Source organism: Pseudophryne corroboree, chromosome 5 (assembly GCF_028390025.1).
Source record: "Pseudophryne corroboree isolate aPseCor3 chromosome 5, aPseCor3.hap2, whole genome shotgun sequence".
Taxonomy (NCBI): domain Eukaryota; kingdom Metazoa; phylum Chordata; class Amphibia; order Anura; family Myobatrachidae; genus Pseudophryne; species Pseudophryne corroboree.
The window spans coordinates 98,250,534-98,825,715 of NC_086448.1; the positions used below are offsets into that span (position 1 = coordinate 98,250,534).

The window sequence follows — 575,182 nt, forward strand, 5'->3', positions numbered from 1 at the left end:
ATTTTCTGGCAGATAATCTGTGGTTGGAATGAAAACCTGGTTATGGATGAGAGCAACTGACAATCGACCATTTGCTCCCAAACACTGGAAAATGGACAAAACCTATCGTTCATACAAATTGGTAAAATCATGGACAGGTTTGGTCAATTTTCCAGTGTGTAGGAGCAAATGGTCGATTGTCAGTTGCTCTCATCCATTACCAGGTTTTCATTCCAACCACAGATTATCTGCCAGATAATTGTATAGTGTATGCCCATTTTAAGGCATAGAGTGCACCCCAGAAAGAGATGTTTGAAGATGAACGTAATATATAACTAATGCTATATTATGGGGATATAACCTGAGAGGAGACCCATACAGTACATCTGCAATTAATTGGGGCAATTCATCCGTCTGCCGACGACTGGGTCAAGAGACTGTCCAACATGTTGGATTTTGCCAATCTCAATTTGCCAATTCCGACCCAAAAATGATTGGAATTGGCGAGTCATGATTTTTTACAACAATCCCCTGAGAAATTGGCGATCATCAGAGTCTGCCAATCGGATCAGCATCGGTGAATCACCCTTAGATGCATGGGCTGCATTAGAGTGGGCTGTTCCCTACACATGGTAGACTGGTTTTGGGTGCTGAATCAATATTCATGACTATGCAGATTATCCATGCACTATGATCCAGAGGCACCACTGAGGCACGAGGTAGTGCAGCGTTCTTGTACAATGTACATTCTTGACCAGTGTAGATGTGTGTTTTATGCATCATACCACAGCCATGTACTCACTGAGGACATCTGCCATAACAGGGGTGGTATAAGCTAGGTGTATGCATATACAAGAGTCTGTAATCAGAATATGATGCGGGTACGTTTTTCTGCTTGAACGCCGGCAACGATCACAATGTTTTCAGCTGTTGTTCACTATTTAACTTGCGAAAAAAAGATTTTCCAAATTCATAAGTGCTGATCATTATGGCACAAGCTGGTGCGATTTTCATTAAACGAGGACTCAAACCTGGAAAGGGAAGAAGATAAAACATTATTTGATATTAATAACTGGGCATAATCCTCCAGATTTATTTTACTGAAAGTTTTTGGAGTCATAGTGACTTTTCTCTGTATGGTTCCAACTGTGTGCAACTGTACCTAGCAGGATATGTTCCCACTGCCGGGCCGGGTGGTCGGCAGCCGCCGGTACACACTGAGCGATATGACCGCTCATATCGCTCAGTGACGTCACGCAGCCGTCGACCGTGAATGCAGCTCCTGGACACCAGTCCAGATCGAGCTTGCATGCACTGCCGACAGTGATGGTTGTTGCCGACCCACGGGACCGCGCATCGATCATCGCTGGCGACATACACACTGGGCGAAAAAATGAGCGACGTCACTCATGAAGGGGGGAAAATGAGCGACGTCTCTCATTTTATCGGCAAGTGTGTATGTCCCTTTAGTCTTCCGACGGAGATTTCCTTGGAAGGATCTTTGGCGGCTGGCTTGTGTGACCTCATGGGTCATTCAGCCGGCCGCGTGTGTCACAAGTGATAGGCAGCTGCGTCCATGATACAGCCCTGGATCACATATGCATGCAGGAGGCGTCTATTAATACTAGCCGCCTCCTGCTGCATTAACATGTGCGACCATCGCTGCTGCTGCTGCATCCAAGTAACAACAGCGATGCTACATCCAAAACACATCTGAATAAGGCCGATTATTCACAATTATCCTCTATGAGTTTATGCAAAGGGTTACAGCGCAACTAGTGTGGTTGTTGTGTGCGAACAACAGAGCCGGACACATTAAAAAAATATTTAAAATAAACAAATAATTAATGGAAAATGTACAATCATGGTGCAGATCCCACCATTCAAGAACACTGCACGTCCAATTTCTCAGGTGTTTTAAACACACTTCCAGTAGGTATGCAGCCACGATGTCAACATTCAGTGTCGACAGCAGGCGGTCGACACTGATGTTGACATCATTAATGCTGACCCATGCAAAATGTCGACATTTCCAGGAGGAAATAAGGAAGGAATAAGGCTGGAAGGAAAGGACTATGTCGACATGCTAACAATGTCAATATAACATTTGTGTCGTCATGATGAATGTTGACACTGTGGCCAATGAACATATATACACCACACCCTTCCAGTACAATAGATTGTATTTCGCAAAGTGCAAGGCATTTCTAGCAAATTGAAATGCATGCCACAAATGCCTTCGTTTCACCATATTCATTTTCTCAGCACGTGTGAATGAGCCCCTTACAGTACAGAAAGTGCAGACAGCCCAATGGAGGTAGAGGCCCAGACGGACACCTCAGAAAGTCCTGCAAATGTGTTTGTAAGGTAGTTGAAAGAAAGGGATGCCCCGGAATCCCGACACGCAGGGAAAATGCCGGTGCCGGAACTCCGACATCAGCCGAAATGTAGGAGTTGGAGTATGCGCCCCACTGTACTGTTAGCCCGTGGGGGAGGGGGGTTAGGTTTAGGCACCACCGGGAACGGTTAGGGTTAGGCTGCAGGGGGTGGGAATTAGGTCAAGTTTAGGCTGTGACTAAGGGAGGGTTAGGTTTAGGCACCACCGGGGTTGGTTAGAGATGGGCTGCGGGAACGGAGGGCTAGGGGGGTATTGGGGAGGAGTAAGTATACTTACCTACATCTGTTGACATTCTCTCCATCGGGATGCCACGGTTGGTGTTCTTACTGCCGGAATCTCGAACGCCGGTAAAGAGTATCATACCAGAGAGAAAGACTGAGCAACAGGACTTGGGATAAGTGTAGAGTGCGGTGAGTAGAGGACAGATCGATGATATGGCACAGGATGGAGCAAGAGTGCAGATGGCTTTATAGCCAAACAACAAAACTTTGGAGGTATATTCTTAAGGGGGCTACACACGGAGAGATCTGTGCTTAAATTCTAAGCAATCTGACTAGGGTGCCGGTGACAGGAATGCGCGGTCCCGCGCGTCGCTATCGCCGGCTCTAGATTGCTAATTTCACCGCTGGGTGAAATGGGCGCCCCCCCGCCGCCACCCTCCCCCGCTCAGCACACATCTCCCCCATGTGTATGCCCCATGGGGTAGAGGGAGTCAATAGACGACTAGCAGAGAGGGGTAGCCTAGGTGGGTCATCTTAGCTGTGGCACGCATAACGATGTGACTGCCGTTGGGGACAGTCTGTGACAGAAAGGCTAAATAAGATCTTGGTAGTGCCATGTGCCATACACATGTGTATTTACTAATCTTGCAGAGGATTAACAATTTGGGGACTAGGATGAGTTCAGCGGAAGATGGTGGTGGGATATACAAGCTGACAGATATGAAATCAGATATACAGGACAATAAGAAAGGTGTGAGCCGGCAGTAGGCAGGTGAACATGAGAACCGTCAGTGTAATAAAGAGGACAGTCTGACCAAACCAAATGGCAATGCACTGACTCACCAGCAAAGAGGCCTCTGAACCCATTCTCAGACATAATGGAATACATTATCTTCCACGTTGACCTAGATCTTTTCTGTGAATCTAAACAACAAAAATGAGAAATTAAAACATCAAAGTTATCTTAAATCTCATATGCACTAGAAAACAGGGACAGATTATTTTCATGGAAATGAGAATTCGGAAGCTTACCGTTTAACACCTCAAGTTCTCCAAGTTCAATTTGTCTTCGTGTTTTCACAACATCAAATGGCAACGTTACTATAGCAGCAATCTGTAATATGCAGAACAGTCTCATCATCCAGAACCGCACCAGCAATTAACCAGAGCCCCACCATCCACTAACCAGAGCCCAATCATCCACTATCCAGAGCCCCACCATCCACTAACCAGAGCCCCACCATCCACTAACCAGAGCCCCACCACCCACTAACCAGATCCCAATCATCCACTAACCAGAGCCCCACCATCAGTATCCAGAGTTTTGTCACCCAGAGCCCAATCATCCACAATCCAGAGCCTCACCATACACCATCCAGAGCCCCATGACCTATAGCCCCACCCAGAGCCAGAAATAGGAGAACCTTTACTCCAGTACTAGTCTGGATATAGATCTTAAAGTATAGATGTTTGATGTTTTCTTAAAAGTAATTGTTAGATTGTTTACTCTTGATACAGCGGGATATTCGCTTTTGCTCTAGATAGAACATCCAGATAGCTTTTTAAAAAGATTAAATAGTGAATTGAAAAGGTCACAGTGCTGAACCTGCGGTGGAGCATGTGCGCTATTCCATTGCTGTGCCGTTATCTTTCTTCTAAAAACAGCTTGGCGGTCAATGTCATATTTCTTTATAATCTCAACTGAATTTACATCAATAAATAATCTGGACTTGTTTATCAGCAATGTAAATTACCCATACATTAGACTAATAAGTCACATATCCTAACAATATGCAGGCCAGCTTCATTAGTTGAAATGCAACTAGCAGAAGAGAAAGGATTTGCTAGTAGGAGGAGTAGAATTAATACTAGTACTAGCGGTAGTAGTAAGAGTACTAGAGGAGTAGTACAAGCAGAAGTAGGATTAGTACAAGCAGGAGTAGTAGAAGTAGTAGGAGTAGTACTAGCAATAGCAGGAGTAGTAGGAGCAGGAGTAGTAGGAGCAGGAGTAGGAGTAGTAGTAGAAGTACTAGCAGGAGTAGTAGTAGGAGCCATAGTACGAGTAGGAGGAGTAGTTGTATGAGTAGTTTTAGCAGGAGTACTAGTGTGGATAGGAGTAGTAGCAGGAGTAGTACTAGCATGAGTAGGAGTAGTAGGAGCAGTAGTACAAGTAGGAGGAGTAGTAGTAGGAGGAGTAGTAGTACGAGAGGAGTAGTACTAGTAGGAGTGGTAGTAGGAGGAGTAATAGTAGTACTATTTGAAGTAAGAGTAGTAGGAGCAGTAGGACTAGGAGTAGCAGTAATAGTAGGAGTAGTATTAGGAGTAGGAGTTGAAGGAGAAGTAGTAGTAGGAGTAGATGGAGGCATAGTAGTAAGAGTAATAGTAGTCGTAGGTAATGTAGAAGTAGTAAGAGTAGGAATAGTAGTAGTAGTAGGAGCAGTAATATGAGTAGTAAGAGGAGTAGTAGTAGTAATAGTAGGAGTAGAAGGAGCAGTAGTACTAGGAGTAAAAGGAGGCATAGCAGGAGTAGTAGTAGTAGTAGTATATATTATTTTTTATATATATATATATATATATATATATATATATATGTATATATATATATATTATTGTATGTGTAGGTGTAGTAGTCTCAAGCTGTCCCACAAATGGGGAGATGTATTAAGTCTCAGGGAGAGATAAAGTAGCGAGAGATACACCAATCAGCTCCCAACTGCCATGTTACAGGCGGTTTGAAAAATGACAGCTAGGAGCTGATTATTTGGTATTTTATCTCCTTTCGCTTTATCTCTCTCTTAGGCTTAGTACATAGCCCCTTTATTTCTCGCCACTGTATCTGTATCATTCTCCAAACTTTTATACATCTACCCCAGACCCTTAATTCACCAATATGGTCACATTAAACAGCCATTCTAGTCGCGCCTAGTCGTGATCGCGTTTACTAACGCTGAACATCTTTTTGTGCATTTTTCCCCCTGAAAATGCATTTTCATGGAACACACTGTTAAGCAGCATTTCATATGCAGATACAGCCGCAGTTGCACACAGAATATAGGAATGCTGCATATAATTTTAATCAGCAGAGTCTGCTTGTGCGTCTTATCTGCATAGCAACAAGTAGGGGGGGGGGGGGGGGAAAGACACCTGCGCTGGCTGTGTCACACAGGGGCTGCCCGTTTTTATGAGACTTGATAAATAAGGACGCATCTGCAAGTACCACCTATTTCATGACGTACCTTCCGTCACAATGTTAGACATATCCTAACCAGGGCAATAATCATTTACTGTACTGAATGGGCGGCTTCATTTACTTTTTACTGAGCTGCTAACATACTATACTAAAGGTGAATTCATTGTGGTATTTTAAAATAAACATAACAGCGGGAAGAATCAAAATGCAACCGGAGTTCAGAGAATGAAATAAAGGGCCTAATTCAGTGTTGATTGCAGCAGCAAATTTGTTAGCAGTTGGGCAAAACCATGGCCCTCATTCCGAGTTGATCACACAAAGCTGCTTTTTGCAGCCCGTGCGATCAACTATACTCCGCCTATGGGGGTGGGATTTTCCCCATAGCAGGGCTGCACAAGCGAACGCAGCCTTGCTATGGGGAAACACCCACCCCCCATAGGAATAAATTTGTGCAGTTTGTAAGTAGGGCTAGACATACTTACCAGCTGCGGCGTTTTCAGCCTGTTCGGTCCTGGCTCTGACGTCAAACACCCGCCCTGGACACGCTTGCGTTTCTTCAAACACGCCTGCGTTTTTCTTACCACTCCCTGAAAACTGCTCCGGACGCTGTGTGCCGCCCAGGACTGCCCACCGCCAGTCAATCTTCAATCTTCTTCTTTCCCTTCGTTATTACTCGGCGAGCAACGATGCGTGTGCAGTAGTGACCCGGTTGCACCAGTGCGAACGAAAGCATGCTGCGATCGGGTCGGGATGACCCCCATGTGCACTGCGGGGAGGGGGTGGGGGCAGATAAAACATGTGCAGAGAGAGTTAGATTTGGGTGGGGTGTGTTCAAACTGAAATCTAAATTGCAGTGTAAAAATAAAGAAGCCAGTATTTACCCTGCACAGAAACAAAATAACCCACCCAAAACTAACTCTCTCTGCAAAAGTTATATCTGCCCCCCCCCCCCCTGCAGTGCACATGGTTTTGCCCAACTGCTAACAAATTGGCTGCTGCGGTCAACTCTGAATTACCTCCAAAGAACGATAACGTCCAACTTACTGAACCGGACGCGGCTCCAGCTGCAAAACTGATGGTGAAGGTTGGCTCCGGTTTGTTGTATCTCTGGCACAGCCATTTTCTCCCAAGTTCGTAATTGTACCAGTACATCGCTGCAAGACAAACCACGCCACATGTTCTCAGAGTATTGTATAATAAATACTGTGTGGGGGGTATTTCAATTCTGCGGGATGTACCGCACATATTCCCCATATACAGTACCTGAAGCGTGCTAGATTTCTGTGCACCTCTTTGGGGTAGGAGGAAATACTAGTGATGTTGATGGATGAAATGTGCTGTTCCAAAATGGAACTTTGTGGCCTTCACGTTTAATTGAATTGCCCCCTCACCACAGTACATATACCCCTTAGAGTTTAGCCACACATAGATGATGAAATTGGAAGTATCCAGTTGTTGGGATTGTGTTAAGCAGATGGGGCTTTAGGGGTCAGTCCGAGTTGATCGCTAGCTGCCGATGTTCGCTGCTTATCGATCATTTAAATAAATGGCAAAACTATGCATGCATATGGGGCGCAATGCGCACGCGTGGCGTACGGGTACAAAGAGCATCGTAGTTTTGCACTGCTTCTAGCGACGATTCCATTTGCACAGCTGATCGCAAGGAGATTGACAGGAAGAGGGCGTTTGTGGGTGTCAACTGACCATTTTTTGGGAGTGTTTGGAAAAATGCAGGCGTGTCCAAGCGTTTGCAGGGCGGGTATCTGACGTCAATTCCAGGACCTTCGTCGCAGCAATCATCGCACAGAATAAGTAACAACAGGGCTGGTCTTGTTCTGCACAAAATGTGTTTGCAGGCGCTGGGCTGCACAGGCGTTCGCACACTTGCAAAGCGAAAATACACTCCCCCCGTGGGCAGCGACTATGCGTTTGCACGGCTGCTAAAAGTAGCTAGCGAGCGATCAACTCGGAATGAGGGCCATTATGTACTAGCTGGTGAGATATAGTTATGAGCACAATTCTGAAGCGGCTGCCTGTATTTTTCTAGCAGCAATGACATAAGGTCCATTGTGACCTTTTCTTGCTTTACAATTTATTCGAAAATTTTAATTCTACGAAATTTAGTTCAGAAATGAACTTACCAGAAAATGGGACATCTCTCATGACAGTGGGGCTCCACCCCTTCCATAGAGACAGCCAGCCCTCCTTGGCCACAGAGCTCTGGATACACGTCGTCAGCTCCTTGTACGACAGTGGTCGCAACTGCATCTTGGTCCTGATCAGCTCTAAGGGGCTAATCAGTGTTGCAGAGCCCACTGAGAAAAATAATTTAGTAAAAGAAGCAGCCTTTACACATATATAGTCACCCATGTGCACACACAGACACACATACACACACACACACACACACACACACACATGGGGTAACATCTTAGCTCTGAGCACTTAACCCGGAATCACTGGTAATGCGCATTAGTCGCAGCCTTCCCAGACAGGGATATGGCCTATTAATTGAATAGCTACAGTCAAGCGGTAATCCTTGTGGCTAATTGAATCAGAAACTTATTACATTATCAGAATATGGCTGGGTTGGCAGAACACCGATTTTCTGAGAGGTGAAAATACAATAGATATTGTGCCATTTAGATTACTAGGGCAGAGGGCTCTGGTACCGCTTCAGAGATACAAACAGTGACCAGTTTAGATATTAACATGCACAGTAAATATCCCAGAAAGATTTGTGGTCCAAATGCACAAATATTTTACTGTCCACATTGACACTTTAAAGAAGGGTTTATGGGATTCCAGCCTACCAATTTACAAGGAACTACTAGAGATATCACTGAGTCACGACTCACGAGGAACTCTATAAACTTCCTAAGCCTCCAGGATGTACCTATGTCACAGCCCATTAACTTACTGAATATCAGTTAGTGCACAAAATGGCTGCCTCCCAGATGATGGGTCTACTGGAAGATCATGTCTGAGACAGAGGTAAATGTGGAAAACTTGCCCACATAATATATAAAAATTTGAAACCGCAAACTAATGTCTCATTAGTGTAAGAGCTGTTAATTAGCTGGTAGAGTAACACATGATTTATATTGTACTAAATATTATGTTGTCAGAAATGGGAAGTAGGCCTCACATCTGGCCATGGCTCCAGCGATGAGACAGGCACTCTCTGTGCTACGCATTCGGTGTATCAATAGGTCCCGTAGTTGGTCGTAACAGGTGAAGTAAATCGCAGTAGCTGGTATAGCCATTACTCTGTGACAAATATATAAAAACAAAATACTGTGAACATCAGAAATACATGGGATGCCGGACAGCTAAGGCAAAATCCATGTGCAGGCCAGTAACGAGTTTAATACTATAGTATAATGCAGATTTATATAACCTGCCGATACCTCTGCGTACCATTGCATTCTGGGACATGTGGTGAAATAGCGCCCCCTTATACCATATGATCTCTTACATTTTCCTGTTGGGATTGGAGATCTTGATCCATCTGCATCAAAGTGAATTTCTACCCTCAACTGCATCTTTATATTGCTTTTTTTTCATTTCACTTTATTCAGTTTAATGTTATAACTTTTATCATTATGTGATTTCCACTTAAGGTGGGTACACACTGGAAGATATATCTGCAGATATATCTATGGACGGATCGGGCAGTGTGTTGAGCATACACACTGCCCGATCCGTCGGGGACTGACGTCATGAACTGGGCGGGCGTGTTTAACGCCGGCCGCCGCAGCATGTGTACGGGCGGTTGGCCGACCGCCGTACACACACAGCTACACTCCAATATATCGGTAGATATATTGGCTGTGCTGCGGGGCCGACGCAATACGTCTGTGAACGACGGAGTTCACAGACGTATCGGCCGTACACACTGGCCGACGGACCCGCGATATATCGGCCGTTCACGAGAACGGCCGATGTATCGGCCAGTGTGTACGGGCCTTTACACACACACTCGCGCATCCATCTTATTAGGTTATTACTTTATTTTTATTTAAGAGTTTACAGTTTTAGATATGTTTATATGTTTTAGTTCTTTATTATTATTTGTCATGTATATCTGTCATTTACTATTTGTTTTCTCGTAGCTGACATTGGCTGTGTTTTCAAAACTACTAATAAAGATGTAGAAGTAAACAAAAAAAAAAGTGTAAAGAGTTTTATGGTGATTAGGTTGATTGTTTTTTTCCCCCCAGAGTTTATTCTATCAACAGTTTTACTAAACCGATTGTATACAGTTTGCGCATTATATATGTTTATTAATTATTCTTGTTCTTTGCATCTATATGCAACAGTATCACATCTCCATCTAAATATAATGGTACTAAAATGTATTACTACAAATATTTCTAGATGATAAGATTTTGGAGGTTTCTTCCACCTGCTGAAACGCTTAAACAATTGATATTTTACTGCTGTTCCCAAATCCTGTAACAGAAAGTGGTAGTAACACCACATACAGTAGGTAGTAACATACCACACAGGTAGTAACATGTCTGGAGAGAGTATAATACGGGATCAGTACATAATCCCGCTGGACGGGATCCCCGCGGTCGAAATACAGACGCCGGAATCCCGACCCCCGACAGGGGTGGCGAGCGGAATGCAGCCCCTTGCGGGCTCGCCACGTTGCGGGCACGGTGCCTCGCTACGCTCGGCACACTATTATATTCTCCCTCTATGGGTGTCGTGGACACCCGCGGAGGGAGAATATGTCGGGATTGTGCCGGCTGGGATTCCGGCGTAGGTATTTCGACCGCCGGGATTCTGTCCGGCAGGATGTTGACCGCATCCCTATAATACATGTAGGTACTTGGAGAGGGCTGCTAAAGAGAGATGCAAATATAGACAATACTAAATATGATATGGGGCGGATTCAATTAGCAATGTCTCGCCACACATCCCTCCGATTACCGCTTTTTGGTATGCTCAACAACACTATTTTTCCTGTGCACCCCTATGGGGTATGAAATATGTGACAAAAACTAACAATGTTGATAAGATAGATTGTACGCTTCTTAATAACTTGGCGCTATATAAACAAATAAGGTTAATGAGATATAACTAAATAATGATAATAATTCTGTCAACACATGGTGAATTGTCCCAATATTTCTACTCCTACTGTCCCCAAAATAAATGTGCTCTTCATGCACTTCCAACCATGACCAAACACTCTGGCCAGCAAATGACCAAAGTGTGCATGTCTTTTACCTGCCCAATGAGCAAACGGGTCACCGACCCTCTTTGCCAGCGGAACTCATACGGGTGAATTTCTGGCTACAATATTCCTAGACTGTCATTTCTAGTAGCTTATGCAAAAGTAAGCTGCGACAAGACAATCTGGTCTGTTACTGGTAGCAGGAGCCAAATAACGGGAAGGAAAAAGAAAATCGCTGCTGCACAACTGCCCTCATAATAAGAAAACACACAACATGAGTCATGGCCACAATCTCCTGTGTTTTCCTTTGAAGTAATGTTTGTTTAGTGATAGCTGCATAATCTAGTTCCCATGCTATACTATAAAAATCATTTATCACATTAATTACTACTCCGCTTTTCCCCCCACCATAATATATGATCAGATATAGCTTAACGTCAATTACTGTATCTGCATACATAAAGTATTGATCTACGGCTAAGTCTGCTGGGAAAGAATACCGTGCTGAGAGCCCAAGCCGCCTTTAAAGGGCCACTAAACCTAAACACAAATGACATAAGTAATATTCACATATATAAAAAAAAGTTTCCATAACTTGATAAAAACTTTTCTGCAAAAAATTACTACAAAAGTTTTATCCAAGGGGATTACTAACAGGAAGTCTGTGGGGTGTAGATAAATATCTTCCCCATGATCACAAGGTCTTAGAGATGGTGTTGCACACACTACCATTAGGGATCTCATTTCAAGAGACCATTACCCCTACATAGTATATGTTGTCTTATGGCTGAAATACAGCACTTACATGTACAAACCCTGCTGCTTGTCCCAACCGCCGGGATCCATTTCCATTTAGCCACATCAGGCTCGTGTGATAATATCAATCGCTATATTGACACGTGTGTCCACCATTATTTTTAACTCCGTTACATAACAAGCAGCTTTTAAGTTGAACTAACTAGTCCTTTGCTTTTACTTGGCCCTAATTTTAAATCTAAAAATAAAAGTACTACATTACACATGGCAATACACACACACAGTTTTGGTCTCAATCTGCCGCAGCTATCATACATTACAGGCCCGATTCAGCAAGAATTGCAGTTTCTGCTAAAAAGCAGTTTCTGCAATCAAACAGTTGCTGCCCAGAAATAGAGAAAAAATGCCCATCGGAAATATGCGGGCTGATCGCAAAACCATACGCAATTACTGGAACATCGAAGATTTTCCCTATCTGCGCCTGGCAAGGTGGTTCACAATTTCTGTTAAACAAGAGGCTGGAAGTGGTCATCGCTGACGTCAGAGGCCCTCCTTAAAAACTCCTGGGCACACCTGCGTTTTTGCAGACACAATCAGAAAACGTTGGGTTTCCTCCCAGAAACGTTGGCTTCCTGTCACTCAAACAGCGAATGCAGTACGATCACAATGTGTACGCAATCTTTGTCGCTTTTTTTGCAAACACCCATATAGCGAATCGCTAATTTTTCGATCCAACCTGAATTAGGCCCCCATGCTGGTAACAGGAAAGGGCTAAGCACTCACAGAAAGCTCCAAAACTTTTTGCACATCTTTTATATTTTGTTTTCATTTCAGCAGTAGTTCCATTTACCCCTATCGAGAAGCCTGGAAGGACACGCAGCAGGGAACTTACAGTGTTGGTGGAAGCCCACTCCACAGTGATCGGACTCCTTCATTTCTGACAATCTGGACGAACGCATCCTGTAGAAGATAAACCAACATTACGTGAATACAGTATATGGGATTTGCTCACAATTTGTAAACATAAAAGTATTTATTTTAAAATGGAATGAAACCCAGACTGGGTACGCTGTAGAAGATGATGGGTACTTCTCTGTGAAAGCCTGTCATATATCATGGTTAAGGACAGCAAGCAACTTTGCACTTTGGCAGAACCATAGATAGGGAAGAAGGAACATGTGCCGAGACTTAAAGGTGAGAGGGGAGTGTCCAAACCCAGATCTGAATTGCAGTGTAAATAAAGCTTTGCAATTTCATTTTCCCAGTTTAGTTGGCAGCACGTTTGAATATATGGGGCAGAATGGGGTGGTCTCCACTGCCAATGTGGCTTGTACCAGCACATAAATGGCGAGCTACCCATCGCAGTACAGACAGCACCACCAGCAGAGTGATTAAGCATATAGCATTTAAGGGAGAATAAAACAAATTCTAAAATGTATTTTTCACGGGTTGGGTTCGCCGCCGGCCACCATACTGACACAAAGAAGGCCCTTGCGAGCTTGCAGCGCTCCCCACGCAGCAGGTTCGGTGGCTCGCGTCTATGGGTGTTGAGGACACCCATGAGTGGGAATTGTCCCTGTTGGTCGGCATGCCAACCATCGGGCTGTTCACCGGTCGGGATCCCGGCGACTGTATAGTGACCGGCGTTCTCCCGATCGCCGGTCACATAACCACATCCCCTTTTCCCATTTAAATTCTTTATAATTAAATATTGTAGGAATAAAAACATAAAATAATATACTGCAACAGGACGTATCTGTATATTTAGTTAGCAAAATGAATAGTAGCTGCAACACTATTTATTTTTAAAGGCACACGAAATCAGTTTACTTGTATCAGCAGTGCCTGACGTACAGCCAGTGATGGCAGTCTCTCCCAAGCCTGTTGTGTTAGATAAGAGGAACGCACACTGGCTGCTTGGCAGAGACCTCTTGTCTTGCGACATTCACAACCTCTTTACAAGACCTTGCAGAGCTGCAAATCGTTATCAGATTCATCAGCTCCAGGACAGCTACTTTGTGCAAGGCGGTTTGTGTGATGAGTAAATTCCATGTCACAGCTCTGCAGGGTATGGACTGCCGCTAAGAAATCAGCAGGCAGGAGATAGCTGTCTACATGTGTCCTGGGCTATGCAGAATTGCTCTAGATCAGTTTGGAGTGCATGCTTGATATGATTTACTAGAAGGTAATGACTCTGAATACAGAGAGTTCTGTAATGACACCAGGTGCACTATTTTCTAGTAATCAGCAAGAAGTCACACGTTATATTCTAGATCGCGGTCCTGTGTTTGCACGGAGCATTCCAACAGCTGTAAGAAGAACTACAAAGATGCAGGATTACTATGTTCTAGAATGTCTCAACTAGTGCGGATCTAAACTGAGGCCAGGCGGCACGGGGGGTGATATTCCAGGACCAACAGTTCCAACCCGTGGCAGCTACAGTGGTGGGGGCTGCAGCGCAGTCCAAAATTCAAATAGGGGAGCCAGAGCAACTACCCCCCATACATCACCGGCCGAGAGTCAGTAGCAGTTGGTGTGGTCTCCTATTTGAATTTTGGACTGTGGTGCAGCCCCACCTCTGGAGCCAGCTCCAAGAAAGCCCTAGGATTAGACTTGACCACTGATACAATTATCTCTAGCTCACTAAAGCAGATTTCTGGATTACATCTGGACTACTAGGGGGAGAGTTATCAAACCTTCTAAAGAGGATAGATGGGAAGGCTGACCATACCAACCAATCAGATTCTAGTAATCATTTAACAGAATGTACTAGAGCAGTGGTTCCCAAACTCGGTTCTCAAGCACCCACAACAGATCATGTTTTCCAGGCCACCTAGCAGGTTCTCAGGTGTATTCTTTACTCACTGACACATTTGAAAAGATCCACAGGTGGAGCTTATTATTTCACTTGTGTTTCTAGGAGGAGACCTAGAAAACTTGAACTGGGGTGGGGGGTGTCCTTGAGGGCCGGGTTTGGGAACCACTGGTCTAGATAAATTATATGAATACCCTGATTGCTTGCAATGGGCAACTTCTCTCCTTTAATAGTTTGATAAATCTGCGCCTCCTGTGTGGCAAGCTCTAGGTCTGGCAATGCCACTAATGCATAGTTCTAGGTTTGGACAAGGAGCACTAATACAGACAGTTTCAGGAGACCACAGGAACGTCTCAGGATTAAGGTTTGGCCAAGAAGACCAGCACATTGTTTCCCTCTCAATGTGCCTTCATTCTGTACTGGAATGATATATAGGCATTGCTCTTACCGCGGTTCCTCTGAATCGCCCCGGTGCTTTGTACCATGCTTTGCTGTTTCCATTCAGACAAACACAGAGGTGGTCCATGAGGCCATTGCAATAAACAAAGCAGTTCCCTAACAGAGGACATAGGACAAGAAACATTAATGCATCATAACAGGGATTTTTATTACCACCCAGTAACACACAGAGAGCTGGTTCAACTGTCTCCACTCTCACAATGGAACACTGACTCAGGAGGGATTCTAACCCCACATGCAAGGACCTCCGTTGTGGCCTAAACTCCTGTTTGTTAGTAATGGTTCCATTGACAGATAAAAACTTGTTCTTAAAATTGATTAAATATCTTTAAGGCAGACACACAAATGACACAACTGTAAACTTTTTACGCATACTATAGTGAACAAGTCAGTACATTCAAGCTGCAATTATTCAGCTACAATGTGATGCAACAATAATATAACCAAGGACATTTGTCTTCCATAGCGCAGGAGAGAACATGCCAGCTAGGAGAATACGTTTTTTGAAGGTGGACTTTAAAGGATAACTGAACCCAGGAAGACCCCACCTCCGTCATGTAATAAATATATTGTAGGTACTCTCACCACAGCACTGAAGTCACAAATGGGATTGGGGCTGGGAGACCAGCGCTCGGGATTCCAACGGTCAGCATACCGACCCCAGGATCCAGACAGCAGAATGCCAATGGGGGAAAGGCGGATGAGCGCAACAGAGCCCGTTGCGGGCTCGCTGCGCTCGCCACAGGTTCTGTGCCCACTCTGTGTCGTGGACACTCACGAGTGGGAATAGTCCCTGTGGTGCTGCATTCTGTCTGCTGACATTTTGATCGCTCAGGATCCCTGCGTCAGCATGGGGACCGCTGGAATGCCGTGCACCGGATACATGGCCGCATCCCTCACAAATGTCAGTCCTCCAGCAACCTATGACTATTACAGCCACAGAGATTAAGAGCAGCAGGCGGTACCCGACTGAATGTGCCACCCGTCCAGTCGGAGGCTGAGCTTAACCACTCAGCTGACGCTTGCTGAGTGCTATGTGCTCTCTGTGGGGGCTATACAGAGCTGATGTACTGTAGAGATAACAATGCAAGTGTAGTGTTAGTTGGGGGGGGGGGGATCTTTTAAATGCCCATCACAACATGCATAGAGCACAGACAGACAGTATCTTACCTTTAATAAAAGGTTTGCTTTGTGCTTGAAGTCGAATCTTGACAACATCCAGAGGCGTTACTAAGCGGGGGAAATAAAACTAAAGACTGTCACTAACTACATTATTAAATAAAAAACTATTAAATCGTACGCGCAATATTTATTTATTAAGTATGACTTCTGTTCAGGTACTGGAAAATGCTTCAAGTTTATAAACACTTGTCCTGATTCATGTTTGTAAGTAAAGCAAAAAAACAAGTACAGTATTTGCTGGCGTATAAGACTACTTTTTTGCCCTGAAAAACATGCCTCCAAGTGGGGGGGTCGTCTTATACGCCGGGTGCACTTCAGTTGGGATAGACATAGCTGCCATAGTGGCCTTCCGATACTCGCCCGGTGCCCATAGTGGCCTCCCGATGCCCGCCCACCTCATTCTAGATACCATCCAGTATCGCGCGGTATCCAGTGCGGCCGCGGCGGGTCACTAGTGCCAATTACAGGGAGATGCAGGGACTGTCCGGAGGCGCTGCAGTCGCGTTGTGGCCGTACAATGGTGACAATGACAGGTACTGTAATGGCACTAATACTAATGGCACTCATGTGAAACCGGTAACCATAAATGCACACAAGGGTATACTTTTATACATTTTACAACTTTCTCCTCGCCCCCTCCCCCCTTCTTATGCATACCTTGATAAATACTCCCTATCCAAATCTCTTATCAGGTCATAATATACAGTATGTCACAAATCTGATGTTCTTTTACGTTTTATTTGATGTGTGGAAGGGGGTAGTCTTATACGGCGAGTATATAACAAACTCTATATTTTGAGTGGAAATGTTGGGGGTCGTCATATACGCCCAGTCGTCTTATACGCCGGCAAATACGGTAACTGGGAAAAATCATGTTGCATTGTAGGTGGGGTAAACTGAAATCTAAATTGCAGTGTAAAAATAAAGCTGTCTAACATTTGTGAGCTACATGCAAAAGCAGACAGTATTTACCCTGCACAGAAAAATATAAGTGTGTTTGCTCCCCTTGCATGGCAACATGGTTTGTTCCAGACACAAAATTACTTGCTTTTTTAGATTTACTTACAAACATGAATCAGGTCTACAGTCTGTAAAAGGTCCTGCAAACTTCTCTCTTTACATGAGGGAATTGCGTGTCTTGTAGGCCAATACAATATGCTTATTCGACTTCATGCAAACATACGGTCAACATCTGTGTTATAAATGCCCGTGACAGAATGAACAGCTCCACAATCCCGGCGAGGGTGTGTGTGTGTGTGTGTGGGTGCAAGCGCAACAAAGCCCCATGCGGGCTCGATGTGCTTGCCACGCAGCGGGCTCACCACAGGTTCTATTCCCAGTCTATGGGTGTCCTGTGGGTCGGCATTCCGACTGCCGGCATTTTTAGCACTCGGGATGCCGGTGTCGGCATGCTGACCGCAGGGATCCCGAGCGCCGGTTACATAACCGCATCCCGACAGGAGAGGATATGTTTTAAACAGTCTAACAAATGATTCCATACCAGCGAAACCTTGCCATGACAAGACGTTGAAACCCCAAAAGTTTAAATGGTATACTGAGTTCTCTCATTTTAATTGGGGAAGCCTGAGGCAATATGAGGGTTCAAACTGTCTTTCCAGTAACTTAGGGGGACATTAAGCAGTGATAAGAGCGGAGAAGTGAGCCAGTGGAGAAGTTGCCCCATCAACCAATCAGCAGCTCTGTATCATTTTATAGTATGCAAATTATAGATGTTACTTCAGTGCTGATTGGTTGCCATGGGCAACTTCTCCACTGGCTCACTTCTCAAGGAAACGTTGAGTGGACCTGATGCTTCGCACATAAACCCCCGAAGAGTTATGTTACATAGCTATTGGTAGGTCTTCTGATTGCGGACAAGCATATAAATCTATAAATGGATCGAATACAACCATGCTGGATAATTACCAAAAAGTGAGGTGAGCAGAGCACCAGCAGAAGATGCTATAATCTGCTGGACTGGGGTGATGGTGGTAGAAGCAAGTGCTGTTTTCTCCTGATCCTTCATATTTCTGAAAGAAAAACAATTAAACGATTGTTACAGAATTGATAAAATACTGAGCTGTGGGCCTGGGTTAAAACCTCAACGCTAACATCAATTTACAAAGAGCAACGCTGGTTATTCCAATGTTTGTCCAGCAGTGTACAGAAGGACACACTTGTGACTTTTGTGCGAAGAAGATTAGTACTGTGACCCACTACAAGCAATCATATGCAAACGGTCATTTCTGTCACAGGGGATTGAAAATGCAAACACATCTCTTATTGGTTGGTATGGTACCCTTATCACAAAAAGAAATCTATAGCCTAGACCAGAGGCGTAACTAAGGGGGGTCGAGCAGGGCACGTGCCCTGGGCACCTTGGCAGGCCCAGCAGAGGGGGTTGCCGCCAGTGGCCAGGGCATCATGCCCACTCGCCTCCGTTACTGTTCCTCTGCCCCCAGCCTGGCCAGTCCCCCACCCCGCTGCTATGTGATGATATATATGAGGGGAGGAGAGCACAGCGCCTCCCCAACCCCTCAGTCCAGTGCGGCGGCTGCGGGTCGTGTCTCCTTGGTTTGGTAGCCAATCAGAGCTCGTGGACCGGTTTCTGATTGGTTAACGAACCGGCGCCAAGATACACGCAGCTGATGCGTTGAGGCCGGGCAGGAGAGGCGCTGCGGCGGTGAGCGGGGCAGCGGGCGGGCGGGAAGGGGGGGTCTGGCAGTGGCACTGTGGGGCAAGGTGTATCTGGCAGTGGCACTGTGCGGCAATGTGTATCTGGCAGTGGCACTGTGTATCTGGTAGTGGCACTGTGCATCTGGCAGTAGCACTGTGCATCTGGCAGTGGTACTGTGCATCTGGCAGTAGCACTGTGCATCTGGCAGTAGCACTGTGCATCTGGCAGTAGCACTGTGCATCTGGCAGTAGCACTGTGCATCTGGCAGTAGCACTGTGGGGCAATGTGTATCTGGCAGTGGCACTGTTGGGCAATGTGTATTTGGCACTGTGTGTACTGTGTAAAAAGGGGACTCTGCCTGCGTACTGTGTAAAAAGGGGACTCTGCCTGCGTACTGTGTAAAAAGGGGACTCTGCCTGCGTACTGTGTAAAAAGGGGACTCTACTGCCTTAATATGCAAAAATTGAATGAAGGTGTGCTGGGAGACGACACAAGGGGTAGGTGATAGTGTGCCAAAAGACGACACAAGGGGTAGGTGATAGTATGCTGAGAGCCGACACAAGGGGTACTGTAGATGATAGTGTGCTGAGAGATGACACAAGGGGGAGGTGATAGTGTGCTGAGAGGCGACACAGCGGGTAGGTGATAGTCATGTTGGCACGCCCCATTTTCAGTAGTCACCCCCCTTCTGGTATGTGACCACGCCCCTTCTGGGGCGTGGTCACACCCATTTTTTCCGCACATGCTTTACTGTAGATTTTTTATTTATTTCATTTTTTGGGGGGGGGCGGGGAGCACTCTTCATCTTGCCCTGGGCCCCAAAAACCCTAGTTATGCCTCTGGCCTAGACATATTTATAGGTATTGTTTTAGGACACCCCCCCCCCCCCCCCCAAAAAAAAAATAATCACAGAACTATTTCTAATATTGAGTATGATTTATCAAAGTTTGGAGAGAGATAAAGTGGAGCGAGATAAAGTACTAACTAATCAGCTTCTGTCTCTGTGCAAGTTGTGTTTGAAAAGTGACAGGAACGGATTGGTTGGTACTTTCGGGTCTATGTACTAAACCTTGGGGGTACATGTAATAGGGTGTTAGAAGCCAGAGGTGCGGGAGTTTCTGCGCGAATGCCCGGATTTTTAAAGCGGCAATCGGTTACAAGGCAAAACCAGTGGTCCCACGACTATTCTAGCATAGGAAGACCATTGCTTCTATATTATTCGATGGCGAACATCTGGAAGCCTCCATCGAGTGGAAAACACATGGCAATCAGAAATAAACCATCGACTATCAATGTCCCACTAGAATGACACTTAAGATGCACCATTCTCCCCAGCCTCTATCTCACTACAACAATCTTGTACATTTTCCATAATTGTAACAGTCTCCTATATATTAGTCCAAGTCTGTGACTCTGTGCGTGGCCGTAACGCTGGGCGGGGTCGCAGTGGTGGGCGGAGTTAGCAGCTCCTGCCCTGTTCCAGCACACCACTAAGCTGCAGCCACAGAATCCGCCCACCAGCCAAAAGCCACCAGTGCATGGTTTCCCCACAGTGCCAGGTAACCACGGACACCCCAATGCCGCCCGCACCACACACCCGCAAACCCACCCCCCCCTCCTTCCCTTCCTCCCTCCACCAGCTCTCACATCCAGCCATGGACGGCCCAGACACCCCCAGCCCCGGCGCCCGCATAACTGACACACTGACCACTCTAACCCCACATCCATCAGTGCCCGGAGACACGCACCACGGCCGCACGGCACACCGCCCCTCCCGTCAGCAGAACAAACCCACCTGCACCTCACGCACCCACCTGCTCCACCACGGACGCCCAGACTGCCGCAGCCCACACCACCGCTATCCCACCCGCCGCACAGCACCATCAGTTACCTTACAGCCGCGATGCGCCCGCACAGACCGCCTCCGCCCTCCCCACAACCCCAGCACAAACTGTACCGCCAGCCCCAGTCACCACAACGCCGGGACCCGCTGCACTCGCACATCCCCGTCACCAGCACCTGTCTGTGTGCAGGCGACAGGCCTCTCGCTGCTCCAGCCCCCAGCTCCACATACACAAAGTCTCTCCCCTCCCAGCACCATACACCCGCACCCAGCCATCCCGCCCCCCCTATCAGCCATCCACCCCCCCAACCAGCCATCACCCCCCACCCTATCAGCCATCACCCCCCTCCCTATCAGCCTTCACCCCCCCAGCCACCACCCCCCCAGTCAGCCATCAACCCCCCCCCTTCAGCCATCACCCCCCCCTTCAGCCATCACCCCCCCTTAAGCCATCACCCCCCCCCCTTTCAGCCATCACCCCCCTCCCTATCAGCCATCACCCCCCTCCCTATCAGCCATCACCCCCCTCCCTGTCAGCCTTCACCCCCACCAGCCATCACCCCTGTCAGCCATCACCCCTGTCAGCCATCCCCCCCCCTTCAGCCATCACCCCCCCTTTCATCAGTCACCCCCCCTTCATCCATCACCCCACCCCCTTTCAGCCATCACCCCCACCCCCTATCAGCCATCCCCCCTGTCAGCCATCACCTTCCCTGTCAGCCATCACCCCCCCTATCAGCCACCCCCCCTATCAGCCATTGCCCCCCTTATCAGCCATCACCCCATCGCCCCCCCCCTTTCAGTCATCACTCCCCCCTTTCAGCCATCACCCCCCCTTTCAGCCATCACCCCCCCTTCAGCCATCACCCCCACTCCTATCAGCCATCCCTCCCTATCAGCCACCCCCCCATCAGCCATCACCTCCCCCCTTTCAGCCATCACCTCCCCCCTTTCAGCCATCACCCCCCCTATCAGCCATCACCCCCACCAGCCATCACCCCCCCATCAGCCACACACCCCTCTATTAGCCATACACCCTATCAGCCACACACCCTTCTATCAGCCATACACCCCCTTCAGCCATACACCCCCCCTATCAGCCAATCCCTCCCCCCTTATCAGCCATCACACCTCCCTATCATCCATCCACACACCCCTATCAGCCATCCCCCGAAGTACATAAATGAGCATGCCTCCCTTTTGCTCACAACTCCGCTCACATCCCACTCATCTCAGGGTGGGGGGGGGGGGCGGTGCTGCCTCTTACACCCACATATACCATGGTCTACTATACTTTTACACACACACACACACACACACACACACACACACACACACACACACACACACACTCAGCCTGCACACTCCTAACATAACACACGCACCCTACACCCCCCCCCAAACACAGACAATACACCTACCCCATGTGTACACCACCAACACCCACCAATTTTCACACCTACCCCTATCACCCTCACACCACAATAACATACACAAATCACACAATCACACCCCGCACACCCTAAGGTCATCCCACACCCACCATAACCCCATACCTGCCAACCACCCACAGCAAATACAACACCCATCCAGCTTCTCCCCCCCCAAAAAAAAAAATACCTCTGCCTTCACCTAATGCCCCCCCTTCCACACACACACCCCTACCCCCCCAAAAAAAAACCCTCCACCCATCCATCACATATCAACACACTCCACCCATGCACACCTCCAACTCCATCCCCCTAACACCCACAACTCCATCACACACTGCACGTCCTGTCACCACCCCCATCCCTCACCCCTACACCAATACATATACAGGCACCCACCCCCACGCTATTCCGCAAGCACCATACATCACTACCCAACTCTTTTTCTTAACCCACACACACACCAACGTACCCTTCCTACATAACACTCCAACACCCACATTCCCTTCCACACACTCCACAATCCTGTACAACACCACACTACCCCTATTACACACCCACCTCCCTCTCTATACAGCCCATGGATTCTGTCACACCATCACCACAACAATTAGGCCACAACAGTACCCGTCTCACAACCAGGCACCCACATGCCAATTGCTGCCCCCCCCCCAACCTCCCAGCCACACACGACACTACCCTACACAAAGCACCCTATGCAGACAAACCAAAGCCATGCCACCTTCCAACAAACTCACTCTAAAGCACACACACACACACACACACACACACACACACACACAACACCACCAACTACTACACCTCCTAACCCCTCACCCACCCCTCATCCCTAGCCCAGCTTATACACAGGCCAGACCACATCCACCGTCCAACCTCACTCTGCTCAACCCCCCAAACTCCATTTTCTCTACACTACGCACAATCTATGTACCCCTTCCACAACTAACTAAACACCAAACATTGTTCCTTCACCCCCCTCCACAATGCAGCATGCAATATATACAACACCTACCACGTACAAACTCTGACCCTCAACACGGATTATATCTACCCATCACAACCACTGATACCCCCACAACACTACCCCTCTACCCTACAAGCAACCACATGCACTACACACACATTTACAGCCCCAATCCACACAATCAACACACCCTACCACCACTCTAAAAATCACACAACATTCTTCATCCTCCACAAACCCTATCACAAGACACCACAACCCAAAACTCATAACTACTATGCCCCTATCCCTAATCCACCTACCTTTACACAAGTACAGCACCTATGCACCTCCTCCACCATGCCCAACACCCCCATTTAAAACCAACCATACACACACACACACACACACACACACACACACACACACACACACACACACACATCCCTTCAGACTCACACATTCACATCCTCCATACAGGACACCCACCACCACTGACTACAGCTACATAGACCTTTTTACAGTACACCTCTACAATAACAACCCCATCCACATGTCCCCTTCTATAACCACACAGACACCACACGCACAACCGTCACATTCCCTTTTGTCATACTACCCACGAACAAACCTCCCATTCCACCAACACAAACTATACAACTACTATTCTACACCTTCGCTTTTCAGTAGAGATTACAGGGGCGTAGCCCCTTACGACGGTGTGAAGAGCGCCCGTAGGGCGCGTTGAATCACCTAGTATAATAATACAGGATGAAACCCAGTTTGTGCCATCTCTAAACATTTTAAGAGAAAAAGGTTGTACTGCCTTCGACAATGCCCCAATAAAGCACTGTCTCCATTCACTCTCTCGTATCAATAACATCTTCCTCAGCATATTTCAATATTGTGTTTGCACTGCGCTACATATGACTAAATGCATCTGTGTGCCTGCTCTGTACTATGCAAGGAGCGCAAACAGTCTGCCATCTTGTTCCAGCAGCTGGTGTTATCTTCTGCTCTGCAAACCCATGCAATCTGCAGACATCTAGATGAGCCAGCAACACTGAGGTGTATGACATTATCAAAATAGAATCCCACAATGCATATCCTGTGCTTTGTACTTGGTATTTTGTTTTGTAATAGGGAGCTGTATGCATAACAGGAAAGGGGACAGTACAGTCTCCTCAATGTTAGCGGTGGATCTAAAGTATGCAAATGTTCTGTACATGTGTTATCTTCTACAATCAGCCGTAGAGGTCACACTTTCCAGCAGAGCAAAGACCAAAATCAAATGATGCTAAGTCCATTGCCGACACTAATTTGCCATTTTAAACTTTCCCCCCTCTGGCCTTACCCTAATAGAATTGCAGCCTGATTTTCCTTTTCTTCATGCTGATTGAGATCCTCAGGTTCTGTTATAGTATACCATATACTTATAGCAATTGAATCACAAGACACGGGACTAGCTGTGTCGCATAAAATACTAAAAGGTAACATAGATCAGTCTGTTATGCAATATCAACTTTACCTAGTCTCAAATTGCAGATAGTAGGGTTTTACTTCTCATGCAAAATAGCGGATGTACAACTGTTCATAAGGGACTTATATAATATGATATAAAATCAGTGGTCGCACTACATCCAGTTCGTAAATTACACTCAATCCACTGTTAAAATATTTACCACAAAATCCTCAGGGATCTTAGTTGAATACAATATGTAGCATTCCAAAACGGCAGAGCTTAAGGCAAAACACTGGTGTAGTAATGCAAACAAACCCCCCCTCCAACGCATTTCACCGCATATCAAGTCCCATCAGAAGTACAGTATATAAGTTTGAGATTAATGTAGTCATTTAACAATGAAGGTTTTGTCTATTGATTTTGATTCAATCAAATTAGAAGATAACAAGTGTTTTCTCGTGTTGCTGTAGAATATACTACTGGTGAGAATTCTATAATTTTTTTTTTTTTTTTTTTATGACTATACATTTTCATTTTTTTAACCTGGTACCACCAAAAGGTATAAGGTGAGTAGGTTCTCATTCCACTTATTCTTGCTGTTCCTCTTCTGCACAGTCTAATTATCATATAATGAATAGTGAAAGAAGATGAGTTTGGCCAGGTTACAGGGGTTGCATAATGCAACAGTTTCTGTGCATTAAACATTAAATGAACATGACCTGGATGACACGGGAAGCCTCCATCGAGTGACTGGCATTATTGCCCTGCACCGCTCGGGTGTTGGGTTCAAATCTACCAGAGTGCTATCAGCAGGGACTTATTTAAATAAATATTTTCTGTACAGCACTGTGTAATAAACTGGCAATATATAAAGCTTGATGTCCAGGAGGAAAGCGTAGCTGGAAACGTATATAAAATAAATCACACACTAGATCATAACTTGTTGCAAGGTTTCATTTCGGACTATCAAATCCATGCATAAATTCTTCTAAACTAACATAAATAAACCATACAAAGCAAAGCTACAAAATGTGCACATCTGTGCATTAACTCCAGAAAGTTGTGAAACTACAAGTCCCAGCATACCCGGCCTGACAATTTCACTATAACAGTAGATCAACAGGTCGCCTGCATTTGCCATTCTCTGGCCAGTCAGATCAGAGTCCTACCTGTGATTAGTTAATCCTTGCAGGCAGCTGGCTGTCAGAGCCCTCCTGTGACAGCTGCTGGGACCTAGCCAGAGTGAATGTGGGAGAGAGGTGATCACAGACCATTATCCCTGCAGGTGACTCCAGGAGAGCTGCAGCTCTGAGCATGTGGAGATACACATGTGTGTGCCCTCTCTCCATCGGCAGGCAGCCAGGCTTACACTACACACACACGCCTCTCCTGACCTCATGGAAGCTGCTGCGCCCATTTTTGCAATGGGCCAGATTACAGCGTCAGCCACACTTCCTATAAAGAAATAACAGGACATTTTAGATTATTTTTCTATCCTTCTTAACTGAAGCAGGATGATAAGGGCTGCGGAGGAATGCGTCTATATTTCCGCAGCTATAGTTCTGGCTCTGCGCTAAACCCATGTTATAACACCTTTGACCATAGTAAACATGGCGGCTGCCTACGTCAGGGCTATGGGTCACATGACGGTATCTTGGGCTCGCTCTATCTCTGCTGTTGGCTGCCAGATGTGACATTGACACACGTCCGCCTAAGCAGATTCGTTACAGCATAGTGTTACATAGGGTTTCATCATTCCCTACACACGTCTGTCCTGATAATAATATTGTCATCCATGGAACGAACCTCTGCGCCGGAGACTTGTGCCCGGTGCATTATAATTATTATATCACAGTTGGCAAAACCTTATAATTGTAAAGTGTAATGTGCCTATGAATCACTTTCTAATAACGCTCGCTGTCTCCATGAGGGCAGGGGCCGAGTGCTGTAATGTCTGCACTATGGGTTATATTATAAGGAGTAAGAAGAGTGCAGGTGTGTGTGGAATCCGCTGAGCTGGTCACGGCGCTGGGTTACGCCGGGATAGTGGGCGGAGTCTCTGGAGTCTCCGGGAGAGGCGGGAAATCAGAATTCAGGAGCCGGCGACAGAGGCGAGCTGGCGGGGCGGCCGGAGGGGACCGGGAGGCGGGAGCGCCCCGGACCGGAGGGCGCTGGGGTGAGTGCGAAAGGGTCACACATGGGGGGCGGGCAGCGGAGACCACACTGGGGGCAGTCCTGGGATAAGGGGTGTGATGTGCGCGGGGACCGGGCCCCCTAGGACATGTGTTACAGAGTGCCTGTGCCCGGAGATGCCCCCACTGGTGACACTGCCACCTCGTGTGACAGTGTGCTGCTATTGCCCTTCCCCCTCCTCTGCAAGTGCTGTTATTAGTTATAGTACCCCCCCCCCCCCCTCCTCTCCAGATGACAGGTGGTGTCATTGGCGCACCTTCCCGCAGGCTGTTGCCACCCCCTCAGGTGACAGCGCATTATTGCCGTCATTCTCCACCCCAGGTGACAGTGTGCTGTTATTGTACCCCCTTTCCCCTCACCGGCTGACAGTGAGCCGCTGTTATCTCCCCTCCCACCACCACCAAGTGACAGAGGGGCAGATTTATTAAGCCTGGAGAAGTGATAAAGCAGTGATAAATGCAAGTTGATAACACACCAGCCAATCAGCTCCATTATGTAAATGGACAGTTGGGAGCTGATTGGCTGGTGCATTATCACCTTCCACTTATCACTGCTTTATCACTTCTCCAGGCTTAATACATCTACCCCAGAGTGCTGTTGATGTCAGTCTGTCCCTCCTCAGGTGTTCCCTACTGCGTGCGGTTATCATTGTCCCCCGGGTGACAGCGTGCGGTTATCATTGTCCCCCGGGTGACAGCGTGCGGTTATCATTGTCCCCCGGGTGACAGCGTGCGGTTATCATTGTCCCCCGGGTGACAGCGTGCGGTTATCATTGTCCCCCGGGTGACAGCGTGCGGTTATCATTGTCCCCCGGGTGACAGCGTGCGGTTATCATTGTCCCCCGGGTGACAGCGTCCCCCCAGGGGACAGTGTGCTTTTGGTGCTTTTTTTTGGGGGGGGGGGGGGGGGTAAACAAATGTCTTTAAAGACTTTTCTCTTACATCCTAGAGGATACTGGGGTTCCATTTAGTACCATGGGGTATAGACAGGTCCAATAGGAGCCATGGGCACTTTAAGAATTTGATCGTGTGGCCTGGCTCCTCCCTCTATGCCCCTCTTACCAGACTTAGAAAATGTTCCTGGAGGAGCCGGTCACGCTTATGGAAGCTCCTGAAGAGTTTTCTGCATTTATTTTCTGTTTGTTATTTTCAGGCAGGACTGGATGGCTTTGTGGGGTGGGGAAGGAGGGGGATTGAAGAGTTAATGGTCCCGTACCCCGCTGACAGGACACTAGCCCCTGAGGGAACTATTCACAAGCCCCACCACGGCGAGCATACATTCCCGCAGCACTCCGCCACCCCTAACAGAGCCAGAAGAATGAAGAGTGGTGAGTACTAAGCCGGCGTCCCGGTTAACGGGTCGCCGGCCATTATGGCGGCATGAGTTTACGGAGACGCACGGCTTCTAACCGGGGCGGAATGCGTCTCCAGACTCGGTACACAACTTCGTCTCAGTATACTGTACACAGTACCCACACTGCCAAAAACAGCCTTAAAACGGATGTCACTCTATTTTAAGCACTAGATTACCTCAGCCAGTATAAAAAAGCGGGAAGACTGCGCGCCATTGAAGGGGTAAGGCTTCACTATGAGCGGATCCAGCAGCTCACCAGCGCCGTTTTCCCTCTGCAGTGGACAGAGATGCTGACTGACAGGGACGCGCAGCTCCTCCAGAGTGACTCCAGATTACCTCAGCGGTACCAGGGGGTCATAACGGGAGGAGCAATTAGTAGTGTACTTAGTCTGTGACCCTGTTAAGATTGGCATTAGCGATAAGGGCACTGTGTGCTGGCTCCACTATACCTCTGGGTCTACCTAGAAGGGCTCTTTGTGGGTTAATTGTGCTTTTAACCTTTCCTGTGTGTGTTCTGTCACATTTACAAATGTCAGGCAAAGAGTGTGTTTCATGTACGGCAGAGTGTTCCTCTTCCCCAGGGAGCTCACTACTATTGTACTCAGTGCAGTGCACCTTCCCAGGTTAGCGAGGCTAAACCCATGTCCCATGTCCTGTAGTCTGACTCTTACACTGAAGCGTCGGACATGGAGGAGGGGGATACAGAAGGGGGGGATGCTGCTCTGTCACAGGGAATAGAGGGTCTTATAGAAGCTATCAGAGACGTTCTGCAAATTCCTGATAAGGTGACGGAGTGTGAGGAATCTTATTTTAATGTAAAAAAGAAGTCCTCGGTCACTTTTCCTGTGTCAAAGGAATTGAATACCCTGTTTGAAGAACCATGGGTTAATCCTAATAGGAAATTTAAAATCCCTGGAAGGTTACTCTCATCTTTTCCTTTTCCTCCTGAGGATAGGAAAAAATGGGAACATCTACCGATAGTGGATGCATCAGTGTCCAGGCTGTCAAGGAAAATAGTATTGCCTATCCCTGGTGCCGCCTCCCTAAAAGATACGGCTGATTGTAAAATTGAGACTACACTCAAATCCTTGTACACGGCTGCTGGGGTGGCCCAGAGACCCACTATTGCATGTGTGTGGATTACAAAAGCCATTGCTAAATGGTCAGGTAACCTAACTGAGGGGTTAGATTCCTTACCTAGGGGGGAGATTGTTTTACTCCTGCAATATATACAGGACTCTACAAACTTCATAGTGGAAGCCATAAATGAGATAGGCTTGCTTAATGCACGCACCACTGCTGTGGCAGTGTCAGCATGCAGGGGCTTGTGGCTACGCCAGTGGACTGCTGATGCGGACTCCAGGAAAGGCGTGGAAGGCCTACCATTCACAGGAGAGGCCTTATTTGGAGACTAACTAACTAGACAAATGGATCTCCAAAGCCACTGCGGGTAAGTCTGCGTATCTTCCTTCCACAGCTCCCCCAGTTAGGAAAGCTTACTCAGCTTCAAATTTACAGTCCTTTCGGACAGCCAAGTTTAAGGATAAATCCAGAGGTGCTTCTACAGCCACCAGAGGCGCAAGAGGTAAACCAAGCAAACCAGCAACTGCCGGTTCTCGGGAACAGAGCTCAGGCTCTACTTCCTCAAAGCCTTCAGCATGATGGTGGGCCGCGATGCCTGGAAGACTGGCAGGTGGGAGCCCGACTAAAATTCTTCAGTCACATCTGGACAAGTTTGTTCCAGGATCCCTGGGTCATAGATCTTATTTCCCAGGGCTACAGACTGGAGTTCCAAGAGCTCCCACCTCACAGATTCTTCAAATCAGGCTTACCAATTTCACAAGAGGCAAGTATATCTTTACAGGACGCCATTCAAAAACTGGTACACACTCAGGGGGTCATTCTGACCTGTTTGCACGCAGCGGTTCTTCGCTGCGGTGCGAATGGGTCGGGACTGCAGCGGCGCACGCACATCGTTGAGAGGCGTTCCGGGGCGTCAACTCACAGTTTTCAAGGCGTGGTGAGGCGAACGCAGGCGTTTGGAGGGTGGATTTCTGGCGTCAATCCCAGGACCTTCGTCGCTGGATCCGTCGCACAGGGTAATTAGGTCTGACCCTGGTCTTGTTTTGCAGGAAACTTTTTTAGCATAGCAGGGATACACGAGCGATCGCCGCCCTGCTATGCTAAAATACACTCCCCCATAGGCGGTGTCAAGTTGATCGCACGAGCAGCAAAAAGTTGCTACGTGCGATCAACTCGGAATGACCCTCTCAGGTCATTGTTCCAGTTCCACCTCATCAGCATAACAAGGGGTACTATTCCAACTTCTTTGTAGTACCGAAATCGGACGGTTCGGTAAGGCCGATTATGAACCTCAAGTCGTTAAACCTGTACTTACGAGTGTTCAAATTCAAGATGGAGTCTCTGAGAGCGGTGATCTCAGGTCTGGAGGAGGGAGAATTCCTAGTGTCTCTGTATATCAAGGATGCGTACCTTCACATTCCAATCTGGCCGCCTCATCAGGCTTATCTACGGTTTGCTCTGAAGGACTGTCACTACCAATTCCAGGCCCTGCCATTTGGTCTCGCCACGGCACCGAGGGTGTTTACCAAAGTGATGTTAGAAATTATGTTTCTACTCCGCAAACAGGGTGTGAACATAATTCCGTACTTGCGCGATTTTCTAATAAAGGCGCCGTCCAGGGAGAGGTTGCTGGACAGCATTGGTCTTTCAACCAGACTTCTCCAGGGTCACGGGTGGATTCTGAACCTTTCGAAATCTCACCTAGAGCTGACATGGAGGCTTCCATTCCTGGGAATGATACTGGACACGGAGTCGCAGAAGGTGTTCCTTCCGTTGGAAAAGGCGTTAGTAATCCGGTCCATGGTCCGGGATGTCCTGAAGGCCACCCGGATATCTGTGCATCTCTGCATTCGCCTTCCAGGGAAAATGGTGGCCTCTTACGAGTCGCTTCAATATGGAAGGTTTCACGCAAGACCCTTCCAGCTCGATCTGTTGTATAAATGGTCCGGATCGCATCTTCACATGCACCAGAGGATCTGTCTGTCGCCAAAAGCTAGAATCTCCCTTCTGTGGTGGCTACAGACTTCTCACCTCGTTGAGGGTCGGAGTTTCGGTATTCAGAATTGGATTCTGTTAACCACAGACGCAAGCCTCGGAGGTTGGGGGTGCAGTTTCAAGGAAGGTGGTCAAGTCAGGAAGTCGCCCTTACAATCAACATTCTTGAACTCTGGTCTATATACAGCGCCCTTTTGCAGGCCTCTTCAGAATCAGGCCATTCAGGTCCAGTCGGACAATGTGACGTACATAAATAGACAGGGCGGAACGAAAAGCAGAGCAGCAATGTCAGAGCTATCAAGAATTCTCTGTGCAGAAAAATACGCTGTGGTGTTGTCAGCGATCTTCATACCGGGAGTAGACAACTGGGATGCTGACTTCCTCAGCAGACATGACCTGCACCCGGGGGAGTGGGGCCTTCACCCGGAGGTGTTCAGGTGCTTAACACGTCGATGGGGATATCCACAAATCGACATGATGGCCTCTCGTCTCAACAAGAAGCTCAAGCGGAATTGTTCCAGGTTGAGAGATCCACAAGCAGTGGCGGTAGATGCTCTAACGACTCCATGGGTCTATCAGATGGTGTACATGTTTCCTCAACTTCCACTGATTCCAAGAATTCTCAAAAGAATAAAAAGGGAAAAGGTTCAAGCATTACTCTGGACTGGCCAAGAAGGGCCTGGTACGTGGACCTTCTGGAGATGCTTCACGAAGATCCGTCGCCTCTACCTCTTCGTGAGGATCTTCTGCAGCAGTGCTCGTTCGTCTATCAAGACTTAACACTGCTTTGTTTGACGGCATGGAAGTTGAATGGCTGATTCTAGCCAGGAGAGGGATCCCTGACAAGGTTATACTGACTATGATCCAAGTCAGGAAGGGGGTAACGTCTAAACATTACCACCGTATTTGGATGAAATGCGTCTCTTGGTGTGAGAGCAGAAATTATTCTGCGGTGGAATTTCATCTGGGACGTTTTCCTGCCTTTTCTGCAGGCAGGTGTGGATGTGGGCCTCCGACTGGGCTCCATAAAAGTCCAGATTTCAGCCTTATCTATTTTCTTTCAGAAACAATTGGCTTTTTTCCCTGAGGTCCAGACGTTTCTTAAAGGGGTTCTGCACATCCAGCCTCCCTTTGTGCCTCCCACGGCACCTTGGGATCTCAATTTGGTGCTGCAGTTCCTCCAATGGAACTGGTTTGAACCATTACCGGAGGTAGACCTAAAATATCTTACGTGGAAGACCGTCACACTGTTGGCCTTGGCTTCAGCGAGGCATGTGTTGGAGCTCGGGGCGTTGTCACACAAGAGACCCTATTTAATTTTCCATGAGGATAGCGCTGAACACGGAACTCGTCAGCAATTTCTCCCTAAAGTGGTGTCCGCGTTTCACATCAACCAACCTATTGTGGTTACTGACACCTCTGCTACTTCAAAGTCTTTGGATGTGGTGAGGGCTTTGAAGGTGTATGTAAAGAGAACAGCTCGTCACAGAAAAACGGACTCACTGTTTGTTCTTTATGATCCCAATAAGATTGGGTGTCCTGCTTCTAAGCAGTCAATTGCATGCTGGATCAGGCTCACTATACATCATGCTTATTCCACGGCAGGCTTGCCGGTTTCAAAATCTGTACAGGCCCACTCTACGAGGTCAGTGGGTTCTTCTTGGGCGACTGCTCGCTGTGTCTCGGCTTTACAGCTCTGCCGAGCAGCTACTTGGTCGGGTTCGAACACGTTTGCTAAGTTCTACAAGTTCAATACGTTGGCCTCTGAGGACCTTCAGTTTGGTCAGTCAGTTCTGCAGGAACCTCAGCACTCTCCCACCCGGTTTGGGAGCTTTGGTACTTCCCCATGGTACTAAATGGAAACCCAGTATCCTCTAGGACACTGGTTTTCAACCTTGGTCCTCAAGTACCCCCAAGTACCTGGAAAACATGAACTGTTGGGGGTATTTGAGGACCGAGGTTGAGAACCACAGCTCTAGGACGTAAGAGAGAATAGGATTTTATCTACCTACCGGTGAATCCTTTTCTCGTAGTCCATAGAGGATACTGGGCGCCCGCCCGGTGCTTCGTTCTTCCTGCACTGTTACTTGGTTAAGTATTGTTGGTTCGGCTGTTGCTGTTCCTGTTTCCAGTTTTGTTAGCTTGGCTTTCCTCTAGTTTGTGTGTGCTGGTTCGGAAACTCACCACTATCCTTTATATCCTTCTCTCAAAGTATATCAATCTCCTCGGGCACAGTTTCTAGACTGAGTCTGGTAGGAGGGGCATAGAGGGAGCAGCCAACCCACACTATCAAATTCTTAAAGTGCCCATGGCTCCTAATGGACCTGTCTATACCCCATGGTACTAAATGGAACCCCAGTATCCTCTACGGACTACGAGAAAAGGATTTACCGGTAGGTAATTAAAATCCTATTTTTCCTTTCTTTTACATTGTTGTCTTTTGCTGTTTAGGCACCACAACCTGCAGTATGCAAAATGAACGATGTGTACGTGGGGCCCAAGGTGCAAAGATGTAGTAAGTGGAATTTATTTTATTTAGATTATTGCGGGGAATCCAATAATCTGTATGTTAGTACTGATATTGTTGAATAAATGTACTTGCAAATAGATTTTACAGGGTTGGGGTCGGGATCCCGGCAACGCTGCGCTCGCCACTGGTTCTATTCCCACTCTATGGGTGTCGTGGACACCCACGAGTGAGAATACCTCCGGGCACCCTGTCAGTCGGGATCCCAGCGTCAGTATGCTGACCGCCGAGATCCCGACCGCTGGTCATCTGACTACAGCCCGGCCCAACATTCTCAAACTCTATGTAAAAAAAAAAAAAAAATATGTAGGCTTACTATTTCCAATATACAACAAGGTCTACTTTCCACCATCGCTGAGCAGGTGGAAAGGTTGTGTCCTAATAGAATACCTGCCCAAGATTAAAACACGGACTGGCCTCTAGATACATTTTCTCCACCTGTTTGTGAGGATGTTCTCTTTGTATAAAGAACACTTCAGATCAAACAAAACAGAATATCACCAAGCTCCTGTCAGGTGCCCTTATTTTAACCGTGTGCTTGCAGTGGAACCAAGGTTAATGCAGAAGATGGAATTTATTGCTGGTGGCAGTGCAGGCATAACAGAGGGTGAAGAACAGAGACTTGTGGGCCCATGATAGAGGAAGAGGAGGGGAACAAGAGTCAGAAGTAATGACATTGAAGGTTGTTGTTGAACTGTGAAGGCCAATGGAGTATAGGATGTCTTGGGGAGAAATCATCAGCATAGTTGAAAGTGGTGGAGAAGTTAAGATATTGATCACTTTGAGGGCAGTGTCGGTGATGTAAAAATATCGGAAGACAGACTGAGTAGGGTCTAGAAGAGAGTGTTATGGAGAGAAATGTCAGTGGGTAGAAGTCCAGTCGTTCAGGTATTATGTAAACTTGGGGGGGGGGGGGGGGGGGTGCAGAGAAATGGGGTGGTAGTATTAGGGAGCATAATGGGCAAAAGCTGGGCCTGAGCAAAATTTGCTGATCAGGCAGCAGTTCTGGGAGGGGCGCAGCGGGTGCGGACGTCATGTGCGTCATGACGTCACGCGCATAGGCGTGCGCACGGACCCGGCTGCAGCTGCACAGTGATCCCATCTCTACAACAGCACCCCGCCGCCCGGTCAGTCCACACTCCTGTATTCTGGTGCTTATCGGGATTCACAACGCTAATACTAGCTGTCATGGCTGGCCGCAGCATGTCGGTTCCCCTTCACTATGTGCGCGCAGTGTGACGCGATGTCACGCCGCACACCCACCCGCCCAGTGCGGTGCGCAGCGTTCCACACCGCTGCTCCATGATGATGAGGAGTTGGAGGAGCAATGTGCTGCTTTACTTAGGAGGACATTCATCAGTGTCAATTGCAGGCTTGCAGCCAGCATTGACTCGGCAGCTACCTGTGAGTGTGACCTGTCAGAAGTGGCTTGCACAGTAGTCCCAGGCAGCGTGACTTCTGTAAGTAAACTGCTGCAGCACCTTTAATCAGGCCCTGGGGAAAAGAGGGGGAGAGAATGTCTGAAGGTGGAGGGGAGAACCTTGCTGGTGCGGTACAGGATAGTGAGCTTGGAGGGACTGGGCTAATAAATATTTTCAAAAGTAGAGGAATGATAACGTGCTATTAATAAACTCTTATGATGTTTGTATGTGAAATGTGGTAAAAGTTATTTAATATGCTTGTAAATAAGAATCCACAGAAATTCCTAACTCCCCCCCCCCCCCCCCCCCCCCCCCCCTTATTACATTTTACCATCACACCCTTTTGCTACTTGAACATATCCTCCAATGTATTAGAGATTCATCATCAATGATTTCTTTCTTTTGTGTGCTGCATTACCCAGAAGGAGGAACACCGCAAGGAAGAGGTGTGAAAATGAAACCGTGTCTCCCAAGAGCAAAACCTCTTCCCGACAAGGGCCCAGCACAGAAGCCTTTTACTGGGAAAGTGTTCTACCTGGATGTCACGTCAGCACTGGTAGCTGAAAAGCTGGAGAAAGACATTAAAGAATTAGGAGGAGTACGTTTCCATTCACACTGATCTATTAAAGTGTGTAATCCTAGCAAATGGGACTATACTGAGGTGTCACCTCTTGCTGCTGTCTGTATTTCCCTCGCCCCTATGTTTAAGGCTGCTTGTATAAATGTCAGTCTGGCTACTGATACCCGGCACTTGACTGATGGGATATATATATGTGTATGTGTGTGTGTGTATATGTATATATATGTGTATATGTATATATATATATATATATATATATATATATATATATATATATATATATATATATATATATATATATATATATATATATATGTGTATGTATGTGTATATATAGCGATCACAAATGAGGCGGCACTCAGAGGCTGTCACAAATTCTTGTAATAGTGCAAAAGAGAAATCAACGTTTCGGGGACCAGTTCTGCTTCTTCAGGATATGTGTAAACACTGCACGACAAACATTTAAATACTTAAACAAAATACTTACCCCCCACCTCACACCCAATCACCTGGCGTCTCCCCTGGTCTCGCCGCCGTTCTCACCGCCCGGCGCTGCCGGCTGCGTCCACTTCCGCCGGAAGTGACGTCGCGGGAGTGTGCCGCGTTACCATGGAGACGCTGGCTATACTCAATAACAACACATCCGTGAACCTTATTTAACAAAAGTATGCAGTGCAAATCAGAAACTGGTTTCATCCTAGTGCGTGTCACTATAAAGTGCTAGTATCAGCTAAAAACATTAAGAAAAAACACACATTTAAAAAAACAGTGTTAATGCCTTTTGAAATCCCCCACTAAAAGTGTCAATACCACGTAACAATATTATCTCATAATCATAATAACGCAAGCCGCTCCTGTCCTTCCTTGTCCTGAACCATCTCAATAGCAAATGTCTACATACTCTAACATTGCGACATTTAAGGGAATTTTTATTATAGTTAGGCTTAACTCCCTCACTGTGCATTCACCAGATCATCTGCTGGTTTCACGGGTGCAGGAGCTTTATTAACCGCTAATACACTGAACAGCTACGGCCATCCTTCCCACTAAGTATTTCATCTCCCCTATCCATTTTATGAACCCGATGGGGTAAAAAATGTCTTAAAAATACTGCTACCCACCCCCCTGGCGACTAAAACCTACACCCCTAGGGGGAACTAAAGAAAATTAATGAGGCCCAGATTTTCATTCAGGCCTCCAGGTTTCAGGGTTTGTAGTCTGTGGATCCACATGGACTCTAACTGTAAAAGCTTTTTGCCTCTGTTTCCCCCACGGGGGGATTCTGGCACATGGTCAATAATCCGGTGCTTAAATGTGGCCATGCTGTGTCTGAACTCGACAAAGTGTTTGGCGACTGGCTGTTCACCACTGCCCGTCGCCAAAGCGTTCCTGATGGCTTGTCTGTGCTGAGCCATGCGCACTTTGAACTGGCACTCGGTCTTCCCTATGTAGTACCGGCCACACGGGCACATAATGGCATATATGACAAACTTGGTACTGCACGTTAAGGGCCACCTGATCTTAAAACTTTTCCCGGAAAAGGGGTGAGAAATGCTGTCACCTGGGGACATATGTGCACACGTCGTGCAGCCTGTGCATTTAAAGCACCCATTTTTTCTGCTTAAAAAATGGTGGATGGGGGCTGCTTTCAACTTGGCCATGTCAGTTTTTACAACGAGGTCTTTTATGCTGCGCCCTCTAGTGTAGCTTGGCATAATGCGCTTGCTCTTAAAGATTGTCAGCTCGGGATCCGATGTGACTATCGGCCACAAACCTCTCATCCTTTTCCTCACCTGTCCACTGTTGACGTCATATGCACTCACCCAGGGAATGCAACTAGTGATGTCCCTGGGTGGTGCTGTTTGGAGAGTATCTTCTCTCCTCCTAGGCCTGAATGAAAATCTGGGCCTCATTAATTTTCTTTAGTTCCCCCTAGGGGTGTAGGTTTTAGTCGCCAGGGGGGTGGGTAGCAGTATTTTTAAGACATTTTTTACCCCATCGGGTTCATAAAATGGATAGGGGAGATGAAATACTTAGTGGGAAGGATGGCCGTAGCTGTTCAGTGTATTAGCGGTTAATAAAGCTCCTGCACCCGTGAAACCAGCAGATGATCTGGTGAATGCACAGTGAGGGAGTTAAGCCTAACTATAATAAAAATTCCCTTAAATGTCGCAATGTTAGAGTATGTAGACATTTGCTATTGAGATGGTTCAGGACAAGGAAGGACAGGAGCGGCTTGCGTTACTATGATTATGAGATAATATTGTTACGTGGTATTGACACTTTTAGTGGGGGATTTCAAAAGGCATTAACACTGTTTTTTTAAGTGTGTGTTTTTTCTTAATGTTTTTAGCTGATACTAGCACTTTATAGTGACACGCACTAGGATGAAACCAGTTTCTGATTTGCACTGCATACTTTTGTTAAATAAGGTTCACGGATGTGTTGTTATTGTTATTGAGTATAGCCAGCGTCTCCATGGTAACGCGGCACACTCCCGCGACGTCACTTCCGGCGGAAGTGGACGGCGGTGAGAACGGCGGCGAGACCAGGGGAGACGCCAGGTGATTGGGTGTGAGGTGGGGGGTAAGTATTTTGTTTAAGTATTTAAATGTTTGTCGTGCAGTGTTTACACATATCCTGAAGAAGGGGAACTGGTCCCCGAAACGTTGATTTCTCTTTTGCACTATTACAAGAATTTGTGACAGCCTCTGAGTGCCGCCTCATTTGTGATCGCTATACCCTGGGGGGCCTCACCAAAGCTCTCCACGGAGGAAGGCACCGGAGCGAGACATATCCCCTAGTGGATATTTGGAGTGCCGGGGCAACAGGGTACTATATATATATATATATATATATATATATATATATATATATATATATATATATATATATATATATATATATATATATATATATATATATATAATTAGAGCTTGTAGACTTTTGGAAGTTGCTTGAAAACGCATTTGGCTTTGCACATCTGTTATAGTACAGTAATACTTGTTTGAAGTTTGTTAATTAGTTCTAAGATGTTTGTCATTGACCTTTGTGTAGGTCGCTTTCTATTGCCAGGAGGCATTGTAAATTACATTTTTCTAAATGTCCTCTGTATAATATAGATTTATTTTACTACTTATTAGTATGAAAGGCTGGTAGCTTAATTTTCCTTTCATTGAGCACAGTGGAACAATGTGAATATTTTCTGTTGGTGTAAAAATAATTGTTATGGTTCCTTTACTAAGCAAGAGCTGATCACAACACAGATTTACTAAAGCTTTTCTAAAACTGACAAGTGGAGGGGTTGCTGCCTATCATTTTCTACCATGATGTAGAGCATGGGTCTTCAACCTGCGGCCCTCCAGCTGCTGTGGAACTATACATCCCAGCATGCCCTGTCACAGTTTTGCTATAAAGTTGTGCTAAAACTGGCAAGGCATGCTGGGATATGTAGTTCCACAGCAGCTGGAGGGCCACAGGTTGAAGACCCCTGCCATAGAGAAATGATAACTAGAATCTAGTTGCTATGGGCAATACCACCACTTTTTCAATTTCACAAGTTTTAGTGAATCTATCCCTTAGTTTCCAATGTAAAAAAAAACGATTCCCATATAGGATAATGCTTTTCACCAGAAGATAAATGTAAAATAACAATGTGCATCATGCACATTATAGTACAGTATACCATTATCTCCTCTCCTAGTTTTAGTTTTGTTTTTTTTCTTTACTAACCCACGCTGTGCACACCTGCCCTGTGGCTGGCGGCGCCTTTGCTAGCCCCTGCCCTGTGGCTGGCGGCGCCTTTGCTAGCCCCTGCCCTGTGGCTGGCGGCGCCTTTGCTAGCCCCTGCCCTGTGGCTGGCGGCGCCTTTGCTAGCCCCTGCCCTGTGGCTGGCGGCGCCTTTGCTAGCCCCTGCCCTGTGGCTGGCGGCGCCTTTGCTAGCCCCTGCCCTGTGGCTGGCGGCGCCTTTGCTAGCCCCTGCCCTGTGGCTGGCGGCGCCTTTGCTAGCCCCTGCCCTGAGGCTGGCGGCGCCTTTGCTAGCCCCTGCTTTGATGCCGTTTGAAAAAAAATAAAATTGTTTTTAAGATGTGTATTTTCCTCCAAATGTTTTTAGACTGTTGAAGGATTTCTCAGCAAAGAAATAACTTATCTAATCACAAATAAAAAGGAGGCCAAGTGTGCAAAGACCTTGAAGTTCACTTCCATGCCAAGTCCTGAGTCTGGCCAGAATCCTGGAATTGTTTCCGCTCGACCAAGCACTCATAAAGCAGCGCACCAGGAGGGAGGCTCTAGTAAGAAACCAGAGAAGGTAAGCTAGTAAGTCATTTCCGGGATGGAGTTTTTACTTTTTTTTTTTTTTTTTTTTACTCAAATTGTGGTTGTGATTTTTGGTGCAATAGAGAAAACGGCATCAGGCACAGTGTTTCACACTAGAAACTACTGCCGTATTCTTAGTAGTGTTAATACAAAATAGCATGCCACTAATGTGAAATGGTTTTCCAATTCAAGATCTGTCTCGCTCCTAAACCTCCAAGTTATAGGTACAACCTAACCTAAGTTTTTAAATTTCTAGTTGGAAATCAAAGAAAATCCTGCAAATGTTAAATCTATGAACCAGCACCTGCGGCATCTTAGATATTTTGTGGATTTAAAGCACTAGAGCAAATCCTTTTCATGCTTGATTAGTTTGAGGCCTTTCCTAACCTGGTTTCCTAGGGTAATCTAGTAGATTTGTACTGGCTTTTCAGGAATTATACCTCCACATTGGCAGATGTGGGGGCAGGTTGGCCTTTAAACTCCGTGTTGCCACCCGAAGTACTGCTTAAGCTATGCATTCCACAGTATTCTCAGGCCACACACCACACTAACTTTTGCATGTATTAGTTTAGAGTGAATTATATCTTTTGATACCACTTCCCTTACAGGATGATGTGAGCAGAGGGAAATCTTTACTTAAGAAAGCGATGAAGGAAACGGTAAGTAAGCTTGACCGGTCTCGTACAACTCCGTTAGTGTCTGGCGTTGCAACCTGATGTGACTAGGACACAAGGAGTATTTGCTGATTAACTTGATATGTGACACTTGTCTCTGTGTGCGACGGAGTCTCTGAATCTGCATACCAACTGCTAGGATGCAGCAGTCATGACTTTTTTTCTTTGTCGAGTTCTGTTGTGCTTCATATACAGACTCAGTTGCACACAGATACAGGTTGAGTATCCCTTATCCAAAATGCTTGGGACCAGAGGTAGTTTGGATATGGGATTTTTCCGTATTTTGGAATAATTGCATACCATAATGAGATTTCTCTAACGTCCTAGTGGATGCTGGGGACTCCGTCAGGACCATGGGGAATAGCGGCTCCGCAGGAGACAGGGCACAAAAGCAAGCTTTTAGGATCACATGGTGTGCACTGGCTCCTCCCCCCACGACCCTCCTCCAAGCCTCAGTTAGGTTTTTGTGCCCGGCCGAGAAGGGTGCAATCTAGGTGGCTCTCTTAAAGAGTTACTTAGAAAAAGTTTTTAGGTTCTTTATTTTCAGTGAGTCCTGCTAGCAACAGGCTCACTGCATCGAGGGACTTAGGGGAGAGATTTTCAACTCACCTGCGTGCAGGATGGATTGGATTCTTAGGCTACTGGACATAGCTCCAGAGGGAGTCGGAACACAGGGCTCGCCCTGGGGTTCGTCCCGGAGCCGCGCCGCCGACCCCCCTTGCAGACGCTGAAGATGAAGAGGTCCGGAACCAGGCGGCAGAAGACTCTCAGTCTTCATCAGGTAGCGCACAGCACTGCAGCTGTGCGCCATTGTTGTCAGCACACTTCACACAGCGGTCACGGAGGGTGCAGGGCGCTGGGGGGGGGGCGCCCTGGGCAGCAATGTATAATACCTGTATGGCGAAAAATACATCACATATAGCCCTTGAGGCTATATGGATGTATTTAACCCCTGCCAGATATCTAAAACTCCGGAGAAGAAGCCCGCCGAAAAGGGGGCGGGGCCTATTCTCCTCAGCACACAGCGCCATTTTCCCTCACAGAAAGGCTGGTGGGAAGGCTCCCATGCTCTCCCCTGCACTGCACTACAGAAACAGGGTTAAAACAGAGAGGGGGGGCACTGATTTGGCGATATGTATATATATTAAAATGCTCTAAGGGAGGAACACTTATATAAAGGTTGTCCCTGGATAATTATAGCGTTTTGGTGTGTGCTGGCAAACTCTCCCTCTGTCTCCCCAAAGGGCTAGTGGGTCCTGTCCTCTATCAGAGCATTCCCTATGTGTGTGCTGTATGTCGGTACGTGTGTGTCGACATGTATGAGGAAAATATTGGTGAGGAGGCGGAGCAAATTGCCTGTAATGGTGATGTCACTCTCTAGGGAGTCGACACCGGAATGGATGGCTTATTTATGGAAATTACGTGACAATGTCAACACGCTGCAAGCTGGTTGACGACATGAGAGGGCCGGCGAACAAATTAGTATCTGTCCAGGCGTCTCAAACACCGTCGGGGGCTGTAAAATGCCCATTTACCTCAGTCGGTCGACACAGACCCAGACACGGACACTGATTTCAGTGTCGACGGTGAAGAAACAAACGTATTTTCTTTTAGGGCCACACGTTAAGGGCAATGAAGGAGGTGTTACATATTTCTGATACTCCAAGTACCACAAAAAAGGGTATTATATGTGAGGTGAAAAAACTACCTGTAGTTTTTCCTGAATCAGATAAATTAAATGAAGTGTGTGATGATGCGTGGGTTTCCCCCGATAGAAAATTATTGGCGGTATACCCTTTCCCGCCAGAAGTTAAGGCGCGGTGGGAAACACCCCTCAGGGTGGATAAGGCGCTCACACGCTTATCAGAACAAGTGGCGGTACCATCTACGGATAGGGCCGTACTTAAGGAGCCAGCTGATAGGAGGCTGAAAAATATCCTAAAAAGTATACACACACATGCTGGTGTTATACTGCGACCAGCGATCGCCTCAGCCTGGATGTGCAGAGCTGAGGTGGCTTGGTCGGATTCCCTGACTAAAAATATTGATACCTTTGACAGGGACAGTATTTTATTGACTATAGAGCATTTAAAGGATGCATTTCTATATATGCGAGATGCGCAGAGGGATATTTGCACTCTGGCATCAAGAGTAAATGCGATGTCCATATCTGCAAGAAGATGTTTATGGACACGACAGTGGTCAGGTGATGCAGATTCCAAACGGCACAAAGATGTATTGCCGTATAAAGGGGAGGAGTTATTTGGGGTCGGTCCATGGGACCTGGTGGCCAGGGCAACTGCTGGAAAATCCACCGTTTTTTACCCTAAGTCACATCTCTGCAGAAAAAGACACCGTCTTTTCAGCCTCAGTCCTTTCGTCCCTATAAGAGTCATATCTGCCCAGGGATAGAGGAAAGGGAAGAAGACTGCAGCAGGCAGCCCATTCCCAGGAACAGAAGCCCTCCACCGCTTCTACCAAGTTCTCAGCATGACGCTGGGACCGTACAGGACCCCTGGATCCTACAAGTAGTATCCAAGGGGTACAGATTGGAATGTCGAGAGGTTTCCCCCCTCGCAGGTTCCTGTAGTCTGCTGTACCAATGTCTCCCTCCGACAGGGAGGCAGTATTGAAAACAATTCACAAGCTGTATTCCCAGCAGGTGATAATAAAATTACCCCTCCGACAACAAGGAAAGGGGTATTACTCCACACTATATGGTGGTACTGAAGGCTAGGTGAGACCTATTCTAAATCTGAAAAATTTGAACACTTACAAGGGTTCAAATCCAGATGGAGTCACTCAGAGCAGTGATAGCAAAGAACAAGGGGACTATATGGTGTCCCGGGACATCAGGGATGCTTACCTCCATGTCCCAAAATTTGCCTTTTCTCACCAAGGGTACCTCAGGTTCGTGGTACAGAACTGTCACTATCAGTTTCAAGACGATGCCGTTGGATTGTCCAAGGCACCCCGGGTCCTTACCAAGGTAATGACCGAAAGGAGGATTCGTCTTCAAAGAAAATGGACGACCTCCTGATAAGAACAAGGTCCAGAGAACAGTTGGAGGTCGGAGTAGCACTATCTCAAGTAGTTCTACGACAGCACGGGTGGATTCTAAATATTCCAAAACCGCAGTTGTTCCGACGACACGTCTGCTGGTCCTAGGGATGATTCTGGACACAGTCCAGGAAAAGGTGTTTCTCCCAGAGGAGAAAGCCAGGGAGTTATCCGAGCTAATCGGGATCCTCCTAAAACCAGGAAAAGTGTCAGTGCATCATTGCACAAGAGTCCGGGTAAAAATGGTGGCTTATTACGAAGCGCTTCCATTCGGCAGATTTCACGCAAGAACTCTTCAGTGGGATCTGCTGGACAAATGGTCCGGATCGCATCTTCAGATGCATCAGCGGATAACCCTATATCCAAGGACAAGGGTGTCTCTCCTGTGGTGATTACAGAGTGCTCATCTTCTAGAGGGCCGCAGATTCGGCATTCAGGATTGGATGCTCGTGACCACGGAGGCCAGCCTGAGAGGCTGGGGAGCAGTCACACAAGGAGTGTGATCAAGTCTGGAGAATTCTCTCCACATAAATATACTGGAGCTAAGAGCAAATTTATAATGCTCTAAGCTTAGCAAGACCTCTGCTTCAAGGTCAGCCGGTATTGATCCAATGGGATAACATCACGGCAGTCGCCCACGTAAACAGAAAGGGCGGCACAAGAAGCAGGAGGGCAGTGGCAAAACTGCAAGGATTTTTCGCTAGGCGGAAAATCATGTGATAGCACTGTCAGCAGTGTTCATTCCGGGAGTGGACGACTGGGAAGCAGACTTCCTCAGCAGGCACGACCTCCACCCGGGAGAGTGGGAACTTCATCGGGAAGTTTTCCGCATGATTGTGAACCGTTGGGAAAGACCAAAGGTGGACATGATGGCGTCCCGCCCGAACAAAAAATGGGACAGGTATTGCGCCAGGTCACGAGACCTTCAGGCGATAGCTGTGGACGTCCTGGTAACACCGTGGGTGTAACAGTCGGTGTATGTGTTCCCTCCTCTGCTTCTCATAACCAAGGTATTGAGAATTATAAGACATAGAGGAGTAAGAACTATACTCGTGGCTCCGGATTGGCCAAGAGGGACTTGGTAACCGGAACTTCAAGAGATGCTCACAGAGGACTAATGGCCTCGGGAGCTAAGAAGGGATTTGCTTTCAGCAAGTACCATGTCTGTTCCAAGAGGAACCGTGGCATCGGCCTTTAAGAAAGGACCTGCTCCAGCAGGGACCTTGTCTGTTCCAAGACTTACCGCGACTGCGTTTGACGGCATGGCGGTTTGAACGCCGGATCCTAAGGGAAAAGGCATTCCGGAAGAGGTCATACCTACCCTGGTCAAAGCCAGGAAGGAGGTGACCGCACAACGTTATCACCACATGTGGTAAAAATATGTTGCGTGGGTGAGGCCAGGAAGGCCCCACGAAAAAATTTCAACTAGGTCGATTTCTGCACTTCCTGCAAACAGGAGTGTCTATGAGCCTCAAATTGGGGTCCATTAAGGTTCAAGTTTCGGCCCTATAGATTTTCTTCCAGAAAGAATTGGCTTCAGTTCCTGAAGTCCAGACGTTTGTCAAGGGAGTATTGCATATACAGCCCTTGTGTGCCTCCAGTGGCACCGTGGGATCTCAACGTAGTGTTGGGATTCCTCAAATCATATTGGTTTGAACCACTCAAATCTGTGGATTTGAAATATCTCACATGGAAAGTGACCATGCTGTTGGCCCTGGCCTCGGCCAGGCGATTGTCAAAATTGGCGGCTTTGTCTTACAAAAGCCCATATTTGATTTTCCATTCGGGACAGGGCAGAACTGCGGACTCGTCCCCAGTTTCTTCCTAAGGTGGTGTCAGCGTTTCACCTGAAACAACCTATTGTGGTGCCTGCGGCTACTAGGGACTTGGAGGACTCCAAGTTGCTAGACGTTGTCAGGGCCCTGAAAAAATATATATATATATATATATATATATATATATATATATATATATATATATATATATATATATATATATATATATATATATATATATATATATATATATATATATATATATATACACACACACATACATACATACATACATACATACATACATACATACATACATACATACATATATATATATATATATATATATATATATATATATATATATATACACATACATACATACATACATACATACATACATACATACATACATACATATATATATATATATATATATATATATATATATATATATATATATATATATATATATATATATATATATATAATATATAATTCCAGGACGGCTGGAGTCAGAAAGTCTGACTTGCTGTTTATATTGTAGGCACCCAAAAAGCTGGGTGCTCCTGCTTCTAAGCAGACTATTGCTCGTTGGATTTGTAGTACAATTCAGCTTGCACATTCTGTGGCAGGCCTGCCACAGCCAAAATCTGTAAATGCCCATTCCACAAGGAAGGTGGGCTCATCTTGGGCGGCTGCCCGAGGGGTCTCGGCTTTACAACTTTGCCGAGCAGCTACTTGGTCAGGGGCAAACACGTTTGCTAAATTCTACAAATTTGATACCCTGGCTGAGGAGGACCTGGAGTTCTCTCATTCGGTGCTGCAGAGTCATCCGCACTCTCCCGCCCGTTTGGGAGCTTTGGTATAATCCCCATGGTCCTGACGGAGTCCCCAGCATCCACTAGGACGTTAGAGAAAATAAGATTTTACTTACCGATAAATCTATTTCTCATAGTCCGTAGTGGATGCTGGGCGCCCATCCCAAGTGCGGATTGTCTGCATTACTTGTACATAGTTATTGTTACAAAAAAATCGGGTTATTATTGTTGTGAGCCATCTTTTTTAGAGGCTACTTCATTGTTATCATACTGTTAACTGGGTTCAAATCACAAGTTGTACGGTGTGATTGGTGTGGCTGGTATGAGTCTTACCCGGGATTCAAGATCCTTCCTTATTGTGTACGCTCGTCCGGGCACAGTACCTAACTGAGGCTTGGAGGAGGGTCGTGGGGGGAGGAGCCAGTGCACACCATGTGATCCTAAAAGCTTGCTTTTGTGCCCTGTCTCCTGCGGAGCCGCTATTCCCCATGGTCCTGACGGAGTCCCCAGCATCCACTACGGACTATGAGAAATAGATTTATCGGTAAGTAAAATCTTATTATCATGGTGATGGGACCCAAGTCTAAGCACAGAATGTATTTGTTTCATATACACCTTATACACACAACCTGAAGGTCATTTTAGCCAATATTTTTTATAACTTTGTGCATTAAACAAAGTGTGTACATTCACACAATTCATTTATGTTTCTTATACACCTTATACACACAGCCTGAAGGTCATTTAATACAATATTTTTAATAACTTTGTGTATTAAACAAGGTTTGTGTACATTGAGCCATCAAAAAACAAAAGTTTCACTATCTCACTCTCACTCAAAAAAGTCCGTATTTCGGAATATTCCGTATTTCGGATATTTGGATATGGGATACTTAACCTGTATACAAATGTCGCATATCGAATTACTCAGCTGATTATAGTGTGTGTGAATAAATATGAGCAGGGGCAGATTTTGCTTCTGGCATGCTTAAGTGAAAAATCTTTAATGCAAATAAACAACAAAGACATGCGTCCTTTTATTAATATTGTTCCATATGAAGCTGTAAGGAGACCTTGCCTAACGGATGTATCACCTCTCACCACACTCTGCGCCTGTATTTAGTTACTGACCTAGCTGTCCTAAGCGCAGTCCTCAAGGCACCCCTAACAGTCCAGGTTTTAAGGTTATCCATGGGTAGGAGCAGGTGACTTAATTAGTACCTCAGTTAGGTTAATTACACATCTGTGCACAAGCAGGGATATCCCTAAAACCTGGACTGCCTTGAGGCCCACGTTTGGGAACCACTGCCATATAGTAATTGATACCTTGTAAGCATAACATTTTAATTTGTTTTTTTGTTATGTTAAACAGAAAATACTGCAAAAAAACAGCATATTGGCTAATGCATTGAACTGGGGAGTCAGAATTCTACACGTGGAAGGTAAGAATTTATATTTTTTATGATTTGTATACACACGCTATATTTACCTTTTTTATGATTTTTAAATACTTTTTTTTTTAGAGAGCAATATAGATTTTCTTTTTCTTTATTTTAAAGAATATAGAACTTTAATAAAAATAAAATAATTTTTTTTTCTCCTTAAAAAAGGGTATGTCATACCGCTTTCAGATCGCTAATGCCGGGTCACACTCAGGAATTGTAAACGGGTCCTTCCTGGGTGCTACCCGGCATTGGACCCTGAGAACTGGCTTCCCAACCAGGCATATTGCCGGGTTGGGTTGTCATTGGGGGCGAAGGCGGCGCTAGGAGATGAGATCATCTCTGCACCGCCTCTTCCTGTGCTGTGAACGGGTACCGGGTCGCATCGACCTGGGAAACCTGTTCACACTGCACCTGACACTGTAATAGCCCGGGAATAACCCTTCTTTCTTCCTGGGTTGAATTACTGGGTCAGACGACCCAGGTATTCTAGACTGACCCTTTCACACTGCACAGCGACCTGCGTCCACCCAGCAATGTACCGTGTCGATACCAGGTTATTTGTGCGGTGTGAAAGCGGTATTAGATGGTTTAGTGGACCCAGATCTATTCTTATGGTATAATGACTTTCTGCTTTACACTGTGGTGGGTTTCATGTTATTGCAGTGAGTTTGTTTTATATTATGCGGTTTTGTTACAGGTTTATTTGTGGTTGGAAGTTTTTATGCTTTATTTACGATAGTAACCAGACATTTATCTTTTGGTTTCCTTATCTTTTATCTGTCTTGTGCAAATTGGTTTGTTATAAATTACTACACTGTGCATGTATTTAATGCCGTATGAATATATTTAATGTTTGATTTCCTGCATGTTTTTATTAAGTGCTGTTCCATTAACGTAGGAAAGTGTTGGCACTGCAAGAACGGCTGTCAAAATACACCGGAATGAAACTAGGATTTTGTTGTAATTATCTTTCACGTAAAATTGTATTTTCTTGAACATTCATTTTGGAGTCCTTGAAAAAGTGGGTTATAGAGTTTGGTGAAAGGAGCTTGAGTAATTTAAAACTTACTGGCAGATGTATATGCTCGTCCTCCTCTACAACACTAGTGGCTGTCTTGGACTACAGTTTTCTCTAGTGCCAGCAGGAGCTGTGCAATTTTGCTCAGGATGCCTGGAGCAGGCTACAGTGGTGCCATGATTGGCACGTCCTGCCATAAGCCTGCTCCCAGAATGAGCTGGCCACTGCAGGTAGTGACCTGGATCTCCATGCCTTCTGTGGCCATAGGTTAAGTTGGACTTTAGCTGCTGTTCAGTAGTGCCAGAGGGGTGGATTCAGTTGCTGGATGCTTTCTGTGGCAGCACTGAACTACGCCATATCTGGAAACGACCAGCAGCAGAATCTCCTACTCTCCCCACCCTATCTGTCCTCTCCTCTACAGGGATGTAGTAGTGAAGTGTATTGGAGTGCTGATTTTCTGTGTGCTCTTTCCTGTTTCTGGTCTTTGGTGGGGTTTTTTTTTTTTTTTTTTTTCCAGCTCTGGAATGTCCTGGGTTCTTTGACTGCGGTTGTACTGTTTATGTCTGGGAAAGGGAATATGTTCAGGGACAAGTCTGGTGGAGAACAGTGGTAAACCAGTCTTTATTGCTTGTCAAGATGTTCTTCCAAATTCTCATTCCAAGTGTGCAATGGATGCATTTTGAGTAGTATGAGAGACAATGTTTCAGAAACCAACTTTGCTGAGAAGGTGGAGCCAGCCAGGAACTGACATGGATTCTAACCTGAAGCTTTGAGTGGATGACCTGGTGCAGGTCGTCGAGTAGACACTAGAGATCAAGGACATCAAAGAATCGGAGATAATGGCATTTCATTGTTTAAAAGGAAGAGTGAATCATCTCTATGTCCACTTGTTCAATGAAGTGTGAACTAAGCCTGATAAGACTTCAGGTATCCCGCAGATTGGAGCCCTTCTATGATCTCTTTAGCGACGTTACAGTAGAATGGGAATCCTCACATATGTTGGATGTTCCAATAACTCGCCTATTTAAGACCACCATTCTGATTCTGAACACCATTACCTTAAGTAATAAAACTGATAGGAAAATTGAGACGTGGTCGAAACAATTGGTGGATGATCAGGAAACTGACAGACCAAATTGGATTTGTAAACTCTGGTGAAGCATATCTGTGAGGCTTCGTGGAATCTGGGGTTTGATCTGGGAGTCTTTGGAGCAAGAACCACAGTTTCTACATTCTGTTACTTCTGGCTTTGTGCTTAGGAGGCACACAATGAGTACAAGAGAATTATTGAACACCTTTTATTTTTTAGAGTGTCCTGTATGATCCAGAATTGTGTAAAATGTCTCTTGCTACATAGGGAAATAGTTATTTCCTCCCTATTAGTGCCTCTAGACCTAATCTTCGTACAGGAAAGCAAGAGTTAGACCACCAGTGGAGTCAGTTCTCTAGCTCACCATGGAAGGCCGTAGAGAGGTAATTTGGATTAGACAGCAAAACATCCTTCTAACCCATCTGACAAGCAGAGTTGTGGGCATACTGTTCAACTTGGTTATCCATTTGAACTGGGTTCTCTCAGGACCAGTAGTTTGAGTGAACCACTTGGTTGAGAAGTACTGTAAGTCAGACATGCAACATGAATATCTTTAAGTTTTTGCCAAGGCTCTTGTTTTTACCATGCAGTATTTGCTTGCAGGATAATTAGTATTTTCAGTCTTAGAACAGCAGAAAGGGTTGTTTTTGCTGAAATCTTTTTCTGGGCCAGAAATGAAATTATTCCTTTCAACTAATTTATTAGCCAGAAATCTCACTATATGTGCTGTTGATGGTGGATACATTTAAGATGAAGCCATTGAGGTTAGTCATTAACAGAATTGAACCAGAAGAGTTAACAATATCCATGGACATTTACTTGTTACAATCTGGGATGTACAACAGTTCCTTCAACGATATACCGTTGAGTTCTGGGAAAGCTGAGGGTGTTTACAAGGATCATGGTAGCAGTGGCTGCAATTCTCTGATCCAGGAGGAGATAGTCATCCCTAGCTGTAGGCTAGAGTGAATTCCCTGGCTTTCTAATGATTCTGCAGGCCGCAATCCAGTATCTGACTGAATTCTCCATTTTGAAGATGTAACGAGACTTTTTTTCCCAAGTGGATGATCTTCCTGTGTTTAAATTTGGATAAAAACGAGCACGGGATGTTTTTACCAGAGGACAAGATCCTCTTGCTATAAAGACTGGTGAATTCCCTATTAGCTTGTATACAGTTGTAGGTTGATCTTTGTATGAAGGTCCTAGAAAGATAGTGTCTAATTTCCAAGCAGTACAGTTTCACTTGAGGGTGTTCCAGTCCAAATTCAATAGCACTCGACCAGATAGCTCTTTAGAACCCTTGAGTGTGTACATCCCTTACTGTGAAGACAACCTAAACATGGGTTGCCAGTATTGCATCTGTGACCGGACAATAGTGACATCTGAGGACAACATTCAGGGCTGAATGGCTACCACTCGTCGGACCTGTTTACAGTTTATTTGGGCTCTAGAGGAGTTAATGCTCCAGGTAAACATTCTGGAGCTCAAAGTCGTTTCCGTGCTCTCCTAGGCGGACCACAGCTCTCACTATGGGGGGGGCCCATCAAGGTCTATTTAAATAATACCATGTCCATGACATTACATCACCAAGGGGGCTCCAAGAGTACTTGGTCAAGAGAGGGACTCGTGGGATAATGTGTTGGGCAGAACAAATCTTTCCATCCATTGCAGAAGGTTGCATCCCTGTGGTTTTTCAATGAGAAGCGAACAAACCCTTCATCCCAGGATTGGTCCCTTCATCCGGAGGTCCTTCAACCAGTGGTGGCAACCATATTTTAGTATGTCTGCATCACGGGTTAATAACACAGTGGTTTATTTCTTCCCCAGGATGAGGAATCTGCCGGCCTATTTCTCAAAGAAGCTATGTCTTTTTCCTTTGACCTCACATCGTATTTACCTGTTCTCACCAATAGCGATACTTCCGCAGGGGCTTATGAAGAGAGGAAGATCTTACATGATTCTGGTAGCCCAAGATTGGGCCAAGAAGGTCTCTGTACACAGACATTCTGAACATGGCAGAGCCCTGTGAGGTGTTTGTGTCCAAGATCCAATCACTTACGTCTGATTTCCTTTCATCACCTCTTCTTTGGTTAAACCTGTTAACCGCTATTCAAGCAGGATTTCCCGGAAGAGAGTTTCAAACTCTGATTTATTTGAAGTTTATATCTCGGCGCTCTGTTTACTCTCAGAAAACATGCCACACTTCAATTCAAGTGCAGACCTTGTTTCATGATGATGCCTGTGCAAGTTGCCGCAGCTTCTCTCTAACCTTTTGAATTTGACACGTTAAAGTTTCTTACCTGGAAGGCTACCATCCTGTTGACTATACCCACGGATAAGAGAGTTTTGACATTAGGGCTTTGTCTTGTAAGGTCTCTCTTCCTCATCTTCCATGATAACAGAGCACAGGTTTGGCTGTCCGGAAGGTTTGGTTCTAATTTCCATCTAAATCAGGACATTGTGGTGCTGGCCCTAGATTAGGATATGTCTACAGAAGAGTGTTCACTTCCATCTCTGGATGTTGTAAACAGCATTGTGAATTTAGGTCTGTAAAACTTGGGAATTACACGGAATGAATGACTTGTTGGCTCGTTTGATGACCACTGGAGAGGCTGGCCAGCTTCTAAACTGACTTGTAACAATGGGTTATTTTGGTAACTGCTGTGTGTACCTGGTGTAGCGTTGGTAATTGCGTAAGCAAAGAAATATACACTGCACCCAGACAAAGCACTTAGATAAGAATTCTTATCTATCTGTGGGCACGCAATAAAAAATAAAACCTTAATCATTACAGGTTGAGTATCCCTTATCCAGTATTCAAAATCACACATTTTTGGTTCCCCTAATGAGATAATGATGCATATATATGTATATTATATATCTATATAATATATCTATTATCTCAGTAGGGGACCCAAAAATGCCCAGATACAAGCTAAGTATATAAACTAACAGATCACCCCAGCTGTCAGTTTAATTTGTCATTGTGTAGCTGTATATGGAGAATTCACATAAATAATGGCAGACCATATATAATTGAGATTTCATTTGTTGATAGTATCAGTGAGAAAACTGTATAGATTTGGAACAGATTGTCCCTTAGATTGTCATAAAGCAGAATAAAATCAACTGTCTCTACCCCTTAGGAAGTTGGAGCTTTGCGAATATACTTGTATCATCTTCCTTGCATAAGACGTACAGTATAACCTCCTGGTTCTTTGTGACACACGAGTTGATGAAAACAGAATAATATCATCCGTTAGTATCTTGTGTACACATATATATGCTATAATAAAACGGCAATATACTTATAATAATGTGGTGGACAGGAAGTCCTTTTTGTTTTCTTACAAAGAGTTGCTCTTTATATATCCATGTCCTTCTGTGTTTGTTATATAGAACTAGGTAGCAGTCATATAAACGTATCTTTTTAAGGTGCAATTTCTGGTCGAAATATTCTGGCCTGCAGACACCACATGTATAATTATCACACAATGCCCACATGTATACTTACACTAAACAGAATGTTCTATGTGTATAAAGGTTTCTTTGTTCCTTCAGATGCCCAAAATCCAACATTGATAAGTAATCACTACTGATGACTCTGTTAAAATAATAATTGTTTTTGTGTATGTTCCAGAGGCAAAAATCTATATAGAACAAAAGAAGAGATCTCTGCAACAGGTTAAACAATCAGAGGCCTCTGCCAAGCCTGTGGTAAATTTACTGGCACTATTATTTATATACACACTTTTTTTTTCTTCCCCCAAGTTAAGTTTTATATGGTAACCTGAATAGGTAAACACAAAACACTTCTTTTCTTTTTTCAATTGTATTTCTTTTGCATTTTAATAGCTTTTATGGGAAATCGTAGACTATCCCTGGAAAAACCTAAGTAATTCGCCAAGTAACACAATCAATCTCAACGTCACCAGTCTTCATTAATCCTTCTCCTTTTGAGAATGCTGAAGTATAAATCAAAGCGGTACAATGAAATTGTGACTTTAAAAGAAACTAATGTAGAGTATGCTGTATACTTTGAGCCACTTTAACATAATTTTGTTTTTTGTGTTTTGTCCACCATATAAATTGTTTTTAGCCTGTTTCTTTAGTATCTGTTTATTCAACCTCATTTGTAATTAAATATTTTTACTAAAGGTCAAACGTCCGGTGCGACGCAAAGTGAAAGGTCAGTGCCTTTTGTACTTTAATAATTTTTGTGATAAGTGTTTAAAATGAAAAGTGTAAGTGGTTTGATTATTAAATAATTAATCTTATATTTATTTTTTTAGCACAGAAATTATCGAGTCCATTTATTAAGGTGGAAGACAGCAGCTGGTGCGTGTTTCTCACATACCCCGCAATGTCTAATCTTTAAGCATCTTTGAAGTATTGTAATGTCTGTCTGGGTACAGGTTGTTGGGTCGACCACTGAAGGTCGACATGAACATTAGGTCGACATGTACTAGGCCGACATGTGAACAGGTCGACATGAGTTTTTGGACCTTTTTTGGTGTCGTTTTAATCGTAAAATGACGGGAAACCCCAGTTAGTGCATAGTGTCCCCTTGCATGGCTCGCTTCGGGCAAGGTGCTTCACTCCACTACTGCTTCGCTCGGCACAGATTACCGTTCCAATCGTAGTCCACGTGGATCGTCAAGTATGGAAAAAGAAAAAATGAAAAACTCATGTCGACCTTTTGACCTGTCGACCTAATGACCATGTCGTCCTTCAGTGGTCGACGTAATAGCTGTTGACCTAAGCCTTGTCGATCTAACGACCGTAATCCCGTCTGTTTTATGGTTTCCGACAGTTTTATTTTTTTATTCTTTTTCTTTCCTGTTCATCAGTGCGTCTCCTTTTTTCTTAGCTGTCTTTATCTAAAGTATGGCTGCCAGTCGCAGACATGTTCTGCGCATGTCATGTGAAGCCCTTAGTGGGGAAGATTTTACAGTGCACATAGGGCCTGATTCGGGTCCAGTCGCTGTGTGGGCAGTCATGCCATGTACCAATGTTTGGTACATTGCACATGTGCAGTACGGGTTGTGCATCGGCGGATGGAGTACAGCTGCAGGCGTCAGATGATTGACAGTCTGTAGCCATTTGGGGGTGGCAGAGGTCTATGCCGAGGCCAGGGTCTCGCCTCAGTGATGGAGCTGCAGCGATCAGTCTAAGTAACCTCATAGGCTACTCAGCTGGCCGATGGTATCACAGGTAATCCGATGCTGCATCCTTGGACTCCGCAGAGGATCACACTGCATTACCATATCTGATCATCGCTGCTGCTTGGAAGTAATCAGCAGCAATGCTCCTTCCATTCACATTCACATCAACCCCATGGCCAAGAGGGGTTTTAAAGCCCACTCTGCTCACTATATCATGTGACTGGTTGCCATAGTAGCCAGTGACACTGCACAATGTAAAATCATTAATAGTTTCCTGTAGAAACAAACCATAGAGTTGATGAATATCTGTGTTTCTGTATAGCCTGCCACACTTATTTTTACAACTTTGTGTTGTTTTTCAGCACTTTCTTGTATGTTTTATTAATCACACAGTGCAGTATGTTGCTGCAATAGTAACACAGACCTCATATTTCCTTTGCAGCCAGTACAGACCCCTCTATCTGGTGCCACCACACTTCCGGTCTTTTCAGTCGCCCATCTCGAAGCCATGCTATTCGGTGGATAAGAAAGCTGTTGCCGCTCCGAAAGAGACTGACAAAAAGCAGAGGTCTGTATTGCTTCAGTGCACAGGGTTTCCTTTTTGTTTAAAAAAAAAAAAAACATTAATAGTATGGGAGAATTCAGTAAATAGCTCTATAATGTAGGCGTAACACTTTTGCTGCTGACTGTGTGACGTCCGTTAAGTGGCCCTTTTAAAGGAAGCCTTTTCTTTGCAGTCTGTTTTCAGTTATTTTGGTTAATGTGGCTTAGATGGCATGGAATATGTTCTAGCTGTATTCATTGTGTCTGTTATACCTGCAGTGTCCATAAGACTTGGCATGGGCAGGACGGTGGGAATAATTCACACTTTAAAGTGAGGGAAGAGAAGAAACGCGGATACTGCGAGTGCTGCCTTCAGAAGTATGATGACCTGGACGCTGTAAGTACTGTACGCCCTATCGTATGTATTAATAAGCAAGAAGAGAACAGTGTATTAAGGAGCAGGGGGTGTTCTAGCTGTTACTGTGTCTTCTAGGCAGGATATATATCTGCAGCATTAGTTACAACGCACTGGTCAGGATCTACCAAATGGAACATTTCCCTATCTACAACCTTTCTCCCCTGTGACCCATTAATACACTCGTATCACATCTTTTCACTATACCTTTAATGTACTAGATACTTTTCCATTAAGACTGCATACATAATGGCGGTGTTACTTGATGTAGTGACCGGAGTAAAAGTTGCACATGCGGGTCCTGGTCTGTCTAACTGACCATAACAGTTACTCTGTCTGTCTTTTATTCCCAAACGCATGTCTGTTCCTTCTCTCCATACTGCAGCATCTTGTAAGTCAGCAGCACAAGACCTATGCACAAGGCCCATATTATCAGGATGTGGATAATCTCATCTCTTCATTTGAGTTTGACTTTGTGGACTGGTCACAATGCAGACAAGACGCAAACAGGTATCCTGTTTCTTTCCTCTGTTAATCTAGTTACACAAAAATATTATGAAATGTGGTTTCTAATAAACGTAGTATTTATTGTGTCTACAAGAAGGGTTTTGGAAGTGGGCTAACCTATTTGTAAGTCAGCATACTTGTATCTTCATCGCGTCCAGCCTTCCTTCCTGCCCGAGGTTTCATCCATGATATAGTTCTCCCATCTTTGGGACAACATATAGCCTTGGGCAGTAGAGAATCATTTATCTCTTTGGATGAGGTTAGAGCTGTAAGAGATTAACAGGTTCCTTGCATAAAATGGATGGTCTCTTGGTCTTTTTTGACACACATACAATATAGGGTGGACAGTAGCAAAATAGCCTGTCCAGATGGTTTATCAGTAACCTGAAACAGGGTTGTATCTTGGTCATGGCTCCAGTTCCTGATAACACTGTGGCCAACTCTACTAGATCTTCCAGGTCCTTCTTGACAGTGCACCTCAGTAGAACAGTTGTGTAGCGCTGATTCCTGGTCCACCATCTATGTGTTTTACCAAAGTTTGTATAAGGATTACCGTTTTGGGTGGAATACTGTTTTCCTCTTTACCTGAACTTACCCTCCCCTAAGGACAGCTTTGGAATGTCCCCGAGGTAACAATGGCCCCCTGATAGAATGAATTCGATTTTTATTTCTCTGACGTCCTAGTGGATGCTGGGAACTCCGTAAGGACCATGGGGGATAGCGGCTCCGCAGGAGACTGGGCACAAAAGTAAAAGCTTTAGGACTACCTGGTGTGCACTGGCTCCTCCCCCTATGACCCTCCTCCAAGCCTCAGTTAGATTTTTGTGCCCTGCCGAGAAGGGTGCACACTAGGGGCTCTCCTGAGCTTCTTAGTGAAAAGTTTAGTTTTAGGTTTTTTATTTTCAGTGAGACCTGCTGGCAACAGGCTCACTGCATCGAGGGACTAAGGGGAGAAGAAGCGAACTCACCTGCGTGCAGAGTGGATTGGGCTTCTTAGGCTACTGGACACCATTAGCTCCAGACGGACCGAACACAGGCCCAGCCTCGGAGCTCGGTCCCGGAGCCGCGCCGCCGGCCCCCTTACAGAGCCAAAAGCAAGAAAAAGTCCGGAAAAATCTGCGGCAGAAGACATCAGTCTTCAACGAGGTAGCGCACAGCACTGCAGCTGTGCGCCATTGTTACTCAGGCACACTTCACACTCCGGTCACTGAGGGTGCAAGGCACTAGGGGGGGGCGCCCTGAGCAGCAATGTAAAACACCTTGGCTGGCATAAATACACCACATATAACCCTCAGGGCTATATGGGTGTATTTCTCTGTCCTCCATCTGGGGGACGCTGCGCCGTTACTTGTGGGTTAGAGGTGTGTGGTAGTGGAGTTTGGCACAGAACTATCAAAAGCTGACTCCTCCCCCCTCTAACCCCTCCCATCTCCTTCCTGCTCAGCCCTGTTCAGTTTTAGTTTTGTGCCTGTGGGGTACAGACACAGTTTTTATTTCTCTTTAGATTTTTTTTTTTCCACAAATACCTAGTCCCTGTTTACAGGTGACGGGTATAACAGTGGAAGGGGTTAGTATCCCATTCCAGACTGCTGCATGGAGGCCACTATACCTTGGTCACTGGGGCCTTCAGAGAGAGAGAGAGAGAAGAAAGCAGCATCAGGTACTGGACAGCCACAATCTGTCATTGACAGTATTGGGCTGTCCCTATTTTCCTATTACTAATGGACATTGCATTGTTCCCCCGCCGCTACCAGCACCCCCCCCTTCCCACCGGAGCGCGCGACCATCCACAGACAGCCCGGATGGCTGAACTGGGGTGGAATGTGATGTGGAGGACTGTGGTTAGGTCCGGGAGGGTGTTATTCACTCCCTGGACCGTGGCTGTGCTGCCGTGACAACCGCTCTGTGTAGCGGCGCACGGGAGCCGAACTTCCGGTTTTGACGGAGAGTGAGAGGAGTGACGTCAGGCGGGCAGAGCCGTCTTCCCGCTCAGCTCTGCCCGCGCGCGCGCTGCTGGTCACGGCGCCATCTTCTCTGCCTGCAGACAGGGGGACGCTGTGCTACGGAGGGGGATTACATACACAAAACCGCAAGTATAAAAGGGGGGGGGATCACAGTGTCTCCTCTAGTGCGGTGGGCTAAAGCAGCATGTTAACAGAAACATAAGCACATTCTCGTGGGTTTGAATCTCAGAGATATTTGTTAACAAACTTGGGGGACAGGACATAGTACACCAGAGTAAAGGATGACCAGCAAGCCAGAGAAACCTACAAAGGGAAAAACAACCTCAGTGGTTTATTTCTCATGTTCACAATGTGGCACAAAGCTGGCTAAGGGGAGTGCTGATGCAGGGACCCTCTGTACATCATGCTCGGGTGCACCAGCGGCAGATCAGCAGGCCAGATCCACAGATCAGTCAATGCCCCCTTGGGTCAAGGCCATGGTGGATGCAATTTCAGATTTGCGTCAGTCAAGGTCGGAAGCAGCTTTGGCCCAGACTCAGGTGGAACCGCTGTGGGCCCAGAATATGGGAAAGTGTCTCACTGATTTGACTCAGTCTGTAAATAAATTTGTAAATTCGGCCAGTAGTTCGGCGGCTTCTAAGCGAACGCAGCCGTTGCCCGCTATTGCATTTCCGGGAGAGGAGTTGGATACTCTGACATCTCCATTGGAAGAAGGGGAGGTAGATCCTGAATGGGACGAAAATTCGGCTTGGGAAGATGAGGATTTATCTACTAGTTCAGGTGTTAGGCTACTAATCGAAGCCATTCGTCAGACCCTTAATATTCAGGATGAGGCAGTAGCCGAGACTTCTTCCTCTTTCTTCAAACGACAGAAGAGACAGGTTACTGCCTTCCCTTCTTATTCGCACTTTGCGGATATTTTAAAAGAACCCTGGCTAAAACCGGATTCGCGTTTCCAAGCTCCTAAAAAGTTAAAATTTCTATATCCTTTTACAGAGGAGGATACAAAATTTTGGGAAACTGCCCCAAAGGTAGACGCTCCTATTTCGCATTTAGCAAAAGCTACGGTTATTCCGTCAGTACAGTCTGTGACTTTAAAAGACTCTACCGATAGGAAGATAGAAGCATTACTAAAATCTATGTTTTCCTTATCAGGTGTCTCTCTCCGTCCAGTTCTGGCGAGTGCCTGGGTGCTTAAAGCCGTTGATGAGTGGCTTGCACAGGTTGTATCTGGGATGCAGTCAGACGATCCGTCGGAGGCCATTCAATTAGCAGAACAGATTTCTGAGGCCCTTACTTACGTGGGTGAAGCCTTATTGGATTCGGTGGCGCTACAGTCCCGTGTTTCTGCCTTAACAGTATCCGCAAGACGATCTCTTTGGCTTAGGGTTTGGAATGCTGATTCGGACTCAAAGCAGACCTTGACGGCAGTTCCTTTTGAAGGCGAATTTCTCTTTGGATCAGAGTTAAAGAAGATAATTTCAGATACTACGGGAGGAAAGAGCCCTTTCCTTCCGTCTGCTCCTAACAAACCAAAACCTACAAGATTTCGGTCCTTTCGTACGCAGGGCAGAGGTAACTTCCAGTCCTTTCGACCCTTCTCCAGATTTCCACGGAGGGGATCATTCAGAGGTAGAGGAGCTCAGGCTACTCGCAGACCGGCCAGTAAGCCTGCCGACAAGCCTGAGGCATGACGCTTCGGGCCCTCTGGAGGGATCAATACAGGTTGGGGCTCGTTTACTTCACTTCAGGGAAGTGTGGCTCCTATCGAAACCAGATCGGTGGGTAATAGGGGTTATTTCCAGAGGATATATGTTGGATTTCGAAGAGACAGTCCCAACCCGACTATTTGTCACACCTCTCCCAGACGACCCCTCCAGACGTCAAGCTCTCCTTCAGGCAACAGCAACATTATTACAAAATGGAGTAATCCTTCCGGTCCCAGCTCCTCAGAGAGGTCGGGGCTTTTACTCGGGTCTTTTTCTCGTAGACAAGCCGGACGGTTCGTTTCAACCCATTCTAAATCTAAAAGCTCTCAATCCGTACCTTTCATCCCAAAAATTCAGGATGGAATCCATTCGCTCCATTATCGCAGCCATGGAGCCAGGGGAATATTTGGCTTCAATAGACATAAAGGACGCATACCTACATGTTCCAATTTGGACAGGACATCAATCCCTTCTGAGATTTGCAGTAGGTCCGTGGCATTTTCAGTTTCGGGCCCTTCCCTTTGGTCTCTCTACGGCTCCCCGGGTTTTTACGAAGGTCCTGGGTCATGTCGTCGCAGTTCTCCGTTGCAAAGGGGTCAACATCACCCCATACTTGGACGACCTGTTGATCAAGGCCCCGTCACCGGAGATTCTCACTCAGAACCTGCGTCTAACGATAGAGACTCTACAGTCGTTCGGGTGGATAATCAATTTTCCTAAGTCGTCTTTACTCCCGTCACAGAAAATGGTTTTTCTGGGTCTTCTATTCGACACCAACAGCCAGAAGGTGTTTCTTCCTACAGACAAGATTCAGGACTTACAAGCCAGAATCAGAACCCTGTTTAAAATTGCCGGCAGTGTCAGTCCTCAGATGCATGCAGGTACTGGGCAAGATGGTGTCCTCATTCGAGGCAGTTCCATACGCCAGATTCCACGCCCGACCTCTTCAAGCTCAGATTCTCCACTGTTGGACTCGGACGGATTCACGTCTCGAACTGCAGTTGATACGCTTGTCGATAAGAACTCGTCAGTCGCTCTACTGGTGGCTTCACAGTCACAATCTGAGGAAGGGTGCGCCGTTCACGGTCTGGTCTTGGATGATGGTAACCACGGACGCAAGCCTCAGCGGTTGGGGAGCAGTGTTCCAGACTCCTCATTTACAGGGGCGCTGGAGCAATCAAGAGTCAAAACTACAAATCAACATTCTGGAATTGAGAGCGATCCGGTATGCTCTCATTCGGATTCAGACCATGGTGCAGGGCCATCCAGTTCGGGTGCACTCCGACAATGCCACGGCAGTGGCTTACATCAACAAACAGGGAGGAACTCGCAGCTGGTCCGCAATGAGAGAGGTTGCTCAGATTCTCACGTGGGCGGAGCATTGGATTCCCGTGATTTCAGCAATTCACATTCCGGGAGTCGAAAACTGGGAAGCAGATTTTTTGAGTCGTCACACGATTCATCCGGGAGAATGGGAACTTCACCAGGAAGTGTTTCTTTCTCTAGTGGATCGCTGGGGAATGCCAGACATAGACCTGATGGCGTCACGCCTCAACAAAAAACTTCCGGTTTACGGATCAAGAACTCAGGATCCTCAAGCATTTCTGATCGATGCACTAACAGCTCCGTGGCAATTTCAGCTGGGTTACGTGTTCCCACCAATTCCACTGCTCCCACGTCTACTCCAACGCATTCGGCGAGAAGGCCTTGCAGTAATTCTGGTGGCTCCGGATTGGCCGCGCCGACAGTGGTACACTCTTCTAAGCAGCATGGTCGTCGGAGATCCCTTTCGCCTCCCTCTGCGACCAGATCTTCTTCTTCAAGGACCTTGTCGCCACCCAGATTTAAATCGGCTGGCTTTGACGGCTTGGTTCTTGAATCCAACATTCTGAAGGCAAAGGGTCTTTCTCGTGCGGTTGTTCAGACAATGATTCGGGCTAGAAAGCCGGTGACTTCTGGCATTTACCATAGAGTATGGCGTATTTACATTGCTTGGTGCGAGAAAAGGAACTTGACTCCGCATTTGTTTAGACTTCCTCGCCTGCTCTCCTTTCTCCAGGAGGGTCTTGACAAAGGTTTAAAACTTTCTTCCCTGAAGGGTCAGGTTTCGGCCTTGTCGGTCCTTTTTCAAAAGAAATTAGCAATCATCCCAGAGGTTCAAACATTCCTGCAGGGAGTACTTCGAATTCAACCACCTTTTGTTCCTCCGATTCCTCCCTGGGATTTAAACTTGGTACTTAAGGCTCTTCAAAAGTCTCCATTTGAACCTCTAGAATCTGTGGAACTACGTTATCTAACACAAAAAGTTGTTTTTCTTTTGGCGATTGCCTCAGCTAGACGAGTGTCTGAGTTGGCGGCTCTTTCTTGCAGGCCGCCCTTGTTAGTGTTTCATGAAAATCGGGTGGTGCTGCGGACAAAGCCTTCATTTCTTCCAAAGGTTGTTTCAGCATTCCATTTAAATCAGGACATCGTTCTTCCAGCTTTTAATCCGTCATCTTCTCAGGGGGAGGATTCCCATTTGGCTCTCTTGGATGTTGTTCGGGCCTTACGTATTTATTTGTCTCGCACGGAGTCTTTCCGTCGTACGGATTCCTTGCTGGTATTGATTGATGCTCCCAAACGAGGTTGGCCTGCCTCCCAGAACACTGTGGCCCGTTGGGTAACTTCGGCCATCAGACAGGCTTACGTGTCCTCAAACGTTTCGGTTCCTGACTCAATTAGGGCTCATTCGACTAGAGCAGTTGGAGCGTCTTGGGCTGTTCGCGGTGGTGCATCTGTTGAGCAACTATGCAGGGCGGCGACCTGGTCGTCAGTCCATACGTTCACAAAGTTTTACCGGTTTCATACTTTTGGTTTGGAGACTGCCTCTGTTGGGCGTCGTATTTTACAGACGGCTATGCCGTCAACGTCTCCCTCCTCTCATTAGCTTGCTTTGGGAAGTCCCACAAGTAACGGCGCAGCGTCCCCCAGATGGAGGACAGAGAAATTGGGATTTTTGTTTACTTACCGTAAAATCTCTTTCTCTGAGTCCATCTGGGGGACGCTGCGATCCCTCCCATAGTTTGTCTGGTTTAATTGGTTAATTTTTTATTCTGGTCTATCTCCTTTGGCTTGGCTAAACGTTAACTGAACAGGGCTGAGCAGGAAGGAGATGGGAGGGGTTAGAGGGGGGAGGAGTCAGCTTTTGATAGTTCTGTGCCAAACTCCACTACCACACACCTCTAACCCACAAGTAACGGCGCAGCGTCCCCCAGATGGACTCAGAGAAAGAGATTTTACGGTAAGTAAACAAAAATCCCAATTTTAACCCCTGCCAGAACTTACCAAAAAAGCGGGAGAAAAGGCCGCCGAGAAGGGGGCGGAGCCTATCTCCTCAGCACACGGGCGCCATTTTCCATCACAGCTCCGCTGGAAGGATGTCTCCCTGACTCTCCCCTGCAGTCCTGCACTACAGAAAAGGGTAAAAAAGAGAGGGGGGGCACTAATTTGGCGCAGTTTTATATTAACAGCAGCTATAAAGGGAAAAGCACATTTTATAGTGGTATTCCTATATATATATATAGCGCTCTGGTGTGTGCTGGCATACTCTCCCTCTGTCCCCCCAAAGGGCTAGTGGGGTCCTGTCCTCTATCAGAGCATTCCCTGTGTGTGTGCGGTGTGTCGGTACGATTGTGTCGACATGTTTGAAGAGGAAAATGAGATGGAGGCGGAGCAATTGCCTATTATACAGTTGTCGCCCCCTAGGGAGTCGACACCTGAGTCTATGAGCTTGTGGAAGGAATTGCGTGACAGTGTCAGCTCCTTACGACAGACAGTTGACGACATGAGACAGCCGGCTAATCAGCTTGTGCCTGTCCAGGGGTCTCAAACGCCATCAGGGGCTTTAAAACGCCCGTTACCTCAAATGGCAGACACAGACACGGATACTGACTCCAGTGTCGATGATGAGGAGACAAACGTGACTTCCACTAGGGCCACACGTTACATGATTGAAGCAATGAAAAATGTATTGCATATATCTGATAATACAAGTACCACTAAGAAGGGTATTATGTTTGGTGAGAAAAAACTGCCTGTAGTTTTTCCTGTATCCGAGGAATTAAATGAAGTGTGTGATGAGGCGTGGGTTTCCCCCGATTAAAAAACTGATAATTCCTAAAAGGTTATTGGCATCGTACCCTTTCCCGCCAGAGGATAGGGCACGTTGGGAAACACCCCCTAGGGTGGATAAAGCGCTCACACGCTTGTCTAAACAGGTAGCACTACCCTCTCCTGATACGGCCGCCCTAAAGGAACCTGCCGATAGAAAGCTGGAGAATATCCTAAAATGTATATACCCTCACACGGGTGTTATACTGCGACCAGCAATAGCCTCAGCCTGGATGTGCAGTGCGGGCCTGGCGTGGTCGGATTCCCTGACTGAAAATATTGATACCCTTGATAGGGACAGTATATTATTGACTATAGAGCATTTGAAGGATGCATTTCTCTATATGCGTGATGCACAGAGGGATATTTGCCGACTGGCATCAAGAGTTAGCTCGCTGTCCATTTCTGCAAGAAGAGGTTTATGGACGCGGCAGTGGTCAGGTGATGCGGATTCTAAAAGGCACATGGAAGTATTGCCTTATAAGGGGGAGGAGTTATTTGGGGTAGGTCTATCAGACCTGGTAGCCACGGCAACTGCTGGAAAATCCACATTTTTACCCCAGGTAGCTTCTCAACCTAAGAAGACGCCATATTATCAGGCGCAGTCCTTTCGGCCCCATAAGGGCAAGCGGGCAAAAGGCGCCTCATTTCTGCCCCGTGGCAGAGGGAGAGGAAAAAGGCTGCAACAAACAGCCAGTTCCCAGGAACAAAAGCCCTCTCCCGCCTCCGCAAAGTCCTCAGCATGACGCTGGGGCTTTACAAGCGGACTCAGGCACGGTGGGGGCCCGTCTCAAGAAGTTCAGTGCGCAGTGGGCCCACTCGCAAGTGGACCCCTGGATCCTTCAGGTGGTATCTCAGGGGTACAAATTGGAATTCGAGACGTTTCCCCCTCGCCGTTTTCTAAAGTCTGCTTTACCGACGTCTCCCTCAGACAGGGAGGCAGTATTGGAAGCCATTCACAAGCTGTATTCCCAGCAGGTGATAATCAAGGTACCCCTCCTACAACAGGGAAAGGGGTACTATTCCACACTATTTGTGGTACCGAAGCCGGACGGCTCGGTGAGACCAATTTTAAACCTGAAATCCTTGAACACTTACATACAAAGGTTCAAATTCAAGATGGAGTCACTCAGAGCAGTGATTGCAAACCTGGAAGAAGGGGACTATATGGTGTCTCTGGACATCAAAGATGCTTACCTACATGTCCCAATTTACCCTTCTCACCAAGGGTACCTCAGGTTTGTGGTACAGAACTGTCACTATCAGTTTCAGACGCTGCCGTTTGGATTGTCCACGGCACCCCGGGTCTTTACCAAGGTAATGGCCGAAATGATGATACTCCTTCGAAGGAAGGGAGTTTTAGTTATCCCTTACTTGGACGATCTCCTGATAAGGGCAAGATCCAGGGAACAGTTGGAAGTCGGGGTAGCACTATCTCAGATAGTGCTGCGCCAGCACGGTTGGATTCTCAATATTCCAAAATCGCAGCTGATCCCGACGACACGACTTCTATTCCTAGGGATGATCCTGGACTCAGTCCAGAAAAAGGTGTTTCTCCCGGAGGAGAAAGCCAGGGAGTTATCCGAACTAGTCAGAAAGCTCCTAAAACCAGGCCAAGTCTCAGTGCATCAATGCACAAGGGTTCTGGGAAAAATGGTGGCTTCTTACGAAGCAATCCCATTCGGCAGATTCCACGCAAGAACCTTCCACTGGGATCTGCTAGACAAATGGTCCGGGTCGCATCTTCAGATGCATCAGCGGATAATCTTGTCTCCAAGGGCAAGAGTGTCTCTCCTGTGGTGGTTGCAGAGTGCTCATCTTCTAGAGGGCCGCAGATTCGGCATTCAGGACTGGGTCCTGGTGACCACGGATGCCAGCCTGAGAGGCTGGGGAGCAGTCACACAGGGAAGAAATTTCCAGGGCTTGTGGTCAAGCCTGGAGACATCACTTCACATAAATATCCTGGAGCTAAGAGCCATCTACAATGCTCTGAGCCTAGCAAGACCTCTGCTTCAAGGTCAGCCGGTGCTGATCCAGTCGGACAACATCACGGCAGTCGCCCACGTAAACAGACAGGGCGGCACAAGAAGCAGGAGGGCAATGACAGAAGTTGCAAGGCTTCTTCGCTGGGCAGAAAATCATCTGATAGCACTGTCAGCAGTGTTCATTCCGGGAGTGGACAACTGGGAAGCAGACTTCCTCAGCAGACACGACCTCCACCCGGGGGAGTGGGGACTTCACCCAGAAGTCTTCCACATGATTGTGAACCGTTGGGAAAAACCAAAGGTGGACATGATGGCGTCCCGCCTCAACAAAAAACTAGACAGGTATTGCGCCAGGTCAAGGGACCCTCAGGCAATAGCTGTGGACGCTCTGGTAACACCATGGGTGTACCAGTCAGTGTATGTGTTCCCTCCTCTGCCTCTCATACCCAAGGTACTGAGGATCATAAGAAGGAGGGGAGTAAGGACTATACTCGTGGCTCCGGATTGGCCAAGAAGGACTTGGTACCCGGAACTTCAAGAGATGCTCACAGAGGACCCGTGGCCTCTACCTCTAAGAAAGGACCTGTTCCGGCAGGGACCCTGTCTGTTCCAAGACTTACCGCGGCTGCGTTTGACGGCATGGCGGTTGAACGCCGGATCCTGAAGGAAAAAGGCATTCCGGATGAAGTCATCCCTACCCTGATCAAAGCCAGGAAGGATGTAACCGTACAACATTATCACCGTATTTGGCGTAAATATGTTGCGTGGTGCGAGGCCAGGAAGGCCCCTACAGAGGAATTTCAACTGGGTCGATTCCTGCATTTCCTGCAAACAGGACTGTCTATGGGCCTAAAATTAGGGTCCATTAAGGTTCAAATTTCGGCCCTGTCGATTTTCTTCCAAAAAGAACTGGCTTCAGTTCCTGAAGTACAGACGTTTGTCAAGGGGGTACTGCATATACAACCTCCTTTTGTGCCTCCAGTGGCACCTTGGGATCTCAATGTAGTTTTGGGGTTCCTAAAATCACATTGGTTTGAACCACTTTCCACTGTGGACTTAAAATATCTCACATGGAAGGTGGTAATGCTGTTGGCCCTGGCTTCAGCCAGGCGTGTCTCAGAATTGGCGGCTTTATCCTATAAAAGCCCTTACCTAATTTTTCATACGGACAGGGCAGAATTGAGGACTCGTCCTCAATTTCTCCCTAAGGTGGTTTCAGCATTTCACTTGAACCAGCCTATTGTGGTGCCTGCGGCTACTAGGGACTTGGTGGACTCCAAGTTGCTGGACGTAGTCAGGGCCCTGAAAATATGTTTCCAGGACGGCTGGAGTCAGAAAATCTGACTCGCTGTTTATCCTGTATGCACCCAACAAGCTGGGTGCTCCTGCTTCTAAGCAGACTATTGCTCGTTGGATTTGTAGTACAATTCAGCTTGCACATTCTGTGGCAGGCCTGCCACAGCCAAAATCTGTAAAAGCCCATTCCACAAGGAAAGTGGGCTCATCTTGGGCGGCTGCCCGAGGGGTCTCGGCTTTACAACTTTGCCGAGCAGCTACTTGGTCAGGAGCAAACACGTTTGCTAAATTCTACAAATTTGATACCCTGGCTGAGGAGGACCTGGAGTTCTCTCATTCGGTGCTGCAGAGTCATCCGCACTCTCCCGCCCGTTTGCGAGCTTTGGTATAATCCCCATGGTCCTTACGGAGTTCCCAGCATCCACTAGGACGTCAGAGAAAATAAGAATTTACTTACCGATAATTCTATTTCTCGTAGTCCGTAGTGGATGCTGGGCGCCCATCCCAAGTGCGGATTGTCTGCAATACTTGTACATAGTTATTGTTACAAAAATCGGGTTATTATTGTTGGGAGCCATCTTTCAGAGGCTCCTCTGTTATCATACTGTTAACTGGGTTCAGATCACAGGTTGTACGGTGTGTTTGGTGTGGCTGGTATGAGTCTTACCCGGGATTCAATATCCTTCCTTATTGTGTACGCTCGTCCGGGCACAGTATCCTAACTGAGGCTTGGAGGAGGGTCATAGGGGGAGGAGCCAGTGCACACCAGGTAGTCCTAAAGCTTTTACTTTTGTGCCCAGTCTCCTGCGGAGCCGCTATCCCCCATGGTCCTTACGGAGTTCCCAGCATCCACTACGGACTACGAGAAATAGAATTATCGGTAAGTAAATTCTTATTTTTTTTTTTTATTATTATTATTTTGCCATTTAATAAATCTATTTCTCAGAGCAAATGTGGTTGCAATACTGTGTCCTCTAAATAGATTCAGTTAGGTTTGAGTAGTGTTACTTTTTGATAGCTGAGCTCTGTTCTATGGGCTTTGCTTGTCTCCTTTCCTCTACCAATTGGAGATCAGTTTACAGATTTACCACAAACAAACTTGGGTTTTACAGCAGTGTCTACAAGCCAAAGTAGCTGCCAAGTGTGTTTAACAGTATGTTATAAGTTAAGAGCAGAGCAAATGGGAAAAGTTAAATGTTTTCTTAATTAATCTTCTCGTTGAAACTGTTTCTCCTCTTTGTTTTTAGTGATGAAGCACTCTTGCCAGCTGTAATTATTAAACAAGAAGAGAAAGAAATCCCTCCAATAAGTGATCACACTTTCCAAAATATGCCTTCCAACAACATCCCAGAACCCGATGTTGTGAAGGAGACAGAGGTGAATGCATCACAAGACCTTACTTGCACTGTCTTAAATACGGTTCGTTGTTCTGAGCCAATAAGCGCTTTCCCATGCACTGTACAACCTGTCTGTCTCGCCACTTGTTTAGCAGACTCCCCATACAAACAGCCTGGCGCACCAATCATTACTCCATGCAGTGAGACTTTGGTGTCTCCTGTTCCCATGGATGAGACGGGGAATGTGTTAATTGTTTACAATACAGATGGTAGCCAAAAAGACATGCTCCCGCAGGAGACTAACACTCAAAGACTTACCGAGTGGCATCCGCCTGAGGCAGCTAAAGCTATCCAAAACACTTTCTCTGACTCGGCAGTCGTCTGCCCCAGTAAAAAGATTAAACTGGCTTTCTCTGACTCGGCAGTCGTCTGCCCCAGTAAAAAGATTAAACTGGATGATAGCCTGGATTTACTGCCATTGTGTTCTAGAACTCTGGAGGCTGAACAGATGATTGGACTGCCACCCTCTGGGATATCTGTGTATAATGAAGATATGGAGACATCCTGCCCCTCAAAACTGTTTGAGGCGTTACCCTCCCAAGGGCCCCACTGCTCTCCTAGCAAACTGCACGGAAATGTCAAAGCATTAGTATGTAGTGCAAGGAGGCAGGAGGATGTTCATTATAATCCTAGATGTAAGATATCTGTTCCAGTGGAACAATACGAGTTTAGTTCATCCAAAGAGAGACTAGTAGCCATGTTTGAAAGCAGCAATGTGCAATCGGAATTCTATGGGTTCTGTTGCAGCTCTTTGGACAGTCCGTCTAGGATGGAGGACACAGAGGACCGGCCCTCTTCTCACAGGAACATTCTCTGGTCTATGTTTTCACACACTGGTTCTTCAGCCTGTACTTTTAATGGCTTTTAAGGAGATTTTATTGTTTGATCTAAATTTTTTTATTTTATTTTTAGATTACATATTTTTGTTTTATATTTGCAGACTTGGAAACCCAAAAAATTAAATATGTATGTTAGAACTTTTTCCTATGTCTGTACTAGTCCGTTTTAGGGTGTTTTGTATAAAAATGTAGGATTTAAAGCAGCACAACTATTAGATGCACAGCATACCTGGATTTGCCTCTTAAATCTGGCAGCAAACATTGGTAATTTTGATAATATCAGAGAATGGTCAATAAGCCCCTGTTCATTCCCCTTAGGAAGTTTGCCTGTAGCAACTGTGTGGGTAACTGATAACAGCAGCTGGCGTTTGCCATGTCTCACTAGGAAGAGACTGGTCATTGATGAAAGCGGACAGGTGAAGAGAATGAAGAAATGATTTTACAACAGATTGCTGTGTTGTTGCCTTACTGATACACACCGATGGTCCTAGCTGTTCACCTATGATCGCTCAGCCCTTTCCGTAATGAAACATTTCTGTGGGAGAGATATGAGTGGTAACTGTGACAGAGTCCTACTCCTTTACCTTCTTTCAGAGGGAACCAGACACTCTATAATTGAATCGTTTTCTAGCACAAGTTACAGCAGTCTGTCATTATATATATATATAGAACGATTCATGATAATGATGCAGCAGCCTCCACACACTGGCACTGGTACTCCGTTATTCGTGCCTGGTCTTGGCTGAGTACAGCTTAACTTATGGATCCTGCTACAAAATGTAAAGTCCATACATAGTGAAGTTGGAACAAAACATTGACCGTGCACATTAATTTCCATAGTATTTGCTTTGAGCACCGATGTGTTTAGCCCCATGTGTTTGCACCATTTGCCGGCATATTGTAAGCAGTGTTACTGGAGGGTTGTGGCACACTTGTTCTAACACTTCCTATAGGGAGGCGGTTTAGATGCCGGCTGTCGAGATCCCGACAGTTCGAATATGGAAGCAATAATCCCCTACACCCATCAGAATGCCGATGCCGGAATCCTGACAGCTTCAGCTATCATCCTGACTGTAAGTATAGCTGGCGGGTTAGGGACGGTAAGCGGGTAGGGGGTGGAGTTTAGGGTTAGGCTGCAGGGAGGGTAGGGGGTTAGGCTGCGGGAGGGGCAGGGGAGAGGGGGAAACATAGTTGCCTTGCCTCTGTCGGGATTTCACATATCTGGATGCCGGCGTCTGTATTGTGATTGCCGGATTCCGTCCGGCGATCATTCATACTGAACCCTCTCTATGAATGCTGCAGGCAGTGCTCAGTGAGTGCATTCTAGCTGGGAACTTGGGAGCTTTCACAGACTACTGTGTCTAAATACACAGAGGTCATTGGGCTAAAATCCGTATGTATACCGCTAACATTAGATGGTTACATAGGGCACAGAAATCTAAGTAGACTATGTAGAGTAAACGCTAGTGTAACAGACAAACATGGAAACTATTGGTGGCCATGACCCCACCCTGGAAACTTCCACATGCAGGCTGTGCCAGTCATTGTTTAACCCCTTCACTATGGAAGACTTTTGGGACTCATTATTTAATCAGTGTTATTACTTATATAACATCAGCCTATTCCATTGCTCTTTACTATTGGAGCTAGAGCAGTAATAACATAAGAATGAGTAATGGTCAAAACTTACAATCTTTAGGGAAATAGCCATTTGATACAGAAGGATAAATGCTCTGTATTACATATTGGTCCAGCCAGATTGCAAAGGTCCTTGGACTGTATGATCCAGTCACACAGCAGTGCTGGCCTGGGGTCAGTGGGATATGTGAGAGTAGAATGAGGACATATGTGAGGACTGTATAGAGGGGAGGTAATTGGTAGGACAGCTTATGAAGGGTATTTGGGTGGTTCTTGAATTTGATAAGTTTCCAGATGAGGTGAGTTTTCAAGGAATGTTTGGGGACTAGAAGAAAAATCTTGTGCAAGACGGTGCAGCCAGTAACACTGTCCTGTATCTGTGAAGGGGAGCAGGTAATGTGTGGATGAGAGACGCAGATCTTGGGGGTGATTCCGAGTTGTTGGCTCGCTAGCTGCTTTTAGCAGCATTGCACACGCTAAGCCGCCGCCCTCTGGGAGTGTATCTTAGCTTAGCAGAATTGCGAATAGAAATTTCTTAGCAGTTTCTGAGTAGCTCCAGACCTACTCACAAATAGCGATCAGTTCAGTCAGTTTCGTTCCTGGTTTGACGTCACACATACGCCCTGCGTTCGCCCAGCCACTCCCCCATTTCTCCAGACACTCCCGCGTTTTCCCTGAAACGCCAGCGTTTTTCCGCACACTCCCAGAAAACGGCCAGTTTCCGCCCAGAAACACCCACTTCCTGTCAATCACACTACGATCAGCAGAACGATGAAAAAACTTTTTGTTACGCCGTGAGTAAAATACCAAACTTTTGTGCTAATTTACTTGGCGCAGGCGCACTGCAAACATTGCGCATGCGCAGTTTGCGACTAATCGCTCCGTAGCAGAAAAAAAAATAACGAGCGAACAACTCGGAATGACCCCCCTTGTGCAGAGATGGTGATCTGAGATATATTTTGAGATGAGCAAAGATATGGATGTTGGTGTAGTTTGGTTAATAACGTGTAATAGCACATCTGCGTTGACCTTAAAACTAGGATGAATCCCACTCATGAACAGCAAGATACCCAAATGAATGGTTCATTTACCTTCTCCTAACCTCTACTAATCACCAGCAGGGGGCTGCAGCAGCTTTCTGCTGGTCACAGACATGATGTATGTTTGAGGGGGGGGTTTCTCTAACGTCCTAAGTGGATGCTGGGGACTCCGTAAGGACCATGGGGATTAGCGGCTCCGCAGGAGACTGGGCACAACTATAAAGAAAGCTTTTAGATTACTGGTGTGCACTGGCTCCTCCCACTAAGACCCTCCTCCAGACCTCAGTTAGATTCTTGTGCCCGGCTGAGCTGGATGCACACTAGGGGCTCTCCTGAGCACCTAGAAAGAAAGTATATTTAGGTTTTTTATTTTCAGTGAGATCTGCTGGCAACAGACTCACTGCAGCGAGGGACTAAGGGGAGAAGAAGCGAACCTACCTAACAGGTGGTAGTTTGGGCTTCTTAGGCTACTGGACACCATTAGCTCCAGAGGGATCGACCGCAGGACCCGACCTTGGTGTTCGTTCCCGGAGCCGCGCCGCCGTCCCCCTTACAGAGCCAGAAGCACGAAGAAGGTCCGGAAAATCGGCGGCAGAAGACTTCGGTCTTCACCAAGGTAGCGCACAGCACTGCAGCTGTGCGCCATTGCTCCTCATGTACACCTCACACTTCGGTCACTGATGGGTGCAGGGCGCTGGGGGGGGGCGCCCTGAGGGCAATAAATAACACCTTGGCTGGCAAAATATACATCATATATAGTCCCAGAGGCTATATAGATGTAAAATTACCCCTGCCAGTATCACAGAAAAAGCGGGAGAAAGTCCGCCGGAAAGGGGGCGGGGCTTCTCCCTCAGCACACTGGCGCCATTTTTCCCTCACGGTTCCGCTGGAAGGAAGCTCCCTGGCTCTCCCCTGCAGTCTGAGAATACTACAGAAGGGTAAAAAAGAGGGGGGGCACTAAATTTAGGCGCAGTATAGATAGATAGATATATATATATATATATCTATCTATCTATCTCTATCTATCTATCTATGTAATATATATAAAAAAGCAGCTATAGGGAAAACACTCATTGATAGTGGGATCCCAGTGTTATATAGCGCTCTGGTGTGTGCTGTCATACTCTCTCTCTGTCTCCCCAAAGGGCTTTGTGGGGTCCTGTCCTCTGTCAGAGCATTCCCTGTGTGTTTGCGGTGTGTCGGTACGGCTGTGTCGACATGTTTGATGAGGAGGCTTATGTGGAGGCGGAGCAGATGCCTGTAAATGTGATGTCACCCCCTGCGGGGTCGACACCTGAGTGGATGGTGCTGTGGAAGGAATTACGTGATAGTGTCGACTCCTTACATAAAAGGTTTGACGACATACCTAATGTGGGACAGCCGGCTTCTCAGCCTGTGCCTGCCCAGGCGTCTCAAAAACCATCAGGGGCTCTAAAACACCCGCTACCTCAGATTGTTGACACAGATGTCGACACGGATACTGACTCCAGTGTCAACGACGAAGAGACTAATGTAACTTCCAGTAGGGCCACACGTTACATGATTGAGGCAATGAAAAATGTGTTGCACATTTCTGATGTTACCCCCGGTACCACAAAAAAGGGTATAATGTTTTGGAGAGAAAAAACTACCAGTAGCTTTTCCTCCATCTGAAGAGTTAAATGAAGTGTGTGAAGAAGCGTGGGCTTCCCCTGATAAAAAGATGGTAATTTCTAAGAGGTTACTAATGGCGTACCCTTTCCCGCCAGAGGATAGGTCACGCTGGGAAACATCCCCTAGGGTGGATAAAGCGCTCACACGCTTGTCAAAGAAGGTGGCACTACCGTCTCCGGATACGGCCGCCCTGAAGGAATCTGCTGATAGAAAGCAGGAGGCTATCCTGAAATCTATATATACACACACAGGTGTGATACTGAGACCGGCTATAGCTTCAGCCTGGATGTGCAGCGCTAAACGTAGAGCATATAAAAGACGCACTTTTATACATGAGGGATGCACAGAGGGATATTTGCCGGCTGGCATCCAAAATTAGTGCAATGTCCATTTCTGCCAGGAGAGGGTTATGGACTCGGCAGTGGACAGGTGATGCAGATTCCAAACGACACATGGAAGTTCTGCCTTATAAGGGTGAGGAATTGTTCGGGGATGGTCTCTCGGACCTCGTTTCCACAGCAACAGCTGGGAAGTCTATATTTTTACCCCATGTTCCCTCACAACCAAAGAAAGCACCGTATTATCAGGTACTGTCCTTTCGGCCCAATAGGGGCAAGCGGGTTAAAGGCGCGTCCTTTCTGCCCAGAGGTAGAGGGAAAAAGCTGCAGCATACAGCCAGTTCCCAGGAGCAAAAGTCCTCCCCCCGCTTCCTCTAAGTCCACAGCATGACGCTGGGGCTCCACAGGCGGAGCCAGGTACGGTGGGGGCCCGTCTCAAAAATTTCAGCAATCAGTGAGCTCGCTCACGGGTGGATCCCTGGATCCTTCAAATAGTATCTCAGGTGTATAAACTGGAATTCGAGACGTCTCCCCCCCGCCGTTTCTTCAAATCTGCCTTGCCAACCACTCCCTCAGGCAGGGAGGCAGTGTTACAGGCAATTCAAAAGCTGTATTCACAACAAGTGATAGTAAAGGTGCCCCTACTTCAACAAGGAAGGGGTTACTATTCCACAATGTTTGTGGTACCGAAACCGGACGGTTCGGTGAGCCACATTTTTAATTTGAAATCCTTGAACACATATATAAAAAAATTCAAGTTCAAGATGGAATTGCTCAGGGCGGTTATTGCAAGCCTGGACGAGGGAGATTACATGGTATCGCTGGACATCAAGGATGCTTACCTACATGTCCCCATTTACCATCCTCACCAGGAGTACCTCAGGTTTGTGGTACAAGATTGTCATTACCAATTCCAGACGTTGCCGTTCGGTCTCTCCACGGCTCCGAGGGTCTTTACCAAGGTAATGGCGGAAATGATGATACTCCTTCGAAGGAAGGGAGTTTTAATTATCCCGTACTTGGACGATCTCCTGATAAAGGCGAGGTCCAGAGAGCAGTTGTTGGTAGGGGTAGCACTATCTCGGGAAGTGCTACAACAGCACGGCTGGATTCTAAACATTCCAAAGTCACAGCTGGTCCCTACGACACGCCTGCTGTTCCTAGGGATGGTTCTGGACACAGAACAGAGAAAAGTGTTTCTCCCGGAGGAGAAGGCCAAGGAGCTGTCATCTCTAGTCAGAGGCCTCCTAAAACCAAAACAGGTGTCTGTGCATCACTGCACGCGGATCCTAGGAAAAATGGTAGCTTCCTACGAAGCGATTCCATTCGGCAGGTTTCATGCAAGAACCTTTCAGTGGGACCTGTTGGACAAGTGGTCCGGATCGCATCTTCAGATTCATCGTCTGATAACCCTGTCTCCAAGGACAAGGGTGTCTCTGCTGTGGTGGCTGCAGAGTGCTCATCTTCAAGAGGGCCGCAGATTCGGCATACAGGACTGGGTCCTGGTGACCACGGATGCCAGCCTTCGAGGCTGGGGAGCAGTCACACAGGGAAGAAACTTCCAAGGACTATGGTCAAGTCAGGAGACTTCCCTGCACATAAATATTCTGGAACTAAGGGCCATTTACAATGCCCTAAGTCAGGCAAAACCCCTGCTTCAAAACCAGCCGGTACTGATCCAGTCAGACAACATCACGGCGGTCGCCCATGTAAATCAACAGGGCGGCACGAGAAGCAGGACGGCGATGGCAAAAGCCACAAGGATTCTCCGGTGGGCGGAAAATCACGTGTTAGCACTGTCAGCAGTGTTCATTCCGGGAGTGGACAACTGGGAAGCAGACTTCCTCAGCAGGCACGACCTCCACCCGGGAGAGTGGGGACTTCATCCAGAAGTCTTTCAAATGATTGTAAACCAGTGGGAAAAACCACAGGTGGACATGATGGCGTCCCGCCTAAACAAAAAGCTAGAAAAATATTGCGCCAGGTCAAGAGACCCGCAGGCGATAGCTGTGGACGCTCTGGTAACACCGTGGGTGTACCAATCGGTTTATGTGTTCCCTCCTCTTCCTCTCATACCAAAGGTACTGAGGATAATAAGGAGAAGAGGAGTAAGAACTATGGCCCTCATTCCGAGTCGTTCGCTCTGTATTTTTCATCGCATCGCAATGAAAATCCGCTTAGTACGCATGCGCAATATTCGCACTGCGACTGCGCCAAATAATTTAACAATGAAGATAGTATTTTTACTCACGGCTTTTTCATCGCTCCGGCGATCGTAATGTGATTGACAGGAAATGGGTGTTACTGGGCGGAAACACGGCGTTTTATGGGCGTGTGGTTGAAAACGCTACCGTTTCCGGAAAAAACGCAGGAGTGGCTGGAGAAACGGGGGAGTGTCTGGGCGAACGCTGGGTGTGTTTGTGACGTCAAACCAGGAACGACAAGCACTGAACTGATCGCACAGGCAGAGTAAGGTTGAAGTTACTCAGAAACTGCTCAGTAGTTTGTAATCGCAATATTGCGATTACATCGGTCGCAATTTTAAGAAGCTAAGATACACTCCCAGTAGGCGTAGGCTTAGCGTGTGTAACTCTGCTAAATTCGCCTTGCGACCGATCAACTCGGAATGAGGGCCTATACTCATTGTTCCGGATTGGCCAAGAAGAGCGTGGTATCCGGAACTTCAAGAAATGATGTCAGAGGACCCATGGCCTCTACCGCTCAGACAGGACCTGCTGCAGCAGGGGCCCTGTCTGTTCCAAGACTTACCGCGGCTGCGTTTGACGGCATGGCGGTTGAACACGGGATCCTGAAGGAAAAGGGCATTCCGGAGGAAGTCATTCCTACGCTGATAAAAGCTAGGAAAGAAGTAACCGCGAACCATTATCACCGCATATGGCGAAAATATGTTGCGTGGTGTGAGGCCAGGAAGGCCCCAACGGAAGAATTTCAGCTGGGCCGGTTCCTGCACTTCCTACAGTCAGGGGTGACTATGGGCCTTAAATTGGGTTCCATTAAGGTCCAGATTTCGGCTCTATCGATTTTCTTCCAGAGAGAATTGGCTTCACTACCTGAAGTTCAGACTTTTGTTAAGGGAGTGCTGCATATTCAGCCCCCTTTTGTGCCTCCAGTGGCACCTTGGGATCTCAACGTGGTGTTGGATTTCCTAAAGTCAAATTGGTTTGAGCCACTGAAAACCGTGGATTTGAAATATCTCACGTGGAAAGTGGTCATGTTGTTGGCCTTGGCTTCGGCCAGGCGTGTTTCAGAATTGGCGGCTTTGTCATGTAAAAGCCCTTATCTGATTTTCCATATGGATAGGGCAGAATTGAGGACTCGTCCCCAGTTTCTCCCCAAAGTGGTATCCGCTTTTCATCTGAACCAACCTATCGTGGTGCCTGCGGCTACAAATGACTTGGAGGCTTCCAAGTTGTTGGATGTAGTCAGGGCCCTAAAAATTTATGTTTCCAGGACAGCTGGAGTCAGGAAGACTGACTCGCTCTTTATCCTGTATGCGCCCAACAAGTTGGGTGCACCTGCTTCTAAGCAGACTATTGCTCGCTGGATCTGTAGTACGATTCAGCTTGCACATTCTGCGGCTGGACTGCCGCATCCTAAATCAGTGAAAGCCCATTCCACGAGGAAAGTGGGCTCTTCTTGGGCGGCTGCCCGAGGGGTCTCGGCTCTTCAACTTTGCCGAGCTGCTACTTGGTCAGGGGCAAACACGTTTGCAAAATTCTACAAATTTGATACCCTGGCTGAGGAGGACCTTGAGTTCTCTCATTCGGTGCTGCAGAGTCATCCGCACTCTCCCGCCCGTTTGGGAGCTTTGGTATAATCCCCATGGTCCTTACGGAGTCCCCAGTATCCACTTAGGACGTTATAGAAAATAAGAATTTACTCACCGGTAATTCTATTTCTCATAGTCCATAGTGGATGCTGGGCGCCCATCCCAAGTGCGGATTGTCTGCAATACTTGTATATAGTTATTGCTTAACTAAAGGGTTATTGTTGAGCTATCTGTTGAGAGGCTCAGTTGTTATCGTGCTGTTAACTGGGTATTGTATCACAAGTTATACGGTGTGATTGGTGTGGCTGGTATGAGTCTTACCCGGGATTCAAAATCCTTCCTAATTGTGTCAGCTCTTCCGGGCACAGTATCCTAACTGAGGTCTGGAGGAGGGTCTTAGTGGGAGGAGCCAGTGCACACCAGTAGTCTAAAAGCTTTCTTTATAGTTGTGCCCAGTCTCCTGCGGAGCCGCTAATCCCCATGGTCCTTACGGAGTCCCCAGCATCCACTACGGACTATGAGAAATAGAATTACCGGTGAGTAAATTCTTATTTTCCTCAACCCTTGCACCTAAAAAGAACCTGCATTTTGGAGGGGCGAAGGGTGTCCCCTCTTTCACACTAGATGCTTCAATAGAAATGTAGTGTCTGCTGAGCAGTTTGATCACCAGACATCAACCCCCTACACTGCAGAAATATTATGGTGTCCAAGGGATAGGGGAAGAGGTCACCTATTGTAGCTTCCAATAATTAGGAAGCACCAGTTTTAGAAAGGGTGGTCTCCTTTTTTTTTCAATTGATTTGGCTCCTTAGTCTTGTGATCAACAAGCAATATAAGTAGCAAGAAATGAAAGCGCTAACATGTTCTGCTGATCAGAATCTACTAATACAAAAGTCATTGTTGGCTAAACAGAACGGCATAGGAATGTTTATGCATCAATGTAAGTGTAGAAGCTTTTTCTACCTTATCTCAGCAGGATCGCACTGCACCTGTGGTTCTCCTCTGTTGTCTGTCAGATCTGTCAGCAGTGTTGCCTCTACCCTAGAGAGTGCTGTTAACAGGGTGCAAGTAGTCGTAAGGCATGAGTTCCGGGCAGAGTACTTTCCAGCAGCAGCAGCACGTTTGCGGCTTTGACCGCTGGCTCATATTGATGATCACACCCACTTTGTGATGTCACGCTTCCTTCCACATGCTGTTGCTGCTAGAAAGCGCTCTGCCTGGAACTTGAGTGTGATGGCTGCTTGCATCCTATAAACAGCACTCTCCAAGGTAGAGGCAGAATTATGCATTCATGTTTCCATCTCAAAACTATCTCCTAGATCAGATCCCTTCTCCCCCTGGAGGCAACTAAGACCCTCATCCAATCACTGGTCATCCCCAGCCTGGGCTACTGTAACCTGCTATTATCTGGCCTCCCTAACTCTCGCCTCTCCACTCCAACCTGTCCTCAATGCTGCTAACCGGCTCATCTTACTCTCCTCACATACTACATCTGCCTCCCCTTTCTTACATGCCCTACAGTGGCTCCGCTTCAGAACTCAATCCAATCTTTGCACACTCAATTACAATGTCCTAACCTAATCCTCTCCTATTTACATCCCTGACCACATCTCCCGTCACACTCCTACCAGCCCACTTCACTCCACAAGTGAATATCGCTTCTCCTCCCAACTAATTTCTTCCTCCCACTCCATCCTCCAAATATTTTGCCGGTGTTGCTCCCTCCCACTGAGACTCTTTCCATCTCGCCTGACTGACGACTCTCTACAAAACTCCAAAAGGGCTCACAAGACCCACTTCTTCATCCGATCCTGACCCAATGCCTCTTGCTGTCTATACCCTCTATATCATTGGTTCTCAACCTCTGTCCTCAAGTACCCCCAACAGTTCATGTTTTCCAGGTCTCCTCACAGGATTGCAAGTGAAATAATTTGCTCCACCTGTGTGTCTTTTATAATGTGTCGGTGAGTAATGAATACACTTGTTCAACTGCTAGGTGACCTGGAAAACATGAACTGTTCGGGGTACTTGAGGACCGAGGTTGAGAACCACTGCTCTATATCACCTGTCTGTCTATGCCTCTGTTTAGAACAGGCATGGCCAACCTGTGGCTCTCTAGCGGTTGTGAAACTACACAGCCCAGCATGCCCTGCCTCCGTTTTAACATTTACTAATAGCAAAACCTGTGGCAGGGCATGCTGGAACTTGTAGTTTCACAACATCTGAAGAGCCACAGGATGTCCATGCCTGGTTTAGAATGTAAGTTCTTTTGAGCAGGACCCTCTTTTCTTGTGTACTTTTCCTTCCCTTATTATACCACTATCTCCTCCCCAACTGTCTTCAATGGCACCGAACTCATGCGTTCTGCCACCCTGCTGCTTATTTGGGCAATATGCCTGCTGATGCAGAAATTTATTTTTATTTCTCTAACGTCCTAAGTGGATGCTGGGGACTCCGTAAGGGCCATGGGGAATAGCGGCTCCGCAGGAGACTGGGCACATCTAAAGAAAGCTTTAGGACTATCTGGTGTGCACTGGCTCCTCCCCCTATGACCCTCCTCCAAGCCTCAGTTAGATCTCTGTGCCCGAACGAGAAGGGTGCACACTAGGGGCTCTCCTGAGCTTCTTAGTGAAAGTTTTAGTTTAGGTTTTTTATTTTCAGTGAGACCTGCTGGCAACAGGCTCACTGCATCGAGGGACTAAGGGGAGAAGAAGCGAACTCACCTGCGTGCAGAGTGGATTGGGCTTCTTAGGCTACTGGACATTAGCTCCAGAGGGACGATCACAGGCCCAGCTTGGATGGGTCCCAGAGCCGCGCCGCCGGCCCCCTTACAGAGCCAGAAGGCAGAAGACGTCCTGTCTTCAACAAGGTAGCGCACAGCACTGCAGCTGTGCGCCATTGCTCTCAGCACACTTCACACTCCGGTCACTGAGGGTGCAGGGCGCTGGGGGGGGGCGCCCTGAGACGCAATAATAAACACCTTGGATGGCAAAAAATGCATCACATATAGCTCCTGGCCTATATGGATGCATTTAACCCCTGCCAAAATACATAAAAAAACGGGAGATAAGGCCGCCGATAAGGGGGCGGAGCCTATCTCCTCAGCACACTGGCGCCATTTTCCCTCACAGCTCCGTTGGAGGGAAGCTCCCTGGCTCTCCCCTGCAGTCACTACACTACAGAAAGGGTTAAAAAAGAGAGGGGGGCACAAATTAGGCGCAGTATTAACTATACAGCAGCTATAAGGGGAAAAACACTTATATAAGGTTATCCCTGTATATATATAGCGCTCTGGTGTGTGCTGGCAAACTCTCCCTCTGTCTCCCCAAAGGGCTAGTGGGGTCCTGTCCTCTATCAGAGCATTCCCTGTGTGTGTGCTGTATGTCGGTACTTTTGTGTCGACATGTATGAGGAGAAAAATGATGTGGAGACGGAGCAGATTGCCTGTAATAGTGATGTCACCCCCTAGGGGGTCGACACCTGAGTGGATGAACTGTTGGAAGAAATTACGTGACAGTGTCAGCTCTGTATAAAAGACAGTGGTTGACATGAGACAGCCGGCTACTCGGCTTGTGCCTGTCCAGACGTCTCATAGGCCGTCAGGGGCTCTAAAGCGCCCGTTACCTCAGATGGCAGATATAGACGCCGACACGAATACTGACTCCAGTGTCGACGGTGAAGAGACAAATGTGACTTCCAGTAGGGCCACACGTTACATGATTGAGGCAATGAAAAATGTTTTACACATTTCTGATAATACGAGTACCACCAAAAAGGGGTATTATGTTCGGTGAGGAAAAACTACCTGTAGTTTTCCTGAATCTGAGAAATTAAATGAGGTGTGTGATGATGCGTGGGTTTCCCCCGATAACAACTGATAATTTCTAAAATGTTATTGGCATTATATCCTTTCCCGCCAGAGGTTAGGGTGCGTTGGGAAACACCCCCTAGGGTGGATAAAGCGCTCACACGCTTGTAAGGGTTCTATCCTCTCCTGAGATGGCCGCCCTTAAGGATCCTGCTGATAGAAAGCAGGAGGGTATCCTAAAATGTATTTACACACATACTGGTGTTATACTGCGACCAGCAATCGCCTCAGCCTGGATGTGCAGTGCTGGGTTGGCGTGGTCGGATTCCCTGACTGAAAATATTGATACCCTAGATAGGGACAGTATATTTTTGCCTATAGAGCATTTGAAAGATGCATTTCTATATATGCGTGGTGCACAGCGGAATATTTGCCGACTGGCATCAAGTCTAAGTGCGTTGTCCATTTCTACCAGTAGAGGGTTATGGACACGTCAGTGGTCAGGTGATGCGTATTCCAAACGGCATTTGGAAGTATTGCCTTATTAAGGGGAGGAGTTATTTGGGGTCGGTCTTTCAGACCTGGTGGCCACGGCAACAGCTGGGAAATCCACGTTTGTACCCCAGGTCGCCTCTCAACATGAGAAGACGCCGTATTATCAGGCGCAGTCTTTTCGTGGATAAGCGGGCAAAAGGTTCCTCATTTCTGCCCCGTGACAGAGGGAGAGGAAAAAGGCTGCAGAAATCAGCCAGTTCCCAGGAACAGAAACCCTCTCCCGCCTCTGCCAAGCCCTCAGTATACGCTGGGGCTTTACAAGCAGAATCAGGCACGGTGGGGGGCCCGTCTCAATGAATTTCAGCGCGCAGTGGGCTCACTCGCAAGTAGACCCCTGGATCCTTCAGGTGATATCTCAGGGGTACAAATTAGAATTCGAGACGTCTCCCCCTCGCCGTTTCCTAAAGTCGGCTTTACCGATGTCTCCTTCTGACAGGGAGACAGTTTTGGAAGCCATTCACAAGCTGTATTCCCAGCAGGTGATAATCAAGATACCCCTCCTGCAACAGGGAACGGGGTATTATTCCACACTGTTGTGGTACCGAAGCCGGACGGCTCGGTGAGACCGATTCTAAATTTAAAATCTTTGAACACTTACATACAGAGGTTCAAATTCAAGATTGAGTCACTCAGAGCAGTGATTGCGAACCTGGAAGAAGGGGACTACATGATGTCTCGGGACATCAAGGATGCTTACCTTCATGTCAAAATTTACCCTTCTCACCAAGGGTACCTCAGGTTTATGGTACAGAACTGTCACTATCAGTTCAGACGCTGCCGTATGGATGGTCCACGGCACCCCGGGTCTTTACCAAGGTAATGGCCGAAATGATGATATTCCTTCAAAGGAAGGGAATTTTAGTTATCCCTTACTTGGACGATTCCCTGATAAGGGTAAGATCCAGGGAACAGTTGGAGGTCGGTGTAGCACTATCTCAGGTAGTGTTGCTGCAGCACGGTTGGATTCTCAATATTCCAAAATCGCAGCTGGTTCCGACGACTTGTCTTCTGTTCCTAGGGATGATCCTGGACACAGTCCAGAAGAAGGTGTTTCTCCCGGAGGAGAAAGCCAGGGAGTTATCCGAGCTAGTCAGGAACCTCCTAAAACCGAGCCAAGTCTCAGTGCATCAATGCACAAGGGTTCTGGGTAAAATGGTGGCTTCCTACGAAGCAATCCCATTCGGCAGATTCCACGCAAGAACTTTCCAGTGGGACCTGCTGGACAAATGGTCCGGGTCGCATCTTCAGATGCATCAGCGGATAACCCTGTCACCAAGGACAAGGGTGTCCCTCCTGTGGTGGTTGCAGAGTGCTCATCTTCTAGAGGGCCGCAGATTTGGCATTCAGGACTGGGTCCTGGTAACCACGGATGCCAGCCTGCGAGGCTGGGGAGCAGTCACACAGGGAAGGAATATCCAGGACTTATGGTCAAGCCTGGAGACATCACTTCACATAAATATCCTGAAGCTAAGGGACATTTACAATGCTCTAAGCTTAGCAAGACCTCTGCTTCAAGGTCAGCCGGTGTTGATCCAGTCGGACAACATCACGGCAGTCACCCACGTAAACAGACAGGGTGGCACAAGAAGCAGGAGGGCAATGGCAGAAGCTGCAAGGATTCTTCGCTGGGCGGAAAATCATGTGATAGCACTGTCAGCAGTATTCATTCCGGGAGTGGACAACTGGGAAGCAGACTTCCTCAGCACGACCTCCACCCGGGAGAGTGGGGACTTCACCCAGAAGTCTTCCACATGATTATAAACCGTTGGGAAAAACTCGACAGGTATTGCGCCAGGTCCAGGGACCCTCAGGCAATAGCTGTAGACGCTCTGGTAACACCGTGGGTGTACCAGTCAGGGTATGTGTTCCCTCCTCTGCCTCTCATACCCAAGGTACTGAGATTGATAAGATGGAGAGGAGTAAGCACTATATTCGTGGCTCCGGATTGGCCAAGAAGGATTTGGTAACCGGAACTTCAAGAGATGCTCACGGAGGATCCGTGGCCTCTACCTCTAAGAAGGGACCTGCTCCAGCAAGGACCCTGTCTGTTCCAAGACTTACCGCGGCTGCGTTTGACGGCATGGCGGTTGAACGCCGGATCCTGAAGGAAAAAAAGGCATTCCGGATGAAGTCATCCCTATCCTGATCAAAGCCAGGAAGGATGTAACCGCAAAAACATTATCACCGCAATTGGCGAAAATATGTTGCGTGGTGCGAGGCCAGTAAGGCCCGACGGTGGAAATTCAACTGGGTCGATTCCTACATTTCCTGCAAACAGGAGTGTCTATGGGCCTGAAACTGGGGTCCATTAAGGTTCAAATTTCGGCCCTGTCAATTTTCTTCCAAAAAGAACTAGCTTCAGTCCCTGAAGTTCAGACGTTTGTAAAAGGGGTACTGCATATACAGCCTCCTTTTGTGCCTCCAGTGGCACTTTGGGATCTCAATGTAGTTTTGGGTTCCAAAAGTCACATTGGTTTGAACCACTTAAATCTGTGGAGTTAAAATATCTCACATGGAAAGTGGTCATGCTGTTGGCCCTGGCCTGGGCCAGGTGCGTGTCAGAATTGGCGGCTTTATCCTGAAAAAGCCCTTATCTGATGTTCCATTCGGACAGGGCGGAATTGAGGACTCGTCCTCAGTTTCTCCCTAAGGTGTTTTCAGCGTTTCACCTGAACCAACCTATTTGTGGTGCCTGCGGCTACTAGGGACTTGGAGGACTCCAAGTTGCTAGACGTTGTCAGGGCCCTGAAAATATATGTTTCCAGGAGGGCTGGAGTCAGGAAATCTGACTCGCTGTTTATCCTGTATGCACCCAACAAGCTGGGTGCTCCTGCTTCTAAGCAGACTATTGCTCGTTGGATTTGTAGTACAATTCAGCTTGCACATTCTGTGGCAGGCCTGCCACAGCCAAAAATCTGTAAATGCCCACTCCACAAGGAAGGTGGGCTCATCTTGGGCGGCTGCCCGAGGGGTCTCGGCTTTACAACTTTGCCGAGCAGCTACTTGGTCAGGAGCAAATGCGTTTGTAAAATTATACAAAATTGATATCCTGGCTGAGGAGGACCTGGAGTTCTCTCATTTGGTGCTGCAGAGTCATCCGCACTCTCCCGCCCGTTTGGGAGCTTTGGTATAATCCCCATGGTCCTTACGGAGTCCCCAGCATCCACTTAGGACGTTAGAGAAAATAAGAATTTACTTACCGATAATTCTATTTCTCATAGTCCGTAGTGGATGCTGGGCGCCCATCCCAAGTGCGGATTGTCTGCAATACTTGTACATAGTTATTGTTACAAAAATCGGGTTATTATTGTTGTGAGCCATCTTTCAGAGGCTCCTCTGTTATCATGCTGTTAACTGGGTTCAGATCACAGGTTATACGGTGTGATTGGTGTGGCTGGTATGAGTTTTACCCGGGATTCAAAATCCTTCCTTATTGTGTACGCTCGTCCGGGCACAGTATCCTAACTGAGGCTTGGAGGAGGGTCATAGGGGGAGGAGCCAGTGCACACCAGATAGTCCTAAAGCTTTCTTTAGATGTGCCCAGTCTCCTGCGGAGCTGCTATTCCCCATGGTCCTTACGGAGTCCCCAGCATCCACTACGGACTATGAGAAATAGAATTATCGGTAAGTAAATTCTTATTTTTTCTTCGTACTGTGTACGTACTATGTAAGGCGCTGCGGACCCCTTGTGGCGCTATATAAATGATAATAGAAACACAGAATATGACTGCAGATAAAAACCACTTGGCCCATATAGTCTGCCCATGTACACTTACACACTAGGGTTACATATTTGTTGGGAGCCTATTAACCTACCAGTATATTTTTTGAATAGTAGTGAAAGATTTGCTGCAGAATGGGTTCCTGTTCGGTTAGGCTAAGGCCACACATATTGGCCAAGCGGGTCCTGCTGAATGGGACCCACTTATGTGTGGGACTGCCGCATGTGTGTGGAGTCTCCTTGCGGACAAGTTGGTCCCACTGAACGGGATCCGCTTGGCCGCTATGTGTGGCCCTACCCTTAGGGTAGCGACAGCTTCTCCATTTAAGCAGGATACACACTATAAAATTGTCTGTCTAATCTTTCTGTTTTGAACGAAAATCTGGTAAAGTTGGGAGCAAATGACAATTGACCATTTGCTCCCAAACATTGGAAAACGGACAAAAATGGACATTCAGACAAATTTGTTAAATCCACTTAATTTAACTAATTTATCCGAATGACCATTTTCTGGCGTTTGAAAGCATATAGTAAATAGTCATTTGCTCCCATATGTTACTGGACTTTTGCTCTAACCAGAAAGCTTGGACAGATAATTTTACAGTGTATCCAGCTTAATTCATTGTATTGTAGGTTCTGATTAGCAGAACATGTTAACGCTTTCATTTCTTGCTGCTTTGATTGATCAGTTATATTGAGAGCTGCTTAAAAAAGAAAACATGGGAGCATTTAGTTAAAATTGGTGTGATTTACCAGGAATGACTTAAATAGCACACAAAAAAGAACTAATTTCCAAACATTGGGTAGATTACTTCTGTCGGTTTGTCAAAGCTGCCAATCGCCCATAGCCCCCTCCCCCCCTTCAATCCCAGCCCACAAAACAACTGGGCAGGTGCCATGCGTGACCTCTGACATCACGTCATGCTGCTCAGTGCGCATAGCTGGGGTAGCCGGGCAGTGTCAGCCTGCTGAAGACGTTCAACGCTGTCTGGAATTGGAATTAAAAAAAAATAAAAAAGGTGGTGGCTACTCCAGAAATCCTGGGATTGGAAGCTTCAATCCCAGCCCATTTTAGGCCAGAATCCCAGGATCCCGATCCTGGGATTGGCCATTCTAGTTTTGACACATAGTTTTAATCAGTCCTTTCTGCCGCTAAAGCTGTTTGATGGTAATTCCACCCCAGGGTGTCAGTTTAAAAAGTTGTTAGGGCTTTTCTCTGACGTCCTAGTGGATGCTGGGAACTCTGTAAGGACCATGGGGAATAGACGGGCTCCGCAGGAGACTGGGCACTCTAAAAGAAAGATTAGGTACTATCTGGTGTGCACTGGCTCCTCCCTCTATGCCCCTCCTCCAGACCTCAGTTAGAATCTGTGCCCGGCCAGAGCTGGGTGCTCCTAGTGAGCTTGCTAGAAAGAAAGTATTTGTTAGGTTTTTCAGTGAGATCTGCTGGCAACAGACTCACTGCTACGAGGGACTGAGGGGAGAGAAGCAAACCTACCTGCGTGCAGCTAGCTTGTGCTTCTTAGGCTACTGGACACCATTAGCTCCAGAGGGTTCGAACACAGGGCCTGACCTCGATCGTCCGTTCCCGGAGCCGCGCCGCCGTCCCCCTTGCAGAGCCAGAAGACAGAAGAGAAGGAGATGAAATCGGCGGCAGAAGACTCCGGTCTTCATTAAGGTAGCGCACAGCACTGCAGCTGTGCGCCATTGCTCCCACTGCACACCACACACACCGGTCGCTGGGGGGCGCCCTGGGCAGCAATAAAATACCTTTTAGCATAAAAATACACATAATACAGTCTGTGACTGTATATGTGTAAAACCCCCGCCATTTTTCAGTCAGAAACTGCAGGGAGAAGCCCGCCGCTGAGGGGGCGGGGCCTTCTTCCTCAGCACACCAGCGCCATTTTTCCTTCACAGTTCCGCTGGAAGCAGCTCCCCAGGCTCTCCCCTGCAGTATTCCTGATACAAGAAGGGTAAAAAAGAGATAAATTTAGGCGCAAATAATATATATTAAGCAGCTATTGGGAAAAATCACTCATTATAGTGAAAATCCCTGTGTTATATAGCGCTGTGGTGTGTGCTGGCATACTCTCTCTCTGTCTCCCCAAAGGACTTTGTGGGGTCCTGTCCTCAGTCAGAGCATTCCCTGTGTGTGTCGGTACGGCTGTGTCGACATGTTTGATGAGGAGGGTTACGTGGAGGCGAAGCAAGGGCAGATAAGTGTGGTGTCGCCCCCGACGGGGCCGACACCAGATTGGATGGATATGTGGAAGGTCTTAACCGACAGTGTCAACTCCTTACATAAAAGGTTCGATGGGACAGCCGGGATCTCAACCCGCGCCTGCCCAGGCGTCTCAGAGGCCATCAGGGGCTCATAAACGCCCGCTAGCTCAGATGGTAGACACAGATGTCGACACGGAGTCTGACTCCAGTGTAGATGAGGATGAGACAAATGCACAGTCTACTAAAGCCATCCGATGCATGATTACTGCAATGAAAAATGTATTGCACATTTCTGATATTAACCCGGTTACTACCAAGAAGGGTATTATGTTTGGGGAGAAAAAGCAGCCAGTGACTTTTCCCCCATCTGATGAATTAAATGAATTGTGTGAGGAAGCGTGGAGTTCCCCCGATAAGAAACTAGTGATTTCTAAGAGGTTACTGATGGCGTACCCTTTCCCGCCAACGGGTAGGTTACGTTGGGAAACATCCCCTAGGGTGGACAAAGCGCTCACACGCTTATCAAAAAAGGTGGCACTGCCGTCTCAGGATACGGCCGCCTTAAAGGAGCCTGCGGATAGAAAGCAGGAAGCTATCCTGAAGTCTGTGTATAGCAGGTCTCAGGTACTATACTGAGACCTGCTATTGCTTCAGCATGGATGTGTAGTTCTGCAGCCGCATGGTGTGATACCCTGTCAGATAACATTAATTCCCTCGACAGGGATACTATTTTGCTAACCATAGAACATATAAAAGACGTTGTCTTATATATGCGGGATGCACAGAGGGACATTTGCCTGCTGGCATCTAGAATTAATGCAATGTCCATTTCTGCCAGGAGAGTATTATGGACTCGGCAGTGGACAGGTGATGCTGATTCTAAAAGACACATGGAGGTTTTGCCTTATAAGGGTGAGGAATTGTTTGGGGACGGTCTCTCGGACCTCGTATTCACGGCAACAGCCGGGAAGTCAACTTTTTTTACCTCAGGTTCCCTCACAGCCTAAGAAAGCACCGTATTATCATGTACAGTCCTTTCGGCCTCAGAAAGGCAAGCGGATCAGAGGCGCATCCTTTCTGCCCAGAGGCAGGGGTAGAGGAAAGAAGCTGCATCAGGCAGCCAGTTCCCAGGAACAAAAATCCTCCCCCGCTTCCTCTAAGTCCACCGCATGACGCTGGGGCTCCACAGGCGGAGCCGGGTGCGGTGGGGGCGCGTCTCCGAAACTTCAGCAACCAGTGGGTTCGCTCACATGTGGATCTCTGGGCTGTACAAATTGTATCTCAGGGATACAAGCTGGAGTTCGAGGCGACTCCCCCTCGCCGTTACCTCAAATCAGCCTTGCCAGCTGCTCCCAGGGAAAGGGAGGTAGTACTGGCGGCAATTCACAAGCTGTACCTCCAGCAGGTGATAATCAAGGTTCCCCTCCTTCAACAGAGACGGGGTTACTATTCCACAATGTTTGTGGTACCGAAACCAGACGGTTCGGTGAGACCCATTCTAAATTTAAAATCCTTGAACACTTATATAAGGAAGTTCAAGTTCAAAATGGAATCGCTCAGGGCGGTTATTGCAAGCCTGGAAGAGGGGGATTTTATGGTGTCGCTGGACATCAAGGATGCTTACTTGCATGTCCCCGTTTACCCACCTCACCAGGAGTACCTCAGGTTTGTGGTACAGGATTGTCATTACCAATTCCAGACGTTGCCGTTTGGTCTGTCCACGGCACCGAGAGTATTTACCAAGGTAATGGCCGAAATGATGATACTCCTTCGGAAGAAGGGAGTTATAATTATCCCGTACTTGGACGATCTCCTTATAAAGGCGAGGTCCAGAGAGCAGTTGTTAGTCAGCGTAGCACTTTCTCGGGAAGTGTTGCTACAGCACGGCTGGATTCTGAATATCCCAAAGTCGCAGCTGATTCCGGCGACGCGTCTGCTCTTCCTGGGCATGATTCTGGACACAGAACAGAAGAAGGTGTTTCTCCCGGTGGAGAAGGCCCAGGAATTGTCATCTCTGGTCAGGGACCTCCTGAAACCAAAACAGGTGTCGGTGCATCACTGCACGCGAGTCCTGGGAAAGATGGTGGCTTCTTACGAAGCAATTCCCTTCGGCAGGTTCCATGCAAGGATCTTTGTGGGATCTGTTAGACAAATGGTCCGGATCGCATCTTCAGATGCATCGGTTGATCACCCTGTCCCCAAGGGCCAGGGTGTCTCTGCTGTGGTGGCTGCAGAGTGCTCATCTTCTCGAGGGCCGCAGATTCGGCATACAGGACTGGGTCCTGGTGACCACGGACGCAAGCCTCCGAGGATGGGGGGCAGTCACTCAGGGAAGGAACTTCCAGGGACTGTGGTCAAGTCAGGAGGCTTCACTACACATAAATATACTGGAACTAAGGGCCATTTACAACGCCCTGAGTCAAGCAGAGCCCCTGCTTCAGAACCAACCAGTGCTGATTCAATCAGACAACATCACGGCGGTCGCCCATGTAAACCGACAGGGCGGCACAAGAAGCAGGATGGCGATGGCAGAAGCCACAAGGATTCTCCGATGGGTGGAAAATCACGTGCTAGCACTGTCAGCAGTGTTCATTCCGGGAGTGGACAACTGGGAAGCAGACTTCCTCAACAGGCACGACCTACACCCGGGAGAGTGGGGACTTCATCCAGAAGTCTTCACGCAGATTGTAAACCGTTGGGAACGGCCACAGGTGGACATGATGGCGTCCCGCCTCAACAAAAAGCTAAAAAAATATTGCGTCAGGTCAAGGGACCCTCAGGCGATAGCTGTGGACGCACTAGTGACACCGTGGGTGTACCAGTCGGTTTATGTGTTCCCTCCTCTTCCTCTCATACCCAAGGTACTGAGGATAGTAAGAAAGAGAGGAGTAAGAACTATACTCATCGTTACGGATTGGCCAAGAAGAACTTGGTACCCAGAACTACAAGAAATGATCTCAGAGGAACCATGGCCTCTGCCTCTCAGACAGGACCTGTTACAGCAGGGGCCCTGTCTGTTCCAAGACTTACCGCGGCTGCGTTTGATGGCATGGCGGTTGAATGCCGGATCCTAACGGAAAAGGGCATTCCAGATGAAGTGATTCCTACGCTGATAAAGGCTAGGAAAGACGTGACAGCACAACATTATCACCGTATATGGCGAAAATATGTTGCTTGGTGTGAGGCCAGGAAGGCCCCTACAGAGGAATTCCAGCTGGGTCGATTCCTGCACTTCCTACAGTCAGGAGTGACTATGGGCCTAAAATTAGGATCCATAAAGGTCCAGATTTCGGCCCTATCTATTTTCTTTCAAAAAGAACTGGCTTCACTGCCTGAAGTTCAGACGTTTGTTAAGGGAGTGCTGCATATTCAGCCCCCTTTTGTGCCTCCAGTGGCACCTTGGGATCTTAACGTTGTGTTGGGTTTCCTGAAATCCCACAGGTTTGAGCCACTTAAGACCGTGGAGCTAAAATATCTCACGTGGAAAGTGGTCATGCTATTGGCCTTAGCTTCGGCTAGGCGTGTGTCAGAATTGGCGGCTTTGTCTTGTAAAAGCACTTATCTGATTTTCCATATGGACAGGGCAGAATTGAGGACCCGTCCCCAATTTCTCCCTAAGGTGGTTTCAGCGTTTCATTTGAACCAACCTATTGTGGTGCCTGCAGCTACTCGGGACTTGGAGGACTACAAGTTACTAGATGTAGTCAGGGCTTTGAAAATCTATGTAGCCAGGACGGCTGGAGTCAGGAAAACTGACTCGCTGTTTATCCTGCATGCACCCAACAAGCTGGGTGCTCCTGCTTCTAAGCAAACTATTGCGCGCTGGATCTGTAACACGATTCAGCAAGCTCATTCTGCGGCAGGATTGCCGCATCCTAAATCAGTAAAAGCCCATTCCACAAGGAAGGTGGTCTCTTCTTGGGCGGCTGCCCGAGGGATCTCGGCTTTACAGCTTTGCCGAGCTGCTATTTGGTCGGGTTCAAACACATTTGCTAAGTTCTACAAGTTTGATACCCTGGCTGAGGAGGACCTTGCCTTTGCTCATCCGGTGCTGCAGAGTCATCCGCACTCTCCCGCCCGTTTGGGAGCTTTGGTATAATCCCCATGGTCCTTACAGAGTTCCCAGCATCCACTAGGACGTCAGAGAAAATAAGAATTTACTCACCGGTAATTCTATTTCTCGTAGTCCGTAGTGGATGCTGGGAGCCCGTCCCAAGTGCGGACTCTCTGCAATACATGTATATAGTTATTGCTTAACTAAAGGGTTATTGTTATGAGCCATCTGTTACTGGGGCTCAGTTGTTGTTCATACTGTTAACTGGGTATGGTTATCACGAGTTGTACGGTGTGATTGGTGTGGCTGGTATGAGTCTTACCCTGGATTCCAAATCCTTTCCTTGTTGTGTCAGCTCTTCCGGGCACAGTTTCCTTAACTGAGGTCTGGAGGAGGGGCATAGAGGGAGGAGCCAGTGCACACCAGATAGTACCTAATCTTTCTTTTAGAGTGCCCAGTCTCCTGCGGAGCCCGTCTATTCCCCATGGTCCTTACGGAGTTCCCAGCATCCACTACGGACTACGAGAAATAGAATTACCGGTGAGTAAATTCTTATTTTTGGAATGTGAATATTTCCTACACATGGTAGCCTATGAAGTGAGATGACAAAACTTGGTTGAAAAAGAAATGTATCATGTCTGTTTGTTTGTTTTTAAAAAACTACATGGAGAATCCTGCTGGTTACACATTTGTAATGTTGAGATAATGCAGGAAAAAGAGCCGCTAAGTATTTATTATACAAAGAAAACCACCTTTACTTATGGTTCATTTTCTGGAAATTTTTATTTAAAAAGCCCTTGCTTGGTCATTTTAGCGAAATGTTATTTGCTTCGGTAGAGTGAGAATGAAAGGCTAATGACATTTTTTGAAAATACAAACTTCAGAAAAAAACCAAGGTGTTACTAGCTGTGTCACGTGCAGGGACCTGACGGCTGGTGCCAATACATACGGGTGACTATTACGGTCTCACACCAGTTCTGATTTGCTGATTGCAAATTTACCTCTGAAGTGGATATGTGCTTATTCCATTGTTCCTGCCTACAATCAGGAAATGATTCTAAATATCCGCGGCAGGCGTATAGAAGATGGAACAGTCATCATCCAGAGTTCTTCTCTGGGGCATGAGAGAAGAGCAGAGTATAAGGAGCACTTTCTGCCGTCACCTAGTAACTAGAATCTGTCTATCCCTATTAAAGTGTATAATTGCTGAAAATCTACTATTAAAATCAACTTCAAACTGTGTAATTAGCATTGTTTTCTTGTGATCCTCTCAACTGTTCCCATAAACCAGAGATATACCCTTTCAGGTTCCAGCTTGTAAAGCCTTGGAGCTGCCCCATTACTCTTGATTCAAACAGGCAGGAGTGTTATACCCATTACCACTGAGCAATGATGAAGCTGAGGAGAGCTGCAGGACATGCCGGATTGACGTTGTCACAATACAATCTACAAATCCAGACACTAGCATTACAGTCCCTTCTAACACATATTCAATTGTCCCTGATAAGTTTTCGCACAAAAAAAACGTAACGTGGTATTCTCCTGAGTTTTGTCCGATGCTTTGCTTTGGGCTATTCAATTATACCCCGTTTTTGTGCGAAACTAGTGATGAGCGGATTCGGTTTTACTCGGTTTTACTCGGTTCTCAAAACGCCATCTTATTGGCTCACGGATGTCACGTGTTTTGGATAGCCAATAAGATGCCGTTTTGAGAACCGAGTAAAACCGAATCCGCTCATCACTAGCGAAAACACATAAGGTCCGGCATAAGTATCCAGGGATGTAGTTAATTTGCCGACTGTCGGGATCCTGGCTATCATCAGGGTATCGATGCCGGAATCCCGGCTCACGGGCTATTCCCTATCATGGGTGTTCACGACACCCATAGAGTGAAAATAGAACCTGTAGCGAGCTACCAAGCCCGCAGTGTGGTGAGAACATCGAGCCTGCAAGGGAACTCTGCCCTTCACCCTGCTGGCAGTCGTGACGCCGCTGTCAGTATATTGATGGCCGGCAGTAAATCATACTGATCCCAGTTCCCAAACCTCTGTGTTGTCGTAGGTAAAACGGGGCTGATAAGGCTGCTTATCGCGGATTTTGTTTAGCTTGCCTTGGGCAGGCAAAATAAAATCCCCAATAACTGCTATAATTGGGCACAATTGAGTAGCCCCGGGCACCTTATGTAGCCGCAGTAAATTACTGTAGCTAATTGAATACTGGCCAGAGGGGGTTTCACACCCCTGCAAGTGATGCCACAATGGATGTTTAGAGTCGAGATGATGGCATTTAGGGTATTTAAACAAATCCAATGGAGTGAGTGGACTCATTCAGTCTCATCACTCTGCCCCCTAAATTAGAGAGAGCCGGCTGCCAGTTTTGCTGAAGCACAATAGACAGCCAGCAGCATTCTCATTTATACAAATGTACAAAAATGGAAATGGGAGCGCTACCAATGCAGCATAGACACTGTAAGCATAATGTAAAAAAAAGTTTAATACCAATAGCATAAAATAATAAGCACATATACGAAAATAGGATTTTAATACCTACCGGTAAATCCTTTTCTCCTAGTCTGTAGAGGATGCTGGGGTCCACTTCAGTACCATGGGGTATAGACGGTTCCGCAGGAGCCATGGGCACTTTAAGACTTTTAAAGGGTGTGAACTGGCTCCTCCCTCTATGCCCGTCCTCCAGACTTCAGTTATAGGAACTGTGCCCAGGGAGATGGACATTTCGAGGAAAGGATTTACTTTTATACCAGCTCACACCTCAACCATGCCGCACAACATGGCATTCAACACAACACACGCCAACAGGCATGTACCATTTACAGCAACATGCTGAAAACAAATGTAACACAACTTGTGTAACGATAATTAACAAAACTGCAGGTAAAGTACTCACTGGGTCGGGTGCCCAGCATCCTCTACGGACTAGGAGAAAAGGATTTACCGGTAGGTATTAAAATCCTATTTTCTCATACGTCCTAGAGGATGCTGGGGTCCACTTCAGTACCATGGGGTTATACCAAAGCTCCAGTACGGGCGGGAGAGTGCGGATGACCCTGCAGCACCGATTGACCAACTTAAGGTCCTCATCGGCCAAAGTGTCAAACTTATAAAATTTAGCAAATGTGTTTGACCCTGACCAAGTAGCTGCTCGGCAAAGTTGTAAAGACGAGATGCCCTGGGCAGCCGCCCAGGATGAGCCCACTTTCCTAGTAGAATGGGCCTTCACCGACTTCGGTATCGGCAATCCTGCCGTAGAATGAGCGTGATGAATCGCACCTCTGATCCAGAGCGCAATGGTCTGCTTCGAAGCAGGACACCCAATCTTGTTGGGAGCATACAGGACAAACAGAGCCTCTGTTTTCCGTATCCGAGCTGTTCTTGCGACATAAATCTTCAAAGCTCTAACCACATCTAGAGACCTTGACTCAGTGAAAGTGTCAGTAGCCACTGGCATCACAATAGGTTGGTTTACGTGGAAAGATGAAACCACCTTTGGAAGAAAATGTGGGCGAGTTCTCAACTCTGCCCTATCTTCATGGAAGATCAGGTAAGGGCTCTTGTGAGACAAGGCCCCCAACTCAGACACCCGCCTTGCGGATGCCAAGGCCAAAAGTATCACCACTTTCCAAGTGAGAAACTTCAATTCTATCTCCTGCAGAGGTTCAAACCAATCCAATTGAAGGAACTGCAACACCACATTAAGGTCCCATGGTGCCACTGGAGGCACAAATGGAGGCTGGATGTGCAGAACCCCTTTCACGAAGGTCTGAACTTCTGGAAGGGAGGCCAATTGTTATTGAAAGAAAACTGATAAGGCCGAAATCTGGACCTTGATTGACCCCAATCTAAGGCCCGCATCCACACCAGCGTGCAGAAAATGGAGAAAACGTCCCAACACAAACTCTTCCGTAGCAGCCTTCTTGGATTCACACCAAGACACATATTTTCTCCAAATACGGTGGTAATGTTTAGACGTTACTCCTTTCCTGGCCTGAATAAGAGTGGGATGACTTCCTTGGGAATACTCTTTCGGGCTAGGATCCGGCGCTCAACCGCCATGCCATCAAACGTAGACGCGGTAAGTCTTGATACACACACAGCCCCTGCTGTAGTAGGTCCTCTCGAGGAGGAAGAGGCTGAGGATCTTCTATGAGCAACTCCTGAAGATCTGGATACCAAGCCCTCCTTGGCCAGTCTGGGGCAATGAAGATTGCTCGAACTCTTGTTCTTATTATTATTTTGAGAACTTTTGGAATCGGTGGAAGTGGAGGGAAAACATATACCGACCCTAACACCCACTGGGTCACCAGTGCATCCACTGCTATTGCTTGAGGGTCTCTCGACCTGGAACAATATCTCTGAAGCTACTTGTTTAGACGAGATGCCATCATGTCTACTTGAGGAACTCCCTAAAGACTTGTCACCTCTGCAAAGACTTCTTGGTGACGGCCCCACTCTCCTGGATGGCGATCGCGTCTGCTGAGGAAGCCGGCTTCCCAGTTGTCCACTCCCAGAATTAAAATTGCTGACAGAGCTCTTACGTGTCTTTCTGCCCAGAGGAGAATCCTTGTCACCTCTGCCATTGCCGCTCTGCTTTTCGTTCCGCCTTGCCTGTTTATGTATGTGACTGCTGTTACACCGTCCGACTGAATCTGCACTGAATGATCTTGAAGAAGATGTACCGCTTGTAGAAGGCCGTTGTAAATGGCTCTCAATTCCATAACGTTTATGTGAAGGCAGGCTTCCTGACTTGACCATTTTCCTTGGAAGCTTTCCCCCTGTGTGACAGCTCCCCAGCCTCGGAGACTTGCATCCGTGGTTACCAGGACCCAGTCCTGAATCCCAAACCTGCATCCCTCTAGTAGGTGAGAACTGTGTAGCCACCACAGGAGCGAAATCCTGGTTTTGGATGACAAGATTATCTTCCCGTGCATGTGTAGGTGGGATCCGGACCACTTGTCCAACAGGTCCCACTGGAATACTCCGGCATGAAATCGGCCAAACTGTATGGCCTCGTAGGCCACTACCATTATCTCCAACAACCGAATGCATTGATGGATCGACACGCTTGTTGGTTTCAATATTTGTTTGACCATTTTCTGGATTTCCAGAGCCTTTTCCATTGGAAGAAAAACTCTCTATACTTCTGTGTCCAGAATCATCCCTAAAAAGGACAATCTTGTCGTTGGTTCCAACTGCGACTTTGGGATTCCATCTTGAACTTGAACCTTTTCAGGTAGAGATTCAGATTTGCCTGGTTTAAAATCGGTCTGACCGAGTCGTCCGGCTTTGGAACTACGAAGAGGCTTGAATAAAAACCTTCTCCTTGCTGTGACAAGGGTACCAGGACTATGACCTGATCCTGCCATAAATGTTTTTTTTTTAATTGCCGTAGTTACTGCCTCTCTTTTTGGAAGAGAAGCTGGCAAGGTCAATTTGAAAAATCGGCATGGGGGGACGTCTTAAAACTCCAGTTTATACTCATGGGGCACTATTTGTAAGACCCATGGGTCCAGGCCAGATTGAATCCAGATTTGACTGAAAAGTTTCGGACGTGCTCCCACCCGAGCGGACTCCTGCAAGGGAGCCCCAGCATCATGCTGTAGATTTGGCCTCTCTTTTTGGAAGAGAAGCTGGCAAGGTCAATTTATACTCATGGGGCACTATTTGTAAGACCCATGGGTCCAGGCCAGATTGAATCCAGATTTGACTGAAAAGTTTCGGACGTGCTCCCACCCGAGCGGACTCCTGCAAGGGAGCCCCAGCATCATGCTGTAGATTTGGCAGAAGCAGGGGTTGACTTCTGCTCCTGGGATCCTGGAGATGCTGTGGATTTCTATCCTCTTCCCCCTTCCTCTTCCTGCAAAGAAGGGGGAACCTTTGGCATTTTTGTGTTTGTTGGGCCGAAAGCACTGCATATGAGAGTGATGTGTCTTTTTCGCCGGTGCAAGAGCATAAGGCAAGAATGTCGACTTACCTGCGGTAGCCGCCGAGACTAACGCATCCAGTCCATCACCAAATAAGGCCTCACCTTTATACGGGAGAGCCTCCATATTTCTTTTGGAATCTGCATCAGCATTCCACTGGCGAATCCACAACGAACTCTAAACCGATACTGCCATGGTAGCGGCTGTTGAACCCAAGAGTCCAATATCCTTCATAGCTTCCAGCATGTATGCGGCAGCGTCTTTTATGTTACCTAACGTTAGGAGTAACTCGTCTCTATCAATCATGTCAATTTCTGATGACAAGTTATCAGACCATTTTTCAAAAGCACGACTCACCCATGCGCAAGCAATGGTGGGACTGAGCAGCGTACCATTGGCCACATAAATAGATTTTAACGTGGTCTTCATTTTGCGGTCTGCTGGCTCCTTCAGTGAAGCCGTCCCAGGTACAGGGAGAATCACCTCCCATCTTTTCCTGTGAAATTTCTTTTCAGGATTCACCCAAACTCCCTCAAAAAGAGAATTGAGCTTGTGGGAAGGAGGGAAAGTTACCTTACATTTATTTTCCTTATAGAAAAAAGCCTTCTGAGGTACCGTAGAGGCTTCTGTAACTTCTAAGACCTCCTTTATAGCAACAATCATATATTGTACGCTTTTTGCCAATTTGGGATCTATCCCCCTGGAATCCCTATAGTCGACACAGGAATCAGAGTCCGTGTTGATATCAGTATGCAGAGCCGGCGCTAGCCGCTCAGCAAAGGGATGCAGTGCAGGGAGGCGCCAAACTGAAGAGGCGCTCAGCCTCTCCCTGCTCTGCATCCATGCTGCTGCCAGCTGCCGCTGCGCCTGTCACCCTGGATGACAGGTAGCGGCCCTGGCAGATTGCAGCGCGGCGGCTCCCCCTCTTCGCCAGAAAGTGTGCACACAGTGTGTGCCTGTGTGGCCTCAGCCTACACACAGTGCCGCTGCCATTCACGAGAGGCCTAGAGGGTTGGGGGCGTGGCCTAATCGTGGGAGCCGTGGCCACGCCCCTTTATGGGGAAAATCGTTGTAAAAAAAAAGTCTAGGCTGTACAGAGCAGGGTAGGTGTACTCCCTGATCCCTGATCCCCCAGCACTCAGCCCCTGAGCCCCTCAGGCAGGGTCAATTCGAGGGGGGAGTGTCTCCCCCCCACCCACCCATACATGAACAATAACAATTAGTGATGAGCGGATTCGGTAAGCAGCAGCCTCTCTGCCCCACTGCAGAACAGCACACTGCAGCATGTGCTGTGCTGCCAAGATGAGAGCTGCTGCTGCCCAGTAAGGTGGGAGGGGGTTGGGAGTGCAGGGGACCAGGGCCCCTCCATCAGTCCCAGGCCCGGGTAATTAGTTCCCGCTTCCGCCCCCTCTCGGGGTCACTGACAACATCCTACAGAGCCACTGGAGTAACGGAGCCTGTGAGAAACCGGAGAAGGGAGCGGATGAGCAGCGCCCGAGTCGGGACCTCCTGCAGGTACCGGGGCCGCACTGTGGAGGGAATGAAGGCTGTACCTGACATAGGGGGTAACTAAGAGATGAACGCAGATCACTGCATACGCAGCCGGACCTGCGTTCACCGCTGCACATGCTCAAGGACGACCAGCCGGACACTACTGTGCAGTGTAATGTGACGAACGGACGCTACTATGCGGTGTCATGTGACTAACGGACGCTACTGTGCGGTGTAATGTGACTAACGGGTGCTACTGTGCTGTGTAATGTGACTAACGGACACTACTGTGCGGTGTAATGTGACTAACGGACACTACTGTGGGGTGTAATGTGACTAACGGACACTACTGTGCGGTGTAATGTGACTAATGGACACTACTGTGCGGTTTAATGTGACGAACGGACACTACTGTTTGGTATAATGTGACTAACGGACACTAGTATGTGGTGTAATGTGACTAACGGACGCTACTGTGCAGTGTAATGTGACTAACGGACACTACAGTGCGGTGTAATGTGACTAACAGACACTACTGTGCGGTGTAATGTGACTAACAGACACTACTGTGCGGTGTAATGTGAGTAACGGACACTACTGTGCGGTGTAATGTGACTAGCGAACACTACTGTGCAGTGTAATGTGAATTGGTACTATTCTGCGGCCCCTATATTTTTGGCTCTTCCTCCTTTTGGGGGAAGTAGCATGTGTAAAAGGGTGCTCTACCTGGCGCAAAGTGTAAGAGGGAACTCTACCTGGCTCAGTGTGTAAAAGGGTGCTCTATCTGTAATAATGTGTGACTGGCTCTACCTGGTGCAATATGTAAAAGGGGGCTGTATCTGGCGTAATGAATATAAGGGGCACTACCTGGCGTAATGTATGTAAGTGATACTATTGTGTGGTGTAATTTTGAATAATGGAGACTACTGTGCAACATAATTATTTTACGCCCCTATATTTTAGGTCATTTTTTTATGACCGTATGTTTATGGATCTTGAGGGGGGCACCAAAATGTGTAGTTACAGCTCTGAGGATGAGATCGTTCACATTTGTATTTGTAAAAAGGCGCAAAATTGATAGTTTGCAGGAGGGCGCCGAACACCCTAGCACCGGCCCTGTCAGTATGTACAATGTTTGCAATTTCTTATGTGATCCAGAGGGGTCGCCTGCGCATGAAAGGGCAGAACTATGAAAAATCACATCTTCCACTGATTTTCTCCAGCTTTCTGCATGAGACTCAGACTTATCTAATCTCCTACTGATATGATTCACACTATCACGTATTTCTTTCACCCATTCAGGCTCGTGGTGTGCCGGCAGCGCCACCACATTACAACTCTGTGTCCCTAAAATGGCTCCCTCAGAGGAAGGACTCCCTGCCTCAGACATGTCACACACGTGTACAAACACACCACAGACACTCCGGGACTTATAGGGGACAGACCCACAGTAAAATCTGTCAGAGGGACACAGATAGGAACAGCCAGTTCACAAACCCAGCGCCAGTAACACAATGCCTGTGAAACACCAAAATGCCCACTGACATGCAGCGCTTTTTTATAATGTCAATACACAATATAAAGCACCAATTTCACTGTGCCCCCCATTTTGCACCCTGATACTTGTATTTAGTACTGTAGGAGGACCAGCGTTTTCTCTGCAGCCTGAGGGGAGAGAGAAAATGGCGCTGAGCAGTGTGCTGGCTGACTGAGGAGGAAGCTCTGCCCCCGTAATGGCGCGTTTCTCCTCAGTATTTCTGAGGTAAATTTTTATACTGGCGGGGGTAGGACTGTGCCTTGGCATCTTCTGCCCCTTTTTAGCCAGTTTTATAAGGTTTCCTGCTGCCCAGGGCGCCCCCCCCCTGCACCCTGCAGTGCCTGTGTATGTGTGGGCAACATGGCGCGCTGCGCTCCCGCCAGCCGAGCGGTACCTTTAGCCTACACCTTGATTGAAGATCTCTCTTCTAACACTCACTTGTCTTCTGACTTCTGGCTCTGTGAGGGGGGTGACGGCGTGCTGTGGGAGTGAGCATCTAGGCACAGCTAGCGTTCAGTTCCCTTCAGGAGCTAATGGTGTCCTGTCAGCCAGAAGCAGAGATATGAAACTCTTCAGGAAGTTGGTTCCTACGTCTGCCCCCTCAGTCCCACGAAGCAGGGAGCCTGTAGCCAGCAGTCCTCTCTGAAAATAAAAAACCTAACATTAGTCTTTTCAGAGAAACTCAGTAGAGCTCCTCAGAGTGCATCCAGTCTGCCTGGGCACCTTTCTAAAACTGAGGTCTGGAGGAGGGGCATAGAGGGAGGAGCCAGTTCACACCCTTGAAAAGTCTTAAAGTGCCCATGGCTCCTGCGGAACCGTCTATACCCCATGGTACTGAAGTGGACCCCAGCATCCTCTAGGACGTATGAGAAACACAAAATAACAAATGACAATCACATATAAATATCAGTAATGCTGCTCTGCATATAGAGAATAAAAAAAGCCTCATTGGGTTAAAGTCCACACCTTATATGCTGTTCTTCTTATATGTCAGAGCATGATAACCACTGTGAGCTGTAATAAGCAATATGCCACAGTTAAAAGGGCTCCAATGTATGTATCAAAATTGAAGCTGCCGCGGAGACTCTTGTCACAAAAGTCCCATCAGTCTCAAATGCGGCTAGCACTCACCAATGCTCCGGGTGCTGGATGTGACGCTGAGCATGTCATGCAGAGAACAGCACCCAGCGCTCGTAACTCCCAGCCGGAGTCTGATGGGAGCAGAACCAGCTAATGCTCTGTCTCTGTATGGAGCAATATCACTGGCTGGTTAACCCCCGTGCAAAATAATAGGTGCTGTGCAAATGGTCCCAGGGCAGCAAAGCAATAGGAGCAATCCATGATAGCTGGCAGAGTGGTGCATAAGAGTAGCAGCAGGTAGTATAGCTGTATCCTTAATGCATTTCTCTGCAAATTGCAGCTTTTTCAAGAGGCGTTTATACGTCTGATGTCTGTTACAGGGAGGCAATCACGAGACCGCCTGTTGAGATCCCGGCAGTCACAATGCCACTGCTGGAATCCCGTAATGGCTGTTTCACACACTCAGGTGTGAAACACACTCGCCCCGGTGCCAGCATACTGGTGGCCGGGATCACGGCCGTCGGTAAAAGGTATGTATTCCCTGTATAAAGCAAGCTTTTAGTGATTTTTATCAGTGAAAATATGAAAACACATACCCACCCTGGCTTCAGACCAGAAGTGGTGGCAGCACAGCAGTTTTTTTTGGACATTGACCCCTTGTGGTCACATGAGAGCAGGCAATCTATTAGCTGAGATGTAAAGGGGGGAACTCAAATGGGCCCAAGGCTTAGCAACATAAAAAAATCTTGCAGACCTCACGCTCATTTTTGGATTACCGCAGGTAAGTGTTCTCCTGACCCCCACGGTAATAAAAAAAATACCCATCTTGTGTTCTCCCCTACATTCTTACACTGTGGAGCGGGCTGTTTTCCGAGCTGCTGCCTCTGGAATCATACACACACTCATCGCTGCTGCAGGAGTCCGGATCCTAACGCTGGAGAAGATAACACTTTGGAAGTAGGGTAATTAGTTGTCAAGGGGGGTGCCAGAGCTAGTCACTGTAATTTTTCCCAAAATTTACGATTGCTCTGGAGGTGTGAGAAAAAGACGCGCTGATTTCTATAGAAATCACGGCCTCTCATTTTCTGTCCTTTAATTGAATAGCAAAACCCTGCACCGTGTTTTTTTATTTATTTTTTTATTTCTCACCCTCAATTGAATTCCCCCCATAATCTGGAAACACACAGCATGTCAAATGTAATCGCCAATGGGTATCTGTAATCCAGGGATGTGCAGCCTCACCTGTCATAATTATTAAAAATACAGGTTGAGTATCCCTTATCCAAAATGCTTGGGACCAGAGGTATTTTGGATATGGGTTTTTTCCGTGTTTTGGAATAATTGCATACCATAATGAGATATCATGGTGATGGGACCCAAGTCTAAGCACAGAATACATTTATGTTTCATATACACCTTGGAGGCCATTCCGAGTTGTTCGCTCGGTAATTTTTTTCGCATCGCAGCGATTTTCCGCTTAGTGCGCATGCGCAATGTTCGCACTGCGACTGCGCCAAGTAAATTTGCTATACAGTTAGGTATTTTACTCACGGCTTTTTCTTCGTTCAGGCGATCGGAGTGTGATTGACAGGAAGTGGGTGTTTCTGGGCGGAAACAGGCCGTTTTATGGGCGTGTGGGAAAAAATAAGATTTTACTCACCGGTAAATCTATTTCTCGTAGTCCGTAGTGGATGCTGGGAACTCCGAAAGGACCATGGGGAATAGCGGCTCCGCATGAGTCTGGGCACAACTAAAAGAAAGCTTTTAGACTACCTGGTGTGCACTGGCTCCTCCCATTATGACCCTCCTCCAAGCCTCAGTTAGGATACTGTGCCCGGAAGAGCTGACACAATAAGGAAGGATTTTGAATCCCGGGTAAGACTCATACCAGCCACACCAATCACACCGTATAACACGTGATACCATATCCAGTTAACAGTATGAAACATAACTGAGCCTCTCAACCGATGGCTCATTACAATAACCCGTTAGTGAACAATAACTATGTACAATTATTGCAGACAATCCGCACTTGGGACGGGCGCCCAGCATCCACTACGGACTACGAGAAATAGATTTACCGGTGTGTAAAATCTTATTTTCTCTAACGTCCTAGTGGATGCTGGGAACTCCGAAAGGACCATGGGGATTATACCAAAGCTCCCAAACGGGCGGGAGAGTGCGGATGACTCTGCAGCACCGAATGAGAGAACTCAAGGTCCTCCTCAGCCAGGGTATCAAATTTGTAGAATTTTGCAAACGTGTTTGCCCCTGACCAAGTAGCAGCTCGGCAAAGTTGTAAAGCCGAGACCCCTCGGGCAGCCGCCCAAGATGAGCCCACCTTCCTTGTAGAATGGGCTTTAACTGATTTAGGATGCGGCAGTCCAGCCGCAGAATGCGCCAGCTGAATTGTGCTACAAATCCAGCGAGCAATAGTCTGCTTAGAAGCAGGAGCACCCAGTTTGTTGGGTGCATACAGGATAAATAGCGAGTCAGTTTTCCTGACTCCAGCCGTCCTGGAAACATACATTTTCAAGGCCCTGACTACGTCCAGCAACTTGGAATCCTCCAAGTCGCTAGTAGCCGCAGGCACTACAATAGGTTGGTTCAAGTGAAAAGCTGATACCACCTTAGGGAGAAACTGGGGACGAGTCCTCAATTCTGCCCTATCCATATGTTCTGATACACGCCTGGCCGAAGCCAAGGCCAATAACATGACCACTTTTCACGTGAGATATTTTAGATCCACGGTCTTTAGTGGCTCAAACCAATGTGATTTTAGGAAATTCAACACCACGTTGAGATCCCAGGGTGCCACTGGAGGCACAAAAGGGGGCTGAATATGCAGCACTCCTTTTACAAATGTCTGAACTTCAGGTAGTGAAGCTAGTTCTTTTTGGAAGAAAATCGACAGAGCCGATATCTGCACCTTAATGGAGCCTAATTTTAGGCCCATAGTCACTCCTGCCTGTAGGAAGTGCAGAAATCGACCCAGCTGAAATTCCTCTGTTGGGGCCTTATTGGCCTCACACCAAGCAACATATTTCCGCCATATGCGGTGATAATGCTTTACAGTTACATCTTTCCTGGCTTTAATCAGCGTAGGAATGACATCCTCCGGAATGCCTTTCTCCTTTAGGATCCGGTGTTCAACCGCCATGCCGTCAAACGCAGCCGCGGTAAGTCTTGGAACAGACAGGGCCCCCGCTGCAGCAGGTCCTGTCTGAGCGGCAGAGGCCATGGGTCCTCTGAGATCATCTCTTGAAGTTCCGGGTACCACGCTCTTCTTGGCCAATCCGGAACCACGAGTATTGTCCTTACTCCTCGTTTTCTTATTATTCTCAGTACCTTTGGTATGAGAGGCAGAGGAGGGAACACATAAACCGACTGGTACACCCACGGTGTCACTAGAGCGTCCACCGCTATCGCCTGAGGGTCCCTTGACCTGGCGCAATATCTCTCTAGTTTTTTGTTTAGGCGGGACGCCATCATGTCCACCTGTGGTATTTCCCACTGGTTTACAATCATTTGAAAGACTTCTGGATGAAGTCCCCACTCTCCCGGGTGGAGGTCGTGCCTGCTGAGGAAGTCTGCTTCCCAGTTGTCCACTCCCGGAATGAACACTGCTGACAGTGCTAGCACATGATTTTCCGCCCATCGGAGAATCCTTGTGGCTTCTGCCATTGCCGTCCTGCTTCTTGTGCCGCCCTGTCGGTTTACATGGGCGACCGCCGTGATGTTGTCTGACTGGATCAGTACCGGCTGGTGTAGAAGCAGGGGTTTTGCCTGACTTAGGGCATTGTAAATGGCCCTCAGTTCTAGAATATTTATGTGTAGGGAAGTCTCCTGACTCGACCATAGTCCTTGGAAGTTTCTTCCCTGTGTGACTGCCCCCCAGCCTCGAAGGCTGGCATCCGTGGTCACCAGGACCCAGTCCTGTATGCCGAATCTGCGGCCCTCTAGAAGATGAGCACTCTGCAGCCACCACAGCAGAGACACCCTGGTTCTTGGAGACAGGGTTATTAGCGATGCATCTGAAGATGCGATCCGGACCATTGGTCCAACAGGTCCCACTGAAAGATTCTGGCATGGAACCTGCCGAAAGGAATTGCTTCGTAAGAAGCCACCATCTTTCCCAGGACTCGCGTGCAGTGATGCACCGACACCTGTTTTGGTTTCAGGAGGTTTCTGACTAGAGACGACAGCTCCATGGCTTTTTCCTCTGGGAGAAACACTTTTTTCTGGACTGTGTCCAGAATCATTCCCAGGAACAGTAGACGTGTCGTCGGAACCAGCTGTGACTTTGGAATATTTAGAATCCAACCGTGCTGGTGTAGCACCTCCTGAGATAGTGCTACTCCTACCAACAACTGCTCCTTGGATCTCGCCTTTATTAGGAGATCGTCCAAGTATGGGATAATTAAAACTCCCTTTTTTCGAAGGAGTATCATCATTTCCGCCATTACCTTGGTAAACACCCTCGGTGCCGTGGACAGACCAAACGGCAGCGTCTGGAATTGGTAATGGCAATTCTGTACCGCAAATCTGAGGTACTCCTGGTGAGGATGGTAAATGGGGACATGCAGGTAAGCATCCTTGATGTCCAGGGATACCATGTAATCCCCCTCGTCTAGACTTGCAATAACCGCCCTGAGCGATTCCATCTTGAACTTGAATTTTTTTTATGTATGTGTTCAAGGATTTCAAATTTAAAATGGGTCTCACCGAACCGTCCGGTTTCGGTACCACAAACAGTGTGGAATAGTAACCCCGTCCTTGTTGAAGTAGGGGCACCTTGACTATCACGCGCTGGGAATACAGCTTGTGAATTGCCTCTAGCACAGCCTCCCTGTCCGAGGGAGTTGCTGGCAAGGCTGATTTGAGGAAACGGCGGGGGGGAGACGCCTCGAATTCCAGCTTGTACCCCTGAGATACTACTTGAAAGATCCAGGGATCCACCTGTGAGCGAGCCCACTGATCGCTGAAATTTTGGAGGCGGCCCCCCACCGTACCTGGCTCCGCCTGTGGAGCCCCACCGTCATGCGGCGGACTTGGAAGAAGCGGGGGAGGACTTTTGCTCCTGGGAACTAGCTGTTTGTTGCAGCCTTTTTCCCCTACCTCTGCCTCTGGACAGAAAGGACCCGCCTTTTCCTCGCCTGTTTTTCTGGGTCCGAAAGGACTGTACCTGATAAAACGGCGCTTTTTTAGGCTGTGAGGGAACATGGGGTAAAAATGCTGACTTCCCAGCTGTCGCTGTGGAAACGAGGTCCGAGAGACCATCCCCGAATAACTCCTCACCCTTATAAGGCAAAACTTCCATGTGCCTTTTGGAATCTGCATCCCCTGTCCACTGCCGGGTCCATAAGCCTCTCCTAGCAGAAATGGACAATGCACTTATTTTAGATGCCAGCCGGCAGATCTCCCTCTGTGCATCTCTCATGTATAAGACTGAGTCTTTTATATGCTCTATGGTTAGCAGAATAGTGTCCCTGTCAAGGGTGTCAATATTTTCTGACAGGGAATCTGACCACGCAGCGGCAGCACTGCACATCCATGCTGACGCAATAGCTGGCCTAAGTATAATGCCTGTGTGTGTATATATAGACTTCAGGATCGCCTCCTGTTTTCTATTCGCAGGCTCCTTCAGGGCGGCCGTATCCGGAGACGGAAGTGCCACCTTTTTAGACAAACGTGTGAGCGCTTTATCCACCCTAGGAGGTGTTTCCCAACGTGCCCTATCCTCTGGCGGGAAAGGGAACGCCATTAGTAATTTTTTTGAGATTATCAATCTTTTATCAGGGAAAGCCCACGCTTCTTCACACACTTCATTTAATTCTTCAGATGGGGGAAAAACTACGGGTAGTTTTTTCTCCCCAAACATAATACCCTTTTTTGTGGTACCTGGGTTTAAATCTGAAATGTGTAACACCTCTTTCATTGCCTCAATCATGCAGCGAATGGCCTTAGTGGATATTAGATTAGACTCATCGTCGTCGACACTGGTATCAGTATCCGTGTCGACATCTGGGTCTGCCATCTGAGGTAGCGGGCGTTTTAGAGCCCCTGATGGCCTTTGAGACACCTGGGCAGGCACAAGCTGAGAAGCCGGCTGTCCCGCATTTGGCATGTCGTCAAATTTTTTGTGTAAGGAGTCGACACTTGCACGTAATTCCTTCCATAAAACCATCCACTCAGGTGTCTGCCACGCTGGGGGTGACATCACTTCTACAGGCATCTGCTCCGCCTCCACATAATTTTCCTCCTCAAACATGTCGACACAGGCGTACCGACACACCGCACACACACCGGGAATGCTCTAAACAGAGGACAGGACCCCACAGAAGCCCTTTGGGGAGACAGAGTGAGAGTATGCCAGCACACACCAGAGCGCTATATACTGCAGGGACTAACTGAATTATGTCCCCTATAGCTGCTATAATATTTACTGCGCCTAAATTTAGTGCCCCCCCTCTCTTTTTTACCCTTTTTCTGTAGTGTAGACTGCAGGGGAGAGCCAGGGAGCTTCCTTCCAGCAGAACTGTGAGGGAAAAATGGCGCCAGTGTGCTGAGGGGGATAGCTCCGCCCCTTTTTCGCTGACTATTCTCCCGCTTTTTTAAGGATTCTGGCAGGGGTAATTATCACATATATAGCCTCTGGGGCTATATATTGTGATTGTTTTGCCAGCCAAGGTGTTTTTATTGCTGCTCAGGGCGCCCCCACCCCAGCGCCCTGCACCCTCAGTGACCGGAGTGTGAAGTGTGTATGAGAAGCAATGGCGCACAGCTGCAGTGCTGTGCGCTACCTTGGAGAAGACAGAAGTCTTCATGCCGCCGATTTTCCGGACTTCTTCTTGCTTCTGGCTCTGTAAGGGGGACGGCGGCGCGGCTCCGGGACCGAACACCAAGGCCAGTTCCATGCGGTCGGTCCCTCTGGAGCTAATGGTGTCCAGTAGCCTAAGAAGCCCAAGCTAGCTGCAAGCAGGTAGGTTCGCTTCTTCTCCCCTTAGTCCCTCGTTGCAGTGAGCCTGTTGCCAGCAGGTCTCACTGTAAAATAAAAAACCTAAAATATACTTTCTTCTAAGAGCTCAGGAGAGCCCCTAGTGTGCATCCAGCTCGGCCGGGCACAAAAATCTAACTGAGGCTTGGAGGAGGGTCATAGTGGGAGGAGCCAGTGCACACCAGGTAGTCTAAAAGCTTTCTTTTAGTTGTGCCCAGACTCCTGCGGAGCCGCTATTCCCCATGGTCCTTTCGGAGTTCCCAGCATCCACTAGGACGTTAGAGAAAACGCTACCGTTTCTGGGAAAAACGCGGGAGTGGCTGGAGAAACGGAGGAGTGTCTGGGCGAACGCTGGGTGTGTTTATGACGTCAAACCAGGAAGACAAGCACTGAACTGATCGCAGATGCCGAGTAAGGTTGAAGTTACTCAGAAACTGCTAAGAGGTGTGTAATCGCAATTTTGAGAATCTTTCGTTCGCAATTTTACTATGCTAAGATTCACTCCCAGTAGGCGGCGGCTTAGCGTGTGTAAAGCTGCTAAAAGCAGCTTGCGAGCGAACAACTCGGAATGAGGGCCCTTATACACACAGCCTGAAGGTCATTTTAGCCAATATTTTTTATAACTTTGTTCATTAAACAAAGTGTGTGTACATTCACACAATTCATTTATGTTTCTTATACACCTTATACACACAGCCTGAACGTCATTTAATACAATATTTTTAATAACTTTGTGTATTAAACAAGGTTTGTGTACATTGAGCCATCAAAAAACAAAAGTTTCACTATCTCACTCTCACTCAAAAAAGTCCGTATTTCGGAATATTCCGTATTTCGGATATTTGGATATGGGATACTCAACCTGTAATACAAAAGGTATTTATAACACGGATTCTGTAAATATCTGATTTGTATTATTGTAATAATTTTTCCTGTGAAAACGCAGCCAAATCAGTAGAGAGGCAGCGAGAGTTCTGCCTCCCACTGACAATAGCAGAGTGGCTGAATCAGGGGGCGGGGCCAAGCCATGGGCAGTAATACCGATTGAAAAAATATGGAAAAGCAGCACCTGTACATCTGCCTCAATTATTATTATCCTATATTTAAATGGTGCCACAAGGGATCCACAGCGCCCATTACAGAGTACATAAACAAATACGCAAAACATGAAGACAGTGACTTTCAATACAATATAGGACAAGTACAGGGTATAAAGTCATAGCTGCGTCAGTAAACATCACTGATACAAGTATCAGGGTGGCAGAAAACCGAGGGATTTGGTGCCGTCAGGGAGTAGTGAAAAGAAGATAGGTTAAGTAAGAGATGTAAAAGCTCATGAGGAAAGAGGTCCCTGCTCGTGAGAGCTTACAGTCTAAAGGGGGAGGGGCACACAGACAGGGGTGACACAGATGAAGCAATGACAGGGACGTGCCTTCAGCCCACATGAAAGTCTGCCCCTGCAGATGTGATTGGACAGTGGATCCAATGGGGGATCTAATGGGTGGCGGGACATGGCGGCGGTTGCGGGCGTTAGTGGCGGCAGGACAGAGATAGTGTGCATGGTGGCAGGCCTGGCCAGCAATTCTGCAAAGTTCAGCAGTGGTTCCCATTTAAAAAATATTGCCTCTCCAGCAGCACACTTCACTGCTGCACTACAGATGTAACTTCTTCCCCCTTCCCCCATCCCAGCGGGTAGTGGCAGGTGTATGACTTTCCACCATAACATTGCTCCACACTTATACTATCTCTGGAGCCAGACGGCAGCTGGCCATCTGTCCTCAGCTCCTCTCTCCCTTTCTCTCTCTGCCTGTCACGTGAGAAGCGGGTACCATGAAGTTACACGCAGAACAAGCAGAGCCGGATAAAGGGGGGGCCCTGGGGATAAGTACCCGGGCACCCCAATCTGAAAGGGCCCCCCGCCACAGATTCGATCGCTCTTCAATCTGATCTGCGGTGCTGCACTCACGAGTCCCGGCTCCCCGGCCCTGTCTATTCTATACCGGGCTGGAGAGTGCCGCGTCGATCTTTCTATTGTGGAGGTCGCCATACCCAGAGCTGGATTAAGGAGGGACACTGGGTATGTACTTCTGGGCAATTTTAGAGTTAGGGCCCCCCTGTGTTAAATACCCTGGGCCCCCCAAAGCCTTAATGCAGCTCTGAGCACAAGACAGTGGAGTGTGTGCTGGAGGCAGAGCAGACACCCGGCAGCTTTCACACTAAAATTATTGTGCCGACAGTCTGCCGGGGTTAAGCGCACTACATTAAACACCTTTGTTGGTGGGCCCCCGGGACCTAAGCGGCTGCTTTGGCCGCATAGTGGTAAATCCGCTGCTGGCCAGTGTGACTGACAGTTCTTAAGGTGGCCATACAGTCATGCGACGTCTCAGAGGGGAGAAGTCGCATATGATTACCCTTGAACCGCCCGGCGGCAGTATCGCATATGATACATCGTATGCAGTCCTTTTGCATACAATGTATTATATGCGACTCCAGCCAGCCAAAGCTGGTACGATATATTTTTAGTGCAGTACTTCTGATTTAGGGGCTCCAATCCGGGTGTAGTATGGCATGCTGACGGTCGGGCTCCCGGCGACCAGCATACTGGCGCCAGGAGCCCGACCGCCGGCATACCGACAGTGGCGAGCGCAAATGAGCCCCTTGCGGGCTCGCTGCGCTCGCCACGCTGCGGGCACGGTGGCGCGCTACGCTATTTTATTCTCCCTCCAGGGGGGTAGTGGACCCCCACGAGGGAGAATAATTGTCGGCATGCCGGCTGTCGGGATGCCGGCGCCGGTATACTGGCGCCGGTATACTGTGCGCCGGGATCCCGACAGCCGGCATACTGAAGACCACCCCTCCAATCCGATGCTCACAGGACAGGACCGCGCAGCAGATCAGATCGGAGGTAAAACACATGCGATTTGCCAGTTTTCATCCAATTTATCGTCCCGAAACGTCAGAATCAGATGAAATCGGGCACAATCGCACTAGTATATGGGCACGTTAACAGCGCCTGGCACATCGCGCGCTAACAGATAGGAGTGCCATCTATCCCATGGAGAGAACATACAGATAGGCCACAACCAGGAATTGAACTCAAGACCTCAGTGCTGTGAGACAGTAGTGCTAACCACTAAGGCACGATGCTATTTTTGACTAGATTCTTAAAAGTCCATTTGCAGAGACAACTTGTCCAATCATCGTGTCAGAAATTCCCCCTGGAAGACAAGGGATCCCCCCTTGCCATGGTGCCCCCTCTATGTCACATCGCCTCTATAGTAATCCTGCAAGCCATGATGAGACAGAGCACCGTGCAGCACCGACAGTACATCATCATCAGGACAGAGTGCCAGATGTACTAAGCTTGAAAAGTGATAAATATCACTGTGATAAAGCACCAGCCAATCGTCTCCTAACTGTCATTTTTCAAACACAGCCTGTGACATGGCAGTTAGGAGCCGATTGGCTGGTGCTTTATCACAGTGATATTTATCACTTTTCAGGCTTAGTACATCTACCCCAGAGTTTCCTCCCCCAGACTCGTACGGCGGAAGAGAAACACAGCCGCAGCCGTCCTGCCCCAACAGCGCCTACTCTCTTTCTCCAGTTGATTGGTTGCGTTGAAGCCACCTCCTCTCCGCTTGGCTGTGATTGGCAGTAGATAACGGGACGGCCACACCCCCAGTGCTCTGATTGGGCGGTTCCCATGACATTCCGTACAGCGGGCTGGCTGCTGCTTCCACAGGCAGCTGGAGTGGAATTTGCCTTATTAGGAGAGTGAGTAATGTTACAGCTCGGGGCTACTACTTCCTGTAGGGTGTGTGTGTCCCTCCCAGGAGCTGGGATTCGGGTGTAAGCTGTTGTTGGGCCCCTACTTGTATCAGGGCGAAGTCATCAGGGTAATAGTGGCCACAGACACAGAGTGCTGGCAGCAGCTGAGTGAAATCGGTCATTATTCAGTATATATTAAGTTATATGGGGTTAGGCAACCTGTGGCTTTCCAGCTGTGGTTGGGGGTACAGCTATAAATGAGCATGACATGCTGGGAGTTGTAGTTCCACCACCAGAGACAGAGAATGCGCCACAGGTTGTCCAAGACTGCTTTAGTGTAAAGTTTTGTGCTAAATAATTCTTTAAGGCATAGGTCTTTAACCTGTGGCCCTCCAGCTGCTTTGGAACTACATATCCCAGCATGCCATGCCACAGTTTTGCTATTAAGGCATGCTAAAACTGAGACAGGGCATGCTGTGATGTGTAGTTCCACAGCAGCTGGGGGGCTACAGGTTGAAGACCCATGGTTTAAGGAGTAGAATGCAGTAGTGCTGGGTGCCGTTTGCATCCACCGCGTCCGTCTCTGTCGCAGGTTGTGCCCCACACCCCATAGAGGTGTGCTAGGAGAACTTGCAATGCTGTTGTTACTGTAACTGGCCGATAGGCGCACAGCAAGGATATCCCGACAATCGCCAGCAGTGTAATTATCCCATAACATTGTGCTGTCCGTGTTACTAACGTGTTCTCTTTTTTTTTTTTTTTATGTAGATATCAAAATGTCCAAGTCTTTAAAGAAGATAGTGGAGGAGAGCAAGGAGAAGAATATCGCTGATGTTGACATGTGCGACAGAGGCATCAGTAATATGCTGGAGATCCCAGGGCTGTGTAAGTAAGAGTCAATCCTAGTACATGACGCTAGCAGCAGTGTGACCCAATGTGACGTTAAGAAACATCAAACCTTCTAAAGTGAAGTTGCCCATAGCAACCAATCTGATTCTAGCTATCGTCTGTTTAGTATGTTCTATAGAAATTATAGCTATAGGTTGCTACGGACAACTTCTTCACCTCTTCTCTTAGAAGGTTTAGTGTATCACACCCTAAGTCACTTTTTATGTAGTACAAATGTGATTTTGTATACGTGTGTGTGTATAGTAGTGCAGTGTGTCTGTTGTGAGATAAGGCATGATGTGACTGAATGAATAGTCTCTGTAAAGCAGGGGTCAGGGAACTTTTTTACCTTTACCTCAAAATATATTTAGACACCCCAACGTTAGCCCCTTGATTTGAAAGAAAGGAAATCATATATTATTGTGCATGTATACTGGTTATCACTTTTTATATGGCATTTCTGAGATACTGCATGTGTATGTATGTATGTATGTGTGTGTATGTATGTATGTATATATATATATATATATTTATTTTTTTTTGCTCAAAAAAATAAAGGGAACACTAAAATAACACATCCTAGATCTGAATGAATGAAATATTCTTATTAAATACTTTGTTCTTTACATAGTTGAATGTGCTGACATCATAATCACACAAAAATTATCAATGAATATCAAATTTATTAACCCATGGATGTCTGGATTTGGAGTCACCCTCAAAATTAAAGTGGAAAAACACACTACAGGCTGATCCAACTTTGATGTAATGTCCCTTAAACAAGTCAAAATGAGGCTCAGTATGTGTGTGGCCTCCACGTGCCTGTATGACCTCCCTACAACCCACACAAGTAGCTCAGGTAGTGCAGCTCATCCAGGATGGCACATCAATGCGAGCTGTGGCAAGAAGGTTTGCTGTGTCTGTCAGCGTAGTGTCCAGAGCATGGAGACGCTACCAGGAGACAGGCCAGTACATCAGGAGACGTGGAGGAGGCCATAGGAGGTCAACAACCCAGCAGCAGGACCGCTACCTCCGCCTTTGTGCAAGGAGGAACAGGAGGAGCACTGCCAGAGCCCTGCAAAATGACCTCCAGCAAGCCACAAATGTGCATGTGTCTACTCAAACGATCAGAAACAGACTCCATGAGGGTGGTATGAGGGCCCGACGTCCACAGGTGGGGGTTGTGCTTACAGCCCAACACCGTGCAGGACGTTTGGCATTTGCCAGAGAACACCAAGATTGTCAAATTCGCCACTGGCGCCCTGTGCTCTTCACAGATGAAACAGGTTCTCACTGAGCACATGTGACAGACATGACAGAGTCTGGAGACGCCAAGGAGAACATTCTGCTGCCTGCAACATCCTCCAGCATGACCGGTTTGGCAGTGGGTCAGTAATGGTGTGGGGTGGCATTTCTTTGGGGGGCCGCACAGCCCTCCATGTGCTCGCCAGAGGTAGCCTGACTGCCATTAGGTACCGAGATGAGTTCCTCAGACCCCTTGTGAGACCATATGCTGGTGCGGTTGGCCCTGGGTTCCTCCTAATGCAAGACAATGCTAGACCTCATGTGGCTGGAGTGCGTCAGCAGTTCCTGCAAGACGAAGGCATTGATGCTATGGACTGGCCCGCCCGTTCCCCAGACCTGAATCCAATTGAGCACATCTGGGACATCATGTCTCGCTCCATCCACCAACGCTACGTTGCACCACAGACTGTCCAGGAGTTGGCGGATGCTTTAGTCCAGGTCTGGGAGATCCCTCAGGAGACCATCCGCCACCTCATCGGGAGCATGCCCAGTCGTTGTAGGGAGGTCATACAGGCACGTAGAGGCCACACACACTACTGAGCCTCATTTTGACTTGTTTTAAGTACATTACATCAAAGTTGGACATTCAACTATGTAAAGAACAAAGTATTTAATAAAAATATTTCATTCATTCAGATCTAGGATGTGTTATTTTAGTGTTCCCTTTATTTTTTTGAGCTGTGTGTGTGTGTGTGTGTGTGTGTGTGTGCAGATATACCAAAAGACGGCACTCACTGGTCTCATACAGAATCAATAGACAGCGTCCTCTTGTCAACGTTTCGAGTTTATTTCAACCCGTCATCAGGATACACATAACAAACAACAAATAACACAGACATACCTTATATACCCCTCCATGCTGCCAAACGAGTGCGCGCCAAACTAAGCTCCCAGCTGCATAATCAGTGTGATTAACACAGTCAGTGTATTCACACTCCTCACGGAAGTCCACATGCGGAAAACAAGTCGCGTCCGGTTGCCTTGGCAACCTATAACAACACACGGGCCATCAAGTATGACTCACACCAATAGCGGTGCAGGTCATGATGCATTTCAACGGGGAACCAATCAGTGGAAACATCACCTCCCACACACTGAACTCACTGGCCTCCGCAACTGTTCCCATAGTAACCAAACAGAAGCTGGTTATAGGCGCTAAACAGCGCGTACGGTATCCGTAATCACCCGTTTGGCAACATAGATTAACAATACCACCAACATATCTATAAAAATCAACAAACACAATAGTATATAACCATAATTGCCAACACAGAATAAAGTGCACAGTGCATAAAGAACAGTCATAAAAGACCCTCAAGTACAATTTATAAAGGCATCCCATAGCGTCACTGCAATCAAATATATCTACAATTATCAAAATAATACCAGATCTCGCATAAAACAAAGTATCAAGTTCAGATAATAGCATAGGGTTACTGATATCACCAATACATATTGTAGGTAAGATGATCATTAAGACCTCTGGGTTTAACAGTATCTAATACCTGTATCCATTTAGTTTCAATCTGTAACAGCCTCTTATGTCGATCACCACCCCTCGGGCTCTCTGGTACATGATCAATAATAATATACTTAAGGCTTGCAAGCGAATGATTATTCTCAACAAAGTGTCTTGCCACCGGTTGTTCAGATGGCTTACCATTCAATGCCGCCCTAATTGACGACCTATGCAGGGTCATCCGCTCTCTAAAGGTACGTATGGTTTTACCTATATAGCAGGAACCACAGGGACACTTAATCATGTATACCACAAAACTCGTTGTACATGTGACTGCTGATTTGATCATATATTTTTTGCCACTATGTGGATGGTAGAAATGTTTGCTCGCGATCATAAAGCGACATGTTGTACACCCAGAGCACTTATAACAACCCCCACTCTTAGTCTGTACTCGAGGGTCATAATGCATCTGCTCAGTAATATCTGGGTGTACCACCCAGTCACGAATATTCTTACCCCTCTTAAGGCATGACATCACCTGCAAAGGTCTAAACACTTTAGCATCTCTGTCACCCTGTACTATAGGCCACAGGGTCCTAACCGATCTCTCTACAATAGAATGTGAGGTATTAAACCTCCTCACCCAATGTAATTTGTTCAAATTCTGTTTTTTATCTGTTTGATTCAAAAGAGACTCTCTAGTAAGCAGATCTACTTTATTCCTAGTCTCAGAGAGCACATTACTGGGGTAGCCACGTTCAATAAATGTATCTGTCATCCTCTCAAGATCACGTGATAACATCTGCTCATCACTAGTAATCCTCTTAACTCGCAGTAATTGTGAGAAGGGCAAGCTCTTTTTCATGGCAACTGGGTGGTGGCTATTGAAGGCTAACAGCGTATTTCTATCTGTAGGTTTGGAAAAGATTGAGGTGGTAAGTATCCCTTCCTCAACTGTAATATTTACATCCAAATACGAGATATTATCCAAGCTACAGGTATAGGTATACTTAATGGGACAATCACGCTTGTTAAGAGTGTCAACCAATTCTACAAAACTACCATGATCACCCCTCCAGAATAGTATAATATCGTCAATATACCTATAATAAAACAGAATTCTGTCCCTAACATCTCTATTGAAGAAACATTCTTTTTCTATTTTAAACATATACGCATTCGCATAGGCTGGTGCGACATGAGAACCCATCGCACAGCCTTTGCGTTGTAAATAGTATCCACCATTATGGTAAAAATAATTATTGTGTAACACAAAATCAAGAAGAGAAATCAAGAACTCCAAATCAGGACCATTATATTCAGCATCACCACTTAATAGTTCCCTGACTGATTGGATACCATCATCATGCGGAATGTTAGTATATAAGCTGGTAATATCAAGCGTGCACATCCATGTGTTATCAGGTATATTTCCAAGTTCCTTAAGCTTAACCAGCAACGATGTAGTGTCCTTAAGGTAAGTGCACTGAGATTGTACAGCTGGCTGGATATAATAATCCAAATACTCAGAGATCCTACTGCACAGAGATTCCCTTGCAGAAATTATAGGGCGGCCAGGTGGCCTATCCAGATTCTTATGGATCTTGGGCAAACTATACAAAAGTGGTACTCTGGGACAATCCACTTTAAGAAAAAGGGAGGTATCCTCGTCAATGACTGCATTCTTCACTGCCTCATCTAATAAAGTGTCCAGTGCCAATTTATAATCACTAGTGGGGTCACACATCAATTTCTGGTAAGTACTTATATCCGATAACTGCCTATCAATCTCATCGCAGTAATCGGTTACATTTTGAACTACTATTCCTCCACCTTTATCGGCAGCACGGAATACCACGTCCTTGTAGTTCCCCAGATCTTTCAATGCCTTATATTCTGTAGCTGTTAAATTAGACCTACATAGTGATTGTTTTCTCGACTGTTCAACAACTTGGCAGTCCAATGCTTTCATAAAAGCCATGATAGACATATTCCTTGAGGCTGGATCAAAAGTGGACTTTCTCCTAAAACTCTTCACTGTCTGAGCATCACCCCTATTATCATTCCTGTCTCCAAAAAATTCTCTAAGTTTGAGCTGCCGATGCAGATGGGACTGGTCAATTTTCCAATGTAAATCATTAAAGGGGACTGTGGGTACAAATCCCAAGCCTTTATTCAGTACCTTGATTTCCATATCAGTCAACACTCTAGAGGACAAGTTAAATACCAGGTTCATTTCTTCTTCTGTCCCCTTTTGGAGGTTCCGACGGCATTGCCCGCCCCTCCTTGTGGGTCTTTTCCTCGCCCGCGTCCAACGCGGGAGCGTGTCACTAAAGGGGGCTTATTGGCACTTGCCCCTTGTGTTGCGGTCACATCCTCACCTGATGAGGAATACGCTTCGCTGGATGACACATTGGACTTCTGGCCTTGGTGTGAGTCATACTTGATGGCCCGTGTGTTGTTATAGGTTGCCAAGGCAACCGGACGCGACTTGTTTTCCGCATGTGGACTTCCGTGAGGAGTGTGAATACACTGACTGTGTTAATCACACTGATTATGCAGCTGGGAGCTTAGTTTGGCGCGCACTCGTTTGGCAGCATGGAGGGGTATATAAGGTATGTCTGTGTTATTTGTTGTTTGTTATGTGTATCCTGATGACGGGTTGAAATAAACTCGAAACGTTGACAAGAGGACGCTGTCTATTGATTCTGTATGAGACCAGTGAGTGCCGTCTTTTGGTATATCTGCATGCTTTCTGCCGACGCAGCACCTTGGCAAGGTACATCTTGGGACAGAAGTGAGTGCCGACCATTTGGAAATTGTCTAGCCAAGTTTGTACTGGGATTGAAAGATCTGAGTCTACTTAGTCTGTCTGAGCACCCCATTCCTGTATTTAAATTTCTTATATATTCTCTCGTAGTAGGATACCATTACAATCCCCACTGGATTACAACTTGTCTGCATCTTTTTGATTCAGTTTTTTGTGGAGGTAGTTTGTCTATTTATTCTGGTTTTTGCACTGTTTTTAAATCAATTCTTTTGCACGGCACTGAGGCACTTTTTTTGCAAGTATATATATTTGGCTACATGATGTCACAGTCAAGTACCCCAGATACTGGTGGTTTTAATAGAGTTGCCCTACCTTTGGGTGATGTCCTGAGCTTCTCTGAAAGTGAGACTGAAGCACTGTGGTTCACTGAACGGTTTGAGGATGCAGAAGGGGTTAAAACTATTGATGAGGTTTATGCCGCACTCTTTAAAATGAAAAAAAGAGAGATTGACTTTCTAATGCATGGCATCACTCTGTCAGAATATCAGAGAGAGAAAAAGATACCCCGTGGATTTCGTGTGCGGAACATTCCCACGATTGGGAGATATAATAATGAATTTTGTCGCCGCTGGGTGGCGGTTTTAAATAAATGTGCATTTGATTTGATGACTTTGGTAATCGAAGAGTCGGCACGCGAGTTGTCAGAAATTAGACGTAAGATTCACGATTATGAGTCGCTGCACTCACACTTGCTACTGGGTGACACTAAAAATGTTCCTATGGAGAAACTTGCGCAAGAATTAGCAACATACAAGCGGGAGTTAATTGCCTTCAAAAAACAAAAAATAGAGAAGGTTAATAAAGATTACTCCGAACAGCGAGTGTATACGTGGCTAACTGGTGTCCCTGGTAATAATCAAAGATCACGTCCGCAGAGACGTTGGAGAGGGAGAGGCCAGAAGTCCAATGTGTCATCCAGCGAAGCGTATTCCTCATCAGGTGAGGATGTGACCGCAACACAAGGGGCAAGTGCCAATAAGCCCCCTTTAGTGACACGCTCCCGCGTTGGACGCGGGCGAGGAAAAGACCCACAAGGAGGGGCGGGCAATGCCGTCGGAACCTCCAAAAGGGGACAGAAGAAGAAATGAACCTGGTATTTAACTTGTCCTCTAGAGTGTTGACTGATATGGAAATCAAGGTACTGAATAAAGGCTTGGGATTTGTACCCACAGTCCCCTTTAATGATTTACATTGGAAAATTGACCAGTCCCATCTGCATCGGCAGCTCAAACTTAGAGAATTTTTTGGAGACAGGAATGATAATAGGGGTGATGCTCAGACAGTGAAGAGTTTTAGGAGAAAGTCCACTTTTGATCCAGCCTCAAGGAATATGTCTATCATGGCTTTTATGAAAGCATTGGACTGCCAAGTTGTTGAACAGTCGAGAAAACAATCACTATGTAGGTCTAATTTAACAGCTACAGAATATAAGGCATTGAAAGATCTGGGGAACTACAAGGACGTGGTATTCCGTGCTGCCGATAAAGGTGGAGGAATAGTAGTTCAAAATGTAACCGATTACTGCGATGAGATTGATAGGCAGTTATCGGATATAAGTACTTACCAGAAATTGATGTGTGACCCCACTAGTGATTATAAATTGGCACTGGACACTTTATTAGATGAGGCAGTGAAGAATGCAGTCATTGACGAGGATACCTCCCTTTTTCTTAAAGTGGATTGTCCCAGAGTACCACTTTTGTATAGTTTGCCCAAGATCCATAAGAATCTGGATAGGCCACCTGGCCGCCCTATAATTTCTGCAAGGGAATCTCTGTGCAGTAGGATCTCTGAGTATTTGGATTATTATATCCAGCCAGCTGTACAATCTCAGTGCACTTACCTTAAGGACACTACATCGTTGCTGGTTAAGCTTAAGGAACTTGGAAATATACCTGATAACACATGGATGTGCACGCTTGATATTACCAGCTTATATACTAACATTCCGCATGATGATGGTATCCAATCAGTCAGGGAACTATTAAGTGGTGATGCTGAATATAATGGTCCTGATTTGGAGTTCTTGATTTCTCTTCTTGATTTTGTGTTACACAATAATTATTTTTACCATAATGGTGGATACTATTTACAACGCAAAGGCTGTGCGATGGGTTCTCATGTCGCACCAGCCTATGCGAATGCGTATATGTTTAAAATAGAAAAAGAATGTTTCTTCAATAGAGATGTTAGGGACAGAATTCTGTTTTATTATAGGTATATTGACGATATTATACTATTCTGGAGGGGTGATCATGGTAGTTTTGTAGAATTGGTTGACACTCTTAACAAGCGTGATTGTCCCATTAAGTATACCTATACCTGTAGCTTGGATAATATCTCGTATTTGGATGTAAATATTACAGTTGAGGAAGGGATACTTACCACCTCAATCTTTTCCAAACCTACAGATAGAAATACGCTGTTAGCCTTCAATAGCCACCACCCAGTTGCCATGAAAAAGAGCTTGCCCTTCTCACAATTACTGCGAGTTAAGAGGATTACTAGTGATGAGCAGATGTTATCACGTGATCTTGAGAGGATGACAGATACATTTATTGAACGTGGCTACCCCAGTAATGTGCTCTCTGAGACTAGGAACAAAGTAGATCTGCTTACTAGAGAGTCTCTTTTGAATCAAACAGATAAAAAACAGAATTTGAACAAATTACATTGGGTGAGGAGGTTTAATACCTCACATTCTATTGTAGAGAGATCGGTTAGGACCCTGTGGCCTATAGTACAGGGTGACAGAGATGCTAAAGTGTTTAGACCTTTGCAGGTGATGTCATGCCTTAAGAGGGGTAAGAATATTCGTGACTGGGTGGTACACCCAGACATTACTGAGCAGATGCATTATGACCCTCGAGTACAGACTAAGAGTGGGGGTTGTTATAAGTGCTCTGGGTGTACAACATGTCGCTTTATGATCGCGAGCAAACATTTCTACCATCCACATAGTGGCAAGAAATATATGATCAAATCAGCAGTCACATGTACAACGAGTTTTGTGGTATACATGATTAAGTGTCCCTGTGGTTCCTGCTATATAGGTAAAACCATACGTACCTTTAGAGAGCGGATGACCCTGCATAGGTCGTCAATTAGGGCGGCATTGAATGGTAAGCCATCTGAACAACCGGTGGCAAGGCACTTTGTTGAGAATAATCATTCGCTTGCAAGCCTTAAGTATATTATTATTGATCATGTACCAGAGAGCCCGAGGGGTGGTGATCGGCATAAGAGGCTGTTACAGATTGAAACTAAATGGATACAGGTATTAGATACTGTGAAACCCAGAGGTCTTAATGATCATCTTACCTACAATATATATTGGTAATGTCAGTGACCCTATGCTATTATCTGAATTTGATACTTTGATTTATGTGAGATCTGGGATTATTTTGATAATTGTAGATATATTTGATTGCAGTGACGCTATGGGATGCCTTTATAAATTGTACTTGAGGGTCTTTTATGACTGTTCTTTATGCACTGTGCACTTTATTCTGTGTTGGCAATTATGGTTATATACTATTGTGTTTGTTGATTTTTATAGATATGTTGGTGGTATTGTTAATCTATGTTGCCAAACGGGTGATTACGGATACCGTACGCGCTGTTTAGCGCCTATAACCAGCTTCTGTTTAGTTACTATGGGAACAGTTGCGGAGGCCAGTGAGTTCAGTGTGTGGGAGGTGATGTTTCCACTGATTGGTTCCCCGTTGAAATGCATCATGACCTGCACCGCTATTGGTGTGAGTCATACTTGATGGCCCGTGTGTTGTTATAGGTTGCCAAGGCAACCGGACGCGACTTGTTTTCCGCATGTGGACTTCCGTGAGGAGTGTGAATACACTGACTGTGTTAATCACACTGATTATGCAGCTGGGAGCTTAGTTTGGCGCGCACTCGTTTGGCAGCATGGAGGGGTATATAAGGTATGTCTGTGTTATTTGTTGTTTGTTATGTGTATCCTGATGACGGGTTGAAATAAACTCGAAACGTTGACAAGAGGACGCTGTCTATTGATTCTGTATGAGACCAGTGAGTGCCGTCTTTTGGTATATCTATATATATATATATATATATATATATATATATATATATATATATATATATATATATATTAAAATTAATATTAATATTATATATAAAACCTCCATACAAGCGGCACTGGGAGACTTGATTCAAGTGATGAAAACGGTGCTTTTATTGTAGCATAATCAGTTTGATTATGTTACAATAAAAGCACCGTTTTCATCACTTGAATCAAGTCTCCCAGTGCCGCTTGTATGGAGGTTCTGTATACGGGAGGATGCACTCTCGTCTAAGAGGGCACGGGAGCAGCTTTACATTACGGAGGGAAGCCACAGGATATATATCCAATTATTTTTTGGCAATGAATGGGTTAATACTTTCTCCCCAAAACACTAGAATGAATGTAAGAAAGATGGATGAGGGGGGAAGGCGACACGACTTTTAGGAGGCAGATGGTCACATCCTCACCTCAGTAATGTCAGTGGGAATTTCTCACTGTTATGTGGGCCACTGTCTGATCCTGTGGAACTCCGTCAGCGGTCAGCCACAGAACACTTCAAGTTCTGTGTGTGGGTTGGAGGACAGGACGGCGCAGGACGGGGCGGTTGTGATGGAGGTCGGTGTGACATCAGCACGTCACACTGCGGCCAGGAACACAGCACAGGGCGGCCAAGAGAACAGCGCAGGGCGGGCAGGAGGGAGCGCGGTGTGACGTTAGCATGTCTCATCGGGAGCCGGCCGATGCTCGGCAGTGCGACCGTCCATTACCCCCAGGAATTTAATTTTTACCCCATTTGGGGTAATTTACCCCTGTTCTCTGACCACTGCTGTAAAACGTTTCATGTCATGTTGGCGCAGGCATTGCTTGCAACATGAAGTCTGTCGCATTGAGCATGAACACAACACGTACCAGTGTTTTGAGCTGCCCGTATCTAACACTTGCGTCACCTTGTGCTTTGAAAGTTAACGTGGGGTACAGTAAGGGCGCTGTGACGCAGGTTATCACACTCACTTGAGCTGCGTACTTAGGGCTTAATTCATGTTTGTACGCAATGAACGATGTTCATGCAACAGAGGGATTGTTGGCAGACAGCTCATGTGCTGGGATCACAATACGTAAAGCTGCTGCTGCAATTCCGCTCGCTATGCAGATTTCATGAGCAAGTGATTGACAGGAAGTGCCCGTTTGGAGTGGTTGGCAAAACGCGGGCATGTCATGGTCGTTTTCCGGGTGTGTATCTGCCATCAGCTGTGTACATGCAAAAACATTGCGCCTGCGTCGCTACTGCTGCTTCCAGTCTGTATAGCCATAGGCCAACCCTTAACCTCAATGTTCCTAGTTTTTGTCTGCGAATGTCTGTGCATTTGCAGATATTATTGCAATGGCGCCGGTGAGCGTCTCGTTACATTTCTGGACGGCAGCTTCACTTGATAACGTTAGCCGTTCCATAGCCTAGAAAACGCTATTGCATGTGTATACAAACATGAATTAAGTTAAGCTGGGCACATATTAGACGAGGTGTACCCTGCACGACACCGGCGGCGACAGAACCCGTAGGGGGTGCCGGCATCTGCAAGTGCATACACATTCGGCAGCATGGCCGTCGCGGAGATGTGGCCAGATTGAACTGCATGCAGGTCCTGCTGGCAGTATCGCTGACGCCCCGTGGGAGTGCGCATCGTCAGTGACATAGTGGGTACACACTGAACAATTTTAACAATTTGTTGTTCCGATCCCTTGGAATCGGGCAAATCGTTTAAAAAAATTGTTTTTAGGGTTCAAGTACAGTAGCACCACAATTGTGTGTTTTGCAGGTGAGGTCATTACCTCTAAAGTTCTATGTGTGCCATGCATGTATTAACTTGTTGATTACGTCTATATTGAGATGCACCTTAGTGTGAGGCTACTCTAAACATGGATGTATTTATCTTGGGTCCCCGGATATTTATTAAAGAAGAAAAAATTCTTCACCAGCCTATGAATCGTTGTTCTGAATACCATCTATTAGATATGAGACAATAATATTCTGTTTATGTAAAAAATGGTGGTGCACCCCCTAGAAGTGTACATCAATGTTTTATAAAGAGAAAGAAAAAGGACTCTTATATGAGGACGCACTCTTTGTGTATACAGCCTAAAATAAAACATAACTTTTATTGCAGATATACCAATTAAAAGAACATATAGATAATGGTTCCGGTATGAATGGTCGACCATGTTATGGTCGACAGTCATTAGGTCGACCACTATTGGTCGACATTGACATGGTCGACATGGACACATGGTCGACACATGAAAAGGTCGACATGGGTTTTTTAACTTTTTTTTTGGTGTCGTTTTTTACGTAAAGTGACTGGGAACCCCAATTAGTGCACCGCGTCCCCTCGCATGGCGAGCGATGGTGCCTTCGCTCCGCTACCGCTTCGCTCGGCACAGATTACCGTTCCAATCGTAGTCCACGTGGATCGTAAAGTATGGAAAAGTTCCCCAAAAGAAAAAAAAGTTAAAAAAATCATGTCGACCTTTTCATGTGTCGACCTTTCATTTGTCGACCATTTTCATGTGTCGACAATGTCAATGTCGACCAATAGTGGTCGACCTAATGACTGTCGACCATAACATGGTCGACCATGTGAATGGATACCATAGATAATATAGATAGAGATATATACAGTGATGTAGACAAAATGTGCTGAAAGTGTGTGGTGACACTGATTGAGAATTATATAAACAGACGAAGGTCTGAAATAATCGACTCAAAGAAGGTAAAAGTATAAAGGAAATGGTAAACGTACGTTTAAAATTTATTTACATTAACATACACCAAACTGAATACAGCAGAGTTATTCCTTATTGATATAGCTGTATATTAAGGCCAGTACTCACTGGCCGATGCGGGAGAGATGTGTGCTGAGCGAACCGCTCAGCACACATTTCTCCCCCCGCTCAGCACTGCGCGATGTGTGCTGAGCGTGCGGGGGGAGACGGGGGGGGGGGGGGCGCTCATTTCACCCAGCGGCTGAAATGAGCGACCCGCTAGATTGGCCTGCATGGCAGGCCAATCTAGCGATAGCGATGCGTGGGGCTGCACATTGCTATCGCTGTAGGGGGTACACAGGGAGCGATCAGACTTAAAATCTAACCAATCTAGTCAGATTGCTTAGATTTTAAGCAGCGATCACTCCGTGAGTACTCCCCTTTAGTCTCAAATACTAATAAGGTCCCATCATCACAAACTTGTTATAGTAATAGATGAGAATAGCAGAGCTGTATGATGCTGTTCCTGTATTCTGCTGCTTGTCTATACATATCTGCAAACCTTTTGTGTGTCTGTCATTGACTATCAATGTGTGTGACCGCTTGTCTCCTCTTTCTGCCCCCTTGTGTACAAATGTGGGCTTGTTGCTATGCTTTTGATATGTAGGTGTGTTTTATGACCGTATATTAGGATGAGTTTTGTGTACACTGAAAACTACAAGTTTATTATTTTTTTTGTGTGTGTTTATTTGTTGCATCTCTTTATCCCTTTGTGTTTATGTGCATGTCTGACTGTGTACTGTACACTTCTCATAGCTGGCTATTTGCATAGGGAACTATGGGGCAGATGTGTTAACCTGGAGAAGGCATAAGGAAGTGATAAACCAGTGATATGTGCAAGGTGATAAAGACACCAGCCAATCAGCTCCAATATGTAAATTTAAGTTAGGATCTGATTGGCTGGGGCCTTTATCACCTTGCACATATCACTGGTTTATCACTTCCTTATGCCTTCTCCAGGTTAATACATCTGCCCCATATCTGTGATCTGTAACAGTGTGGTAATGATTGAGAATGTTGCACAGAAATACTGTTCCATTTGTTAACATTATTTCCCCCCCGCCCTGATTTAGAGGATATTTCTTAGTTTTTGTCGCAATAAATGTGCTTCGTTTAGCCTAAGTAGTCTTGCTATACTTGTATGCATTGCTAATTCTGTCTATGGCTCATTCCATGTGACTCGCGTTACATTTCATGTTCATTTTTAGAAGTTTAAATGCACCACACACACACACAAAAAAACGAAGCTGAAATTCAATATTTTATAAATGTGACAATACTATATGGGGTATGTAGTCCTAATTACTGCTTAGAAGCAGAATACAATGTACACTCTTTAGTAGTAAAATATATTGTTTTTATGCGTGATTGGACGTAGGAACTGAGGGAACTTATAAATTTCTTTTTACAATATGATTGTTATAAGAACCTAAACTTATGATTGAAACACAAACAAAAACTGAATGTTACCCAAACTCTATTTATAATCAGTTTTGCCATGTGACTCACGTTACATAAGGATGTGACTCACGTTACATTTCTGTCCCCAGTCACAGGGCTCTGATACAAATGACTCACACCTGTAGAATCCACGTGAATTGATCAGTGCAGGCCTGTTTATCTTCCCGATTAACTGTGAAGATGTATAGAATATTTCCTCTGGTGATGATGGCCATTTCCGGGTGCTGCCAGCTCACTCCATCATGCTCAGACATTTTTGCATCCACTTCAACGACCTCCATATATGTTCAGTGTTTACACACGTGGGAAATCGATGGGCGACAAAAATATTGATTTTCAATAATCGCACAATATTTCACAATCTTTTTGCAGCATAAATATACTAAAATGTTAGTGGTTATGTGAAATAAAATTTTCATGTATTGTGTCCTATATTTCATGGAATGACCCTTATACATGTACTGTATTGGAGTTGTTACCCAGTGTATCTCAGTAAGTAACAAAGCGTACCTATACATAAGTCTTGCCGTCCCCGTAAATACATGTTTACCCCAGTTTTTGTATATATGGTGAGAGGGAGACTATTGCTGGGAGCAGAGTAATATAATTGTAGGATGGTTGGCGTAAGATCATGGATCAAGTGATGGAGGCAGGGGGAGGGTGTCAGAAGGAAGATCATTAAGTGGAAAGAGGGAAGATCATTGCAGGGAGCGGGGTGAGGCAGGAGGAAGATCATTGCAGGGAGCGGGGTGAGGCAGGAGGAAGATCATTGCAGGGAGCGGGCTGAAGCAGGAGGAAGATCATTGCGGGGTGAGGCAGGAGGAAGATCATTGCAGGGAGCGGGGTGAGGCAGGAGGAAGATCATTGCAGGGAGCTGGGTGAGGCATGAGGAAGATCATTGCAGGGAGTGGGGTGAGGCAGGAGGAAGATCATTGCAGGGAGCGAGCTGAAGCAGGAGGAAGATCATTGCAGGGAGCTGGGTGAGGCAGGAGGAAGATCATTGCAGGGAGCGGGGTGAAGCAGGAGGAATATCATTGCAGGGAGCGGGGTGAGGCAGGAGGAAGATCATTGCAGGGAGCGGGGTAAGGCATGAGGAAGATCATTGCAGGGAGCTGGGTGAGGCAGGAGGAAGATCATTGCAGGGAGCGGGCTGAAGCAGGAGGAAGATCATTGCAGGGAGCGGGGTGAGGCAGGAGGAAGATCATTGCAGGGAGCGGGGTGAGGCAGGAGGAAGATCATTGCGGGGTGAGGCAGGAGGAAGATCATTGCAGGGAGCGGGGTGAGGCAGGAGGAAGATCATTGCAGGGAGCGGGGTGAGGCATGAGGAAGATCATTGCAGGGAGCGGGGTGAAGCAGGAGGAAGATCATTGCATTGAGCTGGGTGAGGCATGAGGAAGATCATTGCAGGGAGCGGGGTGAAGCAGGAGGAAGATCATTGCAGGGAGCGAGCTGAAGCAGGAGGAAGATCATTGCAGGGAGCGGGGTGAGGCAGGAGGAAGATCATTGCAGGGAGCGGGGTGAGGCAGGAGGAAGATCATTGCAGGGAGCGGGGTGAAGCAGGAGGAAGATCATTGCAGGGAGCGAGCTGAAGCAGGAGGAAGATCATTGCAGGGAGCGAGCTGAAGCAGGAGGAAGATCATTGCAGGGAGCGGGGTGAGGCAGGAGGAAGATCATTGCAGGGAGCAGGCTGAAGCAGGAAGAAGATCATTGCAGGGAGCGGGGTGAGGCAGGAGGAAGATCATTGCAGGGAGCTGGGTGAAGCAGGAGGAAGATCATTGCAGGGAGCTGGGTGAGGCAGGAGGAAGATCATTGAAGGGAGCGAGCTGAAGCGGGAGGAAGATCATTGCAGGGAGCGGGCTGAAGCAGGAGGAAGATCATTGCAGGGAGCGGGGTGAGGCAGGAGGAAGATCATTGCAGGGAGCGGGGTGAGGCAGGAGGAAGATCATTGCAGGGAGCGGGGTGAGGCAGGAGGAAGATCATTGCAGGGAGCGGGGTGAGGCAGGAGGAAGATCATTGCAGGGAGCAGGGTGAGGCATGAGGAAGATCATTGCAGGGAGCTGGGTGAAGCAGGAGGAAGATCATTGCAGGGAGCTGGGTGAGGCAGGAGGAAGATCATTGAAGGGAGCGAGCTGAAGCGGGAGGAAGATCATTGCAGGGAGCGGGCTGAAGCAGGAGGAAGATCATTGCAGGGAGCGGGGTGAGGCAGGAGGAAGATCATTGCAGGGAGCGGGGTGAGGCAGGAGGAAGATCATTGCAGGGAGCGGGGTGAGGCAGGAGGAAGATCATTGCAGGGAGCGGGGTGAGGCAGGAGGAAGATCATTGCAGGGAGCGGGGTGAGGCAGGAGGAAGATCATTGCAGGGAGCGGGGTGAGGCAGGAGGAAGATCATTGCAGGGAGCGGGGTGAGGCAGGAGGAAGATCATTGCAGGGAGCAGGGTGAGGCATGAGGAAGATCATTGCGGGGAGCTGGGTGAAGCAGGAGGAAGATCATTGCAGGGAGCTGGGTGAGGCATGAGGAAGATCATTGCAGGGAGCGGGCTGAAGCAGGAGGAAGATCATTGCAGGGAGCGGGGTGAGGCAGGAGGAAGATCATTGAAGGGAGCGAGCTGAAGCGGGAGGAAGATCATTGCAGGGAGCGGGCTGAAGCAGGAGGAAGATCATTGCAGGGAGCGGGGTGAGGCAGGAGGAAGATCATTGCAGGGAGCGGGGTGAGGCAGGAGGAAGATCATTGCAGGGAGCGGGGTGAGGCAGGAGGAAGATCATTGCAGGGAGCGGGGTGAGGCAGGAGGAAGATCATTGCAGGGAGCGGGGTGAGGCAGGAGGAAGATCATTGCAGGGAGCGGGGTGAGGCAGGAGGAAGATCATTGCAGGGAGCGGGGTGAGGCAGGAGGAAGATCATTGCAGAGAGCGGGGTGAGGCAGGAGGAAGATCATTGCAGGGAGCGGGCTGAAGCAGGAGGAAGATCATTGCAGGGAGCGGGGTGAGGCAGGAGGTAGATCATTGAAGGGAGCGAGCTGAAGCGGGAGGAAGATCATTGCAGGGAGCGGGCTGAAGCAGGAGGAAGATCATTGCAGGGAGCGGGGTGAGGCAGGAGGAAGATCATTGCAGGGAGCGGGCTGAAGCAGGAGGAAGATCATTGCAGGGAGCGGGGTGAGGCAGGAGGAAGATCAATGCAGGGAGCGGGGTGAGGCAGGAGGAAGATCATTGCGGGGTGAGGCATGAGGAAGATCATTGCAGGGAGCGGGGTGAGGCAGGAGGAAGATCATTGCAGGGAGCGGGGTGAGGCAGGAGGAAGATCATTGCAGGGAGCGGGGTGAGGCAGGAGGAAGATCATTGCAGGGAGCGGGGTGAGGCAGGAGGAAGATCATTGCAGGGAGCGGGGTGAGGCAGGAGGAAGATCATTGCAGAGAGCGGGGTGAGGCAGGAGGAAGATCATTGCAGGGAGCGGGCTGAAGCAGGAGGAAGATCATTGCAGGGAGCGGGGTGAGGCAGGAGGAAGATCATTGCAGGGAGCGGGCTGAAGCAGGAGGAAGATCATTGCAGGGAGCGGGGTGAGGCAGGAGGAAGATCATTGCAGGGAGCGGGCTGAAGCAGGAGGAAGATCAATGCAGGGAGCGGGGTGAGGCAGGAGGAAGATCATTGCGGGGTGAGGCATGAGGAAGATCATTGCAGGGAGCGGGGTGAGGCAGGAGGAAGATCATTGCAGATAGCAGGATGATGCAGGAGTAATATTGCAGGGAGTGGGGTGAGGCAGGAGGAAGATCATTGCAGGGAGCGGGGTGAGGCAGGAGGAAGATCACTGCAGGGAGCTGGGTGAGGCAGGAGGAAGATCATTGCAGGGAGCAGGATGAGGCAGGAGGAAGATCATTGCAGGGAGCAGGATGATGCAGGAGTAATATCATTGCAGGGAGTGGGGTGAGGCAGGAGGAAGATCACTGCAGGGAGCTGGGTGAGGCAGGAGGAAGATCATTGCAGGGAGCGGGGTGAGGCAGGAGGAAGATCATTGCAGGGAGCAGGATGATGCAGGAGTAATATCATTGCAGGGAGCGGGGTGAGGCAGGAGGAAGATCACTGCAAGGAGCTGGGTGAGGCAGGAGCAGGAGGAAGATCATTGCAGGGAGCGGGGTGAGGCAGGAGGAAGATCATTGCAGGGAGCGGGGTGAGGCAGGAGGAAGATCATTGCAGATAGCAGGATGATGCAGGAGTAATATCATTGCAGGGAGTGGGGTGAGGCAGGAGGAAGATCATTGCAGGGAGCGGGGTGAAGCAGGAGGAAGATCATTGCAGGGAGCGGGGTGAGGCAGGAGGAAGATCATTGCAGGGAGCGGGGTGAGGCAGGAGTAATATCATTGCAGGGAGTGTGGTGAGGCAGGAGGAAGATCATTGCAGGGAGTGTGGTGAGGCAGGAGGAAGATCATTGCAGGAAGCTGGGTGTGGCAGGAGGAAGATCATTGCAGATAGCAGGATGAGGCAGGAGGAAGATCATTGCAGGGAGCTGGGTGTGGCAGGAGGAAGATCATTGCAGATAGCAGGATGAGGCAGGAGGAAGATCATTGCAGGGAGCGGGGTGAGGCAGGAGGAAGATCATTGCAGATAGCAGGATGAGGCAGGAGGAAGATCATTGCAGGGAGCGGGGTGAGGCAGGAGGAAGATCATTGCAGGGAGCGGGGTGAGGCAGGAGGAAGATCATTGCAGGGAGCGGGGTGAGGCAGGAGGAAGATCATTGCAGGGAGCAGGATGAGGCAGGAGGAAGATCATTGCAGGGAGCGGGGTGAAGCAGGAAGAAGATCATTGCAGGGAGCGGGGTGAAGCAGGAGGAAGATCATTGCAGGGAGCGGGGTGAGGCAGGAGGAAGATCATTGCAGGGAGCGGGGTGAGGCATGAGGAAGATCATTGCAGGGAGCGGGGTGAAGCAGGAGGAAGATCATTGCAGATAGCAGGATGAGGCAGGAGGAAGATCATTGCAGGGAGCGGGGTGAGGCAGGAGGAAGATCATTGCAGGGAGCGGGGTGAGGCAGGAGGAAGATCATTGCAGGGAGCAGGATGAGGCAGGAGGAAGATCATTGCAGGGAGCGGGGTGAAGCAGGAGGAAGATCATTGCAGGGAGCGGGGTGAGGCAGGAGGAAGATCATTGCAGGGAGCAGGATGAGGCAGGAGGAAGATCATTGCAGATAGCAGGATGAGGCAGAAGGAAGATCATTGCAGGGAGCGGGGTGAGGCAGGAGGAAGATCATTGCAGGGAGCGGGGTGAGGCAGGAGGAAGATCATTGCAGGGAGCGAGCTGAAGCAGGAGGAAGATCATTGCAGATAGCAGGATGAGGCAGAAGGAAGATCATTGCAGGGAGCTGGGTGAGGCAGGAGGAAGATCATTGCAGATAGCAGGATGAGGCAGGAGGAAGATCATTGCAGATAGCAGGATGAGGCAGGAGGAAAATCATTGCAGGGAGTGTGTGAGGCAGCAGGAAGATCATTGCAGGGAGTAAGGGGGAAGATGGGGAAAATCATTGTAGGGAGCATCAGGCAGGGACTGTGTAGACTGGAGACGCTTTTGTATCTTATACCACTTGTCCACCAAAAACTCATGCCCGACCCAGGTTTTGGACAAGGTTTCAACCCGGGTGAGACCCCGTTTACACTGCACCTTCAACCCAGACTTGCTGAACCTGTGTCTGCTGTGCATGTTACTCAGAGACACTCCCTTGAGGCGGTCCTATGCATACACAATCAATCAGTGGTTTATAGTATAATCTGGTTTGGATAACCCAGGTCACGATGTTTACACTGCACCCTTAGGGCTGTAACACACACTCCGGTTTTTCCCGGATGGCAAAAAGCCGGACAAACTTTGTCCGGCTTTTTGCCATCCGGGAGAAACCGGCAGTGTCTGTCACACAGGACGGCTTTGAGCCGTGTGTGATGCTGTGCGCATGCGCAGCATCAGACACGGCTTCAGAAAAAACCGTTGTGTGTGAAAGCTCCCCTTCACACACACGGTTTACTGGCTCCAAAGACGGCCCGGCGGCCGCCCGGCCGCCGGACCTTCCAGTGGTGAGACCCGGCTGCAACCCGGCAGCCGGGCCGGGGCCGTGCAGTGTGAAGGGACCCTACCCCTCACACTGTTAACTACAATGCCGGCACGGGAAAAAGCTGTCCGGCTTTTTCCCGTCCGGCAAAAGCCGGGTAGTGTGTTTCAGCCCTTAGGGCTCAAACACACAAGACTGCTTTTGCTGGCCGGGAAAAAGCCGGACGGCTTTTTCCCGTGCCGGCATTGTAATTAACAGTGTGAGGGGTAGGGGCCTTTCACACTGCACGGCCCCGGCCCGGCTGCCGGGTTGCAGCCGGAAATATTGACTGGAAGGTTCGGCTGCCGTGCCGTGCCGTCTTTGCAGCCAGTGGACCGTGTGTGTGAAGCGGAGTTTTCACACACAACGTTTTTTTTTCAAGCCGTGTCTAATGCTGCACATGCGCACAGCATCACACACAGCTCAAAGCCGTTGTGTGTGTGAAAGACTCTGCCGGATGGCAAAAAGCCGGACGAAGTTTGTGGACATTGGCCCTCCGGGAGAAACGGCGCGTGTGATACAGCCCTTACCCAGGTCTGACAGGTAGCTACCAGGTTCAGATTGCTGGGTTATTATTTAAGGACCCTTTTATACTGAGCCACAACCCGGGTTAACCCAACACTAACCCAGGTTATTGTGGCAGTGGAAAAGGGGTATTACTGGTCATCTGTGTTGCAGGGGGGTTGTAGAAAGTGCTTCATGTTGGACCACTTCTAAACCTAAGTATATTAATATTGATGACCGTTTGGTAGTGATTGTCTGTCTGACACACCTGACCTAAACACTCCTTTTATTCTCTTTCTAGTTACCCTGTCCCACATCACCCAGCTCATTCTGAGCCATAACAAGCTGACAAGTAAGTATTGCAGCATCATTTGGGGTCAGATCTTGTTCGTCTCCAGCCTCTGTATTGGTTATATGTTTAGTGTTTGATAAAGATGACAAAATATTTCGGCTGTGTCTGGTGGTTCATGCTTCGGGGTTTCCGGTACAAAAGCACCATTAGCGAGGTAGTACAGCGCCAGTGCTCTCCTCCCCTCTGTCTCTGCGTCTACGGTCGCTCTTGACTGCAGAACATAACAAGAGGGCTCAGGGTTTGCGTTCTGTGATGTAGAATTCTATTGTTGAGTGGTCTTTTATAACTGCAGTACCACCTAATAAAATATCTCCCTCTCTGTCTAGTCCATGAGTCTTCAACCTGCAGCCCTCCAGCTGCTGCGTAACTATACATCCCAGCATGCCTTGCCTTAGTTGTAAGATGCGTTAATAGCAAAACTGTAGCAGGGCACGCTGGGATGTGTAGTTCCACAACAGCTGGTGGGCCACAGGTTGAAGACCCATGTTCTAGTCAGAGCCCTTTCAGATGCTACATGCAGCTGCTTTTCCCGGTCTCAAAACATTTAGACAGCTGTTGTCAGTATTTGTCTGCACTTTTGCAAATCTGTATATACCTAGCAGAGTTAAAGTATGAGGTAATAGTTCATATTTTTATTTTTAAGAAAGTAAGCTTTCAACCCACGTCCCAGGTGCTACACTGACATCCTGCTTCAAGTAACAATGAAATACAGTTAAAATTATTTGCACTCGCTTCGGTCATGCAGGCTGGCAATGCAGCAAGTCTGGTTCCGTGTCATTCCTGATTTGGTGATCTTCCTTGTAAAAGAGATTTCCTCAAATGGTACAGCACATGAAAAATTGAGACTTAAAAGTACATTTAGTATATTAAAATATTTTCATCCACCATAAGTGACACACTTCAGCCACTAGAGGGTGCCAATTCCCTTTTCCCAGTGAGAAATATTTGTATAGTGACAGATGTACTAATCACCAAAGGTCCCTTCTGAATTAAATAATTACTTGGGTTCAAATGCGCCTTTAATCCCATTCTGGGTTGTTGACTTCAACTGGACTGCGGACGCTCCACTTTCTTACTGTGGGTAAAGTTCAACTTGACTTGAGTTCTTGATATTGAGTGTCGTTGAATCTTTCAGGTTGGTTATATTTATAGTAGAGATGCGCAGGACTGGACGAATCACAATCACTGGGGTGCACCCTGTCACCCAGATTAAGTCCAGTGGGTCTGTGATCTCCCACCTCTTTGGATGACGGGCCTAGCTCCCGTGTACCCGTTATTTCGCTCCCTTGCACACAGAGGCTGATGCATAGTTGAATGTCTGCCCGCTTGCTGAGCGCTAATTGTGCATTTGTGCGCTGCGCACCACCAACACAAAGTGTACAGCAGAATTCAGAGGTGTTGTGTCTCCACCTGCGTCTGAAGGGGCTGTAACCATGCATTGTTCAGCAGGGGCGTGTGGACAGGGGATGCAGTTAAAATACCGGCTGTCAGGATCCCAGCGTTCAGGAGACCGATGCCGGAATCCTGACAGCCGGTGAAATACCGACAGTCAGAATTCCGACCGCTGACTGGTATTCCCACTCGGTTGCTGGGTCCACGCCACCAACCATGTGGGAATATATCCTGTGGCGAGTCTGCGAGGGGACTCGCTGCCGGGATTCCAACAGACAGAGTGTCACTGTATAACATAAGGAATACAGAAATAATCAACCACTGCGCTCTCTGCGGCTGCAGTTGCGTAGAACCCTGGTGTCACCCAACACCATTAAACATAGACATAAACAGAAAAAATGAGAACTACCTCAACCGCGCTCAGCTAAGTAAAGTCCACTTAGATGTCTTTAAATGTTCGGAAATATGTCAGTCCGTAAAAAGAAAGGAGGTCGTCTTTCAATCTTTTTCCTTTAATTCATTGGGTGGATTAATTCCCTCTGGGTTGGTCCGAAGTCCCTCAAAAGATAGAAGCACAATATCTTGTAGTACGTCCTGAATTTAGAGCGATTGGTGGTTCTAGATTTTGTGGTTAATCACGCTAGTTCCTACCGTACTCACGTCTAAAAGGAAAGAGTTTCCACTCATAAAGGTTTCTTTATGGGTCCAAACTTCTCCCAACCAGATGGAAGCAGGCTCCTCTTCTTTCAATTCCTCCCAAGGTGGTACCCCAATGTGAGAAAAAATAGGGAGAGGAACGGCCCAATTAATAAATCACCGTGGAGTCGATTTTAACAACCCTACTGGTAGCCGGAAGAATAAATCAGCATACCGTACTCACACTCAAAGTGTGTTCAATAAACCCATAAAGGTATCTTTAACCGTAAATCCTGTCCAAATAGATAAATAATGGAACAAATGGGCAAGCGTACCCCACTTACAGACTTCAAAGATGATGCCAAGCCCGTAGCGGTTTCTTTCTCCACTTCCTTCCTAGGAAGTGAAGCTCCACTGTCGAGGACTTCCAATCGGAACGCAGAAGTTAGCAGCAGCCTGGCGAGGGGACGTCGTCCGGCACGGCTTTTCAGCCTACGCAGTCAATACGGAGACTTATCTTCCGATGTATCTGTGGGGGTTGGTGCCGACTTCCTGCTCATTCAGTGTACTGCTGCCAGACACAGCAATGGCTGCTCTCTGCTCCTGCTGCCTTGTGGGAATGATAGATTGGAAGTCCTCGACAGTGAAGCTTCACTTCCTAGGAAGGGAGTGGAGAAAGAAACCGCTACGGGCTTGGCATCATCTTTGAAGACTGTAAGTGGGGTACGCTTGCCCATTTGTTCCATTATTTATCTATTTGGACAGGATTTACGGTTAAAGATACCTTTATGGGTTTATTGAATACACTTTGAGTGTGAGTACGGTATGCTGATTTGTTCTTCCGGCTACCAGTGGGGTTGTTAAAATCGACTCCACGGTGATTTATTAATTGGGCCGTTCCTCTCCCTATTTTTTCTCACATTGGGGTACCACCTTGGGAGGAATTGAAAGAAGAGGAGCCTGCTTCCATCTGGTTGGGAGAAGTTTGGACCCATAAAGAAACCTTTATGAGTGGAAACTCTTTCCTTTTAGACGTGAGTACGGTACGAACTACCGTGATTAACCACAAAATCTAGAACCACCAATCGCTCTAAATTCAGGACGTACTACACGATATTGTGCTTCTATCTTTTGAGGGACTTCGGACCAACCCAGAATGAATTCCTCCACCCAATGAATTAAAGGAAAAAGATTGGAAGACTACCTCCTTTCTTTTTACGGACTGACATATTTCCGAACATTTAAAGACCTCTAAGTGGACTTTACTTAGCTGAGCGTGGTTGAGGTAGTTCTCATTTTTTCTGTTTATGTCACTGTATAACATACCCATTCCATGGACGGAATTGCGGATGATGTAGACTTGGCTGGAAGCATATATACACCTGTATTCCGATGTATCTGGTGCACCAAGGTTAGGGCTGGTGCTGGTTTGCACTCATGATGATGACTGGGATCAATCAAAGTGTACAGAGAAGAGGTTGGGTCCCATCTCAAAGAGGCGATCCAGTGTCTCCATAATAGTAATCACCAAGACTGGATGCAGTGAGATGAGGGGCTGAATGCTAAAACCCAATTTCTCTTACGTCCTAGAGGATGCTGGGGACTCCGTAAAAACCATGGGGTATAGACGGGCTCCGCAGGAGACATGGGCACTATAAAGAACTTTAGATGGGTGTGCACTGGCTCCTCCCTCTATGCCCCTCCTCCAGACCTTTGTTAGATCCTGTGCCCAGAGGAGACTGGGTGCACTACAGGGAGCTCTCCTGAGTTTCTCTGAAAAATAATTTTGTTAGGTTTTTTATTTTCAGGGATCACTGCTGGCAACAGGCTCCCTGCATCGTGGGACTGAGGAGAGAGAAGCAGACCTACTTAAGTGATAGGCTCTGCTTCTTAGGCTACTGGACACCATTAGCTCCAGAGGGTCGGAACGCAGGTCTCACCCTCGCCGTTCGTCCCGGAGCCGCGCCGCCGTCCTCCTCACAGAGCCGGAAGATAGAAGCCGGGTGAGTATAAGAAGAAAGAAGACTTCAAAGGCGGCTGAAGACTTCAGATCTTCTCTGAGGTAACGCTGCGCGCCATTGCTCCCACACACAACACACACAGCGGACACTGAAGGGTGCAGGGCGCAGGGGAGTCGCCCTGGGCAGCAATTATAAACCTCTTGGGACTGGCTAATATATATATAGAGGCTGCGGAGGCAGTATAATATACAATACCCCGCCAGTATAGCAAATTTGAGCGGGACCGAAGCCCGCCGCTGAGGGGGCGGAGCTTGATCCTCCAGCACTAACCAGCACCATTTTCTCCACAGCACACTGTAGAGAAGCTGGCTCCCCGGACTCTCCCCGCTGATCACGGAGACAGAGGGCGAGCCCTGTGGACCCGCCAATGGACGGGTGATGCCGACTCAAAGAAGCATATGGAAGTTTTGCCTTACAAAGGTGAGGATTTATTTGGGGGAGGTCTCGCGGACCTGGTTTCCACAGCTACCGCGGGCAAATCTACTTTTTTACCTTGTTTCCCCACAGCAAAAGAAAACGCCGCAATATCAGATGCAGTCCTTTCGGTCGCATACGTCCAGAAGAGGTCGGGGCTCTTCCTTCCTCGCCAGAGGCAAGGGAAGGGGGGAAAAGCAGCCTGCTACGGCTAGTTCCCAGGAGCAGAAGTCCTCCCCGGCTTCTACTAAATCCACCGCATGACGCTGGGGCTCCACTGAGGGAGTCTGCGCCGGTGGTGGCACGTCTTCGACTCTTCAGCCACGTCTGGGTTCAGTCAGACGTGGATTCTTGGGCAATGGAAATTGTATCCCAAGGCTACAAGCTAGAATTCGAAGACATGCCTCCTCGCCGGTTTTTCAAATCGGCTCTACCGGCTTCTCCCCCAGAGAGGGAGATAGTTTTAGCTGCAATTCAAAAACTGTGTCAACAACAAGTGGTTGTCGAGGTTCCCCTAGTTCAAGAGGGGAAGGGGTACTATTCAACCCTATTTGTGGTCCCGAAACCGGATGGCTCGGTCAGACCCATTCTAAATTTAAAATCCCTAAACCTGTACTTGAAAAAGTTCAAATTCAAGATGGAATCACTCCGGGCAGTTATCTCCAGCCTGGAGGGGGGGGGGGGATTTTTTGTGTCACTGGACATAAAGGACGCATACCTTCATGTCCCCATATATCCCCCTCATCAGGCGTACCTGAGATTCGCTGTACAGGACTGTCATTACCAGTTTCAGACGTTGCCGTTTGGGCTTTCCACGGCCCGAGGATTTTCACCAAGGTAATGGCGGAAATGATCGTGCTCCTGCGCAGGCAGGGAGTCACAATTATCCCGTACTTGGACGATCTCCTGATAAAGGCGAGATCAAGAGATCAGTTGCTGAAAAGCGTGGCGCTCTCCCTGAGAGTGCTGCAGCAACATGGCTGGATTCTGAATCTACCAAAGTCACAGTTGGTTCCAACAACTCAGCTATCTTTCTTAGGCATGATTCTGGACACGTAACAAAAGAGGATTTTTCTCCCAATGGAAAAAGCCCAGGAACTCCAGAACTTGGTCAGAGACCTGTTAAAACCGAAAAGAGTATCAGTCCATCAATGCACTCGAGTACTGGGAAAAATTATGGCGACCTACGAGGCCATCCCCTTCGGCAGGTTTCATGTGAGGACGTTTCAGTGGGACCTTCTGGACAAGTGGTCCGGGTCCCATCTTCAAATTCATCAGAAAATAAGCCTGTCCCCCAGGGCCAGGGGGTGTCTCCTGTGGTGGCTGCAGAGTGCTCACCTTCTAGAGGGTCGCAGGTTCGGCATTCAAGACTGGGTTCTGGTAACCACGGACGCGAGCCTCCGAGGATGGGGAGCAGTCACACAAGAAAGAAACTTTCAGGGGATATGGTCATGTAAACCGCCAAGGCGGAACAAGGAGCAGAGTGGCAATGGCGGAAGCCACCAGGATTCTGCGATGGGTGGAAAATCACATAAGCACTTTGGCAGCGGTCTTCATTCCGGGAGTGAACAACTGGGAAGCAGACTTCCTCAGCAGACACGATCTCCATCCAGGAGAGTGGGGACTTCATCAAGAAGTTTTTGCAGAGATAACAAGTCAGTGGGGACTTCCTGAAATAGACATGATGGCGTCACTCCTCAACAAGAAACTTCGGAGGTATTATGCCAGGTCATGGGACCCTCAGGCAGTAGCTGTGGACGCCCTGGTGACACTGTGGGTGTTTCAGTCTGTCTATGTGTTCCCTCCTCTTCCACTCATCTCAAAGATATTGAAAATCATAAGACGAAAAAGAGTGCAGACAATACTCATTGTTCCAGATTGGCCTCGAAGGGCCTGGTATTCCGATCTTCAGGAAATGCTCACAGAAGATCCGTGGCCTCTTCCTCTCGGGAGGACCTGTTGCAACAGGGGCCCTGCGTGTTCCAAGACTTACCGCGGTTACGTTTGACGGCATGGTGGTTGAACACCGAATCCTAGCTGGGAAAGGCATTCCGGAAGAAGTCATCCCTACTCTGATGAAGGCTAGAAAGGAGGTGACTGCGAAACATTATCACTGTATCTGGAGAAAGTATGTATCTTGGTGTGAATCCAAGAATGCTCCTACGGAAGTTTTCCATCTGGGCCGTTTTCTCCACTTTCTACAGACAGGAGTGGATATGGGCCTAAAATTAGGCTCCATTAAGATACAGATTTCGGCCCTATCAATTTTCTTTCAGAAGGAATTGGCTTCTCTCCCAGAAGTCCAGACTTTTGTAAAGGGAGTGCTGCACATACAGCCTCCTTTTGTGCCTCAAGTGGCACCGTTGGACCTTAACGTGGTTTTACAGTTCCTAAAATCTCACTGGTTTGAACCTCTTCAAACGGTTGAATTGAAATTTCTCACTTGGAAGGTGGTCATGTTGTTGGCCTTGGCATCTGCAAGGCGGGTGTCCGAATTGGCGGCTTTGTCTCACTAAAGCCTCTATCTGATTTTCCATGTGGATAGAGCAGAATTAAGGACTCGTCCTCAATTTTTGCCTAAGGTGGTTTCATCGTTTCATATGAAGCAACCTATTGTGGTACCTGTGGCTGCGAAGGACTTGGAGGATTCCAAGTCCCTTGATGTAGTCAGGGCCTTAAAAATATATGTAGCCAGAACAACTCGGGTTAGGAAAACAGAGGCACTGTTTGTCCTGTATGCAGCCAACAAGGTTGGCGCTTCTGCTTCTAAGTAGTGATGTGCACCGGAAATTTTTTGGGTTTTGGTTTTGGGTTCGGTTCCGCAGCCGTGTTTTGTATTCGGACGCGTTTTGGCAAAACCTCACCGAAAATTTTTTGTCGGATTCGGGTGTGTTTTGGATTCGGGTGTTTTTTTTCAAAAAACCCTAAAAAACAGCTTAAATCATAGAATTTGGGGGTCATTTTGATCCCAAAGTATTATTAACCTCAATAACCATAATTTCCACTAATTTTCAGTCTATTCTGAGCACCTCACACCTCACAATATTATTTTTAGTCCTAAAATTTGCACCGAGGTCGCTGGATGGCTAAGCTAAGCGACACAAGTGGCCGACACAAACACCTGGCCCATCTAGGAGTGGCACTGCAGTGTCAGGCAGGATAGCCCTTCAAAAAAATTGTCCCCAAACAGCACATGATGCAAAGAAAAAGAGGCGCAATGAGGTAGCTGTGTGACTAAGCTAAGCGACCCAAGTGGCCGACACAAACACCTGGCCCATCTAGGAGTGGCACTGCAGTGTCAGACAGGATGGCACTTCAAAAAAATAGTCCCCAAACAGCACATGATGCAAAGAAAAAAAGAGGCGCACCAAGGTCGCTGTGTGACTAAGCTAAGCGACACAAGTGGCCGACACAAACACCTGGCCCATCTAGGAGTGGCACTGCAGTGTCAGACAGGATGGCCCTTCAAAAAAATAGTCCCCAAACAGCACATGATGCAAAGAAAAAAAGAGGCGCACCAGGGTCGCTGTGTGACTAAGCTAAGCGACACAAGTGGCCGACACAAACACCTGGCCCATCTAGGAGTGGCACTGCAGTGTCAGGCAGGATGGCCCTTCAAAAAAATACTCCCCAAACAGCACATGATGCAAAGAAAAATGAAAGAAAAAAGAGGTGCAAGATGGAATTGTCCTTGGGCCCTCCTACCCACCCTTATGTTGTATAAACAGGACATGCACACTTTAACGAACCCATCATTTCAGTGACAGGGTCTGCCACACGACTGTGACTGAAATGACTGGTTGGTTTGGGCCCCCACCAAAAAAGAAGCAATCAATCTCTCCTTGCACAAACTGGCTCTACAGAGGCAAGATGTACACCTCATCATCATCCTCCGATTCCTCACCCCTTTCACTGTGTACATCGGCATCCCCCTCCTCACAGATTATTAATTCGTCCTCACTGGAATCCACCATCTCAGGTCCCCGTGTACTTTCTGGAGGCAATTGCTGCTGGTGAATGTCTCCACGGAGGAATTGATTATAATTAATTTTAATGAACATCATCTTCTCCACATTTTCTGGAAGTAACCTCGTACGCCGATTGCTGACAAGGTGAGCGGCTGCACTAAACACTATTTCGGAGTACACACTGGAGGGAGGGCAACTTAGGTAGAATAAAGCCAGTTTCTGCAAGGGCCTCCAAATTGCCTCTTTTTCCTGCCAGTATACGTACGGACTGTCTGACGTGCCTACTTGGATGCGGTCACTCATATAATCCTCCACCATTCTTTCAATGGTGAGAGAATCATATGCAGTGACAGTAGACGACATGTCAGTAATCGTTGGCAGGTCCTTCAGTCCGGACCAGATGTCGGCACTCGCTCCAGACTGCCCTGCATCACCGCCAGCGGGTGGGCTCGGAATTCTTAGCCTTTTCCTCGCACCCCCAGTTGCGGGAGAATGTGAAGGAGGAGATGTTGACGGGTCACGTTCCGCTTGACTTGACAATTTTCTTACCAGCAGGTCTTTGAACCTCTGCAGACTTGTGTCTGCCGGAAAGAGAGATACAACGTAGGTTTTAAATCTAGGATCGAGCACGGTGGCCAAAATGTAGTGCTCTGATTTCAACAGATTGACCACCCGTGAATGCTGGTTAAGCGAATTAAGGGCTCCATCCACCAGTCCCACATGCCTAGCGGAATCGCTCTGTTTTAGCTCCTCCTTCAATGTCTCCAGCTTCTTCTGCAAAAGCCTGATAAGGGGAATGACCTGACTCAGGCTGGCAGTGTCTGAACTGACTTCACGTGTGGCAAGTTCAAAGGGTTGCAGAACCTTGCACAACGTTGAAATCATTCTCCACTGCGCTTGAGTCAGGTGCATTCCACCTCCTTTGCCTATATCGTGGGCAGATGTATAGGCTTGAATGGCTTTTTGCTGCTCCTCCATCCTCTGAAGCATATAGAGGGTTGAATTCCACCTCGTTACCACCTCTTGCTTCAGATGATGGCAGGGCAGGTTCAGGTATGTTTGGTGGTGCTCCAGTCTTCTGTACGCGGTGCCTGAATACCGAAAGTGGGCCGCAATTCTTCGGGCCACCGACAGCATCTCTTGCACGCCCCTGTCGTTTTTTAAATAATTCTGCACCACCAAATTCAATGTATGTGCAAAACATGGGACGTGCTGGAATTTGCCCAGATGTAATGCACGCACAATATTGCTGGCGTTGTCCGATGTCACAAATCCCCAGGAGAGTACAATTGGGGTAAGCCATTCTGCGATGATCTTCCTCAGTTGCCGTAAGAGGTTTTCAGCTGTGTGCCTATTCTGGAAAGCGGTGATACAAAGCGTAGCCTGCCTAGGAACGAGTTGGCGTTTGCGAGATGCTGCTACTGGTGCCGCCGCTGCTGTTCTTGCAGCGGGAGGCAATACATCTACCCAGTGGGCTGTCACAGTCATATAGTCCTGAGTCTGCCCTGCTCCACTTGTCCACATGTACGTGGTTAAGTGGACATTGGGTACAACTGCATTTTTTAGGACACTGGTGAGTCTTTTTCTGAGGTCTGTGTACATTTTCGGTATCGCCTGCCTAGTGAAATGGAACCTAGATGGTATTTGGTACCGGGGACACAGTACCTCAATCAAGTCTATAGTTGGCTCTGAATTAACGATGGATACCGGAACCACGTTTCTCACCGCCCAGGCTGCCAAGGCCTGAGTTATCCGCTTTGCAGCAGGATGACTGCTGTGATATTTTATCTTCCTCGCAAAGGACTGTTGTACAGTCAATTGCTTACTGGAAGTAGTACAAGTGGTCTTCCGACTTCCCCTCTGGGATGCCGATCGACTCCCAGCAGCAACAACAGCAGCGCCAGCAGCAGTAGGCGTTACACTCAAGGATGCATCGGAGGAATCCCAGGCAGGAGAGGACTCGTCAGACTTGCCAGTGACATGGCCTTCAGGATTATTGGCTTTCCTGGGTAAGGAGGAAATTGACACTGAGGGAGTTGGTGGTGTGGTTTGCAGGAGCTTGGTTACAAGAGGAAGGGATTTAGTGGTCAGTGGACTGCTTCCGCTGTCACCCAAAGTTTTTGAACTTGTCACTGACTTATGATGAATGCACTGCAGGTGACGTATAAGGGAGGATGTTCCGAGGTGGTTAACGTCCTTACCCCTACTTATTACAGCTTGACAAAGGCAACACATGGCTTGACACCTGTTGTCCGCATTTCTGTTGAAATAATTCCACACCGAAGAGCTGATTTTTTTTTTTTGTATTTTGACCAGGCATGTCAATGGCCATATTCCTCCCACGGACAACAGGTGTCTCCCCGGGTGCCTGACTTAAACAAACCACCTCACCATCAGAATCCTCCTTGTCAATTTCCTCCCCAGCGCCAGCAACACCCATATCCTCATCCTGGTGTACTTCAACAGTGACCTCTTCAATTTGACTATCAGGAACTGGACTGCGGGTGCTCCTTCCAGCACTTGCAGGGAGCGTGCAAATGGTGGAAGGCGCAAGCTCTTCCCGTCCAGTGTTGGGAAGGTCAGGCATCGCAACCGACACAATTGGACTCTCCTTGGGGATTTGTGATTTCGAAGAACGCACAGTTCTTTGCTGTGCTTTTGCCAGCTTAAGTCTTTTCTTTTATCTAGCGAGAGGATGAGTGCTTCCATCCTCATTTGAAGCTGAACCACTAGCCATGAACATAGGCCAGGGCCTCAGCCGTTCCTTGCCACTCCGTGTCGTAAATGGCATATTGGCAAGTTTACGCTTCTCCTCAGACGCTTTTAATTTTGATTTTTGGGTCATTTTACTGAACTTTTGTGTTTTGGATTTTACATGCTCTCTACTATGACATTGGGCATCGGCCTTGGCAGACGACGTTGATGGCATTTCATCGTCTCGGCCATGAGTAGTGGCAGCAGCTTCAGCACGAGGTGGAAGTGGATCTTGATCTTTCCCTATTTTTTTAACCTCCACATTTTTGTTCTCCATATTTTAATGTGTGGAATTATATGCCAGTATCAATAGCAATGTCCTACTACTATATATACTGCGCACAACTAAAATGCACCACAGGTATACAATGTAGATGGATAGTATACTTAATGGATGACGAGTGACGACACAGAGGTAGGTACAGCAATGGCCTACCGTACTGCTATATATAGTATACTGGTGGACACTGTGGGCTAACTGCTAAACTAGTCTAAAATGCACCACAGGTATACAATGTAGATGGATAGTATACTTAATGGATGACGAGTGACGACACAGAGGTAGGTACAGCAGTGGCCTACCGTACTGCTATATATAGTATACTGGTGGACACTGTCAGCAAACTGCTAAACTAGTCTAAAATGCACCACAGGTATACAATGTAGATGGATAGTATACTTAATGGATGACGAGTGACGACACAGAGGTAGGTACAGCAGTGGCCTACCGTACTGCTATATATAGTATACTGGTGGACACTGTCAGCAAACTGCTAAACTAGTCTAAAATGCACCACAGGTATACAATATAGATGGATAGTATACTTAATGGATGACTAGTGACGACACAGAGGTAGGTACAGCAGTGGCCTACCGTACTGCTATATATAGTATACTGGTGGACACTGTCAGCAAACTGCTAAACTAGTCTAAAATGCACCACAGGTATACAATGTAGATGGATAGTATACTTAATGGATGACGAGTGACGACACAGAGGTAGGTACAGCAGTGGCCTACCGTACTGCTATATATAGTATACCGGTGGACACTGTCAGCAAACTGCTAAACTAGTCTAAAATGCACCACAGGTATACAATGTAGATGGATCGTATACTTAATGGATGACGAGTGACGACACAGAGGTAGGTACAGCAGTGCACTCTGCACTGTACTCCTATATAATATTAATTATACTGGTGGTCCCCAGTCCCCACAATAAAACAGCACACTGTGAGCACAGATATGGAGTGTTTTTCAGGCAGACAACGTATACTGGTGGTCACTGTCAGCAATACTCTGCACTGTACTCCTGCTATAGCTGCTCCCCAGTCCCCACAATTAAGCAGTGTGAGCACTCAGCACAGATATATCATGCAGCACACTGAGCACAGATATGGTATGGAGCGTTTTTTTCAGGCAGAGAACGGATAAACTTGTGGTCACTTATTATCAGCAAAACTCTGCACTGTACTCCTAACAGCTGCTCCCCAATCCTCCCCACAATTAGCAATAAACAACCAATCAAAATGAAACTGTCTTCTACTATATAAACGGAGAGGACGCCAGCCACGTCCTCTCCCTATCATCTCCAATGCACGAGTGAAAATGGCGGCGACGCGCGGCTGCTTATATAGAATCCGAATCTCGCGTGAATCCGACAGCGGGATGATGACGTTCGGGCACGCTCGGGTTAACCGAGCCATACGGGAGAATCCGAGTATGGCTCGGACCCATGTAAAAAGGGTGAAGTTCGGTTTCTCGGAAACCGAACCCGCTCATCACTACTTCTAAGCAAACTATTGCTCGCTGGATCTGTAACACGATTAAGCAGGCTCATTATACGGCTGGATTGCCGTTACAAAATTCGGTAAAGGCCCATTCCACTAGGAAAGTGGGCTCTTCTTGGGCGGCTGCCCGAGGCGTCTCGGCATTACAGCTTTGCCGAGCGGCGACTTGGTCGGGTTCAAACACTTTTGCTAAATTCTACAAGTTTGATACCTTGGCTGAGGAGGACCTCATGTTTGCTCAATCGGTGCTGCAGAGTCATCCGCACTCTCCCGCCCGGTCTGGAGCTTTGGTATAATCCCCATGGTCATTACGGAGTCCTCAGCATCCTCTAGGACGTAAGAGAAAATAAGATTTTAAACCTACCGGTAAATCTTTTTCTCCTAGTCCGTAGAGGATGCTGGGCGCCCGTCACAGTGCGGACCTATTTCTGCAAGGCTTGTATATAGTTATTGCTTACATAAGGGTTATGTTACAGTTGAGATCAGTCGTGGGCTGATACTGTTTTGTTCAGACTGTTAACTGGTTGTGTATATTCCATGTTATACGGTGTGGATGGTGTGGGCTGGTATGAATCTTGCCCTTAGATTAACAAAAATCCTTTCCTCGTACTGTCCGTCTCCACTGGGCACAGTTTCTCTAACTGAGGTCTGGAGGAGGGGCATAGAGGGAGGAGCCAGTGCACACCCATCTAAAGTTCTTTATAGTGCCCATGTCTCCTGCGGAGCCCGCCTATACCCCATGGTCCTTACGGAGTCCCCAGCATCCTCTACGGACTAGGAGAAAAAGATTTACCGGTAGGTTTAAAATCTTATTTTTACCTGTCTCTGGCATTGGAGTGGGGGCGTATTTATAGTTTCGGCCGGTGTGATTCTATTTTGTGTCCTTTGGAGGATGTAAAGGCTGCTCTGTAAGAAGGGTAGCTGGGGGGTGGGTGCACAGGTTTGAAAGTACTTATTTTGGAGTCCCAGGCTAGAGTACAATAGTATAATTTTGTTTCTTTTTTGTCTGCAAACATGCAGTAACAAAGGGCCTAATTCAGATCTGATTGCAGCAGCAAATATATTAGCTAATGGGCAAAACCATGTGCAGTGCAGGGGGGGCAGATATAACATGTGCAGAGAGAGTTAGATTTGGGTGGGGTGTGTTCAAACTGAAATCTAAATTGCAGTGTAAAAATAAAGCAGCCAGTATTTACCCTGCACAGAAACAATATAACTCACCCAACTCTAACTCTCTCTGCACGTGTTATATCTGCCTCCCCTGCAGTGCACATGGTTTTGTCCATTAGCTAACAAATTTGCTGCTGCAATCAGATCTGAATTAGGCCCAAAGTCTCCAGTGCTCTTTAGCTGGGTACACACTAGACAGTCCTGGATCAGGCTAACAACACAACCGATGGAAGGATAATATCGGTTTATCAGCAGTGAAACCTCATTCAGTTAGCTCCGACAGTTTCGGAGCTATCAAATTCACCCCCTTGTGCATTTAACTGCGGTCCGTTTTCACCTGTTTTTAAGGCATTTTCACCAATGCCTTTTCACTTTTTTTTTTTTTTGTGTGAAAAGGCCGTGCCGAAAAATACGTCATAATCGTCAAACGGGCCGCGTTTCTCAATGGTGCAGGTGCAAAAACACGTGGATTCGCTGATCCACATGTTATTCGCTCCTGACGCAAAAATGGCCATACTGTTGAATAGGGTGAATCCCCATTCACCCTAAAAAATAGCGAAAAGTGCAGTTTTTTCGCCTAGGCAAAAAAAGGCCCTAATTTGAATACCGCCCACAGCGATGTTAAGGATGTCATTACATTTTGCTTTCTTTTATCTATGACCGGTTGTCTCCTGCTCAGAAACCCGTTTCCTTATTCTCTCCTATTCAACCAAGTTTTCAAGTTTTCTCCACCTGTCTGGAGAAATTAAAGAAACTGCCACTGTACATGTTCCTAGGTGTCCAGGTTCACATTAACAGAGATTCCGACATTTTTGACCTAATCCAGTAAAGTACATTAATTAACTGTCTCTGCGGATGACGCTTTAAATGACTTGAAAGTGCCTGGCGGAGGCCAGCGGACTGTCTTCCTAAGGTCAAATTAGCATCTTTCACCACGTTTGTGGCATTTAAGGCAACGCATGTTTGTCGCTGTTTTGTCTGGGTTTGACATCAATACGTCCTCCTGATATATAAATATTTGCATAGAAGAAAAGGGAAATGTGTGCAGAGCTTTCATGTTGTGTATTGTCACAGCACAGGTGAATTCTGGCGGATGTATAACCTGATCTACACAAAAGGCGTTCAGAGTATAAAAATACCTCGTCTGCGCTCAGTCACTAATCAGTATTGTCCGGGCAGGTGGCAATTAGGAGAATATATTGTCACTCATCTGACGTTACAGTAATGTCCACTGAGTGCTGTATCTTGTGCAATGCTGGCCATTACCGTTCCGCAGTCAGAATTTATATATAATCCCAGTATCTGTTAAATAATAACGATATACCTTTAATTCGTCCTGTGCTAAGAATGAATTGCAAGGGAGGTAGAGAGGGGTGGTGGGTGAAATTTAATTACATCGGGGGTAATTGGTGACTACCTGCAGGGCCGAAACTAGGATTTCTGTCACCCGGGGCAAGGCAGTAATTTGGCGCCCCCCACCCCACCCCACCCAAAAAAAATTAAATAAAAACATTAATAAATAAAATAATAAATACAAAACACAGAAAACCCCACAACTGTACACTTTGCCCTTTCAGACATCTTTCAACCATGAACGATGGCCCTTCTGACATAAATGTAATATCCATCCCTTAAAAATATTGAGTTAGGTTTCTTAAATAACACCATCAAATATCCAAATTGTTTTATTCAAATTACAATTATTGAAATAACATAATATTTATAATCAGTGGCGCTTGCAGTGCCGACCATATAGTGCAGGGGGAACTGCTTAGCAGAAGTAAACATACATTCAGCCACTACTGGTTACAATATAAAACACAGATGCACACAAAAATCAATTAAAGCTGTACTCTCCTAGCTTTTTTCGCAGCAAATATTTTTATAATGTCTTCATAGCAAAGAGTGGAGGCTCTCTTGTGTTCAATTGAAATTATGCTGAGGTTTGTCAGCCTTTCCTGACCCATGGTATTCCTTAGGTAGGTTTTAATAAGTTTTAATTTACTAAAACTTCTTTCTCCGGAGGCGACAGAGACTGGAAGTGTTAGAAAAATTTGAAGTGCTGTAGTGATATTAGGATATGCCTCTTCAAGCCTATGTTTGTAGATAAGGGTCAAGATGGTCGCTGGAGGGGATGATTTCATCTTTTCGTCGACTTCCAATGCATGAAATTTAAAACTCTCGATTTCATGGAGGAACTCTTCTTCATTTATATCTTCCTTGTAAATTTGTGCCAGTTCATTTGCTTGTGTTTTCAGATGCTTTGTTTCTGATTTCTGTAGTTCCATTCCATGTAGGAATCCAAATTTTTCATTGATTTTTTCTAGTGCTAGAAATCTCTTATTAAGTTCACTTATTATTCGATCAATAATTTCCAATAGTGAGATCCTAAACAATTTTTCCTGTGAGATGTTAGATGCATCATCACCAGCAGTTTCACTTTCATCAAACATCCTCTTTTTCTTTCTTCTTCTTGTTTCTTTAAAATCAGTTGTAAGATTGTTAGTGTGTGCTATATCTTTAGCCTCAGTTATAGCTTCGGGCACAGCACTCTCTCTTGCTGACTGAATCAGGTTTATCAGCCCACGTATATTTCTTACTGCCTTGTCAACTGTTACATCATCTCTCTGTAGATACTGACTCACACGGTCAATCTTTCTTAGGATTCCATACCAGAAACAAGTGATGATGATAAATTCAAACTTGCTTATGTGTTTTAACAGAGAGTTTGCCTCTGACTTAGTTTCTGGAGAAGACAGAGGGTTGGTCCCCAATTCTTCCAGGGCCTTCATAACTTTATCTAAATGTTTGTATACTGCCTCAACAGCTTCCACCTTCGCTGACCATCTCGTCTTACTTTGTGATCTTAGTGAGGTTGGGACATGTTTCTTCAAAATTTCCCATCTTGAAGTTGATGCTGCAAAGTACAGCTAGAGAGAGTGAAGTGTCCCAAAGAAGGTCTGTGCTTCAGGAGATATATCAGCAGCATGTACTCCTACTAAATTTAGTGAGTGTGCCGCACAAGGCACAAAATATGCCAATTCGTTTTCTTGGAGTATTCTTGCCTGGACGCCTTTATAAACTCCAGCCATGTTTGCTCCATTATCATATGACTGACCTCTGCAAAACTTCATGTCTAAACCATCATTTTGGACTTTCTTGAGGATTTCTTCACTCAGACCAAGGCTTGTCTTGTCAGAAACTACAAAAAAGTCAATAAAACTTTCTACAATTTCTGGGCCATTTTCACTTACTTTGACATATCTAATTACCTCTGTCATTTGTTCAAGTTTGCTCACATCTGGAGTGCAATCAAACATGAGCGCAAAATATCTAGCTTCTTTTATTTCATTCAGTATATCTTGTCTTACTTTTCCTGCAATTATTTTAAGGAATTCATCTTGAATCGCTGAAGAAAAGTAGGTCACTTGGCCTTTCTTGTGCCGTTCTATGTGTTCACGCAAAGGAGCGTGGTAGTGTGATATAAGGTCTATGGTGTTTAGAAATTTGCCACTGTTGGGATTCCCAAAATCACTACTTTCTTGAGATCCTCTCAAGGGACTCCCCTGCTTGGCCAAGAACATAATAGCATCTATAATACAATGCAAGACTACTCGCCAATGTTTTTCTTCCTTAGCTATCTGGAGTTGCAGTTCTCTGTCTATACCACCACCAATTCCGAGGGAGGTTTCAAGAGTTTTCCAATTACAAAAACGTGATTTGTGATGTAGGGAGTTCTCGTGGTCTGGGATTTTGTCACTGAGCTTTCGCCACTGAGTTAAACCTTCCTCTTTAGCCAAATAGGGCAGTGTTGTCTCTGATGAAGCTTGTGAAAATAGCCTACATGGAATGCAGAACAAAGCATTTTTTGTTTGGCTATAACCTAGCCATGATCTGTTTACTTTTTGACCATTTGGTAGTTGTTTGAAAAACCACTCCTTTGTGAGATGTCTTCCGTCTCTCAAGCTTCTGCTTAGATCAGGATTATGTTGTGTCCCTGCTCTCATTCTTGTGATGAAACATCTCTCAGGATCAGAAATTCTACTTGGTCATGTACCTGGGTCATTGAAATCAAAAGCAAAATCCATGCAACTAACACCTTGTGTGCCTGCTGAGGTTCCAGAAATGGTGTCCTGGTTGTGAATGTCTGTAGAAATGGTACTGCTTGAAATATCTTCCTGCTGATCCCTAATCTTCTCTTGTGTCTTATCTGCCTCCAAATCACAGCTCTTTTCCATTTCACCTGAAAAAACCCAAATAATATAAAAATATAATATTTTACAACTTACTACTTCACCTGTAGCATTTTAATGTAGTCTTATTATAAATGTATATTTTTAATGTACCTTTGTTGGAGCTTTTGTCACTCAGCCATGATGACATCAAGGACGATGATCGTTGTGCTGCTTGTTCTCTTTCCTTTGCCTTCTTCCGGTACTCTGCTCCCGATGGTTTCTTTGACATCTTTGCAACCTTTTTTCAGTTTATGAAAATTAAAGTCGCTAATTTTTATTTAAACACCCCCCCCCCCCCCCCCCCATTCCTCCCTGCTAGGTACAGAGCAGGAGTATTTTCTTACCTAATGTATACGGTGGTTTCTCTGCAATGGGGTACCTGCGAATAAATGGATCCAGAATAACTTCAGTCAGTATCCACTCATAAAGGTGATCACATGGTTTAGAAGAAGTCTGTTTATGTAGGAATATAACCAATGTCACTATCATACAATAGAAGTAATGTTTGTTTGTTTGTTTTTTTTCTTAATTTTATTTGAATTGGTGTCTTAATAAATACTATTGTGCCCCATCCCCTTCTACACTGTCTCTCCTCAACAGTCTCATCCCACTGCATCTCTCCGTAACCTTAGCTTCCTCCCACCCAGTGTCTCTCCAGCAGCCTCAACTTGCCTCCCCATCCTATGTCTCTCCATAGTCTCAGCACCAGAAGGCTAATCAAACATTGTTCTACTAAGCAGGACTGAAGTTTAACGGGAATGGGATCGCCCTGCACAATCTGTACTGCACGTTTAAATAAAAAAGGACACTGTCTCCCCTCATTCACTGACTGCATTAAATATTAGTGTCCTGCCCTCACTGAATGCACCATTCCCCCCCATCCCCTGAGGGGAATGAGGCAGGGGGTGTACTGTGTATTAGAGGGGATGGAGTGATCTATCTATCTATCTATCTATCTATCTAGTTGTAAATTATCCAGGCACTCATCCTCTTTGTGGTCAAGCAAGGATCGTTATATGTAGGTATACTCAGGTGCTTGTGGCATGAAGTGCTTTACTGAGCAGCTGCCTCATCCTCTATGTGGTATCTTACGTGCTAAGGTGCAGTCACTACGGTATTGCGGCTGTACATGTGTTTGTAAATGAGGCGGAACTCCCAAGTCTTTCAATACAAACATAAACATATATATATATATATATATATATATATATATATATATATATATATATATATATATATATATATATATATATATATATATATAATAGATTGCAAGCTCGCAAGAGCAGGGCCTTCTTTTCTCATATGCCTTTCCTTTTCTTACTTACACTATCTTATACTCCATACTCCGTTCGATGGCAACTAATCGCTGGTTTTCCATACCTGTCCAATATTGTCTTGAACTGTAAGTGCTGTTTTCTTGTTTGCTCATTTGATTATTTACTGTGTAATATGTGCTGCGGATCTTGTGGCACCATATAAATAAAGCATAATAATAAAATAATAATAATTTTATATATATATATATATATATATATATATATATATAATTTATGGGGAATAGTGGAAAATAGCGCCTACGTATATACCTGGTCAGGCACCCTGGTATGAAAATACAAAAGGATTGATTTCTGATAATACTTTTTAGTGAACACGACACACCTCATACATAAGTGAGTGGCAGCTCTAAAACAGTATATAGGTAAAATGTAAGAAAATGGAGTAAAAAAAAGCGCCTAATAGTGTCAGTCAGAGAAACCTTTGTGGGTTCAAACGTAGTGATAAATTTAAACAATAAGTCGTTGCTTATTGTTTAAATCATCACTACGTTTGAACCCACAAAGGTTTTTCTCACTGACACTATTAGGCGCTTTTTTTTACTCCACTTTCTTTTATATATATATATATATATATATATATATATATATATATATCAAACAGCAGTAGGCGCCACTCACGGCTCGAAGAAGAAATAAAGGATTCCCTTTGAACGTGTCAACGTTTCAATGTTTATAATAAAACATTTTCGTCATTATAAACATTGAAATGTTGACACGTTCAAAGGGAATCCTGTATTTCTTCTTCGAGCCGTGAGTGCCGCTTACTGCTGTTTGTTGTATTTTTGGAGACTTTGCCTCCAATGGTGAGCACCGGCCATAACTGGATGTCTATTTCTACACTATATGGAGTGCCGCTGACTATGTATTGCTATCTATCTATATATATATATATATATATATATATATATATATATATATATATATATATATATATATATATATATATATATATATCTATATATATATATATATATCATAGTCCTTGGTGTCCGGCACCCCTAAACAATGGTAGCAATGGCCCACGTGCCCCCTGTACTAAATAGTATATTGTCAGGTGTCACATCATATAAGCCAATGTTACGAGGCCCGTAGCCCAATCGGGCAAAGGAGAGGCTACGGGCCCCGGAACATTGCTTGTTTGTTGTGACACCTGACAATATACTTGTAACACTTCAAAAGACCTGCTTGAGTGCCGATATATTTATATATCTATATGTGTATAATATATATTAATATAAATATTATATATATATATATATATATATATATATATATATATATATATATATATATATATATATATATATATATATATATATATATATATATATATAAATAGAGCAAGCGGATGGAGGCAGCACTCAGAGACTTTTCAATATAAAACGTGACCAAGTTTAATGGTGCATGTACGTTTCGGAGCCATAGCCCCGTCGGCTCCGAAACGTAGATGCACCATTAAACTTGTTCACGTTTAATATTGAAAAGTCTCTGAGTGCCGCCTCCATCCGCTTGCTACATTGGGGGCTATTGTGTCCATGAGGAAGGCACCGTGAGCACATCAGCACTTGCAGCCGAGGGCCTGCTGGAGTGCCGGATCACTCTGTATGTGTGTGTGTGTGTGTGTGTGTGTGTGTGTGTGTGTATGTGTGTATGTATATATATATATATATATATATATATATATATATATATATATATATATATATATATATATATATATATATATATATATAATACACAGTATAATATATATACATATAGATACACATACTGTGTATATATAATATAAAATATATTTTATATATAATATATAAAAAAAAAAATATATATATATATATATTAATGTGGGATACTCGGTATCCCACATTAATATATATATATATATATATATATATATATATATATATAAATATAAATAAAATATATATACCAGTATGATACTGGTTTAAAAAAAATGTCATGTCAGTGTATATTTATTAACTAAGAAGTCCCCAGTGTGCTGACTGTGTACTCTGCAGCCAGTGGACCACACTCACTGTGGAGGTAGCCACCCGCCCGCAGCACGCACCTACTTTTTTTTGCAGCCAGCCCAGGTCGGATTTTATTATATTTATTTTTTTGCCGCGGCCGCCGGCGCCAGATACTCCCGCCTCCTCCAGCTCCGTGCTCAAGCCGGGTGCGCGCGTCACGCCACATGCGCGTGCGACGTCATGACGTCACACGCGCGATGTGCCTGCGCCCGCATCCCAGAGGAGCACAGTCAGATGAGCCGCGTCTAGTAGTGCTGCTGCTGGCTTCTTACAGCCGGTCAGTAGCTACAGACGAACTGGGCTCATTAGCGCCCCCTTAAGCCTAGCACCCGGGGCACGTGACCCCCTAGCCCCCCCTTAGTTTCGGCCCTGCTACCTGAAGGGGTGTAGGAGGAGAAATCCCTTCTGGATACAATGTACAGTTGCTTGTGGCAGGGCCGAAACTAGGGTTTCTGTCACCCGGGGCAAGGCAGTCATTTGGCGCCCCCCCCCCCCCCCCCACCCCCCCAATATACAGAAATACATCCTCCCGTACATCAATACACAGTACGGTACATATATACACAGCCCCTGAATATACACATACCACCCAAATAAACATATATATACATGCACCTGTATATACACTTACCCCAATACACTGTTATTAAATACATCCCTCCTATACTGTATATACAAATTAAGTACCCACCCTGGGTACTCCAGCATACACACACACACACACACACACACACACACACACACACACACACACCACACACAACACCGGGTTACGCTGCACTGCTTCAGTACACACACACACTGGGTTGCACTGCACTTCTCCAGCACACACACAGGGTTACACTGAACTGCTCCAACACACATACACACAGGGTTACACTGCACTGCTCTAACACACACAAACAGGGTTACACTGAACTGCTGCAACACACATACACACAGGGTTACACTGCACTGCTCTAACACACACAAACAGGGTTACACTGAACTGCTGCAACACATACACACAGGGTTACACTGCACTGCTCCAGCACACATACACACAGGGTTACACTGCACCGCTCCAACACACATACACACAGGGTTGCACTGCACTTCTCCAACATACACACACAGGGTTACACTGCACTGCTCCAGCACATGCATGCACACACACACACACACACACACACACACACACACACACACACACACACACACACACACACACGGTTACACTGCACTGCTCCAACACTCATACACACAGGGTGACACTGCACTGCTCCAACACACATACTCAAAGGGTTACACTGCACTGCTTCAACACACACACACGCACACAGGGTTACACTGCACTGCTCCAACACACACACACACACACACACACACACACACACACACACACACACACACACAACACACACACTCTCACTCAGGGTTACACTGCCCTGCTCACACACACTAGGTTAAAGTACAACACTGCACACACACATATTATACATATATAGCTGTCCGCCTCTCCCTACCTTTACACACATCTAGTGATGATCAGTCAGGGCCCCCGTCCTCTCCGTTTCTGAAGATGGCCGTCACACACACACACCGCTGGCAGATGATTATGTGAGTGTGAAGTGGCGCCTCTGTGTTTCCGGAAGCAGACTCTAACGGAGCATCCTGGCGCAGCGGAGCGGGGAGGCGCGACTTCAGCCTTGCGCCGTCCTACACTGCATGTTTCCGCTTACCGCCCGCGCCGGCGCCCTCTCTCATTCCGCGCCCAGGTCACGTGCCCCCCTAGCCCCCCCCTAGTTTCGGCCCTGCTTGTGGTAGTACATTTTCTACATTTGATATGATCAGTGGAATAGTACCACAAATCTCAATGCACAGCAGCAACACACACTTGTTCTCAGCGGCAGCCGTGCCAGTTACTCAGCCCCCAAATCACTCCGGTTCGGGACAGAACACAGCCATTCCACCTGGGTCTGCCATTAAGTGCCAGCAGAGTGCCACTGCGGGCACATGTTGGGTATTAAATGGGTACGTTTTCTGCAGTGGAAAACGCAGGATTTCTAGAGGGGGTTGTCCAAGTCCACAATCTCCTACTCAGAACTGCGGAACATTGGCGCAAGTGCGGGAGTCTGGGAGAGCGGCAGAAGAACCTACTGTAGTAATGACTCTGTAAACATTGATCGTTTTATACACTGGATACTGTATGGAATACAGTATTCATATTAACACTATAAATGGCCTATAGTATAGGCTGTTTCAAACATTTACCGTATATACTCGAGTATAAGCCAACTTTTTCAGCACTTTTTTTTGTGCTGAATAAGCCCCCTCGGCTTATACTCGAGTCAAGTGGGAAGGAGGGACGCGGAGGGCACAGTGCGCGTCTCTCCTATGTCCCTCCAGCGGCAGAGGCGGGTCTATTAAATAAAGTACCCATTCGTGAGCTCTGATTGGCTCACGAACCGGCACTTCATTTAACAGACCCGGAGACGCAGGAGGGACACAGGAGAGGCGCGCGCTGTGCCCTCCGTGTCCCTCCACAAGACAGCGGTTGAGCGGGGATGGTAAGTTGTACTTTGCACTGGGGGGGGGGGGGGGAAAGCATTTTTGGCACTTGTGGGGGCATATCTGGCACTGTGGGGGCATATCTGGCACTGTGAGGGCATATCTGGCACTGTGGGGGGGCATATCTGGCACTGTGGGGGCATATCTGGTACTGTGGGGGCATATCTGGCACTGTGGGGGCATATCTGGCAGTATGAGGGCTGTGTACGGCTAGAGCTGCATTTCCCACCCTAGGCTTATACTCGAGTCAATAAGTTTTCCCAGGTTTTTGTGGTAAAATTAGGTGCCTCGGCTTATATTCGGGTCGACTTATACTCGAGTATATATGGTAAATAGTATAAATAAGTGGTCAGGAAAAGTTTAAACATACAATAATAAATAAATACACAAACATAACTGAACCAGTAGGAGACAGATCTGCACTTTCTAAGCACACATTCTTCCACCTCACGCCTGTCAGCTACTCTCTGGTCCAGTGCCCTGATTGAGAGCCATACACACAGAACCACACACACAGCAAGGTTTGTAGAAGATGCTACCACTGGGCATGTCCCTTACACTGCATGTTGTGGCAGCAGCTCTAGTAATCGTATTATATACCATTGCTATTGTTATAATTTGAGCAACTTGGAAGAGGAAGAAGTATTTCAGTGCAACTGGGAACCCCCCCTCTGCCCCCCTTTCCCGTGTTTGTCTGTGTTCTGTGCACTACAAGCACATGCTGAATGGTGCTGGGTAAGAAAGTCAGGCACAGGCTATTTGTACATGTATGCCACTCTCTTAACGTGACCAACATTATTTTTCTTACAAAAGTTTTACTTTCTGTAAGAAAGTGCAGTTGAAATAAGTAACAATGAAATATTTATCACAATGGTGGAACGAGGAGCTGAGCAGCCTTTTCTAACGTGTCTTATTTTTAGTTTTGATCTTTTTGGATCGTGACTTTAAACTGCAAATTTTTTTCAAAGCCATCATTTATAATCCTTACTACACGTCTACTACAGGCTGAATCTCCCATATCCAAAACTCCGCCCTACAGATTTTTTGGCGCGCGAATGAGATAGTGACACCTCTGCTTTCTGCTGGTTCAATGTACGCAAACTTTGTTTCATGTGCAAAATTTTGAAAAATATTGTATAAAATGACCTTCAGGCTATGGGAGAATTCAACTGGGCGCAAGGTGTAGCGAGCAAAAACCCTTTGTGGACCTCACACCACCCAATTTTGGATTACTGCAGGTATGTGCGCTCCCGATATTATTATTTATTTATTTTTTTGTTTTTTAAATGGTTGCAGGGTTTTCAGCTCTTGGGGGGTGGGGGGGAAAGATACCGCTCCAGTGGTCTCAGCTTTTTGCACTGGGGAGAGGGCAGCTGCCGCCTCCGTGAAGGTCGGGGGACACACATACACACACACACACTCACTCATGCGCATACAGTATCCGGTCTTTAGGTCGACATGCATTAGGTTGACGTGGTCATTAAGTTGACATAATCTCTAGGTCGACATGGCAAAGGTCGACAAATGAAAAGGTCGACATGAGTTTAAAAAAAACAACATATTTGAACTTTTTCATACTTTACGATCCACGTGGACTAAGATTGGGAATAGTAACCTGTGCCGAGCGCAGCGAGCCATGCGAGGGGACACTGTGCAGTAATTAAGGTTCCCGAACACTTTACGGAGAAAATGACACAAAAAAATATAAAAAACTCACATCGATCTTTTCTGTGTCGACCTATTTCAGGTTTCGACCTAGTCACTGTCAACCAATAGTGGTCGACCTAATGACTGTCTACCTCGTTACTGTCGACCCTATGATCCGCACCCTGCACATACACACTCACTCACATTACTGCACTCATCGCTGCTGCAGGAGATTACACCGCTTCGGAAAGGTGTGTAATTACAGACTAATTAAGCTAGTTGGAAATGTCCAATTGCTTAATTAGTTCTCAGAGGGTTGTGCCACCAGGGTACGAGAGCAAGTCCCGGTGATTTTTTCCTAAAAAAAAAAAAAAAAATTTTTTTTTTAAGGAAAAATCAGACTTGCGCTGGGGATGCGTGAAAAAGATGCCGTGATTTCTGTGTCTCATTTTCTGTACTGTAATTGAATAGCAAAACACCGTGGCTGCAGGAAACATCCTGTGTGGCAGGTTTATTTTTTTTTAAATATTTCCTGCTTTTAATTGAATTCCCCCATATTATTATTACCAGTTATTTATATGGCACACACATATTCCGCTATTCCGCAGCACTTTACAGAGAATATTTGGCCATTCACATCAGTCCCTGCCCCAGTGGAGCTTACAATCTATATTCCCTATCACATGTACACGCACACACATTCACCCTAGGGTTAATTTTGTTGAGAGCCAATTAACCTACAATTATATTTTTGGATTGTGGGAGGAAACCGGAGTACCCGGAGGAAACCCACGCAAGGCAAGTACGGGGAGAATATACAAACTCCACACAGTTAGGGCAATGGTGGGAATCGAACCCATGACCTCAGTGCTGTGAGGCAGTAATGCTAACCATTACACTATCTGTACTGCATCATTAGGGTATTCAAATATTCCAAAATGCAGAAAAATCCTATAATACTTGTCTCATCCTGTATATGTATAAAAACTGAAGAGTAAACATACAGAAAAGGCCCTTATGTCCTTGATACGTGCAGCTTTAAGAAAAGCTGAAAGCCTCTATATGTCTGCTTTTCTTATGAATAGTTAGGATCAATCGTAACATTTGTAGTTCATGTTTGTTTTCATAAAATGGAAGTTTTTATTGTAAATGAGTTATAAATAAGTATCTTGCTACAAAATGTCTTCTAATGTTTGTTTTTTTTTTCTTTTGGTTTCATCTTGTAACTTTTGTGTGAAATAATTATTCTCACCGGGGTTTAGTTTTTTTTTTAATGAAAGTTTAATAGCGAGTAGACCATAGTATTTCCTATTGGTTCCAGTAGGGGTCAGTGTTGGGCTATAGTTCTGATTGTGGAATGGAAAAAGTAGATTTTTACATAATTGTGAAACCTCCCGTCGAAGACAAGAGTGTTAATCTAAATTACCAAATTATATAAAGTGCTCTGCTGATTGCACACAAACCGCCCTCTAATTCATATGGATTAATACTACTAAGCACAACACTGTCTGACCGTCCGCCTTTAGTTGGGGAAATAGCATCTGTTGGGATAAATTAGTGGAATCGGTATTATTAAGCCCATCTGACCCGCAAGTGTTTATCTTTACCCGATTAATATTTCAACCCTAGCTCTGGCGATTGTGGTCCTTCCGTTTACTGAATAGTCTGCTCCTAAATCTAGAGGAATATAATAAACTGATAATATCTACTGTGTGTGATGTACTACATATTTTTTGTTTTAACAAAACCTGCCTGCGTAGCTCATCCTATAGAAAGCATGTAACTATAAAAGGGGGGATTACTGGCAATCGGACGAATGAAAAACACTTGTGTAGTTTTACCCTAAAACAGAGTAGCCAATTGGTTAGATACAATTTCTTAATGATTACTTTCAACTTCTCTTTTAATTAATTAATTCTTACAAAGTAACCACAGATACATACCATCCAACATGTACAATTGCCAAATTGGGACAAATTAAATGTCTGCCCCCAATTCACTCAACCACAGCCACGATATAACTAGAAACAGACATTTTTGGTAAGAAGTCCTCCAATCCTGTGACCCGCAAATTTGGGATGTCCTGCGAAAATAGGGACAATTTGAGGGGGGGGGGGGGGGAGGGGTCTGGTTTATACGCTTAACTTTTCTTAAAGAGCACAGTGCCCCTCTTTTTCAGATGATTTTACGTGATTGATTTTGTGTATGCTGTTTTCACAGTTTTTACTAAATACATTTCCTTTTTCCTCCTGGCTTCCTTCTGTGCTTTTTAGGAATGTATTTGTATCATCAGTGAGACATTTCTGTGTCCTAGATAGTGCTATTGAATGGTGCTGTCCAGAAACTGAAGTGTTAATCCAGCTGAATATTAAAACTCTGCACCTGACATTTCTTTATGCAGATGCACGGCTTGCAGGCACATGTGAATGAGAAACCCATTCTGTTCTATGTACCCATATGCATTTCTGCTCCTACTTGTGTTTTCATTTCAGAATGTTTTTCTTCCTCTGATGAAGGTTGCTCCGTTTCATTGTGTTCTAAGTCTGTTAATTTGTTTGAGAGAGACCGGTGTACGTAGCCACCAGGGGTTAAAAAGAATAGTTATTCTGCATAGTGCTCTGATTTTCCTTTTCATTTCAAAGGGGTTGCACACTGCCTGTAGACACTCTAATGAAATGAATGGGCCATTGACAAGAAAGGGTAGCCACAGGATTGTCCGTTTTTTTTAAATTTTACTTGCATTACTAGAGCTTCCATAGTTTTATATTGATGTGTGATTGGAGTAAGGAGTCAGCGGGTCTCTCGTCAACACCACCCAATCACATAACGGCTAGTGTTGTAAACTCTTTGTGATTGGTTGAAGGGCTGGTGAAGGATCAGTTCTTCTGTCTGTTACTCCGCAGGCAGCGCTCCTAATAAGCAGGTTGCAGTCAGTGTCTCGTGTATGTTTTTAAACATTTTTTGTTTTCCTTCCTATGGAGTAAGAGGAGCTTTCCCTTGGATTAAGGGCCTGATTCTGAACTACATGCAGGACAGCTACAGAGTTACAGCAAACTGCACATGGGCTGTAGAGGGCGCACACATCTCTGCTTATCTCTGAGCGATTGTGAGTTGGACGGACTTCAGGCGTTCCTCTCTATCCATGAAATTGGCGTTTTCTGGGTGCAAAATGGGTGAATGCATGAAAGAGAACCATCTAGGGGGATTGTACTTGGTATGTAGTGGGTATGTTGCTAGAGTTACAGCAGATTCTGAGTCCTGCGTTTGCTGAGGGGAGGCCTATTTCACGCTAATCTCTTGCACGTAGCATGGCTTATGTGTAAGTGCCAGTAATAGTGATATTGCACTAGTGGATGCTGGGGTGGTGCAGTTGCATGCGACTCTGAATATGGGCAGTAGGGGCTGCACTGCTGGGCGGAGGGGCTGGGGGCGGTATAGTTGCATGCGACTCTGAATATGGGCTGCACTAGAGGGTGGATGGGCCGGGGGCCGTACAGTTGCAGAGACTGAATATGGGCAGCAGGGGCTGCACTAGTGGGTGGAAGGGCTGGGGCCGTACAGTTGCAGAGACTGAATATGGGCAGCAAGGGCTGCACTAGTGGGTGGAGGGGCTGGGGGCCGTACAGTTGCATGTGACTCTGAATATGGGCAGCAGGGGCTGCACTAGTGGGTGGAGGGGCTGGGGGCTGTACAGTTGCATGTGACTCTGAATATGGGCAGCAGGGGCTGCACTAGTGGGTGGAGGGGCTGGGGCCGTACAGTTGCATGCGACTCTGAATATGGGCAGTAGGGGCTGCACTGCTGGGCGGAGGGGCTGGGGGCGGTATAGTTGCATGCGACTCTGAATATGGGCTGCACTAGTGGGTGGATGGGCCGGGGGCCGTACAGTTGCAGAGACTGAATATGGGCAGCAGGGGCTGCACTAGTGGGTGGAAGGGCTGGGGCCGTACAGTTGCAGAGACTGAATATGGGCAGCAAGGGCTGCACTAGTGGGTGGAGGGGCTGGGGGCCGTACAGTTGCATGCGACTCTGAATATGGGCAGCAGGGGCTGCACTAGTGGGTGGAGGGGCTGGGGGCCGTACAGTTGCATGTGACTCTGAATATGGGCAGCAGGGGCTGCACTAGTGGGTGGAGGGGCTGGGGCCGTACAGTTGCAGAGACTGAATATGGGCAGCTGGGGCTGCACTAGTGGGTGAGGGGCTCTAAATATGGGCAGTAGGGGATGCACTGCTGGGCGGAGGGGCTGGGGGCGGTATAGTTGCATGCGACTCTGAATATGGGCTGCATTAGTGGGTGGAGGGGCTGGAGGCCGTACAGTTGCATGTGACTCTGAATATGGGCAGGAGGGGACCGGGGGCCATACAGTTGCACGCGACTCTGAATATGGGCAGTAGGGGCTGCACTGCTGGGCGGAGGGGATGGGGGCGGTATAGTTGCATGCGACTCTGAATATGGGCTGCACTAGTGGGTGGAGGGGCCGGGGGCCGTACAGTTGCATGTGACTCTGAATATGGGCAGCAGGGGCTGGGGACGGTACACTTACTTGCGACTCTGAATAAGGGCAGATACTCACGTTAGAACTCACGTTAGATTACTAATCATTAATAATGTTTATTAAGTAAATAAGATTGTGAACAATGATTTTGGGGTTTTATTTCATTACATAGCTATCTTGTCCTATTCTATTAGACAGGAATGTGGACTTGGGTACGGGTGTGGTTCATTAGATCGACATACATGAGGTCGACGTGCATTATGTCGACATGTACAAGGTCGACATGAGTATTTTGACTGTTTTTGGTGTCGTTTTCATCGTAAAGTGACCGGGAACCCCAATTAGTGCACCGCGTCCGCTCGCCATGCTTCGGGCAAGGTTACTGTTCCCAGTCGTAGTCCACATGGATCGTTAAGTATGAAAAAAGGGAAAAAATAGTGAAAAACTCATGTCGACCTTTTTACACGTCGACCCAATGTATGTCGACCTAACGGCTGCCTCCCCCTGGGTACGCCTTGCCCTAATATTGAGACCACTAAAGTACCCCAATATTCCTCATTACAGCAGCCAGGGATTCTGGGAAACTTCCCAATGCTTTTCAGGGCAGCACTTGTCATCTCTGTGGGATGAGGATCGTTTTTTTTTTTTTTTTACTTCCGTTCCCGTAGTGTCCAGCCACCTGCTATAATGCGTACTGCGCCTAAAATGCAGCGTAGCAACAATGGTCAATCTAACTACTCTGTGTGTCGATGAGTATTTAGGAAGAATCTTTTACATGTCAAAGTGGCGCCATCTTTGCCTGCGCTATCTTTGACTGACGGTGTACCCAGCGCCTGTTTCATGGGCCTCCTTCACGTGCTGGTTGCGCTCTGATATCTGGTAACCGTTTCACTTGCTGAATCTCTAATTTTTGAAACCTACATGTTATTTAGTTTCCAGCTAATTATATTCCCGCATAAACCTGAAGTGTGAATATTCCGACGGTTAGTAAAGATTTCTTGCAGCGTTTTACAGTTGATTTTGTTACGGTGTTATTTTTAATTCCGATTGAAAAGGCTCCTAGGTAAACAGTGCCTCGGTGTTTGTGGCTCTGTCACAATATGCGTGATCCGTGTATCGCATAGTCAGACGCTGACGGCGCTTCTGGCAAATTTGTTAATATGTACGGTCAGAAAATAGAAATTGTATCTAAACTCGTTTGTGAACTTCAATATATGTAGAAAAAAAACCCACAACACGCCTCGGTTTAGTCTATATTTATACGTTAGTGACACGTATCCCCCGACTGAGTTTCAACATTTTACTTTTAATTGCTGTATATCAGCAGTCTCTGACAAGCTGACTTCTCCTACTTGGAAAATTCCAGTCTTCTACCAGTTTGCTTTATTTTTTACTCTCTGCTGTAATAAATGCAGCTTAATGCAATCTCCCTGAACCTCGCTTTGTAGATGCTTTTAGTCCTGTAGGTGGAATTGGTATGTATGAAAACGTTTGTATTTTTAGACCATACATTTGTCACTGACCCCTGTGTTTATATGAGAGCTCTTAATGCTCCCACCTACTCTCTGTGTGTAGTCCACGGCTCCCACAGCCTAGGAAGAGCGCCAACCTGGTATGTGAGTCTTTGCTCCCTTTTAGAGCCTCCAGCCCCACAGAGCAGGGGTGTCCAACATGCGGCCCTCCAGCTGCCGGGGAACTACAAATCCCAGCATGCCTTGCGGCTGTTTTTCTATTGGGGCACGCTAAAACTAGGCTGACCATACTAGCCTTTTAAACTGGGACACGCATGAATTACACAGGTTCTGTGGCTGGCTGACTTCAATTCTGCATGGCACCTGGTTTTAATCAGCCACAGAACCTGTGTAATTCATGAGCGTACCACTTTAAAGAGCTAGTATGGTCAGCCTACTAAAACTGCAACAGGGTATGATGGGATGTGCAGTTTCACGGCAGCTGAAGGCTGCATGTTGAATACCCCTGCCGTAGATTCTTGCACAGGTTTCATTCCTAGGGGGAGATCCCCCGAAAGAGGACAAGTTGTCGATAGCTACCAATCAGATTCTAGTTGGCATTCTAGTGATAGCTTGTTTGATGCATCGGCCCCATTGTTTTGCCCCTGATCTTTACGCTCCAATTCTAAACTGGCAGTGAATGGGACTTAACATAAAAATCATCAAGGTGTATTCATAATGCTCATATTTATCTATGTTCACCTATTTCTTCATCAGTTATAACATAATGGACATTAGATAATCATAGGCCTACCATACTATCCTTTTAAACCTGGATGCTCACGGATTACACAGGTTCTGTGGCTGGCTGACGTCAAGCCTGTATTTCAGCTGAACCTGTGTAATTTATGAGCGTCCCAGTTTCAATGGGATGGTATGGTAAGACTCTATAGTCCGTACCATTAAAAATGGTACTGGGAATAGACTGTGAAGTGAGATAAAGTGGTGAGAGAGAAAGTACCAACAAGACAGCTTCTGTCACTTATCAAATACAGACCGTAACATGACCATTAGGTGCTGATTGACTGGTAGTTTATCGCTCTCCACTTTATCAATGTAGTAGCCAATTTCTTAGACAATGAGGTTACCAAATGTGTATATTATGCATACTCTGGAAAAATTAGGGTAAGATATATTCTTTCAATTTTGACTATATAGACAAAATTGCAAGGAAAGTTAGTGGTCGGTATTGTAAAGCTAGATAGACTGTGCAGGCAAGTCAATCTTGACTATCTAGTACAAAGTATAGTCAAAATTGGCACTTAGTCAAAATCGTACATAGACAAAATCGAAAGTACTGATAGTCAAAATCTGTACAATCTGTGCTATCTGTCCTCTGGGGTATACTTGCCTACCCTCCCGGAATGGCCGGGAGGCTCCTGAAAATCGGGTGACCCTCCCGGCCCCCCGGAAGAGCAGGCAAGTCTCCTGATTTCAGGGGTCACCCCCTGCCCGGCCGCCCACTTAGCGAGTAAAGTGGCCGGTCCGGGCAGGCGATGACGCGATTCTTGTTGAATCGCGTCATCATTGCCACGCCCCCTGCTGTACAATGCTGGTAATAGCAGCATTACGCCGTGGGGGCGTGGCTTACATGGCACGATCCCACAGCCACGCCCCCGTTCCGGTTCTACCACGCCCCCGTTCTGCCTCTGTCCCGCCCCCCTCTGCACGTCACCTCACTGCCCGCCCCCCTGCTGAGCCGACCTAGCTGCTCTCTCCCGGAGAGAGCAGCCCAAAAGTCGGCAAGTATGCTCTGGGGGAGTTCAAGGGAAATCGCATAGTCAAAATCAGACATAGCAATGATCTCACCGTGTGTATGCACCTTAACAGGGCCATTACAAGGTGGTACTTAGTTTTAATTTAAAAGCGTTTAATACAGAGCTTTTTTTCTAAATGCCTGCATGCAATGTATAGTTACTAACACACAGCACTCTCAAGAAAATTGGACTTCATTCTGTTATGCCTTAGACCAGCGGTTTTCAACCGCTGTGCCGCGGCACACTAGTGTGCCGTGAGCGATATCTAGGTGTGCCGCCGCCAGAGATGCTCCCCGCTGCTGCCCGCCAGACAGATCTATCGGCGCCTGCCAACCAGAGAGCCTCCGCCCGCCGCAATCAATAGCCGGCTCGGGCAGCGCTGTGCTGTTTGCACTTCCGCGTGCGTGACCTATGAGTCATGTACACGGAAGTGCACACTGCACAGCGCTGCCCGAGCCGGCTATTGATTGCGGCGGGCGGCAGCTCTCTGGTTGGCCACGTCTTATTCCTGCCTGCAGTGCCTGCTCGCCCACTAACTGGCCACTCCACGTCGCATTCCTGCCTGGAGTGCCCATCCGTCCACTGACCACTGCAGCTCCTCCATCCATGCTGCCATCACAGCTCAGCTGCAGGTTTTACATTTAAAATAAAAAATGTATTTATTTATGTAAGCAATGTTTGGAATCGAGGGGGGGGGGGGGGGAAGGAGATGTGAACAGCAGCAATTATTATGGGGGGCAGTGAGTGGAATTACTGGGGGGACAGCGTGTGGCATTATTAAGGATTCAGGAATATATATGTTTTACTGACAAACGGGATGTTGGCTGTCAGTATACCGACAGCGGCATCCCGTCTCTTTAATTACTGTGGGGACCAATGTGTTTTTTTTCCCTGTGGCGCACTGATGGTGTGCCTTGGCAATTTAAAAATCTTATGAGTGTGCCGCGAATTGAAAAAGGTTGAAAATCACTGCCTTAGACATTATTTTACATTTGCTGAAGGTGTGGGCTGACACCCGGCACATGTGCTGAAGAGCCTCCTGTTCATTCAGAGAAAGTGAGATCTGGCAGAATTAAAGTTTGATGATGTCTTTGATGATCAGGAAGTTTGTGAGCACCGGTAGTACATAGGATATTCTCACATTATTCTCTGCTGAACACTTATACAGGAGATGGCCGACTTCATGCAGACATATAAAAGATGTTTATATCGAATAAACTCAGGGCCAGCAACAGAAATCTTGGCGTCCGGTACAGTGATGTCGCTGGGCCCCCCTCAGATTTGAAATAAATATTCTATCTATCTATCTATCTATCTATCTATCTATCTATCTATCTATCTATCTAATGTTCCGGCATAACTCTGGAATGCCTGGAGCAGTGTACACCAAGCTTGGTACACATATGACTTACAATCTGTAAAAAAAATACTGTGGAGGTAACACACCCCTAGCACCCCTAGGGGTGGGAAGGGGGTGACATGTAAAAATCCATAGGTTTCGGCATTACTATGGATTGCTTGGAGTAATTTACGTAGACACCCCTACGGGTAGGGGCAGAGGCACCCACGGGCAGGGCCGGCGACGGGGGTGGGGGAGGTCAAAGGGGATACCTGTACCGGGCCCCAAGGATCAGAGGGGCTCCAAGGATATGCCACTTAGTGCCTGGCAGGGATGTGAGCCGTCTTGTCCAAATAGGGCAGCGGTGTGGGGTCAGCCTCCGTGTGACAGGAGCTTCTAACACAGCGACTGTGTGGCGCGAGCGTGCATCCGCTCTTCCGGGTCTAGCTCTGTGTCAGGCAGTTACAGGACATGGCAGCAGCTCCGCTGACCAGGATTCCCATGCCTTGTGCCGGCCCCCTCTGGTGGGGTGTGAGGGCTGCATGGTACCTGCTGTGTGGTGTTTGGGTCTGGGTACTGGGGAGTGCAGGGCAGGTGAGTCTCTCCCCGGGATAAGAATGGATTTGTAAGGGGGATACAGGGCTTTGGGATGGGATGGAGGAGTTGGGAAAGCAGCAGGGAGTCATTGGGGAGAGACAGACTGTGGGGTGTGTGGGAGGGAGGAGAAAGGGAGAGACTGTGGTGTGTGTGTGTGTTGGGGGTGGGGAAGAAGGAGAGAGATATACATATTTATATGTATGTATGTGTATGTATATGTGTGTGTGTATGTGTATGTGTATATATATATATATATATATATATATATATATATATATATACATACATACATACATACACTGCTCAAAAAAATAAAGGGAACACTAAAATAACACTTCCTAGATCTGAATGAATTAAATATTCTTATTAAATACTTTGTTCTTTAAATAGTTGAATGTGCTAACAACAAAATCACACAAGTTATCAATGGAAATCAATTTTATTAACCCATGGAGGTCTGGATTTGGAGTCACACTCCAAATTAAAGTGGAAAAACACACTACAGGCTGATCCAACTTTTATGTAATGTCCTTAAAACAAGTCAAAATGAGGCTCAGTAGTGTGTGTGGCCTCCACGTGCCTGTATGACCTCCCTACAACGCCTGGGCATGCTCCTGATGAGGTGGCGGATGGTCTCCTGAGGGATCTCCTCCCAGACCTGGACTAAAGCATCCGCCAACTCCTGGACAGTCTGTGGTGCAACGTGGCGTTTGTGGATGGAGCGAGACATGATGTCCCAGATGTGCTCAATTGGATTCAGGTCTGGGAAAAGGGCGGGCCAGTCCATAGCATCAATGCCTTGGTCTTGCAGGAACTGCTGACACACTCCAGCCACATTAGGTCTAGCATTGTCTTGCATTAGGAGGAACCCAGGGCCAACCGCACCAGCATATGGTCTCACAAGGGGTCTGAGGATCTCACATGATGTCCCAGATGTGCTCATTTGGATTCAGGTCTGGGGAACGGGCGGGTCAGTCCATAGCATCAATGCCTTGGTCTTGCAGGAACTGCTGACACACTCCAGCCACATTAGGTCTAGCATTGTCTTGCATTAGGAGGAACCCAGGGCCAACCGCACCAGCATATGGTCTCACAAGGGGTCTGAGGATCTCATCTCGGCACCTAATGGCAGTCAGGCTACCTCTGGCGAGCACATGGAGGGCTGTGCGGCCCCCCAAAGAAATGCCACCCCACACCATTACTGACCCACTGCCCAACCGGTCATGCAGGAATGTTGCAGGCAGCAGAATGTTCTCCTTGGCATCTCTGTCACGTCTGTCACATGTGCTCAGTGAGAACCTGCTTTCATCTGTGAAGAGCACAGGGCGCCAGTGGCGAATTTGCCAATCTTGGTGTTCTCTGGCAAATGCCAAATGTCCTGCACGGTGTTGGGCTGTAAGCACAACCCCCACCTGTGGACGTCGGGCCCTCATTCCACCCTCATGGAGTCTGTTTCTGATCGTTTGAGTAGACACATTCACATTTGTGGCTTGCTGGAGGTCATTTTGCAGGGCTCTGGCAGTGCTCCTCCTGTTCCTCCTTGCACAAAGGCGGAGGAAGCGGTCCTGTTGCTGGGTTGTTGCCCTCCTACGGCCTCCTCCACGTCTACTGATGTACTGGCCTGTCTTCTGGTAGCGCCTCCATGCTCTGGACACTACGCTGACAGACACAGCAAACCTTCTTGCCACAGCTCGCATTGATGTGCCATCCTGGATGAGCTGCACTACCTGAGCCACTTGTGTGGGTTGTAGACTCCGTCACATGCTACGACTAGAGTGAAAGCACCGCCAGCTTTCAAAAGTGACCAAAACATCATCCAGAAAGCATAGGAGCTGAGAAGTGGTCTGTGGCCACCACCTGCAGAACAACTCCTTTATTGGGGGTGTCTTGCTAATTGCCTATAATTTCCACCTGTTGTCTATTCCATTTGCACAACAGCATGTGAAATTGATTTTCAATCAGTGTTGCTTCCTAAGTGGACAGTTTGATTTCACAGAAGTGTGATTGACTTGGAGTTACATTGTGTTGTTTAAGTGTTCCCTTTATTTTTTTGAGCAGTGTGTGTATATGTATATATGTGTATGTATGTATGTATGTATGTATGTATGTATGTATGTGTATATATATATATATATATATATATATATATATATATATAAACAGGAAAAAATGTATGAGCGCAAAGGACAAGGAAAGGTTAAAAGTCCCGTGGAACTACAAGTCCCAGACTGAACAAGAATCAACAGTTTATCACAATCACTGACACCCAGTCTCACTGGTCGATTAGTCTTTATCAGTGTGCACCTCTGGGATTTCCAGCTGTCGCTTCCCCACCAGAGACCCGATTCCGGACGGGTAATGATCCTGCCGAGAAATTTTGAAAGAAGCAGGGAGCGCCAATAGTGCATTAAAAGTGTAACAATTTATTTATAACACATCCAAATACGATGATCAAATAAAACCCGTACCATAAAAGGCGGTTAAACCACCGCTTGTATAACCAGCATGAAATTATCCCACAATACAACTCAGCATACGTGATTCAGTATCCATACGTCAGACCACGCCCATACGCGTTTCGTCATCAGACTTCGTCAGTGGGCTTGGTCTGAAGTCACAATCTCATTATTTAAATACACCCTGCAGCACTCTGATTGGCCTATGCAAGATGTCTTAGAACAGCTACAAATCATCTATACAGCAGCTGATCCATATTAAACCAATGGATTCATTTATCAAATAGTACATTTTATACGTGTCTAAACGATTAGGAGAGAATTCATAAAGGCATCAAAGTACATGAATATGTACGGAATATTAAAAAATAAAACATATATAAAAAAAAAAAAAAATTGTTTGTTGAAATGTAATCATGTAAATGCAATATAAAAATATTAATGCACTCTAATAGGTAATATTCACACTACCCATAGACACATTGTTATTCATAAACCAATAACTATATTAGAATAAAATAAACAATATTCCAAACTTCTATATATCACATAGTGACCAACCCTATATTCATTGTACTCTTGTTACCATTGGCAACCACAGCAGGGTAATTAAGCAGACTGGAGTTTTTCCCAACACCAACAGGTTTAGATGATGGACTAATTATAATGGCACAGCAACTATGCACATACTAAAAAGCCTCTTGTTTGTATGGTATATATCGACTCAAGAGGGAATTAAAAGGTCAATTCAAGCATCTTATAAAGAATATTTTTAATTTGAAGCATGTTATTAGAACAAATGATACTAATAGGAACACCACATGAAACTGGCTATTTAGGCCAGCTGCACACTTAACGGAGAGATGTAACCTATTTGAGAAACGGAGTAAGTTCATACCCCTCATTCAATCCCTTTGGATGCAAAGTGTTCAATGTAAATATCCAGAATGTCTCTCTTTTATTCAATATGTTTTCTCTATCTCCGCCACGCTTGTCAAGTGGTATGTGTTCCAGCCCTATAAATTTTAATGAGGCTGGATTGCTGCAATGATGCTGTTTAAAATGACGTGGAACACTATGATTTTCTACATTGTTCCTGATGTTTCTTAGGTGCTCTAAAATTCTCAACTTTAGCACTCTCTTCGTCTTGCCAATATAACGCATCCCGCATCCACATTCCAGCAGATATACAACATATGTAGTGTTACAATTAATAAAGTTATTTATTCTGAACTTTTTATCCGTATTTAAACCACTGAAGGTTTTCGTACCTTTTAACCCATACTGGCACACTTTACACTTGCCACATGTATAAAATCCTTCTACTCTGGGCAATAGGGTACTATTGGATGGACAGTCATCCTTCTTGTCCAAAACAGGCAACAAACTAGGTGCTAGATGAGTGGAATGTGGATGCGGGATGCGTTATATTGGCAAGACGAAGAGAGTGCTAAAGTTGAGAATTTTAGAGCACCTAAGAAACATCAGGAACAATGTAGAAAATCATAGTGTTCCACGTCATTTTAAACAGCATCATTGCAGCAATCCAGCCTCATTAAAATTTATAGGGCTGGAACACATACCACTTGACAAGCGTGGCGGAGATAGAGAAAACATATTGAATAAAAGAGAGACATTCTGGATATTTACATTGAACACTTTGCATCCAAAGGGATTGAATGAGGGGTATGAACTTACTCCGTTTCTCAAATAGGTTACTTCTCTCCGTTAAGTGTGCAGCTGGCCTAAATAGCCAGTTTCATGTGGTGTTCCTATTAGTATCATTTGTTCTAATAACATGCTTCAAATGAAAAATATTCTTTATAAGATGCTTGAATTGACCTTTTAATTCCCTCTTGAGTCGATATATACCATACAAACAAGAGGCTTTTTAGTATGTGCATAGTTGCTGTGCCATTATAATTAGTCCATCATCTAAACCTGTTGGTGTTGGGAAAAACTCCAGTCTGCTTAATTACCCTGCAGTGGTTGCCAATGGTAACAAGAGTACAATGAATATAGGGTTGGTCACTATGTGATATATAGAAGTTTGGAATATTGTTTATTTTATTCTAATATAGTTATTGGTTTATGAATAACAATGTGTCTATGGGTAGTGTGAATATTACCTATTAGAGTGCATTAATATTTTTATATTGCATTTACATGATTACATTTCAACAAACAAATTTTTTTTATTTTTTATATGTTTTATTTTTTAATATTCCGTACATATTCATGTACTTTGATGCCTTTATGAATTCTCTCCTAATCGTTTAGACACGTATAAAATGTACTATTTGATAAATGAATCCATTGGTTTAATATGGATCAGCTGCTGTATAGATGATTTGTAGCTGTTCTAAGACATCTTGCATAGGCCAATCAGAGTGCTGCAGGGTGTATTTAAATAATGAGATTGTGACTTCAGACCAAGCCCACTGACTAAGTCTGATGACGAAACGCGTATGGGCGTGGTCTGACGTATGGATACTGAATCACGTATGCTGAGTTGTATTGTGGGATAATTTCATGCTGGTTATACAAGCGGTGGTTTAACCGCCTTTTATGGTACGGGTTTTATTTGATCATCGTATTTGGATGTGTTATAAATAAATTGTTACACTTTTAATGCACTATTGGCGCTCCCTGCTTCTTTCAAAATTTCTCGGCAGGATCATTACCCGTCCGGAATCGGGTCTCTGGTGGGGAAGCGACAGCTGGAAATCCCAGAGGTGCACACTGATAAAGACTAATCGACCAGTGAGACTGGGTGTCAGTGATTGTGAGAAACTGTTGATTCTTGTTCAGTCTGGGACTTGTAGTTCCACGGGACTTTTTACCTTTCCTTGTCCTTTGCGCTCATACATTTTTTCCTGTTACTTTGTGTTTTTCTTCCGTGTATTGGTAGCTGCAATTCAAGGATCATGTTTAAATTTACAGATTTAAGAACAAAGAGATCTTTACAATGTGCTGAATTGTTCAGTGAAAAAATATCAGAGAAAATCACTGATGATGCTTGTACAACTGAGGATGATTATTCCAAGGCGGAACGCCTGTTAATTAAGGAAACCCGAATGTGGTGGGATATTGTGGGTTTAGAAAATTATATTAAATGCGAAAGAGTTCCTCGTGGACTACGAATCACAAAAAACCCCACATTCGGATCTTCTAATGAGAAATTTATGAGAGAATGGCATCGTATTTTAGATGAATGTTCGTTAGAACTTATGAGACTCATTGTATATGAAAAGAAGAAATTGCTACAGGAGATAGAAAAATAATTAATTGCTGTTGAAAAACAATGTGATACTAAAAGGGAGGATGTTGAATTTAAGGAATTCTCATTATATATGGAACAGAAAATTGCTAAGATTGAGGGTGATATACTACAAACTAAGAGCAAAAAATTCATTAGAGACAAAACCGATTATGAGTCAGGCAATGTGAGAAACTGGGCACAGGCCAAATGGGATAATGAGCAGGTGAGAAAACCCAAATTCCAACAGAGACCAAGGCCTGCCTCTAGACAGAGAGATCAATCGAGACAAAGAGCACAGACCTATGTTAATGAATACACCAATAATTGGGGGTATAATAATGATAAAAGGGGTAAATGGAATATTGAGTATTCTAGACCTAAACCCCAGCGTGAGAGATCTGGGCAGCGATGGCAGAAGGTAGGGAGAGATAAACCATGGAGACCACAAACGGCATGGGTGGGCTCACCCAAGTTCACAACCAATAATAGATTTGATACTCTCCAACAATTACAGGGCCAAGACTACTTCCCGAAACAGGGGTCTTTTTTTAGGGAAACGAGGAGAATTCATGAGACAAGAGAGGGAACAAGGGTTGAGTCAGGTACCGCTACGCATGTGGGGAAAAAGAATCAGAGACGAAGAGGGAAGAGAGGAGGACAGAGCGCCCCACAAAAGGCTCTAATGCAGCCCCATTAGTTAAGGAAAAAGTGGGTATTTTTAACCTTTCAGACGTGAAACTCACGGCCACAGATGTAAATGTATTGCAAAAAGGTTTATCTTTTGCGCCCACGGCAGGATTAAATAAATTTAGCTTATATATGGATCTTAATCTCTATGTACGTAAAATGACCTTAAAGAGACATTACATAAGACAAGGTAATAAGTCCCTGGCTCCCCTAAAAAAATCATATAAGTGAGGAAATGTTGAATGTCTCAGGGTTGAAAAAAAGGTCCACTTTTTACCCGGTAGAATCACGAGGTACTCACCTTGATCTATTTGCTCAGTTGGTCAAGAAAGATTTTGACAAAATTAATGAAAAGGGTAAAATAACTTCAAATCTGACGAAAATAGAAGAGTTGTCCTTAGATAAATTAAAGGGAAATACGGCACTAGTAATCAAGCAGGCCGATAAGGGGGGAGGCTTGGTTTTATTGAATCGATCTGACTATGAAGCTGAAATGTACAGGCTATTGTCAGACCCTGCTTCATATTTTAAGTTAAAAAATGACCCCACTAAAGAATTTTTGTCAGAACTCCTCGATTTATTGAAAGAAGGTTGCAAAAAGGGAGTTAAGTGAGGCAGAATTTGGATATTTGTGGAATGAACATCCTAGGATTGCCACAATATATTACTTACCTAAGATCCATAAAAATCAAACTAACCCCCCTGGTCGCCCCATAATATCGGGGATTGACTCTCTTACCTCCCGTGTGTCCGAATATGTAGATATTTTTTTAAAGAAATATGTCCCTTTATTAGAGACATATGTAAAAGATTCAACCCACATTTCTCTAATGTCCTAAGTGGATGCTGGGGACTCCGTAAGGACCATGGGGAATAGCGGCTCCGCAGGAGACTGGGCACAAAAGTAAAGCTTTAGAACTACCTGGTGTGCACTGGCTCCTCCCCCTATGACCCTCCTCCAAGCCTCAGTTAGATTTTTGTGCCCGAACGAGAAGGGTGCACACTAGGTGGCTCTCCTGAGCTGCTTAGTGAAAAGTTTAGTTTTAGGTTTTTTATGTTCAGTGAGACCTGCTGGCAACAGGCTCACTGCATCGAGGGACTAAGGGGAGAAGAAGCGAACTCACCTGCGTGCAGAGTGGATTGGGCTTCTTAGGCTACTGGACATTAGCTCCAGAGGGACGATCACAGGCCCAGCCATGGATGGGTCCCAGAGCCGCGCCGCCGGCCCCCTTACAGAGCCAGAAGACAGAAGAGGTCCGGGAAATCGGCGGCAGAAGACGTCCTGTCTTCAATAAGGTAGCGCACAGCACCGCAGCTGTGCGCCATTGCTCTCAGCACACTTCACACTCCGGTCACTGAGGGTGCAGGGCGCTGGGGGGGGGCGCCCTGAGACGCAATAAAAACACCTTAGATGGCGAAAAATACATCACATATAGCTCCTGGGCTATATGGATGCATTTAACCCCTGCCAGAATACACAGAAAAACGGGAGATAGGCTCCGCCCCCTTCTCGGCGGCCTTATCTCCTCAGCACACTGGCGCCATTTTCCCTCACAGCTCCGTTGGAGGGAAGCTCCCTGGCTCTCCCCTGCAGTCACTACACTACAGAAAGGGTTAAAAAAGAGAGGGGGGCACTAATTACGCGCAGTATTAAAAATACAGCAGCTATAAGGGGAAAAACACTTATATAAGGTTATCCCTGTATATATATATATATAGCGCTCTGGTGTGTGCTGGCAAACTCTCCCTCTGTCTCCCCAAAGGGCTAGTGGGGTCCTGTCCTCTATCAGAGCATTCCCTGTGTGTGTGCTGTGTGTCGGTACGTTTGTGTCGACATGTATGAGGAGAAAAATGATGTGGAGACGGAGCAGATTGCCTATAATAGTGATGTCACCCCCTAGGGGGTCGACACCTGAGTGGATGAACTGTTGGAAGGAATTACGTAACAGTGTCAGCTCTGTATAAAAGACAGTGGTTGACATGAGACAGCCGGCTACTCAGCTTGTGCCTGTCCAGACGTCTCATAGGCCGTCAGGGGCTCTAAAGCGCCCGTTACCTCAGATGGCAGATATAGACGCCGACACGGATACTGACTCCAGTGTCGATGGTGAAGAGACAAATGTGACTTCCAGTAGGGCCACACGTTACATGATTGAGGCAATGAAAAATGTTTTACACATTTCTGATAATACGAGTACCACCAAAAAGGGGTATTATGTTCGGTGAGGAAAAACTACCTGTAGTTTTCCTGAATCTGAGAAATTAAATGAGGTGTGTGATGATGCGTGGGTTTCCCCCGATAACAACTGATAATTTCTCAAATGTTATTGGCATTATATCCTTTCCCGCCAGAGGTTAGGGTGCGTTGGGAAACACCCCCTAGGGTGGATAAAGCGCTCACACGCTTGTAAGAACAAGGGCTCTACCCTCTCCTGAGATGGCCGCCCTTAAGGATCCTGCTGATAGAAAGCAGGAGGGTATCCTAAAATGTATTTACACACATACTGGTGTTATGCTGCGACCAGCAATCGCCTCAGCCTGGATGTGCAGTGCTGGGTTGGCGTGGTCGGATTCCCTGACTGAAAATATTGATACCCTAGATAGGGACAGTATATTATTGCCTATAGAGCATTTAAAAGATGCATTTCTATATATGCGTGATGCACAGCGGAATATTTGCCGACTGGCATCAAGTCTAAGTGCGTTGTCCATTTCTGCCAGTAGAGGGTTATGGACACGACAGTGGTCAGGTGATGCGGATTCCAAACGGCATTTAGAAGTATTGCCTTATTAAGGGGAGGAGTTATTTGGGGTCGGTCTTTCAGACCTGGTGGCCACGGCAACAGCTGGGAAGTCCACGTTTGTACCCCAGGTCGCCTCTCAACATAAGAAGACGCCGTATTATCAGGCGCAGTCTTTTCGTAGGCAAGCGGGCAAAAGGTTCCTCATTTCTGCCCCGTGACAGAGGGAGAGGAAAAAGGCTGCAGAAATCAGCCAGTTCCCAGGAACAGAAACCCTCTCCCGCCTCTGCCAAGCCCTCAGTATGACGCTGGGGCTTTACAAGCAGAATCAGGCACGGTGGGGGCCCGTCTCAATGAATTTCAGCGCGCAGTGGGCTCACTCGCAAGTAGACCCCTGGATCCTTCAGGTGATATCTCAGGGGTACAAATTGGAATTCGAGACGTCTCCCCCTCGCCGTTTCCTAAAGTCGGCTTTCACGATGTCTCCTTCTGACAGGGAGGCAGTTTTGGAAGCCATTCACAAGCTGTATTCCCAGCAAGTGATAATCAAGGTACCCCTCCTGCAACAGGGAACGGGGTATTATTCCACACTGTTGTGGTACCGAAGCCGGACGGCTCGGTGAGACCGATTCTAAATCTAAAATCTTGAACACTTACATACGGAGGTTCAAATTCAAGATTGAGTCACTCAGAGCAGTGATTGCGAACCTGGAAGAAGGGGACTACATGATGTCTCGGGACATCAAGGATGCTTACCTTCATGTTAAAATTTACCCTTCTCACCAAGGGTACCTCAGGTTTATGATACAGAACTGTCACTATCAGTTTCAGAAGCTGCCGTAGGGATGGTCCACGGCACCCCGGGTCTTTACCAAGGTAATGGCCAAAATGATGATACTCCTTCGAAGGAAGGGAATTTTAGTTATCCCTTACTTGGGCGATTCCCTGATAAGTGTAAGATCCAGGGAACAGTTGGAGGTCGGTGTAGCACTATCTCAGGTAGTGTTGTGGCAGCACGATTGGATTCTCAATATTCCAAAATCGCAGCTGATTCCGACGACTTGTCTTCTGTTCTTAGGGATGATCCTGGACACAGTCCAGAAAAAGGTGTTTCTCCCGGAGGAGAAAGTCAGGGAGTTATCCGAGCTAGTCGGGAACCTCCTATAACCGAGCCAAGTCTCAGTACATCAATGAAATGGTTCTGGGAAAAATGGTGGCTTCCTACGAAGCAATCCCATTCGGCAGATTCCACGCAAAAACTTTCCAGTGGGACCTGCTGGACAAATGGTCCGGGTCGCATCTTCAGATGCATCAGCGGATAACCCTGTCACCAAGCACAAGGGTGTCTCTCCTGTGGTGGTTGCAGAGTGCTCATCTTCTAGAGGGCCGCACATTCAGGACTGGGTCCTGGTGACCACGGATGCCAGCCTGCGAGGCTGGGGAGCAGTCACACAGGGAAGGAATTTCCAGAGCTTATGGTAAAGCCTGGAGACATCACTTCACATAAATATCCTGAAGCTAAGGGCCATTTACAATGCTCTAAGCTCAGCAAGACCTCTGCTTCAAGGTCACTCGGAGTTGATCCATTCGGACAACATCACGGCAGTCACCCACGTAAACAGACAGGGTGACACAAGAAGCAGGAGGGCAATGGCAGAAGCTGCAAGGATTCTTCGCTGGGCGGAAAATCATGTGATAGCACTGTCAGCAGTATTCATTCCGGGAGTGGACAACTGGGAAGCAGACTTCCTCAGCAGACACGACCTCCACCCGGGAGAGTGGGGACTTCACCCAGAAGTCTTCCACATGTTTATAAAACTCGACAAGTATTGCGCCAGGTCAAGGGACCCTCAGGCAATAGCTGTAGACGCTCTGGTAACACAGTGGGTGTACCAGTCAGTGTATGTGTTCCTTCCTCTGCCTCTCATACCCAAGGTACTGAGAATTATAAGATGGAGAGGAGTAAGCACTATATTCGTGGCTCCGGATTGGCCAAGAAGGACTTGGTAACCGGAACTTCAAGAGATGCTCACGGAGGACCCGGGGCCTCTACCTCTAAGAAGGGACCTGCTCCAGCAAGGACCCTGTCTGTTCCAAGACTTACCGCGGCTGCGTTTGACGGCATGGCGGTTGAACGCCGGATCCTGAAGGAGAAAGGCATTCCGAATGAAGTCATTCCTATCCTGATCAAAGCCAGGAAAGATATAACCGCAAAACATTATCACCGCATTTGGCGAAAATATGTTGCGTGGTGCGAGGCCAGTAAGGCCCCGACGGAGGAATTTTCAACTAGGTCGATTCCTACATTTCCTGCAAACAGGAGTGTCTATGGGCCTGAAATGGGGGTCCATTAAGGTTCAAGTTTCGGCCCTGTCAATTTTCTTCCAAAAAGAACTAGCTTCAGTCCCTGAAGTTCAGACGTTTGTGAAAGGGGTACTGTATATACAGCCTCCTTTTGTGCCTCCAGTGGCACCTTGGGATCTAAATGTAGTTTTTGGGTTCCAAAAGTCACATTGGATTGAACCACTTAAATATGTGGAGTTAAAATATCTCACATGGAAAGTGGTCATGCTGTTGGCCCTGGCCTGGGCCAGGTGCGTGTCAGAATTGGCGGCTTTATCCTGTAAAAGCCCTCATCTGATTTTCCATTCGGACAGGGCGGAATTGAGGACTTGTCCTCAGTTTCTCCCTAAGGTGGTTTTCAGCGTTTCACCTGAATCAACCTATTGTGGTGCCTGCGGCTACTAGGGACTTGGAGGACTCCAAGTTGCTAGACGTTGTCAGAGCCCTGGACATATAGGTTTCCAGGACGGCTGGAGTCAGAAAATCTGACTCGTTGTTTATTCTGTATGCACCCAACAAGCTGGGTGCTCCTGCTTCTAAGCAGACTATTGCTCGTTGGATTTGTAGTACAATTCAGCTTGCACATTCTGTGGCAGGCCTGCCACAGCCAAAATCTGTAAAAGCCCATTCCACAAGGAAAGTGGGCTCATCTTGGGCGGCTGCCCGAGGGGTCTCGGCTTTACAACTTTGCCGAGCAGCTACTTGGTCAGGAGCAAATACGTTTGTACAATTCTACAAATTTGATACCCTGGCTGAGGAGGACCTGGAGTTCTCTCATTTGGTGCTGCAGAGTCATCCGCACTCTCCCGCCCGTTTGGGAGCTTTGGTATAATCCCCATGGTCCTTACGGAGTCCCCAGCATCCACTTAGGACGTTAGAGAAAATAAGAATTTACTTACCGATAATTCTATTTCTCGTAGTCCGTAGTGGATGCTGGGCGCCCATCCCAAGTGCGGATTGTCTGCAATACTGGTACATAGTTATTGTTACCAAAAAATCGGGTTATTGCTGTAGTGAGCCATCTTTTCTAGAGGCTCCTCTGTTATCATGCTGTTAACTGGGTTTAGATCACAAGTTATATGGTGTGATTGGTGTGGCTGGTATGAGTCTTACCCGGGATTCAAAATCCTTCCTTATTGTGTACGCTCGTCCGGGCACAGTATCCTAACTGAGGCTTGGATGAGGGTCATAGGGAGGAGCCAGTGCACACCAGGTAGTTCTAAAGCTTTACTTTTGTGCCCAGTCTCCTGCGGAGCCGCTATTCCCCATGGTCCTTACGGAGTCCCCAGCATCCACTACGGACTACGAGAAATAGAATTATCGGTAAGTAAATTCTTATTTTTACAGTTATTGGAGAATATTGTTTGGTGTGATGACTATAGGTGGGGAACAATTGATGTTACCTCACTCTATACTTCAATACCACATGAAAAATGTCTATCTTGTTTGGAAGAGATTTTGAAGAGTGACCCTGAGATGAATACGTCTAGAGTACAGTTCCTCTTAGATTGTGTCAAGTACATTTTTAAACATAATTACTTCACCTTTTTGGAAGAATCCTTTATACAGGTATGTGGTGTGGCGATGGGGACGATTTGTGCCCCCAGTGTCGCCAATTTGTACATGGGTGAGTGGGAAAAGGGTTATATACTAGCTAATAATCCCTTTTTCGATAAAATAGTCATGTTCAAACGCTATATCGATGACGTCTTGGTCATTTGGCGTGGAACAAATGACGAATTCAATGAGTTCGTACAGTATTTAAATATCAACGAATTCAATCTTCGATTTACATCCAATTTACAAAAAGAAAAAATAGAGTTTTTAGACCAAGTCCTTGACACTAGGGACTATGTGTATACTAATTCTATAGAAACTTTCACGTTCTTTAAAGAGGTAGATAGTAATAATTATTTGGATTTCGACAGCTGCCATTTAAAAAAATGGAATAACAATCTACCTTTCTCTCAACTAATACGTTTGAAAAGAAACTGTACTTCAATAGTTAAATTTGAGGAACAAGCTTTAGAGTACAAAAGGAGATTTTTAGAAAACGGTTACCCTCTGTCCTTGATTGAAGCGGCCATCAAAAAAGCGAGGGCGCTGGATAGAACAGAACTTATTAAGTATAAAAAACGCGATGATAAGAATTCAGTCAAAAATGAGAAGATGTTTTGTCCGTTCGTGACTCAATTCAATTCATCTAACTATGAAATCCAGAAGAGCCTTAAACGAAATTGGCATATCTTGCAAATGGATCCGGTATTATCACAACATATACCAGTAAGACCAGATATGGTGTTTAGACGAACAAAGACTTTTAAAACTCATCTAGCACCTAGTTTGTTGCCTGTTTTGGACAAGAAGGATGACTGTCCATCCAATAGTACCCTATTGCCCAGAGTAGAAGGATTTTATACATGTGGCAAGTGTAAAGTGTGCCAGTATGGGTTAAAAGGTACGAAAACCTTCAGTGGTTTAAATACGGATAAAAAGTTCAGAATAAATAACTTTATTAATTGTAACACTACATATGTTGTATATCTGCTGGAATGTGGATGCGGGATGCGTTATATTGGCAAGACGAAGAGAGTGCTAAAGTTGAGAATTTTAGAGCACCTAAGAAACATCAGAAACAATGTAGAAAATCATAGTGTTCCACGTCATTTTAAACGGCATCATTGCAGCAATCCAGCCTCATTAAAATTTATAGGGCTGGAACACATACCACTTGACAAGCGTGGCGGAGATAGAGAAAACATATTGAATAAAAGAGAGACATTCTGGATATTTACATTGAACACTTTGCATCCAAAGGGATTGAATGAGGCGTATGAACTTACTCCGTTTCTCAAATAGGTTACATCTCTCCGTTAAGTGTGCAGCTGGCCTAAATAGCCAGTTTCATGTGGTGTTCCTATTAGTATCATTTGTTCTAATAACATGCTTCAAATTAAAAATATTCTTTATAAGATGCTTGAATTGACCTTTTAATTCCCTCTTGAGTCGATATATACCATACAAACAAGAGGCTTTTTAGTATGTGCATAGTTGCTGTGCCATTATAATTAGTCCATCATCTAAACCTGTTGGTGTTGGGAAAAACTCCAGTCTGCTTAATTACCCTGCTGTGGTTGCCAATGGTAACAAGAGTACAATGAATATAGGGTTGGTCACTATGTGATATATAGAAGTTTGGAATATTGTTTATTTTATTCTAATATAGTTATTGGTTTATGAATAACAATGTGTCTATGGGTAGTGTGAATATTACCTATTAGAGTGCATTAATATTTTTATATTGCATTTACATGATTACATTTCAACAAACAATTTTTTTAAATTTTTTATATATGTTTTATTTTTTAATATTCCGTACATATTCATGTACTTTGATGCCTTTATGAATTCTCTCCTAATCGTTTAGACACGTATAAAATGTACTATTTGATAAATGAATCCATTGGTTTAATATGGATCAGCTGCTGTATAGATGATTTGTAGCTGTTCTAAGACATCTTGCATAGGCCAATCAGAGTGCTGCAGGGTGTATTTAAATAATGAGATTGTGACTTCAGACCAAGCCCACTGACGAAGTCTGATGACGAAACGCGTATGGGCGTGGTCTGACGTATGGATACTGAATCACGTATGCTGAGTTGTATTGTGGGATAATTTCATGCTGGTTATACAAGCGGTGGTTTAACCGCCTTTTATGGTACAGGTTTTATTTGATCAGCGTATTTGGATGTGTTATAAATAAATTGTTACACTTTTAATGCACTATTGGCGCTCCCTGCTTCTTTAAAAAAAAATATATATATATATATAATATATATAAAAAATGAATGACCTGAGGGGGCCCCAGGGATATCACCATGCCGGGCTCCAAGATTTCTGTTGTCGGCCCTGCCCACGGGTATTGGCAGAGGCACCCACAGGTGGGGGCAGAGGCATACTTTAGTTTCGAAGCTAAGAAAGGAGACCTAGGGTCCTTTCACATAGAGTCAGCTGCAAACCTAACTCATTTAACATACAGTGGGCGGAGCTTGGCCTGTCGTCCCAGCATTTACAGCAGCATCAGAGGCGAGACGGGGCAGAGAAGGAGGCGGATTATTCTCCTCAGCACCAGCATTTTGACAGCATCAATCTCGGGAAGCCCAAAGGTGTGGCCTGACAAAGACTGTTCTGTGCATTCTGCAGTGAAGCACGGGTATTCAGCTATTGTGTATGTGTATAATTTTGCCAATAAATAAATATTTATTTAATTGTACACATGCATAAATAAGTACATCTCTCCTTCCTCCCTCACACACCCCACAGTCTGTCTCTCCCCAGTGACTCCATGCTGCATTCCCAGCTCCCCGAACCCATCTCAAAGCCCTGTATCCCCTCACCAATCTACTCTTACCCCGGGGAGAGACTCACCTGCACTGCACTTCCCAGTATCCAGACCCTCACACCACACAGCAGGTACCATTCGGCCCTCACACCCCACCAGAAGAGGCCGGCGCAGGGCACAGGAGTCCCAGCCAGTGGAGCTGCTGCCATGTCCTTTAACTGCCTGCAACAAAGCTGGACCCAGAAGAGCAGGTGCACACTTGTGCCGCACAGTCGCTGTGTTAGAGGCTCCTGTCACTCTGAGGCTGCGCCCACACCTCCTACAGTTTACTGCCCTATTTGTACAAGACGGCTCACATCCCTGTCGGGCACTAAGCAGCGAATCCTTGGGGCCCCTCTGATCCTTGGGGCCTGGTACAGGTGTCCCCTTTGACTCCCCCTGTCGCCGGCCCTGAATAAACTATACAGCTGTAACATATTAAATGTCACCTATGTTTTTTGTGTGTGTTCTTTGTTCATATTCATCCTGATCAGGCCCAGTGGTATAGCATACCTCCCAACATGACCCTCTCCAGGAGGGATGCCATACTCTGCTTCTGGACTTTTTTCTTAATGTCTGACTGCCGGCACCTGTGTTGAACAGGTTAATGGATAAGAAAGGTGTTTCAGCACAGGTGACGGCAATCATAAATTAAGAGGGAAGTCCAGGAGCAGAGCGTTCTGTCCATCCTGGAGAGGGTCATGTTGGGAGGTATGGTATAGAAAGGGGTCACATCCCCAGTCCTAGGGCAGCGCTTTGCTGCCTTTATTTATTATTATCTGTGTTTATTGTGAATGCGGGCAGAATTTGGGTGGATCAGTGTTGGGGCATAAATATTGGGAAGAAGTGTTTTGTGTTTTGTTTTTTTTGCTCTGTAGTTATATTGAAAACATATGCAATGGTGAGAACAGTTATTTACTTGTATTTATTAACAGTTTCTTATACAGCGCAGTAAATTCCGTTGCGCTTTACAATTGGACACAATGATAAGACAAACTGGGTAATAACAGACAGTCATAGAGGTAGGAAGGACCTGCTTGCAAACTTACAGTCTATAGGTATTACCAATAAATGTATAAATAAAATGGCACAATGCGCTCTGCAGCTTCACAAACAGCAAGGCATTAATGTGATACAGTGGTAATCACATCTTGCTAACATGATAACCATTGTGACTACGGTGAGACCCTGGCTCGTTTACGTTTTGGCTTTGGCAGGGAAGTTTTTGCCAATCTGCCTGTAATACGAAAAAAAGCTGAGAGAACCGTCCATTGATTGGTTATACCTATTCTACCTCTGCAGGTGTATTTCCACTTTATTTAATTAATTAATTATTTATTTATTTATTACAAAACTTTTCAAAACTATGGCCCAGATTTATCAAGCCTTGGAGAGTGATAAATAGCACGGTGATAAAGTACCAACCAATCAGCTCCTGACTGTAATTTTTCAAACACAGCCTGTGACATGGCAGTTAAGAGCCGATTGGTTGGTACTTTATCACCGTACAATTTATCACTCTCCAAGACTTTATAAATAGGGGGCCAATGTTTGCACTTTGTTGATCTCTGTTTCAGACACTGCCAGTGGGGTATGGGTAATTAGGTCGACAGTCATTAGGTCGACCACTAACATGGTCACCAGGTCGACATGAACAAGGTTGACATGGAAAAAGGACGACATGAGTTATTAACTTTTTTTGGAGTCGTTTTCTTTGTAAAGTGACGGTGGAACCCCAATTAGTGCACTATGTCCTCTCGCATGCTTCGGGCAAGGTGCCTGGCTGCGCTCCTCACAGGTTACTATTCCCAATCATTGTCCACGTGGATCATAAAGTATGAAAAAGTAAAAAAAAAAAAAAAGTGTTTTTTTTTTTTTTTTTTTTAAACGCATGTCGACCTAATGATCATATCCCCTGCCAGTGAGTGGTGAAATAAGGACTATAGAATTGATTTGGTAAAGCCCCGATAATAGCTACCTCCAGGGAAAGTATTGGCCAGTTACACATTATAATGCCAGTATAGCAGTATGTACACTTTCAAATAAAAATGATCTTTAATAAAACGGCTTCAACCGAGTAATATTAGCACCCAGGAGCCCGTGTAAGTGGAACCGCTCTGAGCTGGACTGCCAGTTTAAATGCCGAGCAGATGTTAACAGGTGATTTAAACAAATGAAGTGAGAGGTATCAATTCTGAAGAGCCCAGAACACATAGACCATAATTCACTGTTCTAAATTACAGGATTGATTTAGAAAGGAGACTGAAATAATCTCTCATCCTGTCAAAAGGGTAATACCTTAGATCCAAATTTAATTGCATCTGCAGAAAGTCACAGGGAAGCCGACACGTTCTGTAGAGGACTTTTGGTTTAGTTACATTTTAATTTTATGCCTCCTCTGATTGAGACCTCATGTGCTGGTGAATGAGCATTTAGGGTGATGATTGATACAAAGGCCTCAAATTATACAGTGATAAAGGTATTTTACGTTTATTTTAGCAGGTATTTCCTTATTGCTATCTATTTATATAGTGCATACTTACCCACTCTCCCGGAAAGGCCGGGAGGCTCCCGAAAATCGGATGGCACTCTCGCCCCCCTGGGGAAATGGGCAAGTCTCCTGCATGCCGCTCACCCCCCGCCACTCCCCGCATTCCCCCACTCACCACGACATCCCGTCACACAGAAGGGGGCGGGGCGATGGCGTGAATCGTGCTAACTTGCATCATAGTAGCTCCGTCCCCCGCTTTACAATGCCTGTAATGTAGGCATTGTAAAGCGGGGGGCAGGGCTACGATGATGCAAATCCTATGTGACCTGGCTGCTCCCTCCCGGTGGGAGCAGCCAAAGTGTATGCAAGTATGATATAGTCTCAGCATCATTGGCATATTTCTAATGGGTGCAGTGTGTACGGTGCACACTGCACCCATTTTTTTTAATACTTACCCCCCAGGGTCCCCTCGTCGGCAGCAGCAGCTCTGCAGAAATCACTGGGAAAATGGTGCAGCGGCCATTTTCCTGGTGTTCGCGCATGGGCAGCAGGAAAACCTCCGGGAAAATTGCCATTTTCCCGGAGACCTGCGCATGTGTATTAGACAATGGGACAACACTGGGGTCCCCTAATAAACCTAGTGCCCAGAGTCACAGCACTGCCGGTTAGAGAAGAGGGGGCTTAGAAGGAGACTACCTACGTGCCTCCTACTCTCTTCAGATGCCCCTAGTCAGCGTGTTCTATTTTCGCTTTAAAGTTTGAAACAGAGCAGCAATAAAATTAAAAATGGGTAATAATGGACTGACGGAGAAGTAAGAGGGCCCTGCTTGTTCACAAGCTTACAACCTATGGGGTATATTTTCTATAGTGCGGGTCTGTAGAAGTGCAAATGTTGCCCATAGCAACCAATCAGATTCTACTTGTTTATCTAGCAGCTTCTAGAAGATAATAGCATTGAATCTGGTTGGTTGCTATGGGCAACATCTCCACTGCTATAATCCCACACTTTAATAAACATACCCATGTAAGTGTGGGCACTCAGGCAGTTCTAACATCTGCCACCTAATCCCTAATATTAATTTAAAAAAAATAATGGTTCTTGAAAACAAATATATCCTTTTAATACCGGTTTCTCTATGCATCTGTTATATGCGTCCTGATTCACACGCAGTACCGGTGTTTACAGAGTTAAGCGTCTTTTGGTTTGTTTTTTGCTACTGTGCGTATACGAATATCCCTGAAAACATTTTACAGCGTATACAGCACATGGTGTGTACGCACAGAGGTGCAGTTGCAATTAAGACTCATGGTACCAGAAGTGTATTGGAAATGTTCTGGGTGTTCCTTGGCGGTGACTGAGAGATGGCTGTGTGGATGCACAGAGATGGGCAGTCGAATGGACGTGTTATGGGGGTGTCTCTTTCATGTCACTGTAGTGGTTGCGAATTTAGAGACGTGCGACCCCGTATTAGCCCCATAGTGGACCCAATTCAGTAAGGATCTCAAATTCTGCTAATTAGCAGAACTTGCAATCCTTCTATTAGCATGCGGGGGGCCGCCCATCATGCTGACCGCTGCCATGTTTCCGATCGCGAAGGCTGCATGTGACGTCACGCAGCCTCCGCGATCACATCCCCGTTCGCTCCAGCCCCCCCCCCCCCCCCATTTGGCTGCCTCCGCCCCCGCAATGCTCCGTCTCTGCCTATAAAACGGAGCGTTGCACCCCACACCCCGCGACCGCATCTTCCTGATTGACAGGCAGAGGCGATTGCATTTTCTGTGCCCCCCCTGCAGAAAATGCGGGTCGCATGCGCAGGACGGGCGCTGCGCATTGTGCCCACACCTTTTTTGTAATTTTTGCGGTTGGATCGCAGCGTTGGCATCCTGGGCTTGAGCACATCTGGTGGCCGCTAACGTGACTTTTGTTGCTAAATGAAAAAAGCCAAGCGCATTCAATTAATAGGTGAGTGGTTTGGTATAGCCTCAGTCAGCGTATTGCATTCTAGTATACCAGTGATGCTTTTAGAGTTTCTGAACACGGCACGTTATTTCACATGTGTTAGCGCGCACTACCATCAGTAGAACGCACATTGGTTTTTATGTGGTTTTCCCCGTTTTCCCAGCACGTGTATGGGAACAAGCTCACAGCTCGCTGTTCTGTGCTTTTCCCACTGACACTAAAATGAATGAAAGTATATCGCTTTATCTTATTGTATTACAGTGACAATTCTACCTATGTCCTCTGCGCAACCTGGGTCGTTTAAAGTCCTTTCAGCTAAATGAACCTTTCATCTGTAGACTGGTATTCACACCATGCTGTCAGGAAACATCCTCATATTCCTAGATAATAGCTAAATATTGATCGGTTACTAATCTGATGTAACCTTTTGTGTGCATTGATCACAGCGATGTACTCCTGGGGTTGGGGCCAAAAGACTGTTTTCTTTTCTTTTTCTTTTTCTTTTTTCTTGGCTGAAGAGCTGTTTTTTTTTTTGTTTTGTTTTTTGTCCAGCCTACAGTGATGTTGTGCGCTGATCCTCCATGGTAAACTGTATGTAAAAATGTGCATGGTGTTTAACGTTGCACTAAATACAGACCTGTAAACATTGTACAACTGCTGTACATATTTTCCTGTCCTTGACAGCTATCAGTGATGCCCAACTGTTTATGTTTATCTTTGTATGTGGAACCCAAAAGGGGCAGCATGCCCTTGTTCCATACATATTAAAGAGTCCGTAAAATAAATGTGATATTTTTTGAATTAAGTAATTTTTTATTGACACTTCTGTAAAAAAATAAAAAATAAACACGGCAGACAAGGGATATTGAATGCAGTAACGATTACATCAAAGGAAAATGTAAAAATAGAAAGACATTCTAAACAAGAGGATAATCGCAGCACCCCCTAACTTAGAAAAGTAGTATAATAAGTACCCGAAGACAAAGAAGAGAACATTTGACACATAACAGAGCTAAACACATAGATTCACTAAGAAATATAACACATCACATCTGCCAAAACAAAAAGAACCCAAAGCAAACACCTCACCCTGTATAACCTAACCCCATACCTGCATTCCAGAACAACCCTTGAACCCCTACCCCCCAAGTAATAATAAAGGATGTCGGAACTAGATAAATAACGAGCAATCAACTCCTAAGAAAGGTTAAAGCCAGCTCTCCCGTATATATGAAAATGGAGTTCCTCTAATGGCAAGGGATAAATATGGTTTCTCTAACGTCCTAGTGGATGCTGGGGACTCCGAAAGGACCATGGGGAATAGCGGCTCCGCAGGAGACTGGGCACATCTAAAGAAAGCTTTAGGACTATCTGGTGTGCACTGGCTCCTCCCCCCATGACCCCCCTCCAAGCCTCAGTTAGATCTCTGTGCCCGAACGAGAAGGGTGCACACTAGGGGCTCTCCTGAGCTTCTTAGTGAAAGTTTTAGTTTAGGTTTTTTATTTTCAGTGAGACCTGCTGGCAACAGGCTCACTGCATCGAGGGACTAAGGGGAGAAGAAGCGAACTCACCTGCGTGCAGAGTGGATTGGGCTTCTTAGGCTACTGGACATTAGCTCCAGAGGGACGATCACAGGCCCAGCTTGGATGGGTCCCAGAGCCGCGCCGCCGGCCCCCTTACAGAGCCAGAAGGCAGAAGAGGTCCGGAAAATCGGCGGCAGAAGACATCCTGTCTTCAACAAGGTAGCGCACAGCACTGCAGCTGTGCGCCATTGCTCTCAGCACACTTCACACTCCGGTCACTGAGGGTGCAGGGCGCTGGGGGGGGCGCCCTGAGACGCAATAATAAACACCTTGGATGGCAAAAAATGCATCACATATAGCTCCTGGGCTATATGGATGCATTTAACCCCTGCCAAAATACATAAAAAAACGGGAGATAGGCTCCGCCCCCTTATCGGCGGCCTTATCTCCTCAGCACACTGGCGCCATTTTCCCTCACAGCTCCGTTGGAGGGAAGCTCCCTGGCTCTCCCCTGCAGTCACTACACTACAGAAAGGGTTAAAAAAGAGAGGGGGGCACAAATTAGGCGCAGTATTAACTATACAGCAGCTATAAGGGGAAAAACACTTATATAAGGTTATCCCTGTATATATATAGCGCTCTGGTGTGTGCTGGCAAACTCTCCCTCTGTCTCCCCAAAGGGCTAGTGGGGTCCTGTCCTCTATCAGAGCATTCCCTGTGTGTGTGCTGTATGTCGGTACTTTTGTGTCGACATGTATGAGGAGAAAAATTATGTGGAGACGGAGCAGATTGCCTGTAATAGTGATGTCACCCCCTAGGAGGTCGACACCTGAGTGGATGAACTGTTGGAAGAAATTACGTGACAGTGTCAGCTCTGTATAAAAGACAGTGGTTGACATGAGACAGCCGGCTACTCAGCTTGTGCCTGTCCAGACGTCTCATAGGCCGTCAGGGGCTATAAAGCGCCCGTTACCTCAGATGGCAAATATAGACGCCGACACGGATACTGACTCCAGTGTCGACGGTGAAGAGACAAATGTGACTTCCAGTAGGGCCACACATTACATGATTGAGGCAATGAAAAATGTTTTACACATTTCTGATAATACGAGTACCACCAAAAAAAGGGGTATTATGTTCGGTGAGGAAAAACTACCTGTAGTTTTCCTAAATCTGAGAAATTAAATGAGGTGTGTGATGATGCGTGGGTTTCCCCCGATAACAATTTCTCAAATGTTATTGGCATTATATCCTTTCCCGCCAGAGGTTAGGGTGCGTTGGGAAACACCCCCTAGGGTGGATAAAGCGCTCACACGCTTGTAAGGGCTCTATCCTCTCCTGAGATGGCCGCCCTTAAGGATCCTGCTGATAGAAAGCAGGAGGGTATCCTAAAATGTATTTACACACATACTGGTGTTATACTGCGACCAGCAATCGCCTCAGCCTGGATGTGCAGTGCTGGGTTGGCGTGGTCGGATTCCCTGACTGAAAATATTGATACCCTAGATAGGGACAGTATATTTTTGCCTATAGAGCATTTGAAAGATGCATTTCTATATATGCGTGATGCACAGCGGAATATTTGCCGACTGGCATCAAGTCTAAGTGCATTGTCCATTTCTACCAGTAGAGGGTTATGGACACGTCAGTGGTCAGGTGATGCGTATTCCAAACGGCATTTGGAAGTATTGCCTTATTAAGGGGAGGAGTTATTTGGGGTCGGTCTTTCAGACCTGGTGGCCACGGCAACAGCTGGGAAATCCACGTTTGTACCCCAGGTCGCCTCTCAACATGAGAAGACGCCGTATTATCAGGCGCAGTCTTTTCGTGGATAAGCGGGCAAAATGTTCCTCATTTCTGCCCCGTGACAGAGGGAGAGGAAAAAGGCTGCAGAAATCAGCCAGTTCCCAGGAACAGAAACCCTCTCCCGCCTCTGCCAAGCCCTCAGTATACGCTGGGGCTTTACAAGCAGAATCAGGCACGGTGGGGAGGCCCGTCTCAATTAATTTCAGCGCGCAGTGGGCTCACTCGCAAGTAGACCCCTGGATCCTTCAGGTGATATCTCAGGGGTACAAACTAGAATTCGAGACGTCTCCCCCTCGCCGTTTCCTAAAGTCGGCTTTACCGATGTCTCCTTCTGACTGGGAGACAGTTTTGGAAGCCATTCACAAGCTGTATTCCCAGCAGGTGATAATCAAGATACCCCTCCTGCAACAGGGAACGGGGTATTATTCCACACTGTTGTGGTACCGAAGCCGGACGGCTCGGTGAGACCGATTCTAAATCTAAAATCTAAAATCTTTGAACACTTACATACAGAGGTTCAAATTCAAGATTGAGTCACTCAGAGCAGTGATTGCGAACCTGGAAGAAGGGGACTACATGATGTCTCGGGACATCAAGGATGCTTACCTTCATGTCAAAATTTACCCTTCTCACCAAGGGTACCTCAGGTTTTAGGGTACAGAACTGTCACTATCAGTTCAGACGCTGCCGTATGGATGGTCCACGGCACCCCGGGTCTTTACCAAGGTAATGGCCGAAATGATGATATTCCTTCAAAGGAAGGGAATTTTAGTTATCCCTTACTTGGACAATTCCCTGATAAGGGTAAGATCCAGGGAACAGTTGGAGGTCGGTGTAGTACTATCTCAGGTAGTGTTGCTGCAGCACGGTTGGATTCTCAATATTCCAAAATCGCAGCTGGTTCCGACGACTTGTCTTCTGTTCCTAGGGATGATCCTGGACACAGTCCAGAAAAAGGTGTTTCTCCCGGAGGAGAAAGCCAGGGAGTTAGCCGAGCTAGTCAGGAACCTCCTAAAACCGAGCCAAGTCTCAGTGCATCAATGCACAAGGGTTCTGGGTAAAATGGTGGCTTCCTACGAAGCAATCCCATTCGGCAGATTCCACGCAAGAACTTTCCAGTGGGACCTGCTGGACAAATGGTCCGGGTCGCATCTTCAGATGCATCAGCGGATAACCCTGTCACCAAGGACAAGGGTGTCCCTCCTGTGGTGGTTGCAGAGTGCTCATCTTCTAGAGGGCCGCAGATTCGGCATTCAGGACTGGGTCCTGGTAACCACGGATGCCAGCCTGCGAGGCTGGGGAGCAGTCACACAGGGAAGGAATATCCAGGACTTATGGTCAAGCCTGGAGACATCACTTCACATAAATATCCTGAAGCTAAGGGACATTTACAATGCTCTAAGCTTAGCAAGACCTGTGCTTCAAGGTCAGCCGGTGTTGATCCAGTCGGACAACATCACGGCAGTCACCCACGTAAACAGACAGGGTGGCACAAGAAGCAGGAGGGCAATGGCAGAAGCTGCAAGGATTCTTCGCTGGGCGGAAAATCATGGAATAGCACTGTCAGCAGTATTCATTCCGGGAGTGGACAACTGGGAAGCAGACTTCCTCAGCACGACCTCCACCCGGGAGAGTGGGGACTTCACCCAGAAGTCTTCCACATAATTATAAACCGTTGGGAAAAACTCGACAGGTATTGCGCCAGGTCCAGGGACCCTCAGGCAATAGCTGTAGACGCTCTGGTAACACCGTGGGTGTACCAGTCAGGGTATGTGTTCCCTCCTCTGCCTCTCATACCCAAGGTACTGAGATTGATAAGATGGTGAGGAGTAAGCACTATATTCGTGGCTCCGGATTGGCCAAGAAGGACTTGGTAACCGGAACTTCAAGAGATGCTCACGGAGGATCCGTGGCCTCTACCTCTAAGAAGGGACCTGCTCCAGCAAGGACCCTGTCTGTTCCAAGACTTGCTGCGTTTGACGGCATGGCGGTTGAACGCCGGATCCTGAAGGAAAAAGGGCATTCCGGATGAAGTCATCCCTATCCTGATCAAAGCCAGGAAGGATGTAACCGCAAAAACATTATCACCGCAATTGGCGAAAATATGTTGCGTGGTGCGAGGCCAGTAAGGCCCGACGGTGGAAATTCAACTGGGTCGATTCCTACATTTCCTGCAAACAGGAGTGTCTATGGGCCTGAAATTGGGGTCCATTAGGGTTCAAATTTCGGCCCTGTCAATTTTCTTCCAAAAAGAACTAGCTTCAGTCCCTGAAGTTCAGACGTTTGTAAAAGGGGTACTGCATGTACAGCCTCCTTTTGTGCCTCCAGTGGCACTTTGGGATCTCAATGTAGTTTTGGGTTCCAAAAGTCACATTGGTTTGAACCACTTAAATCTGTGGAGTTACAATATCTCACATGGAAAGTGGTCATGCTGTTGGCCCTGGCCTGGGCCAGGCGCGTGTCAGAATTGGCGGCTTTATCCTGAAAAAGCCCTTATCTGATGTTCCATTCGGACAGGGCGAAATTGAGGACTCGTCCTCAGTTTCTCCCTAAGGTGGTTTCAGCGTTTCACCTGAACCAACCTATTTGTGGTGCCTGCGGCTACTAGGGACTTGGAGGATTCCAAGTTGCTGGACGTAGTCAGGGCCCTGAAAATATATGTTTCCAGGACGGCTGGAGTCAGAAAATCTGACTCGCTGTTTATCCTGTATGCACCCAACAAGCTGGGTGCTCCTGCTTCTAAGCAGACGATTGCTCGTTGGATTTGTAGTACAATTCAGCTTGCACATTCTGTGGCAGGCCTGCCACAGCCAAAATCTGTAAAAGCCCATTCCACACGGAAAGTGGGCTCATCTTGGGCGGCTGCCTGAGGGGTCTTGGCTTTACAACTTTGCCGAGCTGCTACTTGGTCAGGGGCAAACACGTTTGCTAAATTCTACAAATTTGATACCCTGGCTGAGGAGGACCTGGAGTTCTCTCATTCGGTGCTGCAGAGTCATCCGCACTCTCCCGTCCGTTTGGGAGCTTTGGTATAATCCCCATGGTCCTTTCGGAGTCCCCAGCATCCACTAGGACGTTAGAGAAAATAAGAATTTACTTACCGATAATTCTATTTCTCATAGTCCGTAGTGGATGCTGGGCGCCCATCCCAAGTGCGGATTGTCTGCATTACTTGTACATAGTTATTGTTACAAAAATCTGGTTTTTTGTTGTTGTGAGCCATCTTTTCAGAGGCTCCTTCTGTTATCATGCTGTTAACTGGGTTCAGATCACAAGTTGTACGGTGTGATTGGTGTGGCTGGTAAGAGTCTTACCCGGGATTCAAGATCCTTCCTTATTGTGTACGCTCGTCCGGGCACAGTATCCTAACTGAGGCTTGGAGGAGGGTCATGGGGGGAGGAGCCAGTGCACACCAGATAGTCCTAAAGCTTTCTTTAGATGTGCCCAGTCTCCTGCGGAGCCACTATTCCCCATGGTCCTTTCGGAGTCCCCAGCATCCACTACGGACTATGAGAAATAGAATTATCGGTAAGTAAATTCTTATTATAAACATATATAGAAAACGCAGAATGATAGGCTATATAATTTTCACATCCAGTAGGAAAATAATAGTAAACAAAAAGCATATATCTTTAACAATTAAAGCAACCAAATGACCCTAGCCGTATAAACTCCCCCCATGTAAACCAACCCCAACCTAATAGGCCCTACACACTGGGCGATCTGACTGCAAGATATGAACGATCTCGTTCATTAATGAACGAGATAACGTTCATAACGTGCAGTGTGGAGGCAACAGTGATGAACGATGCGCGGCCCCGCGCTCGTTCATCGCTGGTTCCCCCGTCGGCTGTGCATGCAGGCCAATATGGACGATCTCGTCCATATTTGCCTGCACTTCTATGGAGCCGGGTGACGTGGGGAGTGAAGAAACTTCACTCCCCCCGTCACTGCCCCCCCCTTCCCCCTCGCTGCCGGGTCGACCGCCGGCTGTATCCGCCGTCGGGCAGCTTGGCGGTGGATCGTTAAACGTGTAGGGCCCTTAACACCCGATTAACTCAACCTTTGGGCAGTACGGATAGTGTAATGGTTAGCATTACTGCCTCACACCACTGAGGTCATGGGTTCGATTCCCACCATGGCCCTAACAGTGTGTATATTCTCCCGTACTTGCGTGAGGTTCTTCCAGGAACTCCGGTTTCCTCCCACAATCCAAAAATATACTGGTAGGTTAATTGGCTTCAAACAAAAATTAACCCTAGTCTGAATGTGTCTGTGTATATGTGATAGGGAATATAGATTGTAAGCTCCACTGCGGCAGGGAGTAATGTGAATGGCCAAATATTCTATGTAAAGCGCTGCGGAATATGTGTGCACTATATAAATAACTGGTAATAATAATAATAGTAACCCTTACAAGTAAATTTTAACTAGGCAAGCTGAGTACAGATTACCTTACCTCAAACACCGGCGTAGGCAGTAAATATAATGGCAACAGAACAGGACGCAGGGAGCTCTCCATCTAAAGATATGCTCTCCAGGAACTAACAACAAAAACAGGACAAAATAATTTTGAAGTGTGGGATGGGCATGAATGAAAATGAACCTTAAGACACTCTACCCGCAAGTAGATAAAACAACATGGCCCCCTTTAGCATGATCCTTGGAGAAAACCGGTATATCACCGGGGGATCTGTTTAGCATCCCTGTGGTCATGTGACCGATGCTGGAATCTGGAATCCCGACAGCTGCCATCCCGAACGTAAGTATTGGGTCACTTTTAGGGTTAGTGGTTGGGAGGGAGGGGGGTCAGAGTTGGGCACTGGGGGAGTGTTAGCCCTAGCTGCCACCCCCGAAGTGTTGGGGGGGGGGATGCCTTACCCCTCCGACGTCGATATATTCATGTGACTTCCGGCAACCCAATAACCTGGATATCATACTGAATCAATCTCCGGAGTGTAATCACATGATTATCAAGTTTATGCGTATGTATTACCATAATAGGATTTGTTAAATAACCCACTCGCTATAGTATTCGCACCATTATAAGTGACATAAAGTAGACGGCAAAAGGGGCATAAATTACGCATAATTACGAAAATTATGTATAGCAGGATCAGGAAATGAAGTTTGAGCATCTATAATTGGGCAGAGCCCGTCTTGCCGGCATACTGTGATCTAGCCAAATAAATGTGATATTTTGGGGCATTTCAGGAACCTCTATCCAAAAAATTGGTTGCATATTGCAAGAGCCTGATTTGGATCAGAGGCGTGTGCGATCTGTGGGTTGTCGGGACTCCTCTGGACAACCGGACACTTCACCCAATGGTCATTATTGTGGTGTCCAATTAGGGTCCATTTTCATTGGGCAAAAATGGACCCGCGATCGCGCAAAAACACATGGGATCAGGGATAAATCCTTAATCCCATGTGTTGTCGCAGCTCCGGCAGCCTCTTATCGCGGATTATGCTTCGGGTGCTGCGATAAGTGCTGGCATCTGAAGGGGGAGCCCGCTGCATCGGTGCTAAAAGGATAGCCCCCGACGATACAATTGCCCGCGGTCATTGACCCCGGGTAATTGGATACCCCCCTTTGAATGAAATTTAAAACTTTCCATGCTGAAAATTGTATTCCTATATACTATATTTTATATTTGTGGGTTGAGAGCTCATTAATCCAATAAATACATAGAGTTGAAAATGAATCCTAATTGGACACCACAATAATGACCATTGGGTGAAGTGTCCGGTTGTCCAGAGGAGTCCCGACAACCCACAGATCACACACGCCTCTGATCCAAATCAGGCTCTTGCACTATGCAACCAATTTTTTAGATGTTCATGAAATGCCGCAAAATTTCTTCGGGGTACAGAGTCTTAAGCTTGTTCATATTCTATGAGGATGAGTGAATGGTCAAAATTTTCCTGCATTCATTACTTTGAGCCATTGGACTGACCGTTCGAAGACGAACTTTTCTGTATTATTTATCTTAAGTGAACAATTCCTGACCAGAATCGGGTAATATCTTTTGGGATAATAAATTGTCTACTCAGTGCATCACTTAGTTTAACAATTTGAAGCTTAGGCGATTAAAGTGCAACAGTGGATGATTGTACGATGTCATCACTCCTTACAAATGATACCTCTTTTCCATTAGCTAAATTTACCTGTGTTTTTGCACGGGGATGCGCATCAACACGGGCTTTTAGTAAGTGGAAACAGCTCAACATGGGTTGAGTGACCCTGGAATCCTACCCGGGTAGCTACCTGGGTTGAACACGGTAATGACCGGGGTAATTGTGCAGTGGAAACTGTGATTACCCGAGTAACAAGTGACATCAATAGCTTTTACAGAGCTTACCCGGGTTAAGTGGAAACAAATCTGACCCGGGAATAACCCGTGTCGAAGTGCAGTGGAAACGACTGGACCGACACGGGTTGTAGCCGTATTAAACATCCTGGATTGGACCCGGTACTCAGATGGAAAAGGAGTATGAATGTGTAGCTTACCTCGCTGAACACAATTAGCTGCAAAACGTCCATTGTTAAAAGATCATTCACTTAATTAAAAAATACTTGGGTATTCTCTATTATCTTTATCAGTCTTGCTAGTCCTTACGCTTTCTTTTTATCTGTTGTTTTGTGTTGAAACGTTTTGTTTAAACTTTCCTATCTAAAGTAATGCAGGCCATACATCAGCTGGGCGATTCTCCAACACTAAAAAAAACACTGATTGGCGATCCCAGTGGGAATCAGAAAAATGTAAAATCGAGGTTTCCCCCAATACCCTGACCCAGACATTGGGAGGACTATATTTGTGAATACTTATTCCTTTGTAAGTGGTTGTGTATTGTATTTTGGCTTCGTGCATGTGTCACAATACCGAAGGCAGGATCCCGGCTGTCGGATGGGCGGCGGGAGGGCGAGTGGAACGAAGCCCCTTGCGGGCTCACCACGCAGCGGGCTCAGTGGTTCGCTGCGCTCGTCACAGATTATAACCCCACCCCATGGGTGTCGTGGACACACACGAGTGGGTATAGTCCCTGTTGGTCGGCATGCCAACCATCGGGATTTTGAGATGCTGTGATCCCGGCGTCGGTATTGTGACCGCCAGTCTCATAAACGTAACCCGTATTTTGACTGACCTCTGTTTTCGGAAGCCTCAAGGCTACAGTAATGTTCTGCTGTTGTAATCAACTGTGTGGTCAACAAATGGGGAATATTGTAGGACCCTGTGCAGATGATTATCCTGTTTGTTTATATTTAGGCAGTGGTATCTTTTACTTTTTCATCAGTTTCATGTCCTTTTACTTTTTGTAGTTGTTCCAGCCAACATTGCTGAATTGAAAAACCTTGAGGTTCTAAACTTTTTCAACAACCAGATTGAGGAGCTTCCGACACAGATAAGCAGCCTTCAGAAACTTAAGCATCTTAATCTTGGGTATGTCTGTGTGTTGTTTTTTATGGTACTTCAACCGGGTGGACTACAATCCGCCATATGAATCACTACACTTATTTAAAGTCAAAATACTTAGGATTTGTTGCATAAAACCTTTCCTAATCTTTATTCGTGTCTTGATGGGGCTGCACATGTAAGCACTTCGTGTGCTGACCAGGAACTACCTAATCAAATGCATAAATCTGTAAGTTTTCCTATTTCAGCACTGGCCCATGTTGTTTTCTTAATATCAATACACAGCAAGTAATAGTCATGGTAGTAGCCCGTGTTGTTCATAGCGGTGTGTGTTTGCTGTATGTATATTTGTACCAGGTATACCTAGACTGAATATATTTTTCTTTGATCATTACTGTTTATCGCAGCCATAGAACTTAAACTAATGACCACAGGTTGAAAAACCCAACTGTAACTAAGGGGGATATTTTATAAATGCTTGAAAAGAGATAAAGTACCAACCAATCAGCTCCTGTTATTTTTCAAAAGCATGCTGTAACACGGCAGTTATGTGCTGATTGGTTATTAATTTATCTCTGGCTAAGTTTTGATAAATATCGCCCCAAGTGTTGTGTTTTTATATAAAACCATTTAAAGGGGTATATGGAAAATTGTTAAACGCATTGGGGCTGGAATGGTTGATGTTGCTGGGGATGTATATCCGCAGCATTCTGGAGATTCATAGCACTGACGGCATGTTTCCAATAGGCAGGAATGTGATTGCTTTAGGGACTGTAGTCTGTACAGACGTTTAAACAAAGGCCTTCAAGAAAGAGACTTTGGGGACCACTTAATGTGTCAGCCGTTTTAGGCTAATGATTTATCAACTCTGGGGTATTCAATGACTTGAATAAATACCCTAAGTCAAGAATGTGCTGCATGCAATTCTAGACCTAGCAGAGTGTTCTCACAGGCTGATGAGAGGATGGTGCAGCCAGGACCTCCAGCTTGAGCTCTGTGCATATAGACAGGTCTCCTGATACAGCAGCTCCTTGTTCCACAGACACATCTTATGGTTTATTCTGTATCGGGGCATCTTTTGAGCTCATTCGGTACAAGTGTTTGTCACTGGACAAACCTTCTGAAAGATTAGCACTTATAAGCCTACAGTTGCTGTGCAGCGACTGTCGGAGAACGGTTGAAAGCCGCCTAGCATCCTGGGTAGATGTGGAGTTAAACGCAAACCTCCACCATGGGGCAGATGTTGAGTTAAATGCAAACCATATTGCAGAAGGGACCAACTGGGTGGTAACTGGGTATAGATCATTAGGTCAACAGACAATAGGTCGACCTCATAAGGACGATAGGGTTATTAGGTCGACAGGGTCAACAGGTAGAAGGTAGACAGTGGTAAAGGTCGACACATGAAAAGGCCAACGCGTGAAAATGGTCGCCAGAAAAAAGGTTGACACAACATTTTTTGTTTTGTTTTTGTGTCTCTCTTTGCCTTCAGAGCACAAGGAACCCCAGTTCGTGTACTGTGTCCCCTTACATGCCTTGCTTTGCTCACCTTGCGTGCAATTCTATCAGTTACTATTACCAATTGTAGTCCACATGGATGGTAAAGTATGAAAAAGTTTTTAAAAATATAAAAAAAAACTTAAGTTGTGTCGACCATTGTCATGTTGACCATAAGCACTGTCAACCTTTTACATGTCGACCTAATGACTATGTTGATCTTTTGACCATGTCAACCTAATGCATGTCAACCTATTGACTGTCGACCTATTTACTGTCGACCTATAGTCCGGATTCCGTTCTAACATAGGCCAAATTTGGTGGAAATTTGTGGAATTGTGGGCTGTGCGTAGTTGCGATCATGGGTAAATGTGCCTTTGTTTGGCCTGTGTTTTTTGAACCAAGAGTAGGGCTGGTCCAAATGGGCAGTGATGATGATGTTGACTGGTATCAAACCAAGCTTTGCATAGGGGCCGCGCAGCCGCAGAGAGGCGTACACCTCTGCATACAGGTGAATGTACATGTTTAGTTCTGCGCGTGCAATGCGCAAAAAATTACAGCTGACTTGCATTCAGCTCTGCACCAGCCTCCATGTTTTTGGTTAGTCACCATCCATATGTATTTGCCATTCTCTTCATATAGAGAGCCTGCTGCTATCAGGTGTTCCTGGTTGATCGGTGTCCAGTAGAGCTTGGTGTGGTTGCCGCGAACAGCCACCAAAGAGTCAATATTTATTTTGTTTTACTGAATCCAAAAATGCCAATGTTATCCAATGTTATCAGGATTCCTATGCCCTGAGATTATCTATAACGCTAGCAAACATAGACTGGAAAATGTGGGACGCTTGTAAAACTTTACAGTCTACGGAGTTGCACAGTGCTAAAAGAAAATATATTCTACATTCGCTTATAAGATGTCACATATTGGGCATGATTCAGTTCGATGACAGTTGAATAGCGCCAGGAATGAGCTCCCAGGGCTATTCAATACAGCGCAGTGGTAAGTCGGAGTATACCCATTTTCCTGGACTAAACGGGGTGTTTTGTTGGGAGAACAGGCATTCTCTGACTTAAGTGCCTGGTGCAATGCTGTTTCCACCGCTTTAAGGGCAGAAATCAGCATCGAACTGGCACTTTTGTCGTATTTCTGCTCGCACTCCTCCTGTGCTGCGAGAAGAAATCCCATTGGGTGTCACAGTGCGCTGTATTGAATAGCGCCGGGAATTCTGGCGCTTTTCAGTGGTCATCGAATTGAATCATGCACATTGGGTCTTGGACTCCGTTGAATGTAAAATGTATTCTTAGATGAAAGAAAATTGGTTGCAACATAGGGGGTGATTCAGATCTCATCTCTCAGCTGCTAACTTTGCTGTCCTGCGATCAGATAGTTGTCACCTCCAGGGGGGAGTGTAAATTCGCCGTGCAAGTGTGCAAACGCATGTGTATGCCGAGCTGCGAAAATCCACTTTGTGCAGGCTCTGCGCAGCCCAGGACTTACTCCTACAGTGCGATGAGAACAGGCTGATCGGGGCTGGAGCTGACGTCGGACACGCTGCCTGAAAACATTTGGGTACTGCCTGAAAACACTTGGGTACGTCCGAAGCGCGTGCGCATTGCGGTGCATGCGCAGTTAGGACCTAATCGCGCACTGTGTAAAAATGCACAGCAGCGACCAGGTCTGAATAGTCCCATAGTCCCAAGAGTGTTACGTGGCGTTCTGTGTTTGAGTACTTGATACTTCCATCAGACTTTCCTGGAAGTTGCTGTTTTGGAATCAAAATGTAAAGTATGTGTTTATGCCTTGAGTTTCAAAGGATAAATAATTCTGGGTAGATTTTTTTTTCTTTCTTCATTCATTGAATCATTCAGTGTAAGGGATTTTTGTTATCTCATTTACAAAAAGTTTATTAAAGGGCTTATCTGGAATTAGGGATCGTGTCCTGGGGAGGTTATATGACACGGAATTTGGCTGCTCCCGTCTTGTCCTCTGCTTTATAACCAAGCAGAGAGTAAAAGTCAGAGTGGATATCTAAGGGGGTCATTCTGACCTGATCGCTCGCTGCAGTTCATCATAGCGATCAGGTCAGAACTACACATGTGCCGGTTCCGCAGTGCACCGGCTCATGGCTGACAGCCGACGGCTGTCGTTGCCTAGTGATCGCCTCTGCCTGATTGACAGGCAGAGGCAGGAGGGGGCGGCACGGCGGCGTCTGGCCGCCGTTTTGTGGGTGCAGTCTGGCCAACGCAGGCGTGGCTGGACTGTGCGGGGGGCGGCCCGCAGCGGCTGTGTGACGACACACACAGCCGCTGCAACCCAGGCAGCGACGAGTAGCTCCCGGCTATCACGCAAAAACTGCGCTGCCCGGGAGCTACTCCTGAAGTGCAAAAGCATCGCCGCTGTGGGATGCTTTTGCACATCTGTGACGGGGCAGGGACTGAAATGCGGGGCGGACTAGCCCTGTGCTGTGCAATCCCCCCCCCCCCCCCCCCCCCTTCCGCATGTCAGTGTTCCTGATCGTAGCTGTGCTAAATTTCGATCAAGTCTGAATTAGGTCCCAAGTTAAAGAACTCCAGTAATGACTTACCTGGCAGCTCTTCTCCACCACCGATTTTAGTATTTCCGTTGCCTTCAAACATTTACCACCAAGATACGGTGCTGCAAGTGAGAAATAAAGGAAAAGAAACAACATAAACCAAAGCATTACAATTCATCGCTGTGTTTTCTAGGATGAACAGGTTAAACACATTACCCAGAGGGTTTGGCTCCTTGCCATCGTTAGAAGTCCTTGATTTGACCTACAACAACCTGAGTGAGAATTTCTTACCTGGAAACTTCTTCTATCTAAGTAAGCACCATCTCTGAATGATGTAATAATGTGTCTGTGCTGTTAGATCTTGATCTATGAATAGCCCTTGAAAGATGCCGGTGTAAAAGACAACTGTTTCTTCAGATTATTTAGCGACTTTGAAAAAAAAAAAAAAAAAAATCTTATTTATTGTAATCACCCACACAAACTCCACACAATTCTCTCTTGCTTTGACAGACTGATAATTTGATCATAATGAGGTGTGGGATTTATTATTAACTTTTCTGGTGGACAAAATAAAGCTAATATTAGCATGTTCCTATAACCAATCTGTTTTTGAGCTGGGGTTTTATTGGACATACTGTATACAATTCCATCCTGTCCTTACCCAGGAGAGAGGGTTTATGCTACAGATAGCCAAAAATACTTTTTAATCTTCACTTGTTACCCCATTAAACATGCATACCGCACAAATGGAACCTTTGGTACTGTAGGCTTTCTGATCCGTTTACAGGTATTTTGCATTAATACTTTACTCCGTCCTATGGTATGACATTGGGGGTTCTTCGATATCCTTATTGGTTCCTCTAATTTGCAAGGGCCTGTGGGTTGGCATGTTTGCCCATTTATAAATGAAGCTTGAGGGTGTTGAGTTCCACGCACTGGCTTAGAAGAGTTGAGGCTCTGCTGAACAGATAAGGTAGTAAGGAACCCCTACAAATGTACTGGAATAGAGAATATAGCTAATACCACTTTCACATCGCAAACCCGAGTCCGACCCGCGTCAGAGCCTTTCACATTGCACTATTGACCAGCGTTATTACTGGGTTATTGCAGGGTTGGTGCCTTTTTACTTAACCCGGTCGCCCATGTTAAGCCCGTGTGATGTCATTTTAAAAGGATTTTCTTGGCTCACAATGATGAGGTTATCATACAGTAAAGAAAAGGAGGGGTCTAAGGGATGGAAACAGCCAATCAGCTCTATTTTCTCACACCCTGATTGAATATCCCTGGTCTGTAGCTTTTACACGCACAATTACCCGGGTCTGACCCGGGATTGACCCTTCTTTTAACCCGGTTTGAAATACCTGGGTCGGTCGACCCGGGTTATTGACTTTGGTGCTTTCACACCGCACCTCGACCCGGGTCGACACGGCAATAACCCGGTTATTTTGGCGATGTAACAGGATTCAAGTTTGTCGGAAATGCTGGATGCCTTTTTTTTTTTTTTTTTTACCGGCAATCATCTACAAGTCAAAACCGTGCCTTGTAAATGATTGCCGCTTTAAAATAATGTCCGAGATCGGCCGTCATCCCGCACCTCCGGCAAACTCGGCCCATGTTACATATGTTTTTGGGTTGAACCAGAAGGCCGCACTAAAGCGACAAATGTCTAATTTTCTTATTTCTTGTGGAATATTGAAGGGAAATTGAGTGGATGGGGTAAATTTACAAAATTTTCTAAACATGTGAAAAGTGGTGATGTTGCCCATAGCAACCAATCAGATTCTGTCTATCATTTATCTGTTGCATCCTAGAAAATGATAGACAGAATCAGACTGGTTGCTATGGGCAACATCAATCACCACTTTTAATTTTTAGAAGCTTTAGTAAATTTACCCCGATGTCTTTTTTTTGTTTTAACACATTAGGTGCTGTAAAACACGCACGCACGCACATGTTATTGTCAGATTACAGCATGCCACTTAAACATCTCTTTTGCTTTGAAATGCAAATCCGCCTATAAATGCACAGAGCAGTCTATAAATGCGTGGAAAAGCAGAGTGTGTCACAAATTCTGCCACAATTTCCAGCTGCACAAACTGTTAATTGTGTCAGTCCTCAAGATATAGATGTTTTCCTGTATATGTGAGGCGTGCGATAAGCCTCTAAATCTGCGTTTGACCTGCTTGTTATTACTGTGAGCCCTGGGTATGTCAGAGGCTTTTCACCAAGTCGGGGTTATTAATCAGAGCTGACTCGTGTTATTGATCAGGGCTGCAGCGCTCCGTCTCTACGCCACTCTGTTTATATATTGCTGTTTAATTTGCAGCCACCCTGCGTGCTCTCTATCTAAGTGACAACGATTTTGAAGTCCTGCCGTCCGATATTGGGAAACTCACAAAGTTGCAGATAGTAAGTAATTTATCTAAATTCCTGGAAAATCAATTTGCTTTCACAGCCCTTTTGTAAGAGTAAACTCCAGTCAATTTGAGAAGAAGTATAGTCTATTTTGCAGTTATAAACTGCTGCACCATATACGGTTCTCCTGCCTATCGGAGCAGCCACGTCCGAAAATTGGGAAAGATGTGCGGAGTGTATCATCACTTTGCCCTCGCACCTTTTATAACCTTTATTATTTTACCTTTTTTTATTTTTTTGTAATTGTGTTTCTTTTTGTTTTTGTCATAAAGATCAGTCTACGGGATAATGACTTGGTCTCCTTACCGAAAGAGATAGGGGAACTGACTCAGCTGAAGGAACTGCACATACAAGGAAACCGGCTGACCGTACTGCCCCCTGAGCTTGGTAGGTTCCTCAACCAAAACATTCTAGCCGAGCACGTTGTTTACTCTTCGTACAGGTTCTACAGTTATGCGCCCATTGTTTCCTACTAAGGAGATACGTTTGACGCCCAAAAATGAAGAGTAAATCATTGTACCTGTTCCGTGATTACCATAGTCCAGAGGTTCTCAAGTATGTAGGTCAGAAGTGCTGAAACGCAGTCCTCGAGGCAACTCAACAGTCCAGGTTTTAGGTATAACCAAGGCTTAGCACAGATGGATAAATCAAATTGACTGAGGTGCTAATTAAGTCACCTGTGATAAACTTGAAACCTGGACCGTTGTGGAGCCTTAAGGACCGCGTTTGAGAACTCTGCCATAGACAGTAGACATGGGAGGAGATGCATCAAACCTGAAAATGGAGAAGTTGCTCATAGCATCTAACTAGTTTCTAGCCATCATTTATAATAAATTCATATTATGCACTAGATAATAACTAGAATCTGATTGGTATCCATGGGCAATTTCATCACTTGTCCTCCTTAGAAGGTTTGGTACATCTACCCCTACTTAATCACCAAGTGCCTTTTCCTACAGTCACTGTTGGAAGTATTCGTTTTTGCTGCAGTTGGTTCTCTCCTTTTGTAAATCTTGCAGTGCACCCCCTTTTACCACATACAGTAGATCCTCCCCTCTTTCCCTCTCTCATACTGACTGTATAAATGTCTATAACTGTCTCCTGTGTGTTCTGCTGTGAAAAATTCTCACAACGAGTCATGTGACGCTAGTGGCAGTCACCTTCTCATTGACAGGCAGATGGATTGAGAGATTGCAAATTGTTTGTTACCTATGAAAACCCACAGACATTAGGTGGGCTGGGCCTTCTTAGTAGCCTATGTGTAATAACTTTCAGAGCAGCTATTGTTGCACAAAGACTGCCTGAAAGAGCATGAGAGGAAAGTGGATGGGAATAGAATGGGTTGGGGACGGGTGACCGGCGGTCAGCATACCGACGCTGGGATCCCGGCCGCCAAGATGCCAGTAGCGGGGCGAGCTCAACGAAGCCCCATGCGGGTTTTATTCCCACTCTATGGGTGTCGTGGAGGCTCATTGATGTGCTTGAAGAGTGAAGGCTACCCTGTCTGTCTGATCCCACAGAAGAGCTACTGTAGTACAGATTGGCTACGATAGGAAGGTGTCAGAACACACCATGCATTGCTGCTTGCTGCGTAGCTGCAGATAAGTCCGATTGCCCATCCTGACCGCTGCTAATGGCAAACGGGCCTACAATGGGCACGTGACTGTCAGAACTGAGTAATGGAGTTGCCATATTTCTTTTACCTTATGTGGACGGCCGGGTGTGTGTGTGGGGTTTACCTGGGAAAGAGATGGCACCAGGATGCATTATGGGAAGAAGTTAAGCTGGAGGAGTCCGTGTGATAATCTGAGTTGAAAAACCTTAGCTCCTTAGGTGTGGATGTTACTTTGACACGTACCACCCATCTAAACATTGGTGCAGACCAACTACACCCCTTTCATGGCTACAGTATTCCCTGATGGCAGTGGCCTATTTTAGCAGGATAATGCTCCCTGCCACACTACAGAAATTATTCAGGAATGGTTTGAGGAACATGAGAGAGTTCAAGGTGTTGACTTGGCCTCCAAATTCCTCCGATCTCAATCCGACCGAGCATCTATGGGATGTCCTGGGAAAACAAGACCATAACATGGAGGCCCCACCTTGCAACTTTCAGAACTTAAAGGATCTGCTGGTAATGTCATGGTGTCAGACACCACAGGGCACGACGAGTCAGAGATGATTTGCTGGCATGAGGGGACCTACATAATAATAGGCAGGTTGTTTTAATAATGTTTCTGATGGGGGTATATACATACAATAAACAAGTGATCATATGATCTTGCTATATGTATAACCTGCTATTTAAATGCATAAAGTTTAAATGCATTCTGTTCTGAAAATTATTAGATATTACAGGTGACATTGGAGATATGGGACATGTATGCCTGAGCTCCTTGGTGACGCCTAGTATCAAGATAATTTACAGTAGAGAGTTCCATTATTCTCTATATAATGTCATTTTATATATTTTCCATACAGTTATTGGTACCTAGAATCTCCCTTAATTAATTTGGGTTTTGAGCTGTTAGCTTTGCGCCTTTGACTCTCGAACGCTCTACCTTGCATAGTTCCAAGCAGGGTTGGACTGGACCGCAGGGTTACAGGTGGAAACCCCTGGTGGGCCCCATCGTTTGAGGGCCCCATCGTTTGAGGGCCCTATCCGTCCTCTGGGTATCAGGTTCTTGATTGTGTACTTCAACTATACATTATACATATGTTACATTATACTGCACAGGACTATGGTGTACTTTTATACATTGCATAGCTGTTATTAATCTGGTACATTATCATGCATGGACTATATCAATGGTCACACCACTAATTATGGGCCCCTACCACTGCATTTCCCCGGTGGGCCCTTTATGCCCCAGTCCGACACTGGTTCCAAGAGGCCTCCACTCTAGACGCTTCCTAAAACGGACTCATGACTTACCTGTTTAGTCACGCATTTCATTAATGGCTCTAATTTCTAAAAAAAAAAGAAAAGAAATACAACCCAAATGCTTAGCTCTCTCTTTTCTGTACACTATTAATACTTTTTATTTTATTACCTGTTATATATATATTTTTTAATGCAAATATAAAGCACTTTTGAGTCCTATTGGAAGAAAAGTGCTATATAAATATTATTATTATTATTATTATTATTATTATTATTATTATTATTTAAAGCAACAAAGTCTGTACATCTGTCAAAACTGATGATATGAAATCCTACAAATGACAAATATACTTAACATCCGGTGGGTGTTGTTTAGGTCTGTAACCTTTGTGGAAGTTAATACCAGTTTAATTGATGTCATACAGAAAGATAATTGGCGTTTATTGTGTGGAGTGTGTTCTTGTCTGGAATACTGATTAAAATTGAGAAGCTGTATTGATCAACAGAGTTAATTAGCTCATACTATGCTAATGAATGAAGGTATCAGTCTTGATTAATGGGAATATTGTATATGTGAAGCAGTTGGGAGTGTTATGTTAGAGAAAAAAGTGTCACATCTTTTCTTACCATGTAATGTTTTTGAACTTGTTATAATGTGTTAATGGCTATAAGGATAAAACTATAAACTTACACTTTGTGCAGGTGTTAAACACTAATTGTAACCAACTAATATGTTTAAGTATTCGTGATCATTAATTATATTGCTATGCATATCAAACAATGATAACTGCACCATAAATATTTACCTTTTTATTTGGACCAGAATGTAGATAATTACTGCTGGTAAATATTTTTATCGGTAGCAATATCGGTAGCAGTACCAGAGGAAAAAATACATTAAAAGGTGTTTTACCTTCCTTCGATAACTTCTTCTGTAAATGCTGGCCTGCAACTTTTACTTAATCCTTTGCGTCTGTCTCCACTCTGTGTTTCAGCCATGTATTTATATCAGCAGAGTTATTTGTATTGCCTTGGGATGTGATATAAAGTATCTGTTTGGGCACCTATATCCAATGCAAAGAGTACCGCAAAAGGGGCTGGGGTGGATATCCCTAGGGATGGGATGCCGGTGGTCAGAATACCGACCGTGGTATCCCGATTATCAAAATCCTGACGGGAAGTTAAGTATACTTACCTTCCTCCAATGGCCCCTTTACCCTCCCTGTTTGCAGCCTAAACCTAACCACCCACTCGCAGCCTGACCCTAACTCTCCCTTGGTGGTGCCTAACCCTAACACCCCCTCTCCGCAGCCTCAATCTAACACCCCCCTCAAGCCTAACCTCCTCATGGGTGCCTGTCCCTAACCCTCGCCCCTGCAGCCTAACCCCTACCCTCCCCCCGCATCCTAAACCTAACCTCCCCTTCCTCATGCAGCTTACCTCTCCGGCGGGCCAGCAGTGCAGCTATTGGAATCCCAGGTGTCAGGATGTCGTGCCGGCATTCCGCTACATTTGGGATTTCGGCGTCTGTACTTTGACAGCCAGGGTCCTAACCGTATCCCTCACAAAAGTATCCTATACCAGGACATAAAATAAAGAATTCTGCCTGATGACATTAATACATGACTGAAAAGCACAAAATGACACCAGATAGAACTAAGCAATGTATTTGACAAAGATTGCATGAGGTTGGATACAAGCAGGTTATATGGAAGCAATCTGAAGGTGTATAATCCACTTCACATTTTTATTTTATTTTTTTGGAAAGTGTGTCTAATCGTTTTAAACTTCACCCTTAATTTTGAGCCTAAAATTATGGTAAATGGACAAATTGTATCCGTGGAGGGTTTGCAGGGTTAGATCTTTAGGCCACAATTCCTTGCAGAAACCAGTTTGCAGTCGAATGCGTAAATCACCATTGGTTCCCAGATTAAGATTGTAAAAGCAAAGAAAGTGTCAGGCACCATTTGTAAAATCAATCATGTGCACTTATATATAACAGTCCGCACAGCAGTGGTGCCGTCGTGTCTGTATAGGCGGCACAGAGTTATGCCACCTCCACTTCTATTTACATAGCACGTAAAACCTGACGGCATCAGCGGAAGTCTGATGCCAGTGCATTTAATGGACCCATCTCTGCACAAGTGGAAAAAGGAATACCTGCATTATAGATGATGACACGCGATCAATCTGCAGAGTAACATTCAGGTGTCATTATTTTTTATTTTGCTTATTGTCCGTCTCCGAATCTGCAGTTTTCCAGGACAATGAATTTCCCTGGGAAGTGATGAGCACATTGATGTATCTTTCTATGGTGCTTCTGGGACAGTCGAAAGCAGGGGGAAAAAATGACATTTGGGAAGAGAAGATGACTATTTAGTACCAGTTGTTTATTTCTTCCTATAATTCTGCGGTGAATGACACATGAGAGCACAGATTTAAAGTTAATGAGGTTTTTCTTGCTTTTTTCCCCTGGAATTGTAAACGCATAAAAAGTTACATCCTTAGCGCTACAGGAAGAAAAGTATTAGCTGGGTAATGCAGAGGAAATCCCTGAGAGGGCCGTGGTACAGAATGGATGACCTCCGGCTGCTATAAAGTGCCGGTAACAGAGAGAGAAACTACCCTTTGGCCTCTTAGTTATAATTCTTCTGTCTTTCCACCCTTTCTCCAAATACAGGTTTGTCCCCATTATCCTTCTGCATGGAAACAAAATACCATTTATAAGTAGTGTTGCAGAGCCCTGGAAATATTTCTCCCATGGCATGATGAAGTTAATAGATTTTCAAAGCTCTAGGTAAATCTAGACGTGCCGCTGTTCACGTTTACTTCTAAGAACGTAAAGAATCGCACTTTGGTCCTGTGTAAGCTTTTGGGGTGGGGGAATTATTCAAAGCTTGCATAGAGATGAAGTATCAACCAATCAGCTCTTAACTGCCATGTTACAGGCTATGTTTGAGAAATGACAGGAGCTGATTGGTACTTTATCTCTCTCCTCTCTCCCTCTCTCTCTCTCTCTCTCTCTCCAAACTTTGATAAATCTACCCCTGTATCCTTAATTGCACCTTTTGTATAATGTTCTAATGAGTTAAGGCAGCAACGTTTGGGACATTTTGCCTGACTGCAATCCCCAAAGTGATGCAGTGAACTTATTTGGTAAAATGGTGCAAGCTGAACACCTGCGGTGCAACCCATATCAACCAATTAGGTATAGTTTGCGTTTCCACTAGTCTGACTTTAGTAGAATAAAAGCTGGTCTCTGGTTGATCTGGGTTATACAGCGTGATTAGCTTTTCCTCATTTTATTAAATGAGCACCAAAATGTGACTTTGCAAATCAAAACCTTTTAAAGCTGTATTAATGCTTTTGTTTTGAAAGATCCATTTAGGTACTGGACAGTTCTCTATTGCTTTGAGTCATCTAGCCAATTTTAACTGTTGTTTTACATTATTTATTTTTTTAAAGAAAAAACTATATTATCTACTATTTGCTATAAGTTGTGGCATGTGATAGCACAATAGAGTTGATGCATAAATCAAGGGTTTTTTCATGCCTGCGGAACTTGAAATCCTAATTAATATCCATAAACTTGGCCATTTTCATCTTTAAAATCTGGATACATAACACTCTGGCATACCTATTATCATGAAAGAGGCTATTATCTCACAGCGACTTAGTACAACTGGTATCCTGTCAGTGTATTACGGAGCAGGGCATGTAGATGTGGTGTTATTGATGCAGAGAAAACTGTAAAATCGCTCTCCACATCAGTTCACAGAAGGGGTTGAAGGATTCCAATTTGCACAAGGTGATTTTACTGTAGAGAGACATTTGTTTAAGTCTACTTAATGAGGTTGGATAGAGAACTTTACATTGAAATATTTCTTTTCTACAGGTCATTTTTTTGGTTTTCCCTCTAAGTAATATCAAAGCTCAGGCTTGCATAATTGGGCTTGTGAAGGAGCGTGAAAGCAGTGATCTGTAGATGCAGGATAAGTTTAGGATGAAATACTTGTGTAGTCATGTGAGCCATACATAGACTAGCTACTCATTCAAACACAATGGCCTATATTTAGGAACTAAAGACGGCATTCCTTGTGTTGCATAGTTCGTGGAGCCATTGCTTTATACGTCTTTCTCATACAAGGGCTGAATGGTTTTGGAACTGCTCTTGGAAAGCCACCATGCTTTTGCAAGATTGTGGCCCAGCTTTGTGTCTGGTAATGCGCATAGTGGAATGTGAATGTATCATGGTTAATCATTCCATCAGCTTTGCGCTCATCTCTGAATTAGGCTCTTAAATTACCTCTGGATAGGGTACCCTTTTCATACCATCTGTACTTAACCGTCTAATGTAAATAAAAATGTGTTAGTGCAAAAAATACTGTATACAAATTTTTTTCTTGCAGTTCAAAAGTGTTACTTTGACATTTTATATTATGGCAACAGCACAAAAAAGCCTAGCTTTGCACGTTAATAAAAAACAAAAAGACGCGTGAGACGTGTGTGTCACGATCCGGGTATCTGGACGCCATTTCTTACCCATCAGATGCCTCCTAAGGCTGGCTCAGCGCTCCAGGACCGGATTCCATCTGTTATCCTGATGTGTACATTCCTGTATCCTCTCCTGTCACTCTGGGACGCTGTCACAGTAAACGCCATATTACACCTGGCATGGCGTCTCCCGCGGCCTCCGCCGCCGTCCCTGAACTTCTGCATGCAGAGTGTCTGAGTGGCGATTACGTCAGCCGCGGCCTCCGCTGTGTCCGCGTGGTTGGATGTGCATCTGTCAGCCTGGCGCCTCCTGTCTCCGGTGGCCGGCGCCGCCATTACTGTTTTCATTACCACATGGATTACAAACCAAACTTCCCTCCAAGTGTCTGCATGGGCGCAGCCATCTTGGATTCTGTCAGCTGATCATTTCCACCAATCTGTTCTCAGTATTGTTAATCTGCATAATTGCCTAGCCAATCCCTTCCTTGCTGCAGGTATAAATACACTGTGCCTGAGCAAGGAAGGCGTCAGTGCTTTGGTTGTCAAACCTAGTTCCTGTTTGTCTCTCTCCTGTGATTGTCTTCCAGGTTCCAGCTCCTGTCTCAAGACTTCCACCATAGAGACCCGCACCAGCATTCCACCTGCGGTGTAGCCTGACTCTCCAATCCATTGTGGATTCATCTGTTTCCAGCTACAACATTACCTGCTTCCAGCTCAGCTTCCAGCAGAGTACAGCTTCCCTTAAAGGGCCGGTGTCCTTTCTACACTTTACCACTCTCCACCGGTATTATTATTTCTCCGCTCTCAAGTTCTACATTTCAGTTCATATTTCATCGCTCCCAAGTTCATTTATTATTTAACTGGTTCCAGCCAGTATCCACTCCGTGCTAACAACAGTCTGGTTCCAGCCAGTATCCACAGCAGCTGTTTTATCTTCAGCAACCCAGCTTTTCCTGGAACACCAGCTGGCACAATCCTGGGTTATCTCCATTGCTACAGTCGGGCCTGGTAAGGACTTTCCATCTAGAAGATCATAAGAACTATCTCACACTACCAGTGCCCTGTGGCTCCTGCCATCCTGTAGTACCCAGGAACTGTATTTATTCTTTGCTGACTTTTACGTTTTCTTTTACTGCTGCTGTGTTGCGGAGTTGTCATAATAAACATCATTGACTTTTATCCAAGTTGTCGTGGTCACGCCTTCGGGCAGTTATTATTCATGTTACTTACATGTCCAGGGGTCTGATACAACCTCCCAGGTTCCGGTACATCTCAGCCCCTACAACTGAGGCTGCCTCCCGTCAGCTCAGGCCCTCAGTTGTGACAGTAAGCACTGACCTAATGAATCCAGCCGGAGACCAGGATCAAGCGGCCAGGCCGATGCAAGAACTGGCAGCCCGACTAGAACATCAGGAGGCTGCACAGGGCCACATCATCCGCTGTCTCCAGGATCTCTCTACTCGGCTGGATGGGATTCAGACAACTCTCCGTGGATCAGGCGCGTCTGGTGCGTCAACCACAGTGACTCCAGCTATAACCCCACCCACCTTACCCATTTCTGCTCCACGTCTTCATCTTCCAACGCCAGCAAAATTTGACGGATCTCCAAGATTCTGCAGGGGATTTCTCAACCAGTGTGAGATTCAGTTTGAGCTACAACCTGGCAATTTTTCCAGTGACCGTACAAAAATTGCCTACATTATTTCTCTTCTCAGTGGCTCAGCCCTTGATTGGGCATCACCGTTATGGGAGAGGTCCGACACCCTGCTATCTTCCTACACTGCCTTCGTGTCAACATTCAGGCGCATCTTCGACGAGCCAGGCCGGGTAACCTCAGCTTCTTCCGAGATTCTCCGTTTACGCCAGGGGTCACGTACTGTAGGACAATATCTGATACAGTTCCAGATCCTGGCATCCGAACTGGCATGGAACGACGAGGCCCTGTATGCTGCATTCTGGCATGGCTTATCTGAGCGTATTAAAGATGAGTTAGCTACCAGAGACTTACCTTCTAAGTTAGATGAGCTAATCTCACTCTGCACGAAAGTTGATTTACGTTTCAGAGAGAGAGCAACTAAGCGTGGAAGATCATCTGCTCCAAAATCTTCTGCTCCTCCTCCTCGTCAACTGTCACCATCTAAAGATGAGCCCATGCAACTTGGCCGTTCCCGTTTAACTCCTGCTGAGCGCCGAAGACGTCTCTCCGAGTTTCTCTGTCTCTATTGTGCAGCTCTGTCTCACACCATTAATGCCTGTCCCAAACGTCCGGGAAACTCCAAATCCTAGCTCGCCAAGGAGAGGGCCGGCTAGGAGTAATGATCTCCTCTCCATCTCCTCAAGATTGTAATCTCCCAGTCTCGCTTCAAGTTGCTCAACGTTATCGGAACGTCATTGCCCTCCTTGATTCCGGAGCAGCTGGGAACTTTATTACCGAAGCCTATGTTAAACGGTGGTCCCTACCCACCGAGAGACTTCCTTCGTCCATTTCTTTAACTGCCGTGGATGGCAGCAAAATTTTTGATGCAGTTATTTCTTTAAGGACTCTACCAGTTCGTCTGAGAGTGGGAGTTCTTCATTCCGAACTTATTTCTTTTTTAGTGATTCCAAGAGCCACACATCCTGTGGTCCTGGGCCTTCCATGGCTCCGTCTTCACAATCCTACAATTGATTGGACGACTACGCAAATCCTGGCATGGGGTTCCTCCTGTGCTGAGACATGTTTGTTTAAAGTATTGCCTGTCTGTTCTTCCTCCCCCAGGTCGTCTGATGTTCCACCTCCTCCATATCAAGATTTCACGGATGTGTTCAGTAAAGCTTCTGCTGATATCCTTCCTCCTCATAGAGAATGGGACTGTCCGATTGATCTCGTTCCAGGGAAGGTCCCACCTCGAGGCCGAACTTATCCGTTGTCTCTGCCTGAGACGCATTCTATGGAGGAATATATTAAAGAGAACCTAGCAAAGGGGTTCATTCGACCTTCTTCTTCTCCAGCCGGCGCAGGCTTCTTTTTTGTAAAAAAGAAAGATGGTGGTCTGCGTCCGTGCATCGACTACAGAGGTTTGAACGACATTACCATCAAGAACCGTTATCCTTTACCCCTGATTACTGAGCTCTTTGACAGAGTTAGCGGAGCTACCATCTTTACAAAGCTGGACTTGCGAGGTGCATACAATCTCATCCGGATCCGTGAGGGTGACGAGTGGAAGACCGCCTTTAACACCCGTGACGGACATTATGAGTACCTCGTCATGCCCTTCGGATTGAGCAATGCTCCAGCTGTCTTCCAGCATTTTGTCAATGAGATCTTCAGAGACATTCTATACCGTCATGTCGTGGTCTATCTAGACGATATCCTCATTTTTGCCAACGATTTAGTTGAACATCGTTTTTGGGTTAAAGAGGTTCTGTCCCGTCTCCGTGTCAATCATCACTATTGCAAATTAGAAAAATGCGTCTTTGAAGTCAAGTCCATTCCGTTTCTAGGGTACATTGTGTCCGGTTCCGGACTAGAGATGGATCCTGAGAAACTACAAGCAATCCAAAATTGGCCGGTACCCTTAACCCTCAAAGGGGTCCAGAGGTTCTTAGGGTTCGCCAACTATTACCGAAAGTTTATACGGGACTTTTCCACCATTGTGGCGCCTATTACTGCTTTCACTAAGAAGGGTGCTAACCCGTCCAAGTGGTCTGAAGAAGCCATGCAAGCATTTCATCTTTTAAAACAAAGGTTCATCTCTGCGCCTGTTCTGAAACAGCCTGACATCGACTCTCCTTTCATCTTAGAGGTGGATGCCTCCTCCGTTGGAGTAGGAGCGGTGTTATCTCAGAGGGCTAAAGATGGCCATTTACACCCTTGCAGTTTCTTCTCCCGGAAGTTCTCCCCAGCTGAGCGCAACTATGCCATTGGCGACCAGGAGTTGCTAGCCATCAAGCTCGCTCTAGAAGAGTGGAGGTATCTGTTGGAGGGAGCTTCTCATTCAATCACCATACTTACAGACCACAAGAACCTTTTATACCTGAAGGGCGCACAATGTCTCAACCCTCGTCAGGCCAGATGGGCACTTTTCTTTTCCAGGTTCGACTTTAAACTCCAGTTCTGTCCGGGCTCTCAGAATCGCAAGACCGATGCCCTTTCCCGCTCATGGGAGCAAGAAAAGGAGTCAGAGTCTTCAGACAAGCATCCTATTATAAATCCGTTGGCATTCTCCACGGTAGGGATGGACTCTACGCCCCCATCAGGGAAAAGTTTTGTGAAGCCGATGCTAAGGAAGAAGCTCATGCATTGGGCCCATGCTTCCCGTTTTGCCGGACATACAGGTATCCAAAAAACCCTGGAGTTTATCTCTAGGTCCTATTGGTGGCCAACTCTGAAAAAGGACGTCTTGGAGTTTATTGCATCTTGCCCAAAGTGTGCCCAACATAAAGTATCCCGCCAGTCGCCTGCGGGGCAACTGGTTCCACTATCCGTTCCCCGACGACCATGGACCCACTTGTCGATGGATTTCATTACAGACTTACCCATGTGCAACAAGTTCAATACCATCTGGGTGGTAGTTGACCGGTTCACCAAGATGGCACACTTCATTCCTCTCACCGGTCTTCCGTCAGCTTCCAAGTTGGCTCAAGTATTCATACAAGAGATCTTCCGACTCCACGGTCTTCCTGAAGAAATTATCTCAGATCGAGGAGTTCAATTCACAGCCAAATTCTGGCGAAGTTTATGTCAAGTCCTCCAAGTCAAGCTCAAGTTTTCCACGGCTTACCATCCTCAGACCAATGGTCAAACCGAGAGGGTGAATCAGGACTTGGAGGCCTTCCTCCGCATCTATGTGTCCTCCTCTCAAGATGACTGGGTTCAATTACTTCCCTGGGCCGAGTTCTGTCATAACAACCAGTATCATTCTTCATCTGCTTCAACACCATTCTTCACTAACTTTGGATTCCACCCTAAAGTCCCTGAGTTCCAACCGCTTCCAGCAACTTCTGTCCCCGCAGTGGATTTCACCTTGCATCAGTTTGCCAATATCTGGAAGAGCGTACGATCAGCTCTGCTCAAGGCATCGTTCAGGTACAAGAAGTTTGCGGATAAGAAGCGTCGAGCAGTTCCTGCTCTCAAGGTGGGTGATCAGGTATGGTTATCCACGAAGAATTTGAGGTTAAGAGTTCCCAGTATGAAGTTTGCACCTCCTTTCAAGATTGAACAAGTCATCAATCCTGTTGCTTACAGACTCCAGTTGCCTCCCTTCTTAAAAATACCCAGGACATTCCATGTTTCCCTGTTGAAACCGCTGATCTTGAATCGGTTTCATTCCTCACTTCCTCCAACTCCGAAAGTCCAAACTCAACGAGGCGTTGAGTATGAAGTGGCCAAGATCCTGGACTCGCGTCACCGTTACGGTCAACTACAATATCTTATTGACTGGAAAGGTTATGGTCCTGAGGAACGTTCATGGACCAATGCTTCTGATGTCCATGCTCCTGCCTTGGTCCGGAGATTCCATTCCAAGTTTCCTCAAAAGCCAAAGAAGTGTCCTGGGGCCACTCCTAAAGGGGGGGGTGCTGTCACGATCCGGGTATCTGGACGCCATTTCTTACCCATCAGATGCCTCCTAAGGCTGGCTCAGCGCTCCAGGACCGGATTCCATCTGTTATCCTGATGTGTACATTCCTGTATCCTCTCCTGTCACTCTGGGACGCTGTCACAGTAAACGCCATATTACACCTGGCATGGCGTCTCCCGCGGCCTCCGCCGCCGTCCCTGAACTTCTGCATGCAGAGTGTCTGAGTGGCGATTACGTCAGCCGCGGCCTCCGCTGTGTCCGCGTGGTTGGATGTGCATCTGTCAGCCTGGCGCCTCCTGTCTCCGGTGGCCGGCGCCGCCATTACTGTTTTCATTACCACATGGATTACAAACCAAACTTCCCTCCAAGTGTCTGCATGGGCGCAGCCATCTTGGATTCTGTCAGCTGATCATTTCCACCAATCTGTTCTCAGTATTGTTAATCTGCATAATTGCCTAGCCAATCCCTTCCTTGCTGCAGGTATAAATACACTGTGCCTGAGCAAGGAAGGCGTCAGTGCTTTGGTTGTCAAACCTAGTTCCTGTTTGTCTCTCTCCTGTGATTGTCTTCCAGGTTCCAGCTCCTGTCTCAAGACTTCCACCATAGAGACCCGCACCAGCATTCCACCTGCGGTGTAGCCTGACTCTCCAATCCATTGTGAATTCATCTGTTTCCAGCTACAACATTACCTGCTTCCAGCTCAGCTTCCAGCAGAGTACAGCTTCCCTTAAAGGGCCGGTGTCCTTTCTACACTTTACCACTCTCCACCGGTATTATTATTTCTCCGCTCTCAAGTTCTACATTTCAGTTCATATTTCATCGCTCCCAAGTTCATTTATTATTTAACTGGTTCCAGCCAGTATCCACTCCGTGCTAACAGTCTGGTTCCAGCCAGTATCCACAGCAGCTGTTTTATCTTCAGCAACCCAGCTTTTCCTGGAACACCAGCTGGCACAATCCTGGGTTATCTCCATTGCTACAGTCGGGCCTGGTAAGGACTTTCCATCTAGAAGATCATAAGAACTATCTCACACTACCAGTGCCCTGTGGCTCCTGCCATCCTGTAGTACCCAGGAACTGTATTTATTCTTTGCTGACTTTTACGTTTTCTTTTACTGCTGCTGTGTTGCGGAGTTGTCATAATAAACATCATTGACTTTTATCCAAGTTGTCGTGGTCACGCCTTCGGGCAGTTATTATTCATGTTACTTACATGTCCAGGGGTCTGATACAACCTCCCAGGTTCCGGTACATCTCAGCCCCTACAACTGAGGCTGCCTCCCGTCAGCTCAGGCCCTCAGTTGTGACAGTGTGTTTGGTTTAATTTTTTGACAGTGGTTGATAAATGACAGCAAAATGCAAACTTGCAGGGCCATTTGAAAAAAACTGTGGGTGGTTCTACAAGTGTGTTACATGCACATTTAAGTGCCAAACATAAACTAAAGTGCGGCCAAAAGAGGCCATAGTCATACCAAGTTCTAGTCAAATGAATGTTGATGAAGGTCCACCTATGGAAAAAAAAGTACTATTTTTGGCCTTTCACAAATACAGCACTAGATATAGCATTAGTGAGCATGACCTATGTAGGCCATTATTGATTGCTAAAGGGTATGTTGATTTACCTTCCACACTGACAGCCATAGGATATACAGTTGTGCATTTGTCTAGTCAACTAACTTCCAGTTTTTAGTGTATAGATTTAAATTAATCCTGGGATCCCAGGATTGTAGTCCAGTAGATCCCAATATCCCTGTATTTGTAAACTACAGTATGTGTGATTGAAATCTTTAATTCTGCCATAAGATGCCATTTTGATGCACAGATCTTTGGACCTCTGGTACATACGGGTGCGTTCACAAGTCACAAATGTCAGGCAGCGCATCTGGGTATCACTTCTAGGCAGTTGCTGTTGTAGCTTTCTCATGATGTTATTTGCTGACTGCAGAGAACTTAAAGGAGCAATCACATGACCGCTGGTGTCAAGTTGTTGGTAACGTTGAAATTGAGCAGCCTATTTAAAGTGTCTCTGATCACAGATCTGTGCTCCAGTGTTCCTGGTTGTCCGTACCCTCCATTCTGATTAACTCATGTGCTCCTGATCTGGCTTTGTTCCTGACGTTCCTCTTGTTTGCTGTTTTTGCTCTGTTTCAGTCTGTTTGTTTCTGAGCTGGCTCATCTTGACTTTCCTTCCCACTTGCCTAAATCTTGTACCTGGCTTCGGTATGTCACATCTGGAAGCATGGTAGAGGACCGCCACCTGCTAACCCACCAGCAGAGAAGCCCAAGTCCCATTGCAGGGGTTACAGGTGAAGACTGGTGAGTCATTAGGTTTGGCACCTCTGCTGTTGCCAGTGTGAATTCAGCAACAGTTCAAGTTCAAATTGTGACCAGAAATTGATGTTTACGCTACAGTGTGGAGTCTTGAACTTTCGGAAATCCATTAACCACTAGTGGAGCTGTCAGTAAGTGTAGGAATGGGCACTAATGGGCACTGAGCTACTGTGTCTGTCGTCACTACCTCGGGTGTATTATAATAGATCTACATGCCTAGGTAGACAGTTGGTCAACATGCATTAGGTCAACAGGATGAAAGTTCAACGTGAAATGGTTGACACAGAAATGGTCAGCACAAGTATTTTGGGTTTTATAGGCCACATTTGTATATTCCATGTTATGTCCAGTTACTATTCCCAATAGATGTCCATGTGGGTAGTAAATCAAGGAAATGTTGTGAAAACCCCCAAAAAGTGTTGACTGTTTGTGTGTCGAGCAGTGCTATGTTGACCTTTTGTATCTGTTGACCTAATGCATGTCAACCATATTGTGTCGATGTATTGACTGCCTACTTAGACATTGTAGATCTATCATCCAGATACCACACTACATCATTATAACAGGTAGAATGAGTTTTAACGCTTGAACACCATTGATTTGGACCAGGGGTGACCAACCAGTCAGAGGCAAAGAGCCAGAAAAGATCTGTAGTCAAGGGCAAGAGACAATATCATGCACGTACAAAAATGGGGGCGTGGCCTGGTTGTCACAAAACCACACCCCATTTTTGTGCGCACACCTTTCGGTATGACGTTTGTAGGAGTATGACCTTGTATCATGTTGTACAGTGCCACATACATATAATGCCCCAGTACAGTGCCACATACATATAATGCCCCAGTACAGTGCCACATACATATAAAAACGCCAAAAAATGGGTGCCTCCACAGTGCCAGATACATATATGCCCCCACAGTGCCAGATACATATATGCCCCCACAGTGCCAGATACATATATGCCCCCACAGTGCCAGATACATATATGCCACCAGTGCCAGATACATATATGCCCCCACAGTGCCAGATACATATATGCCCCCACAGTGCCAGATACATATATGCCCCCACAGTGCCAGATACATATATGCCCCCACAGTGCCAGATACATATATGCCCCCAGTGCCAGATACATATATGCCCCCAGTGCCAGATACATATATGCCCCCAGTGCCAGATACACATGCCGGACTGCCCATCTGGCACTTCTGGCATATGCCAGTTGGTCTTGTGGGCCAGTCCTGTCCCACATAGAGCCAGGAAGGACACGGCTCCCGGCTCTCTGGTTTGCCCCCCCCCCACCCGAACTGTGTGTCTCTAGGAAAGATGGGGGCGTGCCATGAGTCCACGCCCCCCAGACTTGTTGCATCCCCCCGTGAGCCGTATCCGCACACCCCCTGTGACGTGTGCACACGCATCTTCACAAATGCCAGGGCCGGAAAGTAGCCACAGTCCGTTCCTGGGTACACTAATAGATAATGCGATCCCTTAGTATGCAGGCTGTTAGGAAAGTCGCTGGTGCACATTGTCATACATTTGGTTCAGCTGTGTGTGTGTGTGTGTGTGTGTGTGTGTGTGTCAAATAGTCTTTAAGTGATTTTGATTCATGCTTTAATCAGACATCTTGTTTCAGTAAAATTGGGGGGTATTTGACTTCCATGGAAGTTCTAAACATAATATTTCTGTTTTGCTTTGTTGCAAAGCCTGTTGCTGATCAGGACCATTTTAAATGAAAATCCATTACAGAGCAGACAAAGTGTCCGTTGGTGTTTTATAAATGAGTTGAACTGTGCATCACATCGTCCATAAGCGGGTTTATTGATAAAGCCCAAACACTTTTTCTGACATTGTAACGACGTAAAAATGATGGATTTGTAAACTCTCTGGCTACAGGTATCCCTTTCCTGTCACTCTAAGATGGAGCGGATGTTCCCGTTCACAATGGTTGTCAGATCAGTGTGTTTAGTAGGGGAGACCTGTCTGGAGAAGCACAACGTATGCAGTCGGGTTCACTACGGCTGGCCGGCGGTCGGGCTCCCGGCGACCAGCATCCCGGCGCCGGGAGCCCGACCGTCGGCTTACCGACAGCGTGGCGAGCGCAAATGAGCCCCTTGCGGGCTCGCTGCGCTCGCCACGCTACGGGCACGGTGGCGCGCTATGCGCGCCACACTATTTTATTCTCCCTCTATGGGGGTCGTGGACCCCCACGAGGGAAAATAAGTGTCGGTATGCCGGCTGTCGGGCTCCCGGCGCCGGTATACTGAGCGCCGGGAGCCCGACCGCCGGCATACAGAAGACCACCCATGCAGTCTATATCATTATCCTTTTGTTTTTATCGTTTTTTTATTTTAATGTTTCATGAATAAAAATATAGGAGTCCATGAAATTAGGTGCATGTTGGGTCCTGCCACAGCAACCTCGCACCGCAGATCTCATCGTAATTCCAAACTTGCGTTGCTTTTTCTGATGGAATTTGCGGGTTTATCTGTGCATAACCCCCTGCGCAGGGAGAAAGGTAGGGATATCATTACTATAAGGTAAAAATGTCGGGACACAGTACAGAACCTCTGGTACACCTCCCACTAAATAGCATAATTTGGCCAATAATGACATGGCATATTTCAGGTGAGTTTCTCCAGAAAGCGCAAAAAATGGGTTAAATAATGTGGGACAGGTATGTGGAGGTGTATTGATGGTGGAGGGGTTTTGAAATTTCAATTAAAGCCCTAAATGTATTTATTCCAACGTTTTACGAAACCGTGTTAAAACATGGAGAAGTCACTTTACTGACATTTTTCTGTGCCTCAAAATGTTAGAAGACTTTGCTTGGATGAAAAGCACTTGCTGGGTATAATTTTTCCACCATTAATAACAAGTGCAGAAAGCATCCATTTTACACTGACGGTCGCCTTTATGTGGCCCTGCTATCTCAGTTGTCACGTTTTTGGGGTCCAGGGTGGTTTCCCTAGTCACCCAACCTCAACGCTAGTACCACAAATTGGCATTTTAAATTAAATCCCACATTCACGTGATGTATGCAAGTTTCATGGAGCACAAACTTGCTTTGGTCGGAATCAACATATCAAGGATTTCTAACATGTTGAATTTCCCTGATTACCCGACCAATGCATCGGGAGAATAGGGAATTGCCCTGGTACTCCACACCCCTTATCTCAGTGTGATTGGTGCTTGCCAACCTATCTATTACTTTTTATGTCAATTTTACCATTTGTGGTGACGGTGGTTGTCTCTCACCTGATTTACCAACATTCCCATGAGATCAGCTCTCTCTACGGAAGATTAAAGCAAGTCCTGTGCTGTTTGCAGCAGTAGTGGTGGTTTAGAACTCCAGGTTTGTTTGTTTGTTTGTTTGTTTGTTTGTTTTTTGTACATGTCCAGCTGGAAATCATCACTGAAGGACAGGAAGAGTTTAAAATCCTCATCAGACAAGTGCTCTGGGCACCGACGCCAAAATGCAACCAGCGAGTAGGTCGGAGCCTCAATAGTGCCAGGGTGCCTGTGTTTTTATCATTACATTCTATTCGGCTTGTTGTTCAGGTCAGTGCACAAAAATGTTCTGTGTTTTTAAAACCCAGCAACTGAAATTCTAGGACGCAATGCAGGAATGGCGCCATTAGCTCTCAGTTGTCAACGATTTTGGTTTTCATGTGCTTATGAACGTGTGGAAGACACAGATAAAGCACATGGGTGAGAATGGACCTCTGGAAACTTGGTCCTCAACGATCCCCAACAGGTCATGTTTTCCAGGTCTCCCGAGAATCACAAGTGAAATAATTAGCTTCACCTGCGGATCTTTTAAAATGTGTCAGTGAGTAATGAATACACCTGTGCTCCTGATCGGTGGCATGGGAAGCAAGAACTGTTGGGGGTCCTTGAAGACTGGGTTTGGGAACCACTGCTCTATACTTTCAATGGCACTTTTTATTTGTTTAGTAGAAGCGCTCAGTTTCTTAAGTTTTTTTTAGAAGACATTTTTATTTGTGTTGTTTAATCTACAGAAAAACCACTGTATTTGCAGAAATAAGAAATACCTGTTTCTTTGCGTCTCTGTTGCCTCTGTTCTCCTTCCATCATATCTCCATAATTGCTGATGAGTCTGAGTGCATGAAAGCAGAGACCATCAACAGGCTACTTCTATGCAAGATTACAGCCTCCGCTGGCTGTGATAGATCGGTGACTAGTGAAGGTAAATGATGAATCCACTATGCATTCATTTGACCATCCAGGCTCAGTCTTTAGCTTTTTAATCTATCCTCTCTCTATTGTGTTATAGGAATAATGTATTGCCAAACCCCTGCCAGGCTTCTGTAATGATTCACATGACCTTTCCCGTGGTCTTGAATATTTTTGCATCATTGATTTGTGAGTGTTTATATATCTGCAAACATGGTAACATTCTTTTTTTCCCCTCCTTTTTATATGTTTTATTGTTTTCGTGTAACTGTGCTTCTAAGTTTTTCTTTCCTTTTGTATTCCAATTAAAAAAAATTTTTTTTTTTTTTTTATAAACAGCCCCTTGTCATACCCAAGCAAACCTGTTCTGGTGTTTTTAAAGCTCCAATAGAATCATTGTTTAAATTATTGTGTGTTTAAATGCAGAGACATTTTCTAGTTTTTTGTTTTTTTTATACACTGTCGAGTCACATTATTATGACCACCTCCTACACTAGACGTCGGCAGCGTGTAGCCCATGAAGTACGTCTCGTGTTGTTTGCTTGCAGGGTATGTAAGGTGTGCGATAGGCCGTCTGTATACAGATCATTCATTGCTGTCATGGGTGAAAGGGGCATTCCCGATGTCCGGCATCTTGTTTTCGATGTCCTGCATCTCGTTCACGATTTCCCCTATCCCGTTGAAGAGATCTGAAGTAAGTACACGGTGAACTAGAAATTGCTCAGTGTTGTGGCAATAGGGGCAGTGTGCTACAAAGGAACCAGGCAGTGGTGTAAGTACAAATTTTTCACCCCCTTGCCAAAAAAGTTTCTGGTGGACCCCGCACACCATGGTACCTGCTTGTTATCAGGGGACACACACCAACCCCCCCTTACCCTAACTGCCGCAGGTCTGTGGTCACCCCAGCTGCCATTTTTCGCATCTGCCTCCTTAATACTATTGAAAATGTCCCTCCCAAATATGGCCACTGCCTCCTCTAGCATCCTTTATAACGGTCTCCTCTGAGACGGTGGCCATTTTGGGAGGGACATTCTTCCCACTGAGCTGCTCCTCAGGCTGGTGGGTCCTCTCTTCTGCACCGACAGTGGCGTAGCGTCCCGAGACAGTTGTCCCCACAGTATCCCCAGCACTCAAGCCACTGTGGGGTCTAGAGGACTGTTGCTACGCCACTGAAGCCAGTTGTGGTTATCTGCTTGGTTAACTTCTTTACATTTCTCCCCTGAAGTTTGGTGTAGCTGAAGGCATGTGACTGATCAAACAGAGCAGCTGTGAGGAGCTCCCTTTTAAAGGCAAGGTGGGAGTGCTGTTTGCCTGTCAGTCTGGGGAGGGGAGGAGAAGTTTAAGGTATAAATTGAGTGTCTGGGGGGATTAATCTTGATGACAGACACCGGAAAAGTGACTAGGGTGAAGGTGTCAGCTGTTGTTAGGGTCCGTTTGGGAGATTCTGAGAGGAGCTGGGTCTTTTGTCAGTGCTTTGTATGAGCATTAACTGTATGATGGAAACTGGTCTGCATAACCCTAGTGCACAAGCCCAGAGTCTGTATGTGCTTCCCCTACACAAACTCTCTTTCACAGTGTGTGCGGGTGCACACCGATCCCATAATTGATCTGTCTGTTCAGAAGCGGATTGTTTGCTTTTGTCAACTTCTCCACTTTATCCCTCTCCTATACTTGATACATCTCCCCTAAAAGAAGGATTCACTCATTTCTTACACAGGTTGAACCTGTGCAAATATGAGCCTACAATTATATGGGCGCATGAGTACTTTTATAAATGTGATCATTTCAGTTTTTAGTTTCTAGTCATCTGTGGAAAGGATTTGGAATATTTATTTTGTTTTTAGGATTCTGCAAAACAAAATCCTGCTCCAGTATGTTTAATATTCAGAATTGGTAGCAAATCAACGTGGATACGTTTTTCAAGGCAATGCACAGAATGTTGTGGTTGGATTCTTTGTTAAAATAATGTTTCTATATTCCGCCAGGCCCATCACTGAACCCTAGCCCCAAACTAATAAAGAATACAAAGCCCTGGAGTAAAACATGCACCATTTTCGACACTCCTGATTTTACATATCGCTGTACTTCTAGATTGTGCAACAGGTTTGCTTTGATCCTTTTGCTTTACCTTTAATAAAACTGGAATTTAGTTTCTTAAGCAGGTGTAGAATATTACATTAATATGTCAGTTGTACGGTCTACTTTTAATTAAGGAAATAAATCCACTTTTTATACGGCGGTGCTGAGGGAGACAACAGTTTATAAAGCACACCTTTCTTCCTGTTCCTGCATTATGTCACAGAAATATGTCAGTGTGCCGTATATTTGTTTAAAAGTTTTCAGTATAAGTTTAGGGTTATGGAAGAACTCTGCCCAAAACTAATAAAGTTGGATGGAATTTGAAAACCACAACAAAAAACCTCTTAGGACGGTTAATGGTTGTGTCAAATCCCAACAATGCAGTCATTTATAGGCATTCCTGATAGAGATGCAAGAGGAGCCCGAAGCTGCACTCTTATCAATTTTACCCCATTCACTCTACCTTATGCCTTCATCTCTCTCCCAACTGGCACCTATAATGTAATTTAATATCTATATTCAGGGCCAGATTAAGGTTTGTTCTTGCCCAAGGGCAAATAACTTCTTGGGGCCCCTATCAATGATATTGTCAATATGATATAAAAAATTATAATGTATAATTACTCCCAGCGCTACAAATGTGTTGAACACACCGTACGGTACAGTAGTTTCCCCAGTTCACATTATGCTACGACGCTTCCAGGCTGATGACGTAGCTATGTGTAGAGGCCCTTGGGCCATCGCCCCAGCTGTCCTGTTGTTAATTCAGCTATATCTATATTCAAAGCATTCACTTTCTGGTATAAAATAATTAGTCGTCCTTTTAATGAATTTGATCGAGTGCGCAATTTCCAAAAAATAATAGGTTTATTCAAAAGACCCTATCAAAAGAGAGCGGTGGTAAAATGTTTCAATTAAGAATAAGAATGTTTCAGGTGTCCGATAAAGCGAGGCCTGGTTGATACCTGGAGCTACAGTCATCCCAAATATTGTGTTGTTGCTGGAGTAACAAACATTTGTAGTCGGAGTCTAGAAATAGTCCATACTAAGGACAGAGGTGTCTATTTACTAAAGCCCTGGATTGAGGTAAAGAGGACGGAGATAGAGTACCAGCCAACCAGCTCCTAACTGCCATGTCACATGCTGGGATTGAAAAATTATCTCTGTCCACTTTACCTTCATCCACGGCTTAGTAAATAGACCCATTAGGGCAGGCATTCCCAACCACGGTCCTCAAGGCACACTAACAGTGCAGGTTTTAGTGATATCCAGGCTTCAGCACAGGTGACTTAATTAGTAGCTCAGTTATTTTGATTTAACCATCTGTGCTGCAGCCTGGATATCACTAAAACCTGCACTGTTGGTGTGCCTTGAGGACCGTGGTTGGGAATGCGTGCCTTAGGGGGACATTTACTAAGCAGTGATAAGAGTGGAGAAGTTGCCCACGGCAACCAACCAGCACTGAAGTAACATCTTTAATTTGCATACTATAAAATTATACAGAGCTGCTGATTGGTTGATGGGGCAACTTCTCCACTGGCTCACTTTTCCGCTCTTATCACTGCTTATTAAATGTCCCCCTAGTTTCTTAAAGTGAACTTAATTGTTATTTTACAATTATCCGTTTGTACTTTGGGGCTGACGATGCATGCTAACAAGATTATAAATAGAAAAAAAAGTAAGAACAGCGCTTGTCCTTTCACCATGAAAACTAAAGTCCACATTACATGTAGATGGGTGGATGATTAAATCTACCATTTAACAATAGTGCACAATATATTACATCACATATTACAAATATCAATAAACATATAAAGTAACATTAATAATAAAACATTAAATGGTAGCATACCGGTCTGTTAGTGGATATAGAGAGCTGGTGTGCTGGTCTCCAGCAGTCCTGCCACATAAATGTCAGAGTTCTCAAAATGATTTTTTTTTCCACCTGCATGGAGGCAGGCGAATCAGTATCCCCAATAAGTATTTTTTTTCCGATCGCGATTGTGAAATCACATGGATTTGGAAACTTATACCGGATCCTGCGTGTTTTTGCCCAAAAACTTGTATTTCTCTTACGTCCTAGAGGATGCTGGGGACTCCAAAAGGACCATGGGGTATAGACGGGATCCGCAGGAGCTTGGGCACACTGAAAAGACTTAAGACTGGGTGTGAACTGGCTCCTCCCTCTATGCCCCTCCTCCAGACCTCAGTTAGACTTTGTGCCCAGGACTGACTGGACACTCACAGGGGAGCTCTCCTGAGTTTCTCTGGAAAATACTTTTCTCTAACGTCCTAGTGGATGCTGGGGACTCCATCAGGACCATGGGGATTAGCGGCTCCGCAGGAGACAGGGCACAAAAATAAAGCTTTAGGATCAGGTGGTGTGCACTGGCTCCTCCCCCTATGACCCTCCTCCAAGCCTCAGTTAGGTTTTTGTGCCGTCCGAGCAGGGTGCAATCTAGGTGGCTCTCCTAAAGAGCTGCTTAGAAAAAGTTTTTAGGTTTTTTATTTTCAGTGAGTCCTGCTGGCAACAGGCTCACTGCATCGAGGGACTTAGGGGAGAGAAGTGAACTCACCTGCGTGCAGGATGGATTGGCTTCTTAGGCTACTGGACACCATTAGCTCCAGAGGGAGTCGGAACACAGGTCTCACCCTGGGGTTCGTCCCGGAGCCGCGCCGCCGACCCCCCTTGCAGATGCCGAAGATGGAAGAGGTCCAGAAGCAGGCGGCAGAAGACTTTTCAGTCTTCCTGAGGTAGCGCACAGCACTGCAGCTGTGCGCCATTGTTGTCAGCACACTTCACACAGCGGTCACGGAGGGTGCAGGGCGCTGGGGGGGCGCCCTGGGCAGCAATGTATAATACCTTTTTTATGGCTAAAAATACATCACATATAGCCCCTGGGGGCTATATGGATGTATTTAACCCCTGCCAGGTCTCAGAAAAACGGGAGAAGAAGCCCGCCGAAAAGGGGGCGGGGCCTATTCTCCTCAGCACACAGCGCCATTTTCCCTCACAGAAATGCTGGTGGGAAGGCTCCCAGGCTCTCCCCTGCACTGCACTACAGAAACAGGGTTAAAACAGAGAGGGGGGGCACTGATTTGGCGATATGACTACATATATTAAAATGCTATAAGGGAAAAGCACTTATATAAAGGTTGTCCCTGTATAATTATAGCGTTTTTGGTGTGTGCTGGCAAACTCTCCCTCTGTCTCCCCAAAGGGCTAGTGGGTCCTGTCCTCTATCAGAGCATTCCCTGTGTGTGTGCTGTGTGTCGGTACGTGTGTGTCGACATGTATGAGGACGATGTTGGGAGGCGGAGCAAATTGCCTGTAATGGTGATGTCACTCTCTAGGGAGTCGACACCGGAATAGATGGCTTATTTAAGGAATTACGTGATAATGTCAACACGCTGCAAGTCGATTGACGACATGAGACGGCCGGCAAACATATTAGTATCTGTCCAGGCGTCTAGAACACCGTCAGGGACGTTATAATGCCCATTTTACCTCAGTCGGTCGACACAGACACAGACACGGACACTGACTCCAGTGTCGACGGTGAAGAAACAAACGTATTTTCCTTTAGGGCCACACGTTACTTGTTAAGGGCAATGAAGGAGGTGTTACATATTTCTGATACTACAAGTACCACAAAAAAGGGTATTATGTGGGGTGTGGAAAAACTACCTATAGTTTCTCTATCGTCCTAGTGGATGCTGGGGTTCCTGAAAGGACCATGGGGAATAGCGGCTCCGCAGGAGACAGGGCACAAAAAGTAAAGCTTTTCCAGATCAGGTGGTGTGCACTGGCTCCTCCCCCTATGACCCTCCTCCAGACTCCAGTTAGATTTTTGTGCCCGGCCGAGAAGGGTGCAATCTAGGTGGCTCTCCTAAAGAGCTGCTTAGAAAAAGTTTAGCTAGGTTTTTTATTTTACAGTGATTCCTGCTGGCAACAGGATCACTGCAGCGAGGGACTGAGGGGAGAAGGAGTCAACTCACCTGCGTGCAGGATGGATTGGCTTCTTGGCTACTGGACATCAAGCTCCAGAGGGACGATCACAGGTACAGCCTGGATGGTCACCGGAGCCGCGCCGCCGGCCCCCTTGCAGATGCTGAAGTCAGAAGAGGTCCAGAATCGGCGGCTGAAGACTCCTGCAGTCTTCTAAAGGTAGCGCACAGCACTGCAGCTGTGCGCCATTTTCCTCTCAGCACACTTCACACGCGGTCACTGAGGGTGCAGGGCGCTGGGGGGGGGCGCCCTGGGAGGCAAATGTAACCTATATAAAGGCTAAAAATACCTCACATATAGCCCCTAGAGGCTATATGGAGATATTTAACCCCTGCCTGATTTCTCTAAATAGCGGGAGACGAGCCCGCCAGAAAAGGGGCGGGGCCTATCTCCTCAGCACACGGCGCCATTTCCTCTCACAGCTCCGCTGGTCAGGACGGCTCCCAAGTCTCTCCCCTGCACTGCACTACAGAAACGGTAAAACAGAGAGGGGGGGGCAAATTTATGGCGATATTTTGATATAACAAAGCAGCTATAAGGGAGCACTTATTATAAGGCTATCCCTGATATATATATAGCGCTTTTGGTGTGTGCTGGCAAACTCTCCCTCTGTCTCCCCAAAGGGCTAGTGGGTCCTGTCTTCGTTAGGAGCATTCCCTGTGTGTCTGCTGTGTGTCGGTACGTGTGTGTCGACATGTATGAGGACGATATTGGTGTGGAGGCGGAGCAATTGCCAAATATGAGGATGTCACCCCCTAGGGAGTCGACACCAGAATGGATGCCTTTATTTATGGAACTACGGGATAGTGTCAACACGCTAAAGCAGTCGTTTGACGACATGAGGCGGCCGGACAATCAATTAGTGCCTGTCCAGGCGACTCAAACACCGTCAGGGGCTGTGAAACGCCCTTTGCCTCAGTCGGTCGACACAGACCCTGACACAGGCACTGACTCCAGTGGTGACGGTGACGAATCAACCGTATTTTCCAGTAGGGCCACACGTTATATGATTTTGTCAATGAAGGAGGCGTTACATTTAGCTGATACTACAGGTACCACTAAACAGGGTATTATGTGGGGTGTGAAAAAAACTACCTATAGTTTTTCCTGAATCAGAAGAATTAAATGACGTGTGTAATGAAGCGTGGGTTGCCCCTGATAAAAAGCTGATAATTTCAAAGAAATTATTGGCATTATACCCTTTCCCGCCAGAGGTTAGGGAGCGCTGGGAAACACCTCCTAGGATGGACAAGGCGCTAACACGCTTATCTAAACAAGTGGCGTTACCCTCTCCTGAGACGGCCGCACTTAAAGATCCATCAGATAGGAGGATGGAAAATATCCAAAAAAGTATATACACACATGCAGGTGTTATACTACGACCAGCTGTAGCGACTGCCTGGATGTGCAGTGCTGGGGTAGTTTGGTCAGAGTCCCTGATTGAAAATATTGATACCCTGGACAGGGACAATATTTTACTGTCGTTAGAACAAATAAAGGATGCATTTCTTTATATGCGTGATGCACAGAGGGATATCTGCACACTGGCATCACGGGTAAGTGCTATGTCCATTTCGGCCAGAAGAGCTTTATGGACGCGACAGTGGACAGGCGATGCGGATTCAAAACGGCATATGGAAGTTTTGCCGTATAAAGGGGAGGAGTTATTTGGAGTCGGTCTATCAGATTTGGTGGCCACGGCTACAGCCGGGAAATCCACCTTTCTACCTCAAGTCACTCCCCAACATAAAAAGGCACCGACTTTTCAACCGCAGCCCTTTCGTTCCTTTAAAAATAAGAGAGCAAAGGGCTATTCATATCTGCCACGAGGCAGAGGTCGAGGGAAGAGACAGCAACACGCAGCTCCTTCCCAGGAACAGAAGCCCTCCCCGGCTTCTACAAAAGCCTCAGCATGACGCTGGGGCTTCTCAAGCGGACTCGGGGACGGTGGGCGGTCGTCTCAAAAATTACAGCGCGCAGTGGGCTCACTCGCAGGTAGATCCCTGGATCCTGCAGATAATATCTCAAGGGTACAGGTTGGAATTAGAGACAGATCCACCTCGCCGTTTCCTGAAGTCTGCTTTACCAACGTCCCCCTCCGAAAGGGAGACGGGTTTGGAAGCCATTCACAAGCTGTACTCTCAGCAGGTGATAGTCAAGGTACCTCTTCTACAACAAGGGAAGGGGTATTATTCCACTCTTTTTGTGGTACCGAAGCCGGATGGCTCGGTAAGGCCTATTCTAAATCTGAAGTCCTTGAACCTGTACATAAAGAAATTCAAGTTCAAGATGGAGTCACTCAGAGCAGTGATAGCGAACCTGGAAGAGGGGGACTTTATGGTATCCTTGGACATCAAGGATGCGTATCTCCACGTTCCAATTTACCCCTCACACCAGGGGTACCTCAGGTTCGTTGTACAAAACTGTCACTATCAGTTTCAGACGCTGCCGTTCGGATTGTCCACGGCACCTCGGATCTTTACAAAGGTAATGGCCGAGATGATGATTCTTCTTCGAAGAAAAGGCATATTAATTATCCCATACTTGGACGATCTCCTAATAAGGGCAAGGTCCAGAGAACAGCTAGAGATGGGATTAGCACTGTCTCAAGAAGTGCTAAAACAGCACGGGTGGATTCTGAATATTCCAAAATCCCAGTTAATGCCGACAACTCGGCTGCTGTTCCTAGGGATGATTCTGGACACGGTTCAGAAAAAGGTTTTTCTCCCGGAGGAAAAAGCCAAGGAGTTATCCGAGCTTGTCAGGAACCTCCTAAAACCAGGAAAGGTGTCTGTACATCAATGCACAAGAGTCCTGGGAAAAATGGTGGCTTCTTACGAAGCAATTCCATTCGGCAGATTCCACGCAAGAATTTTCCAAAGGGATCTGTTGGACAAATGGTCAGGGTCGCATCTTCAGATGCACCTACGGATAACCCTGTCTCCAAGGACAAGGGTGTCTCTTCTGTGGTGGTTGCAGAGTCCTCATCTATTGGAGGGCCGCAGATTCGGCATACAGGATTGGATCCTGGTGACCACGGACGCCAGCCTGAGAGGCTGGGGAGCAGTCACACAAGGAAGAAACTTCCAGGGAGTATGGACGAGTCTGGAAACGTCTCTTCACATAAACATTCTGGAACTAAGAGCAATATACAATGCTCTAAGCCAGGCAGAACCTCTGCTTCAGGGAAAACCGGTGTTGATCCAGTCGGACAACATCACGGCAGTCGCCCATGTGAACAGACAGGGCGGCACAAGAAGCAGGAGTGCAATGGCAGAAGCTGCAAGGATTCTTCGCTGGGCAGAGAATCATGTGATAGCACTGTCAGCAGTGTTCATCCCGGGAGTGGACAACTGGGAAGCAGACTTCCTCAGCAGACACGATCTTCACCCGGGAGAGTGGGGACTTCATCCAGAAGTCTTCCACATGCTGGTAACCCGTTGGGAAAGACCAATGGTGGACATGATGGCGTCTCGCCTCAACAAAAAACTGGACAGGTATTGCGCCAGGTCAAGAGATCCGCAGGCAATAGCTGTGGACGCGCTGGTAACGCCTTGGGTGTACCAGTCGGTGTATGTGTTTCCTCCTCTGCCTCTCATACCAAAAGTATTGAGAATTATACGGCAGAGAGGCGTAAGAACGATACTAGTGGTTCCGGATTGGCCAAGAAGGACTTGGTACCCGGAACTTCAAGAGATGATCACGGAAGATCCGTGGCCTCTACCTCTAAGGAGGGACTTGCTTCAGCAGGGTCCCTGTCTGTTTCAAGACTTACCGCGGCTGCGTTTGACGGCATGGCGGTTGAACGCCGGATCCTAAAGGAAAAAGGCATGCCGGAAGAAGTCATTCCTACTTTGATTAAAGGAAGGAAGTAACCGTGCAACATTATCACCGAATTTGGCGAAAATATGTTGCGTGGTGCGAAGATCGGAGTGCTCCGACGGAGGAATTTCAACTGGGTCGATTCCTACATTTCCTGCAATCAGGATTGTCTATGGGTCTCAAATTGGGATCTATTAAGGTTCAAATTTCGGCCCTGTCGATTTTCTTTCAAAAAGAATTGGCTTCAGTCCCTGAAGTCCAGACCTTTGTTAAGGGAGTGCTGCATATACAGCCTCCTGTGGTGCCTCCAGTGGCACCGTGGGATCTCAATGTGGTTTTGGACTTTCTAAAATCTCATTGGTTTGAACCACTAAAAAAGGTGGATTTGAAATATCTCACTTGGAAAGTGACCATGCTTCTAGCCCTGGCTTCTGCCAGGAGAGTATCAGAATTGGCAGCTTTATCTTACAAAAGCCCATATCTGATTTTCCATTCGGACAGGGCAGAACTGCGGACTCGTCCGCATTTTCTCCCTAAGGTGGTGTCAGCATTTCATCTGAACCAGCCTATTGTAGTGCCTGCGGCTACAAGTGACTTGGAGGACTCCAAGTTACTGGACGTTGTCAGAGCATTAAAAATATATATTGCAAGGACAGCTGGAGTCAGAAAATCTGACTCGTTGTTTATATTGTTTGCACCCAACAAGATGGGTGCTCCTGCGTCTAAGCAGACGATTGCTCGTTGGATCTGTAGCACAATCCAACTTGCACATTCTGTGGCAGGCCTGCCTCAGCCTAAATCTGTAAAGGCCCACTCCACAAGGAAGGTGGGCTCATCTTGGGCGGCTGCCCGAGGGGTCTCGGCATTACAACTTTGCCGAGCAGCTACGTGGTCAGGGGAGAACACGTTTGTAAAATTTTACAAATTTGATACTCTGGCTAAGGAGGACCTGGAGTTCTCTCATTCGGTGCTGCAGAGTCATCCGCACTCTCCCGCCCGTTTGGGAGCTTTGGTATAATCCCCATGGTCCTTTCAGGAACCCCAGCATCCACTAGGACGATAGAGAAAATAAGATTTTACTTACCGATAAATCTATTTCTCGGAGTCCGTAGTGGATGCTGGGCGCCCATCCCAAGTGCGGATTATCTGCATAAATTGTACATAGTTATTGTTAACTAATTCGGGTTATTGTTGAAGGAAGCCATCTTTCAGAGGCTCCGCTGTTATCATACTGTTAACTGGGTTTAGATCACAGGTTGTACGGTGTGATTGGTGTGGCTGGTATGAGTCTTACCCGGGATTCAAAATCCTCCCTTATTGTGTACGCTCGTCCGGGCACAGTACCTAACTGGAGTCTGGAGGAGGGTCATAGGGGGAGGAGCCAGTGCACACCACCTGATCTGGAAAAGCTTTACTTTTTGTGCCCTGTCTCCTGCGGAGCCGCTATTCCCCATGGTCCTTTCAGGAACCCCAGCATCCACTACGGACTCCGAGAAATAGATTTATCGGTAAGTAAAATCTTATTTTTTCCTGAATCAGATAAATTAAATGAAGTGTGTGATGAGGCGCGGGGTTCCCCCGATAGAAAATTATTGGCGGTATACCCTTTCCCGCCAGAAGTTAGGGCGCGTTGGGAAACACCCCTTAGGGTGGATAAGGCGCTCACACGCTTATCAAAACAAGTGGCGGTACCGTCTCCAGATACGGCCGCCCTCAAGGAGCCAGCTGATAGGAGGCTGGAAAATATCCTAAAAAGTATATACACACATACTGGTGTTATACTGCGACCAGCGATCGCCTCAGCCTGGATGTGCAGCGCGGGGGTGGCTTGGTCGGATTCCCTGACTGAAAATATTGATACCCTTGACAGGGACGGTATTTATTTACTATAGAGCATTTAAAAAATGCATTTCTATATATGCGAGATGCACAGAGGGATATTTGCACTCTGGCATCAAGAGTAAGTGCGATGTCCATATCTGCCAATAAGATGTTTATGGACACGACAGTGGTCAGGTGATGCAGATTCCAAACGGCACAAAGATGTATTGCCGTATAAAGGGGAGGAGTTATTTGGGGTCGGTCCATCGGACCTGGTGGCCACGGCAACTGCTGGGAAATCCACCGTTTTTACCCTAAGTCACATCTATGCAGAAAAAGACACCGTCTTTTCAGCCTCAGTCCTTTCGTCCCCATAAGCATATCTGCCCAGGGATAGAGGAAAGGGAAGAAGACTGCAGCAGGCAGCCCATTCCCAGGAACAGAAGCCTTCCACCGCTTCTGCCAAGTTCTCAGCATGACGCTGGAGCCGTACAGGACCCCTGGATCCTACAAGTAGTATCCCAGGGGTACAGATTGGAAAGTCGAGACGTTTCCCCTCGCAGGTTCCTGAAGTCTGCTTTACCAACGTCTCCCTCCGACAGGGAGCCAGTATTGGAAACAAGCTGTATTCCCAGCAGGTGATAATCAAAGTACCCCTCCTACAACAAGGAAAGGGGTATTATTCCACACTATATTGTGGTACTGAAACCAGAAGGCTCGGTGAGACCTATTCTAAATCTGAAATATTTGAACACTTACAAAGGTTCAAATCAAGATGGAGTCACTCAGAGCAGTGATAGCGAACCAGGAAGAAGGGGACTATATGGTGTCCCGGGACATCAGGGATGCTTACCTCCATGTCCAAATTTGCCCTTCTCACCAAGGGTATCTCAGGTTTGTGGTACAGAACTGTCACTATCAGTTTCAGACGCTGCCGTTTGGATTGTCCACGGCACTCCGGGTCTTTACCAAGGTAATGCCCGAAATGATGATTCTTCTTCGAAGAAAATGGACGACCTCCTGATAAGAGCAAGGTCCAGAGAACAGTTGGAGGTCGGAGTAGCACTATCTCAAGTAGTTCTACGACAGCACGGGTGGATTCTAAATATTCCAAAACCGCAGTTGTTTCCGACGACACGTCTGCTGTTCCTAGGGATGATTCTGGACACAGTCCAGAAAAAGGTGTTTCTCCCGGAGGAGAAAGCCAGGGAGTTATCCGAGCTAGTCAGGAACCTCCTAAAACCAGGAAAAGTGTCAGTGCATCATTGCACAAGAGTCCTGGGAAAAATGGTGGCTTATTACGAAGCGATTCCATTCGGCAGATTCCACGCAAGAACTTTTCAGTGGTATCTGCTGGACAAATGGTCCGGATCGCATCTTCAGATGCATCGGCGGATAACCCTATCTCCAAGGACAAGGGTGTCTCTCCTGTGGTGGTTACAGAGTGCTCATCTTCTAGAGGGCCGCAGATTCGGCATTCAGGATTGGATGCTGGTGACCACGGAGGCCAGCCTGAGAGGCTGGGGAGCAGTCACACAGGGAAAAAATTTCCAGGGAGTGTGATCAAGTCTGGAGACTTTTCTCCACATAAATATACTGGAGCTAAGGGCAATTTATGATGCTCTAAGCTTAGCAAGACCTCTGCTTCAAGGTCAGCCGGTATTGATCCAGTGGGACAACATCACGGCAGTCGCCCACGTAAACAGACAGGGCGGCACAAGAAGCAGGAGGGCAATGGCAAAAACTGCAAGGATTTTTCGCTGGGCGGAAAATCATGTGATAGCACTGTCAGCAGTGTTCATTCCGGGAGTGGACAACTGGGAAGTAGACTTCCTCAGCAGGCACGACCTCCACCCGGGAGAGTGGGGACTTCATCGGGAAGTTTTCCACATGATTGTGAACCGTTGGGAAAGACCAAAGGTGTACATGATGGCGTCCAGCCTGAACAAAAAACTGGACAGGTATTGCGCCAGGTCAAGAGACTTTCAGGCAATAGCTGTGGACGTTCTGGTAACACCGTGGGCGTACCAGTCGGTGTATGTGTTTCCTCCTCTGCTTCTCATACCCAAGGTATTGAGAATTATAAGACGTAGAGGAGTAAGAACTGTACTCGTGGCTCCGGATTGGCCAAGAAGGACTTGGTACCCGGAACTTCAAGAGATACTCGCAGAGGACTCATGACCTCTGCCGCTAAGAAGGGACTTGCTTCAGCACGTACCATGTCTGTTCCAAGACTTACCGCGGCTGCGTTTGACGGCATGGCGGTTGAACGCCGGATCCTAAGGGAAAAAGGCATTCCGGAAGAGGTCTTTCCTACCATGGTCAAAGCCAGGAAGGACGTGACCGCACAACATTATCACCACATGTGGCGAAAATATGTTGCGTGGTGTGAGGCCAGGAAGGCTCCACGAAGAAATTTCAACTCGGTCGATTCCTGCATTTCCTGAAAACAGGAGTGTCTATGGGCCTCAGATTGGGGTCCATTAAGGTTCAAATTTCGGCCCTGTCGATTTTCTTCCAGAAAGAATTGGCTTCAGTTCCTGAAGTCCAGAAGTTTGTCAAGGGAGTACTGCATATACAACCCCCTTTTGTGCCTCCAGTGGCACTGTGGGATCTCAACGTAGTGCTGGGATTCCTCAAATCACATTGGTTTAAACCGCTCAAATCTGTGGATTTGAAATATCTCACATGGAAAGTGACCATGATGTTGGCCCTGGCCTCGGCCAGGCGAGTGTCAGAATTGGCGGCTTTGTCTCACAAAAGCCCATATCTGATTGTCCATTCGGACAGGGCAGAGCTGCGGACTCGTCCCCAGTTTCTCCCTAAGGTGGTGTCAGCGTTTCACCTGAACCAGCTTATTGTGGTACCTGCGGCTACTAGGGACTTGGAGGACTCCAAGTTGCTAGATGTTGTCAGGGCCCTGAAAATATCTGTTTCCAGGACGGCTGGAGTCAGGAAAACAGACTTGCTGTTATCCTGTATGCACCCAACAAACTGGGTGCTCTTGCTTCTAAGCAGACGATTGCTAGTTGGATGTGTAGTACAATTCAGCTTGCACATTATGTGGCAGGCCTGCCACAGCCAAAATATGTAAATGCCCATTCCACAAGGAAGGTGGGCTCATCCTGGGCGGCTGCCCGAGGGGTCTCGGCATTACAACTCTGCCGAGCAACTACGTGGTCGGGGGGAGAACACGTTTGTAAAATTCTACAAATTTGATACCCTGGCTAAAGAGGACCTGGAGTTCTCTCATTCGGTGCTGCAGAGTCATCCGCACTCTCCCGCCCGTTTGGGAGCTTTGGTATAATCCCCATGGTCCTGACGGAGTCCCCAGCATCCACTAGGACGTTAGAGAAAATAAGATTTTACTTACCGATAAATCTATTTCTCGTAGTCCGTAGTGGATGCTGGGCGCCCATCCCAAGTGCGGATTGTCTGCAATACTTGTACATAGTTATTGTTACAAAAAAATCGGGTTGTTATTGTTGTGAGCCGTCTGTTCAGAGGCTCCTACGTTGTCATACTGTTAACTGGGTTCAGATCACAAGTTGTTCGGTGTGATTGGTGTGGCTGGTATGAGTCTTACCCGGGATTCAAAATCCTTCCTTATTGTGTACGCTCGTCCGGGCACAGTATCCTAACTGAGGCTTGGAGGAGGGTCATAGGGGGAGGAGCCAGTGCACACCACCTGATCCTAAAGCTTTATTTTTGTGCCCTGTCTCCTGCGGAGCCGTTAATCCCCATGGTCCTGACGGAGTCCCCAGCATCCACTACGGACTACGAGAAATAGATTTATCGGTAAGTAAAATCTTATTTTTGTTAGGTTTTTTTATTTTCAGGGAGACCTGCTGGCTACAGGCTCCCTGCAGCGTGGGAGTGAGGGGGGAGAAGCAGACCTACTTCTATGAGTTTCAAGGCACTGCTTCTCGGCTACTGGACACCATTAGCTCCAGAGGGTTCGATCACTTGGTGCGCCTAGCTGCTTGTTCCCGGAGCCACGCCGTCACCCCCTCACAGAAGCCAGAAGTCGGGTGAGTATGTGAAGAACAGAAGACTTCAGGACGGCAGAAGACTTCGGTGACCAGGTACAGCGCAGCGGAGACGCTGCGCTCCACGCTCCCACACACATCAGGCACTCGCAGGGTGCAGGGCGCTGGGGGGGGGGCGCCCTGGGCAGCAGGTCACTGGGGTCCGGAAAGAGCCGGCAGAGACATTTTCGGTGCCTTGGCACCGTTCATCGTCCCCCGCCGGCATTTTCAAATCAGGCGCGCTGAAGCCCGCCGGGAAGGGGCGGAGCTTAGCGCGCGGCTCACGGCGCCATCTTCCTCTGCTCCACGCGGCAAGAAGGAGACGCTGGGCCGGACCTCCATCACTCCCCGCAAGTAACGGGGAGATTTCTCAGGGGGGGGCGCAGTGTTTGGTGCATTAGTTACAAAATCTAGCAGCGCTGGAATTATATATCCCCTATAGGGATATATAGGCGCTGGGGTGTGAGCTGGCATACTCCCCTCTGGGTCTCTCTCTCTGGGCTTCTCTCTAGGCCTGTCCCCTGGTGATGCATTTTGTGTGTGTATCGCAGTGTCGATCAAACGTGTCGACATGTCGGAGGCTGAATGTGATTCCCCGGAGGAGGTGGTAGGGGGTGAAGTTGTGGGTCTGGATTTGGGTCTGTCGGCGCAGCCGACACCTGATTTACTCACGTTATTAACTACAATCAATACGAATGTAGCTTCGTTGTCTAAGAGGTTAGATAAGTCTGAGTCACAGACGCAGGTGTGGAAAAAGTCCATAGAGGAGGCTTTATCTCAGGTACAGACCCCATCGGGCTCGCAGAAGCGGCCGTTTACTCAGGTGGCAGATACAGATACCGACTCTGACTCTGACTCTGAGGTCGATTTTTCTGAGGCGGCTTTGCATCCGCGGTTAGTAAAGCATATTCAGTACATGATTGTGGCTATAAAGGATGTTTTACACATTTCTGATGAACCTGCGGTGCAAGAAACAAGGATTTGTTTGTTCAAAGGGAAAAAACCTGAAGTAAAATTTCCCCCCTCTCATGAAATGAATACTCTTTGTGAAAAAGCTTGGGAGTCGCCGGATAAGAAATGGCAGATTCCCAAGAGGATTTACATGGCGTATCCTTTCCCCTCTGATAGGGAAAAATGGGAGTCTTCTCCAAATGTTGACAAAGCTTTATCTCGTTTGTCTAAGAAGGTGGCGCTTCCGTCTCCGGACACGTCAGCTCTCAAGGATCCTGCGGATCGCAAGCTGGAGACGTCTCTGAAGTCCATTTTCGCAAATACAGGCGCTTTGCTCAGACCTGCAGTGGCGTCGGTGTGGGTGAGTAGTGCTATTGCTAAATGGGCCGAAAATTTAGCCACTGACATGGATACCCTTGATAAAGATAATGTTCTTCTGACTCTTGGTTATATCAAGGACGCTGCAGATTACCTGAAGGATGTGGCGAGGGATGGCTGTCTTTTGGGATCAAGAGCCAACGCCATGTCAATATCGGCCAGGAGGGCGTTGTGGATCCATCAATGGAATGCTGATGCCGACTCCAAGAGAGCTATGGAAGCTTTACCCTTCATAGGTAATGTCTTGTTTGGGGACGGCTTGGCAGACCTGGTCTCTACCGCGACAGCGGGTAAGTCCTCTTTTCTTCCCTATGTTCCCACACAGCACAAAAAGGCACCACATCAACAGATGCAGTCCTTTTGTCCTAACAAATACAGGCGTGGAAAGGGTTCGTCCTTCCTCGCTTCCAAGGGTAAAGGAAGGGGTAGGAAGTCGCCTGCCGTGTCAGGCGCTCAGGACCAAAAGTCCTCCCCTGCCTCTACCAAGTCCACCGCATGACGTTGGGGCTTCCCTGGGGGAGTCCGGACCGGTGGGGAGCCGTCTCCGAGTCTTCAGTCAGGTCTGGGTTCGTTCAGGCCTCGATCCTTGGGTCCTCGAGATTGTATCTCAAGGTTACAAGCTGGAGTTTCGGGAGGTGCCCCCCCACCGGTTTTTCGTTTCGTCCTTACCAGCGTCTCTTCCGGACAGGGAGCTGGTGTTGGCAGCGATACAAAAATTGTGTCATCAGAGGGTAATTGTTCCAGTTCCCCCGCCACAGCGGGGGGAGGGGTTCTACTCGAGCCTATTTGTAGTGCCGAAACCGGACGGTTCGGTCAGACCAATTCTGAATCTAAAATCCCTCAATCCGAAAGTTTTCAAATTCAAGATGGAATCTCTTCGAGCTGTGATTTCCAGCCTAGAAGGGGGGGATTGTATGGCGTCAGTAGACATAAAGGATGCCTACTTACACGTCCCGATATTTCCTTCGCATCAGGCCTTCCTCAGGTTTGCGATACAGGACTCTCATTACCAATTTCAAACGTTGCCGTTTGGCCTTTCCACGGCCCCGAGAGTGTTCACCAAGGTTATGGCGGAAATGATGGTTCTCCTTCGCAAGCAAGGGGTTTCAATTATCCCGTACTTGGACGATCTCCTGATAAAGGCGAGGTCCAGGGAACGGTTGCTAAGGAGGAGTGTGGACTTGGTGCTGTCGGTACTTCAACAGCATGGTTGGCTGCTAAATTTACCAAAATCTCAGTTGCTTCCGACGACTCGGCTGTCCTTTCTGGGCATGGTCCTCGACACGGAATTACAGAGAGTTTTTCTTCTTCAAGAGAAGGCTCTAGAACTGCAGTTGTTGGTCAGGGAACTTCTGAAGCCGAAGACTGTGTTCATTCATCAATGTACACGAGTGCTGGGGAAGATGGTGGCGACGTACGAAGCCATTCCGTTCGGCAGGTTTCATGCCCGGGTTTTCCAGTGGGACTTGCTGAGCAAATGGTCCGGGTCTCACCTGCACATGCACCGGAAGATAAGTCTATCTCCCAGGGCCAGGATTTCCCTCCTGTGGTGGCTACAAGGGCCTCACCTTCTAGGGGGCCGCCGGTTCGGTATCCTGGATTGGGTACTTCTGACAACAGATGCGAGTTTCCGGGGCTGAGGTGCAGTCACCCAAGGCAGGAACTTCCAAGGGAGATGGTCGTTCCAGGAAGCGTGTCTCCACATAAATGTTCTCGAGTTAAAAGCCATTTACAACGGCCTGCTACAGGCAAGAAGCCTTCTTCAGGGTCGACCTGTCCTGGTACAGTCAGACAACGTCACAGCGGTGGCACATATCAACCGTCAAGGCGGCACAAGGAGCAGAGCGGCAATGGCGGAGGCCACAAGAATCCTTCGCTGGGCGGAACAACACCTGAGCGCCCTGTCAGCAGTCTTCCTTCCGGGAGTGGACAACTGGGAAGCAGACTTCCTCAGCAGACACGATCTCCATCCGGGAGAGTGGGCTCTTCATCAAGAGGTGTTTGCAGACGTGACAAAGCGTTGGGGACTCCCTCTGATAGACATGATGGCGTCTCGTCTCAACAAGAAGCTTCCGAGGTATTGTTCCAGGTCAAGAGACCCCCAAGCCAGTGCGGTGGACGCCCTGGTGTCTCCGTGGGTATTCAAGTCGGTGTATGTGTTCCCTCCACTTCCTCTTATTCCAAAGGTGCTGGGGATCATTCGGTGAACAAGGGTTCAGGCGATTCTCGTAGTTCCAGATTGGCCAAGAAGGGCCTGGTGTCCGGACCTTCAGGAATTGTTAGTGGAAGATCCTTGGCCGCTTCCTGTAAGAGAGGACCTGTTGTTGCAGGGCCCATGCGTGTTTCCAGACTTACCGCGGCTGCGTTTGACGGCATGGAAGTTGAGCGCCAGATCTTAGCTCGTAAAGGTATTCCACGAGAGGTTATACCTACTCTCCTCAGGGCTAGGAAGGAAGTTACGGCGAAGCATTATCACCGTATTTGGAAGAAGTATGTTTCCTGGTGTGATTTTCGGAAGGCTCCTGCGGAAACATTTAATTTGGGGTGGTTTCTCCACTTTTTGCAGGCTGGTGTGGATGCAGGCCTGAAGTTGGGCTCCATCAAGGTGCAGATTTCGGCATTGTTTATTTTCTTTCAAAAGGAACTGGCTGCCCTCCCAAAGGTTCAGACGTTCGTGAAAGGAGTTTTGCATATCAATCCTCCGTTTGGATCTGGACGTGGTCTTGCAGTTTCTCATGTATGCCTGGTTTGAGCCTTTGCGTAAGGTTGAGTTGAAGTTTCTCACGTGGAAGGTTGTCATGTTGTTGGCACTGGCGTCTGCCAGGCAGGTGTCTGAGTTGGCGGCCTTATCTCATAAAAGTCCGTATTTGGTCTTTCATTTGGATAGGGCAGAATTGAGGACTCGTCAACAATTTTTACCAAAGGTGGTCTCCTAATTTCACATTAATCAACCTATTGTGGTACCGGTGGCCACGGATGCTGGGACTGTTCCAAGGTCTCTGGATGTGGTAAGGGCGTTGAAGATCTATGTCGCCCGTACGGCGGTGGCTAGAAAGACTGAGGCACTGTTTGTCCTGTACGCTTCCAACAAGATTGGTCATCCTGCTTCCAAACAGACTATTGCACGCTGGATTTGTAGTACGATTCAGCAGGCTCTTTCTTCGGCCGGATTACCGGTGCCGAAGTCGGTGAAAGCCCATTCTACCAGGAAGGTGGGCTCGTCTTGGGTGGCTGCCCGGGGCGTCTCGGCTTTACAGCTCTGCCGAGCGGCTACTTGGTCGGGTTCAAACACGTTTGCCAAGTTCTACAAGTTTGATACCCTGGCTGATGAGGACCTTGAGTTTGCTCAGTCGGTGCTGCAGAGTCGTCCGCACTCTCCCGCCCGGTCTGGAGCTTTGGTATAAACCCCATGGTCCTTTTGGAGTCCCCAGCATCCTCTAGGACGTAAGAGAAAATAGGATTTTGGTACTTACCGGTAAATCCTTTTCTCCTAGTCCGTAGAGGATGCTGGGCGCCCATCCCAGTGCGGACTGTTCTTGCAGTGTTCTTTGTCGGTTCACTTGGTTTGTGTTTATGGTTTCAGCTTGTTGCTGTTGGTTTTGCATACGGTTCTCTGGTTTGCTTTTACTCCGGTTATACGGTATGGTTGTGGTGTGGGCTGGTATGTCTGTAGCCCTTAGTTTCGCAAAAATCCTTTCCTCGAAAGGTCCGTCTCTCCTGGGCACAGTTCCTATAACTGAGGTCTGGAGGAGGGGCATAGAGGCAGGAGCCAGTTCACACCCAGTCTTAAGTCTTTTCAGTGTGCCCAAGCTCCTGCGGATCCCGTCTATACCCCATGGTCCTTTTGGAGTCCCCAGCATCCTCTACAGACTAGGAGAAAAGGATTTACCGGTAAGTACCAAAATCCTATTTCTCTGACGTCCTAGTGGATGCTGGGGACTCCGTAAGGACCATGGGGAATAGCGGCTCCGCAGGAGACTGGGCACAGCTAAGAAAGATTTAGGACTACCTGGTGTGCACTGGCTCCTCCCACTATGACCCTCCTCCAGACTTCAGTTAGAATCCTGTGCCCGGCTGAGCTGGATGCACACTAGGGGCTCTCCTGAGCTCCTAGAGAGAGAGTATATTTTAGGTTTTTTATTTTACAGTGAGATCTGCTGGCAACAGACTCACTGCAGCGAGGGACTAAGGGGAGAAGAAGCGAACCTACCTAACTGGTGGTAGCTTGGGCTTCTTAGGCTACTGGACACCATTAGCTCCAGAGGGATCGACCGCATGGAACCGGCCATTGATGTTCGGTCCCGGAGCCGCGCCGCCGGCCCCCTTACAGAGCCAGAAGCAAGAAGAATCCGGAAAATCGGCGGCAGAAGACATCAGTCTTCACCAAGGTAGCGCACAGCACTGCAGCTGTGCGCCATTGCTCCTCATACACACTTCACACTCCGGTCACTGAGGGTGCAGGGCGCTGGGGGGGGGGGGGGGGCGCCCTGAGAAGCAATAAAAACACCTTGGCTGGCAAATATATCACAATATATAGCCCCAGAGGCTATATATGTGATCAATACCCCTGCCAGAATCCATAAAAAAGCGGGAGAAAAGTCCGCCGAAAAAGGGGCGGAGCTATCTCCCTCAGCACACTGGCGCCATTTCTCCCTCACAGCTCCGCTGGAAGGAAGCTCCCTGGCTCTCCCCTGCAGTCTACACTACAGAAAAGGGTAAAAAAGACAGGGGGGGCACTAAATTTAGGCGCAATATACATATAGCAGCTATAAGGGGATATAATTTAGTTAATCCCTGATTTATATAGCGCTCTGGTGTGTGCTGGCATACTCTCTCTCTGTCTCCCCAAAGGGCTTTGTGGGGTCCTGTCTTCTGTCAGAGCATTCCCTGTGTGTGTGCTGTGTGTCGGTACGGCTGTGTCGACATGTTTGATGAGGAAACTTATGTGGAGGAGGAGCAGGTGCCTATAAATGTGTTGTCACCCGATGCGGGGCAGACACCGGAGTGGATGGACTTGTGGAAGGAATTACGTGAAAGTGTCGACTCCTTACATAAAAAATTTGACGACATGCCAAATGCGGGGCAGCCGGCTTCTCAGCCCGTGCCTGCCCAGACGTCTCAAAAGTCATCAGGGGCTCTAAAACGCCCGCTACCTCAGATGGCAGACACAGATGTCAACACGGATACTGATACCAGTGTCGACGACGAAGAGACTAATGTAATGTCCAATAGGGCCACTCGTTATATGATTGAGGCAATGAAAAATGTTTTACACATTTCTGAGGTGACCCCAGGTACCACAAAAAAGGGTATTATGTTTGGGGAGAAATAACTACCAGTAGTTTTTCCCCCTTCTGAAGAATTGAATGAAGTGTGTGAACTAGCGTGGGCTTCCCCCGATAAAAAATTGGTAATTTCAATAAAAATTACTAATGGCGTACCGTTTCCCGCCAGAGGATAGGTCACGTTGGGAAACACCCCCTAGGGTGGATAAAGCACTTACGCGCTTATCAAAAAAGGTGGCACTGCCGTCCCAGGATACGGCCGCCCTAAAGGAACCTGCTGACAGAAAGCAGGAGGCTCTCCAGAAAGCTATATATACACACACTGGTATTATACTGAGACCAGCTATTGCCTCAGCATGGATGTGCAGTGCTGCAGCTGCATGGTCAGACTCCCTGTCAGAAAACATTGACACCCTAGACAGGGACACTATATTGCTAAACGTAGAGCATATTAAAGACGCTGTCTTCTACATAAGAGATGCACAGAGGGATATTTGCCGGCTGGCATCAAAAATAAGTGCACTGTCCATTTGTGCCAGGAGAGGGTTATGGACCCGGCAGTGGACAGGTGATGCAGATTCTAAAAGGCACATGGAAGTTTTGCCTTATAAGGGTGAGGAGTTGTTCGGGGATGGTCTTTCGGACTTAGTGTCCACAGCAACAGCTGGGAAGTCAGCATTTTTGCCACATGTCCCCTCACAACCAAAGAGAGCACCGTATTATCAGGTGCAGTCCTTTCGCCCCCAAAAGAGCAGACGGGGTAGAGGCGCGTCCTTTCTGCCCAGAAGCAGAGGTAGGGAAAAAAAGCTGCAGCATACAGCCACTTCCCAGGAACAAAAGTTCTCCCCCGCTTCTTCTGCTAAGTCCGCCGCATGACGCTGGGGCTCAACAGGCGGAGCCAGGTACGGTGGGGGGCCGTCTCAAAAACTTCAGCAATCAGTGGGCTCGCTCAGGTAGATCCCTGGATCCTTCAAGTGGTATCTCAGGGGTACAGGCTGGAATTCGAGACATCCCCCCCCCCCCCCGCCGTTTCCTCAAATCTGCCTTACCAACGACTCCTTCAGAAAGGGAGGCTGTGTTAGAGGCAATTCACAAGCTGTATTCCCAGCAGGTGATAGTCAAGGTGCCCCTACTTCAACAAGGATGGGGTTACTATTCCACAATGTTTGTGGTACCGAAACCGGACGGTTCGGTGCGACCCATTTTAAATTTGAAATCCTTGAACACATATTTAAGAAAATTCAAGTTCAAGATGGAATCGCTCAGGGCGGTTGTTGCAAGCCTGGAAGAGGGAGATTACATGGTATCTCTGGACATCAAGGATGCTTACCTTCATGTCCCCATTTACCATCCTCACCAGGAGTACCTCAGATTTGTGGTACAGGATTGTCATTACCAATTCCAGACGTTGCCGTTCGGCCTGTCCACGGCACCGAGGGTTTTTACCAAGGTAATGACCGAAATGATGATACTCCTTTGGAAAAAGGGAGTTTTAATTATCCCATACTTGGACGATCTCCTGATAAGGGCGAGGTCCAGAGAGCAGTTGTTGGTCGGCGTAGCATTATCTCAGGAGGTGCTACACCAGCACGGTTGGATTCTGAATATTACAAAGTCTCAGCTGGTTCCGGCGACACGTCTACTGTTCCTGGGGATGATTCTGGACACAGTCCAGAAAAAAGTGTTTCTCCCAGAGGAGAAAGCCAAGGAGCTGTCATCTCTAGTCAGAGGCCTCCTGAAACCAAAACAGGTGTCGGTGCATCATTGCACGCGAGTCCTGGGAAAGATGGTAGCTTCCTACAAAGCGATTCCATTCGGCAGGTTCCATGCCAGAACCTTTCAGTGGGACCTGTTGGACCAATGGTCCGGATCGCATCTTCAAATGCATCGGTTGATAACCCTGTCTCCAAGGACCAGGGTGTCTCTGCTGTGGTGGCTGCAGAGTGATCATCTCAGAGAGGGCCGCAGATTCGGCATACAGGACTGGGTCCTGGTGACCACGGATGCCAGCCTTCGGGGCTGGGGTGCAGTCACACTGGGAAGAAACTTCCAAGGACTTTGGTCAAGTCAGGAGACTTCCCTACACATAAATGTTCTGGAACTGAGGGCCATTTACAATGCCCTAAGTCAAGCAAAGCCCCTGCTTCAAAACCAGCCGGTTCTGATCCAGTCAGACAACATCACGGCAGTCGCCCATGTAATTCGACAGGGCGGCACAAGTAGCAGGACGGCGATGGCAGAAGCCACAAGGATTCTCCGATGGGCGGAAAATCACGTGTTAGCACTGTGAGCAGTGTTCATTCCGGGAGTGGACAACTGGGAAGCAGACTTCCTCAGCAGGCATGACCTCCACCCGGGAGAGTGGGGACTTCATCCAGAAGTCTTCCAACTGATTGTAAACCGTTGGGAAAAGCCACAGGTGGACATGATGGCGTCCCGCTTAAACAAAAAGCTAGAAAAATATTGCGCCAGGTTAAGAGACCCTCAGGCGATAGCTGTGGACGCTCTAGTGACACCGTGGGTGTACCGGTCGGTTTATGTGTTCCCTCCTCTTCCTCTCATACCCAAGGTACTGAGGATAATAAAGAAAAGAGGAGTAAGAACTATTCTCATTGTTCCAGATTGGCCAAGAAGGTCTTGGTACCCGTAACTTCAAGAATTAATCTCAGAGGACCCATGGCCTCTGCCGCTCAGACAGGACCTGCTGCTGCAGGGGCCCTGTCTGTTCCAAGACTTACCGCGGCTGCGTTTAACGGTATGGCGGTTGAACACCGGATCCTAAAAGAAAAGGGTATTCTGGAGGAAGTCATTCCTACGCTTATTAAAGCTAGAAAAGATGTAACCGTACAACATTATCACCGCATATGGCGAAAATATGTTGCGTGGTGTGAGGCCAGGAAGGCCCCAACGGAGGAATTCCAGCTAGGTCGATTTCTGCACTTCCTACAGTCAGGGGTGACTATGGGCCTAAAATTGGGTTCCATTAAGGTCCAGATTTCGGCTCTGTCGATTTTCTTCCAAAAAGAACTGGCTTCACTGCCTGAAGTTCAGACATTTGTCAAGGGAGTGCTGCATATTCAGCCCCCTTTTGTGCCTCCAGTGGCACCGTGGGACCTCAACGTGGTGTTGGGTTTCCTAAAGTCACATTGGTTTGAGCCACTCAAAACCGTGGATTTAAAATATCTCACGTGGAAAGTGGTCATGCTTTTGGCCTTGGCTTCGGCAAGGCGTGTGTCAGAATTGGCGGCTTTGTCATGTAAAAGCCCCTATTTGATTTTCCATATGGATAGGGCAGAATTGAGGACTCGTCCCCAGTTTCTTCCTAAGGTGGTATCCGCTTTTCACTTGAACCAACCTATCGTGGTGCCTGCGGCTACTAGGGACTTGGAGGACTCCAAGTTGCTGGACGTAGTCAGTGCCTTGAAAATTTATGTTTCCAGGACGGCTGGAGTCAGGAAGACTGACTCGCTATTTATCCTGTATGCACCAAACAAGATGGGTGCTCCTGCTTCAAAGCAGACTATTGCTCGCTGGATTTGTAGCACAATTCAGCTTGCGCATTCTGTGGCTGGCCTGCCGCAGCCTAAATCTGTAAAAGCCCATTCCACGAGGAAAGTGGGCTCTTCTTGGGCGGCTGCCCGAGGGGTCTCGGCTTTACAACTTTGCCGAGCTGCTACTTGGTCAGGGGCAAACACGTTTGCAAAATTCTACAAATTTGATACCCTGGCTGAGGAGGACCTTGTGTTCTCTCATTCGGTGCTGCAGAGTCATCCGCACTCTCCCGCCCGTTTGGGAGCTTTGGTATAATCCCCATGGTCCTTACGGAGTCCCCAGCATCCACTAGGACGTCAGAGAAAATAAAATTTTACTCACCGGTAAATCTATTTCTCGTAGTCCGTAGTGGATGCTGGGCGCCCGTCCCAAGTGCGGACTGTCTGCAATACTTGTATATAGTTATTGTTAACTACAAGGGTTATTGTTGAGCCATCTTTTGAGAGGCTCTGTTGTGTTCATACTGTTAACTGGGTATATTATCACGAGTTATACGGTGTGATTGGTGTGGCTGGTATGAGTCTTACCCGGGATTCAAAATCCTTCCTTATTGTGTCAGCTCTTCCGGGCACAGTATCCTTACTGAAGTCTGGAGGAGGGTCATAGTGGGAGGAGCCAGTGCACACCAGGTAGTCCTAAATCTTTCTTAGCTGTGCCCAGTCTCCTGCGGAGCCGTAATTCCCCATGGTCCTTACGGAGTCCCCAGCATCCACTACGGACTACGAGAAATAGATATACCGGTGAGTAAAATCTTATTTATTTTTTTCAGATGACAAAAATGGGCACAATTGAATTTCCCGATATTTGACTATGGAATCTGTGCATTCAAGCGATGAAAATGAAATGGGAAAGGTGCATAATAAATAAGCCGTGAAACACAATATTTATTCCAGCATTCTAGGTAGCGATCAACTCTTGGATATCTAAAATGTTCTGTTGAGAAAAGGGAGTATTCTCTAATTCATCGTAGGATGTAATGCTAATCCTTCAATCCATAATTGGGCAAAAATTCCACAAACAAAGTTTGTTCAATGTTGTGGTCAGTGATGTCCTCTTGTCCACTTATAACAAAGTAGGGATCTGTAAAATAATGGGAGTATTTTAGAGTTCAGTCCAATTACGTGCGAGTCGGCGAATGTGTGTTTGTTTCATGAAACTTGCATACTCTGCACAAATGTGCATACCCAAAAAATTAGAAATGGCAATATGGGGTAATTCTCTACAATATGGGAAAAGTCCATGAAAGAGTGGGTAGTCCTTCCTGCGCAACCCCCCACCCCACCCAAAAAAAAAAAATGACATCTTTGTTAGTAAAATTATATAGAAGGTTTGGGATTTTCTTCTTGGGGTTTTTTTTTTTGTAATAAAAAAAATTATATAAGGGAAACTAATTTTGTTTAATTACAAAGGAATGAAATTAAAAATGCTAAAAGAAAAAAAGGAGGAAAAAAGTGCTTTTGGAGTAATTTGAGGCAACTACATTCTGTAAGAAAAAAAAATTAAAAATCAAAACCAATTATTTTTAGTGGAAATAAATACTTTAATAAAATTTGGGGTTCATAACCTAATGAAAGTTAATTTTGAGGCCGTTTTTTTTTTTAAACTCCCAAAATGTCATTGAATTTTTGTCTCAATTAAGCTACTTGTAAACGTTATAATGCCTAATTAGTAATGGGGAGGAGGGTGGTTTGAAAAGAGGTTCTGTAGAAAGTCCTGATATTTTTACTTTTACATAAAGATTTGACCTACCTTCTCACACCCTCAGGAAGAGCGTGCACAAAAATATGTGAATTTCCTCTGAAAAAGCAATGCAGGTTAGAATTAGATTGCAAATGCAATTCGAAGAACCAAGCTAACTCGCACCTAATTGGATTGACTCCTTAATGTTGGTCAAGTTTTTTTTAAAAATCAAGCTCTGGATCCAGAATTTTAATCGTGTAGTAGTTACAGCAATATGCCATAAGTAACATTAATGCCAGTAATATGGTAAAGCCCAGTAACATACCACCAGTAGTATTGGGTACTAGTAATATCCAAGCAATAACACAAATGCCCAAGAAAATACCTTCATTAGTATTAATATCCTGTAATTTATCTACTGTAATAGTGCCAAGTACGGAGCTACTTCTGTCGCTGTCCCCTTCATACCTAGCTGATTGACTTGTCAAGTGGCACTCACTGCGGGTTGTTCATGAACGTGTATGGCTATAAATGGTATTACTGGGAGTTGCATGGTTTGCAAGACTAGATGGCAGCATCTGTGGTCTGTGGGGAAACTTTGTAGCAGCCAGTGGGAGAGGTGAGGTGGAAGGAGGGTGTTTCTTGCAAAGTTCAAGACTTAACCATGTATTAAAAAGTTTTAAATACACAAAGCTGACACTTGTAATAGGCAGTTCTGTGATTCTTCACTCATGATTTATATAAGACATTTATGTAGAAATCTACAGCAACATTTTCCAAGGAAAACATAAGGCTGTGATACCACATTTCTTAGTGCTTCCATTTAGCACATTTTTTCAAATTAGCTGAAAGCCCACAAAACTAGGTGCCAATTGATTTTGTGGCGGGTATTGGGCATGCAGTCTGAAATCCACTTATCACACACACACAGTCCAATCTGCCCCCATAATTACACATTGCTCATTCACAGATCTTTCAGATTGTAACTGGAATCTGGACTATAGATCTACAATGTCTAGGTTGGCAGTCTATAGGTCGCCGCCATATGGTTGATATGGACAAAGGTCGACACTGTAAAATGTCATGCTTAACATTTATCTAGCTGCTACAAGAAGATAATAGCTAGAACCGAATTGGTTGTTATGGGCAACATCTCCACTTCTAAAAAAAACCAAAACCCTGCACCTTAGTAAATATACCCCCATGTGTCAAGTGGAGCGGAGTGAGACCTCGTGCCCAAAATGTGGCGAACGCAGGCGTTACTACAAATGGTGGTCCCAGATGAAAAAACTATCCACACTAAGCACAAAAATGCAAAACAAAGTGTTGACCATTTTTGTGTTGACCTTTCCAGTAACGACCTTTCATAGGTCGACCTTTTGTCCATGTCGACCTAATGCATGTTGACCATATGGGCTGACTGAATGACTGTCAACATAGACATTGTAGATCTCCTATACCACACCCATTGTAAGTGATGCTTATTGTTTTGTGTCAACTGAGGCCACGTTTGTTGCTTTGACAATTTTTAATACCCCTTTCAGACCGCCAGCTTGTAACCCGAGTATTTGCACGAGAGTGCGCAGTAACTTGGGTTGCTGTGTGGTATGAAAGTTGCCAGGGGAAATATCCCGGGTTGCGACCGGGGTTGAATACGGCTTCAAACGGTGCCGCTGTGCGGCGTGAATGGGTTGCCGGGTCGATTCAACCCGTTTCCCGTTCACACTGTATGGATGGGCGGTGCTTGGAGATCATCTGATCTTCAAGTGCCGCCTCCTCACGTATCACTGCCGACATTACCAACCCAGAAATATGCTGGACTTGGGACGCCTGTGTGAAAGGGGCTTCAGCGGGAAGCACCCGTGTATGGGTCCTGGGTGCGACCCGTTATATGTAGATATGAGCGGGTTCACTACCCGAGCCCAGATCCAAGTCTGTCTCGGGTTTTCCCACCTGACTCGGAAACCAGAACAAGGCAAAACATCATTCCACTGTCGGATTCTCGCGGGGTTTGGATTCCATATAAGGAGCCGCGCGTCGCCACCATTTTCACTCCAGCATTGGAGAGTGTAGGGAGAGGACGTGCCTCCGTCCTCAGTGTCTGTGCAGGAGGGAAAGTGGGGTGACGATTCCAGTGCTGTCTTGTGCTGCTCAGTCCGGTGTAGTGTCTTATGCTGCATCAGTCCAGTCACAGTGGTGGTGTCCTCTGCTGCCATATGTCCAGTGCTGCTGTATAAGTCCAGTCCATTGCAGTGGTGCTGTGTTGTCCTGCATCAGTCCAGTGGTGGTGTCTCTGTGTTGCCGTATATGTCCAGTGGTACTGCCGTATAAATCCAGTCCAGTGGTACTGCCGTATAAATCCAATCCAGTGGTACTGCGTATAAATCCAGTCCAGTGGTACTGCCGTATATGTCCAGTGGTACTGCCGTATAAATCCAGTCCAGGGGTACTGCGTATAAATCCAGTCCAGTGGTACTGCCGTATAATTCTAGTGGTACTGCCGTATAATTCAAGTGAAACTGCCGTATAATTCCAGTGATACTGCCATATAAATCCAGACCAGTGGTACTGCCGTATAATTCCAGTGGTACTGGCGTATAAATCCAGTGGTACTGTGTATAGATCCAGTCCAGTGATACTGCCATATAAATCCAGTCCAGTGGTACTGCCGTATAATTCCAGTGGTAATGGTGTATAAATCGAGGGATGCTGCCATATAAATCCAGTCCAGTGGTACTGCCGTATAATTCCAGTGGTACTGCGGTATAATTCCAGTGATACTGCCGTATAGATCGAGTGGTACTGCTGTATAAATCCAGTGATACTGCTGTATACATCCAGTCTAGTGGTACTGCCGTATAAGTCCAGTCCAGTGGTACTGCTGTATAATTCCAGTGATACTGCCGTTTAAATCCAGTGGTACTGGCGTATAAATCCAGTCCAGTGATACTGCTGTATAAATCCAGTGGTAGTGCCATACAATTCCAGTGATACTGCCGTATCTGTCAAGTGGTACTGCCATATAAATCCAGTGGTACTGCCATTTAAATCCACTCCAGTGGTACTGCCGTATAATTCCAGTGGTACTGCCGTATAAATCAAGTCCAGTGGTACTGTCGTATAATTCAAGTGATACTGCCGTATAATTCCAGTGATACTACCATATAAATCCAGACCAGTGGTACTGCCGTATAAATCCAGTGGTACTGGCGTATAAATCCAATAGTACTGTGTATAAATCCAGTCCAGTGGTACTGCCATATAAATTCAGTGATACTGCCGTATAAATCCAGTCCAGTGGTACTGCCGTATAATTCCAGTGGTAATGGTGTATAAATCCAGTGATGCAGCCATATAAATCCAGTCCAGTGGTACTGCCGTATAATTCCAGTGGTACTGCCGTATAATTCCAGTGGTACTGCAGTATAAATCGAGTGGTACTGCTGTATAAATCCAGTGATACTGACGTATAATTCCAGTGATACTGCTGTATACATCCAGTGGGACTGGCGTATAAGTCCAGTCTAGTGGTACTGCCGAATAAGTCCAGTGGTACTGCCGTATAAGTCCAGTGGTACTGCCATATAAATCCAGTCCAGTGGTACTGACGTATAAATCCAGTGGTACTGCCGTATAATTCCAGTCCAGTGGTACTGCCGTATAATTCCAGTGATACTGCCGTATAAATCCAGTGGTACTGTCCTGTATATTATTTAATCCATTTAAAGGGCTTATTAATATTTAATCCAAATAATTTAACAGGGTTTGCCTTGTGTGGTGTAGGGATACGCTGTCCTGTGCCGCATATTGTGTTAATATAACTCAAAAAAAATAATAGAGAATAAAAATTTGGAGGATAAAATAAGAAAAGATCAAGAACCACTTACTCCTAGTGCTGATGCTGCTGCCACTAGTCGTGACATAGACGATGAAATGCCATCAACGTCGTCTGCAAAGGCCTATGCCCAATGTGATAGTAGAGGGCATGTAAAATGCAAAAAGCCAAAGTTCAGTAAAAAGACCCCAAAAAATTAATTTAAATGGTCTGAGGAGAAACGTAAACTTGACAATATGCCATTTACGACACGGAGTGGTAAGGAACGGCCTATGTTCGTGACTAGAGGTTCAGCTTCACATGACGATGGAAGCACTCATCCTCCCGCTAGAAAAATGATAAGAGTTAAGCTGAAAAAAGCACAGCAAAGAACTGTGCGTACTAAGATGGTATCACAAATCCCCAAGGAGAGTCCCAGTGTGTCGGCGGTTGCGATGCCTGACCTTCCCAACACTGGATGGGAAGAGGTGGCTCCTTCCACCATTTGCACGCCCTCTGCAAGTGCTAGAAGTAGCACCCACAGTCCACTTTCTGAAATTCAAATTGAAGATGTCATTGTTGAAGTACACCAGGATGAGTATATGAGTGTTGCTGGCGCTGAGGAGGAAGTTGACAATGAGTATTCTGATGGTAATGTGGTTTGTTTAAATCAGGCACCGGGGTAGACAGTTGTTGTCTGTGGGATGAATAAGCCCATTGTGATGGCTGGGCAAAATACCAAAAAAACACTACTTTGGTGTGGAATTATTTCTCCACAAATCCGGACAACAAGTGCCAAGCCGTGTGTTGCCTTTGTCAATTCGTAGTAAGTAGGGGTAAGGATGTTACCCGCCTAGGAACATCCTCCCTTATACGTCACCTGCTGCGCATTCATCATTAGTCATTGTTAAATTCTGAAACTTTGTGTAAGAGTGTAAGCAGTCCACTGACACCTAAATCCCTTCATCCTCTTGTACCTAAGCTCCTGCAAGCCACACTACCAATTCCCTCAACGTCAACTTCCTCCTCAGTCAGGAACGTCTGTAGTCCTGCAGGCAATGTCACTGGCAAGACTGAGGAGTCCTCTCCTAACCGGGATTCCTCCGGAGGATCCTTGAGCTGTTGCTGCCGCTGCTGTTGCTGCTGCTGGGAGTCGATCGTCATCCCAGAGGGGAAGTCGAAAGACCACTTGTACTACTTCAACTAAGCAACTGACTGTCCAACAGTCCTTTGCGAGGAAGATGAAATATGACAGCAGTCATCCTGTTGCAAAGCGGATAACTGAGGCCTTGACAGCTATGTTGGTGTTAGACGTACGTCCAGTATGCGCCTTTAGTGCAGTGGGATTTAGACAATTGATGGAGGTAGTCTGTCCCTGGGGGTCTGGGACTCCAGGTCGACACACCTTAGGTCGACGCTAATTGGTCGACACACCTTAGGTCGATATGGACAAAAGGTCGACATGGACAAAAGGTCGACAGGAAAAAGGTCGACATGAGTTTTTTATGGGGGGGGTTTGTGTCGTTTTCTTCGTAGAGTGACCGGGAACCCCAATTAGTGCACCGCGTCCCCTCGCATGGCTCGCTTCGATCGCCATGCTTCGGGCATGGTGCCTTCGCTCCGCTCCGCTTTGCTCGGCACAGATTACCGTTCCAATCGTAGTCCACATGGATCGTTAAGTATGAAAAAGTTCCAAAAAAGAAAAAAATTGTGAAAAACTCATGTCGACCTTTTTCCATGTCGACCTTTTTCCATGTCGACCTTGTTCCTGTCGACCTTTTTCCATGTCGACCTTGTTCCTGTCGACCTTTTGTCCATGTCGACCTTTTGCCCACGGCGACCTAAGGCGTGTCGACCAATTGACGTCGACCTAAGGTGTGTCGGCCTTTTTGTTGTCGACCTGGAGTCCGGATACCGTCCCCGGTACCAAATCCCATCTACATTCCATTATACTAGGCAGGCGATACCGAGAATGTACAGAGACGTCAGAAAAAGTGTCCTCAGTGTCCTGAAAAATGCGGTTGTACCCACTGTCCACTTAACCACGGACATGTGGACAAGTGGAACAGGGCAGACTAAGGACTATATAACTGTGACAGCTCACTGAGTAGATGTATTGCCTCCCGCAGCAACAACAACAACAGCAGCAGCATCTCGCAAACGCCAACTCGTTCCTAGGCAGGCTACGCTATGTATCACCACTTTCCTTAAGTGGCACACCGCTGACAGCCTCTTACGGAAACTGAGGGACATCATCGCACAATGGTTTACCCCACTTAGACTCTCCTGGGGATTTGTGATATCGGACAATGCCACCAATATTGTGCGTGCATTACATCTGGGCAAATTCCAGCACGTCCCATGTTTTGCACATACAATTAATTTGGTGGTGCAGAATTTTTTTAAAAATGACAGGGGCGTGCAGGAGATGCTGTCGGTGGCCCGAAAAATTGTGGGCCACTTTCGACATTCAGCCACCGCGTGCCGAAGACTGGAGCGCCAGCGAACACTCCTGAATCTGCCCTGCCATCACCTGAAGCAAGAGGTGGTAACGAGGTGGAATTCAACACTATATGCTTCAAAGGATGGAGGAGCAACAAAAGGCCATTCAAGCCTATACATCCACCTATGATATAGGCAAAGGAGGGGGAATGCACCTGACTCAAGCGCAGTGGAGAATGATTTACGTCTTGTGCAAGGTTCTCCAACCCTTCGAACTTGCCACACGTGAAGTCAGTTCAGACACTGCCAGCTTGAGTCAGATCATTCCCCTCATCCAGTTTTTTTGCAGAAGGAGGAGCTAAGACAATGCGATTCCGCAAAGTATGTGGGACTTGTGGATGGAGCCCTTCATTCGCTTTGCCAGGATTCACGGGTGGTCAATCTGTTGAAATCAGAGCACTACGTTTTGGCCACCGTGCTCGATCCTAGGTTTAAAGCCTACGTTGTATCTCTCCGTCAGACACAAGTCTGCAGATATTCAAAGACCTGCTGGTGAGAAAATGGTCGACTCAAGCGGAACGTGACCCGTCAACTGCTCCTCCTTCATTTTCTCCCGCAACTGGGGCTGCGAGGAAATGGATAAGATTTCCTAGCCCACCCGCTGGCGGTGCTACAGGGCAGTCAGGAGCGAGTGCCGACATCTGTTCCGAACTGAAGGACCTGCCAACGATTACTGACATGTCTACTGTCATTGCATATGATTCTGTCACCATTGAAAGAATGGTGGAGGATTATATGAGTGACAGCATCCAAGTAGGCACGTCAGACAGTTCGTATGTATACTGGCAGGATAAAAAGGCAATTTGGATGCCCTTGCACCAACTGGCTTTATTTTACCTAAGTTCCCTCCCTCCAGTGCGTACTCCGAAAGAGTGTTTAGTGCAGCCGGTAACCTTGTCAGCGATCGTTTTAGGAGGTTACTTCCACAAAATGTGGAGAAGATGATGATCATCAAAATGAATTATAAATTCCTCCATGAAGACCTTTACCAGCAGTTGCCTCCAGAAAGTACACAGTGACCTGTGATGGTGGATTCCAGTGGGGACGAATTAATACTCTGTGAGGAGGAGGATGTACACAGTGAGAGGGGTGAGGAATATGAGGATGAGGTCGACATCTTGCCTCTGTAGGGCCAGTTTGTGCAAGGAGAGATTGATTGGGGGCCCAAACAAACCAGTCATTTCAGCCACAGTCATGTGGTAGACCCTGTCGCTGAAATGATTGGTTTGTTAAAGTGTGCATGTCCTGTTTATACAACATAAGGGTGGGTGGGAGGGCCCAAAGACAATTCCATCTTGCACCTCTTTTTCCTATTTGCATCATGTACTATTTGGGGACTAGTTTTTTAAAGTACCATCTTGTCTGACACTGCCATATAAGTCCACTCCAGTGGTGCTGTCTTGTGCTTCATCAGTCCAGTGGTGGTGTCTTGTGTTGCCATAAGTCCAGTGGTGGTGTCCTGTGCTGTATATTATTTACTCCAAATAAAAGGGTTATATACATTACTTATATTATTATCCACATAATTTTTACAGGGTTTGCCCTGTGTGGTGTAGGGGTACGCTCACCTGTGCTGCATATTACACTGCTCAAATAAATAAAGGGAACACTTAAACAACACAATGTAACTCCAAGTCAATCACACTTCTGTGAAATCAAACTGTCCACTTAGGAAGCAACACTAATTGACAATCAATTTCACATGCTGTTGTGCAAATGGAATAGAAAACAGGTGGAAATTATAGGCAATTAGCAAGACACCCCCAATAAAGGAGTTGTTCTGCAGGTGGTGGCCACAGACCACTTCTTAGCTCTTATGCTTTCTGGCAGATGTTTTGGTCACTTTTGAAAGCTGGCGGTGCTTTCACTCTATTGGTAGCATGAGACGGAGTCTACAACCCACACAAGTGGCTCAGGTAGTGCAGCTCATCCAGGATGGCACATCAATGCGAGCTGTGGCAAGAAGGTTTGCTGTGTCTGTCAGCGTAGTGTCCAGAGCATGGAGGCGCTACCAGGAGACAGGCCAGTACATCAGGAGACGTGGAGGAGGCTGTGGGAGGGCAACAACCCAACAGCAGGACCGCTACCTCCGCCTTTGTGCAAGGAGGAGCACTGCCAGGGCCCTGCAAAATGACCGCCAGCAAGCCACAAATGTGCTTGTGTCTACTCAAACGATCAGAAACGGACTCCATGAGGGTGGTATGAAGGCCCGACGTCCACAGGTGGGGGTTGTGCTTACAGCCCAACACCGTGCAGGACGTTTGGCATTTGCCAGAGAACACCAAGATTGGCAAATTCGCCACTGGCGCCCTGTGCTCTTCACAGATGAAAGCAGGTTCTCACTGAGCACATGTGACAGGCGTGACAGAGTCTGGAGACGCCAAGGAGAATGTTCTGCTGCCTGCAACATCCTCCAGCATGACCGGTTTTGGCAGTGGGTCAGTAATGGTGTGGAGTGGCATTTCTTTGGAGGGCCGCACAGCCCTCCATGTGCTCGCCAGAGGTAGCCTGACTGCCATTAGGTACCGAGATGAGATCCTCAGACCCCTTGTGAGACCCTATGCTGGTGCGGTTGGCCCTGGGTTCCTCCTAATGCAAGACAATGCTAGACCTCATGTGGCTGGAGTGTGTCCGCAGTTCCTGCAAGACGAAGGCATTGATGCTATGGACTGGCCCGCCCGTTCCCCAGACCTGAATCCAATTGAGCACATCTGGGACATCATGTCTCACTCCATCCACCAACGCCACATTGCACCACAGACTGTCCAGGAGTTGGTGGATGCTTTAGTCCAGGTCTGGGAGAAGATCCCTCAGGAGACCATCCGCCACCTCATCAGGAGCATGCCCATGCGTTGTATGGAGGTCATACAGGCACGTGGAGGCCACACACACTACTGAGCCTCATTTTGACTTGTTTTAAGGACATTACATCAAAGTTGGATCAGCCTGTAGTGTGTTTTTCCACTTTCTCTTATGTCCTAGAGGATGCTGGGGACTCCGTAAGGACCATGGGGTATAGACGGGCTCCGCAGGAGACATGGGCACTCTAAAGAACTTTAGAATGGGTGTGCACTGGCTCCTCCCTCTATGCCCCTCCTCCAGACCTCAGTTAGATCCTGTGCCCAGAGGAGATAGGGTGCACTACAGGGGAGCTCTCCTGAGTTTCTCTGAAAAAGAATTTTGTTATGTTTTTTATTTTCAGGGAGCACTGCTGGCAACAGGCTCCCTGCATCGTGGGACTGAGGAGAGAGAAGCAGACCTACTTAAGTGATAGGCTCTGCTTCTTAGGCTACAGGACACCATTAGCTCCAGAGGGAGTCGGAACGCGGGTCTCCCCCCGCTGTTCGTCCCAGAGCCGCGCCGCCGTCCTCCTCGCAGAGCCGGAAGATAGAAGACGGGTGAGTATAAGAAGAAAAGAAGACTTCAAGGCGGCATAAGACTTCGGATCTTCACTGAGGTAAGCGCGCAGCGGTAACGCTGCGCGCCATTGCTCCCACACACACTAGCGTGCACTGATGGGTGCAGGGCGCGGGGGGGGGGCGCCCTGGGCAGCAATAAAACCTCTGTATCTGGCATAGACACTGCGGAGGCAGTAATTCTTTATATCCCCCGCCAGTTTTAAATATTTTGAGCGGGACCGAAGCCCGCCGGAGGGGGCGGAGCTTGATCCCTCAGCACTAACCAGCGCCATTTTCTCCACAGAGAACTGCAGAGAAGCTGGCTCCCCGGTCTCTCCCCTGCTGAACACGGTGACACAGGGCTGAAATGAAAAGAGGAGGGGGGGGGGCTCGTAAGGCGCAGTGAGTGTATTACACAGTAATCTAATATAAAAGCGCTGTTGTCTGGGTCATTATTTTCCAGTGTCAGTTGGCGCTGGGTGTGTGCTGGCATTCTCTGTCTCTCCAAAGGGCATTATTGGGGAACTGTCTCCTTATAACTATATTCCTGTGTGTGTGGGGGTGTCTGTACGAGTGTGTCGGCATGTCTGATGCGGAAGGCTCAGCTAAGGAGGAGGTGGAGCAGATGATTGTGGTGTCGCCGTCGGCAACGCCGACTCATGATTGGATGGACATGTGGAATGTTTTAAATGCAAATGTGACCTTATTACATAAGAGATTGGACAAAGCAGAGTCCAGGGAAAGAGCAGGGAGTCAATCCACGGCTTCGGCTGGGTCACCGCGCCCTTCTGGGTCTCAAAAACGTCTCCTATCCCAGATAGCAGACACTGATACCGACACGGACTCTGACTCCAGTGTCGACTACGATGAAGCGAGGTTGCACCCGAGGGTGGCCAAAAGTATTCATTATATGATTATTGCAATAAAAGAGGTTTTGCATATCACAGATGACCCCTCTGTCCCTGACACGAGGGTATTCATGTTTAAGGAAAAGAAACCTGAGGTAACCTTTCCCCCATCTCATGAGCTTAATGCGTTATTTAAAAAGGCTTGGGAAACTCCTGATAAAAAAACTGCAGATTCCCAAGAGGATTCTTATGGCGTCTCCTTTCCCTGCACGGGACAGGGTACGTTGGGAATCCTCACCCAGGGTGGACAAGGCTTTAACACGCCTGTCCAAGAAAGTGGCGCTACCGTCTCCAGACACGGCAGCACTCAAAGATCCTGCTGATCGCAGGCAGGAAACTACTTTAAAGTCTATTTATGCGCATACAGGTGCTTTGCTCAGACCGGCAATAGCATCGGCATGGGTGTGTAGTGCAGTTGCAGCTTGGACAGATACCTTGTCAGCTGACCTTGATACCCTAGATAGGGATACCATTTTATTAACCTTAGGCCACATTAAAGACGCAGTCTTATATATGAGGGATGGTCAAAGAGACGTTGGGCTGCTGGGGTCGAGAGCCAACGCCATGGCGGTTTCTGCTAGGCGCGCCCTGTGGACTCGCCAATGGACGGGGGATGCCGACTCAAAGAAACATTTGGAGGTTTTGCCATACAAAGGTGAAGTTTTATTTGGGGAAGGTCTCGCGGACCTGGTTGCCACAGCTACCGCGAATAAATCTACCTTTTTGCCTTTTGTTCCCCCACAGCAAAAGAAAACTCCACAGTATCAGATGCAGTCCTTTCGGTCGCGTAAGTCCAGAAGAGGTCGGGGCTCATCTTTCCTCGCCAGAGGTAAGGGTAGAGGGAAAAGAATGCCTGCTACGGCTAGTTCCCAGGAGCAGAATTTCTCCCCGGCTAAATCCACCGCATGACGCTGGGGCTCCACTGAGGGAGTCCGCACCGGTGGGGGCACGTCTTCGACTCTTCAGCCAGGTCTGGGTTCTATCAGACGTGGATCCTTGGGCGATGGATATTGTATCCCAAGGCTACAAACTGGAATTCGAAGAGGTGCCCCCTCGCTGATTTTTCAAGTCGCCCTTGCCAGCTTCTCCCCCAGAGAGAGAAGTAGTGTTCGCTGCAGTTCAAAAGCTGTATCAACAGCAAGTGATTGTCAAGGTTCCCCTAGTCCAGCAGGGGAAAGGGTACTATTCGACCCTGTTCGTGGTCCCGAAGCCGGATGGTTCGGTCAGACCCATTTTAAATCTAAAATCCCTAAACCTGTACTTGAGAAAGTTCAAATTCAAGATGGAATCGCTCCGGGCTGTGATCTCCAGTCTGGAAGGGGGGGATTTTATTGTGTCATTTGACATAAAGGATGCATACCTTCATGTCCCCGTATATCCTCCTCATCAGGCGTACCTCAGATTTGCTGTACAGGACTGTCATTACCAGTTTCAGACGTTGCCGTTTGGGCTTTTCACGGCCCCGAGGATTTTCACCAAGGTGATGGCGGAGATGATGGTGCTCCTGCGAAGGCAGGGAGTAACAATTATCCCATACTTGGACGATCTCCTGATAAAAGCAAGATCGAGAGATCAATTGCAGAAGAGCGTGTCACTCTCCCTGAGAGTACTACAACAACACGGTTGGATTCCCAATCTGCCAAAGTCACAATTGATTCCAACGACTCGACTATCATTCCTAGGCATGATTCTGGACACGGAACAGAAGAGGGTTTTTCTCCCGATGGAAAAAGCCCAGGACCTCCAGAACATGGTCAGAGACTAAAACCAAAAAGAGTGTCTGTTCATCAATGCACTCGAGTTCTGGGGAAAATGGTGGCAGCCTACGAGGCCATCCCCTTCGGCAGGTTTCATGCAAGGACGTTTCAGTGGGACCTCCTGGACAAGTGGTCCGGGTCCCATCTACTAATACATCAGAACATAAGCCTGTCCCCCCGGGCCAGGGTGTCTCTCCTGTGGTGGCTGCAAAGTGCTCACCTTCTAGAGGGTCGCAGGTTCGGCATTCTGGGCTGGATTCTGGTGACCATGGACGCGAGCCTCCGAGGATGGGGAGCAGTCACACAAGTAAGAAATTTTCAGGGGCTATGGTCAAGCCAGGAGGCTTGTCTACACATCAACGTACTGGAATTGAGGGCCATATACAACGGCCTACGACAAGCGGAGGATCTTCTTCGCGACCTAGCGGTTCTGATTCAATCAGACAACGTCACAGCCGTGGCTCATGTAAACCGCCAAGGCGGGACAAGGAGCAGAGTGGCAATGGCGGAAGCCACTAGGATTCTTCGCTGGGCGGAAAATCACATAAGCGCTCTGTCAGCGGTCTTCATTCCGGGAGTGGACAACTGGGAAGCAGACCTTCCTCAGCAGACACGATCTCCATCCAGGAGAGTGGGAACTTCATCAAGAAGTTTTTACATGATGGCGTCACGCCTCGACAAGAAGCTTCGGAGGTATTGTGCCAGGTCAAGGGACCCTCAGGCAGTAGCGGTGGACGCCTTGGTGACACCTTGGGTGTTTCAGTCGGTCTATGTGTTCCCCCCTCTTCCTCTCATCTCAAAAATATTGAGAATCATAAGACAAAAAAGGGTGAAAACAATACTCATTGTTCCAGATTGGCCTCGAAGGGCTTGGTATTCAGATCTTCAGGAGATGCTCACAGAAGATCCATGGCCTCTTCCTCTCAGGGAGGACCTGTTACAGCAGGGGCCCTGCGTGTTCCAAGACTAACCGCGGTTACGTTTGACGGCATGGCGGTTGAATGCCGAATCCTAGCTGGGAAAGGTATTCCGGAGGAAGTCATCCCTACTCTGATAAAGGCTAGGAAGGAGGTGACGGCAAAACATTATCACCGTATCTGGAGGAAGTATGTTTCTTGGTGTGAAGCCAAGAATGCTCCTACGGAAGATTTCCATCTGGGCCGTTTTCTCCACTTTCTACAGACGGGAGTGGATATGGGCCTAAAATTAGGCTCCATTAAGGTACAGATTTCGGCCCTATCTATTTTCTTTCAGAAGGGAGTTGGCTTCTCTCCCCGAAGTCCAGACTTTTGTAAAGGGAGTACTGCACATCCAGCCTCCTTTTGTGCCCCCAGTGGCACCTTGGGACCTTAACGTGGTGTTACGGTTCCTGAAGTCTCACTGGTTTGAACCTCTTCAAACGGTTGAATTTAAATTTCTCACTTGGAAGGTGGTCATGTTGTTGGCCTTGGCATCTGCAAGGCGGGTGTCCGAATTGGCGGCCTTGTCTCACAAGAGCCCCTATTTGACCTTCCATGTGGATAGAGCAGAGTTGAGGACTCGTCCTCCATTTTTGCGTAAGGTGGTTTCGTCATTTCATATGAACCAACCTATTGTGTTTCCTGTGGCTACGAGTGACTTGGAGGATTCCAAGTCCCTGGATGTAGTCAGGACGGCTCGGGTTAGGAAAACAGAAGCACTGTTTGTCCTGTATGCAGCCAACAAAGTTGGCGCTCCTGCTTCAAAGCAGACTATTGCTCGCTGGATCTGTAACACGATTCAGCACGCTCATTCTACGGCAGGATTGCCGTTAACAAATTCGGTAAAGGCCCGTTCCACTAGGAAGGTGGCCTCTTCTTGGGCGGCTGCCCGAGGCGTCTCGGCTTTACAGCTTTGCCGAGCAGCTACCTGGTCAGGTTCAAACACTTTTGCAAAGTTCTATAAGTTTGATACCCTGGCTGATGAGGACCTTGCGTTCGCTCAGTCGGTGCTGCAGAGTCGTCCGCACTCTCCCGCCTGGTCTGAAGCTTTGGTATAAACCCCATGGTCCTTACGGAGTCCCCAGCATCCTCTAGGACGTAAGAGAAAATAAGATTTTAAACCTACCGGTAAATCTTTTTCTCCTAGTCCGTAGAGGATGCTGGGCGCCCGTCCCAGTGCGGACAAAATCTGCAAGGCTTGTATATAGTTGTTGCTTATATAAGGGTTATATTACAGTTGAGATCAGTCTTTAGCTGATACTGTTTTGTGTTCATACTGTTAACTGGTTGCGCATATTCCAGTTTATACGGTATGGATGGTGTGGGCTGGTGTGAATCTTGCCCTTAGATTAACAAAATCCTTTCCTCGTATTGTCCATCTCCTCTGGGCACAGTTTCTCTAACTGAGGTCTGTAGGAGGGGCATAGAGGGAGGAGCCAGTGCACACCCATTCTAAAGTTCTTTATAGTGCCCATGTTTCCTGCGGAGCCCGTCTATACCCCATGGTCCTTACGGAGTCCCCAGCATCCTCTACGGACTAGGAGAAAAAGATTTACCGGTAGGTTTAAAATCTTATTTTAATTTTGTGTGATTCCAAATCCAGACCTCCATGGGTTAATAAATTTGATTTCCATTGATAATTTTTGTGTGATTTTGTTGTCAGCACATTCAACTATGTAAAGAACAAAGTATTTAATAAGAATACCTCATTCATTCAGATCTATGATGTGTTGTTTTAGTGTTCCCTTTATTTATTTTTGAGCAAATAAGAGGGTTATTATTATCCAAGTTACTTTTTCAGGCTTTGCCGTGTGTGTGTGTGTGTGTGTGTGTGTGTGTGTGTGTGTGTGTGTGTGTGGTTTAAGGGTATGCTCTCCTGTGCCACCAATGTTGTGCGTGTATTACATCTGGGCAAATTCCAGCACGTCCCGTGTTTGTGCCGCACACTTGTGTTGCTTAGCTTTGTAATACAGCTACTTCATTGCACTTCTTTTTCTTCTTTGCATGATGTGCTGTTTGGGGCCTAGTTTTTTTAAGTGCCATCCTGTCTGCAACTGCAGTGCCACTTCTAAATGGGCCAGGTGTTTCTGCCGCTTACTTGTGTCGCTCGCTTAGCTTAGCCATACAGCTACCTCATTGCACCCCTTTTACTTCTTTGCATCATGTGCTGTTTGGGAAGTATTTTTTAAATCTGCCATCCTGTCTGCAATTGCAGTGCCACTCCTAGATGGGCCAGGTGTTTGTGCCGCACACTTGTGTTGCTTAGCTTAGTCATACAGCCACCTCAGTGCAACCTTTTGGCCTTAAAACAATATTGTGAGGTGTTCAGAATAGACTGGAAATTAGTGGAAATGAATGTTATTGAGGTTAATAATACCGTAGATCAAAATTGCCCCCGAATTCTGTGATTTTAGCTGTTTTTATGTTTTTTTCCAAATATCCAAAACCAAAACACGAGAGGGTGGTTTTGGTAAAACCAATCCAGATCCAAAACATGAGCATGGAACCAGAACCAAAACACAAACCACGAAAAGTGCGCGCCGCACATCTCTAGTTATATGCGGTCTGAAAGGGGTATAATAGGCTGACGTCTGTGGGCAAACAGCGAATTGTCCCATGTCATGACCAGATGTGAGATAGGGTTCTGGTAAAGGCTCACACCATGTGTATGGGACACCCTGTTCTCCCCCGTTTGTATTTTTGTTTTTTGTGGAAATCTAGGTCTCTGTGAGGATCACCAATGTGCACATATCCAGTCCTGTCCCCCTACACATATAATAGACAAATAGACATGATGACACAAATAGACATGACAATAGACATGATGGCATCCCGTCTCAACAAAAAGCTAAAGAGGTATTGCGCCAGGTCAAGAGACCCTCAGGCGGTAGCGGTAGACGCTCTGGTGACACCATGGGTGTTCAGATCGGTCTATGTGTTTCCTCCTCTGCCTCTCATACCCAAGGTGTTGAGATTAATAAGACTAAGAAGGGTCAGAACAATTCTCATTGTTCCAGATTGGCCAAGGAGGACATGGTATCCGGATCTGCAAGAGTTGCTCACAGAAGATCCGTGGCCTCTTCCTCTAAGGCAGGACCTGCTGCAGCAGGGGCCCTGTCTGTTCCAAAACTTACCGCGGCTGCGTTTGACGGCATGGCGGTTGAACGCCGGATCCTAGCTGAAAAAGGGATTCCGGAGGAGGTAATTCCTACCCTGATCAAGGCTAGGAAGGATGTGACATCGAAACATTATCACCGTATATGGCGGAAATATGTTTCTTGGTGTGAGGCCAGAGCTGCTCCTACGGAGGAGTTCCATTTGGGCCGTCTGCTTCACTTCCTTCAAACAGGAGTGAATTTGGGCCTAAAATTAGGGTCCATAAAGGTCCAAATTTCGGCCTTATCCATTTTCTTTCAAAGAGAATTGGCTTCTCTTCCTGAAGTACAGACTTTTGTGAAGGGAGTGCTGCATATTCAGCCTCCCTTTGTACCTCCGGTGGTGCCTTGGGATCTTAACGTGGTATTAAGTTTACTCAAGTCACCTTGGTTTGAACCACTCACAACAGTGGAGTTGAAATACCTCACTTGGTAAGTGGTCATGTTGTTGGCCTTAGCTTCTGCAAGGCGTGTTTCGGAATTAGCGGCTTTATCATATAAAAGCCCATACCTGATTTTTCACGTGGATAGGGCAGAGTTGAGGACTCGTCCTCAATTTCTGCCCAAGGTGGCCTCATCTTTTCATATGAACCAACCTATTGTCGTGCCTGTGGCTACACGGGACTTGGAGGACTCCGAGTCCCTGGATGTGGTCAGGGCTTTGAAGATTTACGTGACCAGAAGAGCTAGGATCAGGAAGACTGAAGCTCTGTTTGTTCTGTATGCGGCCAACAAGGTTGGCGCTCCTGCTTCCAAGCAGACAATTGCTCGCTGGATCTGTAACACGATTCAGCAGGCGCATTCTACGGCAGGATTGCCATTGCCTAAATCGGTTTAAGGCCCATTCCACTAGGAAGGTGGGCTCTTCTTGGGCGGCTGCCCGAGGGGTCTCGGCACTACAACTGTGCCGAGCTGCTACTTGCTCGGGGTCAAACACCTTTGCAAAGTTCTATAAGTTTGATACCCTGGCTGAGGAGGACCTCCTGTTTGCTCAATCGGTGCTGCAGAGTCATCCGCACTCTCCCGCCCGTTTGGGAGCTTTGGTATAATCCCCATGGTCCTTACGGAGTCCCCAGCATCCTCTAGGACGTTAGAGAAAATAGGATTTTACTTACCGGTAAATCTATTTCTCGTAGTCCGTAGAGGATGCTGGGCGCCCGTCCCAAGTGCGGACTTCTTCTGCAAGACTTGTATATAGTTATTGCTTACATAAGGGTTATGTTGTAGTTGGTCGGTCTTGAACCGAGGCTATGTTACTTGTTCATACTGTTAACTGGGTAGTTTATCACAAGTTATACGGTGTGATTGGTGTGGCTGGTATGAATCTCGCCCTTAGGTTACATAAATCCTTTCCTCGTACTGTTCATATCCTCTGGGCACAGTTTCTCTAACTGAGGTCTGGAGGAGGGACATAGAGGGAGGAGCCAGTGCACACCCAGAATCCAAAGCTTTCTTAAAGTGCCCTATCTCCTGCGGAGCCCGTCTATTCCCCATGGTCCTTACGGAGTCCCCAGCATCCTCTACGGACTACGAGAAATAGATTTACCGGTAAGTAAAATCCTATTGTTTATTATAATAAACCACCTGAAAACATAAGGGCAACAGCCAGTTTTGCTGTCTGTATCCCCCAATGAAGCACAGTAATGTTCCTTTCATAATGACCGAATCGTTGCCTCCATGCACTGGCCTAGTTGCGGTAATATTAGTTATGTGCTGTATTTTCATTGCCCATTTTTTGTTTTATATACTGTACTGTAGGAGTTTTGGTCTGTGCATTAAGTATGTTAATTCCTTAACCATACTTAGGTGAAAGTATATTGGATCGCTCTGTGCTTAATTTGTGTGGAAACTGTACAGAGCTTATACTCAAAACCTTTGGTTCTACCACTGTACTGTTTATGGCTCAGTTATGAGATATTGGGGTTAATGTATCAAGCAGTGAAGAAGTTGCCCATAGCAACCTCTTCTACCTGTCATTTTTTTTAGACTATTTGATAAATTCTACCTCCCAGCTGATTGGTAGTTATCGGCAACATCTTCACTTCTCATCTTCTTCAGTCTTTTCACTGCTTGATACACCAACCCCATAATTTTGATATTTCATATCCCTTAACAAATTCAGCTACAAGCTGATTAGTCACCTACACGCATTACAGACAGCTATTTGGTTGGTTGAGCAAATCTATTCAAGCCCATGCATTAGTTATATACCACAGACAGCTGGTGCACGCAATACAGCGTCGTCATGCACACTTAATATATAGACGTTGTCGACATGAACAGAGAAATGAACTCGGTTTGAAATGTTTCAAGTGGTTCGTAAGAATTGCAGCAATTGTATTTTAGATTTGTAATTTCTCCCAGCAAGCCGCCTTACATTGCTTTGTGTTTTATGAGTTCTGCAACGCAAAACACAATGTTACAGATTTCTGCTGTATCCCGCTTCCCACTATTACAGTGATCAGCTCTCTCTGTGGCGGCTCTACCTTCTCTGGTCAGTCACTGTCATTTGCATACTCATTGAATGCTCTCGCCTTCCAGTTCTTTGCAATTTCAGATTCCCCAATAGAAGCAAATTGCTTCATTAAAACGAGCTGCAGCGTATTGCTTGTATTAAATGCTTCCTCCCACTTGGTTCTAATGACAGAAACCTTTCCGGCGTAAAAGCTTGCAGCCGAAGACTGACATTAGTGGGCAGGTTATGGCTGTGTATATAGGAATTCTCCAGGGACGCCTTCTCCAGATTGCCTTCTATGAGCTGTGAATTAAACTCTGAATGCTTGACAACAGTCCTCCATAGTGCAAATGTTAGAATTAAACGCATGGACAAACAAAACATTTAAAGTACACCCACCACCAACACAGACACTGGGGAAGACATATCAAAGTTTGGAGAGATAAAATACCACCCAATCCACATCTAACTGCTGTTTTTTACCGGCTGTGTTTGAAAAAAGACTGGAGCGGATTGTTCGGTAATTTATATCTTTCCACTTTATCTGTCTCCAAGCTTTGATGCATCTCCCTCCACTGAGTGCTGCTGTTTAGTTTGCTGAATCAGTATGCACAGGAGTGTGATGTAACTAAGGCATGAGGCTACATTCGTGAATTTTGGGTCAGTCCTATTGTATTTCTGGGGATGCGGTTATGTGACTGGTGGTCTCAAAAAAACGCTGAAAATACTGCCGGTCGGCATGTTGACCAACAGGGACTATTCCCATAGAGTGGGAATACAACCTATGGCGAACGCAGCAAGCCACCGAGCCCGCATCGCGGCGATTGTAGCGAGCCTGCAATGGGCTTGGTTGCGTTCGCCCCCCCCTCTGCCAGCCATGTAACAGCTGGGATCCCGCCGTCGGTATTGTGACTGCCGGTCACACACACAACCTGTATTTCTGCTGTAACTGCAGCACACACCTACTGAAGACATCCAATATGTGAGCTAAAACCAGCTCACTAACACTTTGCTGAGGCAACTTATACCTCATGCCTCATCATTGTCACTAGTGAAGTGACAGGATTGTGTTCACCCGCAATGTGACTGCCAGCTCCTGCGTGCATTAGACAGGCGTGCTGTAACTGTTCTGTGTTGAATGCACTTTACTTTAAACTGCAATCCTAATGTCTTTTTCTTTTTCTGCTCCCTCCAGAATGGAACGTCTTACTTTTATATGACTTTGGAAACAAAGACATGTTGTTCCGTTTTAAGCAATAAACAGAAAATCCAATTTGCAATTGCAGAGTAGACTTGTGAGTGATATATATCTTTATGGCACAGTTGGTCAAGAGGTGACTGCTAATCAGAGAGAGGCCTCATCTCCTGTGGTCTGTGCTTGGAAAGTGAATGGAAACATGAAGGTGCCTCTCTCGTAGCCAGCCCGCATCATTTCACATTCACCGGCGCCTATCTTATTAGGTTCTCCTTGTCACGCCGCTTAATCTGGCTGCCTGCTGCTTGATCCTTGTTAAACGCTATTGCTTCTGAACTCCCTAATAAAGGAGACAGTGTCAAGCATGACCACTGAGGCATTGAGCATTTAGGGCAATCGCTGCATGATTGGCGGAAGGTGGGAAACCTTTTCTTCCTGCTGTTCCTTTGTTTAGCTTGTCCCTGTGCCAGGGGCCTGCCCTTGTACACGGCATAGCACCATCAGGAAGCTCTTTGCGACTTGTCACAAAGTTATCTTGTAAAGACGGAGGAGACCGCCACGGACTTCATACTTGATTTCATTCTGAATTAGAGCAATGGAAGGTTCGTAATGCTGACTATTAAACTTTGAATGCTGTGACAGAATTTTGGAGCATCAATTAACATTCAAGGTGGTCTCCTATGAGATGCTATATTAGCACAGGTGTATTTATAATGGGTGCGGTGCACACGGGCCCCTGAGTCAAGGAGGGGCCCATACTGCACATGCTGCACCCATTTTTGGAATACTTGCCCCTCCGGTGTCCTGAACAGACGTCAGCAGCGCTGTTACAACTCTGTGAAAATGGCACAACGGCCATTTTCGCAGAGTTCTGCACATGCGCAGTAGAGAAATCACTGGAAAAATGTCCGCTGCACCATGCGCAGTAGAGGAGGGGGCCCGGACGGAGGAGGCAGCACACAGGCATCCTCCTCTCTTACGGAGCCCCTGTATATTAGGGCTCTCATAAATAGTTGTAGAAGAGTTCTTACAGCCCCCAGCCACAGGTTACGTGCTAGGATGCGTTTTTCCTGATACTCCAAAATCCAGTGAGGGCCTGGAGAGCCCCAGACCAGGGTTATAGATCAAAGGGTTGAACTAGATAAGGTTGACGGTCAATAGGTTGGCCACTATTGGTCGACATGGGAAAAAGGTTGACACATGAAAGGTCGACATGAGATTTTTTAAAAATGTTTTTAGTGTCGTTTTTTTCTTTAACGTGACCCGGAACCCCAATTGGTGCACCGCGTCCCCTTGCATGACTCGATAGTCCCAATCATATTCCACGTGGATGGTAAAGTATGTAACAGTTAAAAATAAAGAAAATTAGTAAAAAAAAAAAAAAAGTAATGTTGAGCTTTTTACGTGTCGACCTTTTTACTGTGTTAACCTTTTCCATGTCGATCAATAGTGGTGACCTACCTGTGGCGACAGTTCGACCTAAGTACTGTCGACCTACCATCCGGATACCCAGACCAGGGACTGCTTAGTCTCTCACGAGCAGGGCCCTCTCTCCTTCTGTGGTCACGATGTAATTTATTTATTATTTATTACCAGTTATTTATATAGCGCACACATATTCTACAGCGCTTTACAGAGAATATTTGGCCATTCACATCAGTCCCTGCCCCAGTGGAGCTTACAATCTATATTCCCTATCACATCTACACACTCATTCACATTTTGTTGGGAGCCAATTAACCTACCATTATATTTTTGGATTGTGGGAGGAAAACTGATTACAGGGAGGAAACCTACGCAAGTACGGGGAGAATATACACACTCCACACTGTTGGGGCCATGGTGGGAATCGAATCCATGATCTCAGTGCCGGGAAGCAGTAATGCTAAACATTACACTATTTGTAATTATGTGTGTATATATATATATATATATATATATATATATATATATATATATATATATATATATAATGTGTAAATCTGTCTGTCTGGAACTCTTCTTTTGGGCAACTATGTACTTTTGTAATGTTACTGTAAGTTCCACCCTCTACATACTGCTCTGCGGAACTCTTGTGGCACCATATAGATAAAAGATCACGGCAACCTAAATTTAAAAAGGATTTATGAACAATGCAATTTGGAGTTTTAGAATTGGGATGTGTTTTATTTATTTGTGAAGTCAAAATTGAGGTGGCGTTCCTTAGTCTTCAGTAGAACAGAGTTACAGTTTGGCTTTGTCAATTTGTTAGAAAAGAAATATTGTTTTTACCAAAAACAAGTAAAAAGAAAGTTTCACGTTAAAATAATTGTTCAAGCGAGTGCACAAGTTGAAAATAAGAGCAGAATTGTGAGTCAGGTGTGTGCATCTTGTCTCGCTGTGAGTGATACCTCATAACTGTCGCTACCTGCGGAGCTGGGACGTGTGTAGCCTGCGTGGGAAGCTGCATTTATTAATCCACATCTGTTACTTATTTCCAGCCTGCTACTGAAACTATTTTGTCAGAATTTATACGCCAACTGAGGGTGTTTCCTGTTTTCACATTAAGTATGCTACAAAACGCTGATTATATTTCATTTTTAACCAGCATAATGCCACCTTCTTCGTAAATACTGTATATTTAATTTACATGTTCAGAATGCTTAGGTCATGCATGCAGGATACCATTAGTATTTTAGGAGGTTATTTAGGTTTGTTAGCAAACCAAAAAAAGCACACTAATAGGCAAAACCATGCTGCACTGCAGGTGGGGCAGATGTAACGTGCAGAGAGAGTTAGATTTGGGTGGGTTATATCGCTTCTGTGCAGGATAAATACAGGGTGCATTATTTTTACACTGTAATTTACATTTAATTTTTAACACCCCACCCAAATCTAAATCTCTCTGTACATGTTACACTGCCCCACCTGCAGTGCAGCATGGTTTTGCCCATTAGTGTGCTTTTTGGTTTGCTAGCAAACCTGAATAAGTCCCTTAGGGGCAGATGTATTAAGCCTGGAGAAGTGATAAAGCAGTGATAAGTGGAAGATGATAACGCACAAGTCAATCAGTACGGGTTTGAAAGATGATAGTTAGGAGCTGATTGGCTGGTGCAATATCACCTTCCACTTATCACTGCTTTATCACTCCTCCAGGCTTAATACATCTGCCCCTTAGTACCAAAATTATCCAAAGGTGGTGGTGGTGTATTTTAATTAAAATGGAATTTTATTTTTATACCACTTTTCTCCCAGTAGTACTCAAGGCGGATTTACAGACATTAATAAGTAAGAGAAGCACTGCGCTGAAATATACCCCTTTGTGTAAAAACCTCAATAAGGATCGATAGTATTTACTTCAATTTATTAAAATGACATAAGTTATATTACAACTCACAATAAAAATAAATCACATGATCTGCATAGAAATGAGCAATATTCGCTAATTACTGCATGTAATGTTTCTTATACTTGCTTCATATGCCTATATCTTGCAAAATTAATAGATGAACTTGGTTTTGTAAATAATATCAGCACATACAGTAATCCACATAAAAATTCTGGGACTAGATAATATAGAATAGATTATTAAGTGCACAGTGAGTACTCTGTGTGCGAGAAACGGGCCAAAAATCAATACACCAGCCTGCGGCAATTCAACTAATAGGCAGACCCAAGTAAGTACAGGCACCTGGTGTTTAAATTGTAAGCAGTACTGCATATTTGGAAGAACCTTTGTAATTCACAGTCCGATAATTGCTGCGTTCTTGTGTGATGTATCTTCATGAAGTTGCGGCCAGACCGGTGGACAGTTACACAGTCCGTGTACGGAAACCTCTGCTGATTTGGGGCTCTATTCGTAGATGGAGGACAATGCAAAGCCACTTGCAGGCAGCACATTCACAGAACAGACCTTACAGATTCCTGATTATCGGGAATCTGCGTTGGATGCGATACCTTTGTCCCACTCTGAATCAGACCCTTGTCTTCATGTAAAGGCCAGGACATAGTCTGTGTCTGACTGTATCACAGGTAAACTGCTGTATTGACCTGGTATTTTTAAATAGAGATTGCCAATCAATTCACATTACATAATACCTAGGTATAGATTTGTAGAGAATACAGAACCATAAACCTTTACCAGAGGTGAGGCGGCCATTATGGGTCATCAGTTCCAAGGATTAATTCATCCGACCCACGAAAGTACCAGACTGCCATCGACTACATACAGTAGGTTACACTGGGCATAATAGGCAATGCAAGATGAGATGACACATGATGGGGGAGCGATGGAATACTAAAGCGAGATATAAAGTACAATCCTTGCAAGATTCTTAGATCCATGCATTGTTCATCCTACCCACGACGCAGCCATCTTGGGCACACTACATAGGTTACAATGTTTTGAATTAACAATACATGGAAAATAGGATTTTAATACCTACCGGTAAATCCTTTTCTCTTAGTCCGTAGAGGATGCTGGGGTCACTTCAAGAACCATGGAGTATAGACGGAATCCGCAAGGAGACATGGGCACTTTAAGACTTTCAAAGGGGTGTGAACTGGCTCCTCCCTCTATGCCCCTCCTCCAGACTCCAGTTATAGGAACTGTGCCCAGGGAGATGGACATTTCGAGGAAAGGAATTATTGTTAAACTAAGGTGAGATACATACCAGCTCACACCTCAAGCACGCTGTACAACATGGCATTTAACACAACGCAAGTCAACGGCATGAACAACATCAGCAACACGCTGACTATAAATGTAACACAACATGTGTGTAACCACAACTAATAACTGCAGATACAGTACGCACTGGGACGGGCGCCCAGCATCCTCTACGGACTAAGAGAAAAGGATTTACCGGTAGGTATTAAAATCCTATTTTCTCATATGTCCTAGAGGATGCTGGGGTCACTTCAAAAACCATGGGGTTTATACCAAAGCTCTAGAACAGGCGGGAGAGTGCGGATGAGACTGCAGCACCAATTGACCAAACATGAGGTCCTCATCAGCCAGGGTATCAAACTTGTAGAACTTCGCAAAGGTGTTTGAACCCGACCAAGTAGCCGCACGGCAAAGCTGTAATGCCGAGACCCCCCGGGCAGCCACCCAGGACGAGCCCACCTTTCTGGTAGAATGGGCCTTCACCGATTTCAGTAATGGCAATTCAGCCGTAGAATGAGCCTGCTGAATCGTATGACAGATCCAGCGTGCAATAGTCTGCTTGGAAGCAGGAGCCCCAATTTTTTTGTGAGCATACAGGACAAAGAGCCTCCGTTTTCCTAAACTGAGCCGTTCTGGCCACATAAATTTTCAAAGCTCTGACAACGTCGAGAAACTTAGATTCCAGCAAGTTGTCAGTAGCCACTGGCACCACAATAGGTTGGTTCAAGTGGAACGACTAAACCACTTTAGTCAGAAATTGCTGACGAGTCCTCAACTCTGCTCTATCTATATGGAAGATCAAATAAGGGCTCTTGTGAGACAAGGCCGCCAATTCAGACACCCACCTGGCGGATGCCAAGGCCAACAGCATGACCACTTTCCAAGTGAGGAATTTCAACTCCACCTTTTGTAAAGGTTCAAACCAATGAGATTGGAGGAATTGCAACACCACGTTAAGATCCCACGGTGCCACAGGGGCACAAAGGGAGGTTGGATGTGCAACACGCCTTTCACAAATGTCTGAACTTCTGGAAGGGAGGCCAATTGTTCTTGGAAGAAAACCGATAAGGCTGAAATTTGTACTTTAATGGAGCCCAACTTAAGGCCCGCATCCACACCGGCTTGTAGAAAATGGAGAAAACGTCTTAACTGAAATTCTTCCGTAGGAGCCTTCTTGGATTCACACCGACACACGTATTTTCTCCAAATACGGTGGTAATATTTAGACGTTACTTCTTTCCTGGCCTGAATAAGAATGGGGATGACTTCCTTGGGAATACCCTTTCAGGCTAGGATCCGGCGTTCAACCTTCAAGCCGTCAAACAAAGTCGCGGTAAGTCTTGGAACACACACGGCCCCTGCTGTAACAGATCCTCTCGTAGAGGAAAGGGCCAGGGATCTCCTATGAGTAATTCCTGAAGATCTGGATACCAAGCCCTTCTTGGCCAGTCTGGAACAATGAGGATCGCTTGAACCTTTGTTCTTCTTATGATCTTTATCACTTTTGGAATGAGTGGAAGCGGAGGAAACATGTACACCGACTGAAACACTCACGGTGTCACCAGGGCGTCCACTGCTATTACTTGAGGGTCTCTCGACCTGGAACAAAATCTCTGAAGTTTCTTGTTGAGGCGAGATGCCATCATGTCTATTTGAGGAATTCCCCAAAGACTTGTCACTTCTGTAAAGACCTCTTGATGAAGACCCAAGGTGTCACCAAGGCGTCCACCGCTACTGCCTGAGGGTCCCTTGACCTGGCACAATACCTCCGAAGCTTCTTGTTGAGGCGTGATGCCATCATGTAAAAACTTTTTGATGAAGTCCCCACTCTCCTGGATGGAGATAGTGTCTGCTGAGGAAGTCTGCTTCCCAGTTGTCCACTCCTGGAATGAAGATCGCTGACAGAGCGCTTGTATGCCTTTCCGCCCAGCGGAGTACCTTTGTGGCCTCTGCCATTGCCGCTCTGCTCTTTGTTCCGCCCTGGCGGTTTATGTACGCTACTGCTGTTATGTTGTCCGACTGAATCAAGACGGGCCGATAGCGAAGAAGATGTTCTGCTTGCAGAAGGCCGTTGTAAATGGCCCTTAGCTCCAGAACGTAGACAAATTTCCTGGCTTGACCATCTTCCCTGGAAGCTCACCCCCAGTGTGACTGCTCCCTAGCCTCGGAGACTCGCATCTGTGGTCACTAAGATCCAGTCCTGGATCCCGAACCTGCTTCCCTCTAGGAGGTGAGAGCTGTGCAGCCACCACAGGAGTGAGATTCTGGTCTTGGAAGACAGGATTATCCTTCGGTGCATGTGCAGATGGGACCCGGACCACTTGTCCAACAGGTCCCACTGAAACACTCTGGCATGGAATCTGCCAAACTGAATGGCCTCGTAGGCCGCCACCATCTTCCCCAGCAACCGAGTGCATTGATGGATCGATACTCTCTCTGGTTTCAGAATTTGTTTGACCAGGTTCTGAATTTCCAGCGCCTTTTCTACTGGAAGAAAAACTCTCTGTAATTCTGTGTCCAGAATCATTCCCAAAAACGACAGCTGTCTCGTCGGAACCAACTGTGATTTTGGCAAGATCAGGAGCCAACCATGTTGCTGCAGAATTGTCAGGGAGAGCGTAATGTTCTGCAGTAATTGGTCCTTGGATCTCTCCTTTATCAGGAGATCGTCCAAGTACGGGATAATTGTGACTCCTTGCTTACGCAGGAGACCATCATTTTGGCCATTACTTTGGTAAAAATCCTCGGAGCCGTGGACAGACCAAACGGCAACGTCTGAAATTGGTAATGACAATCCTGAACTGCAAACCTCAGGTAAGCCTGATGTGGAGGATAAGTGGGAACATGTTAGTAGGCATCCTTTATGTCCACTGATACCATAAAATCCCCCTCCTCCAGACTGGAGATCACTGCCCGGAGAGATTCCATCTTGAATTTGAATTTTTTTAGGTAATTGAGGGATTTGAGGTTCAGGATTGGTCTGACTGAGCCGTCTGGCTTCGGGACCACGAACAGGCTCGAATAAAGCCTTCTCCCTGTTGCGACGGGGAAACCCTGACAATGACTTGATTGTGACACAATTTTTGTATTGCGGCGCATACCACCTCCCTGTCCGGAAGAGAAGCTGGTAAGGCCGATTTGATAAAACTGTGAGGGGGAACGTCTTGAAACTCCAGTTTGTACCCCTGGGACACTATTTCTAAAACCCATGGGTCCAGGGCCGAACGAGCCCAGAATTGACTGAAGAGTTTGAGACGTGCCTCCACCAGTGCGGACTCCCGCAGAGGAGCCCCAGCGTCATGCGGTGGACTTGGCAGAAGCCGGGTAGGACTTCTGCTCCTGGGAACCAGCCACGGCCGGTGATCGTTTACCTTTTCCCCTTCCTCTAGTAGCAAGGAAGGAAGACCCTCTGCCTTTTCTGTATTTATTGGGCCGAAAGGACTGCATCTGATAGTGGTGTGCTTTCTTTTGTGGTGCAGGCACGTAAGGTAAAAATGATGACTTACCCGCGGTAGCCGTAGATACCAAATCAGCGAGGCTGTCACCAAACAATACACCACCTTTATACGGTAGAGACTCCATAGCTTTCTTCGAGTCAGCATCAGCATTCCATTGATGAATCCACAATGCTCTCCTAGCTGAGACTGCCATGGCATTGGCCCTTGATCCCAAGAGGCCAATATCCCTCGCAGCTTCCTTTAGGTAGACTGCCGCATCCCTGATATAACCTAGTGTCAAAAGAACGCTATCCCTATCCAGGGTATCTAATTCAGATGACAAGTTATCTGCCCATTTTTCGATAGCGCTACTCACCCACGCAGATGCAATGGCTGGTCTGAGTAGCGTACCTGTGGTGATATAAATTAATTTCAATGTATTTTCCTGCCTACGATCCGCAGGATCCTTTAGGCCTGCCATGTCAGGGGACGGAAGAGCCACCTTTTTGGACAGCCGAGATAGAGCTTTGTCCACAACGGGGGGTGACTCCCATTTTTCCCTATCCCCAGAGGGAAACTGATACGCCACTGGAATCCTTTTGGGAATCTGAAACTTTTTGTCAGGATTTTCCCAAACCTTTTCACAAAGCGTGTTCAGTTCATGAGAGGGAGGAAACGTTACTTCAGGTTTCTTTCCTTTATACATATAGGGGGTAATTCCAAGTTGATCGCAGCAGGACTTTTTGTTAGCATTTGGGCAAAACCATGTGCACTGCAGGGGAGGCAGATATAACATGTGCAGAGAGAGTTAGATTTGGGTGGGGTGTGTTCAATCTGCAATCTAATTTGCAGTGTAAAAATAAAGCAGCCAGTATTTACCCTGCACAGAAATAAAATAACCCACCCAAATCTATCTCTCTGCAAATGTTATATCTGCCCCCCTGCAGTGCACATGGGCCCTCATTCCGAGTTGTTCGCTCGGTAAAAATCTTCGCATCGCAGCGATTTTCCGCTTAATGCGCATGCGCAATGTTCGCACTGCGACTGCGCCAAGTAAATTTGCTATGCAGTTAGGAATTTTACTCACGGCTTTTTCATCGTTCTGGAGATCGTAATGTGATTGACAGGAAATGGGTGTTACTGGGCGGAAACAGGCCGTTTTATGGGCGTGTGGGTAAAAACGCTACCGTTTCCGGAAAAAACGCAGGAGTGGCTGGAGAAACGGAGGAGTGTCTGGGCGAACGCTGGGTGTGTTTGTGACGTCAAACCAGGAACGACAAGCACTGAACTGATCGCAGATGCCGAGTAAGTCTGGAGCTACTCAGAAACTGCTACGAGGTGTGTAATCGCAATATTGCGAATACATCGTTCGCAATTTTAAGATGCTAAGATTCACTCCCAGTAGGCGGCGGCTTAGCATGAGCAAATCTGCTAAAATCCGGTTGCAAGCGAACAACTCGGAATGAGGGCCATGGTTTTGCCCAACTGCTAAAAAATTTCCTGCTGCGATCAACTTGGAATTACCCCCACAGACCCTAGAATCAGGAACAGTAGGGTCCTCAGTGATATGTAATACGTATTTCTCATACGTCCTAGAGGATGCTGGGGACTCCGTAAGGACCATGGGGTATAGACGGGATCCGCAGGAGAGATGGGCACATTATAAGACTTTGAATGGGTGTGAACTGGCTCCTCCCTCTATGCCCCTCCTCCATACCTCAGTTAGACTCTGTGCCCAGGAGTGACTGGACACACACTAGGGGAGCTCTACTGAGTTTCTCTAAAGACTTTATTGTTAGGTTTTTTATTTTCAGGGAGACCTGCTGGCTACAGACTCCCTGCTTCGTGGGAGTGAGGGGAGAGAAGTCAGACGTACTTCTTCTTAGTTCAAGGGCTCTGCTTCTTAGGCTACTGGACACCATTAGCTCCAGAGGGTTCGATCACTTGGTTCGCCTAGCTGCTTGTTCCCGGAGCCGCGCCGTCAACCCCCTCACAGAAGCCGGAAGAAAAAAGCCGGGTGAGTATTAGAAGAACAGAAGACTTCAGTAACGGAGGTACAGCGCGGCGGCCGCGCTGCGCTCCATGCTCCCACACACCAACGGCACTTCACAGGGTGCAGGGCGCTGGGGGGGGAGCGCCCTGGGCAGCAGGTTACTGAGGGTCAAACATGCGGGCAAGAGTGGAATATTCGGTGCCCGGACACCGTGTCCGATACCCCCGCCAGTGAAAGCAGCGGTCACGCTGCGCGCCATCGCGCCCATACACCAACGGCTTTCCGAGGGTGCAGGGCGCAGGGGGGAGGGGAGGGGCGCCCTGAGCAGCAATATGTACCTCTCTGAGGGTGGCATAAGAGCAAATATACAGTATGTAGGTGCTGTTTATGGACCCCCACCGGTTTAAAAGCAATGTATTTAACGGGGCTGAAGCGTGCCGGGAGGGGGCGGAGCTAAGCCCTCACAACAGATTCAGCGCCATTTTTCTTCATATCCCTGCCAAAGAAGTGTATACTGTACAAACGAGGGGGGACACAGAGTTGTTAGTGCTATATTGAGAAAAATATATCACTGTTTTCTATAATGGGCGTATAATCATTATTGTTGTGCATATAAGTCCGTGGGTTCCCTGTCAGATGTACCCACTATAGTTTGTTAGCCCACATGTGTCGACATACGGGAGTGCTCTGTCACAAGTAGCTATGGGGATCACTGTCGGCATCGCCGACGCCTGTTGGTACTCAAGTCAGCAGATACAGTGTCAGCAGGTCGGTACTGTATGTTTTTCATTAGTAAACACTGTATGGGAAACACAGTAGTATGTGGGTGACCCTGTCGGCACCATCTGTTGTTACTGGGTGTAAATTAACATGCTGTAACTGCCTTATACCTGTATATGTATATATATATATATATATATATATATATATATATATATATATATATATCTCTAGGTATATCTCTAGGTATATGTATGGTACGGTTCCATGGGCCTGTAGCACGAGCACAGACATGGTAATATTTGTGGGGGAGTGTTATTAAAATTATGTATGTATACTTCCCTCGGACCCCTCGGGGTCGCAAGAATGTTATTTTGCCTGGTTGCTACTTTCTGCTGTCGACAAATACTAGGTTTTCTGTCAACCATACGGTTTCCTGTTAGATCCACAACTGGGGCATTCTGTACATGGTCATACACATTCAGAACACATTACTGTCACTTGGGACCCGACGGTTCCAGACAATCCGATTATATGTATTATATATATATATATATATATATATAAATGATATGTGGGTATATGTGTATTACATTATGTATATTCATATTACGATTCTTAATGGATACTGAAGTAAAAGTATTCCTTCTCATGTGCTGGTCGCTCTGTTGATATAGCTCTAGGTCGGCCGTGACGAGTTGGTCTCAGATCCTATTGAGGACTCCGAATGATTATTCTTTTCCTGCCGCGGATAGAATACTGTGGAAGTCAACTCCTGGTCTATACGGGGCCCTGTCACAGAGGATCGTATACAGGAAGCTAAGTGATATTTTATTTCTATGCTTTGGAGTTATTTGCATTACATGCACATGGGGGGAGTTTATATTCGGAAAGCTATCCGATGGAATTACCCTAAAGAGAGTGGGGATGTTTCTTATATTGATTCTTCTCTATAACATTGCGGCAGGCTGCCCTGCGACTACAGGAGGTGTGGCCGGGGAAGTGCTGAGGCTAACTCCGAGAGATACTGAAGTTTTTCCCTGAGACGGTGTACCGCTTTTTGGGAAGGCCTCAGTTCAGTCATTCTCGGCGAATACCACTGGTAAGTCTACCTTCGTGAGTTAGTTTCCCTCACAACGGTTGGTGACGCATTCTGTTGTGGGATGCAGTCATTTTAACCAGCTCGATACAGTTCTTTTTTCCCTTTCGGTGCTGTTTGTGGACGGCGAAAAGGTAAGAGTTCTGCAGCCTCGTTAGGTTCGCAGAAGCTGATGTCGTTTTCTGTTCTGTCACATCCACTGCATGTCGCTGGGTCTATCTGGCTGGAGCTCGTTTACTACTCTTCAGTCAGTCCGGGAATGGACTTGGACCTGTGAGTCAATTATAGAATCCAAAGGGGGACATACTGGCGTTTACAGATGGTTTCCCTCACTGATTTTTCAAATACATTTTGCCGTTTCCCCTCTGGAAGGGGAGGTAGTACGCGACGCCATACCAGAGTTGCGTCATGTTCAGGGCGTTGTCCTGCTGTCCCTGTTTACAAAAAAAAAAAAATAGAAAAAAAAATTAAGGGAAAACATAGATTTCTCCTTACCAGGATTGTCTTTGCATTTCACCGGAGTGATGGCAGTAGGATGGTATTATTTCAATAGTGAGAGCCATTGTTACTCTGTTCGGGGACACTCTCCTGATTAAGTCGAGGTCAAGACACAAGTGCAAATCGTTGCTTCTCTCTGACTGTTCTTCAACACAGGGAATGGCTGTTGTTCCCAACGACGCAGACGTCGGAGGTGGGTATCAGAGTAGATACTGAACGGTTGAGGTTCTGTGTATTCCTGTGGAAAGAGGTCTGAGGATCCGGAGTCGGATCAGATTTGCTGTGACGATCCAGCAATATTGTTCCGTTGATAAAGAAGATAGGTGCGGCCTAAGAGGCCTTTTCGGTGAGCAGTTAAAATGCCAGAGTGGTTTTCACGGGGCCAGTTGGAAATGTGGTCCGGGTCTCACCTGCACATGAGCCGGAATATAATCCTAATGACCAGGATATCGCTCCTGTGGTGTCTGCTCAGTTCTCACCACCTAGATGGACGAAGGTTCGGAATCCAGGATGAGATCCTGGTGTTCATGCATGCAGATCTCCGAGACTGGGGAGCAGTCCTTGCAAGGGAAATATTTCCAGAGAAAAAGGTCAAGCTGGGAAGCTTGTCTGAAATAAGCTTTCTGGAATTAGGAACTATTTTCAATGAACATATGCTTCGTGATCTGCCCGTGTTAAGTCTGTCGGACGACTTGACAGCAGTGGTGTAAGTAAGCCGCAAGGGCGGAACAAGGAGCAAAGCGGCAATGGCAGAAGCCGAAAAAGTTTTCCTCTGGGTGGAAAGACTGGTAAACGCTATATTAGCAGTCTTCGTTCCGGATGTGAACGACGGAGTAATAGATTCCTCTGCAGACGCGATCTCCATCCGGGAGAAATAGTCGTCATCGAGAAGTTTTCACTGAAGCGACAAGTTTCGGAGGAGTGCCTCAATGGGACATGTTGGCGTCTCGCCTCAACGAGAGATCTCAGGGATATTGTTCCAGGTCAGGGGACACTCAAGCTATGGTGTTGGACGTCCTCGGGACACCTTGGGAGTTTTCAGTCGGTCTATGGGTCCCCTCCGTTTTCACTCTTCTGAAGGTGATAAACGTAAGAAGAACAAAGGTTCAGGCGAGCCTCATTGTTCCGGTCAAAACAAGGAGGGCTTGGTATCCAGTTCTTCAAGATTTACTCATGGAAGATCCCTGGCCTATTCCTCTACGTGAGGAACTGTTACAGCAAGATACGGGAGTGTATCAGGACTTACCACGGCTGCGTTTGACGGCGTGGCGGTGGAACGCCATATCCTAGCCAGAAAGGGTATTCCCAGTGAAGTCGTTTCAACACTTCTTCAGGCTAGAAGAGAGGTAACGGAAAAGCCTTACTACCAGGTTTGGTGAAAATATGCGTCTTGGTGTGAATCCAAGAAGGCTACTACGGAAGATTTCAGTTGAGTCGTTCCTCTCCTTTCTTTGCAAGCAGGTGTGGCTGCAGGCCTAAAGTTAGGCTCCATTTAAGTGCGGTTTTGGCCTTCTAAATTTTCTTTCAAGAAAGACTTGGCAACCTTTCCGGAAGTTGGAACCTTCGTGGAAGGAGTACTGCACATCCAACCTCCATTTGCGCCCTCATTGGCGCTGTGGAACCGTGACGTGGTGTTGCGTTTTCTTGTGTCACAAGGATTGAAACCTTTATGAAAGGTTGTGTTAAAATTTCTCTCTGAGAGAGTGGTCATGCTTTTGGCTTTGGCGTCCGCAAGGCGGATGTCGGAAGTAGCGGCTGGGTCTCACAAGAGCCCTGTTTGATCTTCCAGGCGGATAGAGCGGAATTGAGAACTCGGATAATAGTTCTGCTAAAAGTGGTTTCGGTGTTTCGCAGAAACTAGCCTTTTTAATGCCTGTGGTTTCTTAAGCATTGGCTGTTTCAAGATCTCTATGTAGTCAGGGTTTTGAATATTTATGTCGCCAATCTGGCTAAGATTGGGGAAACAGAGGCTCTGTTTGTCCGGTATGCTCCCAGCGTGATTGGGGCGCCTGCGTCTCTGCAGTCTGTTACACGCTAGATCTGTGATACGATTCGGCGTGCGCGTTCTATGGCAGGATTGCCGTTACCGAAGTCGGTGGTGGCCCATTCTACTAGGAAGATGGGCTCTTCTTGGGCGGATGCCCGAGTAGTCTCGGCGGTTCAGCTTTGCCGAGCGGATACTTGGTCGGGTTCAAACACTTTTGCTAAGCTCTACAAGTTTGATACCCTGGCTGATGGGGACCTCATGTTTGCTCAATCGGTGCTGCAGAGTCGTCCGCACTCTCCCGCCCGGTCTGGAGCTTTGGTATAAACCCCATGGTCCTTACGGAGTCCCCAGCATCCTCTAGGACGTATGAGAAAATAGGATTTTAATACCTACCGGTAAGTCCTTTTCTCTTAGTCCGCAGAGGATGCTGGGCGCCCGTCCCAGTGCGTACTGTGTCTGCAGTTATTGGTTGTGGTTACACTCTTGTGGTTTTCTGTCAGGCTGTTGCTGACGTTGTTCATGCGGTATCTTATTATTGGTGGTGTTGACACACAGGTTGTGTTACATATTCTCTCAGCATATGGCTGTGTATTTTTTCATGCCGTTGGCTGGTATTCTATTGAATGCCACGTTCTGCAGTATGCTCGAGGTGTGAGCTGGTATGACACTCACCGTGTTTAAACAATAAATTCTTTCCTCGAAATGTCCGTCTTCCTGGGCACAGTTTTCTAACTGAGGTCTGGAGGAGGGGCATAGAGGGAGGAGCCAGTTCACACCCATTCAAAGTCTTATAGTGTGCCCATGTTTCCTGCGGATCCCATCTATACCCCATGGTCCTTACGGAGTCCCCAGCATCCTCTACGGACTAAGAGAAAAGGATTTACCGGTAGGTATTAAAATCCTATTTTTATTGCCACAATCATGTACTCTGAATGCTCTTTGCCAGTTTTGTATCTAATCTGGCATCACTGTAGTCGACACTCGAGTCAGCGTCCGTGTCGGTATCCGTGTCAGCCAGCTGGGCAAATGAACGTTTTTGTGACCCCGAGGGGGTCTGAACTTGAAACAACACATCCTCTACGGATTTCTTCCATGCCTGGTTCTGACACTCATATTTATCCAATCTCTTATTTATCAGAGCCACATTAGCATTCAAAGCACTTAACACATTCACCGAATCAGGTGTCGGCGGTGCCGACAGGGTCACTCCCACAGCCGTTTGTGTCCCTAACATAGTCTCCTCCTGGGAAGAGCACTCCGCCTCAGACATGTCGACACACGTGCATGCAAGACACACAAACACACTGGGCCTATAGGGGACAGACCCACAGTAAAGCCTGTCAGGGAGTTATTGCCAGCTCACACCCCAGTTCCGAATCCCGGTCTGAAACACCACAGAAAATTCCCCAGACCTGCAGCGCTTTTATAATATACATATAATGCACCAAAATCACTGTGCCCCCCCCCCCCCCATTTTGCACCCTGTTACTTGTACAACAGTGTGAGGAAGGACCAGCGTCTCTGCAGCCTTGTGTAGAGAAAATGGCGCCGGGCTGTGTGCTGTGAGGGCAAAGCTCCGCCCACGTACTGGCGCGCTTCAGACCCGCTCTTTTAAAAAAAAAAAAAATTATACTGGCGGGGGTCTAGACAGAGCCCTGGCACTTAGTCTGCACTTGCCAGGTAGTTATTGAGGCTAGATATGCTGCCCAGGGTGCCCCCCCCCCACTGCGCCCTGCACCCTGCAGTGCCGCTGTGTGGTGGGAGCATGGCGCGCAGCTCGATTGCTGTGCGGTACCTCAAAGCCGTCACTGAAGTCTTCTTCTTCTACTCACCTGTCTTCTGGCTCTGCAAGAGGGGTGACGGCGGGCTCTGGGAACGAGCATCTAGGCGTACCTAGCGATCAGACCCTCAGGAGCTAATGGTGTCCTGTAGCCAAAGAAGCAGAGCCTTTAAACTCACAGAAGTAGGTCTGACTTCTCTCCCCTAAGTCCCACGAAGCAGGGAGACTGTTGCCAGCAGTGTGCATCCAGTCTGCCTGGGCACAATTCTAAACTGGAGTCTGGAGGAGGAGCATAGAGGGAGGAGCCAGTTCACACCCTTTTGAAAGTCTTAGGGGTATATGCAATTGCGGCCGAATTCCGGCTGGAATTCGACCGTTTTTGGATTCGACACAATTCGACAGTCGAATCCCGGCCGCCGGGACCCGAATTCGACATATTCAATAAAAAATGGATTTCGACAGTCCCGCTGTCGAAAAACAGACCAATTGACGATAGTGTGCGTCCTGGATTCGACTTCATGGACGGCACAAAAGTGTTCAAGAAACCCTGAAAAAAATTGCGTGGGGTCCCCCCTCCTAAGCATAACCAGCCTCTGGCTCTTTGAGCCGGTCCTGGTTGCAAAAATACGGGGGGGGGAAATGACAGGGGATCCCCCGTATTTTAACAACCAGCACCGGGCTCTGCGTCCGGTCCTGGTGCCAAAAATACGGGGGACAAAAGACGTAGATTGCCAAGTCTAAAAAATAAAAACAATATTGTTTTTTGTAGCAGAACTACATGTCCCAGCAAGCCTCCCCCGCAAGCTGGTACTTGGAGAACCACAAGTACCAGCATGCGGGGGGAAACTGGCCCGCTGGTACCTGTAGTTCTACTACAAAAAATACCCAAATAAAAACAGTACACACACACGTTTTGCGTTTTTTTATTTTGCCAAGTACGTGGATTACAAACTCTGAAGAGGACCGATCTACACAGGATTGTTGTGAGTATACGTTTATTTACAGGTACCCCGTGGATTCTACGTGGACAAGAGGACCGAGCCTCGTGTCAACGTAGGTAAGTATGTGTGTATGTCGGTGTGCATTTATGTAATAAAGTTATACTGTCACGGTGTGTGTGTACAGTTTTTATTTGGGTATTTTTTTGTAGTAGAACTACAGGTACCAGCGGGCCTGTTTCCCCCCGCATGCTGGTACTTGTGGTTCTCCAAGTACCAGCTTGCGGAGGAGGCTTTCTGGGACTTGTAGTTCTGCTACAAAAAACAATATTCTTTTTTCTGACACTTGGCTATCAGCCTTCCATCCGCCGCCCTTGGATGGGGGGACAGCCTCGGGCTTCACCCCTGGCCCTTGGGTGGCTGGAGGGGGAGACCCCTTGATTTAAGGGGTCCCCACTCCTCCAGGGTACTCCGGCCAGGGGTGACTAGTTGGGGATTTAATGCCACAGCCGCAGGGACCGGTATAAAAGTGTCCCCCGGCTGTGGCATTATCTCTCTAGCTAGTGGAGCCCGGTGCTGGTGTTAAAAATACGGGGGACCCCTACGTGTTTTGTCCCCCGTATTTTTGGCACAGGACCAGGTGCGGGTTGTTAAAATACGGGGGATCCCCTGTCATTTTTCCCCCCCGTATTATTTCAACCAGGACCAGCTCAAAGAGCCCAAAGCTGGTTATGCTTAGGAGGGGGGACCCCACGCAATTTTTTTCAGGAAGTTTAACCCATTCCCACCCCTTCCCACTGAAAAACATGCACTGATCTCTCCTATTTTTTTTAGTCGGTAAAAAAAAAAAAATCTTTTAAAAAATCTATTAAATAATACTTGTGGCTCCTAAATAGACAAACCAAGTAGATAATCCCTTCTAATATAAATAGATATGCTATTAGCAATCAAAAAAACACAAAAAAACCCAACATGTTTTTAAAAATCTTTATTAGATCACGACCGCAAAATGAGGCGGAATGAAATTGACGAAATGACTGTCGAAAAGCACTGTTGTCGAATCGACATTCTTCAATTGAATATACTTTTGTCGAAAAGCCGCATTTTTACCATTGCAGACATGTCGAATTTGAGAAATGTCGAATTGCAAAAAGTCGAATCTGAAACGGCAGATTTTTTGTCGAAAAGTACTGTATTGCATTGTCGAATCCAATTCTACAGGGTTTTTTTGTCGAAAATGCCCCGTTTTTCGACTTTTGCGGCAATTCGACCGCAATTGCATATACCCCTTAAAAGTGCCCATGTCTCCTGCGGATCCCGTCTATACCGCATGGTTCTTGAAGTGACCCCAGCATCCTCTAGGACGTATGAGAAATAAGGCGTACTGTATAAGCGTAAAATGTAAAGTAAATAATAACAAGATACCCACTGAATAAACAGTTCTATGTTGTTCATCTTGCCCAAAAAAGTGCCAAGCGAAGCAGCCACTTTTGATGCACTACACAGGTTACAGTGGGCAAGATGAGCAATTAGTAGAAGAGTAATATATGCTGTAGTGGGACGTTACAGAACAAAGAGTAGTCCTATATCTACATAAAATACAGTGTATAATGCAAGTAAATACAAAGGTGTTACAGTGTATATTATGGGATCCGTTTAATTTGCAGGCTGACTGATTCCGGCGGTCAGGATACAGACGCCAGAATACCGGCGCTTCAGGGCTACTCCCACTCGTTGGTGTCCACGACACCCATAGAGTGGGAATAGATCCTGTGGCCAGCCACTGGAGCCCGCAGCGCATCGAAAAGCGAGCCACCATGGGGATTTTTTGTGATCGCCACGCTACCGTAATACTGGCGGCCGGGATGCCGCTGTCGGTATATTGACAGCCAGCATCCCGGCCGCCGGTAAAACCATACTGAATCCAATATTACATAATGCATTTTGTTAGTGTTTAAAGGAATGCTAACATTATTCATAAACACACAGAGAGCGTATCTATAGAACATTCAGTAACGACGTGCTTAAAATAGCTCTATTGAAATTTGATGCAGTTCTCTAGGTACTGTATTTAGCTTTGGGTTCTCCATGCTTGGCTGGTCTACAGTGAGATGTGATTCCTTCAGTGAATTATATTCAGCAATTGTGTGGTATTATGTGAGGCAGTGTCCTTTTATAATAGTGGCAAGTGAATGCTTGTAAATGCACAAATATAATTATATATATATATATATATATATATATACTGTGTAGTCCTATTATGGGGATCACTGCAAGCTTGTGGTCTCTGTTATCAGCTGTTGTAGGAAAGGATAGGTTCACGGCAGTAGCCTTCTGGTTGGCTAATGCATGCAGCAGTTTAACTTTAAATTTGGTCATCTTAGAATCCGGCCTCATATTATTACCTTTGTGGGTCTGTAATAAGCGGCAGTTCTTGCCAGCATCTGATCAGATGACTGTTCCGCAGATCAGCGCCTTTTTTGGCCAGGATCCTTATTGTGTTTATAAGACTGTTTAGAAACCATTTTTTTCATTATTTTAGCATTGTGTAATGGTGCCCACATACGGTACGATTCTCGCATGCTATTTGATCTTTTTAGTTCAAATAGCGTTGCGTCTAGTTCAAATCACACCGTGTGTAATGTCCCTTGCGATGCGATTCATGCTCCCGTCTAGTCCATAGCTCAAGGCAAAATAGTATGTGCAGGCAGGTATTTTTGTACTACAGCACATATCGTACATTGTAGTGTATTCAAAATCGGATGTAGCTCAGATAGCACCATGTGTACACTCCAAATCACATAGCACACATTGTATCGCCTCAAATCACACCTAGCACAAATAGCATCGTGTGTACGCTCCAAATCAAATAGCACACACTGTATAGCCTCAAACCGCACATAGCACAAATAGCACCGTGTATACCAGGGCTGGCCAAACCGGTCCTCGAGATCTACCAACAGTTCATGTTTTCCGGGCCTCCTGGATATCTGTAGAATTGTTAGTTAGGAATGAATGCAGCACATCTTAATTAGTAATTACTACACCTGTGCACCAGCTAGGAGGTCTAGAAAATGTGAACTGTTGGTAGATCTCGAGGACTGGTTTGGCCAGCTCTGGTGTATACGCTCCAAATCACATATCACACATTGTATAGCCTCAAACCGCACATAGCACAAATAGCACCGTGTGTACACTCCAAATCACATATTACACATTGTATAGCCTCAAATCACACCTAGCACAAATAGCACCATGTGTACACTCCAAATCACATATCACACATTGTATAGCCTCAAATCGCACCTAGCACAAATAGCACCGTGTGTACACTCCAAATCACATAGCACACATTGTATAGCCTCAAATCGCACCTAGCACAAATAGCACCATGTATACACTCCAAATCACATAGCACACATTGTATAGCCTCAAATCGCACCTAGCACAAATAGCACCGTGTGTGGGCCCCATATGCTGTGAGTATATTATTGTTTAAAGCAGAGCAAATAACCAATTGTGGTAATGTATAATATACTAAATATTATTACACTGTAACTGATATTTGTTGATGTAGTTAGGTTATTATTTCATTAGTGCTGAAAAGTGTTTTGGTAACAGGATCATCTACCCTAATTTATAGCATATATAATACACCCCCTCCTTCCACACCGTGGTCATGTCATGCATCATCGGAGATGCTGGAAATGGGACACATCTACAGAGAATCATTCTTTTACTTATCTTCATCACTTAGTTACCCTATATAATAAAGGCTAACGCTGCTCCTCCCCTCTATGTGGAGAATTCAAGTGTTTTGCGCACCTAGATGGCACCCGACGGAGCAATTCGAGTGTTGGGCTGTTTGGGCGCGCACAGCCCCCGGCACTGACATTACTGTTACGATGTTTTGTCATTTTGATGGGCTGGTAACTAGTTTTTATTTTTCCCCCAATCCTTGGATCCCTGGGTAACAATTCTTGTGCAGTGCTGATGGGACACCAGCTAGAGACGTGTGTGTGCGACACTTTCACACCGCAGCTATAACCCGGTAAATTGCAGTTTTTTAAGCCTTCCAAAACGGTTCTAGCTGCGGTGTGAAAGGGCCACTTTGAATTTACTGGTTACAGATTACTGGTATTTTAAAACTGATAAAAAGCAGGGTACTACACGGTTCAGACACGTTTCATTGTGCAGTGTGAAAGGCTCAGAAACGGTATTTCCAAACCACAGAAGGTGATAGGCTGTCTCCATGCGTGATGTCACCAGGCAGAAGCAGGGAATAAACTGGAGGAAACACATAAGAGTGAAGAAGCATTTTTTTTTATACAGAATACAGTTTAAAATGTCAAATTGGAGTGATGAGGAGGTAAGGGAGCTGCTTAGGATGAGAGGGGATGAAGAAATTGCTAGACAAATCACTGGGACAGTGAAGGATGCAGTAATCTACAAAAACATGGTAAAGATGCTTGAAGCTGCTGGGTTCCATCGTACGACTAGCCAAATTATTAATAATTAATTAATAATTATTAATAATGTGCGGGCCAGAAAAGTCCATTTAAAATGACAACCACTGTTTTCTATGGGAGAAACGGGTTCAGTGTGAAAGGTACCAAAACGGTAATGAAACTGTAATATACCAGTTACAACATGCGATGTGAAGGGGATTTAACTGCCCAGACCCGTTTAAAGAACCGTTTCAAAAGCAGGGTTTGCGATGTGAAAGCAGCATTAGACAGTGCAACTGGGACAGGCTGCTGCAAGCACGGCAATGGGTTTATTGGAGAGGGGAACAGATATGTCAGCAGGAGTACTTAAAGTAATGGTTGCTGCGTACACTTTATTTAACTTCAGTACTTCTGTTAGCACCTTAATGGGTATTAAAGCTAGTATACACTAAACGAGTCCCCGCCAAAGCCGATATTGGCGATGGCGGTGTGCCGGCATCGGCAAGTGCATACACAGTTGCCGATGCGGCCGGGACAGATAGCAGTGACTGGGGGGGGGGTAAGGTGGCAGCGGGGGGGAACAGTAGGAGCATGGCTGTCGTTAACGAGTAGATGAGAGAGGGGGTCATTAACGATGCACGGGAGCGCGCATCGATAACGACATTGAGTGTACACACTGGACGAGATTGTAAAAGATCTCGCTCAGGTCAGCCCTTCTGAGCGAAATCTTGTACTTTCTTGTTTTGTGTGTATGGGGCTTTACTTTTACTACTGGTATATTACTGCGCACTGCTCCTACTGGTTGTTCTTACTACTGGTATATTACTGGGCACTGCTCCTACTGGTAGTTCTTACTACTGGTATATTACTGGGCACTGCTCCTACTGGTAGTTCTTACTACTGGTATATTACTGGGCACTGCTCCTACTGGTAGTTCTTACTACTGGTATATTACTGGGCACTGCTCCTACTGGTAGTTCTTAGTCATTGCTGTTTTCCTACTACTATGCCGGTTGAGTCTCCCATTTCCAAAATGCTTGGGACCAGAAGTGTTTTGAATATTGGATTGTTCCATATTCTGGAATGTTTGTATACTATAATGACGTATCATGGGGATGGGACCCAAGTGTAAACACGAGATGCATTTATATTTCATATACACCTTTCACACAGCCTGAAGGTCATTTGTAATATTGTTGTACATGAAACAGTCTGTGTACACTGAACAAACAGAGAGCAAAGGTTTCACTATATCAGTTACACTCCTAAAAATCTGTATTTAGGATATTGCTTTTTGGGATATGTAAGACTCCACCTATCTAATGTATATATTATTATTATTATTATTATTATCATTATTATTAGCCAGCAGATGAGAACCATATGGCCCATCCAGTATGCCCTTTATGGTCAGGGCAGTGGTTCTTAAACTGTGTGCCGTGGCACCCTGGGGTGCCTCAGGGTAATTGCAGGGGGGCCCTGGGTTGGTGGTCCAGGACCAATTTAATTATTTATGGTCAGTGTAATAGGCAAAACCAGTGCTGGTGGCTGCCAGTCATAAACTATGTGGGCAAACAGAAGTGACTCCTGTCCCACACCGCATAACTACACCTTAGGTTGACTTATAAACTCATTTTACTTAATTTAATATATATATTTCTCTATCGTCCTAGTGGATGCTGGGGTTCCTGAAAGGACCATGGGGAATAGCGGCTCCGCAGGAGACAGGGCACAAAAAGTAAAGCTTTAGGATCAGGTGGTGTGCACTGGCTCCTCCCCCTATGACCCTCCTCCAAGCCTCAGTTAGATTTTTGTGCCCGGCCGAGAAGGGTGCAATCTAGGTGGCTCTCCTAAAGAGCTGCTTAGAAAAGTTTAGCTTAGGTTTTTTATTTTACAGTGAGTCCTGCTGGCAACAGGATCACTGCAACGAGGGACTTAGGGGAGAAGAAGTGAACTCACCTGCGTGCAGGATGGATTGGCTTCTTTGGCTACTGGACATTAGCTCCAGAGGGACGATCACAGGTACAGCCTGGATGGTCACCGGAGCCTCGCCGCCGGCCCCCTTGCAGATGCTGAAAAGAGAAGAAGGTCCAGAATCGGCGGCAGAAGACTCCTCAGTCTTCTTAAGGTAGCGCACAGCACTGCAGCTGTGCGCCATTGCTCTCAGCACACTTCACACGGCAGTCACTGAGGGTGCAGGGCGCTGGGAGGGGGGCGCCCTGGGAGGCAATGTAAACCTATTTTTTGGCAAAAAATACCTCACATATAGCCTCCGGGGGCTATATGGAGATATTTAACCCCTGCCAGAATCCGTTGAAGAGCGGGAGACGAGCCCGCCGAAAAAGGGGCGGGGCCTATCTCCTCAGCACACAGCGCCATTTTCCCTCACAGAAAGGCTGGAGGGAAGGCTCCCAGGCTCTCCCCTGCACTGCACTACAGAAACAGGGTTAAAACAGAGAGGGGGGGCACTAATTTGGCGTTAGAAATATATAAAAAGATGCTATAAGGGAAAACACTTATATAAGGTTGTCCCTATATAATTATAGCGTTTTTTGGTGTGTGCTGGCAAACTCTCCCTCTGTCTTTCCAAAGGGCTAGTGGGTCCTGTCCTCTATCAGAGCATTCCCTGTGTGTGTGCTGTGTGTCGGTACGTGTGTGTCGACATGTATGAGGACGATGTTGGTGAGGAGGCGGAGCAATTGCCTGTAATGGTGATGTCACTCTCTAGGGAGTCGACACCGGAATGGATGGCTTATTTAGGGAATTACGTGATAATGTCAACACGCTGCAAGGTCGGTTGACGACATGAGACGGCCGACAAACAATTAGTACCGGTCCAGACGTCTCAAAAACACCGTCAGGGGTTTTAAAACGCCCGTTTACCTTAGTCGGTCGACACAGACACGGACACTGAATCCAGTGTCGACGGTGAATAAACAAACGTATTCCTTATTAGGGCCACACGTTAAGGGCAATGAAGGAGGTGTTACATATTTCTGATACTACAAGTACCACAAAAGAGGGTATTATGTGGGATGTGAAAAAACTACCTGTAGTTTTTCCTGAATCAGATAAATTAAATGAAGTGTGTGATGATGCGTGGGTTCCCCCCGATAGAAAATTATTGGCGGTATACCCTTTCCCGCCAGAAGTTAGGGCGCGTTGGGAAACACCCCTTAGGGTGGATAAGGCGCTCACACGCTTATCAAAACAAGTGGCGGTACCGTCTATAGATAGGGCCGTCCTCAAGGAGCCAGCTGACAAGAGGCTGGAAAATATCATATAAAAGTATATACACACATACTGGTGTTATACTGCGACCAGCAATCGCCTCAGCCTGGATGTGCAGAGCTGGGGTGGCTTGGTCGGATTCCCTGACTAAAAATATTGATACCCTTGACAGGGACAGTATTTTATTGACTATAGAGCATTTAAAGGATGCATTTCTATATATGCGAGATGCACAGAGGGATATTTGCACTCTGGCATCAAGAGTAAGTGCGATGTCCATATCTGCCAGAAGATGTTTATGGACACGACAGTGGTCAGGTGATGCAGATTCCAAACGGCACAAAGGTGTATTGCCGTATAAAGGAAGAGGAGTTATTTGGGGTCGGTCCATCGGACCTGGTGGCCACGGCAACTGCTGGAAAATCCACCGTTTTTACCCTAAGTCACATCTCTGCAGAAAAAGACACCGTCTTTTCAGCCTCAGTCCTTTCGTCCCTATAAGAGTCATATTTGCCCAGGGATAGAGGAAAGGGAAGAAGACTGCAGCAGGCAGCCCATTCCCAGGAACAGAAGCCTTCCACCGCTTCTGCCAAGCTCTCAGCATGACGCTGGGACCGTACAGGACCCCTGGATCCTACAAGTAGTATCCCAGGGGTACAGATTGGAATGTCGAAACGTTTCCCCCTCGCAGGCTCCTGAAGTCTGCTTTACCAAGGTATCCCTCCGACAAGGAGGCAGTATGGGAAAAAATTCACAAGCTGTATTCCCAGCAGGTGATAATCAAATTACCCCTCCTACAACAAGGAAAGGGGTATTATTCCACACTATATTGTGGTACTGAAGCCAGAAGGCTAGGTGAGACCTATTCTAAATCTAAAAAAATTTGAACACTTACAAAGGTTCAAATCAAGATGGAGTCACTCAGAGCAGTGATAACGAATCACTAAGGGTACCTCAGGTTCGTGGTATAGAACTGTCACTGTCAGTTTCAGACGCTGCCGTTTGGATTGTCCACGGCACCCCGGGTCTTTACCAAGGTAATGGCCGAAATGATGATTCTTCTTCGAAGAAAAGGCGTCTTAATTACCCCTTACTTGGACGATCTCCTGATAAGGGCAAAGTCCAGGGAACAGTTAGAGGTCGGAGTAGCACTATCTCGGATACTGCTACAACAGCACGGATGGATTCTAAATATTCCAAAATCGCAGCTGATCCTGACGACACGTCTGCTGTGCCTAGGGATGATTCTGGACACAGTCCAGAAAAAGGTGTTTCTCCCGGAAGAGAAAGCCAGGGAGTTATCCGAGCTAGTCAAGAACCTCCTAAAACCAGGAAAAGTGTCAGTGCATCATTGCACAAGGGTCCTGGTAAAAATGGTGGCTTCCTACGAAGCAATTCCATTCGGCAGATTTCACGCAAGAACTTTTCAGTGGGATCTGCTGGACAAATGGTCCGGATCGCATCTTCAGATGCATCAGCGGATAACCCTATATCCAAGGACAAGGGTGTCTCTCCTGTGGTGGTTACAGAGTGCTCATCTTCTAGAGGGCCGCAGATTCGGCATTCAGGATTGGATGCTGGTGACCACGGAGGCCAGCCCGAGAGGCTGGGGAGCAGTCACACAAGGAAAAAATTTCCAGAGAGTGTGATCAAGTCTGGAGACTTTTCTCCACATAAATATACTGGAGCTAAGGGTAAATTTATAATGCTCTAAGCGTAGCAAGACCTCTGCTTCAAGGTCAGCCGGTATTGATCCAGTGGGAAAAACATCACGGCAGTCGCCCACGTAAACAGACAGGGCGGCACAAGAAGCAGGAGGGCAATGGCAAAAACTGCAAGGACTTTTCGCTGGGCGGAAAATCATGTGATAGCACTGTCAGCAGTGTTTCATTCCGGGAGTGGAAACTGGGAAGCAGACTTCCTCAGCAGGCACGACCTCCACCCGGGAGAGTGGAAACTTCATCGGGAAGTTTTTCCACATGATTGTGAACCGTTGGGAAATACCAAAGGTGGACATGATGGCGTCCCGTCTGAACAAAAAACGGGACAGGTATTGCGCCAGGTCAAGAGACCCTCAGGCAATAGCTGTGGACGTTCTGGTAACACCGTGGGTGTACCAGTCGGTGTATGTGTTCCCTCCTCTGCTTCTCATACCTAAGGTACTGAGAATTATAAGACGTAGAGGAGTAAGAACTATACTCATGGCTCCGGATTGGCCAAGAAGGACTTGGTACCCGGAACTTCAAGAGATGCTCACAGAGGACTTATGGCCTCTGCCGCTAAGAAGGGACTTGCTTCAGCAAGTACCATGTCTGTTCCAAGACTTACCGCAGCTGCGTTTGACGGCATGGCGGTGGAACGCCGGATCCTAAGGGAAAAAGGCATTCCGGAAGAGGTCATTCCTACCCTGGTCAAAGCCAGGAAGGAGGTGACCGCACAACATTATCACCACATGTGGCGAAAATATGTTGCGTGGTGTGAGGCCAGGAAGGCCCCACGAAGAAATTTCAACTCGGTCGATTCCTGCATTTCCTGCAAACAGGAGTGTCTATGGGCCTCAAATTGGGGCCCATTAAGGTTCAAATTTCGGCCCTGTCGATTTTCTTCCAGAAATAATTGGCTTCAGTTCCTGAAGTCCAGAAGTTTGTCAAGGGAGTATTGCATATACAACCCCCTTTTGTGCCTCCAGTGGCACTGTGGGATCTCAACGTAGTTCTGGGATTCCTCAAATCACATTGGTTTAAAACCAGTCAAATCTGTGGATTTGAAGCATCTCACATGAAAAGTGACCATGCTCTTGGCTCTGGCCTGGGCCAGGCGAGTGTCAAATTGGTGGGTTTTTTCTCAAAAAAAGCCCATATCTATTTGTCCATTCGGACAGGGCAGAGCTGCGGACTCGTCCCCAGTTCTCTCCCTAAGGTGGTGTCAGTGTTTCACCTGAACCAGCTTATTGTGGTGCCTTGCGCCTACTAGGGACTTGGAGGACTCCAAGTTGCTGGATGTTGTCAGGGCCCTGAAAGTATAGGTTCCAGGACGGCTGGAGTCAGGAAAACTGACTTGCTGTTATCCTGTATGCACCCAACAAACTGGGTGCTCTTGCTTCTAAGCAGACTATTGCTAGTTGGATGTGTAATACAATTCAGCTTGCACATTCTGTGGCAGGCCTGCCACAGCCAAAATATGTAAATGCCCATTCCACAAGGAAGGTGGGCTCATCTTGGGCGGCTGCCCGAGGGGTCTCGGCTTTACAACTTTGCCGAGCGGCTATTTAGTCAGGGGCAAACACGTTTGTAAAATCCTACAAATTTGATACCCTGGCTAAGGAGGACCTGGAGTTCTCTCATTCGGTGCTGCAGAGTCATCCGCACTCTCCCGCCCGTTTGGGAGCTTTGGTATAATCCCCATGGTCCTTTCAGGAACCCCAGCATCCACTAGGACGATAGAGAAAATAAGAATTTACTTACCGATAATTCTATTTCTCGGAGTCCGTAGTGGATGCTGGGCGCCCATCCCAAGTGCGGATTATCTGCATTACTTGTACATAGTTACAAAAATCGGGTTATTATTGTTGTGAGCCATCTTTTCAGAGGCTCCGCTGTTATCATACTGTTAACTGGGTTCAGATCACAGGTTGTACAGTGTGATTAGTGTGGCTGGTATGAGTCTTACCCGGGATTCAAAATCCTTCCTTATTGTGTACGCTCGTCCGGGCACAGTATCCTAACTGAGGCTTGGAGGAGGGTCATAGGGGGAGGAGCCAGTGCACACCACCTGATCCTAAAGCTTTACTTTTTGTGCCCTGTCTCCTGCGGAGCCGCTATTCCCCGTGGTCCTTTCAGGAACCCCAGCATCCACTACGGACTCCGAGAAATAGAATTATCGGTAAGTAAATTCTTATTTTTTTAATTTCTCAGTAAGAAACTTTTGGCCTAGGGGTGCCGTGAAAAAAAATCTGATACTCTAGGGCGCCGTGATTCAAAAACGTCTGGGAACCACTGGGTTAGGGATTAAAGTATTAGGGTTAGTTTACTAAATTGGGTTATTGTTATATATTATTGCTAGTATATTACTTGTTACTGGTACTGCTGACCTTTTATTGGCCATTATAAATACAGGAGGTTTGAACTAATCGTGACTGTTTACTAAACATTCATGTTCTTCGTATTACAGATGTGTAGTATTTGGTTGATTACTTAGTACTGGCTTTAGTTTCTTATTTCCGGGCATTATGATTATTGCTGGTATATTACTGTCCACTTTTACTTGCAGCTCATTAGGTATTACTATTGGTGGCTTATAACGGGATCCATTCAATTTGCCGGCTGTCGGGATCCCGGCGGTCAGGATGCCGACACCGGACTCCCGACAGACGGCAATGCTGCCAGCTGGAATACCGATGGGGCTATTCCACTCGTGGGTGTCCATGACACCTATAGAGTGGGAATAGAACCTGTGGCGAGTGCAGCGAGCCCGCAGCATGAGGGCATTCTGCTGCTTTTGGGATACTGACCGTTGGCATCCCGTCCGGCGGGATTAAGTATGTAATCCCTTATAACTGGCAGCTGTTACTGACGCCATATTAGTGTGTACTGCATGACACATGAACTGAATTGTTACATACATGTGTATTTACAAGTGCTTATTAGAACATGGATCACATACCAAATGCTGATCAGTCCTCTTCTGATACAATAGGTGTATTATAGTCTCTTACGTAGCCATTTCTGTTTTTCCGTAGGTAATTTGGATCTCACAGGACAAAAGCAGGTCTTCAAAGCAGAGAACAACCCCTGGGTCACACCTATAGCCGACCAGTTTCAACTGGGAATTTCTCATGTCTTTGAATACATCCGCTCGGAAACCTACAAATAGTAAGTTCTCCTCAATCTGTGACTTAACTCTAATTTTGTTCTATGTAAATAGAGATGTCATATTTTTATGTGCATTTTAAGTATTTATCTTTCTTACTACTGACCGATATCATTACTTAGAAGGAGCAGTGGGAAAGATTTTACTACTAACAACTTTCCCTATTCCAAGGGTCTGAAATTAACTATATGTATATTACCAAGATACCTTTACTGAGAGAAGCTGTAACGTGTCCTCTTTTCTACTTCCTGCCATCTGTGTGAAGTTTGTATGTCCATCTCATCTTGCAGTCCAGTAGCATGCTGCTAGGTTAATGTAATAGTGTATGGTGAGGAAAGTTTAGATTGTAAGCTCCACTGCGGCAGGGACAGGTGTGAATGATGAAACATTCTGTTTACAGAGCAGCATACCATGTTGGCACTGTATAAATAAAAGTTAATATATAATATAAAGGCTCTTGCTATTAAGCACATGGAATGTTCCCCATTAATACGCATAAATACTGTATTTACATTTGCACATGCAGATATGTATAAGGGAATATATACTGTAGAAGAAATAAAGCCCTCTAAGACACATTTATAGTAATATATATTTATGTATATGTCTGTTTAGATATTTGTTTAATGTGTATGCGACAGGCTGAGTTTGCAGGTATGGCGATCTTAAATAAAAAAATAAATAAAAAAAAAGCAACTATATCATGTCGTCCTCCTCCTCTTTTTTTCTTCTACTTTCTTCATTCTTCCTTTCTTCATCCTCCTTTATTCCTCTTTTCTTCCCTATTCTTTCTGGCACTTTAGTGTTTGCCCCAGGTGGAGTTTACAACCCACTGTAATTTACTCACCTCAGCCACACACAAGCTTAAAGGTGCATACACACACTGTGAGATCCTTGCTATGCTCGATTTTGACTATGCGATTTCCCTTGTACTCCCCCAGAGCCCAGAAGCACTGAATTTGACTATCTGTACTTTTCGATTTTGTCTATGTACGATTTTGACTAAGTGCCAATTTTGACTATACCTTGTACTAGATAGTACACTAGATAGTCAAGATTGACTTGCCTGCACAGTCTGTTTAGCCTTGCGATACCTTACGATTTCCACTAACTTTCCTTACGATTTTGACTATGTGGTGTATTCAATTCAAGTCGTATTTCCCGACTTGTCGGAAAAACGGGAGTTCAAGGTCGAATCCAGATTCGACCTATTCAGTCAAACTCCCGTTTATCCGAGTAGTCAGAAAATCCGAATTGTCAGAAAGCACGTGGATCAGCGAATTAGCCACGGATCCACGTGTTTTGTTAGATTTGCAGCCACATGCGACTGGTTTTAGCCCAGTTTCCCACAATGTCAATCCGACTTTAAAAAAAGTCGGATTGACATTGTCTGGAACGGACAAATCCATCGGAAAGGATCAATTGAATATGCCCTATATAGTCAAAATCGAAAGGAGAAATCTCACCGTGTGTACACAGCTCTATGGCAATTATGCCACAGCTAACTAGCCTTTGTACGGTGAAAGGAAACTGAAACACCTGCTGGAAACCCACTAAAAAGGTATTATAAATTGTATACAACTCAGACTCCAGGACACCATCAGCCACTGCAACAAAGGTGGGATATGCCAATGCAGAATATACTGTCATTCAAATCATGTTTTAGTAAAAAATGAAAAAAACATGTGGAGACCACATTGGTCAAATAGGCCTTAGGTTTGTCGTCGTACCCAACAATAGGCTTGCGTTCCTTACACATATACACAACATAGTGTTTAGATGCATTATATTTTCTGCAGTTGTCTCATTCGCATTTTTTTTTTCTTAAACGTCCGTTCCAATGCAAAAAGGGGTATGCTCCCTGATTCTTCTGCTCGTTGTGGTCTGGTTATGCTTAAATGTGTGGAGTCCACAAATACGTGTGCAATTCTATTAAGTGTAGTATGTGCTGCTGAGATGTTTCTTGATTTTCAAATGTTTCATTATTAAGAGCATGAATCCGTTTAGAGTTGCTGGGTGGTATGCTGTATAGGAGTAGGGAGGCCAATCCCGGGATCGGGATCGGCGGGATCCCGGGATTTGGGCCCAAAAATGCCGGGATTTGAATCCCGGGATTGGAGCTTCCAATCCCGGGATTCAAGGGATTACAGTGCGCATGTGCGGGAGGGTGGGTGTAAGTAATGACACTTACTATTAGGCGGGCGGCCGCGGCAGCACTTCAACTGAACGCGGCAGCACTTCAGCTGAACGCGGCAGCACTTCAAATGTAGCGCCGGCCGCCAGCCAATCAGAGCTGGCGGCTCGACAGCCAATCAGGGAAGCTGCCGCGGCAGCCAATCAGGAGCCACTGCTGCGACCGCTTCCCTGATTGGCTGCCGGTCCGCCAGCTCTGGTTGGCTGGCGGCCGGCGCTTCATTTGAAATGCTCCCGCGTTCAGTGTGTCCATGGCTGCCGTGGCCGCCCGCCTAATAGTAAGTGTCATTACTTACACCCACCCTCCCTCTCGCGCCGCTACCAACCCTTCCGCGCCGCTACCTACATCCTCCCTCCCGCACCACTACCTACACCCACCCTCCCGCACTGCTACCTACCCCCTCCCTACCTCCCGCACCGCTACCTACACCCTCCCTACCTCCCGCACCACTACCTACACCCTCCCTACCTCCCGCACCACTACCTACACCCTCCCTCCAGCGCTGCTCCCTACAACCTTCACTGGTCCCTACTGCAATCCCGGGAATCCCGGGATTGACCGTTTTTCAATTCCGAATCCCGGGATTGAAAAAACGGCCCGGGATTGGCCTCCCTATATAGGAGTAATTGGGTGACCGTTCAGAGCCAGGAACCCAGAAGACCACATCTAAATGTGTTAGAATATTTCAGTGTTTGGCATAGTTCATGTTTCTGCTATGACTTAGGTCAGATCTGCTACCCCTACCTTAGGGGTCTGTTCATGAAGAAGTGAAAAGAGTGGAGAAGTGAGTGGCAACCAATCAGCTGCTCCGTATAATTGTATAGTATGCTAATTATAAATGTTACTTCAATGCTTATTGGTTGCCATGGGCAACTTCTCAACTTGCTCACTTCCCCCACACTATTCACTGCTTCATGAATAGACCCCTTACTCTGTAGTTTTATTGGTTGTCCATAAGGCTCTGGAATATGCCCTGTGATGTCAAATCTATCAATCTAAACATAAAGAGCTTGAATTACATTTCTAAAAGTGTATATTGGGTTTATTCTCTACATATTACCTATATTATTATTATTATTATTATTATTATTATTATTATTTGGTCCACCTTTAAGATTTCTTTTCTTGTCCATTTGTTGGTTTCTTCTTTTTTTGCATTAATGCGCTAATAGCTCGTTAGTGCAGTTTTGTATAATATATTACAATAGAGCAGTGGCGACTCCTACCTGCTATCTCGAGGGAGGCTACCTGCACTTGCCACCTTGAGGGAAGGGGGAGTAAAGAGGAAGATAAAAAAGCACATGTGAATTGACTTCTATAGACTGCGTTGGCTGCAGACCATAGAAGAAGCACATTACGGCTGGCAGGCAAACTTACGCATGCACACCCCAATCACCTGTCTCTCCCAGGGCTTCCAGGGACTGCACCTGCTGCAGCCCTAGAAACAGTGTAGAGCTGGCAGAAAGGCTTCCCATTGGAGCACTGTATGCTGATTGCAGTCCAGCATGTGATTAACAGATAGTGCTTCCAGTGAGGCGTTTTTAGTGGGGGGTTGGAGGGGCCCTGCTACTCCTGCTGTTCCTGCTCCTCCGTAAAATTTGCTACTGCAATGGAGTATATGTATTAGCCTGCCAGTAGCACATAGCAGTGTGATTTCTGCAATGTAGCTGCTAGTTTTAAAGCGCCAATCATTCTAAAGCGAAAATCTACTTTGCCCTTTACATTAGCTATAAATCTAGCGGCTAAATCGTCAAAGTCTCGCAGCTACCCGCACCTGGCAGGCCTTTACATTTGCCCATAAGACACAGCTTCAGTTTCAAGGATGTAAAAGTTTTATGAAGTATCTTAAAAGTTTTTTTTTTTTTTCTGTGTTTAATATGTGGTTTGCTAATGTGACCCTTGGAGTTCTCTTAACGCTCATCTACGACTGGCAGGAATCATCGTACCGGGCTTCTCATTAAGCAACTCACCAGGCTGAAGAGAAGTTCCCTTTAATCCCTTCACAATTCAGTAACCTTCCGCTAAATTGAACACTTTGATGCAACGGAATCAGCCAAGCAAGATCGAACCGTGGGTGCTGACCCTCCTGACAGGCTGGGTGATTTCCTCTGGTTTATTGATTTAAAAGAAGATACAGAGGAAGTATAATAAGCTATATTTAGAGATTATTGTTAAATTGGCTTCTTGAATGGGGAAGTGCTAGGAGTTACCAGTGTCTTTCCAGATGGGGGGGGTTGGGACTACAAATCCAAGCATTTCCTACAAAGCATGTCTGGCAGGGCATGTTGCAGTGTGGTGTTTCCTACCTCTGGCTTGTATTGTAATGTATTGTATTATATTATATTATATTATTGTGTATTGAGGTGTAGACTTGCAGTGAAATTATTCAGTATCATTTGCTTTAATTGACTAAGTTGCGTGGTTGATTAATGAGACATTAACAATGAGACATCTGCCATTCGCTTTTGGAGCAGGTTTACCATACATTAGAAACAGGACTCTTATTGTATGGTTGTGTTAGCTACACATCAATAGTGTATCACAATAAACGCACAGATCTGATGTGTCTGTATACGTATTATTAAATATACAAACAATGCAGTCAATGTAATAAGTAAAATGTCCTGTGTTATTAATGTTGTCATATTTACATTGCGGCATACAAAGTTGATCTCTGCACAAGTATTGAATACAGTTTTGTGTAAATGGCTGTGGACAAGCGTTTATCTCACTCTAATCATACTTGTCTACTCTCCAGGACTCTAGGGGTGTAGACCAGCCTCCCGCGTGTGGGAGCAGTTAGTGAATACTGCCCCTCCCCCCCATTTTATAAGGCCACGGATCAGGCCATTGTTTAGCAATACAAACCAGAAACTTTAAAAAACTATCAAATTGGGAGTGCTGTTATTACCAGTTGGTGATTAGTTAATCGCCAACTGGTAATAACAGCACTCCCAATTTTATAGGGTTTTTTTTTTTTTTTTTTTTTTCCATAAATGGGAGGTTTGCAAGTACCCCTTTTTGGGGAAGCAGCAGCCAATTCCATTTTTGGTGATATAACCACATAGGTTTTTATATATTTCCACCAGTAGGTCAGCGCACCTTCTCTGTTTTTGTTGTTCTGTAAACCAGAAACTTATCTGCCACTTGTCGACAAAACTGGGTGCACTCGTAGCTGTGCCCAACCCCACCCCAGCCAATACAAGTACTGCCATCTTCCCCTGCAAGCCTTTGTGCTACAGCAGAAAATTAGCAGCATCAGTGCAAATCTGGTGTCACCATAGAGGATTTTCCACCGTGCCTCTGCAGTTTTGCATATTAGATGACCACCTAAGTGCTCCAATAAACAGATCTCAAAAGGGTTCTTCTGAATAATGAATGAACGTGGAAGAAAATGGGTAAATCTGAATTTGGCAGGTAGTGGTGCGGTGCTCTTTATATAGCTATGTAGTAATTACAGTGTACGCACGAGTCTGTGCACAGCTAATTATAGTCACTATAGCAAAGAGCTTCCACCTTCATTGTGCCTGGTACAATACAGTAAGAGTAAGTGTACATCCATGGCCAAAAGTTTTATGAATGACACAAATATTAATTTACACAAAGTGTGTTACCTCAGTTATTATGATGACAATTTGCACATACTCCAGAATGTCATGGAGTGATCAAATGAATTGCAATTAATTGCAACGTCCCTCTTTGCCATGATAATGAACTTAATCCCAAAAACAACAATTCCACTGCATTTCACACCTGTCACAAAAGGACCAGCTAACATCATGTCAGTGATTCTCTTGTTAACACAGGTGAGAGTGCTGACAAGGACAAGGCTAGAGATCCACTCTGTCATGCTGATTGAGTTAGAATAACAGACTGGAAGCTTTAAACGGAGATTTGTGCTTTAATTCATTGTTCTTCCTCTGTTAACCATGGTTACCTGCAAGGAAACACGTGCAGTCGTCATTGTCTTGCACAAAAGGGGCTTCACAGGCTGGGATATTGCTGCTAGTAAGATAAATCAACCATTTATTGGATCATCAAGAACTTCAAGGAGAGAGGTTCAATAATTGTGAAGAAGGCTTCAGGGTGCCCAAGAACATCCAGCAAGTGCCTGTACTATCTCCTAAAGTTTATTCAGCTGCGGGATCTGGGCACCACCAGTGCAGAGCTTACTCAGGAGTTGCAGCAGGCAGGTGTGAGTGCCTTTGCACGCACAGTGAGGTGAAGACTTTTGGAGGATGGCCTGGTATCAAGAAGGGCAGCAAAGAAGCCCTTCTCTCCAGGAAATACATCAGGGACAGACTGATATTCTGCAAAAAGGTACAGGGATTGGACTGCTGAGATCTGTGGTAAAGTCATTTTCTCTGATGAATCCCCTTTTAGATTGTTTGGAACATCTGGAAAACGCTTGTCCAGAGAAGGAAAGATGAGCGCTACTGTCATGCCAACAGTGAAATATCCTTAGACCATTCATGTTTGGGGTTGCTTCTCAGCCAAGGGTGTGGACTCACTCACAATTTTGCCTAAGAACAAAGCCATGACGAAAGAATGAAACCGAAACATCCTCCAAGAGCAACTTCTCCCAATCATCCAAAAACCGTTTGGTGATGAACAATGCCTTTTCCGGCATGATGGAGCACCTTGCCATCAGTCAAAAGTGATAACTAAGTGGCTCGGGAAACAAAACATCAATATTTTGGGTCCATGGCCAGGGAACTGGGCAGGAAACTCTCCAGACCTTAATCCCATTGAGAAGTTGTCGTCAATCCTCAAGAGGCGGGTGGATAAACAAAAACCCACAAATTTTTACAAACTCCAAGCATTGATTCAGAAAGAATGGGTGGCCATCAGTCAGTATGTGGTCCAGAAGTTGATTGACAGCATGCCAGGGTGAATTGCAGAGGTCTTGAAAAAGAAGGGTCAGCACTGCAAATATTGTCTCTTTGCATAAACTTAATATAATTGTCAATAAAAGCCTTTGGCAGTATACCATACTAACATCTGACAAAAAGGTCTAAACACACTGAAGCTGCAGACTTTGTAAAAACCAATACTTGTGTCTTTCTCAAAACTTTTGACCATGGCTTGTACATGGGATGTGAGCTTTAGGAAGGCTGTAGACATGTGACTGTTGCGTTTTGCTAGTTGTCTTCTTTCCATACATTGTGATTGGTATGATGCTCCTAGGGGAGTTATTTGTTCTGTGAATTAGTCAACTGTAAATCTCTGAAATGTGCCCGTATTTCAGGTTCGGCTGAATCGGTTCACCAATCTCTTCAAACCACAATGGTGAAAATATAAGGAGAGATTTATCAATACTTAGAGAGAGATAAAGTGGAGAGAGATAAACCAACCAGTCATCTCCTGTCATTTTCATACAGCCTGTAACATGGTAGTTAGTAGCTGATTAGCTGGTACTTTATCTCTCCACATTTTCACAAATCTCCCCCATAAGGTTCCTTTCACTAGTGTTGCCAGACCAGCCAAATCCATACAGTGGTGCTTGAAACTTTTTGAAACCTACTGAATTTTCTATATTTCTGCTGAAATTTAGCCTGAAACTACCTCAGATTTTGACACGGGTTCTAAAATTATATAAAGGGGGATATGCAATTAGATGCGGTAAAACATTTGTACGTTTTTCGCACTCTTTTCCAATGTTTCATCGATATTTCTTTAAAGGCTATCCAATTACAATTCTCACGAAAACAGTGAAACCTGTGTGTTTTCGCCAGGCACAGCGCCCTGCTACTTTTGGGGATTTGGTTTTCGTCTGCCTGAGGTAGTTAAAACAAAATCCCTGATAAGCCGCATCTCGCACCAGCTAGTAAGGGCTAATTGGATAGCCCCCGGCGAGAGACATGGACCGCGGGTAATTGGATACCGCCCAAAGAGAACCAAATTTAACAGATGAGACACAAAATTAGACGTGATAGTTTTTTCATTGAGGAAATTGATCCAATATCACATATTTATGAGGGGTTAAGTTTATGTGAGCTGACCGCCGGTCATAATACCGATTCTGGCATCTGAAAATCCGTATGGATGGCATGCCGACCAACAGGGGCTATTCCCATTCGCGGGTGACCACGGCACCCGTAGTGTGGGAATATAACCTGTGGTGAGCACAGCAAGCCACCGAGCCCACTGCGTTATTCCGCCCCCTCCCGGCACATCCAACTGTCAGGATCCCACAGTCAGTATTGTGGCCAGCGGTCTCCTGACGGGCGGTCACACATACCCAACGCATCTGAGTGGCAACAGTATATGAGCCTTTAGGCTTGGCAGATATTTATAGGGTGAAATTAGGTCTATGGGATGACAATCAGGTGTGGGTGGACATCCTGCCTTTTAAAAGAACAGGGATCTATCAAAGTCTGATGTTCACAACACAAGTCATTCGACCAAAGAATGGTCATAGAAGAATAAATGAGAACTTTTGGAATGGCCAAGTCAAAGTCCTGACCTTAACCCAATCGAAATGTTGTGGAAGGACCTGAAGTGAGCAGTTCATGGAAGGATACCCCCCAACATAGCAGAGTTGAAGCTGTTTAGTACGAAGGAATGGGGTAAAATTCCTCCATGCCAATGTTCAGGACTAATCAACAATTACCGGAAACGTTTACATGCAGTTATTACTGCAGAAGGGGGTCATACCAGATACTGAAAGCAAAGGGTCACATACTTTTGCCACTCACAGATATGTGATATTGGAACATTTTCCTCAATAAAAAAAATGAGCATGTCTAATTTTTTTGTCTCATTTGTTTGATTTGGTTCTCTTTATCTACTTTTAGGACTTTTGGAAAATCTGAGGTCGGTTTAGGCTAGATTTCAGGAAAAATAAATACAATTCTAAGGGTTCACAAACTTTCAAACACCACTGTATACAATGTTATTGTACTACATTAAGAGTTGTTACTTCACAGAGTAGAATCAATAAAAGATTTAATTATTAATGCTACGTCTGTGTTATATGGAAATTAGTGTTTTCGATTTGGGACTTGTCTATCTGTTGTAACATGATTGGGTGTGTGACCGCTATATGTAATTAATACTTTTCTAAACTTCTTGAACTGCAAATTAAGAGAGAGAAAAATATGAATGTTGCTAACGGAAACTTCTGAAAAATGTAATTTCAGAATTTTGTTTATTTGCCTTCACTGGCCGAGATCTAATTAATCCTATTAATATCTGTCTCCCAAGATGTATGTCTTCATGTGTAAATATAGAAATACCTTTTTTTTTTTTTTTTTAAGATCATTTACATGTGAAATTAATTATCAGCTAAGAAAGTGAAATGTCTTCCCACTTTCCCATGACTGTCACCCCCAGCAGTTTGTTTTTGGAATTTCTGTTTTATACTTTATAACACATTATAATTTGTATATTTTACAGAAATCACAAATGCCGCCAACTGAGAGCCAGCTGTGCTCTGCCGGGGGGCGTGGTGTGGCAAGGGTGGTCATGATGGCATGTATGTAGCATCATGCCCACCACACAGTTCTACTATTATTGGCATTGTGAAGCATGGAGCGGGTGTGGATTTAATACATAGTAATCCTAATTTCTAAATGGATATTGTGAATTACCTGGAAAAAGGTTACATGTTGGAATAGTATGACACTAGAAGTGGGCACCATGGTGGTATGGTGTTTAGTATTGCTGCGTCAACCGCTGGAGCCTTGGATTTGATTTTGGCCAAGTTACGATATGCGTAGAAAGTGTATGTTTTCTTTTGATGCTCCATAAAAAATCGTAAGCAATCCAAAATCATACTGGAAGACAGAGGCGTCACTGGCAAAGCCACGTGACTGGAAAAAGAGGCATGGTCTCGTGGGTAGGGCGTAGTCTCGCAGCCTGTGCCTCTGTTTAGTCGATCCAGAAGCTGCGGGCTGCACCCGGGGACCAGTGAGTGTGTGGTGCCGTCTCCTGCACAGTGACAGGAGCTTGGGTGCTGCACGTAATGTCACAGTGCAGCATCCGGCTCGTGTCACTGAAGAGGAGCCAGCACTTTGGTGTCACCCCTCAGCGGGTGACACCCAGGTGCTGGCCGCACCCCATTTGTGACGCCACTGCTTGAAGATTTATTGGATTATCACAACCAGGGGCGTCTCCAGAGGTGGGGCTGCAGCGCAGTCCAAATTTCAAATAGGCGAGCCACACCAACTGCCAGTGAGTCGGTTTGGAATGGCAGTTGTTGTGGCTCTCTCATTTGAAATTTGGACCACTTCTGGAGCTGCCACTGATCAATCACTGGTCTGTGTGTGTGCGGATGGGCCTTTTTGGGGTCTATCTATGAAGCAGTGAAAAGTATGGAGCCTGCAGGGCCGGCTCCAGGCATGTTCGACTAGAGTGGCCGCGCGGGGCGCCACCCTTAATGGGCTCCGCGCACTGGTGCCTCCATAGTCGTACCTGGAGCCGGCCCTGTGCACTGCAGCTCTCCCCGTCATTTGACTGTGTGTGAGCTGCGCGGCGCCGGCGCCACGGAGCACTCAAGCGGTCAGGAAAAGTCCTCCACTCCCGCGCCCTCAGGCAGCAGCACTCCCCCTCCCAGCGCCGCCGCAGGTATTGTGGGGATCATCGGGCACTGTGGGGTCATCTGCACTGTGGGGGCAGTGGCACTGTGTGGGGGCATATCTGTCACTGTGGGGTCATATCTGCACTGTGGGGCATATCTGGCACTGTGGGGGCACTGGCACTGTGTGGGGGCATATCTATCACTGTGGGGGCATATCTGCACTGTGGGGGCATATCTGCACTGTGGGGGCATTTATGTATCTGGCACTGTGGGGGCATATCTGCACTGTGGGGGCATTTATGTATCTGGCACTGTGGGGGCATATCTGCACTGTGTGGGCATTTATGTATCTGGCACTGTGGGGGCATATCTGCACTGTGGGGGCATTTATATATCTGGCATTTAGGGGCATATCTGCACTGTGGGGGCATTTATGTATCTGGCACTGTGGGGGCAATTATGTATCTGGCACTGTGGGGGTATTTATGTATCTGGCACTGTTGGGGCATATCTGGCACTGTGGGGGCTATTATGTATCTGGCACTGTGGGGGCTATTATGTATCTGGCACTGTGGGGGGCATTTATGTATCTGGCACTGGGAGCATTTATGTATCTGGCACTGTGGGGGCATATCTGGCACTGTGGGGCATTTATGTATCTGGCACTGGGTGCATATCTGGCACTGTGGGGGCATTTATGTATCTGGCACTGTGGGTGCATTTATGTATCTGGCACTGTGGGGGCATTTATGTATCTGGCACTGGGGGCATTTATGTATCTGGCACTGTGGGGGCATATCTGGCACTGTGGGGGCATTTATGTATCTGGCACTGTGGGGGCATTTATATATCTGGCACTGGGGGCATTTATGTATCTGGCACTGGGGGCATATCTGGCACTGTGGGGGCATTTATGTATCTGGCACTGTGGGGGCATTTATTTATCTGGCACTGTGGGGGCTTTTATGTATCTGGCACTGTGGGGGCATTTATGTATCTGGCATTTATGTATCTGGCACTGTGGGGGCATATCGGCACTGTGGGGGCATTTATGTATCTGGCACTGTGGGGGCATTTATGTATCTGGCACTGTGGGGGTATTTATGTATCTGGCACTGTGGGGGCATTTATGTATCTGGCACTGTGGGGGCATATCGGCACTGTGTGGGCATTTATTTATCTGGCACTGCTGGGGGGGCATATCGGCACTGTGGGGACATTTATCTGGCACTGTGGGGGCATATCGGCACTGTGGGGGCATTTATGTATCTGGCACTGTGGGGGCATATGGGCACTGTGGGGGCATTTATGTATATGGAACTGCTGGGGGGCATATCTGGCACTGTGGGGGCATTTATGTATCTGGCACTGTGGGGTCATTTATGTATCTGGCACTGTGGGGGCATTTATGTATCTGGCACTGTGGGGGCATTTATTTATCTGGCACTGGGGGCATTTATGTATCTGGCACTGTGGGGGCATTTATTTATCTAGCACTGTGGGGGCATTTATTTATCTGGCACTGTGGGCATTTATGTATCTGGCACTGTGGGGGCATATCTGCACTGTGGAGGCATATATTTATCTGGCACTGTGGGGGCATTTATGTATCTGGCACTGTGGGGGCATATCGGCACTGTGGGGGCATTTATGTATCTGGCACTGCTGGGGGCATATCGGCATGGTGGGGGCATTTATGTATCTGGCACTGTGGGGGCATTTATGTATCTGGCACTGTGGGGGCATATCAGCACTGTGGGGGCATTTATGTATCTGGCACTGCTGGGGGCATATCGGCATGGTGGGGGCATTTATGTATCTGGCACTGTGGGGGCATATCGGCACTGTGGGGGCATTTATGTATCTGGCACTGCTGGGGGCATATCGGCATGGTGGGGGCATTTATGTATCTGGCACTGTGGGGGCATATCTGCACTGTGGGGGCATTTATATATCTGGCATTTAGGGGCATATCTGCACTGTGGGGGCATTTATGTATCTGGCACTGTGGGGGCATATCTGCACTGTGGGGGCATATCTGCACTGTGGGGGCATTTATATATCTGGCATTTAGGGGCATATCTGCACTGTGGGGGCATTTATGTATCTGGCACTGTGGGGGCATATCTGCACTGTGGGGGCATTTATGTATCTGGCACTGTGGGGGCATATCTGCACTGTGTGGGCATTTATGTATCTGGCACTGTGGGGGCATATCTGCACTGTGGGGGCATTTATATATCTGGCATTTAGGGGCATATCTGCACTGTGGGGTCATTTATGTATCTGGCACTGTGGGGGCAATTATGTATCTGGCACTGTGGGGGTATTTATGTATCTGGCACTGTTGGGGCATATCTGGCACTGTGGGGGCTATTATGTATCTGGCACTGTGGGGGCTATTATGTATCTGGCACTGTGGGGGGCATTTATGTATCTGGCACTGGGAGCATTTATGTATCTGGCACTGTGGGGGCATATCTGGCACTGTGGGGCATTTATGTATCTGGCACTGGGTGCATATCTGGCACTGTGGGGGCATTTATGTATCTGGCACTGTGGGTGCATTTATGTATCTGGCACTGTGGGGGCATTTATGTATCTGGCACTGGGGGCATTTATGTATCTGGCACTGTGGGGGCATATCTGGCACTGTGGGGGCATTTATGTATCTGGCACTGTGGGGGCATTTATATATCTGGCACTGGGGGCATTTATGTATCTGGCACTGGGGGCATATCTGGCACTGTGGGGGCATTTATGTATCTGGCACTGTGGGGGCATTTATTTATCTGGCACTGTGGGGGCTTTTATGTATCTGGCACTGTGGGGGCATTTATGTATCTGGCACTGTGGGGGCATATCGGCACTGTGGGGGCATTTATGTATCTGGCACTGTGGGGGTATTTATGTATCTGGCACTGTGGGGGCATTTATGTATCTGGCACTGTGGGGGCATATTGGCACTGTGTGGGCATTTATTTATCTGGCACTGCTGGGGGGGCATATCGGCACTGTGGGGACATTTATCTGGCACTGTGGGGGCATATCGGCACTGTGGGGGCATTTATGTATCTGGCACTGTGGGGGCATATTGGCACTGTGGGGGCATTTATGTATATGGAACTGCTGGGGGGCATATCTGGCACTGTGGGGGCATTTATGTATCTGGCACTGTGGGGTCATTTATGTATCTGGCACTGTGGGGGCATTTATGTATCTGGCACTGTGGGGGCATTTATTTATCTGGCACTGGGGGCATTTATGTATCTGGCACTGTGGGGGCATTTATTTATCTAGCACTGTGGGGGCATTTATTTATCTGGCACTGTGGGCATTTATGTATCTGGCACTGTGGGGGCATATCTGCACTGTGGAGGCATATATTTATCTGGCACTGTGGGGGCATTTATGTATCTGGCACTGTGGGGGCATATCGGCACTGTGGGGGCATTTATGTATCTGGCACTGCTGGGGGCATATCGGCATGGTGGGGGCATTTATGTATCTGGCACTGTGGGGGCATATCGGCACTGTGGGGGCATTTATGTATCTGGCACTGTGGGGGCATATCGACACTGTGGGGGCATTTATGTATCTGGCACTGCTGGGGGCATATCGGCATGGTGGGGGCATTTATGTATCTGGCACTGTGGGGGCATATCGGCACTGTGGGGGCATTTATGTATCTGGCACTGCTGGGGGCATATCGGCATGGTGGGGGCATTTATGTATCTGGCACTGTGGGGGCATATCGGCACTGTGGGGGCATTTATGTATCTGGCACTGTGGGGGCATATCGGCACTGTGGGGGCATTTATGTATCTGGCACTGCTGGGGGCATATCGGCATGGTGGGGGCATTTATGTATCTGGCACTGTGGGCATTTATGTATCTGGCACTGCTGGGGGGCATATCGGCACTGTGGGGGCATTTATTTATCTGGCACTGTGGGGGCATTTATTTATCTGACACTGTGGGGGCATTTATTTATCTGGCACTGCTGGGGGGCATGTCACGTGTAGCTGGCACTGCTGGAGGGCATGTCATGTGTATTTGGCACTGCTGGGGGGCATGTCGTGTATCTGGCACTGCTGGGGGGCATGTCACGTGTTGCTGGCACTGCTGGGGGGCATGTCGTGTGTAGCTGGCACTGCTGGGGGGCTTGTCATGTGTAGCTGGCACGGCTGGGGGGCATGTCACGTGTAGCTGGCACGGCTGGGGAGCATATCATGTAGTATTCCCGCTAGGCATCTGTGGCTAGGCAATGTGTCTCAGTGCTCTACCTGGTGCAATGTGTCTCAGTGCTCTGCCTGGTGCAATGTGTCTCAGTGCTCTGCCTGGTGCAATGTGTCTCAGTGCTCTACCTGGTGCAATGTGTCTCAGTGCTCTACCTGGTGCAATGTGTCTCAGTGCTCTGCCTGGCGCAATGTGTCTCAGTGCTCTGCCTGGCGCAATGTGTCTCAGTGCTCTGCCTGGCGCAATGTGTCTCAGTGCTCTGCCTGGCGCAATGTGTCTCAGTGCTCTGCCTGGCGCAATGTGTCTCAGTGCTCTGCCTGGCGCAATGTGTCTCAGTGCTCTGCCTGGCGCAATGTGTCTCAGTATTCTGCCTGGCGCAATGTGTCTCAGTGCAATGTGTCTCAGTGCTCTGCCTGGTGCAATGTGTCTCAGTGCTCTGCCTGGCGCAATGTGTCTCAGTGCTCTACCTGGCGCAATGTGTCTCAGTGCTCTGCCTGGCGCAATGTGTCTCAGTGCTCTGCCTGGCGCAATGTGTCGAACGTGCTCTGCCTGGCGCAAAGTGTGTAGGAGGTTCTACCTGGTGCAATGTATATTAGCTGCACTACTGTGTGGTGTAATGCGAATTGCCACTATTATGTGGCCACGCACCTTCCCCACGAAGCAACGCCCCATACTCTGGCATGTGGGTAGGTGTGCACCAAGCATTACAGTATGTACATAATTTCACCCTACTAACTTAAAAATGTGCCCTCCCTGTGATCAGCACCCTGCCCTAAAAAGTGAGCACTATCATGTGTAGCTGGCACTGCTGGGGGGCATATTGTGTGTAGCTGGCACTGCTGGGGGGCATATTGTGTGTAGCTGGCACTGCTGTGGGGCATGTCATGTGTAGCTGGCACTGCTGTGGGGCATGTCATGTGTAGCTGGCACTGCACATTGTGTATCTGGCACTAGACTGGAGACATTGGGGTATATTCAATTAAAGTCAGATCTATTCCGACATGTATTTGCCGGAATGGATCCGACAACCCCTATTCAATCCCATCTAAAATTCGACTTTTTCAAGTCGAATTTAGATGGGACCCAGAGGAGGAGAGGGTGGGCGAGCTGCGGGGGGACAGCCGGCGGGCGTACAGGAGAGATCAGCACTACGGAGTAGCGCTGCAGCAGGATGTCACTTAGCCGCCCGACCTCACGGCAGCTTCCACCCGGCTCCAGCAGCGTGCTGGAGCCGGGTGGAGGCTGCCGTGAGGTCGGGTGGGTGAGGGACATCCAGCTGCAGTGCTACTGTAGCGCTGATCTCCGTTTATGCCTGCCGGCTGTCCCCCCATCTCCCTGCGGCTCCCCCCCCCTCGCCGCCTCTGGGTCCATCTCGTTCCGACATCATTTTGATGTCGGATTGAGATGGTCGAAAACGGGGCCAAAACCTGTCGGATTTGGCCCCGTTTTCGACATCAACACGTAGATCGGCAGCTATTCCGCCGATCCACGTGCTTTTCGACAAGTCGAATAGCTTTGAATAGCTCGAATCAGGATTCGACCTTAAAAATTCGAAAACTGACGACTTTTCGACTGCAATTGAATATTCCCCATAGTGTGTAAGGAACACTACTGTGGCTGTTATGTGTAAGTCTGCTAATTGTGTGCGTAGAGGGGGGGGTGTGAAAATATATTTATAGTCTGATAATGTATGAGGCCACGCCCACTTTTCCAGAGGCCACACCTACTTTTCCTGCGCGAGCATAGGGTTTTTTTTTTTTTGGGGGGGGGGGCTTTTATATTTTCTCGCTCAGGGTGCTAGTAGGCCTGGAGCCGGCCCTGTATGGAGGAGTGAGCCAGTGGAGAAGTTACCAATGGCAACCAATCAGCTGCTCTGTATAATTTTATAGTGTACAAATTCTAAATGTTACTTCAATGCTGATTGGTTGCCATGGGCAACTTCTCCACTGGCTCCCTTCTCCGCACTTTTCACTGCCTCATGAATAAGACCCCCTTTGTGTGCTTGCGGTAGGGAACTAGATTGCTTTCTTAGCACTGCATAAAAGGTTAGTGTTGTAAAATCATGCCAAGTAGATGAACCCAACTAGTAGCAAAATAACAAATAAAGGCCCTCATTCCGAGATGTTCGCTCGTTATTTTCCTTCGCATCGGTGCGATTTTCCGCTAACTGCGCATGCGCAATGTTCGCACTGCGGCTGCGCCAAGTAAATTTGCTAAGAAGTTTGGTATTTTACTCACGGCATTACGAGGTTTTTTCTTCGTTCTGCTGATCGTAGTGTGATTGACAGGAAGTGGGTGTTTCTGGGCGGAAACTGGCCGTTTTATGGGAGTGTGTGAAAAAACGCTGCCGTTTCTGGGAAAAACGCGGGAGTGGCTGGAGAAACGGGGGAGTGTCTGGGCGAACACTGGGTGTGTTTGTGACGTCAAACCAGGAACAACAAGCACTGAACTGATCGCACTGGAAGAGTAAGTCTCGAGCTACTCAGAAACTGCAAAGAAAAATCTTTTCGCTATATTGCGAATACTTCGTTCGCAATTCTGCTAAGCTAAGATTCACTCCCAGAGGGCGGCGGCTTAGCGTGTGCACTGCTGCGAAAAGCGGCTAGCGAGCGAACAACTCGGAATAAGGGCCAAAGTTTTGCTACAGAACTGAAGCTGTAGAATGAGGACCATGTGGCTGGATATGGGAGATAATACAGGATACTTGAAATAATAATTATTTTTTTTGAAGGCTGTGTTTTATTATTTAGCAGGGGTTACATCGCTGCTTCGTGTCACATAGCTCCCTGTGCGATTAATCACATCGAAAATGTTTTTTCTCCTTCGTCCTAGAGGATGCTGGGGACTCCAAAAGGACCATGGGGTATAGACGGGATCCGCAGGAGACATGGGCACACTATAAGACTTTGAATGGTTGTGAACTGGCTCCTCCCTCTACGCCCCTCCTCCAGACCTTAGTTAGATTTGGGGCCCAGTGGAGACTGGTCACACTCTAGGGGAGCTCTACTGAGTTTCTCTAAAAATACTTTTTGTTAGCTTTCTTATTTTCAGGGAGCACTGCTGGCAACAGGCTCCCTGCTTCGTGGGACTGAGGGGAGAGAAGCAGACCTACTTCTGTGAGACTGATAGGCTCTGCTTCTTAGGCTACTGGACACCATTAGCTCCAGAGGGTACGATCACTTGGGTCGCCTAGCTGCTCGCTCCCGGAGCCTCGCCGCCGCCCCCCTCACAGAGCCAGAAGATCGAAGACAGGCGAGTAACCGAAGCAAAGAAGACATCGGAAGGCGGCAGAAAACTCCAGTCTTCCTGAGGTACCGCACAGCGGTCGCGCTGCGCGCCATTGCTCCCGCTCACACAGGCACTGCATGGGTGCAGGGCGCAGGGGGGGCGCCCTGGGCTGCAATAGAAACCTCTTTTCTACACTATCTGGCTATTTTAAGATGCCTAGGCATTATTTGTGACCCCCGCCAGTATAATATCAGCGGGACCGAAACGCGCCTTTTAGGGGGCGGGGCTTCCTCCTCGGCTCTGACCAGCTCCATTTTCTCTCCACAGCTTGCTGCAGAGACGCTGCTCCTGGCCCTTCCACTGCTGTCACAAGTAACAGGGTGTTGAAAACAAAGGGGGGGGGGGCACTTAATTTTGGTGTTGGTAGTATTATATTACAAGCGCTGATAGGTCTGGGGCATTGTGCTTTTCAGACAGGTGCGGCGCTGGGTGTGAGCTGGCAAACTCCTTCTCTGTCTCTCTAAAAGGCCTTGCTGTGGGGCTGTCCCCTTTAGCCCAGTGTGTTTGGGGGTGTCGGTACGTGTGTGTCGACATGGCAGAAACTGAATGCTCTTCCCAGGAGGAGGTTAGTGTGAGAGCCGAGCAGAATGAAGGTGTGACTCTGTCGGCACCGCTGACTGCTGATTGGGTTGACATGTGGAATGTGTTGAATACCAGTGTGGCTTTGTTACATAAGAGGTTGGACAAATCTGAGTCTCAGAACCAAGCATGGAGCCAATCCATGGGAGACGTGGTGCCACGCACTCAGGCCCCCTCAGGGTCCCAAAAACGTTCATTTACCCAGGTAGCAGACACTGATACCGACACGGAGTCTGACTCCAGTGTCGACTATAATGATGAAAAGTTGCATCCTAAGGTGGCTAAAAGTATTCAGTACATGATTGTGGCTATAAAAGACGTGTTGCATATTACGGAAGACCCCGCTGTCCCTGAGACAAGGGTCTGTATGTATAAGGGCAAGAAACCGGAGGTAATGTTTCCTTCCTCTTATGAACTGAATGCCCTTTTTGAAAAAGCCTGGGAAACGCCAGACAAAAGGTGGCACATTCCCAGGAGAATTGCTATGGCATACCCGTTTCCTTCTCAGGATAGGGTTGGGTTGGAGGTAGGCAACACCCACGGTAGAGAAAGCTCTAGCGCGTTTGTCCAAGAAAGTGGCGCTACCGTCTCCTGAAATGGCGACCCTTAAAGATCCTGCTGATCGGAGGCAGGAAGCTACCTTGAAATCTATTTATGTCACGACAGGTACTCTGCTCAGGCCGGCTGTGGGTTCGGCGTGGGTGAGTAACGCGATTGAAAAGTGGGCAGATAACTTGTCATTGGATATAGACACCCTGGATCGGGATAGCGTGCTTTTGATTCTGGGTCATATCAGGGACGCTGCAGTCTATCTAAAAGAGACGGCGAGAGATATTGGCCTTTTAGGATCAAGGGCCAATGCCATGGTGGTCTCGGCTAGAAGGGTGTTGTGGACTCATCAGTGAAATGGTGATGCTGATTCTAAGAAGGCTGTGGAGGCTCTCCCCTACAAGGATGGAGTTTTGTGTGGTGAAGGCCTCGCGGACCTGGTTTCTACAGCTACCGCGGGTAAGTCCTCTTTTCTGCCTTTTGTTCCTCCACAGCAAAAGAAAACGCCCCCATATCAGATGCAGTCCTTTCGGTCGCAGAAATTCCGGAAAGGACGTGGGTCATCTTTCCTTGCGGCAAGAGGTAAGGGTAGAGGAAAAAGATTGCTGGCTGTGGCAGGCTTCCAGGAGCAGAAGTCCTCCCTGGCTTCTACCAAATCCACCGCATGCCGCTGGGGCTCCCTTGCGGGAGTCCACACCGGTGGGAGCGCGTCTTCAACTCTTCAGTCAGGTCTGGGTTCTCTCAGGCCTGGATCCTTGAGTGCTGGAAATTGTGACCCAAGGATACAGGCTGGAGTTTCAAGACGTGCCTCCACGCCAATTTTTCAAATCAGCCTTGCCAGCTTCTCTTCCGGAAAGAGAGGTAGTGTGTACGGCAATACAAAAGCTGTGTCAGCAGCGGGTCATTGTCGAAGTTCCCCCGTCGCAGAGGGGAGAAGGGTTTTATTCAAGCCTGTTCGTGGTCCCGAAGCCGGACGGCTCGGTCAAACAGATTCTGAATTTAAAATCCCTCAATGTGTATTTGAAAAGTTTCAAATTCAAGATGGAATCTATCCGAGCGGTGATCTCCAGTCTGGGGGGGGTGGGGGGGGGGACTTTATGGTGTCAGTCGACATAAAGGATGCTTACCTACATGTCCCCATTTATCCTCCTCATCAGGCGTATCTGAGGTTCGCTGTTCAGGATTGTCATTACCAATTTCAGACGTTGCCGTTTGGTCTTTCCACGGCCCCGAGGATTTTCACAAAGGTAATGGCAGAAATGATGGTGCTCCTGCGCAAGCAAGGGGTCACAATTATCCCGTACTTGGACGATCTCCTGATAAAGGCGAGATCACAAGAGCTGTTACTAAAAAACGTTACGCTCTCACTGCGGGTGCTGCAACAGCATGGCTGGCTCCTGAGTTTGCCAAAGTCGCAGTTGATTCCAACAACTCGGTTGTCGTTTTTGGGCATGATTCTGGACACGGAACTGCAGAGGATTTTTCTTCCGTTGGAAAAAGCTAAGGAAATCCGGAACATGGTCAAGGAACTTCTGAAACTGCCAAGAGTGTCGATTCATCAATGTACTAGAGTGCTGGGGAAAATGGTGGCGGCCTACGAGGCCATTCCGTTTGGCAGGTTCCATGCAAGAACGTTTCAGTGGGACCTACTGGACAAGTGGTCAGGGTCCCATCTGCAGATGCACCGGAAAATAACTCTGTCCTCCAGGACCAGGGTTTCTCTCCTGTGGTGGCTCCAAAAGTGCTCACCTTCTAGAGGGTCGCAGGTTCGGCATCCAAGATTGGGTTCTGGTGACCACGGACGCGAGTCTCCGAGGCTGGGGAACAGTCACACAGGGAAGAAATTTCCAGGGAATATTGTCAAGCCAGGAAGCTTGTCTGTACATAAATATTCTGGAATTAAGGGCCATCTACAACGGCCTGCTACAAGCGGAACATCTTCTTCGCAACCGGCCCGTCCTGATTCAGTCGGACAACATAACAGCCGTGGCGCACATAAACCGCCAGGGCGGAACAAAGAGCAGAGCGGCGATGGCGGAGGCCACCAAGATCCTTCGCTGGGCGGAAAAACATGCAAGCGCCCTGTCAGCGATCTTCATTTTCCAGTTGTGGACAACTGGGAAGCAGACTTCATCAGCAGACACAATCTCCACCCAGGAGAGTGAGGTCTTCATCAAGAGGTCTTTGCAGAAGTGACAAGTCGTTGGAGAATTCCTCAAATAGACATGATGGCGTCTCGCCTCAACAAGCAGCTTCGGACATATTGTTCCAGGTCAAGGGACGCTCTGGTGACACCGTGGGTGTTTCAGTCGGTCTATGTGTTCCCTCAACTTCCACTCATCCCAAAGGTGATAAGGATCGTGAGAAGAACAAGGGTTCAGGCGATACTCGTTGTTCCAGATTGGCCCGGAGGGCCTGGTATCCGGATCTTCAGGAATTACTCACAGGAGATCCTTGGCCTCTTCCTCTAAGAGAGGATCTGTTACAGCAAGGACCGTGCGTGTTCCAGGACTTACCGCGGTTGCGTTTGACGGCATGGCGGTTGAACGCCAAATCCTAGCTAGGAAGGGTATTCCCGGGGAAGTCATCCCTACCCTACTTAAGGCTAGAAAGGAGGTAACGGCGAAGCATTATCACCGTATCTGGAGAAAATATGTGTCTTGGTGTGAATCCAAGAAGGCTCCTACGGAAGAGTTTCACCTGGGGCGGTTTCTCCATTTTTTGCAAGCAGGTGTGGATGCGGGCCTGAAGTTAGGCTCCATTAAAGTGCAGGTTTCGGCCTTATCAATTTTCTTTCAAAGGGAATTGGCCTCGCTTCCTGAAGTTCAGACGTTCGTGAAAGGCGTACTACACATACAACCTCCATTTGTGGCCCGAGTGGCTCCGTGGGACCTTAACGTGGTGTTACAGTTCCTTACGTCACATTGATTTGAACCTTTACAAACGGTTGAGTTGAAATTTCTCACTTGGAAAGTGGTCATGCTATTGGCCTTGGCGTCCGCAAGGCGGGTGTCCGAATTGGCGACTTTGTCTTACAAAATCCCCTATCTAATCTTCCATGAGGATAGAGTGGAGTTGAGAACATTTTCTACCGAAGGTGGTTTCTTCGTTTCATATGAACCAACCTATTGTGGTGCCTGTGGCTGCTGAAGCCATGGCTGATTCAAAGCATCTTGATGTAGTCAGAGCTTTGAAAATTTATGTAGCCAGAGCGGCTCGGCTTAGGAAAACAGAGGCACTGTTTGTCCTATATGCAGCCAACAAGGTTGGCGCTCCTGCTTCTAAGCAGACTATTGCGTGCTGGATTGCCGTTACCGAAATCGGTGAAAGCGCATTCCACTAGAAAGGTGGGCTCATCTTGGGTGGCTGCCCGCGGCGTCTCGGCATTACAGCTTTGCCGAGCAGCTACTTGGTCGGGGGTCAAACACTTTTGCAAAGTTCTACAAGTTTGATACCCTGGCTGATGAGGACCTCATGTTTGCTCAATCGGTGCTGCAGAGTCATCCGCACTCTCCCGCCCGGTTTGGAGCTTTGGTATAAACCCCATGGTCCTTTTGGAGTCCCCAGCATCCTCTAGGACGAAGGAGAAAATAGGATTTTAATACCTACCGGTAAATCCTTTTCTCTTAGTCCGTAGAGGATGCTGGGCGCCCGTCCCAGTGCGGACTCTATCTGCAGTACTTGTATATAGTAATTGCTTAAGTTACACAAAGGTGTGTTTGGTAAGTGTCAGGCTGTTGCTGATCTGTTTTTTTGTTCACACTGTTAACTGGGTTTCATTAACTGCCATGTTGTACGGTGTGGTGTGGTGTGAGCTGGTATGTATCTCACCCTTAGTTTAACAAAATCCTTTTCCTCAAAATGTTTGTCTCCTCTGGGCACAGGGGGTAATTCCAAGTTGATCGCAGCAGGACATTTTTTAGCATTTGGGCAAAACCATGTGCACTGCAGGGGAGGCAGATATAACATGTGCAGAGAGAGTTAGATTTGGGTGTGGTGTCTTCAATCTGCAATCTAAATTGCAGTGTAAAAATAAAGCAGCCAGTACTTACCCTGCACAAAAACAAAATAACCCACCCAAATCTAACTCTCTCTGCACATGTTATATCTGCCTCCCCTGCAGTGCACATGGTTTTGCCCAATTGCTAACAGAATTCCTGCTGCGATTAACTTGGAATTACCCCCACAGTTCCTATAACTGAGGTCTGGAGGAGGGGCATAGAGAGAGGAGCCAGTTCACACCCATTCAAAGTCTTACAGTGTGCCCTCCTGCGGATCCCGTCTTTACCCAATGGTCCTTTTGGAGTCCCCAGCATCCTCTACGGACTAAGAGAAAAGGATTTACCGGTAGGTATTAAAATCCTATTTTTTGTGCATTCGATGCGCATACAATCATGCGATTTATCACATGCCCCTTGCGACCAGAAATCGTGTGACCAGAATGGGTGGAGGAGAGTGTCCAGGAAGTGAGCTAAACACCTCACAGATCGCACGTCGCAGCGCAATAAATCGAATGTGGTAAAAGCAGCATGCGATCGCACGTGCGATCCGATACATATTAAGTGCGGCACATAATATCTTGATGTGCGAGATTCGACCAGCGTGCCCATGTATCGCCTCAGGGGACACATTCGATGTTCATACAGTCCTGCACCGATGCGGTCAAAAGCGATGGGTTGTACCAGATATCTCACAAGTGTATGGGCACCATTACTCGGCATGTGCTGTGCCAAGGGTGGCAGTTTGGCATGACTGAGGACACATCTATAACTTCATGCACCCAGTATGAGTATTAACCCTCCACCTTTAATATGGTGTAAGCCTATGAAACCTGGGGCATAATTCAGACCTGATCGTAGCAGCAACTTTGTTAGCAGATGGGCAAAACCATGTGCACTGCAGGGGGGGCAGATATAACATTTGCAGAGAGAGTTAGATTTGGGTGGGTTATATTGTTTCTGTGCAGGGTAAATACTGTCTGCTTTATTTTTACACTGCAATTTAGATTTTAGTTTGAACACACCCCACCCAAATCTAACTCTCTCTGCACATGTTATATCTGACACCACCCCCCCCCCCCCCTGCAGTGCACATTAGTCCAACTGCTGATGAATTTGCTGCTGCTATCAACTCTGAATTTACCCCCCTGATCTGTTAATAACTGAGCACAACTTAAACACTGCACCAGACAAAAGCATGTGGGTACCTTTTGGAACCTGCAGAAGCCCATGATAATGATTCAGGAAAGCAAGAACGAGCCTTGTTGCTTCTTATTCTGCTGCCTGGAATATGAGGACTCTTTCTGAGCTTCCTGTACCAGAACGTTTAGATTTGGTTTTTCACCTCTGCAAATCTTGCGCCGATTACAGCGATCTACAGTATGTCTTAGAACAATGTATTCCTATTAATGATGTACACAGGTTGTTGCTAGGGCACAACATATTGATAAATTAGCACTTGTTTATTACCTTATCTAAAGCCTTCTAGGGCAGCGGTTTCAGGTCTCTGCGTGTATTCTGACACCAGTAAAGAAGACTGATGGCCTGGTGCATTTTTACTAATAATCTTGCTCTCTTATCCTTTCTAAAGAGACAATCCGTCTTTGTGTTCTCTGGTTGAGGAAGTAGAGGGGAAAAAAAGTATATATTCCGCTGTCATCTCATTGTCCAGAAGTAGTCATTATCAATCATTATTTCATGTCATTTTGATTTTACATTTCTGGGAGATTAGATGAATTGGTGAGCTCTGAATATTATTGAGAGAGCCGTAAAGGAAACCGGGAGTGTGTGGAGAATGTTGACGAGTTAATCAGTCGCTGGACAACAACTTCTTTAACGATTGTCGTCTCCTTGTGTGACCTCCTTTCTACTTTGAGCAGTAACCATGATGGAAAAGTCAACAGTTGTTAGAGACGGGGATGGGTTTCTTTCTTCCCAGAGGGCAGTCAAGTAACAATCCAGATCTCCGGCGAGATTGTTTCGGAAAGGAAGTATCTTCTTTCATATATTTATCAGGTAGACGGGAAAGGCAGATAGCCATTAAAAATAAGTTATTCTTAACGGTTGACAAATCCCAGTTCTTCTTATTTCATACAGAGATGTTTAATCCCTGTGGCAAAGAATTCACTTTTTAATTTAGGCTGGAGGAGTATCTTGTGTGCGTGTTTCTTATATACGCTCAATGGCCACTTTATTATTGACCACCTGCACATTATGTTGATGCAAATAGCTAATGAGCCAGTCACGTGGCAACAACCGAATGCATAAAAGTATACAGTCAAGAGGCTCAGTTGTTGTTCAGACCAAACACCAGAATGGGAAAGAAATGTGATGCATGTGACTTTGACAAGTGGGATGATTGTTGCCAGTTGAATAGACGTTTAGAATTATTATTGGGATTTCTGACTCCGTCTTACTTCTTCATCAGTGTTGCTTTTTAACTGTTTTTATGAAATGTTTTGTATGTATGAATGCAATTTGTTTAATGTTGTCAATAGGAATTGTACCCAGTTTTGGCAAAATGTGATATGGCTATGCATGTGAAATGCTGTTGCTAAAGGCAACCGATTGTCTGTAAACACATAAATGCTTTAAAAGGAGGCTGTATGAGGTGTTGGGCCAGCCCTCTGACGAAGTCCAAGTGACGAAATGCATAGGGGCGTGGCCTGATGTGAACAAGATTGTTCTTTGGAGCTACGTGCTGTGCTCGCGGTATTGCCTGTTGGATAAATTCTTGCTGTTCACACTTACGGTGGTTTACTGCCGTTATGGGTATGTGACCTGTAAACTGGTTTTATTTTACTGGGAATAAAAATGTTTTAAAGATTCAGGTGTGAGTTGATAGATAGACAGTGTCTAGTTAGAAAGTCAATAGATATACACCATATGTTAGACAGAAATGAGGTCGACGGGGTCAAAAGGTCGACACAAAAAAGTTAGACTCCATGTTTTGTGTGGATAGTTTTGTCTTCTGGAACCCCCAATTATAGAAAGGAATCCCCTCGCGGGGCTCGCCACGCTTCGGGCTCGCTGTGCTCACCACAAGGTTTAACGCCAACTCTATGCCGACATGGCTAGAGAAGGTATGAATTAGTCCAAAAACATGTTAAATAAAAAACAAGTGTCTCTTTCATGTCGACCATTTTCTTGTCAACCTTTTGACCCTGTCGACCTTTTGACGCCGTCGACCTAATGTCTGTCTAACATATGGTGTCTATCTAGACACTGTCTATCTATCAACCGGATACCAACGATTCATGCACTGTGGAGTGCACCCTATCTCTTCTCTTTGATATATATGAGAGAGAGTCATTTTGGAATTGAGGAGCCTGCACACTGCACTTACCGAGTGGTAATTGTCTGGTTTTTCCTTTATTGCTCCCCTCCGTGATGTCACATCAAGATAATACATACCTCCGTTTCGTTCTAGGTCGCTAAGATATACAATAGTGAAACCACGATCCAAATTCATTCATTAGTTTCTGCATGGTGTCGGAACAAACAGACAAAAATTATTTCTAAAAAATGTGTGTATCTCCATCAACGGTCCCTAGAAGTAGATTTCCCCCAAAAAATGATGTACAGACACAACCCTCACAGTTCTATTGTACTGTATGTATAGATAGAGCAGTGGTTCCTAAACTCGATACTCAAGGCACCCTGACAGTCCAGGTTTTAAGGATAGACATGCTTGAGCACAATTTATTTACTTAGTACCTCAGTCAATTTCATTTACGATCTGTGCTGAAGCATGGATATCCGGAAAACCTGGGCTGTTGGTGTTTCTTAAGTGCAGAGTTTGGGAACCACTGTTATATAGGATTGATATACCTCACATTCACAGTGATCTCCTCCCTCAAGTCTCAGGGCTGTAGATCTTGACGAGGTCCAAAAATTGTTATATTCCGGAAACCCCTTTCTGACTCTCTGTAAGTGACTAGTATCATCTCGCGCTCACATAAACTACATGTTTAAGGTATAAGCTACGTAACACATTTCTTTCTTAAACCTGTAAGTAGTGATTGATGGACAGCCAGTTCAATCGCTGATAAGGGGATAATTGATGTATCCACAAGATGGAAAATATGCAGTAATGATGGTACAATGTATTGATGGGCAAATATTAAGAAGTCTGACTTTGATGTGACATTTAGAGTTTTCAGTCCCTGCATACACACAGACACACTGGCGCACTAACAGTTTACGGAGGCAACAGCAAAGCCAGTGGTGGAACTAGCGAGCGGTGGGCCCAGGTGCAACAAAATGCTTTGACCCCCCTCCCCATCCCATCCAAGTCCACCCTCTCACCCCTGGAGAGGATCTGATGAGGGGGACCAGAGAAATGGATACCTAGCAACAGTGCCGTAACTAGACATTTTAGCACTGTGTGCAAGAAACCGCATCGGAGCCCCACCCCTGCATGCAAAACAGGGGCAGTGCGCGCCGTAGGCACGCGCAAAAATACATAGGGGCGTGGCTTCGTGGGGAAGGGGTGTGGCCACAAAATAATACCAATTCATAAAACGGTGCACAGTAGTCTCCATTATTCAAATTACGCCGCACAGTAGCACCACTACACCAGGTAGAGCCCCTTTTACACCTTACGGCAGACAGATTCCTATTTTTACACATTACGGCAGACAGCGTCCCCCTTTTTACACATAGCGGCAGACAGCGTGCACTTTTTACACATAGCGGCAGACAGCGTGCACTTTTTACACATAACGGCAGACAGCGTGCACTTTTTACACATAGCGGCAGACAGCGTGCACTTTTTACACATAACGGCAGACAGCGTGCACTTTTTACACATAACGGCAGACAGCGTGTCCTTGTTACACATAACGGCAGACAGCGTGTCCTTGTTACACATAACGGCAGACAGCGTGTCCTTGTTACACATAACGGCAGACAGCGTGTCCTTGTTACACATAACGGCAGACAGCGTGTCCTTGTTACACATAACGGCAGACAGCGTACACTTTTTACACATAACGGCAGACAGCGTGCCCTTGTTACACATAGCGGCAGACCGCGTACACTTTTTACACGTAACGGCAGACAGCGTGCCCTTGTTACACATAGCGGCAGACAGCGTACACTTTTTACACATTACGGCAGACAGCGTGCCCTTTTTACACATTACGGCAGACAGCGTGCCCTTTTTACACATTACGGCAGACAGCGTCCCCTTGTTACACATTACGGCAGACAGCGTGCCCTTGTTACACATTACGGCAGACAGCGTGCCCTTGTTACACATTACGGCAGACAGCGTGCCCTTGTTACACATTACGGCAGACAGCGTGCCCTTGTTACACGTTACGGCAGACAGCGTGCCCTTGTTACACATTGCGGCAGACAGCGTGCCCTTGTTACACACAGCGGCAGACAGCGTACACTTTTTACACATAACGGCAGACAGCGTCCCCTTTTTACACATAGCGGCAGACAGCGTGCCCTTGGATGATGCCTGCCCTGAGATCAATCCATCATCCCTCTCCTCATTAGAGCTACTAGATGAGTGTGTTAGTAATTAGCATAGTGGGTAACGCCATGTATAAGCGAGCCTACAGCGCTGCACAATGACAGCAGGTAACGGCAATGCAGCATGCTATATAACGGGGACTCCCAGCCCCAGACGGAGCCAGTGAGAGCGGCCTCCCAGCACACGCGTCAGGCCCGGCTGCGGAGGGTTAATCCGGGCATCGGGCACACCCCCACTCGGTGATTGGGCCCAGCTGTGCAGGAGAAGCGGGGCCAGCGGAGAGCACGCCCTGTTAGGTCACTGGTCTCACCCCCTTTCTGCCGGTGGAGGTGACTGCACTGCAGGGTGCTGGATGCTACGGTTTATGGGGGAGAGCAGTGCGATGATTTGGGGCAGAATAATAGTTTACTATGGGCACATTCCTACTACGGGCGGCTGTGTGCTGCGGGCGGTGGTTGCCCGCAGCACACAGCGGCATGTAATGAGTCAGTTTGACTCATTACATGCTTTGGGCCCCTGGACAGAGGCTGGCCCCAGTGCAACGCACTGGTTGCACTGGCGGTAGTTCCGCCTCTGAGCAAAGCGTTTATTGAAGTGTGCTATTCAAAATTTCACATGCAACAACCGACCTCCTACTCCTCCCTTCCCACATGACAAATTAGTACTAGCCGTAGCAAGTTGCTCTACCCTACGCTTCTTTTCCTCCATACACTTCACCCTGCCTCTGGTTGGATTGTTATGTTAATTGTTGTCCTATGATGCATAATTGTGTTGTTTAATCCCTGTTCCTTGTGGCACCATATCAAAAATCCTAATAATAACCATGCCAAACTAACGCATTTTGTGGTTTGCAGCTAGTGCGTTTCGCAAATCACACTATGATTTTTAAGCTAAGTTGTTTGCCACTGTTTTCATTTTTTTTTTTTTATTATTTTTGTATCTACAAACTTTCCAAATATGTAAGAAAATATCCAAAAACATATATAGGGGCATCACAGGAGCTCCTGCAAAACGGGACTCCTATCTCATCAAATAGCCCACTCCAGGGCTTCATATCGACCCTTAGTTGCCCTCCTGTCCCCCTTATCCCCCCTACAACACCCCTGTACGAGCCGCGGAATCGGGGAGTGGTTTTTACTACTGCCGCGGATTGCGGCCTAGGAGAAGCCCACAAGCCGGGGCCTCGATTTGCACCTCACACCGGTGGTGTCTTCGGGGACTCCCAGATCAGGCCGTGAACGGCTCCCAGACGTCGGACGCCCGCGCTGCCGCTAGCCGCGGTTGAGGGACCCTCCTCGCCACCCGCCGCCTACCCTCGCTGCACAGAGCCGCTGAACCTTCTAACGCGGGACGAGGCCGCAGGACGACCGGCGACGGCGCCAGCTACACGCCCACGGCTCCCTGCTGCTGCATCTCTGCTACGCCTCTCCTGCTGGGCCCTGTAAGTACATCTTTACACTTATCTGAGGGACCCCAGCGGGGCAAGGAGACAATAGTGCAGTGATTCTGATAAGGGGGTGTGCTGGACAGTGGTGACTGGACCCTCCATCAAGACCTGCAGTTCATCCACCGGAGCGCCTTTTATATTGACACATTATCTATCTGTCTGCTGGTTAGCCAGATACTGGAGCACCAGCAACTAAATAAATCCTCCCTCACCTGACACCCCCTCCCCCCCCTGATATTATACATTCTCATACCTTCAAACATCAATAAGGAAAAGGAAGGAGGGGGGAAAAAGTGAAAAGGAGAGGAGAAAAACGGAAACACATAGAAGAAACATAAGCCTGACGCCCCCTGCAGTTTGCAGGCTAGAAGTGCATATTGGAGGGAGTCTATAATTGCTATGGACAAATTCATGTCTAAATCATTACGTAACCCACAGGGTGCTCAGTCGGGTAAAGGCAAAAATCGTGAGAATCCCGCTAGTAGTGCCCCTGTCTCCCCGACGTATAGTCAAGGCTCTAGTCCTCGGGGGCAACCCGCACCAATTATGGATCCATCTAAATCATTCACCACGAATGAAATCACAAATATACTATCATCCCTGCTGGATCAAAAACTGGCACCCCTGAAAACCTCTCTGGATTCAGCGCTTGCACAACTTACAGCCCATGATCAACGTATCTCCGAGGCAGAGCAACGAATCTCGGATCTAGAGGATGATCTATCAGCAGCTAAAACAACCCAGGGGGAACACGACAAGCTGATGGCATCTCTGCAAGACAAATTAGAAGATTTGGAAAATCGGAATAGAAGAAATAATGTACGTCTGGTGGGCTTACCAGAATCTGTGAAATTCTCCGAACTCATGGCCCTGGTCTCCCAGTGGTTACCCAGAGAGCTAGGATGCGTCTCTGCCACGGGTTCCATCCTAGTGGAACGTGTCCATCGGATTGGTCCTGATCGTCAGTCCGGCAGAGATAGACCCAGGCCGGTCATCATGAGAATTCTCAACTATGCCGATAAAGTTCGGTTGCTGGAGGCCTATAGAAAACACACAGATCTCCGATACCAAGACTCCAGAATTCTATTATTCCAAGACTTCTCATATCTGGTTGCTGCAAGACGACGAGAATTCTCACCTATTTGCAAACGCCTCTTCGAGATGGGCCACAGGTTTGCGTTGTTGTATCCAGCCAAGCTGAGAATCACCTATGGTGGAAAAATCCACTTTTTTGAAACCGCACAAGAGGCCAGAAATTTTGTGAACTCCTTGGATGCAGCTCTTCTATCGGGTACAGATGATGCTGACTGACTCAATATATCCTTCTTAAGTGGGTTGATCGCCACCATTGCTTGACCCATTCATGTTTAAGTCAAATAACGCCTTTTTGTTTGATAAGCTGAATAGAAGGTATCTCTACACTGTGAAGAAGGCTTACTGTAGCGGCTGGAGCTTGAAGTGGGCTACGGTGCGACAGTACCATATTGGTTATGTTCTTTTAATTTTCTCTTTGTATAACTTTTCCCCCTTACAATTGTCTCTGACATTGTTCTGTTTGTTTTCTTCCTTTCCCCTCACCCTTTTTTCTCATCTTTTGTCATACTGTTTTAGAATATGGTGCCCCTGGTTACCAGGTTGGAGAATATCCTCCTCACATGTTTTACTGCTCTCCATTTGGAGATTGCTATTGTTTAACAGGGCGCCCATTTGGGTTCGCAAAAAGTTAAAATGGTTTTATAACTTGGTTCATAATATTGACACTGTACACACTCATGGTTTACGTATAATGATAGGAATGTATCTGATGTTTTACATTTATTATTTATCATCAACGATCCACATCGGTCCGCTCGCTGGGACGGACTGGGATCGACAGTTATGGTATATTATTCCCCGTGGAAGGCCTAGGGTTGGTATCGGCTGAATGCCGTCGACCCATGATCCTTCCACAATAATGCAGTCACGATTTCGGTTAGTGTCCTGGAACGTAGATGGGCTTAATACTCCCATTAAACGGAAAAAGGTCCTTAGCTGTTTGAAACGACTGAAACCTGATATAGTATTATTGCAGGAAACTCATTGGCGGATGTCAGATCCTAATGTACTGCGGGATACGTGGGTTGGAGAGTATAGAACAGCCTCCTTCACATCCAAACGTAGAGGCGTACTAACTATTCTCAATAGATCACTCCCTGCCACTATCTTAGATAGCTTGGTCGACCAAGAGGGTAGATTCCTGTTCTTGAAAATAAAAATACTAAATACGCTCTATACGGTAGCCAACATATATGCCCCTAATGGCCCTAACGCATCTTTCTTCGCTGATATCTACAAAAATTTGCAAGATTGGGCAGAGGGAGAAATTATCATGGGAGGAGACTTTAATTGTGTACAGTCAGCTGGTATTGATAAAACAGCTATATCCGGTACACCTACGATCACCACTCCACCCTCACTCACACTACTCACCTCTTCTCTACGACTGTCCGACCCCTGGAGAATTCGCAACCCAGACGCTCGCGAATATACCTTCTACTCCCACCCGCACCATTCCTCCTTCAGATTAGACTATTGGTTAATCACTGATTCTCTTTTGCATCATGTAGTGGATACTAAAATTGAACCAATCTCACTCTCGGACCATGCTCCGATTTGGTTGTCAATCACCCTAGATACCCCCTTACCTAGGTCCTATAATTGGCGTTTCCCCGCTTATCTGGAAACTTCCGAGGACTTTAACCAATTTCTCACCAGAGCCTTCCTTAACTATACTGAGGATAATAAGATTCATGAGAACGACATTAATTTGTTTTGGTCCGCTTCCAAACCAGTTGTCCGAGGACAAATATTAGAATACGTTTCCAGAAAACGCAAACATCTGAATACCCAGTTGCGTGACCTGAGCAAGGCTTTGACTGCAGCGTATAATACAATGACATTAAATGATTCTCCAGACAACAGACAAAATTACACTGATGCGAAACATCTCTATGACGCGCTTTGCACCGAGAGAGCCAGTTTCTCCTATGACGTACAGCGGAATAAATTCTTCCGAGGGGGTAATAAGTCGGGTAAACTATTGGCCAACTTAGTGAGATCATCTACTGCCCCCTCCCGTATAACTAGCTTACATACCGACCCGACTTCCTCAACTATGGACACACAAATTATGTCAAACACCTTCCTACAATACTATTCAAACTTATACGCGGCACCTTTAGATAGCCCCACAGAGAGTATGAAATTTCTGGAAGAAGCTGACCTACCTACATTAACTGAGGAAGAACGAGAATCACTAACGTGCCCTGTAACAGACACAGAGCTGCTGTTCTTGATTAAGTCACTTCACAATGGGAAATCACCAGGCCCGGATGGGTTTGGAGCAGTATATTACAAAATGCTAGCTCCCCACATAACACCATATTTATTGACGTTGTTTAATTCACTGCTGAACGGGTCCCCTCCGCCCCCGAGATTCACAGAAGCTAGAATAGTAGTATTCCCTAAACCGGGTAAAGACCCATCATATGTCCAGTCCTACCGACCCATATCTCTTCTCAACCAAGATCTAAAACTATTCACCAAATTATTGGCCACTCGTCTCCAACCGATACTAATGCGTATTTTACATCCTGCCCAAACGGGGTTTGTTAAAACTAGAACATCAGTACATAATGTACGAACTCTAATAGCAGCAATACATAGTGTCAAAGACTCCACAACATCTAAGGCACTTGTGGTCAGCTGTGATGCCGACAAAGCGTTTGCCGTGTATCATGGGCACACCTACTTAGAATTTTCCACACTCAACAATTCGGTGAGGGGTTCACTAAAGTCTTCAGTATGCTTTACTCTAATCCACAAGCTCACCTAACCATTAATGGATTGAACACACCGGCCTTTTCTTTACATAGAGGTACACGCCAGGGATGCCCCCTATCTCCCTTACTTTTTAATCTAGCTCTAGACCCACTGATACGCACCTGCGTGCAAAATGTTGCCTGGGAAGGAATAAAAATTGGCACACAACCAGTGAAGGTTTCGGCCTTTGCGGATGACCTTTTATTATATTTTAGTGATCCCATAAAGGCGTTCCCTTCATTACTGACCACGCTACATGATTTCCACTTGATCTCGGGCTTCTTAATCAATTTCGATAAAACAGAAGCTTTGGCTCTTGGACCCAAGGCCGCACGAAATTGGGGCTCCAGATTTCCCTTTAAATGGGCGACTGGTTTCATAACCTACCTGGGCTTACGCTTTTCACCTACCCTAGCCGAACTGTACCCACTGAACTTTTCCCGTGTCATTAACAAAATGATTGAAGATTTTACACGCTGGCAAACCTTACCAATCTCATATATAGGTAGATGCCACTTATATAAAATGATCTCCTTCCCCCGTTTATTATACCCGATCCAAATGCTCCCATTTCTTCTGACCAAACGAGATTTACAAACAATTAATAAGCCCCTTAATACTTTCATATGGACAAACAAACGTCCACGTATAGCCCTTTTTAAACTGAAACAACAGACAACGCTGGGTGGCGTGAATATACCATGCCCAGAAGACTATTCTTTATCCGCTAACTATAGATATGCCCTTGACTGGGTGAGAGGTTCCTCTAACTACACTAATATATCTCTGGAACAGAGTATGCTATCCCATGGTACTTTGTCTACCATATTACATTTTCCAGACCCCTTCACACTGACGTCCATCCGCTCGAACCCGCTGCTACTCGCTCCATGCAAAGCGTGGCAACATCTTCGAAAACGCAAAGGGCTGACAACTACCTGCTCCCTATTCCAACCACTCCTGCATAACCCAGACTTTCAAGGCGGAGACACAAATGCTATTATCAAGACTTGGTACTCCCAAGGCTTACGTTTAGTGTATCAACTCTTAAATGTCACCTGTACCGAAGTACTTACCTTGTCACAATTAAAGCTTAAATTCCCGAACTTACATATACCACTATTCGCATATTTTCAAGTACGCAGCTTTGCAACACAATTGATAACACGCCTACGGCCAGCAGATTATAACTTTCCCCTGGACACCCAACTGCGTTTAAACCCCCAGTCTTCCTATCCAACATCCTTTATTTATGCACACACCAGACGCCAGATTGACTTAGATTGTCAAACCACAGGCCTAGCTAAATGGTCGACCACTCTACCAGACATCCCTTTACAGACCATAATACGTTGGCACTTGTTACTTAATAAATATTTAGTATCCTCTTCCTATGCTGAAATGCATTTAAAAATTTTACACAGGGCGTATTATACTCCCCGTCTCAGATACCTTACGGGCATCTCTGATAACTCCAATTGCTTCAAGTGCTCCTCACCTGATGCAGACATCATTCATTGCCTTTGGTCATGTCCTATAATACAACTATTTTGGAAAGATGTCTGTAATTACATTACAACGACTCTAAACATCCCTCTCAAACCAACTTTACTATGGGCTTTCTGGAACCAATATGACTCTGATAGTTGCTCATTACCTACAGGCAATAAACTGTTATTAGCTAGGATAGCGGCAGCTTCGAAAAAGACTATTCTATCCCAATGGATACACGGAACCCCTATACCCATAACCCTTTTATTTCCTAGACTGACGCATCTATACCAAATGGACTGGATTGAATGCTCTCTTAGAGCGGAATCCAACTCTTCCAAGTTTTTTACAATATGGCTACCCTATGTGATAACCTTGCCACAACCAATTCGTGATAGCATGCGTAAAGTAGTTAAATATACTACATGGTACAATATAGAGACGCTTACGAGGGGATCACCACCCTTCTAACCCCAACTTTACTGTTTTCAGGAACACCGTTTTAGACTAGCATATACACACTGTTAATGGCACGGCACCGAGAGACGACCGATCCTTGCAATATATTTAGTAATATCCGTAACCTACTGTTATCATCACTTCCTTTACTAATGTATGTGATTGCTCGTGTGGAAATAATGTTATACATTCCTATACAACCTGAGATTTGATATTGTCGCTATACAGTTGTCGTGTGCAATGTGTGTGTTACACTTGTATTTTTCTCTTTACCAATAAACAGATTTATAAAAAAAAAAAAAACATATATAGGGCCAGGAGCTATCCAATTAGCCCCGATAACCCGGCACTTATCGAGGCTTATGATCCCTGTGTCTCAGGCACGCAAAGCACAAAACCGCGATAAGTGCCCTGAAAATACATTGGGTCTAATTCAGACCTGATCGCAGCAGCAACATTTTTCTCTAATGGGCAAAACCATGTGCAGTGCAGGTGGGGCAGATATAACATGTGCAGAGAGAGTTAGATTTGGGTGGGGTGTGTTCAAACTGAAATCTAAATTGCAGTGTAAAATAAAGCAGCCAGTATTTACCCTGCACAGAAACAATATATCCCACCCAAATCTAACTCTCTCTGCACATGTTATATCTGCCCCACCTGCAGTGCACATGGTTTTGCCCATTAGAGAAAGATTTAGCTGCTACAATCAGGTCTGAATTAGCCCATAGTTCCATGGCTTCTTGCGAGACCTATGTATTTTCGCACGAAAAATGGGTGTTTTTCACACAACCTAATTGGATAGGCGTGATTTAAAAAAAAAAACAGTGCAGAGTATTTTTTGCATTTATCTCGGGTAATAGGATACTCTCCATAATCTTTAGCAAAAATTTAAATAATCAGCTGTTTTTACACTGATGCTGCCTATTCAATGTTTAGGAAAAATACAAGCAGATTTAAAAGTGAACGAGTGGAAATACTCATTATTTTAGTTTTTTTTTGTAGCTTCTTCCATTCCTGAAGTTTGCCAACTGCAGTAACATATTGGCATATAGTATTCTCCCGAGGGGGGTCTGGCAAAATATTTACTCCTTCGTTAGGTATGGACACAGGCCAACAAATGTACATTTGAATACTTAATCAATTTATCTTCTACTCCGTTGGACAGCCTGTCCTGAAAGTCATCCTGATTTAATTTTCAGTAGTAATTAAGTAATTGGGCATGAGGAATTTCTAGCCGATATCTCAGGTATATATAGCCAGCTGCTTCTTACTGTAGCTGAGTTGGTGGGTTTCCCAGTATATTACAGCCTGTAAATGCATGTGTATACAGCTAGCTGTGAGATCGTGTTAAGTCCAGTTAGATTTCTCTTGAGTTAGAACAAAATTATTCTCTGTGCAACTTTTAATTTAATATTTGCTGCTGATGGTTGAAATGGGCGTGTTAAGAATACTACATTCCATAGCACTAAAGCAGAATTGCCACACAGCACCAATAAAGATCTGTAGTAATGAATTTTGGTCAATATACAACTTCAGGGCATACAGGCCTACTCCCGTTTTATTCGTGCAGTCCCCATCACCTATGGAAAAGTGGGCAGATCTCCCGCATCCCACCTGCTTTTCGAGTGGAGCCGGCAGAAATAGGATATTTCACTGGGAATTGCGGTGCTGCTTGGGGGACATCGTTTAGCCCCGTCCCCTCCCCCTGCGGACCCGCAACTCACTGCATTATGGGGGCAGGAACCAGTGACTGACAGCCCGACCACACTCCCTGAAGTGGCAGGCGGGGCAGCCATCAGGGGGGGACTGTGGGGATTGGTGTCCCGGACCCTTACAGAGAGGGGGGCCCACCCCTGGGTCTTACCTACCAATACCTATAGAGCTGCACCAAGCTGTGAATCGACAGCAGTCTGATGTGCAAGCAGGACGTCTTAAAACAAGTCTTATTTGCGTATCAGCTCACTGTAAACCATTCCTGTAGGTCGACAATACTCCACTTGTATGTAACGTCACAATGTATGACATCACATAGGGGTAGGGCAGTGCGTCAGAATCTTTTTCTTTTTTTTTGGGGGGGGGGGGGTCTATTTCGTCAGTCCTGGGCCCCATCATTTCTGATGGCAGCCCTGGTGGCAGGTTCCGGTATGTATGGTCAACAATGTTAAGGTCGACACTCCTTAGGTCGACCACTAATGGTCGACGTGGACAAATGGTCAACATGAAAATGTTCGACACGTGAAAGGTCTACACATGAAAAGGTCGACGTGGATTTTTGTACTGTTTTGGTGTCATTTTTTCCGTAACATGACCAGCAGCCCCTATTAACCCCAAGCGAATGCAGGCAAGGTGCCTCGCTCCGCTGCCGCTGCGCTCGGCACAGGTTACCGTACCCAATCATAGTCCACGTGGATGGTAGAGTATGAAAAAGTTAAAAATCTAATTTAAAAAAAGCCTTGTCGACCTTTCATGTGGCGACCATTTTCATTTGTCGACCTTTTGTCCATGTCGACCATGTCAATGTCGACTATTAGTGGTCGACCTAATGAATGTTGACCTTAACACTGTCGACCATCTGAACAGATACTGAAGTGGCAATCAACGTCTCCTCTCAGGGCTTATCCGATCCTGTATAGCAGGTACTATAAATAGTGTGCGGAGACATATATGCCGGTAGACATTAATGTGCAGAGCCATATCTGGTACCAGAAGTGATGTGCAGGGGATCCGGTCTGAAGATCGACAATGTTTAGGTCGAACACTATAGGTCGACAGGGTCTGAAGGTCAACAGGGTTCCTAGGTCGACATGAGCTAGGTCGACAGGTCAAAAGGTCGACATGAGTTTATCACATTTTTTTTTTCCTTTTTTTTCCTTTTTCATACTTAACGATCCACGTGGACTATGATTGGAACAATAATCTGTGCCGAGCGAAGCGAGCCATGCGAGGGGACACGGTGCACTAATTGGGGTTGCCGGTCACTCTATGAAGAAAACGACACAAAAAAAACCCTCATGTCGACCTTTTGACCTTTCGACCTAGCACATGTCGACCTAGTGACTGTCGACCTAAACATTGTCGACCTAGACACTGTCGGTCTAATGATCCACACCCATATAAAGATGCTCAAGTTCGGCGGCCGTGTGGGATGCTGGCCGATCTTGGACGTATTTTTAAAGGGGCAATCACTTACAAGGCAAAACCATGCCTTGTAGTTGATTGCCCCTTTTAAAAAAACATCCCAGTTCGGCTGGCATCCGCAGAGTTCCTGGGCGTCATTTCATCCAGCCCAGGGGACTCTGAGGTTTGTACTAGGCTCACTAGAAGTGCTCTCCCAATCTCCTCTTCCTGTAATAATTACTTTAAATGAATATTTGTTTGTTTGTAAGAAAATGTAAATGAATGAAGAGGGTGATGTTAAAATGTTAGTCTGCTGGACTTTTCATCTTGCGAAAGGTCACAGCGAGCTTTTCTTATACAGTGTTTGCAAAGGAATATAAACTCTGTATACGCAAAGCAGACAATTGGACACATTTAAGAAACATGTTTTGTGCTGCAGTCTCATTCAACCGCAGTTAATGAACGATGCTATAATGTCTCAGTACAATGTGGCCATTTTATTTAGTTTTTGTTTTGTTTTTTAAATCCTGGTTTATAAAGTATTCAGAAAACTGAGTAATTTTTCTGGTTGACTTCATTATTTTTTTTATTTTTTTTTTATATGACTATTTACAAATTTTTGTAAAACATTTATTTATTATTAACAGTTTCTTATATAGCGCAGCATATTCCGTTGCGCTTTACAGTTGGAAACAACAGTAATAGAACAAAACTGGGTAATAGCAGACTGACAATGGCTACACTGCCTTGACTAGGATCATTTGAAATGTAAATTAATAGAAGTAAATGGAAGCAAGATAAAATTACCAAACCAACCTTTTTTATTCTTTGTTTTATGGAATACCTAATATACTTCTAGCTGTAATTTACTTTGATACATGAATTCTTGACAGTTTCGATGCTGTAGAATTATTAATCAATGTAGTCGGCACCCAAGCAATTTTACAGGAGTTACCAGTCATCAAAAATGTATTAGCTAATAAATCAAAGAAACAACCGGCATCTTAATAGGCCGAACAGTGTAGCATGTAAAGTACCGTTTAAATATGGGGCTACGGTATATAGCCTTTGAAATCCTTTCAGCTGCTTTAATTTGTTTCATGACTGGAAAAAAAAATTTGCATTTTGCATTTCAATTCTGTTTTTGTCATTCTACGTACTGGTAATAGTGATGCAATAAGAACTGTAAAGATATTAACCTAACAAAAGTTAATTAGAACAATCCATTTATAACTGGAGGACATTCAAAAAGTCAAATAATTTTACGAACTCATTAAATCAGTGTAATTTTTTTTTGTAGTAACTTGGAAATAAACTCAATAGTAATATAATATATGCTGTTCTAACGCAATCAGTTCAATAGTACTAGCTGGGAGTTGACATATTGATCTCTGCCGTTGAGCGCTAATGTGCTGTATATACTGAGAGAGCACAGACAATGATTTAATGACAATCCTCTGCTCTAATTGGCTACTTTCACCATGCAGCCAGTGACTAGTGATTTTATGTAAAAACATGACCATATTCTCTGAATACCTGTATAACCAAATGTTATATATATATATATATATATATATATATAACAAAAAAGGACCCTTATAGCGCTCTAAAGCCCCATACACACTAGATGAGAAAGTAAAAGATCTCGCTCAAAAGGGCCGATCTGTGCGAGATCTTTTACAATCTTGTGTAGTGTGTACACTCAATGTCGTTAACGATGCGCGCTCCCGTGCATCGTTAATGACCCTCTCCCTCGTCTGAACATGTACAGACGAGGAAGGTCCTCGTTAACGACAGCCATGCTGCAGATGCAGCATGCGTGTCGCTCCCTTCCCCACCGGTATCGGCAAGTGTGTATTCACTTGCAGATGCCGGCACCTCGCCGGGTCCTAGCAGCCACCAATACCACGGTCCGTGGGGACACATTTAGTGTATATGGGGCTTAACACAGGTTCAGCTGCACCAATTAGGTGCACCTCTGCTAGTACCTTTGGTGCTGTACAACTTTGAATATTAATTGAATTGGAGAAATTTCCACCACTTAAGGGGATTTCTTGCAATATTAGTTGTTGATCAAATACAACTTTCTAATTATTCTTCAGATCACCCTTTTGTGTATGGGATATTACTCATAAAATAAAAAGCCCTAGGGCAGCCCCTAATTCTTATACTTGAATATTTTATTCTTGATATATCAACAGAGGTAAACTAGTTAATATATATTTCTCTATCGTCCTAGTGGATGCTGGGGTTCCTGAAAGGACCATGGGGAATAGCGGCTCCGCAGGAGACAGGGCACAAAAGTAAAGCTTTTCCGATCAGGTGGTGTGCACTGGCTCCTCCCCCTATGACCCTCCTCCAGACTCCAGTTAGATTTTTGTGCCCGGCCGAGAAGGGTGCAATTCTAGGTGGCTCTCCTAAAGAGCTGCTTAGAGAAAGTTTAGCTTAGGTTTTTTATTTTACAGTGAGTCCTGCTGGCAACAGGATCACTGCAACGAGGGACTGAGGGGAGAAGAAGTGAACTCACCTGCGTGCAGGATGGATTGGCTTCTTGGCTACTGGACATCAGCTCCAGAGGGACGATCACAGGTACAGCCTGGATGGTCACCGGAGCCGCGCCGCCGGCCCCCTTGCAGATGCTGAAGTTAGAAGAGGTCCAGAATCGGCGGCTGAAGACTCGGACAGTCTTCTAAAGGTAGCGCACAGCACTGCAGCTGTGCGCCATTTTCCTCTCAGCACACTTCACACGCTGTCACTGAGGGTGCAGGGCGCTGGGGGGGGGGGCGCCCTGGGAGGCAAATGTAAACCTATATACTGGCTAAAAATACCTCACATATAGCCCCCAGAGGCTATATGGAGATATTTAACCCCTGCCAAACTTCACTAAAGAGCGGGAGACGAGCCCGCCGGAAAAGGGGCGGGGCCTATCTCCTCAGCACACAGCGCCATTTTTTCTCTCACAGAAAGGCTGGAGAGAAGGCTCCCAGGCTCTCCCCTGCACTGCACTACAGAAACAGGGTTTAAACAGAGAGGGGGGCACTAATTGGCGATATAAATATATATATAAAGATGCTATTAGGGAGAAACACTTATATAAGGTTGTCCCTATGTAATTATAGCGTTTTTTGGTGTGTGCTGGCAAACTCTCCCTCTGTCTCTCCAAAGGGCTAGTGGGGTCCTGTCCTCTGTCAGAGCATTCCAGGTGTGTGTGCTGTGTGTCGGTACGTGTGTGTCGACATGTATGAGGACGATGTTGGAGGAGGCGGAGAAATTGCCTGTAATGGTGATGTCACTCTCTAGGGAGTCGACACCGGAATGGATGGCTTATTTAGGGAATTACGTGAGAATGTCAACACGCTGCAAGGTCGGTTGACGACATGAGACGGCCGACAAACAATTAGTTCCGGTCCAGGCGTCTCAGAAACACCGTCAGGGGTTTTTAAAAAAAAAAAACGCCCAATTACCTCAGTCGGTCGACACAGACACAGACACGGACACTGAATCCAGTGTCGACGGTGAATAAACAAACGTATTCCTCATTAGGGCCACACGTTAAGGGCAATGAAGGAGGTGTTACATATTTCTGATACTACAAGTACCACAAAAAAGGGTATTATGTGGGAGTGAAAAAACTACCTGTAGTTTTTCCTGAATCAGATAAAATAAAATGAAGTGTGTGATGATGCGTGGGTTTACCCCGATAGCAAATATTGGCGTTATACCCTTTCCCGCCAGAAGTTAGGGCGCGTTGGGAAACACCCCTTAGGGTGGATAAGGCGCTCACACGCTTATCAAGTGGCGTTACCGTCTCCAGATACGGCCGCCCTCAAGGAGCCAGCTGATAGGCAGCTGGAAAAATATCCTAAAAAGTATATACACACATACGGTGGTTATACTGCGACCAGCGATCGCCATCAGCCTGGAGATGCAGTGCTGGGTTGGCTTGGTCGAATTCCCTGACTAAAAATATTTTATTGATATAGAGCATTTAATAGGATGCATTCTATATATATGTATGCGAGATGCACAGAGGGATATTTGCACTCTGGCATCAAGATAAGTGCGTTGTCCATATCTCCCAGAAGATGTCATGGACACGACAGTGGTCTGGTGATACAGATCCCATACGGCACATGGAAGTATTGCCGTATAAAGGGAAGGAGTTATTTGGGGTCGGTCCATCGGACCTGGGGGCCACGGCTACAGCTGGGAAATCCAACCTTTTTACCCCAAGTTACATCTCAGCAGAAAAAGACACTGTCTTTTCAGCCTCAATCCTTCCGTTTCCCATGTGGGCAAGCGGGCAAAAGGCCAGTCATATCTGCCCAGACATAGAGGAAAGGGAAGTAGACTGCAGCAGGCAGCCCCTTCCCAGGAAAAGAAGCCCTCCACCGCGTCTGCCAAGTCCTCAGCGTGACGCTGGGGCCGTGCAAGCGGACTCAGGTGAGGTGGGGGGGTAGTCTCAAGAGTCTCAGCGCGCAGTGGGATCACTCGCAAGTTGACCCCTAGATCGTACAAGTATTATCCCAGGGGTACAGATTGGAGAGTCGAGACATTTTTTCCTCGCAGGTTCCTGAAGCCTGCTTTACCAACGGCTCCCTCCGACAGGGAGGCAGTATTGGGAAAAAATTCACAAGCTGTATTTCCAGCAGGTGATGATCAAAGTACCCCTCCTACAACAAGGAAAAGGGTATTAGTCTTCCACACTATATTGTGGTACTGAAGCCAGACGGCTTGGTGAGACATAGTCTAAATCTGAAATCTTTGAACACTTACATAAAAAGGTTCAAATCAAGATGGAGTCACTCAGAGCAGTGATAGAGAACCGGAAAAAAGGGGACTATATGGTGTCCCTGGACATCACGGATTACCTCCATGTCCAAATTTGCCCTTCTCAACAAGGGTACCTCTGGTTCGTGATACAGAACTGTCAATATCAGTTTCAGACGCTGCCGTTGAATTATCCACGGCACCCCGGGCCTTTACCAAGGTAATGGCCGAAAAGATGATTCTTAAAAGAAGAAAGGCATCTTAATTATCCCTTACTTGGACGATATCCTGAAAGGGGCAAGTTTCCAGAGAACAGTTGGAGGTCGGAAAAGAACTATCTAAAGTAGTTCTACGACAGCACGAGTGGATTCTAAATATTCCAAAAATCGCAGCTGTTTTCCGATGATACGTCTGCTGTTCCTAGGAATGATTCTGGGCATAGTCCAGAAAGAGGTATTTCTCCTGGAGGGGAAAGCCAGGGAGTTATCCGACCTAGTCAGAAACCTCCTAAAACCAGGCCAAGTATCAGTGCATCAATGCACAGGAGTCCTGGGAAAAATGGTGGCTTCTTACGAAGCGATTCCATTCGGCAGATCTCACGCAAAAACTTTTCAGGGGGATTTGCGGGACGAATGGTCCGGATCGCATCTTCAGATGCATCAGCGGATAACCCTGTCTCCAAGGACAAGGGTGTCTCTTCTGTGGGGGCTGCAGAGTGCTCATCTTCTAGAGGGCAGCACATTCAGCATTCAGGACTGTGTTCTGGTGACCACGGATGCCAGCCTGAGAGGCTGGGGAACAGTCACACAGGGAAGAAATTTCCAAGGAAGTGTGGTCAAGTCTGGAGATTTCTCTCCACATGAATATACTGGAGCTAAGGGCAATTTACGATGCTCTGAGCCTAGGAAGACCTCTGCTTCAAAGTCAACCGGTGCTGATCCAGTAGGACATCATCATGGCAGTCGCCCACGTAAACAGACGGGGCGGCACAAGAAGCAGGAGGGCAATGACAGCAAGGATTCTTCGCTGGGCGAAAAATCATGTGATAACACTGTCAGCAGTGTTCATTCCGGGAGTGGACAACTAGGAAGATTTCCTCAGCATGAATGAATTCCACCCGGAAAAGTGGGAACTTCATCTGGAAGTTTCCACATGTTTGTAAACCGTTGGGAAAGACCAAAGGTGGTTATGATGGCGTCCCACATGAAGCGCCAGGTCTAGAGACCCTCAGGCAATAGCTGGGACGCTCTGGTAACACCGTGGGTGTACCAGTCGGTGTATGTGTTCCCTCCTCTGCCTTTCATACCCAGTGTAGGGAGAATGATAGGAAGGAGAGGAGTAAGAACTATACTCGTGGCTCCGGTTTGGCCAAGAAGAACTTGGTACCCGGAACTTCAAGAGATACTAGAAAGGATCTTGATTCAGCAAGAATCATGTCTGTTCCATGACTTACCGCAGCCGCGTTGACGGGTGAACGCCGGATCCTAAGGGAAAAAGGCATTCCGGAAGAGGTCATCCCTACCCTGGTCAGAGCCAGGAAGGAGGTGACCGCACAACATTATCACTGCTTAGGTGAAAATGTGTTCCATGGTGTGAGGCCAGGAAGGCTCCACGGAAGAATTTCAACTAGGTTAATTCCTACATTTCCTGCAAACAGGAGTGTATATGGGTCTCAAATTGGGGTCCATTAAGGTTCAAATTTCGACCGGTCGATTTTCTTCCAGAAAGAAATTGGCTTCAGTTCCTGAAGTCCAGAAGTTGTTAAGGGAGTACTGCATATACAACCCCCTTTTGATGTCTCCAGTGGCACTGGGCGATCTCAACGTAGTTTGGGATTCCTAAAATCACATTGGTTTAAACAACTCAAATCTGTGGATTTGATATATCTCACATGGAAAGCGACCATGCTGTTGGTCCTGGCCTCGGCCAGGCGAGTGTCAGAATTGGCGGCTTTATCTCACAAAGCCATATCTGATTGTCCATTCGGACAGAGCAAAGCTGTGGACTCGTCCCCAGTTTCTCCCTAAGGTGGTGTCAGCGTTTCACCTGAACCAGCTTATTGTGGTACCTGCGGCTACTAGGGACTTGGAGGATTCCAAGTTGCTGGATGTTGTCAGGGCCCTGAAAATATAGTTTCCAGGTCGGCTGGAGTCAGGAAATCTGACTTGCTGTTTATCCTGTATGCACCCAACAAGCTGGGTGCTCCTGCTTCTAAGCAGACTATTGCTCGTTGGATTTGTAGTACAATTCAGCTTGCACATTCTGTGGCAGGCTTGCCACAGAAAAAAATATGTAAATGCCCATTCCACAAGGAAGGTGGGCTCATCTTGGGCGGCTGCCCGAGGGGGCTCGGCATTACAACTCTGCCGAGCAGCTACGTGGTCGGGGGAGAACACGTTTGTAAAATTCTACAAATTTGATACCCTGGCAAAAAGAGGACCTGGAGTTCTCTCATTCGGTGCTGCAGAGTCATCCGCACTCTCCCGCCCGTTTGGGAGCTTTGGTATAATCCCCATGGTCCTTTCAGGAACCCCAGCATCCACTAGGACGATAGAGAAAATAAGAATTTACTTACCGATAATTCTATTTCTCGGAGTCCGTAGTGGATGCTGGGCGCCCATCCCAAGTGCGGATTATTCTGCAATACTTGTACATAGTTATTGTTACAAAAATCGGGTTATTGTTGTAGGAAGCCGTCTTTCAGAGGCTCCTTTTGTTATCATACTGTTAACTGGGTTTAGATCACAAGTTGTACGGTGTGATTGGTGTGGCTGGTATGAGTCTTACCCGGGATTCAAAATTCCTCCCTTATTGTGTACGCTCGTCCGGGCACAGTACCTAACTGGAGTCTGGAGGAGGGTCATAGGGGGAGGAGCCAGTGCACACCACCTGATCGGAAAAGCTTTACTTTTGTGCCCTGTCTCCTGCGGAGCCGCTATTCCCCATGGTCCTTTCAGGAACCCCAGCATCCACTACGGACTCCGAGAAATAGAATTATCGGTAAGTAAATTCTTATTATATATATATATATATATATATATATATATATATATATATATATTCTCAATACATTGATAGAATAAAACAACTTTTTTGTAAACCTGCCCCAGTACAGAAGGGTAGATGTTGTCTGCCACCTACAGACTGCCACCCACCTGTGAGTTCTTAGGTGGACCTCTCATGTGGTAGGTGCAGGTTTCTTAAAACCATGACCCTATGTGTTTCGTCCACATAAGGGACTTCATCAGGGGTAAATACAAAAAATGGAACTGGTCAAGATGAACACTCGGTGGTACAGTATATGATTATAAGATATGATAACCCTTATATTGTGGCGATTAAGTCTGAATACACCCTCAATAATATAGGTTTCTTTTCTGTCCCTTAGCCTGAAAGGGCTCCTAAAATGGCTTCCAGAAGTCAGGTGGTTCTTATAACCTTTTAACTGGTACAATTAGGTGGATGTTTCTCAACCGATAAATGTAACCAGATTCCTTAACCACTTGCCTGATGCGACAATGCTTGCAAGCGCTTTATCTGACCTGGTCGCACAGGATGCGACCAGTCAGATAAACTGTGTTAGCAGTGGCAGGGAAGGGAAACTTCCCTCTGCCGCTGCTGTCAGAGGGACCGGAAGGTCCCTCTGCCTCCCTGCACTCTCCCCTACTGATTGCCGTGCTGCTGATCACTGCTGATTGATCAGCACGGCAGCCCCCCCCCCCCCCTCCAGCAGCTGCAGACAAAAGCTGCGATGTTACCGATGGTCCGATGGCCGTGATGTTCCCGATCGATGTTTTGGTGTTTGAAAAAAATATAAATAAAATTTTTGCTTTTTTTTTTTTTTGCTTTTTTTTTTGTTTTGTTTTTAAACTAATATTTTGGATAGGGTTAAATTCATGTTCTTCACCTAATTCACTCATTAAAAAACCCGACAATTTCTGAGCGTTTTTTGGGGGAAACAAAACGTCAGTTAAGTGGTTAATATCCTTTTAAATACGAGGACGTATCATATACTACCCATCTGCAAAAAAAAAATGCTGAGACCCAATTCAGAGCAAAAGGACCAGGTACAACTCAATTCAGTACAATGAAGTGTGTGTCTCCATTTGTTAGCAGTGAAAGTTTGATTTGAAGAATAATTAGGGGGATTTATTGCAACATTAGCTGTTGATCAAACACGACCTTCTAAGTGGTGGAAATTTCTCCAATTCAATAAAAAAAAAATCAAAGTTGTAACGCACCAAAGGTACCTCCTTCCTTATAAATAAAAAAATGTGTGTGTGTGTATATCTATGTAAATCTATATTTCTCTATTTGTCAACCTGTGACATCGTTAATCGTCAAATATGCTACTCTACGACATTACTAGGACACCTAATTCATACTAGTAAAATATAAAAATAATGTCACATTTAGTTCATATAGCATGTTATGTTTGATCAATAACATCTGCTTGCTCTTTTGTTACAACTATTACTTGTGTATTATAGGGAATAATTCAGCTACAGTGGAATCTAATCCTATGTGGCCTCTCCAGGTTTGTCCGCGGAAGTCTGAGGTGACTTCCCCATACTATATCCTTATGTTCCACAGTAAGGGTTGCAGTATCCCGTTTATATTGAGCAGAAGTACTGCAATGTTTATATAGGATAAATTCAAATGTTTTTCCCTTAGTTGCGTATAGTATAGGGTCAGTTCATGCGCTAGCAGTGCCCCAGAAGAAACATTGCTCCTCAGGTATTTTTTATTATCCCAGGCCCACTACTCCCTTGACTGTTGAGTTTGAAGACTGTTTTATCTGCATTGGGTACGAAATGTCTGCTATCATAATGTAGACATTCATCATGTCATGTCGACATGTTGCAATTTAACCCTAATCCTCCTGAAGCCTAATCCCAACCCTCCCGCCTGCCGCCTTAAACCCAACCCTCTTGCCTGCCGCCTTAAGCCCAACCCTCCCGCCTGCCGCCTAAGCCCAACCACCCCTCCTCCAGCCTAACCCCAACCCTCCCACCTGCAGCCTAAGACCAACCCACCCGCCTCCAGCCTAACCCCAATCCTCCCACCTGCAGCCTAACCCCAACCCTCCTGTCTGCATCTTAACCCCAACTCTTTCATCTGCAGCCTAACCCCAACCCTCCCACAAAATAACCCTAATGTCAACATTCTGACAGTGTCTAATTAATAAAGTTAGTTTAGAACAATAATTGTAATATATTTTGTGGTATGAAAAGCAGGCTGGGTGGTTAACAACGTAGCGATAATAGCCATCGGCCCCCAGACCTGTAAGAACCCCCCACCCTCCTTCCCCGTAGTTGGTCCTGTATGTGCCATATAGTATAGTTTATGCTTTATCTCTGTATGGGCTAAGAGAACAATTAGGGATTTCTGACTGCCTCCTCTGTGACGTAAGAAAGCTAATGGCTGAGATAAAGGAGTCGGTAACACCTTTGTAAAAGTTACATTTGTATGAAAAATATGATTGCGCCTTAATCTCCTGATATTTGCACTAAACCAGTGACTGGGCAAATGCTGGTGACCTGGTCTCTGTCAACCACAAATATGTTTCTTGCAGCCTTATTTATATGAAAGGCGAAGTGTCCTATTGGTGGCTGTATGCATCATTATGTCATAGAGAAGATAAAACAGTATGCCGACGTCTCTCCACCATCTGCAGCAGCTACAGAATTAGTGGACTGTTTCTGCATGTCACTTGTGCGACCGTATAAGCATGTAAAAGTCTCTGGCAGACCATAGTGTTTGGGGCACCACCTAGGAACCTTCAGCTGAGGATTTGTACTGTATACTATACGCCGAGTGTCCAAATTATTATGGGATGTAGTTATCCTGAACGCCGGTCAAATTACCTCCACCTATATCCCGCCCCCTACCTATCCCGACGGTTGGCATGCCGACCAACAGGGACTATTCCCACCGAGCCCGCAAGGGGCTTGTTGCACTTGCCCCCCGTGCCGGCATTCTGCGGCCGGGATCCCAGAGGCTGGTAACGCACCCGTTATTATAACTACCAGGGGAGTTTATGTTTATCAGCTATTCCGCAGGTAATGCTGACATAGGATGCCGGATCTGTATAAGAACAGAAAGGTGAAGGTATGCTGAGACTAAGGAGTGTTCTGCTCCTGAAATATTGGGCAAATTACGCGGTTTGATGAACTTTGAGCGTGGAATGATTGTTGGTGCTCGCAGTAACGGTACAAGCATTAGCAAAATGTCTGCACTGGTTAATAGTATAGGGGCAGCAGTTATTAAAGTGCACACAGAGAGGACCAGCAGATGATAACGGGGTCTGAGTGCAAGGCCTGCAGTCCTAAGTGGCTACTGGATGCTCAAACAGAGTGTAGAGTGGGCACACCTATTCAGTGCCACTGACGGGCAACGGTGCATCACACTATGGATAATCTGAATTAGGGACCAATTCAGATAGTCTCTCAACAAACATCACGTTTGTATGGGCTATAGAAGCAGACGGCCTGTCTGTACACCATTGTGGTCTACTGCAAATGGAGTGAAACGCATCCAGTATGCTCAGGAACACAGGAAAGGAACAGTAAATGATTGGAAACGGGTCATGCGATTGGACGAATCACGTGTTCAATTACATCCTGCAGATGCTGGGATGAGGATATAGAGATAGCAGCACAAAAGCATAGACCCTTGTTGCATCATCATTACTCTTCAGGCTGGCGGAGGACAGCATTATGGTACGGGGCATGTTTTCATGAGGTGTGGTTCAATGGATCTACAGTAAATAGTCAATAAGTCACCCCCTTATGGTCGACAGGGTTAAAAAGTCGACAAAAGGTCAACACACGGTTTTTAAAGTTTTTGGGGTGTAATTTTTTGTTTCATCATATGTAACCCCAATTGGTCTACCGTGTACCCTTGTGTGGCCCGCTTCGGGCAAGGTGGCTCACTCTGCTACTGCTGCACTAGCCACCTTGCCCGAAACCAGCAACGCAAGGCTCTCAGTTGTAGTCCATGTGGATGGTGAATGAAGCAAAAGTTTTTAAAAAAATTGAGAAAAAAAAACATTGTTATGTCGACCTTAGACACAGTTGAGCTTTTACCTTTTGACCATGTCGATCATATGGGGTCGACTAATTGACTGTCTAACTAAACACTGTCTATCCAGTTTCTGGATCCCATTTTCATAGGAGTGTCTGGCCCTTTGATTTACGTGGACAGTTATTCAGCAGTATTAAGGGCAAAAAGTGGCCCAACAAAGTAATAATCCTGTTGGCCACTCAGTGTATATTGCTTAGCCATATCAGTTTGTTTTACATATTAATTTAATGTTTGTCTTTGTAAGCTTAAAGAACAGTGCAACCAATGTATAAGATTATACTTTCTAGTACAGTAGAAAATAGAAATACACTTGTAGTTAAAAACACTGGCGCCAAATGTTGTTTACACCCTCCTGTCATTTTGGTTATCTTGATCTTGCTCCCGTTGATCTGGAAAGACCACAGTCCTCCCCAGAGTGACAGGTGGGCAAATTCAAACAGCACCTACATTAGGGCCCTCCAGCTACTGTGGAACTACTCTTCCCAGCATGCCCTGCCACAGTTTTAGTATGTCCTAATAGCAAAACTGTGGCAGGGCATGCTGGTATGTGTAGTTCCACAGCGGTTGGAGGGCCGCATGTTTAATACCCTTGACCTATATAGTTATCAAATACTAAACCTTTTTTTCTACGTCCCTGTAACTAATACAGCTTAATAGATAACATTCCTATAAAACACTGGAAACTGTTTTCTTTCTATGAAATATAAATACTTAGCTTGCTTTTTCTGTCACTTACTGAAAGAAGAAAAAAAAGGGGGGCATCTACTTATTAAATCCATCAAACAGTAATAAAGGATCTGTGGTGTAATATTATTAGTCCACTCCTGACAGCTAGACTAATTACAGTTCATAACTGCCGTGAATGTGTTGAAATGTGTAGCATGCTTTTGGACAGGTGTTAATAAGCACCAAGACTTGATGTGTTAGGAGATACAACAAGGGGGCACATCACTGCTCTCTTCATCAGGTGATAAAAATATTCCTTCAAGAAGTTTTTCTTGTGGGGTTTAGGATTTGGTAGCAATTTCAAACATTAATTAGCAATGTGGTATGTTTACCAAGGCATTTCATCAAACAAAAATATTTCAGTGGAAATATCTGGGTTTTTTTCTTTCCCTGAACTTTTTTACTTTAAATATTTTTATGTTATTGAACATTTAAAAAAAAAAAAAAAGCCTGTTTCCTTCACACACTGTAGAGGCAGCCATTTTGTCAACTGCTCCAATATTCACCACAATGTAGCCTATTCATTTACTAAGAGCTGGTGGTGCTTGGTGAGGTCACCCTTTCCCAGCAAATGGATAAACTATGTTTCAGTGAGGTCACAGGTTTCTAATGGAATGATGGTCTGTGTTGTCCAGAATATTGTTTAAGCTGGGCGTGGTATAGAAGATCTACACTGCCTAGATATACAGTCATTAGGTTGCCCCATATGGTCTACGTGTATTAGGTCGATAGGATCAAAAGGTCAACAGGTAAAGGGTAGGCAGTAGGAAAGGTTGACCGGTTTGAAAGGTTGACATGACAATGGTCAATGTCACGACTCCGGGCACGGTGATCCTCCAGGTACGCCAATCTGAGAAAGCTGCCCGTGACTCCTTACTGATTATCTCAGTGCGTGTGGTAAATCAACATGGTAACTGCCACCAGCATAAGTACTTTTTGGGTCAAGCCCAGGGTGAGCTCCTGCTCTCACTCCCAAACACAATTATTAATATGTAAAAATTAGGTAACATGAGCCTCTCTGGGTTTGGGTGTGAAATCACAGAATCCAGAACTAAGAATATTATTTCTAATCCAAGTCAAAACTTCAAAGCTTATAGTTACAGAAAAAAGGTTACAAAAATATAATAGTTTAAATAGTCACACAAGCAAATACAATTTCATACCAATACCACCTCACGATAATGAAACATTATCAGAGTCAGTTTCCCATATTTAAAGCTATATGCTGCAGCTTCCCCCCACCTATTTGGTATTCCTTTAACCCTCCCAAAACCATGGTGGAGTGAGTCTCCGTTTACACTGTGGGGGTTCTCAGGCATTCTAGCAGGGGCGGATTGCCTTATCTTTACAGCTTTATTTGAAGCTTGAGACCTAGTTCCTGGGTAAACAAACTGGTTCTGGTACACAATTGATAATAAAAACAAGAAAAAGGACTGTTGTGGTGCAACTACCAGCTGCCACCAAGGACTGTGTAAGTCAGTCTCTCTCTGTCTTCCTTCTATTGGCAGTCTTTAAAGTTAAGATCGGTCTATATATGAACAGCACAGTGCTGGTTTCTCATTCAAAATATGAGGATATTTGAGATTCTCAGTCCTTTGGAACATTTAGGCACATTCAAGTAGGTCGCAATATTAGCAGAGTTTAAAATCCGGAATAATACCCAGCAGTTCAAGATAATTTACCCAGTCTGACGTATGCAGTCCGTACGATCTGTTTGCAGAGTTGTCTCAATGTGTACAGGTAACCTGATGTGACATGGGATTAGGATGGTCCAGAGGGGAGACGTGTCAAACCATCTAAATGTGACAAGTGGAGAAAATACCCTTTATCAACAAATCAGCTTCTAATTATCACTTATCAAGTGCATTCTATAAATTGATAGCTAGAACTTGATGAGTTGGTGTGGGCAACTTCTCCACCTGTCCCATGCGGCCCGCCACCCTTAATGGGCGCAATGATTTTTCACCGTCATATTGCCTCTGGGTCCTGCCTCTGCCTGGCAACTGCTGCTGTGTGTGTGTCTGTAGCTGGCTTGCACTGCCTCTCAGCTGCCGCTGCCCACCGACACTACTGCTGACTCAGAGTCACGCACTGACAGTGTGACAGTGACTGACAGTAGCCGTGGTCCAATCTGGGAGGGGCAGTGCTGTGGGTAGGCTGGGGCCAGGCTTACAAAGAGAGATGGGCAGTGTCTAGTGTGCGTGCTGCATGTGATGTCACACGCCGACGCCATCCCTGCCCGCACATGGTGTCAGTGAGTCATCCATCTCATTGATCACTGTTGAGTTGCACGCCAGGGCACTGTAGTCGGATGGACTGGACATGCTGCAGCCCTGGTGGTCTGTCTTAGACTATTATTCATCATGATTCATGACGTAACATGTAATGGACTGGATGGATGTGATTGTCACTGGCTGCTCTGCCCAAAGAAAGTTGTGCTGTCTGGCAGCACTGGCTAGCTGGAACATTCTATTCATTTTTTTTTTTTTTATGTACCTGATTTGTGGTGGCGATTATTACATAATTTGATCTGCTCCCTGTATTGAGTAAGTACCCTCCCTCCCCCTCAAATATTATACACTTCATATCTAAATCTCTCCGGCCTGTGCCACCTCCCCCCCTCCCCACCCCCCCCCCTCTTACGCCCTGTCAAAGTCGAAAAATATTGCAGTACATATATCACGTACAAACTACACACAGATGGCCTCCGTGCACGTACTTGCTCTGCCGTACGTGCGCATATTCGCAATTTGCGTATGGTCGCTCCCGCGGACCTGCGTATTAGCGCGTGGTATGGGTATTTACGGTAGAGTTTGTGAACGCATGGAGAGCCATCAAAACACATTACATATTTAATCCAAATAGTGCACATTTTACACATAGCCTCCCTGCACGACAGCAGCAAGTTACAGCAGTTTAAATGGTTTCAGAACAAAGGGATTCACCTTTACAGGATAGGAGGGGACAGAACAAGGTTATAAGGTGGTGTTTGGTATCCAGCTGTAGGGTATTTTAAGGGTAACATTCCGGTGTTGGTTTGAGGAAGATCGCATGTTCCTGCGGATAGTTATGTGCAGGAGCAGAATATAGATATAAACTGTATTTACTGTACATTATGTATGCAGCGGGAATCCAGAGGAGACCACCCACAAGAGCAGTTGGAACAGACATCGCCCACCTATTCAAACCGACCTATGACCTCTCCTGTACTGTAAATGACCATCCCTGTGTCCAGTGGACAAAGAGATTACAGTGTCCATTGTGTTAAGTTTTGGATGAATTGTATAAAGAGAGCCTGCTGCAGGCCTGGTCAGACACAAGACTCGCAAAGTTATCTATTAGATGACCGAGGACCGGACCGGGTAGCGCGGCGAATCCAATCACGTATGTACCATTGAATGTAGCCATTATTCTGTTGTATTGTATTGTTTATATTGTAACCCCCTTTCAGCAATAATACGCTGTGGTGTCGGAACCCAGTGGTTTAACTACAGACTGGTGTCGTGCCTTTCTTTCCCTGCTAATGTTTAAAGTGTAATAGCATCGCACTGCATTGCTGCATAAGATTTAAAGTGTATTCATTGGGTGTGTACGTGCTGTATGTACTTTGTACTGTCAGCGCGGCGTTTGTACGCAAAGTCCATACACGGTACGGGACTCTGTACGCTAACAGCGCAAAAGGTGCGTGGAGTGTGTATTAAGTTTAGCGGCCGCAGCAGCTCCATGGTAAAGTGTATTTAAAGTGTGTATAACTTTACTCCCTGTTTCGTAAAAAAGCAGAGTAGAACCTTTTGCGTTGCTCAAATTAAATTTGTATGAAACATGGTAAATAACCTCTTGGACAACAAATATAAAGCAAAAAGCTCTAAAAATATAATCCACTAAAAGAAAAGTTTAGTGGGGCAGATGTATTAAGCCTGGAGAGGTGATAAAGCAGTGATAAGTGCAAGGTGATAATGCACCAGCCAGTCAGCTCCTAATTGTCATTTTACCTATTGGAGCTTTGTGCCCCGACTGACTGCTGCTTATAGGCCTGTGGTCTCCAACACAGTTCTCCTGATTAGGTCGCACTGCTTAACACAGATAGGAAGCAGTCTAATTAAAACATTAAGATCTTCAAACGGGCGTGGTATGCAAGGTCGATCACACTTAGGTCGACCACTATTGGTGGTCGACAGGGTCTGTAGGTCGACAGGGTCTGTAGGTCGACAGGTCAAAAGGCAGACATGAGTTTTTAAAAAACTTTTGGTGTCGTTTTCGTCGTACAGTGACCGGGAACCCCAATTAGTGCACAGTGTCCCCTCGCATGGCGAGCGAAGGCAAGGTGCCTCGCTGTGCTCAGCACAGGTTACCGTTCCCAATCGTAGTCCACGTGGATCGTAAAGTATGAAAAAGTTCCAAAATTAAAAAAATTGAAAACCTCATGTAGACCATTTGACCTGTCGACCTAGAACATGTAGACCTAGAGACCCTGTCAACCTAGTTACTCTGTCAACCTAGTTACTGTCGACCAATAGTGGTCGACCTAGAGATCGGATACCCTTCAAATATTATAACAAATATACTATGTTTCTGTTTCCTTGGTTGGCTATTCTCTTTACATTGTATTTTACAAGGGGCTCACACAGAGCAATTACAGCGCTATTAACAACACTGTGTACAGTTGGACTCTTTCTGATTCCAAAGTGTGGGTGAACTTTGTTAAGTGTTCTCCGTAATAACCGTCCTATGGATACCCAAACACTCCAGACTCCTTTAAGGCTACTGTGACATACCCACTCTGTTCTCTCCCGATAAGAACTCCCCCGCTTTTGTTTTCCTGTGTTAGCAAAAATATTCTAAGGGGGTAATTCAGTTATTTGAAAAGTCGGTTGGGTGTCTGTTTTTTCCTATTAGATAGGAAAAAAACAGACACCCAACGGACTTTTCAAACAATTGAATATCACCCTAAATGTCCCTAACTGACAAATGGCCTTTGATTGGAGTAATCCTAACTGCACCCCCGTCTATACAGTTGGTCAAATGGATAGGCTTAACAAATAGGGTGGCATATAGCCCAAGTATATAACATTATTTGCTTTTACTAGAGTATAGTTGACAACGCAAATTAATGCAAACCTCATTTTTAGCTATTAAGATTCCTGTATCTTCATCCATTGTGACACCTTGTATTCACCTTTTTAAGCATTTTGGCCATAGCTGTGATACATGCGTCCATTTGGGCATCTTCTTCCTGACCCCACTTCCCTCATTCCCTTCATACCCCCTTCCCAAAATTGACAATTTTGTTCTGTTTTTCTTTCAAACAATACACAGTGTGAGTTCTATGATTAAATGAAATATTTATTACCCTACAGTGTTGTGTGTGGTATGTTTCTGTGTCAAACAGAATTTTGAACATAACACATGTGGGTGTACTATAAAATCTCTCCTCTAAAATGTACTGTGTGATTTCTATTTTACTCTCATTATAACAACGTATCGCAGAACCTTTTTCCTCAATGCAAGCACACTGAAACACATACTGGGCTGGATGTAATGACGCACGAGTTCAGAGGCCATGCGGGATGCTGGCAGTACTTACAAGTGATTGCCCCCTTAAACAAAAGATCTGAGTTTGGCCGGCATCACACATGGCCCCTGAACTCGGGTGTTTTTACATCCAGTCCAATATACCGCACATGGTCAAAAAAAATGGCCGGACAGCCCATCTGGCGCTTTTGGCAAATGCCAAAAGGGCCGATGGGCCGGCCTGGTCCACAGAAAGCTGGGAAGGCCGCGCGCAGCACAGCTCACGGCTCTCTAGTTTGTCTTGCCGCCGCCCGTAGTGCCCTGTTGCTAAGCAATATGGGGGCATGCCGCGAGTCCATGCCCCCTGACTTGCGGCACACACCCATTTACATTGTCCGTGCGCACCTTTCTCGTTGTGCGCACCCCATTTCATGTACGCACACACGCCTATGGATGCCAAGGCCGGAAAGAGGCCCCAGTCCATCCCTGGACAAAAGTATGTGGAATCTCCTTCTAATTAGAGTTTGGGCATTTCAGCCACACCCATCCTGATCAGGTGCATAAAAGCAAGCTTGCAGCCTCCAATATCCGTAGTTATACATTATCAGGAGAATGGGTCTCCATCAAATTATTCACTGCAGTCTGCTAATTTTTTGAGAACTTGTTTTAAAGGGAGTGTCTTTTTGTGGAACTTTGCATGTCTCCTTTTTTTTTTCCAGGAGAGCTGACTGAAGTTCAGCTGTGTCCTTCTACATCTAGCCTCAATGTGCAATGCCTGGCGTGAGTGAGCGGACAGGTCCCATGCATACACCTAGGACCCTCCAGATATACAAGTGTGACATATCAAATTAATCAGACATTCTCATGCTTGTCATAGTCGAATTACGTTGTGTCTGTGGGAGCGGGTGTGTGCGGTAATGCATGGTCCGTGTTAGGGAAGGTAGTTAACACTTAAATCTCTCACTAGTGTGATGCCTTGGAGCGGTTGGCATGTGGTGGCCCGGGGGTTAGGGTTCCCATGCCCTGGACTTGAACCTGAGTGTTAGGGACCCACCAGATGAGGTCACTGGTCGCAAATGGTGGGCCCATATTATTTGCCAAAATTGTGCTAAGCACTTCAAATCTAGTTGTATTGATGAGTTTATTACAGTTTGTCACAACTGAGGGCCTGAGCTGACGGGAGGCAGCCTCAGTTGTAGGGGCTGAGATGTACCGGAACCTGGGAGGTTGTATCAGACCCCTGGACATGTAAGTAACATGAATAATAACTGCCCGAAGGCGTGACCACGACAACTTAGATAAAAGTCAATGATGTTTATTATGACAACTCCGCATCACAGCAGCAATAAAAGAAAACGTAAAAGTCAGCAAAGAATAAATACAGTTCCTGAGTACTACAGCATGGCAGGAGCCACAGGGCACTGGTAGTGTGAGATAGTTCTTATGATCTTCTAGATGGAAAGTCCTTACCAGGCCCGGCTGTAGCAATGGAGATAACCCAGGATTGTACCAGCTGGTGTTCCAGGAAGAGCTGGGTTGCTGAAGGTAAAACAGCTGCTGTGGATACTGGCTGGAACCAGACTGTTGTTAGCACGGAGTGGATACTGGCTGGAACCAGTTAAATAATAAATGAACTTTGGGAGCGATGAAATGTGAACTGAAATGTAGAACTTGAGAGCGGAGAAATAATAATTCCGGTGGAGAGTGGTAAAGTGTAGAAAGGACACCGGCCCTTTAAGGGAAGCTGTATTCTGCTGGAAGCTGAGGCTGGAAGCAGGTAGTGTTGTAGCTGGAAACAGATGAATCCACAATGGATTGGAGAGTCAGGCTACACCGCAGGTGGAATGCTGGTGCGGGTCTCTATGGTGGAAGTCTTGAGACAGGAGCTGGAACCTGGAAGACAATCATAGAAGAGAGACAAACAGGAACTAGGTTTGACAACCAAAGCACTGACGTCTTCCTTGCTCAGGCACAGCTTACTTATACCTGCAGCAAGGAAGGGGTTGGCTAGGCAATTATGCAAATCAACAATACAAACAGCAGATTGGTGGAAATGATCAGATGACAGAATCCAAGATGGCTGCGCCCATGCAGACACTTGGAGGGAAGTTTGGTTTGTAATCCATGTGGTCTGGGAAACAGTAATGGCGGCGCCGGCCACCGGAGACAGGAGACGCCAGGCTGATAGATGCACATTTAACCACGCGGGCACAGCGGAGGCCGCGGCTGATGAAAACACCACTCTGACACTCTGCATGTGGAAACTCAGGAACAGCGGAATCTGGTCCTGGAACGCTGAGCCCGCCTTAGGAGGCATCTGAAGGGTAAGTAATGGCGTCCAGATACCCGGATCGTGACACAGTTATTCTAAATAGCAGTGGTATTTAGAGTGTGCACCTGCATTTTCTCTGTGTGTGTGTGTGTGTGTGTGTGTGTGTGTGTGTGTGTGTGTGTGTGTGTGTGTGTGTGTGTGTGTGTGTGTGTGTAACTGCATGCATGGTAGTACCTCTCATTATGTTTAGAATTATGGTGTGCAGACATATCCAATTAATAAGCACAGTCTCCTGGTGCGTCATAGTCAAAGTACGTTGTGTCTATGATGCATTTTTAGCAAAAAAAGACGCTGAATGCTGGCAGTCTCACGGGATCTGGCATGCCAAGAGGGGTTATTTAGCGTGACTTCAGAAAAGATGATCTGTAGCGTAATTATCAACTAGGCTGCGCCGACCACAGATTTTGCACATGGTTACAAGAGTTTTTCAAACTAGGAGATTTTCCAAATGTACAAAGTTATAAAACCCGCAGTTTAAAACTAGGTAGATAGATACTAATATTGTGTGTCAACTGTGTAATCGCTCTTAAACGAGTTTTGTCATTGTATCTCTTATTACACATCTTTGTCATCTGCTTTTGTGACCGCACAGAAATAAATTATCTAGATTTCATATTATAATATTTGCTAAAATAATTTCACTGCCAAGAATGTATACATATGGCAATCTTTTTTTCAGTTTGTGATCTTGCTGCTTTTAGTCTGTATGTGCCAAGAAAATAAAGATTTAAATATATCACAGTTGGACTGCTTGTATAGTTTCAGTGAATATTCTGCAAGATTTGTTTTGACTAGTTTAATCCTATTTGTTGGGGGCTGACTAGATTGCTCAAGTGGTTCTTATCTGTAGTCAAACTCTATGGCAGGATGTAACTGAGACCGGGATCGCCGGAGGTGCGGGATGCCGGCCGACCTCTGACATTTTTTTAAAGGGGCCGGCACCTCAGTGTTGAGACTGACCAGATGAGGTCACCTGGTCATGGTTGGTGGGCCCATATTTTTTTTTTCTTCCAAAATTATGCTAAGCACCTCAAAAATACTGTTATATTGCAGAGTTTATATGCATATATATCTTCCATTTACCTTCAAAGCTCAGATTCAAAGCAGCCACTGTTGTTGGGGGCGGGTCCAGGCAAATTGGGTCAGTAGGCGAAGCCAAAATGACACCTACAAATTACAGCATTACACCTTGAGGGGGCGGGGCTCTTCTTTTGGTCAGTCAGGAGTTTCTAGGTACTGAGAAGCCCCCCTTGTGTGTGCCACTGACGTACACTTGCCATACAGATACATCACAGGTCCAAATTAGCTGCCCCAGGAGTGTGTACATGACAGCGTATTTGTTTTTCTATCTGAGAGAGAATAATGTCTTACAGTGGTCAAGAGAAAAAAAAAATCAAAGGTTATCCAAGCTGTGACATTCGTCTGCAGTTTTAACAATCCTCCAGTTTAGTAGTGTTTTTTATTCTTTATTCATATCACTGCCCTACTGACAGCTTCTCGTAATTTTCCAGCTAATGGCTCGTAATCATTATTTCCAGACAGGTGAGCCTCCTGCTGCTTCCGTACAGTTCTAATGCCAGATGGCATCCGATGGCAGCATTCCACAGGAATAGGAGCATTTCATTTTGCACACGTACAACTTGGTAACTTTTCAACAGACAATTAATTAACAGTTCATGGTAATCCACTAACCTAAGGTTGTGTGGCTTGTTCCATCGTTTGTTTTCATTTGTAGACCTTTTGCTAAATTGCAGTTCGCTCCCTGTAATCAGAGTGTAGGGCACAGTGATTTCTCATTTTCCTTTGTTTGTTTTTTTTCCCCTTACGATTCTTGCTCACGATTCTGTGTGTATTTTAAGAATTTAATAGGGTAAGCAATTGTTTGTTTAAGTAGATGTAAAGGAACCATTTACTTCAATTACCTACTGTATGTACGTTATGCGAAGTACTTAACTCATTCCTGATCTGCAACCACTGAATTGATCGTTTTTATTTGGTGCATGGTACATTTCTTAATTACTCTTTTAATTTGGCGTTAATGTCTGCCATAATGTTGGAATGTGTATTTTGCTGGGAAATATCTGCACCAGTATAGAGGAGATTTGGGGGCAGATGTACTATGCCTCGGAGATTGATAAAGTGGAGAAAGATAAAGCACCAACCAACCAGCTCCTAACCTTTCATTTTTATTTGGCGCAGGGTACATTTCTTAATTACTTTTTTTAATTTTGCGTTAATGGCTGCCCTAAGGTAGGAATATGTTTTTGCTGGGAAACATCTGCATCATTACAGAGGAGATTTATTTGCCTCCATATGACAGCTTAGGTCTACTGCTGTGTTTTGATTGGTCAGCTCAACTATTATACTCTGTGTGGGCTTCTGCCCAGTCTCACAGTAACCTTCGATGTTTCTCTGTAGGCCAGGGTCCACTTCAAGTACACTTGCCTACATTACATTTTCCTCTCCGGGAGAAGCCTGGGGAAGAATACGGGCGGCGACGGGGGAAAGGCCAAGCCAATTGTGTCATTAGACCCCGTCCCCTCATGAGGAAAATTATGTGAGTGGATCGTGTGTGCATAGGCACGTGACTAAAATTACGCGATTAGCATATGGTCTCTCTCCTTTCTGCCCACTTCACTAGGAAATGGGCGGGAGGGGTGCTCACTCTTCCGGGGCTGCGGGGGACTACCTGAAAAACTGTGCGTCTCCCGCAGGATCCGGGAGAGTAGGCAAGTACAACTTAAATTTGTTCCAAATTGTGCACAAATAGGGGTTGATGCAAATTTGATAGTAAAATGTACATAGACATGTATGGTTAAATAGCATATTTCCACACACATATAGCGCAAGTTGTTTATCTTCTTTCATTTATTTGGTTCACGCCGAAGGGGTTTTTGTGGTGCCCCCCTGCTCCAATAGCGCTGAAATATACTGCATCTCCGTAAGGCCCACAAAGCACTGATAGTACCCCTTATTACACTGTATCTCCAGATGTGGCCACCCCTACATGGTCAGCATATGTACATGGTTTCCCACAAGGTTCATCATCCGTGCGTACTTACACTGCGCTATACAAGGTGCAAACGGTATGCTTCCTAACAATAGTATATAAGCTTACGTGGTAGTCTGGAAACTACCGATATTGCCTGTGTAAGTACCCCTCTTTCCACCCCTCTTCAGTTGTAAGGGTGGATGTACCTGAATTGTGTGCGATTCTGCCAAGGGGCGTTTCTAGAGAGGAGGAGACCCGTCTGGGCCCCCTCCTCTCTAGCCGGCAGTGCAAAGAGTCTGGGCCCTCGGGTCCCAGACTCTAGGGCGCATGCGCAGATCTCCGGGAAAATGGTGAGGAGGCCATTTTCCCAGTGATTTACCTACTGCCCATGTGTGAAACACGGGGAAAATGGTGCCGCGCCATTTTCCCAGTGATTTCTGCAGAAGTGCTACTGCGCCACAGGACTCTGGAGGGTAAGTATTAAACATAATGGGTGCGCGGTGTGGGCCCCCCTGAATCCGGGGGTCCCGTGTGCACTGCACCCATTATAAATACGCCAGTGATTCTGCCTAGCTGCATTTGCAGGCACTCCGTTTCTGATCATACGCTGATCATGCAAGATACTCTGTGCAAAGGGACGTAGATTCAGCTGTAAAGTCTAATACTCTGGAAACTGCTCTCTTAAAGTTGTATGGTCGTGACACAGTTCCTTTCCACCATTTCTTCTGTCTTCTGTACTGACCCTTAGGGAAGGTAAATAAAGCTTTTAATTGCTCTTTAATGAGCGTTGTCCGTGCATCATCTTCATAACTGTACTTGTATTGCTTTTTCAGTTTACCAATGATGTTCACATAGTGGTAGGAGCCTTTCGTGTAGGCCAAGACCATTTTCAGCCATCCAATTTACAAGGAACCAGTGACACCACTTAGGTAAAATGCGAAAGGTGTTGCCACTGGTAACGAATGAATTGACCGGAAAAAAAACACAAAATGGCCACCTACACGGTGTGTTGATAATTGACATACTTGCCTTCACTTTGTTTCTCCTCTCTGGGAGAAACCCGGAGAGGACAGGCAGCTGGGCAAATCAGGAGGCGGGGGTGGGCTCTCATGTCATTAGTCCCCGCCTCCACCACATCATCATGCCATGAATCGTGGATCTGCGAAGAAGGGGCGGGGCTAAAATGACACTATTCACATAATTTTAGCCCTTAATAGGGACCTGCTATTTCTGGTATTGGGGTCTATGTATCAACAGTTTATTGCGTTAAAAAATGAGCTAAAATGCGATTATTGATACTTTTCGCATTTTTTTTGAGTATCGTCTGTATGTATGTAAGTTTTTTGATTTTATTTATCAGGGTTTTTTTTTTTTTTGCAAAAATCTACTTTTTGCTATTTTTTTCGAACTTTTCCAACCTTTATTGAAAATTAATGGAAACCTTATGTATCATTGTATTATCATGAAAATTGAAACTTTTCATATCTTTTTTTCGCCAGCTTTTACTGGCGAGTTTAGCAATAGGCCATGATTGTTCTTGTAGTTCCACCTCTAAATTAACTTTTTTTACAAAAAGAATATGATAAAAATATCTCCCTTTATCTAAATTATACTTATATATATTGAACTAGTCTAAAGAAAAAATGTACTCAAATTTTCTATATGTTGTTTGCTTGAGATTTATATTATATACATATAAAAATTATTTTATATATATATATATATATATATATATATATATATAATAATTTTTATATGTCCCAATAGAATCGGCACTCGCTGTTACTTGATATAAATAATGCTCAGGTGCCATCCGGAAAATACTTTACATAATTACCACTCCCAGCAGGCGGCGGCACTCAGAGTCTGGTCTCAGCAGTAAGGTGTAAAAAGTGCTTTAATGGATCACACATGGAGTGATCCATTAAAGCACTTTTTACACCTTACTGCTGAGACCAGACTCTGAGTGCCGCCGCCTGCTAGGAGTGGTAATTATATATATATATATATATATATATATATATATAATGTTCATTCTAGCACCCTGCCCCTTTTAAATCCTGAGCAGTTCCTCCTTCCTGCCTGGGGTGTCGCTCTCTGCTCTGGTTCTTCTCAGCACACTAAGGTCTGTATCACAGCACTGAGTAACAGATTAGAGTGTGCTAAGAAGCACCACAGCAGAGAGCGACACCCCAGGCGGGAAAGAGGAACTGACAGAGAGGGAAGGGGGGGGGGGGGGGTGGGGGGGTTGCAAATCCCACCCCTACACTTCCATTCAGCACACTAAAAAATTACCTGTAACCATACCTGAACCTATCTGGTAATAGAAATTCAGAGAATTAGTTTACACGTTTACAAACACATGTTTAAGCTGCTGAGCCACTTTCAAGGCTTCTCCGATGTCAGCAGTCCTAACACTACACAATGGCAGTGCCCACATAGGGCCATGTAATTTGTCACAGTAGGCCTCATGATAAAGGTTATTACTAAAACACATCCAGACAGAGAGCTAACTTACCCAGGAGCCACCCCCAGGATCTCCCATTGGCACTACAAGGAACAGCATGCCTTCCAAATACTGCTCCCATTCAATGCCTCTAGCACACAAGCAGACAAACATTGGTAGTTGCTCGGTCATTCCTGGATATAATTATGTATCAGGTGCTGGAAAGGGGGAGGGGTCACAGACAAACAGACAGAGAGGGGGGGTTGCAAATTTTTTAGTGTGCTGAAGGGAAGTGTAGGGGTGGGATTTGCAAACCCCCCCCCCTCTCTGTCTGTTTGTCTGTGACCCCTCCCCCTTTCCAGCACCTGATACATAATTATTTACAGGAATGACCGAGCAACTACCAATGTTTGTCTGCTTGTGTGCTAGAGGCATTGAATCGGAGCAGTATTTGGAAGGCATGCTGTTCCTTGTAGTGCCAATGGGAGATCCTGGGGGTGGCTCCTGGGTAAGTTAGCTCTCTGTCTGGATGTGTTTTAGTAATAGCCTTTATCATGAGGCCTACTGTGACAAATTACATGGCCCTATGTGGGCACTGCTATCATGTAGTGTTAGGACTGCTGACATCGGAGAAGCCTTGAAAGTGGCTCAGCAGCTTAAACATGTGTAAACTAATTCTCTGAATTTCTATTACCAGATAGCTTCAGGTATGGTTACAGGTAATTTTTTAGTGTGCTGAAGGGAAATGTAGGGGTGAGATTTGCGCCCTCCTCTCTGTCTGTTTGTCTGTGACCCCTCCTCCTTTCCAGCACCTGATACATAATTATTTCCAAGAATGACCGAGCAACTACCAATGTTTGTCTGCTTGGGAAAGTGGAACTGCACAGATTTTGAAATGTGCAGGGGTGCTAGAATGAACACTATGCTGTATGTGTATGTATGTATATATGTGTGTGTGTGTGTGTGTGTGTGTGTGTGTGTGTGTGTTTTGTTTGTGAGACTCTAAATAGTTCTGTTGGAAGTAAACAGCATACACTACTAAAAGGCCAGTGGAATTTCATCTCAGTAACATGTTTATAACAGTCATTAGAATAACCAATCAAATTGTTCCCTCCTCTTTCAGTTGTCTAATAAGTGTCCCCATAATAGACTTGCTATTCTTTACTGCTGTAGGTCAGGTATGTGCTGAATGCCACCAAGGAACTCTCTGTGCTTGTCTGGCTCTGAAACAGAGCATGCACAATTCATTTCATTTTTTGGCTTTTATCGTAATCAAATTTTCGATTAAAAGAATAATTTGTTTCATATGATGAAAAATAACCCAATAAAAAACACGAAAAGACCCGATAACGGACGATAAAAAATATGAAAATGATCGCATTTTTGATACATAGACCCCATTATCTCCTCTGCCCACCTCACTAGGAAGTGGCTGGGATGCAGGAAATCCACCCGCTCCAGACTAATCACTCCAAACTTTTTTCTTGGAGTGCCATATTAAGAAATTCACTTTGAACAGAGGGCTACTTTTTTTTTTTCTTTAATCAGGCTCCCATCAATTAGGTAAGGGTTCTTTACTATGTAAATCTTATTCTAAGAAACACTACAACTAATAAAATGTCTTGAAATGTATTTTTAATGATTATACAGTAGATTGACATTTTACTTGCAGTCAAGAGATGCTGTATTAATGCAAACAATGGACACATTGACTCCATTTAAATGCATTGGATGGGTAAAGACAATTAGCAATTAAATACTAGTAATTGCTTAAGATAGAAATAAAATAATAAGTGAACAAGGTACAGTAATATGAAATTGGCATAGAAAGATGTGCCATCATAATAGATAGCAATTCAAAAGAAATAATGGAGATATTCTGGCTGCAAAGCAACGGTAAATAGAACAAAGCAGGAGATCTGGAAGAAATAAAACAAATGAAAGTTCCGGGTAAAAAGATTGAAGAAGAGAATCGCACAAACTGACGTTAGCTAGCTCCTTATCTGCAATACCCCTTGTGTGTGCAGGTGACACACACACACACACACACACACACACACACACACACACACACACACACACACACACACACACTGTGCGGTCTTGTGAGTATGCAGCTATCTTCATTACTTATACAGCCTCTTGATTCCTATATGTCTAAGGAAAGAACCTTGCTGGAGGTTTGAATGGAAAGCGCTGGGGCAGGCTTCATAGTCTCTCTGCAGGAAGATGCTGTACTTGGCTCCTCGCTTTCTTAACCACTTTGTTCTCTTAGACCAGGCATGTCCAAACTGCGGCCCTCCAGCTGTTGTGAAACTACATATCCCAGCATGCCCTGTCACAGTTTTGCTGTCAGAGAATGCTAAAGCTGTGTCAGGGCATGCTGGGATGTGTAGTTTCTCAACAGCTGGAGGGCTGCAGTTTGGACATGCCTGTCTTAGAGTGACTCTTAGGGGCAGATTAAAATAAAAGTAGAGGCAGCTGGGACCCGTTCCGGCAGCTTGTGTACATTTACTACAGAAGGCTGATTCTGCTCACAGCCTCAGGAGGTGTGAGCAGAATTAGGCTAGGTACACACCAGACAGACGGGTGTGGTATGTTAGATAGAATAGACTTAGGTCAGCAGTGTCTAGGTTGACCACTATTGGTCGACAGTAAGTAGGTCGACAGGGACTCTCTAGGTCGACATGTACTAGGTCAACATGAAAAAAGGTCGACATGAGTTTTTTACTTTTTCTACTACGTCCTAGAGGATGCTGGGGACTCCAAAAGGACCATGGGGTATAGAAGGGCTCCGCAGGAGACATGGGCACTTTAAGACTTTAAATGGGTGTGAACTGTCTCCTCCCTCTTTGCCCCTCCTCCAGACCTCAGTTAGTTAGATTCTGTGCCCAGAGGAGACTGGTCACACACAGGGGGCTCTCCTGAGTTTCTCTGGAAATAGACTTTTGTTAGGTTTTTTGTTCAGGGAGCACTGCTGGCAACAGGCTCCCTGCATCGTGGGACTGAGGGGAGTGAAGCAGACCTACTTCTATGAGTTAAAAGGCCCTGCTTCTTAGGCTACTGGACACCATTAGCTCCAGAGGGTCTAATCGCTTGGGTCGTCTTGCAGCTCACTCCCGGAGCCGTGCCGCCGTCCCCCTCACAGAGCCAGAAGACGGGTGAGTAATAGAAGCAACAAAGGATCTCACCCTCGCCGTCCGTCCCAGAGCCGCGCCGCCGTCCCCCTCGCAGAGCCGGAAGATAGAAGCCGGGTGAGTATGAGAAGAAAAGAAGACTTCACAGGCGGCAGAAGACTTCATGATCTTCACTAGAGGTAACGCACAGCACTGCAGCTGTGCGCCATTGCTCCACACACCTCACATACTCCGGTCACTGTAAGGGTGCAGGGCGCAGGGGGGGGGGGGAACGTCCTGGGCAGCATTTGGGACCTCATGTTGGCAAAAGTACACATATATACTGCTGGGCACTGTATATATGTATGAGCCCCTGCCAAAATTACTGTATAAGCGGGACAGAAGCCAGCCGTCGAGGGGGCGGGGCTTCTCCCTCAGCACTCACCAGCGCCATTTTTTCTCCACAGCACCGCTGAGAGGAAGCTCTCCGGACTCTCCCCTGCTGATACACGGTAGAAGAGGGTTGAAAAGAGAAGGGGGGCACATAATTAGGCGCAAAAACTATACATACAGCAGCTACTGGGTTAACATTAAGTTACGGTGTTATTCCTGGGATATTATAGCGCTGGGGTGTGTGCTGGCATACTCTCTCTCTGTCTCTCCAAAGGGCCTTGTGGGGGAACTGTCTTCAGAAAGGACATTCCCTGTGTGTGTGTGGTGTGTCGGTACGCTTGTGTCGACATGTCTGATGAGGAAGGCTATGTGGGAGAGGAGCGGGAGCAAATGAATGTGGTGTCTCCACCGACGGCGCCGACACCTGATTGGATGGATATATGGAAGGTTTTAAATGATAAGGTTAATTCCTTGCATAGAAGATTTGACAAAGCTGATGCATTGGGAAAGTCAGGGTCTCAACCCGTGCCTGACCCTCTGTCGCAGGGACCGTCAGGGTCTCATAAGCGCCCACTATCCCAAATTGTTGACACAGATACCGACATGGATTCTGACTCCAGTGTCGATTACGATGATGCAAAGTTACAGCCAAAATTGGCTAAATCCCTTCGATATATGATTATAGCAATAAAGGATGTTTTGCACATCACAGAGGAAACCCCTGTCCCTGACACGAGGGTGTATATGTATAAGGGAAAGAAGCCTGAGGTAACTTTTCCCCCCTCACACGAACTGAATGAGTTATGTTAAAAAAGCTTGGGAATCTCCAGATAAGAAAATGCAGATTTCCGAACGGATTCTTATGGCGTATCCTTTCCCGCCAACGGATAGGCTACGATGGAAATCGTCCCCTAGGGTGAACAAAGCTTTAACACGCTTATCCAAAAAGGTAGCCCTGCCGTCCCAGGATACGGCTACCCTCAAAGATGCTGCTGACCGCAAACAGGAGGTTACCCTGAAGTCCATTTATAGACATTCAGGTACCTTACTAAGACCGGCAATTGCGTCGGCCTGGGTGTGTAGTGCTGTAGCGGCATGGACGGATACCTTATCTGATGAATTGGATACCCTAGATAAGGATACTGTATTATTGACCCTGGGGCATATAAAAGACGCTGTCCTATATATGAGAGATGCTCAAAGAGACATTAGTCTACTGGGTTCTAGAATAAACGCTATGTCGATTTCTGCCAGAATGGTCCTGTGGACTCGGCAATGGACAGGTGATGCCGACTCAAAAAGGCATATGGAGGTTTTACCTTACAGGGGTGAGGAATTGTTCGGGGAAGGTCTCTCGGACCTGGTCTCCACAGCTACAGCTGGAAAGTCAAATTTTTTGCCTTATGTTCCCTCACAGCCTAAGAGAGCACCGCATTATCAAATGCAGTCCTTTCGTTCACAAAGAAACAAGAAAGTCCGAGGTGCGTCCTTTCTTGCCAGAGGTAGGGGCAGAGGAAGGAAGCTGCACAACACAGCTAGTTCCCAGGAACAGAAGTCCTCACCGGCCTCTGCAAAATCCACCGCATGACGCTGGGGCTCCACTGGCGGAGTCGGGCCCGGTGGGGGCACGTCTTCGGAAATTTCAGCCACATGTGGGTTCACTCCCAGGTGGATCCTTGAGCAATAGAAATTGTGTCTCAGGGTTACAAGCTGGAATTCGAAGAGGTGCCTCCTCGCCGGTATTTCAAATCGGCCCTACCATCTTCCCCCCAAGATAGGGAAATAGTGTTAAACGCAATACAAAAATTGTATCTTCAGCAGGTGGTGGTCAAGGTTCCCCTCCTTCAACAGGGAAGGGGTTATTATTCGACCATGTTTGTAGTCCCGAAACCGGACGGTTCGGTCAGACCCATATTGAATTTAAAATCTCTAAACCTATACTTGAAAAGGTTCAAGTTCAAGATGGAATCGCTAAGAGCGGTCATCGCAAGCCTGGAAGGGGGGGATTTTATGGTGTCACTGGACATAAAGGATGCGTACCTTCATGGTCCCATTTATCCACCTCATCAGGCGTACCTAAGATTTGCGGTACAGGATTGTCATTACCAATTTCAGACGTTGCCGTTTGGTCTCTCAACGGCCCGAGGATTTTCACCAAGGTAATGGCGGAAATGATGGTGCTCCTGCGGAAGCAAGGTGTCACAATTATCCCGTACTTGGACGATCTCCTCATAAAAGCGAGATCAAGAGAGCAGTTGTTCAACAGCGTATCTCTTTCACTGAAAGTGTTACAGCAACCCGGCTGGATTCTCAATATTCCAAAATCGCAGTTGGTTCCTACGACTCATCTACCCTTCTTGGGCATGATTCTGGACACGGACCAGAAGAGGGTTTATCTCCTGATAGAGAAGGCCCAGGAACTGATGACTCTGGTCAAGAACCTATTGAAACCAAAACAGGTGTCAGTGCATCATTGCACTCGAGTCCTGGGAAAGATGGTGGCGTCATACGAGGCCATTCCCTTCGGCAGGTTCCATGCGAGGACTTTCCAATGGGACCTACTGGACAAGTGGTCCGGGTCACATCTTCAGATGCATCTGTTGATCACCCTGTCCCCCAGGGCCAGGGTGTAACTACTGTGGTGGCTGCAGAGTGCTCACCTTCTCGAGGGCCGCAGATTCGGCATTCAGGACTGAATCCTGGTGACCACGGACGCAAGCCTCCGAGGTTGGGGAGCAGTCACACAGGGAAGAAATTTCCAGGGTCTTTGGTCAAGTCAAGAGACTTGTCTTCACATCAACATCCTGGAGCTAAGGGCCATATACAACGCCCTGCGTCAAGCGGAGACCTTACTTCGCGACCGACCAGTTCTGATCCAGTCAGACAACATCACCGCAGTGGCTTATGTAAACCGCCAAGGCGGCACAAGGAGCAGAGTGGCAATGGCGGAAGCCACCTGAATTCTTCGCTGGGCGGAGAATCATGTAAGCACACTGTCAGCAGTGTTCATTCCGGGAGTGGACAACTGGGAAGCAGACTTCCTCAGCAGACACGACCTACACCCGGGAGAGTGTGGACTTCATCCAGAAGTCTTCGCACAGATTGTGAGTTGGTGGGAACTGCCACAGATAGACATGATGGCGTCCCGCCTCAACAAAAAGCTACAGAGGTATTGCGCCAGGTCAAGCGACCCTCAGGCATTAGCGGTAGACGCCCTAGTGACACCGTGGGTGTTCCGGTCAGTCTATGTATTTCCTCCCCTTCCTCTCATACCAAAGGTGTTGAGGATAATAAGAAGAAAAGGAGTGAGAACAATCCTCATTGTTCCAGATTAGCCAAGACGGATCTGGTATCCAGATCTGCAGGAACTGCTCACAGAAGATCCGTGGCCTCTTCCTCTAAGACAGGACCTGTTGCAACAGGGACCCTGTCTGTTCCGAGACTTACCGCGGCTGCGTTTGACGGCATGGCGGTTGAACGCCGGATCCTAGCAGAAAAAGGCATTCCGGTTGAGGTTATTCCTACGCTGATAAAGGCTAGGAAGGAAGTAACAGCAAAACATTATCACCGTATATGGCGAAAATATGTTTCTTGATGTGAGACCAAGAATGCTCCTACGGAAGAATTCCATCTGGGCCGTTTCCTTCACTTCCTACAAACTGGAGTGAATTTGGGCCTTAAATTAGGTTCCATTAAGGTCCAGATTTTGGCCCTATCCATTTTCTTTCAAAAAGAATTGGCTTCTCTCCCAGAAGTTCAGACTTTTGTAAAGGGAGTGCTGCATATTCAGCCTCCTTTTGTGCCTCCGGTGGCACCTTGGGATCTTAACGTGGTGTTAAGTTTCCTAAAGTCACACTGGTTTGAACCACTTAAAACGGTGGAGTTGAAATATCTCACGTGGAAGGTGGTCATGTTATTTGCCTTGGCTTCGGCTAGGCGGGTGTCTGAATTAGCGGCTTTGTCACATAAAAGCCCCTATTTGGTTTTCCATTTGGATAGAGCAGAATTGCGGACCCGTTCGCAATTTCTGACAAAAGTGGTTTCATCTTTGCATATGAACCAACTTATTGTGGTGCCTGTGGCTACACGTGACTTGGAGGATTCCGAGTTACTTGATGTGGTCAGGGCTTTGAAAATTTACATAGCCAGAACGGCTAGAGTCAGGAAAACTGAAGCGCTGTTTGTCCTGTATGCATCCAACAAGATTGGTGCCCCTGCTTCAAAGCAAACTATTGCTCGCTGGATTTGTAACACGATTCAGCAAGCGCATTCTACGGCTGGTTTGCCGTTACCAAAATCGGTCAAGGCTCATTCCACTAGGAAGGTGGGCTCGTCTTGGGCGGCTGCCCGGGGTGTCTCGGCATTACAGCTTTGCCGAGCAGCTACTTGGTCGGGGTCAAAAACGTTTGCAAAATTCTACAAGTTTGATACCCTGGCTGATGACGACCTCATGTTTGCTCAATCAGTGCTGCAGAGTCATCCGCACTCTCCCGCCCGATCTGGAGCTTTGGTATAAACCCCATGGTCCTTTCGGAGTCCCCAGCATCCTCTAGGATAGGGGTGGGCAAAATACGGCCCGCGGGCCGGATGCGGCCCGCAAACCGATCCTACCCGGCCCACTGCTTCCCCCAAGTGCGCAATGACAAGCGGCCCGACAGGCTGAGCTGCTTGTCATTGCTCTGCAGTACCTACAAGCTGCCGGCGCCTGTCTCCCCTGCTGCTGCTGCACGGCGCCTGCCACACTCTTCTTGCCTTGTAGCCTCCACCTCCAGTGACAACGGCAGTGTTCATGGTCAGCCACAAAGGGGGTGGAGCTATGCGAGGACGAGGGGCGGGGCTACACGGACCTCAGGGGCGGAGCTACACGGGACAAGAGCAACTGCTACAGATCCATCCTTCCTGCCACTGCCAGCCAGATAAGTTAATGGAAAAAGTGAGTAAGAGAAAGAAAGTGTATTTGTGTGTGTATATATATATATATATGTGAGAGTGTGTGTGTGTGTATATGTTTGTGTGTGCAGGCAGTGGCGTCAGACTGTTTTTAGGTTAGGGGGGAGATCTTTAACGCTCGAAGTACCACCCCTAACTCCCCCCCCCCCCCCCCCCCCCGTTTTCTGTCACTGACTTAACCCCACATGTTCTGTCACCGCGTCACACCCCCGTGTTCTGTCACCGCGTCACACCCCCGTGTTCTGTCACCGCGTCACACCCCCGTGTTCTGTCACCGCGTCACACCCCCGTGTTCTGTCACTGCGTCCCCCCCCCGGTGTTCTGTCACCGCGCAACACCCCGCATGTTCTGTCACCGTGTCACCCTCAGTGTTCTGTCACTGACTTAACCCCACATGTTCTGTCACCGCGTCACACCCCCGTGTTCTGTCACCGCGTCACACCCTTGTGTTCTGTCACCGCGTCACCCCCCCGTGTTCTGTCACTGTCACCCCCCCGTGTTCTGTCACTGTCACACCCCTCGTGTTCTGTCACCGCGTCACACCCCTCGTGTTCTGTCACCGCGTCACACCCCTCGTGTTCTGTCACCGCGTCACACCCCCCGTGTTCTGTCACTGCGTCACACCCCCCGTGTTCTGTCACTGTGTGTCACCCCGCATGTTCTGTCACCGTGTCACCCTCAGTGTTCTGTCACTGACTTAACCCCACATGTTCTGTCACCACGTCACACCCCCGTGTTCTGTCACCGCGTCACACCCCCGTGTTCTGTCACCGCGTCACCCCCCCGTGTTCTGTCACCGCGTCACCCCCCCGTGTTGTCACCGTGTCACACCCCCCGTGTTCTGTCACTGACTCAACCCCACATGTTCTGTCACTGAGTCACACCCCCCGTGTTCTGTCACTGTGTCACACCCCCCGTTTCTGTCACTGTGTCACACCCCGCGTGTTCTGTCACTGTGTCACACCCCGCGTGTTCTGTCACTGTGTCACACCCCGCGTGTTCTGTCACTGTGTCACACCCCCCGTGTTCTGTCACTGTGTCACACCCCGCGTGTTCTGTCACTGTGTCACACCCCGCGTGTTCTGTCACTGTGTCACACCCCGCGTGTTCTGTCACTGTGTCACACCCCGCGTGTTCTGTCACTGTCACACCCCGCGTGTTCTGTCACTGTGTCACACCCCGCGTGTTCTGTCACTGTGTCACATCCCGCGTGTTCTGTCACTGTGTCACACCCCGCGTGTTCTGTCACTGTGTCACACCCCGCGTGTTCTGTCACTGTGTCACACCCCCCGTGTTCTGTCACTGTGTCACACCCCCCGTGTTCTGTCACTGTGTCACACCCCGCGTGTTCTGTCACTGTGTCACACCCCCCGTGTTCTGTCACTGTGTCACACCCCGCGTGTTCTGTCACTGTGTCACACCCCGCGTGTTCTGTCACTGTGTCACACCCCGCGTGTTCTGTCACTGTGTCACACCCCGCGTGTTCTGTCACTGTGTCACACCCCGCGTGTTCTGTCACTGTGTCACACCCCGCGTGTTCTGTCACTGTGTCACACCCCGCGTGTTCTGTCACTGTGTCACACCCCGCGTGTTCTGTCACTGTGTCACACCCCGCGTGTTCTGTCACTGTGTCACCCCCCCCGTGTTCTGTCACTGTGTCACACCCCGCGTGTTCTGTCACTGTGTCACACCCCGCGTGTTCTGTCACTGTGTCACACCCCGCGTGTTCTGTCACTGTGTCACACCCCGCGTGTTCTGTCACTGTGTCACACCCCGCGTGTTCTGTCACTGTGTCACACCCCGCGTGTTCTGTCACTGTCACACCCCGCGTGTTCTGTCACTGTGTCACACCCCGCGTGTTCTGTCACTGTGTCACACCCCGCGTGTTCTGTCACTGTGTCACACCCCGCGTGTTCTGTCACTGTGTCACACCCCGCGTGTTCTGTCACTGTGTCACACCCCGCGTGTTCTGTCACTGTGTCACACCCCGCGTGTTCTGTCACTGTGTCACACCCCGCGTGTTCTGTCACTGTGTCACACCCCGCGTGTTCTGTCACTGTGTCACACCCCGCGTGTTCTGTTACTGACTCAACTCCACATGTTCTGTCACCGTGTCACCCCCCGTGTTCTGTCACCGCGTCACACCACCCGTGTTCTGTCACTGTGTCACACCTTTCCCCAGGGGCCATAAGACACTGGATAATTTGCTTGCTGTGCAATGATTATCCCAAATAAAATGTTAATGTGTAAAAGGGGGCTCTACCTTCCGTACTGTGTAAAAGAGAGCTCTACCTGCCGTAATGTGTAAAAGAGGACTTTACCTGGCGTAATGTGTGACAGGGGCTCTACCTGGCGTAATGTGTGTAAGTGGCGCTACTGTGTGGCATAATTTGAATAATGGAGACTATTGTGCAGCCTAATATGTATCTATTTTATTTTTTGGCCACACCCCTTCCCTATGAAGCCACGTCCCTATATTTTTGGCATGTGGGGAAGCTGCTATTTTGTGTGCGGCCCTCGGATACTGACAGGAAAGTGTCAAGTGGCCCTTCAGCTGAAATAATTGCCCACCCCTGCTCTAGGACATAAGAGAAAATAGGATTTTAATACGTACCGGTAAATTCTTTTCTCTAAGTCCGTAGAGGATGCTGGGCGCCCGTCCCAGTGCGGACTCTATCTGCAGTACTTGTTAATGGCTATTGCTTATGTTACACAAAGGTTGTGTTTTGGTTAAGGTCAGCCTGTTGCTGATTGGTTTGATTCACGCTGTTAACTGGTTGTAGTTACAGGCCATGTTGTACGGTGTGCGTGGTGTGAGCTGGTATGTATCTCACCCTTAGTTTAACAAAATCCTTTTCCTCCTCTGGGCACAGTTCCTATAACTGGAGTCTGGAGGAGGGGCATAGAGGGAGGAGCCAGTTCACACCCATTTAAAGTCTTTAAGTGCCCATGTCTCCTGCGGAGCCCGTCTATACCCCATGGTCCTTTCAGAGTCCCTAGCATCCTCTACGGACTTAACGAAAAGGATTTACCGGTAGGTATTAAAATCCTATTTTTTTGGGTGTCGTTTTCTTCGTAGAGTGGCGGGGAACCCCAATTAGTACACCGTGTCGACTCGGATGGCTTGTGAGCTTCGGGCACGGTGCCTTCCTGTGCTCGGCACAGGTTACCGTTCCCAATTGTGGTCCACGTGGATTGTAAAGTATGAAAAAGTTAAACAAAATTGAATAAAATGTGAAAAACTCACGTCAACCTTTTGTCATGTCGACCTACTACATGTCGACCTACTTACTGTCGACCAATAGTGGTCGACCTAAGTCTTGTCGACCTAGAGACCGTAACCCGGACAGACATGTCAGCTGGCCCACCGTCTCGTAACAGTTTGGCCGATTCAAGTAAGTAAAGATCCTTATCGATAGGCCACTCGATATGTCAGTCAGGACACCCTGCTGGAAGGGCTTTAATTTGCCCACCCAACTGTGACGTCAGCCCCTGCTGTTGCCCGTACACACAGCTAGATGCACTGATATATATGTTTTTATATACTAGCTGTGCTGCACACCTGACGCGATATGTCTGTGAACAACGTCTTATCGGGGGTATACACCCGCTGGCGGACTTGTGATATATCGGCTGTTAGCTTGAACGGCCGATATATCATCCAGCCTTAGCCTCCTGTAATGGGCAGAAATAACTAATCGGCAGCTCATGTTGAATTAAATATCCCATACTGGCAAGTGGGACAGATTGCTGCAGGTAGTGAGCCGCTTTGGCCCATGGGTCATAGTTTGGTTGCCCCTGGTGTGGACCATTAGCACACTTTAATTTGTGTAACTTACGCGCTTGCATTTGTGAATAAAAAAGTTTTTTATTTGTAGTTTCATTATTTTTATTTGGTAAATCATCACTCATTACAAGTGCTAGTGAATTGTAAAAGTTTTTTTGTAGTATTTTTGATACATAAATACCGCTCATAAATGCTGAGACTGGAAATAGACACCTAAGATATAAATCTTTGCCCTGTAATACAGAGTAAATGAGGTAACATATATCAAACTGACAACACATAGGAAACATTTTTAGTATTCTGGGTTTATTTCAAGGCAGTGGTGAATAAGTTGAGCCCCTGATTAGGCTGAGCCCTTACGGCTCTGTATCCAGTCTGGCGTCTTGTTCTTAATATTTAACAGGTTGGTATATAAAAGATGTAAATGAGAACTACAGCCAGCAACACAATATCACATAAAATAGTCTATCCTGATATAATGCCTTGGCAGCAGTGTAAGTGACTGAAAAAGGACCTGTGTATCCCAAATTTCATGAGGCTTTCCAGATTCTTGGGGTCAGAAATGCATGAGGCTTATATCTCCTAGGGGTATGACTTCAACAAAGGGGGTGACATTTGGGCTGATCGAGGCCATGGCATATTGTGTCTTGAATTTGTTTTTCCCCCTCCTGTACGGCCATAAGATCACGGGTGATATTCAATTGTTATATTGCGCCTGATCTCCCGTATAAAGCGACGGGGAAAGATCACGGGGGCCTCGTTATCATGAATATCGCTCCCATAGCAGTCCGGGTTAGGAAAGTAAAGTGGAGCTTCGTCCCTCAGCACTAATCAGCGCCATTTTCTCCACAGAGATCTGCAGAGAAGCTGGCTCCCCGGTCTCTCCCCTGCTGAACACTGTGACACAGGGCTGAAAAGAGTAGGGGGGGGGGGTCACTTGTAAGGCGCAGTGAGTGTATTACACAGTAATCTAATATAAAAGCGCGGTTATCTGGGAAATTATTTTCCAGTGTCAGTTGGCGCTGGGCGTGTGCTGGCATACTCTCTCTCTGTCTCTCCAAAGGGCATTATTGGGGAACTGTCTCCTTATAACTATATCCCTGTGTGTGTGGGGGTGTTGGTACGAGTGTGTCGGCATGTCTGATGCGGAAGGCTCAGCTAAGGAGGGGGTGGAGCAGATGATTGTGGTGTCGCCGTCGGCAACGCCGACTGACGATTGGATGGACATGTGGAATGTTTTAAATGCAAATGTGACCTTATTACATAAGAGATTGGACAAAGCAGAGTCCAGGGAAAGAGCAGGGAGTCAATCCACGGCTTCGGCTGGGACACCGGGTCCTTCTGGGTCTCAAAAACGTCCCCTATCCCAGATAGCAGACACTGATACCGACACGGACTCTGACTCCATTGTCGACTACGATGAAGCGAGGTTGCACCCGAGGGTGGCAAAAAGTATTCATTATATGATTATTGCAATAAAAGAGGTTTTGCATATCACAGATAACCCCTCGGTCCCTGACACAAGGGTGCGCATGTATAAGGAAAAGAAACCTGAGGTAACCTTTCCCCCATCCCATGAACTTAACGAGTTATTTGAAAAGGCTTGGGAAACTCCTGATAAAAAAAACTGCAGATTCCCAAGAGGATTCTTATGGCATATCCTTTCCCAGGAGCAGAAGTCCTCCCCGGCTTCTACTAAATCCACCGCATGACGCTGGGGCTCCACTGAGGGAGTCCGCACCGGTGGGGGCACGTCTTCGACTCTTCAGCCAGGTCTGGGTTCTGTCAGACGTGGATCCTTGGGCGATGGATATTGTATCCCAAGGCTACAAACCGGAATTCGAAGAGGTGCCCCCTCGCCGATTTTTTAAGTCGGCCTTGCCAGCTTCTCCCCCAGAGAGGTAAGTAGTGTTCGCTGCAATTCAAAAGCTGTATCAACAGCAAGTGATTGTCAAGGTTCCCCTAGTCCAACAGGGGAAAGGGTACTATTCGACCCTGTTCGTGGTCCCGAAGCCGGATGGTTCGGTCAGACCCATTTTAAATCTAAAATCCCTAAACCTGTACTTGAAAAAGTTCAAATTCAAGATGGAATCGCTCCGGTCTATGATCTCCAGTCTGGAAGGGGGGGATTTTATGGTGTCACTCGACATAAAGGATGCATACCTTCATGTCCCCATATATCCTCCTCATCAGGCGTACCTCAGATTCGCTGTACAGGACTGTCATTACCAGTTTCAGAAGTTGCCGTTTGGGCTTTCCACGGCCCCGAGGATTTTCTCCAAGGTGATGGCGGAGATGATGGTGCTCCTGCGCAGGCAGGGAGTCACAATTATCCCATACTTGGATGATCTGCTGATAAAAGCAAGAACGAGAGATCAATTGCAGAAGAGCGTGTCGCTCTCCCTGAGAGTGCTACAACAACACGGTTGGATTCTCAATCTGCCAAAGTCACAATTGATTCCAACGACTCGACTCATTCCTAGGCATGATTCTGGACACGGAACAGAAGAGGGTTTTTCTCCCGGTGGAAAAAGCCCAGGACCCCCAGACCATGATCAGAGACTTGCTAAAACCAAAAAGAGTGTCTGTTCATCAATGCACTTGAGTTCTGGGGAAAATGGTGGCAGCCTACGAGGCCATCCCCTGCGGCAGGTTTCATGCAAGGACGTTTCAGTGGGACCTCCTGGACAAGTGGTCCGGGTCCCATCTACTAATACATCAGAAGATAAGCCTGTCCCCCCGGGCCAGGGTGTCTCTACTGTGGTGGCTGCAAGGTGCTCACCTTCTAGAGGGTCGCAGGTTCGGCATTCTGGACTGGGTTCTGGTGACCACGGACGCGAGCCTCCGAGGATGGGGAGCAGTCACACAAGGAAGAAATTTTCAGGGGCTATGGTCAAGCCAGGAGGCTTGTCTACACATCAACGTACTGGAATTGAGGGCCATATACAACGGCCTACGACAAGCGGAGGATCTTCTTCACGACCTACCGATTCTGATTCAATCAGACAACGTCACAGCCGTGGCTCATGTAAATCGCCAAGGTGGGACAAGGAGCAAAGTTGCAATGGCGGAAGCCACCAGGATTCTTAGCTGGGCGGAAAATCACGTAAGCGCTCTGTCAGCGGTCTTCATTCCGGGAGTGGACAACTGGGAAGCAGACTTCCTCAGCAGACACGATCTCCATCCAGGAGAGTGGGGACTTCATCAAGAAGTTTTTTGGGGAATTCCTCACATAGACATGATGGCGTCACGCCTCAACAAGAAGCTTCGGAGGTATTGTGCCAGGTCAAGGGACCCTCAGGCAGTAGCGGTGGACACCTTGGTGACACCTTGGGTGTTTCAGTCGGTCTATGTGTTCCCCCTTCTTCCTCTCATCTCAAAAATATTGAGAATCCTAAAACAAAAAGGGTGAAAACAATACTCATTGTTCCAGATTGGCCTCGAAGGGCCTGGTATTCAGATCTTCAGTAGATGCTCACAGAAGATCCGTTGCCTCTTCCTCTCAGGGAGGACCTGTTGCAACAGGGGCCCTACGTGTTCCAAGACTTACGGCGGTTACATTTGACGGCATGGCGGTTGAACGCCGAATCCTAGCTGGGAAAGGTATTCCGGAGGAAGTCATCCCTACTCTGATAAAGGCTAGGAAGGAGGTGACGGCAAAACATTATCACCGTATCTGGAGGAAGTATGTTTCTTGGTGTGAAGCCAAGAATGCTCCTATGGGAGATTTCCATCTGGGCCGTTTTCTACACTTTCTACAGACAGGAGTGGATATGGGCCTAAAATTAGGCTCCATTAAGGTACATATTTCGGCCCTATCTATTTTCTTTCAGAAGGAATTGGCTTCTCTCCCAGAAGTCCAGACTTTTGTAAAGGGAGTACTGCACATCCAGCCTCCTTTTGTGCCCCCAGTGGCACCTTGGGACCTTAACGTGGTGTTACGGTTCCTGAAGTCTCACTGGTTTGTACCTCTTCAAACGGTTGAATTGAAATTTCTCACTTTGAAGGTGGTCATGTTGTTGGCCTTGGCATCTGCAAGGTGGGTGTCCGGATTGGCGGCCTTGTCTCACAAGAGCCCCTATTTGACCTTCCATGTGGATAGAGCAGAGTTGAGTACTCGTCCTTTATGCCAAAGCTCCCGCCCGGTCTGGAGCTTTGGTATAAACCCCATGGTCCTTACCGGAGTCCCCAGCATCCTCTAGGACGTAAGAGAAAATATGATTTTAAACCTACCGGTAAATCTTTTTCTCCTAGTCCGTAGAGGATGCTGGACGCCCGTCCCAGTGCGGACAAAATCTGCAAGGCTTGTATATAGTTGTTGCTTACATAAGGGTTATGTTACAGTTGATATTAGTCTTTAGCTGATACTGTTTTGTGTTCATACTGTTAACTGGGTGCGTATATTCCAGTTTATACGGTGTGGATGGTGTGGGCTGGTGTGAATCTTGCCCTTAGATTAACAAAATCGTTTCCTCGTATTGTCCACCTCCTCTGGGCACAGTTTCTCTAACTGAGATCTGGAGGAGGGGCATAGAGGGAGGAGCCAGTGCACACCCATTCTAAAGTTCTTTATAGTGCCCATGTCTCCTGCGGAGCCCGTCTATACCCCCATGGTCCTTACGGAGTCTCCAGCATCCTCTACGGACTAGGAGAAAAAGATTTACCGGTAGGTTTAAAATCTTATTTTTTTCTGCTTCATGTTTGCAGAAGTACAATGAAAACAGATGGTATATCATTTACGCGCCATGAATAAGTCATGATTTTTCGTTTGTTTTTTTTCCATTATCTACTGTCTAACAAATGTTTAGATTGCTGGATACGAGTTGCGGATCATTTGCCTCTTTATCAAAAGAAATACATCATTTTCTAAGATCTAACCATAAATGTCCGGAGTAGTTTTCAAAACGATCTACCTGTGTAGCTGTATTCTAAATAATATTACTATAGACTGTAAGAGGAATGTACCATCGGCAGATTGTTCATATGACATTTATATTACTACTTTATACTAATTTATTTACCAGTAATATCCTCGTCTTTCTTTATAATGCAAAATACGTATGTTATGGAGGACTATATTCATTGCTGGAGAGGGGGAGTGTTAATTGGTTCCGGTATGAATAGTCGACCATGTTATGGTCGACAGTCATTAGGTCGACCACTATTGGTCGACATTGACATGGACACGTGGTCGACACATGAAAGGTCGACACATGAAAAGGTCGACGTGAGTTTTTTTTACCTTTTTTTTTGTGTCGTTTTTTGCGTAAAGTGACTGGGAACCCCAATTAGTGCACCGTGTCCCCTCGCATGGCTTGCTTCGATCGCCATGCTTCGGGCATGGTGCCTTCGCTCCGCTACCGCTTTGCTCGGCACAGATTACCGTTCCAATCGTAAAGTATGGAAAAGTTCCCCAAAAGAAAAAAACGTTAAAAAACTCATGTCGACCTTTTCATGTGTCGACCTTTCATTTGTCGAACATTTTCATGTGTCGACCATGTCAATGTCGACCAATAGTGGTCGACCTAATGACTGTCGACCATGTGAACGGATACCGTGTTAATTATGCAATTGAAATTGATGAAGCGACATATACAATATTTACTCTCATGTTCTCTGTTAAATGTGCCTATTTTCTTAGAGAGAAAGAAAAGACCCCTACAAATTATAATACAGTGTATTTAGGGACAGTATAATAAAATATAGCAGTACTTCTCACGAGGTTGAAAATAGCTCTTTTGGAGCAATAACAATACATGGGGCTCATTTATCAACGAGTAATAAAACTCAATGTTATTAAAACTTGTTGCGTTTGATGCCAATCAGCCCCTGTCATGTGTTCAGCTCCAAACTGTCTTGTGTTTGAAAAATGACAGTTGGGTGCTGATTGGTTGGGGCACCATTTATTATTCACAATGAGTTTTCTCCTACGTCCTAGAGGATGCTGGGGACTCCTTAAGGACCATGGGGTATAGACGGGATCCGCAGGAGACATGGGCACACTATAAGACTTTTACTGGGTGTGAACTGGCTCCTCCCTCTATGCCCCTCCTCCAGACCTCAGTTAGACTCTGTGCCCAGGAGTGACTGGACACGCACTAGGGGAGCTCTACTGAGTTTCTCTGGAAAGACTATATGATAGGTTTTTTATTTTCAGGGAGACCTGCTGGCTACAGACTCCCTGCATCGAGGGACTGAGGGGAGAGAAGTCAGACCTACTTCTGCTTAGTTAAAGGCTCTGCTTCTTAGGCTACTGGACACCATTGGCTCCAGAGGGTTCGATCACTTGGTTCGCCTAGCTGCTTGTTCCCGGAGCCGCGCCGTCACCCCCCTCACAGAAGCCAGAAGAAAGAAGCCGGGTGAGTATGTGAAGAACAGAAGACTTCAGTGACGGCAGAAGACTTCGGTAACGGAGGTACAGCGCGACCGTCGCGCTGTGCTCCATGCTCCCACACACAACGGCACTCACAGGGTGCAGGGCGCTGGGGGGGGTGGAGCGCCCTGGGCGGAAAGTTACTGAGCTTCTAAAAAAGGCTGGCATACAAAGCATATTCGGTGCCGGGGCACCGTGTCCCATACCCTCGCCAGTACACAGCTGCGCGCCATCGCTCCCGCGCCGACTGCTTCAAAGGGTGCAGGGCACAGGGGAGGGCGCCCTGGGCAGCAGTATATACTTTTTTTTAAGGGTGGCTATGAAATATACAGTGGGTAGACACTGTGTAGGGACCCCCCCCCCCCCCCCCCCCCCGTCATAAAGTAACGCTATATTGCTAGCGGGCTGAAGCGCACCGAGAAGGGGTGGGGCTTAGCCCTCACAACACTTTCAGCGCCATTTTCCTCCATGTACCCGCCATAGCAGTGAAAACAAACGTGGGGGGGCACAGTGTTTAGTGTATATTAACAATATAACACTATGTAACTTAAATGGGCTTCTAATACTGTGTGTTGTGCATACATCCCTGTGTGTTCCCTGATCAGAATACCCACTATAGCTCTTTAGTCGACATATGTCGACAGGCATGAGTGCTCTGTCACAAACAGGGGGATCGCTGTCGGCATCGCCGACGCCTGTTGGTTCTGGATGCAGTAGAGGCAGTGTCAGCAGGTCGGTAGTTGTTTGCTGGTCAAAGGTAAACACTGTATGGGAGACACAGTGGTATGAGGGTGACCCTGTCGGCACCAACTGTTATTGCTGAGTGTAACTTAACATGCTGTAACTGCCTTATGCCTGTATATATATTTTTATGTATATGTAGGGTTCGGTTCCTTGGGCCTGTAGCTCGAGCACAGATATGGCAGTAGGTGGGGGGAGTGTTATAAAGATTATATATGTATACTTCCCTCGGACCTCTCGGGGTCGCCAGATGGTTATTTTGCCTGGTTACCACTCCCTGTTGTCGACGAATACTAGGTTTTCTGTCGACCATAAGGTTTCCTGTTTGATCCACAGCTGGGGCTTTCAGTACATGGTCATACACATTCAGAACACATCAATGTCACTAGGGATCCTACGGTTCCGGACTATCCGCTTATATGTATGATAGATAGATAGATAGATATATATATATATATATATATATATCATCACATGTCCACGCAATCACATAGACAGGACCAGCACACTGTAGTTTTTGTCTTGACAAAAACTACAGTGTGCTGGTCCTGTCTATGTGATTGCGTGGACATGTGATGATATATTTACCTGCTTGACCGGACACCTGGACTATACCTCTGAGAGTGTCAGTGCGGCTTCCCGGATTCTCATTCTGTGATAATCTTATATATATATATATATATATATATATATATATATATATATATATGAACAATGTGCGGACCGGCACTCCTCCTGCTGGACTCAGTTGCTCCGGTGCCTCCAGAACATGTGTAATGTAAACGAGCTCGTTTATATATATATATATATATATATATATATATATATATATGGGATATGTGTGTATTACATTATGATTTATAATGAATGCTGAAGTAAAATATTCTTTCTCATGTGCTGGTCGCTTTGTTGATAAAGCCCTAGGTCGGCCGTGACGAGCAGATCTTCACGAGGAGTCCGAATGATTATTCTTTTCCCGCTGCGGATAGAATACTGTGGAAGTCAACTCCTGGTTGACACGGGGCCCTGTCACAAAGGATCGTACACAGGAAGCTAAGTGTTATTTTATTTCTATGCTTTGGAGTTATTGGGATTACATGCACATGGGGGAGTGTTTATATTCGGAAAAGCATCCGATAGTATTAACCTAAAAAAAGTAGGGAGGTTTCTTATGTTGAGTTTTCTCTATAACATGACAAGAAATGCTGCTGCTGACTCAGAGTTACTCGAGTGTTTCCCTGAGACGGTGTACCGCCGTGTGGGGAGGCCTCAGTTCACTCGCTCTCGGCGGATACCACTGGTAAGGCTAACTTCGTGAGTTAGATTCCCTCACACCGGTTGGTGACGCATTCTGTTGTGGGATGCAGTCATTTTAACCGGTTTGATACCGTTCTTTTTTCCCTTTCGGGGCAGATTGTGGAAGGTGAAAAGGTAAGAATTCTGCAGCCTTGTTAGGTTCGCAGAAGCGGATGTAGTTTTCTGTTTCTACCACATCCACCGTATGTCGCTGGGTCTATCTGGCTGGAGCCCACTCCGGTGGGACCTCGTCTACTACTCTTCAGTCAGTCCGGGAATGGACTTGGACCTGTGAGTTAAAAATAGAATCCATAGGGGCACATGCTGCAGTTTACAGATGATTCCCCTCACTGTTTTTTCAAATAGATCTTACCGATTCCCCTCTGGAAGGGGAGGAAGTATGCAACGCCATACCAGAGTTGCGTCGGGATCAGGACATTGTCCTGCTGTCCCTGTAAAAAAGAAACAATGATTTCTACTTATGAAGGGAGCACCAGCACGTAAAGGTAGAAAAGGGGTTAAATGCGTTTTTCTCCACATTCAGCTTACCTGGGTTGATATCCAGGATTGTCTTTGCCATTTCACCGGAGTGATGGCAGTATGATGGGTTTCTTTCAATAGTAAGAGCCATTGTTATTCTGTACTGAGACGCTCTCCTGTTTAAGGCGACGTCAAGAAACAAGTGGTGCAAATCGTGGTTTCTCTCTGACTGTTCTTCAACACAGGGAATGACTGTTGTTCCCAACGACGCAGATGTCGGAGGTGGGTATCAGAGTAGATACTGAACGGTTGAGGTTCTGCGTTTTCCTGTGGAAAGAGGTCTGAGGATCCAGAGTCGGATCAGATTTGCAGTGACAATCCATCAATAGGTTCCGTTGATGAAGAAGATGGTGCGGCCTCAGAGGCTTCTCGGCGAGCAGGTCAAATGCCAGAGTGGTTTTCACGGGGCCAGTTGAAAATGGTCCGAGTCTCACCTGCACATGCGCCAGAATATGATCCTAATGGCCAGGATATCGCTCCTGTGGTGTCTGCTCAGTTCTCACATCCTAGGGGGACGAAGGTTCGGAATCCAGGTGGAGATGCTGGTGTCCATTCATGCAGATCTCTTAGACTGGGTAGCAGTCCTTGCAAGGGAAGCATTTCCAGAGGAAAAGGTCAAGCTAGGATGCTTGTCTGCAATAAGCTTTCTTGAATGCAGAGCTATTTTCAGTGAACATAAGCTTAGTGATCTGCCCGTGTTAATTCTGTCGGAGGACTTGGCAGTAGTGGTGTAAGTAAGCCGCTATGGCTGAACAAGGAGCAAAGCGGCAATGGCAGATGTCGTAAAAGTTTTCTGCTGGGTGGAAAGACTGGTAAACGCTATATTAGCAGTCTTCGTTCCGGATGGGATCGACGGAGAAATAGATTCCTCTGCAGATGCGATCTCCATCCGGGAAAGATACAGTCGTCATCGAGAAGTTTCACTGAAACGAAAAGTCTTTGAGGAGTGCCTCAATTGAACATGTTGGCGTCTCGCCTCAACGAGAGATCTCAGGGATATTGTTCCAGGTCAGGGGGCATTCAAGCTATAGCAGTGGACGTCCTTGGGACACCTTGGGTGTTTTCAGTCGGTTTGTGTGTCCCCTCCGTTTTCACTCTTCTGAAGGTGATAAACGTAAGACGAACAAAGCTTCAGGCGATTCTCATTCTCATTGTTCCGGTCTGAACATGGAGGGCTTGGTATCCAGTTCTTCAAAATTTTACTCATAGAAGATCCTTGGCATCTTCCTCTATGTGAGGAACTGTTACAGCGAGATCCGGGTGTGTATCAAGTCTTACCGCGGCTGCGTTTGACGGCGTGGTGGTTGAACGCCATCTCCTAGCCTGAAAGGGTATTCCCAGTGAAGTCATTTCCACTTTTCTTCTGGCTAGAACAGAAGTAACGGAAAAGCCTTACCACCGTTTTTGGAGAAAATATGTGTCTTGGTGTGTATCCAAGATGCTTACTACGCAAGCTTCGGCTGGGTCGTTCTCCATTCTTTGCAAGCAGGTGTGGGTGCAGGCCTGAAGTTAGGCTCCATTCAAGTGTGGTTTTGGCCTTATAAATTTTCTTTCAAGAAAGAATTGACGACCTTTCCGGAAGTTTGGACCTTCGTGGAAGGAGTACTGCACATCCAACCTCCATTTGTGACCCGTTGGCACTGTGGGACCTTGACGCGGTGTAGAGTTTTCTTGTGTCACTATGATTGGAACCTTTATGAAGGGTTGTGTTAAAAATTCTCTCTTGGAGAGTAGTCCTGCTTTTGGCTTTGTCGTCCGCAAGACGGGTGTCAGAAGTAGTGGCTGGGTCTCACAAGAGCCCGTGTTTGAGCTTCCAGGTGGATAGAGCGAAATTGAGAACTCGGATAATAGTTCTGCCAAAAGTGGTTTAGGTGTTTAGCTGAAACCAGCCTATTTGATGCCTGTGGTTACTTAAGCATTGGCTGATTCAAGGTCTCTCGATGTAGTCAGGGCTTTGAATATTTATGTCGCCAATTTGGCTCAGATTGGGGAAACAGAGGCTCTGTTTGTCCGGTAGGCTCCCAGCATGATTGAGGCGCCTGCGTCTCTGCAGTCTTTTACACGCTAGATCTGTGATCCGATTCGGCGTGCTCGTTCTACGGCTGGATTGCCGTTACCGAATTAGGTGGTGACCCATTCTACTAGGAAGGTGTTTTTTTTCTTGGGCGGATGCCCGAGGAGTCTCGGCGGTTCAACTTTGCCGAGCGGATACTTGGTCGGGTTCAAACATTTTGCTAAGCTTTACAGGTTTGATACCCTGGCTGATGGGGACCTCATGTTGCTCAATCGGTGCTACAGACTAGTCCGCACTCTCCCGCCCGGTCTGGAGCTTTGGTATAAACCCCAATGGTCCTTAAGGAGTCCCCAGCATCCTCTAGGACGTAGGAGAAAATAAGATTTTAATACCTACCGGTAAATCCTTTTCTCTTAGTCCGTAGAGGATGCTGGGCGCCCGTCCCGGTGCGTACTGTGTCTGCAGTTATTGGTGATGGTTACACTCTTGTGGTGTTTCTTTTCTGTCAGGCTGTTGCTGACGTTGTGCATGCCTTGGCAGGCGGTGTCTTATTATTGGTTGTGTTGACACACTGGTTGTGTTACATATTCTATCAGCATGTGGCTGTGTATTTTTCATGCCGTTGGCTGGTGTTCTATTGAATGCCACGTTATTCGGTTTGTTCGTGGTGTGATCTGGTATGACACTTACCATGTTTAAACAATAAATTCTTTCCTCGAAATGTCCGTCTCCCTGGGCACAGTTTTCTAACTGAGGTCTGGAGGAGGGGCATAGAGAGAGGAGCCAGTTCACACCCAGTAAAAGTCTTATAGTGTGCCCATGTCTCCTGCGGATCCCGTCTATACCCCATGGTCCTTAAGGAGTCCCCAGCATCCTCTACGGACTAAGAGAAAAGGATTTACCGGTAGGTATTAAAATCCTATTTTGTCACTTGTTGATAAATTGGCCCTGATATGTTTTTTGCCAAGTAGAGAACTTATCTGTCTGGCTCAAATAGTGGATGTTGTCAGCCCATTAATTGCAGAGATCACACAACTTATATTAATACACAGGGTCAAATGATCCATAGTATCCTTCACAACAGACCTTAATTACATTTATTAATGTTTTATAGGATTAAAAAAATCAGCTAGATTTTCTGTAAGTGACACCACCTGATGATGTGTAGTTTATTTGATAGAATTAAATATCTGTAAGCTGACAATTATCGATATTGTAATTTATTAAATTGAGGAACCTGTGTTGGTTTTGTTACTTTCCCTCTTTTGTCAGCACTAAAGGAAACTGTATGCCCTGGTTCTAATAGCGTTGCTTCACTTGGATCCACATTACAGGGTTCCAGAAGTGCTAGCAGTCAGGAGAGACCAGAGACTGCCGCACTGTTTAAACATCGTGTTTGGTTTGTAAGACCTGGTTGATGTATGTACTAAATACTTTCCTTATTCCTCCTCTCCTCTAGTTGTTGGAGCTCTTCGTTCATTCGGCCTCCAGTGCCGCCTCTACGTTGAGGACATCTAAATCTACCTATCCTTCCATGACCAATTCCATTATATCCTCTTGTGTGTCTAGCTGTCTTTATACTGTGTCCTCATGGATGTTCCAACGTTACACGAATGCCATCATCCCAACTCCCTCTTAAGCCTAAAAACGCCTTACTCTTCGTGGACAACAAACACTTTTTCCTCAGTGCCTCATGTCTGTTATCTGAATGTCGCCCTTGACTCCTTCCCTACCCACATCTAGCCTCTCTTGCAAGCCTGCCGTTTCAAATATTGCTAGGACCCATGATGGCACCAGAACTCTCCCACTTTGACTACTGTGGCCTCTTTCTATCTGGCCTCCCTTTCCCCCGTCTCTCTCCACTTCAGTTTCTCCTCAACAAGCTGCTAGACCTCACCCGGTTCTTGTTTCTACCTCCCAGGTCTGCTGATATCTTAACCAGCCCCCCTTTTCCATTAAACCTCATGCACCCTCTTTGACAAAGCCCTCCCGTCTCCCTCATCGCCGATCTCATCTCACTCCCTCCTCCCTCTTAAGTCTTCCAATGATCGGCACTTGAATTACTCATGGATACCCATGTATGGCATTTGTCTTTCCCCCAGCCGCCAAACCACACTCTTTAAAACCCCACTTGTTCATCAAAGTCTACTAGTCACCCATCTAACTTTAGTCTGACTGTTCCAGCCTCCCTCTACCCACATGCTCAGTCCATTTTCCCTTGCCTTTAGATTGTAAGCTCTTGTGGGCAGGACCCACTCTTCTCTTGTCTTCTGGACTGCTCCCACTTTGTCCACCTATGTGTCCTTGTAACATGCTTCTTGTATGTTCCGTAAAACACTTGTTTGTTCTGTATCTTGCTAATGGGTTTTTTATCCCTTATTTTAGATATGCATCATTCTTTTTATGCTTCTGTGCCATATGTAATATAGTCTACTTTCTCAGTGTGAGGTACCACACAAGTACTTTGCTTTCTTAGATTATTTCAGAAGTTAAAGCATCCTCATTCTAGAGTGGTGAAAGCAGGGGAAGCCCCCATCCACCCTGGGGGACAAAAGGAGACAGGCTATTCATGTGAACCAATAGCAGTTTATTTACTCCGCCCTCACACATGGTTATAATAAAGATTTTAATCAAAATGATATGTTGCTTAATTTGCAGTACCCTCCGACAAAGTACAGTAATACTACTGCCCACGTTTATTAACACTACAGAGGAAATGCAATACGAGTACACTACAAAAATATAGCCAGGAAATATTTGTGCTATCTTGTCCACACAATTGGATTGAAAATGTCACATTGCTCCTTTCCCTTTATTGCACGGTTATAAATGTCCACTGCAGATTATAGGCACAATTCTTAAAATGAAATCAAGTTATATATGAACCAATCTCTCTGGTTTTGGTTTTCAGTCGAAAATGAAAACTGTGGTGTAAATATTTTGAATGAGATGAAGCAAAGTCTGTGTGACTAAATAGGAATAATACTACTGTATATAGCAAACACATATAGAATGAATGTTCAGATGGCGAGAACGCAATTTTCTGATTAGATAGATAGATAGATAGATAGATATGTTTATATATTAGTAAGGGGGAGAAAGTGTCCAAGCGGTGGGGCATACAGCCACAACATACAGTATGTCACAGTGACCAGCATGTATAGTTGTCTTACATGTTAAATATATCACATAAGTCAAAAGCTACTATTATATCATTATATATTGCCTCACAGCACTGAGGTCATGGGTTTGATTCCCACCATGGCCCTAACTGTGTGGAGTTTGTATATTCTCCCCGTACTTGCGTGTGTTTCCATCGGGTACTCCAGTTTCCTCCCACAATCCAAAAATATACTAGTATGTTAATTGGCTTCTGACAAAATTTACCCTAATGTGAATGTGTGTGCGTGTAAATGTGCTAGGGAATTTAGATTGTAAGCTCCACTGGGGCAGGGACTGATGTGAATATACACATTTGACATGCTGGATGGTTGCGTCTGATGGTCGTCTTGAAAAAGGCCGGTTGTGCCGAAACGTCGACATGGAATTGATGTCTTGGATGCAATAAATAAATCTTTAAAAGTTGTGGATTGGTGAGTGCCCTCTGTTAAGACTGAACAGTCTTATACTACTTTAGTGTGTGTGTGTGTGTGTGTGTGTGTGTGTGTGTGTGTGTGTGTATATATATATATATATATATATATATGTGTGTGTGTGTGTGTGTGTGTGTGTGTGTGTGTGTGTGTGTGTGTGTGTGTATATATATATAAATATATATATATATATATACATATCATACTTCAATCGCCTTCCTTATCCAGAGAAGTCTTGTCCATGTTTACGGTCTTTCTGGAGCTCCATAAATATCAGTGTTCCCTTATGTCATGCCTACCACTACAGTTCTCCTGATGACTCCCTCATGCATGTCTCCGTATTGTCTGGAGGTCACAATAATACAGAGAGCGTTATTGTGACCACCAGACAATACTCTCTGTATTGTCTGGAGGTCACACTAACGCTCTCCATATTGTCTGGTGGTCACAATAATGCTTAATGCGCTATGTATTGTCTGGAGGTCACAGTAACGCTCTTTTTATTGTCTGGTGTGTAGCGGTCACTAATATGCTTTTAGTATTGTGTAGCAGTCACTAATATTCTCTTAGTATTGTGTAGCAGTCACTAATATTCTCTTAGTATTGTGTAGCTGTCACTAATATGGTCTCAGTATTGTGTAGGAGTACAGGGGAGGGGTCCTGGGGTGCACACCGGTAATGAGAGGTGCGACCCTGCGGAGACCTTTCAGTAGAACTGCATACAAAGACAAGGTTGCAGGTGCACAATTCAAACACTACCAATTTATTAATAATAATCATTACAATAAAATTTAGCATTTTGAGCAAGGTTCTTCGCATAGTTATGGCCATAAGTAACGGCTTGCCCACCGCGTCCAGTTGACTTCATTAGTCGGGCAAGTCCATAACATTTTGGGGGGTACAAATCTAGGATGTGGGACACCCCAAAATGAAGCAGCTGAGTGACCCCAGGGCAACACTAAAGTGAAAAAATATATAGTGAAAAAAGTGAAGATAGGTTAGTGAGAGAGGCTGCTGAAAACAGCAGGGATACATTAGTGAGAGGTAACGAGGTGAGAAATAAAATAGTGAGAAGTGAAGGTGGGAAATGAGTTTCATTGAAACAAAACACATATGAAAAGTGTTAATCTGTGTTGCTCCTGAGGCCAAACAGCCACAGCAGTCCAGGGGAACCCACCCCCAATCTGATAATCCGATATACATTTGTGCAGGACTCACCTTGCTCTGTATGCAGTCTAATAAATGTCAGGAAACTAATTAAAACCAGTATATAGGACATAGAAGACATGCAAAGAACTGCAGTGAGCTTTCAGGTCAGACTGACCCCCAAAGACAGAAGCACTCACGCATTGTGCAGAGGAGATAGAGAAGCACCCCCACATCATACAAAGACAGAAGCACACCTGCATTGTGCAGAGGAGATAGAGAAGCACCCCCACATCATACAAAGACAGAAGCACTCCTGCATTGTGCAGAGGAGATAGAGAAGCACCCCCACATCATACAAAGACAGAAGCACACCTGCATTGTGCAGAGGAGATAGAGAAGCACCCCCACATCATACAAAGACAGAAGCACTCCCGCATTGTGCAGAAGAGATAGAGAAGCACCCCGACATCATACAAAGACAGAAGCACTCACACATTGTGCAGAGGAGATAGAGAAGCACCCCCACATCATACAAAGACAGAAGCACTCACACATTGTGCAGAGGAGATAGAGAAGCACCCCCATATCATACAAAGACAGAAGCACTCATGCATTGTGCAGAGGAGATAGAGAAGCACCCCCACATCATACAAAGACAGAAGCACTCACACATTGTGCAGAGGAGATAGAGAAGCACCCCCACATCATACAAAGACAGAAGCACTCACACATTGTGCAGAGGAGATCGAGAAGCACCCCCACATCATACAAAGACAGAAGCACACCCGCATTGTGCAGAAGAGATAGAGAAGCACCCCGACATCATACAAAGACAGAAGCACTCACACATTGTGCAGAGGAGATAGAGAAGCACCCCCACATCATACAAAGACAGAAGCACTCACACATTGTGCAGAGGAGATAGAGAAGCACCCCCATATCATACAAAGACAGAAGCACTCATGCATTGTGCAGAGGAGATAGAGAAGCACCCCCACATCATACAAAGACAGAAGCACTCACACATTGTGCAGAGGAGACAGAGAAGCACCCCCACATCATACAAAGACAGAAGCACTCCCGCATTGTGCAGAGGAGATAGTGAAGCACCCCCACATCATACAAAGACAGAAGCACACCCGCATTGTGCAGAGGAGATAGAGAAGCACCCCCACATCATACAAAGACAGAAGCACACCCACATTGTGCAGAGGAGATAGAGAAGCACCCCCACATCATACAAAGACAGAAGCACTCACACATTGTGCAGAGGAGATAGATTAGCACCCCCACATCATACAAAGACAGAAGCACACCCGCATTGTGCAGAAGAGATAGAGAAGCACCCCCACATCATACAAAGACAGAAGCACACCCGCATTGTGCAGAAGAGATAGAGAAGCACCCCGACATCATACAAAGACAGAAGCACTCACACATTGTGCAGAGGAGATAGAGAAGCACCCCCACATCATACAAAGACAGAAGCACTCACACATTGTGCAGAGGAGATAGAGAAGCACCCCCACATCATACAAAGACAGAAGCACTCACACATTGTGCAGAGGAGATCGAGAAGCACCCCCATATCATACAAATACAGAAGCACTCATGCATTGTGCAGAGGAGATAGAGAAGCACCCCCACATCATACAAAGACAGAAGCACTCACACATTGTGCAGAGGAGATCGAGAAGCACCCCCCATATCATACAAATACAGAAGCACTCATGCATTGTGCAGAGGAGATAGAGAAGCACCCCCACATCATACAAAGACAGAAGCACTCATGCATTGTGCAGAGGAGATAGAGAAGCACTCCCACATCATACAAAGACAGAAGCACAGCCGCATTGTGCAGAGGAGATAGAGAAGCACCCCCACATCATACAAAGACAGTAGCACTCCCGCATTGTGCAGAGGAGATGGAGAAGCACCCCCACATCATACAAAGACAGAAGCACTCCCGCATTGTGCAGAGGAGATAGAGAAGCACCCCCACATCATACAAAGACAGAAGCACACCCGCATTGTGCAGAGGAGATAGAGAAGCACCCCCACATCATACAAAGACAGAAGCACTCACACATTGTGCAGAGGAGATAGAGAAGCACCCCCACATCATACAAAGACAGAAGCACTCACACATTGTGCAGAGGAGATAGAGAAGCACCCCCACATCATACAAAGACAGAAGCACTCCAGCATTGTGCAGAGGAGATAGAGAAGCACCCCCACATCATACAAAGACAGAAGCACTCACGCATTGTGCAGAGGAGATAGAGAAGCACCCCCACAACATACAAAGACAGAAGCACTCACACATTGTGCAGAGGAGATAGAGAAGCACTCCCACATCATACAAATACAGAAGCACTCATGCATTGTGCAGAGGAGATAGAGAAGCACCCCCACATCATACAAAGACAGAAGCACTCCCACATTGTGCAGAGGAGATAGAGAAGCACCCCCACATCATACAAAGACAGAAGCACTCACGCATTGTGCAGAGGAGATCGAGAAGCACCCCCACATCATACAAAGACAGAAGCACACCCGCATTGTGCAGAGGAGATAGAGAAGCACCCCCACATCATACAAAGACAGAAGCACTCACACATTGTGCAGAGGAGATAGAGAAGCACCCCCACATCATACAAAGACAGAAGCACTCCCGCATTGTGCAGAGGAGATCGAGAAGCACCCCCACATCATACAAAGACAGAAGCACGCCCGCATTGTGCAGAGGAGATAGAGAAGCACCCCCACATCATACAAAGACAGAAGCACTCCCGCATTGTGCAGAGGAGATCGAGAAGCACCCCCACATCATACAAAGACAGAAGCACGCCCGCATTGTGCAGAGGAGATAGAGAAGCACCCCCACATCATACAAAGACAGAAGCACTCCCGCATTGTGCAGAGGAGATCGAGAAGCACCCCCACATCATACAAAGACAGAAGCACGCCCGCATTGTGCAGAGGAGATAGAGAAGCACCCCCACATCATACAAAGGGGGTGACTCTGACTTGATCGTAGCTGTACTAAATTTAGCACAGCTACGATCAGGAACACAGACATGCGTAGGGACGCCCAGCACAGGGCTAGCACGACCTGCATGTCAGTCCCTGCCCCGTCGCTGAAGTACAAAAGCATTGCACAGCGGCGATGCTTTTGTACTTCAGGAGTAGCTCCCGGCCAGCGCAGATTTTGCGTGCTGGCCGTAGCTACTCATCGCTGCCTGGCTTGTAGCGTCTGCGTGTGACATCACGCAGCCGCTGCGGCCCGTCCACCGCAGGGTCCGGCCACGCCTGCGTTGGCTGGACCGAGCCCACAAAATGGCGGCCAAACGCTGCCATACCGCCCAAGCGCCGCCGTGCCGCCCCTTCCCGCCCAGCGACCGCCTCTGTCTGTCAATCAGGCAGAGGCGATCGCTAGGCAACGACACGCTGGCGCATAGAGAAGCACCCCTACATCAAAGACAGAAGCACTCCCGCATTGTGCAGAAGAGATAGAGAAGACGACCCACTACACACACACACACACACACACACACACACACACACACACACACACACACACACACACACGCGCGCGCACACATCATACAAAGAAGATAGAGAAACACCTTGTGCAGTACATGTTATTCAGCAGGTGGATGTGGCACATTACACACTGGACAGATAGACAGTTTGGAATAAATGTGTTATATTACATTACATAGTTCAGTAATACCCAAGAAACTAAAGGTCATTTCTGTTTTTATAGTGCTCTTCATCAGTGTTTACAGTATACACACAGGGTCTGTTTCAGAGTCTTGCGCAAATGAAAAAGTAGATGCATGTATATAGCAAAGTAGGCATACACCGCACCTTGACGGAGGCTCCGTACATGCCTGGTTCTCTCTGTCCATGATATAATGAATTGTGCATATGCCGTCAGATGCCTGTTTCAGACGGCCCTCTTACACCTAGCATGGTGGTAGATGTAAGTGCCAATACTAATAATGACTGTTGTAGCTGTGGACAGAAAAACAGTGGGAGTTGCGTGGATGGCGACATTAGCACGAAGCCGTATGGATGACGACAGCATAAGGTAGTAAATCTAGCTTCTACAGCCATCCGCACTTGCGACGGGTGGTATTCATGTGACCGGCGGTCTGCTGACCGACAGTCACATGACCTCCTCCACCATCCCGCCGGCTCAGTATCCCGATGGTCGGCATGCCGACCAACAGGGACTATTTCCACTCGTGGGTGTCCACGACCACCCATAGAGTGGGAATAGAACCCGTGGCAACCGCAAGTCGCCACCGAGCCCGCAAGGGCCTTGCTGCACTCGCCCCTCCCCGCCGGGATCCCGGCGTCGGTATGCTGCCGGGATCCCGGCGTCGGTAAGCTGACCGGCGGTCAGGAGACCGCCGGTCAGCCATACTACACCCCTTGCGGCCAATTATCGTCCATTTGAGAATCAGACCCTTAATGCGCATGGACCTATTTCCTGCCTCCTATAAGTCGTTCTCCTCGCATCTCGCTTCCAAAGCACTTATCCTAGGCTAGGAAGCTAGCCATATAGCATCTATGGGGAGATGAAGCTGTCTGACAGATCTTCCTCTCCGGAGAGCTTACTGCAGATGCAATACAGCTCGATGCTCGGGTCTTACCTATTGAGGCTCATTCATCACCAGGTGACACATCAAGGACCTTGCTGTAGGATTAGTTAATGTATGGTGAAGATACACGAAACGACTGTAACCCCCGGAATTTACAGCCTAACATTTTATATACTTTTCCAGCTCACACTCATTTTTAAACCGATATATATGTCACATATTTCTTTTAAAAAGAGACATAACCTTCTTTTATGTTATTTAGCATGTTTCTCCATGTTGAAATGTTTATGGTTGGTTTCCAGAATATTAAAGTATTGCACTGTACCCTGCAGGATATTCCTACCGAGCAATTATTAACCTGTCCAGTACTGGGAACGGATGGACGATGTACTGTCCAAACGTTGCAATGCTACAGAGGACAAGTCTTACACCTGAAGTCCAGTGACCTCACACATGTGATGTCACTCTATCCATACATTCATGACATCCGTTTTTTTTATTTTACCGTTAAGAGAAATGCATTTATAAATTGAAAGGGTTAATACTACACAATTACCGTTCCCTATTATGTGAGTATACCCGAGCAGTGCTTGTGTGAGCTTACAGTCTGTATATTCATTTATCTGCTCCCATGAGACTAATTTAGGTACAATGCTGTCATCTTTATTTTTGGGTCTTATAGATCTTAACATACTATGTAAGTACTTCCTTATATATTCTGTAGCCATGACAGGTTTTGCGTGAGGGTCTGGTGTTTTACGACTGGTATTTATACTTTTCCTGGTTTACTCACCTTACAGGTGTACAGTATCTCCTGGGTCTACGCTCAGATACTTCCTTCAGCAAGCTCTCCAAATGATTTTTTTACTGCGGCTACTATACCATGCAATAAGATTATTATGCCCTGGAAACATTACCATCGCTCTATAAATGGAATAGCCTAATTAACAATGTGCTTGTCTTTCTCGATTTGATGTCTCTCTCTAGGGGTTGTCCGGAGTGATTTCTTGAGATCTGGTTACAGTTCCCGTACAGCAGCCATACTGTTGTATGATAATTCACGGTTATTGCAGAGGTTCTCAACGGTCCAGGTTTTAAGTTTATCCATGCTTGGCCACAGGTGACTTAATTGGTACCTGAGTCAATTTGATTAACCATCTGCGCTGAGCCATGAATATGCTTAAAACCTCGACCGCTAGGGTGCCTTGAGGACTGCGTTTGGGAACTTATGCACTATTGTGTTTTATTTTCTGGTTTTGATGGGAAGTTCTGTTTCTTACTGATTTACTTGTGATCTGGCGCAAAAAACGTACTTCCATAATTTTAAAGTTAAAAATAAGTTTAACAGGTACTACATTAATGCTGTGTGCGGAAAACCTATTACCTGTACTGCCCCTTCATTATCATTATTCTTTCTTTATATATTATCCCTTCACATGCCCGCCCACCCTCTTCGCTCCACAAATGCATGCCATCTCTCCTGCCAACTGATTACGCACTGTCATTTCCGCCTCCAAGATTTTGCCAGTGCTGTTCCTTACTCCTGGAATTCTCTCCCTATCAGACTCTCCACCTCTCACTGATGCAGTTCTGTTCATTGCCATGTACTTGTCCAGCACTGTCTTGCACGTTAAGTCTGTTTTATTGTTCTGCTCATTCGTTTGTATGTACTTTATTAGGCGCCGACGAACCCTTAGGCGCTATATAAATATTTATTGTTTATTACCAACTTTTTAAGGGTTTTGTGCATTTTTGCCACCTTTTTCATACTTTACCATCCACGTGGGCTATGCTTGGGTATAGTAATCTGTGCCATGCGCAGTGAGACGCCTTGCCCACAGTATGGCAAGCAAAGCGAGATACACTGTTTGTGGTACTCTGTGCTCTGACAGCGAAAACACTCCCCCAAAAAATAAAAATGCTGTGTCGACCATTTACCATGTTGACCTTTTCCATTGTCTACCTTTTACATGTCGACCTGATGACCCTATCGGCATTTTGACCATGTCTGCCTTTTCCGTGTTGACCATATGGGGTTGATATATTGACTTTTGACCTAATTAGAGTCGACCTAATGGTCCACACCATTGATTTTTCTCTTACGTCCTAGAGGATGCTGGGGACTCCGTAAGGACCATGGGGTATAGACGGGCTCCACAGGAGACATGGGCACTCGAAAGACTTTAGATGGGTGTACACTGGCTCCTCCCTCTATGCCCCTCCTTCAGACCTCAGTTAGATCCTGTGCCCAGAGGAGACAGGATGCACTGCAGGGGAGCTCTACTGAGTTTCTCTGAAAATACTTTTGTTAGGTTTTTTATTTTCAGGGAGCACTGCTGGCAACAGGCTCCCTGCATCGTGGGACTGAGGGGAGAGAAGCAGACCTACTTAAGTGATAGGCTCTGCTTCTTAGGCTACTGGACACCATTAGCTCCAGAGGGTCGGAACGCAGGTCTCATCCTCGCTGTTCGTCCCGGAGCCGCGCCGCCGTCCTCCTCACAGAGCCGGAAGAAAGAAGCCGGGTGAGTATAAGAAGAAAGAAGACTGCAAAGGCGGCAGAAGACTTCAGATCTTCACTGAGGTAACGTGCAGCGGTAACGCTGCGCGCCATTGCTCCCACATTCACACACACTGACGGCACTGTAAGGGTGCAGGGCGCAGGGGGGGCGCCCTGGGCAGCAAGAATTACCTCAAGGGACACTGGCTGACATATTATATACTGCGGAGGCAGTATATTAAAAAAAAAACCCACCAGTATAAAGAATTTGAGCAGGACTGAGGCCCGCCATTGAGGGGGTGGAGCTTGATCCTCCAGCACTAACCAGCGCCATTTTCTCCACAGCACGCTGCAGAGAAGCTGCTCCCCGGACTCTCCCCTGCTGAGCAAGTACAGAGGGCAAAAATGAGGGGGGGGGGGGCACATTTAATTGGCGCAGTGAGTGTATTATTGATCTATAAAAGCGCTGTACAGACTGGGATTTTGTTCCAGTGTCCAGTGGCACTGGGTGTGTGCTGGCATACTCTCTCTCTCTCTGTCTCTCCAAAGGGCCTTATTTGGGGACTGTCCCCATATTTATTTATCCCAGTGTGTGTGGGGGTGTCGGTACGTGTGTGTCGGCATGTCTGAAGCGGAAGGCTCGTCTAGGGAGGAGGTGGTGCAGATGATTGTGGTGTCTCCGTCGGCGCGGCCGACACCTGATTGGTTGGATATGTGGAATGTTTTAAATGCAAATGTGACTTTATTACGTAAAAGATTGGACAAAACAGAGTCCAGGGAAATAGTAGGGAGTCAATCCATGGCTTTGACTGTGTCACAGGGTCCTACAGGGTCGCAAAAACGTCCCCTTTCCCAGGTAGCAGACACTGATACCGACACGGATTCTGACTCCAGTGTCGACTATGATGATGCACGGGTGGCCAAGAGTATTCATTATATGATTATGGCTATAAAAGATGTTTTGCATATCATAGAGGACCCCTCTGTGCCTGACACGTGGGTATGCATGTTTAAGAAAAAGAAACCTGAGGTAACGTTTCCCCCATCACATGAGCTGAACGCCTTATTTGAAAAAGCTTGGGAAACTCCAGACAAGAAACTCCAGATTTCCAAGAGAATTATTATGGCGTATCCTTTCCCCTCACAGGACAGGTTACGGTGGGAAACCTCGCCCACGGTGGACAAGGCTTTGACGCGCTTGTCCAAAAAGGTGGCGCTACCGTCTCCAGACACGGCAGCACTCAAGGATCCTGCTGATCGCAGACAGGAAACTACCTTGAAATCGATTTATACACATACGGGTGCCTTGCTCAGACCGGCAGTAGCGTCGGCATGGGTGGGTAGTGCAATTGCAGCATGGGCAGATAACTTGTCATCTGACATTGACACCCTAGATAAGGATAGCATTTTATTGACCTTGGGTCACATTAAAGACGCAGCGTTATATATGAGAGAGGCTGCGAGAGACATTGGGCTGTTGGGTTCAAGAGCCAATGCCATGGCAATTTCTGCTAGGCGTTCCCTGTGGACCCGCCAATGGACGGGTGATGCCGATTCAAAGAGACATATTGTCTCACATAGGTCTGGGTTCAGTCGGATGTGGATCCTTGGGCGATCGAAATTGTATCCCAAGGCTACAAACTGGAATTCGAAGAAGTGCCTCCTCGCCGATTTTTCAAATCGGCTTTGCCGGCTTCTCCCCCAGAGAGGGAAATAGTTTCAGCTGCCATACAAAAGCTGTGTCAACAACAAGTGATTTTCAAGGTTCCCCTGATGCAACAGGGGAAAGGGTACTATTCAACCCTATTTGTGGTCCCGAAGCCGGATGGCTTGGTCAGACCCATTCTGAATCTAAAATCCCTGAACCTGTATTTGAAAAAGTTCAAATTCAAGATGGAATCTCTCCGGGCAGTGATCCGGGGGATTTTATGGTATCACTAGACATAAAGGATGCATACCCTCATGTCCCCATTTATCCCCCTCATCAGGCGTACCTGAGATTCGCTGTACAGTACTGTCATTACCAGTTTCAGACGTTGCCGTTTGGGCTTTCCACGGCCCTGAGGATTTTCACCAAGGTCATGGCGGAAATGATGGTGCTCCTGCGCAGGCAAGGAGTCACAATTATACCATACTTGGACGATCTCCTGATAAAAGCGAGATCGAGAGATCAATTGCTGAAAAGCGTGTCGCTCTCCCTGAGAGTGCTGCAGCAACACGGCTGGATTCTAAATCTACCAAAGTCGCAGTTGATTCCAACGACTCAGCTATCATTTTTGGGTATGATTCTGGACACGGAAAAGAAGAGGGTTTTTCTCCCAACGCAAAAAGCCCAGGACCTCCAGAACATGGTCAGAGACCTGCTAAAACTAAAAAGAGTGTCAGTTCATCAATGCACTCGTGTACTGGGAAAAATGGTGGCGGCCTACAAGGCCATCCCTTTCGGCAGGTTCCATGCGAGGACGTTTCAGTGGGACCTTCTGGACAAGTGGTCGGGGTCCCATCTACTAATGCATCAGAAAATAAGCCTGTCCCCCAGGGCCAGGGTGTCTCTCCTGTGGTGGCTGCTCACCTTCTAGAGGGTCGCAGGTTCGGCATTCAAGACTGGGTTCTGGTGACCACAGACGCGAGCCTCCGAGGATGGGGAGCAGTCACACAAGGAAGAAATTTTCAGGGACTATGGTCAAGCCAGGAGGCTTGTCTACACATCAACGTGCTGGAATTAAGGGCCATATACAACGGCCTACGGCAAGCGGAGAATCTTCTTCGCGACCTACCCGTTCTGATTCAGTCAGACAACGTCACAGCCGTGGCTCATGTAAACCGCCAAGGCGGAAAATCATGTAAGCGCTCTGTCAGCAGTTTTCATTCCGGGAGTGGACAACTGGGAAGCAGACATAAGTTTTTCACATTTATTTTTAATTTTTTTAACTTTTTCATACTTTACGATCCACGTGGGCTACGATTAGGAATAGTAACCTGCCCGAAGCATGGTGAGGGGACACGGTGCACTAATTGGGGTTCCCGGTCACTTTACGAAGAATACGACACAATTTAGAAAAAAAAAAAACCTCACGTCGACCCTTTTCCATATTGACCTAAATACCAATAGTGGTCGACGTAATGACTGTTGACCTAAGTGTGGTCGACCCTATGATCCACACCCGTCTGCAGAGCCTTACAAAGTACATATACAGAAACAGAATGAACAGAAATAGGAAAAAGTGACACTGGGGGGACATTTACTAAGCAGTGATAAAAGTGGAGAAGTGAGCCAGTGGAGAAGTTGTCCGTGGCCCCCAATCAGCTGCTCTGTGTACTTTTATAGTATGCAAATTATAAATGGTACATCAATGCGAATTGGTTGCCATGTGCAACTTCTCCACTGGCTCACTTCTCCACTGGCTCACTTACTCCTGCTTAGTAAATATCCCCCTTAGTACAGTACAGGACATGGATGTGGTTTATAAACATTGCTGCTTCAGTAGTCCTAATACTCAGCGAAGCAGCAGGGCAGCAGTAGCCAAGGGTTAGATGCCGTTGTGGTCAGTATATTGGAATGTATTTACAAAAGAGACAATCTAGGTTCAGGGAATGCACCCGTTTTCCATACATACTTAGCGGCTAGTATATCACTCAGCTGAAGTATATCAAAGTGAGACTGTGCAGGGTTCTAATGTTTTATTTTTGAATTTGTTTTAGATGAATCTGTTATATATTTTAGCTCTCTATTCTTTTCTCTGGCGCTCCGCAGAGCCCACAATACAATAGATCTGCTGAGATATAAAATTAATGATCCTGGAGCGTGGTTTTTTTCCCAGTGAGAACCTCGGCATAATTTGATGTCTTTCAGTAGCGGAAGGATTTCTCGGAGAACGTGTGCCAACCAGATCAGCAGGCTTAAACGAAAGTACAAAGCTAAACGCAGCAGCTACAGACTTTCACGTGCTAAAATAGCACACTAGCATCACTAGGAATTGTGTTATGCATGCAATACTAGCTTGCGCTCCGTCACAGACAGTAGGGTTTAATGAAAACTTACCAAGCAGACATCAAAAGCTTCCTGAAAGTGTAAGGCTGTGTTCCGGAGGGAAGCCACGGGTTCTGCCAGTGCTTCTGTTGTTTGTTAATAAAGGGTACGTTGTGTCTGTGATGTCCTAGTGACTGTAAATTATACATCAGGTGTACGATTGAAGCGCACTGCCTGAGGTTTTTCCACCTGTTTGTTTTGCTCTCCGTTCTACAAGTATTACTTTATGGCTCTTCCTGTGTAACGTTTTCACATGGAAGTAAATACTGTACATTTAAAAAACCTACATCTATGTCTTCACTCTCAGAAGCATGTTACACAAGCCGTGCGTGTGGGCAAAATGATCTCTCTGTCTTTCATCCTTGGATCTATAAAGTAACCCAACAACAAAGGCTAGCTTGAAAAGTTCACTTTCTCAGTACGTCAGAGGAGCTGCTACTGACACTTTTTGTTTGAAGAAGTTAAATGTAAGCTGCAGGAAAGATGATCCGCTGCATCAGTCATACACAGAGGAAAGAGTTGGGGTATAAGGAATATTTTGCAGAGACAGAGTTCTTTTTGGAACTAGGCTGGGCTATACTTTTATGTTGTAATGGGTTCTAGCCCAGGAGAGTGTATAGTAGTCATCACCTATGAATTCGGGATCCGTTTAATTTGACAGCTGTTGGGATCACGACGGTCAGGATGCCGACATCGGAATACCGGCGCACTGGGGCTATTTCCACTTAACACCCATAGAGTGGGAATAGAACCTGCGCTCGCCACCGAGACGGCAGCGCGGTGAGCGCAGCGAGCCCACAAGGGGACTCACACCGCCCACCCCGCTGCCAGCATTCTGCGTATGTAATCCATGAATTCTGTTACATACTGCAAACATAGCCACTTACAGCCGAGAATCGGGAGCAGTAGTGCCAGTAGCACCGCAGTCGCAAGACATATATATATATATATATATATATATATATATATATATTTCTCTGACGTCCTAGTGGATGCTGGGAACTCCGTAAGGACCATGGGGAATAGCGGCTCCGCAGGAGACTGGGCACAAAAGTAAAGCTTTAGGACTACCTGGTGTGCACTGGCTCCTCCCCCTATGACCCTCCTCCAAGCCTCAGTTAGATTTTTGTGCCCGGCCGAGAAGGGTGCACACTAGGGGCTCTCCTGAGCTTCTTAGTGAAAGTTTAGTTTTAGGTTTTTTATTTTCAGTGAGACCTGCTGGCAACAGGCTCACTGCATCGAGGGACTAAGGGGAGAAGAAGCGAACCTGCCTGCTTGCAGCCAGCTTGGGCTTCTTGGCTACTGGACACCATTAGCTCCAGAGGGACCGAACACAGGCCCAGCCTCGGAGCTCGGTCCCAGAGCCGCGCCGCCGGCCCCCTTACAGAGCCAGAAGCAAGAGGAGGTCCGGAAAAATCGGCGGCAGAAGACATCCTGTCTTCACCAAGGTAGCGCACAGCACTGCAGCTGTGCGCCATTGCTCCTCTTCACACTTCGGTCACTGAGGGTGCAGGGCGCTAGGGGGGGGCGCCCTGAGCAGCAATAAAAACACCTTGGCTGGCGAAAATACATCACATATAGCCCCCAGGGCTATATGGATGAATTTTAACCCCTGCCAGATTCCACAGAAAAACGGGAGAAAAGGACGCCGAGAAAGGGGCGGAGCCTATCTCCTCAGCACACTGGCGCCATTTTCTCTCACAGCTCCGTTGGAGGGAAGCTCCCTGGCTCTCCCCTGCAGTTACTACACTACAGAAAGGGGTTAAAAAAAAGAGGGGGGCACTAATTAGGCGCAGTATAACAATACAGCAGCTATAAGGGGAAAAACACTTATATAAGGTTATCCCTGTATATATATATATAGCGCTCTGGTGTGTGCTGGCATACTCTCCCTCTGTCTCCCCAAAGGGCTAGTGGGGTCCTGTCCTCTATCAGAGCATTCCCTGTGTGTGTGCTGGGTGTCGGTACGTTGTGTCGACATGTATGAGGAGGAAAATGAGGTGGAGGCGGAGCAATTGCCTGTAACAGAGATGTCACCCCCTAGGGAGTCGACACCTGAGTGGATGAGCTTATGGAAGGAATTATGTGACAGTGTCAGCTCTTTACAAAAGATTGATGACATGAGACAGCCGGCGACTCAGCCTGTGCCTGTCCAGGTGTCTCAAAAGCCATCTGGGGCTCTAAAACGCCCGTTACCGCAGATACAGACGCCGACACGGATACTGACTCCAGTGTCGACGATTAAGAGACGAATGTGACTTCCAGTAGGGCCACACGTTACATGATTGAGGCTATGGAAAATGTTTTTACACATTTCTGATAATACCAGTACCACTAAAAAGGGTATTATTTTGGGTGAGAAAAAACTGCCTGTAGTTTTTCCTGCATCTGAGGAATTAAATGAAGTGTGTGATGATGCGTGGGTTTCCCCCGATAAAAACTGTTAATTCCTAAAAAGTTATTAGCATCATACCCCTTCCCGCCAGAGGATAGGGCACGTTGGGAAACACCCCTTAGGGTGAATAAAGCGCTCACACGCTTGTCTAAACAGGTGGCACTACCGTCCCCGGATACGGCCGCCCTTAAGGAACCTGCTGACAGAAAGCAGTAAAATATCCTAAAATGTATATACACTCACACGGGTGTGATACTGCGACCAGCAATCGCCTCAGCCTGGATGTGCAGTGCTGGGGTGGCTTGGTCGGATTCCTTGACTGACAATATTGATACCCTAGATAGGGACAGTATATTACTAACTATAGAGCATTTTAAAGGATGCATTTCTATATATGCGTGATGCACAGAGGGATATTTGCCGACTGGCATCAAGAGTAAGTGCGCTGTCCATTTCTGCCAGAAGAGGGTTATGGACAAGACAGTGGTCAGGTGATGCTGATTCCAAAAGGCATATGGAAGTATCGCCTTATAAAAGGGAGGAGTTATTTGGGGTAGGTCTAACAGACCTGGTGGCCACGGCAACGGCTGGAAAATCCACATTTTTACCCCAGGTAGCTTCTCAACCTAAGAAGACGCCATATTATCAGGCGCAGTCCTTTCGGCCCCATAAAGGCAAGCGGGCAAAAGGCGCCTCATTTCTGCCCCGTGGCAGAGGGAGAGGAAAAAGGCTGCAGCAAACAGCCAATTCCCAGGAACAAAAGCCCTCTCCCGCCTCCGCAAAGTCCTCAGCATGACGCTGGGGCTTTACAAGCGGTCTCAGGCACGGTGGGGGCCCGTCTCAAGAAATTCGAGACGTCTCCCCCTCGCCGTTTCATAGAGTCTGCTTTACCGACGTCTCCCTCAGACAGGGAGACAGTATTGCAAGCCATTCACAGGCTGTATTCCCAGCAGGTGATAATCAAGGTACCCCTCCTGCAACAGGGAAAGGGGTACTCTTACACACTATTTGTGGTACCGAAGCCGGACGGCTCGGTGAGACCAATTTTAAATCTAAAATCCTTGAACACTTACATACAAAGGTTCAAATTCAAGATGGAGTCACTCAGAGCAGTGATTGCAAACCTGGAAGAAGGGGACTATATGGTCTCTCTGGACATCAATACTCCTTCGAAAGAAGGGAGTTTTAGTTATCCCTTACTTGGACGATCTCCTGATAAGGGCAAGATCCAGGGAACAGTTGGAAGTCGGGGTAGCACTATCTCAGATAGTGCTGCGGCAGCACGGTTGGATTCTCAATATTCCAAAATCGTAGCTGATCCCGACGACACGTCTTCTATTCCTAGGGATGATCCTGGACACAGTCCAGAAAAAGGTGTTTTCTCCCGGAGGAGAAAGCCAGGGAGTTATCCGAACTAGTCAGAAACCTCCTAAAACCAGGCCAAGTGTCAGTGCATCAGTGCACAAGGGTCCTGGGAAAAATGGTGGCTTCCTACGAAGCAATTCCATTCGGCAGATTCCACGCAAGAACTTTCCAGTGGGACCTGCTGGACAAATGTTCCGGATCGCATCTTCAGATGCATCAGCGGATAACCCTGTCACCAAAGACAAGGGTGTCTCTCCTGTGTTGGTTGCAGAGTGCTCATCTTCTAGAGGGCCGCAGATTCGGCATTCAGGACTGGGTCCTGGTGACCACGGATGCCAGCCTGCGAGGCTGGGGAGCAGTCACACAGGGAAGAAATTTCCAGGGCTTGTGGTCAAGCCTGGAGACATCACTTCACATAAATATTTTGGAGCTAAGGGCCATTTACAATGCCCTAAGCCAAGCAAGACCTCTGCTTCAAGGTCAGCCGGTGCTAATCCAGTCGGACAACATCACGGCAGTCGCCCACGTAAACAGACAGGGCGGCACAAGAAGCAGGAGGGCAATGGCAGAAGCTGCAAGGATTTTTCGCTGGGCGGAAAATCATGTGATAGCACTGTCAGCAGTGTTCATTCCGGGAGTGGACAACTGGGAAGCAGACTTCCTCAGCAGGCACGACCTCCACCCGGGAGAGTGGGGACTTCACCCAGAAGTCTTCCACATGATTGTAAACCATTGGGAAAAACCAAAGGTGGACATGATGGCGTCCCGCCTAAACAAAAAATTGGACAGGTATTGCGCCAGGTCAAGGGACCCTCAGGCAATAGCTGTGGACGCTCTGGTAACACCGTGGGTGTACCAGTCAGTGTATGTGTTCCCTCCTCTTCCTCTCATACCAAAAGTACTGAGAATTATAAGACGGAGGGGAGTAAGAACTATACTCGTGGCTCCGGATTGGCCAAGAAGGACTTGGTACCCGGAACTTCAAGAGATGCTCACGGAGGACCCGTGGCCTCTACCTCTAAGAAGGGACCTGCTCCAGCAAGGACCCTGTCTATTCCAAGACTTACCGCGGCTGCGTTTGACGGCAGGGCGGTTGAACGCCGGATCCTGAAGGAAAAAGGCATTCCGGATGAAGTCATCCCTACCCTGGTCAAGCCAGGAAGGATGTAACCGCAAAGCATTATCACCGCATTTGGCGAAAATATGTTGCGTGGTGCGAGGCCAGTAAGGCCCCGATGGAGGAATTTCAACTAGGTCGATTCCTGCATTTCCTGTAAACAGGAGTGTCTATGGGCCTAAAATTGGGGTCCATTAAGGTTCAAATTTCGGCCCTGTCAATTTTCTTCCAGAAAGAACTAGCTTCACTACCTGAAGTTCAGACGTCTGTAAAAAGGGGTACTGCATATACAGCCTCCTTTTGTGCCTCCAGTGGCACCTTGGGATCTCAATGTAGTTTTGGGGTTCCTAAAGTCACATTGGTTTGAACCACTTGAATCTGTGGAGTTAAAATATCTCACATGGAAAGTGGTCATGTTGTTGACCCTGGCCTCGGCCAGGCACGTGTCAGAATTGGCGGGCTTTATCCTGTAAAAGCCCTTATCTGATCTTCCATTCAGACAGGGCGGAATTGAGGACTCGTCCTCATTTTCTCCCTAAGGTGGTTTCAGTGTTTCATCTGAACCAACCTATTGTGGTACCTGCGGCTACTAGTGACTTGGAGGACTCCAAGTTGTGGGACGTAGTCAGGGCCTTGAAAATATGTTTCCAGGACGTCTGGAGTCAGGAAATCTGACTCGCTGTTTATCCTGTATGCACCCAACAAGCTGGGTGCTCCTGCTTCTAAGCAGACTATTGCTCGTTGGATTTGTAGTACAATTCAGCTTGCACATTCTGTGGCAGGCCTGCCACAGCCAAAATCTGTAAAAGCCCATTCCACAAGGAAGGTGGGCTCATATTGGGCGGCTGCCCGAGGGGTCTCGGCGTTACAACTTTGCCGAGCAGCTACTTGGTCAGGGGCAAACACGTTTGCTAAATTCTACAAATTTGATACCCTGGCTGAGGAGGACCTGGAGTTCTCTCATTCGGTGCTACAGAGTCATCCGCACTCTCCCGCCCGTTTGGGAGCTTTGGTATAATCCCCATGGTCCTTACGGAGTTCCCAGCATCCACTAGGACGTCAGAGAAAATAAGAATTTACTTACCGATAATTCTATTTCTCGTAGTCCGTAGTGGATGCTGGGCGCCCATCCCAAGTGCGGATTGTCTGCAATACTTGTACATAGTTATTGTTACAAAAATCGGGTTATTATTGTTGTGAGCCATCTTTTCAGAGGCACCTCTGTTATCATGCTGTTAACTGGGTTCAGATCACAGGTTGTACGGTGTGATTGGTGTGGCTGGTATGAGTCTTACCCGGGATTCAAAATCCTTCCTTATTGTGTACGCTCGTCCGGGCACAGTATCCTAACTGAGGCTTGGAGGAGGGTCATAGGGAGAGGAGCCAGTGCACACCAGGTAGTCCTAAAGCTTTACTTTTGTGCCCAGTCTCCTGCGGAGCCGCTATTCCCCATGGTCCTTACGGAGTTCCCAGCATCCACTACGGACTACGAGAAATAGAATTATCGGTAAGTAAATTCTTATTATTTATATAAATATATATATATATATATATATATAGTACTGTGCAAAGATTTTAGGCAGGTGTGGAAAAAATGCTGCAAAGTATGAAAGCTTTAAAAAAATAGAAGCGTTAATAGTTTATTTTTACCAATTCACAAAATGCAAAGTGAATGAACACAAGGTAAATCTAAATTAAATCAATATTTGGTGTGACCACCCTTTGCCTTCAAAACAGCATCCATTCTTCTAGGTACACTTGCACACAGTTTTTGAAGGAACTCGGCGGGGAGGTTGTTCAAAACATCTTTGAGAACTAACCACAGATCTTTGGATATAGGCTTGCTCAAATTCTGCTGTCTAGTCATGTAATCCCAGGCAGACTAGATGATGTTGAGATCAGGGCTCCGTGGGGACCATATCATCACTTCCAGGACTCCTTGTTCTTCTTTAAACTGAAGATAGTACCTAATAACATTTACTGTATGTGTGGGGTCGTTGTCCTGCTGCAGAAAAAATTTGGAGCCAATTTAGACGCCTCCCTGATGTTATTGCATAATGGACAAGTACCTGCCTGTATTTCTCAGCATTGAAGCACAAAGAAACGGGCAATGGGGGTAATTCAGATCTGATCGCAGTAGTAAATTTGTTAGCAGTTGGGCAAAACCATGTGCACTGCGGGGGGGGGGGGGCAGATATAACATTTGCAGATAGAGTTAGATTTGGGTGGGTTATTTTGTTTCTGTGCAGGGTAAATACTGGCAGCTTTATTTCTACACTGCAATTTAGATTTCGGTTTGAACACACCCAAATCTATCTCTCTCTTCACATGTTATATCTGCCCACCCTGCAGTGCACATGGTTTTGCCCAACTGCTAACAAATTTGCTGCTACGATCAAGTCTGAATTACCCCCAATGTTGAGGACCTCAGATGCAGTGGTCGGCCAAGTAAACCTAGTACATCGGATGAAAGACACATCATGCTTGCTTCCCTTCGGAAGAGGTCCAGCAGTGCTATCCGCTCAGAACTGTCAGAAACCAGTGGGACCCAGGTACATCCATCTACTGTTCAGAGATGTCTGGCTAGAAGTGGTCTTCATGGAAGAATTGTGGGCAACAATCCATACTTTTGACATGGAAACAGGGCCAAGCAACTCAACTATGTGCAAAAACATAGGAACTGGGGTGCAGAAAAATGGCAGCAGTTGCTCTGGACTGATGAGTCACAATTTGAAATATTTGGCTGTATCAGAAGACAGTTTGTTTGCTGAAGGGGCTGGAGAGCGGTACAATGAGTGTCTGCAAGCAACAGTGACCATGGTGGAGGTTCCTTGCAAGTTTTGGGCTGCATTTCAGCAAATTGAGTTGGAGATTTGGTCAGGATTAATGGTGTCCTTAATGTTAAGAAATACAGGCAGGTACTTATCCATCATACAATACCATAAGGGAGGTGTCTGATTGGCTCCAAATGTATTCTGCAGCAGGACAACGACCCAAAACATACTGCTAATGTCATTAAGAACCATCTTCAGTGTAAGGAAGAACAAGGGCTGGGCTGTAAGGAAGTCCGAATTCGGCGGCCATACGGTATGCCGGCCGAACCCGTATGTTTTTTTTAAAGGGGCAATCATGTACCAGGCATGGTTTAGTCATGGCAGAACCATACCTTGTAAGTGATTGCCCCCTTAAAAAAAACAACCGAGATCGTCCGGCATCCCGTACCTCTAGCGATCTCGGACTCCATTACATCCTGCCGCATTTTTCCATAGGATTTCCCTCATTATAGTATTGGAAAATCTCAAAAGTGGAATAAAGAGAATAGTGAAGAACTAGAAAATATTGAAATAATTATTTTGAAAATATAAAAAAAATAGACACCTACGAAATTTTCAAACATTTGAATTCCCCCCTTAGTATAATTTTTGTTTATTTTTTGTGAAGTTACTGAAATTAAAAATGTCGCTGATTAATGTTTTTGAGACAGTTGATGAGACCCAAGTTGTCGTACCACCCTCAACCCATTTACATCTCTGACCTGATCAGTTACGACCACATTCTGGGGAATCCATGCCCACTTTGATAACCACTCACCCCTTTTAGGGTCCTAAGAATGTGGCAATACTACTAACATAGGGACTGTTGAAATGTATGTCAATATGTTTTGAGTACTTAAGAAAAATGATTCCTTTTAGAAACTAGTTACTTTTTCCCAGCAATAAAATATTGTTTTGCCACAATATGTATTTCATCTCTGCTAGTTATATTTACAGTTATATTTATTGTAAAATACCCAGTATACCCAAAGTAAATCAAAACCCTTGTCTCAGTGCTTTAATAACTGTTTCAGGAGTTGGGTGGTAAATCTGCATCGAAACCAGGACACATTTTAGAAAACTTGTTCTCAAGGCACATTTTTAAAATGTTGTGTAAAATGAAACAGTAGCTCAGCATCAGAATGAACTTACAAAAACTTGGACGTGTGTGTGTATATATATATATATATATATATATATATATATATAAATATGTTACTAGAAGATGTCTGCACTCGCATTTAATTTTTTGTCAACGTTAGGGGTGCTCCACTTGGAAAATACTTTGATTACTTCTACATAAATTTTACCTTTGCATTGGATGTGCTGGTGAGTGCCCACATTTAACTGTGGATGCAGCCATAAACTGTATGTGTGGGTTGGGTATAGGTCTTTGGGTCGACCACAGGTCGACAGTCATTAGGTCGACCAATATTGGTCGACATGCAGTAGGTCGACAGGGTTGCTAGGTCGACATGGTCTATAGGTCAACATGAAAAAAGGGCGACATGAGGTTTCTTCTTTTCATTTTTTTGGTGTTGTTTTCTTCGTAGAGTGACCGGGAACCCCAATTAGTGCACCGTGTCCCCTCGCAAGGCTCGCTTCACTCACCATGCTTCTGGCAAGGTGCCTCATTCCGCTATCGTTGTGCTCAGCCCTGGTTACCATTCCCAATTGTAGTCCACGTGGATCGTGAAATATGAAAAAGTTGAAAAAATGAAAAAAATTGTAAAAAACTCACGTCAACCTTTTCTTCATGTCGACCTATCACATGTCGACCTATAGACCATGTCAACCTACTGCATTTCGACCAATAGCTGTCAACCTAATGACTGTCGACCTAACGACCTTCTTCCTGCAGGTGTGTATGTGTATATATGAGCTAGCAGACTTAAACCCCGGGGGAAAAAAAGCATATTGTGTTATATTCTGTGTGATAGCTGGTGGTATATTTACTAAAGTTGGCTTTTTTTTTTTTACTCCTTTTTAGAAAGGATTTTGTGTTTGAGGTTAGGAAATCCCTTCCAAAATCGAACCTCCAATTTCCCCATTAAAATCCCCAGCAAAATCGAACGGAACTTCCTCATTGCTTCCTATTAGTCCAAATGTATCACATGCACACTAATTTTCACTATTTTATGCATGAAAGCCTAACTGAAAAATTTAGAGGGTTTTATTAATTTTAAAAAAATTGTTGAAATAGTCAGTGATAAGTTTGGCCCTAATCTGCCTGCCACTTTCTGTGCTCACATAGTCAGCTATATGTGCTTCTTTATACTTATGTTCAGCAGGAGTTTGATGATTTGACAATGGAGTCAGAAGCCAGGAGCAACAGCCATAGCCTGAATCACCTGTTGACGGAGAGGGGCGGGAATTAAAACAATACAGTAACAAGTACTATTAGCTGCTTCATTAACAAATACAGGTAACGTCCCACTGGCATTTGACTCTCCTCAAATTTTGCAGACCGGGATGATTTGCTGATGATGTATGCATCATGGCACGAACCAGGATAGCCAGTTACAACACTCATTAATTTAAGTTTCATTATATCATCCGACAAACGTGTCGGATATTGTCTATGCTGCTATCTATTACGATGCCTATTTGTAAAAACGTAAATATACCCTCTGGTGTCAGATGGTGCAGAGTCACTGTATGGACTTGCCAGAAGGGGAGACCTTGACATTAATTAGCCAGCTTGACAAATTATTACAATACTTTGAAACCAACATTCATTGAATTTAAATTAAATTGAAACGATTTACTCCGGTGCCCTCTATAGAATGTAGTAATGATGGAGAGAATGCCAGCAGCACTCAGACACTTTGGAAAGCTGCGTATTAGTTCACATGTAAAACACTAATGTTTCGGGCCCTGTTACATCTAATATTTTATACCTTTTGCCCCATTTTTTCTTTTAAGGAAGTCCTCAGGGGAAGGTAACTGGACAAGGGCGGTCCAGCACAACTGATGCGCCGGTCATGCCTCCTTGACGCATGAACATGTGGCCATCTTGTGCACCTGCTGCTGCTCACTTGTCCCGCCTCACCCACAAGAGGAGCTGCAGCTTTTTTTTCTCTTCTCTACTAGCATTATTTATTGATTAACAGTTTCTTATATACTAGCATGTAGGATAGACACTCTGGAAGCCATTGGATTCAATATCCCCGATCCTCTAGGGGTGTGGATTAATACTATGTATTGATCGACGCACTCTAGGTGAACAGGTACAAAAAGTAGACGGGTACAAAATGGCTGACAGATGAAAGGTTGACCGTGCTTAATGTTGACAGTTTTAAAAGGTCAATATGAATATGGTCAGCCCAAAAATAGCCAACACATGTTTGTTTGTTTGTTTGTTTGTTTGTTGTTATTTTAGCCCAAATCTAACCCTAACCCTCTTCCTGGTGCCTAACCTTCCCTCCAGTGCCAAACCCTAACCATCCACTCTGGCAGTCTAACCCCATCCTTCCACCTAGTGTCTAAACCCTAACCCTAAAAATGTTGATTTTGGGGGGGGGGAGGGTGGGGGGGGAATGACGACCATTCCATGTTGACCTTTTGTACTTGTCGACCTTAAGCACTGTCGACTTTTCCTTTGTCGGCCTTTTGTACCTATTGACCATATGGTATCGACCTATTGACTGTCGACCCACACTGTCAATCTTTCATCCCTTGCTCTGCTATTTCAATCTGCTCCTCTTACTTATGTAGATTGCAGTTGGAGTGACTTTAGTACACATTATACTGCATACCCTCCAACATTTTACACTCGAAAACCGGTACATATTAGGAAAAGGGGCGTGGTCATGGGTCAAGGGCGTGGCCACGTCCCCTTTCCTATACTTTCAATGGATATTTAGTGAGTCAGAAATCGGTACAAAGCCCTTTTTGGCTGGTACAGACCATAAAAAACAGTACTGTACTAGCCAAAATGGTACAGTTGGAGGGTATGTATACTGTATTGAACAACCTAGACTACATTATATTGCAGCCTGGTAAATGGAACATATACAGTAACGCATCCTGCTAACCAGACCATAGAACTCAGCGCTGTAATGTATATGCGACAGAATCTGCGTTCTGTACTTTCCATGACTGACCCAGGAAAGCCCTTGTGTTTAAGTTAAACAACAACCAAAATAGCTTATTGGGTTTTTCTATGTAGCAATGCAAATTCTTAAGTGGGAAATTACAGCATTAAGCGCAATGCCATTTAATTTGAAGGAATTGCCTATTTTCTTAAACGGTTAAGTAATGTGCCCGGCTGCAGATATTGATTTCCTTCTGCATTTATTATGTGGAAGCTAAATTCACTGTGCTCTCCGGAGAGTCCACCGCGCGGAGTGTGTGCTTGCCGGTGACAGCTGAGACCCACCTGATACATAGGCAAGGACTTGGCCTAATATCACTGCAAGTGCTCTGGGAATTTTTATTAAGTAAAGGCCCCATTAAAGCCGACAGGATGATAAAGCTTAATGAGCTTCTTTCTCGCATGACATTGTTAGTGTGCTGTAGCAGCCAGAGTCCAATCATTTGTTACCTCATTGCATTGGTGTAAGCAGAAGCCGCTGCTTGTCCCGCTCTCATCACACACAGAGTAATCCCCCTGCAATGCTGGGAAATATCTGCGTGTGTAAGAGGGTTTTTTTTTCTTAGGGAACACTGGAACAAGGAGAGCGGCTTACACTATCTTGTCTACACCTCCCAGGTTTAATATTTCCCACCAAGTAAAATGCATTCATGAAAATGTTGTGCGACGTTCTAGAAATATTTAGCAGAGCTGAGATTATTTTAATGATGTTTGTTATGGCCAATATTATTTCTTTGAGGAATAATGCGGAACGTTTACGTATTCTGAAGTATTTTGCGGCCTTTTTTTTTGTTTGGATGCTCGTTTGTGGGGACAGTCTCAAAGAGGAATCGTGAAAACACTGTAAACAAGGGTGTAGCTACCATAGGTGCAGGGAGTGCAGCTGCTATGGGGCCCAGAGCTGAGAGGGGCCCATCTTCCCTGTCACAGTTATATGTGTAATATATATTTTTCAACTTTTGGATGGTACATACAGCAGGGGCCCTTACAGACTTGCCTTGGGGCCTGCAATATATCTAGGTATGCCCCTGGACCTTATCATTGTAACGTAGTATAAAATGAACTGGTGGGCATTATAATGTTACATAATATGAACTGGGAGTGCTGTAATATGTATATATAAGTGGAGACACTATAGCGTGGCATAATATGAGCTGGAGGGCATTATAGAGTTACATAAAATGAGCTGGGGCACTGTAATGTGGCACAATGTCAAATGGAGGCCCTATAGTGTGGTATAATTTGAAGTGTGTGCACAGTGATGTGGCATAATATGAACTGGGTACAGTGTATGTTATTATTTGATAGGGGATACTATGTTGCATATTGTATACTGGAGGCCCTACAATATGACATAATGTGAACTAGGGCACTACTATGGGGAATAACATTAAAACTGGCACTACTATGGGGTGTAACATGAACTTAGGGCCCTACGATGGGGCATAACATTAACGAGGGTTCTACCATGATTCAGAAAATTAATTAGGGCAATATTATATAGCATACAATTAAAAACCGCTGCAGAGAGGCATCTCGCTAGAAGCATTGGGACAGGGGCCCCTTCAAATTGTTGCTATGGGGCCCACAAAGTTCTGGGTACGCCCCTGACTGTCAGCCATTATTTTTCCAGATTGGGATGATTTTGCCTATTTCCGGGGAGAAACAACTTTTAATGGGGTTTTTGGTGGACACTTTTTTTTTTATTATTATAATACCTTCTTATTTACAAGATATTTAAAGTATTTAGCAGCATTTAATGTGTTACTATTGTCTAAACAAGGGGTGGGCAACATGCGCCACTCCAGTTGTGTGAAACTACATATCCCAGCATGCCGTGGCAGTAAAACAATGGCAGGTCATGCTGAGATCTGTAATTCCGCAGCCGCTGCAGGGCCGGGTGGCACTTGTTGGACGCTTTAGGAGGTATAAGCGTTTCACCACTATATGGTGACAGTTTTCAGAAATGTGGCTTATACTATTATACTTCTTAGGGCCTGATGCAGCTAGCTGAAAGCTAACTCATTCATAGATGCTTCCGAATTCTGTGCATTGAAGTAAATGTGTAAATACGCCTGTATGCAGTTTTATACACCTCTTTGGACCACTCATATCCGAACATTTGTTTTGATATTCATCATCATCATTACTAGTTGCACCTGCCTATTCGTCACGCAAATTACATGCCCGGAAGTAGGTGTATTTACACTCATGCTGGTAGCCAACAGGTGCGTCAGAAACAGGTGTAGATGCTCTTGAAATACGTACATCTATGGAATGCATGAACTTGCATATACTATATTCCAGAGCATGCAGTGCAGATACGCGAAATGTACGTCTCCGCAAATGGTTGTGCCTCAGGTCCTAATTGTCACAGGGTACGATATTGATCCTGCTATCAATGTAGGCACTTTGTAAAGAGATCCCAAAAGCTAGAGACGTTTATAGAAATTACCTAAGTCTGTGGAAATGTAGGGAATAATCACTCGTTATTTAGGTGGCAGCACAGAAACATGGCCTAGAAGGACAACAGTTAGTAGTATGATATATACTGTATATTGACAGGTGTAAATTAGTAACTGCAGAAATTCACACTAACCAAATCATTGGTCCGCACTACAAATACATGTGCCATTATTTATAGAAATGTATAAACCTAACACCCACCTTTTTGTGTTTATATATACATACTCCGCAGTATACAAAACTGTCCTTATAAACAGTTTTAAGAGAAATTGCGAACAGCTTGCTGCGCTTGTAAAAAGCTGCTCAGTCTCTAGATCATGGGATCATTGTGGAATTAGCTTTTCGGCTAATTACATTGTGTGTATAAATATGTAAATGTGGAAATAAAAAAAATAAAAAATATATATATATATACTAATAATAAAAAAATAAAAGATAAATATAAATAAACACATAGAATTAAATACTGGACTAGAAAAATATAGGACAATTAAATAAAAAAATAAAAAGTATATTGCAGTAAAGAGGAGGGGAGGAGATAAAGTAAGTACAACAGGAGAAAAAAATAAAATAAACTTTTTTTAAAATTAAGGGTCCAATGACCAGGTGTTTACAGCTGAGTACAGGGTAAGCACATACCACAGCAAAAAGGACTTGAACTATACCCACCCTGTGTCAAGAAGCTCCAAAGCTCCCAGAAAGGGCTGTAGACAACTGGTCATTGGACCCTTGTTTTTAAAAATGTTTATTTTTATTTTTCTCCTGTTGTACTTTATCTTCTCCCCTCCTCTTTATTGCAATACACTTATTATTTTTTATTTAATTTTCCTATATTTTTCTAGTCCAGTATTTCATTGTATGTTTTATTTTTTATTTATTTATTTATTTTTTGATAGTAGTAGTAGTGTGTGTGTGTGTGTGTGTGTGTGTGTGTGTGTGTGTGTGTGTGTGTGTGTGTATATTAGTGATGAGCGGGTTCGGTTCCTCGGAATCCGAACCCCTCCGAACTTCAGCCTTTTTACACGGATCCGAGGCAGACTCGGATCTTCCCGCCTTGCTCGGTTAACCCGAGCGCGCCCGAACGTCATCATCCCGCTGTCGGATTCTCGCGAGGCTCGGATTCTATCGCGAGACTCGGATTCTATATAAGGAGCCGCGCGTCGCCGCCATTTTCACACGTGCATTGAGATTGATAGGGAGAGGACGTGGCTGGCGTCCTCTCCGTTTAGAATAGAAATAGATAGAGAGTGAGACACTTGATTTACTGGAGCTTAGGAGTACTCAGAGAGTGCAGAGTTTACTAGTGACTGACCAGTGACCACCAGTGCAGTTTTATTATTATTTAATATAATCCGTTCTCTGCCTGAAAAAAAACGATACACAGTGACACAGTATACCATATCTGTGCTCAGCCTCAGTGTGCTGCATCATCTATGTATATCTGACTGTGCTGAGTGCTCACTGCTCACACAGCTTAATTGTGGGGGAGACTGGGGAGCAGTTATAGCAGGAGTACATTAACAGTGCACACTTTTGCTGCCAGAGTGCCACTGCCAGTGTGACTGACCAGTGACCACTGACCACCAGTATATTGTGATTGTCTGCCTGAAAAAGTTAAACACTCGTCGTGTGGTGTTTTTATTCTATAAACGCATTCTGCTGACAGTGTCCAGCAGGTCCGTCATTATATAATATATACCTGTCCTGCAGTAGTGATATATATATATATTTTTTATATCATTATCATCCAGTCTATATTAGTAGCAGACGCAGTACGGTAGTCCACGGCTGTAGCTACCTCTGTGTCGGCAGTCGCTCGTCCATCCATAATTGTATACCACCTACCTGTGGTGTTTTTTTTTTTCTATCTTCTTGATACTAGTAGCTTACTTTAGGAGTCTGCAGTGCTGACAGTGTCCAGCAGGTCCGTCATTATAGAATATATACCTGTCCGGCTGCAGTAGTGATATATATATATTTTTTATATCATTATCATCCAGTCTATATTAGCAGCAGACGCAGTACGGTAGTCCACGGCTGTAGCTACCTCTGTGTCGGCAGTCGCTCGTCCATCCATAAGTATACTAGTATCCATCCATCTCCATTGTTTACCTGAGGTGCCTTTTAGTTGTGCCTATTAAAATATGGAGAACAAAAATGTTGAGGTTCCAAAAATAGGGAAAGATCAAGATCGACTTCCACCTCGTGCTGAAGCTGCTGCCACTAGTCATGGCCGAGACGATGAAATGCCATCAACGTCGTCTGCCAAGGCCGATGCCCAATGTCATAGTACAGAGCATGTAAGATCCAAAACACCAAATATCAGTAAAAAAAGGACTCAAAAATCTAAAATAAAATTGTCGGAGGAGAAGCGTAAACTTGCCAATATGCCATTTACCACACGGAGTGGCAAGGAACGGCTGAGGCCCTGGCCTATGTTCATGGCTAGTGGTTCAGCTTCACATGAGGATGGAAGCACTCAGCCTCTCGCTAGAAAAATGAAAAGACTCAAGCTGGCAAAAGCACAGCAAAGAACTGTGCGTTCTTCGAAATCACAAATCCACAAGGAGAGTCCAATTGTGTCGTTTGCGATGCCTGACCTTCCCAACACTGGACGTGAAGAGCATGCGCCTTCCACCATTTGCACGCCCCCTGCAAGTGCTGGAAGGAGCACCCGCAGTCCAGTTCCTGATAGTCAGATTGAAGATGTCAGTGTTGAAGTACACCAGGATGAGGAGGATATGGGTGTTGCTGGCGCTGGGGAGGAAATTGACCAGGAGGATTCTGATGGTGAGGTGGTTTGTTTAAGTCAGGCACCCGGGGAGACACCTGTTGTCCGTGGGAGGAATAGGGCCATTGACATGCCTGGTGAAAATACCAAAAAAATCAGCTCTTCGGTGTGGAAGTATTTCAACAGAAATGCGGACAACATTTGTCAAGCCGTGTGTTGCCTTTGTCAAGCTGTAATAAGTAGGGGTAAGGACGTTAACCACCTCGGAACATCCTCCCTTATACGTCACCTGCAGCGCATTCATCATAAGTCAGTGACAAGTTCAAAAACTTTGGGCGACAGCGGAAGCAGTCCACTGACCAGTAAATCCCTTCCTCTTGTAACCAAGCTCACGCAAACCACCCCACCAACTCCCTCAGTGTCAATTTCCTCCTTCCCCAGGAATGCCAATAGTCCTGCAGGCCATGTCACTGGCAATTCTGACGAGTCCTCTCCTGCCTGGGATTCCTCCGATGCATCCTTGCGTGTAACGCCTACTGCTGCTGGCGCTGCTGTTGTTGCTGCTGGGAGTCGATGGTCATCCCAGAGGGGAAGTCGTAAGACCACTTTTACTACTTCCACCAAGCAATTGACTGTCCAACAGTCCTTTGCGAGGAAGATGAAATATCACAGCAGTCATCCTGCTGCAAAGCGGATAACTGAGGCCTTGGCATCCTGAGCCAACTAGAGACTTGTTGGAGGTACTGTGTCCCCGGTACCAAATACCATCTAGGTTCCATTTCTCTAGGCAGGCGATACCGAAAATGCACACAGACCTCAGAAAAAGACTCACCAGTGTCCTAAAAAATGCAGTTGTACCCAATGTCCACTTAACCACGGACATGTGGACAAGTGGAGCAGGGCAGGCTCAGGACTATATGACTGTGACAGCCCACTGGGTAGATGTATGGACTCCCGCCGCAAGAACAGCAGCGGCGGCACCAGTAGCAGCATCTCGCAAACGCCAACTCTTTCCTAGGCAGGCTACGCTTTGTATCACCGCTTTCCAGAATACGCACACAGCTGAAAACCTCTTACGGCAACTGAGGAAGATCATCGCGGAATGGCTTACCCCAATTGGACTCTCCTGTGGATTTGTGGCATCGGACAACGCCAGCAATATTGTGTGTGCATTAAATCTGGGCAAATTCCAGCACGTCCCATGTTTTGCACATACCTTGAATTTGGTGGTGCAGAATTATTTAAAAAACGAGAGGGGCGTGCAAGAGATGCTGTCGGTGGCCAGAAGAATTGCGGGACACTTTCGGCGTACAGGCACCACGTACAGAAGACTGGAGCACCACCAAAAACGCCTGAACCTGCCCTGCCATCATCTGAAGCAAGAAGTGGTAACGCGGTGGAATTCAACCCTCTATATGCTTCAGAGGTTGGAGGAGCAGCAAAAGGCCATTCAAGCCTATACAACTGAGCACGATATAGGAGGTGGAATGCACCTGTCTCAAGCGCAGTGGAGAATGATTTCAACGTTGTGCAAGGTTCTGCAACCTTTTGAACTTGCCACACGTGAAGTCAGTTCAGACACTGCCAGCCTGAGTCAGGTCATTCCCCTCATCAGGCTTTTGCAGAAGAAGCTGGAGACATTGAAGGAGGAGCTAACACAGAGCGATTCCGCTAGGCATGTGGGACTTGTGGATGGAGCCCTTAATTCGCTTAACAAGGATTCACGGGTGGTCAATCTGTTGAAATCAGAGCACTACATTTTGGCCACCGTGCTCGATCCTAGATTTAAAACCTACCTTGGATCTCTCTTTCCGGCAGACACAAGTCTGCTGGGGTTCAAAGAACTGCTGGTGAGAAAATTGTCAAGTCAAGCGGAACGCGACCTGTCAACATCTCCTCCTTCACATTCTCCCGCAACTGGGGGTGCGAGGAAAAGGCTCAGAATTCCGAGCCCACCCGCTGGCGGTGATGCAGGGCAGTCTGGAGCGACTGCTGATGCTGACATCTGGTCCGGACTGAAGGACCTGACAACGATTACGGACATGTCGTCTACTGTCACTGCATATTATTCTCTCCCCATTGAAAGAATGGTGGAGGATTATATGAGTGACCGCATCCAAGTAGGCACGTCACACAGTCCGTACTTATACTGGCAGGAAAAAGAGGCAATTTGGAGGCCCTTGCACAAACTGGCTTTATTCTACCTAAGTTGCCCTCCCACAAGTGTGTACTCCGAAAGAGTGTTTAGTGCCGCCGCTCACCTTGTCAGCAATCGGCGTACGAGGTTACATCCAGAAAATGTGGAGAAGATGATGTTCATTAAAATGAATTATAATCAATTCCTCCGTGGAGACATTCACCAGCAGCAATTGCCTCCACAAAGTACACAGGGAGCTGAGATGGTGGATTCCAGTGGGGACGAATTGATAATCTGTGAGGAGGGGGATGTACACGGTGATATATCGGAGGATGATGATGAGGTGGACATCTTGCCTCTGTAGAGCCAGTTTGTGCAAGGAGAGATTAATTGCTTCTTTTTTGGTGGGGGTCCAAACCAACCCGTCATTTCAGTCACAGTCGTGTGGCAGACCCTGTCACTGAAATGATGGGTTGGTTAAAGTGTGCATGTCCTGTTTATACAACATAAGGGTGGGTGGGAGGGCCCAAGGACAATTCCATCTTGCACCTCTTTTTACTTTCATTTTTCTTTGCGTCATGTGCTGTTTGGGGGGTAGTTTTTGGAAGGGCCATCCTGCGTGACACTGCAGTGCCACTCCTAGATGGGCCAGGTGTTTGTGTCGGCCACTTGGGTCGCTTATCTTAGTCACACAGCTACCTCATTGCGCCTCTTTTTTTCTTTGCGTCATGTGCTGTTTGGGGGGTGTTTTTTGGAAGGGCCATCCTGCGTGACACTGCAGTGCCACTCCTAGATGGGCCAGGTGTTTGTGTCGGCCACTAGGGTCGCTTATCTTAGTCACACAGCTACCTCATTGCGCATCTTTTTTTTCTTCTTTGCGTCATGTGCTGTTTGGGGAGTCGTTTTTTGAAGGGCCATCCTGCGTGACACTGCAGTGCCACTCCTAGATGGGCCAGGTGTTTGTGTCGGCCACTAGGGTCGCTTAGCTTAGTCACACAGCTACCTCATTGCGCCTCTTTTTTTCTTTGCGTCATGTGCTGTTTGGGGGGTGTTTTTTGGAAGGGCCTTCCTGCGTGACACTGCAGTGCCACTCCTAGATGGGCCAGGTGTTTGTGTCGGCCACTAGGGTCGCTTATCTTAGTCACACAGCTACCTCATTGCGCATCTTTTTTTTCTTCTTTGCGTCATGTGCTGTTTGGGGAGTAGTTTTTTGAAGGGCCATCCTGCGTGACACTGCAGTGCCACTCCTAGATGGGCCCGGTGTTTGTGTCGGCCACTAGGGTCGCTTAGCTTAGTCACACAGCTACCTCATTGCGCCTTTTTTTTTTTCTTTGCGTCATGTGCTGTTTGGGCGGTGTTTTTTGGAAGGGCCATCCTGCGTGACACTGCAGTGCCACTCCTAGATGGGCCAGGTGCTTGTGTCGGCCACTAGGGTCGCTTAGCTTACTCACACAGCTACCTCATTGCGCCTCTTTTTTATCTTCTTTGCGTCATGTGCTGTTTGGGGAGTAGTTTTTTGAAGGGCCATCCTGCGTGACACTGCAGTGCCACTCCTAGATGGGCCAGGTGTTTGTGTCGGCCACTTGGGTCGCTGAGCTTAGTCATCCAGCGACCTCGGTGCAAATTTTAGGACTAAAAATAATATTGTGAGGTGTGAGGTGTTCAGAATAGACTGAAAATGAGTGGAAATTATGGTTATTGAGGTTAATAATACTTTAGGATCAAAATGACCCCCAAATTCTATGATTTAAGCTGTTTTTTAGGGTTTTTTGAAAAAAACACCCGAATCCAAAACACACCCGAATCCGAAAAAAAAAATTCGGTGAGGTTTTGCCAAAACGCGTTCGAACCCAAAACACGGCCGCGGAACCGAAACCAAAACACAAAACCCGAAAAATTTCCGGTGCTCATCACTAGTGTGTGTATGTATGTATGTATGTATGTATATATATATATATATAATTTTTTTTTTTCCTTTTATTTCTACATTTACATATTTATACACACATTGTACACAAGCCTAGAAGCTAATTCCACATCTACTTATAAACAGCTGTGTAAAAATCTAACATGTCATTTTTAAATAATAATAATAATGTATGTCACTCATCTGAGATGTGTGATCTTATTGCCAGAAAGTCAATAGAATTATGTCCCATCGTCTGGAATCGCTCAGTTCCTTGTACAATTGAATTAAAACAGTTATTGTATTTTTAAACTGGAATTTTGAAAGTGGTTTTATAATTTCATATTTTGCTAACTGGGTAGAGTTTTATATTAATGGTGTAAACATTCCCGGAGGATGGACATTTTCATATCATGTCTACCATGTTATTTGTTTATTGATTGATAAAATATAACTTAGTAGGGCGTAAGATGTGTCCCTTAACATCAATTGAATTCTCTGAAAATTTATTAGACAATTTGAGGTGCCTGAAATCCTGGGAAATTTGTATAGATACAATTTTGTACAAAAGTTATCTTCTTGGACTGTGTGCCCCTTATGGTGGAACTGCTGGTGAGATATCTGTTGCGTTTCTCTTCAGCAAACTTCTTTTTCACTGAAGACATTTTTTTATCGCTAATTGGAGGATACTATTGTTCATAGTTCAGAAAAGCCTGTGCCAGACCCACTGACCGAACACAGCATGAAATATAGATAGATGGATAATGTGGAGCAGATGATTTTATAAATGCTTTCATCACTTAGAAAATGCACTACTCCACCTGCTATGTTTAATGATTGGTCACTGTGGGGACGGATCTGAATATATGTAGGCATGTAAATATTTATTCACGTTTTCTATAGGCCCACCTTTCTCAATGTCTGTGTCCACACCTAAACAAAAGCGGTTTACATATGAAAGGTGCATGTGACTAGGGACAGATCTTTTGCGCAGTGGTTTGTGTGTCACTATTTTGCAGCTGGCTGGAGAGAAAGCAGCTTGTCGCCATCAGACCGTATTTGGCAATATTAATGCTTTATCATGTGGGGAGATGGTAATGAGAACATAGGCAGTGACATGATATGGGGAGTGAGCAGAAAGCCAGGCTTAATTCTGTTGCAGCAGATGAGTCACCCAGCAGCACAGAGTGTTTCAGGAGATGAATGATGTGTTATTGAGGACAGGGCTGCATGTGACGGCGTTGGTGGCATGATGGATGATGGAGTAGAGCAAGAAGCCAAAAACTGAGAGTTATATAGTGGAAGGAGCAGGTACCCCATCAGCACAGAATATATCAGAACATGTGTGATGATGTTAGTAAGGACAGGGCTGCATGTGGCAGTGACATGATGTGGGGAGGGGAATAGAGACAGCAGGAAACCACGGACTGAGGGTTTTATAGTGGAAGGAGCAGGTACCCCATCAGCACAGAATATATCAGAACATGTGTGATGATGTTAGTAAGGACAGGGCTGCATGTGACAGTGGCAGTGACATGATGTGGGGAGGGGAATAGAGACCGCAGGAAACCACGGACTGAGGGTTATATAGTGGAAGGAGCAGGTTCCCCAGCAGCACAGAGTATATCAGAACATGTGTGATGCTGTTAGTAAGGACAAGGCTGCATGTGACAGCACCAGTGACATGAGTATGGTAATAGAGGCAGCAGCCACAGACTGAGTTATATTTTAGAAGTAACACAATACCCTAGCGGAGTAGCAATGTGAGACATGATTGTTGTCCATCTCACATATTTATGACAGAGACCCTTTCTTCCACTGCTGTGCTAACATCAAAACAAACTTTTGGCTGAACTCAAAGTAGTAGAGTGCAATTGTCCGGAAAGGTTTCCCTCATTAAACCTTGAGTGTGAATACATTATTACAGGTGTGAAAAGGTCTGATCCTGCCCTTCAGTTCTGGCGCAGTGATCTGCTTGACATGTTTAGCATTTTAATGCACATTACCTCCTATTTATGGATAGACACTAGAACAATAAGCAGAGTGCGGCCTATTCTCAGCCCCAGTGAAGCCCAGTAATACTGGCCAGGGATCCTGCAGGTCTGTGTATCGCCAGCTGCTTCATTCTCTAAGAGCATTGTCATCCGCAGTCATTGTTGTGTTGATGGGAGTTTTATAGGTCTTGAATTACTATGATTAAATGATTTCAAATCAGAAAACTTCTGCAGAAACATTGGTCTGCCTTACACACAGCTGCATTTACTGATGAGCACTTACTGGGCTGTATCCTTCACACTATACCTTCAGGTGCATCCAAGCATGTACATCTGTACTGTCACTCTAGTGCTCTCACTGTAACTACGTTGTGGGTGGGAATCTCTGTCTATACAGCAAAATGATATTGGTCTTCCATCTGGATCTAAGTGCAGCTTTCCTGATTACTGGGTACTTATGCAGGAAAAAGACAATGCAGGGGCACACTCTAAGCACTATGAATACTGATACTCAGTCATTTTGATTAAACTCTACAATCAATATGGAGTACAGGAAAAGAGGGTTGTGAGAACAGGAGGGAGCAGGACCCTGCTCCTAGGAGCTTACAATCTAGTGACTCATTCTAATGTCCTCATATGTGTATTATGGTTGCTAGTGATGAGGCTGATATACAGTATCTTAATATGGTACTGTACAGTATGCTGTTCTGTGGATATATATAGTATGCTGAGATGTACAATTTATGCATAATATGCTGTCCTGTGATGTACAGCGTAGGTAAAGTATGCTGTGATGTACAGTGTAGGCGCAGTATGCTGTGATGTACAGTGAAGGTGCAGTATGCTGTGATGTACAGCGTAGGTGCAGTATGCTGTGATGTACAGTGTACGTAAAGTATGCTGTGATGTACAGTGTAGGTGCAGTGTGCTGTGATGTACAGTGTAGGTGCAGTATGCTGTGATGTACAGCGTAGGTGCAGAATGCTGTGGTGCACAGCGTAGGTGCAGAATGCTGTGATGTACAGCGTAGGTGCAGAATGCTGTGATGTACAGCGTAGATGCAGAATGCTGTGATGTACAGTGTAGGTGCAGTATGCTGTGATGTACAGCGTAGGTGCAGAATGCTGTGATGTACAGCGTAGGTGCAGAATGCTGTGATGTACAGCGTAGGTGCAGAATGCTGTGATGTACAGCGTAGGTGCAGAATGCTGTGATGTACAGCGTAGGTGCAGTATGCTGTGATGTACAGCGTAGGTGCAGTATGCTGTGATGTACAGTGAAGGTGCAGTATGCTGTGATGTACAGTGAAGGTGCAGTATGCTGTGATGTACAGTGAAGGTGCAGTATGCTGTGATGTACAGTGAAGGTGCAGTATGCTGTGATGTACAGCGAAGGTGCAGTATGCTGTGATGTACAGCGTAGGTGCAGTATGCTGTGATGTACAGTGTAGGTGCAGTATGCTGTGATGTACAGTGTAGGTGCAGTATGCTGTCCCGTGATGTACAGTGTAGGTGCAGTATGCTGTGATGTACAGTGAAGGTGCAGTATGCTGTGATGTACAGTGTAGGTGCAGTATGCTGTGATGTACAGCGTAAGTGCAGTATGCTGTGATGTGCAGGTGCAGTATGCTGTGATGTACAGCGCAGGTGCAGTATGCTGTGATGTACAGTGCAGGTTCAGTATGCTGTGATGTACAGTGCAGGTTCAGTATGCTGTGATGTACAGTGAAGGTGCAGTATACTGTGATGTACAGTGCAGGTGCAGTATGCTGTGATGTACAGCGCAGGTGCAGTATGCTGTGATGTACAGTGCAGGTTCAGTATGCTGTGATGTACAGTGCAGGTTCAGTATGCTGTGATGTACAGTGAAGGTGCAGTATGCTGTGATGTACAGTGTAGGTGCAGTATGCTGTGATGTACAGCGAAGGTGCAGTATGCTGTGGTGCACAGCGTAGGTGCAGTATGCTGTGATGTACAGTGTAGGTGCAGTATGCTGTGATGTACAGTGTAGGTGCAGTATGCTGTGATGTACAGTGAAGGTGCAGTATGCTGTGATGTACAGTGAAGGTGCAGTATGCTGTGATGTACAGTGTAGGTGCAGTATGCTGTGATGTACAGCGAAGGTGCAGTATGCTGTGATGTACAGCGTAGGTGCAGTATGCTGCGATGTACAGTGTAGGTGCAGTATGCTGTGATGTACAGCGTAGGTGCAGTATGCTGTGATGTACAGTGTAGGTGCAGTATGCTGTGATGTGCAGTTTGCTGTGATGTACAGCGTAGGTGCAGTATGCTGTCCCATGATGTACAGTATGTTATGATGTACAGTATGCTGTGATGTACAGTGTAGGTGCAGTATGCTGTGATGTGCAGTTTGCTGTGATGTACAGCGTAGGTGCAGTATGCTGTCCCATGATGTACAGTATGTTATGATGTACAGTATGCTGTGATGTACAGTGTAGGTGCAGTATGCTGTGATGTACAGTGTAGGTGCAGTATGCTGTCCCATGATGTACAGTATGTTATGATGTACAGTATGCTGTGATGTACAGTGTAGGTGCAGTATGCTGTGATGTACAGTGTAGGTGCAGTATGCTGTCCCATGATGTACAGTATGTTATGATGTACAGTATGCTGTGATGTACAGTGTAGCTACCGAATGCTGTGATGGGGATGTTGTCAGGTGATGCCTGGATCCCGGCCGGCAGGGAGTCCAGGGCTATTCCCACTCGTGAGTGTCCACATCACCCATAGAATGGGAATAGAACCTGTGGCGAGCCTCCAGGCCTGCAGCGTAGCGAGCGCAGCGAAGCCCGCAAGGGTCTCCGTTGTGCTCACCCCCCTACTGGCATCCTAGCTGTATGCTGACTGCTGGGATCCTGACAGCCGGTCACCCGACCTCAACCCCTGTATGCTGTCCTGTTCTGTTTGTCACTTTGTACGTATGTTTGTGCATGTTGGGATGTCATGTACCTATTTGTAATATTATTGGTGCCCCCCACCCTCACTTATTGCTGAGGCAGGAAGTACATAGTAAGCACGACTCAGCATAGTGCTACAAGTTACCCAGTGCAGTCAGTTGTTTCATCAAAGTTGTATAATAACTCTTGTGTAACTTATTGGAAAAAGAAACCGCATTGTCTCCAATTAAGCATTTGCGTTAGTCAGTTCTAGTGCAAATTCAGACTAATGGCAGCAAGTATCTAATTACAGCTCATCCACTTGCACCACATTAGTGAATTAATCTTGCTTCCTTTTATTAAGGAGGAATGTGATGTAATTAATGCTTTCACTCCTGCAGTACTGGGCATAGGCTGCCTCGCAGTGTGCAGATTCAGCGCACCCACTGTTGTCTTGAAACTACTGACGAGAATTCCATTATATTTAATCAGAAAAATAAACTTGCATTCATTCCAGACACAAGTTTGATTTGATGGTATATTAATAGAACATCAATGTTGTACAGTAGCTGCTGGTCACTGGCTGGAATGGTTATGTGACACACTGGCGATGCAGCCATGCAGACAGGGAGCCAGCGGAGAGACTGGTAGCACCGACTGCTTATGTCACGTGGGACTTATTCGTGGCATGTACCTGTCACCTTGGGCTTTCACTTCTTTAATTTGTCAAATAACATTTGATGAGCCGCTACAGTACCTGTCCAATTTTCTGTCCAGATGGGTTCTCAGGGGCCTCGTAATGCTGAAATGCTCTCAGACCTTTTCTTTTTCCCTTTATTTAGTGTTGAATGTAAGGAAGCATATGTAAAAAAACAGTGTCTGTGTTCTTTATTTGGATATTGTGGTTTTGGTGGTGAACACACTCTGCGTACTGTCTCTCCTTCTCTATCCTCCAGGCACTAAGACCTGGAGCCACCGGAGGTGCGACCTCCAACCTGATAAGTTCTCATAGGATGTGCAGTAGTCTGATGGTCCCCTGAATCGTTCCACTCTTCTCTTTATCCCATGTACCTGCTCCTCTAAACAAATGATTGAATAAATTAGATGCAAGAATCCTGTTTGTAGATGGGGAGTGAGGGGATGCACAAGACGGGAAAAGAACAACCCAAAACAATGGAGGTGCTTCAGATGGGCTGTGGAACTGCTGGTCGTAGCAGGCAATAATTATATTGGTGGCATGAATCCTACAAAGACTATTTATATGTAGAGAGGTGATGTCACTTGTCACATGACTCATTGTGAAAGTGTCCAATAAAGGTAAAACACATCTGTGTATGAGGAGCCTTGCACACAAATTGGTCTGTGTGCTCTAAGGGAATCCTTATTCTCCACTGTAAAAGCAGACACTTCTGCAATTAGCCCTTATCATCTCTGCTTAGTCTCATCACTGAAGTCCTGGAGTTATGTAAGTGTTGGGACACTGCTACGGACAGCATGTGTTAGTAAACTTGGCGGAAGGAACTCTACCAAAGTGTTATTATGGAGCTGTGCGGTCATTTGGATAAACATATCAATAAAGTAGTCTAATACCAATATGTACTGTATATAATACCACTTACCATAGAATGTGTCTGTACTGTCCATACATTATAACTTTTTATTGTCTCTTTATATTGTCAGCCCTCCACTATTCCGTACATAGCCAAACACTTGACAGGTAAGATAGAGAGTAAAACATTTTTCAAGAAGAAAAAAAAAGTGACTCCTCGCAATATCCCACTTCCACAGGGACACTAATCCATATAGTGTATAGTAGGGAACAAATACTGTAGACAAAGATTTGTGAAGAATACTGTAAAAAGCTTTTGGAGTTTTTTAAGGTACCCTCTAGTAGCTAATTAAACACTCGTATATAAATACAGGTTCGGTATGTGTGACTGGCCGACGGGATGTCGGCAGTCACAATATCAACGCCGGCATCCCAATCTTTAAAATCCCGACAAGGATGAGGTAATTATGCTAATTCCTACCGCACCCTGCCCGCAGCCTAACCCTAATCCTGGGAATATGGCACTGGCCGGGGAGGATGGGACCCGCTTACTGATCAAGTCAGGAAGCGGGTGCCCACTTCCCCCTGCCTTCCTGTGTAAAAATGCCCCCACCCACCCCAACACACACACACACACACACTATACAACGCAAAGTGCACCCCCACCCACAATCATTTGTTTCTTACATCATTTAAAATGAACAGGTATAATCACTCCCACTTTTCTAAGCCACGCCCCAAGCCCTTTATCACAAGACCAAAATGCAGTATAGTAATCATTTAACTTATTTGGTTTTTGGGAGGATAACGTATTAATAGAAAAGGTGATCCAGAAATGATCCCGGTGAATGCAGAATGGCCGGATATCATCCACTATGGGGTCTATTCAATTGGTGCTGTTTTTTCCGACAGTCTGAAAAACCGTCACTTGTCGAAAAACAGCAGCTAATCCGCCAATCCACGTGTTTTGTCGAATTGGCAGCCAGCTCCGACAGGATTTTGGCCCGTTTTCGACAATGCTGATCAGACTTCAAGAAAAGTCGCATCAGTATTGTCGAAAACGGGCAAAACCTGTCGGAATTGCCTGCTAATTGAATACTGAACTGTCTTATCCTCGACTGTTGGAGAGGATTCGACAGTCATTGAATAGACCCCTATGTCTGTGTTATACCCCTTTTCCACCAAAAACCCGGATTCGACCCAGGTACGTGAACACTGTTCCAAATCATGTCACAGTGGCTTGAAACCCCTTTCACGCCGCAGGCTGGACCCTGGGTTAGTGGGGCTTCCCTCTGCCGGCACTTGGAGAGGCTGAGTGAATTGAGGTGCCATTGTCCTTCTGTTTACACCCTATTGTTTAACCGAACCACAGGAGATCCAACTATGTGTATTGTCTCCTCCTTTGTTCCAGATCTGGCCAGGCAGGGTGACTCTCTGTGGCTGATATAATTACCTTGATTAGAAAAGGTGTAATGTATTCCTATGGGGTGTATTCAATTCAAGTCGGATTTCACGATTTGTCGGATTTAACGGGAGTTTAAAGTAGAGATGAGCGGGTTCGGTTCCTCTGAATCCGAACCCGCCCGAACTTCATGTTTTTTTTCACGGGTCCGAGCGACTCGGATCTTCCCGCCTTGCTCGGTTAACCCGAGCGCGCCCGAACGTCGTCATCCCGCTGTCGGATTCTCGCGAGGCTCGGATTCTATCGCGAGACTCGGATTCTATATAAGGAGCCGCGCGTCGCCGCCATTTTCACACGTGCATTGAGAGTCATAGGGAGAGGACGTGGCTGGCGTCCTCTCCGTTTAGAGAAGAGAGAGACACAGTAGAGACGAGAGAGACACAGTAGTAGTAATTTTGGGGAGCATTATTAGGAGGAGTACTACTATACTACTATACTACTTGCTGAAGTGATATAGATTAGATAGTGTGACTGTAAGTGTATTGTATTATCTGACTTGTGGGGGAGACACTGACAGTGGGGAGCAGTTAGAGTCTGAGAGCAGGACTCAGGAGTACATATAACGTACAGTGCACACTTTTGCTGCCAGAGTCAGTGCCACACTGCCATTGTTGTGACCACACTGACCACCAGTATAATAATATATTTTGTGATTGTCTGCTTAGGACTCGGAGTACTAGTTGCAAGTTGCAACGTGAGTGACCTGACCACCAGTTTAATAATCAATCACCACCAGTTTAATATATATATATATATAATTGTATATAATATATATATATATATATATATATATATATATATTTATAATATTGTATACCACCTACCCGTGGTTTTTTTTTTTTTCATTCTTCTTTATACATACTACTATAGTAGCTTACTGTAGCAGTCTGCGGTGCTGCTGACCTGACAGTGTCCAGCAGGTCCGTCATCAGTCATTACATAATAAATATATATAGTACCTGTCCGGCTGCAGTACTAGTGATATTATATTGATTTCATCTCATTATCAATAATTTATCATCCAGTCTAGACTCTATATTAGCAGCAGACACAGTACGTTAGTCCACGGCTGTAGCTACCTCTGTGTCGGCACTCGGCAGTCCATCCATAATTGTATACCACCTACCCGTGTTTTTTTTTTTTTCTTTCTTCTTTGTACATACTACTATAGTATAGTAGCTTACTGTAGCAGTCTGCGGTGCTGCTGAGCTGACAGTGTCCAGCAGGTCCGTCATCAGTCATCATTACCTAATAAATATATTATCTACCTGTCCGGCTGCAGTACTAGTGATATTATATATACATACATATATATATATTGATTTCATATCATTATCATCCAGTCTATATTAGCAGCAGACACAGTACGTTAGTCCACGGCTGTAGCTACCTCTGTGTCGGCACTCGGCAGTCCATCCATAATTGTATACCACCTACCCGTGGTTTTTTTTTTTCTTTCTTCTTTGTACATACTACTATAGTATAGTAGCTTACTGTAGCAGTCTGCGGTGCTGCTGAGCTGACAGTGTCCAGTAGGTCCGTCATCAGTCATCATTACCTAATAAATATATTATCTACCTGTCCGGCTGCAGTACTAGTGATATTATATATACATACATATATATATTGATTTCATATCATTATCATCCAGTCTATATTAGCAGCAGACACAGTACGTTAGTCCACGGCTGTAGCTACCTCTGTGTCGGCACTCGGCAGTCCATCCATAATTGTATACCACCTACCCGTGGTTTTTTTTTTTCTTTCTTCTTTGTACATACTACTATAGTATAGTAGCTTACTGTAGCAGTCTGCGGTGCTGCTGAGCTGACAGTGTCCAGCAGGTCCGTCATCAGTCATCATTACCTAATAAATATATTATCTACCTGTCCGGCTGCAGTACTAGTGATATTATATATACATACATATATATATTGATTTCATATCATTATCATCCAGTCTATATTAGCAGCAGACACAGTACGTTAGTCCACGGCTGTAGCTACCTCTGTGTCGGCACTCGGCAGTCCATCCATAATTGTATACCACCTACCCGTGGTTTTTTTTTTTTTCTTTCTTCTTTGTACATACTACTATAGTATAGTAGCTTACTGTAGCAGTCTGCGGTGCTGCTGAGCTGACAGTGTCCAGCAGGTCCGTCATCAGTCATCATTACCTAATAAATATATTATCTACCTGTCCGGCTGCAGTACTAGTGATATTATATATACATACATATATATATTGATTTCATATCATTATCATCCAGTCTATATTAGCAGCAGACACAGTACGTTAGTCCACGGCTGTAGCTACCTCTGTGTCGGCATTCGGCAGTCCATCCATAAGTATACTAGTATCCATCCATCTCCATTGTTTACCTGAGGTGCCTTTTAGTTGTGCCTATTAAAATATGGAGAACAAAAATGTTGAGGTTCCAAAATTAGGGAAAGATCAAGATCCACTTCCACCTCGTGCTGAAGCTGCTGCCACTAGTCATGGCCGAGACGATGAAATGCCAGCAACGTCGTCTGCCAAGGCCGATGCCCAATGTCATAGTACAGAGCATGTCAAATCCAAAACACCAAATATCAGTAAAAAAAGGACTCCAAAACCTAAAATAAAATTGTCGGAGTAGAAGCGTAAACTTGCCAATATGCCATTTACCACACGGAGTGGCAAGGAACGGCTGAGGCCCTGGCCTATGTTCATGGCTAGTGGTTCAGCTTCACATGAGGATGGAAGCACTCAGCCTCTCGCTAGAAAACTGAAAAGACTCAAGCTGGCAAAAGCACCGCAAAGAACTGTGCGTTCTTCGAAATCCCAAATCCACAAGGAGAGTCCAATTGTGTCGGTTGCGATGCCTGACCTTCCCAACACTGGACATGAAGAGCATGCGCCTTCCACCATTTGCACGCCCCCTGCAAGTGCTGGAAGGAGCACCCGCAGTCCAGTTCCTGATAGTCAGATTGAAGATGTCAGTGTTGAAGTACACCAGGATGAGGAGGATATGGGTGTTGCTGGCGCTGGGGAGGAAATTGACCAGGAGGATTCTGATGGTGAGGTGGTTTGTTTAAGTCAGGCACCCGGGGAGACACCTGTTGTCCGTGGGAGGAATATGGCCGTTGACATGCCTGGTGAAAATACCAAAAAAATCAGCTCTTCAGTGTGGAGGTATTTCAACAGAAAAGCGGACAACAGGTGTCAAGCCGTGTGTTGCCTTTGTCAAGCTGTAATAAGTAGGGGTAAGGACGTTAACCACCTCGGAACATCCTCCCTTATACGTCACCTGCAGCGCATTCATAATAAGTCAGTGACAAGTTCAAAAACTTTGGGTGACAGCGGAAGCAGTCCACTGACCAGTAAATCCCTTCCTCTTGTAACCAAGCTCACGCAAACCACCCCACCAACTCCCTCAGTGTCAATTTCCTCCTTCCCCAGGAATGCCAATAGTCCTGCAGGCCATGTCACTGGCAATTCTGACGATTCCTCTCCTGCCTGGGATTCCTCCGATGCATCCTTGCGTGTAACGCCTACTGCTGCTGGCGCTGCTGTTGTTGCTGCTGGGAGTCGATGGTCATCCCAGAGGGGAAGTCGTAAGACCACTTTTACTACTTCCACCAAGCAATTGACTGTCCAACAGTCCTTTGCGAGGAAGATGAAATATCACAGCAGTCATCCTACTGCAAAGCGAATAACTGAGGCCTTGGCATCCTGGGTGGTGAGAAACGTGGTTCCGGTATCCATCATTAGTGCAGAGCCAACTAGAGACTTGTTGGAGGTACTGTGTCCCCGGTACCAAATACCATCTAGGTTCCATTTCTCTAGGCAGGCGATACCGAAAATGTACACAGACCTCAGAAAAAGAGTCACCAGTGTCCTAAAAAATGCAGCTGTACCCAATGTCCACTTAACCACGGACAAGTGGAGCAGGGCAGGGTCAGGACTATATGACTGTGACAGCCCACTGGGTAGATGTATGGACTCCCGCCGCAAGAACAGCAGCGGCGGCACCAGTAGCAGCATCTCGCAAACGCCAACTCTTTCCTAGGCAGGCTACGCTTTGTATCACCGGTTTCCAGAATACGCACACAGCTGAAAACCTCTTACGGCAACTGAGGAAGATCATCGCGGAATGGCTTACCCCAATTGGACTCTCCTGTGGATTTGTGGCATCGGACAACGCCAGCAATATTGTGTGTGCATTACCGTATTTTTCGGACCATAAGACGCACCGGACCATAAGACGCACCTAGTTTTTAGAGTAGGAAAACTGGAAAAAAAATATTCTGACCTCTAAGAGATATTTCTGGGATTTCTCAGACTCAAGAATACAGTGCAGCCTTCTGTCAGAGCCAGAATACACAGACACACACACACACACACACACACACACACTGACAGTACCAGTGGTTCCCTGCGTCTCCTGAGAAGGGAGGAGGTAGGGAGGAGGTGGGGGGGAGCGGGGGAGTCACATGACGCCGGCTCTGCTGCTGAGATGTGGCCGCTCTGCTGATGACGGCACAGCAGCAGCAGCAGCATCCAGGACCCGCCGCTACCCGCCGGCCGCAGCTACCCGACAGGAGGGAGGAGGTATGAGGGAGCGGGGGAGTTACATGACGCTCTGCTGATGACGGCGCAGCAGTAGCATCCAGGACCCGCCGCTACCCGCCAGCCTCCGCTACCCGCCGGCCGCCGCCACTACCCGCTACCCGCAAATGTCTTATTCGCTCCATAAGACGCACATACTTTTCCCCCCACATTTTTGGGGAGAAAAAGTGCGTCTTATGGTCCGAAAAATACGGTAAATATGGGCAAATTCCAGCACGTCCCATGTTTTGCACATACCTTGAATTTGGTGGTGCAGAATTATTTAAAAAACGACAGGGGCGTGCAAGAGATGCTGTCGGTGGCCAGAAGAATTGCGGGACACTTTCGGCGTACAGGCACCACGTACAGAAGACTGGAGCACCACCAAAAACTACTGAACCTGCCCTGCCATCATCTGAAGCAAGAAGTGGTAACGAGGTGGAATTCAACCCTCTATATGCTTCAGAGGTTGGAGGAGCAGCAAAAGGCCATTCAAGCCTATACAATTGAGCACGATATAGGAGGTGGAATGCACCTGTCTCAAGCGCAGTGGAGAATGATTTCAACGTTGTGCAAGGTTCTGATGCCCTTTGAACTTGCCACACGTGAAGTCAGTTCAGACACTGCCAGCCTGAGTCAGGTCATTCCCCTCATCAGGCTTTTGCAGAAGAAGCTGGAGACATTGAAGGAGGAGATAACACGGAGCGATTCCGCTAGGCATGTGGGACTTGTGGATGGAGCCCTTAATTCGCTTAACAAGGATTCACGGGTGGTCAATCTGTTGAAATCAGAGCACTACATTTTGGCCACCGTGCTCGATCCTAGATTTAAAGCCTACCTTGGATCTCTCTTTCCGGCAGACACAAGTCTGCTGGGGTTGAAAGACCTGCTGGTGAGAAAATTGTCAAGTCAAGCGGAACGCGACCTGTCAACATCTCCTCCTTCACATTCTCCCGCAACTGGGGGTGCGAGGAAAAGGCTCAGAATTCCGAGCCCACTCGCTGGCGGTGATGCAGGGCAGTCTGGAGCGACTGCTGATGCTGACATCTGGTCCGGACTGAAGGACCTGACAACGATTACGGACATGTCGTCTACTGTCACTGCATATGATTCTCTCAACATTGAAAGAATGGTGGAGGATTATATGAGTGACCGCATCCAAGTAGGCACGTCACACAGTCCGTACTTATACTGGCAGGAAAAAGAGGCAATTTGGAGGCCCTTGCACAAACTGGCTTTATTCTACCTAAGTTGCCCTCCCACAAGTGTGTACTCCGAAAGAGTGTTTAGTGCCGCCGCTCACCTTGTCAGCAATCGGCGTACGAGGTTACATCCAGAAAATGTGGAGAAGATGATGTTCATTAAAATGAATTATAATCAATTCCTCCGTGGAGACATTGACCAGCAGCAATTGCCTCCACAAAGTACACAGGGAGCTGAGATGGTGGATTCCAGTGGGGACGAATTGATAATCTGTGAGGAGGGGGATGTACACGGTGATATATCGGAGGATGATGATGAGGTGGACATCTTGCCTCTGTAGAGCCAGTTTGTGCAAGGAGAGATTAATTGCTTCTTTTTTGGTGGGGGTCCAAACCAACCCGTCATTTCAGTCACAGTTGTGTGGCAGACCCTGTCACTGAAATGATGGGTTGGTTAAAGTGTGCATGTCCTGTTTATACAACATAAGGGTGGGTGGGAGGGCCCAAGGACAATTCCATCTTGCACCTCTTTTTTCTTTAATTTTTCTTTGCGTCATGTGCTGTTTGTGGAATGTTTTTTGGAAGGGCCATCCTGCGTGACACTGCAGTGCCACTCCTAGATGGGCCCGGTGTTTGTGTCGGCCACTAGGGTCGCTTATCTTACTCACACAGCTACCTCATTGCGCCTCTTTTTTTCTTTGCGTCATGTGCTGTTTGGGGAGGGTTTTTTGGAAGGGCCATCCTGCGTGACACTGCAGTGCCACTCCTAGATGGGCCCGGTGTTTGTGTCGGCCACTAGGGTCGCTTATCTTACTCACACAGCTACCTCATTGCGCCTCTTTTTTTCTTTGCGTCATGTGCTGTTTGGGGAGGGTTTTTTGGAAGGGACATCCTGCGTGACACTGCAGTGCCACTCCTAGATGGGCCCGGTGTTTGTGTCGGCCACTAGGGTCGCTTATCTTACTCACACAGCTACCTCATAGCGCCTCTTTTTTTCTTTGCGTCATGTGCTGTTTGGGGAGGGTTTTTTGGAAGGGACATCCTGCGTGACACTGCAGTGCCACTCCTAGATGGGCCCGGTGTTTGTGTCGGCCACTAGGGTCGCTTATCTTACTCACACAGCTACCTCATTGCGCCTCTTTTTTTCTTTGCGTCATGTGCTGTTTGGGGAGGGTTTTTTGGAAGGGACATCCTGCGTGACACTGCAGTGCCACTCCGAGATGGGCCCGGTGTTTGTGTCGGCCACTAGGGTCGCTTAGCTTACTCACACAGCTACCTCATTGCGCCTCTTTTTTTCTTTGTGTCATGTGCTGTTTGGGGAGGGTTTTTTGGAAGGGCCATCCTGCGTGACACTGCAGTGCCACTCCTAGATGGGCCCGGTGTTTGTGTCGGCCACTAGGGTCGCTTATCTTACTCACACAGCTACCTCATTGCGCCTCTTTTTTTCTTTGCGTCATGTGCTGTTTGGGGAGGCTTTTTTGGAAGGGACATCCTGCGTGACACTGCAGTGCCACTCCTAGATGGGCCCGGTGTTTGTGTCGGCCACTAGGGTCGCTTATCTTACTCACACAGCTACCTCATTGCGCCTCTTTTTTTCTTTGCGTCATGTGCTGTTTGGGGAGGGTTTTTTGGAAGGGACATCCTGCGTGACACTGCAGTGCCACTCCTAGATGGGCCCGGTGTTTGTGTCGGCCACTAGGGTCGCTTAGCTTAGTCATCCAGCGACCTAGGTGCAAATTTTAGGACTAAAAATAATATTGTGAGGTATTCAGAATAGACTGAAAATGAGTGTAAATTATGGTTTTTGAGGTTAATAATACTTTGGGATCAAAATGACCCCCAAATTCTATGATTTAAGCTGTTTTTTAGTGTTTTTTAAAAAAAAAAAACCCGAATCCAAAACACACCCGAATCCGACAAAAAAAATTCGGTGAGGTTTTGCCAAAACGCGGTCGAACCCAAAACACGGCCGCGGAACCGAACCCAAAACCAAAACACAAAACCCGAAAAATTTCAAGTGCACATCTCTAGTTTAAAGTCGAATCCAGATTCAACCTATTCAATCATAATCCCGTTTTATGACTTGTGTTTTTCCGACTTGTCGGAAAGCAAGTTTTTCCGACTTGTGGGAAAGCACGTGGATCGGCGGATTAGCCGCGGATCCACCTGTTTTGCCGGATTCGCGGCCAAATCCGACAGGTATTAGCCCCGTTTCCGACAATGTCAATCCGACTTTAAAAAAAAGTCAGATTGGCATTGTCGGATTTGGCCGCTTATTGAATACTGCATACTCCAACAGAAAGGATCCAACTAGCATTGAATACACCCCTACGCCTTCAAACCCAGAAGAAAGCAGAGCACACCCAGGGCCAGATCTAGACCTTGTGGCTCCCAGGGCGAAAAAATAGGGGCATGGCTTCATGGAGAAGTGGCGTGGTCAGTTATGCCCCCTGTAGCTGTGCCCCCTGTAGAGTTGTGCCTCCTAGTTGCGCCACTTACAAAAAAAAAAAATATATGAATTAGTACTCACAATCCCCGCTCCTGCTTCCCAACCGCTGCTGCCCTCCGTCTCCGGCCGCCGGCTCCGCTCCTCGGATCCAAGGGAGAGACGCCATGACGTCTCTCCCATAGCACCGCATAGACACTAGAGGTCAATTATGACCTCTAGCGTCTGTGCCGCCCCCACAATGCGGTGCGGGGCGTGATGATTTCATTGCGCACAGCACCGCATCTACACAGCACCAGGCGGCACCAGTAGCGGACCTTGCCACGGCGGCGGCACCCCGGGAAAAAATCCTGCTTGCCCGTAGCAAGATCCGCTACTGAACACACCCCTGCTATTCTGTGGGTATTACTAGAGCTACCCAGAGAGCAGAGATCAGATTCTCTGCTCCTAGGCTGAGAAGTGACAGTCTGCCAGTAGATTTGTTGTATGAATTGTATTACTATAGACTGCTGAGCTATTTATCACCCATTGTGTTCACTAAACCACTGTTGGCTTTCATCCACCACTGTGCCTGATTTGGAACCCTGTACCTTCACACTCAGCATTTAGGGGCCTGATGCTCTACCCTCAATCAAATCGCTATTTCACAAAAATATTTCTGCAGCCCATTTGCATAAGTACACTTACAGTAAAGAATCAGCGGTTCCTTACATGTTTCACAGTTTGCAAAAACCCTGGTAGATTGCATCATGGTCTGATGAAACAAACCCTGTTGTAGATCATTATCGCACCAGTCAATATCTCATTTTGAAACAATGCGATAAAATGTTCTTCTATTCAGATTGAACTTCTGGATTAAGATAAAATGCAGATATTTACCTTTTCCATTTCATTTTACGAGCAGTCACTCATGTACGATGTGTCTTCTCCCCAGTGCATATGAAACAAGGTTTGCCCCAAGTGCCCGGTACTATAATTGCAGACTGCTTTGTCAACATGCAATCAGTAGTACTTATTAATGTGGCATTGATATGTTGATAGCAGTGCCTGTACAATCCATCATGCGGGGAGAGAGGGGAAGATCCTGACAGCATTATTCCGTCACACTATTCAGCCCGCGGGTATTATGGCAAACCTTTTCACCGCACCGTTTAATGGGGGTAATTCCAAGTTGATCGCAGCAGGACATTTTTTAGCAGTTGGGCAAAACCATGTGCACTGCAGCGGGAGGCAGATATAACATGTGCAGAGAGAGTTAAATTTGGGTGGGTTATTTTGTTTCTGTGCAGGGTAAATACTGGCTGCTTTATTTTTACACTGCAATTTAGATTGCAGATTGAACTCACCACACCCAAATCTATCTCTCTCTGCACATGTTATATCTGCCTCCCCTGCAATGCACATGGTTTTGCCCAATTGCTAACAAACTTGAAGATGCGATCAACTCAGAATTACCCCCAATGTCTTCACCATGTGCCAATCTGTCGGAGTTGTGCAGATCATTTCTTATTTGTTATGTAATGCATACAGTGAGAACAAATCTCCATATGTAGTGACCTTGTTTCTCTGTGAGGTCTCAGATTCATTGCAATGCCCGTGGGCAGCACTGTGGCACAGTAGTTAGCATTGCTGCCTTACATGGCTTCAGTCAGGGTGCAAGTCCAAGCAGTTCACGTCTATGCGGTGTTTGTATGTTCTTCACGTGTTTGTGTGTTGCATGTTTCCTCCCACACTTCAAAAACCTACATGATATATTTGCTTGTATGTGATCTTCTGTACGTTGTACTAAGTACAGTATAGTGGGTTTTGCCTTTCTTGTTCTAGCTTCCTACACTGCTTCCTAGCTATATGTATATATTACCAGGCAGAGTTGTGTGGTTTAGTTACCGCGGGATGTGACCCAGTTCTGCTGTTGCTCCTGCACTGGCTGCTACTGCGGCTTTGTGTCGTTTCCCTGGCAACGACAATAATGTTCTTATAGATTGATGATAAAACACATGGCTAAAAACAAACATGCAGAAAGTTACAGGAATGCTTCTAGTAAAAGTTGCAGGAGGGCATATACAAGTAAAGAAACTAAAGGCATTTATAAGATCTATTCCATTTAAATTAAATAACACTTTCTTTTGCACAGATATTAGCAGGATCAGTGGCGGAACTAGCGAGCGGTGGGCCCAGGTGCGACAAAATGCTTTGGGCCCCCCTCATCCCATCCAAGTCCACCCCCTCACTCCTGGAGAGGATCTGGTGAGGGGGACCTGCTCAGGGCCAGAGAAATGGATACCTAGCAACAGTGCCGTAACTAGACATTTCAGCACTGTGTGCAAGAAACGGCATCGGAGCCCCACCCCTGCATGCAAATCAGGGGCAGTGCGCGCCGTAGATGCGCGCAAAAAATATAGGGTGTGGCTTCGTGGGGAAGGGGTGTGGCCACAAAATAATACCAATTCATATAACGGTGCACATTAGTCTCCATTATTCAAATTATGCCGCACAGTAGCACCACTACACCAGGTAGAGCCCCTTTTACACCTTATGGCGGACAGATTCACCGTTTTACACATTACGGCAGACAGCGTCCCCTTTTTACACATTACGGCAGACAGCGTCCCCTTTTTACACATTACGGCAGACAGCGTGCCCTTTTTTACACATTACGGCAGACAGCGTGCCCTTTTTTACACATTACGGCAGACAGCGTCCCCTTTTTACACATTACGGCAGACAGCGTGCCCTTTTTTACACATTACGGCAGACAGCGTCCACTTTTTGCACATTACGGCAGACAGCGTCCCCTTTTTTACACATTAAGGCAAACCGTGCCCTTTTTACACATTAGGGCAGACAGCGCCCCCCTTTTTACACATTAAGGCAGACAGAAAAGAAAGAAAGAATTATACTTATTCTCTCTGCTGGCTCAAGCTCCTCGGTGCAGCTTCTCCAGAGATCCCGGGCAGGGGAGAAGGAGGAGGAGGGAGCCGCAGCAGCGCTGTGTAATTGGTGGAGGCGCTGCTGCTGCTGTCCCTCTGCTTCACCATAGGCTGTTCTCTGCCACTGTGAATGCTGGGATGCGCTTCCCAGCGGCGGAGGGCAGCGTATGGTGAAGCAGAGGGACAGCAGCAGCAGCTCCTCTACCAATTACACAGCGCTGCTGCTGCTCCCTCCTCCACCTCCTCCTTCTCCCCCGTGCTGCTGCGCTCTTCTCCTCTCCTCTCTGGGCGGCTGTGTGCTGCGGGCAGCGGTTGCCCGCAGCACACAGCGGCATGTAATGAGTCAGTTTGACTCATTACATGCTTTGGGCCCCTGGACAGTGGCGGGCCCCAGTGCAAGGCACTGCCTGCACTGGCGGTAGTTCCGCCACTGAGCAGGATGCCTTATCCCTACATATTAGTTTTCGCCAATTTAAGCACAACCCCATAAAATAAGACGGTCAGCTTATCTTTACACAAAAGCCTTGTGTTGTGTATTGTCATCTGTGATCTGCTTGTGGAATGGGAAAACAGCATTACTACCTTATACTGCAGTTTCCTGTTGTATAGATGTTTCTGAAAAGAATAGCCATCAAAACCGAGTCTATTCGTATATGTATTAAATATAAGGCTTTTACTAAAAAAAACAAATAAAAGATGAACACAGAATGTGTACTGCATTTATTGTCATTTTTTGTTTCACAGGTGTCTTAGGTTCTTGTTTGCCAGGGTCTGCTGGCACTTGTGGTACTCCAAGTGCCAGCATCCTCTGGTAGCTTTTAAAATTGCCCATAACGGGACTAAAACTAGTATTAAACTTTTTTATTAAACACGTACACATAGGGGCGTATTAAGAGAGGAGGGGGCCGGTGTGTAGTCCCCAACCCCTCCCCCCCCCCCCCACCCACCCGTCCCCCATCTAGCAGACAATGACTCTGAGCACTAGTTGATCCTGGAAAATGGTGCAGTGGCCTTTTTTCCCTGCGATTTACCCTGCTGCACATGCGTAAATTGTCAGGAAAAATAGCAGCCGCGCCATTTTCCCAGAGACCTGTGCACCACCTAGTGCTCAGAGTCACTGTAATGGGACTCTGGAAAGGGGTGTATTGAATATATGGGTGCAGTGTGTGCGGGGTGGGACCCTCTGGACCTAGAGGGCAGTGTGCACCGCATACACTGCACCCATTATAGATTGGCCACTGTGTACACACCGTTGCACATGTGTGGTGAATAGCCCTATTGTTATTGGTACTAGGGCATTGTATATCATTTTCAGCAAGCCCAACCCCCCATGGTAACCCAGTCCTGGTGATATCTGGCCTAGGGCTGGTGGAATGATGGTGGGGTACCCGCACACTGCGGATCTCACCGCCATGGTTTCATCAGCACTGACTATAGGTAGGTAGCAGACAGCATGTGCCACTGGTGACATGTGGAGGCAGCTTGTACAGTTTCTCTCAGGGCAGGCGAGAAGCCCCTATTGCTGCTGGGCCAGTGGTCCCAGTCAGGAATTCCATGAAAAATGAATGTCTGCTATCCTTTAACCTCAGCTAATTATAACTGCTCCACACATGAAATCCATGTCCCTGTTTTAAAGGGTTACTACATTTTTTATTTCTTATTTTTGATAATTTGTAGGGATTTTCCTACCATGTTATCACTTTGTAAAGGTCATTATAACACGAGTATAAATGAAACTCATTATAAACCACAGGAATGCTACTAGTCTATAGAAACTGGCGGCTCGGGATTGATGACCAGACTGTTAACAAAATAGAATGTTTATGTACGCGTGTGTGTGTGTGTGTGTGTGTATATATATATATATATATAGGTGTGTGTGTGTGTGTGTATATATATATATATATATATATATATATAGTATTTAATTTGCACTTGGAGTTTGCATAACACAGAAGGCGCTGGGTTCTACCATTCTGTACATATATATATATATATATATATATATATATACGTTAGTTTTGATCTGTGAATTGTGAAAGTGTGATATTTTTTCTATTTTGCACATTTTCATGAACAATTGACTATTTTAGGCTTGTACTAATGTTTGGCTTTCCTTCTGTGTGTATAATATCTGATCCTTTCTTTCCGTCTCCTAGCCTCTACGGGAGACACATGCAGGCAAACCCAGAACCGCCAAAGAAGAACAATGACAAGTCCAAGAAAATCAGCCGCAAGCCTTTGGCAGCAAAGAATAAATAGATTATGTATAGGTGCTGAGATGTCACTGCCGCTGTCTGCATGTGCCTGATTATTCCTGTGTATTCCTTGGCGTGCCACGTCAGGGGACAGCCAGGAAGGGTTTAAGACCATAATAGTATTGACCTTGTTTGCCTTACGTATAATCCCGCTACAGGAAAGAAACACATTATTGTTACTGTTACACTTTTATATTTAATTATATACTCATTCACAGTTATTAGCGTCACAGTATTTATTTTTCCATATGTGGCTTTTATGTATCGTCATATTAAAAAAAATAGTTTTACAGTAATCTAGCCATACAAAGTTATAGAAATTAGTATCTAGTGTCTCGTTCCATTATATACATTTAGCAGTCTCTTTAGGGGTGCGATACGAAATGTCGGCGGATGGGATGACGGAGGTCATATGACCGACACCGCCATCCCGGTGCTCAGAATCCCAACAGGGGTCAGGTAAGTACAGTATGCCTACCCTCTCCCCCTAACCCTCTCTTCCTGCAGCCTAACCCTAATCCTCCCCGATGGTGCCTAAACCTACCCCCCTCCCCTCAGCCTACCCCTAACCCCCCCTTTCCCCCCTCAGCATCCTGACCGCATCCCCTCTTTAGTGATCAGAGAATTTCACTGGCATATGAGTCTCTATTGTATTTATTATTCTCAGTGTGTAAAGTGGATGAAAAGTACCAAAGACTTAAACCAACCTGTAATCAATCACTACAGTGTCCGACCATGGAACACTTCTATTTATTTAGGAGGAATCTTTTCATCAGGGGGATCGTGAGTGTCTGTAACATGCCGTGGCGTAGCCAGGGATTGTGCAGGGGGAGCGGACACTCCACTAGTGGAAAACGGCACATATTCAGCTTCTTCATCTGCCCCCAGTTTATTATCTTTGCATATATTGCTTGTTTTACTCTGATTTATATATGTGATAACTCATTGCAACTGCTTTGTAAGTATCACACCGTGATATGTGTTCTATAATTACACCGGCAGCTATTTATGTGCCGCCTAGACGGGGTATGAGTACAGGTGTTATTATACTGTAGCTGCCCACAGGTGTCTGCATTGATACTGTACGTTATATACTTTCTACTGTATCAAACCCGGCAAGTGCTTGTGTGTGTGTGTGCCTCAAGAAAATGCACGCGTCACCAACGGAATTTGCGCAAAAGCAGTAAGTGGGGACAGTTGCATTTTATTTTTATAGTAACCTCATTTTTAATTCATGTGTAACATCTCTTAATGGACATGTCCATTGTATAGCCTTTTTTATTATGCGGGACCAAGATTTAGAGGGCAGGTGCCCAGAGTGCTGTGGCCGAGCGGTGTGATCGTATGCAGCGGAATGTACAACGTTAGGCTAAGGCAGGGGGTAGGCATCGTCCGGCACTCCAGCTACTGTGGAACTACACATCCCAGCATTCCCTGCCGCAGTTTTGTTGTTAGGACATGCAAAAAATGTGTCGGGTAATGCTGGGATGCGTAGTTCTGCAGCAGCTGGGGTGCCAGAAGATGCCTACCTCTGAGCAATGGAATGATTCCGTGAGTAGTATATTAGAGTATTATTTCCCTGTGTAAAAGAGGATTTACTTTGAAGAGCGTTTAATAAAGTGCATTGCAACGGTTATTCCCATTATCTTTGTCACTCTGCAAAAAGTTTTGAAATGCACACTAATAAAATTGTACAAGTCAGTATTATACCACATTCGTCGTATTGTAATAGTACATTACATCGTCAGATGATCCTATTCCTGTTCCTCATTGTACGTCTGCAATATATGAAGAGTTCAGACTGCAGGAACATTTACATTATGTTGCATACAGAAAATATCAGCAAAAATAAATGTTGTTTGCCACCTTGATATAAACACACAAGCTGTAAATTGTCAAATATCTGTTTACATTGGTCACCACATTAAAAGATCTGATGGCGTTAATAGAGGTCATCCTGCAGGAGAAGGAATGGGTTTAGGGAATGTGACGCATGCAGATTAGCCGGCTCCGGCCGTTTGTGCGTATGTGCTGACAATGCATAGGGAAATTAGAGAACGCCGTTGCAGCATTTGGTCACGCATTCTCAGGGCGCTTGTGAAACGTGGTTTTATTTTATTTTAAATCAACTCTAAACGAGTTTATTGCTAAAAAGTTTAACTGAATTACTTTCAGTACATCCATTTCCTACACGCTCCCATTTCACATGTATTGCATTTTAATGTTGAAAAATGTTCTTCATTTGACTTATGTGCGTCCTCCTGCAACTTACACTAGTTACGTTGCTTTTCATTTTTAGTTTTCTTTTTTTATTTAACTATGTCTATAATCGGGCAGATTTTTATTGCCAATAGGTAGGGAGCGCTCTCTGGATACAATTATATACAGTATTATATACACATTTCTCTAACGTCCTAGTGGATGCTGGGGACTCCGTAAGGACCATGGGGAATAGACGGGCTCCGCAAGAGACAGGGCACTCTAAGAAAGAATTAGGACTACTGGTGTGCACTGGCTCCTCCCTCTATGTCCCTCCTCCAGACCTCAGTTAGAATCTGTGCCCGGACAGAGCTGGGTGCACTTTAGTGAGCTCTCCTGAGCTTGCTAATAAGAAAGTATTTTATTAGGATTTTTTATTTTCAGAGAGATCTGCTGGCAACAGCCTCTCTGCTACGTGGGACTGAGGGGAGAGAAGCAAACCTACTAACTGCGGATAGGTCGTGCTTCTTAGGCTACTGGACACCATTCGCTCCAGAGGGATCGAACCCAGAAACTCACCCTTGGTCGTCCGATCCCGGAGCCGCGCCGCCGTCCCCCTCGCAGAGCCAGAAGACAGAAGCCGGCGAGAGAAGCAAGAAGACTTCAAAATCGGCGGCAGAAGACTCCTGTCTTCATATGAGGTAGCGCACAGCACTGCAGCTGTGCGCCATTGCTCCCACATTAAACCCGCACACTCCGGTCACTGTAGGGTGCAGGGCGCAGGGGGGAGCGCCCTGGGCAGCAATTGAGTACCTCCTGGCAAAATAGAGCATATATACAGCTGGGCACTATATATGCATGAGCCCCCGCCATTATTTTACACAAAATCACGGGACAGAAGCCTGCCGCTGAGGGGGCAGGGCTTCTTCCTCAGCACTCACCAGCGCCATTTTCTCTCCACAGCTCCGCTGAGAGGAAGCTCCCCAGGCTCTCCCGTGCAGAATCACGGTAGAAAGAGGGTAAAAAGAGAGGAGGGGGCACATAAATTTAGTTCAAAATCACTAATACAGCAGCTACTGGGTAAACACTAAGTTACTGTGTAATTCCTGGGTTATATAGCGCTGGGGTGTGTGCTGGCATACTCTCTCTCTGTCTCTCCAAAAGGCCTTGTGGGGGTTCTGTCCTCAAATAGAGCATCCCCTGTGTGTGTGGTGTGTCGGTACGATTGTGTCGACATGTTTGACGAGGAAGGCTATGTGGGAGCAGAGCAGGTGCAGATGAATGTGGGGTCGCCGCCGACGGCGCCGACACTGGATTAGATGGATATGTGGAAGGTGTTAAATGATAATGTAAACTCCTTGCATAAAAGGTTGGATAAAGCTGAAGCCTTGGGACAGTAAGGGTCTCAACCCATGCCTGATCCTACAGCGCAGAGGCCGTCAGGGTCTCAGAAGCGCCCACTATCCCAGATTGTTGACACAGATATCGACACGGATTCTGACTCCAGTGTCGATGGCGATGATGCAAAGTTGCAGCCTAAAATGGCTAAAGCCATCCACTACATGATTATAGCAATGAAGGATGTATTGCACATTTCAGAGGTAAACCCGGTCCCTGACAAGAGGGTTTATATGTTTGGGGAAAAAAGGCAAGAAGTGACTTTTCCCCCTTCACATGAGTTAAATGAGTTATGTGAAAAAGCTTGGGATTCTCCTGATAGGAAAGTGCAGATTTCCAAACGGTTACTTATGGCGTATCCTTTCCCGCCAACGGACAGGTTACGGTGGGAATCCTCCCCTAGGGTAGATAAAGCTTTGACACGCTTATCTAAGCAGGTGGCCCTGCCGTCACAGGATACGGCCTCCCTAAAAGATCCTGCGGATAGGAAGCAGGAAGGTATCCTGAAGTCCGTTTATACACATTCAGGTACCTTACTGAGGCCGGCAATTGCTTCGGCCTGGATGTGTAGTGCTGTAGCAGCATGGACAGATACTCTGTCTGAGGAACTTGATACCTTGGACAAGGATACTATATTACTGACCCTGGGGCATATAAAAGACGCTGTCCTATATATGAGGGATGCCCAGAGAGACATTTGCCTACAGGGCTCTAGAATAAATGCAATGTCAATTTCTGCCAGAAGGGTCCTGTGGACTCGGCAATGGACAGGTGATGCCGACTCAAAAAAGCACATGGAGGTTTTACCTTATAAGGGTGAGGAATTGTTTGGGGACGGTCTCTCAGACCTAGTTTCCACAGCTACAGCTGGGAAGTCAAATTTTTTGCCATATATTCCCTCACAACCTAAGAAAGCACCGTATTACCAAATGCAGTCCTTTCGATCGCACAGAGGCAAGAAAGTCCGAGGTGCGTCTTTTCTTGCCAGAGGCAGGGGTAGAGGAAAGAAGCTGCACAATACAGCTAGTTCCCAGGAACAGAAGTCCTCCCCGGCTTCCACAAAATCCGCCGCATGACGCTGGGGCTCCACAGGTGGAGCAAGGAGCGGTGGGGGCGCGTCTCCGAAATTTCAGCCACCAGTGGGTTCGCTCACAGGTGGATCCCTGGGCTATTCAGATTGTGTCTCAGGGATACAAGCTGGAATTCGAAGTGATGCCCCCTCACCGTTACCTCAAATCGGCCCTGCCAGCTTCCCCCATAGAAAGGGAAGTAGTGTTAGCGGCAATTCACAAATTATATCTCCAGCAGGTGGTGGTACAGGTTCCCCTCCCTCAACAGGGAAGGGGTTACTATTCCACAATGTTTGTGGTTCCGAAACCGGACGGTTCGGTCAGACCCATATTGAATTTAAAATCCCTGAACATTTACCTGAAAAGGTTCAAGTTCAAGATGGAATCGCTCAGAGCGGTCATCGCAAGCCTGGAAGAGGGGGATTTTATGGTGTCTCTGGACATAAAGGATGCTTACCTGCATGTCCCCATTTATCCACCTCATCAGGAGTACCTCAGATTTGTGGTACAGGACTGTCATTACCAATTCCAGACGTTGCCGTTTGGTCTGTCCACGGCACCGAGAATATTTACCAAGATAATGGCGGAAATGATGGTGCTCCTGCGAAAGCAAGGAGTCACAATTATCCCATACTTGGACGATCTCCTCATAAAGGCGAAGTCCAGAGAGCAGTTGCTGATCAGCGTAGCACACTCTCGGGAGGTGTTACAACAGCACGGCTGGATTCTGAATATTCCAAAGTCGCAGCTGATTCCTACGACGAGACTGCCCTTCCTGGGCATGATTCTGGACACAGACCAGAAGAAGGTGTTTCTCCCGGAGGAGAAGGCCCAGGAGCTCGTGACTCTGGCCAGAGACCTCTTAAAACCAAAACAGGTGTCGGTGCATCAATGCACGCGAGTCCTGGGAAAGATGGTGGCGTCATACGAAGCCATTCCCTTCGGCAGGTTCCATGCGAGGAACTTTCAGTGGGATCTGTTGGGCAAGTGGTCCGGATCGCATCTTCAGATGCATCGGCGGATCACCCTATCCCCCAGGGCCAGGGTGTCTCTTCTGTGGTGGCTGCAGAGTGCTCACCTTCTCGAGGGCCGCAGGTTCGGCATACAGGACTGGGTCCTGGTGACCACGGATGCAAGCCTCCGAGGGTGGGGGACAGTCACTCAGGGAAGAAACTACCAAGGGCTGTGGTCAAGTCAGGAGGCTTGTCTGCACATCAATATCCTGGAACTAAGGGCCATATACAACGCCCTGAGTCAAGCGGAGCCTCTGCTTCGAAACCAACCGGTGCTGATTCAATCAGACAACATCACTGCAGTGGCTCATGTAAACCGCCAGGGCGGCACAAGAAGCAGGGTGGCGATGGCAGAAGCCACCAGGATTCTTCGTTGGGCGGAGAATCACGTGCAAGCACTGTCAGTAGTGTTCATTCCGGGAGTGGACAACTGGGAGCAGACTTCCTTAGCAGGCACGACCTCCACCCGGGAGAGTGGGGACTTCATCAGGAAGTCTTCACACAGATTACAAATCAATAGGAACTGCCACAGGTGGACATGATGGCATCCCGCCTCAACAAAAAGCTACAAAAGTATTGCGCCAGGTCAAGAGACCCTCAGGCGATCGCTGTGGACGCACTAGTAACACCGTGGGTGTTCCAGTCGGTCTATGTGTTTCCTCCTCTTCCTCTCATACCCAAGGTGCTGAGAATCGTAAGAAAAAGAGGAGTGAGAACAATACTCATTGTTCCGGATTGGCCAAGAAGGACTTGGTACCCGGAACTGCAAGAAATGCTCACAGAGGACCCATGGCCTCTGCCTCTCAGACAGGATCTGTTGCAACAGGGGCCCTGTCTGTTCCAAGTCTTACCGCGGCTGCGTTTGACGGCATGGCGGTTGAACGCCGGATCCTAGCGGAAAAAGGCATTCCGGATGAAGTTATTCCTACGCTGATAAAGGCTAGGAAGGACGTGACAGCAAAACATTATCACCGTATATGGCGAAAATATGTTGCTTGGTGTGAGGCCAGGAAGGCCCCTACAGAGGAATTCCAGCTGGGCCGGTTAGTTCACTTCCTACAGTCGGGAGTGACTATGGGCTTAAAATTAGGGTCCATAAAGGTCCAGATTTCGGCCCTATCCATTTTCTTTCAAAAGGAACTGGCTTCTCTTCCTGAGGTTCAGACGTTTGTAAAGGGAGTGCTGCATATTTAGCCCCCTTTTGTGGCACCTTGGGATCTTAACGTGGTGTTGAGTTTCCTGAAATCTCACTGGTTTGAGCCACTTAAGACCGTGGAGTTAAATTATCTCACGTGGAAAGTGCTATTGGCCTTAGCTTCGGCTAGGCGTGTGTCAGAATTGGCGGCTTTGTCATGTAAAAGCCCCTATCTGGTATTCCATATGGACAGGGCAGAATTACGGACTCGTCCGCAGTTTCTGCCGAAGGTGGTGTCATCTTTTCATTTGAACCAACCTATTGTGGTGCCTGCGGCTACTCGTGACTTGGAGGATTCCAAGTTACTAGATGTAGTCAGGGCTTTGAAGTTTTATGTAGCCAGAACGGCTGGAGTCAGGAAAACTGACTCGCTGTTTATTCTGTATGCATCCAACAAGCTGGGTGCTCCTGCTTCAAAGCAGACTTACCTAAGGGTTATGTTATGTCAGGTTGTCTGATGCTCTGTTGTTGTTCATACTGTTAACTGGGTAAGTTATCACAAGTTATACGGTGTGATTGGTGTGGCTGGTATGAGTCTTACCCTGGATTCTAAAATCCTTTCCTTGTACTGTCAGCTCTTCCGGGCACAGTTTCCTTAACTGAGGTCTGGAGGAGGGGCATAGAGGGAGGAGCCAGTGCACACCACTAGTCCTAACTCTTTCTTAGAGTGCCCTGTCTCCTGCGGAGCCCGTCTATTCCACATGGTCCTTACGGAGTCCCCAGCATCCACTACGGACTACGAGAAATAGATTTACCGGTAAGTAAAATCTTATTTTTAGTTCAAAGTACAGAAGTAAATGGAAAGATAAATCCATGTTTTCAGCATAGGTTGGATCAGACCCTGCACAAACAGAGGTGGATGACCCCTTGATCTGTCCAGTTAAGATTTTAGAATATTTTGGTAGGAACTACACAGTTAGGATACATTGGGTCAGTATTTCAAGACAGGTGTGTAAATGTTATTAATACTACCGACCTTATTGAAGACTATAACATTTGATGGGCAAGAGGAGAGCCCTTGTGCAGACAGTGTTAGTACACAGACAGCAGGTTACCGGGCTCAGACCGCAGATCGAAACCATCCTTTTTCAGAAACAGTCGATATTCGGTCAGATGGTTGACAGTAATCATGACCACCTCCATTGATTCACCTCTCTGTGCCGGGACTGCTGCTCACATGACCGCCAGGACTCAGAATAAGATGCAGGAGACACCGCTGCCGCCTGGACCAGGTAAATGACTGCTGGGCCAGCAGGGGCGTTAGGTCAACATTCTATCGTGTCGACTTGACATCCGTGTAAACAGTATGGTTATTCTCGACAATTTGACCTCTTGCATGTCAACCTGAACTACCACATAAACAATGCTGAACCTCGCGGCAATCTAGGGTGCCTAGGTGCACAGTTTGAGAACCACTGTGTTATAGGGTAGTCCTGAATGTAACTCTGGTAACAGTGCATACAGTATATTCATTTCTAAGAGTATTTCCTTTATAAAAATAATGTATTACATATTAAAAAAAATATATATCTTTTTTACGTCCTAGAGGATGCGGGGGACTCCAAAAGGACCATGGGGTATATACGCGATCCGCAGGAGACATGAGCACACTAAAAGACTGACTGGGTGTGAACTGGCTCCTCCCTCTATGCCCCTCCTCCAGACCCCAGTTAGTTAGCTTCTGTGCCCAGGAGTGACTGGACACTCACTAGGGGAGCTCTACTGAGTTTCTCTGGAAAAGACTTTGCTAGGTTTTTTTATTTTCAGGGAGACCTGCTGGCTACAGGCTCCCTGCATCGTGGGACTGAGGGGAGAGAAGTCAGACCTACTTCTGAGTTAAGGGCTCTGCTTCTTAGGCTACTGGACACCATTAGCTCCAGAGGGTTCGATCACTTGGTGCACCTAGCTGCTTGTTCCCGGACCCGCGCCGTCACCCCCCTCACAAGAAAGAAGCCGGGTGAGTATTAGAAGAACAGAAGACTTCAGTGACGGCAGAAGACTTCAGTAACGGAGGTACAGCGCAGCGGTCGCGCTGCACTCCATGCTCCCACACACACCAACGGCACTTACAGGGCGCTGGGGGGGAGCACCCTGGGCAGCAAGTTACTGAGGGTCTTTTAACTGGCAAAGGCTGCATATTCAGTGCCCGGGCACTGTATACGATACCCCCGCCAGTATAAATAAATTCAAATGTAATCGGGACTACAGCGCGCCAGGAAGGGGCAGGGCTTAGCCGCACAGTTCACCAGCGCCATTTTATCTCTTCACAGCCACTGCAGAGACGCTGGCCCGGACCTCCACTCTCCTTACAAGTAACAAGGGAGCAAAACAGGCGGGAGGGGGAGCCACAGACAATTTGGTGCTATATATGTATATATATTTACAGCACAGTCATATATTATTTATTTAGTAGTATATGGGCGCTGGGGTGTGAGCTGGCATACTCCCTCTGTGTCTCTCTACAGGCTTCCCTGTGGGTCTGTTCCCTTTTGGTTGGTGTGGGTGTGTCTGTACTGCGTGTCGACATGTCTGAGGCTGAGTGTTCCTCCCCGGAGGAAGTTACTGGGGGCGTGGAGAAAGATTTGGGAATGACTCTGTCGGCACAGCCGACTGCTGATTGGGTAAATATGTTGAGTACATTGAATGCAAACGTGGCATTATTGTCTAAGAGGCTAGATAAATCTGATTCTCAGACACAAGCATGGAGAAAATCCATGGAGGACGCTTTGTCTCAGGCACAGACCCCCTCAGGGTCACAAAAACGTTCATTTACCCAGATGGCAGATACAGATACCGACACAGACTCTGATTCCAGTGTGGACTTCAATGAGGCCAGTTTACATCCGAAAATGGTTGAGTATTCAGTACATGATTGTGGCTATTAAAGATGTTTTACATATTTCTGAGGAGCCTCCTGTTCCAGATAAGAGGGTTTGTTTGTATAAGAGAAAAAGGCCTGAGGTGACTTTTCCCCCGTCTCATGAACTGAACGCTCTTTGTGAAAAGGCTTGGGAGTCGCCTGACAAAAGGTGGCAGATTCCCATGAGAATTTTTATGGCATATCCTATCCCCTCTGACGACAGGGAGAAATGGGAGTCATCTCCCAATGTGGACAAGGCTCTGTCCCGACTGTCCAAAAAGGTGGCGCTTCCGTCTCCGGACACGGCTGCCCTCAAGGATCCGGCGGATCGCAAGCAGGAGGCGACATTGATGGCCATTTTCGTTACTACTGGTGCACTACTCAGGCCTGCTGTGGCATCGGCGTGGGTGAGTAGTGCTATTGCTAAGTGGGCTGATAATTTAGCTTCTGACATGGATACCCTTGATAAGGATAACATTCTTTTGACTCTTGGTTATATCAAGGACGCTGCAGATTACCTGAAGGATGCGGCGAGGGATATTGGCCTCTTGAAATCAAGGGCCAATGCCATGGCGGTCTCGGCCAGGAGGGCGCTGTGGATTCATCAATGGAACGCTGATGCCGACTCCAAGAAAGCTATGGAAGCCCTCCCTTTTAAAGGTAGTGTCTTGTTTGGTGACGGCCTTGCTGATCTGGTGTCTACCGCTACTGCGGGTAAGTCATCCTTTCTTCCTTATGTTCCCACACAACAGAAAAAGGCGCCTCATTATCAGATGCAGTCCTTTCTGCCTAATAAATACAAAAAAGGAAAGGGCTCGTCTTTCCTCGCTTCAAAGGGTAGAGGAAGGGGAAAAAGGTCCCCTGCTGTGTCTGGCGCCAAGGACCAAAAGTCCTCCCCCTCCTCTACCAAGTCCACCGCATGACGCTGGGGCTCCCCTGCGGGAGTCCATGCCGGTGGGGGGCCGTCTCCGATTCTTCAGTCAGGTCTGGTTTCAATCAGCCCTGGATCCTTGGGTCTTAGACATAGTGTCCCAAGGGTACAAACTGGAATTTCAGGAGATGCCCTCCCGCCACTTTTTCAAATCGGCCTTGCCAGTTTCTCTTCTAGAAAGAGAAGTGGTAAATGCTGCGATACAAAAGCTGTGTCAACAGAGGGTCATTGTCCCCGTCCCAACGGGGGGAAGGGTTCTATTCGAGCCTCTTTGTCGTGCCGAAGCCGGACGGTTCGGTCAGACCGATTCTGAACCTAAAATCCCTCAATCCATACTTGAAAACTTTCAAGTTCAAGATGGAATCTCTTCGAGCTGTGATCTCCAGCCTAGAAGGGGGGGATTTTATGGCGTCAGTCGACATAAAGGATGCCTACTTACACGTCCCAATATATCCTGCTCATCAGGCCTTCCTAAGATTTGCGGTGGAGGATTGTTATTACCAATTTCAGACGTTGCCGTTTGGGCTTTCCACGGCCCCGAGGGTCTTCACCAAGGTGATGGCGGCAATGATGGTACTCCTACGCAAGCAGGGGGTCACAATTATCCCGTACTTGGAAGATCTCCTGGTAAAGGCGAGATCAAAGGAGCAGTTGCTAAGAAATGTGGAACTCTCCCTGACGGTTCTGCAACAGCATGGTTGGATTCTAAATTTGCCAAAGTCTCACTTCATTCCGACAACTAGGCTGCCCTTCTTGGGCATGATTCTAGACACGGAACTACGGAGGGTGTTTCTTCTGGCGGAAAAAGCTCTGGAAATCCAGAGCATGGTCAAGGAGATTCTGAGACCGGCAAGAGTGTCAATTCATCAATGCACTCGAGTGCTAGTGAAGATGGTTGCAGCTTACGAAGCCATTCCGTTTGGCAGGTTTCATGCCCGGGTGTTTCAGTGGGATCTGCTGAACAAATGGTCCGGGTCTCACCTGCACATGCACCGGAAAATAAGTCTATCTTCCAGAACCAGAATTTCTCTCTTGTGGTGGCTGCAAGGTTCTCACCTTCTAGAGGGACGCCGCTTCGGAATCCAGGATTGGGTCCTACTGACCACAGATGCCAGTCTCCGAGGCTGGGGTGCAGTCACACAAGGAAGAAGTTTCCAGAGAAAATGGTCAAGCCAGGAAACTTGTCTCCACATAAATGTTCTCGAGTTAGGAACCGTTTACAACGGACTCCTGCAAGCGAAGAACCTTCTGCAAGGTCTCCCTGTCCTGATCCAGTCGGACAACGTAACAGCGGTGGCGTACGTAAACCGCCAGGGTGGAACAAGGAGCAGGGCGGCAATGGCGGAGGCCACAAAAGTTCTCCGCTGAGTGGAAAAGCACGTGAGCGCTCTGTCAGCGGTCTTCCTTCCGGGCATGGACAACTGGGAAGCAGATTTCCTCAGCAGACACGATCTCCATCCAGGAGAGTGGGCACTTCATCAAGAGGTATTTGCAGAAGTGACAAGGCGTTGGGGAATTCCTCAAATAGACATGATGGCGTCTCTCGCCTCAACAAGAAGCTTCCGAGGTATTGTTCCAGGTCAAGGGACCCCCAAGCCAGTGCAGTGGACGCCCTGGTAACTCGTGGAAAAACGTGGGTTTTTCAGTCGTTGTATGTGTTCCCTCCGCTTCCTCTCATTCCGAGAGTGTTGAGGATTGTAAGACGAGCAAGGGTTCAGGCAATTCTCGTCGTTCCAGATTGGCCATGGAGGGCCTGGTATCCGGATCTTCAGGAATTACTCGTAGAAGATCCTTGGCCGCTTCCTCTAAGAGAGGACCTGTTACTGCAGGGGCCATGCGTGTTTCCAGACTTAACGCGGCTGCGTTTGACGGTGTGGAGGTTGAACGCCAAATCCTAGCTCGGAAAGGTATTCCCGGGGAGGTCATCTCCACTCTTCTTAAGGCTAGGAAGGATGGGACGGCAAAACATTATCACCGTATTTGGAGAAAATATGTGTCGTGGTGTGAAACCAAAGCAGCTCCTGCGGAGGATTTTCACTTGGGTCGTTTCCTCCATTTTTTGCAGGCAGGCGTGGATGCAGGCCTGAAATTGGGTTCCATCAAAGTGCAGGTTTTGGTTTATCTATTTTCTTTCAAAGAGAATTGGCCGCCCTTCCTGAGGTTCAGACGTTCGTGAAGGGAGTGCTGCATATCCATCCTCCGTTTGTGGCCCCGTGGGATCTTGAAGTAGTGTTACAGCTTCTTATGTCTCACTGGTTTGAACCTTTGCGAAACGTTGAGTTAAAGTTTCTCACTTGGAAAGGGGTCATGCTTTTGGCCTTGGCGTCTGCCAGACGAGTGTCAGAATTGGCGGCTTTGTCTCACAAGAGCCCATATTTGATTTTCCATGTGGATAGAACGGAATTGAGGACTCGTCAACAATTTCTGCCGAAGGTGGTTTCGTCGTTTCACATAAATCAGCCTATTGTGGTACCTGTAGCTACGGAGGCTGTCGCAGTCCCAAAGTCTCTTGATGTTGTAAGAGCTTTAAAAATTTATGTCGCCAGAACGGCTCTTGTTAGGAAAACGGAAACACTGTTTGTGCTGTATGCTTCCAACAAGATTGGAAATCCTGCTTCCAAGCAGACTATTGCACGCTGGATTTGTAATACGATTCAGCATGCGCACTCTTCAGCTGGGTTGCCATTGCCGAAGTCAGTAAAGGCCCATTCTACCAGGAAGGTGGGCTCGTCTTGGTCGGCTGCCTGAGGGGTCTCGGCACTTCAACTTTGCCGAGCAGCTACGTGGTCGGGTTCAAACACTCTTGCTAAGTTCTATAAGTTTGATACCCTGGCTGAGGAGGACCTCATATTTGCTCAATCGGTGCTGCAGAGTCGTCCGCACTCTCCCGCCCGTTCTGGAGCTTTGGTATAGACCCCATGGTCCTTTTGGAGTCCCCAGCATCCTCTAGGACGTAAGAGAAAATAGGATTTTAATACCTACCGGTAAATCCTTTTCTCCTAGTCCGTAGAGGATGCTGGGCGCCCATCCCAGTGCGTACTGTTACTTGCAGTTGCATTGTTGTTTTCGGTTGCATGATGGTTGTGTATCGGTTATGTTCAGCTTGTTGCTGTATTTTTTCGTTCATACTGTTATTTGGTATTCCTGCTAATCCAGTTGTACGGTGTGTTTGTGGTGTGAGCTGGTATGTGTCTCACCCTTAGTTTAACAAAAATCCTTTTCCTCGAAATGTCCGTCTCTCCTGGGCACAGTTCCTGTAACTGGGGTCTGGAGGAGGGGCATAGAGGGAGGAGCCAGTTCACACCCAGTCAAAGTCTTTTAGTGTGCCCATGTCTCCTGCGGATCCCGTCTATACCCCATGGTCCTTTTGGAGTCCCCAGCATCCTCTACGGACTAGGAGAAAAAGATTTACCGGTAGGTATTAAAATCCTATTTAAACACACGTCAGTGAGATGTCAGCAATATTCTATATTTAAATACTGTTCCAGATGTGTTTGTGTTATACTATGCCACGTTTCACATCTTACTGTGTTTTTTCTATTCTTGAGTGAATAGTCAAATATACACACGTCTATACACACGTCACTTAGCAGTTATTTTTGGATGTGTACATTTAATCAATACATTTAATAGATGCAGAAATATAAGAAAATTGCTTTTTGTTTGTTTTTTTACTAAGAAGAAGAGTTGTTAATTATTTTTTTTTTATATGATATTATTTCATGGTATGGATTACATGTCCTCCTTCCCACAATAAAGGCATTCAATTAATAAGAGCAGAAGCACAATCCCTTTGTTTGCAAATGATTTATTGTGTGTGCATACTAGATAAAATTACCTATTAAAGGCGGCAGAAGTGTCATTGAGCAATACCCTCTATGGATTCAGAGATCAATCACTCCACATTCAATACATCCTCCTCAGAAACTATATTTCAACCTTCCAGTTAAGCAATTAACCTTTCAATGCTGGAGGACTTATAATGCAATAAACTACCATATTTCTAGATGCTACCGGTGGAGTTTAGTCAATGGCTTTTAAAGGGGAAGTGTCATATAAAGTTTAGAAAAGTGTGCTTGTGCCATTTTTTTTTTTTTACTTTTTATTGAAGCAATGTGTCATACATTCATCCTTGTACAGAAGGAAAAAAAAACTACAGTAGTTTACAATTCATTGTAATTAAACGATAAATTCAGCGTTGTTCTACAAATGTGTTGTCTGCATTTCTGTTTTTCCTTTTAGACATTCAATCACAAAAAACTACACAGAAGTACAAGGATCTTGCGTTACATTCGATTTCAGCTAGAACGTCAAATTATGCCAGTTATCATTCGTTACCAATAAGATCTCTTGTCAAAGACACTTGAAACAGAGAAACCAAAATAAAAAGGAAGAGGTTTTCTACAATCGACTCCCCCAACTCCCCCCCCCCCCCCCCCCATTTAGGACTCAAAAGATGGGTATCGTAAGGAAATAGGTGGATCACCTCACGATATTCTAGTCGTATACCACAAAGTATTTGTTAGTGAGTTGTGAATTTGTGATCTTATAGAGGTAGATAGCGTTGCTATGTAACTCTCCCATACTTCAAAAAATGTTTTAACTTTTCCGTCTTTCTTCAGGGCCGTGTCCGTTTCTTTTTTTCCTGATGTTGGGATCATTTTCTGCCAAAATTCCAAAATATGACAAGAGAAAAACAAAACTCCAGATTCCCTCAGCACACTATAATGGACCAGTAAATGAGATTTACATCCTATATGATAGTAGTAATGCAGTTACATATATTTGCAAAGATATGATTAAGCCATCAGCCACTTAATGTCGTCTCTGATATTGTGGTCGCAACACTATATGCTAATAGCGCAACTTAGCTTCATACATTTGTGTATTGTTACAATATACTAGCACATATATTTATATATCTCTAAATTGAGAGCGAACTCACCTGGCGGCATTCCAAGATACTCCAAGTGGAGCCAGCATGCCCTCCAACTACTGATCACATTCCTCTCAGAACAGTGATACACAAATATGGTAAATTGCTCATTGGTCCATTACAGGTGCTGCAAGGGAGGGGCTAATCTAGACAATGCACTAGCACACTATAATGGAGCAGTAAATGAGATTTACATCCTTGTCTAGATTAGCTCCTCCCTTGCAGCACCTGTAATGGACCAATACATTGATTTGAGCAACTTGACAGTTTTGTGTATCAAAATTCCAAACTGTACCATACAAGGAGACTCCACTATATTCAGTATGTTGGAAATTAAAGTATTACAATGGAACCTAATTAGGAGGGTGTCACTGGGAATCTGCTGTTTAATGTGCAATTGGTCTTTCATAGCAAGGACGGTATTAAACTAATTTCCAGATCACTCATCTTTGAGGCAATGGGGCAGTGCCGGGTAAAGTGCAGATCATTAGTCGTCATCCAGTGCAGATCATATAAAAATTTGCCAGGAGAAAATATACTGGTACCAGTAGAAACAGTGGGATGTAGTAGGGTATCGAAACAGTGGATGTAGCCATAATATTATTTTATTTATAAACCACAAAAATGTCAGAGCACTGTATAGTGACAGGCCCATGATGCAAATATATAATGACATGGGACAGGAGGTTAGGCAGTCCACATCTTTTCCTCCTTACTTGAAGCACTCCTAGTATATCTCCTGTATCTGCTCTGTCATGCCCCGGTCAGACTTTCCATGTATAGCTGCACTCTCATCTCAGTGCCTGCCACCACTTCCAGCCTCATGTGATATAAACCCCACCTGCGTATTCCAAGAACACCCACTACTTGCAAAAATACTTCTGCACATCTGAGCTCCTCTAGAGGAAATCTCACCGTACACATTTTAATTCATTGTTTCCTCTTACAGCTCTGCCCTCTCATGAAATATTGAGGTGTACTAAGCAGTGAAAAGAGTGGAGAAGTTGCCTATGGTAACCAATCAGCTGCTCTGTATAATTTTATAGTATGCAAATTATAAATGTTACGTCAATGCTGATTGGTTGCCATGGGCAACTTCTCCACTGGCTCACTTCTCCACTCTTTTCACTGCTTAGTACATCTCCCCCATCTTTTATCTCCGCCTAGTCCTACAACCTCCATCGCCTGTTTGTCTGCCCACCCACTTCTCATCTAACCTACTTTGCTAACTACACTTTGCCACACCCTTCATCTTCAAAATTTGCTCCTGCTAGACTCCACTATTTCTACCAACACCCTCACCCATACCAAATCTATCTTGTGCACCCTCATCACTGTATGATTAAGAACTATGCTCTTCTGTTATGTTCTGCCCCTTCTACTTGCCCCGTTCAGTCCATGGCCACTCACATTCTCTGCCCCCTCTCTTCTGAAGGCCTGCCTGCACCTATTCCACCTCTTTCATTTGTTATTCATAACTAGTGTTTTCCCTGCATTCTTAAAGCTTGTAAAGCATCCTCAGAAAAGCTTTTATTCACTGCCACCCTATCCAACTATTGCCCTAATTCTTTCCTTCCATGTGCCTCCAAATTACTTTAGCAAAATGTCTAGAACTACTTTGAAAGCCTCCAATCTTTTTACTCCCTCATTGACCCGCTACAATCTGTCTTTCCTTTAATCCACTCCAGAGACTGCCCTTGCTATAGTCTGCAATGATCTCTCTATGACAAGTTTGAGTAGATTTACTAAAGCTTCTCAAAATGAAAAGTAGTGGTTTTGCCCATAGGAACCAATAAGATTCTATCATTTTCTAGGATGCAATAGAGAAATGATAGACAGAATCTGATTGGTTTACTATAAGCAACATCACCACTTTTCATTTTTAGAAGATTTAGTCAATCTACTCTAAGGATCAACTGTCTTTTCTTACTCTCTCTGCCATGTTAAACACTTTAGACAAAGGTTCTCAAATGTGGTCCTCAAGGCACCACAAACGGTCCAGGTTTTAAGATTATCCATGCATGGCCACAGATGACTTAATTAGCACCTCAGTCAATTTGATTAACCATCTGTGTTGAGCCATGGATATACCTAACACCTGGATCTTTGAGGTGCCTTGAAGAAAATGTTTGTGACCCTCTGGTTTAGACCATGATCTTCCTAAGACTGACCATAGGCAGAAAGGGAATTTTCCAGTTAGGCCCATCGATCGCCTGATGTCTTTTTTGTTTTTAATCATATCCAATATAAATACAGTGTATATGTGTGTGTGTGTGTGTGTGTGTATGTGTATGTATATATATATATATATATATACATACATACACAAGAAGACGAGGCGGCACTCAGACAGTGTAAACAGGTAAGAAGTGTATTCACAGCAAAGGTCAACGTTTCGGGGAACAACTCCCTGTCTTCAGGACAAAAGTGCAAGTGCAAAACAACTGATATATAAGGTAACTTACCCCCAAACAGCTCCCCCCATCATGCACGCTGTCCGTGGCTCAGCCGCCTGTCTCTCCACTGACGCACTTCCGCCCTCACTCCAAGGGACGGAAACAGGCCAGCGGGATCTGTAAGCGTGGCCATGGCAACGCTGTAAACAAATACATCAGATACAGTGTTATTGTGCAAAACGGCGCCGTATACAGCGCATGTGTGCAACAACGATCATTAGGCTGTATAATAAAATATATACCCATACAGCAAGTGAATATGGTGAACACATATTGTGCAATACAATTTAAAAAACAATTAAATCGCTGCAAAAGAACTTAATGTACTAATAATCAAATTGCTTACATGGCATCTGGATTTTAATTACTGTATAGCCCCTCGTGATAAGTAGTGAAGTAAATTAAGAATAAAGAGAACCAAAAAATAAGGTTTACAGCGTTGCCATGGCCACGCTTACGGATCCCGCTGGTCTGTTTCCGTCCCCTGGAGTGAGGGCGGAAGTGCCTCAGTGGAGAGACGGGTGGCTGAGCCACGGACAGCGTGCATGATGGGGGGAGCTGTTTGGGGGTAAGTTACCCTTTATATCAGTTGTTTTGCACTTTTGTCCTGAAGATGGGGAGTTGGTCCCCGAAACGTTGACCTTTGCTGTGAATACACTTCTTACCTGTTTACACTGTCTCTGAGTGCCGCCTCGTCGTCTTGTGTATATGAGGAGATTGTCTTCTGTGGAGGGCATCGGAGCAAGTAAGGTCCTTGGTTGAACTCCTAATTGTATTGGGAATAATTCCTATGTTTTTAAAGGGCCAAGTCATTTAGTCTTGAGAGCTGTGAAGTGGCTTCGGAACGGTACCTCGTAGTGATCATCAGCATCGCTAGTTGACCATCGCATCCCATTGAGGAGCACAAGAAAATTGCTAATGTTAGTGTACTGTATTCTTCTGCTATGAGCCCAGCTGAACATCGCAAACAAGGGACATAGATTAAAGTAATTAGCGCTTTGTTGAAACTGCGTTAGGAGGAGGAAACCCATTGTATTTTCAAAATGACTTCTCTGGTGATTTACTACGTGATTTGATGCCTCTGCACTTTGCTTGTGTTCCCATTTTTGCACCACTTAATATTAGCCATATTGCTGCATGTGTCCTCTGGGTCCCTACTATCTCTGCACTGGGGTTGGTAACACACGCCTGAGCTTGGAGTGAAGTTGTCGCCTTGATAACAACCTAACTATAGTATCAATGAAATGGCAATTTAATTATCTTGTGCTTCTAATGTAACAGTGTACATCACCTGAAGGGTCTCTGCTGAGCCCACCCACTGACTGTGTGAGGATATATGCTACATACTGCGACCCGCGCTAATGTCTTACACTAGCAGTGTGCCTGGTAACTGTCCTACAGGCACAGATCTCACCATTTCTATAGAACTGAAGGATGTGGGGCAGAGATAAATGCACAGCTGATAGAGTCGATGTGGGGGACCAGTCAAGTCGAAACAAGGCCAAGCGACTCAACTATGCACAAAAACAGGAACTGGGGAGCAGAAAAATGGCAGCAGGTGCTCTGGACTGATGAATCAAAATGTGAACTATTTGTAACAGAAGGCAGTATGTTCACTATAGGGCTGGAGAGTGGCACAATAATGAATGTCTGCAGGCAACAGTGACCATGGTGGAGGTTTCTTGCAAGTTTGGGGCTGTATTTCAGCAAATAGAGTTGAGGATTTTGTCAGGATTAATGGCGTCCTCAATGCTGAGAAATACTGTACAGGCAGGTACTCATGCATCCCGTGCATATGTCTGTGTTTTATAGTAGAGTCATTAGGTCCTACCACTCTGAGAGAGAGAATATATTATGTTTAGTTAGTGCCCAGACATGCTTGGATTTATTTTTATACTGCACAATAAAACTAGTCACGGCTAGATTGCACGAACCCTGGACTGGTATGCTGTTTTCCTGGCTGCTGTATGTCCGGAGATGCCATCTACTCTAGGATAGGGCACCCTTACCCTGATCTCCTACAAATATGTATATTTCTCTAACGTCCTAAGTGGATGCTGGGGACTCCGTAAGGACCATGGAGATTAGCGGCTCCGCAGGAGACTGGGCACAACTAAAGAAAGCTTTAGGACTACCTGGTGTGCACTGGCTCCTCCCACTAAGACCCTCCTCCAGACCTCAGTTAGATTCTTGTGCCCGGCTGAGCTGGATGCACACTAGGGGCTCTCCTGAGCTCCTAGAAAGAAAGTATATTTAGGTTTTTTATTTTACAGTGAGATCTGCTGGCAACAGACTCACTGCAGCGAGGGACTAAGGGGAGAAGAAGCAAACCTACCTAACAGGTGGTAGTTTGGGCTTCTTAGGCTACTGGACACCATTAGCTCCAGAGGGATCGACCGCAGGACCCGACCTTGGTGTTCGTTCCCGGAGCCGCGCCGCCGTCCCCCTTACAGAGCCAGAAGCATGAAGAGTCCGGAAAATCGGCGGCAGAAGACTTCGGTCTTCACCAAGGTAGCGCACAGCACTGCAGCTGTGCGCCATTGCTCCTCATGTGCACCTCACACTCCGGTCACTGATGGGTGCAGGGCGCTGGGGGGGGCGCCCTGAGGGCAATATATGACACCTTGGCTGGCAAATCTACATCATATATAGTCCTAGAGGCTATATAGATGTAAAATTACCCCTGCCAGTATTCCAGAAAAAGAGGGAGAAAGTCCGCCGAAAAAGGGGCGGGGCTTCTCCCTCAGCACACTGGTGCCATTTTCTCTTCACAGTGCAGCTGGAAGACAGCTCCCCAGGCTCTCCCCTGTAGTTTTCAGGCTCAAAGGGTTAAAAAGAGAGGGGGGGCACTAAATTTAGGCGCAATATATGTATACAAGCAGCTATTTGGGGGAAAATCACTCAGTTATAGTGTTAATCCCTGCATTATATAGCGCTCTGGTGTGTGCTGGCATACTCTCTCTCGGTCTCCCCAAAGGACTTTGTGGGGTCCTGTCCTCAGTCAGAGCATTCCCTGTGTGTGTGCGGTGTGTCGGTACGGCTGTGTCGACATGTTGGATGAGGAAGGTTACGTGGAGGCAGAGCAGAGGCCGATAAATGGGATGTCGCCCCCTGTGGGGCCGACACCAGAGTGGATGGATAGGTGGAAGGTATTAACCGACAGTGTCAACTCCTTACATAAAAGGCTGGATGACGTAACAGCTGTGGGACAGCCGGCTTCTCAGCCCGCGCCTGCCCAGGCGTCTCAAAGGCCATCAGGGGCTCAAAAAACGCCCGTTACCTCAGATGGCAGACACAGATGTCGACACGGAGTCTGACTCCAGTGTCGACGAGGTTGAGACATATACAAAATCCACTAGGAACATCCGTTACATGATCTCGGCAATGAAAAATGTGTTACGCATTTTCTGACATGAACCCAAGTACCACATAAAAGGGGTTTTATTTTTGGGGAGAAAAAGCAGCCAGTGTTTTGTTCCCCCATCAGATGAATGAATGAAGTGTGTAAAGAAGCGTGGTTTCCCCCGATAAGAAACTGGTAATTTCTAAAAAGTTACTGATGGCGTACCCTTTCCCGCCAGAGGTTAGGTCACGTTGGGAGATATCCCTTAGGGTGGATAAGGCGCTCACACGTTTGTCAAAAGGTGGCACTGCCGTCTTAGGATACGGTCACCTTGAAGGAACCTGCTGATAAAAAGCAGGAGGCGATCCTGAAGTCTGTATTTACACACTCAGGTTATATACTGAAACCTGCAATTGCCTCGGCATAAATAGTGCTGCTGCAGCGTGGTCTGATACCCTGTCAGATAATATTAATACGCTAAGACAGGGATAATATTTTGCTAACATTGAGCATATTTAAGACGTCGTCTTATATATAAAGGATGCACAGAGGGATATTTGCCGGCTGGCATCCAGAATTAATGCAATGTCCATTCTGCCAGGAGGGTATTAGAAACCCGGCAGTGGACAGGTGATGCTGCCTGTAAAGGGCACATGGAGTTTCTGCCTTATAAGGGTGAGGAATTGTTTGGGGATGGTCTCTGGGACCTCGTATCCACAGCAACAGCTGGGAATAAAAAAAAAATTTACCTCAGGTTTCCTCACAGCCTAAGAAAGCACCGTATTTTCAGGTACAGTCCTTTCGGCTTCAGAAAAGCAAGCGGGTCAAGGGCGCTTCCTATCTGCACAGAGACAAGGGAAGAAGGAAAAAAGCTGCACCAGCAGCCAGTTCCCAGGATCAAAAATCTTCCCCCGCTTCCTCTGAGTCCACCGCATGATGCTGGGGCTCCACAGGTGGAGACAGGTGCGGTAGGGGCGCGTCTCGGGAACTTCAGGGACCAGTGGGCTTGCCCACAGGTGGATCTCTAGGTTCTGCAAATAGTATCACAGGGATACAGACTGGAGTTCGAGGCGACTCCCCCTCGCCGTTACCTCACATCAGCCTTGCCTGCTGCCCTCGGAGAAAGGTAGTACTGGCGGCAATTCACAAGCTGTACTTCCAGCAGGTGAAATCAAGGTACCCCTCCTTCAACAAGGCCGGGGTTACTATTCCAAAATGTTGTGGTACCGAAACCAGACGGTTCGGTGAGACCCATTCTAAAATGGAAAGCCTTGAACACTTATATACGAAGGTTCAAGTTCAAAATGGAATCGCTCAGGGCGATTATTGCAAGCCTGGAGAATTTCATGGTATCACTGGACATCAAGGATGATTACCTGCATGTCCCTATTTACCCTCTTCACCAGGAGTACCTCAATATTGTGGTACAGGATTGTCATTATCAATTCCAGACGTTGCCGTTGGTCTGTCCCCGGCACCGAGGTATTTACCAAGGTAATGGCCGAAATAATTATCCCGTACTTGGACGATCTCCTTATAAAGGTGAGGTCCAGGGAGCAGTTGTTCGTCAGAGTAGCACTATCTCGGGAAGTGCTACAACAGCATGGCTGGTTTCTGAATATTCCAAAGTCGCAGCTGGTTCCTACGACGCGTCTACTGTTCCTGGGTATGGTTCTGGACACAGAACAGGATAAAAAGGTTTTCTCCCGGAGGAGAAGTCCAAGGAGTTGTTGTCTCTAGACAGAGACCTCCTAATACGTATACAGGTGTCGGTGCATCAATGCACGCGAGCCCTGGGAAAGATGGTAGCTTCTTACGAAGAAATTCCATTCGCCAAGTCCCATGCAAGTATTTTCCAGTGGGATCTGTTGGACAAGTGGTCCGGGTCGCATCTTCAGATGCATCGGCGGATAACCCTGTCTCCAAGGGTCAGGGTGTCGCTGTTGTGGTGGCTGCAGAGTGCTCATCTTCTAGGGGGCCGCAGATTCGGCATACAGGACTGGGTCCTGGTGACCACGGATGCCAGCCTTCGAGGCTGGGGGGCAGTCACACAGGGAAGGAACTTCCAAGGCTATGGAAAAGTCAGGAGACTTCCCTACACATAAATATTCTGGAACTGAGGGCCATTTACAATGCCTTAAGTCAGGCTAGACCCCTGCTTCAACACCGGCCGGTGCTGATCCAGTCAGACAACATCACGGCGGTCGCTCATGTAAACCGACAGGGCGGCACAGGAAGCAGGATGGCGATGGCAGAAGCCACAAGGATTCTCCGATGGGTGGAAAATCATGTGTTAGCACTGTCATTAGTGTTCATTCCCGGAGTGGACAACTGAGAAGCAGACTTTCTCAGAAGACATGACCTCCACCCGGGAGAGTGGGGACTTCATCCAGAAGTCTTCCAAATGATTGTACAACATTGGGAAAGGCCACAGGTGGACATGATGGCGTCCCGCCTCAACAAAAAGCTAAAAAGATATTGCGCCAGGTCAAGGGACCCTCAGGCGATAGCTGTGGACGCTCTGGTAACACCGTGGGTGTACCAGTCGGTGTATGTGTTCCCTTCTCTGCCTCTCTTACCCAGGGTAATGAGAATAATAAGAAGGAGAGGAGTAAGAACTATACTCATTGTTCCGGGTTGGCCAAGAAGAGCTTGGTAACCAGAACTCCAAGAAATGATCTCAGAGGACCTATGGCCTCTGCCGCTCAGACAGGACCTGCTGCAGCAGGGGGCCTGTCTGTTTCAAGACGTACCGCGGCTGCGTTGACGGCATGGCGGTTGAACGCCGGATCCTGAAGGAAAAGGGAATTCCGGAGGAAGTTATCCCTACGCTATTTAAAGCTAGGAAAGAAGTGAACGCAAACCATTATCACCGCATATGGTGAAAATATGTTGCGTACTGTGAGGCCAGGAAGGCCCCAAAGGAGAAATTTCAGCTAGGTCGATTTCTGCACTTCCTACAGTCAGAGGTGACTATGGGCCTAAAATTGGGTTACATTAAGGTCCAGATTTCGGCTCTATCGATTTTCTTCCAAAATTGAACTGGCTTCACTGCCTGAAGTTCAGATTTTTCTTAAGGGAGTGCTGCATAGTCAGCCCCCGTTTGTGCCTCCAGTGGCACCATGGGATCTCAACGTGGTGTTGGATTTCCTGAAGTCGCATTGGGTTGAGCCACTTAAATCCGTGGAGCTATAATACCTCACGTGGAAAGTGGTCATTCTGGGGGCCTTGGCGTCGGCCAGGCGTGTATCAGGATTGGCGGCTTTGTCATACAAAAGCCTTTATCTGTTTTTTATATGGATAAGGCGGAATTGAGGACTCGTTCCCAATTCCTTCCTAAGGTGGTATCAGTTTTTCATGTGAACCAACCTATTGTGGTGCCTGCGGCTACTTGGGACTTGGAGGATTCCAAGTTACTGGATGTAGTCAGGGCCCTGAAAAGTATATGTTTCCAGGACAGCTGGAGTCAGGAAAACTGACTCGCTATTTCTCCTGTATGCACCCAACAAGCTGGGTGCTCCTGCTTCTAAGCAGACGGTTGCTCGCTGGATCTGTAGCACGATTCAACTTGCACATTCTGCGGCTGGACTGCCGCACCCTAAATCTGTAAAAGCCCATTCCACGAGGAAAGTGGGCTCTTCTTGGGCAGCTGCCCGAGGGGTCTCGGCTTTACAAATTTGCCGAGCTGTTACTTGGTGGGGGTAAAACACTCTTGCAAGAGTCTACAAGTTTGATACCCTGGCTGAGGAGGACCTAGAGTTTGCTCATTCGGTGCTGCAGAGTCATCCGCACTCTCCCGCCCGTTTGGGAGCTTTGGTATAATCCCCATGGTCCTTACGGAGTCCCCAGCATCCACTTAGGACGTTAGAGAAAATAAGATTTTACTCACCGGTAAATCTATTTCTCGTAGTCCGTAGTGGATGCTGGGCGCCCATCCCAAGTGCGGATTATCTGCAATACTTGTATATAGTGTCAAAGTCGGAAAAATATCATGCTACACGTTGCCATATATCCATCCCATGCGCGTGCCGCTGCACGTACACATTCTCTCCCGTGCGTGCGCATATTCGCAGTTGCGTGACGGCGCCTCCTCGGCCATGTGCTCGAGCGCATGATATGTGCATTTACGGTAGAGTTTGTGTGCGTCTAACGGGCGACACAATCGTTACATAGTAAATCCAAATAGTATGTTTTATAGATAATGTTCCCCTTAATAATAACTGAAAGTTTGTTTATTGTGACTGGTCCCTGGACAGAGGAATTCCTCTTTGCATGATACGAAGGGTCAGATAGGATTTGAGCAGTGGTGTTTGGTACCTAACTAAAGAACATTTTATTAGAAACAATCCGGTGCTGGTTAGGTAAAGATTAATCGCTCCTGCGTATAGTTATGTCTATGAGTAGTTTCTGGGCATTTATTCATTGTCCATGTGTTGGAAATCCTGAGATTCCCTCCCACCTGAGCAGTCTGAAATGGTCACAGCCCACCTGTTCAAACAAACCTATGACCTTTTGTTGTAATATGAAGACAGATTCCTGTGTCCAATGAACAATGAGATGGTAGGGCCCTTTGTAGTGTACTGTATGTAGTGTATATATAAACAGCCAGCCTGGAGCAGCTCAGGTCTCTCCCCACAACGGTTTTCATCATTGACTAACCAGGAGCTGGTAACCAGATTGCGCCTGCGATTCATTCCCAGTGTGTAAGTACTCTCTGTGACCAACTTATTCCCTGTTTGTATTTGCCATACTCTCTCTCTCTCTGTTATTGTATAGAATTAAGACGCTATTGTATATTTATGTGTAGTTATTCTGCTTAGATATTGATGTTAGCCTGTAGTGTATGAACTGTTAACTGTATTCCCCTTTTTACATAGCTAGATATTGTTAGTAAAGGTTTTGGAACCTTAGCAAGGTATTGTGTGTTTATTACATTGCTGAGAGTATTCAGAGCGTCTCAATCGCTCAAGAGGCTTTCATACAATAGAGGTTAATTAGCATTGCATTGTGCTCACATTACAAAACCAAGGTTTACAGTATAGGCTCAGCCTTTCATTGTGTTGCATACAAGGTTTACTGAGTGTCATCCCGTGAGCATCTGCGCCGCTCGTGTTCCCCTCGTGGTCACGAGCGTCCGCTACGCTGGTAGCGTAGCATTACGGTAGTTGGCCGCCTATAGCATGCTCGACACCAAGTGTTAAGCTGTGAGCGAGCGTGCCACATGTGCGTCTCGACCACGGCTAAGCGTCTGCTACACTAAGTGCGTACCGTTACGGTACCCCATACGCCAATTGAGTACTGAGTCTCTTACCCACATATAGTGAATGTTATAAGATAAATATTTAGCTTTATCAATTGGGGGCAAGTCCGGTCCATCTCATATCCGCAGTCAGGCGAAAATGCGCAGACTTTATCGATCAGCAAAGGGAGGAAAGGTAGTATCTTGTAGTGCTGATCAGATGAGAGTCTGATTCTTTTGGCTTGTAGGGATGCTGGTGGAATCCGAAGAAGGTAGGAACATTAAGCTATTGTCTTTGTAAATCTGGTTTTTATTTCTATTTGGTGCCAACTGCACACGCAGATTGGATGGCTTGTCAGTTTAAATAGGTTTAAAAGTATTTTTAATCGCTCTGCATAGCGTGATAGTTTTTACCCAGGCTTAAAAATAACTTCAGGGGCTGGCATGATGATTTTCTTTGTGACAAAAGGAGCCGCATGGTCTGTCCTCCATTTTGTGTAACCCTCATGGATGTGGAAGGGGGAGGAGCAGCGGCCATTTTGGGAAGGTCAAAAAAATTTATTTATTTTTCTAAGCGACTGATTTTCAGTTGACTCAGGAAATAATCAGCCATCCATTGTCAAAAAAGAAATCATAATTTAATGAGTTTTTAATGCATTTGTTTAGTCCATGTCATGGTCAATCATGAGTGGTTCAGATAGAGTTTGATATAAGTTAATAGTGGAATGAGTATTTGATTTAAGAACGATACACAGATAAAACAAAGTTTTGGGGGTTTTTTTTTGTTTCTTTACCTCCCTATTCTAGGATTCTCTGCTTGGTGTAGGATAGCCATTGAAGTGCAAATTAACCTGTATAACTGGGTTTTGTTTTTTTTCCCTCTCCCAGCAGTGAAAGAAATCGCACATTCATATGCAAATTAGAAGCACTGAATAGGGTCTCATATATGTAATAGTGATTAGTACATATATGTAATATCTATATGTGCGTGCTTACATCAATGTATGTTATTAGATTAATTTAGAATTGCATTTTTTTTATTTGTGTATTTTCACGTCTCACCTTTCTGCTTGCCATTTATCATTGATAACGTGCTGAGAAAGATTTGTTGCTATTGGTAGTTAAAAGTAATATTAATACGTTAAGGAGTAATTTGTAAAACACGCGCACGGCTTGCCTAAGATACAAGGAAGTTCTGTGTGGTGCTTGGTAGATGATTACAGTTAAAGATCATTTACATTGATATAAACGTGTTAGTTGTGTTACTGTGGACATATCTGGCCTGCGTACACGTGTCTCTAACAAGAGGCAGAACGAGCGTACGCGATGCAAGGGCCGACGCACGGAGTGTATATTACGCAACGGAGCGTCTGGGTATGCCCACGTGATACAAATCACACGATAGTATTGTTTTAGTTAGGCGATAAGGAGGCAACGCGATAATAGCGCAAGTCAAATCTCAGTGTCCAAAATTTTAAGCTAATAGATCCTTCTCTAGTTGCAACTCCTCGGGATTAGCCTGCGATACTGAATGAAAGGGATTTCTGCGCAGAAATGAAAGTAAAGAGTATATGAGGTGAAAGTGTGTGTATACATATATAAGTTTCTAAATTTTGGGTGGAACCACAGGAAATCATCGAGTTCTCGTGAGGTACATACGTGTAAGTGACGGCACGGTGGCTTGGGAGGCATCCCTTGTTAAACATATTAAAAGAAGAGCATTAGAGTATAGCAGACCAGGAGGTCTACTGTAGCACAGACCAGGAGGTCACGGACCAGGAGGTCCAGAAACAGACCAGGAGGTCTAGGTACAGCAGACTAGGAAGTCCGCTATAGATAAAGAGTAAAGGAGCACAACACCAGGAAGGGTTGGTGCGGTACCCATATAGGCCATTAAGCTCTGGCTGAAGGAATTCGCTGCCACAATTTTCGATTCCACTGGTCGCTCCGCACATAAGATTAGTTGCTTATGTGCAGAACGATTGTACCGCATGTAATTGTGTGCATTAGTTAGTAACTTGACCCAGTACCATTTGCGTACGCTAGAGGGGTCATAAACGCTATTTGTACATTCTAACGTGATTTGTGTAATTTTTTTTATTTTAAGGGAGGTTCGCTGGTCACTCGGGAATTCTCTAACAACCAATAGTTACTGGGAAGGGTTAAGTGCTCTTCGGATCACATCCACATGTCCCAGTAAATAAAGGTTCATAGGGGCCCTAAGTTGGGTACAGCAGCTCTGAGTCAGTGATTGCAGTACTGGCCAATGTGGGCGAGGAGTGAGTGGAGGTACTCGGTGAACTTTCACCGTCAGCCTACCCCGGACATCTTGGTTTTTGTAAGGGTTCGCTGAAGACCCTGATTTGAAGGTCAGAGGTAGTGAAAGCAACACCTGCAAAGATGGGGGCCAGTTGTTCAGGTAGGGGGCGATCAACCCTGGTTCAGGTTGATTTAGTAAACCGGCCCATAAGGTCGGCAAGGTCTATAACGTGCGATACAGACCAGGAGGTCCGAGATGGATCACACACAGAGGTTTTATTCAATGAATGGGAAAGAATGACTGTGCATGACGGGGAAAAGTTCCCACGGGTAGGCAGTTTTGGCCCCGAGGTGTTACAAAATCTAAGGAGAAGGATATGTCTCATTAAATCTGCAAAGAGACGGATCAAACATTATGATTATTTACAGTTATGGCAACAGGAAGGTGAAATACAAAGAGGATTGGCTCAAGCGGCTGGATCTAACCCTGTCAGAAAACTGATAGCCACCGCTCCCCCACCACGATACATAACAGGAGAGAAAGTGGTCACAGAGAAAGGCACACTGGTGTTTGATAAACATGCACTTAGCAACTGTATAGATGATAAGAATAATTGTAATAAATGTAACAAGAATAATTGTAATACTGTTAAATGTACAACTGTTAACCCATGCAAGTTGCACCCCATGTTAAACTTCCCTGAGGATTACCAGCAAGAAAGTGAACCCAGCACGATGTCGGAACCTTTTCCAGCAGCCATCATACAAGACATCCAGGTGGACGCGACCAAATCGGTAAAGGCAGTAATCAAACCCCCTAACAGAGGGTCAGGTGAGGTCGTGTCCACAGGTACGTACGGTGTTATATATCACGCACAAACAAATGTACCTCATATTGTAGAACCAACACAAGATGATGTAGTTGAATTTGATCCTGTCAGGGTGGGAATCATTCCCGTCAAGGACAGTGCAATGCGCTGTCCCTGGTCCCGGATGGAATTGAGAGCAATTATGTCTGAATTCCCTGATCCTAGGAAAGATCTAGTTGCATGTCAGAGGTTTATTAAAGAACTAGGAAACTCCGCCGAACCCACCAACAAAGATAGGCGGACAGTGCTGAGGGCATGTTTGCCCTCCAGTGTTGACCCTACGAAATTTATTACTGATTGTAAATTAGACACAGAAGTACCTCAAACGGAGGAACACAATCGGGAATGTATTAAGCATCAGTGACTGCATTAAGAAAGTCCACTGTTGGGCATGAGCAAAACATCAGCAAGCATAGGGAAGCACAGGGAGGTAAGAAGCCTCAGATCCCTGTGGGTAAGTCAAAGGTGATAAGGTGTTATAATTGCCAGAAGGAAGGTCATTTTGCACAAAGTTGTAGGTTTAAAGATCTACAGAAGATATATCAACCCCCTAGACAAGAACACGAGCAGAGTTATAACACACGAAATTGTAATCAGGAATCACCTAGGAAGAAGTTTGGGCCGCACCTGTAATATGCAGTCAGGAAAGTTGATCATTAGGACTGGTAGTAAACCTGAGGTTACAGTTAATGATATTGGGAGGTCAGTTCCTTGTAGACACAGGAACGGCTGGGTAAACGTTGTAATTTATCTGTAAATGTTTCTTTTTCCCCATCTCTGACGTTCATCGGCAGAACTCAAACATCACATAGCTATTTGGTCTTTGCAGAAGTCTACCTAACCCCAGTGTGACCTACCGACATCGGTGTGTCCTGGCCAGGCACAAAAGGGTGGAGTGTAGAAATACTGGTGGGGAGGGGACTTTGCAAAGATACCAGTGGATGTGTTGGTGTGACAGCCTGATGGTGAACGGAAGATCTGACAATGGTTTTTTGTTTGTTGTTTAATGTAAAATGTGATGAATTGTTCTCTCTCTCGTTTGTTTTTTTTCTCTCTTCTCTCTCATGTTCTTATGTTTTAAAGATGGTATGTCACACATCAGTTAGACAAATGGTAATGCAAGATTTTTGCTCCTTACAGAAAGATCGCAGATTTGGAAGGAATATTGTATCACCGGAATGTTCGTTTGGAAGACTGAGAGACAGCACATTTGAGATGACAGCAGAGCAAGAGGAACAACAAGACTAGAGGACATAAGACATCGTAACATTTTTCTTTCCCCTCAAAGTATTTTTTTGTACCCCCATTACAAATTTCTCTTTCTCCTCCTGTAAGATGGACTCGCCCCAAGAGACTGCAGTCCGTGTTTTCCTGTTGACCATGATGTTGACCAGAGCAGTCTGTTTCGGTGAGAGTACCATGGAGGTCGAGAAAGGATCGGGAATGGGTTCCGATGACCAGGACGGAGGCGTAGATTTCCAAGAGCAACACAATCACCGAGTAAAGGCGAGTATCAGAAAACGATCTGGTAGCATTGACAATAGAAGGAATTGTGAAGGATTGTTAGCTGAAGAGAACTGCATCTGTAGGCATTGTGACAATATAGTTGAGGATGGGTGCATCAAGAAATGTCAGTCCAGTTTTAATGTCCACATGGACCGGCATCCATTGAGTGACTATCACTCCTTAGTGGGTAAAGTGTTAAATCAGACAGACTGTTGGGTATGCTCTCAAGTACCTCAAGGTCATAGCAAATCAGGACTAGTACCATTCCCTTTAACTGTAGGAGAGGTACTTGAGCTAAGTGGTGGGAGGCCGGTGGACAAGAGGTTTAATATCTCTAGTCCTCCTAGTTTGAAGCTCCACCAGTATCATGTGGATAGGTCTTTAGTATGCTTTAACATTTCCAATCCCCGAAAGCCGGGAAATTGGGAAGTGTCATGGAGTAATCAAACCATGACATTTTCATATAGAGCCGATAGAATGCCCATAGACACAGAACTTATACGCCAGATAGCTGACCATGGAAAATATTTCCGGTATAGGTATACTCTAGGAAGTAGGACCATGCGAGTTGGAGAAGTATCACCAGGATACTGTGCACATATCGTACAACCTGATACGTGTACTAGACAGATGGGAGAGTTAGGGTTAGGAGATTTCACATGGAAAATTTGTAACATGGTAATGTCATACTCCGTCCCATATGTTCTCCCCGATATGATGCATATTTCATATGTGGGAGAAAGGCGTATAAGTGGCTTGCCCCAAACTCAGAGGGATTGTGTTATATTGGAAAAGTACTGCCTGAAGTAATGACTGTATCCCATAGTAAAATGAAAGACATTCACCGCAGTGCCCAAGCTCCTTATACTCACACTCATTACGAGCACGTCGTTAAACGGCACCTGATAGAGAGGACAGAGCATCCAGCCTCTGATCTGATCCATGAATCCACCGGGATTCAATTCCTACTCGCGTTAGATATCACTCGTACCGCCAGAGGAGTGATAAATTATAAATATATATCTGCGCTAGCAAATTTATTAGACAATGGGGTATATTTACTAACATTCGTAATTCTCCCGATTTGGTGGGAGAATAATCACGAATGACATTGAAAGTGTAAAACTGCAACTTTTTGAATTTATTACGACTAATTTACTAAGCTGCCGTATTCTGCATTTTCGGGTTTTCCGATGTCGATGTCATTCGTTTTTTTAGGCAGTGTTTTACGTGAGTGACTTGTAAAACACTGCCGACTTTAATACAATGAATCTCGGCCGGATCTGAGAGATCCGTGCTGGGCTTCATTGTGCACTTTGTTTAAAAAAAAAAAAAGTTTAAATGTTAAAAAAAAATTGCGTGGGGTCCCCCCTCCTAAGGCAAACCAGCCTAGGCTCTTTGAGCCGATCCTGGTTGCAGAAATATGGGAAAAAAATGGACAGGGGTTCCCCCATATTTAAGCAACCAGCATCGGGCTCTGCGCCTGGTCCTGGTTCCAAAAATACGGGGCCAAAAAGCGTAGGGGTCCCCCGTATTTTTAAAACCAGCACCGGGCTCCACTAGCTGGACAGATAATGCCACAGCCGGGGGTCACATTTATACCGTGCCCTGCGGCCGTGGCATCAAATATCCAACTAGTCACCCCTGGCCGGGGTACCCTGGGGGAGTGGGGACCCCTTCAATCAAGAGGTCCCCCCCCCAGCCACCCAAGGGTACTTGTGGTTCTCCAAGTACCAGCATGCGGGGGAGGCTTGCTGGGCCTTGTAGTACTGCTACTAAAAACAATATCTTACACTTTTACAAAAAGGCTATCAGCCCCCCATCCGCAGCCCATTGGATGGGGGGACAGCCTCAGGCTTCACCCCTGGCCCTTGGGTGGCTGGGGGGGGGGACCCCTTGATTGAAGGGGTCCCCACTCCCCCAGGGTACCCCAGCCAGGGGTGACTAGTTGGATATTTGATGCCACGGCCGCAGGGCACTGTATAAAAGTGACCCCCGGCTGTGGCATTATCTGTCCAGCTAGTGGAGCCCGGTGCTGGTTTTAAAAATACGGGGGACCCCTACGCTTTTTGTCCCCCGTATTTTTGGAACCAGGACCAGGCGCAGAGCCCGATGCTGGTTGCTTAAATATGGGGGAACCCTTGTCATTTTCTTTCCCATATTTCTGCAACCAGGATCGGCTCAAAGAGCCCGAGGCTGGTTATGCTTAGGAGGGGGGACCCCACGCAATTTTTTTTCAAAAAATTAACACTTTCCCACCCCTTCCCACTGATATACATGCACGGATCTCATGGATCTGTGCATGCCTATCCAATCACGGCTCAAAAAAGCAGGTCTGGTTTTTTTTAGCACTTTTTTACGAGTTGTATTTTTTCACGGCAGTGTTTTTTTTTTTTTTTGCTTTGCACTTCTTAGTAAATGACCGAGATTCATACTTAAACAGCCGCGTTTTGACCGATGGTGTATTCATTCGTATTTTTTTTGTTGGACTTCAAAAAAAATACGAATGCCCTCATCACTGCCGAGATTTGAGTTTAGTAAATGACCGAGATGACACTTTGAAGAAAAAACGGCATCTCGGTCAAAATCGGGACCTTAGTAAATATACCCCTATATCACCGAAATGTATGACGACACATTCAGGTACACTGGGAAAGAGTTACAAGCCTACAAAACAGAACTGGTTCAGCATAGAATGATTCTTAATTACCTCACAGCTGTGACAGGCGGGTATTGTGTTACCCTAGCAACTCAATATGGAATAAAGTGCTGCACGTACATTACAAACAGCACGGAGGACCCAGCCGAGGTCATAGACCAAAAGATGGATGACATTCTACAATTAAAGTGGGAGTTTCGAAGGAAACACAATCTCACACTCGCTGCTGTGGGTAATGAGCTGACCAGTTGGGTGTCATGGTTGAACCCACGAAATTGGTTCTCTGGTTTAGGAGAATGGGCCCAAAGTATTATTATGGATGTAGGGAAATTTCTTTTGTGTATTCTAGGAGTCGTCATATTGGTTGGCCTGATATTTAGATGCGTTCGGGTTTTGACGAAGTGTAAAAGTAATACCAGGGTGATGAGTTTAAGGAGCGAAGACACTATAATAACAACAACAAATTTGATTTATGACCCAACGATAGAGACAATGTTGTGATGAAAATGTGATTCCACGGTCCGTTTCTTTCACCCGTTTCTCCTTTGTTTTCCTCCAAGGTACAAAGACATCCGCTTGGAAGAAGAATTTGACAACCTCTTTTATACAGACCATTGATGAACTATGCTACAAGCCCCAATATCCCTAGTGACTTTAATTTTTACGATACCCAATACTTTAGAGACTGTAACTTTATGGACAATGGAAAAGCTTTTGCTCGCTATTTATAGCAAAAGCACCGAGAGACATCAGACAACATGTACATCAAGACAAGACATCAGACAAGACCTCAATCGGCGACTGTTTATTTAAACTCACATAGTTTACAACTGCATTTATAACGATTGTTTCTTATCTTCATCTCTACAACCTCCAGGTAATGACACACATAGTCGATAGGGAATATAGACACATATATCAGCATTCACATGTTTCCCCCCCCCCCTTCATGTATCATCAACTGAATGTGCTCCCCATTTGTTGCAACCAAAAGCCGAAAAGAGCTCGGTAAAGTTTGACAGCCCATCCACAGACCCTTGATACGGGATAAGAAGGAATTCAAATGTATACTTCGCAATACCTCGAAGCTTGATTTAAAACACGTACGGCACGATGATACATGACCCCTCAAACATGTATTCATACACACATGCTTCTACTATCTCACTAGGTCATACCTTTTTCCCACCTTCTCCTCTCCTCCCTTTTCCCAATCATAAAATGGTATTTACATGATGACATATATTTTTCTTTTGTTTGAACTGTTTTAGGAAGTGGCAGTTATTGATGACTGCCAAAGGGTGGACTGTCAAAGTCGGAAAAATATCATCCTACACGTTGCCATATATCCACCCCATGCGCATGCCGCTGCACGTACACATTCTCTCCCGTGCGTGCGCATATTCGCAGTTGCGTGACGGCGCCTCCTCGGCCATGCGCTCGAGCGCATGGTATGTGCATTTACGGTAGAGTTTGTGTGCGTCTAACGGGCGACTCAATCGTTACATAGTAAATCCAAATAGTATGTTTTATAGATAATGTTCCCCTTAATAATAACTGAAAGTTTGTTTATTGTGACTGGTCCCTGGACAGAGGAATTCCTCTTTGCATGATACGAAGGGTCAGATAGGATTTGAGCAGTGGTGTTTGGTACCTAACTAAAGAACATTTTATTAGAAACAATCCGGTGCTGGTTAGGTAAAGATTAATCGCTCCTGCGTATAGTTATGTCTATGAGTAGTTTCTGGGCATTTATTCATTGTCCATGTGTTGGAAATCCTGAGATTCCCTCCTACCTGAGCAGTCTGAAATGGTCACAGCCCACCTGTTCAAACAAACCTATGACCTTTTGTTGTAATATGAAGACAGATTCCTGTGTCCAATGAACAATGAGATGGTAGGGCCCTTTGTAGTGTACTGTATGTAGTGTATATATAAACAGCCAGCCTGGAGCAGCTCAGGTCTCTCCCCACAACGGTTTTCATCATTGACTAACCAGGAGCTGGTAACCAGATTGCGCCTGCGATTCATTCCCAGTGTGTAAGTACTCTCTGTGACCAACTTATTCCCTGTTTGTATTTGCCATACTCTCTCTCTCTCTGTTATTGTATAGAATTAAGACGCTATTGTATATTTATGTGTAGTTATTCTGCTTAGATATTGATGTTAGCCTGTAGTGTATGAACTGTTAACTGTATTCCCCTTTTTACATAGCTAGATATTGTTAGTAAAGGTTTTGGAACCTTAGCAAGGTATTGTGTGTTTATTACATTGCTGAGAGTATTCAGAGCGTCTCAATCGCTCAAGAGGCTTTCATACAATAGAGGTTAATTAGCATTGCATTGTGCTCACATTACAAAACCAAGGTTTACAGTATAGGCTCAGCCTTTCATTGTGTTGCATACAAGGTTTACTGAGTGTCATCCCGTGAGCGTCTGCGCCGCTCGTGTTCCCCTCATGGTCACGAGCGTCCGCTACGCTGGTAGCGTAGCATTACGGTAGTTGGCCGCCTATAGCGTGCTCGACACCAAGTGTTAAGCTGTGAGCGAGCATGCCACATGTGCGTCTCGACCACGGCTAAGCGTCTGCTACACTAAGTGCGTACCCTTACGGTACCCCATACGCCAATTGCGTACTGAGTCTCTTACCCACATATAGTGAATGTTATAAGATAAATATTTAGCTTTATCAATAGTTATTGCCTAACTAAAGGGTTATTGTTGAGCCATCTGTTGAGAGGCTCAGTTGTTATCATACTGTTAACTGGGTATAGTATCACGAGTTATACGGTGTGATTGGTGTGGCTGGTATGAGTCTTACCCGGGATTCAAAATCCTTCCTTATTGTGTCAGCTCTTCCGGGCACAGTATCCTAACTGAGGTCTGGAGGAGGGTCTTAGTGGGAGGAGCCAGTGCACACCAGGTAGTCCTAAAGCTTTCTTTAGTTGTGCCCAGTCTCCTGCGGAGCCGCTAATCCCCATGGTCCTTACGGAGTCCCCAGTATCCACTACGGACTACGAGAAATAGATTTACCGGTGAGTAAAATCTTATTATATATATGTATATATATATATATATATATATATATATATATATTTATCTTGTTGGATACAATTTCAGAGTTACAAAGGCAAACTACTGCAGACAAGAGTAATGCATTATGTAAACCAAGTCTCCGCTTGTATTGGCCAAAACATCCTTCGGTGTGTCCCAAATCACAGATCAAGTCTCTTCATTATGTGATTTTATCAATATCAATGACTGTTAGTTTTACACATTGTCAATAAGTAGAATTAAGTGGATTTAACCTTTACTGAGTATATTGGAACTGAGCATCAATGGAACATGCATAGTGAGGCAGTTAAGGCCATTCTGCAGAAACATTGATCCAAATGTAGATATTTTCATTTTATGTCAGTGTCAGGTATTTTATTCACCAATTAAATGCTGCCTTTAAGACCAATTAATGCAAAGTGTATTTATTATGTAGTTCCAAGAAAATGACTGTGTTCACGTCTTAGTTCTACGGCTATACATAAAGTGTACCTCAGCGCGTCATTTGGGGTAATTGTGTAGGATAGCAGAGGGGTATATGTGACCAAGAGGGGACTGTATCAAATCTTGGAGAATGATAAAGTGGAGAGAGATAAAGCGTCAAATGTCAGCGTCTTCACATTTACAGGCTTTGCTGGAAAAGTGACATTTAAAAGCTGATCGGTTTCTATGAGCAACTTCTCCAGTATATCTCTCTCCTCAATGGTTTGATTAAATCCCCACCCCCCCACTCCCACCCACTCCCACCCCCTCCCAAAGTAGCGTTGCTGAGTATTGCAGTTATATCAAGAACTGGGCCAGAGGAAGAACGCAAGCATCGCTCCATAACAAAATTTGGTGGATTGAGTGGCGATTCTTCAGGTGCCTCCCCTCTCATTTTCTGTCTGTACGACTGCCCTGTGCGTTTGCAGTGAAGCCACCAGAGAAAACCAGGCAGTGGCTACTGGGAGGTGAACAAACATCACTAGGCCCTCCACACCTAAGGTCCCAGGTAGTGACTGCAGACTTTGCTGCGGTGGTAGTACAGCCACTAATCTTAGCTTGGAAGACAAACAAAAACCACTGAAAGTGGATTTACAGTTTAATGGGCATATTCATCATAAAAAGTTGTGCAATGAGAATTTTTAGTTTTTAGTTCTCGTTGTATTCTCATGATTCGTTAAGCTCCCATGAGAAAATGATCACTTTCTAAAAACTTGTCTTTTTGAGAAGACAGTTTTTCAAAAAGTTATAATTTTCCCCTCTGGCTGTCCAGGTGCCCAGCTGTAGAAAGGGTCACCTCACAGTTCCGTCACTAAAAAAGATCGCTCCTGCGTCGGCATCAGGCAGACTGTGAAGTAAAACATGTCAAATGGCACTTTACTTTTGTGAGACTATTTGGTCATATTTATGAAGCTGTATTAATATTTAAGACAAAAAACATACCTAGTACATAGGTACATAGATTTACGGGTAGAGTTCTAACTGTTCTCTCAGCCTGTGGCTAGATGTCTGTTCCAGATATATGCTAGATGCATCATCGCTTGGAAAGTGATAAAATTGAGAGTGAAAAATTACCAGCCAATCAGCTCCTAACTGCCATGTCACAGGCTGTATTTAAAAAATGGCAGTTAGAAGGTGATTGGCTGGTACTTTTTCACCAATTAAATGCTGCATTTAAGACCAAGATGATGCATCTGGCCCTAAAGACATTAACATTCAAGAAGCTTCCTTGGTAAGATTTTTCCACAATCGTGACCATAAAAGCACAGAGGTTTGCGGCTGTTTTAGGCCAAAAATAAAAATAGTTGATAAAAAAAATTTTTGCAAAAAGCCCATTTTTCGCATCTGAAAATTTTGAAGGCTAATTGGATCCTCCCTCCGTCTTTGTAGAAGAACATCTTTTTTTCTGTCACATTTTTGCTTTCAGACATGTCAAACTATTCCACTCACTGGGATTACCCACTTTCCTTCTTCTCCTCATAGACTCACTCCAACACAAAACACACTCGTAAACACAACTGTAACACAGCCAGGATTTCATGTGAAAAAAAAAGCAAAAGAAAGCATGGTAACAAATAAATAAGGGGGACATTTACTAAGCAGTGATTAGAGCGGAGAAGTGAGCCAGTGGATAAATTTCCCCATCAACCAATCAGTAGCTCTATATCAGTTTATAGTATGCATATTATACATGTTACTTCAGTGCTGATTGGTTGCCATGGGCAGTGGCGGAACTACCGCCAGTGCAAGCTGTGCCTTGCACTGGGGCCCACCACTGTCAAGGGGCCCAAAGCAGCGTGACATGTAATGACTCACACTGACTCATTACATGCCGCTGTGTGCTGCGGGCCACCGCCGCCCGCAGCAAATAGCCGCCCGCCGAGGAGAGGAGCACAGCGGCCACGGGGGAAGGAGGAGGAGGGAGGTGGAGGAGAGAGCCGCAGCAGCGCTGTGTAATTGGTGGAGGCTCTGCTGCTGCTGTCCCTCTCCTTCACCTTAGGCTGTCCACCGCTGTGAATGCTGAGAAGCGCACCCCAGCATTCACAGCGGCGGAAGACAGCCTATGGTGAAGGAGAGGGACAGCTGCAGCAGCACCTCCACCAATTACATTGCGCTGCTGCGGCTCCTTCCTCCCCCTCCATCCTCCTCCTTCTCCCCTGCCCGGGATCTCTGCCAGAAGAAGCTGCACCGAGGAGCCTGACTGCCAGCGGAGACAGTAAGTATAATCTATGAATTCTTTCTTTCTATTCTGTCTGTCTGCCTTAATGTGTAAAAAGGGGGACGCTGTCTGCCACAATGTGTAAAAAGGGGACGATGTCTGCCGTAATGTGTAAAAAGGGGGACGCTGTCTGCCGTAATGTGTAAAAAGGGAGACGCTTACAAAACAACAATAAGGCAGCGCTAGATGACATGGATTGTCTTAATATCAATGCTTTTAATAAAATTCATATAAACAACATTTTAAAATTAAAATTCAGTCATAATTTTAATTTATCTACCACTACATTCATCATTGCCTGAACCACTGTGGACCCTGCAACATCAACTTTGGATATTTTCCACTGATTAAGGATCGGACTTTCTCCAAAGCCACGCACTACTAGTGATTACTTTACTGTTTTTTTGCAATATCAAATTGGAATTGACAATCCTCCAGCGTTGCAATCCCTAATACCGATCCAGGGACTGTGCAACAGCCCCAGGAGAATTGACACTCAGCTTATGCAGTTTTAAGGTCCTATATCGGAACAGGCAAGATATGATAAAATCATATGGTGACTAGAGGCTTATATGTTGCAGTGTAATATTATAACTGAATTTTAATTTTCAAATGTTTATATGAATTTTATTAAAAGCATTGATATTGAGACAATCCATCTCATCTAGAGCTGCCTTATTGTTGTTTTGTATGTATCTAATAATATAGGTGTGACTAACCTATTCCAGGCAGCTGCTTATATACATAATTGGAAACACACCCCAAGCGCCCCTTTCCAACCTAGGTTGGTACATCTCCTTTTTTGCAAAAAGGGGGACGCCATCTGCCGTAATGTGTAAAAAGGGGAATCTGTCCGACGTAAGGTGTAAAAGGGTCTCTACCTGGTGTAGTGGTGCTACTGTGCGGCATAATTTGAATAATGGAGACTACTGTGCACCGTTATATGAATTGGTATTATTTTGTGGCCACACCCCTTCCCCACGAAGCCACGCCCCTATATTTTTTGCACGCGCCTACGATGCGCACTGCCCCTGTTTTACATAGAGGGGGTGCTCCAATGTCGTTTCTTGCACACAGCGCTAAAATGTCTAGTTACGGCACTGTTGCTAGGTATCCATTTTTCTGGCCCTGAGCAGGTCCCCCTCACCAGATCCTCTCCAGGGGTGAGGGGGTGGACTTGGATGGGATGAGGGGGGGGGGGGGGGCAAAGCATTTTGTCGCACCTGGGCCCACCGCTTGCTAGTTCCGCCACTGGCCATGGGCAACTTCTCCACTGGCTCACTTCTCCGTTCTTATCACTGCTTAGTAAATGTCCCCCTTAAGTAACAAAACAACAAAAAGAACAAGGCAATTTTAAGATATTGCTACTTAAAAACAACTTCCTAAACCACTATTAGGGCGAGATGTACTAAGTAGTGAAAAGAGTGAAGTGAGCCAGTGGAGAAGTTGCCCACGGCAACCAATCATCTGCTCTGTATAAATTTATGCAAATGATAAATGTCACTTAAATGCTGATTGGTTGCCATTGGCAACTTCTCCACTGGCCCACTTCACTCTTTTCACTGCTTAGTACATCTCCCCCTATATCTCCTAATGCATCTTGTGTTTAAAACTAGAGATGAGCGCCGGAAATTTTTCGGGTTTTGTGTTTTGGTTTTGGGTTCGGTTCCGCGGCCGTGTTTTGGGTTCGACCGCGTTTTGGCAAAACCTCACCGAATTTTTTTTGTCGGATTCGGGTGTGTTTTGGATTCGGGTGTTTTTTTAAAAAAACCCTAAAAAACAGCTTAAATCATAGAATTTGGGGGTAATTTTGATCCCAAAGTATTATTAACCTCAAAAAACATAATTTACACTCATTTTCAGCCTATTCTGAACACATCACACCTCACAATATTATTTTTAGTCCTAAAATTTGCACCGAGGTCGCTGTGTGAGTAAGATAAGCGACCCTAGTGGCCGACACAAACACCGGGCCCATCTAGGAGTGGCACTGCAGTGTCACGCAGGATGGCCCTTCCAAAAAACCCTCCCCAAACAGCACATGACGCAAAGAAAAAAAGAGGCGCAATGAGGTAGCTGACTGTGTGAGTAAGATTAGCGACCCTAGTGGCCGACACAAACACCGGGCACATCTAGGAGTGGCACTGCAGTGTCACGCAGGATGTCCCTTCCAAAAAACCCTCCCCAAACAGCACATGACGCAAAGAAAAAAAGAGGCGCAATGAGGTAGCTGTGTGAGTAAGATTAGCGACCCTAGTGGCCGACACAAACACCGGGCCCATCTAGGAGTGGCACTGCAGTGTCACGCAGGATGTCCCTTCCAAAAAACCCTCCCCAATCAGCACATGATGCAAAGAAAAAGAAAAGAAAAAAGAGGTGCAAGATGGAATTATCCTTGGGCCCTCCCACCCACCCTTATGTTGTATAAACAAAACAGGACATGCACACTTTAACCAACCCATCATTTCAGTGACAGGGTCTGCCACACGACTGTGACTGATATGACGGGTTGGTTTGGACCCCCCCCAAAAAAGAAGCAATTAATCTCTCCTTGCACAAACTGGCTCTACAGAGGCAAGATGTCCACCTCATCTTCACCCTCCGATATATCACCGTGTACATCCCCCTCCTCACAGATTATCAATTCGTCCCCACTGGAATCCACCATCTCAGCTCCCTGTGTACTTTGTGGAGGCAATTGCTGCTGGTCAATGTCTCCGCGGAGGAATTGATTATAATTCATTTTAATGAACATCATCTTCTCCACATTTTCTGGATGTAACCTCGTACGCCGATTGCTGACAAGGTGAGCGGCGGCACTAAACACTCTTTCGGAGTACACACTTGTGGGAGGGCAACTTAGGTAGAATAAAGCCAGTTTGTGCAAGGGCCTCCAAATTGCCTCTTTTTCCTGCCAGTATAAGTTCGGACTGTGTGACGTGCCTACTTGGATGCGGTCACTCATATAATCCTCCACCATTCTATCAATGTTGAGAGAATCATATGCAGTGACAGTAGACGACATGTCCGTAATCGTTGTCAGGTCCTTCAGTCCGGACCAGATGTCAGCATCAGCAGTCGCTCCAGACTGCCCTGCATCACCGCCAGCGGGTGGGCTCGGAATTCTGAGCCTTTTCCTCGCACCCCCAGTTGCGGGAGAATGTGAAGGAGGAGATGTTGACAGGTCGCGTTCCGCTTGACTTGACAATTTTGTCACCAGCAGGTCTTTCAACCCCAGCAGACCTGTGTCTGCCGGAAAGAGAGATCCAAGGTACAGATGTAGCCACCTTTATCTTGACTGTTTCTCCGCCGAGACGGGCGTCTAGCCACGCTAATGCGATAGCTGAGTTTCATCACAGGCAGGCGCGTTGAGACGATCTAGATACTCATCATGCATTACACATCTCCACCACTGTGTCGCTAATGCTCCACTAATCCAGTACTTTCGATCGTACAGTATAGCGGCGGATTGATCTACAGCTCTGGCAATACTGTAGGCGTAACGGGAGGCGGTGGAAAAAAGTATGGAGTACTGTACAGTATGTGTATGGAGACGCAACTACAGTAATTGTGTAAAAGGAAGAATGTACAGTACAATGTATAAACACCGTGCTTTTAAAATATATGAGCGTCTGAGTTCGCTAATGCATAATGGGAATGGAGGACTAGCAAATGCGAGCGTCCGAGTCCTCTAAGGCATAAACCAACAGCAATGGGGCGGGGGCCGGGCGCTGTTTGCAGTACTTTCACACATGAAATTGGAAATCTCTCATGAGGCGTCGTGGGCTAGGGGTGAAGGCTCCCACCTCCCTCGCTGGGAGTCCAGGGTTCGAGACCTGATGTGCTTTCTTTCTTTTTTTTTTTTTTTTCTGTAATAATGCACTGTATTATTTTATTTACATTGTAAGACAGTCAATGGAAGGATGCACACAGGTTTCACATAAATCAAAGTACATCTGCAGGAGCGATTCTTTACGCTAAATGCACCTAAACAGCGGGAATGAAATGAGTGTATTCTGACGCTACCAACTGAGCAAAACAGTACTGTACAGTAGATCTTCAGCGTTTGTGTATTGCACAGGACCTGAATTTCCTCCCTGTGCAGGCCCCCAGGGGGGAAGGGCGATGGGGGTAGGGGGGAGACGATGGAAAATACTGTGCCTTTGAAATGCAATTACATGAGCGTCCGAGTACACTACGGCATACTGTAAACCAACACCAATGGGAAGGAAGTGCCAACCTTATTTTTAATGTGTTCCCGTGACATTCACTTTAAAAAAAAAAATTTTATCTCCAATACAGTACATCCAATGGAAGGATGCACACAGGTTTCACATAAATCAAAGTACATCTGCAGGAGCGATTCTTTACGCTAAATGCAACCTACAGTACAGTACGGTACTGTAAGTGAGCAAAATAGTACTACAGTGGGCGTTTGTGTATTGCACATGACCTGCATTCCCTCCCTGTCTACTGCATGATCTGTGCAGGCTCCCATGGGGGAAGGGCAACAGGCTAGCAGGAGGCGGAGGAAAACACCGTGCTTTACAAATGCGAGCGTCCGAGTCCTCTAAGGCATAAACCAACAGCAATGGGGCGGGGGCCGGGCGCTGTTTGCAGTACTTTCACACATGAAATTGGAAATCTCTCATGAGGCGTCGTGGGCTAGGGGTGAAGGCTCCCACCTCCCTCGCTGGGAGTCCAGGGTTCGAGACCTGATGTGCTTTCTTTCTTTTTTTTTTTTTTTTCTGTAATAATGCACTGTATTATTTTATTTACATTGTAAGACAGTCAATGGAAGGATGCACACAGGTTTCACATAAATCACAGTACATCTGCAGGAGCGATTCTTTACGCTAAATGCACCTAAACAGCGGGAATGAAATGAGTGTATTCTGGTTGCTGTATAAAAGAGCGTCTCAGTCACCGCCCAGCTACCCACTTTGCAAAGCTGTTTCCTCGTAAGCAGACTTGCTGTGTGGATCTTCTCCGACCTTTCAGAAATCTCCTGATAATTTGCTCTCCGTTTCTGCCTTCGAAAACTTCTTCACAGGCCATACTGTTCCAGCTCATTGACACAGTTTCGTCATACAGTATTTGACCGGTAATTCTTTCATTTACGGTTTACAATTATTTATATACGTAAATGATGAATGTCCCTGTACATTGCTCCATGGCCTGTACAACTTATCCCGGTGTATTTTAAAATGTATACCATCTCTCACTCCATATTTGAGCGCTGCCACATGCTGGGAGTTCACGGTCGGCGGCCATTTTGTCAGGTTGCTAAGCGATCCAGCTCGGTATACCGTAATGTGCATAGACCTCGCTTATCCCAATGTAATTGAGCTAGGGGATTGTGACGCTCCTTCAGCATTGCCCCCTGAACTGTGAAATGTATGCCATATTGTATCTCACTACATATCCGAGCGCTGCCACGTGCTGGGAGTTCACGGTCGGCGGCCATGTTGTCAGGTTGCTAAGCGATCCAGCTCGGTATACCGTAATGTGCATAGACCTCGCTTATCCCAATGTAATTGAGCTAGGGGATTGTGACGCTCCTTCAGCATTGCCCCCTGAACTGTGAAATGTATGCCATATTGTATCTCACTACATATCCGAGCGCTGCCACGTGCTGGGAGTTCACGGTCGGCGGCCATGTTGTCAGGTTGCTAAGCGATCCAGCTCGGTATACCGTAATGTGCATAGACCTCGCTTATCCCAATGTAATTGAGCTAGGGGATTGTGACGCTCCTTCAGCATTGCCCCCTGAACTGTGAAATGTATGCCATATTGTATCTCACTACATATCCGAGCGCTGCCACGTGCTGGGAGTTCACGGTCGGCGGCCATGTTGTCAGGTTGCTAAGCGATCCAGCTCGGTATACCGTAATGTGCATAGACCTCGCTTATCCCAATGTAATTGAGCTAGGGGATTGTGACGCTCCTTCAGCATTGCCCCCTGAACTGTGAAATGTATGCCATATTGTATCTCACTACATATCCGAGCGCTGCCACGTGCTGGGGGTTCACGGTCGGTGGCCATTTTTAGTGTGCATAGAACTCGCTTATCCACATAGGCCCCTGTGTTTTTAACTACTATATTGAGATGCACATTTCTAGGCCTACAGTATTTAATATACAGTAAGCAGCATTGTTGTTAGGCAATAATTGAAGAATTTACATACAGTACTGACATGTACTGTATGTAATGCTTGTACATCATGTCAGTCGACCCTTATGCTGTACACTACTGTAAGTCTCACAGGGCCCATGCACTTCCAAGGAGGGTTATTTACTGTACTGTATCTGTTTCATACAGGAAACTAATTGCAGTCCATAACACTGAAGTTGTATTTTCAGTACTGTACAGTATACAATACTTAAATTTGAACATCAGGTACTGGATAGTAAACATGTACAGTATTAACTTCTATCATAAAACTCTTATGCATTTTCAGATGTGTAAATTTTAGACTACAGTATTCACAAATGTTTTCTCTCCATACAGGAATTATAGTTGGACAACATGCCAGTAACTATCAACAAAACGATGAGCAAGATAATCGCCAACATGAAAAAAGAAAATAAAACCATCAAAGAGATCCATGCATGGCTCAAGGAAAGTGGCATTATAGTCACTTTAGAAACAGTGCGCTATCATGCATTCGAGAGAACAACGCCCAGATTTGTATTTCCTACAAAATGCACATGGTACGTACTGTACACTACTGTAATGTTTAAATGACTTGCTTTATACCATAAACAATTTTTTTGAAATAAAATAAAAACTTCATCAATTGTAACTGTGATTGTGCTGTTCATGAATTCATATTTTTCATACTGTATTGTACTGTAGGAGAGTGCAACAAATTGTGGAGGAACTAACTCGTGAGGATGATGAGCGTACTGCTCTGCAAATAAAACGAATTCTCCATTCCAAGTATGACCTGGACATATCGGCCACCAGCATCAGAAGGATGCGACGGAAAATGGGATGGACCTTTGGCGCAACAAGGTAAAATACTGAAAGCAGTATAAACCATACAGTAAATGCACTGTTAATAATCCCTTGATACGTGATATAATAATGCCATAAATCATTATACAGAGTGTGTACTTTATACTATATACAGTATGTGTGTGTGTATATACTGTATATACAGTATTCTATCCCAAAAGAGATACCTACTGTATAGGCACTCAGAGACAGCAATGAAGCATTGCCGGCTTATTGTGATGATTACATACTGTATACTGTATACTGTGTTTGTGTGTATGTACAGTATGTATATATATATTACTCTGTATGTAACTTAATGTACTGTATGTACAGTTTAATGTATACAGTAGGTATATAATACAGTATACTGCACATACAGTCTACTGTATATACAGTAATCTGTAAATCTGTAATTTCATAACTGTATCTGATTTCATTATTTTTGGCTCTTCACAGGATATCTCCAATGATAAGAGATGTGAATAAAGAAAAGAGAGTGGAACAGGCACGGCGATGGATTGAGAGTGGTGAAACATTTGATGATGTCATTTTCACAGATGAATCGTCTGTTGCCCTTGAGCGGTTCTCCAGAATGTCATTCAGGAAACGTAACCATATCTCTTTAAAACCACGCCCAAAGCATCCATTGAAAATCCATGTATGGGGAGGCATATCACGATTAGGAGCTGGTCCCCTATTATTTTTCGAAGGTACAGTACAGTACTATACTTTATTCTGTGCCTGTGTTCTGTAAAAATACATGTTGTACTGTAGAGTACGTGTAACTGCACAATAAAAGGAGTTGCTTATTAATGAACAACATTTTTTGATTTCTGTAGGAATCATGGATAAGAAATATTTCCAAGAAACAATAGTAGAGAAATGTATGGTGCCATTTGTGAATAAATATTACCCAACTCACCATAGGATATTCCAAGACAATGATCCTAAACACTCCGCCTCAGCCAAATTTATGGAAGAGAAAGGTATGAATTGGGAACGCACACCACCAGAGTGAGTATTATTTCAACAGTGTACAAGTAAAATTTTGGATAGCACTCTAGTACTGTAAAAAAAAATTTTGTTTAATAAACAGTACAATATTGTATGTTTAATTTTCTCTATTTACTGTAATGTAATTAATTTTTTCTATACGCTTTTTTTTTTTTTAATTAGATCACCAGACATGAACCCAATCGAATTAGTGTGGGCTCAATTGAAGAGGTACGTTAGGAGTGTTGCAAAGCCAACAACAAAACAGCAACTGGTGGATGGGATAAAGAAATTTTGGCTAGAAGTACTCACACCTGAACATTGTAATAATTATATAAATCACCTGTATAAAGTATTACCTGTTGTAGTTGAAAGAAATGGTCAAGCCACAAATATGTAGTTCTGTATTTTCTGTTTAAAATTTTAAATTGGTGCATTATTAAAAAAAATGATAAAATTGCCTTTGTCTGATTATTGCATAAACTAATGTAGAATATTACACAGTAGTAATGTTATTGATGTGTACTGTATGAACAGTTATTTTCAGTTTTATAAGTCCTGAATAAGAGTACTGTACATTTTGATCAGTGCAGTACATGGAATCGGATGTTGTAATACTTTATTTTTACATTAATATTGATGTTTTTCCAATAAATATTCAATTTTACAGTATGGTACGGTACAGTACATGAGGGTACCTGTACAGTATGATACGTCATTATGGGGGAGAAATACTGTATCCACTAAATGTACAGTAAAATGTTTTTTTCTTATTACAAACACACAAATGCATCTCAGATGGAAATATGCTATACACAGCAGACAGCTTATGGTGACAGAACTTCCCTACTGTATCCCCACCCATACTCGTGGTATATTTTAGATTGCCTAATGAGACACTCCTGCAGCATTGCCAATGATTCATGTAAAACCTGTGTGCAAACAGTATCTGTATTGAATGCAAAGTACAGTAAGAGTACAGTATACAGTATTATCAGAGCCAAACCTGACCAACATGATGCCCTAGGCTAGATTTTGGCTGATGCCCTCTTGCACAGATGCTACGTAGTTCCGCCTCTAACCCTGCACCCCTTTCCCAGCACCATCACCCATTTTGGCGCTCCTACCCCCTATAATCTAAATAAGAACAATGTGCACATTTAGTGCCAGCCCAAAACAGTGTACAGTATGTTCTTGCTGGGAAGGGGCATGGTAACACAATAATACCCGAAGATGAAATGACACAACACAGTACTGCAACTTTATTCACATTATATCATGCAGTGGTGTCTCTTATTCTCATGACATCATATCATAGTACCACATTACTCCTAACAGTAATGCCCCTTATTCACATTACACCCCACCACATTCATCTTTATTTACATTAGACCACAGGTTCTCAAACTCAGTCCTCAGGACCCCACACAGTGCAGGTTTTGCAGGTCTCACAGAATCACAAGTGAAAAAATTAGCTCCACCTACTGTATGGACCTTCTAAAATGTGTCAGTTAGTAATGAATACATCTGTGCACTTGCTGGTTTACCTGCAAAACATGCACTGTGTGGGGTCCTGAGGACCAAGTTTGAGAACCACTGCATTAGACCATGCAGTAGTGCCCTTTCCTTATGTTACACCAGAAAATATTGTAGTACACCTTATACAGTACACATACAGTACAGTAATGCCACACATTAGTAATACATTTCATATTTAAATTTTCTGATTTAATTTCATAGAGCCGCAGTCACTCACAGAATATAGGCATGTACTGTAGCATCTCATTTTATTCTGCAGAAGCTGATTATTCCCGTTTCGCTAGTTTGCCGCCTCTGTACAGTATATCACAATAGAAAAAAGTTATAGTGTCAGTGAAAAAAGCACCTCATGACAGATACTGTACACAAGCTCATGTCTAAATACTGTATACTGTAAGCAGTGACATTAAGGGGTACAGTACTGTATATGCAATTGCAGTCGAATTCCGGCAGGAATACGGAAAAAATGGACACGGGATCCCCCATCTTTTTAGAACCAGCACCGGGCTCTGCGCCTGGTCCTGGTGCAAAAAATAAGGGGGACAAAAAAAGCGTAGGGGTTCCCCATATTTTTTGAATCAGCACTGGGCTCCACTAGCTGGACAGATAATGCACAGCCGGGGGAGACTTTTATACCGGTCCCTGCGGCCATGGAATTAAATACCCAACTAGTCACACCTGGCCGGAGTACCCTGGAGGAGTGGGGGCCCCTTAAATCAAGGGGACCCCCCTCCAGCCACTCGATTATCTCTATCACCCCTGTGTATTGTAGCTAGGGGATTGTGACGCTCCTTCAGCATTGCCCCGTACCCTGCACAAAGTGGTCGTTTTGACAGTGTGCTATGCGATTGAGTCCGGTGTACCGTAATACTGTATGCAATCCTACAGTAGCTTATCCCTCCCCTGTGTATTTTGGCTAGGGGATTGTGACGCTCCTTCAGCATTGCCCCATAACCTGCACAAGGGTTCAGGGGCGGCGGCCATTTTGCCAGTGTGCTACAGTATGTCATCGAGTCCGGTGTACCATAATATGCATACTGTGTATTTTAGCTAGGGGATTGTGACGCTCCTTCAGCATTGCCCCATAGTCTGTACAATCTGGACTATTACTTGCTCCGTAGCCTAGGGCCTCTGTGGTCGTCCATGCCGCTGACTTCGTCCAGTCCGCTGCGGTCCTCCAGGCCTCCTCTGCGGTCCTCCAGGCCTCCTCTGCGGTCCTCCAGGCCTCGGTCGTCCAGGCCGCTGACTTGAACCGCTTGGTGGTGTGTTGCAATGATGGTGCGGCAAACTCCAACTTGCCATTCTTCCCTCGTTTGTTCAATGACTTTCTTCATGGCTTCTACCATCTGTTCCTTTATGCCTTCTTTAAGGCCAGCCACATCGGTCTGCAGCTGATTGACCTGTCCACCAACTTCTGACTCCATATTGGTCACCTTACTGAGTAGCTCCTTTAGTAAAACAGGACAGGTACACTGGCAGTCCTGCACTTTGGTGTTCACATCTGTGAAATGCAACCTTCTTCGTGGTGAATGTGTCATGTCTTCTTGTCCAGGGGTGGCTACATGGTCCAAAAAAGAAGCTTCCTGATGCAGCGTGTTTGTCACGTCCTCTAGCACCGGTATTTCCAGATTCATTGGCTGAACACTGTGATCTGCAGGAGATGGAACAATTACATCATTTGCCACACCACATATCAGCTCCAACGTATTATTCTTTGCCTTGGCATTTTTTCGTGGTTTCACCACATTTTCTTTCTGAGCCGCCTTGGCAGTTTTCTTCTTCTTTTGTGGGACTACTGCAGCAAGTTTCTGTGCCACTGATGGGTGGGTTTTGGCACTCCCGTAAAATCTGGTAGTCTGCATTCTTTGTCTTTTGTCTAAAAATATAAAAACCACAATAAGAAAACATGTAAAGCACAGCATGCTAAAAATAGCAAACAACTGTACATTTTCAAATAAAGTGCACAACAGTAAAGTGCAAATACAGTACTGTACAGTATTTGCCTTTTTTCCCTGTGCCTCCCAACAAGAACCTCTGCAGGAGGGACAGAATGCTCTGTTACGGACTTCAGTTTAAATATACAGTATGATTACCATCACCTGTGCGAACAACTATACTGTACAGTAGTTACTGTATTTGATAAGATAGGTGTTTCACCACAAGTGATAGCAATCATTCAGTACTACTGCACATAGTACACCGGGATAAGCGAGGTCTATGCACATTACGTTATACCGAGCTGGATCGCTTAGCAACCTGACAAAATGGCCACCGACCGTGAACTCCCAGCACATGGCAGCGCTTGGATATGGAGTGAGATACAGTATGGTACAGTCCAGGGGCAATGCTGAAGGAGCGTCACAATCCCCTAGCTCAATTACTAGAGCCATCTTAACAGCAGTGTGGGCCCCTGGACACAGCAATGCACTGGGGACCCTACCCACTCACCAGCGGAAGGGGTGGGGGGAGCTATCAGCGGCAGCTTTGATGCTCCGCGGGGGATAGGGGGGTTCTATCTTTCGCTCAGTATGTACAGTAGGACCTGGAGAAATAATTTCTGCTAATTATTCCTTTACTGCACAGATGGGGCAGGAAGGAGAACACTAAACTGTAGAAGGGGGCATTGTGCTGAATGAAGGGGCCCTGGTACATGACTTCCAGGGTGGTAGGGGGTGTTTAATACACAGGGGAGGAGTGGATAATGGAGTGGGCTTAATATTAGTGTTATGGACTGCAATTAGTTTCCTGTATGAAACAGATACAGTACAGTAAATAACCCTCCTTGGAAGTGCATGGGCCCTGTGAGACTTACAGTAGTGTACAGCATAAGGGTCGACTGACATGATGTACAAGCATTACATACAGTACATGTCAGTACTGTATGTAAATTCTTCAATTATTGCCTAACAACAATGCTGCTTACTGTATATTAAATACTGTAGGCCTAGAAATGTGCATCTCAATATAGTAGTTAAAAACACAGGGGCCTATGTGGATAAGCGAGTTCTATGCACACTAAAAATGGCCACCGACCGTGAACCCCCAGCACGTGGCAGCGCTCGGATATGTAGTGAGATACAATATGGCATACATTTCACAGTTCAGGGGGCAATGCTGAAGGAGCGTCACAATCCCCTAGCTCAATTACATTGGGATAAGCGAGGTCTATGCACATTACGGTATACCGAGCTGGATCGCTTAGCAACCTGACAAAATGGCCGCCGACCGTGAACTCCCAGCACGTGGCAGCGCTCGGATATGTAGTGAGATACAATATGGCATACATTTCACAGTTCAGGGGGCAATGCTGAAGGAGCGTCACAATCCCCTAGCCAAAATACACAGGGGAGGGATAAGCTACTGTAGGATTGCATACAGTATTACGGTACACCGGACTCAATCGCATAGCACACTGTCAAAACGACCACTACCCATGAACCCCCACCTCCTGAACCCCCACCTCGTGGCAGGCAGCAGTTGGGTATGGAATGAGAAATGGCATAAGCTGTGCAGGCTACGGGGCGATGCTGAAGGAGCGTCACAATCCCCTAGCTCAATTACATTGGGATAAGCGAGGTCTATGCACATTACGGTATACCGAGCTGGATCGCTTAGCAACCTGACAAAATGGCCGCCGACCGTGAACTCCCAGCACGTGGCAGCGCTCGGATATGTAGTGAGATACAATATGGCATACTGTACATTTCACAGTTCAGGGGGCAATGCTGAAGGAGCGTCACAATCCCCTAGCTCAATACAGTATCTCACGCTTACAGTATCTTACAGTATACGCTTACAGTATCTGTGTATTTTGGCTAGGGGATTGTGACGCTCCTTCAGCATCGCCCCGTAGCCTGCACAGCTTATGCCATTTCTCATTCCATACCCAACTGCTGCCTGCCACGAGGTGGGGGTGAATAAAAAAAATAATAAAGTGTGAAAAAAACTACAGTAACATGCATTAGTACTTAAGGAATCGAACCCTGGACTCTGAGTATAGGAAGCGAAACACTTCACCACTTCGCCGCAGACAAATGTATAAATCCGTTGGTTTTGATTATGCTGTAATGGCTACGGGATTAAGACGATAACATACTGTAGAAAATTCCTAATCTTGAGAGGCAATAGTGAACTTGTAACACACATCCATTTGCGACAGTGTACACTACTGGTTTTACAGTACTGTGTTTTGTCTGCGGGACTCGGACGCTCACATACAGTATTCATAAAGTATTGTAGATGGATCATATACTGTATGCTGTACTACTGTATTTGCGTCGGTGTCGTACTGTATATACTGTACAGTACTGTATTAAATAATGCAGCGTAATGAGTACAGTATTTGCTGTATGCAGCGTAATGAGACGCCTTAGTAAAGTAGTCCTTATTATGTATGTCAGTATTGTATTTTACGGGAGACCACACGCATGCGCAGTGGTGATTGTAAAAAGCGACATCTGGTGGCTGATCGCAGGTATTACACGTAAAGGTAACGCCAAACGTCAAATGTCTGTCTCCGTGCGATTAGATAGCCTCTCTGTGGCTATGCGCGCCTCGCTACGCCACAGTGCGCTGCGTATGGTCGAACGGGCCAACCGCCGCGGCCACTCAAGATAAAGGTGGCTACATCTGTAGGCTTTAAATCTAGGATCGAGCACGGTGGCCAAAATGTAGTGCTCTGATTTCAACAGATTGACCACCCGTGAATCCTTGTTAAGCGAATTAAGGGCTGCATCCACAAGTCCCACATGCCTAGCGGAATCGCTCCGTGTTAGCTCCTTCTTCAATGCCTCCAGCTTCTTCTGCAAAAGCCTGATGAGGGGAATGACCTGACTCAGGCTGGCAGTGTCTGAACTGACTTCACGTGTGGCAAGTTCAAAGGGCATCAGAACCTTGCACAACGTTGAAATCATTCTCCACTGCACTTGAGACAGGTGCATTCCATCTCCTATATCGTGCTCAATTGTATAGGCTTGAATGGCCTTTTGCTGCTCCTCCAACCTCTGAAGCATATAGAGGGTTGAATTCCACCTCGTTACCACTTCTTGCTTCAGATGATGGCAGGGCAGGTTCAGTAGTTTTTGGTGGTGCTCCAGTCTTCTGTACGTGGTGCCTGTACGCCGAAAGTGTCCCGCAATTTTTCTGGCCACCGACAGCATCTCTTGCACGCCCCTGTCGTTTTTTAAAAAATTCTGCACCACCAAATTCAAGGTATGTGCAAAACATGGGACGTGCTGGAATTTGCCCATATTTAATGCACACACAATATTGCTGGCGTTGTCCGATGCCACAAATCCACAGGAGAGTCCAATTGGGGTAAGCCATTCCGCGATGATCTTCCTCAGTTGCCGTAAGAGGTTTTCAGCTGTGTGCGTATTCTGGAAAGCGGTGATACAAAGCGTAGCCTGCCTAGGAAAGAGTTGGCGTTTGCGAGATGCTGCTACTGGTGCCGCCGCTGCTGTTCTTGCGGCGGGAGTCCATACATCTACCCAGTGGGCTGTCACAGTCATATAGTCCTGACCCTGCCCTGCTCCACTTGTCCACATGTCCGTGGTTAAGTGGACATTGGGTACAACTGCATTTTTTAGGACACTGGTGAGTCTTTTTCTGACGTCCGTGTACATTCTCGGTATCGCCTGCCTAGAGAAGTGGAACCTAGATGGTATTTGGTAACGGGGGCACACTGCCTCAATAAATTGTCTAGTTCCCTGTGAACTAACGGCGGATACCGGACGCACGTCTAACACCAACATAGTTGTCAAGGACTCAGTTATCCGCTTTGCAGTAGGATGACTGCTGTGATATTTCATCTTCCTCGCAAAGGACTGTTGAACAGTCAATTGCTTACTGGAAGTAGTACAAGTGGGCTTACGACTTCCCCTCTGGGATGACCATCGACTCCCAGCGGCAACAACAGCAGCGCCAGCAGCAGTAGGCGTTACACGCAAGGATGCATCGGAGGAATCCCAGGCAGGAGAGGACTCGTCAGACTTGCCAGTGACATGGCCTGCAGGACTATTGGCATTCCTGGGGAAGGAGGAAATTGACACTGAGGGAGTTGGTGGGGTGGTTTGCGTGAGCTTGGTTACAAGAGGAAGGGATTTACTGGTCAGTGGACTGCTTCCGCTGTCACCCAAAGTTTTTGAACTTGTCACTGACTTATTATGAATGCGCTGCAGGTGACGTATAAGGGAGGATGTTCCGAGGTGGTTAACGTCCTTACCCCTACTTATTACAGCTTGACAAAGGGAACACACGGCTTGACACCTGTTGTCCGCATTTCTGGTGAAATACCTCCACACCGAAGAGCTGATTTTTTTGGTATTTTCACCTGGCATGTCAACGGCCATATTCCTCCCACGGACAACAGGTGTCTCCCCGGGTGCCTGACTTAAACAAACCACCTCACCATCAGAATCCTCCTGGTCAATTTCCTCCCCAGCGCCAGCAACACCCATATCCTCCTCATCCTGGTGTACTTCAACACTGACATCTTCAATCTGACTATCAGGAACTGGACTGCGGGTGCTCCTTCCAGCACTTGCAGGGGGCATGCAAATAGTGGAAGGCGCATGCTCTTCACGTCCAGTGTTGGGAAGGTCAGGCATCGCAAACGACACAATTGGACTCTCCTTGTGGATTTGGGATTTCAAAGAACGCACAGTTCTTTGCGGTGCTTTTGCCAGCTTGAGTCTTTTCAGTTTTCTAGCGAGAGGCTGAGTGCTTCCATCCTCATGTGAAGCTGAACCACTAGCCATGAACATAGGCCAGGGCCTCAGCCGTTCCTTGCCACTCCGTGTGGTAAATGGCATATTGGCAAGTTTACGCTTCTCCTCCGACAATTTTATTTTAGGTTTTGGAGTCCTTTTTTTTCTGATATTTGGTGTTTTGGATTTGACATGCTCTGTACTATGACATTGGGCATCGGCCTTGGCAGACGACGTTGCTGGCATTTCATCGTCTCGGCCATGACTAGTGGCAGCAGCTTCAGCACGAGGTGGAAGTGGATCTTGATCTTTCCCTAATTTTGGAACCTCAACTTTTTTGTTCTCCATATTTTATAGGCAGAACTAAAAGGCACCTCAGGTAAACAATGGAGATGGATGGATTGGATACTAGTATACAATTATGGACGGACTGCCACGGTTAGGTGGTATAAAAAAACCACGGTTAGGTGGTATATATTATAATAATAATACAATTATGGATGGACGGACTGCCTGCCGACTGCCGACACAGAGGTAGCCACAGCCGTGAACTACCGCACTGTACACTGGTTGATAAAGAGATAGTAGTATACTCGTAACAACTAGTATGACACTATGACGACGGTATAAAGAATGAAAAAAAAACCACGGTTAGGTGGTATATATTATAATAATAATACAATTATGGATGGACGGACTGCCTGCCGACTGCCGACACAGAGGTAGCCACAGCCGTGAACTACCGCACTGTACACTGGTTGATAAAGAGATAGTAGTATACTCGTAACAATTAGGATGACACTATGACGGTATAAAGAATGAAAAAAAAAACACGGTTAGGTGGTAGGTATATAATAATAAATAATACAATTCTGGTCGGACGGACTGCCTGCCGTGTGCCGACACAGAGGTAGCCACAGCCGTGAACTACCGCACTGTACACTGGTTGATAAAGAGATAGTAGTATACTCGTAACAATTAGGATGACACTATGACGGTATAAAGAATGAAAAAAAAACCACGGTTAGGTGGTAGGTAAATAATAATAAATAATACAATTCTGGTCGGACGGACTGCCTGCCGTGTGCCGACACAGAGGTAGCCACAGCCGTGAACTACCGCACTGTACACTGGTTGATAAAGAGATAGTAGTATACTCGTAACAATTAGGATGACACTATGACGGTATAAAGAATGAAAAAAAAACCACGGTTAGGTGGTAGGTATATAATAATAAATAATACAATTCTGGTCGGACGGACTGCCTGCCGTGTGCCGACACAGAGGTAGCCACAGCCGTGAACTACCGCACTGTACACTGGTTGATAAAGAGATAGTAGTATACTCGTAACAATTAGGATGACACTATGACGGTATAAAGAATGAAAAAAAAACCACGGTTAGGTGGTAGGTATATAATAATAAATAATACAATTCTGGTCGGACGGACTGCCTGCCGTGTGCCGACACAGAGGTAGCCACAGCCGTGAACTACCGCACTGTACACTGGTTGATAAAGAGATAGTAGTATACTCGTAACAATTAGGATGACACTATGACGGTATAAAGAATGAAAAAAAAACCACGGTTAGGTGGTAGGTATATAATAATAAATAATACAATTCTGGTCGGACGGACTGCCTGCCGTGTGCCGACACAGAGGTAGCCACAGCCGTGAACTACCGCACTGTACTGTGTCTGCTGCTAATATAGACTGGTTGATATTTAAAGAGATATTAGTAGTATACAACAATACTATACTGGTGGTCAGGCACTGGTCACCACTCCTGCAGCAAAAGTGTGCACTGTTAATTAATATAATTGTACTCCTGGCTCCTGCTAACAACCTGCAGTGCTCCCCAGTCTCCCCCACAATTAATTATAAGCTTTTAATTTATACATTGATGACTGTGCAGCACACTGGGCTGAGCTGAGTGCACACAGACTGAGTCACACTGTGTGACTGACTGTGCTGTGTATCGTTTTTTTTTTCAGGCAGAGAACGGATATAGCAGAGAGAAGTGAACGGATATTTATATTAAATAAAAGTTAACTAGCAACTGCACTGGTCACTGACTGTGGTAAACTAACTCTGTCTGCGACTCTGCACAATCTCTCTCTATCTAATCTATCTATCTCTATTCTAATGGAGAGGACGCCAGACACGTCCTCTCCCTATCAATCTCAATGCACGAGTGAAAATGGCGGCGACGCGCGGCTCCTTATATAGAATCCGAGTCTCGCGATAGAATCCGAGCCTCGCGAGAATCCGACAGCGTCATGATGACGTTCGGGCGCGCTCGGGTTAACCGAGCAAGGCGGGAAGATCCGAGTCGCTCGGACCCGTGGAAAAAAAAGTGAAGTTCGTGCGGGTTCGGATTCAAAGAAACCGAACCCGCTCATCTCTATTTAAAACCGCACAAACAATAAAGTATGTTTAACACATAAACACGATCTGGAGTGAAAAACTTGGGACTTTGCGAACCGTCACGCATCAGATATGATTGACGTTTTAGCCACCGTACTGCAGATTAATAAGCCTGGCTGAGTGGTTGGCACTCAACAATAAAGACAACAGTAATTCATCCTCACGTACAACATATACCAATATTTTGGCTCTACAATTTAATTACGCTAAGACCCTACAACATTGGGGGTTATTCAGACTTGATCGTAGCAGCAAATGTGTTAACAGTTGGGCAAAACCATGTGCACTGCACGGGGGGCAGATATAACGTGCAGAGAGATTTGGGTGGGGTGTGTTCAAACTGAAATCTAAATTGCAGTGTAGAAATAAAGCAGCAAGTATTTACCCTGCACAGAAACAAAATAACCCACTCAAATCTAACTCTCTCTGCACATGTTATATCTGCCCCCCCCCTGCAGTGCACATGCTTTTGCCCAACTGCTAACAAATTTGCTGCTGCAATCAGGTCTGAATTACCCCCATTATCCCTTTCTGCTTGTACAAAATGATTTGGTCCCGAATTGCCCACTAAATTTACTATTCTGAATATATTTGCTGAATTAACCAGTTAATGTGAAGGGTTTTGTTATTGTTTTTTTAAACATCTACGAATGAATTCAGCCCATAGTAGTGGGAAGTTCAGCAGCAGAGCATATTGTACTGGGAGGAAGGAGCTTTATCTGAGGGCCTTCATGTTATATTTTAGTTATTAGAAAATCAGACCTGGAGTGACGCCGTCTTTTTTCTGAATACATGTCTTAGCCAGTACGGAGGGCACCCAGGCAATTTACAACTGCAGGACCAGGAGTGCCGGGCACCATTGGTACACATATATATATATATATATATATATATATATATATATATATCATGCATTAAGATAAGATTGATGTCCTAGTTTAACACTCCCTATTTAACTTAATAATTGGGGAGATATCTATCTGCAGTTTGCATCTGATAACATTGATTAAAGCCTTGTATTATACATGCCTGGTAGCTAACAGCCTGCACAAACTAAACACGCCAGTCACATATTAAAACAGACCAAATGTTGCACATATTTAACAGATGGGAATTGTATTAGATAATAAAAAAATGGATTTTCTAGCCAGAAATTACTCATTTAGACAGGTTAAAATATGTTTTCCCTTTTGCTGTTGGACCATATTCTTGCCACTGATCAAGAACATAAAATATGCGTATTGAATTTGTGAGATTTAGAAGTTTTTAAAACATAGTTCAACAACTTAAGTATTATTTTATCCTCTAATTATTACTATTTTTATATTTATTTTAATGACTATTTTCAAATTGTAATAAATACTAATACAGCAAGTTACCAGCATAGTGGCATTGAGCTAAGAATGTAACAGGGTAAAAGGGAGATGGAATATTTGGAGTGACTCACTGTAGCTCTCCTTTAGCTCAGCGAGTAGATTCATTCTAGATAATTTATGACATACTTGTAGAAAGCTCATTACAAATTGAATTCATTTGCTAACTATGCAAGGTCATCATAACATCCTATATAATAAAAGGCGAACGCTGATCCTCATTTCTGTGGGGGGAATTCAAGTGTTCTGCATGCCGACGGCCACTAGGTGACGCCCAACTGAGCAATTCAAGTGTTGCTCCATTCGGGCATGCACAGCTGCGGGCGCAGGGCGCTGACATTACTGCTATGTTCTGCCGTCATTTTGACAGGCTGGTAACTAGAACAATTAAAAAATACAACTTGACCACAATTTTTTGGTCTCAATGGGGTATATTTACTAACATTCGTAATTTCCGAAAATAGGTCAAAGTTCAATCACGAATGACATCGAGAGTGTAAAACTGCAACTTTTTGAATTTATTACGATGGATTTACTAAGCTGTCGTATTCGTGTTTTTCTTTTCTTCCGATGTCGATGTCATTCGTTTTTTTTTTCCTAATTTTACGGCAGTGATTAGCAAAACACTGCCGTTTTTTTTACAATCAATCTCGGCCGGATCTGTGTGATCCGTGCTGGGGTTCTTTTTATTTTTTATTTTTAATTAAACAATGTAAAATCCCCCCAAAAAATGCGTGGGGTCCCCCCTCCTAAGCATAACCAGCCTCGGGCTCTTTGAGCCGATCCTGGTTGCAGAAATATGGGAAAAAAATGACAGGGGTTCCCCCATATTTAAGCAACCAGCATCGGGCTCTGCGCCTGGTCCTGGTCCCAAAAATACGGGGGACAAAAAGAGTAGGGGTCCCCCGTATTTTTAAAACCAGCACCGGGCTCCACTAGCTGGACAGATAATGCCACAGCCGGGGGTCACTTTTATATAGTGCCCTGCGGCCGTGGCATCAAAAATCCAACTAGTCACCCCTGGCCGGGGTACCATGGGGGAGTGGGGACCCCTTCAATCAAGGGGTCCCCCCCCCCCAGCCACCCAAGGGCCAGGGGTGAAGCCCGAGGCTGTCCCCCCCCATCCAATGGGCTGCGGATGGGAGGGCTGATAGCCTTTGTTGTAAAATAAAAGATATTGTTTTTAGTAGCAGTACTACAAGTCCCAGCAAGCCTCCCCCGCATGCTGGTACTTGGAGAACCACAAGTACCAGCATGCGGCGGAAAAACGGGCCCGCTGGTACCTGTAGTACTACCACTAAAAAAATACCCAAAAAAACACAAGACACACACACCGTGAAAGTATAATTTTATTACATACATACACACATACATACATACTTACCTTATGTTCTCACGCAGGTCGGTCCTCTTCTCCAGTAGAATCCAAGGGGTACCTGTTGAAGAAATTCTACTCACGAGATCCAGGGGTCCAGGCTCCTCGGCAAATCCAGGGATAATCCACGTACTTGAATAAAACAAAAAAACGGTTGCCCGACCACGAACTGAAAGGTGACCCATGTTTGCACATGGGTCACCTTCCCACGAATGCCAGAAACCCACTTTGCCTTCTGGCTAAGTGGGTTTCTTCAGCCAATCAGGGAGTGCCACGTTGTAGCACTCTCCTGATCAGCTGTGTGCTCCTGTACTGAGTGACAGGCAGCACGCGGCAGTGTTACAATGTAGCGCCTATGCGCTACATTGTAACCAATGATGGGAACTTTCTGCTCAGCGGTGACGTCACTTTAGGTCAACCGCAGGGCAGAAAGTTCCCATCATTGGTTACAATGTAGCGCATAGGCGCTACATTGTAACACTGCCGTGTGCTGCCTGTCAGTGAGGACAAGAGCACACAGCCGATCAGGAGGGTGCTACAACGTGGCACTCCCTGATTGGCTGAAGAAACCCACTTAGCCAGAAGGCAAAGTGGGTTTCTGGCATTCGTGGGAAGGTGACCCATGTGCAAACATGGGTCACCTTTCAGTTCGTGGTCGGGCAACCGTTTTTTTGTTTTATTCAAGTACGTGGATTATCCCTGGATTTGCCGAGGAGCCTGGACCCCTGGATCTCGTGAGTAGAATTTCTTCAACAGGTACCCCTTGGATTCTACTGGAGAAGAGGACCGACCTGCGTGAGAACATAAGGTAAGTATGTATGTATGTGTGTATGTATGTAATAAAATTATACTTTCACGGTGTGTGTGTCTTGTGTTTTTTTGGGTATTTTTTTAGTGGTAGTACTACAGGTACCAGCGGGCCCGTTTTTCCGCCGCATGCTGGTACTTGTGGTTCTCCAAGTACCAGCATGCGGGGGAGGCTTGCTGGGACTTGTAGTACTGCTACTAAAAACAATATCTTTTATTTTACAACAAAGGCTATCAGCCCTCCCATCCGCAGCCCATTGGATGGGGGGGGACAGCCTCGGGCTTCACCCCTGGCCCTTGGGTGGCTGGGGGGGGGGGACCCCTTGATTGAAGGGGTTCCCACTCCCCCAGGGTACCCCGGCCAGGGGTGACTAGTTGGATTTTTGATGCCACGGCCGCAGGGCGCTGTATAAAAGTGACCCCCGGCTGTGGCATTATCTGTCCAGCTAGTGGAGCCCGGTGCTGGTTTTAAAAATACGGGGGACCCCTACTCTTTTTTCCCCCCGTATTTTTGGGACCAGGACCAGGCGCAGAGCCCGATGCTGGTTGCTTAAATATGGGGGAACCCCTGTCATTTTTTTCACCATATTTCTGCAACCAGGATCGGCTCAAAGAGCCCGAGGCTGGTTATGCTTAGGAGGGGGGACCCCACGCAATTTTTTTTGAAAAAATAAGCACTTTCCCACCCCTTCCCACTGATATACATGCACGGATCTCATGGATCCGTGCATGCCTATCCAATCACGAATAAAAAAAAAAGGTCTGTTTTTTTTTAGCACTTTTTTACGAGTTGTAATTTTTCACGGCAGTGTTTGTTCTTTTTTGGCTTTGCACTTCTTAGTAAATGACCGAGATTCATACTTAAACAGCCGCGTTTTGACCGATGGTGTATTCATTCGTAATTTTTTACCTGAACTTGCAAAAAATTACGAATGCCCTCATCACTGCCGTGATTAGTGTTTAGTAAATTACCGAGATTAACCGAGATGACACTTTGAAGAAAAAACGGCATCTCGGTCAAAATCGGGAGCTTAGTAAATATACCCCAATGGATCTTGCTGGATATTCCTGGTCTAGCCGCCACTCCACTATCATACCTAGTTTACCTGGTCTGGGCAGAAACAAGCAATGATGAGCAATAATTGACAGGAATACTTTTTTTTGACACTTAGGAGGGAATTCAATTACCTGCAGGTGAAAAAGGGAGGTAGCCTCAGGCTTTAACACCCGTGGCAATTCAATTGCACATCCTTTTATCACCTGACAACCTTGTTAATGAACCTCCCTTTTTCACGGGTTAACACGGGTTAACGGGTGTTAACACATAATACGTGAAAAGTTAATGGATTTGAGTGTTAACGGGGTCGCGGCACTCGTTAACCTACTTGTTATCAGGATTGTTTTTTTGTTCAGAGGCATAAAAAAATCCATGATAAAGACGTCCAGCGGGGGCTAATTGAATAGCCTCAGGGGAACAATTAGACCGCAGTAAATTACCTAGCAGCTAATTGAATTCCCCCCTTAAAGGTAGATTAAATACATACTGAGAAAAGGGAAAATAGAGGTGTTGCCCATAATCTGGAATCTGATGCTATGGGCAACACTTCCTCTTTTCTCTTTTAGATGTTTTAATAAATATGCCCAATGTCGGACTGGGGTATGAAGGGCCCACCAGGGGATTGCAATGGTAGGGGCCCATGTTTAGGGATGTGACCAGTCTCCAGAGGGGTTGTGGCCATCCACTACATTGGCTTGCCCAACCATTACAGTGTGCATGGTCTGGGCCCTTGATAAATATATACAGTAAATACTGATAGCGCATGTATGATAATGTACCAGATAAATATTGGCCATGCACTGTAGACAATACACCATAGTCCTGTGCAGTATTAGGTAACATATGTATAATATATAATTCAAGTGCACAGCCAGTGGCGTAAGTTCGTCCCAGGTGCCCGGAGGCAAGATAAATGTTGGTGCCCCCCCTTCCCATGCCGACTCTTTGTAAAACAAATTTGAACCTGATTTACGGTTATACAGGCAACAAAAATGCAAGTAAGCATAGATCACCATGAAGGCACAGATTACCGTTCCTATCGTAGTCCACGTGGATCGTTAAGTATGAAAAAGTTAAAAAATAAAATAAAATGTGAAACTCATGTCGACCTTTTGACCAGTTGACCTAGCACATGTTGACCTAGAAACCCTATCGACCTTCCAACCCTGTCGACCTAAACATTGTCGACCTAGACACTGTCGATCTAATGATCCACACCGGATTTTTCCAAATTATGCATGTACAGTAGCACAGAAAGAATATAAATGTCCCACTTAATTCCTGGCTACTGGTGCTATAGCAGTCTATGATAGTTTTCAGTAACACAAATTTTGATGGCAGATAACCACTTGGCCCATCTAGCCTGCCCATGTACACACACACTTGGGTTCATTTTTGTTGAGTGACAATGAACCTACCAGTATATTTTTTGATTGTGGGAGAAAACCCACACAAGCATGGGGAGAATATACAAACTCCACACAGTTAGGCTCATGGTGAGAGTAAAACCCATGACCTCAGTGCTGCAAGGGAGTAATGTTATCCATTACACCGTCCATACTGCCCATTACAACATCCATACTGCCTGTAACTTACATTTTTAAAGTGGAAGTTCCATATAGACAAATTACATCACAGTAACACCCAGCCAGCGCTCTGCCTACAGGCAAGTAGAATGGACTTGAAGATATACAAATAAGTGGCCAGTCTGGCATTGAGAGGTCAAGCAAATAGGAGATCAACACAAAGAGCAATGTGCAATGGAAGGGGACTGAGAATTGGGGACAGTGTGAAATGTTCATACGCTAGCCATGGTCTAAGCTGTGTTTACTGTCTGGGAGCCGCATGCATTTATGATATATATAGATAGATAGATAGATAGATAGATAGATAGATAGATAGATAGATAGATAGATAGATACACAGCAAATGACCCAGCACTCCCGTATACCAGAGCTTTAGACACCCGGTGCCTCCGAAAGAGTAATGTGTATACAGCGAACAGCTGTGCGGCACTCAAGGCAATAATGACAGAACTCCAATAATGCTGGTAGACTACCAGCATTATTGGAGTTCTGTCATTATTGCCTTGAGTGCCACACCGCTGTGTGTGTGTGTGTGTGTGTGTGTGTGTGTGTGTGTGTGTGTGTGTGTGTGTGTGTGTGTGTGTGTATGTATGTATGTATGTATGTATATATATATAGTGTTCACTCTAGGATTTTTTTAGGGCAGGGTGCTGATCACGGGGAGGGCACATTTTTCATTCGTGAGGGCACATTTTTAAGTTAGAAGGGCAAAATTAGGTACATACTATAATGCTTGGTGCTCCCATTCCTATAGGTGAAAGCATGGACAGTGCGCGCCGAAGCAAAAATTTAGGGGCGTTGTTTCGTGGGGAAGGGGCGTGACCACATAATAGTACCAAATCACATTATACCACACAACAGTGCCGCTTATACACATTGCACCAGGTAGAACCTCCTATACACACTGCGCCAGGTAGAGCACGTTATACATATTGCGCCAGATAGAGCACGTTATACACATTGCACCAGGTAGAACCTCCTATACACACTGCGCCAGGTAGAGCACGTTATACATATTGCACCAGATAGAGCACGTTATACACATTGCACCAGGCAGAGCACTGAGACACACTGCACCAGGGAGAGAACACTGAGGCACATTGCACCAGGGAGCGAACACTGAGGCACACTGCACCAGGGATAGAGCACTGAGGCACATTGCACCAGGGAGAGAACACTGAGGCACACTGCACCAGGGAGAGAACACTGAGGCACATTGCACCAGGGAGAGAACACTGAGGCACATTGCACCAGGGAGAGAACACTGAGGCACATTGCACCAGGGATAGAGCACTGAGGCACATTGCACCAGGGAGAGAACACTGAGGCACATTGCACCAGGGAGAGAACACTGAGGCACATTGCACCAGGGAGAGAACACTGAGGCACATTGCACCAGGGAGAGAACACTGAGGCACACTGCACCAGGGAGAGAACACTGAGGCACACTGCACCAGGGAGAGAACACTGAGGCACATTGCACCAGGGAGAGAACACTGAGGCACATTGCACCAGGGAGAGAACACTGAGGCACACTGCACCAGGGAGAGAACACTGAGGCACATTGCACCAGGGAGAGAACACTGAGGCACACTGCAACAGGTAGAGAACACTGAGGCACACTGCACCAGGGAGAGAACACTGAGGCACACTGCACCAGGGAGAGAACACTGAGGCACACTGCACCAGGGAGAGAACACTGAGGCACATTGCACCAGGGAGAGAACACTGAGGCACTTTGCACCAGGGAGAGAACACTGAGGCACATTGCACCAGCGAGAGAACACTGAGGCACATTGCACCAGGGAGAGAACACTGAGGCACACTGCACCAGGGAGAGAACACTGAGGCACATTGCACCAGGGAGAGAACACTGAGGCACACTGCACCAGGGAGAGAACACTGAGGCACACTGCACCAGGGAGAGAACACTGAGGCACACTGCACCAGGGAGAGAACACTGAGGCACACTGCAACAGGGAGAGAACACTGAGGCACACTGCAACAGGGAGAGAACACTGAGGCACACTGCAACAGGGAGAGAGCACTAGGAGGAAAGGGAGGACGGGCACAGGGCCGATGCAGAGCGGCACTCACCGTTGCAGAGGAGAGCGCTGTGCCGGGTCAGCGGGGCCGGTCTCTTGATGCTGACAGCGGAGCCCAGGTCAGCGCACAGCGCCATGGTGAGGGGGAATCAAACCATGCCGGAGGACTGGCGGGAGACACCACAGGCTCTGATTGGCTGCTCCTCCCCGCTGCACGCTGACCCTGTCTCCGCCTTCAGCTGAGAGATATCAGCGCGGCGGGGGGGAGAAGTGACAGCACGGCGGGGGGAGAAGTGACAGCACGGCGGGGGGAGAAGTGACAGCGCGGCGGGGGGAGAAGAGCAGTCCTTAGCAGGGCGGGCACAAACGGGCAGGGCGGCATTCTGTCACTCAAAAAAGGGGCAGGGCGCAGCGCCCTGCGAAAGAAGCTTAGAGTGAACACTATATATATATATATAAATCCACTTTGTCCGGCTCTCCCTTTAAGCTGGTTGCTGCAGCAGGTGCCCAAACAGAAGGATTACACAAAATAGCAGCAGGTTCAGCACTCATAGTGACTCACACACAGGTACACTGGTGGCAGGGTTAATGGCCATCAGTGTACCTGTGTGTGAGTCACTATGAGTGCCGAACCTGCTGCTATTTTATGTTTATGTGTCAAACCCCCCCCCCCTCTCTCTTTCCGAAAGTGCTTGCATTTTTACATACTGAGTGTAGGGTACTTTACAGGAGTCCACGCTCCTGACTGTGACAGCTCCGCTATCCCGCACTACCACTCTCTCCTGGCGGCTCTTTTCTTATGTGTCCTGGCGGGCGGCTGCTCTGGGTCGCGGGAGGATGTCACGTGACATCTGCGACCCAGGCCAGAGCACACAGCAGCAGACAGCACAGAGAGGAGGAGGAGCGAGCGCCGCTGATGCTGATAGCGCTGCGCTCGCTCGTTCGTTCGTCAGCTGCTGCTCCTCTAGCAGCTCCTGCTGCACTACAGAAACGTATCGTGTGAACGGAACGGGGGACAACGGAGCAGCTGTAGGCGCCGTGCCCCCTTCATGGCCAGGAGCCCGGCGGCAACAGACTCCGCTGTCTCCGGGAGTTCCGCCCCTGTGCACAGCCTTGTACCTGATCCCTAGGGGAGGAGGTTGGAACCCCCCCAGACAGTATGGCCCACCGAGGGTTGCCAGTCCGACCCTGAATATGCCTCAATGTCTATGTTCTCGTTTGGCAATATGGAAACTTCTAATAAAAAGTTCCTTTTTTTTAATGTCCTTTGGTATGAAAATGTACATTATTCTGTTCAAAATACCCCTTTGTAGACTGTATTCTCCCCCTCCTTACCCTTCTCTTTGTTCTGTACCCATTCCTACAAATGTTTATTTTGCAAAAAAAATTAATAAAAATCTATTAAGTTAAAAAAATGTAGTCTGAAAATAAGTAGAGATTTTGTTCACAGGATCCTACTTTGGTTTAGGGCCCACTAGAGGATGTTTCACTAGTGTACCACAGGGCCAGACTTGCCCACGCTCCGATCCATGTGGATGCTATAGGCCCGAATGACAGAATAGTACAGGGAAGCACAGAGAGAAACATCATCATTACATATGAGATAACAGACTGCCTGGTAATATAAATGTTATAAGAATATTTCTTAAGTTCTCTGATCATAAAACGCACTAGGCTTTGATGTGAGACCTTCCCTGTCTGGTCAGAGAAATCCGAGTTGACGTCTAATATCCGTAATCATCTTTATAATACCTGAGCATCTATAGAACAGAGAAGTGATGACATCAGAACACATTGTTTATACTGCTATTAGCAGCACTTGTGTATTGTATAAAACATAAAATCTCTCTTTTTGCAGATTCAATTATATTTAATTTTTCACAACATATAAAGACTTGAAACTTAAAAGTTTTCCTTCAAATTTCTGAACATCAGAACAGCCTCTCAAAGGATGCCGAGTAACTTATCTGGAGTGAACTTCTTCCTGCTTGTACAATATGTCTTATTGCTTTTCATTGCTCCTGGCTTTTACTTTGAATTGAGGCCAACACAAATCTTCGGGGGAGTCTGGTAAGTTTATATCTCGGACACTTCTCTATAGTGATCCTGGTTTTTTTTGTGTTCCGTTATTTCACAGCATTTGTTTAATTATCACCTCTTCAAACAACCCTTGATCTATGCAACATACCTCGTATATAGACTTTAGATTGTAGAGTATTAATTAAGTCTTATTTTATATATATATATATATATATATATATATACACTGCTCACAAAAATAAAGGGAACACTGAAATAACACATCCTAGATCTGAATGAATGAAATATTCTTATTAAATACTTTGTTCTTTACATTGTTGAATGTGCTGACAACAAAATCACACAAAAATTATCAATGGAAATCAAATGTATTAACCCATGGAGGTCTGGATTTGGAGTCACACTCAAAATTAAAGTGGAAAAACACACTACAGGCTGATCCAACTTTGATGTAATGTCCTTAAAACAAGTCAAAATGAGGCTCAGTAGTGTGTGTGGCCTCCACGTGCCTGTATGACCTCCCTACAACCCACACAAGTGGCTCAGGTAGTGCAGCTCATCCAGGATGGCACATCAATGCGAGCTGTGGCAAGAAGGTTTGCTGTGTCTGTCTGTGTAGTGTCCAGAGCATGGTGGCGCTACCAGGAGACAGGCCAGTACATCAGGAGACGTGGAGGAGGCCGTAGGAGGGCAACAACCCAACAGCAGGACCGCTACCTCCGCCTTTGTGCAAGGAGGAACAGGAGGAGCACTGCCAGAGCCCTGCAAAATGACCTCCAGCAAGCCACAAATGTGCATGTGTCTACTCAAACGATCAGAAACAGACTCCATGAGGGTGGTATGAGGGCCCGACGCCCACAGGTGGGGGTTGTGCTTACAGCTCAACACCGTGCAGGACGTTTGGCATTTGCCAGAGAACACCAAGATTGACAAATTCGCCACTGGTGCCCTGTACTCTTCACAGATGAAAGCAGGTTCTCACTGAGCACATGTGACAGACGTGACAGAGTCTGGAGACGCCAAGGAAAACGTTCTGCTGCCTGCAACATCCTCCAGCATGACCGGTTTGGCAGTGGGTCAGTAATGGTGTGGGGTGGCATTTCTTTGGGGGGCCGCACAGCCCTCCATGTGCTCGCCAGAGGTAGCCTGACTGCCATTAGGTACCGAGATGAGATCCTCAGACCCCTTGTGAGACCATATGCTGGTGCAGTTGGCCCTGTGTTCCTCCTAATGCAAGACAGTGCTAGACCTCATGTGGCTGGAGTGTGTCAGCAGTTCCTGCAAGAAGAAGGCATTGATGCTATGGACTGGCCCGCCCGTTCCCCATACCTGAATCCAATTGAGCACATCTGGGACATCATGTCTCGCTCCATCCACGTTGCACCACAGACTGTCCAGGAGTTGGCGGATGCTTTAGTCCAGGTCTGGGAGGAGATCCCTCAGGAGACCATCCGCCACCTCATCAGGAGCATGCCCAGGCGTTGTAGGGAGGTCATACAGGCACGTGGAGGCTACACACACTACTGAGCCTCATTTTTACTTGTTTTAAGGACATTACATAAAAGTTGGATCAGCCTGTAGTGTGTTTTTCCACTTTAATTTTGAGTGTGACTCCAAATCCAGATCTCCATGATAATTTTTGTGTGATTTTGTTGTCAGCACATTCAACTATGTAAAGAACAAAGTATTTAATAAGAATATTTCATTCGTTCAGATCTAGGATGTGTTATTTTAGTGTTCCCTTTATTTTTTTGAGCAGTGTATATGTATATATGTATATATATATATATATATATATATATATATATATATATATATATACAGGGCTTAAAGTGGTCCTGGAGAGGTGGTGGAACTCATTTACCCTGCCACCTAACTGCCCCTCACATTAAGTGGAGCCAGTGCTAGTGTTTTTGGCACCCCCCTATGAACTATAAATTAGTGCCCTACTTCCCATACTTTATAAACACAATAGTGCCACTTATACACATAATGCCCACAGTAGTGCCCTCTATACACATCTCTGCTTCTTTCACTCCAGCAGCTCGCCACCTGTGTCCTTTCGGCAGCTCCATGCCCTGTACCCCCCCTTCCCCCAGCAGCTTCCCCACCTCTCTTGTCCTTTCAGACCCCTCTCATCTTGACTTCAAGATGCACAGTGCCTGCTCCTCTTTATGGGTCTTCTTCACTTCAGCTGCGGTGACAGCATGACATCACTTGTATACCATGCCGGAAAAAGAATCCGATGTGACCCGAGGAGGAGATGAATGCTGTCCAACAGACACAGCGTGTGTGAGAACCAGGAGGAGGGGTCTGTAGATGGAGGAGGGAAATGGAGCCACCAGGACCTGGGGAATGGGGAGGTGGCTGCAGCTCATCAGTAACACTAGCGCTGCCTGCATATTCTATTGATGTAGGTGATGGGGAAGGCTCTTCTGTTGGAATTACGGTGCAGGGCAATGGAGGAGGTGGTACTAGTTCCTCCTAACAGTACAGGTAGTGGAGCTCAGTTCCACCTAGCCCCCCCCCACCCCCCCACACACACACTTTAACCCCTGTTATATATATATATATATATATATATATATATATACAGGTTGAGTATCCCTTATCCAAAATGCTTGGGACCAGAGGTATTTTGGATATGGGATTTTTCCGTATTTTGGAATAATTGCATACCATAATGAGATATCATGGTGATGGGACCCAAGTCTAAGCACAGAATGCATTTATGTTACATATACACCTTATACACACAGCCTGAAGGTCATTATAGCCAATATTTTTTATAACTTTGTGCATTAAACAAAGTGTGTCTACATTCACACAATTCATTTATGTTTCATATACACCTTATACACACAGCCTGAAGGTCATTTAATACAATATTTTTAATAACTTTGTGTATTAAACAAAGTTTGTGTACATTGAGCCATCAAAAAACAAAGGTTTAATTATCTAACTCTCACTCAAAAAAGTCCGTATTTCGGAATATTCCGTATTTCGGAATATTTGGATATGGGATACTTAACCTGTATATATATATATATATATATAACCTATTCTATGCTCCGGCACTGGGCACTGCCCCGACAATGGGGTTGACTTGCTCCGGTGCCCTCCTCCAGGTGTAGAAACCAAATGGATACCAACAGGGAAAAATGAGGCGGCACTCAGAGTCTTAAACCAATTTAAAACTTGTAACGGTGCATGTCAACGTTTCGGGGACTCCCCCTTCGTCAGGATTAGTGCAATACAGTACAAAATGTGATTAAGTAGAACTTACCCCCCAAAAGGAACATCCCCTCCAGCGTGTGCCGCTGGCCGCGCCGTCCCGGCGTCCAGCCCGCCGTCTCCAGCGTCTCAGCGGAAGTGACGCGCCGGCGCCCGGGGGCGCGTGCATGGCCACGCTGCCTAGCAACAGAGGAGCATGTAAACACCCTTAGTGATACAGTACCGTGATCATTGCTCAGAACAACAATTATTGTGCCTGTGTACATATTAAAGGAAATAGCATAAAAATAGTGTCAGAGTTTAGGTGCTCTCATTATTTGATGCTAGGTTACTAGACACCTTGAAAACATCTTTTTTAAACACAATAAAAAATACATATGTGACAAACATATTAAAAATGCACAGATGAACCAACCTAATGGTTCCGCCACGGCCGATTGTTAACGCACTCCATGTATATAGTAGTGATGAGCGGATTCGGTTTTACTCGGTTTTACTCGATTCTCAAAACCGAATCTTATTGGCTCACTGATGTCACGTGTTTTGGATAGCCAATAAGATTCGGTTTTGAGAACCGAGTAAAACCGAGTAAAACCGAATCCGCTCATCACTAGTATATAGAGAATCATGTGGCAATACACCCATATTATAGACACCTAGCATTGGTTTTAAACTTATACCAGCTATCTTATTCTTTTAGTACTTGTTACCACTTTTTAGTAATTTATTTTCTCCCTTACTATCCTCCCTTAACGTGGTATCCACAGGATACCTAACACCCTCTCCCAAGGTTATGGCTCAGATGACGCGTCACTAGGCCACTTAAAAGAATCATGGCCCTACTAGATAAAGTTAATGAGACCCAAGTTGTCATTTAGACCAGCCGATCTAAGAGTATTTAGCCTATGGATCCACATCGACTCTAGTTGTAAGAGTTTTTTACCTCTATCGCCACCCCGCATAGACTCGGGTACATAGTCTATGATCCTATGTTTGAAAGTGGCCATGGTGTGTCTAAATTCCACAAAATGTTTGGCTACAGGTTGTTCCCCCTTGCCTGATGCAAGGGCATTCCGGATAGCCAGCCTGTGTTGTGCCATCCTGATTTTAAACAGGCATTCAGTCTTGCCAATATAGTATCTACCACACGGGCAAATGATGACGTAAATTACAAATTTGGTGGTACACGTTAGAGGTCATTTGATGGGGAATTTTTTTCCCGAGCAAGGATGTGTAATGTGATCTCCCACCGACATGTGTGAACAGGTCGTACACCCCGTGCATTTAAAGCAACCATTCTTACGTTGCAAAAAATGCTTTGGAGTTTCCTTGAATTTTGCCATGTCGGTTTTAACTACCATATCTTTAATGCTCCGCCCTTTCATAAAACTGGGCATCACTCTCTGATGGCGGAACACAGACAAATCAGGATCAGTTGATACCAGTGGCCATAATTTTTTTACCTGTTTTTGTGTATGATTACTGTGTGCATTGAAATCACACACCCAGGGGATGACATCACCCAATTTTTTGGCACCCTTTGGTTTCAGGTTTTCAATTCTATTTTTACTTAAAGCTTTTTCTCTGGCCTGGGCTAACAGTTGTCGTGGATAACCTCTAGCAAGTAACCTAGATTGCATTTCATCCAATTGCTTATCTCTCCCGTCTATGTTACTATTAATTCTACACACCCTCAAAAATTGAGAATAGGGTACACTCCTGACAATAGATAGTGGGTGGCAACTGTCGTATCTGAGGATGGTGTTACGATCAGTTGGTTTTTTGTATAGAGATGTCACAACTTTGCCTTCCTGTATACTGATCCTAAGGTCCAGGAAGCAAATTTCACTACGACTACTGCTCAGCGTCAATTTAATGGGGCTGTCTGTGGCATTGTGTGTCTCAATGATATCATATAGATCAGCCACCTCACCATGCCACATTAAAAACAGATCGTCTATGTACCTAAAGTATTGGAACAATCTGTTAGACACCAGACTGTTGGTGCACTTGTTGAATATTTACCATGGCAGCCACCAGTATGGAACCTGGAGATTTTACGTCGTTTTTATTGCATTGTGACACCTACGAGACGCTCAGCTATTCTGACCTGGAGGCAGAAAGTATTCTGCATAAAGACCCCATTTTCTCTGAGGTACTGGTTACCACTAATGAAGATGCCTACAAGGATTTGTTACGCTTAAAGAAAAGAGAACTCGATTATTTATATTACTGCCGTACTTTATCTGACTATTATCGAGCTAAGCAGCTGCCGAGAGGGTTTAGAGTACATAACACACCAACGATTGGCAGATACAGTATGGAGTTCTGCAAAAAATGGATATCCATACTGAATAAATGCTCCATGGACTTGATCTTGCTTGTGATTGATGAATCCACCAGGGAACACACCAAAACCAGAGAGCTTATCAATATGTTCGAAAAAGAACATGCCCAATTATTGGCAGCTGAGCAGTCCACAGGTTGGCTAACAAAATTATATGAACAAGTGGAACAGTATGAAAACAAGTTGAATAAAGTGCAGCTTGATTATGCCCACCATCGTGTGTATCCTTGGCTAGGAACCACCACCAATACTACCACAGGGGGTAAATTCCAACGTTTCCGCAAAACAAGACAAATGGAGCGGTCTGATAATACATCAGCCAGTGAATCAGATGAAGTACATAATCCTTCACCATCTTCTCTGCAGCGTGAGACCCCTTTAGGGGCAAATACCCGTGCAGGTTTTCCAGCACGGGGGAAAAACAGAAACGGACAAAACGGGGCGGCCAAAACAAAAGACAGAACCCGGCCCAGACTGCCAAGGGAGAAGAAACATTGATATTCAATTTATCCAACACACCGCTCTCGCCTGCAGAAACAAAGGTTTTGAGCAAGGGGCTTTCGTTTGTACCCACAAATTATGGGGATGACTTTAAGTGGAAGGTCAATGTCTTCAAATTGCACCGCACCTTAAAACTTAAGGAACACTTCAGTAAACAACCACCTGCCAAGCAAAAGACAAAGTTACCTCCTAGGATTCAAAAATTAGGTTAAAAATCGCAACCCCATCTCATATAATGCCTCTCTCAAGACATTCCACAGGATGGTGGAGGCTGCTGGTAATATACATCATGTGCAGAAACCCCATAATTTACAACGGGCAGAGAGAGAGGCCCTTCAAGGATTGAGTAAGAGGAGGGTCGTCGTGATCCGCCATGCGGACAAAGGCGGAGCTATAGTGATCCAGGAGCTTGCTGACTATAAAGAAGAGTGCCTGAGATTGCTCCATGATGATTTGACCTATTGTAAATTACCCCGAGACCCGTCAGTTGAATACCAGAAGGAACTAAAGCTTATTTTACAGCAGGCTAGGGACGAGGACATTATTTCAGCAGAAGTTTTTCAGAAATTGTGGTCTGATTATCCTGTGTCACCCCTTTTCTACACCATCCCTAAGATTCATAAGGATGCACAGAGGCCACCGGGCAGACCAATTATCTCAGCCCGGGGGTCTCTGTGTGAGCTAATTGCTATCTTTTTGGATTGTTTTCTACAACCCTGTATACAGGGCACGTTCACCCATCTTAAAGATTCTTCCACACTCCTATATAAATTTTCTTCTTTTGATCAGGTACCGGCTGACATCACTCTAGCCACCATCGATGTCACAAGCCTATATACCTGCATCCCGCATACACAAGGGATGCAGGCGGTCAGGCATTTGATTACAGGGAATGCGTCTTATGAGGGCCCCGACATTGATTTCTTTATGACTCTATTAAATTTTACGTTAACACATAATTTTTTCAGTTTTGATGGTCAGTTTTACAGGCAGCAAACGGGGTGTGCCATGGGATCTTCTGTGGCACCCTCGTTTGCTAATGCCTATATGTGGGAGGTGGAACGAAACCCGTTTTTTACCAACAGTCTGGTGTCTAACAGATTGTTCCAATACTTTAGGTACATAGACGATCTGTTTTTAATGTGGCATGGTGAGGTGGCTGATCTATATGATATCATTGAGACACACAATGCCACAGACAGCCCCATTAAATTGACGCTGAGCAGTAGTCGTAGTGAAATTTGCTTCCTGGACCTTAGGATCAGTATACAGGAAGGCAAAGTTGTGACATCTCTATACAAAAAACCAACTGAACGTAACACCATCCTCAGATACGACAGTTGCCACCCACTATCTATTGTCAGGAGTGTACCCTATTCTCAATTTTTGAGGGTGTGTAGAATTAATAGTAACATAGACGGGAGAGATAAGCAATTGGATGAAATGCAATCTAGGTTACTTGCTAGAGGTTATCCACGACAACTGTTAGCCCAGGCCAGGGAAAAAGCTTTAAGTAAAAATAGAATTGAAAACCTGAAACCAAAGGGTGCCAAAAAATTGGGTGATGTCATCCCCTGGGTGTGTGATTTCAATGCACACAGTAATCATACACAAAAACAGGTAAAAGAATTATGGCCACTGGTATCAACTGATCCTGATTTGTCTGTGTTCCGCCATCAGAGAGTGATGCCCAGTTTTATGAAAGGGCGGAGCATTAAAGATATGGTAGTTAAAACCGACATGGCAAAATTCAAGGAAACTCCAAAGCATTTTTTGCAACGTAAGAATGGTTGCTTTAAATGCACGGGGTGTACGACCTGTTCACACATGTCGGTGGGAGATCACATTACACATCCTTGCTCGGGAAAAAAATTCCCCATCAAATGGCCTCTAACGTGTACCACCAAATTTGTAATTTACGTCATCATTTGCCCGTGTGGTAGATACTATATTGGCAAGACTGAATGCCAGTTTAAAATCAGGATGGCACAACACAGGCTGGCTATCCGGAATGCCCTTGCATCAGGCAAGGGGGAATAACCTGTAGCCAAACATTTTGTGGAATTTAGACACACCATGGCCACTTTCAAACATAGGATCATAGACCATGTACCCGAGTCTATGCGGGGTGGCGATAGAGGTAAAAAACTCTTACAACTAGAGTCGATGTGGATCCATAGGCTAAATACTCTTAGACCGGCTGGTCTAAATGACAACTTGGGTCTCATTAACTTTATCTAGTAGGGCCATGATTCTTTTAAGTGGCCTAGTGACGCGTCATCTGAGCCATAACCTTGGGAGAGGGTGTTAGGTATCCTGTGGATACCACGTTAAGGGAGGATAGTAAGGGAGAAAATAAATTACTAAAAAGTGGTAACAAGTACTAAAAGAATAAGATAGCTGGTATAAGTTTAAAACCAATGCTAGGTGTCTATAATATGGGTGTATTGCCACATGATTCTCTATATACATGGAGTGCGTTAACAATCAGCCGTGGCGGAACCATTAGGTTGGTTCATCTGTGCATTTTTAATATGTTTGTCACATATGTATTTTTTATTGTGTTTAAAAAAGATGTTTTCAAGCTGTCTAGTAACCTAGCATCAAATAATGAGAGCACCTAAACTCTGACACTATTTTTATGCTATTTCCTTTAATATGTACACAGGCACAATAATTGTTGTTCTGAGCAATGATCACGGTACTGTATCACTAAGGGTGTTTACATGCTCCTCTGTTGCTAGGCAGCGTGGCCATGGACGCGCCCCCGGGCGCCGGCGCGTCACTTACGCTGAGACGCTGGAGACAGCGGGCTGGACGCCGGGACGGCGTGGCCAGCGGCACACGCTGGAGGGGATGTTCCTTTTGGGGGGTAAGTTCTATTTAATCACATTTTGTACTGTATTGCACTAATCCTGACGAAGGGGGAGACCCCGAAACGTTGACATGCACCATTACAAGTTTTAAATTGGTTTAAGACTCTGAGTGCCGCCTCATTTTTCCCTGTTGATATATATATATATATATATATACAAATACCTATATTGTGCTCAAAAAAACAATATAAAATTCTACTGAAAACCGGGTGATACGATATCATGATCAAAGTGGGCCTGTTGAGGGTGGCAGCGAATTATAATAACATCTGTCCCACAATGGCCATGATGCATATATGGGCCGGGATGTAATGAAGTCCAAGTCCAGTGGCCATGAGGGAAACTGGCCGAATTTGGATGTATTTTTTTTAAAAGGGGCAATCATTTACAAGGCATGGTTTAGCTTTGTGCATGACTGCCCCTTTAAAAAATGTCCGAGTTCGTTCGGCATCCTGTACGGCCGCTGAACTTGGACTTTGTTACATTCTGGCCATGATGTGAAAACTTTTTAAGTGTGTTTTAGACTAAAATCATGTGTATTAAAGGAAAAGAAATTGATTAATCGATTTTATTGGGTGTACTCTTGTATGAAGGTCTCGTTATAGACTTAATAGGAGGATCCATCTCCATTCATATTATCATAAATGTTTAAAGTAAAGGTTGAATTTTAAAGAGAATGGTGAACTGACACCACTGAGATCTGGCGCTCCCCAATACCTTTTTTATATATATATAATCGCAGTCTGACATATTGCACAATGTGTACAAAATAGGGATGGAGGTTTCAGAATTGCAACTTTGAAACCATGCGGTTTGATGTGTGGTTTTGCCTTTAGTAAATTTCACAAATTGCACATTAAACCACCAATTAATATGTGGTTTTGCAAAATGACATTTTAGTAACTCTCCGTTCAGTATTCTTGGTGCTTGCTGTGTGCAATCCAATTGGTCTAAGAGTATTTCAGTGGGTGACAAGGCATGAAGAAATATGACTTGAACATTATCCAGGACCCTCAGCAGTTCTGATCTACCACTGTACACTGTACACTCTCCTATGAAGCAAGCAGCAAATATTTACAAGGAACTAGTGAAGAATGGCACAGAACATTTCTGCTTATTAAATCTATATCATAGCCAGTCACACAACAAGCTTAGGAAATAAGTTGTTCTAAATACTTAAAACTGAAGAAAACGCAAGAATTACGAGTAACAATTATTGCTAAATATTTATAAACATTAGGCCCCTCCTACATTATTTTAATATGCAAATTCAGATTTCGGCTGAACTTTCAACATCATCTTTGTAAAAACGGTATGGATACAATTCATTTTTCTTTTTCATTTGTGTGATTGTAATCTTAAACAACGTCCCCTTATTATACGCAAATGTCAGCCCAGTGAAAATCCAGCATTTCCCTAAAAGACACTTACTAAGATAAAAATGTGCAAATCTGCCACTGGATTCATTGATGACATTTCTGGGAACTGTTGCTATAGGAAACACCACATTTATTTTTAATGGGATTTAGTTCATTACCTTATTTTTATATTTATTTAATCTGCATACAGTTATGATTTCGATTTGTTATGTGTCACCTAAATAAAGATTGACTATTGCTAAGAGAAGACTAATTAAAATCTTACACAATTTTTTTTTCCGCTTTATTGCAAAGCAGATGTTCCTCCTACACTCTGTCTTAGCATTCGGAGACAATATCTCCCCCTTTATTTGCATGTAGTGCCATGGCATGCCAGACACTATCAGTTCCTGCAATACTGTATTACTGAAAACATCTTACAGGAATTGAGGGTTTGGATTGTGCTCTGATAAAAGCTTCTTCACATCAATGCTATGTTATAATGAGTTTTTTTGTATGAGGGCTGCACAGTTGTCTCTGTCTTCTACTCTCGAAGGGAGAATCCCATAGCCAACTGACAGGTAAAGCCAGTGTCGGACTGGGGCATAAAGGGCCCACCGGGGGAATGCAGTTATAGGGGACCATACTTAGGGGTGTGGCCAGCTTACAAAGGGGGTGTGGCCAGACTCCACAGAGGCTTGAAATACACAATAGTTTAGTGTAGTGTAATGCAACATATCTACCATGTATAATACAAGTGTACAGTCTGGAACCTGATACCTAGAGGAAGGAGTGGGCCCCCAGGCAGTGGGGCCTACTGGTGGTTTCCCTGGTGACACTGTAAGCCAGTCCGACCCTGGGTAAAGCAGTAAAGGTCCTGATTAATCTCATTTGTTTCCATATTATTTTTTTATTTTTTTTTAAAGTTTGTACATAGGCAATTTGAATTATAAATTAAATGTCAATTTTCAGATATTTTCTGGGTTAAATTTACAATGGGATGTATGGGATTACAGCGCCAGGCTTTCACATAAAATAGGCCCATTATCATGACAGCATAATGATGACCAGCCGCCCACTGGCCACACTGTCGGCCATGTATAAGTATTCGAGCTGCATTTTTATTTTCTTACGAAATAATGCAGTTTTTATTACTTTTAAGTAATTATGGAGGAATTTGGGCTGATAGTGTAGGGGGTGTACAGGCCCATATGGCACTGGCCACACCCACACTGGTCGGAGCTCCTACAACCCCCCCACCCCGGTTCATGTGGCTATTAATCCAGCCCTGGATACAGGCCCGGCGCTACCCGCTCAGCGAGGGGATGCAGTGCAGGGAGGCGCTGGGACGGAGAGGCGCTCCCCCTGCTCTGCATTCCTTCCCTGCTGCGCCGTCCTGGCCCCCCTGCTGCTGCTGTGTCTGTCACTGTATGACTGTGACAGTCACTGGCAGCGGAGCCTGCAGCGTGAAAAGCCTCCTCCCTCCCTCCCCTCCCCTCACCTGTATGGCAGCGGCTGTGTACGGGACGGAAGGGGGCGGAGCTAAACGGGACGGAAGGGGCGGAGCTAAATGGACCAGAAGGGGGCGGGGCTACACGGACCAGGCTGCTGTACCGAGGGAGACTGGCTTAGGTAAGTAGAGGGTGAGAGAGAAGTGTGTGTTTGTATATATGGTGTGTATATGGTGGGTGTGTGTGTGCATACGGTGTGTGTGTGTATATGGTGGGTGTGTATGTGTGTGTATATATGTGTGAATTGTGTGTGTGTGTGTGTGTGTGTGTGAGGTATGTCTGTGTACGCGCACTTTATGGATGGTAGTACTGGGGGGGCATTACGTATAATGACGCTATTACTGGGGGGGGCATTACATGTAAGGACGCTACTACTACTGGGGGGGCATTTTGTGAAACAACTCTACTACTGGGGGGGCCATTACGTATAAGGACGATACTCCTACTAGGGGGGAATTACGTATAAGGACGCTTCTACTACTGGGGGTGCACTACGTATAAGGACGCTACTTCTACAGGGGGGCATTATGCGTAATGACGCTACTACTACTGGGGGGGGGCATTACGTATAAGGACGATACTACTACTAGGGGGGAATTACGTATAAGGACGCTTCTACTACTGGGGGTGCACTACGTATAAGGACGCATCTACTACTGGGGGCGCACTACATATAAGGATGCTACTACTACTGGGGGGGGCATTATGTATAAGGATACTACTACTACTGGGGGGCATTATGTATAAGGATGCTACTACTACTGGGGGGGCATTACATATGACGCTACTACTACGGGTGGGGCATTATGTATAAGAGGAATAAGATTGTGCTACATTGTGGCGTAATTTTAAATGGGGGTACTATTGTGTGGCCATGCCCCTTACTTGTGAGCCCACAGCCCTTTTCCCGGCGCGAATATGGGAGGGCGCAAATTTATAGTTTGCAGGGGGGCGCCGAACACCCTAGCACCGGCCCTGCCTGGATATTTTACAGAGAATCTAATTTTATGTAAAGCAAAAAATGGTCTAAGTTTGATAGCTTTGGCTCGAAATTGCCTGCTTGACAATTTAAATGAGTAGTCATTGAAGATTTTGGTTGGGTTAGTGGATTAATGTAATAAGTGTTATGGTCAGTTAGATTTAATATTTATCACCAAGTAAACATAAAGTGCATTTAACATAACAGTGTTCCGGTTTGAGCGAAGAATCACATAGCTACTACGTGCTCTAGGGGATCCCAAATCTTTAACTATGTAACTCTGTCTGGCGCCTCATGTCATGTGCAGTACTGTCCTCAGTAACATAAATTGATAGGTCACAGCTTCCCACATGGTCAGCACAATCACCTATCACCGCTGTGAGTGCTCTGATTATCTGATTGGCTGCAGGTTGTTTTATTAGCACCCATATCTCACATGGGGGCAGATGTACTTATCCTTGGAGAGTGATAGAGTGGAGACAGATAAACTACCAACCAATCAGTTCGTAACTGTCATTTTTCAAACCCAACCTGTATTATGGCAGTTAGAAGCTGAATGGTTGGTAGTTTATCTCTCTCCACTTTATCACTCTCCAAGGCTTAGTACTTCTCCCCCATGAGCAGGAGATGGAGACTGAGTACTCTAAGGTGCTCAGATCATAGTCAAATGCACATTTAAAACAAAAATGATTTTTGGTCACTTACTGTTAAATACTACAGACTGGAGGACACTGGACCACTGGATTGCAGCTTGGGCTGGAGCTTGCCACTTAAACTACTGTAATTTTAAAATGTAAGCTCCTCCCCCTGCAACCCCATCAGGGCCGTCTTACCACAGTGTAGGTCCCTGGGCATGACAATGCACTGAGCCCCTACCCAGCCTCCAGCAGTAAGGGTGGGGGTGCTATCAGCGGCAGCTTTGATGTTCCACAGGCGGTAGGGGGTGTTCTATCTTCCACTCAGCATGTAGTACCTGGAGTAGTAACTTCTGATAATTACTCCTTTACTGCACAGATGGTGAGAGATGGAGCAGGAAGGAGAACATTAAACTGCACAAGGGAGTATTGTGCTGAATGACGGAGCCCAGTACATGACTTCCGGTAATCGGACTCCAGGTCAACACCAAAAAGGTTGACACCAATTGGTCGACACACCTTAGGTCGACATGGACAAAAGGTTGACATGGAGAAAAGGTCAACATGAGTTTTTCACTTTTCATTTTTTGAATTTTTTTATACTTTACGATCCATGTGGACTACGACTGGGAACGGTGACCTGTGTCGAGCGCAGCGGCAGCGGAGTGAGGCACCTTGCCCAAAGCATGGCGAGCGTATCGGTGCACTAATTGGGGTTCCCGGTCACTCTACAAAGAAAATGACACCCAAAAAATGAAAAGTCTCATGTCGACCTTTTTTCATGTCAACCTTGTTCATGTCAACCTTTTGCCCATGTTGACCTTTTGGCCATGTTGACCTAAGGCGTGTCGACCAATTGGTGTCGACCTAAGATGTGTCAACCTATTTCGTGTCGACCTGGAGTCCCAGACCCGTGACTTCCAGGGTGGTAGGGGATGTTTAATATGCTGGGGAGGGTTGGATAGTGGAGAGGGCTTAATATTAACCTTTTTCCGTTAGGAGGGCAGCTTACTTGACTGCAGATATCTCTGGTTCCTGATAATATATTTCTTAGCATTCAATGGGATATCAAACTAGAGAGCCCCACCTTTGAGAAGATACTGGGGACTTGGGGATCAGAGCTCAGGCGCCAGAGCAATCCACCAACTAATATATAAAACTGCATACCAGGTGTGTTGAGCTGGAGCAGGGACCAGATGCTGGAAGGCTGATATCTCTAGTTCTGGGCATAATAGAGACAAGCTGCCAGTGACCACTAAATAAGGGAGAGTCCCAGCTTTTGGAGTATCCGATTAGAAAAAAATCTAAGTCAGACAGAGCCTGAGATATCTGGCTGGGAAGAGCAATTAACAGGCCCAGCTGCTTTGAAGTCGGATATCTCCAGTTCCCCAGGTCCGATTTTAAAAAATCTGGTACCCCTGGAAAAATGTGACCCTCAGCTATCAGCTTAGGACCCTTATACTCCTGGGGCCCTTGGGCAACTGCCCATTGAGCCCATACGAAAAGACGGCCCTAAACCCCATAATGCCAGTACTTCTTTTTAAAAAAAGTCCAGTAAGGTGTAGCAGAAATCCAGTAAAACTGCTAGAACAATCAAACAAACCAGTAGGTAAAACCAGGCAAGAACCAAAAACCTTGCATAACTGAGTGCCTGCTTAAGAGAAAATTATTTAACGTCAAGTGACCAAAAATCCTATTTTGTCTTGCAGTAGGGCTGGGGAACATTGGACCATGGGATGTTGAACAGCCACCAGGTTTTGAGGGAACCCTCAGGCTGTCTAACCGGAGAACTGTACGCCCAAAGTGGGCGTCACCATTGGCAAAAACCGAAAACTATAAAAACAAGTTAACATGTTGACAGAGGCTCAGGTTGCTGCACGACAGAACTGTTCTGCCAAAGCTCACGTCGCACTGTCCAGAAGGTCGCCACCACCCTAGTGGAATGCGCTGACACCCAATGTGGTGCCAGTAGCCTTGCAGTAGTATAGGCTCAAGTGATAAGCGAGCGGTTAAAACGCACAATGGTCTGCATTGTAGCCGGCCAACCGTGTTTATGTGCATCGTAAAGAACATGCAGAGAAGTCTTGTCCAAGTAAATCCACAAATCTCGAACTATGTCTAGTAGAGCGGGGTCATCCCAGTCTCGGGAAGTCACTGAAGGAGGAAAAACCAAAAAGACAATTTCCTGGTTGAAGAGAAAAGCAGAAACAACCTTCGGCTGGAACGTTGGAACCGTACAAAAAAACGTTCTATCGTCATGCTACATTTTTATGATCCACTACCAGGAGCTGCATTCACTGCTGACTACTGCTTGGCTCAGTTTTTATATGTTTTATATGTCTATTACTATATATTTATTTTAGAATTAAATGCTTAGTGGGGAATTCTATTTTTCCGCACGCCCCCTGCTGGGTATCTTTAGCAATGGGCGTCTATCGGAGCTATTAAATTATAGCTCCGATAGACGCCCATTAGCCACAGCAGTCACATTTTTTCCAGCAGCCTCCAGAGGTTCGGGCAAAAATGTGTTGAAAAGTCTGTAGTTTGGACCCGGACTTTGGACACCCATTCAGTCTTTTAACCCGGAGCTGACAGGAGCCTTAACTGGCAATGGGTGTCTGATCGGAGCAACAATTGAATTGCTCCGTTAGACGCCCATTGCTAAAGACGCCCAGCAGGGGGCGCACGGACCATTTGAATTCCCCCTTAATGTTTTGATACCAACAAACGCCTCCTTTCTTAAAGTATTTACCTATATAGTCTCCTCTGGTCATATTCATACCAGGATTTAGCGCCAATACTCCTACACACCATTGCATACATATTTATGAGACTAAAGGGTACAATGGGTGGTCATTAGAGATGAGCGGGTTCGGTTCCTCGGAATCCGAACCCGCCCGAACTTCAGCTTTTTTTACACGGATCCGAGCGACTCGGATCTTCCGGCCTTGCTCGGTTAACCCGAGCGCGCCCGAACGTCATCATGACGCTGTCGGATTCTCGCGAGGCTCGGATTCTATCGCGAGACTCGGATTCTATATAAGGAGCCGCGCGTCGCCGCCATTTTACACGTGCATTGAGATTGATAGTGAGAGGACGTGGCTGGCGTCCTCTCCGTTTAGAGAAGAAATAGATAGGAGAGTGAGAGTGAGACAGTGACACTTCATTTACTGGAGCTTACGAGGAGTACTCAGACAGAGAGTGCAGAATTTTGCTGATAGTATTAGTTAGTTATACTAGTGACAGAGTGAGACAGTGACACTTCATTTACTGGAGCTTAGGAGGAGTACTCAGACAGAGAGTGCAGAATTTTGCTGATAGTATTAGTTAGTTATACTAGTGACTGACCAGTGACCACCAGTGCAGTTTTATATTATTTAATATAATCCGTTCTCTGCCTGAAAAAACGATACACAGTGACTCAGTCACATACCATATCTGTGCTCAGCCCAGTGTGCTGCTGCATCATCTATGTATAATATCTGACTGTGCTCACACAGCTTAATTGTGGGGGAGACTGGGGAGCAGTTAGGTTATAGCAGGAGCCAGGAGTACATATTAAAATTAAACAGTGCACACTTTTTTTCTGCAGGAGTGCCACTGCCAGTGTGACTGACCAGTGACCTGACCACCAGTATATAGTATACTATATTGTATTGTGAATGTCTGCCTGTAAAAGTTAAACACACGTCGTGTGACTTGTGTGGTGTTTTTTTTATTCTATAAAATAAAAAACTCATTCTGCTGACAGACAGTGTCCAGCAGGTCCGTCATTATATAATATATACCTGTCCGGCTGCAGTAGTGATATATATATATTTTTTATATCATTATTTATCATCCAGTCGCAGCAGACACAGTACGGTAGTTCACGGCTGTAGCTACCTCTGTGTCGGCACTCGGCAGTCCGTCCATAATTGTATACCACCTACCCGTGGTTTTTTTTTTCTTTCTTCTTTATACATACTACATCTCATTATCATCCAGTCTATATTAGCAGCAGACATAGTACAGTACGGTAGTCCACGGCTGTAGCTACCTCTGTGTCGGCACTCGGCAGTCCGTCCATAATTGTATACCACCTACCCGTGGTTTTTTTTTTCTTTCTTCTTTATACATACTACATCTCATTATCAACCAGTCTATATTAGCAGCAGACACAGTACGGTAGTCCACGGCTGTAGCTACCTCTGTGTCGGCACTCGGCAGTCCATCCATAATTGTATACCACCTACCCGTGGTTTTTTTTTCTTTCTTCTTTATACATACTACATCTCATTATCATCCAGTCTATATTAGCAGCAGACACAGTACAGTACGGTAGTCCACGGCTGTAGCTACCTCTGTGTCGGCACTCGGCAGTCCATCCATAATTGTATACCACCTACCCGTGGTTTTTTTTTCTTTCTTCTTTATACATACATACTACATCTCTTTATCAACCAGTCTATATTAGCAGCAGACACAGTACGGTAGTCCACGGCTGTAGCTACCTCTGTGTCGGCACTCGGCAGTCCATCCATAATTGTATACCACCTACCCGTGGTTTTTTTTTCTTTCTTCTTTATACATACATACTACATCTCTTTATCAACCAGTCTATATTAGCAGCAGACACAGTACGGTAGTCCACGGCTGTAGCTACCTCTGTGTCGGCACTCGGCAGTCCGTCCATAATTGTATACCACCTACCCGTGGGTTTTTTTTCTTTCTTCTTTATACATACATACTACATCTCTTTATCAACCAGTCTATATTAGCAGCAGACACAGTACGGTAGTCCACGGATGTAGCTACCTCTGTGTCGGCACTCGGCAGTCCATCCATAATTGTATACCACCTACCCGTGGTTTTTTTTTCTTTCTTCTTTATACATACATACTACATCTCTTTATCAACCAGTCTATATTAGCAGCAGACACAGTACGGTAGTCCACGGCTGTAGCTACCTCTGTGTCGGCACTCGGCAGTCCGTCCATAATTGTATACCACCTACCCGTGGGTTTTTTTTCTTTCTTCTTTATACATACATACTACATCTCTTTATCAACCAGTCTATATTAGCAGCAGACACAGTACGGTAGTCCACGGATGTAGCTACCTCTGTGTCGGCACTCGGCAGTCCATCCATAATTGTATACCACCTACCCGTGGTTTTTTTTTTCTTTCTTCTTTGTACATACTACATCTCATTATCATCCAGTCTATATTAGCAGCAGACACAGTACAGTACGGTAGTCCACGGCTGTAGCTACCTCTGTGTCGGCACTCGGCAGTCCATCCATAATTGTATACCACCTACCCGTGGTTTTTTTTTCTTTCTTCTTCATACATACATACTGCATCTCTTTATCAACCAGTCTATATTAGCAGCAGACACAGTACGGTAGTCCACGGCTGTAGCTACCTCTGTGTCGGCACTCGGCAGTCCGTCCATAATTGTATACCACCTACCCGTGGTTTTTTTTTTCTTTCTTCTTTATACATACTACATCTCATTATCATCCAGTCTATATTAGCAGCAGACACAGTACAGTACGGTAGTCCACGGCTGTAGCTACCTCTGTGTCGGCACTCGGCAGTCCATCCATAATTGTATACTAGTATCCATCCATCTCCATTGTTTACCTGAGGTGCCTTTTAGTTGTGCCTATTAAAATATGGAGAACAAAAATGTTGAGGTTCCAAAATTAGGGAAAGATCAAGATCCACTTCCACCTCGTGCTGAAGCTGCTGCCACTAGTCATGGCCGAGACGATGAAATGCCAGCAACGTCGTCTGCCAAGGCCGATGCCCAATGGCATAGTACAGAGCATGTCAAATCCAAAACACCAAATATCAGTAAAAAAAGGACTCCAAAACCTAAAATAAAATTGTCGGAGGAGAAGCGTAAACTTGCCAATATGCCATTTACCACACGGAGTGGCAAGGAACGGCTGAGGCCCTGGCCTATGTTCATGGCTAGTGGTTCAGCTTCACATGAGGATGGAGGCACTCAGCCTCTCGCTAGAAAAATGAAAAGACTCAAGCTGGCAAAAGCAGTAGCACCGCAAAGAACTGTGCGTTCTTCGAAATCCCAAATCCACAAGGAGAGTCCAATTGTGTCGGTTGCGATGCCTGACCTTCCCAACACTGGACGTGAAGAGCATGCGCCTTCCACCATTTGCACGCCCCCTGCAAGTGCTGGAAGGAGCACCCGCAGTCCAGTTCCTGATAGTCAGATTGAAGATGTCAGTGTTGAAGTACACCAGGATGAGGAGGATATGGGTGTTGCTGGCGCTGGGGAGGAAATTGACCAGGAGGATTCTGATGGTGAGGTGGTTTGTTTAAGTCAGGCACCCGGGGAGACACCTGTTGTCCGTGGGAGGAATATGGCCGTTGACATGCCTGGTGAAAATACCAAAAAAATCAGCTCTTCGGTGTGGAAGTATTTCACCAGAAATGCGGACAACATTTGTCAAGCCGTGTGTTCCCTTTGTCAAGCTGTAATAAGTAGGGGTAAGGACGTTAACCACCTCGGAACATCCTCCCTTATACGTCACCTGCAGCGCATTCATAATAAGTCAGTGACAAGTTCAAAAACTTTGGCCGACAGCGGAAGCAGTCCACTGACCAGTAAATCCCTTCCTCTTGTAACCAAGCTCACGCAAACCACCCCACCAACTCCCTCAGTGTCAATTTCCTCCTTCCCCAGGAATGCCAATAGTCCTGCAGGCCATGTCACTGGCAATTCTGACGAGTCCTCTCCTGCCTGGGATTCCTCCGATGCATCCTTGCGTGTAACGCCTACTGCTGCTGGCGCTGCTGTTGTTGCTGCTGGGAGTCGATGGTCATCCCAGAGGGGAAGTCGTAAGCCCACTTGTACTACTTCCAGTAAGCAATTGACTGTCCAACAGTCCTTTGCGAGGAAGATGAAATATCACAGCAGTCATCCTGCTGCAAAGCGGATAACTGAGGCCTTGACAACTATGTTGGTGTTAGACGTGCGTCCGGTATCCGCCGTTAGTTCACAGGGAACTAGACAATTTATTGAGGCAGTGTGCCCCCGTTACCAAATACCATCTAGGTTCCACTTCTCTAGGCAGGCGATACCGAGAATGTACACGGACGTCAGAAAAAGACTCACCAGTGTCCTAAAAAATGCAGTTGTACCCAATGTCCACTTAACCACGGACATGTGGACAAGTGGAGCAGGGCAGGGTCAGGACTATATGACTGTGACAGCCCACTGGGTAGATGTATGGACTCCCGCCGCAAGAACAGCAGCGGCGGCACCAGTAGCAGCATCTCGCAAACGCCAACTCTTTCCTAGGCAGGCCACGCTTTGTATCACCGCTTTCCAGAATACGCACACAGCTGAAAACCTCTTACGGCAACTGAGGAAGATCATCGCGGAATGGCTTACCCCAATTGGACTCTCCTGTGGATTTGTGGCATCGGACAACGCCAGCAATATTGTGTGTGCATTAAATATGGGCAAATTCCAGCACGTCCCATGTTTTGCACATACCTTGAATTTGGTGGTGCAGAATTTTTAAAAAAACGACAGGGGCGTGCAAGAGATGCTGTCGGTGGCCAGAAGAATTGCGGGACACTTTCGGCGTACAGGCACCACGTACAGAAGACTGGAGCACCACCAAAAACTACTGAACCTGCCCTGCCATCATCTGAAGCAAGAAGTGGTAACGAGGTGGAATTCAACCCTCTATATGCTTCAGAGGTTGGAGGAGCAGCAAAAGGCCATTCAAGCCTATACAATTGAGCACGATAAAGGAGGTGGAATGCACCTGTCTCAAGTGCAGTGGAGAATGATTTCAACGTTGTGCAAGGTTCTGATGCCCTTTGAACTTGCCACACGTGAAGTCAGTTCAGACACTGCCAGCCTGAGTCAGGTCATTCCCCTCATCAGGCTTTTGCAGAAGAAGCTGGAGACATTGAAGGAGGAGCTAACACGGAGCGATTCCGCTAGGCATGTGGGACTTGTGGATGGAGCCCTTAATTCGCTTAACAAGGATTCACGGGTGGTCAATCTGTTGAAATCAGAGCACTACATTTTGGCCACCGTGCTCGATCCTAGATTTAAAGCCTACCTTGGATCTCTCTTTCCGGCAGACACAAGTCTGCTGGGGTTGAAAGACCTGCTGGTGAGAAAATTGTCAAGTCAAGCGGAACGCGACCTGTCAACATCTCCTCCTTCACATTCTCCCGCAACGGGGGGTGCGAGGAAAAGGCTCAGAATTCCGAGCCCACCCGCTGGCGGTGATGCAGGGCAGTCTGGAGCGACTGCTGATGCTGACATCTGGTCCGGACTGAAGGACCTGACAACGATTACGGACATGTCGTCTACTGTCACTGCATATGATTCTCTCAACATTGAAAGAATGGTGGAGGATTATATGAGTGACCGCATCCAAGTAGGCACGTCACACAGTCCGTACTTATACTGGCAGGAAAAAGAGGCAATTTGGAGGCCCTTGCACAAACTGGCTTTATTCTACCTAAGTTGCCCTCCCACAAGTGTGTACTCCGAAAGAGTGTTTAGTGCCGCCGCTCACCTTGTCAGCAATCGGCGTACGAGGTTACATCCAGAAAATGTGGAGAAGATGATGTTCATTAAAATGAATTATAATCAATTCCTCCGCGGAGACATTGACCAGCAGCAATTGCCTCCACAAAGTACACAGGGAGCTGAGATGGTGGATTCCAGTGGGGACGAATTGATAATCTGTGAGGAGGGGGATGTACACGGTGATATATCGGAGGATGATGATGAGGTGGACATCTTGCCTCTGTAGAGCCAGTTTGTGCAAGGAGAGATTAATTGCTTCTTTTTTGGGGGGGGGTCCAAACCAACCCGTCATATCAGTCACAGTCGTGTGGCAGACCCTGTCACTGAAATGATGGGTTGGTTAAAGTGTGCATGTCCTGTTTATACAACATAAGGGTGGGTGGGAGGGCCCAAGGACAATTCCATCTTGCACCTCTTTTTTCTTTTATTTTTCTTTGCGTCATGTGCTGTTTGGGGAGGGTTTTTTGGAAGGGACATCCTGCGTGACACTGCAGTGCCACTCCTAGATGGGCCAGGTGTTTGTGTCGGCCACTAGGGTCGCTTATCTTACTCACACAGTCAGCTACCTCATTGCGCCTCTTTTTTTCTTTGCGTCATGTGCTGTTTGGGGAGGGTTTTTTGGAAGGGACATCCTGCGTGACACTGCAGTGCCACTCCTAGATGGGCCAGGTGTTTGTGTCGGCCACTAGGGTCGCTTATCTTACTCACACAGTCAGCTACCTCATTGCGCCTCTTTTTTTCTTTGCGTCATGTGCTGTTTGGGGAGGGTTTTTTGGAAGGGCCATCCTGCGTGACACTGCAGTGCCACTCCTAGATGGGCCCGGTGTTTGTGTCGGCCACTAGGGTCGCTTATCTTACTCACACAGTCAGCTACCTCATTGCGCCTCTTTTTTTCTTTGCGTCATGTGCTGTTTGGGGAGGGTTTTTTGGAAGGGCCATCCTGCGTGACACTGCAGTGCCACTCCTAGATGGGCCCGGTGTTTGTGTCGGCCACTAGGGTCGCTTATCTTACTCACACAGTCAGCTACCTCATTGCGCCTCTTTTTTTCTTTGCGTCATGTGCTGTTTGGGGAGGGTTTTTTGGAAGGGACATCCTGCGTGACACTGCAGTGCCACTCCTAGATGGGCCCGGTGTTTGTGTCGGCCACTAGGGTCGCTTATCTTACTCACACAGTCAGCTACCTCATTGCGCCTCTTTTTTTCTTTGCGTCATGTGCTGTTTGGGGAGGGTTTTTTGGAAGGGCCATCCTGCGTGACACTGCAGTGCCACTCCTAGATGGGCCCGGTGTTTGTGTCGGCCACTAGGGTCGCTTATCTTACTCACACAGTCAGCTACCTCATTGCGCCTCTTTTTTTCTTTGCGTCATGTGCTATTTGGGGAGGGTTTTTTGGAAGGGCCATCCTGCGTGACACTGCAGTGCCACTCCTAGATGGGCCCGGTGTTTGTGTCGGCCACTAGGGTCGCTTATCTTACTCACACAGTCAGCTACCTCATTGCGCCTCTTTTTTTCTTTGCGTCATGTGCTGTTTGGGGAGGGTTTTTTGGAAGGGACATCCTGCGTGACACTGCAGTGCCACTCCTAGATGGGCCCGGTGTTTGTGTCGGCCACTAGGGTCGCTTATCTTACTCACACAGTCAGCTACCTCATTGCGCCTCTTTTTTTCTTTGAGTCATGTGCTGTTTGGGGAGGGTTTTTTGGAAGGGACATCCTGCGTGACACTGCAGTGCCACTCCTAGATGGGCCCGGTGTTTGTGTCGGCCACTAGGGTCGCTTATCTTACTCACACAGTCAGCTACCTCATTGCGCCTCTTTTTTTCTTTGCGTCATGTGCTGTTTGGGGAGGGTTTTTTGGAAGGGCCATCCTGCGTGACACTGCAGTGCCACTCCTAGATGGGCCCGGTGTTTGTGTCGGCCACTAGGGTCGCTTATCTTACTCACACAGTCAGCTACCTCATTGCGCCTCTTTTTTTCTTTGCGTCATGTGCTGTTTGGGGAGGGTTTTTTGGAAGGGACATCCTGCGTGACACTGCAGTGCCACTCCTAGATGGGCCCGGTGTTTGTGTCGGCCACTAGGGTCGCTTATCTTACTCACACAGCGACCTCGGTGCAAATTTTAGGACTAAAAATAATATTGTGAGGTGTGAGGTATTCAGAATAGACTGAAAATGAGTGTAAATTATGGTTTTTGAGGTTAATAATACTTTGGGATCAAAATGACCCCCAAATTCTATGATTTAAGCTGTTTTTTAGGGTTTTTTGAAAAAAACACCCGAATCCAAAACACACCCGAATCCGACAAAAAAAATTCGGTGAGGTTTTGCCAAAACGCGGTCGAACCCAAAACACGGCCGCGGAACCGAACCCAAAACCAAAACACAAAACCCGAAAAATTTCCGGCGCTCATCTCTAGTGGTCATAATGACCAAAATGGCACTTTGTAGCCAGAATAGTACTTCCATTAATGAGTTCTAAAGGCCCAGGAGCAAAATCTAATCCAGGAACCCACACACATGAAGAATGCTTATCTAGTATGCTGTAATCCTGTCATTCTGAATTGCCATCTGAGCACTGGGAAGGGATGACATCACTCACAATTTGGAAAACCTACTTTAAATGTTAAATACCTTCCCAAAATTCAGATGCTGATAAGTAGCTGTATCAAATATGTGTTAATAAAATACCAATAGCTGCAATGACCTTATAGGGCTAGTGGGAGCCCACTGAACTGTTCACTAAGGAAAGACATAATATAAAACAAATGAAAGTACTGCACTCTTAATTAAGTCTTGACATGGCAGAAAAAGCAATCGAGACACTTGAAATGTGATACAATATGAAACATTTATTCATTAGCAGTATGTGATTAATAAAATAATACCTAACCGGTTAGGAATGAATATGAAAGTACGTGTTCACACATATATCATTTAAATATAAAAGATCAAATTAATCTTAATAACTGTATAAAAAAAGCGTATAAGGTCAATAGTGGCTCCGTTGTACTGGCAAGTAAAGTCCCACTGTTATTATTCAAGTCTGTACACAGTAGCTGCATGTGAACAATTATATGATCCAACCTTAATGGGGAGTATTAATTGCCAGCATAATTGCAAGCATAAAGTCTGGCTTTGAATACATACCGCAATCCGTTGCAATGTGATGCCTGAGGTCCGGACTCCGGGTGTTTTGGGAGCTTTGAGAAGAGGTGACCAAACAGGCTGTAGCAAGCATGATGGCTTCTTAATCTAGGTACAGAAGATGTAAGCCGTGCAGCTGCTGGGTGGGGTATAAAGTGCTGATGCCAGGTGGGCAGCGGAGGTGCCAGACAGCGGAGGGTGCAGGAGGTGCCCGGAGTCCCTGACTAGTTTCACTTCTATATTGGTATAAAGTGCTGATGCCAAGTGAGCAGTGACAGACAGCGGAGGGTGCAGGAGGTGCCCGGAGTCCCAGACTAGTTTCACTTCTATATTGGTATAAAGTGCTGATGCCAGGTGGGCAGTGGAGGTGCCAGACAGTGGAGGGTGCAGGAGGTGCCCTGAGTCCCAGACTAGTTTCACTTCTATATTGGTATAAAGTGCTGATGCCAGGTGAGCAGCAGAGGTGCCAGACAGCGGATGGTGCAGGAGGTGCCATGAGCCTCTTACTAGTTTCACTTCTATATTGGTATAAAGTGCTGATGCCAGGTGAGCAGCGGAGGTGCCAGACAGCGGAGGGTGCAGGAGGTGCCATGAGCCTCTTACTAGTTTCACTTCTATATTGGTATAAAGTGCTGATGCCAGGTGAGCAGCGGAGGTGCCAGACAGCGGAGGGTGCAGGAGGTGCCCGGAGTCCCTGACTAGTTTTACTTCTATATTGGTATAAAGTGCTGATGCCAGGTGGGCAGTGGAGGTGCCAGACAGTGGAGGGTGCAGGAGGTGTCCTGAGTCCCAGACTAGTTTCACTTCTATATTGGTATAAAGTGCTGATGCCAGGTGGGCAGCAGAGGTGCCAGACAGCGGATGGTGCAGGAGGTGCCATGAGCCTCTTACTAGTTTCACTTCTATATTGGTATAAAGTGCTGGTGCCAGGTGGGCAACGGAGGTGCCAGACAGCGGAGGGTGCAGGAGGTGGCCTGAGTCTCTGACTAGTTTTACTTCTATATTAGTATAAAGTGCTGATGCCAGGTGGGCAGCGGAGGTGCCAGACAGCGGATGGTACAGGAGGTGCCATGAGCCTCTGACTAGTGTCACTTCTATATTAGTATAAAGTGCTGATGTCAGGTGGGCAGCGGAGGTGCCAGACAGCGGAGGGTGCAGGAGGTGCCATGAGCCTCTGACTAGTGTCACTTCTATATTGGTATAAAGTGCTGATGCCAGGTGAGCAACGGAGGTGCCAGACAGCGGAGGGTGCAGGAGGTGCCCTGAGCCTCTGACTAGTTTTACTTCATAATTGGTATAAAGTGCTGATGCCAGGTGGGCAGCGGAGGTGCCAGACAGCGGAGGGTGCAGGAGGTGCCATGAGCCTCTTACTAGTTTCACTTCTATATTGGTATAAAGTGCTGATGCCAGGTGAGCAGCGGAGGTGCCAGACAGCGGAGGGTGCAGGAGGTGCCCGGAGTCCCTGACTAGTTTTACTTCTATATTGGTATAAAGTGCTGATGCCAGGTGGGCAGTGGAGGTGCCAGACAGTGGAGGGTGCAGGAGGTGTCCTGAGTCCCAGACTAGTTTCACTTCTATATTGGTATAAAGTGCTGATGCCAGGTGGGCAGCAGAGTTGCCAGACAGCGGATGGTGCAGGAGGTGCCATGAGCCTCTTACTAGTTTCACTTCTATATTGGTATAAAGTGCTGGTGCCAGGTGGGCAACGGAGGTGCCAGACAGCGGAGGGTGCAGGAGGTGGCCTGAGTCTCTGACTAGTTTTACTTCTATATTAGTATAAAGTGCTGATGCCAGGTGGGCAGCGGAGGTGCCAGACAGTGGATGGTACAGGAGGTGCCATGAGCCTCTGACTAGTGTCACTTCTATATTAGAGATGAGCGGGTTCGGTTTCTTTGAATCCGAACCCGCACGAACTTCACTTTTTTTTCCACGGGTCCGAGCGACTCGGATCTTCCCGCCTTGCTCGGTTAACCCGAGCGCGCCCGAACGTCATCATGACGCTGTCGGATTCTCGCGAGACTCGGATTCTATATAAGGAGCCGCGCGTCGCCGCCATTTTCACACGTGCATTGAGATTGATAGGGAGAGGACGTGGCTGGCGTCCTCTCCATTAGAATAGATTAGAAGAGAGAGAGAGAGAGAGAGATTGTGCAGACAGAGTTTACCACAGTGACCAGTGCAGTTGTTGTTAAGTTAACTTTTATTTAATATATCCGTTCTCTGCTATATCCGTTCTCTGCCTGAAAAAAACGATACACAGCAGTCACACAGTGTGACTCAGTCTGTGTGCACTCAGCTCAGCCCAGTGTGCTGCACATCAATGTATAAAAGCTTATAATAATTGTGGGGGAGACTGGGGAGCACTGCAGGTTGTTATAGCAGGAGCCAGGAGTACATAATATTATATTAATTTAAAATTAAACAGTGCACACTTTTGCTGCAGGAGTGCCACTGCCAGTGTGACTAGTGGTGACCAGTGCCTGACCACCAGTATAGTAGTATATTGTTGTATACTATCTCTTTATCAACCAGTCTATATTAGCAGCAGACACAGTACAGTGCGGTAGTTCACGGCTGTGGCTACCTCTGTGTCGGCAGTCGGCACTCGGCAGGCAGTCCGTCCATCCATAATTGTATAATTATATACCACCTAACCGTGGTATTTTTTTTTCTTTCTTTATACCGTCGTCATAGTCATACTAGTTGTTACGAGTATACTACTATCTCTTTATCAACCAGTGTACAGTGCGGTAGTTCACGGCTGTGGCTACCTCTGTGTCGGCAGTCGGCAGGCAGTCCGTCCATCCATAATTGTATTATTATAATATATACCACCTAACCGTGGTTTTTTTTTCATTCTTTATACCGTCATAGTGTCATACTAGTTGTTACGAGTATACTACTATCTCTTTATCAACCAGTGTACAGTGCGGTAGTTCACGGCTGTGGCTACCTCTGTGTCGGCAGTCGGCAGGCAGTCCGTCCATCCATAATTGTATTATAATATATACCACCTAACCGTGGTTTTTTTTTCATTCTTTATACCGTCATAGTGTCATACTAGTTGTTACGAGTATACTACTATCTCTTTATCAACCAGTGTACAGTGCGGTAGTTCACGGCTGTGGCTACCTCTGTGTCGGCAGTCGGCAGGCAGTCCGTCCATCCATAATTGTATTATAATATATACCACCTATCCGTGGTTTTTTTTTCATTCTTTATACCGTCATAGTCAGTCATACTAGTTGTTACGAGTATACTACTATCTCTTTATCAACCAGTGTACAGTGCGGTAGTTCACGGCTGTGGCTACCTCTGTGTCGGCACTCGGCAGGCAGTCCGTCCATCCATAATTGTATTATAATATATACCACCTAACCGTGGTTTTTTTTCCATTCTTTATACCGTCATAGTGTCATACTAGTTGTTACGAGTATACTACTATCTCTTTATCAACCAGTGTACAGTGCGGTAGTTCACGGCTGTGGCTACCTCTGTGTCGGCAGTCGGCAGGCAGTCCGTCCATCCATAATTGTATTATAATATATACCACCTAACCGTGGTTTTTTTTTCATTCTTTATACCGTCATAGTGTCATACTAGTTGTTACGAGTATACTACTATCTCTTTATCAACCAGTGTACAGTGCGGTAGTTCACGGCTGTGGCTACCTCTGTGTCGGCAGTCGGCAGGCAGTCCGTCCATCCATAATTGTATTATAATATATACCACCTAACCGTGGTTTTTTTTTCATTCTTTATACCGTCATAGTCAGTCATACTAGTTGTTACGAGTATACTACTATCTCTTTATCAACCAGTGTACAGTGCGGTAGTTCACGGCTGTGGCTACCTCTGTGTCGGAACTCGGCAGGCAGTCCGTCCATCCATAATTGTATTACAATATATACCACCTAACCGTGGTTTTTTTTTCATTCTTTATACCGTCATAGTCAGTCATACTAGTTGTTACGAGTATACTACTATCTCTTTATCAACCAGTGTACAGTGCGGTAGTTCACGGCTGTGGCTACCTCTGTGTCGGAACTCGGCAGGCAGTCCGTCCATCCATAATTGTATTATTATAATATATACCACCTAACCGTGGTTTTTTTTTCATTCTTTATACCGTCATAGTGTCATACTAGTTGTTACGAGTATACTACTATCTCTTTATCAACCAGTGTACAGTGCGGTAGTTCACGGCTGTGGCTACCTCTGTGTCGGCAGTCGGCAGGCAGTCCGTCCATCCATAATTGTATTATAATATATACCACCTAACCGTGGTTTTTTTTTCATTCTTTATACCGTCATAGTCAGTCATACTAGTTGTTACGAGTATACTACTATCTCTTTATCAACCAGTGTACAGTGCGGTAGTTCACGGCTGTGGCTACCTCTGTGTCGGAACTCGGCAGGCAGTCCGTCCATCCATAATTGTATTACAATATATACCACCTAACCGTGGTTTTTTTTTCATTCTTTATACCGTCATAGTCAGTCATACTAGTTGTTACGAGTATACTACTATCTCTTTATCAACCAGTGTACAGTGCGGTAGTTCACGGCTGTGGCTACCTCTGTGTCGGCACTCGGCAGGCAGTCCGTCCATCCATAATTGTATTACAATATATACCACCTAACCGTGGTTTTTTTATACCACCTAACCGTGGCAGTCCGTCCATAATTGTATACTAGTATCCAATCCATCCATCTCCATTGTTTACCTGAGGTGCCTTTTAGTTCTGCCTATAAAATATGGAGAACAAAAAAGTTGAGGTTCCAAAATTAGGGAAAGATCAAGATCCACTTCCACCTCGTGCTGAAGCTGCTGCCACTAGTCATGGCCGAGACGATGAAATGCCAGCAACGTCGTCTGCCAAGGCCGATGCCCAATGTCATAGTACAGAGCATGTCAAATCCAAAACACCAAATATCAGAAAAAAAAGGACTCCAAAACCTAAAATAAAATTGTCGGAGGAGAAGCGTAAACTTGCCAATATGCCATTTACCACACGGAGTGGCAAGGAACGGCTGAGGCCCTGGCCTATGTTCATGGCTAGTGGTTCAGCTTCACATGAGGATGGAAGCACTCAGCCTCTCGCTAGAAAACTGAAAAGACTCAAGCTGGCAAAAGCACCGCAAAGAACTGTGCGTTCTTTGAAATCCCAAATCCACAAGGAGAGTCCAATTGTGTCGGTTGCGATGCCTGACCTTCCCAACACTGGACGTGAAGAGCATGCGCCTTCCACTATTTGCATGCCCCCTGCAAGTGCTGGAAGGAGCACCCGCAGTCCAGTTCCTGATAGTCAGATTGAAGATGTCAGTGTTGAAGTACACCAGGATGAGGAGGATATGGGTGTTGCTGGCGTTGGGGAGGAAATTGACCAGAAGGATTCTGATGGTGAGGTGGTTTGTTTAAGTCAGGCACCCGGGGAGACACCTGTTGTCCGTGGGAGGAATATGGCCGTTGACATGCCAGGTGAAAATACCAAAAAAATCAGCTCTTCGGTGTGGAGGTATTTCACCAGAAATGCGGACAACAGGTGTCAAGCCGTGTGTTCCCTTTGTCAAGCTGTAATAAGTAGGGGTAAGGACGTTAACCACCTCGGAACATCCTCCCTTATACGTCACCTGCAGCGCATTCATAATAAGTCAGTGACAAGTTCAAAAACTTTGGGTGACAGCGGAAGCAGTCCACTGACCAGTAAATCCCTTCCTCTTGTAACCAAGCTCACGCAAACCACCCCACCAACTCCCTCAGTGTCAATTTCCTCCTTCCCCAGGAATGCCAATAGTCCTGCAGGCCATGTCACTGGCAAGTCTGACGAGTCCTCTCCTGCCTGGGATTCCTCCGATGCATCCTTGCGTGTAACGCCTACTGCTGCTGGCGCTGCTGTTGTTGCCGCTGGGAGTCGATGGTCATCCCAGAGGGGAAGTCGTAAGCCCACTTGTACTACTTCCAGTAAGCAATTGACTGTTCAACAGTCCTTTGCGAGGAAGATGAAATATCACAGCAGTCATCCTACTGCAAAGCGGATAACTGAGGCCTTGGCATCCTGGGTGGTGAGAAACGTGGTTCCGGTATCCATCATTACTGCAGAGCCAACTAGAGACTTGTTGGAGGTACTGTGTCCCCGGTACCAAATACCATCTAGGTTCCATTTCTCTAGGCAGGCGATACCGAAAATGTACACAGACCTCAGAAAAAGAGTCACCAGTGTCCTAAAAAATGCAGCTGTACCCAATGTCCACTTAACCACGGACATGTGGACAAGTGGAGCAGGGCAGGGTCAGGACTATATGACTGTGACAGCCCACTGGGTAGATGTATGGACTCCCGCCGCAAGAACAGCAGCGGCGGCACCAGTAGCAGCATCTCGCAAACGCCAACTCTTTCCTAGGCAGGCTACGCTTTGTATCACCGCTTTCCAGAATACGCACACAGCTGAAAACCTCTTACGGCAACTGAGGAAGATCATCGCGGAATGGCTTACCCCAATTGGACTCTCCTGTGGATTTGTGGCATCGGACAACGCCAGCAATATTGTGTGTGCATTAAATATGGGCAAATTCCAGCACGTCCCATGTTTTGCACATACCTTGAATTTGGTGGTGCAGAATTTTTAAAAAAACGACAGGGGCGTGCAAGAGATGCTGTCGGTGGCCAGAAAAATTGCGGGACACTTTCGGCGTACAGGCACCACGTACAGAAGACTGGAGCACCACCAAAAACTACTGAACCTGCCCTGCCATCATCTGAAGCAAGAAGTGGTAACGAGGTGGAATTCAACCCTCTATATGCTTCAGAGGTTGGAGGAGCAGCAAAAGGCCATTCAAGCCTATACAATTGAGCACGATATAGGAGATGGAATGCACCTGTCTCAAGTGCAGTGGAGAATGATTTCAACGTTGTGCAAGGTTCTGATGCCCTTTGAACTTGCCACACGTGAAGTCAGTTCAGACACTGCCAGCCTGAGTCAGGTCATTCCCCTCATCAGGCTTTTGCAGAAGAAGCTGGAGGCATTGAAGAAGGAGCTAACACGGAGCGATTCCGCTAGGCATGTGGGACTTGTGGATGCAGCCCTTAATTCGCTTAACAAGGATTCACGGGTGGTCAATCTGTTGAAATCAGAGCACTACATTTTGGCCACCGTGCTCGATCCTAGATTTAAAGCCTACCTTGGATCTCTCTTTCCGGCAGACACAGGTCTGCTGGGGTTGAAAGACCTGCTGGTGACAAAATTGTCAAGTCAAGCGGAACGCGACCTGTCAACATCTCCTCCTTCACATTCTCCCGCAACTGGGGGTGCGAGGAAAAGGCTCAGAATTCCGAGCCCACCCGCTGGCGGTGATGCAGGGCAGTCTGGAGCGACTGCTGATGCTGACATCTGGTCCGGACTGAAGGACCTGACAACGATTACGGACATGTCGTCTACTGTCACTGCATATGATTCTCTCAACATTGATAGAATGGTGGAGGATTATATGAGTGACCGCATCCAAGTAGGCACGTCACACAGTCCGTACTTATACTGGCAGGAAAAAGAGGCAATTTGGAGGCCCTTGCACAAACTGGCTTTATTCTACCTAAGTTGCCCTCCCACAAGTGTGTACTCCGAAAGAGTGTTTAGTGCCGCCGCTCACCTTGTCAGCAATCGGCGTACGAGGTTACATCCAGAAAATGTGGAGAAGATGATGTTCATTAAAATGAATTATAATCAATTCCTCCGCGGAGACATTGACCAGCAGCAATTGCCTCCACAAAGTACACAGGGAGCTGAGATGGTGGATTCCAGTGGGGACGAATTGATAATCTGTGAGGAGGGGGATGTACACGGTGATATATCGGAGGGTGAAGATGAGGTGGACATCTTGCCTCTGTAGAGCCAGTTTGTGCAAGGAGAGATTAATTGCTTCTTTTTTGGGGGGGGTCCAAACCAACCCGTCATATCAGTCACAGTCGTGTGGCAGACCCTGTCACTGAAATGATGGGTTGGTTAAAGTGTGCATGTCCTGTTTTGTTTATACAACATAAGGGTGGGTGGGAGGGCCCAAGGACAATTCCATCTTGCACCTCTTTTTTCTTTTCTTTTTCTTTGCATCATGTGCTGATTGGGGAGGGTTTTTTTGGAAGGGACATCCTGCGTGACACTGCAGTGCCACTCCTAGATGGGCCCGGTGTTTGTGTCGGCCACTAGGGTCGCTAATCTTACTCACACAGCTACCTCATTGCGCCTCTTTTTTTCTTTGCGTCATGTGCTGTTTGGGGAGGGTTTTTTGGAAGGGACATCCTGCGTGACACTGCAGTGCCACTCCTAGATGGGCCCGGTGTTTGTGTCGGCCACTAGGGTCGCTAATCTTACTCACACAGTCAGCTACCTCATTGCGCCTCTTTTTTTCTTTGCGTCATGTGCTGTTTGGGGAGGGTTTTTTGGAAGGGCCATCCTGCGTGACACTGCAGTGCCACTCCTAGATGGGCCCGGTGTTTGTGTCGGCCACTAGGGTCGCTAATCTTACTCACACAGCTACCTCATTGCGCCTCTTTTTTTCTTTGCGTCATGTGCTGTTTGGGGAGGGTTTTTTGGAAGGGCCATCCTGCGTGACACTGCAGTGCCACTCCTAGATGGGCCCGGTGTTTGTGTCGGCCACTAGGGTCGCTAATCTTACTCACACAGCTACCTCATTGCGCCTCTTTTTTTCTTTGCGTCATGTGCTGTTTGGGGAGGGTTTTTTGGAAGGGACATCCTGCGTGACACTGCAGTGCCACTCCTAGATGGGCCCGGTGTTTGTGTCGGCCACTAGGGTCGCTTATCTTACTCACACAGCGACCTCGGTGCAAATTTTAGGACTAAAAATAATATTGTGAGGTGTGAGGTATTCAGAATAGACTGAAAATGAGTGTAAATTATGGTTTTTGAGGTTAATAATACTTTGGGATCAAAATGACCCCCAAATTCTATGATTTAAGCTGTTTTTTAGTGTTTTTGGAAAAAAACACCCGAATCCAAAACACACCCGAATCCGACAAAAATAATTCGGTGAGGTTTTGCCAAAACGCGTTCGAACCCAAAACACGGCCGCGGAACCGAACCCAAAACCAAAACACAAAACCCGAAAAATTTCAGGCGCTCATCTCTATTCTATATTAGTATAAAGTGCTGATGTCAGGTGGGCAGCGGAGGTGCCAGACAGCGGAGGGTGCAGGAGGTGCCATGAGCCTCTGACTAGTGTCACTTCTATATTGGTATAAAGTGCTGATGCCAGGTGAGCAACGGAGGTGCCAGACAGCGGAGGGTGCAGGAGGTGCCCTGAGCCTCTGACTAGTTTTACTTCATAATTGGTATAAAGTGCTGATGCCAGGTGGGCAGCGGAGGTGCCAGACAGCGGAGGGTGCAGGAGGTGCCATGAGCCTCTGACTAGTTTTGCTTCTATACTGATAAAGCTTAAATACAGAAGCAAAACTAGTATGGGACTCAGGACACCTCCTGCATCATCTGCTGTCTGGCACCTCCGCTGCTCACCTGGCACCATCACTTTATAGCCCAACCAGCAGCTGCACGGCTTTCTTCATCTGTTAATTGTTAAATAGGCTGTGCTGATACAAGAGAGAGAGAGAGAGAGAGAACATCAAAGCATCCCTGATCCCACACAGCATATTGAGTTTGCAGTGCAACCCCAGAACATGGCCACACTCAGCCCAATAATACTCTTCTTTCAACCCCACTTACAAGCTTACTTACCTTCCAGATACTTTATTTATCTGACCAATTTGAATTGGATTATTATCAGGCGCCAGTGACGTAACTAGGGTCTTTTGCACCCAAGGGAAAATTAAGAATGGCGCCCCCCCCCCTCCTCCGCGTGCTCTTCCAGAAAAGGGGTGAAGTCAAATGGGGAAGGACATGATTTCACTTTTTGGGTGAGTAGCTGTGATGGAGACTAGGGACAGAGTGAGCGAGGTAGAGAGAGAGAGGCCAGGGGCACAAAGAGAGAGAGAGAGAGAGGCATGGGGAAGAAAAGAGAAGTACAGGTATGGTGAAGGAGAGAGAAAGGCATTGGGAGAAAGAGTAAAAAAAGGGGGGGTTAGGGTGCTGCGCTCGATGAGAAAGAGAAGGATTCTGAACCTAGGTTGCTGCTTGGAGTGGTGGAACCTATTCCACTGTTAGTCAGGATACATAAAAAGGGGGTGTACTCCTAGCGCTACCGTGGATAAAACACACAATACTAGTTTGAAAATAGGATGTATTTATTGTACACAATCACAAAACAGCTAAAATAACGTGGCATTTGTGGAATTTCTATGGTCTATTCAGAAGCTAGTAAGTGATGCGAGCCTAGACCAAACCATACCTCCCAACTGTCCCGATTTTCACGGGACAGTCCCATTTTTTTAGGACTGTCCCATTGTCCCACCCGCGGGCCACAGTGTCCTGCGGTGGGGGGCAGTTGGGAGGCTCCAGACACTTGCTGCTCTGCTCAGTTCAGAGCAGCGGTGAATAGATGTCTATTCATTGGAGACAGAGGCACAGGGGGCATGCCAGCAGCTCCCAGAGCGCTAGCCATGCCCCCATACTGACGAAAAACGGGAGTGTGGCTCGTGATCGCGGCACTCCCGCAAAGCCATGCCCCCTTTTCTATAGGCCATGCCTCCTTTTCGGGCGGCCAATGTGTCCCTCCTTAGCTTCTCCCAATGTTGGGAGGTATGACCAAACCAATGTTATTATTATTGGTTTTTAGAAATAATTCCTAGGTATAATTGCTATTTGTGGGCAGTGTTCCTAGTACCGGTAGACAAACTAATCCACAAACAAACAACAAACATATATAGAAAAGTTAAAAAAAATGCAATAAAAATTATACTTTGGAGGTCTGGATGCCTGTTATTGGAATCACAAATGTTTCCTTACTCCAAAGCTTGACCTCTAGTATGCAGTAATTAAAGTCAATTAAGTGTGATCACTTGAGGTGTATCAGAATAAATCAGTTCACAGTCATTAAGGTACATATGTGAGGGTGATGCGCTGATATCATCTTACCCACTCCGTCAGTGGTTGTTGTTCGTTGCCCCAAAGCCTATTAAGTGGTCGGTGTGCTTGTTCTGCAATGTCAGACCCTCATCCCGGAAAGTAAATGTTCATAGATAACACACACTGCCAGTGAATAGATGTTGGGGTGGCTTGTGTGGAGGTGGGTGCTGGTAAATACCTCTTGCGGCAAGTTGTCACGGCTTGTGGGGCTTCTCGGTCCTCCTGGCTGCAGAGATCGGTTGGGTTTGCTAGGTGTCTGCCGGCGGAGCTTACCGAGCAGTCCTCCGAGTGCACTGATGCGGTTCTGTTCGGGATCAGTATCTCTGTAATCTGATTACAGAGATACTGATCCCAAACCGAGAAAGAGAGATGGGGAAAGAGAGAGAGAGGCATGGGGAGTGAGAGGGAGAGTCATAAAGAGAGACATGTGGAAGGAGAGAGAGAGGCATGGCAAGAGAGTGAGAGAGATGCATAGGGAGAGAGGGGGGGGGAGAAAGAGAGGGGCATGGTGTGAGAGAGGGGGGCATGGGGAGGGAGAGAGGCTTGGGGAAAGAGAGACATGGTGAAGGACAGAGAGAGGCATGGCAAGAGAGAGAGAGAGGGGCAAGGGGAAGGAGAAAGGGAGGCATGGGAGAGAGAGGCATGGGGAGAGAGTGGGCATGGGGAGAGAGAGGGAGGGCATGGGAGAGAGAAAAAGAGAGGCATGGGGAAAGAGAGAGAGAGAGAGGGAGGCATGGGAGAGAGAAAAAGAGAGGCATGGGGAGAGAGAGAGAGAGAGAGACGGAGGCATGGGGGGAGAGAGGGAGTCCTAGGGAGACAGCAAGAGTTCACTCCAAGTTCTGTGGGACACTTAGTTCTGTTGGACACTCAGACTCAGCTTTACAAGGTGAGTATGACATTGTCACGGAGACACACATGCCTGCCCTGCCCCCGTACCCTGTTGCTGTCCCCAGCAGCGCTCTCCAGCTGCTGCTCCTGGTACATAGACCACAGACCCATGTTGGGCAGGGTGCCCAGCCCCAGACCAACCGCATGCAGCAACCGCTTCTCCTTCAGCTCATGCTGGCTGCTCCCCCATCTCACACACCCCTCTCTCCGAAGCAGCAAGCCTGACAGCCAGGGTCACTGAGCCAGCCAGACACAGGCGGCGGCACTGCTCCCAGTAGCGGCACCCAGGAGAGGGGCGGGAAAACATTTTACTAGTTCACACTCCCACGGTGCCAGCGTCATGTGGTTATCTTGTATTCGCGGTCCGCAAAATCCAGCCGGAGGGGATCGGGGGTGACTTGCAGCAGGTCATGGTGGTGCACTGGTCTTTGGCACCCCCCTCTACCTGGTCTGCTGCAGCGCCCAGGGCACATGCCCTGCTCGCCCCATGCTAGTTTTGCCACTAGTTGCAGTGGGCAACTTTCCTTAGGAAAACATTTTTTGGACAGTCTTAGTTGACCTGTCTCTTCCAAATTCTACAGTCCAAAACTTAAACAGCAAATCGCAACTTCTGTCTCTTTGATCTTGTTTATTCTGATCAGCTGTCAAAAGTTTTTAAATGACAAGGAAATGATTTTATATTCAGATCTCGGAGCCCCGCGTCCCTTTATCTGTTAAATTCCATCTGACAAAAGTAACAATGTTCTGTCTTTGTCATATGTTCTATCCCTCCCAGACCGAATTGCTCTGGTGACCAAACCATCTCTATGTGTCTAAGACAGATAATACCTCAAGAACTGACAGATGCAGAATGGGACAAATACAATATTTACAATTGAAAAGATGAAAAGCAACAGCCCGGCCTTATCAGTCTGATGGGAGAGATATCATAAAAGAACCATAATATTTTGCCTGCAGAATTTCTCTTCTTTCAGTTTACGGCTCGCTCTCCCAGGAAGCAGCGTTACCAGTATCTGACATTTCTCCTTAAATGTAAGAATCAATAAATCTTTGTTTCTCAGTGTCAGGCTCTTTGACCTTATTGTGTTGCTGCGTAAAAATGAAAATAAAGGCAGTCTGTGATAATAAAATACCAAGCCGCAACACGCCGTGTGGATCGTAAGTGGAGAATTTGGTTTATTTGTTTGTAGTTGCTGTTGTTGTAGCTCATTGTAGATTCTGAACCTTGTATAATAAGTCACCCTGGAGCAAACATCATTCAGATATAGACAAGTAAATGTCATATGCGTTTGATTGACAGGTCGCGCTCAATAATACAAGAGTTTGACTTAAGGATCAATTTGTTTTATTTCTCTAAATCTTCACTGTCATTAAATGTACAATTGATCTTAGATGGGATTCATCATATCCTAATTTTAGGATTCATTATTTTGCATCACAAATGTGGCATATTCATTTACTTAATAACTGGAACTGTGCAAATGATTGTTGGTGCCCGGGGTGCAGGCACTATTAGAGTGACATTAGGGGATATTCACTAAGCTTGGTGCAAACCTGCACAGTCCGGTAACTCGCAGCAGCCGGGGCGGCTTGGAATGGAAAACCAGCCCGGGAAATTTATGGAATCAGCCCTGATGGGGCGGGATCACTTGAGAGGGTGGGGTCTGTCATGGGGTGGGGCAAGATCCCTCATAGGGCCCCAATTATCACTGAAAACCAACACTTTATAACTAATTTAACAGTTCCATAGCAAAAGGGTTAGGCTGCGGAGAGGTGGGTTAGGGTTAGGCAGCGGGGATGGGGGTTAGGGTTAGGCACCTCTGCAGGGGGGGGGGTCTAGGGTTAGGCTGCTGGAAGGGAGGGTTATGGGGTGTAGGGAGAACACCCCTTACTCACCCTTGTTGGTCTTTTCATCAATGGATCCTGGTGTCGGTCTTAAAATCGCCGAGATCCTGTGCACCGGGATCTCATACTGATTCCATATATATATGTATATATATATATATATATATATATATATATATATATATATATATACACATGCAATAGTAACAAACTGGTGGCACTCCCGATCACGCCTTGACATAGTGGCACTAAGCCCCAAAATGTTAAAAGTTATGTGATTTGACCAATACACGTTTTTGATTTACAAGACCCAGGAGTGCCGCCAGTTTGTCCCTATTCTGTAATACCATTATCCATGGAGGGCACCAGGGTATGTTGCTACTACGCTTAAGGGGTGCCGGACCCTATACCACTGAAATTAACATTATAGCACACGGTACGAGCCGAAATTCACATTGTAGCACACTGAATGAGCCGAAATTCACATTGTAGCACACTGAATGAGCCGAAATTCACATTATAGCACACGGTACTAGCCGAAATTCACATTGTAGCACACTGAATGAGCCGAAATTCAGATTATAGCTCACTGAATGAGCCGAAACTCACATTGTAGCACACTGAATGAGCCGAAATTCACATTATAGCACACTGAATGAGCCGGAACTCACATTATAGCACACTGAATGAGCCGGAACTCACATTATAGCACACTGAATGAGCCGGAACTCACATTATAGCACACTGAATGAGCCGGAACTCACATTATAGCACACTGAATGAGCGAAATTGTGACAGCAGGGACAGCCAGAGTGACAGCAGGGACAGGGAGAGAGAGAGTAACGACAGGGAGAGAGAGAGTAACGACAGGGAGAGAGAGAGTGACAACAGTGACAGCAGGGAGAGAGAGAATGACAGTAGGGACAGTAATGACGGGGAGAGAGGGTGACAGCAGGGGAACATTACCTAACTGTGGTCGGTGGAGGCACCCATGGGCAGCGACGGTGATAAGGAGGCCTTTGGTGCAGTGAGGTCCCTCTGACTGCCATTTGTTGCGGGTGAGCGGCTGGCGGCGGGCGGCTGGCCAGGGGCGTAAGTTAATACCAGACGCCCGGAGGCGAAAAAGATCATATTGCCCCCTTACTCGGTCCAGTTCAGGTATACACACAAAGCCACATATACACGCATACACACACTTACATATATAAAAATACACACCCAAGCACATTTATAACCCTTTTACACCAAAATCCCAGGTCTGACCCAGGATTTGGAACACGGTTCTAAGCCGTGTCAGACCCGGGACTCCTCCCATTTACACTGCAGTGCCGATCCGGGATATTCCCGGATCAGCACCGTTTACACTACACCCGGGTACAGTGTCTTGTGGGCCGGCGCTTAGAGATGATGTAATCTCCAAGCGCAGGGAAACACTGCAGAGCGGGACTCCGGAGCGTCTCGCCGGGGGAAAGCACAGCAGTCTGGAAGCTGCTGTGCTGCCCGCAGCCTCCGGTGCTTCCAGGCTCCAGACATGGCGCTACTGTCTGCATAGACAGCATGTGCCATGTCCCCAGCTGCTGCATGGTAACCAGTACGGTGCGCCGTGACCCCCAGCCTCCCGATCGCCCGCTGGACACTACGGTACGGGAGGTTTGCCATGCTGTAAATGGGTGCCGGGTCGGCTGACCCGGCTTACCCATTTACACCGCTTCCTGCCGTGTCCAACCCTGCGTATGTGCCGTGTTGGATTCCCGGGAAAGTGGACCCGGGCTTTAGGAGAAGGACCCTTTTACACCGCCTGCAATCCCGGGATTTTGCGCGCTCCCGTGCAAAATCCCGGGATATTTCAGGTGGAGTAAAAGGGGTATTACACACAGCCATATACAGTACACACACACACACATTATACCACTTATACACACACACATAGCCACATATCTACATACTCAGTTACACACATGCAGCCACATTTACACACACACACACACACACACTGTCCTTACACTGACACTATGGGAGCCGGCCATCCGTGGTCCGGAAGACTGAGCTGGACAGATGCACTGTCAGGGGGGCGGGAGCCGAGCAGCCGGGCGGTAAGCGGCTGGTGTGAGCGGCGGCGGCTGGGTGGCTGTGAGCGAGTACAGCACTCTACACAGCCGCCGGCCGCCGAGCAGGGACGGGAGGACAATGTGCAGCAGGATGGCCACTTCCCTTCTGCTGCACTTCATTTCCGGGTCAGTGGAAGAAGTGGCGGTATATCATACCGCCGTATACCGTCCCACTTCGACCACTGTATTGTGAATGCCAAATTGCTTTCTTACAAATATTTAAAATGCCCGCTCTAATATATATTGTAAACGCCTGCACCTCTTATTACCATGTGCCATGAATGTGCGCTATACATAGCAAAACACTGCATCCCATAAGAGAAAACAATATACCCACACTTTATCTGAGTTCCAAAGCTCATTGATGTATATATTTGTTATTAAAAGGATATGGATTCAATATATTACAATGTACAGTATACACATAATTACATGATTACAATTTATACAGTAAGCAGTTAATACATACAGTTACAGTTACAGGCCAGCATACAATACCATTATCTTTCTCATATAAATTCGTCTCTCCATATCACTCTCTCTCTCTCTGTAAAATCATGCAGGCACTCCATCATCGTCTGAGACAAAAACAGCAACTGCCTCCTGTGTGATCAGCAATGTGTTATCTAGTTTTTGGGGGAGGGGACTTTCTCATTCATGATGAGTCACTAGTCTGTTGGTAAACAGGTTCAGCCTTGGAGACATCAAAAGGGGCTGGCCTGAGCTTCCTGTCCACTACCTGTTTGGAATATCTATTGTTCTAATAAAAGTGATTTTACCTTTCATACATTTAATCATAACTATTTGTTGCAATGTCCTACAACTTAATAACAAGTATCAAATGAATCTACACATTAATCTGGTTGCTTTAATAGTATATATGACAGGTCTATCTTGCTTCGTTCAAATAATACATATACATGACTACTTCATTATATAATTTTAAATCATCATGATGTCTGGCGCTTGATATTATTATAATTATGTACTGTATGAAATAAGTGTCGAATCCATCTCTGTGGCATGTCCGTGTAAATGCGTGTGTTACCATATTTTGCTGTGCTCGCTGCGCGTATTTGCAAGTATAGCGACTCATAATGTGTGTAGTTTGTATGTTCTTTTTATGTAATATTTTTTACTTCGACAGTCCACCTTTTGGCAGTAAACAATAACTGCCATCAATTATTAACATAAGAAAAAAAATATTTCATACAATAATCTGTGATCTAGACATGTATGTATTCATTTCGCAAATCAGACACTTGACTATATTTAAGGAAGACAGGGAGGAGGACGAGACATCCTCTATATGCACTCGGCGGTCACGGGACCACTGGTTGGGTGTGGGACAACATTCAACCTATAGAGTATGCTGGGACAGTGCTTTGGCACGAACATTTCACACATACATGTACCTACGTCTTTGTACAATGATGTTTGGATTTGATTGAGGTTCTGCTGGGTAGATGAAGAAGACACAAACAAATCGTGACAGTGACATATAAAATTTTCATGATCTACATATTCCTATCATTTTCTGAACATTGTTTCCATCTATGGAACGTATGCTAGGTCTGTTTAATAATTGAACAAGGGTTATAAGTAGTGTCCTTCCTAAATAACATAAACCTTCGGAGTTCGGGGAGAGCCACTCATAAACCTTTCTTCCACATATATTAATGAGCTCTTTATCTGCAATGTGTGAATAGCCATTGTCTGATTGTTCCTGATTACCTCCGAACTCCATAACTGCTAGACCTTTGATTTTTCTCTGACTTTAACAAACTGATCGGCTAATCCTGGGATCCTATAAGGAAATCACTCCTTGCTCCAGAACCAGTTCCAGTCCCACACTCGACTCCTCATAAAAAAACCTCGCAAAAATAGAATATCCTGAAAAAAAATGTTTGTCAGCGGGAAAGAGAGAAAAGAGAAATAGAACAAAACAACTCTTGTTCATAACAAATCAATTACAATGACTGGTCTTTCTGCAATCCTTTAGTATGCTCAGGTAGTGTTCAACAGTGCCGCCTCTCAGTCTTCACGGAACAGAGTCTCTGGTGATACTTTTGCGATCTCACTCCATTTACGAGTTCCTTCCGGACTACCGACTTTCCTGCAATGGGAATCGTGGACCCAAGTCTCTCTCTCGGCTACTTGCACTGGGATAGTGCTGTCAACAAAACTTGGTATGGTCCTTCCCACCTTTCTATTAGGCAACCTGAGCGTAAGAACAATCACACAGTCTCTTGGTTCACAATCAAGACAGTTAGTATTTGGCATACCAGCAATCAACAGTTTCAAGTTCTTTTGTCAAGTTCGCAAATGCTGGCTCATCTCAATAAGGTACTGTACTGTCACCTCATTGGTGTATTTCTGATCATTGTGCGGATCAATCATGACATGAGGTTGTCTTCCAAAAACAACCCCAAAAAAAAGACACAAATACCAAAACAAAAACAAAAACAAATTTCGAAAAGGGTGATTCGTTGAGTGAAGATCTGGGAGTTGTTCTTATGCTACATAATACTAGTGGCAGTATCTATGATCACAATAGTACAATTTCAAGCTTTGCTCCTACTTCTAGGGGTACCATTATCTACACACAAATTTCTGCGCAATTTTTCTTTGCGGTAAACACAGCAGCATCCGTGGCAGCAGGAAATGCCTCTACCCAGTTTGAGAAAACATCAGTGCACACCAATACATAACAATAATTCCTAAAGGGTGTTAACTGTACGAAGTCGATTTGTATTTCCTGAAAAGATACGTCTGCAGGAGGGATATGGGATGGATCTGTTGGTATTGCTTTACCAATATTCTTCCTCAAGCAAGCAAGACAGGTCATTGCTCTCTTACCTGCATGAGAATAGAATCCTGGCGCACACCAGTAGGCTCTCATTAGCCTGCACATACCCTCTTTGCCTAGAGGAGTCAGACCATGTGCCACCTCAGCTAGACTTGGAAGGTATGCTCTGGGGGCTACTGGCTTACTGTGTCCACCTATCCACAGTCCTGAGGACTCCTGGCCATACCCCTTTGTCCACCAGACTGCCTTTTCCTGTAGGGAACACAAATGTTTCATTTTAATTTACTATCGTGTGTTTGCAATGTAGAGTACCATGAGCATAACTTAAAAAAACAAAAAAACACATCTCTAGAGGAGAGAAAGAGGAAGAAAATGAAAAAGAAAATGTCAGGTTTGCCATTCACCAACAGGCATATCAGTGTCTATACAAAATTTCCCTTCACCAGTATTCCCGTTCTCCACCCTTTGTGCATGACAAGGCACACTGCAGTAATACTGGTGTTATCGTGCTGTTGAGATATACTGGGTTTGGGCAGAACTCTGAAGGACCTAGGCATGTGGAGTTTGAACTGTAATTGGGTCCATGTATTGTACCACCCTGTGTGAACGCAAAAGATGAAGAGGAAACTGTAGAGAAACAGAATAGAGGTTGGTGACAGATGAGTTTGTAGAGGTGAAGAAGATTTTATAAAAATTTGACAACTGGATTGGGCACTACGGGGAAGTGATTCTCTACTTGGTCTATTCCCCTTAAAAAAAATTGTGTTTATCGTATCGCTATTGGGACTATCCCAGCCATCAATCCAGTGTCCTGTCCATCCTAAGTTCATAGAGAACCCGGTATCTGTGAGATAATTTCCTCTACCTGTGATGGACATGCATCTAGAACAGTAGAATGCGACATTAGTCTTCGTGGGTGTCTAACATACTTTGTACTTCCTGAGCGGGAGCACGGTATATGTATATCATATCTAACAAAATTAAGTTAATAAGGGGCCATTTCTGCTAGGAAAAAGAAGCAAAAGTTTAGAGGCCCCATCTTAACCCCAGCAAGTTTTGTCAAAGGGTAATGTTGCATTTATTTTGTTCTTCCCATTAGCCGAATCTGTGTTTTCTATATGGCTTATGATTCCTTACTATATGTCCCTTGGTCCCGTCTATGTGTTTAATAATATGGCTTGTGTTTTCTGTCTAGGGGGTCTATATTGACTATGTGTCCTACTACTCCTACAATCTCTGGCAAAATGCCCTTCCTTCCTACAAGTGTAACATATTATTGACCATTAGGGATCTGGGGTTTGGACTGATGGGTCTTTCCTGTGTGTGCCAGTATACTTACCGTCCTCAACCTCTCCACCTGTTGTTCTCTGCGCCTAGCACTATTCTTGTGATGTTCAATAGCACACTATCTAAGATTAGCTACTGTGACCCCTTTCCAATTTTGCAAAGAAGTCTGCACCCTGACACTCAATGCCTTATTGAGCCCGTCCATTTGCACAGAGACAGCCACCTCCCATTTTCCGAATTAGTGTTTACTAGTGGTCTTATCCAGATGGAGAGTTTTTTATTACTGCAAAAGACAAAAAAAAAAAGAAAAAAGGTTTAACAAGCTTCTAGGTCATGCGAAGTATTCATTCAATCCTTCTCATCCCGTATTAAGGGTCTGTACATGGTCCAACAAACATTTCTGAGCTCATCTTGACTAGGGGCATTACTAGGAATGAATACTTCTTATATGGTAACTGAAAGAAATACCCTGGGGTTACCTTGTCTCTGTCCGCTTTCCTACTGGCAAATACTAATGTGCGGACAGGTTTCTCTCCATTTCTGACGTTACTTTCTTGATTTTTTTGTTTTGTTTTATTTTTGGGTTTTACTATATATGTACACAAATGATACCATACTTACCTATTCCACTTGTCTCAGCCACTTCCCCCACAGGCTACTGCTCTTCTTTTATCGGTTAAATACTCCTCTGGGTACATGAGAAATGGCTGAAAACAATCAGGTCACCTTCTCCTCCTAAATACAACTTCAACATTCATTAGTACATATATAGGTTACAGTCATATTTTTCATATTTTTATTATGTTCTATAGTTTGTATGCTGGCCGTAACTGCTTCCACATCTACATATGGTGGTGTACTTGCATTCTTTTTTTTTCTTCCTACTTGTTTATTGTTGCTACAAGTTCAAATAGTTCTTATAATTCCATTCTTGTCTTATATGACTTTGGTTAGACATACCACCTGCAATACCTTAGGATCAAACTCACCAACCCCTCTTGCTGCCACAGGTTTAAACACTTTGTATGTCTGACCCTTTGTTTTCTGGATTTTATCAGACATATCCTTATCCTTAAGTTCTGCAGTACCTCTGGTTCAAAGCTGCCCACCTTAGGGAATGGTACCCTATCGTTGTCAGTCATATGTACCCATTCAGACAAAAAGTCTTCAGCGTGTGGACCATATTTCCCACACATAATACTTTTTCCTTTTTTTTTTAAACCTTGCTGACCCCTTGGGCTTCGGCTCTTCAGCCTGATCCCTGGCTAAACGTCCCTTAGTTGAGCAACTGGCTCCCATAATTGTGGGCCTTTTCCCACAAACACCAAAATACTCAATATAAGGTGACGGTGAAAGTTCTCCGAGCGCTTTAACCCACTCTCGCCCACGTTGGCCAGTACTACCATACACTGTCGATAGCGAATGCAATGTACCCAACTTAGGGCCTCTATTGACCTATATTTACTGGAAGTTTTTAGGAATAACTTACCCTTTCCAGTAAAGTATCTGTCGTTGGAGATTTTCCTGAGAGAGACCAGCGAAAACTCCCTATGCACTTTTTATACACAAATCACGCTTGCGTATGCTGTATACAGCGCTAATGATACCGCGATTTTACGCAAAAGCTCATAAAAGGGGTATCAAGTTGCGCTATATATCGCACCCACAAACGCGCGGTCCAATCGCACAGCGTACAGGTACTTGTTACCTATCCGCCGTATGACCACTGGAATCGAATCACAAGCTGCGAAACCTCAGCCAGAGCGTATCAAAAAACTACATGGGTCACACAGTTCATAATTCACAATTCCCTACCATGCTCCTGTGTAAGTCTCCTCACGACTTACGTATTCCAAATCCTATACTAACATGAGTCAGCCGCCTCACACCACCAAGCCTCCACTCACTTGGTGTACCGAACAACGGGATTCCGAATTCCGGGGTTCGAATCCACTCACTCCTACGTTCGCTCACTCAAATACACTTTGTTTTTCTGTACAGAAAATTTTAATTCATTCAGATTGGCAGCTTTACCCCCAGAGGCAATACAGTTTAAACAAAAGTTTTATACTAATCTGCTTTAGAAACCGGGTAGTTTTGTGCTATTGTAGCCTGGCTACTGTCCCACCTTTGAACTAAACTACACTATTGAGTAATTTGTACTTAGCGCCCGCACTCTTACTTACTTTGCGTAAACACGCGACCGTGCGTGTCTCTTACGCTGCGTGCGCAGTCCTGTACTTTGTCCGAGACACGTGTACAAAACCCTGCATCCTCAATAAAACAAATCACACAGCTCTATAAATGTGAACAATACTAATTACTATTGCCCACTAGACACAACTTGTTCTGTATAAACTTTTATGCAGACCTGCGTTTGTGTCTTTACACTTACTTCCTTAAAATACTGTTATTTCAAATTTACCTATATAGCAACAAATGTATCCTATTTCACACAGATCTATAATGACTGCAATAATCTATAATTTAAATGATATGATTCAGATTGGATAACAATCTTGCAGAACATACACTGATATAAATATACACATAATAATAATAATAATAATAATAATAATAATAATAATATTATTATATATATGTATCATTCACTAGCCTTCTATGTGACTCATTTACCCATTCAGTGCTTCTAATTTGCATATCAAAGCTATTTGCTTTTCACTGCTAAGAAAAAGCAGTTACACAGGTTAATTTGCATTTCAATGCCTATCTTATAGCAAACAGAGAGTTACCTAAATCCTGGGAAAGAAGAAGAAAAAAAAGTATTTTTTTATTTTCTTTTTTTGTGTGCAATTTCTTACACCAAGCCAAGCATTTATCTCACCATTTACTCTCACTAGGCCCAATTGAAACTATTTGTAATTGACTATGGCATGGGTTAAATAAATGCATTGGTAACTCATAAATGGTGCTTGATGTGACCAAGGAAACTGATTGTTCTGAGCAGACTGAAAATCAGCTATTTAGAAAACGACCTTCCTAAAATGGCCACTGCTCCTCCCCCTTCCACATCCATGAGGTTTACACAAAATGGTGAACACACCATGTGGTTAGTCCAAAATGGAGGACAGACCATGCGGCTTCCTTTGTCACAAAGAAATCACACATTATACAAGCACCAGAAGTTATTTTAGGCCTGAGTTAAAAAAAAAACTATATCAAGGCTATGCAGCAACTTTTAAATGTACTTTAAAACCTACTTAACAGATAAACAATCCAATCTGAATCAAACACAATATGACTTATTTGAACTTTGTTTTGCAACAATAAAAATACATTTTAGCATTTTAAATATTATGAGAAACGCATTGTCCCTTGAAATTTCATATCATTGGCTTACTGATATCACAATAATACACATGGATATGATTTTCTCAGCTTTACGATGCGTCCGCCACAAGCTGATCGACCACAGTGTCGCGTTTATAATGTACAGTGCATCATTAAGACCATGATATCCCGTAAGAGCCCTCATCTGTGAATGCCAAATTGCTTTCTTAAAAATATTTAAAATGCCCGCTCTAATATATATTGTAAATGCCTGCACCTCTTATTACCTTGTGCCATGAATGTGCGCTATACATAGCAAAACACTGCATTCCATAAGAGAAAACAATACACCCACACTTTATCTGAGTTCCAAAGCTCATTGATGTATATATTTGTTATTAAAAGGATATGGATTCAATATATTACAATGTACAGTATACACATAATTACATGATTACAATTTATACAGTAAGCAGTTAATACATACAGTTACAGTTACAGGCCAGCATACAATACAATTATCTTTCTCATATAAATTTGTCTCTCCATATCACTCTCTCTCTGTAAAATCATGCAGGCACTCCATCATCGTCTGAGACAAAAACAGCAACTGCCTCCTGTGTGATCAGCAATGTGTTATCTAGTTTTTGGGGGAGGGGACTTTCTCATTCATGATGAGTCACTAGTCTGTTGGTAAACAGGTTCTGCCTTGGAGACATCAAAAGGGGCTGGCCTGAGCTTCCTGTCCACTACCTGTTTGGAATATCTATTGTTCTAATAAAAGTGATTTTACCCTTCATACTTTTAATCAGAACTATTTGTTGCAATGTCCTACAAATTAATAACAAGTATCAAATGAATCTACACATTAATCTGGTCGCTTTAATAGTAAATATGACAGGTCTATCTTGCTTCGTTCAAATAATACACATACATGACATTACTTCATTATATAATTTTAAATCATCATGATGTCTGGCGCTTGATATTATTATAATTATGTACTGTATGAAATAAGTGTCGAATCCATCTCTGTGGCATGTCCGTGTAAATGCGTGTGTTACCATATTTTGCTGTGCTCGCTGCGCGTATTTGCAAGTATAGCGACTCATAATGTGTGTAGTTTGTATGTTCTTTTTATGTAATATTTTTGACTTCCACAGTATATATATATATATATATATATATATATATATGTGGACCGTCCAGACAGGGACCCACCCGGCATCCCGGCATCTCAATACGCCCCTGCCCAGCAGCCAGTGTTATTGGTAAATATACTGTAGATAAGGCTCTACTGTATTCTAAAATGAGACTTAAAGCCATCATCTCCTAACCTGTGTAGCACAGTCATTTTTCAATAATGGAAAACCTTCAGGAACTTTCTTTGCACCAGTGGCACCGAGAGGGATGGCCGGATGAGGGTACTAATTAAACAGGGCCAGGTTCCCCCTGGTCCCATCCCCCACTCCCCTTCCTTACCTGTCAGCAGCAGCTGCAGCTCTTTTCCTCAGCCCAGCACATGTGCTGGACTGCAATGTGGCCAGGGAGGCACTTAAAGTACTATTTTTTCTGTATATTTTTTTTAAGGGTGCATGGCCACGCCTCCTTGGATTAGACCACGCCCCCTGAAAAAGTACCTGGGCCCAGCCAGGCTCTTTTCTGCCCTGCTTTGCACTACTAGGACCATCTCAACAATGGACTTTTGACTCATAACAGTTAGCAAGACTCATCCCATGCTACAGGGACAGAAGGACAAAACTCATGCAAGCTCACTGTTTTTCAGACAAATTTGCCCTAATTTATAAGTACTGATAAGGTAGAGTTGTGGGAAAGAATTATCAATCACATCAGGTTAAGGATAAGATCAGAACAGTTGTAGATTTAAAATAAGCTGTTTTATATGAAAGAGTTAAATATAACATATTAACAGTCAGGGACATAGAGAATGAGCCAGGGCCAAACACTAGATAGGGGGCATGACCTAAACAGAGGGGTGTGGCCATACTGTACCTCTTACATAAAAAACATTTATCACAAGAAATAAATTGCATTGCGGCACCACACGCTGCACGCGGTGGGGGAAGGACGCCATGCAGATCTAGGGGGTTTATCATCATCTTATCTTCCTTGATCTGGGAAGCGAGCGCTCCTCCTCAGCCGGCACCATCTTACCAGATTTGGGCACTGTGCCAGAGTCTTTGTTTTCACTGTGCGGTGCCAATGATAACAGTATATAGTAATATATACAAATGTCCTGACTCACTGACTCATCACCACTCAGGCCTTATCCCTGGACCTAGAAACATGAAATTTGGGGAGTATGTTCCTTCCATGAAGTAAGCACCCACTTAAGCAGGGTTTTTGTTTTTTTAAATTTGACTTCTACAGGTTGAAAAGGGGTAAAATGTTTCCTTTCGCTTGAGGTGACTGGGTGGCAAAGCAACATGTCCCAAGTGCTGCGTGGACTGTAAGCTCATTGTCTGGGATGATGGCGGCTTGAGAGGTGGGGCTGCAACGCAGTCCAGTATTCAAGTAGGCGAATCACATGAACTGCCAAAATGTTTGGCAGCCTTTGGAGTGGCAGTTGGTGTGGCTTCAAATAGCAGCCACTCTCCTTCCCAGTCCACAATGACCGTGGTGCACACAATAATAAAATTACAGCTCTCCAAATAGCAGCAATCGTCAGCCTTTGTTCATATAGTAAAGAAGAGACAATTAGCTCATCGTGTCATGCAACATTTTGAGTTTATTACCCATGAGGCGGGTAATAAACCCACACATTGCAAGACACGATGGGTTAATTGTTTCTTCTTTACTGTATGAACAAAGGCAGACGAGTGCCGCCATTTGGAGTGCCATATATGTTTATTTATATATACAGGTTGAGTATCTTATCCAAAATTCTAAATCTCACATGTACTGAGATAATGACATATATATTATGTGTATATATAGCTATATTATATATATATATATATATATATATATATATACATATATAAATGTGTCATTATCTCAGTAGGGGAACCAAAAATGTGTGATTTTTAATTTTGGATAAGGGATACTCAACCTGTATGTATGTATGTATGTATATATATATATATATATATATATATATATACTGCATATTCTCTTCTATTTCATAACATTTTGCCTAGCGCTATCATCGTAGCTTACATTTAACACTATAAAAGGCCTAGATGGGTGTGACTCACAGGCCAACCCTGTAGAGATGTTCCCCTATTATTATTGTTAGCGCCAATAGCAATTGTCTGTTTTGTATCCATATATGGCAGTAATATTGCCATGCAGCTGGTACCATGTACAATATGGGTAAAACCCAGCGCAGGCAGATTTATTTTCTGTTTTGTTTAAAACAAAAACTCTCTCTCTCACTCTCTCTCTCTCTCTCTCTCTCTCTCTCTTTCTCTCTATCCTCTCTCTCTATCTTCTCTCCCATAATTAAACCTCCTCTAATCAGAGCAGCCTGTAGCTTGATCTAATAAACAGAGTGTCACCAAATTTGGTATGGAGACTGATTAGATATGGGAAGCAGGTTTCTGCTAGAAAAGTCTTTGATATGGGGAATATGGCGCTGTACAATATGAAATAGGTGAAATTCAGCTAAAGTTTATTGCTGCCTTATCATTAGTGTAACGCAATAAAGGTAATCCTTCTTTACAGTTTAGTCTTGTCTATCCATTTTCACGCTATTTTCATATTGTGCAGCAACATATTCTCTGTATCTGTGACATTACGGCGTCATCTGTGGAATTGCTGTGCCATATCTTTAATTTGACAGCTTATTGGACGCTATCTCTGCTACTCCAAAACCCCAGCACATGTACTGTACTAGTGACTTCACTTTCTAGACACAACTGGACAACATACCCAAAAAACACGGCGGCTTAGAAGCAGGAAAACAGGATTCACATTGAACTTCTGAAAGCTTGGACTTGGTAGCTACAAGTGTGCGTGTGGTTCAGCTCAGGAAATGTGACATCATGATATCGTGCTCCTGAAAGTTCTGGCTGTATCTAAACAAAAATCAGGAGGGACTGTGATAACGACAAGTGTTGTGACTCGCACAGCAGTGCAGTACGCAGTTGTACAGATAATTGCGGTGCCAAGGCTGCACTGGCAATAAAGTGGTAGAGCGGTACGGCATACCGGCTTCTAGTTTCTTAATAGTATTATTATTAGTAGTAGTAGTACATTTTATTTATAAGGCCACAAGTGTTTTGCAGCGCCGTACATATGGCACACTTTAGAACAATTCAGGGTACACAGAACTAAACATTAAATAAACAGAAAAACTAAAACAGAGCACAGATAACAATTAGCAACGTAATTCTCAGTACACAATACAGCCGAGGTGTAGGTCTAGTAGGGACGGGCAGCCATTGGAAGAGATGAATGGTCACCAGCAAGATCAGGTGTGGGTATAGACTGTCGCTGAGTAGGGGACAGTTGTAATTGAAGTGTGAGAGAAGAGGGCTGTGAGAACAAGAGGGAAGAGGGGGCCAATGAGCTTACGATCGAGCGGGAGGGGGAGGCAGACAGGTGAAATGAGGTGCAAGCAAGTGGAAAGTGGCCTGGTGGCAGGAACTGGCCAAGGCATGAGGCAGGGGTTGGGAGAGCTGCCTCGAAACTAGGTTCTGCAGCGGAAGGGTAGGTTTTTATGAACAGGTGAGTTTTCAGTGCCCGTTGTCAGAGGGGTCCTTGTATGTGAGGGTGAGGAGTTTGAAGAGGATTCTGTAAGGGAATCCAGTACAGGTTTCTTCAAAGGGGAGTAGCAGATGTCGAGCAGTGGGAGAGGAGATAAGTCTAGCTGCGGAGTTGAGAACAGATCCACCGTACATGCACTACTGCCAACAGCCTAATGCAGCTGGCGAGGAGTTAAGGTGATAAAGGTAGTAGGACATGACAAGGAAGGGATTAAACACAATTAAACAGAAACCACAGTTGCAGCACACTGTTAAAATCACCAACTTCTCTGCAGTATCAGTGTCGAAAAAAAGGTGGAGATAAGGGATCATCACTGCTTCTTAAATATACCCCTGAGCAGCACCCTGTGAAACAGGATACACCCACATAAATGCGCCCCCTCCACTCCTTGCATCTGATATTCTGTCTTTCAAAAGTAAATCTCATTTTGGCACAGGGATACAGTAACAGACACAGAAGGGTACCCAGCCAGCATTCAGCGAGAAACAGGATCTGCATATAAATAGACAGCCCACAGTCCTGCACTTTACTGTCCTTTATTGTGTAACTGTTCTTTTCCCCAGCCCTGAATTAGCTGGGGGCCCTTATATTAGGGAAGATGTGTTTTGCACAATATCATGTACCCCTGACATGAACTGAATGACACAACCCCCAAACCTCTCTCATCTAACAGACTCTGGTTACATTATTCTACATCTGAGCTATTTACGGTATATAAGAACTGAGCAGTAATCAGTAGTATATATTATTATGGCAGTGCCAGAAAGTTACTGGGAATAGCAAAACACACAACTACCTGTAGTTTAGACACAAAATAATTGTGTTACAGTTTTTGGACACATTTTCCTACCCCTCTGAGACTGGGCATTCTCTAGTCTAAAGGATTGAGGATACAGCCAGACACTATATTCTACAATACAGGTGCTAGCATAGGACATTGTCACAGCTAGATACAGTAGATCTAGATTTCCTGTCTGTATAGTATTTTACAAACAGCAAATTATTGGAAATGTATATTCTTACAGTATGAAAGTATTTTTAAATAGATACTGAAAATATACCTGGGCAAGGTGTGGCACTCTAGCATTTGTAGAACTATAACTTCCAGCATGCCCTGCTCTAGAACTTGCAACCTGTTTTGCAGAACTCAGCATTTACTGTTTGTTGTAATAAAGTACAATAGATTAGTTCCTTCAGATATCATAGTCCCAGTACTGACCATTGTGCGTAACTTCAGATCTCACACTTATCTAGATCTGTACTGTAGGCAAACATTCCAATAGGAGCCCGCAACCTGCAATGCTGAGAAGTAAGAACACATTATTTAGTACTTGATACGAGATTATATTATGCTGTGATAAGATAATTATAGTCATAAGAATATGTAAAAATAAAATGAAAGCTAATTCATGACAAATTGTCCCTGAAATAATCTATTTGTACACACACACACACACACACACACACACACACACACACACACACACACACGTATATATATATATATATATATATGTATATAACATATATATATTTAATATATATTTAGCTATATATATTACACCCACCACTTATATAGTCTTCAGCTATGTACAGTACATGCAT

General features: G+C 46.1%; 3 protein-coding genes across 10 annotated transcripts; 2 read left to right on the forward strand and 1 right to left on the reverse strand.

Moving 5' to 3' along the window:
• Window positions 1-217: 217 nt before the first annotated feature.
• On the reverse strand, window positions 218-26,145 carry SLC25A40 (solute carrier family 25 member 40). Of its 2 annotated transcripts, XM_063921491.1 has the most exons (12): window positions 25,734-26,145; window positions 24,457-24,514; window positions 18,115-18,218; window positions 16,177-16,236; window positions 14,996-15,102; window positions 12,625-12,692; window positions 8,937-9,058; window positions 7,930-8,103; window positions 6,833-6,942; window positions 3,631-3,712; window positions 3,442-3,522; window positions 218-1,010 (listed from the first exon to the last, which is right to left on the reverse strand). In XM_063921491.1, the coding sequence occupies exons 3-12, from the start codon at window positions 18,212-18,214 to the stop codon at window positions 892-894; spliced, it is 1,023 nt and encodes a 340-aa protein (XP_063777561.1). In that variant the 5' UTR covers window positions 18,215-18,218; window positions 24,457-24,514; window positions 25,734-26,145; the 3' UTR covers window positions 218-891. The 2 variants fall into 2 exon arrangements, with proteins under 2 accessions (XP_063777561.1, XP_063777560.1); XM_063921490.1 differs by lacking the exon at window positions 24,457-24,514 and having other exon boundaries at window positions 25,734-26,141.
• Window positions 26,146-26,223: 78 nt separating this feature from the next.
• On the forward strand, window positions 26,224-70,027 carry DBF4 (DBF4-CDC7 kinase regulatory subunit). Of its 3 annotated transcripts, none has more exons than XM_063921489.1 (13): window positions 26,224-26,394; window positions 33,640-33,703; window positions 35,559-35,734; window positions 39,831-40,025; window positions 40,642-40,692; window positions 47,736-47,805; window positions 53,557-53,633; window positions 54,075-54,105; window positions 54,209-54,254; window positions 55,524-55,649; window positions 55,904-56,021; window positions 56,425-56,549; window positions 68,897-70,027. In XM_063921489.1, the coding sequence occupies exons 2-13, from the start codon at window positions 33,664-33,666 to the stop codon at window positions 69,912-69,914; spliced, it is 2,073 nt and encodes a 690-aa protein (XP_063777559.1). In that variant the 5' UTR covers window positions 26,224-26,394; window positions 33,640-33,663; the 3' UTR covers window positions 69,915-70,027. The 3 variants fall into 3 exon arrangements, with proteins under 3 accessions (XP_063777559.1, XP_063777558.1, XP_063777556.1); XM_063921488.1 differs by lacking the exon at window positions 26,224-26,394 and adding an exon at window positions 26,445-26,740; XM_063921486.1 differs by lacking the exon at window positions 26,224-26,394 and adding an exon at window positions 26,974-27,078.
• Window positions 70,028-113,424: 43,397 nt separating this feature from the next.
• RSU1 (Ras suppressor protein 1) lies at window positions 113,425-453,509 on the forward strand. 5 transcript variants are annotated; one of them, XM_063921494.1, is made up of 9 exons: window positions 113,425-113,528; window positions 114,291-114,407; window positions 135,194-135,244; window positions 201,863-201,983; window positions 206,180-206,298; window positions 208,313-208,395; window positions 208,674-208,788; window positions 305,131-305,263; window positions 451,702-453,509. In XM_063921494.1, exons 2-9 carry the CDS (start codon window positions 114,299-114,301, stop codon window positions 451,802-451,804), a joined length of 834 nt encoding a protein of 277 aa, XP_063777564.1. In that variant the 5' UTR covers window positions 113,425-113,528; window positions 114,291-114,298; the 3' UTR covers window positions 451,805-453,509. The 5 variants fall into 5 exon arrangements, with proteins under 5 accessions (XP_063777564.1, XP_063777562.1, XP_063777566.1 ...); XM_063921492.1 differs by lacking the exon at window positions 113,425-113,528 and adding an exon at window positions 113,536-113,650; XM_063921496.1 differs by lacking the exon at window positions 113,425-113,528 and adding an exon at window positions 113,583-113,603.
• Window positions 453,510-575,182: the final 121,673 nt, after the last annotated feature.

Bases quoted from the DNA above. Each gene is read 5' to 3' on its own strand.
- SLC25A40 (XM_063921491.1), bottom strand. From the start codon at position 18,214: ATGAAGGATCAGGAGAAAACAGCACTTGCTTCTACCACCATCACCCCA. The intron at 9,059-12,624 runs GTAAGTTCCCTG...TATTTGTCACAG, and splicing joins AGTGGGCTTCCACCAACACT to AGTAATGGCTATACCAGCTA. The intron at 8,104-8,936 runs GTGAGGCCTACT...TATTTTTCTCAG, and splicing joins CGCTGGAGCCATGGCCAGAT to TGGGCTCTGCAACACTGATT.
- DBF4 (XM_063921486.1), top strand. From the start codon at position 26,989: ATGACAGGTGGTGTCATTGGCGCACCTTCCCGCAGGCTGTTGCCACCC. The intron at 40,693-47,735 runs GTAAGTAAGCTT...TATGTTAAACAG, and splicing joins AGAAAGCGATGAAGGAAACG to AAAATACTGCAAAAAAACAG. The intron at 55,650-55,903 runs GTCTGTATTGCT...TTATACCTGCAG, and splicing joins GAGACTGACAAAAAGCAGAG to TGTCCATAAGACTTGGCATG.
- RSU1 (XM_063921494.1), top strand. From the start codon at position 114,299: ATGTCCAAGTCTTTAAAGAAGATAGTGGAGGAGAGCAAGGAGAAGAAT. The intron at 206,299-208,312 runs GTAAGCACCATC...TTTAATTTGCAG, and splicing joins TGGAAACTTCTTCTATCTAA to CCACCCTGCGTGCTCTCTAT. The intron at 305,264-451,701 runs GTAAGTTCTCCT...TCCGTCTCCTAG, and splicing joins CGCTCGGAAACCTACAAATA to CCTCTACGGGAGACACATGC.